This window comes from Puma concolor, chromosome D2 (genome assembly GCF_028749965.1).
Source record: "Puma concolor isolate L17-30 chromosome D2, mPumCon1.1.hap2, whole genome shotgun sequence".
In the NCBI taxonomy this organism is placed as follows: domain Eukaryota; kingdom Metazoa; phylum Chordata; class Mammalia; order Carnivora; family Felidae; genus Puma; species Puma concolor.
In genome coordinates, this window is record NC_141677.1 from 53,167,381 (window position 1) to 53,686,768 (window position 519,388).

The following is a 519,388-nucleotide window of genomic DNA, read 5'->3' on the forward strand; positions in this document are numbered from 1 at the left end:
GACTCAGGGCTGGATCCCACGGCTCTGGGATCATGACCGGAGCCCAAATCAAGAGTCAGAAGCTTAACTGACTGAGCCACCCAGGCAGCGCAAGAGGACCTGGTTTTCTTATACATCTAGATTTTGATTTACTTTTGTTCCAACTTCAGGAAACATTTCCTGAATGCTTTTTAGAGACCTGGCGGTGTAAAGGAGGCCGAGGAGGAGGAGGAGGAAGCAAAGAACAATTATTAGCACCTATTAAGCTCCTGCCAGTGAATGTTTTCCTACAGAAAATTAAAAACCATCATCTTCCCTCCCTTTGCCTTAGTAATTGTCCAAATTTTGCTGTATGTTGGAATTAATTACCTGGGTGCTTGTTCATTTTTATTTTATTTTTTATTTATGTTTATTTTTAAATCAAATTGTTAATGTTTATTTTTGAGAGAGAGAGTGCATGCAAGAGTGGAGAAGGGGGCAGAGAGTAAGAAGGAGACAGGATCTGAAGCAGGCTCTGTGCTGACAGCAGAGAGCCCCATGCAGGGCTCGAACTCATGAAGTAGGATGCTTTACCGACTGTCACACAGGTGCCTCATACCTAGACACTACTTAAAAATATATATATATACTGACACCACATTCTCACCCCCATTTTGATTTAATTGGGATGTGACATAAACCACCAGGATTTTTAAAAGCTCCCCAGGTGATTCTAATGGGAACCACCACCCTAACTTCTATTTCTTCCTTCAGGAAGACTTCCCTGATTTCCCTGCCTCTCTTATCATCTCCATATACCTGACCCTGACCCTGTGGGGTGGCCCTCCCATGGGCTCTTGCGGTACCTGGTACTTAGCCTTTCCTAATACTGGTCACTTTAACCAACACTCTTCCTCAGGAATACTGGGAAATTCTTTTTTTTTTTTTTTTTTTTTAAGTTTATTTATTTTGAGAGAGAGGAGAGAGAGCTTGTGAGAGCAGGGGAGGGGCAGAGAGAGAGGGAGAGGATCCCAAGCAGGTTCTGTGATGCCAGCAACCAGCCTGGCTCACAAAAGGTGAGATCCTGACCTGAGCTGAAATATGCAGCGAGTGCCCCACTGAGAGATTTCCTGAGCGCAGGACTGAGCGAATCCCCACAGCGAGGCCCATCCTGAGCTAAGTTCTAGTTGAAGGAAGTGAATTAATTTTCTATTCGAACAGTTCATTTCACTCATCCTGACCATGCCGATTTACTTTCTCTGGTGACAATAAATTTGTGAATTGCCCACTTAATCACACCTTCTTCCAATGTTCGTGGTCATTGGATCATGTAATAAAAAGCATTTGCAGTATTTTATCTTTTCTGTATCTTAGTAAATATTTTAGGAACTACTGCCAGCTGAAGCTATCAAAAGATCCCAAAATGTGTTTTGTTTTGTTTTGTTTCACAAGAGGGGGTTAAATGATTAGACTTGGTTCAGGAGCGTTATGAGTGAAACATCTTTATCTTCACTTGGGTTTCTGTAGACTCGAAACCTGGTTTTTCCCTTTTATTTAAAAAAAAAAAGTTTACAGGCTATGCTTTACAAAATTAAAGGCAAATCAGTAAAAACGTACATTTTGCCCAGCCCATACGGATTTAATGAAAGGGCGCGCGCACGCGCGTACACACACACGCGCGCACGCGCGCACATTTCTGAAGTTGAACCACGCTTTATTTCCAAAATCAGACAAAGAAACAGATCCACAAACACAGGCCCCCTGTAACATCACCGAAGGGGTCAGATTACACCGCCGGGCGACGGGGGCCTTCAGAACCGCCGTAATTGTCTCCACGTTCTCGGCCCCGCATCTCCAGCTTCGGCGACGCCGGCAGACTCGCTAATGTCCCGCTTTGTAACCCCGCCGGGCCGCGTGAAAGGCGGCGAAGGTAACGTGACCGCGCCGCGCGGGGTCGCCCCGGGAGGGGCGCGGGCCTGGCCAGTGGGAAGGTCGGACGCGGAGCGGCGACATCACCCCACCGGCATCAGGCCATCGCCTCCATTCAAAGGCAGAATGTGGGCGGGCGGGCGGGGGGCGCGGGCCCCTCGGCCTGCCGTTAACCCTGTGCGCGCCCCAGGCGGAGCCCCGCCCGCCGAGCCCGCACCCGCCGAGTTTCGTTGTCTCCGCGGGGACGCGTGGCTCTGCCACCGTTGTCTTTTTGGTTTTGTTTTAATCTCGTCATGTAATCGCTGTGATCGCGTCTCCCGGAACCCTAGAGTCTCACTACAGCTCAGATGATTTAGAAAACATTTTAAGGTCATTGTGGGCCCCGGGAAGCCAAGGCAACGTTGGTGGCTTGTCTTACTGGAAGTCCCGGCACAAGCGCCCGTCAGAGGGGAGCCAGCAACCGTGCAGGCTCATAAAACCGCGCCACCTCCACACTTTACACGTGGGAGCCCTGAGGCAGAAGCCCTGTCTCTTACTTTTCTCCCCCTCTGTAAATTATCTTACTAAACAGAGGCATGGTCAGTTTCCAGTTAGTTTTGGGTTTGGGGTGTTTTTTTTTCCCCCAGTTAGTTTTTCTTCAGACTTTTTATTTAGGAAATGGTCAACTTACAGAAAAGTTGCCAGTGTGGTGCCATAAAAGAAGTGAACATTCCTCTTTCATCTAGATTCACCTGTTGGCAGTATTTTGCCTTCTTAGCTTTATCATCTATCTGTGTAGAGAGATTTCTTTCTCCTGCATTACTTGAAAGTAAATTGCTGATCTCAGGACATCTTTTTTACATACAGCAACTAGGAATAAGGATGTTTTCCTTCATAACCACAACTATCACACTTAAGAAAATTAACCCTAATTAAATAATGTCTCTTAAAATGTAGACCACACTTCCATTTTCGCAGTTCAAAAGAAATATTTTTTAAAGTTTGTTTGTTTTGGGAGAGACAGAGCATGGGGGAGGAGCAGAGAGAGAGGGATGTCCTGTCAGGGCAGAGCCCGACTAGGGATGTGAACTCAAGAACTGAGCCAAGATCAAGAGTCTGATGCTTAAAGGACTGAGCCATCCAAGTGCTCCTAAAATGTACATGTTTTAAACAAGTATATATCATTCTATAGCCACTGAACAATATTATTACACTTATTTATTTATTTTTAAGATTTTATTTTATTTTTTAAACAATCGTTATTGTTTTTTAATGTTTATTTATTTTTGAGAGAAACAGAGACAGAGTGTGAGCAGCAGAGGGACAGAGAGAAAGGGAGACACAGAATCTGAAGCAGGCTTCAAGCCCTGAGCTGTCAACACAGAGCCCGATGCGGGGCCGAACCCACTCACGGTGAGATCATGACCTCAGCAGATGTCAGATGTCAGATGTCAGACGCTTAACCAACTGAGCCACCCAGGCGCTCCTTTAAGATTTGATTTTTAAGTAATCTCTACACCCAGCATGGGTCTTGAACTCACAAACAGGAGATCAAAAGTTGCATTCTCCACCATCTGAGCCAGCCAGGCACCTCTACATTTTATATTTTAATCCCTTAGATCATTGAGACTGAATAGTAGCCAAGATTGTGATAGAAAACATGAAATGCAATCAGAGCAGGCAAAAAAAAAAAAAAGAAAGAAAGAAAAACTGAAAAGAAAAAAAATTTTTTTCAGAGTGATCTGTTTAAAATTTTAAGCTCTGGGGTGCCTGGGTGATTTAGTTGGTTAAGCATACAACTCTTGATCTCAGCTCAGGTTATGATCTCATGTTTCATGGAATCGAGCCCCACATAAGGCTCTGCATTGACAGCTTGGAGCCTGCTTGGGATTCCTTTCTCTCTTTCTGCCCCTCCCCCACTCGCTCGCGTGCTCTGTCAAAATAAATAAATTTAGGGGTGCCTGGGTGGCTCAGTCGGTTAAGCGTCCGACTTCGGCTCAGGTCATGATCTCGCGGTCTGTGGGTTCGAGCCCCGTGTCAGGCTCTGTGCTGACAGCTCAGAGCCTGGAGCCTGTTTCAGATTCTGTGTCTCCCTCTTTCTCTGACCCTCCCCTGTTCATGCTCTCTCTCTCTCTCTCTGTCTCAAAAATAAATAAAACATTAAAAAATAAATAAATAAACAAACAAATAAATAAATTTATAAAGATAATAAAGATAAAAATTTATTTATAAATTAAACCCTAACTTAGGACATAACCACATAAAATGTGCAAAGAGGACATATCCAATCTATCTGTATAGAACTTATCAAAACAGTGAAATCTGGGGGTGCCTGACTGGCTTAGTTGGTGGCATGTGTGACTTTTTTTTTAAGTTAGCTTTTTTTTTTTAATGTTTATTTATTTTGAGAGAGAAAGAACATGCCCATGTGCACAGAGGAGGGGCAGAGAGAGAGAGAAAGGGAGAGAGAGAATCCCTGTGCTGACAGCACAGAGCCTGACTTGAGGCTTGATCTCACAAACTGTGAGATCATGACCTGAGCCAAAACTAAGAGTCAGATGCTCAACTGACTGAGCCACCAGGGTGCCCTGGCATGTGTCACTTTTGATCGCCGGGCTGTAAGTTTGAATCCCATGTTGGATGTACAGATTACTTATAAATAAGGTCTTGAAAAAAAATTATATCTAGTTAGAAAATTACTCTCATCAAATCTACAGCTTGAATAAGTAGATGAAAATCTCTGCATCTCCAAATTCTTCACTAAAGGGAGAAATAATGACTGATCAAAGCAATGAGAATTTTAAGAGAGAATTATTCTGGGGTGTCTGGCTAGCTCAGTCAGTAGAGCATGCAACTCTTGATCTCAGGGTTGTAAGTTTAAGCCCCATATTGGGTGTAGAGATTACTTAAAAAATTATAAAATCTTAAAAAAAAAAAAGAGGCATAAAGTATAAAAGAGAATTGTTACTTTTAAATCACAATTCAAAAGCTCAAACACTACTCTGGATTATTAGGAGATGAAGAAAATTACATCCACGAAATCAGCAAGCTAGGTAACAAGGAGAGGACCTCTAGAACTTAACCATCTTTTGGGGGTAAGAATACTGGAAAAATGGTCGTCACATTCTTGTGCCAGCGTGAGAATGTTTCTAGCAAAACAAAAAATGTTTTTTCAAATAAATGATTATCCAATTTTCCATTGTATTAACTTGGCAGAGTTTAGTATTTCATTTTACATAAAAATTGCTGCCAATGGAGAACCTATGAAACTAACTTTTATATTCCAGGCAACAAAGACAAAGTATTCTGTTCCTCCCCTCACATTTTCACAGCCATCTTCATGATTAGCTTTGGCCAATGAAGGACACATTTAGATTCTCTGTGAAAAGAACATGACTGTCAAAATACCTAGGAATAAACCTAACCAAAGAGGTGAAAAATCTATACACTGGAAACTACAGAAAGCTTATGAAAGAAATTGAAGACAGATAAACAAAGGAAAAATATTCCATGCTCATGGATTGGAAGAACAAATATTGTTAAAATGTTGATACTACTCAAAGCAATCTACATATTCAATGCAATACCTATCAAAATAACACCAGCATTCTTCACAGAGCTAGAACAAACAATCCTAAAATTTGTATGGAACCAGAAAAGATGACGAATAGCCAAAGCAATCTTGAAAAAGAAAACCAAAGCTAGAAGCATCACAATCCTGGACTTCAAGCTGTATTACAAAGCTGTAATCATCAAGATAGTATGGTACTGGCACAAAAACAGACACTCAGATTAATGAAACAGAATAGGGAACCCAGAAATGGACCCACAAACATATGGCCAACTAATCTTTGACAAAGCAGGAAAGAATAACCAATGGAATAAAGGTAGTCTCTTCAGCAAATGGTGCTGGGAAAACTGGACTGTGACATGCAGAAAAATGAACCTGGACCACTTTCTTACACCAGACACAAAAAGAAACTCAAAATAGATAAAAGACCTAAACACAAGACAGGAAGCCATCAGACTCCTCGAGGAGAAAACAGGCAAAAACCTCTTTGACCTCTACCGCAGCAACTTCTTACTCAACACGTCTCTGGAGGCAAGGGAAACAAAAGCAAAAATGAACTATTGGGACCTCATCAAAATAAAAACTTCTGCACAGTAAAGGAAACAATCAGCAAAACTAAAAGGCAACTGATGGAATGAGAGAAGATATTTGCAAATGACATATCAGATAAAGGGTTAGTATCCAAAATCTTTAAAGAACTTATCAAACTCAACACCTCAAACATTAATAATCCAATGAAGAAATGGGTAACAGACATGAATAGACACTTCTCCAAAGAAGACATCCAGATGGCCAACCTACACACGAAAAAACGCTCAACATCACTCATCATCAGGGAAATACAAAGCAAAACCACATTGAGATACCACCTCACACCAGTCAGAATGGCTAACATTAACAACTCAGGCAACAATAGATGTTGGTGAGGATGCGGAGAAAGAGGATCTCTTTTGCATTTTTGGTGGGAATGCAAGCTGGTGCAGCCACTCTGGAAAACAGTGTTGAGGTTCCTCAAAAAATTAAAAATAGGACTACCCTATGACCCAAAAATAGCACTACTAGGAATTTATCCAAGGGATACGGGAGTGCTGATCATAGGGGCACATGCACCCCAATGTTTATAGCAGCTCTATCGACAACAGCCAAAGTATGGAAAGAGCCCAAATGTCCATTGACAGATGAATGGATAAAGAAGATGTGGTGTGTGTGTGTGTATGTATGTATACACACACACACACACACACACACACACACACACACACACACACACAATGGAGTATTACTCAGCAATCAAAAAGATTGAAATCTTGCCGTTTGCAACAACGTGGATGGAACTAGAGAGTATTATGTTAAGCATATTTCACTTTTAAAAGGAATAAAAATGCTTTTTTAATTTTTCAGAAAATCGGTTATTTATTTATTTAAATGCTTATTTTTGAGAGAGTGGGAGAGGGGCAGAGAAAGAGGGGACAGAGGATCTGAAGTGGGGTCTGTGCTGACAGTAGAGAGCCTGATGCAGGACTTGTGACCTGAGCCAAAGTCGAAGTTTAACTGGCTGAGCAAAACACCCAGGGACCCTGAAAATCGGTTTTTTTAATTACATGAAATTGCAATGTGATATGTAAATAAAAGTGACATTCCGATAAAACAAGGAATTCAAAACAAGGAGGAGAAAATGTTTGCATGACTCTGAAGAAAGATTTATTGATAAACACCCTATACTAATTTCTTTTTTTTTTTTTTTTTAACATTTATTTATTATTGAGAGACAGAGACAGACAGAGCATGAGCATGGGATGGGCAGAGAGAGGCAGAGACAGAATCTGAAACAGGCTCCAGGCTCTGAGCGGTCAGCACAGAGCCCGACGCCAGGCCCGAACTCACAAACCGTGAGATCATGACCTGAGCCAAAGTCGGATGCTCAACTGACTGAGCCACCCAGGCACCCCTACACTAATTTCATACAGCCTATTGTCTGGTCATTATAGAATGGTATAATCTCAACTGAAAAGACATTTGAACAAACAGGAAACTTTGAAAGAAGAACTTAAGAACTATTGTATGGAGGCACCTGGCTGGCTCTGTCGGAAGAGCATGCGACTCTTAATCCCCAAGTTGTGAGTTTGAGCCCCACGTTGGTATAGAGATTACTAAAAGAAATAGTTTTCAATTTAAAAAAACTTTTTTTTTTTCAACGTTTATTTATTTTTGGGACAGAGAGAGACAGAGCATGAACGGGGGAGGGGCAGAGAGAGAGGGAGACACAGAATCGGAAACAGGCTCCAGGCTCCGAGCCATCAGCCCAGAGCCCGACGCGGGGCTCGAACTCCCGGACCGCGAGATCGTGACCTGGCTGAAGTCGGACGCTTAACCGACTGCGCCACCCAGGCGCCCCTAAAAAAACTTTTAAAGGAAGAAATATTGTATGGCTCTAGATTTTACTCCAAGAAAGGAAACATTGCAATATAAGTGATAGCAATTTACATGATGAAATTAAATTATTTAATAACACTTTCCGGGATGTCAGTTTATCATGCACAATTCCAATACAATGAATGTAATTTGTAAAACTGCGGGTTCATTTCTGAATTGAAGAAATCTACTGACAGATAAATTGCTACTGCCTCAGCAGAATATAGTATCTCAAAATTGAATTGAATAAAAACCATCTAAGAACCATAATGACTCAAAAATTATTCTCCAATTTGGCGTTTCTGGCAATAGACCACGGGTTATGCTGTTATAATCCCGACAACATAATTAGCCATTTTGCTGAAATGAGGATTAAAAATAAATACATAATAATTTGTGAATTATATGTTGCTATTATTCATCTTATGTTCACTGCCCTGTCAACAGAACACCAGACATGCACCATAATCATTAAATTTCGTTGTCTTGGACATTTTGCCAACTTTCATCCATGTAAAATCATAATTTTCGTATGTAAATATTTAAAATTTTGTTGTTTGAAGGTATAGTCAAGATAGGATGGAATATATAAGATCTGGTTATGATTATGTGATATTTAGATTAATATTTTTTTTTTAATTTTTTTTTTAACATTTATTTCTTTTCAAGAGACAGAGACAGAGTGTGAGTGGGGGGAGGGGCAAAGAGAGAGGGAGACACAGAATCGGAAGCAGGCTCCAGGCTCCGAGCTGACAGCGCAGAGCCCGATGCGGGGCTCGAACCCACAGACTGTGAGATCATGACCTGGGCCGAAGTCGGACGCTCAACCGACTGAGCCACCCAGGCGCCCCTAGATTAATATTTAGACATATAAGTGAATTTCCCTCCATTGGAACTTTTGCCAAAGGTCCTGCAAATGTCAGAGGGAGACCTAGAGAGGCAACTGCTATTTGGTGTGAGGTTTCTGCCTAAATAATCTCAGTATTGCCCACCCCTATTTCCACAGCTCTCAGACCCTCACCTCCAAGAACTCTCCTGGTGTCTTGCCCTCTCCCTCTTGGGTTTCCAAAGATAACACTAATGGGACAGAGCTTCTTTGACATGTGCCTCTCAGTTTAGGGTGGCCCATCCCTCCCTGGGGACCTGGCACAATTTACTGGGGGTTGGACCCCAGTCATCTGAGTAATACCACACAGCATAGGGTGCCTTTGATCCCCACCAGCTCTTACACCTGGGAGGTTAATAGGCAGCGATTGTTCCCCGACCACAGGCAGGGTTCAGGCCTGGGGAACAGGCCACCGGGGCCCATCCACAAACTCACAGAGCTCATTAAGCACCCTCCCACGCTTAGATCTGAGCGCTCCCTTTCAATATTTAGCAAGTGCTGGGAAGTCTATGAATTTCAATTCGGATCTCATGGCAAACTTTGAGATAAACAGTAAAATGATAAACAAAGGGACTTTCATGTTATCATGAAACATCCCCAATGTTTAACCGTAAAACTGCACTACCAAAATAACATACCAGTCATGCCCAAATTGTCTTCCAAATGCTTTTCAAAATCCAAAGAAGATACTTTAGATATTAAACAGTAGTTGTTACTTTTTTAATGGCAAATGGAACTGGGTGGCTATTACAAGACACAACCTCTTCTGCTATTTTAAACAAATTAACCTCTAAGCAGTTGTCAAATTTGAGGCTGCTGGCAACTTAAGACTGCAGCCAAATGCCCCCACTAGCCACTTCCTGCCCCTCCCCTCTTACATCCCACCAGCTGGTTCCACAAGGCCGATTATCCTGCTGGGAAATAACTTCAGCGCTCAGCCTTCAATCTGCCCCCAGCCTTTTTAAGGCACCTACTTGCTTTCAGGCACACATGCTTGCAGTGAGGTCCTCCTTCCTTCTGGGCGACTCACTCAGAGTTTGGAGAACACTTGTAGGCTCCCGCCATTCACAGTTACTCAAAGTGGTTTCACCCTCCAGATTTTCCGGAGGGTTTATGTTGCAAAGTTTAACATGGATTTGCAGAACATCTAAACGCATCTAAGGAACTGACTGGTGCATGGATGCCAGGGTGGCTCAGGTGGTTAAGCGGCCAGCTTCAGCTCGGGTCACGATCTCGCCATTCCTGGGTTCCTGAGTTTGTGCTGACAGCTCAGAGCCTGAAGACAGCTTCAGATGCTGTGTCTCCCTCTCTCTCTGCCACTCCCCTGCTTGCACACTGTCTCTCTCTCTCTCAAAAGTAAATAAGCATTAACACATTTTTAAGAACTGGTTGCATAGCCACAGGTTGAGGCTGTTGGTGTGCACTAAGGAATTCAAGATAGGGCTGTCCTAAATGTCTTTCCGCTAGGCGCTTGCTGCTGGTACGTTTTCAAAATACTCCAATCCTGTGTGTGCTTGTGTATGTGTGCTGTTGTGTGTTGTTTTGCCTTGCCTTTTTTTTTTTTTTTTTAATTGAGAGCGTTCCAGAGAGCCTTGGGCAGTCATTGGAAGGGATAAAAAGAGGGAAAGGTAAATAACTCCTCTGAATGCCGGTAAATATTTCACCCTGGGGCACTGTGAAGGAATACTTGTTCACGGTTAAACATCAGCTGTGACATCTCACCCTCCTGGGGGATCCCACACTAGCCATCTTCCCTTCACCCCTCTCCCCACGTCTTCAAATCAATGCACAAGGGCTCTATCCCTGTCTCGATTTGGAGAAGAATCATTCTCATTGTAACCATTGTGCGTGGGAACAAAAGAACATATGGATCAAAGGTTTAGGGTCGTCAGCCCCACCACAATCACATGACCACCCAGCTCAAAGGAGGCAACTGTCAACTGAAGTGCTGGTCGGAAGCTTCTGGCCTTTCATGGAAAGTCCCTATGGTTACCTAGAAACAGTCCCCTCACGTCATTGACATTGTTTTGCACTGTGCTGCTAATAATCCTTTGGAGATTCTGTATTTAGCCATTTCAAGTTGTCTGCTTAATGAAAGCATCCTTTCTCTCTCTCTCTCTCTCTCTCTCTCTCTCTTTTTTTTTTTTTTTTTTTTGTCCTTCTGAAACATACAGTCCTGCATCCCTCCAGCCCCCAAATTCATTTTGGTTTACCCTGAGTGCTCGAGAAGCAGTTGCCTCACACTCTAAAATCCTGTTGGTAGTTTTTTATTGTAGCCATTGCTACATGATTAAATATTTTGTGTGACGTAAATGTAAATATTGTCTTAAATGAGTAGATTATTTACAGATGGACATTGTTTTAAATGTTAGGACCTTTGTTTAATTATGGCATTAAGCGCATGTATGTTTTCATTTATTCAGGCCTTCCTTTTCTGGCCTCAGAAGTATTTCTGTGTTCCTCACATAGCTCTTGCAAAATTCTTGAGTGTATTCTTAGACACTTTACCTTGTGTTGCTGTTACTAACGGCACTTTCCATCGTCTTTTCGAACTGCTGTTGTCTGGATATGATGACCACCCAAGAATATTGCCGAAATGGCCTTCTTACTTTAAAAGGGAGAGGAGGGCTTTGGCCTGCTTTTAAACACTGAAACAGGGAAGAGTTTGAATGTGGTGAGCTAGAGGTCACAGGAGGGACAAACTTGGGGTAAGTTCATCAAAGCCCTGCGGCTGTAAGCACTGGTCGAAAAGTAAGAGCTGCCCTTTGAAGTTGTGACAAAGCTGGGAAGCTGGGAGGTCAGTTGTGGTCCCCAAGCCTTCTGAGACCACAAACATCCTTGTCTCTGTTCAAGACACCCCCATCCAAGGAGGTGTCATGTACCCCCTGCTTCCACATTACGGGCGCCATCACTGTGTATCGTACACATTATCAGATCATTCTCTCTTCCACAACCACACATTTCTTGCATATTTTTTTTTCACACTGTTCTTAGCTAAGATGCAGCATTGCTGATCACCATTTTGTGTAAGTGCCCTTTAAGATGGTAGGTTCCCTTTGGATGCTTTCGTGGCCACACTGAAGGAATGTGTGAGCACTGAGGATATACTTAATGCTTGTTTGAGATGTGCCAGGAACTGTGCTTTACCATAAGCATCTCATTGAATCCCACCAAGAGCCCTATGGGAAATTACTATCCTTTTCCTTCCTATTTTACATAGGAGAAGACTGAGGCTCAGAGAGATGAATACGTTGTTCCAAGGTCACACAGCTGGTTAGTAGCAACCGCAAAGTTTGAACCCAGGAGTATTGGTCTCTGTCACCTAAAGTGTTGGTAGCTTTAAGCAGTAATATCTTTTTGTGGTGGTGGAAGAAAAAGAGACCTAAATTATGCCTCAACCAAACTGAAATATTATTTTATAACAGTGGCACTGTGCTGCTTAGATCTGCCCTAGCGAGAGCCTGTTGTGAGCAATGTAGTTAGGGGACGTGTCAAGCTGCAACACCTTCAGAATCCATCACAGCGTCCACACCCAGAACATGTTCTTCCCAGGCCACTCCCAGCCAATGACTGTGCCTGCCGGAGTGCTAGAACCAGGCCATTCCTGTCCTCTGTGGGACTCCTCAAACCTCAGTGTTGGGACTCCCCACCGGCCTGGCTGAGGGCTCCTCAGAGCTGCAAGACCTAAGCCTTTTCCTATCCAATCCTCTTTCCTACCGTTCTCCCTGCATAGGACTCAGAGGTGCTCCCCAACATGGGGCTCAAACTTACAATCCCGAGATCAGGAGTAGCACGTGCTACCAACTGCGCCAGCCAGGCGCCCCTGTAATGTCTTTATCATTTTTCATTGTGTTGGAATTTACTTTGTTGGATATTAGCATAGCCCCTTGTGGTAGGCAGAATAATGGTCCCCCAAAGATGCCCATGTCTTAGTCCCCAGAATTTGCGCATAAATTATGTTGGATAGCTTTAGGGAACTAAGGCTGCAGATGGAGTTGAGGTTGCTAATCTACTGACCTTGAGATGAAGAGACTATCCGGGATTATTTGGATGGATCCAACATAGTCACAAGGCTCCTTTTATGTAAAAGACAGAGGCTAGAGAGGGAGAGAGGAGTTGCAGTAATGAAAGCAGAGGTCAGAGTGAGGTGATTGCTGTCTTTGAAGATGGAAGGCGTCCATGACCCGAGGAATGTGGGCAGCCTCCAGAAACTGGAAAGGGCAGGAAATGGATTCTCCATTGTGGATTTTCTCTCAGGTGGGCCTGACTGCCCGTTGCTTCTAGTTTGACCTTTTTAAGGAATCTTGTTTTGGCCTTGAACTTTGTCCTGTTGAGGTTTACCCCTAGAATTGTCTTTGAGTCATCAGAATGCAGAAAATTAAGACACGTTTTTCAGTGACAATCTGCCCAGGCAATGAGATATGGTAGAAAGTTGGCATTTATGAGCCTACTAATATTCCTGTACATATTTGCTTTCTGGATTGAAAATGCAGGGTAGACTGACAGCATGCCAAGCATATTGTGACTAGCCAGTTCCCATGAGTGCCAAGCAAATTTATAGTCAAATTGAACTAGTCTCTTAGATATCTCTTTGTAGTTAAATAAAATTGAGAGAGAGAGAAAATAAATGAAAACAATATCCATTGGAAAAGGGAATATGTTTGTGTATAACAACAAAAGACTGTTTGTGTGTGTGTGTGTGGCGATTGAGGGGGTCAGAGAGGTTTATTACTACAATGGGTTGAATTGTATCCCCTGTAAAATTCAGTTAAAGTCCTAATCCCCAGTGCCTCAGAATGTGACCTTATTTGGAAATAGAGTCATAGCAGATGCCATTCAAATGAGGTCCTCCTAGAAGAGGGTGGGCCTCTTATCTGGTGCCCTTTTGTAATGTCTGGTATCTTTATCAGAATGGGATGTTTGGAGTCAGACACACACAAGGGAAATGCCATATGAAGAAGGCAGGACTCTAAAAGCCAAGGAGTGTCAAATATTATGCCAACAAACTACCAGAAGTCTGGACAGAGAGATGGAACAGATCGTGTCTCATAGCCTTCAGAAGGAACCAACCTTGCTGATACCTTAATCTGGACTTCTAGACTCCAGAATTATGAGACAATAAATTTCTATTGTTTAAGCCACCCAGTTTGTGGTATTCTGTTACAGCAGCCTTAGCAAACTAGCACAGTTATTTAAAGATCTAAGCAGAGAATAAAACTTTATGGAAATACTCAGGTGATATCAACTTTGTAATCATTTCCTATGCAACTAAAGAGATTTAGTGTTTGTTTAAATAATAATTTTTTAAGATTTTATTTTTATTTGGGCACGTGGGTGGCTCAGTTGGTTAAGCATCTGACTTTGGCTTAGGTCATGATCTCATGGTCAGATGAGTTCGAGTCCCGCATGGGTGACCTGGAGCCCTACTTCAGGTGAGCCCCACTTCTTTGTCTGTCTGTCTCTCTCTCTCTTTCCCCCCTCTCTCTCTCCCTTTGTCCCTCATGGGATTCTCTCTCTTTCTGCTCTTTGCTCACTTGCATCCCCCCCTTTCTCAATAAAAAAAAGATTTTATTTTTCTTTTAAGTAATCTCTACACCCAAGGTAGAGCTCGACCCTACATCCTCGAGATTAAGAGTAGCACACTCCACTGACTGAGCCAGCCAGGTGCCCCAATAGATTTAGCTTTTGTTCATCAAGTGGGAAGTGGTTACTGTGGAAAACGGTGTGGAGTTGCCTCAAAAATTAAAAATAGAAATACTATACAATCCAGTAATTCCACCACCAGATATTTACCCAAAGAAGACAAAAACACTAATTTAAAAAGATAAATGCACCTCAGTGTTTGTTGCAGCATTATTTACAAGAGCCAAGATATGAAAGCAACCTAAGTTATCGATAGATGAGTGGATAAAGACATGCTCATTATAAGAGGACACATGTGAGTGAAGGGCAGAGAGAAAGAATCCCACAAGAAGCAGAGAGACAGAGACAGAGACAGAGAGAGAAGTGGGGCTTACCCAGGGCTTGTGTTTTACCCAAAGCAGGGCCCGTGCTCACCTGAAGCGGGGCTTGAGCTCACAAACTTTGAGATCATGATCTGAGCCAAAGTCAGATGCTTAATGACTGAGCCACCCAGGTACCCAAGAGAGAGAGAATCTTAAGCAGGCTCCACGCTCAGTGCAGAGCCCAACATGGGGTTCCATCCCACGACTCTGGGATCATGACCTGAGCTGAAATCAAGAGTGGGACACTCGACCGACTAAGCCGCCAAAAAAGAATGAGATCTTGACGTTTGTGACAACATGGATGGACCTAGAGGGTATGATGCTAGGTGAGTAAGTCAGACAAAGACAAATACCATAAGATTTCATTTATATGTAGAATCAAAAAAGCAAAATAAACAAAGTTGAGCCAGACCATACATACAGAGAACAAACTGGTGGTTGCCAGAGGGAAGGGGTTGTGGGAAGGGCAAAATGGGCAAAAGAGCATGGGAGACACAGGTTTCCAGTTATGGAATGAGTAAGTCACAGGGATAAAAAGTACAGCATAGGGAATATAGTCAGTGGTATTGTGATAACATTGTATGGTGACAGATGGTAGTTACACTTGTGGTGAGCATAGCATAACGTTACAGAGTTGTTGACTCACTATGTTGTATACCTGAAATTAATGTGACATTGTGTGTCAACTATACTTCAGTGAAAAATGGGAGAAGTAGTTAAACAAAACTTTACTTTTTTTATGTTTATACTGTGTACTATGTATCGATGAGAAAGCCTCAGGTATATTTATATTCACATGCTAATTTAGAAGGATCTTGAAAATATATTACGTGAAAAGTAAATTGTAGCTTAATATATATAGCATGATTCCATTTATGTACGAAAGAAACAACATATATGTTAAATACATATAGGGGCGCCTGGGTGGCTCAGTCAGTTGAGTGGCCAACTTCGGCTCAGGTCATGATCTTGTGGTCCGTGGGTTTGAGCCCCGCGTCGGGCTCTGTGCTGACAGCTCAGAGCCTGGGGCCTGTTTCGGATTCTGTGTCTCCCTCTCTCTGACCCTCCCCCGTTCATGCTTTGTCTCTCTCTGTCTCAAAAATAAATAAACGTTAAAAAAAATTTAAAAAATAATAAATACATATGTGCACTTTGTATTGAACAAAGTCTGAAACTTTACATATATCCAAATTTGAGAACCTCAGGCCACTTCTCAGTGGTCTAAGTATCTATCACATCCAGAGGGGAAAACGAAACCCTAATGGCTCCCACCAAATTCTAACAGTCAGTGGTTACTTCTGTGAAGAGGAAGGAGATGAGAAAGAAGCTGAATAGAGGTTTTCACATTTTACTTGTTTTAGGAAATTTTAATGAAGATGTATATCAATACCTTTTAAAGTCCTAAGTGCATATACCCTTTAAGCCACAAACTCCATGTATAAGACTTTATCTGAGGGGCCTGGGGGGCTCAGTGGGTTAAGCATCTGACTTCAGCTCAGGTCATGGTCTCACAGTTTGTGAGTTCAAGTCCCGCTTTGGGATCTATGTTGACAGCTCAAAACCTGGAGCCTGCCTTGGATTCTGTGTCTCCCTCTCTCTCTATCCCTCCCCTGCTCACACTCTGTCTCTCTCACACCCTCAAAAATGAATAAATGTTAAAAAAATTTGTTTTAAGTTTATCTTGCAGATATACTTGCATGTATACACGATAAAATAATTTTAAAATTATTTATATGTACTTATATTAGTTATCTATTGCTGTGTACCAAATTGCCCAGACTGAGTGGCTTAAAGGACACACAATTATTATCTCATATTCTGTGGGTCAGACACAGCTTAGCTAGGTCTTCTGCTTCACATTCTTTCATGACCCTGTAGAGTCTCAAACAGGGCTGGAGTCTCCTCTGAGGCTCAGCTGAGGAAGGATCTGCTTCTAAACTCAGAGTTGTTAGCAGGATTTAATTTCTTCTGAATGTCAGGCTGAGGGCCTCAGCTCCTTGCTAGCTGTCGGCTAGAGTCTGTTTTCAGTTCCTTGCCATGTGGGCTTTTCCACATGGTGGCTTTACTCCATCAAATTCAGCAAAAGAGTCAGCTAGCAAGAGAGAAGATACAGTATTATGTGATGTAGTTACAGAAGTGACATTTCAGGGTGCAAGGGTGGCTCAGTTGGTTAAGTATCTGACTTCAGTTCAGGTCATGATCTTGTGGTCGTGATCTTGGGGCTCGCTGCTGTCAGCACAGAGCCTGCTTCGGATCTTCTGATGCTCTCTCCCTGCCCCTCCCCCCTCCCTAAAATAAATAAACATTAAAAAACAAATGAAGGGGTGCCTGGGGGGCTCAGTCGGTTAAGTGGCCGACTTCAGCTCAGCTCATGATCTTGAAGTTCGTGCGTTCAAGCCCCATGTGAAGCTCTGTGCTGCTTCAGATTCTGTGTCTGCCTCTGTCTCTGCACCCCCCCCCCCAAAGAACATTAAAAAAAATTTTTTTTTAATGAAGTGACATTTCATCTCCTTCATTGCATTCCTTTGAGATTAGAAGCAAGCTACCTGGTCCTGCCTACACTCAAGGAGAAGGGATTACACAGGGGTGTGAATACTAGGAGGCAGGATAATATAAGTAATTATATTAGTTATATACTCACATATACATCTGCCACAGTCTATAACTCATAGAGTTAATAAAATAAAATAAATACTCTTATTTGAAGAATTTGGATTTAACTTTGATTTCTTTTTTTTTTTTTTTTAATTTTTAAGGTTTATTTTTAAGTAATCTCTACACCCAACATGTGGCTCAAACTCACAATCCCAGGATCAAGAGTCACATGCTTTTCCACCTGAGCCAGGAGCCCCAACTTTGATTTCTTTTAGATAGATTTTGTTTTGTTTAGCATTTGGAGTCATAGGTGTTTAGGTTGTAAGGACCAACAACTTATTGTTTTAATGTAATATGCAGCTATATGTTCCAAATGGAGGACCCAAATGTTCAGAATAAAACTATCCCACCTTGCTAAGAAGAAAATGACCATGAGGGCTGAACTTCAAGCTTGGGAGTAAGTATTTGTCACGTGGTCTCCTTGCATTCTTCCAAGAAGTTTTTTCACTAATAATCATTAAGTGGTATTCTGACATCCTCTCCCCTCCCCTCGCCACCTTACCCCAGGGTAAGATTGGAAATGAAGAATAGTAGGAAAGCTGTCTTTACAGACAGGGGACATTCGAAAGTGAATGCCCCGAGATATTTCTTTAAATTTTATTTTGAGACAGAGAGAGAGCGAGGGAGGGGCAGAGGAGGGAGAGAGGGAGAATACGAAGCAGGCTCCACACCTGTGAGGACCCTGATGCAGAACCTGATGCAGGCTCGATCCCATGAACCATGAGATCATGACCTGAGCTGAAATCAAGAGTCAGAAGCTTAACCCACTGAGCCACCCAGTTAGATCTTTCATTTTTTAAATGGCCACATAGTATTGTATTAAGTTGAACCACATAAAATTGACATTTTTCTGTAGGTCAGAATGGTCAAGTAACAGGTCCACATTTATTCTGTGAAAGGGAAGAATATGCAAAATGACTTCCAAAGGCTGAAGGAGCCATGAAAGGGAAGAAAAAAGCTAGCTTGACAAGAAATGGCTCATTAAGGGGACTTACAGACAGAAGCATGTCTTGGGCTCTGCAAAACCAGTAGGTCTCCTGGACCCCGCCTCCCTTAAAACCTACCCTCATCTAAGGTGACTGGGTGGCTCAGTCGTTGAGCATCCCACTTCGGCTCAGGTCATGAGCTCACCATTCTTGGGTTCAAGCCCTGCATCGGGCTCTGTGCTGACAGCTCAGAGCCTGGAGCCTATTTCAGATTCTGTGTCTCCCCCTCTCTCTCTGCCCCTCCCCTGCTCCCATTCTGTCTCTCAAAAATGAATAAACGTTAAAACAAAAACAAAAACAAAAAACCTACTCCTATAGCCCTAGAAGCTGAGAGTACTTGTTGGGGGACCACCCAAGGGGAAATGTTTAAGGGTAGTTGTGTGTCACAGTTACAGCTCCAGGGCAGATTAAGGATGTTATGCTCCTGGGATATACTTAAGAGTGGTTAAACAGAAGGAAAGAATGTGGGAGGGGCAGGGATGCTCAAGAAGGTTTCTGGTCACAGCACAGTCATCAAGGTGGATTTGTCCAAGATGGCCTTAGTTTGGTTCACACAATATGGCTCAATCCCATATAAATGGGTTGCTTGGGGCACCTGGGTGGCTCAGTCTGTTAAGGTCAGACTTTGGCTCAGGTCATGATCTTGTGGTTCGTGAGACGGATCCTCTGTCTCCCTCTCTCTGTCCCTCCCCTGCGCTCGCTCTCTCTCTCTCTCTCTCTCTCAAATAAATAAAAATTTTAAAAAAGATAAATGAATTGCAAATTACTTTCCCATTGATTGAAGTTATTTCTGTTTTTTGGCCAATATAAACAATGTTGCTATTAATAACTTTGTATGTGTTTCTATGTGTCTTTGTGTGAGAAATAAGCCCAGTGACCCAATCAAAGGAGGGATGAGGAGACATGGAGCACGGAGAAGCAAGGCTTTAATCAATGTTCTTGCTGCAAGAGTAGGTGTCTGGGGCCACCTGGGTGGCTCTGTCGGTTAAGCATCTGACTTCAGCTCAGGTCATGATCTTGTGGTTCATGAGTTTAAGTCCCTTGTCAGGCTCTGTGCTGACAGCTCACAGTCTGTAGCCTGCTTCAGATTCTGTGTCTCCCTCTCTCTCTGTCCCTCGGCGCTCATGCTTTGTCTCTCTGTCTCTCAAAAATAAATAAACATTAAAAAAAAAAAGTGGGTGACTGATGGACAGGCACACTCAGGGCAGTCACAGCAGACAATTTATCTCCTAGTGTGCAAGTCCCTTCCCCAATTCCTCATTGGCTGAGGACTACTGAGGTTAGTCTTACCTGGAAGCCGCCAATGCCCATGTAAAGTAAAAAGTATTTTGATTGGAACAAATGTACATTCCTTGAGGTGACTCAGATACTTCAGTTTTTTGGTGCATACTCATTGCCAAGCCCATGAAAAAATAAGCCTGTGAAATGGTGAGGGGAAGAAGAACCATGAAGTGAAATGTCTAAGGGTTTGGGACTCCATTTGTGTGTGTGTGTGTGTGGAAGGGGGTGGGGATGGGGAGTTGTACATATTTCCAATAGATTGTAAACCTATTGTTAACTAGACAGCACAGCTTTTATTTGGAATTTTTGAAAAGGAATCATCTCACTTCTCACACCTTGTATTAATTTGTCTTTAGCCACTCCTGGGTGGCTTAGTTGGTTAAGTGTCCGACTTTGACTCAGGTCATGATCTCATGGTTAGTGAGTTTGAGCCCCATATGGGGCTCTATGCTGTCAGCACAGAGCCTGCTTTGGATGCTGTGTGTCCCTCCCTCTCTCTCTTTAAAAAAAGAAAGAAAGAAAAGAACTATCCAGGTTAAAGGGTATGGGTATTTCAAATTTTGAGAAAATAAACTGCCAACTTCTCTTCCATTGAGGTTACACCAATTTACACCCCCACCGATGTTATCTTAGAGCTCTTGTTTTCTGGAGCCTTCAGCGGCATAGTATATATTTTTTCCTTATGCCATACTGAGGCACAAAAATTTTTATGACTTGCCCAGAATTAGACCTAGAGGCAGAACTGGGACGTGGCCCAGGAATTTTAAATTTACATCATAGCTCTTCATCATTTCATTTAGATTTTCATTCACTTCCCACACCTGTTTTTTGAGTTACAGTACACCCAAGTTTACCTCAAGCTAACACCTTCTAAGTGGGCTTCCCAGATAACCAGACCTACACTTAAAGCTCATCTTCCTAATCTCTTACATGTAGAAGCCTAATTTCTTTTATTGTTGTTCTCATTGTTCTCGAAGGGTTTCGTGTATAATCCTAAATTCCAGCTTGTCAAAGTCTAGTCCTCTGTCAGGGTGTACCCACCCCGCTTCCTCAGCACCAAACGAAGTCCAGGACATCTGGCACAGTATCAACAAGTATATATTGTTTAGTTAAATTGATTTTTATTTATTTTATTTTATTTTTATTTTTTTTAATGTTTATTTTTGAGAGAGAGAGAGAGAGAGAGAGTGAGTTGGGAGGTGCAGAGAGAGAGACACAGAACTCAAAGCAGGCCCCAGGCTCCGAACTGTCAGCACAGTGCCTGACACGGGGCTCGAACTCACAGACTCACGGACTGTGCGATCATGACCGGAGCCAAAGTCGGTCACCCAACCGACTGAGCCACCCAGGCGCCCCTTAAATTGATTTTTAAATGTATCGTTCTGTAAGGGATGAAGATGTAATATCTCTTGGGTACCTATTATGGGCCAAGTTTTGCGTGGTGCTGGGCGGTATCCAACATGTCACAGAATCTATTCTTCACAGTAAACCTGGAAGTTGGTAAGCCTTATTCAACAAGAGAAGAGAAAGACACAGGAAGAGATTAAGCAATCTTCTTAAAGTAACCTGGAGTAAGAGGTGGGCAGAACTAGTATTCAAACCAGTTGTCTCTGGCTCCAATGCCAGTGCTTGCCCACATCACAAGAGCTGCCTCCTGGGCGCTTTGCCTAGGGTGCAAAATATAAGGGATTACCAACAAACTCCATCAAGATAAATGATATTTTAATGCAATATTTAAAAAAAATAAAAATTAATGTAAAACAATACCTGATAAACAAAACATCAAATTTTTCAATGAAGACAGTATTATTCTTCACTGGTTTTCATTTTGCCTCAGGCTCCAATATAGCCTCCCTGAGTACTGTTGCTGATCCTGTTTTTATTTAAAATCATAAATGGGGGGCCTGGCTGGCTCAGTCAGTAGAGCATGTGATTCTTAATCTAGGGGTCATGAATTCAACCCCATATTGGGTGTAGAGATTACTTAAAAATTAAATATTAAAAAAAATTTTTTTTAACGTTTATTTATTTTTGAGACAGAGAGAGACAGAGCGTGAACGGGGGAGGGTCAGAGAGAGGGAGACACAGAATCTGAAACAGGTTTCAGGCTCTGAGCTGTCAGCACAGAGCCTGACGCGGAGCTCCAACTCACGGACCGCGAGATCATGACCTGAGCTGAAGTTGGCTGCTTAAACTGACTGAGCCACCCAGGCACGCCAAATCATTTTTTTAATGTTTATTTATTTTTGACAGAGAGAGAGAGAGAGAGAGTGCATGAACGAGTGGATTAGGGGCAGAGAGAGGGGGAGACACAGAATCCAAAGCAGCCTCCAGGCTCTGAGCTGCTGGCACGGAGTCTGACGAGGGGCTCAAACTCACGAACTATGAGATCATGACCTGAGCCGGTCAGATGCTTAACCAACTGAGCCACCCAGGTGCTCTGTTAAAAATAAAATCTTAGGGGCGCCTGGGTGGCGCAGTCGGTTAAGCGTCCGACTTCAGCCAGGTCACGATCTCGCGCTCCGTGAGTTCGAGCCCCGCGTCAGGCTCTAGGCTGATGGCTCGGAGCCTGGAGCCTGTTTCCGATTCTGTGTCTCCCTCTCTCTCTGCCCCTCCCCCGTTCATGCTCTGTCTCTCTCTGTCCCAAAAATAAATTAAAAAAAAAAAACGTTGAAAAAAAAAATAAAATCTTAAAGGGGCACCTGGGTGGCTCAGTCAGTTAAGTGTCCGACTCTTGATTTTGGCTCAGGTCATGATCTCACAGTTCGTGAGTTCAAGCCCCGCATCGGGCTCTCTACTGTCAGCACAGAGCCCGCTTTGGATGATGCTCTGTCCCCTTCTCTCCCCTTCATTCACACTTTCTCAAAAATAAACATTAAAAAAAAGTTTTTTTAAGTGTAAAAACAAACCATAAGCTAGGACTTAGACTAAGTCATTGGATGAAAATGTTGTTTTAGAAGGATTAAAATGTTGGTGGTATGTCAGGGCAAACGGAAATAGAGACCAGAGGACTTTGTAGGTTGAAAAGATTTTGCCTGGTGGAGATGAGTTCAGAAAAGCAAACTGGGCATGGAGTACATGGGTGTAATTCTACTTTTCCCTGCTAGCTCTGTGCTAAATAACTTGGGAAGTACAAGAGAATAACATGGCTCAACACTTTTAATAAATTCTCTGTCTCCAATAGACTGAGTGACAGATGTCTCACCACTTCTGATACCCATGTTTGATCCCAGCTCTGACAATAAACCTGGGTGCGCCCTGGCAACTTTCCATTCACTTTTTTTTTTTTTTTTTAAGATTTTATTTTGAAGTAATCTCTACACCCCAGGTGGGGCCCAAATTCACGTCTCTGAGATCAAGGGTCGTGTGCTCCACTGACTGAGCCAGCCAGGAACCCCTCCCTTTACTCTTGATGGCACCTGTTGGGGGAGAATACCCAAGTCCTTATCATTCCTCCTCATTATTTTAGACCGTTTGATTCTGTCTTCTCCCACGTGCAGATTTGTCCTTCTGGCCCAACCTTCCAAATCTTTCCAGATGCTCCAGATACAGAAGCCTTTTCGATTTCCCTGGCTATTTTGGTTGTCTTTCTCTGGAACTCTTCTTCCTTGGTATATAACATGTGGTACTCTACAGAGAGGACATGTTGATTTTCACATGCTGTTATCACTATGCAAAACTATGTATAGGATTCTGGAGTGAGAGTAGCGGTGCCATAGGGACCTCAGATTTAACCTGGCCTAACAAGGGGCGCCTGGGTGGCGCAGTCGGTTAAGCGTCCGACTTCAGCCAGGTCACGATCTCGCGGTCCGTGAGTTCGAGCCCCGCGTCAGGCTCTGGGCTTGATGGCTCAGAGCCTGGAGCCTGTTTCCGATTCTGTGTCTCCCTCTCTCTCTGACCCTCCCCCGTTCATGCTCTGTCTCTCTCTGTCCCAAAAATAAATAAACGTTGAAAAAAAAAAATTAACCTGGCCTAACTCTCCTCAATGTACATAGCCAAAGTCACTCCAGAAGCTGGGGGCAGGGTCTGTCCATTTCCCTTTCACTGCAAGCAACTGGCCTCTATCCGTCCGATTTCTGTTCTTGAGATGAAGTCCTGGTATAGTTTTTCTCAAAGAATAAAGGAGCAGAAGCGGGAGCAATCTGCACTGTGTACTTGGGCCTAGAGTTTGGCCTTTCCTTCTTTCACGGAGGTAAGCTCATCCATCAGACTGTCAAAGGGCACACAGGAAGGATTGGCATTTGTCTTGTTTCAAGAGGTAAAACTATGATTCTCGCTATGGTTCTAGACAGTGGTGTTTCATTTCTAATCTCCTTCTCTGATGACACCCAAATTTTGCCAACCTTTTTAGAGGAAGTGTATACTGGCCCCAGTCTTTTTTTTTTTTTTTAATTTTTTTTTTAACGTTTATTTATTTTTGAGACAGAGAGAGACAGAGCATGAACGGGGGAGGGTCAGAGAGAGGGAGACACAGAATCTGAAACAGGCTCCAGGCTCTGAGCTGTCAGCACAGAGCCCGACGCGGGGCTCGAACTCACGGACTACGAGATCATGACCCGAGCGGAAGTCGGACACTTAACCCACTGAGCCACCCAGGCGTCCCCTGGCCCCAGTCTTAAGGGAGTGGTCTCTAACTACTCTGAACTTCCTTTCCACGGCCAAGATGAATTTTATCTAATGGTCAACATTACTCAGAATGTGGCCTCATAAACCTGGCCTGAAACCATGTGCAGTCCGAATGTTTTGCCAATTGTGTGAATACAAGAAGGTACAGAAAGGTGAGACATAGCCAACATTTCTTAGAGGCTGGTCAAAGAAGAGTTCAGGAGATGTTCGGTATCTGTAAGATTGTTGCATTTACCACTGTTTTAAAGGAGTGGGTGTGAGAAGAACAGAAGGTCAGAAAAAGGTAACCTTATATCTAGCAGTGGCTTAAAAGTCCCATGGGCTCAGGCCTGTAATATGAATGAATAAAGTTTACAGATAAGATTTCTAGGCACAGCAGAAAACTCTACACAACATGCCTGAACTACAATGGGCAGCCAATATTCAGTGTCAGCCAATGGTTGCCTTGTTGGAAGGTAGATCAAAACATGTATAGATCTGATTTTTCAAGAGAATTCAGAAATCTTAATTTTTATATGAAATTATTTAATTTTTAAATGCTGGCAACACCTCCAAATTGAGAGGGAGGAAGAAGAGAGGAAAACTGAGAGAACCACATGCAGGCCAAAAGAACAATGATACAACCCAAGGTTTGCCAGTTTGACACTCCTGCTTTATGCAGACTTCTTGTCTTTTCCTTACCATTCAAGAGATGTTTGGGAACTTACTTCAAGCTACACTCAGAACTATATCAAATGCAGTCAGAATTTCCATTGCCCTGCCAGCTCTTTCAAGTTATCCATACAGTCTTTATTGAGCACCTAACATGTGCAAAGTTATCATCGCATCTTACTTAAAATGAAATATGTTAACAATTAATTACATGAAACAGATACAACTTCCATACTGGTCCAAATGACTCTGAGATATATACTTAATTTCAGCTTTTTAAAAAATATATGGTCAATTGTAAAGAGGATTCTTTTTTTAAACCTACTGGAGCACTACAATCCACCTCTGAATTTAGAAGATTAATGGGAAAATTTCAGAACATAAGGCGTCCCTCTGCTTAAAAGTAACACTTCTAAAAGAATTCAAGGGCAACCATCCTGAAAATCTTTTCATTGGAGGCAATTTTGACCTCTGAATGGCTTCTATCCCAATAGAGGTCATCTATGACACGAAGCAGTACCCAAGTTCATACTAATTCCAAAAGGGGGAGAAAAAAAAAAAGAGTTGGGAATCTCGTCAGCTGATTGGGTGAGAAGTCACTAAACAATTCAACCCGGCTCAGGGTATCAATAGATCCTGATTACATTTTAATACAAATGTGTTAAACAGTACATGTTGTATCCTGCTTCCCACACGAGATTTACATCACTCTCCTCACTTTTCCCCCCTTAGTTTTTTCCAGCCTCCCTCTGTACTCCTGTCTCTCTCCCCAGTCTACAGTTTTTGCACATTTAAGGTATGCCTACTTCTGTTTCCACTATTTTTTCTGCTCTTAATCAGGGTTGAGACTCTTCAAAAATGTTTAACGTCTCTGCTGTCTCAGATTCTCCATACCCCATACACTCTCATCCCAAGGCCCACGCCCTCCCACCCCCTCGCCCCATTCTAGAACCTGGACTCCTCCCCACTCTCCATCCCTTATCTCCTGGCCTAAGATGCCCTTAACTTCTCCTCCCCGGCTGCGTACCTCCCCCCACCCAGGTTCCTCCCCAGGCGGGCAGCCTCAGCCATTCCAGAAATTGACAAAGAAGTTGCAGAGGGAGTGCCACTTCTCAGCACAGTAGGTCTCCGTGAGCTTCGCGTTCTCGTCCAACCCGTCGGGATCCGGCCCGGTCCCCAGGGGTCGCTCCTGGTCTGGGTCCGAGGCCGCCTTCCTCTTGCCGCCGTTGGTCTCAGAGGGCTTCCCTCTGGGAGACGCGCCGGCGGGAAGTCGGGCCCCTCCGGAGGGGCCAGGCGCGGGCTCCCGGAGGCGCCCCCGGCTCCTGGCGCGGGGCTTGGGATCCGGGGGGAAGCCCGCCGCAGTGGGGCGCGCGGGTGAGGACGCGTGGGGCACCAGGCGCAGCTCAGCGCCGTGGCCCTTCTTGCCCGCGCACACGCGAGCCTTGAGCGGAGCGGGGTCCTGGCACGGCCGCCGCTTCTTGCGCAGCCCGCCCAGCACCTGCTTCCAGTAGTGCGCGCCGCGGGCGGCGTAGGCGGCGCAGCGCTCCGGCTCCCCGCGGTAGGCGCACTGGTGGCGCGCCCCGTCCGGGTCCTGGCAGCGCAGCGCCAGCTCGCTGCCCGCCGCGGGCCCCGGGGCGGGCAGCAGGAGCTGCCAGCTGCACGCGTGCCGCTCGGGGCTGACGAAGCGGCCGGAGGAGCCGCCCGCGGGACCCGGGGCCGGCTGGGCCGCGCTGCCTGCCGCCCCCTTGTCTCTCCGGGCGGCCACGAGGAGGCAGCCGCTCAGCAGCAGCAGCGGCAGCAGCAGCAGCAGCGGGACCGACGCTCGCTGCCTCCGAGGACTCATGGTCCGCGGGGTCTGCGCTCAAGTCGGATCTTCCGGGACGCCTGGGCGCTTCAGTGGTGGCAGGGCCAGGAGAGCAGCGTCCCTCGGACCTGGGCACAGAAGCAGAGACCGCTGCTGCAAACGCATCTACGAATTCCCCTTCCCACAGCAGCCTGAGAGAGGCCCTCTGAGGAAATCGCTTACTGTCTGAAAAATCGTTTTAAATCTTTTTGAAACCCTGCGCGAAGACAAAAAGAAGGTGATGCCTGAAAATTGCCGCTTCCACCCCCTCCCTTCTTCACCCTCCAGTAAACTATCTACAAAAACATTTCAGATTATTTCTGGGAAACATGCATTTTGACTGCACTTTGGACTTACCGAGTTCTAGGAGAGGTGGTGGATCTTTATTAGGGTAGAGGGAATGACTGCGTGAGAGATTAGTCGGTCTTAGCCGGCTCCCAGTGAATGAACGTGTTATGAATGGGACAGGAGGGGCCTCCCCCGTGTGCCCCTCCCAGACTTCTCTCACACTGGGAGATTTCCCACCACCACACACATACATACACACCCCAAATGTATGATAGAAGTGACACTGTGGCATGAAATATACATCTTGCGCTTAGCTTCCCATGTTTAAAATAATCATGCAAATTTTAACAAGTCATTCTTTTCTTTCCTTTTACATATTTAACCACCCGAACATAAAGTTAAACAGATCTAAATTTTAAGAGTTAATAAAAAATTTCATGTTAGAAACAAAACGACTGTCCGTGTTCTAAACCAGGCATTGCACTCTCTTCATACCATTCTGAGTTCTATATTTTCACCCAGCACTTCCGTAGTGTTTCTTATCCTAATAATGTAATCTGAATAAAAATAACAAAATGTACAAATAAAAATGTATCCTAGTTTATTAATATACCATAGTGTCCTGCAGTTCACCCACGGATGGGCATTTGGGCTTTTGATTATTTTTAAGTATTATAAATCAATTATAAAACTGCTTGCAAAAATTAGAAGTTTAAAAAAATAACTTATTTGGATTATAGTTACAAGGTAATATTACCAATTCAAATGCTGTCATCTTTAAGAGTTAATGTATTCTTGAATCTTGAAAATTTTATATTTAAGCAAAGCTTAAAATATTCCATCTTTAAAAAAATGTTCGCAGTAACAAATGTGTTTTTTCATTTCAAGAGTTTGTAACACTTTATAATTGTTCTATACATGTGAGTATTTTCCTAAAATAATTACCCAAGATGTCAAGAAGTCTCATTATATTTCCTAGTGTTTTACTGCAGACAGTATTTTCTATGACCGAACTCCTTTTTGGTATTGTATTTGAACAGTTATAATTTGATCACTTATAAAAACCAAAATATTTCAGAATTAGAAGAATGAATTTAAATATATGTTAGTATATGTTAAATATATAGTAGTCTATACTGATCTAAGAATGGAAATTTTTATCTCTGGTGAGATCAGACAGATTAAATGACTTACCCAAGGTCACACATCATTTAGCGATAAAGCCACAAGCTTTCAGCGATCAATAACCTTCACATTTCGGTTTTGTATTACATTATCACTTTCAAAGTCATTTATGTCTTTGTTACATCAATTCGATGTTTAATGAAAAGCAATTAGTACCTATGCAGTTAACAAATATTAATGTAAGTTTCATAAACAAGAGTAGCATATTAATGTACTTCAAAGATGGAAACTTCTCTCTTTCCCAGCAAACCATGTTTGTAGAGTAAAGCACCGCTAAGGAGAGTTACAGACTTGTCTGTTGCTCTGGCATTACTTCTGATCGGCTAATGAAAGGAATTGGAATCGTTTCTCAGCTAAAGAGTGACATCTTGTGACATTCTGTACTAATTACAATGAAAAAGTTGATTAATTTGAAAAGTCCTAATCCTTAAGAGAGAGATTCCAGAGGCATTGTCCGAAACATCGTTCCCCGAGGAAAAAGGATACACAGATGTGCTCTGCCACGTCAGAGAGGGGTAATGTCTTACTACAAGTTACTTTTTATTAACTGTGGTAAAATATACATATCACAAAATTTACCATTTTAAACATCTTTCAGTGCACAGTTCAGCAGCACAAGTACATTCACACTGTTGTGCAACCATCAACGCCATCCATCTCCGGAACATTTTCTTGTCTTCCAAATGTACCCATTACACAGTAACTCCTCATGCCTGCCTTCCTTCACCTCCTGGCAACGGGCATTCAACTTTCTATTTCTAGGAATTTGACTATTCTGGGTACCTCCTGTAAGTGGAATTAGATAGTATCTGTCCTTTTATGACTGGCTTACTTCACTTCGTATAATGTCTTCAAGGTTATTCCTTGCTATAGCATTTGTCAGAATGTCCTTCTTATTTAAGGCGGAGTAATACTTCACTGTTTGTATACACCACATCTCGTTTGTCCATTTGTCTATTGATGGGCTCTTGAGTTTCTCCCACCTTTTGGCTCTTGTGAATGATGCTTCTCTGAACATGGCTGCACAAATATCTGTTTGAATTCCTGCCTTCAATTCTTTTGGGAATATACCCGGAGTGGAATGAATGGATCATATGGTAATTTTATTTTTAACTTTTTGAGGAAACCCCATACTGTTCCCATAATGGGTGCGCCATTTTACATTCCCTGTAACAGTGCACAAGTGTTCCAATTTCTCCAAATCCTTGTCAATGCTTGTTATTTTATTGTTTGCTTGCTTACTTGGTTTTGTTATTATAATAGCCATCCTAATAGGTGTGAATTGACATCTCATTGTGGGTTTTTTTTTTAAGTTTATTTATTTTTGAGAGAGAGAGAGCGAGCAGAGGAAGGGCAGAGAGAGAGAATCCCAAGCAGACTCCCTGCTGCCAGCACTGAGCCGGATGACGAGCTTGAACCCATGAACCGTGAGATCATGACCTCAGCAGAACCTGGACCTCTTGAAGTCCTTTGCCCATTTTTTAATCAGGTTGTTTTTGTTGTTGTCTTTGAGTTGTAGGAGTTCTTTATATATCTAGATGATAACCTCTTTTTCAAAATATTTTTAAAGATTTTATTTTTAAGCAATCTCTACAACCAACATGGTGCTCAAACCCACAACCTCAAGATCAAGAGTTACATACTTCACCAACTGAGCCAGGTGGGCGCTCCTAGATATTAACCTCCTATGGATATATGACTTACAATATTTTCTCCCATTCTATAGGTTGCCTTTCACTCTGTGGATAGTGTCTCTTGATGCACAAAAGTTTTAAATTTTGATGTAGTCCAAGGGAAGACACTATTTAAAATATCGTGATGTGACATATGTAAGAAAACATGAAATATGTGACTTAATATTGATTTTAAACATGATCTTGCTCGCATCAATGATCCAACAGGGCTGTTTGGATTCATACTAGGCTACCTAGTAGTTTAGAATGGGATGAATTTCTTGATAATTTCAGTGATTACCTGCTTAGTCCTGCCCTGTGAACCGTACGAAGGAAATATATTACCATAAGGAACAGTCTATGCAGTACCTCTTTCCCTTCTCCTAGAGGTTAGCTGCAGCACCTGACTCAATAAATTTCTGAGGTGATAGGCCTCCTGCATTTTGGGTTTTTTTTTCTTTCCTTTTTAATTTTTTTAAAAATCTTTGTTTTTGAGAGAGAGACAGAGAGACAGAGTGCAAGTGGGGGAGGAACAGAGAGACAGGGAGACACAGAATCCAAAACAGGCTCCAGGCTCTGAACTGTCAGCACAAAGCCCGACGCGGGGCTCCAACTCACAAACTGTGAGATCATGACCCAAGCCCAAGTCGGACGCCCAGACAACTGAGTCACCTAGGTACCCCGTTTTCTTTCCTTTTTAAAGTAATCTCTACACCCAACGTGGAACTTCAAACTCATGGCTGTGAGTGGAGATCAAGAGTTGCATGCTCTATCAACTGAGCCAGCCAGGTGCTGCAGGCATCTTAAGACCACATAATATTTCTGGGAGGAAAAAAAAAAAAAAAAAGACCACATAATTCTTTCTGTATGTAAAATCACCTTTGCACAGTTGAATATTCAAATTTCATTTGTTTTATCTGTATTTGCCTAATCTTGCAAATTATATTGTAAAGTTTTTAGACAAGCATGATTTTTTTAGTTCTTTTGTACCTAATACAATGTTCAAGGCAAAAAGTTGATTGCTTGAACTCTCACACATTGCTGGTTAGAGTATAAAGTGGTACAACCGCGTTAGAAAACTGCTTGACATTTTCTTATAAAGTTAAATACTTTATGATCCAACCATTCTACTTCTAGATATCTACCCAAAGTAAATGAAAACGTATGACCACAAAAAGACAGGTAAAAGAATGTTCATAGTACTTTATTCATTGTAATAGACTCAAAGTGGAAACAAACTAATTATCCATCAACGAGTGGATAAACAAATTGTAATAAGAAATCTGTTTATTATCTGTTTGTAAAAAGGAATGAACTGCTACAGCATGCAACAATTTTGAGATTAATCTTAAAACCGTAGTGTTGATCAAATGAAGCCGGACAACCAAAGACAGACACAAAATGTATGATTGCATCTATATGAAGTTCAAGAGCAAACAAAACCAATCAATGGTGGGGAAAAAATCAGAACAGAGCTGCCTCTGGGGGATGAATGATGGCTTGTGTTAGCCACGAAGGGATATAAAGGAACTTTCTAGGGGTTATATATTTCTAGGGCAACATATTATATTTTGGTAGAGGTGTAGGTAACACCTAAGATTTATATATTTTATTACATGTCAGTTTTACCTAAAAAAGAACCCAAACCTGTAAACAATTATTCCACCTAAGTTAATGATATCCATGTTTTGTGTTTCGGGATAAAATGTATTGATGCTGGCAACTTGTTTTTAAATGTATATAAAAAAAAATCTGGATGATATGAATAGAAAGACATGAGGAGTAGATAGTTATGTTATAAAGCAAATATAGTAAAGTGTTAACTGTGGAATCTAGGTGGTAGGTATATGGGTGTTCACTGCATAATTTTTTTCAACATTTCTGTATTTTTGAAATATTTTATAACAACTGTAAAAATAGAAAAAAAGCAATTCAAAAATTATATTCCTACAATTAAGAATTAACAGGGGCGCCTGGGTGGCGCAGTCGGTTAAGCGTCCGACTTCAGCCAGGTCACGATCTCGCGGTCCGTGAGTTCGAGCCCCGCGTCGGGCTCTGGGCTGACGGCTCAGAGCCTGGAGCCTGTTTCCGATTCTGTGTCTCCCTCTCTCTCTGCCCCTCCCCCGTTCATGCTCTGTCTCTGTCGCAAAAATAAATGTTGAAAAAAAAAAAAAGAATTAACATATATTAATGTCTTGTTGTATATGTGTTCCACGTTTTTTAAAGAAAAAAATGTTACATAACTCTTATATTTTCATTGTCCCTATCGAATCCCATTTTCCTCCCACCCTATGCCCAGGATTTTGATCATAAGTTGGGGTGTATTCTTTCAATCCACTTGTAATAACTTTTTATGTTTATGCACATATATGTAAAGTTCATGTCAAATATATTCATTGCAGCCTTATTTATAATAATGCAAAACTGGAAAAACCTAAGTATCAGTCAGTAGAGAAATGAATAAGTTATGGCTTTTGGTATAATGGACTAGATCTTCGAAACATAATGTTAATTAATCGGTTACTTGAAAATGAGCTTATAAATGACACTTCTTGTTGTTTACGGATACACACATATATATAGCAAAACGATAAAAACATGGACAAGAAGTATACACACAAACTTGCTAACAGTTATTTTTGAGAAGGTAGGGAGGAGAATGGGATTAGAGAGGAGTAAAAGACCTTGATTTCATCTTTTTTTTTTAATATTTAAAATGTTTTTATTTATTTTTGAGACAGAGAGAGACAGAGCATGAGCAGGGGAGGGGCAGAGAGAGGGGGAGACACAGAATCTGAGGCGGGCTCCAGGCTCCGAGCTGTCCGCACAGAGCCCGACGCGGGGCTCGAACTCACAGAGTGGGAGGTCATGACCTGAGCTGAAGTCGGACGCTTAACCGACTGAGCCACCCAGGCGCCCCACATCTTTAATTTCTTGAAAATTTATCTGAAACAAATATGGTAAAATATTAACACACGTTAAACCCGGAGGATAAGTACATGGGTGGATTTTATTCTCTATATTTTTCTGTGTGTTTAAAAGAATTCATAATTAAAAATATAAATACTATTGCTTTGTAAGTATAGTTTTTAGAATTTATAGAAATTTTATGATATCGTACATATTGTTCCATATCTTGCTTTTTTTTACTTATGGTTTTGAGCTTCATCTATTTTTTTTATGTTTATTTATCTATTTTTGAGAGAGAGAGCAGGGGAGCGGCAGAGAGAGAGGGAGAGAATCCCAATCAGGCTCTGCGCTGTCACAGCAGAACCCAACATGGGGCTCAATCTCACAAACTGTGAAATCTTCACTTGAGCTGAGATCGAGAGTCAGACGCTTAACTGACTGAGCCACCCAGGCATCCCAAGCTTCATCCATATTGGCATATGTAGATCTAGTTAATTTATTTAATTGCTGCTGTTGGCATGTCACTATATGGCTATATTACATTTAATTTATCCATCACTCTACTGACGGATATTTAAATCATTTCCAGGTTTTCTAGATGATAAACAATGATGCAGTAAACACCCTTGTAGAGATCTTCTTGTGTACAAGAATGCTTCCTTAGAGCAGTGGTCTTTGAACTAGAGCATGGATACCACTGAGGATACCTAAAAACTTTTCAAGAAATGTATAGGCTTAAGTAGATTTTTAAAAAAATGCAATTTCAAGGGCACCTGGGTGGCTCAGTTGATTAAGCCTCTGGCTCTTGGTTCCCACTCGGGTCATGATCTCACGGTTCATGAGTTTGAGCCCCACATTAGGCTCTGTGCTTATGGTGTGGTGCCTGCTTGGGATTCTGTCTCTCCCGCTCTCTCTGCCCTTCCCCTGCTCGTGCTCTCTCTCTCTCTCTCAAAATAAATAAATAAACATTAAAAATGTTGTTAAATAAAAAGAAAAGAAAAACAGAACTCTAAAACTATCAGGAAATTATATTGAAGAATATTTGATCTTGGGATAGGAAAGGATTCCTTAATGCATCTCTTATCATATTTACCATTGAGGAAAAAATAGGTAAACTTGAACTCACTAAACCCTAAAACTTGTATATTACGAAAGCAAAACACACAGGGAAAGGGGACAGGGTGGGGTGGGGGGAAAACTGGATTCCACGAGTCTCTTTTTTAAAAACAGGAAAGGACTTTCTTAGAAGATGACAGCAAACTTCACAACAAAGTGTGCAGAATTAGGTCACGCACCCATAACTAAACTAACCATTGGCAAAGGGAATGGAATTATCCTTAGACTACCCAGGAGATGAGAATAGAGTCAGCTTCTGAGACAACCTTTTCTGAGAGAGCTGGAACGATGGCTGCTTCACCTCCAGGCATCATACATCCAGGAAAACAAAGGAGTAAGAGGTAATGTTTGTCTCAAGAAAGAAGAAAGTCTTCGCACTAATTCTTAGCAGACTTATATCTCATTGGCCAAAACTATGTCATGTGGCCACTATAACTGCAGGGGATGCTGGGAAGATAGTGGAATGATACATCCACTAACTTTATCCTTCCTTCTCATGTGATCAAAGGGAGTTTGATATGAACAGAGAAGTGTAGATTATCCCGTTAAATTAACTAGACTTTCATATCAAAGTTATTAGGACTACATAGTGTTGCCTCATGCTTAAATTTTAAAAACAAAAATGTAGGGGGTGCCTGGCTGGCTCAGTCTGTAGAGCATGTGACTCTTGATCTCAGGGTGTTAAGTTCAATCCCCACATTGGGTATGGAAAAAACTAAAAATAATAAGAAGAAATAAAAATATACAAAAATGTACATGTAGTAAATATTATATAAAATCTCAAATGAGATTTGAAATAGATGGTAACTGTGCCTTTCTTTAGTCAACTGAGAGAACGGCAATTGTGAAAGGAGGTATAAAAGGAGAACCAGAGTAATACTCCAACCATAGGTCCATATGCATGCCTGTGGTCGAGAGAAACAGGTGGAGGAAAACACGCACACGGAGGTTGAGGATCTTGAAACTGAAAATTTTTAAAGTTTATCCATTTATTTTGAGATAGAGAGAGAGAGAGCGAGCATACGTGCAGGGGAGGGGCACAGAGAGAGGGAGAGAATCCCAAGCAGGCTCTGCACTATCAGCACAGAGCCTGATGTGGGGCTCCAACTCACGAGCCATGAGATCATGACCTGAGCCAAAACAGAGTTGGACGCTTAACCGACTGAGCCACCCAGGCAACCCTATTTTATTAAGAAAAAATTTTTTAATGTTTATTTATTTTTGAGAGAGAGACAGAGAGAGAGAGAGAGAGAGAAACCGAAGCAGGCTCCAGGCTCTGAGCTGTTGGCACAGAGCCTGACACAGGGCTCAAGTCCACGAACCATGAGATCATGACCTGAGCCGAAGTCTGGCACTTAACTGACTGAGCCACCCAGATGCCCCTATTTTTTTTTTTTTTTGGTAAAGTAAGTTCTACAGCCAACCTGGGGCTTAAACTCACAACCCTGAGATCAAGAGTCACGTGCTCTACTGACTGAGCCAGCCAGGCACCCCTAGTATAGAACTTTTTCTACTTTTAGTAGAAGTTTTTCACTTTTAAAACTTTAATCCATCTGAGATTTCTTTTGGGATATGGTATGAAGTAGGGATTTGATTTTTCCCTGCACATGGAGAGCCAATTTTCCATCATTCTTTGTTCAATAGTTTGTTCTTTTTCCATTGATTTTTGAAACCACCTTTCTGATGGTAAAAAATAAGAGCTAATATTTATTTAGCACTTAATATTTTTTTTTTAAACAATTTTTTTTTTTTATTTTTGGGACAGAGAGAGACAGAGCATGAACGGGGGAGGGGCAGAGAGAGAGGGAGACACAGAATCGGAAACAGGCGCCAGGCTCTGAGCCATCAGCCCAGAGCCCGACGCGGGGCTCGAACACACGGACCGCGAGATCGTGACCTGGCTGAAGTCGGACGCTTAACCGACTGCGCCACCCAGGCGCCCCTAGCACTTAATATTTTTTAAGTGTATCATGTATCAGTCATTTAATCCTTACCATAACTTTACAGAGTACAGGTTCATAATCCATTATTTACAATTCTGAAACTGAAAAGGATCTAAAAACCATACTTAAAAAAATTCATTTGGCAGCAAAACCTGACCTGACCTGGCATAGAGCTATTTACAGTCTTTGATTTATTCCTGTTAATATGGCTATTCATACATTTTGCTGCAGAGCTATAAATGTATTTGATTATAGGGTGCTGCCCTAGGAGCTGTTGGGGTATGACATAATACAAGGTATATGCATTGGATTACTAAATCCAATCAGAACCTAAAATCTAAATCTAAATCTTAAAAAAACCTTTAAATTCAGAAAACCACCTGACAGAGATTTCAGATATGTGTTGTGGACCAGTATAATGATCATCCCCATTTCACAGATGATGACATGGACACATAGAAGTTAAGTCTCTTGCTCAAGGTCACATAGTTAACAAAAAGAATAATCAATGTCATTAATAATATTTTTGCGTGCTTACTGTGGCAGTCACTTGGCTAAATGCATTTTATTCATTATCTCATTTAATCCTCACTACCACCCTAAGAGGTCCTATTATTATCCCCATTTCACAGATGAAAGAATTGAAGCTAAGAAAGGTTACATGACTCCCCTGGACACACAGCTGTTAAGTGTGGTGAGGAAGGATTTAAAATCAAGTCAGTCTGACATCAATATATTTGATTATTACACCATCCCTTACAAACCCATGATATTAGTCATTTCCTCTCTTCTAAATGTCATTTAGAACTATATATCTACTCACCTCTTGGATTATTACAGAGTCATATTTTTAAAATATAGATCAGATCATTTTATTCACATGTTAAAACTCTCCTATGACTTTCTACTGCATCTAGAGTGAAATCCAAATGGCCCCTTTCTATCTCTCCCAGTTTGTTTCCCAACACAGTAGACTTCTCCTTGGCTTTTACGCTAGGTGTATCCTCTACCTGAAAGTCTCCCCGGATCTTTACACAGCTGGCTCCCTCCCGCCATTCATGCCTCAGGTTAGGTGCCTCCTAGTTTTTCCTTTATTACCCAGTCTAGAGTCTAATCATCCTAGAGTCTAATTTACCCCAGCATTTGGTTTTACATGGAATATAATATTTTTGAAGGAGAGAGAGAGACAGGGCATGAGCTGGGGAGGAGCAGAGCAAGAGAGAGACATAGAATTTGAAGCAGGCTCCAGGCTCTGAGCTGTCAGCACAGAGCCCGATGCAGGACTCAAACTCACGAACTGTGAGATCATGACCTGAGCTGAAGTCGGATGCTTAACCGACTGAGCCACCCAGGCGCCCCGTAAACATGATGTTTTCTTGTTTATCTGTTTGCTCTTTTAATTTCCGTTAGGGTGTAAGTTCAACCAGAGTGGGCACCCTGTCTGTTTTGGTTTCTTTTGAAGCTTCAATCTCTAGTAGAGGTCAGCAAGTGGTAGATACTAAATTTTGGCTGAATAAATGAATGCAGTGCATAATCAGTTAAGTAGGTACCTGCTTGTCAGTTTCAGTGGTGGGAAATACATTGAGAAGGCAGGTGTGAAAAGACCATGAAATGTGAAGATACTTGAACATCAGCTTAATCAGATGTTGTCTAACAGTACAAACAGTGCCTAGTGAAGTGTCTGACACAGAGCAGGTGCCAAGTAAATATTTGTTGAATAAATGAACAACAGTAAATATTACTAACCTGGATCTTGGGCAAATTATTTAAACTTTCTAATGTTAGTTGCTTCACCTCTAAATTCAAGATTAAAATTTACTTTACAGGGTTGGCCTAGGAATTATGAGATAATGCATGCCAAATGCCTACTACATAGCAGGCACTTGTTAGTTTCTTTCCCCTTAATATACTAATTTGTGGTTTACAAATTTCTTGTAAGCTCCCCTAGATACATGACCTCATTTTATTTCCATAACCTTCTACAGTACTCACTAGCTTCATTTTATAGATGAAAACCAGACTCGGGTTGAGACATAGAGTCTTCAGGTAATGAGACGCCAATGGACAAGTTTTATATACAGAGTGACACGATAAAAGCAGTGTTTTTGAATATTCATCTGCTTGTGGACTCTAAGATGGCTCAACTACAGAAGCTGGAGAAATACTTTGGCCACTATCATAAAAATCAAGTTTAAGGTGGTAAGGACCTGCACTAAGTGACAAAAGAATGTTTGAAATCAAAACGAACTAAGGGACTGAATAGCCACATTAAAAAAAAAAAAAAAAAAAAAAGAGGGCTGGAAATTTTTACCTCTGGTTGAGAAAATTATGGTACCTACAACATAAACAGGTAAGAAGTCAAACTTGGTTTGGCAAAATGGTTGGCGGAAGACCTTCCCTACAATAGCTACGCAGAACTTCTGGTAAATATGGCAAACACCGGAGCCGTGTCCTAAGTGCCACTGCAGATCTTTATTGCTTTCACCCCTCCCACTGGCATCGCCACCTGGAGCAGAGCATCATGCCCAAGGTCTTTCGGATCCTGCGTTCTCTAGCAATCTGGTGGGATGAGGGTGAGGGCAGTAAAGGACTTAGAGACCAAGTTTTTGAACTTCCAGAACCTTGGCTAAATCGCCTTTTTTCCCTTCTAGGAAATAAGGGTACCCTTATTTATCTTTCCTGCGTCGCTAATGACAAACAGATGACCACAAACGTTTTCTCCCAGGCGCATGCCGCCAAGCAAAAACTGCTCGCAGTCCTCGGCCTCACCCTCCGTGGCAAAGGCCCTGGCGGTGAGCTGACGTCACTTCCGGCGCGCTGACGCTCAGTCCGGCGTGCCGACGCCTGCGTCAGCAAAGAGCGGGGCTGGGGGCCCCCGGTTTGAAGTCGTGCGGGTCGGAGGACTGCCGCCTCCGCCGCCGCCTCAGACCCTTGCTCCCCGGCCGCGGCGGGGACGAGTTCGGGCAGGCGGCGGGGCAGATGCTCCAGGGCCCGCGGCGGGACACCCCGCGCCGCACCGGCCGCTCCCCTCTGACCGCGGCCTGGGCCTGCGCCGCTCTGCTCTCTGGAAACTAGCGCCTCCGCGGCGCGGCGCGTAGCTCGCGGGGAGCTCCGAACCGCCGGCGCCCGGCCATGGCGGTCTCCAGGTGGGTTTCGCTCCTGACGAGCGGACGGGAAGGTGGCCCAGGCGAGGCACGGTCCCCTCTCGGTGCCCCCACTCCTAGATAGGGTCGGTTCCCATTGTCACTGGGCTCGGGCGCCTTCTTCCACAGACTTCGGAGTTCGCCCCAGCGTCTGCGAGGGTTTGGGCTCGAGTTACTCCTCGTAAATCGGTTCAAAATGTCTTTTTCTTGTTGAATAGACCCCGTGCCACGTTAGAGCTAGTGTTTCTCTTTCTTCACCATGCTTCTCTTCTCTGGTTTCTCTTCCTTCTTTCAGTTCTAGAGCCTGTTACCTCTCTTAGTGTTCTAAGGCAGATCCCTAACCTCCATTTCATGGGAAAACTTGGTAATAACTGTCGAGGTCTGGGAGCGTTGAATTACTGTTGTCTAAATGAACTTCTAATTATGTTGGAAATTATTTGTGGCTTTAGGGATATGTTCTTTATGAGGGCTTTTTTCTTACGGTATAATTCTTTTGTTCAACAAACATTCGGTCGTCAGGAATCTTTGGCAAGTTATTCTGTTAGCACCGTCTTTCTTAACTAAGGCGTGAAAGTTATCACAGATCTTAAATTATTTTAAAATAATGTTGCCTATCAACAGGAAAGACTAGGAAACCTGCAGACCAACCAATAAGACATAAGGCTATGGGAGGAAAGTCTGATAGGATGGTGGGAAAACTTTGTTAGAGGTTTGATTTTGGAAGTGTAAGTAGGGGGATAGTCCCTGTGGTAGCAGTCAGGAATCACCACGTTCACTAGAGTTGATAAAGTAAGTTTTCGTGAGAACTGGGTCTTTCTACCACTTAGGCTAAAGGAAGCAAGGATAGTTCAGAAAACAAATAGTTTTCATTCATTTTTGTACAGTTAATTGGACACCTTCCTTGACACCATAGATACTCAAGCTCTGTCTGTTTTGCAAGTGAAGAGAATAACCCACCCCTCACAGACTCCCTAGATAACTGATGAGATCGTGTGTGGGAGAAGTCCCTGGGAGTTGATTTAAGGGGGTTGCTAGGTACCTGTAGAATGGAGCATCTAATTTTTATTTCATAGATTAATTGAATCCATTCAATGTGAGGAAGTTCTTATTTTGGGATATATAAAATTGCCTTGAAAGAATAGAATGGCATTAAAAATTTTTGCAAGTACTGGAAGGTGTATCTTCTAATTTGTTACCTCCCATGTACATTATAAATACATAGATACATCCACTTAATAAGACATTTGTTTAACAGGTGATACACTGTTTAAGAGAATGAGTAGCTCTTGAAATTTCTCTTAGAGCAGACCACGTTTTCACAGTATTGGATGTAGTTTTGTAGAGACAAAACGAAAGTATTTAAAAAGAGACTAATCTGCTTGGCCTATGCTAATCTATTTACAGAAGTTTAGGGCACCTAAATTTCTGAATGAATGGGTTTTGAAAGCTGCTGTCTTTTGTTCTTGATACTGGATTTCAAAGAGTGGTGCTCTTTTTTAATGTAGATTCTTTGCCAAAATTCTGTTAAATTCTACTTTTAAAAATTTTGAGAAAAACCTGTCCTAGTTGTATGAAAAAGCTATTCCTGTGTTTATTTTGGTAATATGATCATTCAAGGAAGAAACTTTTGAGACACTGTGTCTGTGTTTTGGGATACCATCAGTCCTTGCCTTTTTAATTTGCAGATTCACTTTGAATAGCAAACTTTAATTTCAAGCTGGCCTTCTTTGTACACTAAGCATGTTTCTTTACTAATTAAATTTCCTTTTTCCCCTGTTGGTGTGTGCTTGTAGAATACAGACTTATTCTGATATTTTATGCAGAATAGGTGGAAGATAGCTCAAGAGGTAAAAGTCATATTTGCCAGAATCATATCTAAAACATTTTTTTGCACTGTAGTATTTTTAGGACCTTGTAAATATTTCCAGCAGAAGGGAAATGATTAGCTGGTACCATCATTCCCTCTAATTGCCAGGTTCAGGAATCTGGGGATAATAAACGATTTCTCTCTCTCTCTTCCTCCCCCCATCCAACCAGTCACCAAATCCAATCCTGTTAATCTATCTTTCCAATCTTTCTCTGGCCAGTCTTCTTTCTTTCCATACCAGTTACCACAATCCTGCTCCGTACCACCATCATCTCTAATCCAAGACACCTGCAACAGCAGCCAGTTGTCTTCCTGCCTCCCATGGCATCTCTAATTTTTTTTTTGTAACTTTTTTTTTAAAGTTTTAAAATTTATTTTTGCAAGAGGGAGAGAGAGTGAATCCCAAGCAGCCTCCAAGCTGTCAGGACAGAGCCGGATGTAGGGCTTGATTTCATGAACCGTGAGATCATGACCTGAACCGAAGTTGACGCTTAACCGACAGAGCCACCCAGGCGCCCCTCTAATTTATTCTTCACTTCAGCTATATTATTGCTAATATGCAAATTTTACTGTCATTTTTCTGCTTAAAACCTTTTAGTTGTTTTCTTTTGCCTTAGCATGAGTACAAAATAGATTCTTTGTGATCTGGTTCCTGCTTCACCTTTTTAGCTTCATCACCTTATATCAGGTTCTCTGTATCTCTTGCATCTCTCTCTCTCTCCCTCTCTTGCTCTGTCTCCTCTTCTTTCCCTTTCATTTTGAATCTGTGTTCTCACCTCCCATTCTTTCTTTCTGGAACATTTCTTTCCTACCCCCCACCCCAAGTCTAACCTTGGTTTTTGGGTCTAAGCTTATATGTACTTAGGGAAGCTTTTTCTAGTTTTACTTCATCTGAGTTACTTGCACCAATATGTACTTCTGTCAGTCATAATATCACATTTTGTAATTGTTTAATTATTCTCCCTGCTTGGATTTACATGCACTCTGGAGAGAAGGAACTATGTCTGATCTTTCTATTCCCAGCAGAGTGCCTGGCTCTTAGTGTCCTATACACTTTTTTTTTTTTTTTTTAATGAATGAGTGATTTTGTTTCTTGTTTTAATAGCTGTCATGATTTTACCATAGTTTATGTATATAGTAGAATATTTCCAGTGTTTTTCAGTGAGTCCTTGTAGTTTAGCTATAGTTTTTCCCCAGGAGGACAAACTTTCACCATAGCTTTGAATATCAGCCAGGATTATAATTTTAAAAACATAATGTTATCAGAAAAGTTTATAATATAGTGCAATTCTATGATAGTGTGGTCTTGTATAATGCAAATTCGATATAATACAACCTTGTACTTTGTGATTAAATTTTTTAGACCCTACTTACAGTTTTATAAAGGCCTTGTTTTACTGTACATTGAATTGTAAGAATGTGGCAAAATTATCAAATACATGGCCAACTATTAATTTGTGGGAGAGTTAAGTCTTACAAACAAGCTTTGATACTCTAAAAATGCAAATACAATTGTAGTATTTGAAGTTCTCTGTAAAATGCAGAGAAGTATTACTGAAAAATGTACGACTCCTTTAGACTCTTTTCTTAAACGTTTTTATTAAGTAATCTCTACACCATTGTGGAGCTTGAACTCATGACCCTGACACCCCAAGGTCAAGAGTTGCATGCTCTTCTGACTGAGCCAGGCATCCCTTCCTTTAGACTCTTAATGTAGGAGTTGAGAACAATGTTGCCCTTAAGATGTGAATGCTGGAAAGTCAGCTAAGCTCATTCATGAGCTACTTGCTCCCACAAAACCAACCTCAGCAAAAAGACATTAATATACATTACAGCTTTCAGTGTTGCTTGCCAACAGCTGAAATAATAATTGTTAAATCTTTGAATGCTGCTGTTTTGCCTTGTGAACCTTTCTCCCAGTAACATTTATCACTTGGTTGGGCCATCAACAGTAAAGGCAACCTTAGAGAAATTAAGACTTATGTTCATTACAGAAGGTGGTGAACCCGTGGGCGTTAATGTTACCTTCCACAAGTTACTACAGGATTTTTTTTTAAGGTTGTTTATCATACCTTTGCCAGTTTATGCCACAGTTGGTTGAACTGACCCTTGTACTTTGACTAGCTAATATGAACATATTTTTCCCTTGATCATATAAATTAAAAAATACAATTTAGAGAATTTTTCCTCATTGATCTAAACTATAAAGGTCATGTCTAAAATGTCTAGACAGTAATTATGATTTGCCTGCATTATTAGACTCTGCATTATTTGTATCTGAAGTCTGTGCCATATTTTTGCATTTGAAAATGATGCACTGTTCAGAGGAGTTTCTGGAAAAAAGGGATCATACCCTCTTATGGAAGAAACAAATTACTACATTTGATCAGAACTTTGCTCAGTTTTGTTAATTCTCTCTGTACTGCTGATACTTCAGAGAAACATTGTTTCAACAGTCCTGTTCTGCCAAATAAAAGGAAGTTTCTTAATGTGGGGGAAGTTCCAGTGGATCCTTCCTACTGACAGAGAAGATGCTAAAATGATACTCATGATCTCTAGGACAGCACAGGTTTCTTGTGTTTGCTAGTCCTTTTCCTCCATTACTGCTAATTTCAATTCATTATAGGATTGACAGAAGGAACTATTGTAAATTACAATATGTCACATATTTCATACTTAAAAAAAGTTAGGGACAGAAAAGCCAGGAGAGGGAGAAGAGGTATATAGAAGCTTTTACATTTCAATCTGTATAGTTTCCTTTGGTTTATTCCTCAAAGGGTTTTGTTGTTGTTAAATTGTGATAAAATACACGTAACATAAAATTCACCGTTTTAACCATTAAAGTGCACAATTTTGTATGAACTTATAAAATAACATATTCCTTCTGAAGAACCTAGATGTTATCTTTTTTTTTTCCTCCATTGGAATTGTGGATCTTGGGATTTTTATTTTTGTTTTTGTTTTTTTTTTGGTACAAATACATTTATTTTTAAATTATTATTAAAATTTACATCCAAATTAGCATATAGTGCAACAATGATTTCAGGAGTAGATTCCTTAGTGCCCCTTACCCATTTAGCCCAATCCCCCCTCCCACAACCCTTCCAGTAACCCTCAGTTTGTTTTCCATATTTATGAGTCTCTTATGTTTTGTCCCCCTCCCTGTTTTTTTGTATTATTTTTGTTTCCCTTCCCTTATGTTCATCTGTTTTGTCTCTTGATGTCCTCATATGAGTGAAGTCATATGATTTTTGTTTTTCTCTGACTAATTTCACTTAGCATAATACCCTCCAGTTCCATCCATGTAGTTGCAAATGGCAAGATTGCATTCTTTTTGATTGCTGAGTAATACTCCAGCGTGTGTGTGTGTGTGTGTGTGTGTGTGTGTGTGTGTACACCACATTTTCTTTATCCATTCATCCATTGATGGACGTTTGGGCTTATTCCATACTTTGGCTATTGTTGATAGTGCTGCTATAAACATTGGGGTGCCTGTGTCCCTTTGAAACAGCACACCTGTCTCCCTTGGATAAATACCTAGTAGTGCCATTGCTGGGTCTAGAATAGTTTTATTGAACCTAGATGTTATCTTTAAGATAAAGTAATGCGAAAGACTGTAGCTTGATGGATGGATCAAGAATGGAGGTTAGAAAAAAATGTCCTGGAGAAAATAACTCAGTTTGATTGTACTTTTTCAGCATTCATTTAATGAGTATTTGTGGAATGCTTTCTATGTTCTAGGTGTTAGAAATACAACAGAACTGGGGCGCCTGGGTGGCGCAGTCGGTTAAGCGTCCGACTTCAACCAGGTCACGATCTCGCGGTCCGTGAGTTCGAGCCCCGCGTCGGGCTCTGGGCTGATGGCTCAGAGCCTGGAGCCTGTTTCCGATTCTGTGTCTCCCTCTCTCTCTGCCCCTCGCCCGTTCATGCTCTGTCTCTCTCTGTCCCAAAAATAAATAAACGTTGAAAAAAAAAAAAAAAAAAAAAAAAAAAAAAAAAAAAGAAATACAACAGAACAAAAATGGAATCCCCATTTTAAGAAATTCATGTTCTACTGTGGTAGTGGGGGAATGCAATTTATTCTAGCATGCACCTGGCCTTCCACCTGGCTTTGGTTTGGTTTCATATCTTCATATTGATTCTCAGTTTTGTCTGTGGTCTTAACTAATCTTTCTTGTTTAAAGAATATGCCATTAACATAGTTTCAGATTACCCATGTTATGATCTAGAAGGTATACATTTAAAAACAGCAGTCTAGAGAATTTCTTGGAAGTTGTTTCTTTTGACCATAACTTTCTTGTTTAATAATAAAATGTGAGACTTTATAATACAGTGTTCATATCAGGTATTTACTTTCTTATTTCCTAAGTCACACAGAAAAGTAAAAAATTCGAACAGTTTGTTTTAAATTTTACTGGACTTTTGTTAAATGGGAAAATGTGTAACTGGACAGACTTGACTGATCATTCTCTTAGTTAAGGTGAGGTATTCTCCTAGTTGACTTTATACTATTTTTCAAAGATGCTTAATTTAAATTCTGAGAATATTGAGGTTGGAAGTAGATTGAAGAAGTTATTTTTATACCCCCTGCCTTTTTTTTTTTTTTTTAAAGTAATCTCTACCCCCAACTTGGGGCTCCAACTCACAATGCCGAGATCAAGAGTTGCATGCTCTACTGGGTGTTATATGTAAGTGATGAATCACTAAATTCTAATCCTGAAATCCTGAAATCATTGTTACACTATATGTTAACTAACTTGGATTTAAATTAAACAACAACAATAGTAAAAAAAAAACAGTGTTAAAAAAGATTGTGTTGGGCTCAATGTCATGCCCCTGAATAAACAAAAAAACTGACATACTGAAGAAATAATCATTTAATAAAGCCTCCGGAATTGGGGGGTGGGGGGGAAAGAGTTGCATGCTCAACTGACTGAGCCAGCCAGGCGCCTGTACCTTTTCTTCCCCCCTTTAATCTTCAAATGACCAAGGAGTTGGGAACACAACATATACTTCTTTATTTTTTATTTGTTAAAATAATTTTTTAAAATGTTTATTATTTTTGAGAGAGAGACAGAGACAGAGAGCAAGCAGGGGAGGGACAGAGAGAGAGAGGGAGACACAGAGTCGCAAGCAGGCTCCAGGCTCTGAGCTTTCAGCACAGAGCCCAATGCAGGGTTTGAACTCACAGACTGTGAGATCATGACCTGAGCTAAAGTTGGCTGCTTAATCGACTGAGCCACCCAGGCGCCCCAGCATATACTCATTTAATAAATGAGTGATGAAGTAGTAACCTAGGATATAGTTCAAAATGTCTATGATTTTCTTCCATATCTTTTTATATCTTTACTTCATTATGCAAACAGCTGAAGAGAAGAGGGATTAGGTTGCACCTGCCTGAGTAACCTTTACAAACTTCCATGTACTCTTTCTTTTTTCTAGGCAGCCTTTAGAGCACTTGCCTGTAGTCACAGGTTGGTAAACAAAACATGAATCATGTCTTGTATAATTCTCTCTGAATTAAAGTCCAAATTGAAAATGGGCCAGATTTCTTATCAGTAAATTCATAACCAGTAGGTATTGTCAAATATAATTGCCTTATGTTTTATTTATTTTTTCAGTCTTTGGTACCTTTCATACAGCTTGACATCTATTACCTCTTTCTGCTCCCATCTGTCTGTCCTTCAAAGAATGAAGAATGGCATTTTTCCCCCCTACTAGCTATTCTGCAAGAGAAGGTTTAGCCATAAGAAATATTGTGGGGCTCCTGGGTGGCTCAGTCGGTTAAGCATCCACTTCTGCTTAGATCATGATCTCACAGTTTGTGAGTTTGAGTCCTGAATCTGGTGAACACAAGCCCTGCTTCTCTCTCTCTCTCCCTCCTTCCTCCTCTCCCTGCCCCCCTCCCCCTGCTTGCCCACTTACACGCTCCCTCTCTCTCAAAAAGTATTGGTGTAAGTACTGTGTTTCCTCAATTAGCCCTTCTTTTAACTTCCTTTCTCTTCTGACCACTTAGCTTCCATCACATCTCTCCTTCACCAAGGGCCCTGTCTGCCCTCCAACATGGTACTGACCCTGGCTCATGCCCCTTCTCCTTCCCGCACCAGTTCACTATACCAGCCTTTTCCATGGAGTCCTGACCCTGATGCTTACCCTGCTTGCTCATAGCTGGCTACCCAGGGTAACAGATCATACTGCCCTCTTGTCAGATCCTGGTCTGCTCACCCCTTTGTTCTTCCTTTTGTGTGGTGTTTATTCTGCTGTTTTGGATAGAGGAAGGGAGAACTCCACAAACAAACAAACAAAACCCAAGGAAGCATTCTTTTGTCCCCATTCCTCTATTCAGGGAGGCAAGCTTTGCTACTACCAAGGTGGAAGATGTGAGAATAAATAGGCCTGGATTAAACGAGAGAGTGAGCTGATCTACTACCCCCTGGACAGTTGGCTGATGGAAGAGCAGAGGTTACATGACATGGCATTGGGATAAAAGGCTTTGCAGAGAGGAGAGGCAGGAGGAACTATATGGATGTGAGAGGGGATCAGCATTAGTTAGAGAGGAGTTGAAGGTCTTTGGGCAGGAGTGTGGTTCCAATGAAGCTGGGTAGAGGGGACTAAAGGAAAGTTTAGAAAGTATGGAGATTATTGAAGGAATACAGTACCCATTTCATGGTCTCTTTCAGCTTGCTATTTGGAGCAGGCATAACTGCCTTGATGTTCAGAATGCTGAAGTACTGCTGTGCTGATCTTACCACTTACTGAAGCATTACCTTAGCATCAGTTGTTATTTTTACAACTTGTTTTCATATAGTATAGGTATTACAGATCAAGGGTATTTCTCAAAGGAAGCAAAAAAAATTCTAATATAGCACCACCCCCTCCTTTTTTTAGCACACAAATTTTTTTTTTTGCTTAAAAATGGTGCCTACACTTGGCCCTAAGAAATGTGTACTTTTCTTTATAATTTTAATTTTAGCAAATACCAACTAAGCAAATATTTGAATACTAAGCAAAGACTTTGCAGAGACACTATGCAAAGTATTGTGGGAGACAAAAAGAATCACTGAAGGAGGTGAAGCCTAACGAGCATAAGACATCATGTGACAAATTAATGTAAGAGGTGCCATAAAACAAAACATAATAAATACCAAAATGGCTACTCAAGATGAGAATTTGTGTAGATTACAGGAGTTCACCTCTGTAATACAGTAGTCTGAGATCGTTTCAAAAGGGTAAAGGATTTTAAGTCTTGATGGGTTGTAGCTAGCTCAAGAACTGAACCAAAAAAAGACATTCCAAGTGGAAGAAATGATATAGATGAAATTGTGGAAACCAAAAAGGCCCATGTTTGGGAGATACTTTTTTTGATTTTGATTACTGTCTGATAGGTAAGGGTGAGCCATTGACAGTTCTAGGGTAAGGTAGTAATTTGATCAAAGAGTACTTTAAGAGTACTATAAATCTAGCAATAAGATCATGTTATGAGGGGGTTATGCTTACCAGGCAGTTGGAAGTGTGGCACTAGAGCTCCTAGATAGACTAGTTTTGGGGATTATTTGTACCTTGTTACAGTTTAAACAAATAACCTAGTTTCCTAAGGGAGAAACTGGTGGGGTAAGGAGCCAAGGATTGAATATGGGACAGCAATAAGAGGGAAACCAGGGGAAAAATGGAGAGTTCAGATGGAAACAAGGTAATATAAAGTTGTGAAAAGTCAGGAAGAAAAATGTCTTAAAAATGGGGTACTTACTGATATCAGATGTTATAGAAAGGTCAAGAAAATTGGGCTTAAAAAAGTTGGATTTAGAGCTTACAAATTTATTGGTGACCCATCAGGTGTGCTATTTTAGTAGAAGAGAAGAACAGAAACTTGATTGATAAGGATGAAATTGTGTATAGTGAGGAAAGAAATGATTTCTTAAAATGTTTTATTTACTTATTTCGAGTGCGTGAGAAAGAGCACGTGCAAGCAGGGGAGAGGCAGAGAGAGAATCCCAAGCAGGTTCCATGCTGTCAGTGCAGAGCCTGAAGCGAGATCATGACCTGAGCCAAAATCAAGAGCTGGACGCTTAACCGACTGAGCCACCCAGGTGTCCCTAAAAGAAGTGATTTTAAACACTTGTTTGTGATGCTTGGCAGGAAAAAAGAAAAAGTAAACTAGGAGATGAGGAGCAAGCCGTTTATTTTCTCTTCAGAGACACACTTTCGCATATTTAAAGGTAGAAGGGAATAGATTAATAAGGCAGTGATTTAAGGTATTAGAGAAAGGATGATTGAATGAAGCTAGAAGAGGATGATATCAAGGAAACAGTGGGACAGTATCTAAACCTTAAAGAGAAGTGAGGACTGTCTTTCCATTTGAAATAGGATGAGGGTAACAAGCAATCTTTAGAGGTAGTGAGGAGAGAACTTGAGATCTGTTACAAAGCCTAGAGATCTACTCAGTGAAGTAGTGCATTCCTTTTTTAAGGAATGAGGAATGGTAATGGCGTCTTGGGGAAGGTGGAAATGATGGGGGAAAATGTTGCAATCTGTCCATTTTCTTTTAACTTTATAAACAGGGTAGTGTCACTTCCTTACAGTGTTCATTTTGCAGCCAGCTTTGCTTTTGGTCATAAAAAGCAGAATCTTCATCCTGGAAAAAGAATTAATGAAGTAGTTGAAATCTTTCCAGAGGTGAGGTCTAAGGAACTTCACATCAAATAAGTCAGAGATATGACAAATATTACGTTACATAAGAAAAAAGGGAAAAAAAACCCCACAGTGATGAGAAACTAAAATATGCCTAAATTATCTAGTTTTACCCTCCAAAATAAGAGGTTAAATGAAGTAAATTTCCCTGAATCCTCCAACATGTGACAGCAGTAAGACTTCTAAAGGTCTCCTAACTTTCAGTCTAGTTTGTTTTCCATTTTACCACAGTTTTCCACAGGAAAGTCTTGAATCTCCATGAACTGTATACATATAAGAGAGCCCAGTATTGTTACACAAAAGACATGCAGCATATACAAATATAAGTCCACTTAGAGTAGCATAAATTTGACCTAAGACTAATCATTCTTTGTGATAAAACTTATTTAATTTTTGATAATTTTGCCTACCATATAATATACAAAGATTTTTTTTTTTAAGTAGGTTCCATGCCTAATGTGAGGCTTTTGAACTCACAACTCTGAGATCAAGAGTCGCATGCCCTACCAACTAAGCTAGCCAGATAGTCCTTAATATAGAATATTTAAAATGAATTTTTGTCTTGATAATTACAGAAAGTTGTTCATAGATGTTTGAAATCTCTTTTTGCAAATTTTATTGACAAAATCATATGGTAATAGCAACATGCAAGTATTTGTTGTGGAGGCTCAGAGATGATTCTCATGAACATTAATATCACAACTTGATTTAAAAATGAAAATAACTCAAGGGGCATTCTGAGCGTTATGTATGGGATGGGGGGAAGATCATTTTATGAAGAAGGGATTTGGGTCTGACAGTCATAGAATTTTTTAAATAACACCAGTTGTCAAAAATTTTTTTTCTCCTATTCTTTTGTCCCACTATTTCTGAGTCACTGTTCACCAAATCTGTGGCAAAACCTGATGAATAAATGGGTAAAGGCAAGTATTTAGACAGCCTTGAATTAATAAGGAGAATAATTGTTTCAGCAGGTGGATTGTGTCCATACATGGTGTATATATAAAGTAAGTTAATTTTTGTGTGTCTTACAAAAATTAGTTTCTTTATAATCACTCTGTGTGCCATTCATTGTATCGGAAGCAAAAACTGTGTTGTGTTTCTGTTTTTCTTTGTTATCACTGGCTTTTTTATTACCTCACATATTTTTCTTGAAATTTGTCCTTTCTATATACCCTTAACTATAAATTTGAACCGTACCTCTTAGTGTTTTGTTCTGAAGCAGTTGAAGACTTTTCAAAGTACCCTTACTGTTCTTGACTGAAAAAGATTTTAGTTCTATTTCTTACTAGTTATAATGATTCTGTGCTTATTAGTGACTGGCTAGTTTGATAAATACTACCAGAGAAAAGAAAAGAACAGTCCAGCCCATTTCATTTGCCCCTTATAGGTTTATCTTACAAAAGACGTTTAGAGCTTTGTTGTGTAATTTTTTAGCTCTTTGTGAAAGAAAAATACCTGTAATCCCAGAAGTAAAATACAAGCTTCACTGTAGTTTATTGATGCTTAATGCTCATGGTTAGCTTTGGGACCTTACTTGCTTTCTCTTTCTCATTAGATAAAATTTGAAAATGTATTCTTTAAATTCCCCTTTGTGTAGGATTAGGCAGTTGATATAACTTTACCATCCTCTGTATTTTTTAAAGTACCCATTTATTCCCTATATGAAGTATGAGGCTCTTTTCATTACTTCTGGCATTCACTTTGCATTACTGAGCCTGATTAGTAGTGTGATAGGAAAGCTAGACCTATATATGATAGGTGGACAGCTGGTGGTAATTACTTGTGACTTGGCCTTTCTCCTTTCTAAAACCTTAGGATTTTCCTGTATCCCAAAACCACAAGAACATAGTGTTCCACTTCTCCTCACCTGTTCCAGGTATAAGGCATTGTGATATTCCAAGCTTTAGTCATTGGTTAAATGGTAGAACTGGAGTTTGAACTGTGATGTTGTGACTCTAGAATTTGTGCCAGTATGCTGTATGCCTTTGGAAACTCTTTCCTCAGAGATTTTATTTATTGCCACATTTGTCACTTCTACACACATGACTTCATATACCTATATACCTGCAGTCTCAATTTTTCCTGAACTTCACATCTCTATTCCAACTATCTTTTTTGGTTTCTTGTAGCTATCCTGTCCCCGCCACTAGTAAGCTTGTCATCATTTCCCACAATATTTCCTCTACTAGTTCCCATTTTTTTAAGTGACCTCTTCATTTTCTAAGATCCAGAGTCTGAGAAATCTTTCATTTCCTTGACATTTCTTATTACACTGTGCTTTGCCTCTGCAGTGTCTCTCCCAACTTCTTTCTAGGCTTCTAGTCATGATGGTAGTTTAGGTCTGCACTTTTAGACTAAAATTCTCTAAAAGTTTTCTTCCATTACATTTCATGCTTCACACTGCTGCCAGATTAATCTTCCTAAAATAGAGCTCTAGTCCCATCTCTTTCTTGAACCAAGACCTTCATGGCTGACCTATGAAAGTCCATCCCATATACTATTTCTTTTATGAAGCCTTTTCAATATTACACAGTTGGGGATATATACTATTTACTTCCTCTGTTCCCACTCCTCAAAGCACTTTGCATTTCTTTTCTGGAATATGTGTTATTGTACACTGTATTCTAATTATTTGTGTACTTGCCTTCCTTCTCACCCTACCCCCAATTGCAAGTTCCTTGAGTGTAGAGATTTCTCCTGCAACCCTAGAATAGGTCTTCTTTCATAAATGCTCAATACATTTGTTGACTCAAGCTTACACCTATGAGGAAACATGTTTCAGAATAATCATTATATTTTTGTTATTTTAGGCTTGACCGTCTTTTTATCTTACTGGATACTGGCACTACTCCAGTTACAAGAAAAGCTGCTGCACAGCAACTTGGAGAAGTGGTAAAGCTTCATCCCCATGAACTAAATAATCTTTTATCTAAAGTAAGAACCCCCCCTTTTTTTTTTCCATTTAGTATAATGCTATTGTAGAAGTTTATCTGTGGGTAGGAATATAATGATAGAAATTGTCTTATTTTTATTTCTTTACTTATTTATTTAAAATTTTAATGTTTATTTTTGAGAGACAGAGAGAGAGACCCAGAGTAGGCACAGGGGAGGAGCAGAGAGAGAGGGAGACACAGAATCCGAAGCAGCTCCAGGCTCCAAGCTGTCAGCACAGAGCCCATCGCGGGGCTCGAACTCACAAACTGTGAGATCATGACCTGAGCCAAAGTTGGATGCTTAACCGACTGAGCCACCCAGGTGCCCCAGAAATTGTCTTATTTTAGTCACAGTTGTGGTCTTCAGAGTCCATTAAATATCTTACTGTGTCTCCAAATATTTTTTTAAATTTCATCTTTTTGTCAAAATATTTAAAATATTTTGGCTTTTTTTTTTTGTATCAGGTTTAATTGTCTAAGGGATTTGACAACATAGAACCTTTTGCCTGTGGCACAGATTTTAATCTGACCCAGTTTGGTAATGAGCTAAGTTGTTAATCTAGTTCATTAGTGGTCTAACCTGTTTTTAACAGCTAGTAATTATAGTTGTTGGTCTTCAGATGATTGAGTACTCATGGGAAATGATTGAAATATATGAGAAGCAAGTTGTCATTACATTAAAAAAACATTTTTTTTTAACGTTTATTCATTTTTTGGGAGACAGAGACAGAGTGTGAGCAGGGGAGGGGCAGAGAGAGAAAGAGACACAATTTGAAGCAGGCTCCAGGCTCCGAACCAATAGCACAGAGCCCGACGCGGGGTTTGAACTCGCAAACTGTGAGATCATGACCTGAGCGGAAGTCAGATGTTTAACCGACTGAGCCATCCAGGAGCCTCTGTCATTACATTTTTCGTTATCACCTGTTTTGAAAGTGGAGGCTTTCTGCTTTGATGGATCAATGTTTTCATAATCCTAGCCCATATTCTTTCCCTAAGCAATGGCTGTGTATTTATTGAACTCTGTTGACTTGTAGAAGTGTGCCTGTATGATAGTAAGCAATACATTCCACATGCTTAATAATTCTCTGGCATGCAGAATAAAAACAGGAGCGCTTTGTGTGTTGGGGAGCTTGGGTAGGGAGGAGGGTGGGAGAGCAATATAATAGCCCAGACATTAGAAATCCCAAGATAACTCTCTTCCTGCTGGTATTACCCCCTCCGTTCATTCTCATCTGTCTCTCTTTGATTCATATGAGTAGGAGTTCTAAGCTGTTGTGAATGTACAAATCTGTACTATATAGTTCCTATCATGAGGGCTGACAGTGACTGTCTTTTCCAGTATATTTCCCAGTTAGATATTATCAGTACTTTCTAAACAGTATGTAGACGAAGAGACAGTGGTTTGACATCCACAGGCTCCATGTTCTCAGAATGGAGAAGGATGCATGTTTTGTTTTGTTTTTTTAATTTCTAAAATGTTTATTTATTTTGCGAGAGAGTGTGTATGCAAGCAGGGGAGGGGCAGAGAGAGGGAAAGAGAGAATCCCAAGCAGGCTCTGCACCATCATCACAGAGCCCAATGTAGGGCTCAATCTTACCACAAGATCATGATCTGGGCTGAAATCAAGAGTCAGATGCTTAACTGACTGAGCCATCCAGGTGTCCCTGGAGAAGAATGCACATTAGATGCATTATGCTCATGTGTAAGGTAGGGGGATAGAGAGGTATACCCATTTCTTCTCATCCCAAGGGAAGAGATTGAGGACTGAATGAGCTGAAACTGGAAACAGTGAGCAAAACTAATTTGTGCTGAACTGAGAAAAGGTTTCCACCCTTCCAGGTGAGTTCTGGTCTTCTTAACTTAGGTCCCGGCTTGCTGGCTGTCATCAAATAATTCCAAAAGAGGCAAAGTTTGTCTTTAGTACCTTCTCACCTCCTATCCTCTTTTTTCTCCCTTCATTGTTTTCCTGTTGCCTTTTGGTTTTGTTTTTTAAACTTATTGAAATATAATGTACATACCATACAATTTGCCCATGTAAAGTGCACAATTCAATTATTTTACCTTTTTTTAAGATTTTATTTTTGGGGCGCCTGGGTGGCTCGGTCGGTTAGGCGTCCGACTTCGGCTCAGGTCACGATCTCGCGGTCCGCGAGTTCGAGCCCCGCGTTGGGCTCTGGGCTGATGGCTCGGAGCCTGGAGCCTGCTTCCGATTCTGTGTCTCCCTCTCTCTCCGCCCCTCCCCCGTTCACGCTGTGTCTCTCTCTGTCTCAAAAATAAAATAAACGTTTAAAAAAAAAAAGATTTTATTTTTAAGTAATCTCTATACTCAGAGACCTACAAGATCCACTGACTGAGCCAGCCAGGTTCCCTCTCAATGATTTTAGATATGTGCAATCATCACCACAATCTAATTTTAAAATATTTTTATTTCCCCCAAAAGAAACCTCATGCCCATTAGCAGTCATTCTCTAGTACTCCTCCCATACCCATCCCTAGGCAACCTAATCTGCTTTCTGCCTGTAGATTTGCCTATTCTGAATATTTTATATAAACATGACTGGTTTCTTTCATTTAAAATAATATTTTTAAGATTCTTTCATATTGAAGTGTGTCTCATTACTTCATTCCTTTTTTCCCCATTTTTATTGTCAAATAATATTCCATTGTATGGACATGATATGAATATATTATATGGATCTATCACATCTTATTTATCTGTCCATCAGTTGATGGACATTTGGGTTGTTTCCATTTTTTGGCCTTTGATGAATAATGCTACTGTGAAAATTCACATACAAGTTTTTGTGTGGGTGTATGTTTTCATTTCTCTTGGGTATATACCTGCAAGTAGAATTGCTGGATCATATAGTAACTACATTTAACTTTCTGGGGACCTGCCAGACTGTTTTCCAAACTGGCTCCATAGTTTTACATTCCTAACAGCAGTTTATGAGAGATCTAATTTTTCTATATCCTGGTCAGTGCTTGTTATTAACTGACTTTGATTATTTCCATACTAGTGAGTGTGAAATGATATGTCATTATAGTTTTGACTTGCATTTTCCTGGTGACAGTGATGTTGTTTTATGTGTTTATTGACCATAAACTGACTGAACTGTCTAGATCCTTTGCCCATTTTTAAGTGGGATATTTGTTCTTTTAATATTGAGTTGTAAGAGTTCCTTATATATTTTGGATACAAGCTCCTTACCAGGTATTTGATTTGCAAATATGTTCTTCCAGTCTGTGGTTGTCTTTTCACTTTCTTTCTTTCTTTTCTTTTCTTTTCTTTTCTTTTCTTTTCTTTTTTTTTTTGTGTGTGTGTTTTCACTTTCTTAAGTGTATCCTTTGAAGTACAAAAGTTATTAAGATTGATGAAGTCATATTTATCCTTTTTTTTCCATATCTCTGTGCTTTGGGGATCAATCTAAGAAATCTTGCCTGATCCAAGGTCCCAAAGGTTTACCTCTGTATTTTCTTCTAAGAATTGTATAGTTTTAGCTGTTATTTTTAGATTTATGGCTCATTTTGAGTTAATTTTTGTGTATGGGATAAGGTAGGTGTTCAGTGATCATTTTATTGCCCCAGCACCATTTGTGGAAAAAACTATTCTTTCTCCATTGTATTGTCTTGGCATTCTTCTTAAAAGTCAGTTGACCATAGACACAATTTTATTTTTAGACTCTCAGTTCTTTTCCATTGATCTGTATACCTGTCCTTTTGCCAGTACCACACTGTCTTGATTACTACCACTTTGTAGCAAGTTTTGAGATCAAGAAGTGTGAATATACCAACTTTATTATTCTTTTTCAAGATTGTTTTGGTGATTCTGGGTCCCTTGCATTTCCATATAAATTTTAGGATCAACTTGCCCATTTCTGCAAAAATATCAGCTGGGATTTTGATAGGAATTTTGTTGAATAAGTAGATCAATTTAGGGAGTATTATTATCTTAACAATATTAAATCTTTTTCTTTGTTTTAAAGTTTATTTATTTTGAGAGAGCATGTGTGTTCATGAGCCAGGTAGGGGCAGAGAAAGAGGAAGAGAATCCCAAGCAGGCTCTGCGTTGTGAACCTTGATGTGGGGCTCGAACTCATGAACCATGAGATCATGACCTGAACTGAAATCAAGAGCCAGATGCTTAACCAGCTGAGCCACCCATGCGCCCCAACAGTATTAAATCTTTATATCCATGAACATGAGGTGTCTTTCTGTTTACTGTATTTAGATTTTATTTGATTTCTTTTGATGCTATTTTGAATTTTTTTGGTAATGTTCGGTATAGGAGTCTTGCATTTTAAGTTTATTTTTAAGGAGGGAGCCAAGATGGCGGAACAGCATGGAAGTTTTTTGTGTGTCTCGTGTCCATGAAATACAGCCAGACCAACACTAAACCATCCTGCACACCTAGAAAACTGATCTAAGGATTAAGTTTATTTTTAAGTATTTTATACTTTTTGATGCTATTATTAATGAGATTTTTAGGGGCCTGGGTGGCTCAGTCAGTTGAGTGTCCAACTGTTGATTTTGGCTCAGGTCATGCATGATCTCACGGTTGTGGGATCTCTACAGCCCCAACAGGGCTCCGTGCTCAGTATGAAGCCTGCTTAAGTTTCTCTCTCCCTCTGCCCCTCCCCAGTTCGTGCGGGTTGACTCTTTTTACAAAAAAAAAAAAAAAAAAAACAGGGGCGTCTGGGTGGCTCAGTCGGTTAAGCGTCCGACTTCGGCTCAGGTCATGATCTCACAGTTCGTGAGTTCAAGCCCCGCGTTGGGCTCTGTGCTGACAGCTCAGAGCCTGGAGCCTGTTTCGGATTCTCTCTCTCTGACCCTCCCTGTGTCTCCCTCTCTCTCTCGGACCCTCCCTTGTTCATGTTCTGTCTCTCTCTGTCTCAAAAATAAATAAACTTTAAAAAAAACAATTAAAAAAAACCACAATGTGATTTAAAAATTTTTATTTTCAAGTTGTTTATTGAAAGTGTATTGCAATGCAATTCATTTTTTTAATGTTTATTTACTTTGAGAGACAGAGTGTATGCCCTCGCTAGTGGGGGAGGGGCAGAAAGATAAGGAGCTAGAGAATCCCAAGCAGGCTTGGAGCTGTCACCCCAGAGCCAGACACCCCAGACCCTGGGCTTGATCTAGGAAGTGTGACATTGTGACCTGTATGAGATCGTGACCTGAGGAGCCAAAATCAAACGTTGGAAGCTCAACTGACTGAGCTATGCTGGCATCCCACAATTAATTTTTGTATATTGATTTTATAACTTCCAATCTTGCTTAACTCATTTATTCTTTCTGCTAGTTTTAAAAAAATGTTTATTGTGAGAGAGAGGCAGAGAGCATGAGCAGGGGAGGGTCAGAGAGAGAGGGAGAGAATCTCAAGGAGGCTCTGTCAGAGCAGAGCCTGACATGGGGCTCCATCCTACAAACAGTGAGATCATGACCTGAGCTGAAATCGAGTCAGATGCTTAATTGACTGAGCTACCCAGGCGCCCTTATTCTTTATACTAGTTTTTTAACTCTTTGCAATAAGTAATGGGACGTCATGAAAATACACATTGTACTTTTTAGTATGTTAAAAGCTAGGTTATTTTTTAAATGCACTTAAGTATTTATTTTTTTTAATGTTTATTTATTTTTGAGAGACACGGAGTGTGAGCGGGGGAGGGGCAGAGAGGGAGGGAGACACAGAATCCGAAGCCGGCTCCAGGCTCTGAGCTTCCAGCCCAGAGCCCAGTGCGGGGCTCGCACTCACAAACTGCAAGATCATGACTTTGAGCTGAAGTCGGATGCTTAACTGACTGAGCCACCCAGGTGCCCCAACACTTAAGTATTTTTTAAATAAAAGTTTCCTGTTTCCCTTTTTTAAGGTGTAGTGATATTTCCCGTGAATGATAGAATCTTGTAAACAGTAATTCCAAGGTGTATGTATTTATATGTATTCACATATATATCTATAATTTATATATAAAGCCCAAGTACTAAACTATAAATTAACAACAAATAAATTTGTATTTCTCTGTTCTGACTACCTTGAACAAACAATATTTTTTGGAGTAACTATTGTATCTTTTAATTTTTTAAGGTGTTGATATATTTAAGGAGTACAAATTGGGATACCCGCATTGCAGCAGGACAGGCTGTTGAAGCTATAGTGAAAAATGTACCTGAGTGGAATCCAATACCAAGAACCAGACAAGGTGCTTTTAAGTGGTAAAAGTAGTTTGCAATAAAAATCTAACTGTAGAATTAATTATACTATACATTTTATATTTTAAAAATTACAGTTTTAATTTAAAGCCTTAATTTTCAGGTACAGCTTTGTCGGGAAATGACATTGAATAAGGTGATTTTCACCATGCTTTAAGATATTAGATAAATTATATTTTCATACATATTTTTAAGTTATTAATTCTATGCTTGATTTATGGAGATTATTGCTTCCCTCAAGGAATTTATGTCCTTAAAAAAAAAAAAAGGAAACCAAATCAGTGCAGTGTAAATATTTGAAAGTGTTTTCTCTTGTTACTGGGAGACTAGTGTAATTATTTTTTAAATTTAAGCACAGTTATATATGGATATTTGGAGGGGTCTTTAATTTCTTACGTGTCCTTTAGATATCTTGTAGTGGAAATTATTTTTCTGACTGCCTGCAATGATAGTTAAAAATGAATGTATGCTTTTAAAAATTTGTATGGCACAAAAATAGACACATAGACCAATGGAATAGAATAGAGACTCCAGAATTGGACCCACAAAAGTATGGCCAACTAATCTTTGACAAAGCAGGAAAGAACATCCAATGGAAAAAATACCGTCTCTTTAACAAATGGTGCTGGGAGAACTGGACAGCAACATGCAGAAGATTGAAACTAGACCACTTTCCCACACCATTCACAAAAATAAACTCAAAATGGATAAAGGACCTGAATGTGAGACAGGAAACCATCAAGACCCTAGAGGAGAAAGCAGGAAAAGACCTCTCTGACCTCAGCCACAGAAATTTGTTACTTGACACATCTCCACAGGCAAGGGAATTAAAAGCAAAAATGAACTGTTGAGACCTCATGAAGATAAAAAGCTTCTGCACTTCAAAGGAAACAATCAACAAAACTAAAAGGCAACCAACGGAATGGGAAAAGATATTTGCAAATGACATATTGGACAAAGGGCTAGTATCCAAAATCTATAAAGAACTCACCAAACTCCACACCCGAAAAACAAATAATCCAGTGAAGAAATGGGCAGAAAACATGAATAGACACTTCTCTAAAGAAGACATCCGGATGGCCAACAGGCACATGAAAAGATGCTCAACGTCGCTCCTCATCAGAAAAATACAAATCAAAACCACACTCAGATATCCCCTCACGCCAGTCAGAGTGGCCAAAATGAACAAATCAGGAGACTATAGATGCTGGAGAGGATGTGGAGAAACGGGAACCCTCTTGCACTGTTGGTGGGAATACAAACTGGTGCAGACACTCTGAAAACAGTGTGGAGGTTCCTCAAAAAATTAAAAATAGATCTACCCTATGACCCAGCAATAGCACTGCTAGGAATTTACCCAAGGGATACAGGAGTACTGATGCATAGGGGCACTTGTACCCCAATGTTTATAGCACCACTTTTAATAATAGCCAAATTATGGAAAGAGCCTCAGTGTCCATAAACTGACAATTGGATAAAGAAGATGTGGTTATATATACAATGGAATACTACTTGGCAATGAGAAGAATGAAATATGGCCCTTTGTAGCAACATGGATAGAACTGGAGAGTGTTATGCTAAGTGAAATAAATCATACAGAGACAGATACCATATGTTTTCACTCTTATGTGGATCCTGAGAAACTTACCAGAAGACCGTGGCGGTGGGGAAGGAAAAAAAAAAGGGTTAGAGAGGGAGGGAGCCAAACCATAAGAGACTCTTAAAAAACAGAACAATCTAAGGGTTGATGGGGGTGGGAGGGAATGGAGGGTGGGTGATGGGTATTCACGAGGGCATCTGTTGGGATGAGCACTGGGTGGTATGGAAACCAATTTGACAATAAATTTCATAAAAAAAAAATTGTAAAGGTGTGCATTTTAATTGAGAATATGGTGCAACCTGTTTTAATTTTCAAGTCACTTTGATAACTTCACTTTTATTATACATTTTAGCATGTCTAAAATTTTTGCTTTAATTATCTAGCACCTGTTATTTTGAATGATTATATTAATTTGTCTTCCCTCATCAAATGAAATACATGACCAGAAGTTATAACTTGTTCTAGAAAAGAGCTTCCTCTTTTTCAGCTTATTTCCATGCTTATTTTGGTATATAGAGATATTAGAACTCAGATTCTTTTTATAAAATAATCAATTAGTTACACCAGCATTAAAATTTATGGGAAGGTTGCTTATCATCACTGGAAAATTTAAAGCAATTATGCTTTGTTTAATAGATGAATTATATGCAAATACCTGCTAGGTAAATTATTAAGTCAGTGAACAGTTACAGTAGATTTTCAAATTCATCATGGCATAACCTTTTTTGGGAGGAATACAAAACATTTTACGGATACTTTTAGGCCTCAGATGGATGTATGATTTTCACAATTTACCAGGAGATTATAATTTGCTCATATTATGAGGAGACCTATTGAATGAATAGTTTGCTTTGTGTCATAGATATTCCTCAGGTATAGGGAGGAATGATGCTTATTAGCTTATTATATATGAATATAGTATGTGAATATGTCTTCCAATTTTGCACTATAATGAACTCAGGCTATTAGTTGGTATTTTCAAACTGTTAAACAGTAAATGGAGACAGTATGGCATTTAGCATACGTTTTTCAATATGGGATGCATTTCTTCATATAATGTGCTTTTGTAGTCAAAAACAGCTATACCTACACCCACTGGCATTCTGATAGTTTGTAGAAGTGGGGGGGCTCCAACTAAATAGTTTATTCGTAAATAAGAGCTGATCATAAGTAAATCCACAGTAGCTTTTCTACTTAATTCTCCCTTTTACTTGTCTTAAAATGTTACCCAACCACCCCACATGATGCTGTTTTCTTTCATTCTATACTTTGACTTTATAATCAAATTAAATATTTTTCAACCTCATTTAGAATCTACTTCAGAAAGTGCTATGGAAGATTCACCTGCTACAGATCGCTTGAATTTTGACAGATTTGATATATGTAGATTGTTACAGCATGGGGCATCACTTTTGGGATCTGCTGGTGCAGAATTTGAAGTACAAGATGAAAAATCAGGTATGTAGTAGTCCGATAGAAGAAAATCTGAAATGTGTGTGTACAGACTAATTTATTACTTGGCATGCTATAATACCAGCCATGCAAAATCAACATAGATGTTACAAAATGTAAATTGACTGAAGTTTGCAGTTGGGGAGGTGGAGGCCCTGTGGGTGGAGAAGATAACCAAAAATATTTGGATCTAATGTACCATATGAATATTTTCTTTTAAGTGACTTTGTACTATATCTGTGCATTGTTAATATATACATACTAGTATTTGAACAGGCATTTTATTATGTATTAGCGAAATTATAAAGTGTGACGCAAGGGCCTCAGTTGAATAGATTTTTTTCTTTCAAGTTTATTTATTTTGAGAGAAGGAGAGAGGGAAGAAGAGAGAGAGAGTCTCTAGCAGGCCCCGTGCTGTCAGCGCAGACCCCAACATGGGGCTCACATTCATGAACCATGAGATCATGACCAGAGCCGAATTCAAGATGGTTAAAACGGACTGAGCCACCCAGGTTCTCCCAGTTGAGTAGATTTTAAAAGCCTGGATTAGTACAGATTGTGATACTGTTTTCACAATTCGGGACATTTGGGAGACTGTATGACAGTTTTCTTTTTTATCATGTGTTTTAAATTTTAAATAATTGGATCTACTCATGCTGGTGACCAAAGCAAACACTAAAAATGAAAAATAAATGTTGGGTAGGTACTTGTCCCATTATCTTTAAACTTATAGAATCCATCTGGATATAAAATAATGTTTTGGCCATTCAGGATTCATGCTTTGAGTGGAAAAAACCTTGATGTTTTTGATGGATTTCTGTAAGTAAATAAGTTGCTCTTTTGCCTAAGACCAAAAGAGAACAGTTTTTGTTGCTAATAAAGTTAGTTATTACTCAAAGCATATCTGTCTAGCTAAGTTAATGAAGTGATCTTCACTTGTTCCTCTTAAAAAAAAAAAAAGGCAAACAGGGCGCCTGGGTGGCTCAGTCAGTTAAGCGTCCGACTTCAGCTCAGGTCATGATCTCGTGGTCCTTGAGTTTGAGCCCCACATCAGGCTCTGTGCTGACACCTCAGAGCCTGGAGCCTGCTTAAGATTCTGTGTCTCCCTCTCTCTCTGCTCCTCCCCTGCTCTGTCTCTCAAAAATAAATAAACATTAAAAAAAAGACAAATACCTATTAACTCTTAATATGGTTTCTTTCTTCCTTTTTTTTTTTTTTTTTTAAGTTTATTTATTTTGAGAGAAGGAGCAGGAAAGGGGCAGAGAGGAGAGAAAGAATCCCAAGCAGGGATTTGACTGGGGGCTCAATCCCACAGACTGCGAGATCATGACCTGAGCCAAAGTCAAGAGTCAGACACTCAACTGAGTCACCAAGGCACCCCAGTATGGTTTCTGTTGAAAGATCTTTGGTTGACCTCAGAACAACATAGGTTTTTGAAATGTGTGGGTCCACTTATATGTGTTTTTTTCTTTGATATAGTACAGTACCGTAATTATGTTTTCCTTATGACTTTTAATTTTTAATTTTTTTTCAGGTTTTATTATTTTTATTTTTGAGAGAGAGAGAGAGAGAGCATGAATTGGGGAGGAGCAGAGGGAGAGAGGGGGACACAGAATCTGAAACAGATTCTAGGCTTCCAGCTCTCAGGAGCCTGACGCAGGGCTCAAACTGTGGAATGGCTAGATCATGACCTGAGCCAAAGTCAGAGGCCCAATCTACTGAGCCACCCATGCACCCCTCCTTATGATTTTCTTAATAACACTTTTCTTTTCTCTAGCTTATTGTAAGAATATGTAGTGTATAATGTATAAATACATGTTCATCGATTGTTTATGTTATTGGTGAGGTTTCTGATCAACAGGAGACTATTAGTAGTAAAGTTTTTGGGGACTCAGAAGTTACACAGATTTTTAACTGCTTGGGGGATTGGTGTCCCTAACCCTTGTGTGTTATTCAAGGGTCAATTGTAGTTTAATTATTTTTGGAGAGAATTAAAAGGAGAATTTGGTTAAGTTCCAGAAAAGCATAGTTTTTCTAATGTGGGAGGTAGAAGTCATTTCAAAAACTTTACAATTTGAGGGGCGCCTGGGTGGCGCAGTCGGTTAAGCGTCCGACTTCAGCCAGGTCACGATCTCGCGGTCCGTGAGTTCGAGCCCCGCGTCGGGCTCTGGGCTGATGGCTCAGAGCCTGGAGCCTGTTTCCGATTCTGTGTCTCCCTCTCTCTCTGCCCCGCCCCCGCTCATGCTCTGTCTCTCTCTGTCCCAAAAATAAATAAACGTTGAAAAAAAAAAAAAATTTAAAAAAAATAAAAAAAAAAAAAAACTTTACAATTTGAAAAAAGTTCTCTCTCAACAGTAAGCTTACTAATTTTACTATTGTCATCATATCAGAGATCATTGGTCCTTATCCAGGAGTAAAAGGCAGTGTCCCCCCTGTCACTTAAAAAAATACGTGTTTGGTCTTACCTTAGAAATTCTGATTTAATAGGTCTGTGGAGAGCTCTAGGTCTTTGTATTTAAAAGAAAAAACTACACAGGTGACTCTGATATGTAACCAGGATTGGAAACCCCAGTTTTGGGGGAACTTGGATTTTAATGATGATAAGTCACAGTATGCTCAACAGTGCTCATTTAAAATCCTCTAATTAGATTTTCTTTAAATATCTCATCTGTTTGTTTCCTCATATATGAAGGACACATACATGATTTGTATAGGTGCTAGTCTGATTTTCGTTTGCGGTTGTGTGGGTTACTTTCCGCAGTAGGACTTTGCCTGAAATGAGAAGACTGATTTTGGACTTATGTGTATCATGGACTTGTGATCCAGCAGTCTTCGCTTTTGGATGCCTAGTGTTTTTCTCTCCAGGTAGAGCAGACTTAAATTTTTAAAAAAATAGCTTTGTTGAGATATAATTCACATACCATACAATTCACTCATTTTTAAAGCATACAGTTCAGTGGTGTTTAGTATATTCATAGATATGTGCAGTCAGTTTTAGAGTATTTTCCTTATCTCAAGAAGAAACCCTGTATCCTTTGGCTATCAACCTCCTACACCCTTCTTTCTTCCCTCCCTTTCTGGGCCCTAAGCATCTTGCTGTCTCTCTAGATTTGCCTATCCTGGACAGTTCTTATCAATGGAATCATCTAAAATATGGTCTTTTGCAACTGGCTTCTTAGCAGAATGTTTCCAAGGTTTATCCATTTTGTAGTATAAGTACTTCATTTTGATTCCCTCTGTAGTTTTTATTCCTGTTATAGGATGTGTCAGTTTTTTAATTGTGGTAGACTATAGATAAAAAAATTTACATCTTAACTATTTTTAAATGTATAATTCAATAATATTAAGTACATTTACACTGTTGTGCAGATCTTCAGAACTCTGTGTTTCAAAACTGAAACTTTATACAGTAGTCTTATCCATAAAGGATACATTCCAAGACTCCAGTGGATGCCTGAAAACGTAGATATTACCAAACTCTATATATACCATTTTTTCTTCTACATACAAAACTATGATAAAATTTAGTTTATGAATTAGGCATAGTAAGAGGTTGACAACAATATCTAATAATAGAAGTATTATAACAATATACTTTAATAAAAGTTATAGAAATCTCTCTTGAAATATCTTACTGTATTGTACTTCACCTTCTTGTGATGATACGAGATGATAAAATGCCTGTTTGATGAGATGAAGTAAGGTGAATGACATAGGCATTGTGATGTAGTGTTAAGCTACTCTCTTTATTTCTTTTTTTTTTTTCAATGTTTATTTTTAGAGAGAGAGCATGAGTAGGGGAGGGGCAGAGAGAGGGGGAGATACAGAATCCCAAGCAGGCTCCAGGCTCCGAACTGTCAGCACAGAGCCTGACATAGGGCTTGCACCCGCTGATTTCTGCCAAACACCGCAGCCTGAGACTGAGCATCCAAGCGTGGGAGGCCATCACCCACAATCCTGCAGAGAGAGAGAACAGAGAACACCTTTGGCTCATTTGTGATCATGTGATGTTCAGTGTCATGTACTACTAGCATTGCAAGACATTGCTCATTTATCAAGTTAAAATTTATTAGAAATGTTTGCTTGCCTTGCAGAATACTCACAGAACAAGTTACTCGCAATCCGGGGGTTTACTGTAAAAGTTTTTGTATGGACGTGTTTTCCTTTCTCCTGTATGGCTACCCAAGAGTGAAATTGCTTGATCATGTGGAAACTATGTTTTACCATATGAGGAAATGCCAGACTGTTTTCTAAACTTGCTCTACCACTTTACATTCCATCAGCAGTATATGAGGATTTTGATTTCTCCGTGTCCTTGCCAACACTTGTTCTTAACTGATTATAACCATACTAGTTAGTGAATGTGAAGTGATATCTTACAGTTTTGACTTGCATGTTCCTGATGATTCATGACATTGAACATCTTTTCATGTGTTTATTGACCGTTTGTGTATCTTCTTTGAACTGTCTATTCACATCCTTTGCCTATTTTTTAAATGAGATACTTGTCTTTTATTATTGAGTTGTAAGAGTTCTTTATATATTCTAAGTACAAATCTCCTATTGGTGACTTACAAACATATCCTCCCATTCCGAGTTCTCTTTTTACTTTCTAGATGATAGTCTTTGAAGCACAAAAGTTAATAATTTTGATGAAGTGCATCTTATCTTTTTCTTTTCTTTTTCAAATTTTTGATGTCATGTCTAAGAAGCTATTGCCAAATCTAAGGTTATTTACTCCTGTGTTTTTTCTAAGAGTTTTAGAGCTTTAGCTCTTCTATTATCATGTATTTGACCCATTTTGAGTTAATTTTTGTGGTGTTGTGAGGTTAAGGGTTTAACTTCATTATTTTGCATGTAGTTAACCTGTTGTGTCAACACCTTTTTTGAAAAGAACTTGATGATGTTGGCACCATTGTTGAAAACCAATTGGCCATAGAACTGGCCAATTTTATTTCTGGACTCTCAGTTCTGTTCCACTGATGTCTATCTTTATGCCAGTATCTCATTGTCCTGGTTACTTTGGCTTTGTGATAAGTGTTAAAATCAAGAAGCTTGAACCTCCAGTTTGTTTTGTTTTCTTTTGTTTTCTTTTTCAGGATTGTTATGGATGTTTCTGGTTCCATATGAATTTTGGGATCAGTTTTTCGGTGTCTCCAGAAAAGTCAGCTGGCATTTTGATAGGAATTGTGACTCTGTATGAGTTTGGGAAGTATTACAGTCTTAATGATAGTAATTGTGTTATGATCCATGAACATGGAATGTTTTTTCATTTACTTAGATCTTTAATTTCTTTCACCAGGATTTTTGTAGTTTTCAGAGTATAAGTTTTAAGTTTTGCTTTTAATGATATTGTAAGTAGAATTGTTTTTTTAATCTCATTTTCAGGTTTTATTTCTTTAGATCTTTTTTTCCCCCTCCCTGTTCTTCAGATTGGGTACTTTTATTCCTCTCATCTTTAAATTCACTTATGCTTTGTCTGATATTTCCATTCAGACGTTAGGCTCACTCTGATTTTTAAAATTTCAGATTCTGTATAGTTCAGTCCAGATCTACTTTTCTTTTTTTTTTTAAATGCCTTTATTGGCATATTTTGCACATCATATAATTCACCCTTTACAAGTATATGGTTCTTTCAGCTTCTTTTTTATAGTTTCTGTTTCTTTCTTTCTTTTTTTTTAACTTTAATTTTTTTTTTTATTTTGAAAGTGAGCATGAGCAGGGGAGGGGCAGAGAGAGAGGGAGAGAGAATCCCAAGCAGGCTCCCTATGGTCAATTTGGAGTCGTATGTAGGACTCAAACCCACAAAGCACGAGATCATGACCTGAGCCAAAGCCAAGAGTCAGATGCTGGGGCACCTGTGTGACTCAGTCGTTCAAGGTGTCCGACTTTGGCGGTCTGTGAGTTTGAGCCCCGCGTTGGGCTCTGTGCTGATGGTTTGGAGCCTGGAGCCTGCTCTGGATTCTGTGTCTCCCTCTCTCTCTGCCCCTCCCCTGCTCACACACTCTATCTCTCTCTTAAAAAGAAACATTAAGAAAAAAAAACTTAAAAAAAAAAAAAAAAAAGAGTCTGACACTTAACCGAATGAGACACCCAGGTGCCCCTATGGTTTGTTTCTTTATTGAGGTATTCTATATTCTCATTGTGACAGTATCTTCCTTATAAACCATTGTTAAACTCGCTGTTTAAAAATCATGTGTTCTAATTCTAACATCTGGGTCATCTCAGAGTTGGTCTTTCGTAATTTTCTTTTGAGAGTGGGATACATTTTTTGATTCTTTGTATGTTGCTTAATTTTGAATTCTGCCCCTCACGTGATAAATGCTATATATATTGTTTAGGCTGGATTCCGTTATATTCTTCGAAAAAAGATTTTGGTTTGATTTTTTTCTTTTTTTGCTTGTTTTAGCAGGCATTTAATTATGTGAAACTCAAATTGCAATTCCTCTGAGATGGGCAACAGCTCAAATCTCAATTCACTTTTTAGCTTTAGCTGGACTGTTGGGAGTCTGCCATGTGCTCACATAGTTTATAATTAAGCTAGAGTTTTAGCTGAGGTTTTACAGAATTTGGGTCTTCTCTCTGGCTCTCTCTTTTTTGGGTTTTCTTTACCTTTCAGTGGCTATAGTGAACTTTAACTCTTTTTCCTCTAGTTCCTCAAACTAGAAAGACTGGAGGCTCTTTTTTTTTTTTTTTTTTTTTAATGTTAGAGGAAGAACATGAGCAGGGGAGAGGGGGCAGAGAGAGAGAAAGATAGAGAGAGAGAGAGAGAGAGACAGAATTCCAAGCAGGTTCTGCACTGCCAGAGCAGAGCCCAGTGCAGGACTGGAACTCACAAGCCATGAGATCATGACCTAAGCTAAAATCAAGAGTCAGACACTTAACCAACTGAGCCATCCAGGTGCCCCAAGTATGCAACTCTTGATCTCAAGGTCGTGAGTTCAAGCTCCATGATGGGTGTGGAGAATGGATGAATGAATAAATAAATAAATAAGATTGGTTTATTTCCATAAGCATGAATCTCCTTTTATATATACTTGATAATTGATAGTGGAGCAATGGTGGGATCTCAGTGAAAATTCCTAGAATGTTTTGTTAGTGAGAACACTATTTTTCTTTTTTTTTTTTTTAAGTTTTTACATTTTATTTTATTTTATTTTTTTTAACGTTTTTTTTATTTTTGGGACAGAGAGAGACAGAGCATGAATGGGGGAGGGGCAGAGAGAGAGGGAGCACAGAATCGGAAACAGGCTCCAGGCTCTGAGCCATCAGCCCAGAGCCCGACGCGGGGCTCGAACTCACGGACCGTGAGATCATGACCTGGCTGAAGTCGGACGCTTAACCGACTGCGCCACCCAGGCGCCCCCACTATTTTTCTTTTTAATGTTTATTTATATTTGAGAGAGATAGTACGTGAATGGGGAGGGGCAGAGAGAGACAGAAAGAGAATCTGAAACAGGTTCGAGGCTCTCATCTGTCAGCACAGACCTGATGCAGGGCTCGAATTCACGAGCTGTGAGATCATGACGTGAGCCGAAGTTGGATACTTCACCGACTGAGCCACCCAGGTGCCCCTATAACACTATTTTTCAATCATAGTTAGATAATAGAGTTTATGACATGTTCAGATTGTGAGTATGATTTGTTTTATTGTCAGGAGGGGTGGTTTTTGTTTGTTTTTAAATGTTTATTTATTTTGAGAGAAAGTGCATGTGTTAGCAGGGGAGGGGCAGAGAGAGGTAGGGAGAGCATCCCAAGCAGACTCGGCGCTGTCAGCACAGAGCCTGACGTGGGGCTCGGTCCCATGAACCGTGAGATCGTTACCTGAGCCGAAATTAAGAGTTGGACTTTGACTGAGCCACCTCCTGAGAGGGGTGTTTTAATAGTTAAAATTTTTTTACTTTTAATCAAGTTTGATCTTCATTGATTAGAAAACTTCTTACCTGATTTGGAGGAAATGTATTTCTTTTCTGTTTAAAGGTGAAGTGGATCCTAAAGAGAGGATAGCACGCCAACGGAAACTATTACAAAAGAAACTTGGTCTTAATATGGGAGAAGCCATTGGAATGAGTACTGAAGAACTCTTCAATGATGAAGATCTGGATTATACTCCAACTTCAACAGCCCTTATAAACAAACAACCTGTAGGTAAAATCTTTGGTTATTTGACTGCAAGTAATACAAGCGTTTTGCTTCATCTTGCCATGTTATTGCAATGAAAAAAAAAATGCTGTTGCTCATTGTGGCTTGTCCCACCATAATTTAGTATTTAGTGTCTTCATAAATTGGATTTCTGGTAACAGATCCTAAAGAGATAGAAGTTCAGCCTACCTTATAAACTCTGGATTGACTGTCAGATAAACGCTGTGGTGGGCCTTTTGGAGCCACTGCTATTGAGAGATCCCAGTTGCACCAATTGCTTTTTCCTTTGTTCTTCAGTGGAAAAAAAAAAAAAAAAAGAGTAAATGAGAGAGTAGAGGATAGTAAGGGCTAATATGATATTAGAAATCTTTAGAGCAGTGATTTATTATTCTATTTGGCAAAGTAACAGATATGATAAGAAAATTTTCAAACAATGAAAAAAGGTATACAATATGAAGTAAAAAGTTTTTAATAATTGATGGACATGCATGTCCCCATGCCTCACAGGCAACCCTTCATGAATTACTTGTACATGCAGACACAAATATTTGTATTTTAAGCCATATTTATCTTTTCCCATTTCGTGTAGCTGAATATATCAGTAATACAGATTGATCATGTGTTTTTTTGATAGCTTCATTCTCTTTTGTTCTATGGATGTACCATAATTTTGCTCTGTATTTCTCCCTTTTCTCCATTCTTCAAATTCCCATTGGATGCTCGCAAGCTGCTGCTGCTTTTTTAACGTCCCAAACTGCTTAAGCTCCAGTAAAAAAGCTGTGGCTCTCTCCTAAGAAAAATTCACATGCAACTGAAATATTAACATTCAAGGGGGTTGGTATTCTTTCCTCTTGCCACTGCAGTATCTTTTTAGAGTTTCCTGGTCCTTATTAAGAATTCCTGCTTTGCAGTCATGAAACCCTTATCTTGTCTTTCTTTTGGCCTTTTCCTTTATACTGGTTCTCTAAACCTTCAGAATTTTCAAACCTTTCTTTAGGGTTAATGGAGTATGTGTTGATGAATAACTTTTGCAGACAAAAAAAAAAAAGAACATTCCTGAGGAAAAAAGAAGAGTATAAAGAGGCAGAAAATATGACAACTATAAAGAAACAGAAAGAAATGAGGTGCAAAGAGAAGCATGAGGTGTAAATAAAAAATAAAAATAGAATAAAGGAGAACAAAAATGTAGTAATGTGATTATAGTGTGGTTATTGTGTATGGTATAAGAAAAAAGATGAGCCAAGTATATTAGAGAAGATAGGGTATGGACAGAATAGTTGTATGTAGGATGGGCAGCAGAGACTTTGAGGTTTGTGAGATCCAAGTTGGGTTGGCCTTACATGTCATGGACCTTTGGGAGGAGGTGCTTAATGTTACTTGTTGCCATAGGTTTATCATTGCTTGTATATGCGCCATTGGTCTCTGGACTAAGACCGTAGCGGGGTATCCATACCAGTGACCCAGATTAGTGGTCAAAGTGAATTTTAGTTGAATCTTAAATCAGTTAAGGGCAGAAAGGATTTTTAGGCTTGAGCTGAAAGCATTTCTGTCTCACAGCCTTTATAATGTCTCCCATGAATGGAAAAGACAGCAAAAACAGTAGATAGTGATGGCTTAAGAGAAAAGGAGCAATATGAGTTAAGTTGACTATAGGATGCTGGATCACTTATGCCTGTAATTTTTTTTCAATAGGTGATATTGAAATTAATTAATATTAATTATTTACTTATTAATATTAATTAATATTCTTTATTCCTACAACTTTAGGGTGGTATTACAGTTTTTTTGTTTTGTTTTTATTTTAAATCCAATATAATTAATATACAGTGTTATTAGTTTTGGGTGTACAATGTATTGATTCAACAATTCTATGTTACTTGGAGTTAAGGTAAGTGTACTCTTAACCTTTTTCACCTGTTTCACCCATTCCTCCACCCACCTCCCCTCTGGTACCATCAATTTGTTCTCTATGATTAAGAGTCTGTTTTTTGGTTTTTCTTTTTCTTTTTTTTGTTTTGTTTCTTAAAGTCCACATATGAGTGAAATCATGGTGATTGTCTTTCTCTGACTTATTTTGCATAGTGTTATACTCTAGATCTATCCAGTTGTTGCAAATCGCAAGATTTTGTTCTTTTTTATGGCTGAGTAATATTCCATTGTATCTGTGTACCACCACATCTTTATTACTGTGGTCATTTTGAAGTATCACCTTTTCAAAACCCTATCTGTGGGTTATGATCATACATTTGTGCTACGTTGGTGACAAAAAAAGTTAAGAAACATACAAACATCTGCTGAGAATTGGAAGAATAGGAAATAAGGAATAAAAGAGTGAAATTATGGTAATAACCATATAACAGAATAGCATGAAGCTGTCAAACTGTGGTCAGTTTGGATATAGTGAAATTTATAGACTTAGTACTGTTCTGAGGCTGTGAGTATTTATTTTAACTTCAAAAGTTCAAACTCAGCATTCTTTTATTCTTTTAGACTCTCCAGGCAGCTGAATTGATTGACTCAGAATTTCGAGCAGGAATGAGCAGTAGACAAAAGAACAAAGCTAAAAGAATGGCCAAGTTATTTGCAAAACAGAGATCCAGAGATGCAGTGGAAACTAATGAAAAGAGGTAGTAATTTTTTTTTTTTTTGCTTATTCATTTAAAACAGTGATGCTTTATAGATTAAATTTGTGTCTGCCTGATTTTTAAAAACATTTGCTGACATTGTCTTTAGCTGTGGAGTACCATTTGGATTGTTTTGCTCAATTGTCAGAGATTATTTATTATTACTAGGGACTAGGACAGCTTCCCCAGAATAATCCACATATGCAGATTTATTTTTCCTTACCAATTATGACCTTTGAATGGGGGCTGAAGATCTTCCGAGGGAAGTGCATTCCAGGCAGAGGGAACAAATGTAAATGCCTTAATCATAGACTGTTCAAGAAACAGAAAGAAAGGCAGTATATCTAGGATGAGTAGACAGAGGTGAGGGTAGGACCGAGTGAAGTCAGAGAGGTGGTCTAAGGGCCACAAGTTTGTTTTTGTTTTTGTTTTTGTTTTAATGTTTATGTTTGAGAGAGAGAGAGAGAGACAGTGTAAGGGGAGAAGGGGCAGAGAGAGGAAGACACAGAATCCGAAGCAGGCTCCAAGTTCTGACCTGTCAGCACAGAGCCTGACATGGGGCTCGAACCCACGAACTGCGAGATCATGACTTGAGCCGAAGTCGGACGCTTAACCAACTGAGCCACCCAGGCGCCCCTAAGGGCCACAAGTTAAGAATATTGATTAGTATAGAACTGTCACAGTGTTACATCATCTGTCTTCTAGCCTGGTGGCTAGACCAAATAGGAGGTAGTAATCCAAGTTTATTTACTTAATCTTGTAGGAAAGAACTCTGGATAAAATCACTGTCCACATTTTTTTTAATGAATTAATAAAAGTGGTATCTGTGTATGGTCTGGAACAGCATTTCTAAAAGAGTGGTTCAAAACAGCCTTGTTCAGAAGCACTTTGAGGGGTGTGTTAAAATGCAGATTTTCATTTTCCTTTAACAGAGCTGAATGGGGCATTCATTAAAATGCCCCATTCAGCTCTGTTAAATCAGAATCTTTTATGGTGTTCTAGAAATGTTTGAGTAATTAAACACATGAAAACTTACAAAGTTTTTTTTGCAGATGACAGGACCTTTTGTTTTTTCCGTTTATAAATATAAAGCTAAAATGTAAGTGTTTTATAGTATTTATTTAAAAACTAGGTGCAAAGGGAGTAAATAATAAACATCTACTCGGTATAAATTTTTACTTGTTAAGTTGTTCAGTATGAAATTTTAATTGAACTTCATTACTACAGGGTTTTTTAAGTAAACAACTTATTAGGATTGTATATAGTAACCTAATAGGTTTCTGTTGACTTTATTTGTATAAGCACTTTTACCCAAATATTTGAATATAGAAATAGTAGACTTTATTTTTCAGAGTTTATGATTCATTCATTACACAAATATTTACTGAATACCTTCTGAGTGCTAGATACTGTTCTAAGCCCTTACGATGCATTGGTGAATAAAATAGATAATTTTGCCTTCACGGAGCTTACATTCTGGAGGAAAAAAATGAATAAGGGAGAAGATAAATAAGTAGAGGCATCTGGCTGGCTCAGTTGGTAGAGCATGCAACTCTTGATCTTAGGGTTATAAGTTCAAGCTCCATGTTGGGTGTAGAGATTACTTAAACCTAAAATCTTTTTTTTTTTTTTTTTTTTAAAGAGGATAAGTAGGAGTGCCAGGGTGGCTCAGTTGATTAAGCATCTGACTTCAGCTCAGGTCATGATTTCACAGTTCATGAGTTCAAACCCCACCTTGGGCTCTGTGCTGATAGCTCAGAGCCTGAGCCTGCTTCAGATTCTGTATCTCCTTCTCTCTCTACCTCACTCCCTGCTCACACTCTGTCTCTCTCTCTCTCTCTCTCTCTCTCCCTCTTTCTCAAAATAAATAAACATTTAAAAAAAAAAGAAGATAGGAGCACCTGGGTGTCTTAGTTGGTTAAGAGTTTCACTTTGGCTCAGGTCATGATCTCGTGGTTCGTGATTTCAAGCCCCACATCAGGCTCTGTGCTGACAGGTCAGGGCCTGGAGCCTACTTCAGATTCTGTATCTCCCTCTTTCTCTACCCCTCCCCATCTTGTGCTCTGTCTCTTTCTCTCAAAAATAAATAAACATTAAAAAAAATTAAAAGATAAGTAAATATATATATGTATGTATACACACACACATATATGTATATATGCATATATCATGTTAATGATAAGAGTTAAGTAGGAAAAAGATAAAACAAGGAAGGAACATGTGAAATGTGTTGTGGGGAGAAAATTTGAAATTTTAGATAAGGATAGTCAGGGAGGGATTCACAGAAGTGACTTTTCTTTAAAGATCTGAAAGGAGTGAGGATACGAGTCCTATGAATATTTGGAAAAGACATTCCAAATAGAGGGAACATAAGGGCAAATGTCTGGAAGGAGAAAAATGCTTAACAAGTTCAAGGAGAGTAAGGCGGCCAACCAGTGTTTCTAGATTGGAGAGAATTAGGGGAAGAGTAATAGAGAATGAGACTGAGGAAGGTTAGATTTCTTTCATCACATTTATTTTTTTGTTTGTTTGTTTGTTTATATAAGTCTGTTTTAAGAGTTAGCACAAGTCGGGGAGAGGCAGAGAGAGGGGGAGAGAGAATCCCAAGCAGGCTCTGCACTATCAGCGAAAAGCCGAAGAGCCTGATGTGGGGCTCAGACTCATGAACCACAAGATCATGACCTGAGCTGAAACCAAGAATTGGACACTTAACCAACTGAGCCACCTAGGTGCCCCTCTTTCATCACCTTTAGAAAAAATGGTTGGCCAAATAAGTCACATTATTAAGATACGGGGGATATTTTAGAAAATAGTGCTGTATGTACCTCAACTGTGCTGATTGTCCTTTCTGTTAATACTGAATAAAGTGGTTTTGTCTTCTCATTTGTTATGTTTTATTATTACGCTAGCCTCAATATTTTTTTTCTAGTCATAAAGTAACATTTCTTCAGATTTTCTGGACACATTTTTCATTGGTCATTTATCTCTTTTTTTTAAAGAGCTAGTAGGACTATAGTGTGTTACTCAGTGTATTAGTTTCCTCTAGGGTAGAAAAGCCTAGAAAAGTTAAGCTGGGCCAGATTTAGGTTGTTAGGCCAAGGGAGTTTAAAATGAAAAGGAGAAGAGCTGGTTGAAGAGAGGAAGAAAGAAAGACTGTTAAATTTGTGATTGAGTTTGAAAGCAAGAATTCATGAACCTATTTTACATTCATTAGTGAGAGTAGGGGAATATATTCTGCTCAAAACTTTTTACATGGTTGATCTTACTTATTTGATATACGAAGTTTTAAGTAAACCATGAATGTGGCAAAACAAGTGTTCATATGATGTATTCTTTTACATTCACTGTGGTTCACATTATTCTTTATTCACTTTTTAAAATGGTGACTTTTATTTTTTAGCAATGATAGCACTGATGGGGAACCAGAAGAAAAGAGACGAAAAATAGCAAATGTTGTTATCAATCAGTCTACAAATGATTCCAAAGTTTTGATTGATAATATTCCAGACAGTTCTTCCTTACTTGAAGAGGTACTATTGAAATACCCTAAAGTGTCTTTTGAAATTGTTTATAATTTTTTCATACTGATGTGTCAGTGGGTAATAATCTATCCATTGAGAGAAATTTTATTGTATCTTTACTTCATTAGTAAAAATTTTAATTATTAAAATTTTTAAAGCATATTTTTACTAGACCTACAAATAAATACACTTTTATTAAGTTACTTAAATTGTTAGCATAAAACAGACCTTTTGAATTAGTAGTAATTCTGTTTTTCTTATTCAGACAAATGAATGGCCTTTAGAAAGCTTTTGTGAAGAACTTTGCAATGACCTTTTTAATCCTTCCTGGGAGGTAAGATTTCTTCATTACAGCTTCTCTCAGCTCTATTTTTTTTTTTTTTTTTTTTTGCTAATGAAGGGAACCATGTGAAACATCATTTTTTTTTTAGGGTCCCTATTCTTCCCACTGATCTGGGCACTTCATATCACTCACCTTCTAAGTGGAAAACTTTAGACTGATTTTCACCTTTCATACCCTTTTTGATCATATATCTTTAGAGAACTATTAGTTTCTTTTCATTTTTTTAGCTGTGGTATAAAGACTTGCGTATCTCTACCAAATAGTAAAAACTTCCTTTTTAAGAGGACAATTTGATTAAGAGTAATAGTTTCCAAACCAGCTTTTTAGTCTCAGAAATATTTCTTCAGAGAAAATCTTGATTATCTCCCAGCATGTTAAAAGAGATGAAAGTGAGGTTCCTCTGATTGAAGTTGAGGGTTGGTGGTCTCAAAGCATTCTGTCCTACTTCGGTTGGCTTCTGGGTAATTTAAAACCACTGCTGTGGAATACCTTTTAGTGGTCTTTCTGCTCCTTGATGTACATCTGTTTAAAGTTATTCAAGTGTTAACTTAAATTGGGTCTTGAATAAGTAAGTAGGTGGGTGAGGTGCCAGTGGTCTGTTTCCTCCCTTCCAGATGATGCTTCAGAATGCTATAGGGTGACAGTGAAGCATTAGTCATGAGACAGTTGAATTGTCTTCCTTTCACGTTTATACTGGTATCTTTGGAACTTAGTTTTAATATATATATTTCTAAAATATTGATGTTGGAGCTATAGGGAACAACATGATTCTTTCCTCACTTTTGCTGGGGATAATGCTAACTGCAGGTAAAAGGTAGGGAAATCATAGCCAAATAGATTAATATCTCAGAAGGATGTTAGGGTAGTTATTTTCCTAGTTTGATTTTAGAAAAATTCGACATAACCAAAATTGTGAAACTAATGCATGTAATTTTTCTTGGATAGCAGAAGAACACGTTTTTTTGAAGTGCCACTTTAGTTTATTCTGATTTCTTAAAAATCTAGAATCCCTTTTTCATATTGAAGAAAAGTTAAACTCAGTTTCTTAAGCATTTAACCTTTGACATTTGCGTCTTGTTTGTTTTTAGGTTCGGCATGGTGCAGGCACTGGACTTCGGGAAATCCTTAAAGCTCATGGAAAAAGTGGTGGTAAAATGGGAGATAGCACTTTAGAAGAGGTGGGTGTAGTAAAGGATCAGTTATCAACAGATTTTAGTAGTTTGCTTCTTTTCTCAAGACAGGGAAGTTACAGAGTTGTGCCATGACATAGAAATGAGAAACAAATAAATATAGAAAGGTAAATATGAGGAAAAATGTTTAAAGGTCAGGAGGAAGTCTATTTACTAACAGAAAGAATGAGTTCATGGGAAAGATTTGTTCAGAAACATTGAGTGGAAAAATATATAAGAGCAAGATACAAAAAATTGGAAAGTAGAGTAGGAGGTGTAAGAAGATAGTTTAGAGGTCATTGAGCAATATGACTGGTGTAGCATGAGACACAGGTAATAGGATAGATAATAGATACATGACAGATATAATTGAAATTAGAGCAACCTTTAGTAGTTTCTTAATTTCTCTTAGAGTGCAAGTAACATAATAGAATTCATGAATCTTAAAGATCTTGGTGTATGTAGTCTATTTGAACCTAATTAATCAATAAACACGATGTGGTTAATATTAAAGGTAGTAATTGGAACTTTTCTGTATTTTGGTTGTTGTTCCTACAGCAAAACCTGTCTGTCCCAATATTTTAGTTTTGATTTTGGACTTAATGTGTCCCCAACCCCCAATACAAAGTATGATTTTGGTAATTAAAAATGATTGTTTTAACAGATGATTCAGCAGCATCAAGAGTGGTTGGAAGACTTAGTTATTAGACTCCTTTGTGTTTTTGCATTAGACAGATTTGGAGACTTTGTTTCTGATGAAGTAAGTATCACCTAAGGGAGGCTTTGTCCGATCAGATTTCAAATTCAACAAAATACGTTTTTTTGTAAATGAGTTTTCTTCCTTTCTTATTCATAGGTTGTGGCACCAGTTCGTGAAACTTGTGCTCAGACATTAGGTGTGGTGTTAAAACACATGAATGAAACAGGAGTTCATAAGACTGTGGATGTGCTTCTTAAATTACTTACTCAAGAACAATGGGAAGTTAGACATGGTGGTCTGCTAGGAATAAAGTATGCTTTGGCAGTTCGTCAGGTAAACACTTCAGGTTTTGAAGCATGTATGGGAGAGGTTTTTTCCCTCTTATTTTTATTGTATGAAATGACCTTAGATTCTTAGTGTTACAGATGAGCCAGCATTTCAAGATTTGCCTTCTTGAGGTAGTATCTTAGAGATAGGTGGTACTGTAAGAATTTAAGTACAAATCAAAAGATGGTTCATTAGGTTTGAATACTTGTTCCTGTTTCATAGGAAGACCGATTCTCAGGGTGATTCCTTGTGTATGATCCCAGAAATAGACTCTGGGGGCTGGCTCTATTTAGGGAGGTTGAAAGGAGAATAGATTGAAGTATGGAGAGCGGGAAGTAAGGAGAGCTTTTCCTGCCCTTTTCTCTCACACCCCTTTTGGTTGTCATTAGTGTTGAATAAGAAATAGAAATTGAGGGTCCAGCATAGCGGTATGTATCTGTATGTGTTCACACAGGGAGTTCATAGTTTTACCTCGAAAACATCTGATGTTTTAAGTCACATTTAATAGATACTTGATACTGTTGTGGTTTTTCAAATGGGATTAGTTACAAATAGACTTCTGTTGTTATTTTTCTTTTTTGTTTATGTGATTCTTTTTTAATAAAGATTGGGACTTTTAAAAAAAATGTTTTATTTATTTTTGAGAGAGAAAGAGAGCGAGAGAGAGTGAGTGTGAGCGGGGAAGAGGCAGAGAGTAAGGGAGACACAGTATCTGAAGCAGGCTCCAACTTCTGAGCTGTCAGCATGGAGCCCAATGCGGGGCTCAAACTCAAGAACCGCGAGATCATGACCTGAGCCGAAGTCAGATGCTTAACTGACTGAACCACCCAGGTGCCCCTAAAGGTTGGGATTTTTGGGGCACGGGGCTGGTTCAGTTGAAGAACATGTGACTCTTGATCCTGGGGTCATGAGTTTGAGCCCCACGTTGGGTATAGAGATTACTTAAATAAATACGTAAACTTAAAAAAAGATTGGGACTTGTGCTTTCATATGGTAAATTTAATAAAACAAATTTTAAGCACAATAATTGCATTACAGAAAATTAATCCGTTTTGATGTACTGTTTTACAGGATGTAATTAATACTTTATTGCCTAAAGTTTTAACTAGAATAATTGAAGGACTTCAGGACTTTGATGATGATGTCAGAGCTGTTGCTGCAGCGTCACTAGTACCTGTGGTAGAAAGCCTTGTAGACCTTCAGACACAGAAGGTAAATTAAATATTTTTGCATTTTCTTCTATAGAGCTTGTTTACACTTGGGTATAGAGTATTAGGAAAAACATTCAGTATTTTTTTCTCCTTCATTCTCCAATTTTTTAAAAGATTTTATTTATTTATGTATTTATTTTTTTAATATGAAATTTATTGTCAAATTGGTTTCCATACTGAAGATTTTATTTTGAAGTAATCTCTGCATTCAATGTGGAGCTTGAATTTAGAACCTCAAGATTGAGAGTCACATGCTCAGCCAGCCAGACATCCTGTCCTCCCATTTTTCATATAACAGATAGTCCTCTGACATATACAATCTTAATTATATATTATCCTTGGAATAGTGAATTTTGTCTATTAATCTACTTCCCCTTTGTGTACAGAGTATATAAGTAACTTACTTGAGAAGAAAGCAACCATTTCTTCTTTATTTTACTCCTGGTTTTTAGACATATGGGATTTGTGTTTGTTTTGATTTTGGTTTTGGCTTTAAGTTGTTTTAATCTGGTCTCATTTTTTGAAATGCCTCTTTTAAGGTCTTTCTTTTTTATTATCAAAACCATAACATGTATACAGCATTTGGAAGTGCAGCAAGCAGTATTTATTTAAAAACTCAAAAACTAAATTTATCTTTTCATGATGACTAGTGTCATTTTAAGTATCTTAGTTTACAGAGAAGGTCATGTCTGGTGTATGTACACTATATTGTTTTCCAATTTTAGTTTTTTACATAAAATAAGAGTATTGGCTGTCTTATTTCCTGAATTCTCCCTCCCGTTATAAGCCTGGGTATGAAGGGAAGTGCCAAAGTAGAGTTGAGTGGCATTTAAAGAGGGGTAGAGAATTACTAAAGGCAAATAATGTCTCCTCTTTAATTTTGCTCAAAACTGACACTATCCAAGGGCATGGGGATTGTATATGTTTTTGAATCAGTAGTGACTACAATTTTGCATGACTTGTGAGTATATCGTGTAAAATAACTGTTTTCTTAATAACTGATCCTGTAGGTACCATTCATTATAAATACACTATGGGATGCTCTTCTGGAACTAGATGATCTTACTGCTTCAACAAATAGTATTATGACTCTTCTTTCATCCTTATTAACTTATCCTCAGGTCCAACAATGCAGGTAATTATTTGTAGTTAGTAAAGTAAAATATGTTTACGTACATTTCCAGATAATCCTAAAAATAAAATAGTTTGGCATCTTTAAGTACAGCACTTAAAGTGAGTTGGCAATGCCAAAGACTACTATTTTCAAATTGGCCTTTTCTTTACTCTCTAGCCACCAGCATAGTTGGGGCAGGAGCTTAAAAAGGTCATGTTTATCCTTGGGGTACTTTGGTTATATAATTCTTCATTTTGTTCATCCTGTGATAGTTAACTTCAAGAATTTAATCATTGCATATTATTTTCATATCCAGTCCGAATACAGAACATTAGCTTTAGAGACATTTAGCTAATAGAATTATCATTGAACATCAGCATTACATTTTCCAAAATTTGCTCCTCAGTGAACTTTTTCTTTGTAATGTTCATTTCAACTCTTGGTCTTGATTTCAGTAATTATCAGGAAGGGAATAATACATAATAATGCAGAATAATGTCCAAAGACAGAGGTTGAGTGAAGCCAAAAACATAAATCAAAAAGTGTCACCTATTTTCCTGTCCTGATACTTGAGATAAAGTTCAGCTAATTAATGTATTCCCTACCTTTTAGATTGCCTCCTGAATAATACTATTTCTATTAATAGTTTCTTTGGAGATACAGAAGAAAAAATTCACATGCAACTTTAAAAATCACAGATGAGAAAATTAATTACTGTTCTTAACCTAGAGAGGATGTTTAGTGAATGTGCATATGCTCATGATTATAAATGATTTCTGGCTCTGTAAGTCTATTTCTAATGAAAATCATAGGTGTATTAAAAACATGTTCAGAACGTTTCAAGTAATACTGGCCCTGCTGAGAGTACTTCAGGGGTAAATTTAGGGCAGTAGGACAACCTACAAGTTGGAATTGCAAAATAAATGCCTGTAAAAGCAAACGAAGAGAAAAATTGGTAGTGCATTTATGGGATTTCCTAATATTCAGGTATTTCAATTAGTAGTGAAAATTATAGGGATTAAATGTGTTCATCTGTGTGAAAGCCCTTCTCAAGCTGCAGAATGCAAGAGTTTTTAATTACCCTAAATCAGAAGTTGGTAAACTTTTTCTGTGAAAGCCCAGATAGTGGTATTTTTGGTTTTGTGGGTTATATGGTCATTGTCAAAACTACTCAACTTTGCCATTGTAGCTCAATAGTAGCCATAGACAACGCATAAGGAATGAATATGGCTGTGTTCCAGTAAACCTTTATTTAAAAACAGGGTGATGTGGGTTTGGATTGTGAGCCTGTGTTAACCACTGTCCTAAATAAAGGGTTTAGGACTTAAAAAACAAACAAACAAACAAACTTTGAGTAGTGTCAGGAAAGCTAGATAATGTAAGGAAATGAAAGAAGTAGTAAAAATTCTGTTAATTCAGAAATAATGTATGAAATACAATAATGTGTGAAATAATGTAGCTTTTATGTATTTATTTTTCAAAATTGCCCTGTTAGGAAATTTGCTTCACATATTATGATATTTGGCAGATACTTTCCAGCTATGTAAGAAGAAATGCAGCATGTCATTTGGAGCATGAACAGTTAAAAGTTACTCTATTAACAAGACCTTGTTATCATGCTTTTACATAGTTTGAGTCTGTTTTTTGTCTCTGTTCATGTGTGTAATAATTTTGTAAGTAAATTTACTAAACATGTAAATAAATGTGAGAAGAGATGTTCATACAAACCTGCAAGTGATGAAAATAATGCTAAAATATAGACCTGAGGGTAACCACAAAAGAACATATAGTTAACACCTGCCATATTCTTTTTTATTCATGCCTTTTTCTAGAGTTATATATTTCAAATGCTATTTCTAAATCATTTCCTAATTCAAGGTAGTTTTTATAAATGACTCATGGATATGACAGGAATTCCATGGTCCAAGTTAGCCTAGAAGTGGCTTTGCTTGCTTTTCCATTTAAATTCTAATTGTGAGAAGGAAGATAATCTGAGTTTTCCTAACTTTAGTAACGCTAAATCAGGATGACAGATTTCGAAGCTACTACCATGCCACCTCTTGCTCATCTAATGCTCATCTAGTGCATCTAATGATTACTGATTGGGGTTAGCCATGGGAAAGAAGAAAAAATTAATCTTGATTTTGTGTAGCCTACCAGTTAAGACACATGTTCCATTTTCCTAAGAACAGATTGAAAAAAGGGCAGCTATATTGGAAAGTTCTACTTTGACAAAGGTAATTCATGGCATTAGTACCATAGAACTTAATGTTGATATTTATGACTGCATTTGCTCTGGGTATTCTGGTGCTATAATAACAGTTTTGAATGAGGATGTTAAATGAACATTCATATGAAAATACTACCTGTTTAGAATTTATTCATCAAAAAAGGTATGAGGTCTACAGGACATATTTAGAAAATGAATCAATAGAATTTCAACTGAAAATGAGTAAGCCTAATTTGTGTCTTGTTTATTAGTATTCAGCAGTCACTCACAGTTCTAGTTCCACGTGTCTGGCCTTTTTTGCATCACACTATATCATCAGTTCGAAGAGCAGCGTTGGAAACTCTATTTACGTTATTATCAACACAGGACCAGGTAAGAACTAATAACTATGTGTAGTGATGCTGAAATTACATAGAATAATTTTATAAACTCAATCAATCTGGTTACCTTTGCTACATATCCAAAGATCAGGAGGATGCTGGGCCTAGTAGAAATGGTATGGTGACCATGTAGACATATAAAAATATAATCACCATGAGGGCAGAAATATTTTAATATTTTGTTCTAGGTCATATTCCCAGCACTTGGACTAGTGCTTAACACATAGGAGGCCTTCAGCAAATATTTGTTGAGTGAAAGATCAATCGAATAATCTCTTTGTCTCAGAGATCTATTATTCAGTCTTAGCTTGCTTCATGTGGTTGTCAGATAGGTGGTTGGCAGAACATATCCCAGGTTAGGAGGCTACATTTGGAGCTCTACAGTATGACTTCTAAAGAGTGATGATGAAATTACTAGGCACTTGCCTCGCTTAAGAATTAATCTTAAGCACATGGTATTTCCAAGGATAGTAAACATCAGAAGTCACAACATGAAGTGCCTAGAGAGATCATTCAGGTAATATCAGTATGTGAATGGAGTCTGTGCTGACCTAAAGAATCTTTGCCCTGCCTATAAAAGACTTAACATTTCTATTTTTAAAGTAACTATAGGTCAAACGAAATACTAGAACGTAGGGAAGTATCATAATCCATTCTTAGGACATGCTGTTATTTGTTGGCACTACAGTTTGAGCCAGGGATCTTTAAAAAGCAGTGGGTTTTTGTGTGTGTTTGTTTTGTTTTTTTAAGACAGTAGATTCTAGGATGGGTAAATGTCTCTCTTATGTTCACTAACCACACATTTCTTTGTGAATTAGAAATATTCCATGTAGACTTGCTTTAATCTGCAGCATGGGATTGTATTGTACTTCTTTGAATCAGTGTCTGTAAATTTTGTTTTGCTGTATTTTTTTATTTGATCTAATCAGAATCTTCTGAGGTCTATCATCAGGTGTGTTTTATAATCCTCATTTGATGAGGCATGGGCTGATAAGACACTGGCATGGGTTGTTTTGAATTTTCACTTCATTTTTGTTTTGTGGTTTTTGTCTAAATGTTTTTGGTGTAAGGTTAAATTTGCTTTGGTTAATCCTCTTAAAGTTAACAGATTTCCTTATTTCATGTTATTGTTTTTCTAACAGATTTACTTTTAAGAGCAGTTTTAGGTTGACCAAAATATTGAGTGAAAAGTATGTAGTTCGTATATGCCTCCATATTCCCCCACCCACACTTTTCCCTATAGTTAACATCTTGCATTAGTGTAGTACATTTCTTATGCTTGGTAACCAATATTCATCCATTATTATTAAGTAAAGTCGATAGTTTATATTAGGGTTCACTCTTCATACTGTTTTGTATGGGTTTTGGCAAATGCACAGTGGTATGTATCTACCATTACAGTATCAAATAAACTAGTTTCACTGCCTTAAAAAAAATGCCTGTGCTCCACTTAAGTACCCCTTTTTTCCTCCTTCCGGATTCTTAACAGTCACTTACCTTTTTTAAGTCTCCATAGTTTTACCTTTTCCAAAATGTCAAATAGTTGAGAGTCATGCAATATGTAGCCTTTTCAGATTGGCTTCTTTCACTTAGCAATGTGAAATTAGGTTTCTTTATGTCTTTTTGTGACTCGATAGATCATTCCTTTTTATCACTGAATAATGTTCCATTGTGTGGGCATACCACAGTTGATTTACTCACTTATTGAGGATATCTTGGTTGCTTCCTGTTTTGGACAATTATGAATAAAGTTGTAAACATTCATGTGCAGGTTTTTGTATGGGCACAAATTTACAGTGTGCTTAGGTAAACACCAAAGAGCATAAGGAGATGTTTACTTTTATAAGAAAGTGTCTTTCAAAGCGGCTATACCATTTTGTATTTCCATCAGCAGTGAATGAGAGTTCTTGTTGCTGCACATCCTCACCAATACTGGATATTGTCCGTGTTGTAGATTTTAGCCCTTCTAATAAATGTGTAGCGGTATCTTACTTAAAATTGCAATTTTCCAGTGATATGTGATGTTGAGCATAGTTTCATGTGCTTATTTGCCATCTGTATCTCTTCTTTGCTGAAATGTCTCTTCAGGTTTTTTCCTTTTTTTTTTTTTTGGATTGAGTTTTCTTACTCTTGAATTTTAAGATTTCTTTGTGTATTTTGGATACACATCCAACATTGTTCTTTTAAGTCTTTCTGTTTTTTATTAAGGTGATTAAACTACTTGCAGCCTCTTTTTAACTTCAGTGGTTTTTAATTATTTGGTAATATATTTACTTAAGTTAGGAATTTTAGTAATTTATTTATAGTATTATATATAAATGGATTTTCTAAATAACTGAAACATAATTTTAACCAAAAATAGTTAACATTAAAATGATTGACACACCTGATCATGATCTTCAACTGTATTAAACATAAGGTAGTATTTTTTGATCAATCAGCCCACCAATATTGTTTGTTGGTTATTAGTTTTTATATGGTGCTTACCATGGTATAGTGTGGGAATATTGTGATACATGAGAGGCGCTGCTGTCAGTGACTGAACTGTTCTTTTTCAATTGTTCTTTCCTATTTTTTTTTTCTCTCTCTAATCTGTCAATCTCAATCTGACTTCTCTTGTTAGTCTTATAATGTGGTGTTTCCTCTTATATTTCAAAATTTTTACAGTTTAGGTAAGATACCAAGGTTGTTCTAAATTCTCTTCTCTATTTTTTAGCCCCTAAATGATTGTTGATATTGGTTATTAAAATTACATGGTTGTGAAAACATCTCTATGTTCTGCAGTGTTGATTTTCTTATCTAGGACTGAACTATTTTTGTCTTTTGAATTTGCCTTTACTGGCTTGTAAATGAAACTTTGGCCCTAGCATATGTAAAAAATTGATGATGATGACTCTTGATCATATACCAGAACTCTTACTGTTCTTTATTTGTGATTTGTAGTATGTCAGCCACCACTTATGCAGAGGTCTCCAATATTTGTTAAATAAATTTGTATAAAATTCTATGCAGGTTATTCAGAGAAATTTTTTAAAAATCCAACATCGTTCTTATTTTTACCTTGTAAAAATTTACAGCGTGATTGTGACAAGACTCTTACATGATAAGTTTTTTTCTTAAACATTTATTTATTTTTGAGAGAGAAAATGTGAGCAGGGGAGGGGTAGAGAAAGGGGGACAGAGGATCTGAAGCGGGCTCTATGCTGACAGCAGAGATCCTGATGTGGGGCTTGAACCCATGAACCATGAGATCAGGACCTGAGCCAAAGTCAGAAGCTTAACTGACTGAGCCACCCAGCTGCCCCTTCCATGATAAGTTTCATAAAAGAGTTAAATAATGGAAGAGCAGAAAATGAGAGATGTCAGGAAGCAGCACTGAAGGTTAGACTAAGTGCTGAAGGACCAGGAGGATTTGGGTGATAGGGCTAAAAACTAGTCTTCCCCAAAAAACCCCACAAAAAACAAAAGACCCCTAATCCTCCCTTATTTATTTACGTATGTATGTATGTATTTTTGCATTTTTAAATGTAAATTTTAGTTAAAATACATTGCAATTTTGATTTCAGGAGTAGAATTCAGTGATTCATCACTTACATACAACACCCAGTGCTCATCATAAGTGTCTTCCTTAGTACCCGTCACGCATCTAGCCCATCTCCCACCATCTCCCTCTGTCAAACCATGGTTTGTTCTCTGTCATTAAGAGTCCCTTGTAGTTTGTTTTCCTCTCTTCTCTGTGCCCCCCATTGTTCCTCTGTTACGTTTCTTAAATTTGACATATGAGTGAAATCATATGGTATTTGTCTTTCTCTGATTGACTTATTTCACTTAGCATAATATATTCTAGCTTATTCATGTTGTTGCAAATGGCAAGATTTCATTCTTTTTGTTGGCTGAGTAATATTCTGTTGTAAAGTATATGTATATAACACATCTTTAAATAAATTTTTTTTTATTTTTTTAATTTATTTTTTTAATTTACATCCAAGTTACTTAGCATATAGTGCAACAGTGATTTCAGGAATAGATTCCTTAATGCCCCTTACCCACTTAGCCCATCCCATCTCCCACAACCCCTCCAGTAACCCTCTGTTTGTTCTCTATATTTAAGAGTCTCTTATGTTTTGTCCCACTCCCTGTTTTTATATTTTTGCTTCCCTTCTCTTATGTTCATCTGTTTTGTATCTTAAATTCCTCATATGAGTGAAGTCATACGATATCTTTCTCTGACTAATTTTGCTTAGCATAATACCCTCTAGTTCCATCCACGTAGTTACAAATGGGAATATTTCATTCTTGATTGCAGAGTAATACTCCACTGTGTGTGTGTGTGTGTGTGTGTGTGTGTGTGTGTCTGCTTTCTCCTCGAGGATACACACACACACACACACACACACACACACACACACCACATCTTCTTTATCCATTCATCTGCTGATGGACATTTGGGCTCTTTCCATACTTTGGCTGTTGTTGATAGCGCTGCTATAAACATTGGGGTGCATGTGCCCCTTCGAAACAGCACACCTGTATTCCTTGGATAAGTACCTAGTAATGCAATTGCTGGGTCATAGGGTAGTTCTATTTTTAATTTTTTGAGGAACCTCCATACTGTTTTCCAGAGTGGCTGTACCAGTTTGCATTCCCATCAGCAGTGCAAAAGAGATCCTCTTTCTCTGCATCCTCCCCAACATCTTTTGTTGCCTGAGTTGTTAATGTTAGCCATTCTGGCTGGTGTGAGGTAGTATCTCATTGTGGTTTTGATTTGTATTTCCCTGATGATGAGTAATATTGAGCATTTTTTCACGTGTTGGTTTGCCATCTGGATGTCTTCTTTGGAGAAGTGTCTATTTATGTTTTTTGCCCATTTCTTCACTGGATTCTTTGTCTTTTGGGTGTTGAGTTTGATAACTTCTTACAGATTTTGGATACTAACCCTTTATCTGATAAGGTCATTTGCAAATATCTTCTCCCATTCTGTCGGTTGTCTTTTAGTTTTGCTGATTGTTTCCTTTGCTGTGCAGAAGCTTTTTATCTTGATGAGGTCCCAGAAGTTCATTTTTGCTTTTGTTTCCCTTGCCTCCGGAGATGTGTTGAGTAAGAAGTTGCTACGGCTGACATCATGGAGGATTTTGCCTGCTTTCTCCTCTAGGATTTTGATAGCTTCCTGTCTTGTGTTTAGGTCTTTCATCCATTTTGAGTTTCTTTTTGTGTATGGTGTAAGAGAGTGGTCCAGGTTCATTTTTCTGTGTGTTGCTGTCCAGTTTTCCCAGCACCATTTGCTGAAGAGACTGTCTTTATTCCCTTGGATAGTCTTTCCTGCTTTGTCAAAGATTAGTTGGCCATACGTTTGTGGGTCCATTTCTGGGTTCTCTATTCTGTTCCACTGATCTGAGTGTTCTTGTGTCAGTACCATACTGTCTTGATGATTACAGCTTTGTAATTCAGCTTGAAGTCCGGGATTGTGATGCCTCCAGCTTTGGTGTTCTTTTTCAAGATTGTTTTGGCTATTTGAGTTCTTTTCTGGTTTCATGCAAATTTTAGAATAGTTTGTTCTAGCTTTGTGAAGAATGCTGGCATTATTTTGATAGGTATTGCAATGAATATGTATATTGCTTTGGGTAGTATTGACATTTTTAACAATATTTGTTCTTATCCAGGACCATGAAATATTTTCCCATTTTTTTGTCTCTTCTTTATTTTCTTTCATAAGCTATCTATAGTTTTCAGTGTATAGATTTTTCACCTCTTTGGTTAGATTTATTCCTAGGTGTTTTATGGGTTTTGGTGCAATTGTAAATGGGATTGATTCCTTGGTTTCTCTTTCTGTTGCTTCATTATTAGTGTGTAGGAATACAACTGATTTCTGTGCATTGATTTTACATCCTGCAACTTTGCTGAATTCATGGATCGGTTCTAGCAGTTTTTTGGTGGAATCTTTTGGGTTTTCCATAGAGTATCATGTCATCTGCGAAGAGTGAAAGTTTGACCTCCTCCTGGCTGATTTGGATGCCTTTTATTTCTTTGTGTTGTCTGATTGCTGAGGGTAAGACTTCCAATACTGTGTTGAAAAACAGTGGCGAGAGTGGACATCCTTGTCTTGTTCCTGACCTTAGGGGGAAATCTCTCAGTTTTTCCCCACTGAGGATATTAGCATTGGGTTTTTCGTATATGGCTTTTGTGATCTTGAGGTATGATCCTTCTACCCCTACTTTCTTGAGGGTTTTTATGAAGAAAGGATGCTGTATTTTGTCAAATGCTTTCTCTGCATCTAGTGAGAGGATCGTGTGGTTCTTGTCCTTTGTTTTATTGATGTGATGAATCACATTGATTTGCAGATGTTGAACCAGCCCTGCATCCCAGGTATAAATCCCACTTGGTCGTGGTGAATAATTTTTTTTAATGTATTGTTGGATCCAGTTGGCTAATACCTAGTTGAGGGTTTTTGCATCCATATTCATCAGGGAAATTGGTCACTAGTGCTTTTTAGTGGGGTCTCTGTCTGATTGTGGAATCAAGGTAATGCTAGCTTCATAGAGTTTGGAAGTTTTCCTTCCATTTCTATTTTTTGGAACAGCTTCAAGAGAATAGGTGTTAACTCTCCTTAAATGTTTGGTAAAATTCCCCTGGAAAGCCATCTGGCCCTGGACTCTTGTTTTTGGGGAGATGTTTTTTTATTAGTAATTCGATTTCTTTACTGGTTATGGGTCTGTTCAAATTTTCTATTTCTTCCTGTTTCAGTTGTGGTAGTTTATATGTTTCTAGGAATTTGTCCATTTCTTCCAGATTGCCCATTTTATTGATGTATAATTGCTCATAATATTCTCTTATTATTGTTTTTATTTCTGCTGTCTTGGTTGTGAACTCTGCTCTTTCATTCTTGATTTTATTTATTTGGGTCCTTTCCTTTTTCTTTTTGATCAGACTGGCTAGTGGTTTATCAATTTTATTAATTCTTTCAAAGAACCAGTTTCTGGTTTCATTGATTTGTTCTACTGTTTTTTTGGTTTTGGTAGCATTGATTTCTGCTCTAATCTTTATTTCCTGTCTTCTGCTGGTTTTGGGTTTTATTTACTGTTCTTTTTCCAGCTCTTTAAGGTGTAAATTTGGTTATGTATCTGAGACCTTTCTTCCTTCTTTAGGAAGGCCTGGATTGCTATATACTTCCCTCTTACAACCGCCTTTGCTGTGTCCCTGAGGTTTTGGGATGTGGTATGATCATTTTCATTGGCTTCCATGTACTTTTTAATTTCCTCTTTAACTTCTTGGTTGGCCCATTCATTCTTTAGTAAGATGTTCTTTAGTCTCCAAGTATTTGTTTACCTTTCCAAATTTTTTCTTGTGATTGATTTAGAGTTTCACCATATTGTGGTCTAAAAATATGCATGGTATGATCTCAATCTTTTTGTACTTGAGGACTGATTTGTGTCCCAGTATGTGATCTATTCTGGAGGACATTCCATGTGCATAAATAAATTTTTTTTTAAGTTTATTTTGAGAGAGAGAACGCGCATGCAAGAGCAGGGGCAGGGGGCAGAGAGAGAGGGGGAGAGAATCCCAAGCAGGCTCCACACACAGCCTGATGTGGGGCTTGAACTCACGAACCACTGTGAGATCATGACCTGAGCCAAAACCAAGAGTCGGATGCTGAACTGACTGAGCCATCCAGGTGCCCCAACCACATCTTCTTTATCCATTCATTAGTTGATGGACATTTGGACTCTCTCCATAGTTTGGCCTTGTTGATAATGCTGCTATAAACCTTGGGGTGAATGTACCCCTTTGAATCTGTATTTTTGTGTTTTTTTGGGTAAATACCTAACGGTGCAATTGCTGGATCGTAGGGTAGTGTATTTTTAGTTTGTTGAAGAACCTCCATACTGTTCTCCAAAGTTGCCGCACCATTTTGCATAACCATCAACAGTGCAAGAGGGTTTCTCCGCATCCTCTTCAATACCTGTTGTTTCTTGTGTTGTTTATTTTATCCATTCTGACAAAGTGTGAGGTGGTACCTCATTGTGGTTCTGATTTGCATTTCCCGGATGATGAGTGATGTTGAGCAAATCTTTTCATGTGTCTGTTAGGCATGTGGATGTCTTCTGTGTAAAAGTGTCTATTCATGTTTCTGCCAGTTTCTTAACTGGGTTGTTTTTTAGATGTTTGATAAGGTCTTTTTTTTTTTTTTAATGTTTGTTTATTTTTGAGAGAGAGAGTACAAGCAGGGGAGGAGCAGAGAGAGAGGGAGACACAGAATCTGAAGCAGGCTTCAGGCTCTGAGCTGTCAGCACAGAGCCTGATGCCAGGCCCGAACCCAGGAACTGTGAGATCATGACCTGAGTCGAAGTTGGATGCTTAACTGACTGAGCCGCTCAGGCACCCCGATAAGTTCTTTATAGATTTTGGATACTAAACCCTTATCGATAGGATGAGCTTGGGAGTTTTCTTTCTATTTTTTTTGGAACAGTTTGAGAAGAATATTTATTAACTCTTCTATAAATGTTTGGTAGAATTCCCCTGGGAAGCCATCTGGCACAGGACTCTTATTAGTTGAGATTTTTATTCAGTTTCTTTGCTGGTTATGGGTCTGTGCAAATTTTCTATTTCTTCCTGTTTCAGTTTTGGTAGTTTGTCAGTTTCTACGAATTTGTCCATTTCTTCCACATTGCCCTGTTTGTTGGCATGTAATTTTGATAATATTTTGTTATAATTGTTTATATTTCTCTGTTGGTGGTTGTGATCTCTCCTCTTTCATTAGTGATTTTATTTGGATCCTTTCTCTTTTCTTTTTGGTAAGTTTCGCTAAGAATTTATCAATTTTGTTAATTTTTTCGAAGAACCAGCTCTTAGTTTTGTTGATCTGTTCTATTTTTGTTTATCAATTATTTCTGCTCTAATCTTTATTATTTCCCTTCTTCTGCTGGTTTAGACTTTATATGCTGTCTCTTTTCTAGCTCCTTTAGGTGTAAGATTAAGTTGTGTAGGGACCTTTCTTGCTTCTCAAGATAGGCCTGAATTGTAATATACTTCCTTGTTATAACTGGCTTTGCTGCATCCCAAAGATTTTGGACTGTCATGTTTTCATTTTCATGTGCTTCCATGTATTTTTTAAATTTCTTCTTTGATTTCCTGGTTAATCTGTTCATTCTTTAGTAGGATGTTCTGTAACCTTCATGTATTTAAGGGCTTTCCAAATTTTTTTCTTGTGGTACACTTTAAGTTTCATTAACACTGTGATTTGAAAATATGCATGCTATGATCCCGATCTTTGTGTACTTGTTGAGGGTTGATTTGTGATCCAGTATGTGATCTCTTCTGGAGAATGTTCCGTGTGTACTCGAGAAGAATGTGTATTCTGTTTTAGGGTGAAATAAATTCCATCTGGTCCAGTGTGTTCAAAGCCATTGTTTCCTTGTCAATTTTCTGCTTAGATGATCTGTCCATTGCTGTAAGTGGGGTGTTAAAGCCCCCTACCATAATTGTATTATTATCAATGAGTTTCTTTATGTTATTAATTGATTTATATATTTGGGTGCTTCCAAGTTGGCATGAATATTTACAATTGTTAGATATTTTTGATGGATAGACCCCTTAATTATGATATAATACTGTTCTTTATCTCTTGTTATAGCTTTTGTTTTAAAATCTAGATTGTCTTGTATTAGTATGGCTACTTCAGCTTTCATTGATGTCCATTAGCATGATAGATGGTCCTCCATCCCCTCACTTTCAGTCTGCAGTTGTCTTTAGGTCTAAAATGAGTCTCTTGTAGGCAGCATATAGATGGACCTTGTTTTTAAATCTGTTCTAATACCCTGTACTAGAGTATTTCATCCATTTGCATTCAGAGTGATTATTAAAAGATATGAAATAGGGCCATTGTGTTACCTGTAGAGTTGGTGTTTCTGATGATGCTCTGGTACTTTTAGGTCTTTGTTGCTTTTAGTTTCCCTCCCCTCCTCTCCCAACTCAAAGAATTCCCCTTGAAATTTCTTGCAGGGCTGGTTTAGTGGTCACAAACTCCTTTAGTTTTTGTCTGAGAAACTCTATCTCTTACTCTATTTTTTTTTTTTTTTTTTTAGTATTTTTATTTATTTTTGAGACAGAGAGAGACAGAGCATGAGCGGGGGCGAGGGGGGCAGAGAGAGAGGGAAACAGAATCTGAAGCGGGCTCCAGGCTCCAAGCTGTCAGCACGGAGCCCGACATGGGGTTTGAACTCACGGACGGTGAGATCATGACCTGAGCTGAAGTCGGCCACCCAGGCGCCCTCTCTTACTGTATTTTGAATGACAACCCTGCTGCATAGAGTATTCTTGGTTCCATATTTTTCCCATTCAGCACGTTGAATTTATCTTGCCTCTTCTTTCTGTCCTGCCAAGCTTCTGTGGACAGGTCTCCTGCAAACCTGATTTGTCTCTCAGTGTTAGGTTAATGACTTTTTTCCCCTTGCTGCTTTCAGGATTCTTTCTTTGTGTATTTTGTGAATTTCACTATGGTATATTGGTGATGCCTGGCTTTTGTTGAATTTAATGGAGCTCTCTGTGCTACTTGGATTTTGATGTCTGTTCCCTTCCCCAGATTAGGGAAGTTTTCAGCTATAATTTGCTCACATAAACCTTCTGCCCCTTTTTCTCTCCCTTCGTCTTCTGGATTCATATAATATGAATGTTATTACTTTTTTAAATGTTTGTTTGTTTTGAGAGAGAGAGAGCACACAAGCCGGGGAAGGCCAGAGAGAGAAGGTGAGAGAGAATCCCAAGCAGGCTCCTTGTTGTTAGCACAGAGCCTGACGTGGGGCTCGATCCCATGAACTGTGAGATCATGACCTGAGCTGAAATCAAGAGCCTGACACTTAACCAGCTGAGCCCCTCAGTCGCCCCCGAATGTTATGTTTTAATAAATCACTGAGTTCCCTAATTCTGCCTTCATGATCCCTGACCTTTGTTTCCCTCTTCTTTCAGCTTCATTGTTTATCTTCTGTACTGGTAATTTGCTCTTCTGGCTTGTCCATCTTCGTTTTTATGGCCTACATTTGGAATTGCCTCTCATGTATAGCATTTTAAATTTTGACCTTACTAGATTTTAGTTCTTTTATCTTTGTAGAAAGGGATTCTCTGGTGTCTTCTATGCTTTTTTCAAGCCCAGCTAGTATCTTTATAATTGTTGCTTTAAATTCTAGTTCAGACATCTTATTCATATCTGCATTAGTTAAATCCCTGGCCATCATTTCTTCCTGTTCTTTCTTTTGAGGTGAATTTCTCTGTCTTGTCATTTTGGAGGAAGAAAAAAGTAATATTAGAATGAAATAAAAATTAAAGAATTAAAAAAATCAAATAAAGGAAGTTAGATCCTAGGTGTGTTTTGGTCTGCTTATTAAGAGAAGCTTGATAGAAAAAAAGAAGAGAGAAAACATTTTTTAAGTAGTAAAATAAAATAAACTTTGCTCCTTCTGTATCCAAGGAAACAAAAATAGCAAAACCAAAACAGAAGCAACAACAACAACATAAATGAACAAACAAAAAACCCAAATGAAGCTAGATCTCCTTTGCCCTGCAGGTGGAACTTTGCAGCAGTCTATGGTCAATTGACTAAGATAGCGGAAGGGATTTGTGCTGATCTTCTGGGAGAAGGACCTGCTACTCTGATTCTCTGGCCCACATGCCTTAGAGTAGAGGTGCCTGGAGGGCTCAGGGAGGTGGAGCTTGGTGTAATGGCTTCATTCTCCACTTGGTGGCACTGTTTGGCTCACTGGGGTTGATCAGTGTTGGTGGCCTAATGATGAAAATGGTGTCTCTGGTCTATAGAACAGGAAGTTTGCACCCTCACAGACACACGACCAGTCATTCCTTCTGTGACCCCCCCCCCCCCCATTCTGCCAAGTGTGATATTTCACTGTAGCTTTGATTTACATTTCCCTGATGATGAGTGATATTCAGCATCTTTTCATGTGTGTGTTGGCCATGTGTATGTCTTCTTTGGAGAAATGTCCATTCATGTCTTCTGCCCATTTTTCAATTGTATTTTTTTTTTTTTTTTTTTTTTTTGGTGTTGAGTTTTAGAAGTTCTTTATATATTTTGGATACTAACCTTTATCAGGTATGTCATTTGTAAATATCTGCTCCCATTCTGAAGGTTGCCTTCTGGTTTTGTTGATTGTTTCCTTTGCTGTGCAAAAGCTTTTAGTTTATTTTTTGCTTTTGTTTCCCTTGCCTGAGGAGACCTATCTAAAAAAAAAAAAAAAATGTTCCTATGGCCAGTGTCAGAGAAATTACTGCCTGTGCTCTCTTCTAAGATTTTTATGGTTTTAGGCTCACATTTAGGTCCTTAATCCATTTTGAGTTTTATTTTTGTGTATGGTGTAAGAAGGTGGTAGTCCAGTTTCATTCTTTTGCATGTAGCTGTCCAGTTTTCCCAACAGTATTTGTTGAAGAGACTTTTTCTCATTGCATATTTTTGCCTCCTTTATCAATGATCAATTGACCATATAATATATAATCATGGGTTTATTTCTGGCTCTCTATTCTGTTTCATTAATCTATGTGTCTGTGTTCCAGCACCATACTGTTTTGATTACTACAGCTTTGTAGTATAACTTGAAATCTAGGAATGTGATACCTCCAGTTTTGTTCTGTTTTCAGAATTACTTTGGCCATTCAGGGTCTTTTGTGGCTCCATACAAATTTTAGGAATGTTCTAGTTCTGGAATGTTCTAGTTCTGTGAAAAATGCTGTTGGTATATTTTTTTAAATATTTATGTTGACATTTATTTATTTTGACAGTGTTGACAGTGCAGACTCGGCATAGGACTTGATCTCATGAACTGTGAGATCATGACCTGAGCCAAAATCGAGTCAGGTGCTTAACTGACTGAGCCACCCAGGCACTCCCTGTTGGTATTTTTTTTCTTTTTTAATTTCAGTTTTCTTTCTTTTTTTAATATAATTTATTGTCAAATTGGCTTCCATACAACACCCAGTGCTCATCCCAACAAGTGTCCTCCACCCACTTTTAAAAGTAGGTGCCCATCACCTACTTTTCCCTCTCCCCCATCCCCTATCCCTGTTGGTATTTTTTTAGGGATTGTATTAAATCTGTAGATTGGTGTGGGTGTTATGGACATTTTAGCAATATTTGTTGAGCATGGAATATCTTTCCATTTGTGTTATCTTCAGTTTTTTCATCAGTTTTATTTTTCAGGGTACAGGTCTCTCACTTCCTTGGTTAACTGTATTCCTAGTTATTATTTTTGGTACAGTTGTAAATGGGATTATTTTCTTCTCTTTCTGTTGCTTCATTATTGGTGCAGAGAAATGCAGCAGATTTCTGTATATTAATTTTATACCCTGCAAGCTTACTGAATTCATCTGTCATTTCTAGTAGGATTTTGGTGAAGTCTTTAGGGTTCTCTCTATATAGTATCGTGTCATCTGCAAATACTGACAGTTTTACTTCTTGCTCACCAATTTGGATGCCTTTGATTCCTTTCATGAGAGTATTTTGGCACATGGCTCATCACTTGTCCCCTCCCCCCCACATATACACTGTCCTTCCAAAATATTATCTCCCTTTCTTTCTGTATCTTTCCTTCAGGGAATAGGGCAGTTCTCTAGTGCCACAAAACAATTCCAGCTTCTATAACTCACTGTGATTTTTTTGTTGTTATTACCTAACATCACGATGCAGTGAAAACTTAGTGGTTATTATTACTTTTATGATCTCAGCAACATTATTTGCTGAGAATATACCAGAGTAAACTATGTCCAATGGTTGTATCTGTTATTGTATTCTTCTCTACAGCATTACCTGATGGTTGCTGTTGACTGCTTCATAGCTACCTGCAAACTGTCTTATAATACAAGTTCATGATCTCTTATTTGCAGTTTTGAAATCCGAAGTTTTTTTTTTTTGTAAAGTGAACCAACTTCTCAAACTACTCATTTGGTGAAAAGCCTGCTCATCTTGAAGAGAAACTTTAAGTCTTTATCCTAGTAAATACGCCCATTCACAAATTTTGCTTCAGAAATAATAACATATTTGGGTGCCACCACAGGCCCTGTTGAGGATATTACATAGCATGCAGTATATACAACCTCAGTATTGTTATAAAATTTGAAAAATTAGGAATTTCAAAATATATTTGGCTCCAGGAATTTGGGTGAGAGATGATAGACATGTGGTGATGATAAAGATCTATTCTCATTGGGGTACCTGGTGGCTCATTTGGTTAGGTGCCTGACTGTTGATTTTGGCTCAGGTCATAATCTCACTATTTGTGACATCGATAAACATTAAAAAAAAAAATCTGTTTTCACTTGAACTTCCCTTTTTCTGAGCTGCTTTCTATGACTATTATTACTTCAGTGGCTTAATGAAAAGATGCCTTAACTAAATAAAAAATCTGGATTCTAACCTTGGCTCTACTGTTTGTTAAATTTATGATCTTGGTCAAGTTGATTTAACTATTCTGGTGATAATCTTCACCCAGTGTTCCTTAGACTTATATGGGCTAAGTAAGATAATGTAAATGAAAGTGCTTTATTAAAATGTTAATGCTGTACAAATAATTAATAGTACAGATAGTAAGAACGATAATACTTCAAGTTCTGGGAATTCTTTTCTAATAATTTGCAATCTTATTTGTATACTGAGGTGTAAGAATGATATTTGATTATAGTAATAATCCAAGTTATTATTGAGGCCTTTATGCTGTGAATGCTGGTAAGCATGTAACATGGGTGGCTACTGCCATTCTGTGTTGCCAATGAAGGAACTGGTGACCAAAAATTAAACTTTCCCAAGCTCTTGTAGCTGCACCACTCACAGTTACTGATTTCAGGCTCAGAATCTGGTCCAATTCTGGCTGACTTTCAGTTTTAAATTTTACATGGAGGGGCGCCTGGGTGGCTCAGTTGGTTAAGTGTCTGCCTTCAGCTCAGGTCATGATCTCATGGTCTGTGAGTTCGAGCCCCATGTCAGGCTCTGTGCTGACAGCTTGGAGGCTGGAGCCTGCTTCAGATTCTGTGTCTCCCTCTCTCTCTGCCCCTCCCCAACTTGTGCTCTGTCTCCCTCTCTCTCTCAAAAATAAATAAAAATGTAAAAAAAAAATTTATAAATTTTACATGGAGACAAAATGGATTTAAGTGCCTATTGAATTGCTTTCTCACTTTTGTATATTAAGTCATCTTAAGTACAAAGTGAAAACATGAACTCTTCTTTAAATTGCTGGTAACTCTATTGCTGAAACTGGTTTCATTTTCTAACTTCTCAATCCATTCCTCTCAATAACTTCAGTGTTGAGGCTAAATCTGCACTGTACCTCTTAAAGACTGATGCCTCTATTTCCTTGAAAGGATTCTGATTATCTTTAGTAATTTTTTGTTATGTTTTACTTTATGAAACCAGAAGACTTTATGACAAAGATGCCCTTAATCTTAAGGTTTATCCCATTATGACTGTGTATGCAGGCATACACGTCTCTAAAATATCCTTAAATAAAACGACAGTTAATACAGGTATTTATGAAATCTTATTACCATTAGACTTCTCTGTGACATACCATACCATTTGTGATGTTAACATTTGGAAGTATTGGCAAGCCTGGCTTCTTAGGGAGCATGAAAGAATAATTTTTAAGCATACCAAACTAGTTTCATTTGGTAAGGACTTAACATCAAAGTGTAACTTTTTTTGTTAAACCAGTAGTTTGGCAATGAAAGTGAAGGAATTTACCATGTGATTTTCCTTTATGTTTTGTCTCATTAGCTTATGACTGTGTGTGTACATACAAGAGTGCTGTCTATGGATCTCTATGTCTCTCAGTGAACTACTTTACTGGAATATCTAGAGTAACTAGTGTTGTAACCACTAAGAGTTATAGCTGGAACTTGACTCATCAATCTAGAAAAATATGCCAGACATTAATCTTTTGTTCTGCTGACTGGGTCAACTTTTCCATTCCACTTGCATCACAGCCACTTTATGAGTCATTCCAAAATCTCAGTTACATACAGCATTGACTTGTTTGAAAGGCAAACTTTAGCAAGAAGCTTATATTTAGCATGAAGGTATATATGAAATTGAGTTGGAATGTGGGGATTCAAGATATAAGAAATTTCACATAGGCATATGTAGAAGACCAAAAGAATACACTTAAATAAGATTGGCATTAGAGAATATTTGCATAATTAGGTATGGGCCAGATATTACAAAGATGTTAAAAAGCAAGAGCAGAGGTTAAATATTTAGCTGACTTTCAATAAATATTGATTGGACAAATGAATAGAATAGAGCATTATAAATTGTGTAAGAGTTCGGCGCGCATGCGCGCGTTTGTATGTGTGTTTCTCTTGTGGTGGGCCAAAATAGGATTTCAGACCAAATTTGTGGAAGAACTCAGTGTGATTCATCACTTTGTTGTAACCTCTTTTCAAATCTCCTTCCCTGCAACCCCAAATCATTTGATATGGATATAAATGATGATGAATTTGCCTCCAGGCAGGAAATCAAATCAGGTGTTCCTGGTGGTGGTGATCAGATTGTTGCTTTTTTTCCACATCTACTCATTTTGTGGGCATGCTTGTGGGAAGACAGAAGGGGTGTAGCAAAAGAAAAATGGCAAGATCTTACCCTGTCAGTTTTGCCAGTTAGGGATTTATTACCAACTATTAATTTGTGGGAAATTTCACACATTACTGTCTGTGACGTTGGACCATTTCCTCTAAGCAATATGGATTTATTCAACAAATATTTTAGTGCCTAATATGTGTTTACAATTTTTTTTTTTCCAAAAAATTTTTTTTTCAACGTTTTTTAATTTATTTTTGGGACAGAGAGAGACAGAGCATGAACGGGGGAGGGGCAGAGAGAGAGCGAGACACAGAATCGGAAACAGGCTCCAGGCTCTGAGCCATCAGCCCAGAGCCTGACGCGGGACTCGAACTCACGGACCGCGAGATCGTGACCTGGCTGAAGTCGGACGCTTAACCGACTGCGCCACCCAGGCGCCCCTACAATTCTTTAGATACTGACCAGAAAGAGACAGGTCTCTACCCTTTTCTAGAGCTTAAAATAGGAAACTAAACAAGACAGGAGAAACTCCCAGACAACTAGACAAGCTCTAATAACATAATGAGGTGAGTGTCTGGTAGAGGAAGTAGATGATGCTGCTGGATCCTAGCTAGTGAGGTGAGTGAAGGTCAGGGAAGGTCCTGCTAAAAGTGAAGTCTAAGCTGAGATCTGAAGGATGAGTAGAATTTAACCAGTGAAGAGCAGGGTAAAAGGAAGGAGCAGCAGGTGAAACTCTGGAAGCTGGAGAGAACATGATGGCAGTAAAGAGGAGGTGAAAGGAAATTGGCTGGAGGATAGAGTGTGAGGGAGTATAGATGGCTAGAAGTCTCACCTTGATTTTCAGGTACAGTGAACTGTATTATAATCTGATTTCTGTGTGTCATCAGTTCTCTTTATTCAGAGTTCTAGGAAGGAGTACATAGCAGGGAACATCAATCTGAATAAAGCAACTGGGAAGAAACTACCCCATCTGTGTCACACTAAATAACCACTATTTATTTTTCTCAGTAATGCCCACAGATGCACTCCCCTCTGTCTGATGCTCACTACAAAAATGTTGGGGACTACATGTAACACTAACATAAAGTGCTAATAATTGTTATGTTAATTATTTAACACAGACCAAAACATTTTTTTCAAAAGCCATTCTTAGGCTTGAATTCACATATAACTTTAGTAATAGTGTTCCAGGTTATAGTTAATTTAAAATTGGTGAAGTAAACAGACTGTGGCAAGAATTTTTCTGTATATTAGTTTACACTGTACTGGATTAATGCTAAATGGTCATCAAACTTTGCAGACTTTCCCTAAGATTAGGGGGGAAATTTTTGATTAGTAGAGTCCTAGTTAGTAGCATACTACAGGTCCATTAACTACTTAAAACAAAGTTGCGGGAGAGGAATTCCAAGGAGGATAATCTCTAAAGGAGTGAAAATAATAATGAGCTCCTCATTGCACCCCGTTCCCCCACCAATCTAATTAAAGAGACCTGTAAATACAAAGTAACAGCATTAGATTTCCTGCCTAAATCATTGCCTGCTAGAAGACAGGTGCAAAATTAATGAAAATAGGTCAGCCAGCTTTCAGATCTGCAATAGACAGATTGGCCCTGGATGGGCTAAGTCATACCTTGTGATTTTTTTAAGATCATACTAATAGTGAGCTAAAACCATATTACGTTTTGCAACCATATTGAAAAGGAGATGGTTGCACACTTGTCAGGTGAAGTGAATTCGGCCTCCAAATATTTTCCCAGCCTTATCTTATATTTTCTACTAAGCAGACTTTATGCTGTGCTACTACAGAATCTGCATTTTTTTTTTTTATAATTTTTTTTTTCAACGTTTATTTATTTTTGGGACAGAGAGAGACAGAGCATGAACGGGGGAGGGGCAGAGAGAGAGGGAGACACAGAATCGGAAACAGGCTCCAGACTCTGAGCCATCAGCCCAGAGCCTGACGCGGGGCTCGAACTCACGGACCGCGAGATCGTGACCTGGCCGAAGTCGGACGCTTAACCAACTGCGCCACCCAGGCGCCCTGACAGAATCTGCATTTTTAAAATACTAGTTCCTCTGATGATATTTAATTTCCTTAAATCTTTGGAATAAGAAATAGGATTCTCTTGCTCCAAAATCTTGTAAAAACTTATCACCCAGTTGAACCTTTTTGATAAAGCCATATAACAGTTGTATTACTTGACTTATAACTCTTTAAATAAGCTAACACCCAAGAATTGTATACTATAGATTTGCTGTTTTTGTTTTCAGAACTCTTCATCTTGGCTTATACCTATTCTGCCTGATATGCTGCGACACATTTTTCAGTTTTGTGTATTAGAAAGCAGCCAGGAAATTCTGGACCTCATTCACAAGGTACACAGTGAATATATCTGTACTCTTTTCCCCAGTGATTTGGTAGATTTAAAAAATTTTTCACAATCGCTATACTGTTGTTGGTCAGGAATTTTAAGAAATTAGAAATCAAAACATTTGAAAAGTCAGAGATTGCTTACTGTTAGTTTTCTATTACTGCCATATCAAATGACCACAAATTAGTGGCTTAAAACAACATAAATGTATTACTTCACAGTTCTATAGCTCAGAAGTCTGACATGGGTATCCTCAGGCCAGGCAAGATATGACAAGAAAATAGTCTTCTTATGGAATATAATAGTTAAATCTACAGGCAAGTGTTTTAAGCACTTTCTGATAGCCTCAGTACAGAAAGTAAAATGAAGGAAAGACTTTTCTTTTTCACTTATTTTGCTGTTTATAAGTATGCTTATTGATCCTGTGAAGTATCTTTTGGAAATCATTGGTAATACACAGAGTCTGATCGTTTTAGTTTAAATTTGTACTTTTCCCCCTTATTTGCAAGGTGTATTGGGATCTTTTAAGATGAGCCATTTGATATATTTAACTGTCTATAAAGGGAAATGGTACTGTTTGACCTTTCAAATCTGTTAATTGAGTCTGGAATTATTGCCTCTGAGGTGGCTCATTGTTAACAGCCTTGGATTAACAGTGGTGGTATTTCTACAGGCTTTTAATTACGTTTAATGCTACGCATCAAGAAAGGTACCTTATTAAGTAAGATCATGAATCAAGACTTACATTGTTCTTAATTTATGCTAGGACATTACCACCTCTAACTTTAGCAGAGGACATCTATGAGGAACTGTTAGATGTTGAAGAGTGTATGTTGAATATAGGACTGCATTAGTATTGAGCTTTATGATACATGCAAAGGATTTCAACAGCTGAGATTTTGACAACTCTTATTGTTATGGGTATCTTACATTTTAAATGATTTTTGCAAAATATTGAAGAAAACTCTTGTGTTCCTCTCCTTAAAACTTTCTTTTGTGTTTTTTGTTTTTTTTTTTTTTTTTTTTTTTTTTTAATTTTTTTTCAACGTTTTTTATTTTATTTTTGGGACAGAGACAGAGCATGAACGGGGGAGGGGCAGAGAGAGAGGGAGACACAGAATTGGAAACAGGCTCCAGGCTCTGAGCCATCAGCCCAGAGCCCGACGCGGGGCTCGAACTCACGGACCGCGAGATCGTGACCTGGCTGAAGTCGGACGCTTAACCGACTGCGCCACCCAGGCGCCCCATCTTTTGTGTTTTTTAGTATACAAAACTATCAAAAAGCAGCATTTAAAAATAAGCTTTTCTGTTGACTTTTAAAATTGATCTCTGTGCTATTTCCAACCTTTTTTTTTTTTTAACTCAGTATCCCTAAAAATAAGTATTAGATTTTATTACTCCATACTAGAAAAATTTCACTTTTCATGTTTCTCTTTCACTTTGTAGGTTTGGATGGAACTGTTGAGCAAAGCTTCAGTTCATTATGTGGTAGCAGCTGCTTGTCCCTGGATGGGTGCTTGGCTTTGCTTGATGATGCAGCCTTCTCATTTACCTATTGACTTAAATATGTTGCTAGAAGTAAAAGCCAGAGCCAAGGTGAGTGTAAAGGGACATAATGTATTTGTATATTTAGGTCTAAATATTAATATAGTAAACTATGTAAGAAATTTGTATTGCTTTATCTTAAGTGTAATTTAATTAATTTAATGTAAGGACAAATTACTGTTTTATGAGGACCTTGACAAAATGCATAGTAATTTTTATCCATTAAAATTTTGGGAAAAGAAATGTATTTTACTGGGATAACAAATGAGAGTATTTTTGCGTATAGAGGAGAGTTGCCTATTAAATTTTAATGATTAATCTTTAATTATAGTTTCCCCTCCTCCCCCCACCTTTCTTTCTAGGAAAAAACATGTGGTAAGGTACGCCAAGGCCAAAGCCAAACTAAAGAAGTCCTTCAGGAGTACATTGCAGGTGCAGAGACCATCATGGAAGATCCCTCCACTAGGGATTTTGTGGTTATGCGGGCCAGAATGATGGCAGCCAAGTGAGTATACAAAAATTGAGAAGGCTTTTAATTTTTTTTTTTCAACGTTTTTATTTATTTTGGGGACAGAGAGAGACAGAGCATGAACGGGGGAGGGGCAGAGAGAGAGGGAGACACAGAATCGGAAACAGGCTCCAGGCTCCGAGCCATCAGCCCAGAGCCTGACGTGGGGCTCGAACTCACGGACCGCGAGATCGTGACCTGGCTGAAGTCAGACGCTTAACCGACTGCGCCACCCAGGCGCCCCCAAAAATTGAGAAGGCTTTTAAAAGAACCAAAATATTCTTCTGATGTGTTTGTCAATACTTCCTCCATCACACTAGTTACAGAGTAAGAAAAAGTGTAATTAAATGTTTTTCTTTTTTTTTTTGAAGTTTTAAATAAGATTTATATCTTTTTATGAAGATGAAAGAGGAGTTATATCTTTGTTGTGAAAAGTTATAGCTTCAATAGGGGAAACTTTACTTCAAGTAAGTTCTCTAGTAACTTCTTTTTTCTCCCTCCTAGGTTGTTAGGAGCACTTTGTTGCTGTATTTGTGATCCAGGTGTAAATGTGGTAACCCAAGAAATTAAGCCAGCTGAATCCCTTGGCCAGTTACTACTCTTCTATTTGAACTCCAAATCTGCCTTGCAGAGAATTAGTGTTGCATTGGTAATCTGTGAATGGGCTGCTTTACAAAAGGTAAGATTTTTCCCCAAAAGTAATGAAGACAAGTTAAGTAAACCAATTTCCATTAGCTGTTAAGATTATTTTCATTATATTTTATAAACAGAACAAAATTTTCTCTGTATAAAAATCCGACAGTTCTAGAAAAGTATTCTAAATTGTAGTGAAACATTATTTCTCTTCCAGTTGCTTTTAACCTTAGACTTTTTTCTTAGAACCCCCAGTTTTGTACCTGAGACTACTAGCTATGACCATACTTAATGTTTGCTCTTGATACTACAATCTGTTAAGAAATGTCCCTCCAAAACAGTCATGTGTATGTGTGGAAGCAGTCCAGAAACTGTTGGTCATTCATTCCTTAATATCTGAACACTACAAAAGATAAGAGGCTTTGAGATTGATTTGTATGAGTAGTAGCAAGGGCAGAATTTTTGGTCACAGGAAGAATAAAACCTCCATCTTTAAACTAAAGTCTTCATGTTTCCAAGTAAGCCATTCTCTTGCAGCCCTTTTAACCTTTAACTTCTAATAAGATATGTGATTTTGTGTAAGACTTACTTCTGTAAATCAAAGAAACTTCCTGCTGGCTTTGTTTATTCCATTAACTGGAATTCTGGAAATTTAACTGTCTGCACTTGCTGTGAGAGTTTCTTGTTACTGCCTCTTAGCAGTTTGTCAAAGCTATGTCTAAAAGTAATTGAGCCATGCTCTGTTGCATCTGAGACCCCAGCTTTGCCTCTGGAAAGAAGCAAGGCTCATCTGTTTTTAGGCAGGACTCGGTGTGCTGGAGAGGCAGTGATGCTGTGTTTTTGTGCCTCTCAGACTCAGCAGCAAGTGTTGACAGTTCGGTTTCTGGACCCTCACAGAGCTTCTCTGGACTTACTCTGTGAAGCCCAGGCTGACCACCCAGATCCCACAGAACCCCTCATGGCTCACCACTGAGGCCATTCCCCCTCTGGTTGGGGCAGGCAACAACCAGAGAGAGTGGGAAGGGTTAGTTAAATTTGGGGGCAGGTAAGTAGCTTTTAAATTATATATATCCATTTCTACAGTATGGCATGTGAAGCTATGGGTTCAACTGTTAAGAAATCTAATAATGAGTTTTTAAATAACATTTTTAGTGCATGCTAAGTGTTCTCTTCTGACTGATTTCTTTTTACAGTTATATTTTTAAGTCCGTGCTATATATATAAAACTTGGTATAAATTCAGAGTAAAGTAGGAGTAATTAGGTGCAAAATTTAATGGAATTATAATAGTTCCATGTGCATGTTCTATAGTGATTCATATTAAAATTATAGTAGTTTGGGTGTGATACCTTTTCTCTGCAACTAACGATGTTCTGGGAGGTAACAGAACATAGATTCAAGATGAATAGGAATTTAGAACTTTGTAGTTTGCAAGTGAAAATGTATGCATCTCTAGAATTATGTTTATATATTTGTCCTGAATATTTCTTGTCTGTTATATTTTAGGAGTGTAAAGCTGTTACCCTAGCTGTGCAGCCACGTTTACTTGATATCCTTTCAGAACATTTGTATTATGATGAAATTGCCGTTCCATTCACACGAATGCAGAATGAATGTAAACAGCTTATTTCATCATTAACTGATGCACATATTGAAGTTGGTAGTAGAGTAAACAACAATGTTTTTACAATAGATCAAGCTAATGACTTGGTGAGTAAAGAAGTAACTTTCTTAATTTTAGATAGAGCATGAAATAAAGATTAGAAATTTGTCATGTGATATTTACCACAAAAACACTAATTTGTTGAATCAATCCATGGCTTGATAGCCTGTCACTCCTGCCCCTCAGAAAAGTTTTCATTGCATTGACTTTTTTTTTTTAATTTTTTTTTTACATTTATTTATTTTTGAGAGACAGAGACAGAGCACAAGTGGGGGAGGGAGAAGGAGATACAGAATCCGAAGCAGGCTCCAGGCTCTAAGCTGTCAGCACAGAGCCCAATGCGGGGCTCGAACTCACAAACCATGAGATCATGACCTGATCCGAAGTCGGACACTCAACCGACTGAGCCACCCAGGTGCCCCTTCTTTTTTTTTTTGAAATTAGAGGAGGGGGAAGGAATTTTCTTTAAATCTCAGGTTCTAACAAACCAATGTACCTTTATTAGAAAAACCTGTTCCATTTTTTTTGGTCATTTCTCAGTTTTGCTTAATACTGGCAGAGTATAGAATAAACTGCTTCTGTATAAGTTCCTGAGTATTTCTCAAGCCCTCTCTCAACTTATAATGAAAATATTTAAACATAAAAGTAAGGGAGTAAAACATAAAAGTAAAAGGAGGGGCACTGGGCTGGGTCAGTTGGAGCAGCATGTGACTCCTGAGTCATGAGTTCAGCCCTCATGTTCGGTGGACAGATAACTTAAATAAGGAAAACTTAAAACAAGAAAGAGAGAGAAGGTAAGAGAATTACACGATGAACATTCATATACTCCCCAACTAGATTGCAGAGTTAACATTTTACTAAATTTGCTTTATCACATATATTTGCACTGTCTACTCATCAGTCTGTCTTTTTTGATGAATTTATAAATTAGTTACAGATATCAGTAAACTGATATATCTATATATGTACCTGTATCATTAAAATTCAGTAGTTATGGTTTTTGCTCTTTTGTGAGGTAAAATACTATGAAGTCCACAAATCTTAAACTATTTGATGAATTTTAACAGATGACAATACCTATGAAAACCAAATCCCTATCAAGATACAGACAGTACTGTCACCACTTTGCAGTCAATCCCTGCCTGTCCCTGCCCTCAAGTAACCATCGTTCTGATTTTTCCTCCATCATAGGTTACTTTTGCCAATTCTAGAAATTTGTATAATTGGAATCATAAGCTCTGTGCTGTTTGGTTTTAAGGTTTTTTTTCCAGCATGATTTTTTAAAATTCATCCATGTTGTTATATATATCAATAATTCATTTTTTATTATTTAGTTTTATTCCACTGTATAAATACACCACAGTTAAGCCCTTCTCCTGTTAATGAACACTTGGGCTATTCCAAGGTTTTGGCTATTATGAAATAGCTGTTATAAACATTCTTGTACAAGTGTCTTTGTAGACATATATTTTCATTTCTCGTGGGTAAATATAAACATGTGTGAGTAGAATTGCTGGATTTTAGGGTGGTTGTTTATTTACTTTTATAAAAAATTGCAGACATTTTCCCAAAGCGGCTATATCATTTTATCTTCTTACCAGCAATATGTGTGAGTTCTGGTTGTTCCACATCACCATCAACATTTGGTGTGGTTGCTCCTTTTCACTGAAGCCATTCTGGTCGTTGTATGATAGTGTCATTGTGGTTTTTACTTTGTGTTTCCTTGATGGCTAATATGTTCAACACTTTTTTATGTCTTAGTGGCCATTTGAAGACCTTCCTTTCTGAAATGTCTGTAGAAATCATTTGCCTGTTTTTAATTAGGTTGTCTTTTTATTACTGAGTTGTAGAAGTTTTTATATCCTGAAATACCAATCCTTTGTTAGATAGATGCTTCCTGCATATTTTCTCCCAGTGTGTGGCTTGCCTTTTCTTTTTCTTAATTGTCTTTAGATGAGCAGATATTTTTAATTTTGATGAAGTCTAGTTTAATAGTTGTTTTCTTTTATGGTTATTGTGTTCTGTGACCTAAAGTACCTTTTCTTATCTCTAATTTGTGAAGATAGTTACATATATTTTCTTCTAAAGTTTTGCAGTCTTAGCTTTTGTATTTAGATTTATCATCCATATTGAATTAATGTTTATGTTTACTATGAAGTACAAATTGAATTCTGTTTGTTTTTCAAAAAGAACCATTTGAAACATTTTTAAAAATTTATTTTGAGAGATAGCCTGAGTGGGGGAGGGGCAGAGAGAGATGGAGAGAGAGAATCCCAAGCAGGCTCTGCAGTGCCAGCACTACTTAACCAACAGCCACCCAGGTGCCCCAAAGATAACCAGTTTTTCAAGCATCTTTTATTGAAAAGATTTTCTGTTCCCAGTCCCAATTGGAATTCTCTGGCACCTGTGTCAAAAATTTGTTCAAGTATAGGTGTAGATCTATATCTGTATTCTGTTCAGTCGTTTTGTCTCTCATGCCATCACCAATGTCTTGATTTTTGTAACTTTGTACTTACTAAGTTCTTAAAGTTAGGTGGTGTAAATGAGTTCTTCCTTTTTGAGTTATAGGATCAGGAACTGAGGCACTTGTGTTGATTCCTGTGAAACAGCAGTCTTCATTTCTTATCCTCTTTTCTAATTAGAAAAAATTATATACTGGAATTTGTTTTCACCTGTGAGAGAAGGCTAAAATTGCTATTTTTTTCCTGAATTGTTATTTTATAAAGTTGTTTTTCTGATTGTTGTAGTTCTTTATCCATTTTGCCTGTGCTTCCCTTCTTCCCTCCCTACTATTTCTGACAACTTTTTTTTCTTATCCTGAAAACTTAAAAAAAAAATTTTTAATGTTTATTTATTTTTAAGAGAGAGAGAGAGAGAGGGATTGGAAGGGTAGATAGAGAGGGAGACACAGAATCCGAAGCAGGCTCCAGGCTCTGAGCTGTCAGCACAGTGCCCGATGCGGGGCTTGAACTCACGGACTGTGAGATCATAACCTGAGCCGAAGTCAGGTGCTCAACCTACTGAGCTACGCAGGCGCCCCATTATGATGAAAACTTTTAAGGTTTACTATCTTAGCAACTTCCAAATATGCAGTTCAATATTACTGACTGTAGTCATCATGCTGTACATTACATTCCCATAACTTATTATAGAACTGGGAGTTTGTACTTCTTGACCTCCTTTACCCATTCCACCTCCTCCTTATCCCTTTCCCCTCTGGCAACTACCAGTCTGCTCTCTATTAGTTTTGTTTGTTCCTTTGTTTTTCAGATTCCACAGTAGGTGAAATCATAAGGTATTTGTCTTTCTCTGATGTATTTCACTTAGCATAATGCCCTAAAGGTCCATCCATGTTGTTGCAGTTGGGACATTTCATTCTCTTTTATGGCAAAGTAGTGTCCCATTGTAGATACATACTGCATCGTTATCCATTCATCCATCCATGGACACTTAGGTTGTTTGTGTATCTTGGCTATTGTGAATGATGCTATAGTGAACATAAGCGTGCATGTATCTTTTCAAATTACTGTTTCATTTTCTTCAGATAAATATCCAGAAGTGGAAGTGCTGGATAATCTGGTAGTTCTATTTTTCATTTTTTGAGGAACTCCATACTGTTTTCCATAGTGGTTGCACCAATTTACATCCCCACTAACAGTGCACAAGGGTTCCCTTTTTCCACATCCTTGCCAACACTTGTTATTTCTTGTCTTTTTGATAATTGTCATTTGGTAGGCATGAAATGATATCTCATTGTGGTTTTATTTGCATTTCCCTCGTGATAATGAGCATCTTTTCGTGTACTATTGGCTATCTGTATGCCTTCTGAAAAAATATCTGTTCAGAACCTCTGCCCATTTTTTTAAAAATTATTATTTATTATTTTTTAAATGTTTTAATTAATGAAATGATTTAATTTACATCCAAGTTAGCATGTAGTGCAACGATTTCAGGAGTAGATTCCCTAATGCCCCTTACCTATTTAGCCCATCCCTTCGCCATCAACCCTCTGTTCTCTGTATTTAAGAGTCTCTTATGTTTTGTCCCCCTCCCTGTTTTTATATTTTTGCTTCCCTTCTCTTATGTTCATCTGTTTCGTATCTTAAATTCTTCATATGAGTGAAGTCATATGATATCTTTCTCTTACTAATTTTGCTTAGCATAATACCCTGTAGTTCCATCCACATAGTTGCAAATGGCAAGATTTCATGCTTTTTGATTGCCAAGTAATACTCCACTGTGTGTGTATGTGTGTGTGTACGTATACACACACACACACACACACCGCATCTTCTTTATCCATTCATCCACTGATGGACATTTGGGCTCTTTTCATACTTTGACTGTTGTTGATAGCGCTGCTATAAACATTGGGGTGCATGTGTCCCTTCGAAACAGCACACCTGTATCCCTTGGATAAGTACCTAGTAATGCAATTGCTGGGCCATAGGGTAGTTCTATTTTTAATTTTTTGAGGAACCTCCATACTGTTTTCCAGAGTGGCTGTACCAGTTTGCATTCCCATCAGCAGTGCAAAAGAGATCCTCTTTCTCTGCATCCTCCCCAACATCTTTTGTTGCCTGAGTTGTTAATGTTAGCCATTCTGGCTGGTGTGAGGTAGTATCTCATTGTGGTTTTGATTTGTATTTCCCTGATGATGAGTAATATTGAGCATTTTTTCACGTGTTGGTTTGCCATCTGGATGTCTTCTTTGGAGAAGTGTCTATTTATGTTTTTTGCCCATTTCTTCACTGGATTCTTTGTCTTTTGGGTGTTGAGTTTGATAACTTCTTACAGATTTTGGATACTAACCCTTTATCTGATAAGGTCATTTGCAAATATCTTCTCCCATTCTGTCGGTTGTCTTTTAGTTTTGCTGATTGTTTCCTTTGCTGTGCAGAAGCTTTTTATCTTGATGAGGTCCCAGAAGTTCATTTTTGCTTTTGTTTCCCTTGCCTCCGGAGATGTGTTGAGTAAGAAGTTGCTACGGCTGACATCATGGAGGATTTTGCCTGCTTTCTCCTCTAGGATTTTGATAGCTTCCTGTCTTGTGTTTAGGTCTTTCATCCATTTTGAGTTTCTTTTTGTGTATGGTGTAAGAGAGTGGTCCAGGTTCATTTTTCTGTGTGTTGCTGTCCAGTTTTCCCAGCACCATTTGCTGAAGAGACTGTCTTTACTCCCTTGGATAGTCTTTCCTGCTTTGTCAAAGATTAGTTGGCCATACGTTTGTGGGTCCATTTCTGGGTTCTCTATTCTGTTCCATTGATCTGAGTGTTCTTGTGTCAGTACCATACTGTCTTGATGATTACAGCTTTGTAATTCAGCTTGAAGTCCGGGATTGTGATGCCTCCAGCTTTGGTTTTCTTTTTCAAGATTGCTGTGGCTACTTGGGGTCTTTTCTGGTTTCATACAAATTTTAGGATTGTTTGTTCTAGCTGTGAAGAGTGCTGGTGTTATTTTGATAGGGATTGCTTAAGTTTTTATTTTAATTCCAGTTAGTTAACATACAGTGTTACATTAATTTCAGTTGCAAAATATAGTGGTTCAACAATTCCATACAACACCCGGTGCTCATCATGACAGGTGTTTTTCTCAAAATCCCCATCACCTATTTCATCCATCTCCCCACCCAGGAAGGGCAATTTTATTTTTTTATTTATATTTTTTGGGAGAAGGGCAATTTTAAAAGGTTAGTCTTAGCCTTGGCTAAGAGCCACTGCTTTTTAAATTTTTCACTGAATCCTGTTTTTTCTCTTACCTTCCAAATATGAGCGTTTCCCTAAGATTTTTATCTCTTATCATTCTCACAAGTTAGTTCTTACCCATGTGCTTTGCTATCTTCTCTTGATCTTTTGATGTTGTTCTTTTTTTTTTTTTTCGTTTTACTTATTTTTGGGACAGAGAGAGACAGAGCATGAACGGGGGAGGGGCAGAGAGAGAGGGAGACACAGAATCGGAAACAGGCTCCAGGCTCTGAGCCATCAGCCCAGAGCCCGACGCGGGGCTTGAACCCACGGACCGCAAGATCGTGACCTGGCTGAAGTCGGACGCTTAACCGACTGCGCCACCCAGGCGCCCCTTGATGTTGTTCTTTTAGGCATTTTTAGTTGGATATCTCACTGTCACTTCAGCTTAACATAACCAAAACTGGAATTTAAAAAAAATTTTTTTTGTAATGTTTATTTCTGAGACAGAGAGAGACAGAGCATGAGCGGGGGAGGGACAGAGAGAGAGGGAGACACAGAATCAGAAGCAGGCTCCAGGCTCTGAGCTGTTAGCACAGAGCCCAACGCGGGGCTTGAACACACAAACCGTGAGATCATGACCTGAGCCGAAGTCGGAGCTCAACTGACTGAGCCACCCAGGCGCCCCAAAAACTGGAATTTTTTTAACAGTAAAATTCCTTTTTAAATCCACAGTTGCAAATCTTGTTACCATTTTCTTCCAAAAAGCCTCATATGTTCATCTTTTCCCTGTTTTCATTGCGACAACCCAGTCAAGGGCCATAGTACTTCATGACTAGGTCCTGACTCATCTCTAAGGCTCTAGGTGGTCTCTGGTCCATTTCATCCTGCATGTTGTGCTAGACTTGTAAAGTCCTTTAGTGCCACTCTGAAGGCATCCCTCCCCTGCTTAAAAACATTATTTTTGTTTTCCTTTATTTTCCTTTATTTTACTTTTTGTTTTTCTTTTCACACCTTTAAATTCCTCATCTCTTAGCACTGGGTGTTGTATGGAAACCAATTTGACAATACATTTCATAAAAAAAATAATTAAAGATAAATTCCTCATCTCTTACTGTTTCTCAAACTTCCTCCACTTAAGTGTAGTTAGCTTTCTTGCAGACGTATACAATATGCTCACTCACTTTCTGTGCCTCACTCATTCTCCCTTCTGAGTCTGAGCTCCCGTTTGTTTCGTCAGGAATTCCCTACCCTCCACCCTCTATGCTTATCCAGAATTCATCTCTTGACATTCTTCCATTTATACCTTGTACTCAGGCCATGATTAGCTGTTTTTAGGTCCCTGGACAATGCTTCACTTACCATCCTCACCTCAGTCTGTTTGCCAATATGACCCTACAACTCCTGACTTACCCCATTCTTTAAAAACCCATCACAAGTGTTAACTTCGGTGGGACAAGCCTCCACTTATCTTATCACCTGAGAAGAGTTAAGCATCCAATGTGTCTCACGGCAGCCTGCACTTACCTCAGTTATATGTTATGTTTTCTTATTTACTTATATGTCTGTCTCCCATATTAGTCTCTACATTGTTTTGAGGTTATGAAGACATTAGGTCTTACTCATCTTTTAGTATTTCTCAATAAACACTTGAGTACTGAGTGAATGAATCAATGAACTTGGGCTGATTGGAAAGCTTTTCCTTAGCTGCTTAGAATCACTAAAAATTGACAAAAGCATATTACATTTAGGACAGTGTTTTCAAACTTTTAGCAGTGAGGTCCTGTTTCCAATAAATCTTATGCAGAAGTTGAATAAATAAAACAGATAATACAAAGTGGAAAGTATAAGCTAGAAGTGGTATGTGATTGTGTTTCTGTGTAGTGAGGAAACTGACAAGGTCAAGCAGATAGAGCTCAATTTAAAAAATTTCATATTTTATAATGATAAAATCTTACTTGTGTGCCTGTTTTGATTTTTATAAGAGGCCAGCATTATCAGTCTTGCCCATACTAGAATTGATAATTTCTTTCTCTTTTAAAGTTTATTTATTTATTTTGAGAGAGAGAGTGAGTGAGCAGGGGCGGGGCAGAGAGAGAGAGAGAGAGGGAGAGCGAGAATCCCAAGCAGGCTCTGCACTGTCAGCATAGAGCCCAACGTGGGGTTTGAACTCACAAACCATGAGATCATGACCCGGGGCCGAAATCAAGAGTCAGACACTTAACTGACTGAGCCACCTAGGAGTCCCAGAATTGATCATTTCTAAGTCTGAAAAATTAGGTTCTCCTGATGGAGGAGGCTTCTCTGACCAATAGTCTTTAGACTGGACCTATTTATAGGGCCTCTCTGTGATTACAGTTACCTGTCAAACAAGAAGACTATTTTTGTTATGCAAGCCCTCACACAGTCTTTAGATGGTAATTTAAAAAACATGGCCCCACATGGGGCTCCTCTATGGCTCAGTCGGTTGAGCGTCTGACTTCAGCTCAAGTCATGATCTCACAGTTCATGAGTTCGAACCCCATGTAGGGCTCCCTGTGTGTAGGGCTCTCTGTTGTCAGTGTAGCCCGCTTCGGATCCTCTGTTCCCCTGCCCCCACCCCTTCCCTGCTCGTGCGTTCATGCTCTCGCTCTCTCTCTCTCTCTCTCTCTCTCTCTCAAATAAACATTTAAAAAAAAGAAAACATGTCCCCACAAAAATTTGTACATTAACCTTCATGAAATAACTTCATAATAGCTAATGGGTAGAAACAACCCGGATATCCATCAACTAATGAATGGATAAATACAATGTGGTATATTTCCATATAGTGCAGGATATTAATTGGCAAGAAACGGGAAAGAATACTACATTCATTAATACAGTACTGATGAATCTTGAAAGCATTGTGCTAAATGAAAGAAACCAGTCACAAAAGATTATGTACTGGATTAGTCCATTCATATGAAATATCTAGAATAGGCACACATATAAAGATAGAAAATAGATAAATGGTTGCATAGGGCTGGAAGGCAATGAAGAATGATTGTTAACAGGTATGAATTTTATTTTGGGTATGATGAAAATGTTCTAAAATTGTGATGGTTGTACAACTCTAACAAAATAAAAATAATTTTAATTGTACACTTTATTTCTTTTTAATTGTACACTTCAGATGGGTCTTTTGTATGTGAGTTATATCTCAGAGTTGTTAAAGATGTATTGAGCAGTCTTTTAATGTGGCTTGTAAAGTAGTCTGATGTCACAGGGTTATAGCTTTAGGCAGCTCCTGGTAAGTAAAATATTCGTGAATATTGTACCAATTTCTTTCCCTTTTTTGCCCCCTCCTACTTGGGCATTTTTACTGGAAGGGAGGTCAAAGAAAGAATGAAAATAATCCAGTTAGCAATACTTAGCCAATTATCAGTAGCTGCCCCCAAAGTTTTTAAGTTGAGAAGAAGAGTTTTTCCCTGAAAGGACATTTGTGAGTTTTGATATTTGTTAATTAGGTTAGTTTATATTTGTTGATAGTTTTCTCATTTCACCAGACTACTGTGTTGGCCTTCTGTGTAATGTTCTCCTAGACGTATCAGATATGTGTAAAGGATAGGTAATTTTGTTGATCTCAGTAGACTTTGTGTGTCCATAGCTGACACACAATGATCTGTTAGTTTCAGGTTTACAGTGTAGCATAAGCAGTATAGTCAATGGTATTGTAATAGTGTTACATGGAGACTGTCCTAGAGAATACAGTGCTAATGTTAAATTAATCAAGTTTAAAGTTGGGAGGTTTGGACATTTTTTTTAGTTTACTGAATACCAGCAATACTAAATTTTGTGAAACTTAAAATTGAAACAGCTTGCTGTTGCCCTTTGGTTTACAGAGTATTTGGGGTTGATGTCATTAATGATTTTTAATTTCTCTTTTTCTAATAGGTCACTACTGTTTTTAATGAAGTCACATCATCTTTCGATTTAAATCCTCAAGTGTTACAGCAGTTAGATAGTAAACGACAGCAGGTCCAAATGACAGTTACAGAGACCAACCAGGAGTGGCAAGTGTTGCAATTGAGAGTGCATACTTTTGCTGCGTGTGCAGTTGTGAGTTTGCAGCAGCTTCCGGAGAAGTTAAATCCTATCATAAAACCATTAATGGAAACAATTAAAAAAGAAGAGAATACACTGGTGCAAAACTATGCAGCTCAGTGCATAGCAAAACTCCTTCAGCAGTGCACAACAAGGACACCCTGCCCCAATTCAAAAATTATTAAAAACCTCTGTAGCTCACTTTGTGTGGACCCATATCTAACTCCTTGTGTCACATGTCCAGTACCAACACAGAGTGGCCAAGACAATTCTAAAGGTATATGTCTGAACCTTCATTTGGGATAGAGAATTAACCATTTACATCTGTTTTCATTGACTTGTAGGTATCATTTAAGCACAAATCCATTTTATGTGAGAGCTTTTTCCCATTTTGTATATATTGGTAATAAATATAAATATATAATATATATAAAAATATATATATATATTCCTCTAAACTCAAACAAGGTATTCATAAAAGACCTAAAAAAACCCCTGATATTTCATATAAGATGACTGAAATCTGTGAGACAGGTGTTAACGCTTAATCTCTCTTTCAAGAACATCATTATAGGATTTTACTATTAATGAGGCTAGAAACGTAATTGTATCAAATGTTGAATACAAATTCTTCTATAAAACTCTTGTTTCTCTATTTTAGTGCATGCTTTGTAAGATAAGTGAACTCTGTTACCTTTAGTAAATAATGTGTAGCCATTCTGATTTCATCCGGAAAATAAGAATTGCTTTCTATAGGCTAGTATCAAGGACCAATGTTTCTTTCCATGCCTTAGTCCAATATGATTTACTTATTTTTGTTAGTAGGATTTTGGAAAAGCAAGTTATTCAAAATGTAATAAATTTACAACTTTAGTATGGTATATGTATTGAAAAATATGTGAACAAACTGGAAGAGGAAAGTTGCATTTTGAATATTAACATCTTAAAACTATAATAGGGTGACAGTCTTTCCCCATCCCCACTCCTGTCACCCCCTTATGCTATTTGAGCCAGTAATATTTTGCAGTGGTCGATGTCTCTGAATTTATGGTGACTATGGACATTTCTTTTAGAGAGAACAGACATTTCTTGCAATGTTTTTAATTTTCTTTTTATGCCTAGAAGCAGTCGTTGATTTTTTAAAAATTAATATACTTTAACTGAAGGCCCCAAATCATTCTTGTGTGTTCTATTTCTTGTTAACATGATTCTACAACTTTGTATTAAGTATAGTCTTATGCAAATATCAAAACAATTAATGTTACAAATTATTGACTGTTCTACCATTTCATTGTCTAAAGAAAATGTCATTGGCTTTTAGAAATTGAGGCTTAAAAGACATAGTTTTAAAAATATGTTGTATCTCTTTTGGAGCAGGAAGCATTTGGTCACCTATATTATCCTTAAAAAGTTATTTAACTTTTTTCCTTTTAGGATCCAACTCTGAAAAAGATGGGATGCACCATACGGTCACCAAGCACCGAGGTATAATTACACTCTACAGGCATCAGAAAGCTGCTTTCGCTATCACAAGTAGGCGAGGTCCTACCCCCAAAGCAGTAAAAGCTCAAATAGCTGATCTTCCTGCAGGAAGTAGTGGAAACATCCTTGTTGAACTTGATGAGGTAAATAGGTGTTTTGTTTTTGACTACTCTGATTATTAAACAGATATCTTACAGATTGAGAGCTAAATTGTCATATGAGCCTCCAGTATTGTATTTTTATATTTTTCAAAGTGGAAGAACTGGAATTAATAATCTTTCATAGTAGTTTCACAACATGATCCAGAAAAACTGCAAGCTTCTTTACAGATTTCTGTTGATACTTAATTTATAAGTGTCAAATAATTATTGCCTGCTTGACTTTTAGTCAGCGTGGAATTTACAGTGTGTGATGTGAGGTAGGGATCTAAATTTATTTTTCAACATGAACAGCCAGTTATCACATTACTGAATCCTTCTCTCCCTGATTTATAATGGCACCTTTGTTGTAGCTCATGCTTCATGTATGTGAATATCTATTTGGCTTTCTTTTCTGTTTGGTCTACTTGTTCTACAGTATTATCTTCTTTAAAGATAACTTAAAAAGTGTTTGGTTTTTGAAATTTTTGCAGTTCCATTATTAACAGTGAAATGAATGTTCTAGGTAGCTCTTTAGGTTGCATGACCTAGAAACTTACCTGAGTTCAGCAATAAATTATCAAAGCTAAAAGACATGTGTTTAATATATTTCTGTAACATACAGACCTATTTTAAGTTTCCTTTTTAAATTAAAATCTTATTACCTGTATTTGTTTTAAAATCTTCTATCAGTGATTTTTCAACTATTCTATTCATTACATAATTTTAATAAAAAATTTACTGTGACTTTGATATTTATATCTCTATGGCTTGCATAGTTCTTCCTTTAGTTAAAAATAATTGTAAAAATATATGCCTCTTTTGGGGAGGCAGGGTTGTTTTTTTTTTTTGTATTATATTGAAATTATTGCTGAGTAAGAGGCAACTAATCTTGTGATTAGATAAAACAGATGCTCTTATAGGATCCCTTAAGTGAATATAAATATAAGGACAGATCATCTTCTCTCCTTATCTTCTAACTGCTAAGTTTCTTTGGGAAGGGAGAAGAACTAAAGAACATGTCACTTAGGACTATCTCTAGAAACAGCACATATTCTTTATTTCCAGCTCCAAAGAATTATTTTACTTTGGATATAAAACTCTAGTTTGGGGTTTTATGTTCATGTAAATTTAATTGTTGAAAGGTGTTTATAGTGATAAATATGTTTATAATGATAAATATGTTTAGTTGCTTACTTGGTTAAATTCTCTTAATAGAATTTCAAATGCATTATAGTTTTTTCCAAAATTCTCTTTTCAACTAACATTTCATTTAGGCCCAGAAGCCTTACCTGGTTCAGCGGAGAGGAGCTGAATTTGCCTTGACAACTATAGTGAAGCATTTTGGTGGTGAAATGGCAGTGAAGTTGCCACATCTCTGGGATGCTATGGTTGGACCATTGAGGAATACAATCAACATAAATAATTTTGGTGTGTACGTTTTTCTGAGTTGGACTTTGTAAAATTATTTGCAAGGTGATACACACTTAAATCAATATATTTTAATAGATGGAAAGTCCCTCTTGGAAAAGGGAGATGGTCCTGCCCAAGAATTGGTGAATTCTCTGCAAGTTTTTGAAACCGCAGCAGCATCAATGGATTCTGAGCTTCATCCCTTGGTAACTAACTACTGCAAGTGTAGTTTTTTTCTAATAAAACAAATGGTTTTATTAAAAAGTCTTAAGGCTTAAAAAATGTAACTTTGATGTCATCCCTAGTAATTGCATTTTCTTTTTTGTGTTATAACTAGATTCCTTCTTTATTGACAGCACATTTCTTTTTTTTTTTTTTATATATGAAATCTATTGTCAAATTAGTTTCCATACAACACCCAGTGCTCATCCCAAAAGATTCCCTCTTCAATGCCCATCACCCACACACCCCTCCCTCCCACCCCCCATCAACCCTCAGTTTGTTCTCAGTTTTTAAGAGTCTCTTATGCTTTGGCTCTCTCTCCCACTCTAACCTCTTTTTTTTTCTTTTTTTTCCTTCTCCTCCCCCATGGGTTTCTGTTAAGTTTCTCAGGATCCACATAAGAGGACAGCACATTTCTTAAGGGCTTCGAGTCAGAGCTGGGTGCACAGACGTTAAAGAAAACCCACTTTGGGAGCTTTGAATACAGAGCAGTGGGAATAGGGCTCTGATGACACAGAAGCCAGGTGTAAACAGAAAGGAAGTTATGGCCCTATTAATTTATGCCATGTTAATAATATAACTCTAATTAACAGGTGATAAAAATTCTTTCTAAGTATAAAGGTAGAAGGAAGTTACCTGCCTGAGATAAAGCTAGTCAGTGGCAAAGAAAGAACACTGGTTTGTAGACTATTGTATATTAAAATGAATATTTCTTACAAAAAAAAATTGTGGCAGGAGAAAAATAGAATAGAGAATTAAATATCTGTTTTTTCCATAGAAGAAAACCGTATTCTTTCCATGTAACTGCAGTGGGAAGCTCTGCAGTATATAGCATTGTTAAGTGCGCTAGCTCCTGTTCTTTATTCATGTTAACAGAAAAGGGAGAATCTAGGAGAGAGAGAAGAACGAATCTTTTCTATTTGTATAGTAATGAACTTCTGTCTTTTTCATGTTAAATTTTGTTGATTTATCATTAGTAGAGAAGGGCAGAATCTGTATGCTCTCACCCTTCTATGATCAGCTTAACAGTCATCAGAGCTGTAAGGCTAGTCTGTTGAGCCTGTACCTGGCTCTTAATCAACATAAATCCTGGTGTTCCATGCAGTAGGCTTTCATTAATGAGATATATCATGCTACTGTGATCATAATGCCTGTGGTAAGCCAGGAAGTTAAAGTGGAAAGTACTTACCAAAGGATGGTGCCTAGAACGAGTTCAGGATCACTCAACTCAGTGAATAGGAAGTACGTATTTAGGGGTGCCAGGCTAGCTCAGTTGGTAGAGCATGTGACTCTTGATCTCAGGGTCATGAGTTCAAGCCCCATATTGGGCATGAAGCTTACTTAAAACAAACAAACAAAAAAGTAAGTACTTAAACCTAAGCCAGAGCTACCAAATTGGGAGGGGACTGGTGATGTGTGGTATCATTTCCCCTCCCAAGGGGAGAATCTTAGTGCCTTTTGATGTGAACCCTGCTGCCTTAAGGGAAGAAAATGAAGAGTGAAGTTCTGCACCTTTTCTTTTTTTAGAGAGAGGGAGAGCAAGTGCGAGCGGGGGAGAGAGGCAGAGGGAGAGAGAAAGAGAATCTTTTTTTTTTTTAATGTTTATTTTTGAGAAAGAGAGAGAGTGTGAGTGGGAGAGGGACAGAGAGAGAGAGGGAGATAGGATCTGAAGCAGGCTCCATGCTGACAGCAGAGAGCCCCATGTGGGGTTCGAACTCATGAACTGTGAGATCATGACCTGAGGTGGAGTCAGACGCTCAACTGACTGAGCCACCCAGACACCCCCTGCACCTGTCTTTTAAGAAGAGTTTTAATATATTAATTTAGATTTAGATTAATTTTTTATCGAAGATGTTTTGACAATAATGTTTGAGGTAATTGGAGATACTCTTGGATTTAGAGCCATTTAGAATATTGAGAACCTCTGAGTATGGGCTATTATAGGTATATTTTAAACACCCCCTAATGAATATTCTGATTGTCTTAAACTTTTTGTTTTTAGTTGGTACAGCATTTGCCTCATCTTTATATGTGCCTTCAATACCCCAGCACTGCAGTGAGGCACATGGCTGCTCGTTGTGTAGGCATTATGAGCAAAATAGCTACCATGGAAACCATGAATATTTTTTTGGAGAAGGTTCTTCCATGGCTGGGGGCAATTGATGACAATATCAAACAAGAGGGTGCAATTGAAGCACTTGCATGTATCCTTTTTTAATTTGACAAATGTTAGAAATTATATTCATTTTATTTAAGGATGACTGAAATAAAATTGACTTATTAAAGTATGTTCATAAATAACCTGTGTTGTTCCCAAAAGAAAACTGCTTTGTTACATTTCATATGAAAGTATCTTTATATTGTATTATAAATACATTACAAATATATTTACATTTTATTATGAAAATTTTCACACAGAATGTTTGAAGAGTTACTATTTTAAGAGATCTTTTTAATAGGCAAAAATAATTGTATATATTTATGAAACATATTTCTAGTAACCGATCTACTGGTTTATAATTAGTGTCTTATTAATACTAATTAGGTACTGTGTATGTAGTCTGTATATTATAAATATGTTTTCAAAGTTCATTATGTGGGTGGAAAATGACTACTAAATAACTAGAAATACATAAGCAAGCTTTTTGCTATTGGTACAGCATCCATTGATGTTCTTTAACTCGAAGTATCTGAAAGATATTTCTAAGAGCAAGAAAGATGGATGGAGATCAAATCAATAGAAACTCTGGTTCAGAAATGCTGAAGATTGCAGGAGGACTGAACTTACTGGGCCCTGCTATGTCCAGTTATGATTGTCAAGATCCTGGTGGGAAATTTGGAATTAATCTTTGAGTGACATTGAATTGTGCTCCCTTGCTGGCAATGTAACTCACTTTATTTTGGTGTTGGAATTTTAGAAACTTGAAAGAATTTTTCTATGAGAAAAACCTGACTGAAACCTCTAGCATTTCTCAGATGATAAACAATTTTATAGTCCTAAGAGAAAGTTAAATGATGTTTACAAAAGAGCAACAGTGTACAAATGCTGTTATAATTGAATCAAGGATCTTGAGGGAGTCTATTCCCTCATGATATAGATGAGAAAGTGAGGAAGCATGTTACAAGTTACAATCTTGGTATATCAACTTGAAAATAATTACCTCAGAACAGCTTGAAAATTTCCTTAATAACTTATTCAGGTGTAATGGAACAGCTGGATGTTGGTATTGTTCCATATATTGTCCTTTTAGTTGTGCCTGTGTTGGGAAGAATGAGTGATCAGACAGACAGTGTAAGATTCATGGCTACACAGTGCTTTGCAACACTAATTAGACTCATGCCACTTGAGGTAAGTTGAAGATACTCAGTTTATGGACTTCATGTTTTCTATATTTTCATTTGTAATAATTGTAACTCTCTTAAAACAATGTCAGGTTAAAAACAGACCTCTGGAGTATGTTCACATTACAAGCATTAAAAATTTTTTACCTTAATGGGTATTTTTTTAACACAGGGTTTTAAGTAAAACTGTGGTTTCTAAAAGAATGTTTACTCATTGATGCAATTCTAGAAATAGAATTGTTCCTAAGTATCCCTGGTAACAGCTAGGTAAAGATTCTGTGCTGAAGTTTACATGAAAGGTAAATTGAGAGATGATAACTGAAAGCTTAAAAAGCAAGTGAAGTCTCTGTGGGGGTGTGGAGAAAGCAGATTAGAAGGTTGGTTGGAGAATTTTGGAGTATACTCCTAGGCTGGAAATAATATATATAGCCAAGGCAGGAAAAAGAAGTGACTTGAAAGAAGGGAAGGGGTAAGACCTTGTTGCCAAGCTGCTTAAAACATTTTGATGGGATTTTTATAATTGAAGGAATAAGTAGATACATAGTTCATCCATGTTGTAGTATGTATCACTACTTCTGTTTTATGGTCAAATAGTATTCCGTTGTATGGATATACCATGCTTTGTTTATCTGTTCACCAGTTGATGGACTTTTGGATTATTAACCATCTTTTGACTTTTTTTTTTTTTTAATTTTTTAATGTTTATTTATTTTGAGAGAGAGAGAGAGAGAACAGGGAGGGGCAGAGAGAGAGAGGGAGACACAGAATCCGAAGCAAGTTCCAGGCTCTGAGCCGTTAGCACAGAGTCCCATGCAGGGCTCGGACCCACGAACCACGAGATCATGATCTGAGCCAAAGTCAGACACTTAACTGACTGAGCCACCCAGGCGCCTCCATCTTTTGACTATTACAAGTAAAGTTAACTGAACATGCACTTGCAAGTCGTTGTGTGGGTATATACTTTTGTTTATTTTTATAAATTATTTTAAATGTTTTGTTATTTATTTTGAGAGAGAGAGACAAAGTACTTAAGTTGGGGGTGGGACAGGGAGAAAGAGAATTCCAAGCAGGCTCTGTACTGTCAGTGCAAAGCTTGATGCGGGGCTTGATCTCATATGAGATCATGACCTGAGCTGAGGTCAAGAGTTGGGTGCTTAACCAGCTCAGACACCCAGGCGCCCATTTTAAATGTTTATTTATTTATTTTGACAGAGTGAGAGAGAGCATGCGCACATGTGAGTGGAGGAGGGGTAGAGAGAGAGGGAGAGAGAGAATCCGAAGCAGGCCCTGGGCTCCGTCTCACTAACCATGAGATCATGACCTGAGCCAAAATCAAGATTCAGATGCTTAACTGACCGAGCCACCCAGGTGCACCTATATGTTTTAGTTTTTTTGAGCAGATATCTAAAAATGGGATTACTAGGGTCATATGATATTGAAATTCTTAAGAAATTGCCAGACTGTTTTTCCAGAGTAACTGTACCATTTTGTGTTCCTACCAGCGAAGTATGAGCATAAGTTGGGTAACCTCTGTGAAAAAAGTTTGGCTATATTTGCTGAAGTTGAAGATTCCCATCCAATAACCAGCAAATTCATCCCAGATATATATCCTAGAGAAATTCATACACATGTACCAAGACATAGCTTTAAGAATATTTATCATAGTATTATTTATAGTAGTCTAAGACCACTCAAATGTTCATCATCAGTGGAGTAGATATGTTAACTGGATGGTGATGGTGATGATGATACTGCAAAAGAATGAACAAAGTAAAGGCACAACAGTACTAATCTTTAACGTAAGATTCCATTTTTATGAAGTTCAAAAATAAGTAAAAGTACATGGGATGCATACTTAGGTGGTAAAGGTATGAAGAAAAGAAAGAGGTTGCCATGAAAGTCAGTAAAGTGATTATCTCTTGTGGAAAGGAGAGTTGGTTATCACTGGGAGGGAACATATGGGGTCTTCTAGGATTATGGCAGGGCTATTTTTATTGATCTGGTAATGGTTATAAAGTTGTTTATTTATAAAACTGTACATTTATTTATATATTTGTCTATATGAATAGTTTATCCCACAATAAAAAGTATTAAAATAAGTACCATGGCCAAAAAAATGAAATACTACACTACTATATTGAAAGACACAAGTCATTTCCAGAATAGTTTCCATTTTTGCTTCCTAGGTCTTACTCATATTTTTTAATTCTTGGACCTTGCATCATCTTATTTGTAAACTAAATTGTTAGTCCCCTTGGCCCTTTTCCACTTTGGAATCAGTGAGTGATAGGAAACCACCATGTGTTCTTTGAGCAAAGGAGTAGATGATGAACAAATGTTTTAGGAACATTAATCTAACAGCTGAAAGCAATTTAATAGCTGTTAGGAAATCAGTTTAATAGCTGTTTATGGATTAGAATGGAAGTGACCCAAAACACAGCCCAATCCACTGTGAGGAGATAGTCAATTGTTTTTAAGGGGATACTAACAATATTTGATAATCAGATTGGCAAAGAAAAGAGACTCTGACCATTAGAGGTTGAGAAAAGATTAGTCAAACTCTCTTTGATGTGATCTGTATTATATTCTCACCATGATAGAAAAACAGGAATCAGGGGTGCCTGGCTGGCTCAGTTGGTACAGCATATGACTCTTGATCTCAGGGTTGTAAATTCAAGCCCCATCTTGAATGTAGAGATTACTTAAAAGTAAAGCCCTTAAACAATAAAACAGGACTAGATATATCCTCCCACCATAAGTAGATAACTAGACAAAATGAATCAAACAGTGGTTTTCGATACTGAAGAGCAGGCAACACAGGATAGAAATCATGAGAGAAAAGAAACAAATGAAGTGCCCTAGCTTACTGCCTAAAGTAAGTTTCCAGGCCATCGGACAGGGAAGTGAAACCTAAACAGAACCTCACAGTTTCACCAATTTGAATAGTCAAGAGTTCAGAGTGTAGGTAGGACAAGATTGCTAGAATTTGCAAGGACCCAAGAAGCAGTTGCAGAGAAGAAGCTCCAGATGTCCACACCAGGGCTGAGTATTCATCTGGGCATATGTGTGAGAATGTATGTTTGAGACTGGGAGAAAAAATGAAAGGAGTAGGTGGAACAATTCCCAGAGCTCACACATGGTCAGGAATAATTTGTGTTTCCACAAAACTGAATCAGAAGACTGCCTCCCATTTAGAGCATTAAGCACAATTCTTAGAAGTATATTGCCCAAGTAGTGAGATCAAACTAGCCCTTGACAGAAGGCTGATTTGGATCTACCTTAACAAAGCTTAAAAATAAGCCCTAAAAGGAGGATCAAATTGATTTCAAGTAACTTTAAATCACATCCCAGAAAATAACTCTAAAATATTAAAACCAAAGAAGGGGTACCTGGGTGGCTCAGTTGATTGAGTTTTGGACTTCAGCTCAGGTCATGATCTCGCGGTTTGTGAGTTTGAACCCTGCATCATGCACAGAGTCTGTTTTGAATCCTCTGTCCCTCCCCCACTTGTGTGTGCATGCTCTCTCAAAAATAAATAAAAATATTAAAAAAAAAACCAAAACACCAAGAAATCCAGCACCCAACAACATAAATGATGTTTAGCGCCCACCAAAAAATGGCCAGGTATGAAAATATATCCAATAACCAGCAGAAAAGTCAGTCAGTAGAAACAGACCCTGAAATGGCCCAGATAATAGAATTAGTAGATAAGGATATTAAAATACATTCTGTATGTTCAAGAAGGTAGAGGAAAGCATAAATATAGTGAGTAAAGTGGAAGAAGGAAGAACAAACCAAATTGAACTTCTTGAGATGAAAAATACAATTACAAATAAAAACACACTGGTTGGGATTAATGGGAGAATGGATGCTACAAAAGAAAAGATTACTGAGTTTGAAGATGTAGCAATAGAAACAAGAATATCATGCAAGTATATTCCTGTTCTGCACTGTCTTGATTTCCTCTATTACATCTTCACAGGAAGAACATGTACTTTTCTGAAATATATACTGAGAAGGATTCAAGTAATTTTGACAGAAGCTCTAATTCCTTGCACTGTTAGTAACTGTTGGTGATTTAATAGGAATTGGAATGAGGAATATATACATAGGAAGAGTTCCTGGCACTGAATAATATTTATGACTTCCCAGCTTGGAGTTTCATTGTTAGGAAATGTATCTACTTATATGGCCTTATGGCTGGTTGTCATTAAAAATTCCATGAAGATAGATGTTTGACAATTTTGTAAAGCATTTGTGCTTACAAAATGAGAGGCCTCATTTTGATGACCATCATTATACTATTAGATGTTCTAAAGTGTTAGATTCTATTTTATTAGATACAGTTGTTAATTCCTAAACTTCCTGAAAATATAACAGGTAGTCATTTCTAAGACTCACTGTGCATACCTCATTCCTCTGATATATTTCTCATGTGATGTGGAATATATATTTTAAATGACCTTTTTTTAAATGTTTATTTTTGAGACAAAGAGAGCATGAGCGGGGGAGGGGCAGAGAGAGAAAGGGACAGAGGATCCAAAGCAAGCTCCACACTGATAGCAGCAAGCCCAACATAGGGATTGAACTCACAAATTATGAGATCGTGACCTAAGCCAAAGTCGGCTGCTCAGTTGAGCCACCTAGGCACCCCTATATTTTAATTGACCTTAATTGATACTCTGTTTCCAGAATTTTACATTTCTTAACTTAAGATATGCCATATGGCAGTAGTTCTCAAGCTTTTTGGTCTGAGTGTCTCATTACATTCTTTTTTTTTTAATATATATTTTTTATTTTTTTATTTTAAAAAAAATTTTTTATATATTTTTAGCTTTTTTAATTTTTTAATATGAAATTTTTAAAATATATTTTTATAATCTTTATTTATTTTTGAGAGGGGGGAGAGAGAGAGTGAGTGCTAGTGGGGGAGGAACAGAGACAGAGGGAGACACAAAATCCAAAGCAGGCTCCAGGCTCTCAGCTGTCAGCACAGAGCCTGATGTGGGGCTCGAATTCACAAACGCAAGATCATGACCTGAGCTGAAGTCAAATGCTTAACTGACTGAGCCACCCAGGTGCTCCTCATTATATTCTTAAAACTTGAAAACCCTAGAGCTTCTATCATATTTTCTGTAATAGAAATTAAAACTAAGAAATGTAAAAAAGATTTATTATTTCATTTAATAAACCCATTAGATGTTGCCATTAATAACATCTTTAAGTGAAAAATAACTTTTTTTCTAAAAAATAAGCTAGTGAGAAAAGTGACATTGTTTGGCATGTTTGCATATCTCTTTTATGCCTGGTCTAATAGTAGATAGCTGGATTGTTATATTTACTTAGGCATTCAGGCTCTTGCAATATGTTTCTTGGGCTGAGGTATATGAAGAAAGTCAAGCCTCATAGAGATAGGTAGTTGGAAAAATGAGCAGTATTTTGACAGCTTTTTAAATAATTTTGGACATTCTTTTATCTGATAACATACCAAAACTCAAAAAGAGAAAGGTTATTACATTTATGTGCAGTGTGGAATCTAAAAATCCTATCACTGAATATAAAATCTCTCTACATTCAGATTTATTGGTTTATCTTACACTTATGAATAGAACTTATACCCATACATGTTTTTTAACATCAGCATTGGTCACTTGGAAAATACTGATTCAATGAGTTATGTAAATCTTTTAAAGGTTGATAATATTTTGTCATAAATTAGCAAAAAATCAGATTCGTTAGATCACTAACAGAAAATTCTTCTTAAGTATTGGAAAGCTTATACTTAAGCTCAAGCTCACAGTGCTATTTCTCTTGGAAGATTGAATTTTATCATTGGCAACAAGTTTATGTCAGTTGTTTTCTTTGAAGTGACAAATTTATATTTAAGAAAATGTCGGCCAGACAGCCAAGTCAGAATAACAGTTTGTCAGTCCATTCAAGTAAAATGTTGTTCTGTGAAAAATGGCTCACTCAGGTCACAATGTAAACAATCTCATAAGTGCTTTTTTCTCAACATAATTATATTTTGATATACAACAAAAGTGCTTTATGTGTAGTTCGCATTTGTTTTTTGCACAGAATGTTAAAAAGATGTGCATTCAAGGGTTAAGGTCTAATAAAGTTATTTTTACTACTTTAAGGACATTGTTTTTTTAATGTTTAATTTTGGGAGAGAGGAAAAACTGAAGCGGGGAGAGGCAGAATGAGGAGGACAGAGGATCCGAAGTGGTCTCTGCACTGACAGCCGTGAGGCTGATGGGGGCTTGAACTCACAAACTATGAGATCATGACCTTGAGCCAAAGTTGGACATTCACCTGACGCACTACCCAGGTGCCCCTACTGCTTTAATAAGGACATTCTTAACTGAAATTGGCTTTTAAAAAAATGCTGATACATGGCTGTAACACAGTGACTACTGGTACATTTAGTGATGTTGCCTTGATTCTTTTTGAGGCATAAGCAGTTTTGCCCACCATTACTTTTGGAGCCTCAGTGCAAATGTCAGCCAAGTGAAAAAAGCAAACAATGTCTTTCCTTTATTATGAAATGGTTTTGACCTCAGTAATCCTTTGAAAAAATCTTGGGTATCCTGACGGGTCTGCAGACTACATTTTGAGAACTGATACCCTAAGGCATCATAACACTGAAATTGAGAAGCTCCTGTAACAGCCTTTTATTTAAAATAAGTTATACAATCTTGTTTGCCTCTTTATCAAGTAATGCCTGGTGTGGGGAACATAAGTTGTAGGTGTATTCTTTAAAATACCTCATGTGCTTATTTAGTAGTCTGATAACACTTTTAATACCTGTCAAATTTAAACTCTATTTGTTGTCCAGTCTTTAAAATTATTTATTATTACTTATTACTATTATTTTAACTATTACTATTTCTGAATTATTTTTCTCTATTTACATTTTGATAAGACTTGCAGTTATTTCATAATCTGAGTATGAACAAATTAACTGTGGTAAATAGTTTTAATACACTTTAAAAAATCACTTCAGGCAGGCATTCCAGACCCTCCAAATATGTCAGAAGAACTAATCCAATTGAAAGCCAAGGAACGACACTTTTTGGAGCAGTTATTAGATGGGAAAAAATTAGAAAATTACAAAATACCAGTACCAATTAATGCTGAACTCAGAAAATATCAGCAGGTAAAGTTTTATACTTATATAATGAATAGTGACTATTCCTTTCAATGTACCCTGAAGAGTTTTTAAAATTTTATTTAGTAAACACTTGTGTTTAGTGTCTTTTACCCATTTATTACTCCTTTGCCTATAAAAACACGGATTTTTGGTCTGTGCAAATGTGTTTTATAAGAAAAAAATTTTTATGATCTGTTCACATTTATAATTTTTCTCTTTCTCCTAACCTTTCAGGATGGTGTGAACTGGTTAGCATTTCTTAATAAGTATAAACTTCATGGAATTCTGTGTGATGACATGGGTTTAGGAAAAACATTACAGTCCATCTGCATTCTAGCGGGAGATCACTGTCACCGGTAATTTAAAATGTTATTTTTTTGGAAAAGGGGTTTTAGATGCTGAGAAATGTAAAAACCAAACAAACAAACACTGGTTAATTTATTGTGTTTTATTGTTGTAAAGGGCCCAAGAATATGCAAGATCAAAATTGGCAGAATGTATGCCACTTCCTTCCTTGGTGGTTTGTCCGCCAACATTAACAGGTCACTGGGTGGATGAAGTAGGTAAATTTTGCTCCAAAGAATATCTCAATCCATTACACTATACTGGACCTCCTACTGAAAGAATAAGGTAAGAACTCTACAACAAAAATATTTAATCTTCTGTTTTGAGAATCACTTTAGAAGAATACAGTTTATTAAAAATGACTTCTAGTTAGTCTTTTTGGTTGTCAGAACCTCAACTTATTTAAGAAAGATGAGTGTATGTTATAAAGATAAAATCAGTGAGATACTTCAGAGTTTAGAGACTTTAGCCATTGTTAACAGTCAATTGGATTTTCTAAGTATTGGACCTAGGAACCAAAGCCATTCTCTATGCCCTTCTTGGGAGCCTTGTAATCACAGCATCTCTTTCTCTAAGAGCTCCCTGATCCCCAAAATGCTTTTGCTCCATAAGGGCTGCTCTGACTGTCCTGAGACCATAGCAGTGTTAGAGTTCAATTAGCTTTACCCTTTCTCTCTTAAACTGGTACATCCCTTATGTTCCTAAATACAATTTTTTAAAAAATGTTTATTTTTGAGAGCGAGAGCACAATTGGAGGAGGGGCAGAGAGAGAGAGGGAGACACAGAATCTGAAGCAGGCTCCAGCCATGAGCTGTCAGCACAGAGCCTGACGTGGGTCTCAAACTCATGAACCATGAAATCTGACCTGAGCCAAAGTTGGACGCTTAACCGACTGAGCCACCCAGGCGCCCCCCTAATACAAATTTTGAAGAGCAGAATTTCCATTGATCTCAGTTTACCTTTTTGTGTGTGTGCAAATTTTTATTTACATTCTAGTTAGTTAACAGTGTAATATTGGCTTCAGGAGTGGAATTTAGTGATTTATCAGTTACATATAACACCCAGTGCTGTCATAACAAGTGCCTTCCTTAATATCCATCACCCATTTAGCACACCCCCCACTCACATCCCTCCAGCAACTCTGTTTTCAATCTTTAAGAGTCTCTTATGGTTTGCTTCCCTCTCTTTTTTTTTGTTCCCCCTTCCCATGTGTTCATCTGTTTGTTTCTTAAATTCCACATGTGAATGAAATCATGTATTTTTCTCTGACTTATTTTGCTTAGCATAATACATTCTAGCTACATCCATGTCATTGAAAACGGCAAGATTTCATTCTTTTTGATGGCTCAGTAATATTCCATTGTATGTATACACCACATCTTCTTTATCCATTCATCAATTGATGGATACTTGGGCTCTCCCCATCATTTGGCTGTTGTTAATAACGCTGCTGTAAACACTGGGGTCCATGTACCCTTTCGAATATGTATTTTTGTATTCTTTGGGTAAATACCTAATAGTGCAATTGCCAGGTCATAGGGAAGTTCTGTTTTTAGCTTTTTGAACAACCTGTGTGTGTACTCTTTTCCAGAGTGGCTGCACCAGTTTGCATTCTCACCAGCAGTGTAAGAGAGTTGCCCTTTCTCCACATCCTTGCCAACATCTGTTGTTTCCTGTGTTATTAGTTTTAGCTGTTCCGACAGGTGTGAGGTGGTATCTCATCCTAGTTCTGCTTTGTATTTCCCTCATGATGAGTGATGTTGAGCAGTTTTCATTTGTCTGTTAGCCATCTGTATCTTCTTTGAAAAAATGTATATTCATATCTTCTGCCCATTTCTTAACTGGATTGTTTTTTGGGTATTGAGTTTGATAAGTTATGTACAGATCTTGGATACTAACCCTTTATCAGATATGTCATTTGCAGATATCTTCTCCTATTCTGTAGGATGCCTTTTAGTTTTGTTGATAGTTTCTTTTGCTGTGCAGAAGCTTCTTATCTTGATGAAGCCCTAGTAGTTCATGTTTGCTTTTGTTTCCCTTGCCTTTGGTGATGGGTCTAGTAAGAAGCTGCTCTGGCGAGGTCAAAGAGGTTGCTGCGTGTTTTACTCCTGTAGGATTTTGGTGGTTTCCTGACTCACATTTAGGTCTGGCATTCATTTTGAATTTATTTTTGTGTGTGGTGTAAGCAAGTGGTCCAGTTTCATTCTTCTGCATGTTGCTGTCCAGTTTTCCCAACACCATTTGTCGAAGAGACTTTTTCCGTTGGATATTCTTTCCTCTTTAGCTAAAGATTAGTTGACCATATAGTTGTGGGCCCATTTCTGGGTTCTGTTCTATTCCATTGATCTGTATGCTTACGTTTATGCCAGTACCATACTGTCTTGATGACTACAGCTTTGTAATGTAGCCTCAAATTCCGGAATTGTGTTGCCTCCAGCTTTGCTTTTCTTTTTTAAGATTGCTTTGGCTGTTTGGGGTCTTCTGTGATTCCATAACCAATTTTATGATTGTTTGTGATGATAGTTCTGCAAAGAATGCTGTTGGTATTTTGATAGGGATTGCATTAAATGTGTAGATTGCTTTGGATAGTGTAGACATTTTAACAATGTTTGTTCTTCCAATCCATGAGCATGGAATGTTTTTCCATTTCTTTGTGTCCTCTTCAATTTCAAGTGTTCTATAGTTTTCAGAGTACAGATCTTTTACCTCTTTAGTTAGGTTTATTCCTAGGTATGTTACAGTTTTTGGTGCAATTGTAAATGGGGTTGGTTCCTTGGTTTCTTTTTCTGCTCCTTCATTATTGCTGTATAGAAATGCAACAGATTTCTATGTATTGATTTTACATCCTACGACTGCTGAATTCATGTATTCTAGCAATTTTTTGGTGAAGTCTTTTGGGTTTTATATGTAAAGTATCATGATGTCGTCTGCAAATAGTGAAAGGTTGACTTTTTCTTTGCTGATTTGGATGGATGCCTTTTCTTTTTGTCTCTGATTGTTGAGGCTAAGACTTCCGGTACTATGTTAAATAGTAATGAGAGTGGAAATCCCTGACTTGTTCCTGACCGTATCACTGAGGGTCATATTAGCTGTGGGTCTTTTGTGTATGGCCTTTATGATGTTCAGACATGTTCTGTCTATCCCTGCTTTGTTGAGGGCTTTATCAAGAATGGATGCAGTATTTTGTCAGATGCCTTTTCTGCATCTTTTGACAGGATCACATGGTTCTTATCCTTTCTTTATTAATGTGTATCACGCTGATTGATTTGCAAATATTGAACTAGCCCTGCAGCCCAGGAATAAATCTCACTTGATCATGGTGAATAATTCTTTTAATGTGCTGTTGGATTTGATATGCTAGTATCTTGAGAATTTTTGCATCCATGCTCATCAGCAGTATTGGCCTGTAATTCTTCTCTTAGTGGAGTCTTTGTCTGGTTTTGGAATCAAGGTAATGCTGGCCTTGTAGAATGAGTTTGCAAGTTTTCCTTCCATTTCTATTCTTTTGAATAGTTTGAGAAGAATAGGTATTAACTCTTATTTGTTTTTTTTTTTTTTTTTTTATTTTATGTTTATTTTTGTGAGAGAGGGAGTTAGGGTGTGAGCAGGGGAGGGTCACAGAGAAAGAGGGAGATACAGAATCCAAAGCAGGCTCCAGGCTCTGAGCTGTCAGCACAGAGGCTGACGTGAGCTTGAACCCATGAACCATGAAAGCCGAAGTTGGACATTTAACCAACTGAGCCACCCAGGCGCCCCAACTCTTCTTTAAATGTCTGCTAGAATTCCCCTGGGAAGCCGTCTGGCCCAGAACTCTTGTTTGTTGGGAGATTTTTTTTTTTTTTTTAAGCTTCTTTATTTTTTGAGAAAGAGAGAGAGAGAGAAAGGCAGTGCCAGCTAGGGAGGGACAGGGAGAGAAGGAGAAAGAGAATCCCAAGCAGGTTCCACACTCAGTTCAGAGGCTGACGCAAGTGATCTCATAAGCCATGAGAACACAACCTGAGATGAGATGAAAAGTTGGATGCTTAACGATCAAGCCACCCAGGCTCTCTTGTTGGGCTCTCTTGTTGGGAGATTTTTGATGGCTGATTCAGTTTCTTTGCTGGTTATGGGTCTGGTCTAATTTTCTGTTTCTTCCTGTTTTGGTTTTGGTAGTGTGTGTGAATTTCTAGGAATTTGTCTATTTTCCAGATTGCCCAGTTTGTTGGCATGTAATTTTTCATAATATTCTCTTATAATTGTTTGTATTTCTGTAGTGGTGGTAGTGATCTCTCTTGTTTCATTTGTGATTTTGAGTCCTTTCTTTTTTCTTTCTGATAAGTCTGGCTAGGGGGTTATCAATTTTATTAATTTTTTCAAAGAACCAGCTCTTAGTTTCACTGATCTGTTCTCTTGGTCTTTTTTTTTTTTTTTTTTAATGTTTATTTACTTTTGAAAGAAAGAGCAGGAACAGGGGAAGGACAGAGAGAGAGGGAGACATAGAATCTGAAGCAGGCTCCAGGCTCCAAGCTGTCAGCACAGAACCTGATGTGGGGCTCAATTCCACAAACTGCGAGATCATGACCTGACTGAAGTTGGATGCTCAACTGTGACTGAGCCACCCAGGCACCCCAGATTTTGTTTGTTTCTCTGTTGTTCATTCTGGTGGCTTTAGGCTTTATTTGCTATTCCTTTTCTAGCTCCTTTAGGTGTAAGGTTAGGTTGTATATTTGTGACATTTCTTATTTCTTGAGGTGAGCTTGTATTACAGTATACTTCCCTGTTCAAATTGCCTTTGCTGCATCCCAAAGGTTTTGGACCGTCATGTTTTCATTTTCATTTGCTTCCATGTATTTTTTAATTTTTTCTCTAATTTCTTATTTAACCCATTCATTCTTAAGTAGGATGTTCTTTAACCTCCATGTATTTGAGGGCTTTGCAAATTTTTTCTTGTGGTTGATTTCAAGTTCCATAATGTTGTGGTCTGAAAATATGCATGCTGTGATCTCGATTTTTTTGTACTTGTTGAGGATTGATTTGTGATGCAGTATGTGATCTGTTCTGGAGAATGTTCCATGTTCATTCAAGAAGAATGTGTATTTTGCTTTAGGATGAAATGTTCTGAATATATTTGTTAAGTCCATCTGGTCCAGTGAGTCATTCAAAGCCATTATTTCCTTGTTGATTTTCTGCTTGGATGATCTGTCCATTGCTGTAAGTGGGGTGTTAAAATTCCCTACTATAATTCTATTATCAGTGAGTTTATGTTTGTTACAATTGATTGGGTTCCTCCAAGTTGGGAGCATAAATATTCATAATTGTTAGATATTTTTGATGCATAGACTCCTTAATTCTGATATAGTGCCTTTCTTTATCTCTTGTTACAATCTTTGTTTTAAAATCTATTTGTCTGATATAAGTGTGGCTACTCTGGCTTTCTTTTGACTTCCATTAGCATGATAGATGATCCTCGATCCCCTCACATTCAGTCTGCACGTGTCTTTAGGTCTAAAATGAGTCTCTTGCAGAGAGCATATAGATGGATTGTGGGGTTTTTTTATATATACATTTTGATACCCTGTGCCTTTTGATTGGAGCATTTAGTCCATTTACATTCAGAGTGATTATTGGTAGATAAGAATTTAGTGCCATTGTGTTACCTATAAAGTTGGTGTTTCTGGTGATGTTCTCTGTTCCTTTCTAATCTTTGTTGCTTTCGGTCTCCCACTCAAAGAGTCCCGTTTGATACTTCTTGCAGGGCTAGTTTAGTGGTCATGAACTGTAATTTTTGTGTTTGAAGCTCTCTCTTTTATGAATGACAGCCTTGCTGGATAGTGTTCCTAGCTGCATATTTTTCCTATTTAGCATGTTGAGTATATCAAGCCACATTCCTTCTGGCCTGACAGAAGAGATCTGCTGTGAACCTAATCTGTCTTCCCTTGTAGGTTAATGGCTTTTTTCCTCTTGTTGCTTTCAGGATTCTTTCCTTTTCTGTGTATTTTGTGAATTTGACTATGATATTTTTTTATTATGGTCCTGCTTTTGTTGAATTGTTGTACCTCTTGAATTGTGATGTCTGTGTCCTTCCCCAGATAAGGGAAGTTTTCAGTTATAATTTGTTCAGATAAACCTTCTCTCTTTTCCCCTCTCTTCTTCTGGGACTCCTATGATAGGAATATTATTTTGCCTTAAGGCATTGCCTGAATTCTACATCCATGATCCAATATTTTTCTTTTCCTCTTCTTTTCAGCTTCATTATTTTCCATAATGTTTTCTATTACTGATTCATTCCCTTGCTTCATCTGTCCTTGTTGTCATTGCAGCCAGTCTGTTTTGCATCTCAGTTCTAGCTTTTTTTTTTTTCTTTCTTCCTTATTTTTTTAAAATGTCTGTTTAGGGGCGCCTGGGTGGCTCAGTCGGTTAAGCCTCTGACTTCACCTCAGGTCACAATCTCACGGTCCGTGAATTCGAGCCCCGCGTCGGGCTCTGGGCTGATGGCTCAGAGCCTGGAGTCTGCTTCCAATTCTGTGTCTCCCTCTCTCTCTGCCTCTCTCCCGTTCATGCTCTGTCTCTCTCTGTCTCAAAAATAAATAAACGTTAAAAAATAAATAAATAAAATGTTTGTTTATTCTTGAGAGAGAGGGAGACAGAGCACGAGCAGGGGAGGGTCACAGGGAGGGAAACACAGAATGCAAAGTAGGCTCCAGGCTCTGAGCTGTGAGTACAGAGCCTAACATGGGGTTCGAACTCACGAACCATGAGATTATGACCTGAACTGAAGTCGGACACTCAACCGACTGAGCCACCCAGGTGTCCCTCAGTTATAGCATTTTTATTTTCAGCCTGACTAGCTTTTTGTTCTTTTATCACTGCGTTAAGGAATTATCTAGTATCTTCTATGATTTTCTCAAGCCCAACTAGTATCCTTAATGTTGTTATTTTAAATTCTGGTTCAGGCATTTTACCTATATCTCTTTTGATTAATTCCCTGTTCTTTCTCTTCTTTCTTTTGGTGTTAATTCCTCAGTCTTGTCATCTTGTCTAGGTTACTGTTTGTGTGTGTGTGTGTGTGTGTGTGTGTGTGTGTGTGTGAGTGAGTGAGAGATTGTTAGGAAAGCCTGCTATAGCCTCCTCCTGAGAGTAATGGGAATGTTAAGAAAAGATCCTATAGTGTTTTGGGCCTGGTGCTTCAGGAGGTGTTTCAGAGTGTGCAGTCTACTGTTGTATTTTGGCTCCTCCTTTCCTCAAGTCAGTTCTTTACAGAGTTTCTCCTTGCCTGCAGTGGAGGGATGTTTGGACCTTGTCCACTGTGTGGCACGTTTTAACTAGGTGTGTTTTGGTCTCCCTGTTAAAAGAACTATACCTCTTTCCCCTAGAACTGAGGCTTTGAAGCATTCTGTGATCAGTAGAGTTGGTGTGTGTGAGAGGTTTGTGCTGGTCTTCTGGGTGAGGGACCTGCTGCGCTGATTCTGAGGCACCTTGCCCAAATGGAGATGCACCTGCAGGGTGCAGGGGGGCAGTACTTGGTGTAAGCAGTCTCTGTTGGGGAGTGCTGTGTAGCTCACTGAAGTGGGTCATGCTGATGGGCAGGGGTGAAGTGGCGTCATCCTGCTCTCTCGTCGTCTTCACAGCAGGGAGTTCGTGCCTGCCATTCTTCAGGAAGCCCTCACAAAAGAGCAAACAATCACCCCTCTTATGTCCCCAACTTCTGTCAGATCCCTGCCTTCACTCTGTGTCCATGCTGTCTGCCTGTCAGTGGCACAGTACTCCTGTGTTTTATTTATCTCAGATGTGTGGCTGAGTTTCAAAACTCCAAATTTTAGAGACCTGCACCAATCCTCTGGGGGAGGGTCTCACCATGCTGTGGCCAGTGGTTTGTCTCAGTAAAGCAGTTGCATGACTGCACAGTGGTTTGTGGTGTATGATAAAGCACAGCAAAAAGCTGGCACCAAGGTTTGCTGCCTTCAGCAGGTGTCTCTATTTCTATGCTAGTGAACAGCTATGCTAGGGCAGCACATTGGCACAGCCAGTTCTTGTACCCTAAGAGGCTGTGCCATCATTCTCAGATGCACTTCAGAAGGGCAACTGTTTCTTCCTGTGTGACCCAGGGCATCCTCAGACTACACTGCCCACTCCCAGGCCTCCACCCTCCCTCCCCACCAGAGCACTGCTAAGGCCACGACCCCAGCAATGGTGGGGACTTCTAAAAGTGGTCAGCCCCTCTCCTTTTCCCAGTCAGTGATGTGGGGAAAGAATTTTTTTGTGCAGTCCTCTCTGCACTATTGCATCCTCTCTTTCTCTCCTTTTCCAGTGTTCAGGGCTCCCTCCCCTCTGCAGCACCTGCTGCTCTTTTCTCCCCCAGATCAATTCTCTGTAGCTCCTACCTTCCACGATATGGCCATTTTTCTACCTGTAGATGTGCAATTTGTTCTCTCTGCCCTAGGATCAATTTCTTGGGTGTTCAGAATGATTTGATATTTATCTAGCTGTGTTTGAGCGACAAGGCAAGCTTAGGGCCCCCTACTTTTCCACCATCTTAACTCTAGTCCTTCAGTTCATCTTTTAAAGCATGGATAGTCATAGGTTGCTGATTAGTCCATAAATTTGCCACCCCTCTGTATTTATAATAGCTAACACATATTCAGCATTTATTAGCCAGGCATTATTCTTAGTAGTTTTACATTTATGTAAAATTGTGTATTGTGTATTCTCACAGTCACCACATGAGGTATGGTTATTAATTTTGTTCTCTGTTGGCGGATAGAAGTCTAATAAAACATGGGGCCTGGGTCTAAGGTCACTCAGCTAATTAAATAGGCAACAGCTTACACTCTTATAAAGAATTTACTATAGTGTCTTTAGTTAGAATTTATTCATTTACAAACTTAAGCAAACAGGAAGTCCGTTTATTCACTAACTTTGAGAATTTCAGGGGTGAATTCTTGCTTCAGGTACATCTAAATTGCTCTCATTTGCTCTTCCTCTTGATACATAACTTGTTTTATTGGTCTGTGCATTCAGTGAATAGATGATGATAAACAGTCTGAGGCCCACATTCACCTAACTTGGCAACTGTCGTGAACAGAGATCTTCCCTCTCCCATCACGAATATATCAATACTAGAAATGACTAACTGCTTTGGGTCATGCTCCCAAACCAGTCTTTATGGTCAGGGGGTAAAATATTGTGAATGGCCCAACCTGATTCAATGTTTCATCTCTTTGGTGATTATGGGGACATGTGATTGATGGCTTCCCCTCACCCCCCAGCACAAAATAGTGCCTTCAAGGAAGAGGTGTGAGCACATAAAGTTACAATGTCCACTACATTTTGAATCAGGTACCCATCTCTTTTCTAATCGGACTGAGTTAGGCTAACAAGGCCAAATCAAAAGAAGAACGGTCTTCAGGTATCAGGGTCATGGATGTAGAATAAGCAGAAAAGAATGCTGGGCTTAGTAGGCACATTGAAAACACCTTGTAAGACGGTAGCTGTAGTTTCCCTCTTTGAAACTCTATTACAGACTTTGCAGGTTCCTCATTTCCCAATCTTACTTATTTTTAAATGCAGGTTACAGCATCAAGTAAAAAGGCACAATCTGATAGTGGCTTCATATGATGTTGTGAGGAATGACATAGATTTCTTTAGGTAAGAATTAAAATTTTTTTCTTTAGAAAAACTTACGAAGAGTGTTAATATTTTCCTGTCTGAAAGACTTTATATAGTTCTTGCAATATATTAAAAGGTGCTAAATTTTTTTCTTTATTCTCCCTTAGAAATATTAAATTTAACTACTGTATTCTTGATGAAGGCCATGTCATCAAAAATGGAAAAACAAAATTGTCAAAAGCTGTAAAACAACTGACTGCTAATTATAGGATTATTCTTTCTGGAACACCAATCCAGGTAATTATTTACTGTTCTCCCCCACTGTTTGCCATGTGGAAAGAAGGTTTGACATTTGGCAGTGAATTAAAGACACGTTTTTCCGCCTGCCTGCTCCCTCCCTCCCTCCTTTCCTTCCTTCCTTCCTCTCTTCCTTATTTCCTTCCTTCCTCCCCCCTTCCTTCCTTCCTTCCTCCCTCCCTCCTTCCCTTCCCTTCCTTCCTTCCTTCCTTCCTCCCTCCCTCCCTCCCTCCCTCCCTCCCTCCTTCCCTTTCCTTCCTTCCTTCCTTCCTTCCTTCCTTCCTTCCTTCCTTCCATTTATAGGAATAAATTCCAGTAGTTCATTTGGTTCATAATGGTTCATTTGGTATGTAATAGCATCTGAGCAAACCAGGTTTTAAAAGCAATATGAAGAGCACTGGATGGTGTATGGAATTTCTGAATCACTATATTGTACAACTGATACTAATACAACACCGCATGTTAACTATACTAGAATTAAAATAGTAAAATGTGATTTTAGGGTATGTAAATAGAAGTCTTGTGTCCAAAATATGGGAAACTAGTCAGACTTTATTCCACACTGGCCATTCTACTTCTGTGGTATTACACCACAGTCTGATTTAATGTTGAAAACTTAGAGCTGATTCATAGGGGAATCATCATATAGTAGAGGTGTGAATACCTGGAGTTAAGAGAAAATTGGAAAAGATTGTAGAAGGTTGTATTGGAAAAGGAAAGAGATGGGTAAATTTATAGAAGTCTTCCGATACTTTTGAGAGATTCTGTTATCTTCCAGGGGAACTGGCTGCAAATGTTCACACCTAACCTGGATAGCCAACTCTGGTGGGAAAACACCCTTCATCATTCTCCAGTTAGTGGAATGGTGAACACCAAGTGACCTCTAAGATTCCTTCTGACGCTAAAAAAAATCAACAGTTCTTAGCTTACATCTTTGTTACTTTTCTTTTAAATTTATTTTTGTGGGGCGCCTGGGTGGCGCAGTCGGTTAAGCGTCCGACTTCAGCCAGGTCACGATCTCGCGGTCCGTGAGTTCGAGCCCCGCGTCGGGCTCTGGGCTGATGGCTCGGAGCCTGGAGCCTGTTTCCGATTCTGTGTCTCCCTCTCTCTCTGCCCCTCCCCCGTTCATGCTCTGTCTCTCTCTGTCCCAAAAATAAATAAACGTTGAAAAAAAAAAAATTAAAAAAAAAATTATTTTTGTTATTGGACTGATATAAGTATTAGGGTTTTGATCATTAAGTGAACACTTAATTGTTCACAATATTACTTTCACACCAAGTTTGGTTTTTTTTGTTTCCTTAAAGGCCCTCTTTCTTTCTGCCCTCCCATCCTGAACATTTTAGCTCTGAAGCTATAAGGGTTTCTGCACTGTAGACCCATGGTAGCCTGGAGTTAGGAGGCAGAGCCTAAGTGGGATTAGAAGGGTATCCATATGGCAGGGCAGCCCACCATAATGAATCATAGCCTGAGCAGGGTGAAGAGGGCTTCTGGAAGTGGGTAAGGTGGTGGGTTGGTACCTTAGGATCCAAATATATTGAGAATGCATCCAAAATGAAAAAGTGATTTCTTTTTTTTACAAATGAAACTTCAATAGTAGAATTGGAAAGAACCTTTGCCTGTTCCTCATTACTTTGAATACTGGATAGATTTGACCTATAACCAAACTCTTCTAGGTTTCCTTAAGAAACGGTGATGTTGGGGGCGCCTGGGTGGCTCAGTTGGTTAAGCGTCCGACTTCGGCTTAGGTCATGATCTCATGATTTGTGAGTTCGAGCCCCGCGTCGGGCTCTGTGCTGACAGCTCGGAGCCTGGAGCCTGCTTCGGATTCTGTGTCTCCCTCTCTGCCCCTCCCCCACTCTCACTCTCTCTCTCTCTCAAAAATAAATAAGCATTTAAAAAATAATTTTTTTAAATAAAAAAAGAAATGGTGATGTTGGCCAAATTCTTTAAATCTTGATGTTACGTTTAGTGTCAAAGGTAAAAGAATCAGAAGCATATTCATCTTCCTGCTTTTCTATTTATTGCTTGATAGATGCCACCAGTAGGATTTACACACTATGGACCAAGGCTTATTCTGGTGGAGAAGACTTCAAAATTCTCTCCAGATAGGATAGAATATTTCCTTCAGGGATACTGATATGAATTTTATCAAATTAAAACACAGAAAGACCATATGTATAAAAATGTAGTTGATTACCCCTCATGTATGTCCTCATAATGGGCTTTCATTAATATTCCAAGTGTAAGGAAATCATCCCAGTACAAAAGATTAACTAGTGTTTCTTTTTTATATTCAGAATAACGTTTTGGAGCTGTGGTCATTATTTGATTTCCTCATGCCAGGATTTTTGGGGACTGAACGCCAGTTTGCTGCTCGATATGGTAAACCTATATTAGCAAGTAGGGATGCTCGAAGCTCTAGTCGAGAACAAGAAGCAGGTATGAAAACTATATAATTATATACTATACAAGTGAATATAACTTATTCCTATCTTTTTTGAAGCTGTTTTCTCTTACTCTTTAACAGGTGTTCTTGCAATGGATGCACTCCACCGCCAAGTCCTGCCGTTTCTTTTGAGAAGAATGAAAGAAGATGTTTTGCAGGATCTTCCACCCAAAATTATTCAAGACTACTATTGTACTCTTAGTCCTCTCCAGGTTAGAAATCCAGTGATTGTGGTTGTTGGTGGTATGTTTATTAGGAGAGTGCTTTGAATAAGCCACAAAAATATTGAATAAAGGGGATTAGACTTTGGCTTTTATCACTCCAATCTAGCTTCTACTTTGATAGACTTTAGGACTATTCTGTTCCAAAGAGAGAGAGCTAGGACCTGAATGAATCTCTTTGGACATGTGGATATACATTTGGATAAGTGCATTTGAATATGGCATTAAAACAAAAGCAAGTATCATAGTTGCTTTCTTATATGTCAAATTAATCGGAAAAGTTGCAAGGTTAATCTGATGATGAAATGAGCCAGTGTTTATAAGGGCCAGAAATCTGCCTGTAATGTCATATCTTCACAACAGCATTATAGGTATTGTCAGTCCCCATTTTTGCAAACAAAGAAAGGAAAGTTCAGAAAAATTAAGTAAGTTGCTCAAGATTATATAGCTAATATATATCAGGACTGAGTTTCAAACCTGGGAAGTGGGACCTCACCCCTCTAAAAGTATTAACTGCATTGCCAGTAAATTTTTGAAATAAGACTGAGCTTTTGCACAGATCTAATTTTGTACAGAGACTATTATCAAAGGAATTTATTGTATGCCTTTCCTTATATAGTATTTTGTAAGGGGAAACCATCCCTTGTATTAGGGAGACATGGCCTATATAATCAGAATTTTCTTTTAACCTTACGTTCTGGGTTAGTATGCATCAATCCATTTCAGTATTTTGATTTAGTATGGTAAAATGAATAAAAGATAAACAGGTACACCCAGAAACTTCTTTCTTCTCCTCCCTCTATAACTTGAGTTTAGAGCTTAGCAGCACACTAATCTAGATGCTGAGAGCTATGTGATCACTTATATTATCTATGTCATATGTCTGGGCCTCCATTTCTCATGTATAAAAATTGGACTAGTATTTTTGAAAGGAATATTTTAGGAGCAATGAGCTGAAGACTTTTTGAAGTAAATACAATAAAGAAAAGGTGCCATATGGAAAAAAAAAAATCCATGGTAGGGGTGCGTGGTTGGCTCAATCAGTAGAGCATGCAACTCTTGATCTCATGGTTGTGAGTTCACACCCCATGTTGGGTATACAGATTAAAATGAAATCTTTAAAAAAGAAAATCCATGGTATATGCCAGTGGTATAAAACATTTAAGTGGCCTGGAGGAGGAGCTGGGAGGGAAGTGACATTTGGCTTTACTTAGCATCCACAGGTTTTTATATTCTGACTTCTATTCTTTAGCACTCTAGATTTTCTTTTCTTTCATATTATTTTAGCATGTACAAGGCAGGAACCAGGACCCTTAGGTAATGTTTTAACTTTTATGAGTTCTCCTTTTAGGTAGCAGTAGTATTCTTTTACTTCTCTGTACTTTTTTTTTTTTTTAAGTTTTATTTACATAAGTAATCTATATACCCAATTTGGGGCTTGAACTCATGACCCTGTGATCAAGAGTTGCATGCTCTACTGACTGAGCCAACCAGGCACCTCAGCAGAAGTATTTTTTAAAACTTGGTCTCTTGGAATGTACCTATAGGGTACCACAAAACTTCACTTAGAGAAGATTTTCTCATTTACTTGTAAGGATTCAGGTTCTCTTTTATTGGTAATGTACTTATCTTCCTCAACAGAGTGGAAAAATTGAGTCTAGGACTATTTGACTAGTTTTTAATATTTTAGCATCCAAGCTTAATGTGCTACACTTGTTTTCTAAATGTAATTTTAAAGGAATTTACCAAGATGCAGTGGATAATTTGTAATCATTAGTGAAGCATAGGTATTATAATTTCTTTAATGAGGGCTGGTTTAAATTATTGCTCTTACTGTCATTTGCTAGCTATGTTTTTGAACAATTGAAAATAAATATACTTCTTTTGCGGGGGCAATTTTACAGGTTCAGCTCTATGAGGATTTTGCTAAGTCTCGTGCTAAGTGTGACGTTGATGAAACAGTTTCTTCAGCTGCACTCTCTGAAGAAACTGAAAAACCAAAGCTTAAAGCCACAGGCCATGTATTCCAGGTATAGATTATAATCTCTTTTTTAATTCTTCAAGAATCATGTTCTTCAGTGCAGCAATTTTTACATGGAATACTGAAATGTGGGTTTATTTAAATTTTTTTCAGTATTGTGTATACATTCTTGAAAATAGAGAAGAGAACTAATTTATTTCCATAGTTATAATTAATAAGTAATTTAATACTAAAATATACAAAATGCAATATTTTTTGTATATTGCCAGTAAAGAGTTTTAGAGAATATTTTGCTTTACATTAAAAAAAATATTGGAATGCCTGCTATAGGGCAATAACTTTTGTAAGCTCAGGGGTTAACTAAAGCAGTGGAAAAAACAGACTCCTTCCCTAGAGTATGGGGTTATGCAGTATAAGAGTTGGGTAGATTGGTTTCTAGTAGAGAGATCAGGGGCAGCCTCACTGAGAAGGTGACACCTAAGCAGAAATCTGAAGGAGGATTGAGGCATGCAGATACGTGGAGGGGAAGCGATTCCAGACAGAGGATACCAAAAGTACAGAAGTCATGAGACAGGTGCTACCTCATGTGCTCAAGGGAATTGCAAATCAAAAAGATAAAGTGTCAGCTTAGGCTTTCTGTCCCTTTTGAAATATTCCACAATAGAACCCCCCCCCCCCCACTTCCCTTGCCACCAATAAATTAAATACTGTAACATTTTTAAGACAGAAGAGGGGTAAAGGGCTTATACCTCTCCCAGTTTCTATTATCGTGTCCAGCCGTTTCTTGAGCCTTGTCAGTGGAGCTTTTTGTTTGTTTTTCATTTTTTTTAATGTTTATTTATTTTTGAGGGAGAGAGAGAAAGTGAGAGCGAGCGAGCAGGGGAGGGGCAGAGAGAGGGAGACACAGAATCCAAAGCAGGCTCCAGGCTCTGAGCTGTCAGCACAGAGCCCAATGCAGGGCTTGAACTCACGAACTGTAAGATCATGACCTGAGCCGAAGTCAGGCACTCAAGTGACTGAGCCACCCAGTGCCCCTAGAGCTTTCCAATACAAAATTCAAAACCCAAATCATAAGCCAAGTAAAAGGCAAGAGAGAAAGAATGTGGCAAAATTAGAGAAAAGAAAGAAGGACCCTATAGGGTTCTGATTCTTAAACACAACCACTTGAAATAACCACCTTGCTCTGCCTTCTCCTCTCCCTGACTTGCTGAATTAGAATACTGTGTAGGGGAGAGATATGCAGATTTATAAGGTCCTCAAGAAATTTTTCTACCCACTGAAGTTTGAGAAACCCTTAGGAAATCTTTAGGAAATGTTGCCTTATTCCAGAAGCATCTGTAAGCATTATCCCACTTTGGGCAGGAAAGAGGTCTTTCTGCCATGAGAAGTTCATTGTCTAGTGAGGGAGAGAGACACAAATTGTACATTTAATGCAATAAATGTTCTCATACACTTTACACAAGAAGCACAGATGAAGGCGTCACAGATGAGACATTGAACTGATTCATGAAGAATGAGTAGGAGGAGCAAGAAGAGGACACAGGGCATTTTCTATGGATAGAGTAGAAATAGGAAAAGTTACTAAGATATAGACATTTGTGGTATGTATGGACTTGCATATACTTTTTCCCCCCTTAAAGGCATTACAGTACTTACGTAAACTGTGCAACCATCCAGCATTAGTCCTGACACCTCAACATCCAGAGTTCAAGAGTACTACTGAAAAACTGGCAATTCAGAATTCTTCTCTTCATGATATTCAACATGCCCCTAAACTCTCAGCTTTGAAACAAGTAAGTAGGTTTCATGAATGTTCGATGTGTGTTACACATTCTTGATCTGTAACACTGTATAAATATACTTTTCCAAAATAGTACTGATGTATATGCCATTTCTTGTATTTTTTAATTTGGTTCAATTTTTGGTACAGCTTTTTTAGAAACTGTGGTAAATATGTATAGTATAATATATACCATTACTTTCTTCTAACCCCTGGTAACCTCTAGTCCACTTTATATCTGTATGAATTTACCTGTTCTAAATATTTAATGTAAGTGGAATCATACAATATTTGTACTTTTGTGACTGGCTTATTTCACTTGGTTTTCTTTTTTCAGTTTATTTTTTTTGAGAGAGTGCTTGCCTGTACGTGCATGAACAGGGGAGGGGCAGAGAGAGAAGTAGAGAATCCCAAACAAGATCCACACTATCAGTGTAGAGCCTGATGCAGGGCTTATTCTCATAAACCATGAGATCATGACCTGAGCAGAAATCAAGAGTTAGACACTTAGCTAACTGAGCCACCCAGGCACCCCTCAATTGGTTTTCAAGGTTCATTTGTGTTGTACCATGTATTAGTACTTCATTTTTATAGTTGAATAACATTCCATTATTATTATTATTATTATTATTATTATGTATATACCACATTTGTTTAGTCTTTTTTTTTTTTTTTTTTTTTAGTTTGTTTTGAGAGAGAGAACACAAGTGGGGGAGGGATGGAGAGAAAGAGAAACAATCCCAAGTGGCAGAGTCCAGTGCGGGGCTTGAAATCATGAACTGTGAAATCATGACCTGAACCCAGATCAAGAGTTGGACACTTAACCAACTGAGCCACCCAGGCGTCCCAAATCTTGTCATGTGTTGATGGACACAATGGTTGTTTCCACCTTTTTGGCTATTGTGAATAATACTGCAGCGAACGTTGGCTTGTAAGTGTCAGTTTAAGCCCCTCTTTTTAGTTCTTTTGGATGAACTAAACCTAGGAGTGGAATTGCTGGATCATCTACCAATTCAGTGTTTAACTTTTTCAGGAACTGCCAGAATGTTTTCCACAATGGCTGTTCCATTTACATTTCCATCTGCAATATGCCATGATTCCAGTTTCTCCACATCCTAGCCAATGCGTACTTTACTATTTTTTTTATTGCAGCCATCCCAGTAGGTATGAAATGCTAGCTCATTGTTGAAAATGCCGTTTAACTTTGGATCATTTTTAAATTGTCTTTTGGTTGAATTTTAAGACGACTTTTTTTCTTTTTTTTTTAAGTTTATTTAATTATTTTGAGAGAGCGTGCATGAGCAGGGTAGGGACAGAGAGAAAGGGAGAGAACCCTAATAAGCAGGCTCCATGCTGTCAGCATGAAGCCCCACGTGGGGCTCAATCTCATGAACCATGAGGTCATGACCTGGGCCAAAATCAAGAGTTGGACACTCAACTGACTGAGCCACCCAGGTGCCCCTAAGAGTTCTTTTATATTCTAGGTATTAAGCCCTTATCAGATACATAATTTTGCAAATATTTTCCCCCATTCTGTAGATTGTTATTTGACTTTCTTTAGTAATGTGTTCCATGGTTTCTGATGAGAAATCCAATGTTGATCTTATAGAGGATCCCCTTTACATGATGAATTCACTTTTTTTCTTGCTGCTTTTCAGATTCTCTTTCGATAGTTTGATTATAATATTTGTCAATGTGTATCTCTGAGTTTTTTTGGGAGCTGCCTACTCTGCCAATTTCTTCATGTCGCTGTCTTAGTGTAGCTTTCAAAAACAGAATTTTTGAAAATTCTAAGATTTCAGAAATAAATATATCAGAAATAACTGGTTTTTAAAAGAACCAGTTGCAAGCACCAAATGTTAAAACTAACACCATTTAGTTCTAACTAGTCTTAAAAATTAAGAGCTTACTAAAAAAAAAAAAAAAAAATTTAAGAGCTTACTGTAAAATGTGGACTTTAGTCATTGTTTTTGCTTTCTGTAGTTATTCTGGCCTAAATTTCATGAAGAATAACTAATAAATGAAGATTTTAGGTTTCACATGGGTTAGTATAGAAAATGTTATATAATGACATATATGACATCCAGGTATGTATCTTTATATCACTAAATGTAAAACACTGGATTTTTATCATAAAATGATAGAATGAGTATTGCTTTTAGATTGTCTGTAAATGGAATCGTTTTCTTATTTGGCCAAACTAATTTTGTACATAAAATGTTCATGATTTTCTTAACATAGCTGATAAAGTTATAAGATATACTTAGTCAAGGAATCAGCTAATTAGATTTCCAAAATCATTTGCATTTCATCCACACTTTAGTTATATTATAGGCTTTAAATTATTTTTAGTTTCTCTTTTTGCACATTTTTCTCTGCAGTTATTAAACTGATCTCTCATTTTAGAAGCTTATTGTCACTCTGAAGCTGAAGTGTCTGGAATTAAGATGCTTAGGAACTGTACAACTTAGGCCCAGATTGTTTCTGGCCATACTTCTAAGACTTTTGTAGAATCCATCTTTTCCATTTTCTCAGTTCTTTTCAGCCATTCGGAACAAAAGTTCTATCTGAGGGGAGAGAAAACAAGCTTGCTTTCATCTAAAATATGTCTGTTCTCTGAATTAGGGGAGAAGTCTTATTTGCTTTTTAAAAATCTGGCACTAGAAATACAGAAACCTGTATATCAGCAAGTACTAGTCCCAGAATTATCTAATAATGCCAGAATTTTTAAATTTCAGGATACTGAAATGATGAACTCAAACTGTAGGTGAAATTTAACGGAGATATGCAAAGTCAATTTTAAAAGACTTAGATACAGGGGCGCCTGGGTGGCTCAGTCAGTTCAGCATCTGACTGTGGCTCAGGACATGGTCTCACGGTTTGTGAGTTCAAGTCCCAGCAGCAGAGCCCGCTTGGGATCCTCTGTCTCCCTCTCTCTCTGCCCCTTCTCTGCTCGCACACGCACATGCAAAAATAATAAATAAAAACATTAATTGGCGAACATTTCACAGAATAAAGTTGAGTTTGATGGTAGGTTCACTGTAAACCTACTGTATGAATTAGTTGCCGGTAAATAAATCTTGTATGATCTTGGGTTGGATTAATAACAGTGGAATAATGGCCAAAATGAGGGCATCATAGATTCACTGTCTTTTGTACCAGTCACACCAAATTTTGCGTATCATTTAGAGTTCTAGGGGCGCCTGGGTGGCGCAGTCGGTTAAGCGTCCGACTTCAGCCAGGTCACGATCTCGCGGTCCGTGAGTTCGAGCCCCGCGTCAGGCTCTGGGCTGATGGCTCAGAGCCTGGAGCCTGTTTCCGTTTCTGTGTCTCCCTCTCTCTCTGCCCCTGCCCCGTTCATGCTCTGTCTCTCTCTGTCCCAAAAATAAATAAACGTTGAAAAAAAAAAAAAATTTAGAGTTCTGGGCACTATAAGTGGAAGATCAAAAAAGAATCCAGAAACTGTTTTACCCCCAGGGTTTTCAAGCTATTCCTCACATAATTTAGCCTGTGCTGAAGTTAGGGCAAGATAAAATTAAATTGCTCTCTAGGGAGGCAGCTGGCCTCTCAGATACCCATATCAAGTGGCTCCGGTAACCATTTTCTAGAGAATAGTAATCAACTCTTCAAGGCTGCAAACTAGATTTTGTCAGAATACTTGGAGTTCATCAGTCTTCTCAGGGCAAACTCAGGTTATAAGAGATTATTGGGAAAGCCAGAATGCCATTTCTGCTGCCAGACAAGAATATTTATGCCAAATGATATATCCATACATCCAGTAGGATAGCTACCTGGAAGAAGATACTAGGAAGATTGTATGGTAAGTGTGGACTTGGAGACAAAGTCTTAGGTGGACGTTCTTAAAGTGACTGGTTGTGAGGTTTGATGTTGCTGCCTAAGGGACTAAAAGATAATTGAATGTGTGTGACACAGACATTCTGATAAATTCTCTTCAGAACTCCTCTTTTATAGAAACTATATAGAATGTTCCACTGATGATATCACATTTCTTTATACTGGGCACCACCTAGTTATACTCTCCTAAAACACCTCAGATTTTTAAAAATCAACTTAGCTTAAATGGTAATCTGATTACAGACTTAGGGGCAAGAGATAGAGGTAATTACATTTATCAGATTTCTTTATTCCATCTAGAGGAATTCCTTGGTAGTATACCATATGTATACTCTCTATCAAGGAGGGAGGAAAAGCTTAGGGCAGTCTAATTAAAATTTACAATTTAAGGGCTGCGAAGGTAGAAGAGAAAGAACATTTGTTCTTCCCCTAGGATCAAATTATGACAACACTTAAAACAATGATGACGGTACATAGGAAGTGTTGCGTACCAGTTAGGCTCATTAGAAACTCAACGCCCAAAGCTTTTATTGGGTCTGATCTGTAGACTCCCTCTGCCTAGTATGTACCAAAATTCTAGACTCCCAGAAAGAAAGCAGGTCTCAGCATAATCCTATTGTTTGCATAACAGTTTAAGCACAGTAGCCACCCTTATCAGGTAGAAAACAATGGGCAGACTCTCAAAACCCAAGTTTCAAGACTTCTTTCAGCCAAGGACAGACCTTGCAAGCTGGGCTTTCTAAGAAAAGCTTTTCCAGTCTGTTATGTTAACTTTTTTTCTGCATAATATTCTGAGAGTTTTACCTGGAACTTGGGAGTTTGCTTGGATTTTGGTTATCTTTCCCGTTTGAGCTTTTGGTTTTCTAAGTAACCTTCATTAGTAGAAAGGAGAAAGCATCCTGCGTTGAGGTCTTACATTTTGGGCAGAATTCACTCTCTTAAGGTCCTTAGGGATGAAGATTAATACTAGGCATTTTAGTTTCACAAACAGATACAAACATTGTTCTCTTGGATTTTGTTCATTTAGTTCTTTTTCTTTTTTTTTTTTTTAAGTTTATTTTGAGAGAGAGTACACACAAGTGGGGGAGGGGCAGGGAGAGAGAATCCAAAGCTGCCAGCACAGAGCCCAGTGCAGGGCTCAGACTCACAAACAGTGAGATCAAGACCTGAGCCATATTCCCGAGTCAGATGCTTAACCGGCTGAGCCACCCAGGCACATTTATTTATTGTAGCTGCTATGTGCCAAGCACTGAACAATTTAAGTAGGCAGGAAGTACAAAAGATCTATAGCAGCATGGTTCTTGCTGTTAAAGATCTTGGTTGATAATTCTTTCTTTTTTGTAATTTTGATTTCGGCCAGATTTAGCTGCATTGTTTTCTTTATACTCTGTTCTTTTATAACTTTTCATGAACTGTTTTGCTTAAGGATCATCTTTTTCAGTAAACATTTATTGAGACTCTAGTGAGCCTCAAGTAACTCAGGAAGGGGGAGAAGGACCTGTTAGAGAATCTCCTGAAGAGGTAACCAGGAGATTCTAAGCCTGAGCACCTCAAAACTAGTTCCAGAGGCTTCAGGATGACAGATTACAGCTCAGAGTGCTAATGTGCTTTCCAGGTGACACATAAGTTTAACCTTTTCTTAGCATAAGGGGAAGTATTTGTCACAGTGAGATTGATTATACTTTATTAAACACCTATATAACAACTGATTCTTTTTTTCAAGTTGCTGTTGGACTGCGGTTTGGGAAATGGCAGCACTTCAGAGAGTGGCACAGAGTCTGTTGTGGCCCAGCACAGGATACTGATCTTCTGTCAGCTTAAAAGCATGCTTGATATAGTAGAACATGATCTTCTCAAACCTCACTTACCCTCTGTCACTTATCTGAGATTAGATGGCAGCATACCTCCTGGTCAGAGGCATTCCATTGTTTCACGGTAAGTGGCTTCTAAAACTCTTAGAAATCAAGCTATAGTCGGTTATCACTGATAGAGAAGTTTGCCTCATGAAACATTGTTTGGCTAAATATCTGCACATGTGTTTTGTTACTGTATAATTCAGCCCAACTAAATCATTTTTAAAATTTAGAACTCCAAAAATATAATTGAATAGTTTTAGTTTAAAAAAAAAAAAAAAGTGTGACAGTGTTAGGGAGGCACTATGAAGGGCTTGGAAGAAATTTAAGGCATCAAGAAAAAGTAGAGACAACTACTTTCCCCCCTCACCTTTTTTCGGGAGTTAGGGTAGGAAGAAGCAAACAGATGGCTTAGCTAAGATCTCTGACTGATCCCTGTGTGTGTCTCTGCCGAGAACAAGTTGGAAGCTGGCCCAGGTAGGAAGCCGAATTGGTGAGTGTGGTATTTCTTTTATTTTTTTAAGTAGGCTCCACATCCAGCGTGGAGCCCAACACGGGGTTCAAACTCAACAACCCTGAGATCAAGACCTGAGCTGAGATCAGGAGTCAGACACTTAGCCACCTGAGACACTCAGTCACCTCCAGTGTGGTGTTTAAGTGTGGTTTGCATTCTGTGCTTTAGAAACCTCAGGGGTTGGGTTTTTAAATGCAGATTCCTAGGTTCTGTCCCAGACCTGCTGACTTCTAAGAGTGAGCATTTTTTCGTAAGCATCCTTGAGAGATTGTTAGGCACAGTAGTATTAGAAACCTACAAAGGGGCTTTGGAGGTAGGCAGACCCAGCTGTGACTCCTGACTCTAGACATGTTCTGTTGGTCATATTTATCAAAAATAAGGACAGTAATAATATCTTTATACAGCTTTTTAAACAAATACCATAATGTATATAAAGTCTAAAGCCCCACCTTTTGATTCATAGTGAGAATGTAATAAGTGGTAGCTTGGCAATAATGTTAGGTAATAATGTTTCTAGAAGCTATTAGATGTCAAAACACAATTGTAGCAAGCACCTCATTCTCTAATTTTCCTGACTGATCTAGCCTTTTCCCCAATTCTTCTCTTCTGTCTCCACATGTTAAAGGTTCATAGTTGGGTTTTGTCTTCATTAGTGTTTAATTACATTTTTGCAATTTACTCTTTATCTGGCATCCTAAAACACAACCCAGACTTATTTCTGTTTGTGAAATATCTGAAATGTTCTAGAATATATTCTTTCTACTGTTGAAGGTGTTATGTATATTTTTAAAAAATGTCCACATCATATATTTTTAAGTAAGCTTTATGCCCAGTGTGGGGTTTGAACTCAAAACCCTGAGATCAAGAGTTGTATGCTCTGCCAACTGAGCCAGGCAGGTGCACTTTTATCATAGATTTTTAAAGCAGTGTTCTCATTTGTGCTATTTAATTGTTATTTAACAGTCCAGTTTGTTATAGAAACCTTAGAAATGTATTAATTTTATTTTTTAATATCTATACTTTTAGGTTTAACAATGATCCATCCATAGATGTTCTTTTACTTACAACTCATGTTGGTGGCCTAGGGCTTAACTTAACTGGCGCTGACACGGTAGTATTTGTGGAGCACGACTGGAATCCTATGCGTGATCTACAAGCCATGGACCGGGCCCATCGCATTGGGCAGGTAAAAAGTCATCACTGACCAGTGTTCACTTCTGCACTGGGAAAAATAACCCATCCCAAAAAAGACAGGGAGCCTTGGTTTAAGTTCCTTCTCTGATGCTGAGTGTTGTGACCTTAGGCAAGTCACCTAATACTGTGCCACCACTTCCTCATGCATTAAGTAAGGTACTTGTGCTGAGGAAACCTTGGATACTGTCCATTCCTAATATTCTCTGCAAAATGATAAGATTTGAAGCTCATTAAGCCAGGTAAAGAAAGAAAACCCAACCCTAATTAGATACAAGTACTTAGTTAAGGTATGCAAGCCCCCTGACTTGGTGAACCTCAAAGTTTATCAGTTTATTTGTGCTGCAGCTGCTTAACTTCTTTTTTCATTCAGAAACGTGTGGTTAACGTATACCGATTGATAACCAGAGGAACGTTGGAAGAGAAAATAATGGGTTTGCAAAAATTTAAGATGAACATCGCGAATACTGTGATTAGCCAGGAGAATTCTAGTTTGCAGAGTATGGGGACAGATCAACTTCTTGATCTGTTTACTCTTGATAAGGTAAAGAACTTATACAAACTTATACAATTTGCTTTATCTTTAAGGTGTTCACAAACTTCTGGGACTGCCTGGTGAATGTATTAGAGTGAGTGGCAAAAGGCATTCACTTTAGTATTAAGTAGGCAACCCTTTGAGGGGATTTTTGATGTCCAGATAAAATTCTTCAGGATACTAAGGGATGTTTGAAGTTTGGACTTCCTGATGGCCATCTTTAGTGTTTTGCCTCAAGGTTTTTTTTAGCCCTTTCCTGCTAAAAGACAAGTATCACTGGAGTCAGCTAGACCTGGGTCTGTGTTTTTTGCCCTGCCTCCGATTAACTAGTGACCTTAGGCAAATTAACTTCTTCCCTCAGAGACATCTTTGCTCTTGGGAGGATAAAAATGTCTGTATCACTGCATGGTTGTGAAGGGAAAATGAAATGGTATATGTAAGCACTTAGAAAGGGTACCTAGTAGAGATTCTCAAAAATCATAGATAGCCATTATTGTTACTGTGGATGATGGAACTAATACATTGGATAACAATCCATAATCAAAGGATGCAGCAGCCAGAAGTATTATTCAGTCTAATAATGTAGAACTTAATAGGATTGGATTTAAAGTCCTGCATAGGTTCAGGAAGTCACATGTACACACAGTATAAATTATGGTGAGAAGTGGCCTTATATAATCAAACTAGCTTTAATAACAGAATTGTAATGTTCAAATATGAAAGAAAATAGTTCCATTACAGCTCACATTTAGAATATTATGTCTGGTGCTAAGTGCTACATTTTAAACAGTAATTAATTAAGTCCTCAAGAGATAGCCAGATGGAGGCAGGTTCTTCAGTCATGTCATGTGAGTAAGGTTGAACAAGATATATATAACCTAGAAAAGAGAAGGCTCAAAGAAACCTAGATTGCTATTTTTTTTTTTAACGTTTGCTTATTTTTGAGAGAGTTGGAGAGGGTCAGAGAGAAAGGGAGACAGAGGATCCAAAGCAGTCTCTGCGCTATCAGTGCAGGGCTCGAACTCACCAACAGTGAGATTATGACCTGAGCCCAAGTCAGACAGTTAACCGACTGAGTCCCCCGGGTGCCCCTGGATTGCTATTTTCAAATAGTTTTTATTCTGTTTGAAAGAATATTCTTATGGGTGAATTTCAGCGAGCAGAACTGTGCTTAGTGGATGTTCTAGGGAAGCAAAAGCTATTACCATAAAGGATCCTATTGTGACATTTGGCAAAATTTGAACATGGACTATATCACATAGGTGTTAAGTTCCCTTAATTTGATCATTATACTTTGGTTATGTCAGAGAACATCCTTATTCTTAAAAATACAGGTTGATTTTGGGGCACCTGGGCGGCTAGTTGGTTAAGTATCTGACTTTGGCTCAGGTCATGATCTTGCAGTTCTTGAGTTTGAGCCCTACGTCAGGCTCTGCTGACAGCTCAGAGCCTGGAGCCAGCTTCAGATTCTGTGTCTCCCTCTCTCTCTCAAAAATAAATAAACATTAAAAAAAAAAAAAAAAGAATACAGGCTAAATCCTATCTAGGATAAAAAGGCATAATATCCACAACTTAAATGCTGATAATTTATATATTTAATATATACATATACAATTAATGAGGTCTTTGGAATGTTCTTATAATTCTTCTATAATCTTGAAATTCTTCCTAAATAAAAAGCTTAAAATAAAATTGTTAGGAGATCATGAACTTGCACATTGCTTGAAGTGTTTAATTCTAATGAATGAGTGCAATGTTAGGAACTATAATTTCTGAAGTTAATAATCTTTCACTTTATCTTTCTGCCAATTTTTTTTAAGGATGGCAAAGCAGAAAAGGCCGACACCTCTACTTCTGGAAAAGCAAGTATGAAATCAGTCCTTGAAAACCTGAGTGATCTTTGGGATCAAGAGCAATATGATTCAGAGTACAGCCTGGAAAATTTTATGCATTCTCTCAAGTAACTATCAAATATTGTAAATGCAATTGCTGCTAGTTCAGTTACATTTCTGCTGATATTCAGCAAATTTCAAAGTTTATGGTGAACTTTTAGCTCAATGTGTAAATAGATCTGAAGAATATTCAGCATAACGCTGGTTCTTGTTTCACTGGGGGGAACAAGTTATTCTCAAATATTTGCACTGTATTAAATTTAAATGTTAATGTGAAATGGTTTAAATTTTACGTGCTGAATAGCTGCAGAGCAGAGGAACCAAACCAGGTTTACATGTGCTACCATGAGGTGTTCTTACTGGGAACGAGCCTCCTGTCTTTACATAGTCCCTTTGTGCAGGATAATATCCATGAGTACTTTAGTGTTCATGTACATTTTTTCTTTTAAATAGAACTTGTTTTTATAAATGATTAAAAATAGGGCTTTTTTTTTTTTGTATAAAAGCCTTAATGAGCCATAATTTTAAGAATAATGACTACAATATTGGTCACTCTTGGAACATGAAAATCTTAGACAATGAATTGAACCTGGCCCTTGGTGGAAACCTTTATATATTTAATGCAGATGCATAGTGTTTTTCAAATCTTTAACATCATTTTGTCAACTTTTAAAATATATCAACTATTCTAAATACAGGTAATGGTCTATTTAAGGCTATCATAACATCCTATTAAGAGGGTGTTTTTTAATTTATCTAATGGCTAGGATATAGCCCAATTCAGAGAACATATGTACTCAATAGGTTTCAATCATATATATATATAATATATTTTTTGTAACTATGAACATATACAGTTTTCCAGAAGTAGATTTTACACTGTTTAGAATTCCAAACCTATGGTGAAAAGACTGTTTATTGTAGTAATGCATGACTGAAGCATAAAAGGGAGAAATAAATCCTTTATATACACAAACATACATAAATACACATATCTATATGCACAGGTGTACCTATCCTGCATCCTACAAGGTGCTTGGTATTGGCACTAAAATCATGTAGATATAATGGGCAGCAATAATAATTGGGCATGAAGATGATTAGTGTTAGAAAAGTGAGCCTCAATGGTGAGGGTGGGTATATGTGTATAGATATGCATGTATGTGTATGTATATAATTTTATAAATTTCACACATAAATTAATACATGCCTGTGTGCATATATATGTATGGGATATATTTGTATATACATGTACAGGTAATAAACATCCCCAAGGTTTGTGGCTGGCCATACACATAGGCATCGGTTTATAAACCATCAGACCTCAGCTGTAAAATAACAACTTTTTTGTTTAAAATCATTAAAGTTATACTGTTCTGCAGCATTTAGACATGGACATTTGTCACATTTCAGTAGCTTTGACAACCATACTATAACATTAAATCTAGCATTCCATGGAGAATAAAAAATAAGATTGAAACTGTAAAATATATGCACTGTGTGTTATTTGTAGGAAATATCACTAGAAGAAGAAAAAGAAATTACTAGTTCACATATAAAAGTTTTAAAAATCTCAACACTTTCCTTACTAAATGGTTATTTCTCCATTGTTTAGGATTTAAATTCAGATTGTAGAAGAGCAAGAGGAAACTCTTATCTAGAACATCCATTGTACCTAGCACTGGGTAGCTTGAACAAGTCTACCTGAGTTTAATTTTTATTATTATTTGCTGTTTCCATAAGTCAGCTATTTAACATAGCTCATAGTAACTGATGTTTTCTAAGACTACATAGGCAGCAATATATAGACAGGAAGGGGCACACCATAAAAGTTAAAGGTCTTTTTCCAGTTTGAAAGGTCAGATAGGCTGGAAGTTAGAATTATATTTTGTTTTGGTCATTTTCATCTCACAGTTTTTTTAAGTTTATTTGAGAGAGCAAGGTGTGAGTGGAAGAGGGGCAGAGAGAGGATCCCAAGGAGGCTCCACGCTGTCAGTGCAAAGCCCAATGCAGGGCTCCATCTCAGGAACCGTGAGATCATGACCCAAGCCAAGATCAAGAGTCAGATGATTAACCGACTAAGCCACCCAGGTACCCCAAGAGTAAAATGTTTCTAGAAGCCCAGGCAGGAAAATGATAAATGATTATCTCTCAGTGGAAAAAGAAGGGTCGGAGGTCAGAGGAAGACTTAGTGTGACTATAACATTAAAAAAATAACCATTTGAATTAAAATTAAATCATACATTCCAGCTTTCCAAATAAAAACACAAACAGGTAAGAAGTGTTTTCAATCAAGTGATCCATTTAAAGTCACAGTAGTATAGCTGAAGAGTAATGGATACATAGGGAAAACTGAACTGAGTAGTGAGTGATTAAAGATTTTTACAGCTGTTAATTTTGTGGAGTTATAAGGATGTGGTAGTTAACATTTTTTAAAAAGTGTGCATGTGGGAACAAAAGCATAAAAGAATGTTGATAATATTTTAAGCTGAGTAATGGGTTCATGGATAGCCATTGTACTAGTTCCCTTTTTGTGTGTCTATTTTTAACTTGAAATTTTCGATAATTATCAGTCATCAGTTTTTCCTTTATGAAAAGCTTACATTTTTAGCACTAAAGAAACATTAAAATTTGGGGTTCTGGATATAATTTTTGTTTACGTATCCACAAAAATTTCTCCAAAAATTATTCTAGTCTTTCAACAAGAGCCTATAATGTAACAAGAGTGAAAGTCTCTGATGTTGAGACTGAATGAACCAGTAAAGTATAGCCTTATTCCTTCTGGATTGTCATATAAGCTTATTCAAAAGTAAACACTTCTAATACCACATATAAAGTTTTATAAAATATTCTAAAAAGTGAAGCTGTTTGAGAACACAACCACTTAGAGGCAAAAGTGGTGTAACTATAAGAGTGTAATAGAAATTATAGAAAAGCAGCTACTGTTCCATTACATATCGGTTACAGATATTTAATCCTAATTGTATATGTCCTAATTAAGGATAGACCTCAATTTCCTAGAATACACACTGGCATTGGTGTAATCTAAAGTGAAATTGATTGCAGGAACATCTATTATCAAGTGCCCAAGCACTCCATGTCAATCTATAAAGCAAAAAGTTGAGTTCTGCCAGTTAATACAAAATGTTTGCTATTCACACAAATCAGTGTTAGTCCTCATCTCTAAGATGACAAAAATTGCCTCCTACTTCAAGAAAGACTTCCTATAGAAATTAAAACCACAATAAGATACCACCTCACACCAGTCAGAATGACTAACATTAACAACTCCGGCAACAACAGATGCTGGAGAGGATGCGGAGAAAGAGGATCTCTTTTGCATTGTTGGTGGGAATACAAGCTGGTGCAGCCACTCTGGAAAACAGTATGCAGGTTCCTCAAAAAACTAAAAATACAACTACCCTACAACCCAGCAATTGTACTACTGGGTATTTATCCAAGGGATACAGGTATGCTGTTTCGAAGGGGCACATGCACCCCCATGTTTATAGCAGCACTATCAACAATAGCCAGAGTATGGAAAGAGCCCAAATGTCCTCTGATGGATGAATGGATAAAGAAGATGTGGTGTGTGTGTATGTGTATATATACACATTGCCATTCGCAACTCCGTGGATGGAACTAGAGGGTATTATGCTACGTGAAATTAGCCAGAGAAAGACAAATGTCATATGACTTCACACATATGAGGAATTTAAGATACAAAACAGATGAACATAAGGGAAGGGAAGCAAAAATAATAAAAACAAGGAGGGGGACAAACAGAAGAGACTCTTAAATACAGAGAATAAACTGAGGGTTGCTGGTGACAGCTCAGAGCCTGGAGCCTGCTTCAGATTCTGTGCCTCCCTCCCTCCCTCTCTCTCCCTCCCCCCACTCATACTGTCTCTCAAAAATGCAGATTTTTTAAAATATTAAAAAAAAATGTAATGAGATCCTCAGACTGAAAAGTTTGAGAATTACTGCTATGTGGCATATCTAAAGTTAAGAAATGTAAAATTCTGGAAACAATTTCAATTAAGGCCAATTAAAATACATGGGCACCTAAGTGGCTCACTTTGTTGAGCATCCAACTTTGGCTCATAATCTCATGGTTTGTGGGTCCGAGCTCCACAATGGGCTCTGTGCTGGCAGTGTGGAGCCTGCTTTGGATTCTCTGTCTCTCCGTCTGTCTGCCCCTTCCCCACTCATGCTTTCAAAAAAATAAGCCTGAAAAAAAATTTTAATCATTCCATGCACGAGAGAGGAGCAGAGAGGGGACACAGGATCCAAAGCGGCCTCTGTGCTGATAAAGGTCTTTTTCCAGTTTGAAAGGTCAGATAGGCTGGAAGTCAAACTCAGGAAGGTCAAACTCAGGAACCATGAGACCATGACCGAAGTCGAATGCTTAAATGACTGGCCACCCAGGTGCTCCCCCACCCCCAATTTTTTTTTTTTTTTTTTTTTGAGACTAGTCTTGGGGCACCTGGGTGGCTCAGTTGGTTAGGTGTCTGACTTCAGCTCAGGTCATAATCTCGTGGTCCGTGGGTTCAAGCCCCATGTCGGGCTCTGTGCTGACAGCTTGGAGCCTAGAGCTTGCTTCATGTTCTGTGTCTCCCTCTCTCTCTGACCCTTCCCAGCTCATGCTCTGGCTCTCCAAAAAAAAAAAAAAAAAAAAAGACTAATCTTAACAACCATAAAGTAATATGATTAATATAAAAAGGGCAAATTTGAAAAAGATCCAATAAATGAAAAATAGTTATTGCGGCACCTGGATGGCTCAGTCGGAAGCACATAGGACTCTTGACTTCAGGGTTGAGAGTTCGAACCCCACGTTGGGTGTAGAGATTACTTAATATTTTGTTTTTAGTGTTTATTTTTGAGAGAGAGCATGAGCGGGGCAGAGAGGGAGACACAGAATGCAAAGCAGGGTTCAGGCTCCAAGGTGTCAGCACAGAGCCTGATGCAGGGCTCAGACTCATGAACTGTAAGATCATGACCTGAGCTGAAGTCGAACACTTAACTGACTGAGCCACCCAGGCACCCCAAAATCAAATCTTTAAAAAAAATTTTGATAGTTTTCAAAGCAGATATGACACAACTGGAGAGAGACTGAACTGGGAGATTGATCTTACAAAATCACATACAATGCGATACTGAAATGAATAGAAAATATGAAAAAGCATCCTGGGAGATGGAATGAAAGCATCTAATACACACTTAATAGGTCTAGAAGGAAAGGGACATTATGAGAAACAAGTCACCTTTGACCTATGTCTGTTTCTTGCACTAATGGATTGATGCATCTAATCCATCAGCAAGTTTTACCATTTCTAGCTCTAAGATATATTCCAAATCTGTTCACCTTTCTCTACTACTACTCCTGTGGTTCCCATCATTTTGACTCTTGAATGACTGTATTTTAACTAGTCTTCCCAGCTTGCCAAATTCTCCAGCAGCTTCTTGACCACTCAGACAGTGAACTCCTTATCACAGTCTACCAGCCTTATAGGTTCTGGCCCCTACCCATCTCTTTCTCTAGTTGTATCCCACCATCTTTTACCCCAGTCCAGTAAATCTGTCCTTCTGCCTGTACCTCAACATAAAACCCAATTTGTTTCCATCTCGATTTGGTTCTTGCACAGCAGTGATGTAATGGGAAGATCTAGAAGACTAAAAAGGGAGGAGATTTGGGAGAGAACAAGAGTAGGAAATCAAGAATTGTCTTTTGATCATTAAATTTGAGATTTATTATGTATCAAAGTAGAGATGTTGAGTAAGCAGGTAATTATAGGAGTCTAGAGCTCAAAAGAAAGGTCAAGACTAGAAACAAATTTGGAAGATAATATTTGAAGGTATGAGGAGGTTATTTATATAATGAAATACTATACAGCACTGAAAAGTCAATGTGTAAGAAAACATGGATAAGTCTCCAAGAGAGTGATAAAATGTGTAGTTTGAATCCATTTATATAAAGACTCAAAACAGGCAAAAATTAAACACTGTTTGGGGAAATACAAATCACCTATATGGTTATCTCACATTTGAAAAACAGAAAATTTGAGGTGCCTGTGTGGCTCGGTCAGGTCATGATCTCACTGTTCATGAGTTCGAGGCCTGCGTCAGGCTCTGGGTTGATGGCATGGAGCCTGCTTGGGATTCTCTTTTGCTCTCAAAATAAACTTTATTTTAAAATAGAAAATTAAATGGCAGTCATCTGCACATCATTTGTTATTTTCTACTCTGTACCATACACAATGGGAGAAGCTCAAAGACCATTGAGGAGGGAGGATACCAAAGTCAGCAGCCAGTATAGCTACATTAATTTCAGAAAACATAGCCTTTGGGGGGCACCAGGGTGGCTCAGTTAATCCACCAACTGATTTTGGCTCAGGTCATGATCTCACAGTTAATGAGTTTGAGCCCCACATCAGGCCCTGCACTGATGGCAAAGAGTCTGCTTCAGATTCTCTCTCTTTCCCTCTCTCTCTCTCCCACCCCCTTGCTTGTGCTGTCTCACTCAAAATAAATAAAAAAATTTTTTGTTAAAAAAAAGGTAGCCTTCAAAGCAAATGATATTATTTGCAATAAAGGAGTAGCTCACAATGATGAGATTCAGCTAACCTGTTAGAACAACTCCAAACCGATAACCTCAAAATCCATAATGCAAAAACAGACAAAACTAAAAAAAATATGGACAACTCCAAGGTCACAGTAGGATTTTAACACCCTCCTTCAATAGAGCAAGCAGATTTAATACAATTAACAAACGTGACTTGATTGACACATACAGAAAGGTATCTACCCAACAATGGCAGAATACATTGTTTGGAAGCTTATGAGGAACATTTACCAAACTGACCATATGCTGAACCATAATGCAAGTCCTGGCCAGTTTCAAGAAATCACACATTGTATCTACTTCCTCCACCAGAGTGGCACAAAGATAGATCAAAGGTATACTAGTGCAATGAGGCCATAAAAGGAAAACATACAGATTAGAAACTAAAACTATTTACAATCATCATCTATTAATAAAATTCCAGAGAATCTAAAAAAACAAAAACTACTAGAAGTAAAAGACTTTACCAAGTTTACAGGATACAAGGTCAATATACAAAAATTTATATGCTAGCCATATAAAATTAAAAATTGTAAACAGATTTTATATAATAGCACCAAAACCCATAAAATAGATCTGTCTTAAAAAATTGGTAAAAAAAATAATCTGTGTGCTGAAAACTACAAAATGCTGATAAAAAAAACAAAAAGACCTTGAAAACTGGAGAGATACACCATTTACATGGATTGAAAACTCAATATTGTTGAGGATATTTTGTAGATATTTGCAGGATATTTTGTAGAAATCAATAAACAGATTTTAAAATTCTATGGAAAGGCAAAAGAACCAGAGTAATAAAAAACTATAAAAAGAACAGTTGAACACTTACATTGCCAGATTTTAAAGCTTATTATAAATGTGTACTAATCAAGAGAGTGTAGTATTGGCATTAAAGATAGATCAATGGAACAGAATTGATTGCCTAGAAATATACTCACACTTTATACAGTCAATTGATTTTCTACAAATGTGCCAAGGCAATTCAATGGAGAAAGATCCATCTTTTCAAAAAGTGGATATCCCTATGCTTAAAAAAAGAAGACCCAGCAACTCATACATACCTTATATCTTATGAAAAATTTAATTCAAAATTAATCATGTACATGGATAAACCAAAAACTATAATTCTTAAGAGGAAACATCAGAAAATTTCTCTGATGTTGCATTGGGCAACAGATTTTATAGATATGACACCAAAAACATGACTCATTGAAGAAAAAATTGTAAATTACACTTTTAAAAAAAATCAAGAACTTCCACTATTTGAAAAACACGTTAGAAGAGGCAAAGAGAAAATATTTGCAAATCACACCCTATAAAAGGCTTATATCTTGAATGTATCAAGAGTATATAATGAGCTCCCCAAACTCAGTAAGCAACCCAAGTTTTTGCTGTTTTTATTTATTTTTTTTTGTTTGTCTTGAGCATGAGTGGCGGTAGGGCAGAGAGAGAGAGGGAGAGAATTTCAAGCAGGCTCCATGCTGCCAGCACAGAGCCCATCGTGGAGGGCTCGAACTCACGAAACTGGGAGATCATGACCTGAGCTGAAACCAAGAGTCAAACGCTTAACCGACTGAGCCACCCAGGCGCCCCTGTTTTTGTTTTTTTTAAGTAATCCCTGCACCTAACTTAGGGCTTGAACTCATTACCCCAAAATCAAGAGTCACAGGCTCTAACAACTAAGCCAGCCAGGCACCCCTAAACAATCCAATTTAAAAACAAGCAAAGATTGGAACAGAACATCACCAAAGAAGATCTATGGAAGGCAATAAGCACCTGAAAAGACAGGCGGCACCTTTTCCAGTAGTGTAGTGGTATGTGTCACCACCATTACACACCTATGAGAATAGGTCAAAATTTTTAAAACTGACAATTCAAACTGTTGACAAAGAGGCAGAGCAGCTGGAACTCTTGTAAACTGCTGTTTGGCATGCAAAATGGTACAGCCACTTTGTAATACAGTTTGGCAGTTTCTTATAAAGTTAAGCGTACACTTATCAGATGACCCACCAATCCCATTCTCCAGAATTTACACAAGTGTAATAAAAACACGTTCACATAAAAACCTGTATACAAATGTTTATAGCAACATTATTCATAATAGGCAAACAATACAAACAACCCAAACATGCGTTAACTGACAAACAGAAAACAAAATGTGGCATATCCATATAATGGACTATTTGGCCACAAAAATTAATGGAGTACTGATTCATGCTACAACATGCATGAACCTTGAAAACATTATGCTGCATCAAAGACATCACAGAAGACCACATATTATATGATTCTAGTCATATGAAATCTGTAGAGATAGAAAACTAATGATTACTTAAGGTTAGGAGGGTGGTATAGGTGGGTGATAGGTAATTTGAGGTGATGAAAATGTTCTAAAACTGGCTGTAGTGATGGTTGCATTCATCTGAATATATAAAAAAATAGTGAATTATACACTTAAACAAGGGTGAACTGTATGGTATATGAATTATATCTCAATAATTATCTGTTGAACAAAAAAAGAGTTTCTAGGGAAATCCAAAGAGGAAAGACAAAAAGATACTAGAGGAAATTGAAGGCCCCAACATCCACACTACAGCAAACATTAGAACCTAACTCAGCCTAAAGCATAAAATCTACACTAAAGGCCCACCAACAATACATCATGTCCAACTTTTAACAAAAAAAAATTACAAAACATGCTAAGGCAAGAAAGACACAACATGAAGAGACAAAGCAAACAACACTACCAAACTCATATGATGAAGATTTTGGAATCATCAGAAATTTAAAATGACTATGATTAATGTGCCACCAGCTTTAATGGAACAAGTGAAAAACATACAAGAATAGATGAATAATACAAAACCAAGAAACTAAAACAAGAATTAAAAGGAAATGCTAAAACTCAAAGCACTAGCAGAAATGAAAATACCTTTGATGGGCTCATCAACAGACTTGACACTGAGTCAGTAAATGAAGATATGTCCATAGAAACTTCACAAACAGAAATGCAAAGAGAAAAAAAAGCAACACTCAAGAATCAAAGGACAATTACAAACAGGGTACCATATGCATAATGCGATGTCAGGAGAAGAGAGAGAGAGCAAAAGAAATATTTTAAGTAATAATGACTGAGAATGTTTTAAAATTGATGCCAGGAAGCAAACAACAGATCCAGGAAGCTCAGAGAACAGCAGGCAGAACAAATACCAAAAAAATTTATACCTAAGCCTATCATATTTAAACTGCAGAAAGCCAAAGGCAAAAATTTTTGAAACAAGTCCAAGTGGGAAAACTCCTTACTTATACAGGAAAATGATAAAAATTCATCAGACTTCTTCACAAACCATGCAAGCAAGAAACGTGTGGAGTGAAATACATAAAGTGGTGGAAGTAAATAAACCCCACCAACCTACAATTCTGTAACAAGCAAAATTAACCTTTAAAAGTGAAGGAGAGGGGCACTGGGGTGGCTCAGTCGGTTAAATGGCTTACTTGCTCAGGTCATGATCTTGCAGTTCGTGGGTTCGAGCCCTGTGTCAGGCTCTGTGCTGACAGCTCAGAGCCTGGAGACTGCTTCAGATTCTGTCTGTCTGTCTGTCTGTCTGTCTGTCTCTCTTTCTCTCTGTGCTCCTCCCCCACTTGTGCTCTGTCTCTGTCTCTCAAAAATTGAATAAACATTTAAAAAAATTTTTTTAAGTGAAGGAGAAATAGGGACACCTAGGTGGCTCAGTTGATTTAGTGTCTGACCAGCTCAGGTCATCATCTTACTGTTGATGTGTCTGAGCTCTGCATCGGGCTCTGTGCTGACAGAGCCTGCTTCAGATCTTCTGTCTCCCTCTCTCTGCCCCTCCCCAGCTTGTGCTCTTTCTCTCTCTCTCAAAAATAAACATTAAAATAAAAAGTGAAGGAGAAATAAAGATAAAAACTAGTTCTCAGACAAAAATTTAAATCTCTGTAAAGAAAGGAAGAACACGAGAAGGAATAAATAAAGGTAAAATAACACCTTTAACTTTTTGTGTGCTTAATTGATCTAATAGAAAACTTTTCAAAATAATAGTAACAATACAAAAGCTAAGTCAAAGGGACACATGCACCCCTATGCTTATTGCAGCATTATTTACAATAGCCTAAGTATGGAAGGAACCCAAGTGTCCATCAATAGATGAATGGATAAAGAAGATGTGATGTGTATACGCACAATGAAATAGCCATAAAAAATGAAATATTGCCATCTGCAATGACACGGATGGACCTAGAGACTATAATGTTAAGTGAAATAAGTCAGAGAAAGACAAATACTGTATGATTATCACTCATATGTGGAATAAAAAAAACAACGAAAGGAGGAAAAGAGAGAGGCAAACCAAGAAACAGACTTTTAACTATAGAGAACATAAGTAACATGAGTGACAGCCATGTAATAAGGGACAAGAGGAAGGAACTGGAAATACTCTCTTATAAGGTATATGGCACTACTCGGGAAGCACAGTACAGTGTTATTTCAAAGTGGACTTAGAGTAGTATGAATGTAAACTGCATACCTTAGGGCCACCAGTAAAAATTTTGTAAAATAAGTCAGACTGAAAGAAAATGGAATTTATAATTTGCTCAAAAGAATCCAGAGAAGGTAGAAAAGGAGTTTGGGAAATTTTTAAAGAAACAAAAAATTAAAACAATGAATAAAAAACAGCTAAAATGTGGTAGATATTAATCCAACTGTACCAATAATCACTTTAAGTATAAATTATCTAAATACACCAAGGCAGAGACTGAGAGAATAGATTTAAAAAATAAGACCCAACTACATGTTATCTACAAGAAACCCACTTTATTGTTTGTTTCTTTGTTTTCACAACCCACTTTAAATATAAAGATACAGATTAAAAGTAAAGGCATGGAATCACTTCATACCAACTAGGATGGCTACTATCAAAACAAACAGAAAATAACAAGTGTTGGGAAGAATGTGAAGAAATTGGAACCCTTGTGCACTGCTGGTGGGAATATAAAATGGTATCACCACCATGGAAAACAGTATGGTGGTTCCTCAAAAAAATTAGACATATAATTACAATATGATCTGGGAGTTCTATTTCTGAGTATCCAACAGAATTGAAAGCAGGATCTTGAAGAGATATTTGCCAAACCCATTTTCATAGCAGCATAATTCACAAAACCCAAGAGACAAAAGCAACCAAAGTACATCAATGGATGAATGAATAACAAAATGTGGTACAGACCAACAATGAAATATTACCTTTAAAAAGGAAGGAAATTCAGAGTTGCCCAGGTGGCTCAGTTGGCTAAGCATCCAACCAACTCTTTCCTGATTTCGGCTCAGTTCATAATCTGACAGTTCATGAGACCAAACCCCGTGTCAGGCTCTGTGCTGACATGCTCCACTTGACTGAGCCAGCCAGGCACTCCTGAACAACACATTTTTAAATAACAGGGGTCAAAGAAAAAAATCTCAAGAAAAATTAAAATCATATTTTGAATTAAATGAAAATACAACATCAATTTGTTGGATGCAATGAAAGCAGCACATAGAGGGAACTTAATCGCATTGAATGTGTACATTATAAATGAAGAAAGATTTAAAATCAAAACCTAAGCTTCCCCTTCAGTAAACTATAGACAGAAGAGTAATATAAGACTAGCACAAGCAGAAAAACAAAAATTCGAGCAAAAATCAGTGACACTGAAAACAGGAAAATGAGAAAAAAGTCATTGAAGCCAAAAATGTTGGTTCTTTGAAAAGATCAATAAAATTGATAAGCCTCTGTCTAGCTAGAAAAAAAGAAAGAAACGAAAGAAAAAAAAATACTGAGAGGCAGTAGAGGCTACCACTACTGAGCCCATGGACATCAAAACGATAATAAAGGATTATAAACAATTCTATCCCCACAGATTTGATAGTCTACATGAAACAGATAAATTCTTTGAAAGGTATAATCCACCAAAACTCAAAGAGAAAGATACTCTAAATAGATTCAAATATATTAAAGAAATTGAATCAATCAATAACTTTCCAAAACAGCAAGCACCAGACTCAGATGGTTTCACTGATGAATTCTACCAAACATTGAAAGAAAAAAAATGATACCAATTTTCTACAATGAAAATAAAAGTAGAGTGAACACATTCCAACTCATTCTGTGAGGAGAGCATTATGCTCATGACAAATCAGATAAAGATATTATAAAAAAACAAAACTACAGACCAATATCTCTCACAGATGCAAAATGCAGATGCAAAAATCCTCAAAATATTAGCAAATCAAATCTAACAATGTATATAGAGAATTATACACTATGACCAAGTGGGTGGGCTTTATTGCAGGCATAAAGGGCTGATTCAACATTCAACACTCAACCCATAACCAGTAAAGAAATCAAATTGGTAATCAAAAATCTCCCAAAAAACAAGAGTGCGGGGCCAGATGGCTTTCCAGGAGAATTCTACCAAACATTTAAGGAAGAGTTAACACCTATTCTCTTGAAGCTGTTCCAAAGAATAGAAATGGAAGGAAAACTTCCAAACTCTTTCTATGAAGCCACCATTACCTTGATTCCAAAACCAGAGACCCCACTAAAAAAGAGAACTATAGGGGCGCCTGGGTGGCTCAGTCGGTTAAGCGGCCGACTTCGGCTCAGGTCATGATCTCGCGGTCCGTGAGTTCGAGCCCCGCGTCGGGCTCTGTGCTGACAGCTCAGAGCCTGGAGCCTGTTTCAGATTCTGTGTCTCCCTCTCTCTGACCCTCCCCCGTTCATGCTCTGTCTCTCTCCATCTCAAAAATCAATAAAAACGTTAAAAAAAATTTTTTTTAAAGAGAACTATAGAGCAATCTCCCTGATGAACATGTGTCCAAAAATCCTCAACAAGATATTAGCCAACTGGATCCAACAATACATTAAAAAAATTATTCACCACAACCAAGCGGGATTTATACCTGGGATGCAGGGCTGGTTCAATATCTGCAAAACAATCAGTGTGATTCATCACATCAGTAAAAGAAAGGACAAGAACCATATGATCCTCTCAATAGATGCTGAGAAAACGTTCAAAAATCAATTAATACACAAAAATGCTGATTCACCCCAATGTTTATAGCAGCACTATCAACAATAGCCAAATTATGGAAAGAGCCCAAATGTCCATCAATGGATATGATGAATGGATAAAGAAGGTGTGGAATATATAAATACAATGGAATATTACTTGGCAATCAAAAAGAATAAAATCTTGCCATTTGCAACAATGTGGATGGAACTAGAGTGTATTATGCTAAGTGAAGTAAGTCAGTTAGAGAAACACAAATACATGATTTCATTCATATGTGGAATTTAAGAAACAAAACAATTGAACATAGAGGAAGGGAAGGAAAAATAAGATAAAAACAGAGAGGGAGGCCAACCATAAGAGACTCTCAAATAAAGAGAACTGAGGGCTGCTGGAGGGAGGTGAGTAGGTGGATGGGCTAAATAAATGGGTGATGGGCATTAAGGAGGGCACTTGTTGGGATGAGCACTGGGTGTTATATGTAAGTGATGAATCACTGGGTTCTGCTCCTGAAACCAATACTACACTGTATGTTAACTAGCTTGAATTTAAATAAATAAATTTTTTAAAAATCAATTAATAGAATCCATTACATCAACAGGCCAAAGAAGAAAAATCATATGACCAACAGATGTAGGAAAGCATCAGATAAAACCCCCATTCATTATAAAAACTAGCAAACCAGGACTAGACAGGAACTTCAACCTGATAAAGACCAACTACCAAAAACCTACAGCTAATATCATACTTAATGCCGATGATCTAGATGTTTTCTAAGCTTAGAAATAAGGAGGGTGGGGGAGGGGGGAAAGTGGGTGATGGGCATTGGGGAGGGCACCTGTTGGGATGAGCACTGGGGGCTGTATGGAAACCAGTTTGGCAATAAATTATATTTAATAATAAATAAATAAAATTAAAAAAAAATAAGGCAAGGATGTCTTTCCTCTCACCATTCACTCCTATTCAGTATTATACTGGAGGTCTAGCTAATACACTAAGAAAAGGACATAGAAGATATACAGATTGGAAGGAAGACAAACTCTTCATTTGTGGATGATATAGGGTTGTTTGTAGACAAGGAACCGACAAACCCTCTTGGAAGTGATTATAGCAAGGTTGCAGGATATAAGGCTAAAAAGTTCATTGCTCTTGTATCTACCAGTATTAGCACCTCCAAAATGAAATGCTTAGTTATAAATCTAAAAAATATGTGCAAAATCTGCATGAGGAAAACTATAAAATTCTAATGAAATAATAAACAGATATGTCATATATTCATGAAAAAAGACTCAATATTGTTAAGATGTCAGTTCTTCCCAATCTGACCTATAGAGTCAATGCAATCCCAATCCCAGCAAGTTATTTTGTAGATATTAACAAACCAATTCTAAAGTTTCTATATGAAAGAAAAAAAAACTTAAAATAGCTAACAATACTAAAAAAGAACAAAATTGTGGGATTGATACTACCTGACTTTATGACAATAAAAAGCTACAGTAATCAAGATAGGGTGGTACTTGGGACACCTGGGTGGCTCAGTCGGTTCAGTGTCCAACTCTTGGTTTCGGCTCACGTCATATCTCACCATTCGTGAGTTCGAACCCAACATCAAGCTCTGTGCCGTTAGTGTGGAACCTGCTTGGGATTCTCTCTCCTTCTCTCTCTGCCCCTCCCCTGCTTGTGCGCACTCTCTCACACATGCACTCTTTCTCAAAGTAAAGAAACATTAAACAAAAAAACAAGGTAGGGTGGTACTGGCAAAAGAACAGACAAATCAACACAGCAAAATATAAAGCTCAGAAAGAGACTCTCACAAATACAGTCAACTGATCTTTAACAAAGGAACAAAGACCATACCAAGGAGAGAAGACAGTTTTCTCAAAAAATAATGCTGCAATTGGACATCCACATGCAAAAGAAGTGAATCTAGACAGATATTTTACACCTTTTACAAAAATTAACTCAAAATACATCTTAGACCTAAATGTTAAATGCCAACCTATAATACTTCTGAGATAACAAAGAAGAAAATCTAGATGACCTTGGGTTTGGTGGTGAGTTTTTAGATACAACATGAATAGCATGGTCCATGAGAGAAGAAAATGATTAAGTTGAACTTCATTAAACTTAAAAACTTCTGCCCTGCAAAAAAACTGGTTTTGTTTTTTTTTTAATGTTTATTTTGAGGAGCAGAGAGAGAGGGAGAGAGAGAGAGAATCCCAAGCAGGATCTGGCTGTCAGCACAGAACACAACGTGGGGCTCCATCTCATAAACTGTGAGATCAGGTCCTGACCCAAGATTGTGTCAGACACTTAACCGACTGAACCAGCCAGGCACCAAAACAAAAGACACTGTTAAAAGAAGGAGAAGACAAGCCACAGACTGGGAGAAGATATCTGCAAAATGCACAGAAGACCTGTATCCAAAATATACAAAGAACTCTTAAAACTCAACAGTAAGAAAACAATCAACCCAATGTAAAATATGGGCAAAGATCCGAACATACTTCTCCCAAAGATAATACAGATAACAAATAAGCATATTAAAAGATGTTCAACATCATACATCATTAGGGGATTGCAAATTAAAACAATCAGATGCCACTACACACCTATTAGAATAGCAAATCCCAAATACCAAAGACACCAAATGCTGACAAGATTGTGAAGGAACAGGAAGCCTCATTCATTGCTGGTAGGAATGCAAAATGATACCACCACTCTGAAAGACAGTTTGGCATCCTCTTACGAAGCTAAACATAGTCTTATCCTATGATCCAGCAATCATGCTCATAGGTGTTTACCCAGATGAGTTGAAGACTTATGTTCACCAAAAAAGCTGCACATAGATGTTTATAGCAGCATTATTCATAGTTGCCAAAAACAAGAAGCAATCAAGATGTCCTTCAGTTGGTGAGTGGGTAAACTGTGGTCCATCTAGACAATGGATAATTATTCAGCACTAAAAAAGTAATGAGCTCAAAGCCGTGAAAAGACATGGGAAAAATCTTAAACGCATACAGCTTAGTGAAATCAGCCAGTCTGAAAAGGCTACATACTATGTGATTCCAACTATATGACATTTTGCAAAAGGCTCACACTACAGAGATGGTATAAAGATCAGTTGTTGCCAGGGGTAGGGGTGGGGGTGGGGGTGGGGGTGGGGCAGGGATGAATAGCTGGAACACAAGGGATATTTAGGACAGCTAAACTATTCTGGATGATGCTATAATGATGGATACATGACAAGATGCATTCATCAAAAGCCACAGAAATGTACAATACAAAAAACGAACCCTAATGTAAACTATGGACCTCAATTAATTTGTCAAAATTGATCACTTACAACACACGTATGACACTAATGCAACATTTTAATAGGGGAAACTTGGGAGGGGGTCTGAATGGGGTCCATGGGAACTCTGTCTTATTTGTTCAGTTTTCTGTGAACTTAAAATGGCTCTATAAAATGAATTTATTTTTATTTTTATTTTTTTTATTAAAAAAATTTTTTTTTTCAACGTTTATTTTTGGGACAGAGAGAGACAGAGCATGAACAGGGGAGGGGCAGAGAGAGAGGGAGACACAGAATCGGAAACAGGCTCCAGGCTCTGAGCCATCAGCCCAGAGCCCGACGCGGGGCTCGAACTCACGGACCGTGAGATCGTGACCTGGCTGAAGTCGGACGCTTAACCGACTGCGCCACCCAGGCGCCCCTATAAAATGAATTTAAAAAATAGGCACATGACAAAAAAAAAAAAAAAAAAACACCAAAAAAATCCAATTAGAAAATGGGCAAAAAGACATTTCACTGAAGAGGATGTAGAGATGGCAAAGATCCAAATGCACATGAAGAGATGTCCAACATTCCTGGCCATCAGGGAAATGCACATTAAAAGCACAATGAGGTGTTACTGCACACCCAACAGAATGGCCAGCCCAGAAAGGAGTGACAAAACCAAATGCTGGAGGAGACACAAACTGGATCACTTACACATTTCGGTTGGTATGTAAAAAGGTACACCCACTCTAGAAAACAATTTGGTAGTTTCTTTAAAAACTAAACATGATACTACCATATGACCTTGCAATTGCACACTTGGGCGTTTATCCCAGGGAAACTGAAGACATATTCACACAAAAACCTGGACATGAATGTTCGTATCGCAGCTTCATTTGTAATGGCCCCAAGCTAGAGACAATCCAGATGTTCTTCAACAAATGGTGAGACAATGTCTGTACATCCATACCATGGAATAGCACCTGGCAATCAAAAGGAAACAACTACTGATACAACAACCAAGATGAATCTCTAGAGAATTATGCTGATTGAAAAAAGCCAACCAGGTTATAAATTGTATGCTCCCATCTATATACCATTCTTGAAATGAGAAAGTCCTAGAACTGGAGAACAGGTGAGTCATTGCTTGGATTAAGGGGGGGAGGTGGGAATGGGAGAACAGTGGGTGCAACATGAGTGTTATTCCTTGTGGTGATGGAAATGCTCTTTGCATCAATGTCAATATTCTGGTTGTAATATTTAATCTAGTTTTGCAAGATGTTAAGAGAAAACTGGGTAAAGAATACATGGGGTCTCGGTCATTTCTTACAACAGCATCTGAATCTATAGGTATTTCAAAATGAAGTTTTACTATAGATGCTGGAGAGGATGTGAAGAAACAGGAACCCTTTTGCACTGTTGGTGGGAATGCAAACTGGTGCAGCTACTCTGGAAAACAGTATTTTAAAAAAATTTTTAAAAAATAAAAAAAATTAATTTTTTAATCAAAAAATTAAAAATAGATCTACCCTATGACCCAGCAATAGCACTCCTAGGAATTGACCCAAGGGATACAGAAGTGCTGATGCATAGGGGCACTTGTACCCCAATGTTTACAGCAGCACTTTCAACAAAAGCCAAATTATGGAGCGAGCCTAAATGTCCATCAATTGATGAATGGATAAAGAAACTGTGGTTTAGGGGTGCCTGGGTGGCTCAGTCGGTTAAGCGTCTGACTTCAGCTCAGGTCATGATCTCACAGTTCGTGGGTTCGAGCCCCGTGTCGGGCTCTGTGCTGACAGCTCAGAGCCTGGAGCCTGCTTCAGATTCTGTGTCTCCCTCTCTCTCTGCCCCTCCCCTGTTCACACTCTGTCTCAAAAATAAATAAACATTAAAAAAATTTTTTTAAAGAAATTGTGGTTTATATACACAATGGAATACTACATGGCAATGAGAAAGAATGAAATATGGCCTTTTGTAGCAACGTGGATGGAACTGGAGAGTGTGATGCTAAGTGAAATAAGCCATACAGAGAAAGATACCATATGTTTTCACTCTTATGTGGATCCTTAGAAACTTAACAGAAGACCATGGGGGAGGGGAAGGAAAAAAAAAAGTTAGAGAGGGAGGGAGCCAAACCATAAGAGACTCTTAAAAACTAAGAATAAACTGAGGGTTGATTGGCGGGTTGGGGGGAGGGGAAAGTGGGCGATGGACACTGAGGAGGGCACCTGTTGGGATGAGTACTGGGTGTTGTATGGAAACCAATTTGACAATAAATATCATATTAAAAAAAAAACAAAATGAAGTTTTAATGTTAAAAAAATATCAACCCAACTTAAAAAAATTAGACTATTTGGAAGTAGGGCCAACAGATCTTGAATGCTAAACAAGACTTTTTTTTTTTTAAGTTTATTTCTTTATTTTGAGAGCGAGAGAGAAAGAGAGAGGCAGGCCGTGAGCAGGGAAGGGGCAGAGAGACCAGGAGAGAGAGAATCCCAAGCCGGCTCTGCACTGTAAGCCCAGAGCCCGATTTGGGGCTTGAACTTACGAACCGTGAGATCATGACCTGAGCCAAAATCAAGACTGGGGACACATAACCAACTGAGTCACCCAGGTGCCCCAAGACTTTTTTTTTTTTTAATATTTATTTTTGAGGGCAGGGAGGGGCAGAGAGAGAGGGAGACACAGAATCTGAAACAGGATCCAGGCTCTGAGCTGTCAGCACCGAGCCCAATGTGGGGTTTGAACCCAGGAACTGTGAGATCATGACCTGAGCCCAAGTTCAATGCTTAACCAATGGAGCCACCCAGGCACCCCTCCAAACCTTTTCAACTAACCTATCCTCTCTTGGTCTCACTTGCTCATCCAATTCCTGTCAACAAGTTCTGTCCCAATCTACACCCTTTGCTAAAACATTCACTCAGCCTCAGCCTGTCAACTTCGTGCCTTCCATTTCAGTTCCTGAGAGCTACTCTCTTCCAAACAAAGTTCTCATCAGGGGTGTTTTTGGCTTCTCTGAGCTCAACAAGCATCTCCCCGTGCGCCCCGCCCCTTTCATAGCACCTCTGCCTGGACTTGGCACAACAGATACTGTTTGTGACAGAGCACAAGATGGTTCTGTTATTTATATGGCTGCTCAGGCTTTGTCTCCTTGCCTGTGCATTCCTCTGACTACTCCTTTTTGTTTTTAATTTTTAAACGTTTATTTATTATTTTTGAGAGTGAGGAGAGGGAGAGAGAGAGGGAGACACAGAATCAGAAGCAGACTCTGGCTTTGAGCTGTCAGCACAGAGCCCGACATGGCGCTAGAAGTCACCAGCCATGAGATCATGACCTGAGCTCAAGTCGGAAGCTTAACTGGCTGAGCCACCCAGGCGCCCCAAACAAGACTTTGTAGAAGTCACGCAACACAGGCACCGAGACAGTAACTGGCTTTCAATGTGTGATGCTCAGCCGTCAGCTGCAGAGATCGGTGGGTGGAGTTTTTTTTAACTTTATTTCTCTACCTCTTCCTGCAAATTGACTAAATAAAATTTTTAAAAAAGTCAATCCCCTCCCGGATGTTGGTAGGCTTAAAGAAGGGCAGAAAGGAGCCTGGAGGTGGGAAGAGGGTGATTGGGAACAGGGAAATTGAGGTCTGGGGGACTGGGAAAGCAGGCCAGTCCAGAGGGGCAACTGCTGGCAAAGACCACTGGAAATCTAATCTGATTAATCGGGAGTCTGAATAGTGGATTCTACGGAGGTTGCCTGTAAAGAATTCCAAGTTGCCCAAGCATCAGTTTTACCTTTCGCAGAGCTGTTTTTAAAAAAATGCACCATTGAACAGAAAAATGCACAGATTGGCAGTGCAGAGGTCAATGAGTTCTCACAAACTAAAAGTCACCAGCACCCCAAAAGCTGCCTTCATGCCCCCTTTCAGTAACTCCTGTGCCCATTTATATAAATGGGAGTCCTCTGTTATATACTTTTTGTGTCTGGTTTATTTTGATCAACATTCAGTTTGTGAGATCCTTCTGTGATGCTGTACAAACTTAAAGATCTTCATCCTATTGCTCTAGAGCATTCCATTTGTGGATATGATGCAATCATCCATTCTAATGTTGCAGGCCATGTGGACAGCTTCCAGTTTGGGGCTATGTGAGCAATGCTAGGATCATTCCTGTACCTGCCTTTTGAAAACATGCTACATATTTCTGTTGGGCATAGGAGTGAAAAACCTGAGTCATAGGTTATACACACATTTAGCTCTTGTAAAACAGTTTTCTCAAATGGCTGCACCACTTTACATTCCTACCGGGGCTTATCTAGAGCCTCCCTAACATGTAGTATTTTCATTCTTATTTATTTGTATGGGTATTGATTGGAACGGTACTATTTGTTTTTTTTTTTTTAATGTTTGTTTACTTTTGAGAGAGACAGAGACAGAATGCGAGTGGGTTAGGGGCAGAGAGAGAGGGAGACACAGAATCTGAAGCAGGCTCCAGGCTCTGAGCTGTCAGCACAGAGCCCGATGCAGGACTCAAACTCACGAACTGTGAGATCATGACCTGAGCCGAAGTCTGACGCTCAACCGACTGAGCCACCCAGGCGCCTCCGGTAGTGTTTTTTTTAATGTTTATTATTTTTGAGACAGCATGAGCAGGGGAGGGGCAGGGAGAGAGGGGGGACAGAGGATCCCAAGTGGGCTCTGTGCTGACAGTGGGGCTCGAACTCATAAATCGTGAGATCATGACCTGAGCCGAACTTGGACGTTCAACTGAGCCACCCAGGCCCCCCATACTGTGGTGGTTTTGTTTTTTTTTTTTTTTTTGAAAATATTTTCAATGTTCATTTATTTTTGAGAGACAGAGAGCATGAGCAGGGGAGGGGCAGAAAAAGAGGGAGACACAGAATCCGAAGCAGATTCCAGGCTCTGAGCTGTTAGCACAGCTGTTAGCACATGGGGCTTGAACCCACGAACTGCAAGATCATGACCGGAGCTTAAGTCAGACACCCAAGTGACTGAGTCACCCAGGCACCCCTGTGTTTTGGTTTTCGTAAGTGATGAAACTGAGCAAAAGGGCCGTGTGTTTGAAAGGGGAGGCCTAGCACTCAAAACGACTCCTCGCCTTAGGGATCCAAACTGCCTTGGGAGTTTTTCTTCGATTTACGAAGAGTCTCATTGGTTTAGGCCTGCACTGAAGGTGAGAAGTTGGAATGTTTCCAATATACTTAACAATTCAGCTGGAACTTTTTTTTTTTTTTGAGAGAGCAAGAGTGCCAGCGCATGTGTGGGAGGAAGGACAGAGAGGGAAAGAGAGAGAGAGAGAGAGTCTGAAGCAGGCTTTGCACTGTTAGCATGGAGCTGGACTCTGGGCTTGATCCCATGACCCTTGGATCAGATCTGAACCAAAATCAAGAGTCGGACGCTCAACCGACTGAGCCACCCAGGTGCCCCTCATTACTGAGGGATACTATTGACACGGCGCATTAGTTTCAGGCGTGCAATGGTCACCATATTAGTTACCCTCCGTCACCTTACGGGGTCAATCCAACATTACTGACTATATTCCCCATGGTGTGTGTGACATCCTTATGACTTATCTTGTAGCTGGAGGTCTGTACTTTTGATCTCCTTCACCCATTTCGTTCCCCTCTCCCCGTCCCCTCTTCTGTTTGGCAACCACCAATCTGTTCTCGTATCTGTGAGTCTGGGTTTTGTTTTGCTTTGTGTTGTAGATTCCACGTAGAAGTGAAATGACAGTTCGAACCGCCTTAAAGATTTGGCCGGTGACAACAAAGAAGAAAAGGAGACCTGGGCTGCCCCTTGCGGGGCCAGAATGAAACGCGGAGAGCGCACACGCGGTTCCGGCCAAGCCCTCTTTACCTAAATCCAAACAACGCCCAACTCAGGATTTCATTCCACGGTCCGCAACACCGGGTACCGGACAGAGTCAGGGTGACTTCCAGTTATCTGTTCTAGTGGCTTCATTCCAGCTGTCTGTGGGGACCCCCTGGGTCCCCCAGAGTTGATCTGAAGAGGATTTCAAACTGAACGCATGTGAGATTCAAAAGAAGAAAACGCAGCTCTGTCAGAGCTTCCCTTACCTGACTAAAGGCACCAACTCCGGAGAGCGAGGCTGCCCTCACCGGCCTCTCCGAGGAAGGTTTCGCTGGTGGGAAAGAAGGCGGGAAGCGCTCACACCTGCATCAACACACCTCATCACAAACTTCCTCATTTCTTCTCCTGCAAACCCGCTCTTTCCTAAAGCCACCATTTGAAGCGCTTTTCTCCCCCTCCCTTTCTTCCATTAAGTTAGATTAGAAACCCCACCCCTAATTCATACGCCTGGGAGTAGTCTAAGTGTATTGAATACCGTAACCCACATCATACGAATAAGCTGTCCTCTCTCCTGTTAATCTGCCTGTCGTCAGTGAATTCCAAGGCTCCTCATCACTGAACCTAAACGGGTAGAGGAAACGGTTTTCTTCTCAACAGCCCGGTGAATAGCAGGTGGGACCCATCAACCGGACTCCCCTCACCCGCTTTCGGGATCATTAACCTATTTAGCACAGCTGCTCCAGTTAAAATAGAATTTTTAAGTCTTCCAATTTGAGAGTGCCCAAGTGACCCAGGGCTGTGCCAAGGGTCAGGTGCGAAGCCACTCTAGTCCAATTTTAAAGCTGAGTGCTCATCTGTGTTTGCGGATGACGAGTCCCCCAGCTTTTGGCAGCCAGGGCCCGTCCCGCACACGTGCTCATAGGGGTTACTATGGAGCCAGGAGGCTGCTTCCGGCGACCGTCAAACAAGGGCGGGGCGGGGGGGGGGGGGGGGAAGCTCCCAATTTCTACCCCTAGAAGTTAATAGGCTCCCGCTCACAAAGGCGCCATTCCCTTCCCTTCTCCCCCCTCCACTCCCGAGAGTCAGGACAGCAGAACCTTTTTTGCCAGGGGACTAAGGTGGGGTCCGAGTCAACCCAGGAGTATGAAAGTCGTGTTCCATTTGGTAGTGTCGGAGGATATATTTTTAGGAAATCAAATATAAAAGGGACCTGAAACCTAATATTCTTCTGCCTGTTTTGGAGGGGGCTGCAAGGGGGATCCTGAGGTCCAAAGGTCAAGTGCGGCCTGACGGCTAAGCTCCGACTCCGGCCTCCCGCGTCGGTGCCGGGCTCTGGGGCGCTCTGCTGGCGGCGCACGCGGGGCCCGGCGACCCGAGCCGCCCCTCCGGCCGCCGGGGGCAACCGCGCACCGGCCCGGTTTAGCTTACCCGCAGGGCGTGTGCGCGACCGGGCGCCCCGAGGCCGCGGTCCCAGCGGGGACGGAGGTAGACTGCGGACGCCCCCAGCGGCCCCCCGCCCCTTCCGGGAGCCGAGCGCCCCGCGCGGCTCTGCGCGCTCCCGTCGGGGTGGCTCGGCGTGCCGGATCCGAGCAGCTGCTGGGATCCCCTAGGGGCCAGAGCGCTGCGCCGCCGCAAGTCCCACCGGCGCCTCCGGGCGCCCCCGTACGGCCTTGGGTCGTGGCGGACACCCGGGGAGCTTAAAAACACCGCGCCAGACCCCACCCCAGACCAGTGAAACCAATCTCGGGGGTGGGACGACTCCTGCACCCGCAGTTTCTAAAAGCTCTCCGAGGGATTCTTTCGTGCAGCCACTTGTGATCCATTTTCTAAAAAGATTAAATTTAGTGCCTACGAGAGAGCTTCTAGCGCGTCCAAAGGAGATACGGGATTTTAAAGACCCACTTTCTGAAATGATCAGAGAGAGTCTAGTGTAAAAATTAAGACAAAAGGGGCGTACTTACGTTTTCATTGCCTTTTCTTGATTCTGATTTTGCGGAAAATTGATTTCAAGTGCTGGCATAAAAACCCAACCGCCCCTCTAAAAACCTTGCCTTAAATACACGTGCATTGTGTTAACAAATACCTTCCTGTTTCAAATGTGCTTAAAAAAAAAAAGTGGGTCAGAGAAAAGGCGAATTTTGCATTAATCTGCTGTAATTCGTCCCCCAGCACCCCCCCCCCCCCCAAGGCCAATCAAGCACATTCGAATGCGCAAATGTTCCCAGATGCAACCATATACTCCAGGCTATTCCTTAGCAAATGCAAAGGATGACAAGCGTCAGTACTTCATACAACTATATTTAATAAGTTGTTATTACAGAAAAAAATGAAGTCCAAACTACAAAGTTTAAGCAGTTGTAAGCAATAGCTGCATTGAGCTCCGTGTGTAGTCACAGTACTGCAGTTCCATACAAGCAATATTAGTCCAAGCCCCAAAGGCGGAAGCTGAGTAAGGGTTACTAGCAAAAACAATCTAAGAGAACAGGTAATAAAAGATACAATACATTTAAAATTAGTTGTTAGTTGAAAAACAAATACAGAGATCTTAGCTGTGAACACTCTAAAAGTTATGTCCATTGTTTTGACAGCAAAAATACAAATACCTAATACTTTATACCCCAACAGAACTATATCCAGAAAAGAAAAAGAGCAGAAGTTATCCTGTATTAGCACCCGAGTTTTCTACTTGTTGCCATTAATTCCATCATACAAATTTAAACGTCCCCAAATCACATATCCACTTCTTGACCCATTTTGGGGTATAAAGTCAACAGCATTAATTATAAAATACTCTGTGGTAAAATGGAACACTATTGCAGCTGAGATAGAGAAGTTTGGTTATTATAAAAAAAAAAAAAAACAACAGAAAATGTTAGCTGACATACCATACAAACCGGTGAAAAGGCAACAATCCATACAAATAAGCCAGTTTTAACAAAAAGATACTTTTTTTTTCACTAATCTGTGACTAATCTTTCATTCAAACCTTGCAAGTAGAGATGTCACAATACTCAATATTTAGGTAGGAGCTTTACCCAGTTAAATGCCATTTTGTTGCTAATATAATAGATAAAATGAAAACTAGCAGTTAATTGCTAATTGCATAAATGCAGTACACTCTGCATTAGCCCATGCCTCACTAACAAGCTATAAAACACAAGAAATAGGCAGAAATCTAAGCATAATCTTTATACCACTAAGCAAGAATTTTCCAATTTTCTTCTGTTCCTAATCACTTATTTGTAGTTAATGTAAAATTCCGACCAGTAGTACCCAATTTGAGTTAAAATTTAACATCACAACTTGATCTAATCTATATATTATTTACAAAACTGAATACATAGAGCATACCCAAGAGCCAACTCTGGACACACGTTTCTCCAAATTCTTGATAACCTCGCCTCCGTGGCAACGGAGCCCGAAGAGGCCATCAAGGACTAGTAGAAACACACCATCCGTCTAGAGCAAGTCATTGAATGTTCTGTTTACGCAACACCAGTTTTGCAGTTGTAGAACTTTTTTAGCGTGTTTTAATTTTAGGTGCCGTGACAATGACACGCTGCCTCAGCAGCACAGCTTCAAGGTGAGGTGGGTGGCGGAAAAGAAGCGGGAGGGCAGAGAGATCATGCTCGGAGTGGCCGGATGTTGCCATGGTAAGGGACAAACAAGGGGCACCATCACAGGGGGCAGGTGGGGTGGTGGAGGAAGACGAAGTCTGAGACCGGCCATAGACAGTGGTGACGTCCGAGTGTGCCTCCTCAGCACGCTGCCGGCACCGGCCAGGGAGGGAGGTCAGGGAAGACCCCGCCATCCAAATCTAACGACACAGAAGGTGGCGCCCTCTCTGCGGCTTCCTTCCCCCTTCAGTCGTCACCACTGTAAATGCCTGGGCAGAAGGCACCGTCTCACACAGGGACAGCAGTTGGTGGCCGATCTCTCTCTCTCTCTCTCTCTCTCATACACACACAGGCACGCACGCACGCACACAGGACACAATGAAGAGTTAGAGGGGAAAAACAATGAATCATTCTGTTGACCTAGCCGGGTTTTCAACCTGGTGGTGTTTCGGTGGGGGTGACTCCATTATCAGGGCCCCAGATCTGACTGCACCTGGTGTTGTATAAATCCACTGTGACATCCCTAGAGAACTGTACTGTGACATCCCTAGTCTTACACTAAACCACTGGAATAAAGGAAAAGGCTTGTCAAAATCTCACATGTTCTGCTCATTCTGTCATTTTATTACCCAATTATCCATTACATTTTCCAATCACTTTACATAACCAACCATGTTCATCGTTGTCACACTATTGTAAACCACATCAGCAAGTTAATACATAAAGCTTTGCATTTCAAAAAACTAGACACTTTAGTAACAATATTACAAAGGTTTTAGCTTCAAAAATAACTGAAAATGAAAAAAATAAACTTTTAAAGAATTAGCATCATAAAATTAATTTATTCCAAGTAAAAATACAAAATAATATTATGACATTGACCAGATATGAAAGTCCCTCCCAGAAACAACTCTATTAATGATTGAGAAAGCACTCCTTAAAGAAAATACGAAATAAAATGAAAAATATGTAAATATGTTTAATTTTTTTCTTAGCAAAAAATCTTTCTAAAAATAACAATGAAAATTTGTCTCAGTACAAAGGCTACATTACTATTGAAAAAATACCAGCATGAAGAAAAGGTACATATTTGACAGTAGAAAAATGATTTCAGTGAATCACAATGTCTAAAGTTTGCAATGAAAATAAATCTGCAATAAAGATTTATGCCTTTTTTCTTTTCTTTTTTTTTCTATTTTTTATACAAACAGTACAAACAGTATTGCACATAACAACAAATAGTCGAGGTTAGGTTATAGCCTTCAAAAAATCGACTAGTTCAAGTGTCACGTCAAGGAAAGGCCACAACAGGACCTGTGATACCCAGGGGCTTCCCAGTCAAGTTGCAGGTCAGAACACCTCTGTGTTTTAAAAAATAATTTTTTTTGAAGGACCCTCTCTTTTAATATAACATTAACAACTTGGGGGGCACATTTATTTACAAAACAAAAGGGAACATGTTATAATTTAATAAACTAAAAAAGTTCTCTTTAAAAAAATACAAACAGAAGAACTCTTTCACAATCCTGGTCAGTCGTGCACAATCAACGCTTGATTATAAATATACAAATGAAGGGAAAGTAGTTTCCACCATCTATCCACAAACTTTCAGCACCAAAGGGAGTTTATTCTTTGTAACCTATTCTTGGTGACCATGGTTCTCACCTTCCCGTCAGCTTCCCGCTGTACAAGCTTCCAGCTTTTTTTTTTTTTTTTTTTAAATCTCAGTGTGGTTTTAGTACATGAAAGAGGGGTGCTTCTTCAAAAAGTTTTGCTTCTTTCACATAATTAGGTAGATTTCTGTAGGTTAGATATGATCTTTAATATTATAGTTATAAAGCTCTAACTTCTTCATTTTCAAAAAACACAAATAAGCATGAAAAAAATAAAGTTACCATCTGTTAAATCATTTTTCTTGCAGAATTAAATTAATATATATTTTTCTGAATAAACTTACTTAGAAAATATCATTTTCTTTCCTATATTTCAAAATTGAGGTATTGCAAAAGATCATGTCAGTCAGAAAGCATGCCTTTTTCCTTAAAAACAAACAAACAAAAAAATCTTCAGCCAACTTTTGAAAACTGTCTAGAATACAAAAAGTAGTAGTGCATAACAAAATTTCTTGTACAGATGAAAAAAAACCACAAACATAGAAAAAAAAAAAACAAAACAAACAAACAGAAAACCACAGCTGGGCTGGAAAAAAGCAATTATTACCAAAAAGCCCAGAGGTAACTTCAAAAGGGGAGAATTCTAATAAGCATTTTTAATCCAGTAAAAAACTATTTTGTTTTTCCTTTTTGAAAACAAACTATAGCTTGAAAGCTGGTAATTGCAACTAAACACTGGAGAAACAAAACAAAACAAAAACAAGCCATATTAACTTAAGAGACAGGACAAGGACATCACAGCACATAAAAACACAGCGACTTAAATCTATTCTGCAGTGTCATATCCAGTCAGATTGTCCCCAGAACTCCAAAACATAGGAAGAAGATTAAAAAAAAAAAAAAGAAAAAAGAAAAAAGAAAAAAGATTTTACATAGTCTCACAATCATTGTGTGTGTTTATATATTACTATCTGCAGCCCAAGAGTGAAGGCTAAAAAAATGTCCACGGTAGTACTAGCAGGCCTTAGTTCTATTCAAGCTTTACAGGATAAATCCAGGGAATTAAGTAGTTACTTTCTCACCCAGACAACCAGCCCTGCCCAGGCCGTCTTATTGTGGATAGACATTTCTTTAGCATCGCCATCACGCAACTTTCTTAAAATGTGCCTAGCTTGTCAATCTGACAACTTATCTCTATATACTGTATATATTCCTAGTGTTTGTAAGCTAAGATGAGCTCTTTGGTTTTCTGGACAAGGTCTGAAGCTACGTAAAATGGTGCAAGCACTAGGAGGTTGTAACTAAGAGCTCATGTGTTAGTTAATAATATACCAGTTATGAACTGTCAAGTTCGTTAATGTCTGACACAGAGGCTTTAAACAGTTAAGTTTGATCACAGTTAGACATAATCACTTTACTATATAAAATAAATTGCACAATATATAACAGAGCACCGCAAAGTACTTCATCTACCGTCCACAAATTTGCTTTAAGATATCCTACACCTAGGTTTTATATTGGTTGTAATATAGGTCATTCTGTTATGGGCTCTTCCTAGTTCAGAAGCATTCCATTTATTGAGGCATGCCTTCCTCCAGTCAATTACCAATTCTTTGAGTGAAAAAAAACTTTTAAAAAAATCAGTATTTTATAGCTTATATAGATTCTTAATTTGTGCATTGTGGGAAGGTTTTATACTAGACATTGGATATAAAATTTATTGCATGCAGCAACCTGATTAAGTAAACATGCAGTCAGAAATAGTGACCTTCCGTTGAAGCTTTCTGTAGTCTATTCTGATCTCCTTTCGGCAGCTGATTCTATCCCTAAATCACAGAAGTGTGTTGTTGGGTTTTTTTAAATTGATACCTTAGCCTGAAGAGAGTATTATGGTATTAATAATACCATCTTAATAGCAGCAAAAGCTATTGCAGCATAAATTTACATAACACTAAAAGATCTAACTAAAATCCTCAGCAAAACAAAATCAAACATGAAGGAAAAATAAAGATTCAGCTTATGAGGTATCCTTACATGTCAAAATAGAAAACTAAAGGCCTATTTTCATGAAGGGTTACCCTTACTCTAAATGACCCCAACTAATGATTGCTGAATTGTTGTGAAGTTTTTGCTACATCTGCCACCTACTCACGAGTATTGCCTTTGGTAAGTCTTCTCCTAGGGGCGACTCTCTAAGTTTCTGAAAATAAGTGCATGCTCCAGTTCAAAAACAATTGGAACAACAACAACAACAACAACAACAACACAACAACAACAACGTACAACAGCAAAAAAAAAAAAAAAAAAAAATCACAGACATCAACCTGATGGCCGCTGATGAGAATGGCAGTCTACGAGTGACAAATCAGGGGTGAGAAATTAAGGTACCAAGCAGACAAAGGTGTGAATCAAAGTGCAAATCAGTACCGTTATACACTCTGCAATTCTGCATTATACTGGACACTGAGTTCAGTAATATGACTGTAAATAATAGTAATAATAAAAAGACCCATTTCTTCTTTAAAAATCGAGAACGAATGCACAGATTTCCAGAACACTGTAAGCCCTGAGGCCGTGCCCTCTCTTTTCCCTCCTTGTTATCTACTCCAGTACTTGTGGCTGGGTCTGCCCTGGGCTCAGCTCCAGCGGAACGGGACGTGCCGAGGGCGGTCGCCTCCCTCCTTCACCAGCGGTTTGTGGAACTCCCGCCCGGCACGGGAGTGTATGCTCGCCCAGCAGTATTCGCAGTAATACTGCAGACAGGTGACGTTGGCACAGAAGAACGGGGCAAACTTCCCACCACAGCGCGTGCCCTGGCACTCATCACACATCTGATCATCCAGCACATATGGCTTCACTTCCACCTGGACCCAAAGAGGAAAGACAGGAAAAACTGTTTAGCAAAGCTTCCTCATGTTTCTTTCTTTGAGACTTTATGATACAGCTTAATGACGTGTGTCAGTCAGACAAAGAGGTGAACCAAAGTGCAAATCAGTACTCCGAACTCAGTAGCTCGATTTACAGCTTGTGTGATCACAGGCGAATTCTTAACCTGTCTCTGTGCTTTTGTGCGCTCTATCCGTGTATCTGTGAAGTGGGCACACTTTATACCCAGACACACACACACACACACACACACACATTTGTGTGTCTGCAAAACGGGTACAGCGTCTGCCTCCCAGGGTACTGGTGAGGATTAAGAGAGGTAGTATATAGGGGTGGCCGGGTGGCTCAGTCGGTTAAGTGTCCGACTTCAGCTCAGCTCATGATCTCACAGCTCGTGGGTTTGAGCCCCGCGTCGGGCTCTGTGCTGACAGCTCGGAGCCTGGAGACTGCTTCAGATTCTGTCTCCCTCTCTCTCTGCCCCTCCCCTGCTCGCACTCTGTCTCTCTCAAAAATAAACATTTAAAAAAGAATAAAAATAAATTTTAAAAAATAAGAGAGGTAGTGTATGTAAAAGCACACGAGCTGAATCCTGAAGGCCAGGCAGCACCTGGCCACGTGGGACGAGAGAGAGCAGGTCAGGGAGAGGCAGCAGCTGGGACAAAGCGCATAGGCCCTCGAAGGCAGGGCACAGAGTTGGGGACCGGTTTGGTGGCAGCCAGGCTGGGGGGGAAGAGTCACACTGGCTCCCAGGGCAGGCTGAGCTGTGATACTACAGTCAGGCTCTGGGCCTCAGTGTTTTACTGACAAGGCTTCCCAAAGTCTAACATCCCAATACCGTATACAGCAGACTGGAGGGGAAAGCGGAGGGGGCCAGTGAAATATTAGCTACAATAATAATTAGACTTTACACTTTTTTGGACTTTATTGCCTTAATTTCCCCCCAAAACTGGAAGCTTCAATAGAGAAGAGCTTTTCATCACAGCCCCTTAGGGCGTGTTTTATAATTTAAACGAAGCAATGCTGGGTATGTGGAAACCAGAAGCAAGGGAGAACAAAGTTACTGGAGTTTTCCCCAGGTCCCCTTCCTAGGATCTCAGACAAGGGACATCATTCAGGTTTTTATCTCAAATGTTAGAAATCAGCATGAAGGTGGCAAGTCCGTGATCAGCCCCTTCCCACACAGCCCTCCGGGCCACTGTGGGGAAGAGCCACGGCTGTGGCTACAGAGGCAAGGACCTATGGCTTCGTGACGGGGGCTAACTGCCTGGCGATTCAAGATGCTTCTGGGTATAGCCAGGAGTTTCTAGCAGGACACAAGGCAGGTGCGGGAGAGGGGCAGCAGGGTGGACAGCGTGGGGCAGGCGGCAAAGAGGGCTGACCTAGAAGTGGACACTCTACTTTTCCTGGCTCTCCTCCCCTTTGGAGAGTCGTCTGCTGGCCTCCTCTAGCCTTGGGCTCCAGTGCACAGGCCGGTCGGCCAGCCAGCCAGCCACTCCTTCTTGGAAGATCCACCTGAGAAGACCTGTATCGGCTCCCAGTTACTCAGGGGGAAATGTCCTCACTCTGACTCTAGTTCCCTCCCTCCAGTTTCCCCCTCCTCAACCTGACAAGTTAGTGAAGGAGCTTCTGAAAAATCTCTTGCCTTGATCTCTGCATCATAATTAAAACTGTGGTAGCTCTGGGTTCACCTGCCTGGGTTTGGATCTAGGCCCCAGTAGTAGCTGTGCAAGTTTCTCTTATGTGAGGCCACTCTGAGCCTGTTTCCTCATCTATACACTGGGGGAGAAGAATGCACACTTGATAGGGTTCCTATGAAGATTAAATGAGTTAAATAACACAAAGCACACAGAACAGGCGTGGCATACCCCAAGCATGACACCTGAGTCTCAGTCCTGCTGCCTCCACACTATTCCTGGCCGTCCCACCTCATACTGACAGCCTCTACACTGGCCACAGAGCTCCAGGCCTGTCCTGGCTCAATTCTACTATGAACCTGCTGATATTTCAATGAATCTACTTCCACAATGTTCCTCTCCTGGTCCCAAGCCATTCGAATTCTCCACTGCAGGGCGCCTGGGTGTCTCAGTTGGTTAAGCATCTGACTCTGGATTTTGGCTCAGGTCACAATCTCATGGTTTGTGAGTTGGAGCCCCGCCCTGGGCTGGACGCTGGCAGCGTGGAGCCTGCTTGGGATGCTGTTTCTCCCTCTCTCTGCCCGTCCCTGGCTCTGTCTCTTTAAATAAATAAACTTAAAAAAATTTTTTTATTAAAAAATGTTATCAAAAAGTCTCTTTGTGCTAGACTTGAATTTCCTTAATTGCTCTTTTCATATTTGTATGTATTATAAAAGGCTACTGTCTTTCTTGAAGTGAACAATCCTCTGCCTATTTTTAAATTGTACTCTTTTTGTTGTTGAGTTATAAGAGTTCTTTATATATACTAGATACGAGACTTTTATCAGATATATGATTTGCAAATATTTTCTATTTTGTAAGCTGTTTTTCTTTCTTGACAAGGTCCTTTGATGCACAAAAGTTTTTAATTTTGATGAAGTTCAATTTACCTTTTTATGGTTTCAGCTTCTGTATTTAGGTTGATTTTTAGTAAATTCTGTATTTAGTGTGAGGCCAGGGTCCAACTTCATTCTTTTGCATGTGGACATCTAGTTGCCCCAGCACCATTTGTTGAAGAGACTTTTCTTTACCCGTGAATGGTACTGGCAACCTTGTCAACAATCAATTACAAGCCCAGCCTTCCTTAACTATTTCAGTCCCACAGGGAGCTACTCCTTCTTCCTTTAAAAAAAATTTTTTTTTAATATTTATTTTTGAGAGAGGGAGAGAAAGAGCATGGAGGAGGGGCAGAGAGGAGGGGCAGAGAGTGGACACAGAATCTGAAGCAGGCTCCAGGCTCTGAGCTGTCAGCACAGAGCCCAACATGGGGCTCGAACTCACAAACCAGGAGATCATAACATGAGCCAAAGTCAGACGTTTAGCCAACTGAGCCACCCAGGTGCCCCAGCTCCTTCCTCCTTTGAATTTAACACTCCATATTGCTCCTCTGGCATTTCCTATCTATAGTCCTGCCTTGGTCAGCATCTCTCCTGAGCTTCAAACAACTTGAGGACAGAGTCCTGGAGCAAGACAAGATACTGGCAGGCCCACTATCCTAGAAGGAGGTGGAAGGAGGTGGAAGGAGGTGGAAGGAAGAAGGTGGTCTACAAATACTGTGGACCTCTGGGGGAATGGAGCTATTAGCTTGTAAGAGTATATCTAATCTGGCCTGATCTCCCTACATCTGAATGCCAAGAGGGAGTCAAACCGGTGGAATAAATCCCCTCTGCCCTGAAGCTCGAGGCCTACTGGTGAAGGCAGGGCATTCAGGGAACTGGAAGCATCCTGCTTTTCCACCTTCAGTCCATGAGCTTGGGACCACTTTGCTTCTATCACCCTAGAGATACCTATACTCAGCGTGTTCCAGCAACCAGATGTGATCCCCAATAAGCCTCGGTCAGGGAGAGAACTGGTCTCAACAAATAGCATTCACACTCAGCAGAAGAGAGCTGCTGGAGGAGAAAGACGAAAGCCATTTATAATACATACAAATATAAAAAGAGCACACACGGAGATTAAAATCTAGCATAAAGGAGACACCCTAGGTGTAAAAATGGTATTGTAGTTATATGGGTTTTCCCCTCCTCTGTTTTTTTTTTAAGAGCTTAATTTTTTTAAACTGAGGTTAAAGTCATCAAAAATTAACCATTTTTTTTTAATTTTTTTTCAACGTTTTTTATTTATTTTTGGGACAGAGAGAGACAGAGCATGAACGGGGGAGGGGCAGAGAGAGAGGGAGACACAGAATCGGAAACAGGCTCCAGGCTCCGAGCCATCAGCCCAGAGCCCGACGCGGGGCTCGAACTCACGGACCGCGAGATCGTGACCTGGCTGAAGTCGGACGCTTAACCGACTGCGCCACCCAGGCGCCCCAAAAATTAACCATTTTCAAGTGAACAATCCATGGGCATTTAATATAGTCACAGTGTTAGGTAACTACTGCCTCCATCTAGTTCCAAAACATTGTCATCACCCCAAAAGGAAAGCTTGCACTCCCAATTTTGTGTTTTAAAGAACTCCTTTCCTAATGATACATACTGAATTATTTAACTGAATTATTTCAGGATGAAATTATACGACCTGGGATCTACTTCAAAATAACCTGGGGTGAGGATGAGAAAGTGGGTAGAGATGTAGATGAAACAAGATTGGCCAAAAGTTAATGACTTTTGAAACTGGATGATAGGAACACTGCACGTTGACAACTGTAACTGGATGATGGGGTTCATTAAAACATCCTCTGTACTTTCCTACGTATTCAAACTTTTTTACGATGAAGAAGTTAAAACATCTAACCCATAATTTTTTCAGGATCCACATAGGAGTGAAAACATGGTATCTGTCCTTCTCTGTATGACTTATTTCACTTAGCATAACACTCTCCAACCAATTTGACAATAAATTTCATATTAAAAAAAATAAAGCAGGGGCGCCTGGGTGGCGCAGTCGGTTAAGCGTCCGACTTCAGCCAGGTCACGATCTTGCGGTCCGTTGAGTTCGAGCCCTGCGTCAGGCTCTGGGCTGATGGCTCACAGCCTGGAGCCTGTTTCCGATTCTGTGTCTCCCTCTCTCTCTGCCCCTCCCCCGTTCATGCTCTGTCTCTCTCTGTCCCAAAAAAATAAATAAAAAACGTTGAAAAAAAATTTTTTAAAAAAATAAACCATAATTTTTTGACTAAGTTATCAGCTGAACTGAAGACGGGATAATCACTGCTGAGGTCCAGTTTAGTGGCCTAGAAGGTCAAGTGGTAGGCATATTTCAAAGCTCTGAGAAAAAAATGATTTCAAATAGTAAAAGCAAAGATGAGAAATTTTAGAATAGATTCAGAAGAACCTAACAGACGAATAACAAAAGTTCCAGAAGAAGGAATAATAAAGGGAAAAGTAATAAGCTGACAAGAGCCCTGAAACTGCATATCAAAAATACCACCAGGTTCCGTCTGGACTGATGAGAAAAAAATATATACCACCAGGCAGATCCTGCTAAAATTTGTAGCTAAAATTTTAGAATTCTAAAGGTAAACAGAGGGGGCGCCTGGGTGGCTCAGTCAGTTAAGCGTCCAACTTCGGCTCAGGTCATGATCTTGTAGTTCCTGTGGAGTTCAAGCCCCACATCAGGCTCTGCACTAGTGGTGAGGAGCCTGCTTGGGATGGATGGATGGATTCATTCATTCTCTCTCTCTCCCTCTCTCTCTGCCCCTGCCCTACTTGTGCTCTTTCTCTCTCAAAATAAATAAACTTAAAATAAATTTTTTAAAAAATAACAAAGTTAAAGAGAAAAATGTTAACATGCTTTGAAGTGAAAAGAGCTAGTTATTTCTGCTACTAAGGATGGAAAGAAAACAGGCTGGCATCAGACTTCTCACTGGTAACAATGAAGTCAGAACACCAAGGATTACTATTTATTAGTCTGAGAGAAAAAGACATGTTCCTCAAATTCTGTATCTAGTCAAGGTATTGTTTCTGTGTCAAGAAGACTTATAAGAAAATTAGTAGCCTAATGCATTCTAGCAATAAAAATGGAGAAAATATTCTATTCACAAGTGTAACAAAAGTGATCAATTACTCAGAATGAACCAAACCATAAAGACGTAAGACCTATATAAAATGTAAAAAAAAGAAAATAGTCTTAAAAAACACCCAAACTAACTAGGTCTATATGTACAAATTATACGTAAGTCAGACCCTGTAGATAAGAACTAGAAACCTAGAAGTTTCAAGCTTTATTTTTATGTAAAAATAAAACATGTTTAAATGGCAAACGATACCGTAAAAAAAGTCAAGAGGCAAATGATGGATTTGGAAAAAAACGGCAGACTATAATTCATACCATACAAAGAACTCTTAAAAACTGGTAAGAAAAAGACCTACAACACAGTGGAAAACGGGCAGACAGTAATTCACCTAAGAATTTGCAGCAATCCACAGTAAAAAATGTTCACATTAGTCAGGAAAAAGAAAATTAATTATGGCTTTATTCTCATCAGATCAGCAAACACCTAAAAGAGGTGATTACTACTTATCACTTGTGGATAGAAATGTGAATTGGCACAACATTTAAAAAAATATTTATTTTGAGAGAGACAGGGAGAGAGAGGGAATGTGCGAGGGGCAGAGAGAGAGGGAGGAAGAGAATCCCAAGCAGACTCCACACCTTGGAGCCTGACGTGGGGCTCAATGTCACAACAGTGAAATCATGGTGTGAGATGAAGTCAAGAGTTGGGCGCTTAACCAACTGAGCCACCCAGGTGCTCCCTTTAAAAATTTTTTTTTAATGTTTATTTATTTTTGAGAGAGAGACAGTGTGAGGAGGGGAGGGGCAGTGGGAGAGGGAGACACAGAATCTGAAGCAGGCTCCAGGCTCTGAGCTGTCAGCAGAGTCCAGCCTGGGGCCTGAACTCACAAACTGTGAGATCATGACCTGAGCTGAAGTCAGACGCTCAACCGACTGAGCCACCCAGGTGCCCATTTTTTTTTTATTAAAAAAATTTTTTTTAACATTTTATTTTTAAGTAATCTGTACTTCCAGTGTGGGGCTCGAACTCAAACCCTGAGATCAAGAGTTGCACACTCCAGTGACTGAGCCAGCCGGGTGCCCCTGAATTGGTATATTTTAATTTAGTTTAATTTAATTTTAATTTTAGAGAGAGAGAGAGAGAGAGAGAGAGAGAGAAAGCAAGAGAGAGAGAGAATCTCAAACAGGCTCCACACAATGTGGGGCTCAACCTCATGACCCTGAGATCAAGAGTCCGACGCCTAACTAACTGAGCCAACCAGGTGCTGCGGTACAATGTTTTTAAAAAGCAAACTAGCAAATTGTTAAAATTAAAACTATATACACTCTTTGGCCCAATAATTCCATTGCTGGTTATTGTTAATGCTATTATCCCAATGCTTGGAAATATAACCCCAGATGAGAGGATACATATAAAGAATATTTATTGCAGAACTGTCCATGATGGTAAAAAAAAAAAAAAAAGTAGAAAAAAAAGTAAGTGTCCACCTATAGAAGAATGAATAAAATGTGGTACATCTACCCCATAAAATATCATGCAGCCATGAACAAGACTGAATTAATGCTCTACCTGTTGATTTAAAAGGATTTCCACAATATAGGGATGTTAAGATCAAGTGGAATGATGGATACAAACACTCACTGCAAGTGTAAAAACACTGAACAAACAAATGTAAGGTCAAGGAATAGGTTTGTGCTGATATCTGAAAATGTAATATGAATAAAACTGCACCTTCTGTCTATTCAGGCGTCCAGCTGAGCTCAGCAACAATGTTCCTTAACAACTAAGGAGTTCTGATGGATGTAGTCAACACAATACCTAGGCAGGTAAGTCCTGAAACTCCACAGTCATGGCTCCTGGCCAGAGGTACACAGTATGCCTTATTTAATCAGCTTCCTTAGAGAATAATGGATTCCCCATAAGTTACTTTTCCAGAGAGCATTTTTCCTTTTCAGTGCTCAAACATCTTGAATTTTGAGGGTTTTTTTTTCATGGAAGTCTTCCTAAAATGTACTATTTATTCTGCCCCATCTGAAGCATGGGGCATTATGAATGTCTTTTAGAGTAGTGCCAGGTAAATCAACGCAGGGGGCAGTTTTCACTTTTTTCTGTCGTCCCCTTTAAAACTTGTCAGTCTGGGGGTGCCTGGATGGCTCAGTCGGTTGAGCATCCGACTTCGGCTCAGGTCATGATTTCATGGTTCGTGGGTTCGAGCCCCGTGTCGGGCTCTGTGCTGACAGCTCGGAGCCTGGAGCCTGCTTCAGATTCTGTGTCTCCCCTCTCTCTCTGCCCCTCCCCCGTTCATGCTCTGTCTCTCAAAAGTGAAGATTAAAAAATAAAATTTAAAACTTGTCAGTCTGCAATCACTTCTAATAATGCTTTCAATGACGCTTTATAAATTTGCAACTTCCAATTTTTTTTTAAATCAAAGCTTTAAAATTTTTACATGTTTATTTATTTAAATATTTTTTAAATGTTTATTTATATATGAGGCAGGGGGAGGGGCAGAGGGAGATGGGAGACAGAATCCAAAGCAGGCTCTGGGCTCTGAAATGTCAGTCAGCACAGAGCCCAACACAGGGCACCTCAGTGGCTCCATTAGTTAAGCATATGACTTCAGCTCACGTCATGATCTCACTGTAAAGCCAGTTTTAGCACCTGCATGAAGGTGTTGATCCAAAGAGTAGAGGCTTGCCCAGAAGATAAGACATAAACAATGACTCAAAACGATTCACAAACACAGATGTTCATGTTGGCTACCACACCATCTTAAAGGGCAAAAGTCAAGCAGTATCTCTGACAATTTAAATCAACATTTAAATCAACAGAGAGAAGTAGATCTGTGAAGGACATTGGTAGGTATTCCTACGCCAGAGTGATTTTTGTCTCAAGTGGATTCACTCATACGGAATGCCTGGTTTTTGTAAGCCATCATATTAAAAACTGAAATACAATGGAGAATAAGATGTAGTTCTTCCCTAATATAATTTATGATCTGAGAGTTTCTTTTTTTTTTTTTAATTTTTTTTTTAACGTTTATTTATTTTTGAGACAGAGAGAGACAGAGCATGAACAGGGGAGGGGCAGAGAGAGAGAGGGAGACACAGAATCAGAAGCAGGCTCCAGGCTCCGAGCCATCAGCCCAGAGCCCGACGTGGGGCTCGAACCCACGGACCGTGAGATCGTGACCTGAGCCGAAGTTGGACACTCAACCGAGGGAGCCACCCAGGCGCTCGATCTGAGAGTTTCTTAAAGGCACTCCCAAACCATTTGTAATTTTCGCCTTACCTGAATGCTATTTACTATTACACGATGTTTTACTTGACTATCCACATTAATCCTATTCTTCCCAATAACAGATATGTAGCTACTAAATTGAAAATGTGTTTCTCTATTAATTGCCTAAATCATCCGGAGTATCAATAAGCTGTAACACGTGGAGACACTAATCTACTGGGATATTACTGATCTACACTCCATTATTAAAGTCCAAATACTACAGTTCTATGCAGAACCAGTCATATCATGAAATAGACCTTCTGCTTCAAAGGGATTTACAGGTATAGGAGATGAAAACTTCCTACAAGGAGATACCTAAATTCCACGCATCTAATGGAGATGACCATGCCCACGGATTCTGATGAATATGTGCACTTATTCATGAACTGTGATAACCAATAAGGATAAGAAGGACTGACGTGGAACCTGGATAAGTGGCTATAAGATGGATAAGGGAAATAATATATTTAGAATGATATAGGCAAAGAGAAAGCCATACTTGAACACACTGTTCTCAATGTTGACATTGTTTTGTATCTAACAAGCTAGAGAAAATATTTCTGTCTGCAGCTTTTTTGGTATCAGTCAACAAAATGACCTCCCAATATAAATAAAGCAATGACGAAATAGCTCTTGGTGGCAGAGAGGACATACCTAGGGAGAAAAGAAATGATTTACAGATCCAAAATTCCCTCTCCTTGGACCCGAAATGTTGTAGTAATGAGAAGGGGGACAGAAGTCAAGGTTAAGCTTGGTTTGAATGATGTGCTAAATGTCCTATTAAGAACAGCTAAAGAACGGCCCCTGCCATAGTCTGTCCAGTGGTGACAGGGACAATCAAATTAAGTCTGTCAGATATGCAGCCACCCCAAGGCAGGTGAGACACGCTTACAGAGGGCTGGAAGTCGAGTAGAAGCAAGATTTTAGATAATGGAGTCACAGTGGACAAACTGGAGAAAGAGGTGAAACTTAACAGGGACATATGTAAAGGCTTACTCAGAAGTGAGGTAGGCCATTTCTTATCTGGAGCAACATGCTTCCTGGAAAAACCATTTTATTTGGTGTACTAATGCTTTTAAATACTATGTGCTCCTAATGTCCTTGGCATGTGTCACAGAGTACATCTATCCATGCCTAAAAACCATAGTAACCTCATTAACATTCCCACTAAACATAGTGTCTTTACAGCTGCTAAAGCAGGTCCTTTACCAGCAGGCAATACTAAGATTGTTTGGACATAAATTTTTCATTTTCCAACTGACTATGAGCTGGAATCCTGCTGTTTAGAAAGCAGATGACAGATGCCTAGGAAATTAAAGCAGCAATGTGAAAATGGCTTTTCCTTAGCAACAAAGTCATCCACAACCTTCCAGATATAGCAAATATTCACAGTTATTAATTTTAGAAGCAATCTGGGGTAGATTAAATAAAAACATACGTGAAGCGGTTTGAACTTTCTTTTTACCTTTCAGAGGATGGGACTTACTACTTTTCGTATTCTCAAGTGTGAGGAGAAGAAAGGTTTTAAAGTCGTCCTTGTGCTTTTTCCATAGTTCCGAGAATGCTTATGTTGCCACCTTTGCCATGTTTACAGAGTGCACAGAGATCTAAGAGGGCTCTGTCTGGCCTTAAGGTGACGTCTTCATGAAACAAAGAAGGGCCACCTGACAGGTTCCCACACAATCCATAGACTGACCCCCGAGTCTGGTTCTCTTCCATGCTGTTTGGGAATGGGGCTGGAGGTGAGGATATAAATCAGCCCCAAACCATGTTCTAATGGCGGAAGAGTGTATCATGTGGGGAACAAAGGGTAAGAAAATCATTAAAGATCTGCGAAACGCATAACTGCCACGGTGTCACCACCACCCCAGAACAAATGCGGAAGTGCAGAGTGCCCTGGCTCCATCTGTTAATTGGCTATTTCAGAGTCTTGCAGGCCTCAGTTTCCCCTAAGAAACTGCTAGTTGACTGATATTCTCTGACTTCTGGGGTTAAAGAACTTGAATGTCCTACTGAGATAACTTCTTAGAAAAATGGCGATGGTCTTTTTCCCATGAGTATGCTCCTAAACAGCCTCTATGCTCAAATACGAGCAGGAAAGAACAACATTTAATCACTCTAAAGAGTTTTCATATTAAAAATTATCCCAGGGGTGCCAGGGTGGCTTAGTCGGTTTAGTGTGTGACTTCGGTTCAGGTCATGATCTTGTGGTTAGTGAGTTGGGCCCCGCGTCGGGCTCTGTGCTGATAGCTCAAAGCCTAGAGCCTGCTTTGGATTCTGTCTCCCTCTCTCTCTGCCCCTCCCCCGCTCATACTCCTCTGTTCTGTCACTCAAAAATGAATAAATGTTAAAAAATAAAAATAAAAAAATTATCCCAATTCCAAGAGAAAGGATATAAAAAGAGAGATCAGGACAGGAGAGATCAGGGGTCAAGACTAGGAAGGAGAGACAAGACAAAAAGGTTCCATGCTGTTCAGAGAAGTGTATCTTTCTTTGGATGACCCGAACTCCATTAAAAAACTATTTCTAGTCAAAGGCTCTGCGATTCCCAGAGCTTCGAAATAAGCCCAGGAAGGATTAGTTCAGACGATATTTGAACTCACTTCTGGGCGTTGCTTCCTCTCAAAGGGTCAAATGAAACACAGCTACAGCTACAGCTGGGAAGTTTTCAAGCCAGCTCCATCAGGGGCCAATAGGAGCAGCAAAGTAAAGGCCAGGCTGTAGGAGTCCCAGACTAAGGCTTGGAGCATAAATAGTCTGGGAACAGGTCATCAGAACCTGTACTTCTTTTGCTATTGAGTCATCGTTATCTATTCCAGCTGTGGCTGAGGACAAAGTGTGGTGTCATCAGCATTTCTGTTAGTATGGTTACTGGGTCATATTCATCTTCATGCAGGCTAAAAATATAAATCCTTTGATAGTCTGTGGCTAAAATTCAGGCCCAACATGTTTCTAGGGAAGAGAGAAAAAAAGATTAAATATGTGAGGTACTTGAAGTGCTTGCAAAGAAAGGTGCGATGGGTAACATCTCATTAAATCAAAAATAGTTATTCTAAAAGGATGCTATTCCAAGCAAATATTATGCACTATGGCTGAGCTCTCACAATGTTCCTTAAATAGGAGCGCCTGGGTGGCTCAGTGGGTTAAGTGTCCGACCTCGGCTCGGGTCATGATCTCACGGTCACTGAGTTTGAGCCCCACGTCAGGCTCTGTGCTGACAGTTCAGAGCCTGGAGCCTGCTTCAGATTCTGTTTCTCCCTCTGTCTCTGTGCCTCCCCAGCTCATGCTCTCTCTCTTTCTCTCTCTCTCGCTCTTAAAAATAAATAAACTTAAAAAAACCCCACAAAAACCCAAACAATGTTCCTTAAATAAAAGTATCAGAAAGCTTCCAATTAGCTAACCAAAAGTCAGTCTCTGGTCCTCAGCATTAAACTAAAACAAAATCATCAAGGGAACATTATTTATCAATGGTGGATTGATTTCAAAACTACTGATTACCGTTCTTATATAGAGACTGGTACGTGAGAGAGATACAATAGATAGTCTCAAGTCATCAAAAAGACGAAAAACTGTAACTACAAAAGGCGATCATCAAACACCCAGTGTCCCACTTACCACCACGGATACACAGTTGTTCTTCCCTGTCCCCACCCCAACTCTCTGGAGATGGAAAATACATGCCCAGCAATCCTACCTCTGTGTATTTATTGAAAAGAACTGAAATCAGGCCCACGTTCACTGCAGCCTTATTCTTCTTTTCCGAGATGTGGAAGCAACAACCTAAATTTCCACAGATGGATAAAGAAATTGTGCTATACACATACAATGGGATATTAGTCTGTCTTAAAAAAGAATGAAATCCTGACACATGCAACAACATGGATGAACCCTAAGGCCATTATGCTGAGGGAAGTAAGTCAATCACAGAAGGGTGAATGTTGCATGAATCTATTTATGTTTCTAGGTAGTTCCACCATAAGCATCTTTGCCCCAAGCATTTTTGTTAAAACATTTTTGTTGTGTAACTAATTGGCTACAAGGCAATTTTATTGTAAAAAATAAAATCATGAAAAAACAAAAGAGCATCCATCTAAAAAGGACATCATGAAACATGAAAATGGTAACAAAATTAGAATGACTATTGTGAGGGGCGCCTGGGTGGCTCAGTTGGTTGAGCGTCCGACTTTGACTTAGATCATGATCTCACAGTCCATGAGTTCAAGCCCCGCGTCAGGCTGTGTGCTGACAGCTCAGAGCCTGGAGTCTGCTTCGGATTCTGTGTCTCCCTCTCTTTCTGCCCCTCCCCTGCTCATGCTCTGTCTCAAAAAAAAAAAAAAAAAAAAAAAAAAAAAGAATGACTATTGTGAAATACAAAATATCTGAATACAATCAAACCTATAGTGTAAATACACAGCAATACTGCATAAATAACTGATTTTATTTTGTGGATTGTACCTAAGCACTTGACTTCAAGTCTTTTGTTCAGAGTATTAAACTTTTTTTTTTTCTTATTGATTCATCTCATTTGGCATCACATTTTTTTCACTGAAATTTTTTCCTTCATTAAGAGAGGCTGTAAGTTTCCAAAAAATGGGATGCATATTTATAAGTGAACTTTGTATTGCTTTGTGAAAGCCTTCTACACCGTTCTTAGTTCTGGGCAGACTGTCACATGTTTACTGATAGACATTCCAAAGGTCAATGGGAAATCTGAGTTCAAAACTGTGTCACTGTGTAGACATTTCGGAGGGCTAAGATTTATACAATAAAAAAAATAGGAGTACTGCGTCAATGGAGAAATAAACCAAACTGTCAACCCAAACTGCCAACCAGTTATTTTTTTCACCTTTTAGGGAAAAATTGCCTTAAGGCCAATTGGTTGTGTGGTGAAAACGCTTGTGACAAAACTACCTATGGCAAAGATGCTTACCAAGAAAATACTGGACATGTCAATTTATATGACAGATCTAAAGTAGTCAAACTCCTAGAAAGCGGGAAACTCCTAGAATGGTGGTTGCCAGGGGCTGGGAACAGTGGAAAGTAGGGGGTTGTTCAAAGGGTATCAGCTTTCAGTAGGCAAGATGAAAAAATTCTAGAGATCTGCTGTACAACACTGTGCTTATAGTTAACAATACTGTTATTGTGCACTTAAAAACTGGTAAGAGGGGAGATCTTACATGCTTTTTCACCACAATAAGAAAGAAAATATATGGTGGGTAGGACACACTCGGGAAAAAGGGATTAAGAGAGAGAAAAACAATCCCTACTTATTCAACTTCTAAATTTGAGGACAAAGAAGAAAAGAAGCTGAAAACACAGTGTTTTCTCAACTGGGTTCCCTAGAACGTTATTCCCAAGAGATGGTACATTTTAGAAGAGTTCCATGATCGAAAAATTTGTGAAAAACTACGTATTGTTTCCTGGAATCTTCACAACGACTGGTATATACAAGATTCTAAGAAGTCCTAGAATATACCAGCCTATTTAACTTTCTTCTAGAAAGCATTTCCAAACACATTTGACTCAGGGAAAAAAAAAAAAAAAAAAATATATATATATATATATATATATACACACACACACATATATAGTAAAATAGATATTAAAATCAAAAGGGACTCATGTTTCACAGAGAATATAGGGAATGGTGGTGGTTTAAGGGAACTTCTTTTAGGGACAGATTCTGAGGCAGGCCAGACCTGCCTACAGAGAGCTCCTTCTGTTTCAAAAACTGAGATAACCAACCAGTGTTACCCCTGTCTTGCTTGAAATATTTAACCCATTTTATCATGTGAAATTTCAGTTACATTGTCTAATGAGTATCTTCCAGAAGAGTTCACATATTATTCATGGTTTCGTGTATATCAGTGTGTTCTCAGTACCACTAAATACTGACAGGGTGCTTTAAGTTTTTAAAATTGTTTTCATGAAAACACACACACACACACACACACACACACACACACACACATATCCTTCCTTCAAGTTATATAGTAAGTGGTATAGTGAGGACTAAATTCCAGATTGGCTGATTCTAGCCTAGTATCCTTTCTATTAGTAAGAAGGCCTCTGTGGGTTGAGTTGGCAGACTTTAACCTATGTCTACTGCATGATGCATTTCAAGTTATAAACATCTAAGTTACAAATTTCTAGAAGACAAATGACTGAGTTGTGGTAAATAATAGTTGGGGAGAGACCACCAGATTTTTAAAAACAATTTTCTTTAATGTTTATTTATTTTTGAGAGAGAGAGAAAGAGAGACAGAGCACGAGTTGGGGAGGGACAGAAAGAGAGGAAGACACAGAATCCAAAGCAGGCTCCAGGCTCTGAGCCGTCAGCACAGAGCCTGATGCGGGGCTTGAACTCACAAACTGCAAGATCATGACCTGAGCTGGAGTCGGATGCTTAACCGACTGGGCCACCCAGGCGCCCCAAGACCATCAGATTTTTAAAAAGAAATTGTTCATATCGATCAAATGTGTTTTTGTTAGGCTAAAGGAGATTCAACTGATTTTATCCTTATAAACTTTCTCAGGACCACACAGAGTAGATAGAAGGAAAGAGAAACAGCCATATTAGAAGGATTACCTATTTTTTAATGATCTCATTTTTTCACACTACAAAAACATTTCATATGTGAGTGACCTAGCCTTGAGTTATAAGGAAAACTGTATTTACCAGAGCTTTCATATCTTAAGTGTTCATCTGGCGTGACTTCTAAAAATACCATTAAAACAGAATGAGTACAGGTGCCCTCTTCTGCCCTTATTGTACTTAAATACTTTAAACTGTTCCAGTTTTTCACAGAAGCGCTGTTCGTGGATTATAAGCAAAATTTAATCCTAACCTTCTACTCAACTTCAGGTTCGAAATCTTTTCATTATCAGAGAAAAGATACTGGTTAAAAAAAAACCTCACTTCTTTCTGGACTGAAGAAAAAAAACCCTTAAATCCTTTACATGGAAAATGCATTTAGATGTTTACATCTATAAAAGGGACTTAAGAGACTCTATGTGTGTCTTGACTAATATCCAACCAACATGTTGGCAGATTGGCAGCTAATTTTTTTTTTTAGTGTCAACTTCAGCTATTTCACTGTCTCTATATTACAGATTCTTAGTGGAACTAAGTAGGTGCTTTAAAACTAAAAAAATAAAAAAAGAGAGAGAGAGTCAAGAATTAGCCTTGGACGTATGATTAGGCAGCCGCACAATGTGAACAGGCCAGGCTCAGTAATGATACAAATCAACATCAGTGCCACCAAATAACTTTCCAAAGTGCTTCTTTCACCTGACACTGTTTAACTGCAACTGTAAGACAGGCTGGTGTTCTTACTACCACTGGAAAATAAAATCAATAAAACCAAGCTTCTACAAGGTGGTAAATTGCCCAGAGTCACGTGGTGACTGGGAGAGGAGCTAGGAGTATAGACTCTGACCTTACAATTGCCAAGCCACAACACTTTTTTACTATCGCCATGGTTCTCTGGGTGGCAAGCACAGGGCTGGGCATGGGGTTTACCCCTCTAAGGTGCTGATGGTCGTACATCATAAATGCCCCACTCTATTAGTGCTCCAGGGACCTGTTACCCGGGAGAGGGCGTCACATGCCTCGCGTGTGCCAAGGCAGAGACATCAAGAACTGCTGTGCTGGGCATCACATAACTTTAATATTGTCAATACAGGGACAAATTACCAACTGGCTGATAACTGGTGAATATTATCCATAGCATATGCATAATGTAACCTTTAAAGGTTTACATTTAAAATTTAAAAACTGTTTTAATGTTTATTTATTTGAGAGAAAGAGAAGAAAGAGAGAGAGCAAGTGCACAAGTGGGGGAGGGGCAGAGAGAGAGGGAGAAAGAGACAATCCCAAGCAGGTTCCATACTGTCAGCAAAGAGCCCGACATGGGGCCTGAACCCACGAACTGTGAGAACACGACCTGAGCCGAAATTAAGAGTTGGACGCTTAACTGACTGACCCACCCAGGGACCCCTAACCTTTAAAGGATTTATTTGAAGATACTAACAATGTTTCATTAGAAGTAAAAACTAAGGCATAAAATTATATTTGTATCAATTATTATTTTTATTTTTTGTATCTATTTGTGTATTTTATTTTTTCCTTTTTAAAAATTTAAATTCAAGTTAGTTAATATACAGCGTTATCTTGGCTGTAGGAGTAGAACCCAGCAATTCATCTCTTACATATGGCACCCAGTGCTCATTCTGAAAAGTGCCCTCCTTAATGCCCATTTAGATTTTCCTCACCCCTTGTGCCATTTATAATAATAATGGTCCCATAGTAAGGATCATGATGACATTTAAAATGCCAAACATCTCCACCAAATGCTATAATCCAGTGCAGCTGCCCTGGTTCCTGCTCACTTGAAAAAGTGATATCATATGAAGGTATCATATGAAGACAACATAAAAGTGAAAAGCAAAAGCAAAGAACTGCAAAAAGGCACAGAACATTTTCCAGCTCATTTTGCTAAATTAAAAAGCGTCCAACTTCGGCTCAGGTCATGATCTCACAGTCCACGAGTTCAAGCCCCACATCAGGCTCTGTGCTGACAGCTCAGAGCCTGGAGCCTGCTTCAGATTCTGTGTCTCCTTCTCTCTCTGCCCCTTCCCTGCTCACGCATGTGTGCTTTCTCTCTTTCTCTGTCTCAAAAGTAAAATAAACATCTAAAAATGTTTTAAAAATGGCTTACAGATATATTAGAAAATCTTGATAATGAACTCCAGATGCGCCCTGTTCTGTGTAAAATATGTTCACCTGGGAAGTTACATGAACTATTGAAACATATATAAAACCCACAAAAGGAACTGTGATCTAACTCAGGGGTTCCGAATCTAAGGTCTGTGGAAAAAGGACTTCATGGAAGAAATGGGCATGAAGAGACATTAGACCCTGGGTGGGCAGCAAGGTTCAGGGAGGGACCCCCATGAGCAGAGGCACCTCTGCCCTTAACGGACAGGTATGTTGAGAGTCTCCAAGCCTCTCTTAGATTCTCCTTTGCTGCAAAGTAAAGGGGTTGGACCACATCATGTCTAAGGTTAAGTCCAGCTTTAATGTCAAAATATAAATTTACTATACAAGTGAGTGTTCTTAATGAAGTAGGAAAAGAAAGCCATGCAAAAGTGCCCTTGTGTGGGTAGCTGGATATGCCAAAGGTAGCTGTCTAAGGGCTTCCTACCTGGGCTACCTCTCAGGTGACACTCATTCAACAACTTATTCATTCATCTAAAAACAATTAATTAATGTGTGTCCACTATGTGTCAAGTAGCTAACATGAAAGACACACAGTCATTGCCCTCATGAGTTGTACAGTTTAATAGGATAGAAGGACATTAAACGAAACAATATTTCATCACAGAGGTATTTAAGGCCACAAAGGAATGGTAGACGGTATCATGACAATGATCAAACAATGAGCTTACAAAGAGATGTAAGCTCCACTGAAGAAAAGATTCCTAAAAATATTACAATTCAGCTGAGACCCGAAGGAAAAATGGGTATTAGGCAAGGAGAAAAAAAAAGTATGTATAAATGACCTTAAAAAAGAGAGAAAAAGGCCTTGACTGGCTGAAGACAAGGAAGAGAGCGCTAAGGCAAAAGAAGTATGTAGTGCATGAAGGGTCATGTAGGCAACAGGAATTAAGGATTTTGACCTTTATCCCAATGGCAATAGAACATAACCAAGGGGTTTAAAGGAAGGGAAGACATGATTCACACTACGAGTTTAAAAGAGGCTGTTGGCTCAGTCAGTAGAACATGAGACTCTTGATCTCAGGGTCATGAGTTCGAGCCCCACGTTGGATGTGGAGCCTATGTAAAAAAATATATATATACAGTAAGTAAACAAATAAATAATCACTCTGGTTTTTATGTAAAGAATGAACTGAAGATTGGCCATGCAAAGTGGGGAGACAGTGGGGAAGCTCCCCTAGATGTCCAGGTGAGAGATGAGAGTGACTCATCCAGTACCCTTGACAGCCTTCCATGGTCACTTCCAGTCCTTGTTCTCCCATATATCATCCCGATTTATCCTACACACTCACTGAGTGCCACCCGTGTGCCAAGCATTCCCATTCAGACCTCTGGGCACAGGCTGCAGTCAAGATCCTGGCAGCTCTGTAAGGGAGCACCATTAGCAGACCCTTCCACCTCTCTGAGTCTTCCCACTGCCAGCCATACCACGGCAAGAAGTTTGTTGAAACGCAGATTTACCAGCCAACTCAGTAAGTCACATATTCTTGGAGGACTCTGATTATAGCTGCAGCCTGGGTCACAAGTTTGCCTCAACAGCCGGGGCTATCTCGTTCCTGTGACTTCACAGAGTACAGGCTAAATAAGGAGGATCCCCTCCATATAATAAATAAATAGGATACATGCAGTGTCTCCGCCCCCTTCCCCACTGGGGGTTACTGTGCAATTGATCCTCGTACTGCAGGCTTGAAGGCTGTTCGGTTCAATACCCCTTCCTGTGTTCTAAATCTTACTGTGGTGATGGCTGCACAACTATGTAAACATGCTACAAATTATTTAACTATACATTTTATTTTATTTTTTTTTTTTAATTTTTTTTTCAACGTTTATTTATTTTTGGGACAGAGAGAGACAGAGCATGAACAGGGGAGGGGCAGAGAGAGAGGGAGACACAGAATCGGAAACAGGCTCCAGGCTCCGAGCCATCAGCCCAGAGCCTGACGCGGGGCTCGACCTCCCGGACCGCGAGATCGTGACCTGGCTGAAGTCGGACGCTTAACCGACTGCGCCACCCAGGCACCCCTATACATTTTATTTTAAAAAGTCCTTTTTTTCAGTTTTGAGAGAGAGAAAGAGAGAGAGCACGCAAGCAGGGAAAAGGCAGAGAGAGAGAGTGGGAGAGAGAGAAAATCCCAAGCAGGCTCCGCATCACCAGCACAGAGCCTGAAGTGGGGCTCCAACCCACAAACCGCAAGGGCGCGACCAGAGCTGAAGTCAGAGGCTCAACTGACTAAGCCACCCAGGTGCACCTAACTGTACAATTTAAATTGGTGATTTGTATGGCATGTGAATTATATCTACGTAAAGCTGCTACCAAAACAAAACCCAAAACTGCCACCTCTTCCTTAAAAAGGGAGGGCATTCTGGGTGAGTGAAACGACGGGAGAGGGAGAAAAGTGCCAAAGTACAGGACTGACAGATCCCACAGATGTTGCATACTGACATATTTTATTTTACGATAAGCAAGCCAAAAGGTCACTAAGACTGTGAGAAGAAATCAAATCTATAAAGGTTGTATTTTCCCCATGAGCCACTCCATCTAAAAACTTAGCCAAAGTGCAGCAATAACAACAACAACAGTAGATACATAAATGGTTAAATTCTCAAAAGAGAGGTCTTTTTTGAGAAAAGTTGGCTGGATACAAAAGAGGTAAAGGAAATACACCAAATTCTTCTTCGTGTGCCTCCCACAGTTTACCTAGGGAAGGTGCAACCTGAGAGCACACCTTAGTCCCAGAACTTCCCAAGTTGCTGGCACTGCTGCTCTGCAGGCGGCCCTCTCCCACTCTCCACACGGGCCCAAAAATGAAGGGGTTAGAGCCTGCAAACAGCAAGCAAGCAGTCCTTAAAATGCTATCTATAGGGGCACTTTGGTGGCTCAGACGGTTAAGCGTCTGACTCTTGATTTCAGCTCAGGTTGTGATCTCACGATTCATGAGATTGAGCCCCATGTCGGGCTCTGCACTGACAGCATGGAACCTGCTTGGGATTCTCTCTCCTCCCCTCTCTCTGCCCCTCCCCTGCTTGTTCTCCCCCTCTCTCAAAATAAATAAACATTGGGGCGCCTGGGTGGCTCAGTCGGTTGAGCGTTCGACTTCAGCTCAGGTCACGATCTCACGGTCCATGAGTTCGAGCCCCGCGTCGGGCTCTGGGCTGATGGCTCAGAACCTGGGGCCTGCTTCCGATTCTGTGTCTCCCTCTCTCTCTGCCCCTCCCCCATTCATGCTCTGTCTCTCTCTGTCTCAAAAATAAATAAACGTTTAAAAAATAAAAAAATAAGTAAATAAACATTAAAAAAATGTTATCTATAGGTTGATTTTTTTTTTTAATTCACTGATGGCATTATATCTGCATTCATAATGATACCGACAGCAAATGAAGTTTCTGTGACCAGAAAGGTAATAAAGGTTGATGCTATTTAAGATAGTCAAGTCTTGGTTTAAAGGCAACTCTAGGCTAATATAAGAAAGAAGGAGAATAAGGCTATAGCATTTTAGAATTTGCAATATCAAGGAAAAGGGATTACGGGCACAGAAAGATACATTCTCCTGACTTTTAGGACAGCAAATTTCAAAACCTTAGCTATTGCCAAAAACCTACAGGGGTTATTCAGGAAAGAAGGTTGTGCCTAATAAATTTTCTGCAGACAATGAAGAACAGAGCCACTGAGAAATAAAAAGAGCATTACCTAAGGAAATACCGATGTAGTCATATATAATGGGAGATCTCTGGAAAGCTCAAACTTAAGCTTTAAGAGAAAGATAAAGAAAAATAAAACTAGGGATGAACTTTAAAAAGCATCTAAGAAGGGTGCAGTTAACAGAGGCTCAAAATGCCAGAGTCAAAAAAAATAAGGTATTGTTGGCTACGTTCAAAGTAAGAAGGAAACAAGAGGACAGAGTAACAATTTGGGGGAAGGGAGTGGAATGTTCACAGAACAGTGAAAAAGGAACCTATTTCAGCACGGAAGCTGGCTTACGTCTCTAAGATAAGGAAAATGGTCTCCATATTGGTCAAAGAAACAAAGGGCGTGAAGAGGGAGCCAGGAGCCAGGAGCCAGAGAAGAGGGACTGGGCCACTTTGAATGACTTGCAATTTTCTCACTGAGATGACTCTCATCCTGCGGCACTGAAGGAACTGACAGGATGTGGATGGAGGTGGCATTCTTGTGACCACAGCAGCAGTCCCACCGTACGTATGTATGATGTGTTACATTGTATATATTGCTTTCTGTCCACTCTCTCTTCTGGGCTTCTCACAGGGCTGTTACTACTGCCTTATACACCAAAGCTCAGCATTTAAGTAATGTGGCTACAACCACATAGCCCCCTGGGAAGGAGACCAGACATAAACCCAGCCAGTGCTCTTTGCACTAACCAGTGGTCTTTTCGTTACATCTTCAGCAGAGCAACTGATAAAATTCAAGCTACATGATTTTAACAACATCAGTATTGAGTGCATTTGTAGCAAGATGAATACTGTTAACCATCAAGTGCTAGTTACTAAATATCTATCCAAATGTCATACAGCTCTGGCTGATGTTCAATCCTCAAATCCCATTTAGTCTTCAGACCATCCCCAGGAGGGAGTTACAGATGAGGGCCCAAGGCTCCTGGCACTAAGTAACTTACTTGGGGTCATCAGTGACTAGTGCAGCAGAAATTTAAAAGTATTGAAATCTATTCTAGCTCCAAACTCCACACTCTTCCCATTACAATTAACTGCTACTCTAAATGGTTATCAAGGACTACTTTACGATATGGAAGGTACGGATAACTCAAATGCAGTGGGAAGAAAAGAGTCAATGGCTTTCTCAAGTCCTCGGGAGTTTGACACATTCTCATAAGCATGGCCCATCATCATGCTCACAAAAGCAAAGCCACTTCTCTTTTAGCCTGGTTCTATGTCTTGTGGGAAGACGTGCTAAAGAGCTGAGTATAGCAGAAGAAGGGGAAGGGGCTGTCAATAGAACAAACAGTATCTGAATTTACTGTGATTTTAAAAGAGGCTCGGAGATTGCCATGTTTCCGGGGGCAAGTGTACTTCCCTCTGGTAAGGAGTAGGTTAGAGGTTAGCCTGGGGGCAAAGGGAAGATAGAACCATGGGGGATGGAGGCTTCTTTTCTCTTTTAATTTTTATTTTAATATTTATTATTTTTGAGAGAGAGAGACAGGGCATGAGCGGGGGAGAGAGAGAGAGAGAGAGAGAGAGAGAGAGAGAGAGAGAGAGAGAGAGAGAGAGAGAGAGAGAGGAGACACAGAACCCAAAGCAGGCTCCAGGCTCTGAGCTGTCAGCACAGAGGCCGACGCAAGGCTCAGACTCACGAGTTGTAAGATCATGACCTGAGCCGAAGTCAGATACTTAACCAACTGAGCCACCCAGGCACCCTGGGAAATGGAGGCTTCTTTATCTTTTCTAGTACCTACCTCCTGTCCAGTCACTAGTTCTGGCTTCACAGGGGGAAAAGCATACAGATGAGAATCTAAGGCTCTTCAGGTTAAGTTTATTGCCTGGGGTCACCAGTGACAGGTGCAATAGCAGTCTAAATGTAATAGAATCTGGTGTTTTCAGACTCACAAAAGTACAGGCACAAGCAGGTTCACTGGCACCAGCAGCAGTACTTAAGAAAATCCTCCAAGTATAGCCATTCGTCAATTTAACAAAGGTTTATCGAGCACCTACTACCGTAGCTGTACATCAAGCAATGGGTAAGCACTGGAAATGGAGCAGAGAGAGAGACAGACAGCGACAGCCTATCTTCGTGGAGCTGACAGTCTGAGGGGGATTACCGCTATAAAAGGGGAAGCTCAGAACGCTGTGGGTGCCTGAAAGCTAGGAATGGAGTTGGATCTTTATCACACCTCAGAGTCTCCATTAATTCAAAGAATTTCAAAATTCTGAAAAAAGAGTTCTTTTATTTAGTTTAATTACAAAAACAAACAAACCACCACTACTTACTTTTCAGGAGCCCAGTAATGTAGCAACTAATTATTTTAGGCACTGGCTTTTCTAATTTGATCAGGTAAACGTCTTAATAAAAATATAACTTGCTGAATATTTAAAAATCCATCACCAACTGAAACTTCCACCTTCCAAGAAATTTAAGTTTGCTACACAAAATTAGTCAAAAGTTGACCATAGAGAGTACAGGTGGAACTTCATAGTAGGATATATTTATACTACTTTAATTTATTCCAGTCCAACGTATGCCCCAAGAACATCCTTTGCTGGAAGCTGTTAACAGCCACAGTTTGCACAGGGAGGTGTTCAAGACTTGAACTAGTCTACTTGCTCTATTCCTTCATTAATACAGGTGTCAGGGGCGCCTGGGTGGCGCAGTCGGTTAAGCGTCCGACTTCAGCCAGGTCACGATCTCGCGGTCCGTGAATTCGAGCCCCGCATCAGGCTCTGGGCTGATGGCTCAGAGCCTGGAGCCTGTTTCCGATTCTGTGTCTCCCTCTCTCTCTGCCCCTCCCCCGTTCATGCTCTGTCTCTCTCTGTCCCAAAAATAAACGTTGAAAAAAAAAAAAATTAATACAGGTGTCAGATGATCTCCTGCTACCTTCTATTCCCCCAAACTTCCAAAGAGTGGCAGAGCTAGGATCTAAGGGATTTAAACCTACGTCTGTCCACAAAACCAACTGAGCACACCAACCCCCTACAACTCTATTGCATGTCCCCTCTTTACATCAGAGGTAGCAAATCAGAGGTTACATCAGAGGTACCTGCCTAATGGCCAGGCAGGTAACACCATGGTGCAAAAGGGCAGGTAATGCATATGCATATACCATACGAGCAGGACTACAGGGAGTTGGAGAGGGGACTGGAAGGGGTAGCAGCTATTTTGTTCCAATGATTGCTATCATGTATGATCTTGCAATTTTAAGAGAAACCAGAATTTCAAAATTTTATGTACACTCCTGAACATTAACATTAAACGTTAGTCCAAACTTATTTGAGAGCACCAGCTCGCAACCTTTGTTAACGCACCGTTGGTATCATCTTTTGAACAGTACCAGTTTGGTATGCTAAATTCTGCAGGGTTATTTTCATAAGCGTAACATCACCCTGGGGATGGGTGAGGCAGAAGGTTCATTAACGCCCTAAATTTCATGGGTACTCTCTTTTTCAGGCAGTCTAGAGGGAGGGACTCGTGGACTCATACCACGGAGGGCAGAGTTGCTCACTTTTGATCACAAGGTGCTTTTCTCCCCAGGGGCCCAGAAAACAAACTGCATTTCTTCCCCCTAGCAATTATAGCCTAAGCAGTTGCTTACCCGTTTGTCAATGTCATTGTGTTGGAGCTGCACAAAGCGAGCGCTGATGGCTGCAATGTAACTCTGCTGATTGGAGAACGCCACGCGGCCAGCACCTTTGGGGTACTTCAGCTCTGGGTCCGTATCGATGCCAGCATAGCAGACACCACCATACAAACGGTCCATGATCATTGCCAATTCAACTGCAAGAAAATAAACACAATTTGGTATGAATGTTTAGAAGGCACTTTTGCCCAGGAGAAGGAGGAACTGTTTAAGGGTCATGCAGTATAATTAATAAAAGGAAAACCCATGTTAAGTATCATGAAGAGTGTCCACATCAGTCTTAACAAACTCAGGCAGGGGAGATCCTCATATTTACAAATAAAATGAAAAAAAAAATTACGAATTCACACAACACACACACACACACACACACAAATTTACATAATCGGAACTTCAGCAAAAGTATAAAAGGAATCATCTATCAGCAATCCTCCTGTTCCACTTTCTGTTTAGTCCACTGGAGTGGGCCCTGGGTAGGCAAAGCATTTCAAATGATGCCCTACCAAGTTAATTCTAAACAGCCCTATTTACTGACCTCTAAGACTAAAAGCAATTACTAAAGTCACACTGCTATATTAAGATTAAGCTATAGAAAGAATTAACTCCTCTCTTTAATTAAAGGCAATATATTTATAACCTTAAGGTAAATCTCTACAATTAAATATTTTTTTAGTATATTCTATCCCAATTGAGAAATCTCCACACTAGCCTCTCACACTGAATTGTAAATAATAATAACAGTAATAATTATAATAGCAACAATGAACATTTATTGAGCACTTACAATGTATCAGGAAACACTAAGCTGCCTTAAAGGCAGTAAAAACATACCCTTCCTGTACTCTGCTATGAATCCAGAGGTCTGGTCTGCACTCCTTGCCACATTTCTTCTAAATATACCTTTATATTGGTATATTTACAAAACACCTATACAGAAGGCATTTGAAAATTGGACCATTCCAAAGATCTGATATTCTAAAATTATCCTCATCATGTCAAGGAAAGACATGTAGCAGTTACTTACCTGGATCCAAATTTCCTGAAGGTAACTGTTTACTTGGTACTGGATGGCACTTCCTCCACGTATGAACATTCCTTTCAGGCTACTCATATGATTTAAGTCCAAAAGACTTATCCCTACCCTTGGGGAACGACCCAAGAACCCACTTTCCTCAAACACCTAGATACGGTATTTAGAAAGGAGAAGACAGGGTAGGTGGATGATGGCCTGGGTCATAGCCGGTGCGCAAAGACCATCACATCACATAACAGACTTCCACAGGAATCAGTGTTTGGGGGGAAGGAAAGCAACACAACCCCCTGAGGTACAGGAGGAACTCTGTAGCAGCTACAAGGGCTGGAGAGTCGAATAGCGTAAGAACCCCACCAGACTTCTACGAACAGAGGGAAAGCCAGGCACTACTGGTTCCTGAAGTATGAGACCGCTGAACTGGTAAGAAAAGGTATGCTGCCATGACAGAAAGGCTGTCTTTCTACTGAACTTTTTCAAGATTTCTCTCCATAATGCTGGTGATTGTTTTCTAAGTACTGTTCTTAAGAAGAATGATCTGCAACCAACAGATTTTGGAATTTTCAGAAGGTGAGCAAATAGGCAGGCAATCACTAAGCCCAAGAATAAGTGCTATTAAAGATAGAACCAAAAGCTATCCCAATTATCCCATTATGATCAGAATTACTGAGTCATATCAACCAAAGAACATGCTGATTAGAGCCCAAGTAGACTGTGATTGCAGTCGTGGGGCAGGATCCAGGAATCACATTCATTCAAGCAATGCAAGAAGAATCATGCACATACCCTGAATATCAGAGTTCAGTAAGTCCTCACACTTCAGCCCAAAAACCTCTGATGGCTTGAGGACCTCCTCACATGGCTAATGTTACTTCAGGAACAGAGACTAAGACACTGAGGTAGAAATAATTAAGTGCAGTCATGAATCAATTTCCCTTATTGGTCAAGGGGCTTAATAAAATAAGCAACCTCAGGAAGTGGAAATTAAACGCTAATTTTCCAAAGACCTAGCTTCCCCTGGAATGGAATAAGAGAGCAAGCACTCCCTCAGCCTGGTGAACAGCCAGGAGAAGAATGTCCGCAAGGAACTGAATGCCACTTGTCTTCCACCCTTAGAAAGGACTCATGAAAGCACTCATTTAGAGAGAAGGTATACTGCCTGAAAGCTTGAAGCCCCAGCTAAGGAGAAGAGTTACTATAACCATAGGCTCTTTTACAGCGCAGTGGTCTCCAAAGGAATTTTAGGGATCCTCGGACATCAGAGAAGGTGGTTCCACAGCACGAACATTCTATTACTTGGTGAATCTAGCTGCTGGAAAATCTTCACATGCCAAAGATTAGGTCGTGACTGATGGCAGTTAAGTACTTTTGATATAAAGCCAAAACCCTCACTCATTCTTTTATGAAAGCTAATTATAAATAAATCCTTTCTACTTGTACACTTTTATACAGTCATTTTCTTGGCCACCAAAATTGGCAGACGTTTAAGGCAATGAAATCTCACTCAAGTGAAGGACAACTTGTTGAGAAGCTACAAGAAATCAAGGTGACTAAAAAGTTGTTTTGGGAAAGAGTTTGAAGATTTCCCATCCCTCTTTCTACCCTAATCTCTGTTTTAACTACAGAAGGTCTAATACTGTGATCACCCTTGAAGAAAAGTAAATAACAGTCAAACAACTGCTGTTTATATTTAATCCTTTACTCAGTCAGCTACTCTTCACTACAAGCACACTTGCTGCAGGCTACACTCATGCTGGGTTCTAACACCAGATTGGTGTCATTTAAGTACTAAACAGAGTTTCTAATTATTGAGAAAAGTAGCCATGCTTGGTAAAAACAGCATTATAAAAAAGAGAGAGACCAATTTAATTCATCCACTACACAGATGACTAACAGAAACACAGAACAAGACTTTCTTAAGTCCTATAAATTTATAATCTAAAACATTTTTTTATATAGAACATAAAATTCACCTACAGACATCAAAATTTAAAACTATGTTTAGAGACTAGCTTTTATTTGTTTGTTTGTTTATTTATAAATGTTTATTTTGAGAGAGAGAGAGAGAGGAAGCACATGCACACGTGCACAAGCAAGCAAGGAAAAGGGAGGGACAGAGAGAGAGGGAGAGAGAGAATCTTAAGCAGGCTCTGCACTGTTAGTGCAAAGCATGACATGGGGCTCAATCCCATGACTGCAAGATCATGACCTGAGCCGAAATCAAGAGTCAAAGGCTTAACTGACTGAGCCACCCAGGCACCCCAAGAGACTAGGTATTAAAAGGAATATTTAAAAGGAGTATCACCAGTTAATACAGGAAAGTTAATATAAATTCCCTTCTGATGTGGGTGAAGCTGAGCCATGAGGAGGACTACCACTCTGACTACTTAGGAAGAAGAGAGAAAAACAGAAGAAAAGCAGGATCTGGCAGAAGTCAACTAAAACCTTCATGGGGTTATCCATATCTTGTGATCTCAACCCTGCTCATGAAATGTAGTTTTGATCAAGGATGTGCCTTATTGGAAAAATGCAGCCAACTCTACTAAGCCCATGACAACGAATCCTCATTCTAAACCATCCTCTGTAGAAGGCAGACAGTGCAGCTCCCAGGCACATTCCTAACATTTGACCTGAGGAAGATGAGGCTACCAGAGCAGGGAATAGAGGTGGAGGTTGGAATTCAGACAGATGGAAGTGACAGCAGGCATCCAGAGTCCATGTGGAAGGCAGGAATCTTCAGACGACTTTTTATTTTTCCCTTCCTATCCAAACAGTATTCACAGGATCTGTCTGGTCACCACAGGGGTGGGGAATCAGCAGGTCTGGTAGCCATATCCAATGGCATTTTGTACTTTCGATGAGACACTTTGTGCTCCTGACAATTCAAGTCATCTCAGGAATGGTAACAACAAAACTACTATGACTCTGATCTATAGATTGGCTCTTGAGATGAGCTTCACTATGTCACAGCCGGAGAGGGAAACAAGAATATTGCAGTTGTGTGTAGCATACAGAAATCTAAGAATTCCTCTGGGTTGTGGAGACTATGCCTCTGAAATTGAATCTAAACCCCACTTATGGTTCCTTGGATTTTTTTTTTTAATGTTTATGTATTTGTGAGAGAGAGACAGAGTGTGAGCGGGGGAGGGGCAGAGAGAGAGAGAGAGAGAGAGAGAGACAGACAGACAGACAGACAGAATCCAAAGCAGGCTCCAGGCTCTGAGCTGTCAGCACGGAACCTGATGCGGAGCTCGAACTCACAAACCGTGAGATCATGACCTGAGCCGAAGTAAGACGCTTAACTGACTGAGCCACCCAGGCACCCCTGTTCCTTGGATTTGCTTCTGAATCTTCACAGAGATCTGAAGGACTTTAGCTCACCAGAGAGAAAATCATGATGACTCCCTCATCCTACCCCACATCAGGGTCCTGTTCCTATCATTTAACTAGATTTCAAAGCCAGCCATAGGCAATGTCTAAGTCGGAGATACTATGAGAACCAAATGGGGTAGAGCAGGAATGAAAATCCCCAAGGGAAATATCAACACATTCATCTTTCCAGATTCTAAACTGTGAATCTAGAAGCCACATTTCTTCTTTGTGGAAATAAGTACAAAGCAAACAGGAAAGAGGCATAAGGCACCTCGGGATGACAAAGAGATCTGGACTTCTGAAAGAAAGCAAGATTCAACTAGAAGCTGGACTGTCTAGGTTTTCTACCATAGCCGAATTGGTTAGCAAGGCAGTTCACACATTTTAAATGGTGAAAATATGCTCATAAACTTCCACTAAGAGTATTTTCAAATAACTGTATGAACAACCAACTAAGTCGGAGGGAATGAGCACCAAACTTGATTAAATCAGACTGGTATCCAGCTGACTGTTAATACTGTTACTGAGACAACATCTCAGATCTCAGCTTGATAAAGCAGCTTCCTTCTGTACAAAGAGCTCCAAACTTGGAAGTCTGGAGACCTGAGTTTAAATCGTGGCATTTCTACTTATTGTGGCCTTGGCCAATCACCCCCCTTTGAACTCTGCTTCCTTATCTCTAAAATGAAAAGTCCACCACTTACAACGTTATCATGACGATTAAACATACATGAGAGCTCTGAACACACTGCTGAGCACAGAGTGGTGCTCCAATGTTTAGTTTTGCCCAGGGGGTGTTTTTCTCTCTACTCATAAATCTTTGCTTAATATTAACTTGGCCTGGTTTCTGCTCCAGAAGCACCAGTTCCTCCCAGTCTTACTTTGGCTGTACGCTAATGTTATTCAACCTGCCAATGATATGGCAATGTTTGACACCAGCTGTGGGTAAGGGTTTGAGGGGGAGAACGACTAGCATTAGAAAATCCTTAACCCTAAAGGCAATCCAATTAATCAAGTCAGTGTGCCAAATCTGGAGTTTATCTGGGACAACTCATACTGAACTTGGGACTTGTTCCCACTGAGAAACCTGGTTTTACCACTTCACAGAACAATAACAACAAAAAAGGATATGGTTCCAATACTATTTCCTAAATCACAAATCAGGATGTGATTCCTAATACATGTGAACTACCAGAATGTTTGTACAGAATGTCTAAAATAAGTGCTCTTAGAAAAATTCAGGATGCTAGCTAAATGTATGTCATATGTCACTGAATATTTACCTCAAAATTTTTGTATTGTTTTGTTTTCCTCCCAGAAAAGTCATCCTCACAGTACAGGTGGTGGGGTGGGGGTGGGGGCCGGGTGGGGGGAGATGGAGAAGGGAACTTCAGGGTCCATTACAGAATATTAGTAGAGGAGAAAAAGACAGGAAAGAATTATCAGAACAAGAGGAAAGACAGGAGACCCAAAGATGATGAGTAATTGGCAGGCTCCAGGGACTCACGTGAGCAATCTCTCAAGATTGATCTGTTCTGCAGGACCTGATCAGATAAACTGTCAGAAGGAAGTCATGATGTGGAAGATCAGCTCACATGTCCCTAACGAGAGAGGAAGTCTGAGGGTGTTCCAAGCCTTATTAAAGTTAGAAGGGGATGGGTCCCAAAGCTTGATTCCCGAGGCAATCTTCATATTAGATATCTAAGCCAAGAATCTGGGGTCATAAACTCATGTTTCTAAACTGGGGGTGTGTACAGAGACCAGAAGCTTCATTCTCCACCTTTTCCTGATGGCCTAATCATAATCCCCAAGCCTGGCACTTATTTCCTCTCAGAGGAAAATAGGTCCTAATGCCACAGGGATGATATACAACAGGGCTATTTCTGTGTTGAGATTCAGGAAGATGTGCTGTTCACATTACTTGAATGAAGACTGGTAACATGCTCTTGTACTTTCAGGTGGAAGCAGGTAGAGAACCAGACAGACCACCCCTTTCCTGGCACTGACTCTGAAGAATATGCAGACCGTAGCCACACGACGGCATGGCGAGTCTACCTACAGCCTTTCCAAGGATGGGGGTGGGAAGTGGTGGGGAGTGGAAGGAGAACAAGACCTGAGAAACACCAAGAGACTTAAGGCAAACCGTCTTTGGCTTGCCACTGTCACTGACAAGAGGGATGGAAGGGAGGGACAAAGAGAGTAGGAATGTGTATTATTTAACCTAGAGCAACCACCAATCAAGCAATCTAACTGGGTAAACTCATCTAGATTTTCCATGGATATTTTCCCATTTTCAGGGTTAAATTTTCTAGACCTATGATTTTTTTCCCCTCCCAACATGAAACTTAAAAAGGAAGGCTTATCAAAAAGACTGGAAGGATCTACTGATACTCAGCCAGGGCAATACTGCTTAAAACAGGTTACCTTAATTCTTTAGGAGGGTTTGTGTGTTTCTGTTTGGTAGGATAAGGACTTTATTTAGAATAACTTATTAGGAATAATAGTCCCTGTCTTACAACGTAACATATCAAAGAGAAAAAGCCTCACAAAATTCAAAGGAATAACTGTAGTTATTACATTTTATTCATTATAACATGTTAAAGGACAATTTTTGGCCCCAGGTAAGGTGAAAATCAATCTGGATACCTAAAAATCTCACGTGTTGAATACTATCAACTATGTCTACTCCAGGATCACCTTGTAGGTAGTGCCTGAGATAGCTTTAAGACTTTTCAGAATTCTATGACCACAATACTCCCTTAGAAGTAATAATAAATGTCCTAAAATACTTAAAAACCAAATTTGAGATCCAGTGTGTTAAAAAGTACAATTTAGTATCCAATTACTTCTGGATACTTCTATTAATACATTTCTTGTTTTCTTCTTTTCTGAAATCTGTGACTCTCTGTAGACGATGACCTATTTAACACGACAGTGGGATGTTCATTCAGTTTGGCATGACACATACTTGCTCTGTGCCAGTAACACGTGGATGCTCAATAAATGTTTATTGTTCAAGTGAACTGCATTGTATTCAACTCAAGACTGCCTAGCAAAGTCAAAATGAATTCCTTTAAAAATAGTCCTCTATTCCAAGGCACACACCAGTCCACAAAGCTCAGTGTGTTCCAAAGAAACCCAATTCTATGCACGTGGATAAAAGCTGCAGATGTTAACTCTTTTTGTTTAGATTACATAGATTCCAATCTCAAAGTCTTAGATAGGCAGTAAAATTCTAAGATGCTAATACAGATTGCTTAGCCATCTAGAAACTAGCTACTCTTATGGGAGGTGTTGACATAGGGGAACGTTTTCATTAGATCAAGTGAATGCAGACATTATCCACAAAACTGCAAAAAAACCAATTTTACAACAAAAAATTTAGCTTAGCTCAAAAAAGAAAGAGTACCTCAAGACTTACAGCAGGTAGGCAGGGAACATAAAATCCCATTTCTGACTAAACAACTAAATATAATTCTTATCTAGTCCTACGACTTGCGGCATCTTGTGAATAATAATGAAAATGGTGAATAATAAAAAAAGGAATTTAGCTTATACACTATTGTGTCTGTGACTTAAAAACAGACATAAAAGGTTAAAGCCAGTTCTGTTATTTTTATAAATGTGGGACTTTTTCTTTCAGAATTTATTTTTTCAGATCCCCATCTACAAAAGGAGAGGGGCTAGAATATTAAAACTAATTTGTGCTTGTAGTTAGCTGCAAAAAAAGAATAACTAGAATGCTAGCAATGAATATCTATTCTTTAAGAACACCTATACAAGTAAAAGACTGTCAAAGGGGATTCTTCTCCCTTTCCACTCCCAAACATAACACCAGTTAGAAAAAGACAGGAATATTCCATGCCCCACCCCCATTTTTTTTTTTTTTTTTAAAGCACAAGAAGTTTAGAAACAAAGAGCTGCATTTGCCCTCATCTCATAATGCTGTCCACATCCCAGTTAGCACTTCCTGGACTTTATTCTCTAACAGTGGATCAAGGCGAGACATCTCTGCCGCTTTGCTTTCTTACCCTCGGCACACTTTTCCACTAGAGTGAGAACAAGACCTAAAGATATTTGGTTTTCTGAAAAACTGTAAAGTTACAACCTTCACAGTCATAATTATTGTGTTTTAATGTCTTTCAAAATGGAATTATGGATATGTCTTTATATGGGTCTACAGAAAGCTTTGAGGAGCAGACTGAAGTTGAGATTTGAATAAATGTGTTAGAAATGTTGACATTTAGAATTAAGAAGTTATCAAAGTCAGAGACAAATAGCTGTAGGTACATTTTATAATTCTTTTTTCACAACTTGATTTTAATGGTCACTGCTTTTTCTTTTTTTTTGTCTTCTTTTTTTTTTTTTTAGGTAGAGCTATGTCTGCTTGCTTCCAAATAACAGAGATCACACTGCACTTTTGCAACTGCTATGGCAATGGTAACGTTATCTTGTCATCTCATTTTTGAAAAGCAAACTCAATTATTTTAAGCACTTTAAAAACTCCGTTCTAACAAATAATTTTATTGTATTTTACTGGTAGAACACTGATCCCCAACTGATTAGATCTGTCTTTGGACTTAACTATTGAACTCATTAGCTCAGCATCACTTCAAATGCCCCAGTCAATTATGATCTATCTGATTTCAGCAGGCACAATTATTTCATCATTGGAAAAGAACTTAAAAAAGAAAAAAATAGGGAAGCTTTTAAAAAGTCATAATAAAAACGCTCAAATACATAACTCATTTTTCAAAGTGCATAAGAAAAAATAGGAACCTGTTTCACTTAGGAAGATTCCCAGTTCGATTCCCAGGGACACAATTTCTAGCAGAGCAGCAGTTTGGCTTGTCACTGAGGGGTACACAGCTGTGGTGGACAGATTTCTGATGGGGTCACTGCTTTTTCTGTCACACATAACAATGCTGACTCGCATAAGAACGCATACTGACAAATGTATTGTTATTATTTTAAAAATATGTGGTTGAATATGACAGCACTAAATAGAATTCATCCTGTCAAAGTAACAGTTTAATGAAATTCACTCTTGTACCATAAGAAAATAAACCATCTGGGGAGAAAATGTTTAATCCTGAAAGAGTCAGTCAGCTCAGTGAAACTTCTTTTGGAGACTGTGTATAGTCGATCGGAAACCTAGAAAATATTGAACACTACATACATATTGGGGATTTTGTTGTTGGTGGTTTTGTTGTTGTGGTGTTACTATTTCCACTCACCAGCTCGAAGGGGTCGTGGAACTCCCCCAACAAAGATAGTTTTTCTGGGGTCCAAAGGCTGAGAACCATCCATTACAAAGTCACTGTCACTTAGGTTCCATGGTCGAATTTGCACCTGAAAAAAAGTCGTTTACTTGGTCCTTACTTCATTTCCATCAACCCCAAATGAGAATAAGGTGACTAAAGACAAACCCACTGATTTGTGCATTTTACAACATACATAACCCAAACAAAATCCAGTTATTAATTTATGTAATCTGCATTAAGTGCCTTTCAACAGAACTCTTGGGGAATCTACTTACAGATACTATACTCAACACTCTAGACATAAACCTTCAGAAACGACCTGCAGTTTTGAGAAAAGGCAGTCTTTTAGAGACAGACTCTGCATTCTAAATCAGATCCATTTTAACACATGATAGACTGTTTACAACCTGTCACAGTTTAGCACTTAGCTTTTTAAGAGCTCACCTAAAGAAAGGGAACAGGAACATGAGGAATATTTTCTAAAAATTATCTATATGTCTGGCTTTTAAATTCTTATCAACCCCTAAGCTTGAAACATTTATCCTTCAGAAATGTGGTTTAACCCATCAAGTTAGCATGGAATTAATGGCAGTATCAAATACTGAAGCACACAGTGTTACCTATTTTTGATTTATCTGATTTTCTTAAACAAGTTTGGGTAAATAAAGGTGAGCCTTTAGAAACTGAAGTAACTTTTCAAAGAGTAGAAAAAGAAATCTTTATGAACATACTTCTTTCTATTTGGTAATATCTCTTCACTGGTACTCTGACTTCCTGCCTACAAAAAATAAAGTATTTCATCAGAATCTTAACCTTAAAACATATTTGTTTCAATCCCTAACTCAATCACCGAAGAAGAGCTTAAAACAAACAAACAAACAAACAAACAAACAAACAAACAAACAAACCAAAAAAACCCTCCCACATCAAAAGGTGAGCGTCGGCACTGCCTGAGAATCAAGGAGCCACTCAGCCAGCCAGGTGCTCTGGGAAATGGTCTAGGTCTGTAGAACCAGAGAACCGGGTCTGTCTTTATGGAACACACCTCTTCTTTACCCTCACAGATTAGGATAGGAAACTAAACAGCTGAATTTTCATTTCCTTAGTATCAACACAATTCTTCATCTTCCCCATTGCTTAACTGTCAACACTTAATGCAAAAAAAACGCATAAGATGATTTCTTATGTGGCCTGACTTATATATCTAGAAGTACTCTCATTTGAAAGGTAGTAAACCTGTCAATTACGCTTTCAAAACACCTTGAGTCAACTCCAAAACTGGCACTGCTCAGTTAGAAACAGTCCATACATTCCTTATGACAGCTACAAAATTCACCCCCACCTAAGTTTTTGCTTTTTACGACCTTGTTGCCTTCATCAGTTATCCAGAAGCAGTAAAATCTCCATTTCTTCCCTAGACCCTGAAAACAGGGACCTGTTTGCAATTCTGTTAACATTGAAGCATTTGTTCCACCTCTATCATGTGAAAAAGAAAAATCTAGTTTTTCCGCATAACATTTGCTGGTCTGTGTGACTAAATTACTGTTCCCTTGACATTTACCACAAAGGGAGATTCACAAATACCGTAAAGCACCCCTTTTAAATCCCTTCATGAGGACCCATTATTAATTTTTAATTAAAAACATAATTTCTTTACATTATAAAAACAAAGATCCTAATATCACCAATAACAAAAAAGTAAGACATATCTTTTTCTGCACAGTCTTCTCTTCTTCCAGTTTCATCCCTGATAAATTGAAGGCAGCTTCAGGACCTGGTAAGGCAACTCCAATCACTCTACGATAACTGAATTTAATTGTGGGTCACTTTGTTTCACAAATGAAAACAATTCCCTTGTAGTATCCATGGTGTTCTGGTTTCATTTAATCAGAAGTACAGAAAATGCAGCCTTCTCTAATAGCTGTACGTTACTGCTGCTGAAAAGAACTCTGCAGAAGATCTCAAACCTTCCTGCTGAGAGCCGTCATTACTGCCTCCTCTCCCGCCGCACCCTCATCTCAGTACATCACACATAACCCATTCCCTTAGCCTATTCTTGTATTATAGATTAGGTAAAAGTACAGGAAGAAGACTCAAGGACAGTAATGATTAAATCGTATTCACAAAACCTGCGTTTCCCAGCTGCCACCAGAAAACAGCTCCTCAGAGCTCCCACCCATACAGAATCAGAGAAATGTCAACATAGGCCAACATCAGCACATTCTTTTTTTTTTTCAATATATGAAGTTTATTGTCAAATTGGTTTCCATACAACACCCAGTGCTCATCCCAAAAGGTGCCCTCCTCAATACCCATCACCCACCCTCCCCTCCCTCCCACCCCCCATCAACCCTCAGTTTGTTCTCAGTTTTTAAGAGTCTCTTATGCTTTGGCTCTCTCCCACTCTAACTTCTTTTTTTTTTTTTTTCCCCTTCCCCTCTCCCATGGGTTTCTGTTAAGTTTCTCAGGATCCACATAAGAGTGAAAACATAGGGTATCTGTCTTTCTCTGTATGGCTTATTTCACTTAGCATCACACTCTCCAGTTCCATCCATGTTGCTACAAAGGGCCATATTTCATTCTTTCTCATTGCCACGTAGTACTCCATTGTGTATATAAACCACAATTTCTTTATCCATTCATCAGTTGATGGACATTTAGGCTCTTTCCATAATTTGGCTATTGTTGAGAGTGCTCAACATCAGCACATTCTACACACTAAGCAAAAAGTAATACTGAGGTACTGTTTTGCACTGGGAAGTTCCATTCACCCTGGATTATCTCTGAAATATAAGCCCACTCTCACACAAGGCATATTCTCCAGCTTCTAAGTTAATTCTCAGCCCTCAGGGCCTGATATTCATATTTTATCTTTCTGACTTACTCTTCGAATACATTTTCTGGTCCTGATTTATATATATAGATATTTCTCTACTTTTTGAATACCATAGTTTTTAAGGTGACTCAAATATTTTATACAAAGGGGTGAAATATAAATAAGAGAACTTCTTTTTGATTATCTTTGTTTCTTTAATAATTATTTTTGAGAATGGATGAAATTACAATTCTTTTTTAATTCATCATAAATTTCTCTCAGTAAAACAACCATTACATATAAAGGGATCACTGTGTGTGTGTGTGTGTGTGTGTGTGTGTGTGAGAGAGAGAGAGAGAGAGAGAGAGAGAGAGAGAGAGAAACAACTCTTTTAGTATGTTGTCAAATAGGCTATACTCTGGGCAGTAAGAGCCTCAATGTCCTGAGGACAAGTACAGGGGCTTTATCAGACATGGTGAAAATTCCCTTAAATGAGCCCGACATTGATTCCAACACTCTTCCCTGGAGACCACATTTGCTTATAAAGATCACTCTAGAAAGAGGCACCACCCATTAGCCCTTCAGCCATGCCATGTCCTTATAGCAGGAGTTACACAAAACCAAACGTCTGTAGGGATGGACGTATAGCATAAATTTGCCAGTCCCCAGGACAGCAGTTGGTAAGCAGGCAATGACACACTAGAGTAAACCATTCCTTTTAAAGGAAGCAGAGAAGTAGTTATCATTTGTGAATGTGTTGTAAGACTTTTCCATTTTTCAAGTTTAGCTAGAAATTCAGATTTTCACATGAAACTTCAAGATTTTAAAATGTTGAGAATGAATTCAAATGTTAAAATCACTGGGACAGGCTAAACAAAACTAACTGCAGGGGCACCTGGGTGGCTCAGTCGGTTAAGCATCTGACTTCAGCTCAGGTCATGATTTCATGGTACGTGGGTTTGAGCCCCGCGTCGGGCTCTGTGCTGACAGCTCAGAGCCTGCCTCAGAGCCTGCTTTGGATTCTGTGTCTCACTGTCTCTCTGCCCATCCCCTGCTCATGCTCTGTCTCTCTCTCTGTCTCAAAAATAAATAAAACATTAAAAAAAAATTTAAAAAGAAAACAAAACAAAAAAACTAACTGCAGCCCAGATCTATCCTGTGGGCCCCAGACTGTGATCTTAGACTAGAAAGGTTTACTTACCACACAGCTCTCAAAGTGGGAGAAAGTACTAAAATGGTTGGTCTTTCCTTAGTTTCTTTTTTAAGCGTGTATTCCTACAGAAGCTCAGTGAGGACTGTGAAACTACTCTTTGGCTGAATTATTTGTTTTTTAATTCTTAAGAATTAATAATCGCTTCCGATTCTGTGTCTCCCTCTCTCTCTGCCCCTCCCCCGTTCATGCTCTGTCTCTGTCTCAAAACTAAATAAATGTTAAAAAAAAAAATTAAAAAAAAAAGAATAATCTTATTGTGTAATTGCTTATCTCCAAAGGCAAATCTTTTTAAGGAAAAGGCAAAAACTAAAGATAAAGGTGATGCTATAAATATATCAATTTATGCCATATAGTAACTTTTCAAGAAACATAAAATAGTACTGAACGCACTCATTTTCCGTTTCAAGGTTTTCCAGTGTATGTTCTGTGAACTGTCAGTCTGTAAGGTGGCTCTGCCAGACAAGCCTTGCTTAGGAAAAGTTATATACTATCTCTTCCTTCTTGGAGTTTCAGGGCACCCATTGGTGTACATTAACCAAAAGCTCTAAGAGGTTCTACAGGAAAGAAATCTGATCAAATGTTGTTTTAACCCAGCATTTCCTAAATTATTTTCATGGAACCAATTTTTTCACAACACCTATTAATAAACACACTTTGGATAATACTGCCCAATTATATCTTACTTTTAGTATGTATCAAAATATGGCATAACAAGGTTGAACCAACTGAACAAAATACTGTAGAAACTTCACTCTAATCAAGGTCTTTTCTCACTTATTTCCTGCTATTGCTCTAAAAGGGTTGCTCTTGTAGAAGTTAACTTTAAATGGTTAAGAATAGAGTAAATATAAATAATGAATAGCTATTCAAAGAACTGAAAGTTTTCAGACTGAACTGCACAAAAGAGATGTTTCTCTATTTTGATATCAATGAGGAATAAAATAATTATAGTTCTATGTAAAAACTGAAGTTTCATTAATAGGGATAAGATCAGGCCACGTGCTAGGAAAAAAAAAGAAATAAAGTATGGGTCGAGTATGGGTCATTCATTTCTGACAAGGAGCTATAACATTTTCTAAAAAGCAAATTCAATCGCTTCTCGGCCTTTTGGCTAAGATCAAGTGTAAAAAGCAAATTCATTGAAAATTTGCAAAAGCCCCTAAGTTAACATTCAATATAAAATGCATTTTTATTATATCTTTAATAACAGGGTAAGAGAAAACACTTAGCTTTAATAAAACAGTTTTTAACATAAACCTTAGGGCTTTAAGTTTCCAGACATGACCAAGCCACCCTATGGCTCTAGAATTCTCTCAGTTTATACCCGTATTTAGAATTTACACATTTACCTATCAATAAATAATAGTATGTTGAGCTCATTTTGAACATCTCACTCTATATTTTGTCTTGTCTGGTCATCTCCTGGTTACAAACATCCAGCACATGATCATCCTAGTGCACAGTGCCTTCCTTTTCATCTATTCATCTCAAGGCAGCTCTGCAAAGCAACCAAACTGTTCAGAGTCAACAGTGCAATCTGCTGGCCAGCTCCAGAAACTACCTGATCAACCCCTTCCTGCTGTTTTCTTTCCCATAAATTTCCCATAAAGCACATGGCCTAGCCTCCTCACCCTCATCTCCTCTTTCTCATTTCAATACCCTTCAAACTCCTACTCAAGCTCTTCAGGAGAAGGCCTCCATTTTTCTCTCCCTAGTCCTACAATCCTTTCACCCAACATGAACCACAAAAGCAATACTGCAGAACCATCAGGACCACTCTCCCCAGCAAGCAGCAATATCACCGCTCTTCTGACAGCCAGGATGAGTCAGCTGAACTCCAGGCCGCTGACATACAGCTGCAACAGCTCGGCTGGTAATGAACTCAGGCCCACCCCAGTTGTCAGCAATTCTATTTTAAGCATCACAGACCTCACAGAATGACTCGAGTGCCCCACAGTATCACAAACAAACTAGTTTGTGGTTTGTGAGGCATCTTTATCTCTTCCATGTTATAAGGGGTTGTTTTTATTATTATTAACTACCAAAACTAATAGCCACAAATAATTGTGGTTTGGATCCTTCAAAGAACATTCATATTTGGCATCTCATTTCAACCTAATTTTTACCATACAGCTCCCTAACAAACAGGTCAGCCAATTTCCAGGAGTTTAGATGCTACCTATTATTCTCAAGTGCTGCTCTCCACCCGATGGAGACGGGGAGATACCCTCCTTGTATCCTCTGGGGGAAGTGGCCAGAAAGGAACCTAATAGCTAATGGTTTCATTGCTCTTGATAAGACTTCTGAACCCTGGGCTGCTCTTGGGCCTACAGTCAGAACTCCACTGGGCCTCCAAACAAAAAACTGTAACTCTCACACTCAGACTATTCCTCCCATTCCTGAGATACAAATAGATCGCAGGCCCCAGAGAGCTTCATCAAAATAGGCAGGATTCTTCCTACAGTGGGTGCCAAAAGTAACCCTAGGAAATTTTCTCATGCCCTCCCAGAATGCTCCAGGTCTACCGTCAGGGTGAGGAAACAGTTCAGGTACTGAAAGGAAACCCTTGCCATCTTCAGTAAGCTGCAGAACCTACCTGATGCACACAGGCTTACAGCCCTTCAGCTATTTTTGAACAATTCATGTAACACTCTGCATACTGTTTCATAAGAGCATCCAGTAGAAAAAGCAGACCATGCATAAACTGTGCCCTGAAAATGGTGATGTACAGCCTTGCTCTATGCTGGACTTATAAAGCCATTATCAATTAAATGCAATGATTAATAACCATACAACCAGAAGATTTAAGGGAATATCTTCTCTCTAAAGGCCTTCCTGACTCCCTCAGGAACATCTGACCACTTTGCCTTTGAGCCCCACCCCACAACTACTCCTCATAATACTTTTATCATACTTTGCCTCCTTATTTCACTTGGTATTTACATGTCTATTTCCTTCCACTGGGCTCTAGGGTGGAGAGCTAGGGTCCTCTAAGGCTGAGACCATATCTCTGTGTGGGTCCCAATTGCCTGGCAAAGTGCCCAACCCTTAGTGAGTGCTCTGTGCTCATCAGTGTTCTGGTGAATTAACAAAGGTTTTCCTGAGGGGCAGATGCAGATGCTACAAGATGTCCAGAATCTTCCCTTCTATAGCTCTCAGATTACTGAAAGCCTCCTTCCAGGGATAATGGAAATGGAGTGTATCTGGTCATCAGTGAGTGCCTCAGGGCTTGGCCTAATCAGAACAATTTCTGATGTCCCCCCCTCCCCACCCCCACTGGGACCTACTCATTGATCAGAATTACCTAGTGCTCATTGTTGCTGCTGCTGTTCCTACATCACTTAGAAAACACAGGCATGATAGAGGATTTCCTTTTGAAGGAAAGAAGAAAGTAGCACTTTTGAGCACATACACTACACCACTATGCTAGGTATTTTTTTTTTTTTTTAATTTACATCCAAATTAGTTAGCATATAGTGCACCAATGATTTCAGGAGTAGATTCCTTACTGCCCCTTACCCATTGAGCCCATCCTCCCTCCCACAACCCCTCCAGTAACCCTCAGTTTGTTCTCCGTATTTATGAATCTCTTATGTTTTGTCCCTCTCTCTGTTTTTATTATTTTTGTTTCCCTTCCCTTATGTTCATTTGTTTTGTCTCTTAAAGTCCTCATATGAGTGAAGTCGTATGATATTTGTCTTTCTCTGACTAATTTCACTTAGCATAATACCCTCCAGTTCCATCCACGCAGATGCAAATGGCAAGATTTCATTCTTTTTGATTGCCGAGTAATACTCCATTGTATATATATACCACATCTTGTTTATCCATTCATCCATCGATGGACATCTGGGCTCTTTCCATACTTTGGCTATTGTTGATAGTGCTGCTATAAACATTGGGGTGCATGTGTCCCTTTGAAACAGCACACCTGTATCCCGTGGATAAATGCCTAGTAATGCAATTGGGGGTCATAGGGTAGTTCTATTTTTAGTTTTTTGAGCAACCTCCATACTGTTTTCCAGAGTGGCTGTACCAGCTTGCATTCCCAACTATGCTAGGCATTTTAACACACTGTCACACTTGAACTCACTATAACCATTATGCTACAAACATTATACCTACTTTAGAGATAAGGAAACTAAGACTAAAAGAGTGAACTCAGAACTGAAAACCAGGTTTATCTGACCCAAAGTATGTGTGTGTGTGTGTGTGTCTCTCTCTCTTTCCAATGCAATGATGTCCTGTTGCCTGCAAGACTCCTTGTCCTCCAGGTTACTGGCCACCAGTCATGCTTCCTGAGAGTCTCCTGAACAAGTCAAAATGCATTTTGATTTGTGAATGGTTAACTTCTCTTTTCTAAATTCATTCTACTCATTTTCAATGCGTTAAGAAATGGCTGATAGATTCTTCTTAAACCTGCAAATAAAACTAGCATTTAGAAAAGCTGAAGAAAATGATTTAGTAATGAAATTGGCACCATATTTTCAGCTATTTTAACTTCCAGGTTCATAGTCTCAAGCAATTGTGCTCTGCAGCCAGACAATTTTGTCCAATGTCTACATAAATGTGTGTTTGCAGCTCCATGGTACAAGGACAAGGCTGTTGTTACTGGCATGCTGATCACTAAAACTCTTGACAGCAATGTTCACATAAAAGTTCTACTTACCTAAGTTTTTCCTGGGAAGAAGCCTATTCTTTGAATGAACTTCATGGAATACTAATTCTACCAAAATCTTCACAGGAATAATCCCAAAACAGGTATATCAAATGGTGGCTTAAAAAATATTATACAAATTTATTTACTGCAAGACTTCTCAGAACCTTAATATATCAATTTTACCCAAATGTTTTCGGCTATGGGACCTTTAATTAAAGGAACAAATGGATATAAAGTGCACAAAGTTATCAACAAATGACATTTATCATTGCTACGAGCAAACCTTTTGTCAATGATCTTCTCAAGAGACCAGTGTCTGATGGGACAAGTGTAATTCATAACACACTTTGGAAAACACTAGATATGGTCCCTTGGAGGATGGTACTGGCTATTTTATACACTAGAAACCATTTCAGTAGATCAGAACTACAGCATCTTTTAGACCTCTCTAGAAAGGGATTATAGCTTCCAAAGACTCAAGCACTAAGAAACTCTGGACTCAATTGCAAATTCAGAGACTGGGGAGAGGGGGAAGGATTTATTATGAATAGGAGGTATTTCTCTCATTTTAGAGAAGAAATTCCTCCTTTGGAGAAATTACTATGATAGAAGGTGCCCAAACCACAAATTTAGACCAAAAGGAACAAAAAAATAAAATAAAATAAAGATCAGAAATGCTGAAGGTTTCTGAGGAGGGATATAGTGAATCTGATTTGACTGAGCCAAGATAAAATTATAGTTATTGTCTTAGGAGGTGGTAGGTGGAGAATGAAAGAGTTTAAGTAAATATACCACAAATCCAAAGGCTGAGGCCATCAATCAAGGTGCCCTGTAACTTAGCCCCTACTTAATTTTCCCAATTTAATTCCCCTCTACTCCCTTTCACACATTTGTGCTCCATCTAACCAACCTATATGTTCTCCACTCAATCTGCGGTTTCTCTTTTCTGTGTTTATGCTGTTGCCTTTCTCTGAAATGTCTATTTCCCACACTTCCACACCTCCACCTCTCCCCTGGCCAATCTCAAAACCCTTTTCATCTTTCAAGGCCCAGTTTAAATGACACTTCATCCAAGAAGCTTTCTTTTATCACTCCAGGTATATATAAACTCTCCAAAGCACTTAATCTTATCTTCATTGTATTTGATATTTTTCCTAAATTTGACAAATATTTGAAAACCTGTTATGTGCCAGGCTCTATAGGTTTGTGTATTTATTTATATACTTGTTTTATCTACCCATTATACTATTAACTTTCTGAACACAGGATTTTATGTCTGATTCATAGTAACCAGCTCTAATGCCTTGCCCATAGGAGTCCCTCAAACATGGTATAAAGGAAGGCCAGCACATTATTTTTTAAAAATATGGCTGAATGTGGGCTGAAGATAGCTATAATAGCAGGTGTGAGTCACTATAGGTGGTATAGTGATCAGAGGCGGCTTCGGGAAAGAGACGGCATTTGAAAGGGTCTTAAAATCAGTGTAGCAAAAATAAAAAATTAAAAAAAATTGGGGCGCCTGGGTGGCGCAGTCGGTTAAGCGTCTGACTTCAGCCAGGTCACGATCTCGCGGTCCGTGAGTTCGAGCCCCGCATCCGGCTCTGGGCTGATGGCTCGGAGCCTGGAGCCTGTTTCCGATTCTGTGTCTCCCTCTCTCTCTGCCCCTCCCCCGTTCATGCTCTGTCTCTCTCTGTCCCCCCCCCAAAAAAAAAAAAAAAGTTGAAAAAAAATTAAAAAAAAAAAAAAATTAAAAATTAAAAAAATAAGTGTCGCAATCAGAAACTGAAGTGGGAGCCGAAATATTTCAGTTGACTGGAAAAGGGGTTCAGAAGGAAAGCAGAAAAAAGAAAGGTTGGAAAAAAACTTGAAATCAGACTGGGAAAGTCTTAAGTCCCAGGCAAAGGGATCTGGACTGTCTTTGACTAAAGAGGAGTGATTCAAAGTGCTGGAGATCCTACTGATACATAAAGGGGAATAGGAAAGACAGAATTATAGACAGATTGGACAGAATAAAAATTAAAAAACTGAGCCAGCATCCAACTGGTTTCCAGCTTCTTTGCTCCCAACATTTTTTCCCCCAATTTTTGTTTTTCAAATTTTGAGTGGATGACCATGTTACCTGAGCAACAGGCTCCACAAGTGACCTTACACAAGCACACTTCGGTTTGCTAAGACAGTTTTAAATATACAGTTGACCCTTGAACAATACAGGTGTGAAGCACGCAAGTCCACTTATATGTAGATTTTTTTGATTAATACAGTATACTACATTTTTCTCCTCATGATTTTCTTAATAACCTTATCTTTTCTCTAGCTTACTTTATTCTAAGAATATGGTATATAATATATATACAATAGGTTTAATCAGCTGTATATGTTATTGTTAAGGTTTCTGGTTAATAGTAGGATTTTGGTAGTTAATAATATTTATGGGGAGCCAAAGGTTATATGTGGATTTTTCAACTAGTGGGGTGTCAGCACCCCTAACACCCCTACCCCACTGCTCAAGGGCCAACTGTATAGAAAATCAATCTGTCATATTTCAGGATATTTATAAATTGTGATTATGTTATAAATTGTAAGGAGGAGGAAGCAGGAAACTTCTATAATACTCCTTTCAAGGTGTTTACTATCCCACATCTCTGGCCAAAGTGTTTTAGAAGGTAAGAGTCATAAAAATCTCCTTCCACACCTCTTCTTCAAGGTTACTGATTTTTAGTCCCTATCTCTGTTAGACTCTAACAGGTTTCCTGCTCTATCAGTTTGCTGTTTTGTACCTTCAGGTTCAGTCTATTTATACATTCAAAAGTGAAGTCACCTTGACAAAAGGGACCACTGTCACAATGTCTGTCCACTTCACTGGAAGCCTGGACAAGAACACAGCTATCCTCTGGGATGCCTGGAACATCTGAGCTACGGAATTCCTTTTGCTGGAGGAGAGGTCAAAATCACACATTAGGAGCTCTGCAATAGTTCCTGCTGTTGCCCATTTGTCTACCCACTCTTTGGAACTGGGAAGTCAATTAATCAAGCTATAAATAGTGTCTTCTGTCATCTTTAAGGATCAGACCTATACATACATAGGGTAGTCTAAGTAGAGTTATTTAATGAAAGGTAATCACTGACCAAAAATACCTCCTAATACTATCTGGAATCCACTGATTTGGGATTTGTTGAGTTAAAAAACAAACACAATCTTAGAAAGGTGAGAGGGAACCTTGCTATCAGGCTCTGTATTAGGAAAACAATCTGATTAACCTAATCCACACAAAGGGAAAGGGGGTTTGATCTGGGGGAACAGAATAAGGGAGAACGTCAATGGATAGAAAATCTGTGAGGTCATTCTGGAACATTGTGTATTTCCAAGGAGAACTCCAGAGAGGATCAGAGAGAACTAAATAACAGAATGAGGGCACTAGGATCCTGAAAAGTAGCCAAGCCAAGAAGTAGAAAAAGCCATAGCTCAGAAGGTTTGGTGAATGAGTTCCAAAGGTTGACTTTACCTTGAGTTATTGCCAAGGTCCTCATTTACTCCCAATAGTTCAACCCAGCTCTCACTTTCTGTGGGAGCATCCAAAACGAGGTGGAATGTACTGAAACCTGGGTGGGGAAGTGTGGCCAAATGAGGCTGGGAGTGATAGATGTGGAGCTAAAGCCAACAAAGAGAAGGTTTCAAAAATGGAGCCAAAAGAGCTGGAACCCAAAATGGGATCCAGTTCATTAGAATTATAGGTATTTGGGGACTTTTCTGTTTCCCATCCTGAGTTTTATTCAAATTGTTTATGCTGGAAATTCTGAGTATGCCTGGGTTAAAGAAATACGTAATCAGCAGCCACCATTCAGAATTCACCAAGCTCCAATAAAACTGTTTCACTTGAGTTCAGAAAATGAAAACTGCAATAAGGCAGAAATTTGCAGAAACACAAACAGTGAAAGTTAGTTTCCCCATAAACATTTCCAAAACAGATAGTTACACTAATTATTTTTCAAAAGTCCTTCATGCTCAGGGTAATAAATGTATTTGGAGGGAAAACAATCAACATACCACCTCCATCTGCAACCACCACTGCTCATTCCCTTCTCAAGAGATGTCCAGTCCTGGTGAAGGCATGCCCTGAGAAGGCGTATTAGCCTCCTTTCCCCACAGAGCAAGTGACATGATACTTCCAAGGTACACAAGCTCATCTGCTCGTCTCTGGTCTCCTCCCCTCAATTCAACAGCTTCTTAGTCTACTTTGGGTGTAACTATCTTCATGTGGATCTCTATCACCCTGCTTTCTTTTTTTTTTTTTAAATGTATAAATCTATTTCTAATCCTCTCTTAGGGTGGCAGAGGCTCTCTGGAGGTTAACCATTTACCTTTCAGACATCTGACTCTGCCAAGTTGGGATCGGTCTTTCTAATCTCACACTATTCCAAAGAGATTTAGAAATGTTACTCCAGCTTTCTCATTATGTGTTCAGAGGAAACACTACACCCTCCTATTCTAGCCACAGTGTACACAGCCTTTCCTCAGCTTAAATTAAGACCAAAGTTAGCAAAGGTTCCCTACTCTTTTTCCCCAACTGCATAGCTACTCTATCCAAGTCTGCTAACTGCTATAAAAATTTGGTAATGGCCCCAGAATGTGAAATACGTGGTGGCACTGTCACACTTGCTAAAATCCTTGCTTCTTCTTCTGCATCGATTATTCTATAACCCAATATCTCCATTCTTTGTAACTCCTCTGCTTTCCATGCTGCAGTCTCCCCCTTATAGGTGGACAAGTCCCAGCGCCATTCTTCTGCAGCCAACTATAAACCCTGCTCTAGATGCCACCATTCTTTTCAGTAGATGTTACCCTGTAATAAGCTCTAATGTTGCTCTCCTGACTATAGCACCATACGGCTCTAACAGCATCATCCACTTACATTTGCACAAGTACCAAGTGCTTTCACATTCATTTTCCTCTTATCTGAGCTGCTCAACATCGCAGAGAGAAACCATTATTCCTGCCATTTTATAGATGAGGAAACTAAGATCCTGCAAGGATTAGGTGACTTATTCTGAACCAAGCAGATAATTTAAATGCTAGAGTCAAGACTTCTACTTCTGGGGGCACCTGGGTGGCTCAGTTGGTTAAGCGTCCGACTTTGGCTCAGGTCATGATCTCACGGTTTGTGAGTTTGAGCCCGGCGTCGGGCGGGCTCTGTGCTAACAGCTTAGAGCCTGGAGCCTGCTTCAGATTCTATCTCTGTCTCTGCCCCTCCCCTGCTTGCTGTCTCTCTGTCTCTCTCTCAAATATAAAAGATAAAACATAAAAAAAATTTTTTTTAGAAGACTTCTACTTCTGACCCCAACTCTTTCCCCATGCACATTTCTGAGAATAAACTTAACTGCCAAGCAAGCCCCACATTTGGTGTAAGTCTAACAGGGGACGCTGCAAGCCCCAGGAGAGATTCCTGCCTCGGTCCCTTGGTCCATATCACAATTTTTACTCTATCTCCCACTCCTAGCACCAGCTCTTGACACACACTCATCCCCTTCCAAATTCCCTCAATCCTCTATCTGCCATGCTAACCAATTTCTTTTTTTGTTGTTCTGAATACAGCCTTGCCCGTTCTTCACTGATAACCCCTGTCAGGAGAAAGTAAGCAGTCTTCATCTCTTACCCAATGACTTACTCACATGCTTTGGCTCAGAAACCACAACCTCTTAACCATGAACTCTGTATAAATGTACATTTGTTTATGGTCTGGGGTTCATGTTCTCTGTCCTTGCCCTCTCCCTCTCCCACCCTGTTTGAAGATATCCATTTTAGAGTGTAAGCTCTAGGTAAGCCAGTTGTAGGTACCACTCACAAAACACTGCCAATTATGATCTTTTTAAAAAAAAATAATAAATTGCTCCTGTCCTTGATCTGAAAAATGACAGAAACCAGTTGCCAAAACCGCTTAGAGCATTGTTTACTTCAATTCAGAGTTACTGAATAGGAATTAGCTTAAAAGAGCTGTAAAGGGAAAGACAAGGACACATTTGTTTACACGCAGTCCCAAAGGTATAAAATGAAATACTGAGTAATTTGTTATTAGCTTCTCATCAACAATAGTCCAGCTCTATTGCATAGCAAGGTCACCCCGGGTAAGAGAATCCTAGTTACCAGCATTCCCATTACAAAAAGGAGGCGCTCAGCTATTCCAAATGCATATGTGCTCTGGAAAAGCAACAGCTGGCTACATATTACTTACTGGCTTATCCTTGATGGTGGGGCTTGACACACACAGGTACAGTTTCCCGTCTTCTTCCAGGCAGGCATCTATCAACGCTTGCACTGAGCTCTCCTCCTGGAACAGCAGAAAGGCATAGCCTTGGGAGGACAAAAACAAAAGGATAGAGGGAAAAATCAGTAAATTAAACTCAAAGTACCAAATAAAAATTTATCTGTTGTTTCACTTTGGCAGATTCTTACTAGAATCCAAGAACCTGAAATGGGACACAGGGAAGTAAAAGTCATTGAGACCCTCATATGCCGGGCATTGGATTAGGTACTCACTGACACGGTCTCAATTCTTATAATTGCTCAGAGAAGCAAGTTCAGAACTCCTCTATGGAATTTCCATGAAATACAAGCATACCTAATTTTATTGAGCTTTACTTTATTGTGCTCTGCAGATACTGAGTTTTTTGTTTGTTTTACAAATTAAAGGCCTGTGGCAACCCTAAGTCAATTAAGTCTATGGAAGCCATTCTCCCAAAAGCATGTGCTTACTTTGTGTCACTGTGTCACATTTTGGTAATTCTCACAATATTTCAAACTTTTTCATCATTATTATTGTATTGGTCATGGTGATCTGTGATCAGGGATCTTTGATTCATTATCATGATTGTTTTGGGGTGCCATCAACTGGGACCATAGAAGACGGAGAACTTAAATACTGTGTGTATTCTGACTGCTCCACTGACCAGCCATTCCACTGTATCTCTCCCTTTCCTTGGGCTTCCCTGTTCCCTGAGACACAAACATAATTTCAATCCCCTGAAATCAGGCCAACTAATAAACCTATAGTTGCCTCGAAGTGAAAGGAAGGGTTGCACGTCTCTTACTTTAAATCAGCAACTAGAAATGATTCAGCACAGTGCAGAAGACATGTTGAAAGATGAGAGGGGCCACAGGTTAGGCTCTTGAGCCAGTTAGCCAAGTTGCAGTGCAAAGGAAAAGTTCTTGAAGGAAATTAGAAGTGCTACTCCAGTGAACACATGAATGATAAGAAAGCAAAACAGCTTTATGGTTGATATGAAGAAAGTTCTAGTGGTTTGGATGGAAGATCAGAGCAGCCACAACTTTCCCTTCAACCAAAGCCCCATCCAGAGCAAGGCCCTAACTCTCTACAATTCCATGAAGACTGAGAGAGGTGAGGAAGCTGCAGGAGAAAAGGTGGAAGCTAGCAGAGGTTGGTTCATGAGGTTTAAAGAAAGAAGCTGTCTCCATAACATAAAAGTGCAACGTAAAACAGCAAGTGCTGATGTAGAAGCTGCAGAAGTTATCCAGAAGATCTAGCTAAGGTTAATTCACAAAGGGGGCTACACTAAAAAACAGGTTTTTCAATGTAGATGAAACAGTCTTCTATTGGAAGAAGATGCAATCTAGGACTTTCATAGCAAAGCTTCAATGCCAAGCTTCAAAGCTTCAAAGGACAGACTCACTCTCTTGTTAGGGGTTAATGCAGTTGGTGACTTTAAGTTGAAGTCAATGCTCATTGACCATTCTGAAAATCCTACAGGCCTTAAGAATCATGCTAGATCTACTCTGCCTGTGCTCTATAATACAGGAACAATAAAGTCTAGTTCACAGCACATCTGTTTACAATATAGCTTATTGAAATGTTAGGCCCACTGTTGACCTACTGCTCAGAAAAACAGATTCCCTTCAAAATGTTACTGCCCATTGACAATGCACTTGGTCACCTAAGAGCGCTGATGGAGATGTAAAATGAATTGAATATTGTTTTCATGCCTGCTAACACAATGTCCATTCTGCAGCCCATGGATCAAGAAGCCATTTCAACTTTCAAGTCTTTTTTTTTTTTTTTTAATGTTTGTTTATTTTTGAGAGAGAGACAGAGTGGGAGCAGGGGAGGGGCAGAGAGAGGGAGACACACAGCATCCAAAGCAGGCTCCAGGCTCTGAGCAGTCAGCCCAGAGCCCGATGTGGGGCTCGAATTCGTGAACCTCGAGATCATGACCTGAGCCGAAGTGGGACATTCAACCAACTGAGCCACCCAGGCACCCCCAACTTTCAAGTCTTATTATTATTTTTTTAAGTTTGTTCCTTTTTTGTTTGTTTTTGTTTATTTTTTTATTTTTGTTTTTGTTTTTGTTTTTTTTTAGTAATCTCTACACCCAATGTAGGGCTCAAACTCAACCCCAAGATCAAGAGTTACATGCGTCGCCAAATGAGTCAGCCAGGTGTGCTGCAAGTCTTATTATTTAAGAAATACATTTCATAAGGCTGTAGCTGCCAGCGATTCCTCTGATGGATCTGGGCAAAGCAAACTGAAAACCTTCTGGAAAGGATCCACCATTCTAGATGTGATTAAGAATATTCGTGATCCATGGGAAGAGGTCAAAATATCACCATGACAGAAGTTTGGAAGAAGTTGAGCCCAACCCTTATGGATGACTTTGAGAGGCTGAGGACTTCAGTGGAGGAAGTAACTGCAGACGTGGTAGAAACAGCAAGAGAACTAGAAGTGAAGCCAGAAGATGTAACTAAATGGCTGTAATCTCATGATACAACCTTAACAGATGAGGAGTTGTTTCTCATGGGTGAACAACAACAAAAAAATGGTTTCTTGAGATGGAATCTATTTCTGGTAAAAATGCTGTGAAGATTGTGGAAATGATAACAAAAGATTTAGAATATTACATAAACTTAGCTGATAAAAGCAGAGGCAGAGTTTGAGAGCACTGACCCCAATTTTGAAAGAAGCTTTACTGTGGGTAAAATGCTATCAAACAGTATTGTGTGCCACAGAGAAATAATTTGTTTTGGTGTGACAAAGTTGTCTTATTTTAAGAAATTTCCAAAGCCATACCAACCTTTAGCAACCACCACCCTGGTCTGTCAGAAGCCATGAACACTGAGTCAAGATTCTCCACCAAAAAAAAATTACAATTCACAGAAAGCTCAGATGATGGTTAGCATTTTTTTTTTTTTTTAGCAATAGTCATTTTTAATTAAGGTATGCAGATTTTTAGACACAATGCTATTGCACACTTAACAGACTACAGTATAAACATAACTTTTATATGCACTGAGATACTAAAAAATTCATTTCATTCACTTTATTGAAATATTTGCTTCATTGTGGTGGTCTGAAACTGAACCCACAATCTGCATAGTATACCTATAGATCTGGTCCTCCTGAGAGCAGGCAGACTCATCACTGGCCTGAGCCACAACCACTAGTCAAAAAACAAGCATCACCTGCCCTCTAACTTCCACCAAGCTTTAGGTTTGACACATGCTACAACATGGAGGTACCTTGAAAATATTATGCCAAGTGAAAAGGTAGGCACAAATATCGTATGATTCCATTTATATAAAATGTCCAGAATAGGCAAATCTATGGAGACAAAAAATAGATCAATGGTTGTCTAGGGCTAAAGGACTAGAGGGAATAGGTACAGGGTTTCTTTTGGGGATGATGAATATTTTCTAAGATTGATTGTGGTGATGGTGGCATAACTCTGTGAACATATGGAAAACCACTGAATTTTACAAGTTAAATGGGGGAACTGTATGGGTGTGAATTATAGCCCAACAAAAGCTGCCTCCCCCAAAAGGCCCAATAATAACGTAGGGTTATTTACGTGTTATATTTACATGTATATTTACATGTTATTTCTGATGATGATGCTTTCTTTCTCCAAGGATACACTCCTATCTCATGACAGAGTATACAATAAACATGGATACTAGCTGCAGAACTTCCACAGAGACAGCCAGTTTGTTCACTTTGATTCAGTAAGATTTACTGAGCAACTATTACAAGTAGGATACAATCTATGGCTTAGGAGAAAAGTGAGATGGAAGAGAGTAGGTTCCTACTGTCAAGAGACTTATGTGGTAGAAGAAACAGACATTTAGACAATTAACTATTTGCTACAAAGCTGAAGGAGATACGTGGGAACAAAAAGTGCCATGGTAGCCCAGAGGAGCAAGGACTCTGACTTGAGAGAATCAGCAAAGACTTCAAAGAGATCAACAGACGTTCAAGGGACCAATTCTAGCATCTGCTGCCATGCTGGCATTCATGAATGGCAGCTGAGCAAAGGCCCATCATGAGCTAGTCTAAGCTTGAGTATCCAACTATTTGGCCTCTCTGCAACCCCTCTAGCTTTGCTAAGTCTCTCAGCTGTCACCTCCACTCCCAGCCCTGCTACTGATCTCAAAAAAAAAAACAAAAAACAAACAAACAAACAAACAAAAAAGAACAAAACAAAACAAAACAAAAAAACAAACCAAAACAAAACAAAAAAACCATCACCAATATGGTTCTACTCTGGTGCCAGAAAGGTGTAAATGGTAGAGAAGGATAAGAACTTCCAAATTCAGAAGATTCTCACACATCAAACAAAGATATGAATCAACTGGCCTAGAAGCAAAGCTCTTGGGAGTCCCGGGCAGCACATAATGACAGTAGCAATAGATAATGAATAATGGGTACTTTTTAAAAAATCTTTTTTCCCAATTCTTTGGGAAACTATACAAAGTATCCAAGCGAATACAGCACAAAAAGGTCAATCACTACCATCTAAGCAAACACAGAAGGAAACAGATCAACCACTACCTGGCACACCAAGAGTGGCCAATGCAACTGGCTGAAGCCAGCACACAGGGGACAGCACCAAGCCCATGGGAGCGGGTATGTAGATACAACAGGGAGGCTGCCTAAGTGATAGGACCCAGAGCTGTTTTCTGGGCTCTGCTCCCAGGCTAGATGGGTCAGAGGATTCAGCAGGTGGCTAGGCAAGAAAAATAAAACCTAACTGCAAACTAGAAAAAAATATCATTTCTTCATATCTTTTCTCTGTTGGAAACAGTATCAAACTATCACCAAGCCCCAAGGAATCTATTAAAAATTCAGTGTTTTCATTTAATGTGAGAACATTAATTCCACTTGCCAAAGTGAATATTAGAGATGAGTGGGTTAAAAAATGCAAATCATAAAGAGGAGGTCTCAGCATGTCCTCTCAAACCTCCTGGCTCACCATGTGAAATCCTGGTACAGATGGTCCACAAAGGTCCTAAGAGGCACACAGGCCATCTTGTTCTTGGAGAGGGCCCCATCTGTGTACATTATGCACAGGCATATCAAAAAGGCCTGGGGATGGGGCATGCTCACTGAGCTGAGGCTTTCTCCAGCTCCTTGCCACCAGAAGGCCACCAGGCTGACCGCATTTTTCTGGCACATCACTGTACACCCTCTGAAATCTTCCACATCAAATCCTGCACAGATCTCAACTTGGGCATCAGAGGAGAGGGAGTGTCTCCCCATAGCAGCTGAGTAGCTACCACAAAAGTGGGCAGATCTTCAGTCATGCCTCTCTCACAGCCATAAATGTCACCATTAGCATTAGAGTATAAACAATGAGGAGTTGCAAGTAAAAGCCTACCACAAATATTATTACTGAGAAAAATATCTACAAACAGCTTCTTTTCCTTTCCCAAACGGTGGCCCATAACATTTAACCAACTTCTTCAGGATAACTTTTATAGCAAGTCAGCTTTTATAATAAATCATCTCTACTCCCTCACCAGCAAGCTGCCACTCGCAGTAATGACAATACTCTCTTAGCATTACAAAGTGGTGTGACTCAAGTTCAACAATTTCCTTCAACCCTACTTCCTACCTTGGGCTTTCTAACCAAAACAAAATTCACCAGAGACATCCCAAATCACTCATGAACAGTACCTTCACCTACTAAAAACACCTTCTGACACCTCAAGGTCAACCAAACCCAGATGACAACAGAAATCAAGAGTATTAAAAACAAATCAGAAATGAAGAATCCTTCAAACATATTTCCCTTTTGATCTTCAGAAGTTTAAGGTCAAAGCAAACAAAGTAGAAAAAGATTCCTTCTAGAATAACAAGGTCAATGTGAGATGAAAATTAAATCAATTATTTGCGAAAAGTCAAATTCCACATGTTACTATGAAAAGAGTTCTGGACTAGGAGTCAGAAGGTCTGGATTTAGATCTAAGTCCTAACATTTACTAGCTGTGTGTAATAATAGCTAGCATTTATTGAGCATCTATTATGCACCAGGCACTATTCTGAGTGCGCTCTTTCATCATCACACACATCCTATAAGGTAGGCATTACTTTTAGTTGTTTTACAGTTAAAGAAATTGCACAGAGTGATTAAGCAAGTTGTTCAAAGTAACCTAGCAAGTGATGGAACCATGAACTTGAAAATCAACTTAAACTTTCTGAGTCTTGGCTCTTTTCTCTGTAAAGTGAAAAAAAAAAATAAGTCTTTGTCCTCATTATCTTACAGAGATGTTGTAGGTTATGAAATAACACACATAAAGGTACTTTGTAAACCAGGTATTGTGCAAGTGTCAATTTTTCTTTTTCTGCATTTTCAGTTACTTGTGTGATATGTAAAACTGAGTTTTGCATACAATCTCGTTATAAAAATTAGAGTTCAAATTAATGATATGCACCTTCCACTGGGCATTTCCAAGTGTTTGGGTGAATAAAGTGCAGTAATCTAGATACTAAAGAAAAACTTTAAAGCTATTTGAATAACAGGCTGAACATTACCATAAACAAATGATAAAAGTGACTGAATATTTTGCTTTCATATATCACTAGCCATCTCCACCAGGAGATAGAATTATCAGATGTGGTATTATTTGCTGATTCTAATACATTCTTTAAATAAAAGACTCTCTGGGGCACCCGGGTGGCTCAGTTGGTTAAGTATCTGACTTTGGCTCAGGTCATGATCTCACGGTTGGTGGGTTTGAGCCCCATGTCAGGCTCTGGACTGACAGCTCAGAGCCTGGAGCCTGCTTCAGGTTCTGCATCTCCTTCTCGCTCTGCCCCTCCTCCACTCACACTCTCTTTCTCTCACATAATAAACATTAAAAAAAATTTAAATAAAAGCCTATTATGCCTACAAATCAAGCTCCTCAAACTGTCACTGTTGGCAAGTTCTTCTATTAGTATGAAAGATATATATATATACACACACACACACACACACACACACACACACACACACACACACATATATATATACACATACATACATACATATATATATGCTTGGAAAAAAATCATTAGCTCTCCTGTTCTCCCTTGCCCTCTGAGCCAGTAAGAGATAACAGGATCATAAAACTCAAGTTTCAGAAATGGCGGTCTTGTCTGCCACATACCTGAGGAGTGTGGTGGGGCTTCAGAGATGTTGTGAGCTATGGGAGGTCCTCAACTCAGAGCCAGTCTGTGGATGGAATTATGGGCTCCAAGGGAAGCAACAGGAATTCTTAGCACTATCAGCATCATGACTCTGGGTTGGGCAGAATGGATGGCAGGAAATTGCTTGCTTTCCCTTTCCCATTGGTGCCAAATAGGTTGGGGGAGGAAGGGTACAACAGTGAGAGATTTTTGGACAAGCCTGGACTGACCACACTTCTCCAGGGTAAAGAGGAACAGGCAGGTATGAGGTTGTGGGGGGAGGGAGGACTCAATTGGGATTATTCCATTTTATTTGGCCAGGTTTTTGCAGGGTAAATTTAATTAAAAGATTATTTTTCTTTTAATACCTGAGAACACACTAAGTATAACAACCTCCAAAATGTTCTTGGCTACCTGTCAAAAACAATGCTTTCTGAGCTCTTAAATACATAATTTTTCCTGTTATAATTTTTTATACTTGATCCCCATAACAATCACCACTAACTTCACCACCACAAACACCAGTTACTAAGTGCTTACAGTGCACCAGGCACTTTGCTAATAATAAACACTACATCTGTCAGCTCTTTTCATCCTCACAGTTATTCTATGAGGTAAATACAGGTGTTATTATTATCATTTTACAGACAAGGAAACTGAAGCTCCAAGAGGTTAAGGGATACCTCAGAGATTAAAACCTAGAGATTAAATTTGGAATTAAAACCTACATCAGCTTTTGGAGTCCTCATTCTTAATCCATTGTATTTTTTTATCCATTTTTTTCATTATCCATCTTTATCTATTATACTGTCTCACCTAAAAATGATGAGGCAAAAATTTCAATATCATTAGCAAATAGGGACTGGCCTAGTTATTATACATTTATTGTTACCCTTGTTACAGTGATCATTTCACAGAAATGGTAGAAAGTAGCAAAAAGTGGTCACCTGTGCTTCAGTCCTAAAATATAAGGTCTATGCATATATATTTGCTCTAAATAAAGCCCACAAAACTAATTTAAGAAGAATTGCAATGATGAACTTCAAAATCATCAGAAGTTTAGATTTAGTCTTATTTAGGTCAAATTGTCATATTTAATAAAGATGCTTATTGGCTTTCAATGTATTTTTAGGTTGTGTATTTAGAATGAAGGTACTTGAGGGAGTTAAAGAGCAGATCTCACTAAATTAAATAAGATTTTAACAAAATTAATATCATCGTCCCAGTAATAATTGACTTAAGCAAGAATCATCAGTGGATTCTAAAACCACTGGGTGAATTTGGGAAGGGATACAAGATATTCAACATACTCTTAAAGTATCATTTTACAGATTATTCAGTATTTGCAAAGGGAGGGAAAGGCACTTTTAAAATGGAGGAATCCTGGAGTGTCTGGGTGGCTGAGAGTTGAGTGTCCAACTCTTGATGTTGGCTCAAGTCATGATCCCAGGGACATGGGATCGAGCCCTGTGCTGGGGCTTGCATTGAGTGTAGAGCCTGCTTGAGATTCTCTCTCTCTCTCTCTCTCTCTCTCTCTCTCAAAGAAAAGAGAAAAGAAAAGAAAAGAAAAGAAAAGAAAAGAAAAGAAAAGAAAAGAAAAGAAGGAATCTGGCAGACAACATCTTAACCAAATGATCAAACTTAACATCACCAACAATAGGGCAAACTGATTTAACATGCACTATGTTAACTGACTTAACACGTACTCCTGTACTATGTCCTTCTTAGTGCAGCACATCATCTACATACTCTTCCTGCTGACAGTGTTTTACTTGAATCTCATTATGAGGAAACAATCAGATTAATTCCAAATTAAGTGATATTCTATAAAACATCTGACACTGACCCATCAAATGATACAGAAGATAAAAAGCTTAGGGAACTATCTAAATTAAAGGACAGTAGGAAGATATGACAACTAAATGTAAGACTGTATTTGGGTGTTAAGACTAAATGTTTGAATCTTAGATAAAAAAACAGCTCTAAAGGACATTACTAGAACAATCTGGATATTTCTTGTTACAGGAGACACATGCAGAAGCACTTAGGAGTGAGAGGTCTTGATGTCTATAACCGAAAACTATACACACAGAAAGAGAAAAAAAGAGAAAGCAAATGTGGCAAAATGCTGACAACTGGTGAATCTAGAGGAAGCCTATATAGGTGTTTGTTGCATTATTCGTACGGTTTACAGCTTTTTTGTAGGCTTGAAATTTTTTAAAATAAAAATTTGTAGGGAAAATGTTAAAAATCACCAGGTCTTTCTGGGGAAGACAGTAATATAGTCTCCCATTCTCTAAAGAGCCGTTTGGGTGTTTTTAAAGACCCAACAGTTCTTAAAATCAACTAACGCTCTTAGTGATTTATATATGTTTCAAGTATCAACTGCAATGGAAAAACAATTTCAGCTTGTAGGGCAGTGCCCCAAACCACTGCTACATTCATAAAACAGCTGACCAAGGGACAGTCAGTTTCTGATTAAGTGAGATCAGTCCCAGAAGGAAAGATCCATGGTCTGAACAGACACACACACACATGCACACGCACACACACACACACACACACACACAGAATGAGAAAGAAATCTCTCCTTGCACAGAATCCAGGCTCCCTGATTTTTTGTGACCTTCCTAGACAGGCCTGAAGGGCACCTCTCCAGCCACAGCTGCCTGAGTTCAGACACTTTTTGCCACAGAAGTCTGTTCTAAACATTCTTACTAACCTTGGCAATCAGGTCAGAAGACTTACCTGGTTTGCCTCAGGCGTCTTTGTCTCTGGATTCAATTCAATAGAACCAAAAATATTTATGAGGTATAAGGCATGAAGCTAGGCAAGGAAGCTACAAAGACAAAGAAGCCAAGGAAGAACCCTGTCCTAGAAAATTCCAACCTATAAATAAATGACTAAGGAACACCATGAAATGTATTATGTTGGGGGTATGTCTGTCCTACAGAACACTGATGAAAGACAAATGGAGCAGAGGTGTCCAAACATCAGGGAAAGCCATAGAACAAAGGACACGTATGAACTGGAGGATAATTAGTCTTCCTGGAAATAAGAGCATTCCAAGTTCAGGACAGTGCAGGCCAAGGCACACAAGGTCAAAGGGTTGGCTCATTTGGAAAACAGAGACTAGAGGTCATTAATTAGAGTACAGGATTGAGGGCACTGGGTGGGAAGAGCTGAAGCACCTCACCAGTTCCCGGCCTGCTGCCTGGAGAACACTGTAGGTCTCTGAACTGGATTCCCTATTCATTTTCCCTCTTGGATGAAAACATCTGATTTCCAAAATTTACTGAACACCTACTATGTGCTCTAGGCACTTCAGAGGAATGCAGACACAAGCAAGACTTTGTTCTCAAGGAATTTATAAGCTAGTACAAGAAAGTCATGAAGAATAAATACATAGAGAACTCTAATCTAGGAACAATGCATTAAGGATTCTAAGAAGTATTTTTTTAAGTATTTGTAGAAGTTGGACTTCATAGAAAGAAGACATATCTTTCAGTGAAGAAGACCTGGATAGAGAAATCAGGGAAGTCTTTCTGTAGGTGGTAGCAGATCTTGATGGTATGACATAGTTGAAAAAATGGAGGACATTCCAAGGGAAGGAATTAGCCTAAGTTAAGATGTAGAAGGGCGCCTGGATGGCTCAGTCTGTTGAGTGTCCGACTTTGGCTCAGGTCGTTATCTCACAGTTTCTGGGTTCAAGCCCTGAGTTGGACTCAGGCTCTGTGCTGACAGCTCAGAGCCTGGAGTCTGCTTCAGATTCTGTGTCTCCCTCTCTCTCTGCCCCTTCCCCACTAGTTCGTGTTCTCTCTCTCTCTCTCTCTCTCTCTCTCAGAAATCAATAAAAAAAAAGACATTTAAAAAAAAAAAAAGATGTAGAGATGACTCTGCAGATACTGCCCAAGTCCTTGGATTCCTGAACATTTCCCGTGGATTCAGAACTAAACATATTTCTTTGACTATTGACTATATTTACTATACAAGGCTGAAGCTCAAACATTTTGGTTCTAGCCTGTTTTGTGTTTTCTATTGCACTAGTAAATGTTTCTTTGTGGATTTCTGGCTTGGCAGGCAGGGATAGGGGCAGGTGGGAATGAACAAGAAAACAAGTTTGATGGGTAGAACCACCTGAGAGTTGAAAATTGGCAATCTACTTCCTATGTTCTTAGCAAAGTCCTGCAGTCCAGGGCAGTGACCTGGGGCATTTGGGCTTAAAACCTGCTCTGTTTACATAACCTCACATTTCCTACATAAAGAGGTCCTTGTGAAATCTGCTGGTCTGTCAATTCTAGTCACAGTCAGTTCTAACAAGCACCTGACCATGAAAACAGAGACCAGACTGGGGATGTGGGAGGAAACTGGTCAAACTAGTCAGGTGGTTTTATTATTACTGAGCATTACATTTGTATCTGGGGGAAGGACACTAATATTATTTAATACCTATTAAGCCTAAGTACTGTGTCGCTGTGTATGTAGACTTCACATAATCCATTTAATAACCCAATGAGTATCATTCAGATGAGTAAACTGAGGCTCAGAGATTAAATAACTAGCTCAGTGTCATATAGCCAGTAACTGCAGCCCACATCTGAGTCCACAAACCCCCAGCTCTTGACCCACTGCTTGTTACTCTCCCTCATTCAGCATCAGACAACTTTTAGTCTAGGCACTTCCCTATAGATGAAGCTTTGGCCCAACCCTGCTTGTAGAGGGCTTGAACTTTGACAATCTAATTTCCCCTCCTCCGAGTACCTTAATAATCCTCTGGTGAGTTCCTGATGCTGCTGCCAATAGGTTTTCTCTTTGCCACCATTTCTCCTTCTCAAGACGGAAGACTTGAGTAAAGCTTCCGTTTTATTTTAAAAGACAACCCAAGTCTTTGTTCTCAGCTTTCAAATTTTTTTACCAGATCCTCTCAGTTTCCCATTCCAAACCTTTTCTTCTTTTTTTTTAAATTAATTTTTTTTAACGTTTATTCATTTTCTTGAGAGACAGAGCACGAGTGGGGGAGGGGCAGAGAGAGGGGAGACAAAGAATCTGAAGCAGGCTCCAGGCTGAGCTGTCAGCACAGATCTCGAGCCAGACGTGGAGCTTGAACCCAGGAACCATGAAATCATTACCTGAGCCGAAGTCTGACGCTTAACCAATGAGCCACCCAGGCGCCCCTCCAAACCTTTTCAACTAACCTATCCTCTCTTGGTCTCACTTGCTCATCCAATTCCTGTCAACAAGTTCTGTCCCAATCTACACCCTTTGCTAAAACATTCACTCAGCCTCAGCCTGTCAACTTCGTGCCTTCCATTTCAGTTCCTGAGAGCTACTCTCTTCCAAACAAAGTTCTCATCAGGGGTGTTTATGGCTTCTCTGAGCTCAACAAGCATCTCCCCGTGCGCCCCGCCCCTTTCATAGCACCTCTGCCTGGACTTGGCACAACAGATACTGTTTGTGACAGAGCACAAGATGGTTCTGTTATTTATATGGCTGCTTAGGCTTTGTCTCCTTACACAGCAGGGGAGGGGCAGAGAAAGGGAGATACAGAATCTGAAGCAGGCTCTAGGCTCTGAGTTGTTAGCACAGAGCCTGATGCAGGGCTCGAACTCACGAGCCATGAGATCATGACCTGAGCCGAAGTCGATGTTTTACCGGCTGAGCCACCCAGGTTCCCCCTGCCTACTCCTTTCTATACAGTCCTTCAAACTATAACTGCTTTGAAATCAAAGACTCTTACTATTCACCTTCAATACAATGCAAAAGAGATAGGTGTTTAATAAAACAGTTTAAACTGAGGGTGGGCTAAGATTTTAAAAGCAATAATAGGATACTGCCCCTTGTCTAAACAGGACAAAACAAAACAAAAAGCCCACTCTTGCTGCCCTGCAGTACAGTTTCCACGATTTTATAAGAAAATCCTTCCTGAGAATGAAATTCAATCAATTAAATATTAAAATACGGAATTCACTAAAGAGTATGAGTATTATAAGCTAGGATCTGCTTAAAAAAAAAAAAAAAAGCAAAGTATTACTCAAAAGCTTACAAACTGCAAAAGGTTAAGTGCAGGCTAAAACCCTTTCATTTCCTAACTTGGATCAGTTTATGTAACTCAGAAGGTGGAAAAACTTGGAATACGGGCCTAAAACAACACTGACTTATTTCCATTCAAGTTATACTACAAGGGAAAAAAATGTGAAGTTTGAAAACTTTCCTTTCCAAAGCCAGATTCAGATAAACTGAAGGAAAAAGAAATAGATGCTATGAATCCAGCCTATACAGCTTCACAATGATTTATTTTTGTCCATTTAAAGTAGAGTCTTCTTTCCTGTTCTTCAAACAGTATCTCTTTAGCTGGCTGCAGAAAAGCTAATCTGAAACCCATGTGGCCTGGCTTGTGCCAGGTTCACAAACCACGCTGGTATTGTATACCCTTCCATTACTGCATGACCTGGTCCCTAGGTCAAGCCAGCCTGGCCAGTGCAGAAGAAATACATGATGATCACCAGAAAAAACAGCCACTCAGAAGTACACACTTTATTCAAGGTGGGCAGGAATCAGCAGATTGAAAGGTATGTGTCATTCTTGCATAAATCTGCATGCCTGTTACTGTTCCCCTTCACCCTGCTGTGCACCTGAATCCTGTGTTCCTGGACTGCCAGAACTGAAACTGGCTGCCCAGCTGGGCTGGGACAGCCTCCTGCACTCCACTGCCAGCATCACCAACTTGTGAATACAGTTTTAGAGCCACATGGCTAATCTCCTGTCCAACATCTGCAGCTGGCTGCTGTCCTCACCTTTGTCCCAGAAGTCTCTGTAAACAGTGGTACTGCAGCTGTACTCACTGCTCAGGAGATGCCAGGTCTTCTCCCTGGCCCCAGTCCCACTGCAAGAGGTGAGACTACTAGTGTTATCAAGAGCAGCTGCTTAGTAGTATAAAACGAAGGGTAGAAGGCTCAGGGTGGGCAGACAATTTTTTGTAGCTCTAGTGACAGCAACTTTGGACATGGGCTATTCTCCCAGGAAGAGCCTTTTATCATCATAAAATCTTTTCATGCCCAACTTATCTTCCTAGCAGTCACGTTCACAGAAGCAGAACTAAGCTGTTTCTTTATTAAGCAGTCAAGGACTCTATGGCCACTGTCTTTAGGATGGCCTATGTCACACCTAGGTGTTAAAAAATGAACTGGGCCAATCAGATTCCCTCTTTCTGGAATTCTACTAGAAATATAAAAACAGTCTTCCCACTGGAAGTACAATCTGAGATGAGCACACATGCAGAGAAAAGCTGAGTCATGATAATGGCAGAATATGAACAACGAAGAATTAATAGCTCCCACTGTTTGACTCCCTAGCATGACACCTCCATGATACCTGGTTCTAGCACAGCTTCTATTCTGCGGCTTTCACCACATCCCTAATTTGACGTAGTACAAGAGAACCTCTGACCTTTGTAGTCAAAGAACTCAATTACAAAGCAGTGCACCTATGTGCAGTAATGGTGTGGCATCACCCAAGAGGCAGACTCCCATGGTTAAGCTATACGGGATGTAATCCCATGCTCCTAGCTACAGCATCAGCCTAAACCAGATCTTGGAAATACCGTTATGTGAGTGTGACCGACAGAACAGAAGAATTCAGGAAAAAGCCAAGCAGCACTTTCATTTTTAAATAGCTGTAAAACTATTTCATGGGCCATACAACTTACGTTACTAATTTTTATATAAAACCCAGTCTTGTAAATAACAGCATACTTTATCAATTATGTTTAAATCTTAGAATTTATAAAGTCCAAGTTTAAACCAATGTTCCTTTCCCACACATGATACATACTAGTCAAACAAATAAAAAGTATTTCCTTTATAATTCACCAGATAAAACAGCATGAATTATTGGTCTGCTAGGTCCAAGTCTGTCTGATAACAGCTGTGCGCTCTTAGGAAAAGACACCTCACCTCTTCGAATCTCATTTTAAAATGAAGATTGTATTAAAATGATCTTTAGGGAACTTCCCAGCTCTAAAAGGTGATAGACTCCTGCTCTAGTACTCTAGGAGTGAACTCATCATTTGCAAAGATAAAATTCATTCATTTAACAAATATCTAAGGGCCAGCTACTGAGGCAGGTATGCAAGGTACTGGGCATAGAGCAGTGAACAAAACATAAAAACACCTTACTCTCATAAAAATTACATTCTGATCCAGAAAACAGACAGAAAAACACATAAGTTTTCCAGGTCATGATAAGCACTTTGAAGAAAAATAAAATGAAGTAAAAAATAAATAAAATGAAGGTAAGAGGGAAAGAGAGCAAGAAGATAAAAGATAGAATATAAAAAGACTTCTATTTTAGATAAGGAAATCAGGAAAGATATTTCTGTTAAGGTGACATTTGAGTAGAGGTCTGTCTAAGGGAAGAGGTCAATAGCCCATTCAGAAATCTAGGAAAAGACAGTTTCAGACAGAAGAAAGTACTAAAGCCCTGAGGGACCTGAGTGGGCCTCAAGGAACAGCAAAGAAGTCAGTGTAGTCAGAGTGGGTAAGGGAGAGAACCATAGATGATGACCAAGACTTAACAGATGAGACCTGAGAGGAAAGGTTTAAATGCTTCCAGTAGAAGATTCATACCAATGTGGTTTCTGGCTTCTGCGGGAGTCCATTATATTCCAAACATATACGCAAAAGGTAAGTCCACAACTGTAATGTACCATCTATCTAACTTAGAAGTAAGCAAAAGTGGGGCTGAAGATGTCCAAATTAGTATAAACTACATAGGGAAATTAGCTTTGGGAAGCCATGTGATATGGAATCTGGAGTCATTAAGATTTTCATTTCTTTAACTCCAGTTAAGCTTCGGCAAATCTATCCTAAAGAAAACACTATGAAAGAAAAAGCCACATACAAGGACATATTAACAGGAGCATTATTTATAATAGCCTAAATGACCAATAAGCAAGTAAATTATGGTATAACAATAGGTAAGGCAGACTCTTGAAAAATATGAAAATTACGTAGTAACATGGCAGGGAAGAAGGAGGATAGAAAACTGTATCTTTGCTACAATTACACCCTCCCGCCCTGCCCACAAAAAAGGATATGTATGAATACAGAGAGACTGGAAGGAAACAAAAAATGATGGCGGTTGGTTCTGCTGGGGAAGCAGGATTTTTCTTACTTATAAAGGTAACACCTGTTCAGTACAAACTAGATTGCTTTGCTCTGGTTTTCCTACTTCATTACAATGTATACTAAGACCTAGAATTAAGATAACAATAGAAATTCCTACGATCATGTACTTGACAAGAGGCCCACACTTATTTCTATTCCATGGAGGTCTTCTTAGTAACCCTGCAATAGCTAATGATGCTGATGTTCTTTCTTGAAGCTTCTTACCTTCGCCTCCATGGCCACAGACATACCCCTAGTACTTCATTCACCCAGGTCTCTCCTGATGTGTTCTCTTCTTCCTTCTGGTTCCTAACAACATTTACCTATTATCTGTTTTTCATCTTCTCCCTCCTCTCCAAAAAGATGACTCTCAAGAGATGTGTGCCCCCAGTGCCAGTCTCTTTCCCCAAACTATGTAACTGCAATCTCACTGCCCACTAGTAATTTCCTCTCAGGTCAGATGTGAGGACATACCAAACTCTATGTGTCTTTAGTCAAATCATCACCACACCAAACTAGTTTTCTCTCAATTGACTCCCCTACATTCAAGAGAACTATAACGCCCCCATTCAGTGGAAGAAATTTTAACACAACCCTAACATCAAGTTTGCCACCATCCTGATCACTCCCACCGGTCTCTTACTGCCACCAATCCAGTAATACCTCCATGCTAATATCTTGGGTCTTTGTGGTCTTTATTACTTCTTATAAGCTAGATTACAGGAAATTCCTAAATAGTTTTTCTGACCCTGGCTAAACACCAAAACCGAAGAAAAATATCCCAACCTCTCCCTTGCTTTAAAAAAAAAAAAAAAAAGACTTCAATATCTGGGCAATATCAAAGTATTCTACGTGCATTTTCTTATTTAATCCTCAAAACAGAATTAGATACTATTATTTCCATTTTGTAGGGTTTTTTTTAAAAATAGAGAATTAGGAAAATAACCAGCCCAGACACATATATGGCAAGTAGGCGAACAGGAATCCAACGCAGGCAGCTTGCTCCAGAGCCTGTATTCTTCATCACTGGTTACTCAGTCTAAGTCCTAGGCTTGGCAGTCAAGCTACCACATAATCCTGCCTTAATTAAGCCTGCTGCCTACCTCTGGACTGTCCTTATTCCCAAATGAGAATAGTAGAGTGCAATATTTAAGAGCGCTGGGCTCTGAGGCTAACCTGTTGTCACTTAACACATGACCATGGACAAACTGCCCTCTTCTAAATCTGTTTCTTCTTCTATATAAAATGGGAACACTAAGGTGCCTACCTTGTGCAGTTGGGAAGATTAAATATAATTTAGAAAATTGTAACCCAATGCCTTGCTCATAGCAAGCCCTTAGTAAAGGTTTGCCATCCTAATTACCATAATCCCAGCCCCCTGCAATTCCTGCCTATTCTTTTCCTGCCTAGTTTTGAAGATCAAGGTATTGTACAGCCCACAGCAATCTGCTTCTCTTCTGCATGCAGAGAGTATTTTTTGCTCACTTGTCATTAACCATACATTGATCTGTATTAAAAAAAAATTACAGTATCATTCATAATATCTACTGTATGCAGAGAATGCTTTAGTCACTCCACATGGACTTACGTACTCATTTTAATCCCCATCATGACCTTCTGAAATAGGTACTATCATTATCCCTCTTTTACCAAGTGACGAAACTAAGGCACAGAACGGTTAAACAGCATGCCTATGGGTCGTACAACTAATATGTAGAGGAGTCCCACAAATCTAGTTCTAGAATCCATGGTCTTTACCATGACTTAATATTTCATATCCGTTGTTTCCATGTTTCCTCCAGGAAACTGCAATCTTCTCTAGATCCCCCATAAGGCCAAATATAGACTCTTCCACAGATTGACAAGCAACAAATATTTGATGGATTGATATTCCCAATGCTGCATAATCATGTGCATCAGGACCTAAGCCCTCTGTTTGCATTTATTCTGTTCTTTTGCCATTCTTTTTCAATAACTGTCTTCAAATTACCTGTAGCCAAGCTATTATAAACATAAATGTCATTTATTACAATTCTGTATCAATGTGGGATTTGGTTCATGCCCTAAGATATGGAAGAACCTCTCTTTCCAGACTTCACAATTTCAACTTTGCTAATGCAGACCTAAAAAGTATGCAAAGATGATCTCAGAAAACTTTTCCTCAATAATTTGACTAGCGTTGGATTTCTTTTCATCATCAAGAACTAAATGTAGAAAACACAAAGCAAGATTTTACTTCCATTTTATCAATAGCTATTTGAAAGTACTTTAAACTGATATTTCAATTCCATTCTTCCTCCACCCCAAAGACAAACACCACACAAATGCCTTCGTGTCCGCTCTCTGTGGGGATGAAGTCAATTTAGGGAAGAAAAATAAGTCCTTCTGTTTTGAGGCTCTTTCTTTTACATCATTTTCTCTTTTTTAACACTCCAACCACACTTCGTTTATTCAAAGGTACTAAAGCCCTTTCATACTCAGTCTTTCCCATATGGTACTCTTCCACTCGGGAAACGGCTTCCCTAACTTTGTGACTAAGTACTCAATTTTCAGATCTGTTTAGCTGTCATCTTCTCAGAGAAGCTTTCTCTACATCCCTCCTCTAAATTGAGGCCCACTTTTTAGAGTCACTGTACTCTTTATTTTTCCTTTACAGAACTATTACAGTTTATAATTGTGTTTATTTTTGTAATTAGTTGACTAATTTCTTATTTTCCCACAGGACTACAAGTTATAAGGTCTGAGACCAATATGAAAACACATATTCTGACTTCCATACCTTCGTCCACCTTTCATGTTCTCAGTGGTGCTCTAGAGAACAACAAGGAATTATCTGCTGTGGCCTACACACAAAGTGATCCACAGGACTTTGCATATCCTCAAATGGCTGATCAAATACCTTGGTGGTCTGTGTGCTGGAGAGAGCCCCAGACTCCATTACCTCCTATTGTGTTGGCCAGACAATACTTAAGAGGACAACTGATGTGCCTGGACACTGTTTCTCTACATGGATTTTAAGCTCTCCACAGTCCACTGAAATGGTTATGGTTTTACAAACCCTACTCCATATCTCTACAGGTAAACCTGCCAGATGAATGAATATGTATTTCATTAGGCATATACATTCTGAGAGAAAGGCTGAAGGGTTCAATAGATGGTTTATGTTTTGCTTTCTACTTACACATAAACCAAACTGTATAGCCAAACAAACTGTACGTAATGGCCAACCTAGGGCAACCTAAACAAAAGTACACTCAGTATGAAGGGCATTAACAAAAAGGCATGGATCTGAATTAAAACCTAAGTAATTTAAGGAAAAGGAGAAATAGCACAAGGGGCATTATTAAGAAGGCACAGAACAGTTGGGGTGAAGGGCACCTGGGTGGCTCAGTTGGTTAAGCTTCTGACTCTTGATTTCAGCTCAGGTCATGATCTCACAGTCCATGGGATCAAGCCCCGCATCAGGATCTGTTCTGACAGTGCAGAACCTGCTTGAGATTCTCTCTGTCCCACCCCCACTAGTACTGTCTCTCAAAATAAATAAATAAACATAAAAAAAAAAAAAAAAAGAATAGTAGGGGTGAACTCCTTAGATGTTCCCAACATTCAAAGTAACGGACATGGATTCTCAAAGTTACTTCAATCTTGGAATAACATCAAATTTCTTTAGGTCCTCTCAAAACAGGTCAACCTTCAGATTTTAGCTGAAAGCAAAACACAACAGGAGCCAACAGTATAATAATTATTTGTCTTCCTAACCTCTAATCACATGAAAGGCAATCTGCAATGCAAGCTTGCAGATCAGAATTGGGAGACCCCTAGATGTCACCAGCCTATCTCAACACTCAACCTCTGGTGTAGAATAAAGGCACCAGATCTAATGTTCCATAGTTCTTTATTAATATGCTATTATACAGGAATAGCATCAAAAACCATGGAATTAATAGAACTACTAAACTTTGTACTGCCCAGACCAACCCAAATGTTCTCTCTTCAATTCTCCATAACAAATTTAAGTAGGATATTGTAAACACGACACATATACAAAAGGCAGATGAGAAAAATGGTGATCCAGAAACCACTAGACATACGGTATTACTGAGAGAAGTGAAAATATTTATCTTTCAAAAGAGAAGACTTAAAGAGAAACTCATAGTCCTTTAAGTACCAAGAGACAAATGGTACAATAATGACTTATTATATTTTACTTTATGGCACACAATTAACCAGTAGGTAAAGATTTCATGGAAGCATTTGACTCAACTGAAAAGCAAAATTTAATATCTATACAGACTTCCTTTAAAATATATAGGCTGCCTCCTTTGTCACTGGATGTCTCAGAAGCGAAATGAGTAGCTCCTTAGACTATTTTAGAGCAGGAGTCAACAAACTTTCTTCAAAGGGATCTGAGGGCCACAGATGGTCTCTGCTACATATTCTTGCATGTGTGTTTTTATAACCCTTAAAAACATAAAAACCATCCTTAGCTTACAGGCCATATAAAAACAGGTAGTTTACTGATCCTTGTTTTAGGGAGGTGATTTCCAATAGAAATATGAGTCGCATACGTAATTTAAAATTTTCTAGGGGCACCCACAAACATATGGCCAACACATGGCTTTGACAAAGCAGGAAAGAATATCCAATGGAATAAAGACGGTCTCTTCAGCAAATTCTGCTGGGAAAACTGGACAGCGACATACAGAAAAATGGACCTGGACCACTTTCTTACACCATACACAAAAAGAAACTCAAAATGGATTAAAGACCTAAATGTAAGACAGGAAGACATCAAAATGCTAGAGGAGAAAGCAAGCAAAAACCTCTTTGACCTCGGCCCCAGCAATTTCTTACTCAACATGTCTCCAAAGGCAAGGGAAATAAAAGCAAAAATGAACTACTGGGACCTCATCAAAATAAAAAGCTTCTTCTGCACAGCAAAGGAAACAATCAGCAAAACTAAAAGGCAACTGACAGAATGGGAGAAGGTATTTGCAAACAACATATCAGATAAAGGGTTAGTATCCAAAATCTATAAAGAACTTATCAAACTCAACACCCAAAAAAACAATCCAGTGAAGAAATGGACAAAAGACATGAATAGACACTTCTCCAAAGAAGACATCCAGATGGCTCACAGACACATGAAAAAATGCTCAACATCAGTCATCATCAGGGAAATACAAATCGAAACTACAATGAGATATCACCTCACACCAGTCAGAATGACTAAAATTAAAAACTCAGGCACCAACAGATGTTGCCGAGGATGTGGAGAAAGAGGATCTCTTTTGCACTGCTGGTGGGAATGCAAGCTGGTGCAGCCACTCTGGAAAATAGTATGAGGTTCCTCAAAAAGTTAAAAATAGAACTACCCTACGACCCAGCAACTGCACTACTAGGTATTTATCCAAGGGATACAGGGATGCTGTTTCAAAGGGGCACATGCACCCCAATGTTTATAGCAGTGCTGTCGACAAAAGCTAAAGTATGGAAAGAGCTCAAATGTACATCAATGGATGAATGGATAAAGAAGATGTGGTATATATATACAATAGAGTATTGCTCAGCACTCAAAAAGAATGAAATCTTGCCATTTGCAACTACGTGGATGGAACTAGAGGGTATTATGCTAAGCGAAATTAGCCAGAGAAAAACAATATCATATGACTTCACACATATAAGGAATTTAAGATACAAAACAGATGAACATAAAGGAAGGGAAGCAAAAATAATATAAAAACAGGGAGAGAGAAAAAACATAAGAGACTCTTAAATACAGAGAACAAACAGAGGGTTGCTGGAGGGGAGATGGGCTAAATGGGTAAGAGGTATTAAGGAATCTACTCATGAAATCATTGTTGCACTATATGCTAACTTGGGTGTAATTAATAAATTAATTAATTAAAAAAATTTTTTTCTAGGGTCTCCTGGGTGGCTCAATCAGTTAAACGTCTGACTCCTGATTTCAGTTCAGGTCATGAGCTCACGGTTCATGGGTTCAAGCTCCAAGTTGGGCTGTTAGCACAGAGCTTGCTTGGGATTCTCTCTCTTCCTTTCTCTCGGCCCTTCCTCCACTCTCTCTCTCTCTCTCTCTCTCTCTCTCTCTCTCACACACACACACACACTCTCTCTCTCTCTCAAAATAAACTTTAAAATAGAAAACAAAAATTTCTAATATCTACATTTAAAAGGTAAAAAGAAACTGGCGAAGTTCACTTTAATATTTTTTATTTAATCCAATATATCAAAAACTTATCCTAACATGAAAACAAAATTGCTAATGAGATCTTTTACTTTTTTTTTTTTTTATAAAGCTAAGTCTTCAAAATCCAGTGTATATTTTACACTTATAGCATGTCTCAATTCAAATTAGTCCTATTTCAAGCCCTCATTAGCTACATGTGGCTAGTGACTATCACACTGGACAGAGTGATTCCAGAAAAACTTAATGCATTCCACTGAAAAAGAGAAGAGATAACCTTCCAAGGAGTATCTGGGTAGCTCAGCTGGTTAAGTGTCTGGCTCTTGATTTCAGCTCAGGTCATGATCTCACAGTCGGGGAGTTCAAGCTTCATGTTGGGCTCTGAGCTGACAGCATGGAGCCTGCTTGGGATTCTCTCTCTGCCCTTCCCCAGCTCATACTTTCTCTCTCTCTCAAAATGAAAAACTTAAAAAAAAAAAAAGAGAGAGAGATAATGTTTCAATCAACACTTATTTCTAATGCTTCAAATCAATGAGAAAAAAATGTATTAGTCAATAAATGACTATTGAGATGATTGGCATGCTACCAGGAAAAATACAACTGGATAGCTTCCTGTGCCTTACTCCAATATAAAGTCCAGACAGAAATGAGAAGTCAATCAAAAAAAGTAAAACAAATTCAAAGACCAGTAAAGAGAAAAGAATGCCCAAAACAGGTGGGGGGGGGGGGGGAATGTTATCTTAACCATCAGATAGGCAAAGATTGAAAAAGAGTCATTTCCTCTGATTCAATAAAACTGAGTTTTACAAATCAGATAATATTGATGGGAACATAAACGTATATGATTTTTCTTTTTTTTTTTTTTTTAACTTTTTAACGCTTATTTAGAGAGAGAGAGAGAGAGAGTGTGTGTGTGTGTGTGTGTGTGTGTGTGTGTGTGTGTGTGTGTGTGTGAACAGAGGAGGGGCAGAGAGAGAGGAAGACACAGAATCCAAAGCAGGCTCCAGGCTCTAAGCTGTCAGCACACAGCCCAATATGGGGCTCAAACTCACAAGCTGTGAGATCATGACCTGAGCCAAACTCGGACACAACCAAATGAGCCACCCAGGCACCCCCATATATGACTTTCCTTAAGGGCAGCTTTGCAATCTGTATAAAAAAATATGTACCTCACTTCTGGAAATTCACCCTAAGAGGTCATGATAAAGGCAAAAAGATGAAGGCATAAGGATATTCACTGAAGTGTGATCCCTGAGACAAAACAGTTAGAAGCAACTTAAGTGTCCATTAACAGGATGGATTAAATCAAATACAGTCAGTAAGATAATGTAGGTCTCTTACAGAAAGATGTTGACATTGCTGAGGGGAAAATGCAGGTTATTAAACAGCATGCACAGCGTGATCCCATTTATGTAATTACAAAATTTCATATAAATGTTTATGTTCATAAAGAGACAACAGAAGGATATTTAATAAAATGTATATAGTGATTATGTCTGATAGATATAGATTTGGATAATTTTCTTTGGACATGACTATACAGGTTTATCTTCATTTTTGTTTATATTTGAGAGAGAGAGAAAGAGAGAGCAGGGGAAGGGCAAAGAGAGAGGGACACAGAGAATCCGAAATGGGCTCCATGCTAAGAGTGGAGAGCCCCATGTGGCACTTGAACTTACGAACTGTGAGATCATGACCTGAGCCAAAGTCGGATGCTTAACCGATTGAGCCACCCAGGCGCCCCTATCTTCATTTTTCATGATGATCAGATCACCTAACACCTTTGATACTAGAGGTGTTTTTATACCTTCTCAGCATGATGATTTTTTTTCAACTAGCACTGTTAGAAATATCTTTTACACATGCAATTTTAGATAGTGTGCTACATGTACCACAGTGTAGTGAACACATTCTTTCAGTGAGATGACACTGTCTTAATGCTCAAATGCAACTGGTACTCTTAGGAATATTTTTTAATACATGTGACTTTACAGAGCATATTACCTGCGGCACAGTGTGGTGAACTCATCCGTTCACTGAAATAACACTACTCTGATTCAAGGAATTATTAGCACTCTTAGAAACATGTTTTAAACATGTGTTTTTACACAGTGCTATACATGTACCACAAGGTGGTGAATACATTCCTTCAATGGAATAATCAGCTGGCGATTTTTATCTTTTCTGCTTAATATGAAACTTATTTTTTTAACTTTAAAAATTCTTGAAGAGAATTAAAAAGGAAATGTTAAAAGTAAACAGCCTTATATTTAGTGAGTAATTATTTTCACAGGTTGTTGAGAGAATGAGGAGAAATATAGGTGGCAAAGAAACCTAATAAACCAGACATAAGAAGAAGCCACCGACCTTTCCCAGGTTAGGCTATAATTTAATTCCTGTACAAAGCACAGGAAAGATAAGTATTTTGACTCCATCTTCTTGAAGGAATAATGTTACACAATAATACATATTAAAAAGACAATTCTTTGGAGATGAAACACATCTTTGAAATATAGCTACAGATGAAGAAAACTTCCTTTTTAACCCCAAACACTATTCCATGTAATTCTAGGAGTTTACCCAGAGCTAATATCACTAGAAAAGTTCCCTGAATTCTGCAGAAATTACAGACTATGAACAAAGTAATATATTTTCAGGTCTTCGTAAATTATCAAAAAAGCCTACCAAAAATAAGGGAAGAGTTCACGTGAAGAATTCTTTGCTAGTTTGCCTTCCACCCCTCAACACACTAAGTCACTTAAAATACAGACATGAATAGGGGTGCTTGGGTGGCTCAGTCGGTTAAGTGTCTGACTTCAGCTCAGGTCAAGATCTTAGGGCTTGGAGTCTGAGCCCCGCATCAGGCTCTGTGCTGATAGCCTGGAGCCTTAAGCGTGTTTCTGATTCTGTGTCTCCCTCTCTCTTTGCCCCTCCCCTGCTTGCACTCTCTGTCTCTCAAAAATTAATAAACATTAAAAAAAAATTTTTTTTGAAGACAGACATGAATAAAGGTAATTTCATACAATGTCATATTTCAGCCACTAGGTTTTCAAAGTTTGGGTTTTATAAGACCTATAAAACCAGAGGACACTGAGATACAAATAATATTTGACTCTAAATAATCTTTCCCTCTCCACTCACTGACATTGCTCAAAATCCTAGATTTTTTTCCTCTCAAATAATGAAAACTTAGCACAAGGTTCACTCACACAAGACTCACAAAATCTCACCGTTGATATAATAAATAGATGCCCTAAAACAATGAGTGTGCTCCTGGGGGGAACAGTCTCCAAGTGGAAACAGTAAGACACAAAAAGATGATCAACAATAAAATATTTTCTTAATTAGGGGAAAAAATCCAACTGCTATTTCAAGAGTTAAAAGGCTGTCATAATTTTATTAAACTGTCATGCTAGCTCTCCAACAGGCAGGCAGTGGAGACATTTTAAGTGCATTACCTTTAGGAGGAAAATACGACTTGCTTTCAGCTTTGTGAGGCCAGTCTACAACGAGAGGTCCAAACCTGCGAAAGCTGGCAGTGATCTCATCTATAAAACAAAAAAGGAATCTTAGCATAAGAGAAAAAAAAATATTGCAAACAGAATAGCATAAAGCATGTCTTTTTATTTAAAAAACGTTTTGAGAGCTATTTCTAAAGCATTTTTACAGAAGTCAAACCTACTAAGTGAAATACAATTGTCTGCTGGGTACATTTGGTTATTCACTTTCAACCATGCAAAATGTGTTTCTAACTATAATTCATTGCTCTTCACTGCCAGTAAATTTGATATAAAGAGTTTGGAAGAAAAAAAATCTGTCATTAACTAAGGTGACCTCTCAGTCAAGTAAAAAAAAAAAAAAAAAAAAAAAAAGACTCTAAAAATAGGAATGTTCTGTATTTAGAAAAAAGGCAAAAGCAAAAGATTACAAAATATTTAAAATGTGCTTTCCCTTATGCAAAATAAACTCTAAAAGATCTAACATTATTAATCTTAGGTTATGATTATTAGTAATCTAAGGTTATGAATCTCTGAGATTATTTTAGAAATAGATACAATTCTTTGGGGCACCTGGGTGGCTTAGTCGGTTAAGCATCTGACTCCAGCTCAGGTCATGATCTCACAGTTCGTGAGTTAGAGCCCTGCTTCAGGCTCTCTGCTGTCAGCACAGAGCCTGCTTCGGATGTTCTGTACCCTTCTCTCAGCTTCTCTCCCACTGATTCTCTCTCTCTCTCTCAAAATAAATAAACTTAAAAAAAAAAAAAGATACAATTCTTTTGGTGAGGAATAGGGGCAAAAAGTAGGTAATTCTATTTGATGATAAAAAGTTAAAACCAATGATCTATTTCTCTCATACTTACCTATGACACATCCTATGAAGAAAATGTTTCCAACGTTATAGCTCAATAAATTTACCTTTTCCTTCTGACTTCTGACTCAAAGCAGAAGGTTATAACTTAGCCCACACTCAGATTTAAGTTGCCACTCTCTCAGCCATGATCTAAACTTTGTCTTTAAAAAAATCCAATTGATAGATGAGATTAACACCAGTATAAAAATAATTTGGAGGAAAATGAGTCTCCAGCTCTGTACAACCTTAAAGAAAGAAGTCTAAAATAAAATTATTGTTACTTTTTAAAAGTATTTTTTAAAAGTTTATTTATTTTGAGAGAGTGAGAGAGAGTACGTGCACATGCACACAAGTGGTAGAGCCTCACATGGGACTGGATCCCACGAACCATAAGATCATGACCCGAGACGCCCAACAACTGAGCCTCCCAGAGTGCCCCTAAAATAAAATTACTTTTAGAGACTATTCCTTTATCACCGTGAAAAAGAAAATCATGATAAATTAGAGAAATGCCATAGCTACAACAATACTGACAAAGCAATTGTTTTAATAATATTTTTATAGCAGATCCAAAACCTACCAGAACTAGAGTTGTTTTTTCCCTTAGGCTAATTCTGTCACAATTACATTTCATTTGTCCATTCAACAAATATCTACTGACAACCTACTATGTGCTGACTGGCTTCGAGCATAAGTGAAAACTCACTTTTGGATTGACGGTATCTCAAAAATATTAAGAAAAATTCTAATTAGTCTTCATTCTTTTAAAGGCAAAGGGTGCTTTTTACTAATCGATATATTAAAATATGAGATGGGATGGTGTGATAAATATGAGCAAAAGTACCGGAATCAGAATAATTCTGAGCACTAGGTGCACCATTAGCTACACAACCTTGGACAAACTGTCTCTCTCTGAGCCTCTTTCCTTATCTATAAAATGGAGTTGGTAGGATATGCCTTATAGGATAGCTATAAGGATTAAATGAGATAATGTAATGTGAAGCGCTTAGCACAATAATGGGCCTATGGAGAGTTTCATAAATATTAACTTTCATTATTATTTTAAAACGTGTCCCCAAATGAAGGCCTAGGAAACAAGACACTGTTGGGAGACTGCTATATATACACACATTTGAACAGCAGACCTGAAGTGCACAATCTATTACTTCCCCATCTATCATATATTTTCATCCTCTGAACACTAAAATATGAATGTCCTAAAGCTGCTTGGAGAGGAGAGACAGGGTCAGATCACACGAAGAACAAATCTGGCCTTTATAAAGTCATTAATGAATGCGTCATACCTTCATCGATATCAGGAGGAAGGCCTCCAACAAACACCTTTCTGGAGTAACGTTCTACTCGTTCTCCATTTTGACAGCGAGTGGGAGAACTTAAGCCAGATGACAAGGATTGATCGCCATGACTGTCATCCAGGAAGGCATCTTCAAAGGGAAAGAGAGAAGACCGACCTGAAACAAACGTGGAAGTTTCCACAGTTAAAATTATTTTCTTGGACAACAGATGCTTTATTAGGAGCCAAAGTGTAGAGTGAATCATACAAAAAATAAAAGAAGTATCCTGAACTGTGACTTTTACAACAGGATAAGCGACTGCAGATTACAGGGTCTAGATAATACCACCATTTTTGTGTAAAGGTATGTATAGCATGGAAATAATTGGATTGATAGCAAGAAGAATCAAAAATTAGAGCTGTTTTTGCTGCTAAAAATCACTACCTTTTAAAACAGTCCATATTACTGCTGCTAAGAGTATTCAGCAGTTATTTTTCTTTTCCCCAGACATTTCTTAAAATAAATGGAAAAGTAGTCTTTATTCACATATTTTTATTTGTTCAAAGGTTCAGACTGGCCCTGACAGCAGAGGGAATATTAAACTGACAACAAAGGCTGATAACTTCTCTGAGTGCAGGACTAAACATGATCGAATTTTCCCTGTCATTTCAAGCTAATCCAATTTGGGAATAAGCATTTGCATTAACAATAGGTGAAACCGCTCTGGAAAACAGTGTGAAGTTTCCTCAAAAAATTAAAAATAGACCTACTCTATGACCCAGCAGTAGCATTGCTAGGAATTTACCCAAGGGATACAGGAGTACTGATGCATAGAGGCACTTGTACCCTAATGTTTATAGCAGCACTCTCAACAATAGCCAAATTATGGAAAGAGCCTAAATGTCCATCAACTGATGAATGGATGAAGAAGTTGTGGTTTATATACACAATGAAGTACTATGTGGCAATGAGAAAGAATAAATATGGCCCTTTGTAGCAACATGGATGGAACTGGAGAGTGTTATGCTAAGTGAAATAAGCCATACAGAGAAAGACAGATACCACATGTGTTCACTCTTATGTGGATCCTGAGAAACTTAACAGGAACTCATGGGGGAGGAGAGGGGGAAAAAAAAAAAGAAATTAGAGTGGGAGAGAGCCAAAGCATAAGAGACTCTTAAAAACTGAGAACACACTGAGGGCTGATGGGGGGTGGGTGATGGGTATTGAGGAAGGCACCTTTTGGGATGAGCACTGGGTGTTGTATGGAAATCAATCTGACAATAAATTTCATATACTTAAAAAAAAAAAAACAGGTGAAACACGTAAATGAGAACACATAAATTAAGATGTGGGAGTACAGATGTAGATGTGGTTATGACATCTCCACCCTACTAACCTAAGCAATATTTTATATCACTCAAAAAAATTATTTTCATTGTTAACTCTATGGCCAAGTAGAGTTTATACAGAAAAGGCATCTACCCATTTCACACGACTATAAGAAAGATACCAGCAGTTAGTCTGTTAATAAATGTAACACAATGATGCCACCCAATATTACAAAATAAAATCTAAGTTTAAAAACAAATATATTTCCTGTTTGAGTCAGTGAGTTCCTGGTGAAACTTTCCATTAGGTTAAACGCTAAAAATGAACTTCTTGAGCTCTCGAACTTTTGAATAAATTCAAAATTCTAAAATAAATTCATACATTCTTCAAAAAAAAGAACAGTGTCTTCCCCATTTAGTCTATCCTGTCTATATTTCCCTGAAAGCTAGATTCTGCGTCACTACAGCCAACTCTCTAAAACAGAATATAAATAGTCTTACAAAAATACTGGACATTTATTTCTCTTACAAAAAAATAGCTACTAATATAACTCTGTTTATTTTATGAACAACCCAGGTGGTATAAGAAAGGCTCTATTTTGATGTTGGGAGTTAATAAATGAAAGGACCTAAGAATTTTTTGTTCAGCTCTTCCCAGATTAGCTACAAAGAAACAGAATAAAATTTGTCACCTCAGTCACCTAGCTTTCTTAGCCTGGCAGGAACAAACAATAGGCAGTAAATTCTCATCGCTTGATGTCTGTTTTGATCAATGGGGGTAAAAGAAATAGATTTGCAGGAACTACAGGCAAAATGACCTTCTCAAAGACATCCAGGGATGTGCTCCCACAACTGTTAGGTTTGCTTTTCACATAGTCTACACTCAGAGAGTTATATGCTTGCTCTGTGACAGGCACATACCCAAATCAGCATTTCCCACACAGTACTCCTATCCTTACCTCTTACCCTCAACACTAGTAACATTAAATGCTCAGAAAACAAAGGCTGATCGGGGTGGGGGTGGGGGGAGACAAATAAATAATACTGGAAAATACTGCACAGCATATGCCCTTCCCAGACATTCGCAATCCACATTAGAATACAAACAGTTGGGAAAAGTACCACAGTAAAATAACTTAATCAACATGGACTTAAGATAAAGGAAACATTCAAATATATATAGTTCAGTGGAAAACACCCAAAGAAATATTTATCCATATTCTAGAATCACCAAATAAGATAGTTATTTGAAAGTTCTTGACAAAGAAGTCTGGTGAGAGACAGGCAAATGCCTAATTATAAAACAGAGAATTAAGTACTAAGAGAAGAATTTACCAAGAGCACAATTTACTGCCCTACAGGAGATGGGATGGGGAGAGACCTTTAAAGTGATTTCATAGGAAGACAACCTTGAGCAGAATCTTGTGGGCTTTGGAATTTCTAAGGTAAAGAACAAGAATCCATAGATAAAGAACTTTCAAAACAGCTTTGGTATTTCCCTCCAAACTAGGTCCTCTAGCATTCCCTGCAATCTCAACAGAAATGACTATTTTCCACATCCAATTCAATCCAGAAATCTAGGAGTCCTCCTTGATATCTCCCTTTCATACTCCAAACCTAATCTCTCACTCACTAAATCCTATCAATTCAAGCTATGAAATAATTCATCAATCCATTCACTTCTCCCATCTTCAGTCCTAATGCCCTGGGGGTCCAGATCACTATCATCTCTGCCCTGAACTAATAGTTTAATGAGTCTATAACACACCCTGTTTAGTCTACTGATGTCTATCTTGAACCCCACAATGCTTTCTCCACAAAACAGCCAAAGTCACCATTTTCAAATATTAGTCTGAACACATAACCGCACTCACCTTTATCCTTAAAACCTTCCACTGGTGTGGGATAAAGTACAAAAACATCAGTGTCAATTTTTAGGCCTCTGTCATCTCCTATATCACAGTTGCTGCCTCTCTCCCTCTGGTTCACCAACGTCCAATCACATTAGACTTCCTTTGAATTTCCTGGTCATTCCTCCTTGCCTCTGGCACTAAGGACAAGGTGTTTCCCTGTTGCCCAAATAAATACTCTCTTCCCAACTCCCCAGTTTTCTAGTTAATTCCCACTTAATCCTTAATCTCAGGTGAAAAGTCACTTCCTCAAGGCAGAACCTTTCTGACCTTTTAGATTAGGTTAGTTCCCTTTTCTATCCACTCATTGCACTTCTCCTAACACTTTTCCTAATTACCATTATACTATCGTGTGGGTTTTTATTTGGGATCTCATTCCCCAATCCCATTAAAATGTAAGCTCTATGAGGACAGGGACCAATTTAATCTCGTTTACTGTATCTTCTTGTCCTAATGAGGGCACATAAAAGGGATTCAGTAAATATTAAAAGTGAGGCAGCATCCAGAAAAGGGTGACAGTATGTGCAAACACACACTACTGCAAGTGTGTGCTGGAATACAACACACAGGTGTGACAATAGCAAGAGGTGAAACCATGTCCTAGGAAATTAAGACCCTTTCCATTGCTTCTATATGTTCAAGTATTATATTCTATACTCTATATTACAAAAGTAATAGGAAATTTCCCCATTTTCCAAATTTAATATTTCATTCTAATACTACCTTTTTTTTTTTTTAACTTCAATCACTTCCCGGAGACTGATATTGCCATCTAATCATCTTCCATCCTGTCAAAAATGACTTTTCTGAGATGCCTGTGACCCTGTCACTCCCTCTACCCCACATCCTACAATAGCCCCCATCACCCTCACCAGTAATTTGCACCTAAGAAAAGAGGGGATGGGAAAAAAAAAAAAAGAAAAGAGGGAATAGGACAAGAGTCTGAAGAAATCTGGGACAGTCCAGATGAGAGATGAGGAAATCTTGAACAAGAGCAGTGAAGAAGGAGACAAAGTAGATAGATATTCAAGACATTCTGGAAAAAAAGACACCTTTCTTTGTGCATGGCCAACATAACCACAGCTTCCCAAAATATTCTGGCAAAGAAAATAAAATCAAGAGTTAATTGTAAAAATTTGGACTATTTTAAAAATTGGTTATGGGCACGTAAGAAACTTGCCAAGGTTTTAAAACCGAACCTCTGTCTTATTAGTAGTATTTAGAGTACCATAGACTTTAGTGATAAAGTTGCCCTTGGAAATGACACTGCTAAGAATTCACATGTATGTGATGTTTCTCTGTGGATAAGAACTAAGAATATAGGTCTCAGAGCCCAATCCCCAGATCTACTTAATCTGAATGCATGGGGTTCAAATTTGAAAATCTGCACTTTTAACAAATTTCCCCAGTGATCCCTACACTCAAGTTTAAGAGTGAAATGGAGATTAACTGTCTGTAGCAGGCATCCACTTGAAAGTGATATTGTGTCAAGTATATGGAGCCTTGGGAAACATCCAAATTCAGTCAAGTTAAAGAAAGTACATCCTCAGCAACAGAATGTAAAATCTGTATCTAGTCAACCTTACTGCCTCGGTGCTGATGGAACAAATCGTCAGTCCATAGGAAGCATTTAAAAGACACAAGTGTAGACCAAAAGAAGTTAAAAGGATTTTATCATACTGGTAGGATTACTCCTCTGTGGGACAGAATTGTTCCTTTGATGTTTCCATAGCCTGAAAACCATCTATTTCCCTATGCTCTAATTATAAGTTCCTGAAGGACTGTTCTATTAATTAATTTAGTACTTTGCTACCGTGAAGAGGCACCACTGTGACTCTTAAGCTAGTAGACAAATAATCAGCCACTAAAATTGTATTTCTGTTACGTTCATCTCCTTAAGTTAAAACATTGGTATTCTGATTTGTCCAGGGTTCCTCATGCGATTAGTATTTGTGCATTCATTTGGTTGGCATAAATCCATTCCCCCCAAGACGAATCATCCCTGGGAAGACTGATAAAATTTTAGTTTCCAGATATGTGTTATTAGAAACTGAAACTTTAAGAGGCTACACCTCTTGTCCTATGAGAAGCCCTACTTCACTAACTAGCATCTCTCTGACATTATTTTTCTTTAATGAAAAACACTGCCCAAGACCAAAACATTTCTTTCATTTTTATTTTTGATGTTTATTTTTGAGAGAGAGGGAGAGGGGGAGGGAGCGAGAGAGAGGGCAAGTATGAGCAGGGGAGGGGCAGAGAGAGGGAGGGAGACACAGAACTCGAAGCAGGCTCCAGGCTTCGATCTGTCAGCACAGAGCACGATGAGGGGCTTGAACCCACAAACTGTGAGATCATGACTGAGCCGAAGTCGGAGGCTTAACCAAATGAGCCATCCAGGCGCCCCACCAAAACATTTTAAGTAAGCCATGTTACTTCCCCAAAATTATACTTTTATGTGCCTAGCATATAAATCTGCTTTAGAATCTGATACTTCCAGGGGCACTTGGGTGGCTCAGTTGGTTAAGTGTCCAACTTTGGCTCAAGTCATGATCTCATGGTTCATGAGTTCAAGCCCCGCATTGGGCTCTGTGCTGACAGCTCGGAGCCCGGAGCCTGCTTTGGATTCTGTGTTTCTCCCTGTCTCTCTCTGCCCCTCCCCTGTTCACACTCTGTCTCTCTCTCTCAAAATGAATAAACATTAAAAAAAAAAAAAAGAATCTGATACTTCCATGTAAAACATTCATATTGGATATTTCAAGAGAAGCAGGAGAATACTTCCCAACAGCTGCAATTTGGCCATTTGGCTTTCCTTCCACCAATGGTTCTGCTTTTGTGATATCTATTTTCAATTAATAACCAGAATGTAGTTTTTTGTTCAGTAACGGAACAAATCATCTCTGAATACAGAGACAACTTAAAGCTAAAAGAGCCTTGTAAGAGAAGTGCCAAATATGAAACCCACAAAGCACTAGTTAAGCATGAAGGCTTATCTGAGAGAAGAACTCTTGCTTACTTAAGAGGCTCCCTTTCTTGCAACTTACAATGGGAAAACAAGAGCCCACTGACCATGATAGTTCCCAAAGCTGCCCAAACCTCACCTCTCAGCTCCCACCAAAGCCTCTGTAGTCAATCCAGCAGCTTCACCCTACTTGTGGCCCAGTACTTCCATTGTAAGCCTGTTTAGTTTTGCAAGGAGCTCAGAAATTAGTCACTTGAGGAGTATGTTTTTTTTTTTTAATGTTTATTTATTTTTGAGAGAGAGAGTGATGCACGAGGTGGGGGGGGGGGGGGGGCGCCAGAGCCTGACGCGGGGCTCAAACTCACAAACCACAAAATCATGACCTGAGCTGAAGTTGGACACTTAAATGACTAAGCCACCCATGTGCCCAGGAGTGGTTTTTTTTTTTTTTTTTTTTTTTTTTAAAGAATTATGAAGAACGACTCCCCTAAGGAAAAAAAAATTGCCTGAAAGTCAAGATAGTCAGGTTCCAGCTTTACTTTGTAATCTTGGACAAAACATTTCACACATCTGAGTCTCATTTACATAATGAGAGATTTGAACTAGATGAATGGTTTTCAAATCTCTGGGAGCAGAATTCCTTGCATTACATAAACATCTTCCACAATACCCTAACATACAGATATTAAAGTGCATCTTACTTGGCATTACCATGTGGGTATGTCTTAGGCATCACAAAATTAACATGTTTTTATTTTTTTATTTATTTTTTTATTTTTTTATTTTTTATTTATTTTTTTTTCAACGTTTATTTATTTTTGGGACAGAGAGAGACAGAGCATGAACGGGGGAGGGGCAGAGAGAGAGGGAGACACAGAATCAGAAACAGGCTCCAGGCTCTGAGCCATCAGCCCAGAGCCTGATGCGGGGCTCGAACTCACGGACCGCGAGATCGTGACCTGGCTGAAGTCAGACGCTTAACCGACTGCGCCACCCAGGTGCCCCAAAATTAACATGTTTTTAAATGAACTCTTGACATCCACTTTGATCCTGTTCTCTCCTGGTCCCATTTCAATACATGGCATTGCATTCATCTGGTTGCTCAAGCTGGAACCTGCACATCAGTTTTGAGTCTTCCTTCTTATTTACTACCCACATTCAATTCTTCAATTTAATGCCATTAAAAAAGGTTGATTCTATCCTCTAGAATATATCTTCCATTTGTTCATGTCTTTCCAACTCTACTGCCATCACTGTATCCGAAAACGCCATCACCTCTTGCCTAGACTACTACCTTCACTCTGAACTAGACAACCCACTTCTCTCACTTTGCTCTAAATAATAGCCAGAGTGCTCTTTTAAAAACATAAATATGATCATTTGACCCTGCTTTAAAACATTCATAGATTTCCTCTTGTACTTGGACCAAGTTCAAAATCCTTACCAGGAGCTAAAGCCCAGAAAGATCGTATTTCCTTCCTTCCTCCAACTTCATCTTAATACACCCTCCTCTCTCTCCTACCAAGCTCAGTCATTCTGGTCTCTACTTCCTCAAATACACAAAGCCCTTTCATGCCTCACCTCCCTCCCCCCCCCCCCCCGCCCCACACACACTTTTTAAATAAAAGCTTTATTAAGATATAATTCACCTACCATACAATTCATCCAATTAACCCATTAGCAGCCACTCCTCATTTTCCTTGAACTCTCTCAGGCCTAGGCAATACTAGTCTACTACTATAGACTACTGTAGTCTACTATTGATACTTTCTATATTAATAGAAAGGATATTTCATAAAAGTGGAATCTTACAACATTTGATCTTTTGTAATTGCCTTCTTTCACTTAGTATGTTTTCAAAGTTTAACAATGTTGTAGTATTTATCAGTACTTTGCCACAAGCCTCTTAAAATAGCTGTCTTAAATTTTCTGGAATTTCCTTTAAAACATTCTAAAGAAAGAGGGGGAAAAAGAGAGGATATATGAAACAAGATTAACAAAAATGTTGATAATCATTGAAGCTAACTGATGGGTACAGAGTTCAATAAACTGTTCTATTTTTGTGTATGTTTGAAAATTTCCACAATAGAAATTTTCCTTTAAAGATACCTGTCTTCCCATCCTTTGGGTTTCAGTTTAAATAACATCTTTTCAGAGAAAACTATCCTAGGTTAGAGGGAAGTTCCCATTTTTCTTGCCTAGCACTCTTCACAATTATCGAGTATGGAAATGTTTCTTTCACTTATTTATTGTCCCTCTCCTACTAGAATGAACATTCTGTAGGGAGACAGAACACATCTAGAGTCTAGCACTGCATCCAACCCCAAGTAAGCACACAAGCACACAAATGCAATTAGGGTGGACAGCTCAGAACCCCTGTGTCATTGTTTAAAACCCTCCCAGACCAACTTCTTGCAAAAACAAAACACCCAGTGATCTTATTCCCCTCACCATTTCCTGTGGTCAAATCTCCCTATTACTATAAGCAGTAACGTTTCAGATATTATAACCATAAACAGGAATTTCTTCAGCTGTCCGTGTTTCACTGAGGGACCATCCATTCCTTTAGACAAGAAAACTCACATAACCATGTTTGAATTAGCAGGATGCCATGTCTGTATCATGGTCTCACTGACAGAGATGATCTCTCCTCCCTTCAACAAACTTTTGGCAAAAAGACCCAACTTCAACTGGAAACCCAAGTTTGTTTCATTGGATTTTTAGAACCTCTGTTATTACCTAAGATTAATACCTCATATCATGTCAATAGATTTTTATGGATTAAATATACACAGAAGTACATTTTATAATAGTAACTCTACTAGTAAAGTAACTGATGATTCTTTGTATTTGCTCATTTACATTGTTTAAAAGAATATTTTATATTTTCCTTGCTGCTTTTCAAGAAATTCTGTTAAACATCAAGAGTACTGGCAGAGCCAACATGTCTACTTATGGACAGAAGTCTCCCAGAGACCTTAAAAGCTCATATGAAAAAGGTAACATACATTTTAAACAGGTGTGAAATGTGTAGTCAAATATCTTGTATGACACTACCTGTTGGTCTAGTTTCTAACAGGGTCTGCAGTGTATAGGAAGAGATATATCAAAGCTTATAGAATGCCAGAATACTCCAGAAAAAAATATTAAAATTATTTGGAATCATTTTGATTCTATAGGGGAATATGGGAAGATAAATCAACATCTGTCTAATGAAACACATCTTTAAAACAAAAATGGGTATAATGGGAAATACACTTGGATATTTAAATACTTTATATATAATCATTAATTTTAAAAAAAAAACTTATTTATTTAGGGGCACCAGGGTGGCTCAGTCTGTTAAGCGTCCGACTGGTCATGATCAGGTCATGATCAGGTCATCATCTCAAAGTTTGTGAGTTCAAGCCCTTGTTGGGCTCTGTGCTGACAGCTCAGAGCCTGAAGCCTGCTTCAGATTCTGTGTCTCCCTCTCTCTCTGCCCCTCCCCTGCTCATGCTCTGTCTCTGTCTCTCTCTCAAAAATAAACATTAAAAAAATTTTTTTAACTTATTTATTTAAATTCAAGTTAGTTAACATACAGTGTAGTACTGGTTTCAGGAGCAGAACCCAGTGATTCATCTCTTACATATAACACCTAGTGCTCATTCCAACAAGTGCCTTCCTTAATGCCCATCACCCACTTAGTCCATCACCCCACACATCTCCCGCCCAGCCACCCTGTTTGTTCTCTGTATAAGATTCTCTTATGGTTTGCTCCCCTCTGTGTTTTTAGCTTATTTTTCCTTTCCTTCCCCTATGCTCATCCGTTGTGTTTCTTATATTCCACATATATATATTTCACATGAGTGAAATCATAGGATATTTGTCTTTCTCTGCCTGACTTATTTCACTTAACACAATACACTCCAGTTCCATCCACACTGTTGCAAATGGCAAGATTTCATTCTTTTTCATCGCCAAGTAGTCCTATTCTTACACATCTAATTCTGCCTCCCTACCTCTGTTTCAACTACACTATTGGAAGTGCTTGATTTGCCAAGGTCTACCCTCCAGGACTTTTTTCCTATCTAAGCCTTCAGCTGATGTCCAAGTTCTCTCCTGTTTTCGTTACTTGATCATGAAACCCTCTTCCTAAAGCCGGACATATCTGTGTCTAGGAGTCTTACCCTCTGTTTCAAAAACCATTCATCAGAGCCTCACAGACCATTTCACTGCAAATTTTCCTCTCCAGCTGGCCCCCAATGCATACACTCAGAGACATAGGCTCCAAGGATCTGGCCATGCCAATCTCACCTTGAAGCTTTTTTTTTTTTTTTTAAGTTGAATCACATACCTGGAAACGCTTGCTTCCCACTCCTCTTCCATTATCCAAATAGTTCCTGAAATTCTACCTATTCCAGAAAACTTTCCCAGGTGTATTAGGAGAGGTGAAAGATTCCACTGGCCTAATCCTTACTGAGAGATCTCAAAACTGTCACAAATAATTCCCTTTGCTTTCTACTCCTAAAATATTTACCAACATGTATATGTAATGCATAGAATGAGTTATAGCTAAATCTTAATCATAGATAAAGTGCCATACATCAATGAGTTTTCTTAAATCTTTATTTAAATTCCAGCAAGTTCACTTTTTATGCTTTTGTGGGAAAGTCTAAACTTTAGAGGAAAGAAATCAATAATTAATATAATCCCCGATCACACAAATAAACGAGTATGAGGAAATCTGCCACTTTAAAATTTATACTATGCAGTAGTGGCCCCAATGAGTATATTTTAGGAAATGAGAATAAATATGTGGTACACCTGCCCCATCTCACATGGCTATGTCACTACATTTAAGTAAGATGACTTCTTTTTCAGCTTTGGAAATAAAAGACTAGATAAAAGCATGGAACAAAAATTCTCTACCTGGTCTTTTCTCATTACAGAAAGTCAACATTCAGTCTTTTAATATTCTCTCTCTCTTTCACACACACACTCTCTCTCTCATCATTATTATCTTCTTCATTGACAACTAGCAAACTACACACTTACGGCGAGCAGGGACCAAGTCATTCTAGGCAGTGTTTAGTGTAACACTTGATGCAAATACGACCATGCTTGTGAAAACAATTAAGTCAAACTTTACAAGTAGATATGAGGAAGGTAACAAGAAAATAGAAGAGTAATTTTTTCAGGACCTTAGAAATTACAAGTGATCTTAATATTCTTGATGTCTGGTATTTAATATACTATGATTTGTAAAAGTAAAATAATTTGTTTAAAAATAGGATGCTATACTCTGGTCTGCATAGATGTAGGGTGTTACTTCAAAAACAATCCTCATCCATAAACATTTAATAAGTGCTAATTACATGTAGGTCACAGTACGAGGCATAAGACACAATTGTCCTCAAAGAACTTCTCTCCAGTGGAAGAATCAGAATGTACAGAAAAAACAAGAAGAATGTAAGACAGTAGAAGCAGAGGAAAAGGCTGCCTACAAGGCACTGGGCAAGGCTTCCTGGGAGAGAGAAGGCTTAAATTCGGCATAAATGCATGAACTAAGGATAGGCTTTAGATAAGGAAATGAGAGGAAGGGTGGATAGTACTTACGATGGCCAGGCTGTGGGAAAGTACGGAGACTGATAGGGGAAGGTGGGATGGAAAAAATGGAGACAATGAGGCTGGTGAAACTGGGAGAAGCCAGATGATGGGGGTCCTAAATGGAAGAGGAGCATGACATGGACAAAGTGGTGTTTCAGAAAGAAAGAAACAATAGAAATGAGGCCTGAGACACTAGAGGAAAAACTCTGGCAAGATGTGGTAACTGATCGGTACGTAAGAAGTGGAGATGCTAGTCCCTGCTGTCTACCCTCCAGATGGTGTCTGTTTTCTGCATAAAAGTGTCCATTCCTGGGGTGCCTGGGTGGCTCAGTTGGTTAAGCGACCAACTTCGGCTCAGGTCATGATCTCGCAGTTTGTGAATTCGAGCCCCGCGTCGGGTTCTGTGCTGACAGCTCAAAGCCTGGAGCCTGCTTCAGATTCTGTGTCTCCCCCTCTCTCTACACCTCCCCTGCTCACGCTCTTTGTCTGTCTCTCAATAATAAATAAACGTTAAAAAAAATTTTTTTTTAAAAGTGTCCTTTCCTTATTCCTTCTCAAGAGTGATCAATTTTCTACCAACATGAAAAACTATATGTATAGTACAGAATGATTTCTAGTAATACTATTATTTATGCTTTCAATTTATAAGCAAGAAGGTTAAAAATATTAAATGGTAATTTCTACAGCTAAAAAATAATCAACTACACAAATGTTTTTCTTCACCACAATTTAAAAACAAAACTGATGATACGATTCCATCATGAAAGAAGTTTTCAATGGTAGTTCAAATACTTATTAGGTTCTACCAATATCCATCTACTCAACAAATATTTACTGTGGAATCAATAATAAAATACTATGAATGTAATATTATTAACTTCTCTTTAAAACTCAATTACAACATCAGAGATATCCTGATGAAAGGTAAACAGCACTCAATAAGCAACCAAAAGACAAAGGTTCCATATCTGGCTCTGACTTTAACTTGAGACCACATAGCAAGTAAATCACTTCATCTCTCCCAGATTCTGCAAGTGAGTCCCAAAGCAGCTTATACTGGTGGAATGCTTTTAGTGTACACAAATAGGTTTTCCTCTCCCATTTTTTACACTATAACTTCACTAACACTCTTAAGGTTGGACAAGATTGGCTTTATTACCTCATAATCTACAGATGAAGATACCAGACAGAAGCAATAAAGCAGTGATTACAAACTAGGTCTTTGACCCTAAATCTCATACTCCTTCAAAACACTACATTAGGCTTACCCTACCAACTTAATAAAATTATTTGAATGAATTACAGATAGAAAAATGCTGTAGAAAGGTAACGGCATTATACAAATAAAAGCAGTATTATTTTGTTTGAGTGGGATCAGGAGACAATGCAAGTTTATGGGGCTTAGAGCCTATACAAGTTGGGGATCTGCTTCAAGAAAAAGAACACAAAAATAAGGTAAAGAGGGAGTCCCCTTGAAAGTGAGGGTCCAGGGGCGCCTGGGTGGCGTAGTCGGTTAAGCGTCCGACTTCAGCCAGGTCACGATCTCGCGGTCCATGAGTTCGAGCCCCGCGTCGGGCTCTGGGCTGATGGCTCAGAGCCTGGAGCCTGTTTCTGATTCTGTGTCTCCCTCTCTCTCTGCCCCTCCCCCGTTCATGCTCTGTCTCTCTCTGTCCCAAAAAAATAAATAAACGTTAAAAAAAAAAAATTAAAAAAAAAAAAAAAAGAAAGAAAGTGAGGGTCCCTACAACTTAAGCTTCTTTACCTTCAAGGTAAATCTGCTTCTGGATTAACACTAAAGAATTCACCAGTAAATCTACTAAGATCAAGAATTGCCCTCTAAAACCTAACTTTTGCTTTCTAAATAGTATGAAAAGAACACAGTGGATAAAACACACACACACACACACACACACACACACACACACACACAAAATTATGCTTGGCCTTTATTCTCTCAAGATCATAATAAATCACGTAACAAAAATTTCCAGGTAGAAATAAATAGTCTTTGCTATGTCTATATTAGGATTAAAAGAACAAATTACCAACTAACAACAAAAAACAACTATAATGAAAGTGATGAGAATTATTTTGCTAAAATAAGCTAGAACATCATACCACACAATAATTATTGTTTTGCACACACACAGGTATAAACACACACACACTCATATTTACTCACAATTTGGCAAGCAAAAGATCTCATTAAAAAATTTACCTCGTCTCCGCCCATAGCTCCTGGCTGCATGTAAACACAGAAGAAAACCATGGGTATCTTTATCAAAATGGTGAATTTAGAAATAAAAAAATATTCACATAAACCTTTTCTAAGTATTTTCAGAATTAATCTGGAGATACTGTTCAACTCGACTGCAGAGATAATATATTTAAAAAAAAAAAAAGAAAAACCTTTATGAAGCACAAGTTAAAACATAATCTTAAAGAGAAATTCACCTGGATATGGCAGCCACTGACAAAGATACAATGGGTGCTTAAGTTACATAGTCTTATAGGGATTTATGCTGTGGTCCATTATCTGTATCAGATATAGACAGAGTTCTTTTAAATTTTTTTCTGATTAATCAATCTTCATTTGTGCTGTATTACCATCAGACATCACTTTAAAGGAAAACATTCATTCTAAATTAAAAACTGTAGTGTATGGTGGTCACTCTGAATTTCTTCACACATGCACACACACACACACACACACACACACATAAACCCCATAAATAGAGTCCCCTAAAAACTATATAGAAATTTAATGCACAATTAACTCTGGTTCTACAGAATGTGATGTGTCTGTGTGAAAATTTCAGTGAAGTCTCTTTGGTCTCCCCATTTACTTTCCACACAGTATCACAAACGGGGGAAAAACCACATCTTTTTCACCTAAGAAGTGAACTGAAAAAGTAGAAAGGGATTCAGTACTGGGTACATCCCAGGGCATATTGAAAAATAAAATGCTTTGAATATTTTCTTCCCTTTCAAAACTCAAGGCCCACAGAATGCATTATTACAACATTTACTAGAGCTAGACTATGATATCATTCATATATATATGTATATGTATACGTATATGTATATGTATATTGCAAGGATATCCTGTCATCTAAAATAACTTTCAAAGTAGAAAGTTTTTCAAATTTGAAAACTCAGGTTCTATAAAAACAAATGAGAACTCTATTTAATCCATTTTTAAAGTGTCAATAACATGTTATAATATTAGCTTAAAACAAATCAAAACAAGAAACAGTGATAATTTGCGGTTACATTTGCAGTATAAGGTAGCACTGAAGAAAATGATTTCTCTCCTAGAAAAAGAATTCAGACTTTTCAGCTAGAAAGTTGAAATACCAGTTGGCCCGCTAGTTCCCACTTTTCTTCAGACATCATACCCTCGCCTACACACATTTGGCCTCTTCGCTTTCCCATTACATAAATATTAAAAAGAATTTTCCAGTTCAAGCCCTACTTTCTCCCTAACTTCTCCCATCACTATAACCTTCAATTAAAAAACACACAACCTTTTCTGAATTTACACAGCAGTACTGTTTACATCACTTACAAAAGGAACGCATTCCAAAAAAAGTAAAAATTAAGGAATTTTTATCCTTTTCATTGTTGGGAACCTGGAATTCATCTCCCCGCATAAATATATTTGCATAAATATCTCCCCATGTAAAATTCATCTCCTTACATAACTACCATGCAGTAAGTGGTAGTTTCCTAGTTTGGCCCCCCCAAAAGCCTACTTCATTTATAATAATAGGGATGAGTTAATACTAAAAGACAGCACTATTAGATTAAGAGGACTTTGTATGCTTAAGAGATTCAGTATGCTTTGATGTTGTACACCTATTTCTTTGTCCCTTCTCCCATCCCCAATGATGTCATACTGCCCAAAACCCCCACCACAAACCTCTATTTAGAGAGGAAATAAAACATTCTGTATTTCAAAATTACTCATTTCTCTCCCAAACAACAAATTCCCATTCTTTCATTATATCTGATTTTTGGCCAGATGCTCAAATGAAAAAGAATCTGATTACAATACCAAGGTACAAATGACTCATCAGACCTTAACACCCCTAAAGGATAAGGAGAATGCTGTTCACTCGAGTCTTCAACTGCCAAATTTTCAGGTAATAGAGAACATGAAGTGAATAGATCCAGTCAGTCTCGGGGGTGAGGAGGAGCATTCTGAGCTGAGGAGATGGGTAAGGCTTGCAAAAGCATACTTGGGAGTTTTAATCAAAGCTTCTTTAAACAGTTCATGATTTTTATGGATTTTTTTTTCATTTCTTATCAAAAAGAGTGTAAATTGGTTCATGTCAGCTTGGTGACTGATACAGGGGCAAGACAGCATAAGGGATAGGCAACCAATTTAAAGCAGTTTTATGAGAAGCTTCAATTTGTTTTCATCATTCATTGTGTAATTTAATTATGTGCAACCCTGGTCCTAATTTCAGAATTTTATCTATCATCCCTATGGTGATTATTATTATAGCAGCTAACACTTAATTAGTACTTGCTATGTTCCAGAACAGTTCAAAAGCTTTGCACGTATCAATGTCATTTAATATACCCCGTAACTTTATGAAATAAGAATTCTTATTAGCCTCTTCTTATAGATGAAGAAAATGGGACACAAAATTAAGTATCTTGCCTAAAATCTTACAGCTAGGAAGTGGTGAGTGGTGAATCTAAGCACTCTGGCTCCAGAGTCCACACTTGCAACCACCTCACTATACTGTTAAATGCCTAGAGACCAAGGTCATTATCTTGTATATCTTTTACTATCCTCTAATGCACCTGGTAGAATGCTCTATACCAAGTTGGTATTCAACAAATATATGTTGTCAGCTGTGTGTGTAATCAAGGGAAGGAGTAACAAATGCCTTGATGGCCTTTAGAATGTATGCCACCTCTGTTGGGTGATTAAAGATTTGCTCATACGAGGGCCACTTGCAAATAGACTAATTAGAGTCAAACTCTTCCCTAAGGGAGATGTAATGAAATGAACACCAAGGAGAGAAATCTGGGAACACAAAAGTAATGCCTTCCCTTGAGAACAAATATGATTTTTAAACAAGAATACTGAATACATAAACTTATCATGAGTCTGCACAAAATGATCCCACATAGAAAAAAAAAGGGGGGGGGGGAGTAAATATGACTAATTCCATTTGTATAGTACATTATATGCTAGTATGGATTTATACCAGATATAAGACATGATATGTATCCTAAGCAGTGCCTCTAAGAACTTTAATTCTTATTTAATCATCATCATCATTACAGATAAAGTTCTTTTCACCGTTTCACATATATTACTTTTAGAACTCACAAAAAATTACATTTAATTTTTAGAAATTGTGGTAGTTGTTACCCTTGGCTAAGGGTATTAACTAGAAGGCAGACTGAGGGGGGTTCTGGGGTGATGGTAATGTTTTGGTCTTGATCCAGGTACTGGTTATATGGGTGCGTTCAATTTGTAATAGTGTATCAGTTATATATTTATGATTTGTGCATTATTTGGATGTATATTATAGTTCTATTAATAAAAATGAAAACATTACAAAAAATTTATTTTTAAACTGATTCACTGGGATAAAAGGTTATAAGATTAATGCAGAAAGTCCATAATGCTAACATTTTTATAGTCTTTAAGTCATAAATCTGGGGGCGCCTGGCTGTAAGAGCTGTAGTAGAGCATGCAACTCTTGATCTCAGGGTTGGGAGTTCAGGCTCTATGTTTCATGTAGAGATTACTTAAAAATAAAAAAATCTTTTTAAAAAGTCATAAATTTGAATAACTCAAAATTGAAAAATTAAAGATTTTTAATATATCAGAATAAATATAAAAAGGTACATGTACTTTACAATGAGATATAAGAGTTACTCTAAAAATAAGTTTACATGATCAATGACTAGTACATTGTGAATGGTACTCTCATGTTAATGTTATGGTTTATTAAGCATATGAGGCAATAAAGTAAAATGAATTACCTGTTACTCTTATGACTTGACCTACACTTGGGTCTTAAATGGCTGCAGTCATACAAGTGATTCCTCAAGGGCATGTTATGATCTGATTTAAAACCTAAACTAATTCTTCAGCTACATAGATTCACCCAAATTTAAAGTTTCTCTAAGCAAAGTAACATCATATACAGATTCCACCACAGAGGCTCAAAAATGAGATAGAGAGACAAAGGGAAGAGGGCCAGAGAGAGAAGGATCTCTGTTCTATTGTGTATCAAAGTAGCATGCACCATTTCAGGAACTTAAGCAGTCCCTAGGATGCTATACTGATGTAAAACAAATGAACAAGATAAAGACCTTAGTACAACATTTAAAAAACTGGCTTGGAAATATTTGCCAAGACTGTTAAAAGTCAACTGCAGGAACAAATTGTTAATTACTTTCCTTGTTATAAAATCAGTTTCTTAAAAACACCTTATGAACTTATGTTTTGAATACCATTTCAGTATGTAAAATTAAATTCTATTCAAACATCTAATGGTCCCTTTCAGCTTCCATCTAAGTATTAGTCATGCAAAAAACTCCACCTAAGATGGGTTAAGATCTCAAAGGTAGTACAAAAATGCTCCCCCTTCTGTAATTAGATTAATTCCCAAAGAGCAGGAGTGATGGAGTTTGTTCCATAAATGCTTCTTCTCTATCTTTGTCTTTATAACGACAGGGAAGACAGTTTTAGCCCAATGATTCTCAGATATGGCAAATTATAATTGAAAAGAAATCAATTTTTCCATAAACAATATGAACTTACATGTAAAAACGATGCTTGAAAGGATGGGATACATTTTCAACTATTATATTCACCTAACAATATGAACTTAACAGGTAAAAACGATGCTTGAAAGAATGGGATACATTTTCAACTATTATATTCACATAAGTATTTGGATGTTTTAAAATCTCTTCCTCCTAGTCTTCTCATTTTGATTCTTACCCATTTTTCTCAGACGAATCTTTCTATTCAATTTGCAATCCTAAAAAGTAACATGAGCAGCTATCATAATATACGTTTTCAGATGGGTAAACGGAGGCCCCGAAAGGATGACGGGCTCCAGGCTGTTCAGCTATGCAAAGTTGGGACCGAATCCAGTCCACATTGGTTCTAAACCATTTATTCTTTAAGTTGAGGTATTATTTACGCTCAGTAAAACTAATTCCCTGTAAATTTGGACAGTTTGATAACAACAGTTTGGCCAGTTTTGATAATTATATATAGTCGTGTCACCACTGAGTTCTATCCTACAGAACAGTTCATCTTCCTAAAAAACTTCCTTGTGCCCCTTTGCTGTTGACCCAATCCCCCAAACCATGGTCCTTGGCAAACATTAATCTGCTTTCTGTACTGTTTTGTTTGCCCTTTCTACAACTTCATATTAATACAATCAATGTGTTTGACTTCCTATACTTAGAATAATGTTTTTGAGCTTTATCCATGCTGTTACACGTGTTCATATTTTGTTTCTCTTTATTGCTGAGTAACATTCCATAGTATGGAAATACCACAATTTATCAATTCATCGGTTGTTATGGACTGAAATGTGTACCCTCAAAATACATAGGTTGAAGTGCTAATCCCTAGTGTGACTTATTTGAAGGCAGGATCTTTAAAGAGGTAATTAAGGTTAAATGAGGTCATAAGGATAGGGCCCTAATCCAGTAAGACTGGTGTTCTTATAAGACGAAGAGATACCAGGCATGCCCAGGAACACAGAAAAGGCCATGTAAGGTCACAGCAAGAAGGCAGCCAGCCCTCTGCCAGCCAAGGAGACAGGACTCAGAAGAAACCAACCCTGCTGACATCTTGATCTTGGACTTCCAGCCTCCATACTGTGAGGAAATAAATTTCTGCTGTTCAAGCCATCCAGCCTATGCAGCCCTAGTAAAGTAATCTTAGCTATCAAGACTAAAGAGCCAGTATTTCAGTCCTTGAAAGCACTCGGCAATTCCCTTTAGAATTACTACAACTTCATCATCCTTTATTTATTTTTAAAAATTTTTTATTTTATTTTATTTTTTTTTCAACCTTTATTTATTTTTGGGACAGAGAGAGACAGAGCATGAACGGGGGAGGGTCAGAGAGAGAGGGAGACACAGAATCAGAGGGAAACAGGCTCCAGGCTCTGAGCCATCAGCCCAGAGCCTGATGCGGGGCTCGAACTCACAGACCGTGAGATCGTGACCTGGCTGAAGTCGGACGCTTAACCGACTGCGCCACCCAGGCGCCCCTATTTTTAAAATTTTTAAAAAAATATTTATTTTTGAGAGAGAAAGAGACACACAGAACATGAGCAGGTGAGGGGCAGAGAGACAGGATGACACAGAATCTGCAGCACGCTCCAGGCTCTGAGCTGTTAGCACAGAGCTCGATGCTGGGCTCAAACTCACGAACCGCGAGATCATGACCTGGGCCACAGTCAGATGCTTAGCCAACTGAGCCACCCAGGCACCCCCATCATCCTTTAAAAGTATTTGCTGTTAGTAGCATAATCCAAGTTTAATAAAAAAGGGAACTTCTCACCCCAATTTTTTTATTTCATTATTACTACCACAGCACTATTGTTTTCTGGTAGTCATTACATTTAAAGCTGTTACTTTATGAATTAAAATCAGTATTTTTAATAGGCATTTTTATGGATTGGTCAGAAAAATCTAATGGTCATTAATAACATATGTAACTGTATCCTGCATCCTAAACAACTGAGTTTTTGCAATGTTCTACTTCACTGCCTAAAAAATCTTATAGGAACCCTAGACTTTTAGTCAATCTCCCAGACAAAACAGGAATTACTTCTGTAACCAAAACAAAGGTGTTCGACCTAGTTCAGCTAGAATACCTTAAAATGAGACTAAGGAGACTCACTTCAGCCTCTTCCAGTCTTGTTTTTTTCCCAGCAGAACTCTCTCTCCTCCCCAAAACAAACTCCAACAGATATGAAATATTTTGTTCCCCGGAGCAGCACCGGGATCCAGAGCCCAACCTGTCATGTACCCTTCCCCCATAGTGGCCTTTAAAGTACCTCCTTGGATGCTGGGGTTCCACAGAACAAGATTAGAAAACTAAAGATCTATACTCTATGGTAGGACCCTTCTTACAAGGTAGAAAGTTCCTTCTAATATGTGTCTCTCTATTTTCCTTAACAATAGATCCCAGCCTAATCCCAGTTTTATTTGAGGGTCATTGCTTTATCTTTTGGTTTTCCCTTTTCCATAACAAAAATACATTTAATTACTCTTCATAATAAATGGTTTTTCATAATCCATATCATTTTGAACATTCTCCTTTGGATAAACGTAATTTTCCAGGAAGACACTTGTCTGTCCAAGCTTCTCATGAAAACAAGGCCCTTCACCATCTGACCCCAACCACGTTTCAAATCCTCATCTTAGTCACACCAATTCAGTCCACTTTTCCCATAGTATCAATATAAGTACTTATCTAGTCTGCATAAGAATCTAGATATCCATGTCTTGACATCTATTCTCTGCCCCGTAAGAACCCCTGAACTCCTCTGTCCATTTCCATCCACTATTATTTTTTCCATCTTGCCCAAAATGTAAGTTCAAGGCTTCTCTATACCATCTTGCAGTGTCCATTCACACCCAGTATTAGGTTAGTCTCCAAAGTACATTTACCATATAGGTTACTTATGGAGTCCTTATGCTACATGATGCTACATGATGGTATGTTATCAAAGTATCACTTCAGAACTTCTACATTCATTTCCTAAACTCCTCATGAAAGCAGAAGAAAATCAATCTAAGTCTGTTGTATCTGACAAGATTTCTCTGGAAACAAACCTAAAGAATCTCTGCATTATTCTGTTATCCCTACTTGGAGAGAGTGTGCATGCACATCTCCCCGCATCAGGTGATGTCTATGCCCTTCACATCTGTGGCCTAATAGCATTCCACAGCGAGTAACTATCACCTTACTTTTATTTCAGTAGAACGATACTAAATGATAGAATAACTGCCCCTCCCCCCCCAAAAAGGGGAAGATATCAAGAAAAGTCCTGAGAATTCTAATCACATGCCAGAGTATATTATATTTTACACAGATCAATGTGTCCAGATCAGGTCAGGCCTATTATAGAGGTATGCACCCAAATATTTGGCATATATTCTCAACAAACCATCTTTTCTGAACCACTATGTCAAAATCTCATGAGGTCTCTTCAAACATTATATAAATACTCAATTTCTAGACTGTTCAGGACAGCCAACACTTACTAATTCTACATTTTTGAACTCCAAATAAAGTAGGAAACTATACAGAGAGAAGAGAGGGTAAACAAAATGGGTGCCAGTGTGCTCAGGAGCATAAGCAGAACCAAAGGCCCAGCCCCTTGGTCACTGTTCCTTGTGTCTTCCCTATCAATAAGGCTCCTCTCGTGCGGGAAGGAGGGTTCCTTCATGGAAGAAAGTTATGGAAAGGAACTGACTTGAGAATTTGGGAAGAGCTCCCGCAACATGGAGAGCTGCTCATTCCCCTCACCCCTGCCCTGACCTCCCCAAAACAGCTTCTTCTTCTGACCTGAACTTGGGAAAATCTTAGAGAACAATAAAGGCAGACTAAGCTTCGACAGGGAAGAAAGGATAGGAGAGAGTGCATAGCACAGTCCTTATGCTACATGATGCCTTCATGCAGAGACATCGGCAAGGAGTCGGAGTAGCAGCACTGGATCTCCCAAGAGGTGAATTCTAATTGTGGTCTTTTCCATCTACCTCTTGTCCACACCTCACAGCCAAGCTTGATCCCAAATCAATTAAATTACAGTCTCTGATGTTGGGTCACAGGTATTTTCTATTTTTGTTCCCATTTTGATTATATAACTGGAATTAGGAATTACTGCTAACCCAAGGGGGAAGAAAGGAGAAACTAGAGGTAGAAGAGGGAAGAAGCAGAGGCTAGCATTTGTTAAGTGTGTATTTATTGCCAGGTTTGGTCACAGAAGCATTGCACACTTGACCCTACTGTTTGTAAAGAAGGGATTAAAAACTCCATTTAAAATTAAAAAAAACATGGGGCGCCTGGGTGGCGCAGTCGGTTAAGCGTCCGACTTCAGCCAGGTCACGATCTCGCGGTCCGTGAGTTCGAGCCCCGCATCGGGCTCTGGGCTGATGGCTCGGAGCCTGGAGCCTGTTTCCGATTCTGTGTCTCCCTCTCTCTCTGCCCTCCCTCGTTCATGCTCTGTCTCTCTCTGTCCCAAAAATAAATAAAAACGTTAAAAAAAAAAAAAATTTTTTTTAATTAAAAAAAACAGGGGCACGTGGGTGGCTCGGTCGGTTAGGCGTCCAGCTTTGGCCCAGGTCATGATCCTGCACTTCGTGGGTTCGAGTCCTGTGTCGGGTTCTGTGCTGATAGCTCCAAGCCTGGAGCTGCTGCAGATTCATGTCTCCCTCTCTCTCTCTGCCCCTCCCCTGCTTGCACTCCGTCTCCCTGTCTCCCAAAAATGAATAAATATTTTTAAAAAATTATTTTTAATTTTAAAAATTAGGTAACTTGTCCGAGGTCACAGAGCAAGTAAGTGATGGATCCAGGATTTAAATTCAGATCTGTTTGGCCCTCCCAACACTGCATTATCCCCACTATACTGTGCATAGGATAACAAAGAAAAGAAGGCAAAGTTTCACCTCCTTAATTTTACCTAGGGATCAGCTGCATACCAAGTCGTTGTTCAAATTTAAGACACTCATCTGCACATACTAAAGGTCTGAGTGAAAGAGTAGTTAAAACTCCTTCCATTAACAAGGGAGACTATGTTTTGAAAGTAAAACTGATCACCTCTGCAAGTACATTCATTCTCCACAATCAATAAAGTATTATTTAGCTAACTCTTACTAAAGAAGCTAAATGAAACCTGAGTGATCTTTTTGGGAAAAATCCAAGAGTAGAAGTCACGTTAGATTAAGGAATAATCTCTCTGTCCAAGCCATAGATGGCTACTAGTTGGCCGTATGACATCAGCAAGTTCCTTTACCTTCTTCAGAAAAGGAAGATCCTGCCATGTTTTAAATAAGGCTGTGCTAAAGATGAAATGAATGACACGATTCTCAGCTTTTCTATCAAACTTCCCCCAAAGCAGAGGGAAACAAATAATGAAGCATTCTTAAAACTTGTTGAAATCTTAGGATACCCCTTAAAGTCTCCAGGTTTATCTTAAAAACTGCATGTCGGGGCGCCTGGGTGGCTCAGTTGGTTAAGTGTCCGACTTCGGCTCAGGTCATGATCTCGCGGTCCGTGGGTTCGAGCCCCGCGTCGGGCTCTGTGCTGACAGCTCAGAGCCTGGAGCCTGTTTCAGATTCTGTGTCTCCCTCTTTCTCTGACCCTCCCCTGTTCATGCTCTCTCTCTCTCTCTCTCTCTGTCTCAAAAATAAATAAATGTTAAAAAAAATTAAAAAAAAAAACTGCATGTCAATTTCATATGCTACCCCATCACATACCCATGTTTTGTTTGGATAAGAGAAGAATCAGGGGATAAAACTGGTGTTCAGGAAAGTGGGTTTTGACCATGCCCTGCCAACCCATAAATGCATTACAAAGGCACAGAGGTCTACGAAAGCACTTAATAAACTGTTAATTGCTAGATCCAAATATGTTATTACCATCTTCCAAAAGGAAGTATTAAAACAAATTTTTATAAAGGAACTATGGTGGACTGGATATTCTCTAAGGCTGTTACACTATGCTTTTCCCAATTTCTTGGAGCTATCTTTCCCTCTCTGCTGCTCTCCAATATTGAGTACCTACTGAATAGGTTAGGCATTGTACTTGAAGCTGGTGAACAGCTGTGAATAAAAGCTAATCTCTGCTCTCTCGAAGCATACATATTAAAGAGAAAGACCAGCATTAAATAGTCAATTATAAGTGTGATGAGTCCTATAAATGGGAAGTCCAGGTTCTACTGCCTACACAAGTGGAGAAAGCAAACAGAGAGGTCTGCAGGGGAAAGTAGGTAACTTTTCAGTTTCCTACATCTTTATTACTGGGGTTGGAAGCACCCAATTCCTAGCACTTTAGACATATTCACACACACAAGGAACTTCTTCCAAAATCCAATTAATAAGTCAAGAATATTTCAGGCTTCACTTACTTAACAATGTTCAATGTCAGGACATGCAGACCAGGTTTATCACTCTATTTGTCAGGAAAAGAGGCTTTATTTAGTATTCAGAGCAAAATTAGGGTGACAAGTAATACTAGAAAAACAATTTTCCCAAAGACAAGAATGTATTTGTGCTAAACTAGTATAAAAATAATACAATCACTCTTAATAGTTAAGTATTTAAAGCAAAAGTTATTACCCTCAACCTGGAGGCAAAAGGTTCTGCTCCTGACTCCCTAACGTCACCCTACGCAATTCACATAGTCTCTGGAACCTCAGCTGCCCCCTCTGTAAAATGAGAAGGTCAAAACAAAACAAAACAGCAATGCCTTTAGGTCCCCTACCACATTCATAAACAGCATCCACTCAAAATAGTTTGAAACTTGAGTTGAAGTTATAACTTAAAAGTTATAAACTTAAAAGTTATAGAATATTGCATATCCCTATAATTACTATTTTTCATTTTTAAATTAGCCATTTTTTATAATATATTCATCCCACAATTGTACAATGATTTTACTTCTAAATCTGTTCAGATGGAAGCCAAGAGCACTAGGTCTTGTCTTCTAAAAGTTCAAAATACAGGGACACCTGGGTGGCTGAGTCGGTTAAGCGTCTGACTTCGGCTTAGGTCATGATCTCATGGTTCAGGAGTTTGAGCTCCATGTCGGGCTCTGTGCTGACAGCTCAGAGCCTGGAGCCTGCTTCACGTTCTGTGTCTCCCTCTCTCTCTCTCTCTCTGCCCCTCCCCTGCTCTCTCTGTCTCTGTCTCTCTCTAAAATATAAGTATTAAAAAAACTTAAAAAAAAATGAAAGTTCAAAATACTCAGAGGCCATGTCTTCAATCTGAGAATCTCAAAATAATTCCTGCACCATTTTATTGCTCTGTTAAAAAATTATTTACTTATATCCACTCACAGTACACAGGAATACAATGTGCTCTTCAAACTTGGGAAAATTCCATTTGGAATTCTAGAAAACCTGGCTCTCTTCCCATTTTGGCATAAAAGCGTCATGTGTTCAGCTCGCCCTCTGCCACTTCCTCTCAGCTGAGCCCTTCCCCAAAGAGCTGGCTCCCAGCACAGAAAGAAGGGAGGAGGAAGAGGAAGCCTGCAACCACACAGGAGTCTCTGCCCAACTTGAAAGTTTATAGAGAAACCCTTTCACGTTTCCTCTTTCAATTCAACAAATGCTCTAGCAGCCCAGAGTTCAAACAGAAATATAAGCAAAATCTTCCAAAACAGATTCAAGGCATTAATAAGAGGGAAAAAGTGGAAGACGGCATAAACTAAAGCTGCAAGTTTCCTGGTGTGTCAGCTATATATAAGCTGTTGAACAATTGGTGACCTCGGAGTTTCTCAAGCAGGTGAAGGTCTTTGTGGTTTTTTAAGATATAAAAATTTTAAATCTTCACGGTTTGTATCTTGGAATAGACTAGTTAACAAGCTGAAAGATACTAGAAAACAAATGCCATGGAAGCTTTTTTAATTTAAATAAAATTGAAACACTGTTACATCACAAAACTATTGTCTAAAAACAAAATCATTCTCTGGCATATCTTCTCATTTGAATAAGACTTTGCTTCCTACTATCCAAGTGCAGCAGTAATAACACCTTATTTGTACATGTACCAAATCTCATCTAAATCTCACAAAACAATGAGGTAGTCAGAGTATCCTAACTGTCCTTTAATAGGTTTTTAAACGAGGAGAGACTTAGATTCAAAAACCTGCTCTGCTAGTTGCCATCCTTATCACATGACTCCTCCAAGACCTAAGCTCTTACTTTGTGTCCTTTGACTTGTAGGTCTGCTGCCTTAAATCCAATCAGGAAAACATGTATCTAAATATAACCAATATAATATAAACTCATGTTTTGGAACATGCAAGAAAAAAAAACTTTAAAAGGCAACAATAAAGCTGATGTGAGCAATCACAATAGCAGCCCACCAAAGCGTTATCACCTAGTCAGGCATGATGCTAAGCTTTACAAGATTTATCAATGGCCACTTCAGTGACCATTACCTCCATTTTCCAAGTGAAGAAACCAGAGGCCTAGGAGTTAAGAATGTGGCCGGACGAAGGGCTTGTAAGAAATGGAACCAGATCTGCCTGGTTCTAGACGATGCTTTTCCTGGCTATGCTCTTTTACTGCTCCATCCTCCAGTTTTACACGCCTTCCAGCTGCTTAGAGGATGCCTTCTTGAAGCTGAATGATCCTACCCTTTAGCAACACTTCTTCCTGTTTCTAAGTTCATACTCATCAAGCAACTCTCCTGATACTAAACTGGTTTTCCAAGCCCATTCTCTACTTCGAAAAAGAAGAGCTGACCAGTCAAAAAAGAAAGTGGATACTCTTGGCGATGATTATTTTTTAGAGTACATTACACAAGACCAGGCATTCTGGTTTTGAACATTAAGTTGACCATAACTTTTTGATTCACCTAACTAATCATGAAAGCACCAATATCCTTTTCGGAGGATCATCATAATAGAGAAAAATCATCAAGTCAGACATTAACCCTATACAAGCCCACAACTGCTAAGCTCAACTCTATACCTAAGAATTTAACAAAACAAAACAAAAGCTACTGTTACTGTTTAAAAAAAATATCTGGCTGATAGAACTACTACATATATAGCTGGAAGCACTTGCACTAGCCTCCTTCCTTCTCCAGCAGGAAAAATAAAAATACATTATGCAAACTTCTAGTGTTTTTGGTGTTAAGGTGAAGAGAATGAAAGAATTACTACACAGAAAAAAATATATTACCAGTTTAAGTGGAAGGGACGTGTTGTTTCAGAACTAATTTTATTTTGGAAATACCAGACAAGTGGCAGGTCTTACTGACAGATCAGAATTTCTTCCCCCAATCTTCCCTTCCCTCCCATACTCTATAATACTTGAGGACCTAATATTTTTTGGGAAAAGCCAAAATTTAGATGTGTCCCTTAGTTTCCTCCCCAAAGGTTAGCCGGCTAATTCTTACCAGAGTCATGGTCTTGAATAGGGAAAATCAGTAGATTCTTTGGCTTACACAAATCTTGCTAATTCTTCCAGACCCTACATGTCTACAGGTTCACTGTTTTCTAAAGTTGCTTTCCTATCCTCCACCCTGATTTTCTATCTTCTAGATGACACGAGCAGTGGCAATTCTCAGAGGAAAGGATAACTGGAAGGCATGCACTAAGAACACCACAACACGGGAAACTGGCCCATTCAAAGCTGGGAAGTGGTACTGAGAAGTGAGAATGCTCACCATGACTCCTGTTCATGCCCATCAAGTCAGGAGAGCCTAGAACATGATGTCTTTAGAAGAAATTTGCATCTGGTAAAGTCAAGGAAATAAAATAAGGATGGAAGTTTTTTGACTTACAATGAATGGCAGCATTATGTACAGAATCAGGAAGCACAGATTTTGTAAAGCAAAAAAGGGTAGGAAAGAAGGAACCACAACTGACTGACATTTCTTTTTTTTTTTTTAATTTAAGCATTGATCCAATTCTCTTTAATTTTCTTAGCCAGTCCCTTTTTGTCTGAAAATACAGTTCAACCCAGTCCCTTTCAAAAAGCACCAATAAAGTTTCAGCGATTTCAATTATTCCTATATGAAAGCTGAGGAGAAGGGAGACAGACAAGTCCCAGGACAATATCTGTTGGGCTGACAAATGGTAGGCATAAAAGGAAAGACAATATGGAGTTGTGCTTGTGTATGTGTCATATATGTATATCACTAGATGAGCTAGGCTCAACCACACAAAAGGGAAGAAAAGCCTTATCACAGCCAATCTGTCAAAATCTGTAGGTCCCACAAGTATCTGCCTACCAAGGTTGATATTTTATTTGTTCCAAATAGCTGGAGTCCACTTTGAAAGAGTACTGACAATAATGCAGATGTCGAGTTCTGGTTGCTTTTATGGTTTACTTTGAGGATCCTACAGGGCAGCACCCAGAGTCGTTTGAAGACAGATGCACTCTGATATCTGCCATAATGCTGCAAATATGCGTAACTCATCAACATTTGATATAGGTATTGGCAAAATGATCCTTTGGTACTTTAAGAAAATATTACATGGGGCGCCTGAGTCACTCAGTCAGTTAAGCATCCGACTTCGGCTCAGGTCACAATCTCACAATTTGTGAGTTCAAGCCCTGTATCGAGCTCTGTGGTGACAGTGCAGAGCCTGGAGCCTGCTTTGAGTTCTGTGTCTCCCTCTCTCTCTGCCCCTCCCCTGCTCACACTCTGTCTCTATCTCAAAAAAATAAACATTAAAAAAAAAAAATTTAGGGGCACCCGGGTGGCTCCATTGGTTAAGCATCCAACTTCAGCTCAGGTCACGATCTCACGGTTCATGAGTTCGAGCCCCGCATCTGACTCTGCGCTGACAGCCCAGAGCCTGGGGCCTGCTTCGGATTCTGTGTCTCCCTCTGTTTCTGCCCCTCCTCCCCTGCTCACACTTTCTCTCAAAAAATAAACATTAAAAAAATTAAAAAATAAATAAAATAGTACAAAAAAAATATTACAGACTCACTGAATCTTCATTCTGAAAACAATCATTAAAGAGAACCTAATTCAGGGCTCAATTGGTTAAGCAGCCGACTCCGGCTCAGGTCATGATCTTGCGCGGTTCATGAGTTTGAGCCCTGCCTCGGGCTCTGTGCTGACAGCTCAGAGCCTGGAGCCTGCCACAGATTCTGTGTCTCCTGTCTCTCTCTCTCTGCCCCTCCCCTGCTCACGCTCTGTCTCTCTCTTTGTCAAAAATAAATTTAAAAACATTAAAAAAAAAAAGAGAGAGAACCTAATTCAGTCCCCTTCTCCTACAGATGAGGAAATTTAGAGGCTAAAAGGTGGATTTAAGCATCATGCACATACTGGAAAGAACATAAGCAAAATTTATTTGAAAGCAGTGAATTAAAGAAAATCAAATCAAAGAGAATTAAAATCTTTCAAAAGAAAAGTGTCTTTTAGCTTCATTTTGTACACAGAACAATCATAAATTACATCCTCTTCCTCTTGCAGAAGACGACTCACACCATAGCAAATTAGGTCTTTTCTAAAATACACACTCATTCCTTCAGGCAGACACACTACCATGCTGTTCTTTCCGTTTACATTCAACTCTAGATCCCATCACCTAACTGAAGTGTTTTCACAAAGTTTCACAAAATTACTGAGGCTCAGCAAGTTAAGCATGTTTATTAATCCTCACCCCAGTGAACCTACTTCTAGGGAAAAAAACAGAGGTACCATAATCTAAAGGTAAATTGACCTTTCTTTTAAAAAGTAGAAAAGAAAGGTGGGTAGTTCTAGAATTTTTACTATTCCCAAGACCCTCCAGAAGAGTGGATACTGGCTATTTAAAACAAAATATGCATGCAGTGGATTGGGACCTGATCATCAAGCAATGCCAGTGGTTCTTAGCAGTGGCCCCTGGAAGGAGGCTACATGTCAGAACTAAAAGAAATGTGGAATGCATATTTTAGAGGTAACCTAAAATCTGCCCTTAGCAACTCCAATCTTAGGAAGGAAAGGGGTAATATTGTATATAACCCTAGATTTATCCAGTATGTGTCCTATGTGTATCCACAGTCAGCTTGTATATCTGGGAGGATGACAATGAATAATCTGATGTCACTCACTTAATAGGGGGGAAAAAACCTAAGTCTTGAGGGATTCAATGGCTTTTATGGTCCTTCTGACAACTGACAATTTCTATTTAGAGACTGTTTTGCAAAGCTACTTGGTCCACAGACACTAGAAAGGAGAACTAATATCAGCCAGACCTTTCATCCAGGATTAACGAATACAATGACTTTCTGGTTAGATTTTGATGCTCCTGAACTCAACCCAACAATTACACTGACAAACCATTTCTAACCTGCAAAGCAGCTGACCACCTATACCATGCAAATTCCACTAATGGGAGACTCCTGATGTCCAGTTTTGAAGCACCTGTTGGCTATCTACCAAAATGAGAAAATTCTCAGTTATGTATAAATAAGTTGACCTATTCTTTCAAATTCTCTACCCTACTCCCTCTTTCCCTTTGCCTGCCTTCTTTCTTCCTCTCCTCCCTCCTTCCCCCACCCCAATGGTATGCACCAGGGACCAGCAAACTTCTCTGTAAAGAGCCAGACAGTAAATAGTTCAGGCATTTTAGGCTCTGCCATTATGGCACAAAAGCAGCTATAGATAATCCATAAATGAATAAGTGTAGCTGTGTTTCAATAAAACTATTTATAAAACCAGGCAGTGGGCCACAGTTGGCTCATAAGGCTGTAGTTCATCAACCCCTAGTATAGAGTAGCAGTTCTCAACCTGTAGCCTAAATCAGAATCACCTATAGAATTTGTGAATACACAGATTTCTTGGCCCCATCCTTAAAGTTTCTGATGCAGCAAGTCTGTAGTAGGGCCTGAGATTTTGCACTTTTCTTAAGTTCCTAAATGATGTTGATGCTGCTGGTCTAGGCATCACACTTTGAGAACCACAGGTATAGAATAACAGTCTATCCTGGACTAAGTGGAAGGTTGAAATGTAATGAACAATTAGGAAAGTGGAAATTACATGCTGTAAACCTGTCTGCTAATTTTACAGAACATTTCATATGAAGACTTACTGTTAAGTGCCATAATATTATCTGTTCCTGGATGATGGAAATTTATTCCCATGCGTCCTGAAAAATAAAATAATTTTATTTTAAGCACAAAGAAAAGAATGCTTAATATAATCATTTCAAATACATAGTAAAAGACGGACATTACAAAAAGCTGTAACAGATTAATCTAGAACAATGCTATCAAAGGCCATAGCAGTTACAATGGTTTTTAAATCAAATCATAAAACATACAAATGAAAAAAAACCTTAAAGCCAAAATCTCAATAACAAATAAATAAAAACAAAAAAGAAGCTTCCATTATAACAGTGTGAAATTTTAAAGCATTTCTTGCATTCCAATTTAAACATGCCAACTGGATTAAGCATTTTATTTAAACAACCATTCATACTGCCCTTCAAATTCAAGCAGCAAAATAATAAATTCAAAGAAGTATATAAACTTAAAGCTTAGTGGGAATAAAAAGATAAAGGTTTCACAGTGGCTCAAAAATGCAACATAATTATCAGAATGGCAACCCGAAGAAAGATGGTAAAATTTATATAACAGGGATAGTGGGGAACAATGACTGGCCTAAAAATCTAGGGTTCTTATGCTTCCCCTACTACTAACTAGTTATATGACCTCGGGTAGAACGCTCATCTCCAGACCTTCATCCTTACAGTAACAGGGTTGCAAACTTCTGCCCACCCTGGCTACCTGCCTGTTCTTCTATACCTCTGAGCTAAGAATCATTTTTACATTTTAAAGAGATTAAAAAAAAATTAAAAAACAAAGAATATGCAACAGAGACCATCTGAACCACAGACCTAAAATACTTACTCTCTGTCCCTTTACAAAGTCTGCCAACCCCTGGTCTAGAAGATAAGTCTGAATCAGATGTTTTAACTCAATAGCCTCCAGGGTTAAAAGTGGAAGATGTAAAACAGTTGGTATGTTTTTCATGAATTATTTGGGAAAAGGAGGTGGATGTATTAAAAGAATAAAGAGGGGCGCCTGGGTGGCTCAGTCGGTTAAGCGTCCAACTTCGGCTCAGGTCATGATCTCATGGTCCGTGAGTTCGAGCCCTGCTTCGGGCTCTGTGCTGACAGCTCAGAGCCTGGAGCCTGTTTCAGATTCTGTGTCTCCCTCTCTCTCTCACCCTCCCCCGTTCATGCTCTGTCTCTCTCTGTCTCAAAAATAAATAAACGTTAAAAGAATAAACAGAGAGTCTGATATAGAAAAAAAATGTATAAAGTTTATTTGACCAAATACAAAATCGTTACTAAACAATTTAACAAAATCGTTACTAAAACCATGCTTTTGTGTAAAGCTAACATACATGAACTTGGTTCTGCAAGGCCTTCATGTCCAATTATGTGAAGGGTTGTCATGAAGTTCTCAGAAAAATGTCCATTTTATGTCATTACTACTATCCAAAAAAAACGTCAACAGTAGGGGGGGTGGTCAGAGAAAGCTGGAGATATGGAGATATGATATGGTGATTGATTTTTCAACTAATACACTGTTATTATATATAATTGCAAAAGGTCAGTCATCATTTGGTGTTGATCTCTGTTATGGGGTACTGGAAGCAAACATCAGTAGCTCTTCTGGCCCAAAAGAGAAGAATCACAGTGGACAAAACAGAGCATTTGCTTCAAATAAAAAGAAAGAATCATTAATTCTCAGTCAAATTAATGTTTTGCCTAGACAAGGCCACCCTGATCTCTTAAAAGCCCTCAGGTCACAGTAATTTGTGAAAGGTCATTTCATATTAAACGGCAGGGAAAAAACAAAACTCTTGTTAAGTGTAACGTTGCTACTACTGATGGGTGTGTGTCTGTGTATGTGTATAGGAGAGAGAGACAGTAATTAAAAATAGAAAAATCATCAACATGGGACTATTCTAATTTTACTATGAAGCATTATAGGACTTTCAATAAAAATTACTTTTAGTTTTTATTTTTTTAAACTTTATTAGGAGGAAGATATTACATCTATGTCTAATTTTATGGAGACTCTTATTAGCATTTATATTATAGTAAAATTAGTTTTTAGAATATATTTTAATGTTTTCCAGAGAAAAATCTTCCTATTAGTACACAACCATTTTTTAAATAATAGAATTGCCTACTTTATGTTTTTATTGATTTCATAGATCTTTTCACGTTTACTAGAAGCTAAGTATTAGTAGTTTCAAAAACTACCCATTGTTCAAAGACACATTTAATAGTATCTATGTATGTAACTACTCTATATGTCTTATTTTTTCCCAGTTCCTAAGCCATTTTAGAGTCTAAAAATTATAATCTACCCCAGAGGCTACAAGTGCTATCTCCTACCACCACCTTGATCAGAACCTATAATACAAAAATTCATCATGAGAAGAAGACTGACTCAACAGGGAGAGTTTACATTCTGGTTTCAGTTAGCTGCATCAATATTCTATTATTTTTAGATAATCAAACCTGATTTGGATTCATTGCCCCCAAATACTAATATCCATAAGAACTACATGTGATTTACTCATTGTATTCTGAGATGATACTCAAATTTAACAGTAAATAGTCACTGGAAAGTAAGCCTGAAAACCCAACAAGAGTTCAAAATCCCTAACAAAACATAAGGAAATGGCATATAGAGAGAATCTGTTCAATCTCTGACCAAGGAATATTCAGACATGGGTGTGGTTCCTAAAAAGCTAGAGGTGTTCCCTAGAATAATGAAGCGTTATCAAGAAAACCAAGCAAGCCCAAATTTACTTGATTCTCATTCAACTTCTTTTATTTCCTATGCTATGGTAAAAGAAAAAAAAAAAAAAAAGCATGTGGTTTACAATCACTACATCAAATAATAGTTTTTATATGTTTCTGGAACTACTGGTGTTCCCACACTTAGAGGGGTGCTTCTTTCTGTAGTTCTCCAGAAGTTGGGTCCTTTTTGGACCCTTTCCATGAGATCTTAGGACTCTTCAGCTTGAAAAGATGAAACCGAAAGGAAGCTCAGTAGTTTTCCAATTATTATCCTCTAACCCACACTGATTACTTCCAATTCAATCTTTCTAAAGATGTAAAAGAAAAGAAAAGAAAAGAAAGAAAGAAAGAAAGAAAGAAAGAGAAAGAAAGAAAAAAGAAAAAAGGCGTAGGTGATGTTTTATACATGAAGGCATCAAGTATTTGCTGAAAAGCAGAAAACTTTTTGCCTTTCCTGGTATCCTCCCTAATTCTGTTGGCCTCCTTGACTTCAGTGGATCTTTGGATCAACATCATCCACAAAAGATTTTATAAGAAACTCTGTCATGTTAGACCCATCAGAACCAATTATTTAAATACAATCTAATTGTTTCCCAACTAAATGCAAATTCTTTGTAGCAAAACAACTTATGGCTTCTTTAAGCTACTTTTTTTACCTCTTCAAAAATTAATGTTTAGATTATAAAATCCAATATATTTTCATCAGCGAAAAATTAGATAATACAGAAAAATGCAAAAACTAAGATCACCAATTAAAGACAAGCTCTGCCAACATTTTGACTTATAGTCTTCCAGTTTAAGAGGTATATATATGCAAAAGTTCTTTTCTAAAATTAGAATTATTTTTTATTTTTTTCTTAATATATTTTGCATCCTAAATTTTACAGTTATTATGAGATTTTGAAGAAGAGAGAAAATATATAGCAGCAAAAGAAAAACTGATTCCAAATTCAGATGAGGCCATTTATTTTTTTCTTCCTTTTATCCAACAAATACTGCTGTTTAATCAGCTGTGAAAATAGAATCAAGTGTGTGACATCTGGTGATTTTTGTTAATGCAGTCTGGTGCTGCCAGCGTGACATTTTGTCACCTGTCCATGGTCTGCTATTTTTAAACTGTTCTTGTCAGCCAGCTATCTTTTAAGTATAGTGTAAAATATAAGGTTTCGAAAACTGAAAGGCATACTTGGCTTTACGGAGTTAAATGATGCTGTGGAAATCTGAGACTGTCCCACTTTCCCCAATGCACAGGGTCTGATAAATGGGGGTAAGAGGGGATAGAGGGAGAGGCTGGAGAAGAGGGTTACACAGGTTTATCTAGACTGTAAAAACCACAGTCTCATAAGCTCAAGTCACATTCATAGTTAAGAAGCTAGTTGTAATAAATGACCTCTACTGTTATTCAAAGTTTCAGAGTCCAACCAACCCATACTTCTATATGTCCCAAATAAAAATTGAAATTTTTATGAATTTCATAATTAATTATGAAAGCCACCTCTTTACTTCTGCAATATGTTATGAGATAAGGAACAACTACTGTATCTTTCTTTAACCATCCCCGTTTGCTCTAAAAAGTCAAGTCCTTCAGAGACTTTTACATAATAGAATATAAGTGCTGCATTCTAGAAAAGGTTATAAGAAAAATGCATATTCCGCTGGGCTGTATTTTCCACCAATTTTCTCTATAAAATTGAAGATACATTCCTTCAGGAAAAGAATCCACAAGATGCAATAATGTTATGCAAGAATACAATAAAATAGTGTTTTAAAGCCCTTTTAAGGAAAAATGATAAAAGTTTGGCACTAAAATATTCTAACTATGTTCCAAAGAACTGAGAAACAAAAGCCGTGAGCTTAGACCTGAGGTCAAATCCTAGTTTCTTTTCATACCAGTAGTGGATAATTTTTGGCATGTTATTCATTCCTTTGTGTCTATGTTTCCTCATTTCAGGCTCTACTCTATAAAACAGTTAACATGAGAATTTCTAGAATTTTCTTTTAAAACTCTCAGGTGATTACACTGCTATATAAGAAGGACCACTGGGTAAATTAATGGGAGGTACTAAAAAAAAAAAAAAAAAAAAAAAATCACTCAGCTTGTATTTACTGTCCTCCTCTTGAATAGAACCAGAACAATCACTTCTTGCTAACTCAGAATCTATGTCCCAAACAATTTCTGGACGCTGCTAACTTTTATACAAGACAAACTGATATGGGCCAGAGGTAGCACAAAAATAGAACTGGAGCACCAATGCAAGTAAGTAAAGAGACAGCATATTTCTGGAACAAACTAAATGTAATGAAGGTGCACTTTTTCTGAAACAAGGGAACCTCAACATTCCACAAAAGGGGCCAACTTTGTGAAAGGCTGTACAACACTAAATTTAAATTGTGATGAATAAAGAAAAATGCTTTCATAGTACCAAAAAGGGTGGCATTTCTTTCTTCCAAGCTTCTGTCAATTTAAATGTTTTAAAGCACTGTTATCAGGAGATAGCTATTTTTCCCCCAGATTCAGTACACATTTGAAAAGCAAACGCTTCAATATCAGTTTCTCAACTGACACCTGCTCTTTTCATTTTTCAAATTTCAGTTCCATGAATAGTGAGGAAAGAGAAAATTCAAATATATAGAAATGTTTCATCAGGCACTAGAAATGTTTCATCAGGCACTACCCCCAACCCCTGGTTTCAGCTCAGGTCCAACTGAGTCACCCAGGCACCCCTCCTTAAGTGTCCAACTCCTGGTGTCAGCTCAGGTCACAATCTCACAGTTTCATGAGTTTGAGCCCTGCTTTGGGCTCTGAGCCAGCAGCATGGAGTCTACTTGGGATTCTCCTTCCCTCTGTCTCTGCATCTTTCCCACTTGCACTCTCTCTCTCAAGTAAATAAAAATAAACTTTTAAAAAATGAACAATAGGAAAAGTCATATATAATATGGGAAGAGACAACAGGTAATTATTACAGTGTTACTCTGTTATAACCAAGGACTGTTTGAGATCTTTAAGAAGCCAAAAAAAAAAAATTGTCTAATTTTTATTTTAACAAGAGTGCTGTGGTCTGATCAACACTACTAAACATATTTCTCAGGCGCTGTGAAGAAAGCTCAATTTGACTTTCCCTCTACATTACTTGACATTCTTATCATGGGGGAAGAAGTAGGGACCTTTAAATTTTCCTACAAACATCTTCAAGGCTGACCTAGAAGTATAAACGTGACTGAAAAGCTGTTAAAGCTCTTTACTAAAACACAAGTCTTATTACTTCCTGAACTTCCCATGCTATCATTTCTCCCACTAACCCTTTTCCCCCACCGAAATCAACAGAACAGTTGAATAAGGGGATTTCTTATTGCATACATTTCTAAGATGAAATATCACTGTGAATATAGTTCATCAGGTTCACTTTATTTTTTTTTTTAATGTTTATTTATTTTTGAGAGAGAGAGAGAGAGTGCGCAAGTGGGGAAGGGCAGGCAGAGAGGGAGACACAGAATCCAAAACAGGCTCCAGGCTCTGAGCTGTCAGCACAGAGCCCAACGCAGGGCTGGAACTCATGAACCATGAGATCATGACCTGAGCCAAAGTCGGATGCTTAACCGACTGTTGCCACCCAGGTGCTCCTCATCAGGTTCACTTTAAATACATCATGAAGTACTTTATTTTTCATGAATGTGATATCCTGTTTTATTATATTTTGCTCACATTATTTAGATACACAATTTTGGAAAGCCAACACAACTTAAGAGAATTATTTTTCTTTCTCCTTTAGGTGGTTTTTGATAATGACAAAATGTTTATCCTTCAATAATTACTATGGCAAATTATCTGTGTATGGCAAATACAAAATTTTGACAACTTGCATTTAAAAGCTTTTAACATAGAGCTGCAGTCTAGCTAGAAGGAAGTAAATATTGTAGGAATATAAGGTTTAATTCATTATCTAGGCTAGGCAGTAGGCACACCACTACCACTGCCAGCAAAAAAAAAAATCATAGTTTCTAGTGTCAAGAACTTTATCTGACCTTCATAGCCACTCCATGAAGTAGGTACTTTATTTCAATGATGAGGAAACTAAGGCTTTGAAGAGGCTAACTAATTTATCTAAATCAATAGCCAACTAGAGGCAGAGCCAGGATTCAAATCCAGGTTTGAATGACAAAAAGTCAGAAAGGCTGAGTTGAAATTTAATCTCCTACAAAGAGAATATAAAATGCCTCGAAGAATGTTAATAAAAATAATAATCTTTACTATCTCTAGGTAGTAAGTCTCAGATTATTTTTTCACTTTCCTTTTTGTCTTTTTATGTACTATCTGAATTTCCTCTAATGAGTAAGGAAGTATTTTTTTCCCCTGGAAGAAAACTGAGCTCCAGCAAATAAACCAAAACAAGCATACAAAAAAACCTAAATATGATTCTGTAACTTGAGTTTTGAGACCCTCAAAAAAGTGTTCCCACGTTCAAGTGGGAGAAGAATATATTAAAGGTAGGAGGAAAAACAGGATGGAATAGAGGGAAGTGTTTCTGGACAGACTCATAGAGAAGCCATATGGTAAGTCCCCTAGCCTACTACCTTTCTCTTAAAGTTCCATTCACCTACATGTTTACATCTTTTGACCCAGAGATCTTCTCTATGCATTTACCTTAAAGAAAAACTAGGTGCAAGAACTCATTCATGGCAGCATTACCTATTACGGAGAAAAAGCTGGAAACAACCTAAGTGTTCAAAGTGAAGGCCTATTAATAAATTATAAAGACCAGATAAAAATAGGGATACAGAAAATATCCAAAAATATGGATGCAGAAAAATAAGGATACACTATCACAATGTTTACTTTTTTCAGTTACATTTTTATTATAATTTTCTCCTTTTTTAAAGTCAAAAATTATTTAAAATCTTTCCTTTAAAATGCCAGCATCATAATTATGTTATTAGAAGTAATAAGAATCAAATACACGGTGCCATAAATTAGGTCGAAAAGTCTCCCGGCTGGAAAAGGGAAGCAGGAAGCCTCAACACGCTAACCAGAGGACAATGACATGGTGAAGCAATTGACCATGGGAAGCAGTCCATTCACAGGAAATCAAGGTGGGTGGTATAATGAACAGAAAAGTTGCAAGCATATTGAAGCTATAAAAAAGTACATATTATGAGCCTTCCAACTTATTAGGACATATTATAAGTACAATACAGAAGACTTTCACAGATGAAACCTCATATTTCCAAGTGTGGCAGAGAAATATATGTAGAGGGAACTGGATATGCATTAAAAAAGGGGCGCCTGGGTGGCTCAGTCGGTTGGGCGTCCGACTTAAGCTCAGGTCATGATCTCACAGCTTGTGAGTTCGAGCCCCACATCGGGTTCTGTGCTGACAGCTCAGAGCCTGGAGCCTGCTTTGGATTCTGTGTCTCCCTCTCTCTCTGCTCCTCCCCCATTCATGCTCTGTCTCTCTCCAAAATAAACAAATGTCAAAAAAAAAAAAGTTTTTTTTAAAGGGGCCACCAAAACTGGAATAAATATACATTATCCTGTAGCGAAGGACCTTCCTTACACTTTGCCAGTGCTGCTCTCAACAGCGCAGGATAGCTCCGATGTAAACAACATTCACAAAATTCTGGAAAATTACTTTACAGACTATATTGTAAGATCCTTTCATAATCTTTTATTGCTGGAAGAATTCAGACCAAGATAAAACAGGTATGCATAAAGAACAAGGGCTGAATATTTTAGAATAATTAGGAGAAGCTTATAGCTGTTCATGGTAGAGAAGGAAGACAAATGTAGCCTTAGAAGACACTAAAAACACAAAATAGTCTGTGAATATCATTAGGGGTTTTTTTTAACACCATTCTCACTTCTAAGTGAAACAGGCTTTAAATTACCATATACCTAATCTTTCAACTGAGGAAAGACGTGGTAACAGTGACTAAATATAACAATGAATAAATGAGAGGGTTTTTTTTTTCTACTTCTGAAGTAGAATATAGCTTTTAAAATACAGCTTTTCTCAAAATGCTTTGTTTTCTTCATAGCCTGTTAACTACCTTCTTTTCACTGGAAATTGAGGAAAGCAGCAGAAAATCATGAGTACGACAAGAAAATGATGAAATGGATTTCTGAGGTGGCTTGAGGAAATGATGATCAGGTGGCCATAGTCAGTCACACCCTATATAAAAAAGCCTGGAGAGAACCAGAGGAGATCAAATTCTTCACAGCTCCGGAGAACATAAGGGTTCTTAAAAGATGGGCATCCTTGTAGCCAACTCTTCCCAGTTTTCAGATATTTTGGCTCTAAATCCAAGTGTAGTGGATATTTCCACAGGAAATTTCCATTACAGTATTTTAAAATATCACAGGGCCCCTAAAAAGCCCTATAGCACATAAAAAGAACTATCTGTAATTATGAATGTGACATCAACTGCTAACCTGAATTTACAGGGGCTCTAAAAATAGGAAGTCCTAATATGGCTGACCTTGGGACTTTCTGCCTGATATTTAACCCAAAACATTTACACACTTTAAGACATTTTCCTTCTGTTTTAGTCTTAAGACTGTGCAAAGAATCACTGGCTGGCTCTTAAGTCTGTGTCATGATCCTTGCTACACTAGGAAAGTGATTATATTTTAACAAAATGGAACTCTTTCCTATGAAGTTTTCTGAAGTAGTCTTTGGAGACTGATTTACTAAGTTTCATATTTCCTTGCAGTATACTTTGACTTAAATGAATTATCCAGGTTCAGCTAAAGGATTCCAAATGCACAAAGTCCAGAAAACTTGCCTTCTGGTCTCATGCTACCCAACACATGCTTCTGCCAGACATTATGATTAAAGCAGTCAACCTTGATTATTGTAGGTAGGTGAACCCAGCTTAAAAAAACAAACAAAACAAAAAACAAAAAACAAAAAAACTTTAAACACATTCCACAGTGCTTTACAGAAGCAAACAAAAACAAACGGGAAAAAAAATCACAATTATTAAAAAGCTGATTTTTGTTTAAAACACCAAGCAAGGAATGGACATATGAATATTCCTAACCTGCAAAATGATTCCTCCACATTATATCAGCGAAACTCATTGGTGGGCCACTGGGAGGGTAGTGTTTACCTTTCAGAGGCTCATGATCAGTCCTTATCATATCCATTAAGGAGTTCTCCAACGAGTGCAAGTTAAAAGTGTCATAGGGCCTACTCCGGTCCTAAAAATAAAAATACAGAACAAGACAATAAATAAAATTAATACTACATCATTTGCTTCTTGCCATGGATTAATAACATGAATAAAAGTTCCAGATCTAATAACACACATTCTTTTCATTAAGAATGATGATTTGGCATTCCTCAGCACTGTGTAAGTTTAACACAAGTTTCTGTAATTGCATTCTTTCTTCCCCATATTCTTTAATGTATATGTCCCACTACTTCAGACTTTCTCTCAAATGAACTAAAAGAGTAAATTCCAAACAAAGAGCCCAGTGAATTGGCTTTGCCCTCGGCCCTTCACTTCGGCCTCCACTGTCAAACAGACATTCTATTCAAATGAATACAGAATTTTTTTATCTAGAGTAAGTCCATAATTAAAAACTTTTAGTCTACAAACAGAATCGCTTTTCTGAAAATTCAAAAGGTGGCTGTAGTTTTGATGTAATTTTATTGGGTATCTTTAATAATTACTACTGATAAGTTCTATACATTGGATACACTCTCTAAAATTTAAAATGTGTCCAAAGTACTACTAAAATTACCTTTTAAAATGCACTCACCTGAAAAAAACTTTAACTCTAGGTAGTGTTTTCATGATACTAGAGTCAAAAACATTTTGAAAACAGAGAGCTAACACTAACTGAAGAAAAAATCATTGTTCCACCACATTTCAATCAAGCCCATGGGAGACCATCATATACAAGTTATTTTTTAGTAGTCTGAGCTAAAAGGAAGTGCAACTCATAGCCTAACTTAACATTATAGATTTAACTGGCTTTTAAGAAAAGCAAAACAAACACATACTTCAACAACCACACCAAATCAAACTATTGCAATGACAGATTATTTTCAGGGTCCTGAACAGCTGATCCAGCATGCACATGATCATTTATCGTCTCCAATGAACAGAATAAATGAATGTCAGGTAAAAACCTCAACTTCAATGACCATTTTCTAGCTTAAGTGTTAACTCTTGAGAAGCTGTTTTTCTTCTGGCTTCTGGAAAGCATAGCAGTGTATCTATCTACTTAGGGAGGCAGAAAGGAAAGTGGCATTTCCTCAGCACTGAGCATAAAGGAAAAATCAGAGGGGTATTAAATGAATGCGGTATGTATATATGCAGGTGCTAAGAAAAGCCCTGAACTGAGAAGTAGGAGGCAAGAGTACTAGAATAACTACTATCAACTGGGGACTTTGGGGTACATCATGATCTACCTCTCCAGTCTGTGCCTGAAATTCCTTCCTTTATACAAATGTGAAGACTGAACTTAGAGTATGTCTAATATCTCTTATAACACTATGTATATATTTTTAACTCAGAGATGAGGAGTAGGGGTGGAGGGTACAGATGTTTTCAAATGCCAGAGACAGAAATTCCATTTTTACAAACCTTTTTTTCCCCCCAAATGGAACCACCTTGCTAATTTTATTTTAGAGAGAGAATGCGTAAGCAGGAGAGAGAGGCAGAGAGAGAGAGAGAGAGAGAGAGAGAGAGACAGAGAGAGAGAGAATATCCCATGCTCAGTGCAGAGCCCAACACAGGGCCCCATTCCACGACCCTGGGATCATGACCTGAACTGAAATCAAGAGTCGGACACTCAACCAACTGAGCCACCCAGGCGCCCCATTTTTGCAATCCTTTAATGCACAAGTCAAGGGCCAAGTCCTGTACTAGGCCCTGGTGACTCAGAGGTGAATGCTGCAACCTAGTTCCCTATGTGCAAGTAACTAGTAGAAAGAGAGAGACACAACCCATTAAAATTAGAGAATTACAGGTGTTTTGACAGGAGAATGTGTACAGTACAACAGACACTAAGTCAAATCTATTTCTTAAAGAACATGAATGTGTGTATTGTAATTTTTTTTTTAAATCACATTCTGTAAAGTCCTAGGTGTTCTGAATCTAGACCTGCCATCTGATCAGGTATAAGGCTTGTCTTAGTTATCCTTAACGGTCTTCAGTATTCTCATTGGTAAAATGGGATCTTACCTGTGAGGATTAGGTTGAATTTACATATTTATTTTTCTCACACTGTGTTTGCTGAAAGGCAAGCACTCAACTTTTCTTAGTTTACTGCCACTGCCCCCCCCCTTGCTACCTTCACCTCATTTTTTTCTTTTTAACACTCATCAACTGTCTACTGTTGGATAAGAAAGAGACGTGGAATATTTTCTTTGGCTCTCCATTTTGCTCTTTATATAATTCAAGAAGGTCTTGTCTTTTACCTTTAAGGTCTTCCTGCAGATCATTTGTTTTCCTCTGGGTTCAAGTTATCAGTGGAAACTCCAATTACTTAGGGAGTAAAGCTGAATTTCCAGAAATGCAGGCTTATCTGTCTCCATAAGAGGTACCATATTCTTTGTCCAGAGAAAAAGCCACAGGTGAAAAAAAGAAGTGTGCTGATAAGAAGCCAAAATGACAACCTATTTCTGGCACTGACAATCCTGGAATGGAGGTCCGGGAGCCTTCTAACATATTTTCAGGGTCCTGAAACTTCTAACTAGAGTCCTGCAGACATGGGGCTGTTTCAAAAAAGGCTGATAAGCGGGGCACCTGGGTGGCTCAGTCCGTTAAACGGTCGACTTTGGCTCAGGTCATGATCTCACAGTTCGTGAGTTCGAGCCCCACATCGGGCTCTGTGCTGACAGCCTGGAACCTGCTTCAGATTCTGTGTGTGTGTCTCTCTCTCTGCCCTTCCCCCACTCTTGCTCTCTCTCTCTCTCTCTCTCTCTCTCAAAAATAAACATTAAAGGGGCACCTGGGTGGCTCAGTCAGTTAAGCATCCAACTTCGGCTCAGGTCATGATCTCACAGTTTGTGAGTTCGAGCCCCGCGTCGGGCTCTGTGCTGACAGCTCAGAGCCTGGAGCCTGCTTCGGATTCTGTGTCTCCCTCTCTCTCTGTCCCTTCCCTGCTCATGCTCTGTCTCTCTCTGTCTCAAAAATAAATAAACATTAAAAATAAAATAAAATAAACATTAAAAAAAAATTTTTTTTAAAGGCTGATAACATGAAGGGACTATTAAAAATGACTGTTTGAGGGGCGCCTGGGTGGCGCAGTCGGTTAAGCGTCCGACTTCAGCCAGGTCACGATCTCACGGTCCGTGAGTTCGAGCCCCGCGTCAGGCTCTGGGCTGATGGCTCGGAGCCTGGAGCCTGTTTCCGATTCTGTGTCTCCCTCTCTCTCTGCCCCTCCCCCGTTCATGCTCTGTCTCTGTCTGTCCCATAAATAAATAAAAAAACGTTGAAAAAAAAATTAAAAAAAAATAAAAATAAAAATAAAAATGACTGTTTGAAGGCATTCAAGAATTTTTCCAGCCAGGACAGTTTATTTTTTTCATTTAACTCTTGATATAACCCGTCAAGATAGATAACAACATACACATTTTACACATGAGGAAGGTGAGCTTCAGAGAAGATTCCAGCCTAGATCTGACCTCAAAGCCAATACCTACATCTGTCAGAAGAACTTGATCTAATCCATACAGGACAGTAAATGAAAATTCTATAGAAGCACTGCATTGCAGTTAACTACCAATGAAATGACCTTCTTGGCAAGATGGTAGTGAATTCCCATCAGAAGACAATATCGGATATTAGATGACTATCTGTCAGGAAAATTGGAGGGGGGTGTTTTGGTGGGGACCTATGCCTCTGAAATGGTTCTCAAACTTGTCAGATTGTCAAAAATCACATGTAGAAGGGTTAAAATGCAGGTTCCTGGGCTCCAGCTAAAACCAACTTAATCACAATTTGCAAAGAAATAAATGTCCTAGGAGACTCTTTTCACTGGCTATATTTGAGAGCCACTGGACTGGATGATTCTTTAAGGTACACCCTTTCACCTGCATCTGATCGGTAAAATGGGACAGTAAAGTGAAGGAGGGACTGGAAGGATAGCAGCAGGAAATAAACAAGCCTGGCCACTTTGCCAAGGGTTAGCTTTGCAGTCTTCCAATGGATTGTGGGTTAGGACAGCAATTGGTGGTCTGACATCAGACATCAGATTTTCTAATTCTGGCTCTGCCATGGGCTGCCATGTCATTCTGAACAAGTTTCTAAGCCTTGGTTATCTTCATCTATAAAATAATGATGATTTTCCCTTTGGGTTTTTTTTTTTTTTAGTACCTAATGACAATGTACAACAAGGCATCTGTATAGTGGTGGCTACTGGAATATTAGGGAGAACACAAAGAGACTTCTAGGATGCCACCTTAGAGTACTGGGACATATATTTAAAAACCAAGAGGCTCTGTAGTGCTCAACACATGAAAACATGATATGCAAAATGCAGGACAGAATTTGCACAGGCTTTGTTCACTGAAGTGAACAAACTTCAGTGCTGAGACTTATTTTCTCATTAAAATTTATATATCTATGCCTCATTGATTTATATTTGCAGCATTCTATTCATCCTCTTTGTTTTATAAGTAAACATTACTAAAAACAACTGATTAACCAGGAAGCCTACAAGAAACGGAACAAAAAGGATAGAAAAGCTATAAAATTTGCAGCAAAATTCAAACAGAAATACATAGAGAAAACTAGACCATAATTTATCATTCAACAAGAGTTACAAGTGACAACTAACCTTTAAAATATTTTTAATAAGCTTTGTTTCCCTATAGAGGGAAAATAAGGAAAATATCTTTTTTCATTTGTTTTTAATAAGCAAACACACCGGGAAGTATTAGAACATTACATTTATAAATGATGCATCCCATTATTGACTCCTTTTCTTTGAAGATAACCAATGGCAAATGTTATCAGTTAGTTGTACATGGAGGTAGCACACTCCCATTGTACAGTTCACTAGCCCTGCTTTTATTCTTCCCTCAACTTGACTTAATATTAGTAAATCTATCAAGTACTTAATATGTGCCTGCCACTATCCTAAGCATGCTACATGCAATCTCTCATAACTCTATGAGGTAGGTAATTTTTACCTCCCTTTTGTAAGTTAAGCAATTAAATCTTGGTGAGATTAAGTAACTGGCCCAATATTACAGAGCAGTAAGCAACAGAGCCAAGGTTCCAATCCACTCAAATCTAGACTGTGCTCTTAAGGACTCTCACTCTACTGCCTCCCTGACTTCCTCCTACTCCCTCAACCTTTAATCCTTTTCACAAATACCCCCCTCAACCTAATCCTAACACAATCAGAGAGAGGCCTCTTTGACTATCACCCTGCTACATAGGCAACCTAATATAATCCTCATCCGCCCTTAGTCAATTAACTCTTGTTCAAAGGACAGTTAAATTCAAGAAGTAGCTTGATCTACACTCCAGCAGAGCCACAGGCCCACCTCTATCAGTCCTATCCCACTCACCTGCCTTTTTCTTGAGAGAAAAATCTAGGACCCTTTTCTACCCTTTCTGGCTTATCCCCCAGACATATCCTCTCCTAGAGATACAAGGTAGAAGGCTGCAAGGACCCAAGAACATCTGAGAAAAAAAGCAGCTCTGGAACCAAATGATAAAATTAATCATTATGCCTACTATGTGCCAGGAACTGGGCCAACTGCTTTAGAGCCATGATCTTAATCTTCAGCACAACCCTATAGGGCCAGCATTATCTCCGTCTCACAGAGGAGAGAGCTAAGTTCACAAAGGTTATATAACTGCTCAAAGTCACAAAGCTGGACAGAAATCAGGATGTGAACCCAGGTCTATGACTTTCAAGTCCAGGCCAGTAATGTTCCAATGTTTCTCCACTGATCAGTTGCTTTGTGTTCCATGAACAATGGGGACTTGGCTAGCAAAAAAAGGGACACAGACAGGATCAAAAAGCAAAAGGTGGTTAGATGTTTGAATGGGCTAGGAAAGAATAAATGGGGTCGTGCAATAATATAGAAAAACAAGAGGAGGCATTCCTGAAGGAAGGCTTTTACATTTATCGTATGGTTTCAACATATGTATGGATAAAACATTTCAAAGTTAAATACATTCAACACATAAGGGATTAACCCACAAAATTAGCCATTTCTGAATTTCCATCCTACTGCTCTTATTTTCTAATGAATTTATATTATTTGAAACTACCTCAGGTCTCTATCTACACTATAAACACTGTTTAATGGTAATTAATATGTTTTACCTATTTTAAATGAGTATTTAATCACATAACTAACACATAAACACATTCTTCCTGAACACACAGAAACAAAAGACCATTACATTAAAAGCTAGTCTCCAATCCTGCCTTCTTGCACTCTTCAGATGACTATGTACATTTGGCATATATTCTTTGAGATGTTTAAAAATATATTCACACACACACACACACACACACACACACACACACACACACACACACATCCATAGAAAAATGTTTTGTTATTTCTTCCCCTAAACATACAAGTATGCCTACTGTTCTACAATTGCTTTCTTGGACCAGTATTGTGCTTCTGAGGTAGGCCTCTTTTATATATATATGGGATATATATATTCTTGTCTCTCACCAACCCAACCATATACACATCCTTCCTACAAAGTAAATGCTCAGTTTTCTCAAATTTTCTGTTCTGGTCCTTTAAGCGCATCCCTTCCATGCTTGGTCTACTTTGGCAAAATGGTTTTCTGACCTCCAGTTTCTAGGAAAGATACTAACAATGAAACATAAGAATCTATGGAGCTTATAAATCCTGAGTAAAACCCAAAGAGCCAATACGTCCAAAAGTTCAACATGCAGTTATTTCAAGCATAGAATCTGCTTAAGAGTATCATAAAGAATAGACAGGGGGCGCCTGGGTGGCGCAGTCGGTTAAGCGTCCGACTTCAGCCAGGTCACGATCTCGTGGTCCGCGGGTTCGAGCCCCGCGTCGGGCTCTGGGCTGATGGCTCAGAGCCTGGAGCCTGTTTCCGATTCTGTGTCTCCCTCTCTCTCTGCCCCTCCCCCGTTCATGCTCTGTCTCTCTCTGTCCCAAAAATAAATAAACGTTGAAAAAAAAAATTAAAAAAAAAAAAAAAAGAATAGACAGGACATTTAATAATGAATACTAGACAGGGCAGCAAACAATTAGATGAACAATAATATAAAACTTCTATGTATCACAAAATAGAAGTCTAGAAATTTATAGTTCTACACTAATTACTGCCATTATTTGTCAGAACCTATTAAAAACATGAGGTTCCTATATCAAATTGAACTTTTACTATTGAGCAGCTTGACATACATTTGCCCTAAGATTAAAACCTTTCCCAAATAAAGAAAAACCTGTCACTCATATGAGGGAAAGGGAAAAACAATAACTTTTCAAATGCAGATTTTTATCCCATACTCAGTGAGTACCAAGTCTTTCAGTCCCCACAGACAAAATAATAGCCCTCTGGAAAGCATGACTATAGATTCTTCTTGTCAATAGCAAGTAAACAATGCTCCTTGTATCTAACCTAAAGTCCTTACAAAGCTGAGCCTTCTCCTTCTTTATCCTCAGAAGAGAAATAACTGATCAGCACCTGCTATGAATTTTAATATTCTTTAAGATTATTGTTAAATCCAGTCTTCCACATAAGAATTCTCCAGACCCCTCAATATAGCCTGGGATACAATTAGGGTATACAAAGAAATTATGACTTCCTCATCTTTTTCTTCTTGAGGTTGACTAATTCCAGTTTAACCTTTTTCTATTAGGTTATATTTTTCCTTGTTGTTAACAGCAAACTAACCAAGAACTAACCAAGGTTCTTTAAAAAAAAAAAGGGGGGGGGGGCAAGTTAAAAAAAGCAAGAGGATAGTTCCACTCAACAACCAGAGGAGCATGACAACCTGAAGCACGATCAGCAATTTTCACCCAGCCTCTTCCAGCTCCCTGCCATCCCCAATCTTCCTTCAAAGCTCTTCTCACTGGTGTGCCACATACATTCAGATAAGCAGCCCAGTTTATCAGACACTGGAAAACATGACTTTGGGATCACCTTATTCGCTTGAAATAACTTACATATGAAGGCCAGATCTAGCTGGACAAATGGTGAAGAGGTAAACTGGACAAAAAGTACAAATGCCTACTGCTATGACCTCTGACTATGGTAAACAGTTCAGAGCTATGTATATACACACTTAAAAAAAATAGGAGCAGATGTACAGGTTAGCAGTGTGTTGGGTAAAAGGCAGAAAGGCAGACCTAGGGAGGATACAGAAAGGGAGAGAAATAAATACAATGGTCAAAAGAGCAGGCTTCAAGGAACTACAAAACTTAAAGTTGCCCCTTTCCTTGATTATTGTGTATATATGACTAGCTGGTATTACCCCAAATCACTAGGTTGTGAGTCAGCAGAATATCATCCCAAGCAGTTTATTAGGCATTAGTTTATAAGGCATGATAATGTAGGGGGAGTTTGACTTTTGCAACCAAAACCTATCTTAGAACATTAGGCAAAAGTACACGTAGCTCCTTGGGGCACTTGGGTGGCTCAGTCAGTTAAGAATCAGACTCTTGGTTTCAGCTCAGGTCATGATCTCACAGTTGGTGAGTGCAAGCCCCACATCAGGCTCTGAGCTGGTAGCGCAGATCCCTGCTTGGGACTTCCTGTCTCCCTCTCTCTCTGCCCCTTCCCTGATTGTGCTGTCTCTCTCTCAGAATAAATAAACATGAAAAAAAAAATTTTTTAAGTGCATGTAGCTCCTCATATTGTTTTCTTTTTACTAATCATAAATGTCAAAACCTTTCCACGGTATAGTTGAGACTCTCCTTCTCTGCCCCAATATTTTAACTCCAGGTAATTAGCACTAACTCTGTATTGTTATTACTTCTTTACATGCCTATCAACAAATTGTAAATTCTATGGGAGCAGAGACATATCTTACATTCCCATCACCTAGCAGAGGGCACATCACAGTCATACAGTAAATGCTTGTTTTGCACTTAAATCATCCTTCTGAAGGTTTCAAATTACATGGTTTTTTTTTTTTTTCATTTAAAACTAACAAAGAACTGCACACCTATTAGAATGGCTAAAAAGCCAAGAAAACCCCTGACAATTCCAAATGTTGACTAGGACACAGAACACCAGAACTCTCATAAATTACTGGTGGGAATGCAAAATGGTACAGCCACTTGAGAAAAACAATTAAGTAGTTACTTAAAAAGTTAAATCTGGGGTGCCTGGGTGGCGCAGTCAGTTAAGCGTCCGACTTCAGCCTGGTCACGATCTCGTGGTCCGTGAGTTCAAGCCCCGCGTCAGGCTCTGGGCTGATGGCTCAGAGCCTGGAGCCTGTTTCCAATTCTGTGTCTCCCTCTCTCTCTGCCCCTCCCCCATTCACGCTCTGTCTCTCTCTGTCCCAAAAATAAATAAACGTTGAAAAAAAAGAAAATTTAAAAAAGTTAAATCTTACCCTAAATCATACAACCTAGCAACCCTACTCCTAAGTATGTACCCAAGATAAATAAAAACACATGTCCATACAAAAACTGTATATAAATGTTTATAACTTTATTTTTTTTAATATGAAATTTATTGTCAGACTGGTTTTCATACAACACCCAGTGCTCATCCCAACAGGTGCTCTCCTCAATGCCCATCACCCACTTTCCCCTCCTTCCCACTCCCCATCAACCCTCAGTTTATTCTCAGTTTTTAAGAGTGTCTTATGGTTTGGCTCTCTCCCTAACTTGTTTTTGCCCCTTCTCCTCCCCCACGGTCTTCTGTTAAGTTTCTCAGGATCCACATAAGAGTGAAAACATATGGTATCTGTCTTTCTCTGTATGACTTATTTCACTTAGCATCACACTCTCCAGTTCCATCCACGTTGCTACAAAAGGTCAGATTTCATTCTTTCTCATTGCCAAGTAGCATTCCATATAACAACTTGATAAAGTAACTTTATTCATAATTTCCCTAAACTGGAAACTACCCAAATGCCCATCAACTGGTAAACTGATAAACAAATTTTGCTACATCCACATAATGAAATATTATTCAGCAATAAAAAGAAACAAAGTATTGATATGTGCTGTAACATGGATAAGACTTGAAAACACTATAAGGGAAAGAAGCCAGTCACAAAGGATCACATGTTGAATAATTTCCAATTATATGAAATATCCACAATAGGCACATTAGCCATAGAGACAGAAAGTGGAGTGGTCATTGACTAGGGCTGGGGTAGTCGAGGGAATTGACTGCTACTGGTTATGGGGTTTCCCTTTTGGGGGCAATGAAAACATTTTAGAATTAGAGAGTGATTAGTGACATAATCTTTGTAAATATACTAAAAACCATGTTATTTAAATAAAAATTTAAGAGGTCAATGAACTTTATGGTATGTTAATTATATCTTAATACCTTTTTTTTTTAAAGTTTTTCTAATGCTTTAATAAGAACGATGATACCACCTGAAAATCATCTATTTTAGGTATAGGTCATAAGATATAACAACCTTCCTCAGCTATGAATGGAGGAAGGCAAAGTTTTGACTATAGCTGTTCCATTCAGGAGCCACAACAGGACTCAGGCAATAAAACCTAAACCAGACAGTAGTAAAGCTCAAAAGGCCAACTATTGCCAAATAACTAATGCCATCCATTGTTACAATGTGTGTCATTTACACTTCTAAGGATGTCTTTAAAGCTCCTGCAGAGACCTACAAGCAGTTAATGACATTACCCACAAACAGCATCTTCTCATGTCTCCCACTGTTTCTGAATTTTTTATATTTCAGAGATTCCAGTCTTAGAATGATGTGCTGTGTCTTCAGAGACCCAGCTCATCCCATTTGTAACCAGGGCACATTTTAAGAAGGATATGCTCCAGTATCTACCTAGAACTATTATTAGGCCATAAAAGATACCTACATTTATAAACACCAAAGGAGGCCCTGTTCCCATTCATTTCAATGGTCCTTTGATTTGAATCCACAAATACCAAAGTCTGCCCACTCTGCTGCTGTTCATTTCAATTGCTGTCTGACTTGAGTGGATAAATGGGGAGTTACACAGCAGAAATTTACAGATTCACTGGCATCTGACAGGGGCCACGATGTGAAACTTCTGCTGTGGTCCCTGTTATCTTCCATGGTCCCTGTATTTAAAACCTGAGCAGCAAAACACAGCTGCTTTTATGCAAACAGTCCTATGGCAATGAAAGCAATAAAGGAACAACTGTGCCAATTTGATCTAGCAGCTAAGGTTCTTCCCCCTTTCAGAAACCAAGGTGATGCCATGCCCAGTGCACACACAGATTAAGAGTGATGGACTTCTTCACTGTCACTCCCCTGCCACGACTGGAGAGGTCACCAATGTACATGTGTGTTTATTTTTAAGCAGGGAACTTGGTAAATACCAAAAAAATTCACTCCGAGTTGATGAACTGGGACCAGAAGAGGAGAAGCACGTTAGTTTTTCTCGTTTTCGAACGCTTTTCTTCTAACGGAAGAAGGGAAAACAAACAAAAGCCTACATCTCAAGTTTACTGTACAATTCTGATTCCAGATAGGAACAGTAACCAAATATAATAGGATAGTATGGTCAAAAGCCCAAACTGCCTTAACCATTTTTAAAGCTTCATTATTTCTGAATTTGAGCAGGCTTACGCCCTTAGCCTCCTTTATGCCCAACCCGTCTCTGATAGAAGATAATGCTGGTTTCTAAAAATATCAATCTGCCTCCACCAATGTGCCTCTAGGGAGGGAGAAACGGGTGTGTATACTGCTTTTCATAACAAGCCTCGTATAATTTTGTCATAGCTACCATATAATGGATGATTAATATGTGCCAAAACCTGTGCTGAGTACTTTACTTAGATTACTTTATTTGGGGCACCTGGGTGGCTCAGTCGGTTAAGTGTCCAACTCTTGGTTTCGGCTCAGGTCATGATCTCAAGATTTCATGGGTTCAAGCCCCACATTGGGCTCTGTGCTGACAATGCATGGAGCCTGCTTGGTATTCTGTCTCCCTATCTCTCTCAAAATAAATAAAGTTTAAAAAATTATTTTAAAAATTAATCTTTACAACTGTGCTAAAAGGTAGATATTACAATCTCTATTTTACAGATGAGGAAACTAATTATTAAATTCAGTCCTTCATACAAATCAGGTGCCCTTGAAGAAGACTACACACAAATTATTTGTTATGTAAGCATTCCAGGAAGAAAAGAACATTTATAAATCCTTAACCTAATCTTCAATTTAAAGGTTATCACATTTAAGATGAACATACTAAAGCATCTAAATGAAAAGCATCTACATTTATTAAAATATTTGGTATTTAGAAGATTAAAAAAATTCACTTTAAAATAAAGTCTGTATAATTCTAGTAATGCTACTTTAAGGTACTTTAGAGATCTTAACATAAAATGCAACAATTTAGATTAAGGGAAGTTCAGTCAGAATTTCCAAAATGTCCACAACACAGAATGTTTTTTAGAAGAACAGCTTTCTTTATTACTTTCAAATGTTAATGCTAACAAAATTTTGCTGTGGGTGTTGAGGGCTGTTTTTACTCTTTCTTCACTTATTCCACATAGATTTATTGGGAACTTTAATGTGCGAAGCATTAAAGATTAAAAAAATTAAGAGAGGCATAGTCTCTGTCCACAAGAAGCCAACTACCATATAATGAGGTAAATGCAATGACAGAGCTATGTGCTTGGAATTATGGGAGCACAAATGATGGAGAGATTGAAAAGGAGAGGCACAGTGACTTGCACAGACATCTGAGCCCAACTTCTCAAGGAATTTGGAAGGACCCAAGAAGAAATTCTCCAGAAGATATATAGGTTATATACAGGCTACAAATAGGTAACATTTGTTTGTAAATACATGGACATTAAGGATGTCGTTTACTAAATAAAACCTTTCTACAGGACAGTATCAGGTTAACTTACGTGTGAATAAGCACAATTTCAGAATAATATTCCACCACCACAGAGTCCAACTTTATCTTTTTTTAAGTTTTTAACATTTATTTATTTTTAAGAAAGAGAGAGACAGAGTGTGAGTGAGAGAAGGGCAAAGAGAGAGGAAGACACAGAATCTGAAGCTGGCTCCAGACTCCGAGCTGTCAGCACAGACAACGTGGGGCTCAAACACACGAACTGCAAGATCATGATCCGAGCCAAAGCCAGATGCTTAACCCACTAAGAGACCCAGGTGCCCCCCAACTTTATTTTAAAGACTTTTGGGTGTGTGTGGCCTTAAATCTTTTTCCTGGTATTCAACTCTGGGGGTCTAGAGGGGAATATTATCATTATTGAGCTAGATCTGCAAGTATTCACTCTCCAGCATACTAAAGTTATAAATAATCTAATTTCTTCCTGTTACCTTTTATTTATAGACTACTTTACATCTCATAAAGAATTTTCACACACATTCTTGCTCATATGAACCTCATTAAGGTGTTCTTTTGAGCCTTAATTAGCATGACCTATACCACTCCAACATATCCCAGAACCTTCCTCCTATTAAACCAACAACAGGGCTGTCAAAGACTCTTGGAATTAAATAACAGCAGAACTGATCAATATTGGCTATATGGTACTGTTTCAAGCACTTTACATGTTTTATCTCATTTCCTCCTCAAAAGCCTATGGAGGTAAATAATATTGTCATTCCATTTTACAAATGAGAAAACTAAGGCACAAAGATATCATATAGAAAGTATCTGAGACAGGAGTTAAACCCAGGCAATTCAAAGCCTTAAAATCATTGTGTTCTTCTGCTTCTAGGTTGAGAATCATTCCTAATTAATAATTCTCATTTCTGTTATTATCTAACCATTATTTTTCTATTCATCCTGCTGCGTGTGGCAGGAGAAAGAGTGAAAAAGAAACGTACCTTCTTATATTATGGCTTCTTATTCATTAAGCTGAATTCCAGACCTACTAAAGAACTTAAAAAACCCTAATGTTTTACTTAAATTTGTGTGTCAAACCTTATTTTGGGGAAATAGTTCAGTGAAAAACATAAAGCAATAATTTGCCTTTGAAAAGCAATTAAACTAGGATCTCCTTTTAAGGTATAGCTATTTGGAAGTTCTGAAACTGATTCAATTTACAAAATTTTTTTATTCCCAAAATGTTGTGGAAACATTTACTACCTAAGAAGTGAGATACCAATGTAAAAAACTTTATATGTAAACATAAATACTTGATAGTATAAATACACACACAGTACTCTTTCCATGAACTCTATCATCCCTGGAATATATTGTGCCTTCTAGAAGCAGAGGAAAAAATAAGCAAGCTGACAGGCAGTGTTATGATTACCCTCACTCAACGAAACTATAGGGTACATACAATATTCTAAAAGCAAAAATGAAGAGGAATTTCAAGGCATGATTTGAGGAAGGAAAAAGGAGAGAAAAGCTATGAAAATATAAAAAGCAAAGCCCAGACAGAACTCACTATTTGCACAACTGTATATACAAGATAGTCTCTTCACTGGGATGACCAGTGACAGCCAGAATTCTAATGCTCTGGTGCTCAGCAGTTAGGTAAATAGTAAATCACAGCACATCATAGGCACTTAAATTTCAGTAGAATTGGACAAGTTATTCAACCTCCCTGTGGATCAGTATCCTCATAAGTGAGTAATAATAACAATAAAACCGCGGATAACAGTAATACCTACCTCACATGGATGTTACTATAATATCTGTGAAGCATTTAGTACACTACATAGCATAAAGCAAGCACCAAATAAGTGTGAAATAAATAAAATAAGCAAATGAATACCATTTTTCTCCATCATCATACAGGAAAGTGAAGATGGTCATATACCACGGTATGCAAGTCCACAATGAACTTCAATTCTGTCTTCATGAAATAATGATGAACTGAGGTAAAAATCAGGCATAATTTATAGGCTGAAAACTATGGAAAGCAAGCGGCAAATAAATTACATCCAACTAAGTGGAACTGAATAGACAGAAGGCATATGAAAAATCCGCAGTGATTATTTTGAAATAATATAAGATAGGAAAGTTGTTGAAGACCAAAAGAAAGGAAGGAAAATATCACACACAGACACAGACATAGACACAGACACACACACACACACGCACATCTTTCAGGAATAATACTTAAATTACTGAACAATCTGTAGTCACTTGAAAAACTGAAGGTATGAACAAAGCTTCAGTGGACATACAGTACTTTTTAAAATGCTTTTCACTTGAAAAATTTCATGATTTTGTTGACAACTCATCTATCCTATTTAAAAACAATCTCATTGGGGTGCCTGAGTGGCTCAGTCGGTTAAGCGTCCGACTTCAGCTCAGGTCACGATCTCACGGTCCGTGAGTTTGAGCCCTGCATCGGGCTCTGGGCTGATGGCTCAGAGCCTGGAGCCTGCTTCTGATTCTGTGTCTCCCTCTCTCTCTGCCCCTCCCCCGTTCATGCTCTGTCTCTCTCTGTCTCAAAAATAAATAAACGTTAAAAAAAAAAATTAAAAAAAAATAAAAACAATCTCATTTATAAACATTAAAAATAAATAAATAAATAAATAAAAATGAAAACAATCTCATTTAAAATGTAAACATAGGCTCAGTCAGTTGAGTGTCTGACTCTTGATTTCGGCTCAGGTCATGATCCCCGGGCTTTTGGGATTGAGCCTTGCATCGGGCTCCACACTGAGCATGGATCCTGCTTGCGATTCTCTCTCTCTCTCTCTCTCTCTCTCTCTCTCTCTCTCTCTCTCTCTGCCCCACCCCCTCTCCTCCACTCACACACTCTCTCTCTAAAATACAATTAAAAAAGAAAATAGCATGTAAACATAAAACTCAAAGATAATAATTAGAAATATCTTTAGTGATAAAAATGAGAACATATTTAAAATGTTTTTCTCAACTGTAAAGAAAGCACCACATAAAATCAACAGAAACAGCAGCAGTACAATATATATATCTACCCATTTCTGAACAATGTTTGTTGCTCGAAAACCTCAATAGCTTTAAAAAATGTGTTGAAATATTCTGCCTACTGGAAGCAAATACTTAATCTAATAGACAATCTATCAAGTGTACAAGAAAACTCTTACATGTTCCTTGTAAATTCATATTGTATCTCTTTGTGTAACATGTTTTATTAATAATAGCATGCTAATGGAAAACCTCAGATTTATGCATAAAAGTGCAAAATGAAACAGAAACCACAAATTATAAAACTATACTATGACTTCCTGTACAGATAAACTGTGCCAAATCATGACACAGAACATTATCTAAGATCAAATGGCTTTAAGTATCAGCTCATTCAGACCCATTTGTTCTAAAACAGGTCTATATATCTTCAGTGTCCAATATAGTAGCTACTACCTACATGTGGCTATTAAGCAACTAAAATATTGCTAGAACAAATTGAGATGTGTTGTAGGTATCAAATACACACTGGATTTTGAAGACTTAGTATGGAAAAAATAAAGCAAAATATCTTCCTAATAATTTTTATATTGATCACATGTTGAAATGATATTCTGGATAAAGTGGGTTAAATACAATATATTATTAAAATTAATTTCACCTCTTTCTTTTTACTTCTTAACTGTGCTACTAGAAACTTTAAAATTATTGTATGTGCCTTGTGGTCTATTTTTATTGGGCTACATATTTAACAGAAACTCAGCTTTGAATTCTTATATTCCAAAGTTAAGACCACTGGCTAGCCCAGCAACTAAACCAGTTTACTATGTAACCAATAATCCCTGCCCAAACTTTGTTTAGTAATTTCTGCCCTCAAAGCACCCAATTACTAACCTTAGCCTCTATTTAAGTACCCTAATTCCCTTTCCCCCTTCTAAGACCCTCCTGAGCTTCTGTCAACGTAGAGCCTATTCAGCAAGTTTAGGAATGCCAGCTTTGTATGATCAACAGGTTTCCTGGTGGTCTTTGCATAGGGCTTTGGCAAAGTTAATAAACAAGCCTTGTAAAATGCAGTAAGTTATATTGAGGATGCATAATGAACAGGAACCGTCAGAAAAAAGTAATTATGACTGACTCTTGAACAGCACAGGCTTGAACTGCATGGGTCCACTTATATTTTTTTCAATAAATATAGTATAGTACTGTAAATGTATTTTCTTTCCTTATGATTTTCTTAGTAACATTTGTTTTTCTATAGCTTGCTTTATTGTAAGAACACAGTTATATAAAACATATAACAGGAAAAAATAAAAGTAAAAAAACATATAACATGGAAAATATGTGTTAAACCAATTGTTTGTTATCAGTAAGGCTTTTGGTCAACAGTAGGCTATTAGTTAAGCTTTAAGGGAGTCAAAAGTTTTATGTGGGTGGGGCACCTGGCTGGTTCAGTTGATAGAGCATGCCGACTCTTGATCTTGGGGTTGTGAGTTTTAGCCCCATGTTGAGTGTAGAAACTAGTTAAAAATAAATTTTTTAAAAAAGTTGTATGTAGAGGCGCCTGGGTGGCTCAGTCGGTTGAGCGTCTGACTTCGGCTCAGGTCATGTTCTCACAGTGTGTGAATTCGAGCCCCGCGTTGGGCTCTGTGCTGACAGCTCAGAGCCTGGAGCCTGCTTCAGATTCTGTGTCTCCCTCTCTCTCTGCCCCTTCTCTGCTCATGCTCCGTCTCTCTCTGTCTCAAAAATAAATAAAAACATAAAAAAAAAAAAAAAGTTGTATGTAGGTTTTTGATTGTGCAGGGGGTCAGGGCCCTTAACCCTCATACTGTTCAAGGGTCAACAGTGTATGTAAGTTGTTCTAAATGATTTAAATTACCTAAATTAAAATACACACTTGTAACAATCTACCTTATTTCAGAAGAATGAAAAAGCAAATCACATGGGCCCTATGGTTCCTGCTATGCCAGAGTAGAAGATCATAACATTTAAGTTAGAAACAGGTATATCAGTTTCACTGCTGTTTCTGAGTCTTATAAATGGGCTAGGACCATGATCTAAATTTTCAGATGCTGTAGAACTCATTATTTTCATGATTTGGTACCCAACTCCTGACTGGCTCTGTAGCGTAAAAGTGGGTGGGATTTTAGAGGAGACACAAAGCAAATGTGGTCATCTCTACTACTTTTTAGTCTCAGGACTTAGTGGAACACCATTTTAAATCCAATAGCCAAGGTAAACTCCCTAGTCTAGAGCAGATTATAATGTGGCCAATTAGCTGAAATCCACCAACTCTCCCCAGTTGAGTGAATTACACCCTGCCATTTTGATTCCTATCAGTGGTCACATTTAAACTCCAGAATTACAACTACCTAAGTAGGCCATATTTATGAAAAACTAAATTTATCCCCAAATCACTAAACAGAAAATCATATATATGACTCAATTTTCAACTTTTCACCATTGAACACATGTTAATGTAAAGTAACACATATTTTGCTTACCCCCAAATAGTCATCCATCCCACCCAAACTTATTTTCACCATTTACTTTTTCAACTTTCTCAGTGCTCTCCACATCAGTAAATTCAAAGATTTTTTTTTTAAATAAAGACATCAGATACACTCCAAAACCTACGGCGACCTAATATACAACATCAGAATAAAAATCTTTCCCAACTTGTGAACCATATATTAATGAAAAAAACCATCATGGCAGAATCTAAATAGTACCACATTTGCTTGATTTATCAATATGATGATCCACAATCAATTTTGCATCTTTGGCTGCTTTACTTTGATTTTCAGTATTCTTAAGCCTCTCTACCACCAATGAATGCTTAAATCAAATTAAGTTCATTTTAACAGAACATGATTAAGAACAACCAATGATAGGGACACCTGGGTGGCTCAGTCAGTTGAGCATACTACTCTTGATTTCGGCTCAGGTCATGATCCCAGGGTCATGAGATTGGGCCCCACACTGAGCATGGAACCTCCCTAAAATTCTCTCTCTCTCCTCTCTCATCTCTCTCTCTCTCTCTCTCTCCCCCTTTGCCCCTCTCCCTGGCTCCTGCGTGCTCTCTTTCTCTAAAGTAAAACAAAATGAATGACCAATGACAAACAGTACTCCAAAATCAATGAGAAATTTTGACTTTTACATCATTAATTCATGATTACATAGTCTATTCAAGATGTCTCCAACTCAAGTCTCTGCAAGGGTGCACGTATATGTGTGTGTATACATACATACATATTAAAGAGAGATGTGGGTATATGTTTTAATGTAAAAAAAAAATTACAAGCACAAACCGTTCTCCAGCCTACCTGCAAGGGTTCTATCCACAGTTAAGTCAACAGAAATTGCTGAAAAGATACGATGACCCTTTTATGAATTCTACAGAGGTGGAGCCGAAGTTGTTATAGGGAATACTGCAGCATAAAAAGATGCTCTCATTCACTCCCAGAGCCTGACCTTTTATCGGTTCTACTTCCCCAATTTTAATTGCATGCCTGTTGTTCATTCTCATTTGAATAGCCCCTCAGTGCCATAACACTCAATTTACTGTGGGGACAGAGAGTCAAGAAGTGGAAATATTCTTATCAGTAGTTTAAGAATGAGAATAAGCAATCGTAGTTTTGCCTTCTTGAAATTCAAATGATAAAATTCAGAGAGAAGGCTGCAGTTTGATGCTCTGGAAATCCCAAAAAGAGAGAAGGGGGAAGAGTATTTTCTTCTCTTCTTCCTCAATCCTCTTAATGGATAGAGACCTCTATGGGGAACGTTGTGGGCAATACAGTGTCACCTAGTTTTAGCTGGAGCAAAGCCATGTAAGGAAAGAGAAAGATTAAAAAAAAAAAAAAAAAAAAGCCTAAAAGTAGATACTGTTTTACACATAACAGCTCAAAGTGATCTTGTTCTCCTTCACATCCTCTAACCCATCAGTCAGCACTCGTGACATTATTTTCCTTTGCAAGTTTTCTCATAGTTATACCCTCCTAGATTTGTGCTAAATCCAAGATAACTATCATGCCTTCTCACCACCCTCCCTGACCCCAGGTTGTACTGTGGCAGGCACATACATTCCTCCAATCAATGTCTTTCTAAATATCTATTTTTATTGTCCCACTGCCCTGATCTTAGTTCTTCAGGGTTCCCACAGTCAGCAGAAGAATCCACATTCCTCAACCAGACATTCAAGACTGGCACTGTCATGATAAGCATCATCAGTACTAGTCTCATTCTGGACTCCACTTTGAATCCTTACTCTTACTTTACCTTTATGTCATCTTTCTCAGCTACTTCTAATCTATGTTCTCTTGCAATCTAGTAGGTACAAAGACATCTCTTTTTTAAGTTTATTTATTTATTTTGAGAGAGACAGAGACAGCACAAATGGGGGAGGGCAGAGAGAGGGGGAGAGAGAGAATTCCAAGCAGGTTCCATGCTTGCTAGCGCAGAGCCCGATGTGGGGCTCGAAGCCACGAAACTGTGAGATCATGACTTGAGCCGAAATCAAGAGTCGGTCACTTAACAACTGAGCCAGCCAGGCACCCCTGTACATAGACATCTTAAGTGCTTTTTAAAATCAAATAGAAATGGGGCGCCTGGGTGGCGCAGTCGGTTAGGCGTCCGGCTTCAGCCAGGTCACGATCTCGCGGTCCGTGAGTTCGAGCCCCGCGTCAGGCTCTGGGCTGATGGCTCGGAGCCTGGAGCCTGTTTCCGATTCTGTGTCTCCCTCTCTCTCTGCCCCTCCCCCGTTCGTGCTCTGTCTCTCTCTGTCCCAAAAATAATAAACGTTAAAAAAAAAAAAAATTTAAAATCAAATAGAAAGTCAGCGGTAGCGTGGCCAAGCGGTGTAAGGCGCTCGATTAAAATCAAGTAGAATCTAGTAAATAAAAATGTATTTTTTTTTATCCTAAAAAAATCCAAATCATTCTTATCTCCCAGGAAGATCTAAAGGTCTCCTACTCAAGTCAGGAAGTTCTGCTCAACAACCCCACTTCTTACTCATTTTTCTTTTCTTACTCTGGATTCTCATTCTCTCTAGCTAAATCCTTTATATGTTACAAAATGGGAGCTACAAGGACCCTCTCTATTAATTTTATCACTTTTTTTTTTAAACCATTCTAGGCCAAATTCTTGCCCCTCCTTGGCTGTTCACTGCAACTGACACATCACACAATCTGTTACTTGCTTTCATATAATGTTCTGTTGCATGTATGTTAGTTCCTCAGGACAGGATTCAGATAATTTGTGTCATCCATTAAACTTAACACTAGTCCAAGAACACAGTATGTACCTTTTAAATACTGAATTCAAACTCCAGTTAACAACATGCCACGTATGATGCATGTGAATTTCTTTGGATTTATAATAGAGATAAAAAATATACAAAAGAATATATAAGAATTTTACACAGCATGATGGTTTATAGAGCTGTCTCTATGGAACATAAATCTACACATTTCTTTTCTACATAGGTTGACTTTTTACAGTAACTGAGTACCATAAGAAGTCATCAGACTGGATCATTAATAATATACACAATGCAAATTATGCTGAACACACGGTCTTTCTTTGATGGTTTAGAACAAACATGAAGTGTCTTAGAGGCATCATAAATATTACGATCATGCCACAGGAGATTAAAAGATTGTGTTTTGAACTTGCTTATGACATTTCCTAGAAGAAACTTCTTAATATAAATCCCTGATGTCAGCTTACTTGCCTATGGCCTGCTTGCATAAAACCAGAATATCAAATGAGCAATTGCTTAACTTCCTGGACAGTATAAAATGGCTGCCTTTTTGAATATTTAATTGTTGTAACAAAAGCTGAAGCATCCTTTTACCTAGCTTTGTCCTCTTCGTTGAAATCTTCATGTCTTTCAATGTCCTTTGACGTCTCAGTATTCAATACATTCTCTATTATTTATGTCCCTCTAACAGAATGTGTCACTCCAACTCCCTTGTCTGCTTCAACCCTCCATTATGTCCCTCAGCGTGAAGCAATATATTCACTATCAAAAGATTTTTCTTTCTTTCCTCCTCACTCAGGCCTTGCATTTTTGATATTAAGCTATAATTTTCCTTAAGTCTCTGTGTTCCACATTTAACAGAATCTAGGCCTAAATTAGAATATCAAATACCCCATTGTATTTTAAAATGAAAATCTTGTGCTATACTTGCATGATTCACCAACTTTAAAATAGCTACAATGGAATAACATTTCATATGCTAGATCATACTAAAGTTGGTGGGTCAAATAGGATCATCTACATTGGCAAATAAGTAGAAAGTACACAGTAAGCCCTAAAATGTTAACTAAATAATTTTGCTACCTTCAGATGAGCTCATGTCTTTGGAATGTTAAGGAATTCAAGGGCAAATTACGATAAAATCTATCTCCCCACCCAGGCTCAAATCTTCTAAAATGCTAAATTCATAATGCCTTTGAAGTGGAATTTAAAAATTTCCATTCATCAAAGTTTTACTTTGCAGTAGCCTGAAGCATTAACACAATTCATCTGTCTTCATTCTGCTTAAAATCAATACAAAGTTTAATCTCACAAACATTGCAAAATAATGTTTCATCAGCATTGTAAAATGGTTCAAAGTATTTAGATTGTGTTTTTGTAGCTTAAGGAGCAACTATTTTTTCACCAGTTTCAGTATTTTGATACTGCCATTACATAGATTTAAGTAATAAAGTCTTTTTCTTTCTCCAGATAATTTTTACCCTTTGAATGAGCACAATGACAATGAGGAGCCTGGCAAAGCTTTAACTTAAGATACCAATCAAAAAACAGCAATTACCTCCCCCAAACAAACAAACAGAACAGGGTCTTTTAGTTTAGGTATATGCAGAACACGATGCTGGAAAAAGTTGAGAACTGGCAAAAGTTTGGTCAATTGCGCTTACCAGGACTTGATATCACACATTTTAAATTGTATTCCAAAATGCTCTATTAAAATGCTCTGTACCAATAGGAACCAGGAAATAGATGATGGATAGGTTTCCACACTAGCTTATAAGCAGTTAATTGGTTACAAAGCTAAACAAAAAACCCTGGATCAGCAGCCACCCTATTTCTATGTGAAACCTCAAGGTCTGATACACTTCTCTTCAATGAGCTGCAGGTCTATCATTGAGACCAAGGCCAATGGTCCCTCTACCACACAAGCCCTCAACTTCTATCCCCTCCCCTAGCTCTACTTTCTTAAGTTACAGTAATAGGAATGGGCCTTCTGAGGTCATAGCAATGACAAAGAAGTGAATGGGAGAGTGCAAATATTCCTCTGAGGAGAGGAGGTCATCTGTATACAAGCAATTTCTGAAAGCCAGTATTTCTAAATTGTACCTCCTATACCAAAATGAAACAACGTCCCTCTCTTGAATTAAAACTTGCTAGCCATTTATTAAAATACACAAACATCTACTATAGTTGAAGCTTTGATTAAATGATTTTCCAGATTAACCCATGAGTTACATCTTCCGTATAAAAAATATCCACAGTATACTCAATACCTGTCACAGATTAGCCCAGAAATTTCTGTCCTATCAGATGAGCTGCAAGCTTACCTAGAGGTGGTGGGTTTGTCCCTAAGCCTTTTTTTTTTTTTTTTAAGTTTATTTACTTATTTTGAGAGAGAGAGAGAGAGGGAGGGGCAGAGAGAGAGTCTCCATTTTTAATGTTTGTATTACTGTAATTCTGTGATTTAATATATGTAAACCAATGAAATGAATGCCAAAAAATTATTATTATTTTTTTTTGAGAGAGTGTGTGTGCACATGAGCACAAGCAAGTGGAGAAAAGGGACAGAGGGAGAGAAAAAAAATCTTTTTGTTTTTTTTTTTTTAATATTTTTTGAGAGAGAGAGAGAAGATGTGAGCAGGGGAGGAGTAGAGAGAAAGATAGACAGAGGATCCCAAACAGGCTCTGTGCTGAGAGTGGAGAGCCCGATGCAGGGCTCAGACTCACAAACCGTGAGATCATGACCTGAGCGGAAGTTGGACGCTTAACGTCCAACTAAGCCATCCAGGCGTCCCAAGAGAGACAAAATCCTAAGCAGGCTCCACACTCAGTGCAGAGCCCTATGTGGAGCTCCATCTCACAACCCTGAGATCATGACCTGAGCTGCAACCAAGAGTCAGATGCCCACGCCCAACCAAGTGAGCCACCCGGGTGCCCCCCAAAAACTATTTTTATGATGAAAAGTATTTTGAATGCTCTAGAGAAAGCTACATAAAAGAGGATTTGGGACCCTTTTATTTAGAAAGTTCTTAAAGTTAGGCAGAATTTCTCTGTGAATATATGAAAAGGGAGAAAATTTTTATGAGACATCAAAGGCTTCAAATTTTATAAAGGTTTATTGGGTTCCACGTAGCAGTGCTTTTACTCTAAATCTATGATTCTTAACTATTTTTGAGTTATGGGTCCCTTTGGAAATTTAATGAATGGTACAGCCCACTTTTCTCCCTAGAAATACAAAGAAATAAAGAAGTTACAGTTCTGGTGGTTCCTATACCCTGGCCCCATTTCCTTTCCCCTCCACCCTCTACCCTCCCACAAAGGACATCTCCTTGTGGCTCTATGGATCCTAAGCTTCTAAATATTTTATCATGTTTACACCCATATTAGTACAGCCAACTAAATACCAAATGGTCTAATATCAACTTTGTTAAGACCTTATTAATTATATTTCAGACTGTCTAATAATATCCACTACATCTCAAGAGAGTTTATTCAACATCAAAATAACAGATTCCAGGTTTCATTTCTCTTATTGCCTGTGATCCTCCCCTTTGATTGACTGGTTAGCAATTCCTTGTAGTTCTTTGCAATGCCAGGCTGTAACGCATAAACAAGATGACTAATCAGCTAACATATACTCTAATTCTCAGGGTACAACAACAACAAAAAATCAGGCTAGAATCAGTAAAAGCACTTGACTTAGAATGGTAGTTATTTCTTCTCTCAGATTTAGTGTTCTAATAAGCAGTCCATGAAGTAATCTATCTTAATAAGGTTTTCCTTCCCACACATTGAGAGTCACACAAAAGCATGGGTGGATAAGAGATGTCAAATCACTTGCTCAAATATTCCCAACACATAGCTTTCCCTTCTGAAGTTCCTCCACTCTAAACCCACCTGGCTTATGAGTCATGAAAATTCTAATCTGCCACTATTGAGCATTTTCACCTCTAGATCATTTTCTCCAGCTGCCTGAACTAAAACCTGGGAGTCATTCTAAACTCCTCCTTCTCTCTTCCTCATATCCAAGCAATCACCAGTGCTTCCAGTTGGCCTCCTAATTTTATTTCTCAAGTCTGTCTTTTCCTCTCAATCACTTTAGATCCTTACATTTTAACTGGCTACCCTGTGTTTGGTCCCTGACAATCTATAGCCCAGAATAATCTTTTTGAAACAAAAATGTGATCACTTCACTCACCAACCTAACAGCCTTAAAATGGCTATCTTTCTCAGCTTAAAAATCCTTGAATGTCCCCCTACCGGACAAAGTTGAAGGTAATGAATGCTGGAATGTCCTTGTGATCTGGCCCCTACCTGCTTCTCTAACCTCGTTTCTCACTCGCCTCATCCCTGCCCTGCACCATCTGCTCTCACAGCATACTGTGCTGTTCTTTCCTGTATACCTGCTGTTCCCTCTGCTTAAAGCAAATCTTCTTTGCTGCAACCCATACCCTATCCCCTAGGTGTGCCTATGGAACCCTGACCATTCAGCTCTAAATAAAGCTTTAAAATGCCCCCAAATGTTCATAACGGCATTATGTTTAATAGTTAAAAACTGAAAACAACCTAAATCCTCCAAAAATAAAAATGATTTACTGGGGTGCCTGGGTGCCTCAGCTGGTGAAACGTCCAACTATAGATTTTGGCTCAGGTCTTGATCTTACATTTGTGAGACTGAGCCCCAAGTTGGGCTCTGCGCTGACAGCACAGAGCCTGCTTGGGTTTCTCTCTCTCCCTCTCTCTCTGCCCTCCCTTGCTCACATGTGTGCACATGCACACTCTCTCTCTTTCAAAATAAATAAATTAACATTTTTAAAAAGTGACTTGTTAAATTTTAATGGATTGCTGTGTTGCTGTGTTAGAATATTATGCAGTAATAAAAAATGTTTATAAATTTAATGATATGAAAAGCTAAAAAATACGGCTATAAATTGTTAACACAGAATCATCTCAACCACATAAATACATTTTACATATACATAAAAGAGATTACTGGCAGAAATACACTAAAACAGGAGTACTTATCTATTACTTATCATAATAGGATTATGAGCAATTTTTTTCCCTCCAGTTTTAATGGTGAACATGGATTACTTTCAAAATCAGAAAAACTGAAAATGTTTTAAACTGTGAAGACTTTCCTGGAGCCTTCTCAACACACAAACACACACAGACACAAAAGTTTAATCATTCCCTCCTCTGATTCAAGTATAGACTCTGTTGTGTATATCACACAGTTATAAACTCATCCATGCATATATACATATGTGTGTGTATATATATATATATATATATATATATATATACACCTGTACGTATATATATATACATGTGCATATATATGTATATTGTGTATATACATACACACACACACACATATACATATATATATATATACACACACACACACATACACACACACATTTCATTTTAGAGAAAGAGAGAGTGAGCGAGCAGGGTGGGTGGGCAGAGGGCTAGAGTGAGAGAATCTTAAGCAGGCTCCACACTCAGCAGAGCCTGATGGAGGGTTCAATCTCACAACCTTGGGATCATGACCTGAGCCAAAATCAAGAGTAAGACACTCAACCAACTAAGCCACCCAGGCATCCCTACCTTCTATGTTTTAATTCATGTTTGTCCGGGAGCTGTCTGACAGGATTTGGTTCAGCTTTAATCCCTAGTGCCTTATCTCTGATAGAGGCTAGTTTAATGTTTATAAAGTAAAATTACTTTTACATTGCTAGCTACATGCAGCTACATGCAAATGACCAATAAATGCCTAATCAATCATTTCAAAATGTAAATCATTAACACATTCAACAAATATTTACCATGTGCCTAAAATACCCCAGGCTGTCACAACCCCTGTGGACACTGCAGTGGAAAGGTCCTTGCCCTTGTGGGAGGATACACTCTAGTATGGAGAGACAAAACAAAATAAACCAGCTCATTTTGGAGAGTGACAAGTGTTATAAAGGCAACGTGGGATGAGGAGTATCAGGGAAGATCTGGGGAAAGAGTGCAACATCAAAGGCATATTGAAAGATGGTAAGTGACAAGATAAGAGGCAAGCAGGGATAGAATGGAAGAACTGGACATGGATGGAGTCAAAAGACCTAAGTTTCCACTCCTGCTCCATCACCTTACTAGTCAGGTAATCTTCTCTGAGTTTCAAGTGGGATGATAATTTCTAATTCACAAAAATGTGTCAGGATTAAGTAAAGGATTAAATAAGATAATTTCCATGAAAAGGGTGAGGCCAGTACTTGGCATTCAGGGTCCCCTGTATTTTTAAGCTGTATCTACTTGGAGAAGGAGACATCAAAAACAATACAACACCCAAGGGGCACCTGGGTGGCTCAGCAGGTTAAGCATCTAACTCCTAATTTCAGTTCAGGTCATGAACTCATGCTCAGAGCTGGGCATGGAGCCAATTTAAGATTATTCTCTTTCTCCCTCTCTCTCTACCCCTTCCTGTACACGTGTGCAAGCTCTCTCCTTCTCTCTCTCTCAAAAAAAACCTAAATATGTATATAATATATACATGTGTATATATAATATATATAATACAATACCAAAAAGCTGGAGTACATGGATTATGACTGTGAGTGAAGATCCCAAAAGAAACTCAACAAGGTAAATCTCATCCCTTTGATCTAAGAGTTCTGTAATAGATTTGTAGTTAACAAAAATACGACCTATGCTATCCTTCTTAACTACTTATCTGAACTCAGGATTCTATTGATCACAATTGCTTTCAATAACAATGTGGCCAAGAGGTGACTAGTCTACCCACAAAACCAAATGCAAACACATAAAAACAGATTCATATCCAAAAACTGTATCTCAGCCTTTCCCCCAATCTCATAAACATTACTGGTCTTCACTATTTTTAATCCACTGCATATCTCAGTTATATTTCTCTAGTCCAAAAGAGGAAAGGAAATTTTCCACAGCAGATTGCAAAAGAGAGGTGCTGGGCACATTTACTTCTTGTCCTTTTTAATTGCTGTGTACCTGAAACCTAAGAACTAGGTCTCCTGGACTTTGAGTAGGGGGTTAAACTGTCAGATCATGAAAATGTTTCCTCTGAAGTATTTTAAGCCCTAATCAGTTACCACACCCTACCATGTATTTAAGATAGACAGTCTTTTGGGGTGCCTGGGTGGCTTAGTGGGTTAAGCATCTGACTTCGGCTCAGGTCACAGTCTCACAGTTCATGAGTTTGAGCCCCGCGTCAGGCTCTGTGCTGACAGCTCAGAGCCTGCAGCCTGCTTCAGATTCTGTGTCCCCCTCTCTCTTTGCCCCTCCCCCATCTCTCTCTTTCTCTCTCTCAAAAATAAATAAACGTTTAAAAAATTAAAAAAAAAAAAAGATAGTCTTTGGCCCCTTACCTCTCTGCTTTCCAATCTCACATTCCTCAAATGAATGAATGACTGAATGAGCCTGCTGCAACCTACTGTGTCAACCTCTTAGACCAAAGAATTCTCTTCTTAATATGTCTAAGTGCTATTGTCAAAATTATTCTGACCCTCATTCTGGTCGGTTGTAGTATTAATAACAATTTGAGAAGGAAAAAAACAGATGACCATGACAGGATAAATTAACTCTAGAAGAATGAGTTGATTAACAGTGAGGAGGTAAAGAAAAATTTAACTTGTAAGATGCAAGCTAGTGTTCCCATGCATTGGCTCCCAAAACCTTTTATGTCAAAACAAGAACTCTGCTTGCTTTTTGACATACCAAACCTACAAAGAGAGTCATATCCCAGAAACTATTGGATGTCCTTAAACCTGGGAACACAAATGATATTTTCTATTTTTATAAATTGAAAATGTCCTTTGTGACATTATATACATTAACCTATTTCCATATCCTATGGACATATCCTACCACCTTGTAGAGAAATGGTATAAGGGGAAATCTGTCTCAAAAATGTTAAGTATACTATATTGTAGAAAAACAAAACTATAGCACCTCGTGTTTAAATGTTTATTCATTCATTTGGGGGGCCTGGGTGGCTCCGTCGTTTAAGAGTCTGACTTCAGCTTAGGTATGATCTTATGGCTTGTGAGTTCGAGCCCCATGTTGTGTTCTGTGCTGACAGCTCAGAGCTTGGAGTCTGCTTCAGATTCTGTCTCTGTCTCTCTCTGCCCCTCCTGTGCTTGTACTCTGTCTCTCTCTCTCAAAAATAAACATTAAAAATAATAGTAACAGGGGCACCTGGGTGGCTCAGTCGGTTAAGTGTCCAACTTCAGCTCAGGTCATGATCTCAAGACTTGTGGGTTCAAGTCCTGCATCAGGTTCTGTGCTGACAGCTCAGAGCCTGGAGCCTGCTTCTGATTCCGTGTCTCTCTCTCTCTTTGTTCCTCCCCCCTGCTCACGCTCTCTCTCTCAAAAATAAACATTTTTTAAAAATTAGAAAATAATAACAATAAATGTTTATTCATTCATTTAAGCAGTAGCTACTGTCAGGTGCTTGTGAACTTGCAGACACTGGTCCTTTGATGGCACTGACCATTTAGTTAGTTGCACTGAGTTACTAAAGAAAGGGAATTTTTTTTTTCCTCTTGTACTTGATCTTGACTTTGAAATAAGTTTGAATGCCTAACAAATGAAGATATTTGGCTGTACAACAGTTTTATGCATACAAAATCAGTACACAATGTTTCCTTCCCTCCACGTGTATTAATTCTATGATCACCTAAAAATGATATAAAGGCTGTTTGGTGCCCATTTCTGTTTTTCTCCTCTGAAGTATCCCAATAAGGATTCATATTATGTATTTATTATTTCTGAGAATCATATACTAAAGCTTCTGGGGAAAGAAAAGTAGGCTGGATTCCAAGATACTAATTTATTGTATTATTTTCATTCAGTAGTACCTTTCTATTTCACATTAAGTCAAAATGCAAAAGTAAAATGGTTTCATATTAAGAAATTTACATGCTCAGCATCTGTAAAGAACACTAAAGGATATGAAAACTAAATGTAATAGCACCAAAACATAACAGAACCCCCACAGAACAAGCCATTTACAAGGAATACGGACCAGCTGTAGGAAATCCCTTGTTAGGCTGGCTACTACAGCAAGCATGATGATCTCTCCAGGAAAGCCCCTTTGCAGTGGTGGTTATATTCCCCAACTCCCAAGATCCAAACTTGGGGCTGTATACTGAATTCTATCTCTGACAATCACATGGACTCCTACAGAGAGCCAGGCAAGGTCTTCGGGAAAGCGGTAATAAGGAGCTTCAAATTGGAGCCTTTATTGCTCCAAAACTACCAAAATCAACATTGCTGGCAGTTGGGAAATTACAAGTGTAGGCATTTCTCCCAACCCCAATTAAAATGTTCACAGAGCGAGAAAAAGTCTTATGCTTGCATTGGTGAGTCAGCCATAAGCAGAAGCAGGTAGTTACAAAAAGCACGTAGTTACAAAAAGCAGGTAGTTACAAAAAGCAGGTAGTTACTGCCTTTCTAGGTCAGGCAGTCACCATAATATACAAAGAGCCTTTCACTGCTCTTCCATCCCTGCCAGACACATCTTTCCAGCCCTTCTCCATTTCCAGATGCCATCAACTACTGTTTAACTCTGGACTACTGATTATCAACAATATTTCCTCTATTAAACTCTAACTGACTATAATTAGAGGTAGTTAGGCAGACATCTAAGAGCCATACCAGTATCTAATTTTCTGAAAACTTTGTACACATTCTCTGAAAGCAAACCCAGAAGATGGGTGCTCTCTCTCCATTTTTGCTGACTGGTAAAAAGAATCATTGGCTAAATGATGTGACCCAATCACCAATGACAGAGCTGTGGCTTCAACCAGTGTCTTTCTCATTCCAAGCTTCATGGGTTGTCCACTACTCTATGCTCCTCTCCATTTCTCTCCTCAATAAAATCCACACGACTTAAACTTTTCGTATCGTAAAAAACAAAGCCATAATCTTCTGACACTTGCAGATCAAAACACTACGAAACCCACCTGAGCAATGACAAGTTCCAAATGGACAAGCATTTCACCTTATATAGCCCTTGAAAAAAGCAAAATAGGCCAACCAATGGAGAAAGCTGTTTAAGCAGAAAATTGTATCTTATAGAGTATCTAAAAACATTACATTTCTGAAGGCATACTTTTGTATCAACTCACTGCAAGGTCATAAAAAGTTTAAAGCTAACTACTTTTCAACACTGAAAAGCAATTTTGAAGTATACTGTTTATATTATCAGATTAATGTTTTCAGTAGCATAGAAAACCTTCTAATATTTCCTAACCAACCTGTCTTTTAAATAGAATATAGATAATGTAGCTTTGTTGGCATTCACAGTAACCATGCCATAATAGGCTCTGAAACAGTTTGTGGGGTTGGGTGGACCTTAAGTGGTTTTGCATTAAAGCAGTATTTAAGAAACCATCAACCGAAGAGTCTCCAGTTTTAAATCTAGGTCATACTAACCTTAGTCAAAAGCAAGCATAAACTAGACAATTTATATTACTTCCTAAAAAGATGGCTTGTGAAATAAAAAGCATAGACTTGAAAAATATTAATGTTTCCTAAGAATTATAAATAAGCATATTTATTTTTAAAAATAATCTATATTCCCATTAATTCGCATAAGGAATTTTTCTTGTGTTATAGATAACCCACTAGCAAAATTAACACTATATTTAGTTAGACTTACGTCAAAAAACAAAAAGTCTTTCAATTTGGAGGGAAGAGGAGAGGAATAAAAACAGAGATGCAGAAAGAAAACAAAATATGATTTGAAATTTTCCCCCCAAAAATACAATATTCAAAAATACATAAATTAAGTAAATAAACAATAGAGGGAAATACTGACTACTGTTGCAAAAAAGTGATAGTAAATATATGACACCATATTTTTCTTCCTCCATTTCCATCAATACAAATTTTTTAAAAGCACTATTTCTAGGGTATATCATAAGGTCAAGTACAGATTCAGCCCAGTCTTCTGCCTCTACACTGCACTGTTAACTGATGTCCTGGAGCTATCATATCCAAGATATTAAGAGTGGAGACTGGCTCTGGAGGCAGACTGCCTGGGTTCAAATCCCACCTCTGAGAGTTATTGGCTGTGTGACTGTGAGCAAATGAAGTAAATGTACTAACTCTCAATTTCTCTGTCAAGTATAATGAGGATTATAACAGTCCTGAACCTCAAAGGAGTTCTAATGAGAAACTATACCTAAACTGTTTAGCACAGGGCCTGGCCTGTAAGTAAATGGTGGGTCACCATATTGTTACAGTAACCAGAGGGTACCTTTAGACAGAAAAAAAGACCAAACGATGTTGTATAGAAGTTTACAGTTATTCAGATTGCTCTGTATGAGAAATCAGTAATCCATACTATGAAAAGATCATGCAGAACTCCTGGTCACCGTTACAATAACAGTAACTGTAGCCCAACATTTATGTGATACTTTACTATGAGCCAAGCACTGTGCTAATGCAGTTGCTCTTTTGAACTCATATGAAGCAAGGAATTATTATTCCCATTTTATAGATAAAGGTATTGAGGGTCAAAATGTCTGCATAATTTGCTCAAGATTACAAGGCAAGTGACTGGCAGGGTTAAGATTTTGAAATCTAGGCAATCTGCCTCCAAAGCCTACCTCTGACACAAACTACCCACCCAAACTTGGGCAAGGAATTTCACATACTGGGATTTCAATTTCCTCCTCTGGAAAATAAACAGAATGGTAGAATAGGTATTCTTAAAAGTCCCTTCTAAACTTCTCTGGACAAAAATCCACATTCACTACATATAGAAAACATCTCTGCTTTAGTCCTTTTACAGACCCAAGCTTCTCTGTCTCATATAAATACAGAATGATGCATATTTAGAATTCCCCCAGTGGAGTGCCTCACTGTTCCTGAGCCAGTTAGCGGAAAGTACATGATGCCAAGAGGCATCAGCCAGACAGAGAGCCTCACTAGATAGTTCCATAACTAAGTCCCTTTAAATGGAGCCCAAAGCGAACCTGACTTAAAATTAATTCTACCTGACAGCACTAATGCTACAGGGAAGTTAAGGACACACATCAACAAAATTAGCCAAACCTTTAGACTAGAGCTATGTCACTATACCGCTCAGGACCTCAGTTTCCTTATTTACAGAAATGAAATGGCTTTTAGATACAAGTAAACCCAAAGGAAGAAGCCACCCCAACTCAGGGAAACCAATCGACTTTGTTAGAATTGAGGGAAGGGGGTAAGGAACATCTAGTTTGGAAAACCACATTCAAATACAGTTATTGCTTTTATAATATAAACCACAGAAGAAAGCTCCGGGGGAAAAAAAAAAAATCTATTGTGTTGATTGGCAAAAGAGGGTGAAGCAGCACTGAGGGGATATGGATTTCAAAAATACCTATTAAGATACATTACAGTAGATCACTGTTGCAAGCCCCTTTTAGCTGAGAGTCTGTAAAATAAAGTCTCTAGGACTACTTAAGATATTTTCTCCCTTGGGGCGCCTGGGTGGCTCAGTCGGCTGGGCATTCGACTTCGGCCCGGGTCATGATCTCACGGTTCATGGGTTTGAGCCCCATCAGGTTCTGTACTGACAGCTCAGAGCCTAGAGCCTGCTTTGAATTATGTGTCTCCCTCTCTCTCTGCCCCTTCCCTACTCACTCTCTGTCTCTCAAAAATGAACACTGAAAAAAAATTTTTTTAAAAAGATATTTTCTCCCTTTCACAGGAAAATGATTTAAATAAATGCACAGACATATAAAATTCTAAACACAAAACTCAAGGTGTTTTTAGTTTTTTAAACATATGTGATATACTTAACTCAAGTCTTGTAATATTCCAACCCAAAACCAAAGAACAACCAGGTTACTCCTAATTTGGTTCTACTATTGCTTCAAAATACTGAAGCTCCATTTTAAGTAAGACAAAGAAGTGAGACATAAAGTCAAATCTTTTGGCCGTCTTTGCCTACTCAACAGCACCACTACGGATGAAAAGACAAACCAAAGTCAAACCAGTCTGTCTGGCTCTCATTAGCATAGCCTGTAAACGACTGGCAATCCATACACTACTTGTCATGAGTAGTGTCATGAGTTTGAGGGAAATTTTATGGATTTAATCTCTCCCCAGTCCTCATTTCCAGAGACAATTATCAAAAGCTAGTTGTATTCTATTCAACTCTTAGAAAAAGATAAATGATGTCTACACCATCAGTTCTCACCCCTAAACGTTCCTATCATATTTCAGGTTAACTTCTAAGACTGGACTTGGATAGGGAGTGACAGAGGAACTGTTAGAAAAAGGGCTCTCCTACCAAATGCAGCCTCCCTGTTCTATCCCCTCACCGCAAAAATAAGCACATAGAGAAATTCCAGAAAGCAGATTCCTCCTTTTCTTTACCAAACTAATCCCATCTCGCAGTGTCTCATTTTATTAAAACAAACTTTAGAACAATGGAAAGAAATACACCTTAATATCAAAATCCTCCATGCCTAAAGGACCCCGGTGAAAATTTGTCAAGATCCTCTCTCATGAAAAACTCTCATACACACAACTTTCATGAACCCCCTTGAACTGTCAAGGTTAAAAATCCTTGCTCTGGCCTAGAGAATCATGTGCTTCTCAATAACCCTATCTCCTCCTTCATGGATGGGAGCCACCCCAAACATCACATCTGAAACGTAAAGAACAAAATGAAGGCTCCAATTGCACCTGATGCTTTCTACCTCTGTCAAATGTCAGTTCTGCCATTTTTCAGCAATGCTCAAAGGATTTCTTTCATTTCCTTGACCACCCAAATTGGGTCTTGTCCAAAGCCCTCCTCTCTCCTTCCTTTCTTCTTTTCTGTAACTGAGCCTAGAAGCTTATAGCCAAATCAATTTGTAAGTGAAGGATAAATGTTTGCCTGAGAACAAAAGCTCCCAGTGAACACTCACCCTCACCACCCCTTTTCCAACTCAAGATGTTCAGGACACTGCCAACTAACTGATGTGGTCGTGGGCTGGATTAGAAAACAAGAACAGAATAAGGACACTCCATTCAACCTTTTTGTCTGGGGCATTTCCTGGGTTTTTCACTGGTATTTAACACCAAGACACAAGGCTCATTTTTCATTAAAGTTGCAAGACTTTCACTCTGCCCAGTTTCAAATGGTGTAATTGATCTGCATTGTCTTCTTAAATAACCCAACTGAAGGACACTGCAGCTTTAAATATTTCAGTGCTAGCTAGCAAATAGACTCCATTGCAATATGGCTCTGAAGGTCGCGTCCTATTGTCTCTTTGCTCTAGAAAAACAATGTCTAAGTCTTTCTTCTAGGTAACATCGGAAGAGTTACCCCTAGAATTTCCATTCTCCCCAACTGGGTCCCTGGAGGAGTTCACGAGTTTATTGGAATCTCACACTCATAATTTTCCCGGCAGGGGCAATATGCTGATTGCTATTAATGATGCCAGCACCTTAGCGAGACATAAACACATGTGTTCACATTAGTTTAATTGAGCATATGCAACTGTCTGAAATAGCACCACTCAAGGGCTGTTAACCTCTTTAAGAGTAGGCCCAGGGTAGTTTAGGAGTGGATGGCTTTCAGGCGGCACTCTGAACCCAGGTTGCATAACCTGAAATGTGTAGCTACTTAAAATGACAGGAATCTCAGTCTACTCATCCTGGGACCATGCCAGCACCTTGCACCTTTACTTGTAAAATAAGGTCAAAATAAGAGGCACACGCACAGTGAAGGAAAAAATAAACCAAAAGAAAAAGGCCCTTTTCTATCTTATCAGGGCGCTTAAATAGGATTCCTCAAGCAGTCACAATGTTCCCCCACCCTTGTCCCCGGAACTAGAACAGCCCCGGTGAAATGGAGGCTTTGGAAGGGGAGAAGGGATGGACATCGATGCCTTCTTTTAAAGAACAAAAATCAGTGGACGATTAAATGGCAGGGAAGAAGGGGCAAAGAAGCGGGGTAGAAGGTGTGTGCAGGTGCAATGGAGCATTACCTGAAATGGCAACAGATTGTTACCATTATCCGTCCGGAAAGCGTTATCCTCCATCCAGGACTTGGAGGTGAGCGGGGCCGCGCGGGGGAACTTGGGCGGCGCGATCACATTGCTGGAGAAGGGCTTTTTGAGCGGCGAGATGGGGTTGAGCGGTGAGGGCACCCCGACACCCACGCCCACGCCCACGCCGACCGCCCGGCGAGGGTCCCGGCCAGCCGGCAGGCCGCCCCACGGGTTGGATGGCGCGCTCCAGGCGGCGTTCACACTCTGGTGCGTGTTCCAGCTGGACGAGGCGGACGAAGCGGCGGCTGCGGCCGCGGCGGCTACTGCAGCCGAGGACGAGGACGGCTTGCTGGTCATGATGGGCTGGTGGCCGTACGCCGCGGCAGCACTCCTCTGCGTGTAGGGCGCCTGGCTGGGGCTGGCGGGCGAGCGGCGCTGCTGCGGGGGTTGTGCCTGCGGGGGCTGCGCGGGTTGCGCGGGCTGCGGCGCCGGCGGCGGCGGCTGCTGGTGGTGCTGGGTCTGCGCCAGGCCGATCTGCGGAGAGAAAGTGCCTCCGAAGACTGGGTTGACGTGGTGCGGGAAGTTCTGGAAGAGCATGGTCCCGTTGACTGGGGTGATCCCCTGGAAGAAGCTGTCCTCCACCGCGTTCGTGGTGCCCGTGGACCAGGTGCTGCCGAAGGACGGCGACAGCGACGCGCCCGGCGCCGCGGGCTCCTGCGGCGGCGGCGGCGGCTGCTGAGGGGGCTGGTGGAAACTCAAGCCCGGCAGGAGCGGCGATTCCATCTGCATCTTGTCAGGACCGTTGGGGGCCGGCGGGGCCGCGGCGGGACTGAGGGCCGGCACTGCGCTACTGTCCTCCGGCTTGGGGGTCTCTGAGGAGAGGGGCGTGGACGGGGCTTCGGCTGCGCTGGGTTCGGGCTGGGGCTGCTGCTGCTGCTGCTGCCGCTGCTGCTGGGGCTGGGGCTGGGTTTTGCTTTTGTCCATCAGTAAATCATCCTGCATGGTTTGCGCAGCTGAAACGGGAAAAAAGAGAGACGCGTTATTGTTAATGTGATCGTTAATGCCCCTCGCTAAAGCGGGCGGGTGTTTTACTTGCGAAAATCCAGTGCCACCGCTACTAGCCAATTGCAATGCAAATCCATAATCTCCCATTTAGAAGAACAGGTCGGGCTGGGAATGGGGGCGGGGAGGGGGGGGCTCGTGCAAGGTCTCTAAAAATACTGTGAGAGCGTCTTCACCCTTTCTGATGTCTTGGTTCCTTTTCTGTATTAGTGAGAGATGTGCTTATAAGACAGAAAGACAGCAATTTCGCCACGTCTCTTTTCCCTTCACCGGAACTCAGAGCGTTCACCCTGCAATGAGAAACTGATTCTGGTTCCTGTTTTTTCCCAAGCACCACCCTCCCCCAGTTATTTGCATACGTCAATAAATACTGCTGCGTCCTTCAGCAAGGTTAAAAAGACACCGCACACGACCCTTTCTTCCCCCTTCCCTGCTCCGCACTTTAAAGAAACAGCAGTCTTATCCCTCTTGATTAGCAAACTGCCTTCTTGCGTTGATAATTGTTTGATTTAGCAGCAGCGAACCGCGAGGGAGGAAATCCTTGGCATTTGTTAGGAGGAGGATTCAGCTGCACAATCATTCTCTGGCCTCCCAGTAGCTGCAGCTACTCCATTTTGTTAGGAGACATTAAAAAAACCACCGTTTTAAAAGAGGTAAAAAAAAAAAAAAAAATCTACTGAAACGTTTGTGTTTGCTTCGTGTTACTCCAAGGATTGGAGTTTTTCTGCTTATTCTCCAATCTTCTTCTCTCCAATTCTGTCACACAAGAAATTTCTTGGCTTCTCAGTGGTTCAGGTCTCAACAGGAGCCTGAGAATTTCTGTGCAGAGTGGAGAAATGTTCTGGTTGGGTTTGAGGTCAGAGAGAGAGAGAGAGAGAGACAGACTGACAGTGAGATGGGGTAGGGGCGGAGCTTTAAAAAAAATCCCCCTGAGATTTAAGTAGAAAGTCAAGATACTTATGAGGTTGCCAGATTTTCATTTTTGAATCCTCCTGATGCTGCCTTGGTCACAAGACTTTGGCAAATTTAGAATCCATTCTCTTATCACTGGTATTAGCAATGAAAGATTATGGTTTGAAGACCCTGAATTATGCTAGCAAAAGCGTTAAAAATAGCATAGTACAAAGTCCCAAATTCTCATACGTTGTAATTATAGTGCATTGCCATCACTGCTTCATTTAGCCATATAAGGAGTGTATGGTATTTTCCATCTCTCATAGAAGGGCTATATTCACCTCTGCCATACAGCCTGTTTTCCCATTCAAGGATGAAAATAGTAATCACTCAAAATCAGGAGATTTCCATACACATAGTTATCACTGAGTTAGTTTGTCCTTTAGAACATATTAAGTGTTTTAAATATATGAATATTAAGTGCTGAGACTCTGAAAACTAATATTTTGAGATGTTAAAGAAGCAAATGACCAAACATACAATTATTTTTAGATGATGATTCAGTATAATTGCAACAAAGTTATTAATATATATATAATGCAGTTACTTAATTAACTCGGATACTTGGGAAGCATCTTTCTCAGAACACTTGTGAAAGGACATTCAGATATATACAGAAGCTCTGTCTTTGGACATCCTCATGATAAATGTTATAAAATAAATGTATTGGAAAATGGAGATGCCACCACTGTTAGCCATTAAGCAAAATATTCACATCAAGAAATGGAATTAAAAGTTCTATTTTATTAAAAAACTATCTTTAAAATGGTTACTCATTCATTTTAAAGTTTCATACACAGAGAAAAAATAGTGGGCTGAACGAAATGCTTCATAGCCACCTTACTCTCTACTCTTTCCTCCCCTTCAACCCCCCCCCCATAAAAACCCAGCCCAATATACCTCACAAATTGTCAGCTACTACCAATAAAACCTACCTAAGATTGATTTTATGTTTCTCAGGTCCCTTGGTCTAAAACAATGGCTTTGATCTGTATTGTAAAATATCACACAAAGAGGCAAGCAAAGCTTGGATTCACAACAGCACAAAGTTCTACCGCTGCCAAAGAAAATGGACATAGAAAGACATTTTCAGACTTGGTTTAAGCAGTGCTGCAGTAAACCATTATAATCTGGGGTCTGAGTTGCTTCCAGTGGGCTAGAATCGTCTTTACAATAGCCATATCATCATGGCTGAAATATGCATTTGATTATAATTTTAATATTCAGCTTTCCTGATGCTTGTATTGATGCTTTCTGTAATGCCTTCAGTTTAAACTACATGCTCTTGATAGAAAAATTAATGCTGTACTATATAGCAAAAAAGCTTAAAAAGTAAGCTGGACTCAGAATATTTTATAATATGCAATTAATATATTTATTGAATTAAAAATTTTTTTATCATACCACATACCAGGAACACCCATTTCTCGTCGCAACACTCCTTAAAGATATAAATTTCACTTTCTGCATAAATTCATTCTGTCAAGGTCAAGACCCATCTTTAATAAATAAGACGCTTTTAAACAAAAGGAAAGCAATAGATTAAGATAACATTTACAAAGTTAACATACAGTGTTTCTCCGCAACTGCTCGTATAGTTTGTTTGGGTGTGTTTCTTTTTTTCTTTTTTCTTATTTACAGCAAAGTCCGAGAAATAGATACCTCCTTCCCCTCCCCCCACCACACACACAATAGATCTTCCTTCACATGCAATCACCCAATCTCAAGTAACAAATTCTTAGTAGCAGTTACCTTTGAGTGTCCAGTTTTTAAGGATCGATAAAATTAAAAAGTGTACAGTATTTATTTTCTTCTTTCAGGTTGATTATGTGACCGCTCTGGCAAAAGCACTTTGACAACTGTAAGAGGAGAGGGCATGCGCGCACAGGGAACTGTGGGGGCTGAAGTCCTTCACTAGGTACTCTGCCTGACTTAAGCACGTTCCGCCAAGGAAAGGAGGAAGCCTCGAAAATACTGATTCCAAGGGGAAGAGGTTGTGCTCGGATTACGTTATATTTTCCTACCAATCTGAATCACAAATTGTTGAAATGAAAAGGGAGAAAAATAAATTGGTTTGTCAACTTGATTTAGGAAGCCAGGTTAAAAGAGAAACTGAATTGAAGGACTCAAAATAAATGAACCCATCAGAGCTACCTTAAATGGTATTAGCATGGTGATGACTGGGTAGCCAGCAATAGGAACCCTATCCGAAGAAAAGAGATTGGGATGGAGAGGGCAAGGGAAGGGGAGACTACTAGGAAAAGATAAATGCTTAAAATCTGACCATCCTTAAAAAGAAACATTTTAATATTATAGAATGAAAAATACCTTTATAAATGTGATATTAACCATGGAGATCAGGTAAAAATAGGTTTCAGTCACAAATTTTTGACATCCACCAAGATTTCTTTGTATTTGAGTTTTCAATGAAGGCATAAATCACTTACGGTTCTACTTGACATGCTCTGAATCAACTCACCTCGTTATTTTACTTGTCAAAATGAAAGTTTACTTTGCATTATTCATACAATGATCAATCAAATAAAATTCAACTCTTTTAAGCTAAGACAATATTTGGTGAAATTTTAAAAAATAATTTGAAATTTAGTGTTTCATTGCATAGGGCAGTGACTTCTTTATTCAAAACAAAAAGTAAATACAGTTTCTGTTTTTCAAATCAAGATTTTTTTTGGGGGGGTATATTTTTTCTATCTTAGCCTTATGACTCCAAGGCTGGAATCTCACAGCATATTAACATCAACTCTTATTATCCATAGCTTCTGAGAGCAATAGTTCAACTACCAGTTTGCTCACGTAGGCAGAAGATATTATTTCTTTGGGATTTGGTTCAATGCCATTCACCCAAGGGGTTCAGAGTAAATGTCAGTTGATGACTATACTGATTGAACTTGGAACTAAAAATATTAAGCATCATTTCAAACTGTCTTAATTCTCTATTTCCTTTCTTCACCAATTAGAATTATAGTATTACCAGAGACTACCAATTTGTAGCATTAGTGGTCTTTGTTTCTAGTTATTTCTAAGGAAAAAAAACAAAACAATTTAAGAGGAAAAAAATTACTGTGAATCAACCCGTGAAAAGTCTTTTTAAAAGAACTAAATGGCCTTCTTATTCCTACCGTGAACTTATTTTATATTCCCCATTTTTTCTATTCCTCTACTCTCCTAAAGAAAGCCTTACTTCTGCCAACATGCTGTACTTATCATTTGCATTCCAGAGTCTGTCAAGATCACTCAAGGTTAATCTTATTCCTGAAGACTTCCCTAACCTACCAAACTTCTATGTTTTCAAGTACTTCAATTAAGTAAAAGAAAGTTCCCTCATAAAATCGTTATGAAGACTTATTTAAAAAAAAATAGACTTTAAAATTATTAATGTCAAGATTTTATAGGTAGTAATTATTTTTTTCAAGTTTATTTATTTAGAGAGAGTGCAAGTGGGGGAGGGGAGAGAGAGAGAGGGAGAGAGAGAGGGGGAGAGAGAGAGAGAGAGAGAGAGAGAGAGAGAGAAAGAGAATTCCAAGCAGGCTCCACACTGCCAGAGCAGAGCCCAATGGTGGACTCAAACCCACAAACCATGAGATTATGACCTGAGCCAAAGTTGAATGCTTAACCAACTGAGCCACTCAGGTGCCCCTATTGGTAGAAATTCTTAAGTTATTCAGGTGTGCTTGAAAGTGGTTTACTTGGGCATTTATTAATCCACCTGACCACAAGTGAAGGTCTAATAATAATTCACACAATAAAGAAAAATAAACTTTGGCCCCTGACCCTCGATAAATGGCAATCAGTAATTAGCACTGCCCACACTTAATGTAATTGTATTATATTTGAAAATGAAGTAATTCCTGCTCTTCCTTTCCTAAAATAAGCATTCAAATCTAAAAAGAAAATAACTCAAACAAAAATGCCAAGGTGTAAATAAATATCAAACAAATAATAAATTATAGAAGGAGCCCCAACAAGAAAAAAGACATTCCCTACTGAAATCCTGTGTTTTATTTAACCAGAAAGAAAGCACTGTCTAAAATTTTGTCTTCAGATCACAGTGCTTAACCATTTATCGCTTTAAATGGTCATGGAAGGCTGTCAAAATAGAGATTGCAGAGTTAACTCATTGAGATATACATGGATCAAATACATCTTTCTAAGCTTTCTTCCATTCCTACACTACTCACATCTGTACTCAATGTAGTACATGTGAGTCCCAGGTAATTGGTGGTTGCTCCAAAGACGTTTGCAGAATGAATGGATGAATAAATAAATGAACGGATGGATGGATGGATGGATGGATGAAATATAGTTTTTGCTTATCTAAAACAACCAAGATTTGAGTAAGTATCAAATTATTCTCCATTTAGAACAGCAATTACTTTTTCATCATGAGGAGTATGCAGATCATTTGATTATCATCATGAAATAACATTCATTCAGCTCTAAGTGAACAGAAAACTTTGTTCCCATCTAAAAGTTTACAGTCTAATAAAGACACACACCTCACCTCTCCACAGAAACTGCTTCATTAAGTTCTCAATAGTACTCAGAGCTAAATCCAGTGGATGTTTTGTCAGTCGTTATCTTGCTTGATCTTGCAGTAACACTGACATAACTGACCGTAATTACTGGATATACCTTCCCTTTGCTTCCTTCATGCCGTCCTTGGTTTTCTCACATGTAGGGTTATGTGCCCTCTAGCATATCGGTGCTCTCTCTCACTAGCTCTCAATCTTCTTTGCTAACTGACTTTAAATACTGAGTTTCTCAGGGTCTAGGCCATTTTTTTTCTTTTTAAATTATTTTAATGTTTAGAGACAGAGTGCCAGTTGGTGAGGGGCAGAGAGAGAGAGAGAGAGAGAGAGAGGGACACACAGAATATGAAACAGGCTCCAGGCTCTGAGCTGTCAGCACTGAGCTCAACCCAGGGCTCGAACCCATGAACCGTGTAATGATGACCTGAGCCAAAGTAGGACGCTTAACCAATGGAGTCACCCAGGCGCCCCTACCCTAGGCCAGCTTTTTTTAAATATTTTAAATTTTTTATTTATTTTTGAGAGAGACAGAGTGCGAGCAGGGGAGGGGCAGAGAGAGAGGGAGACCCAGAATCTGAAGCAGGCTCCAGGCTCTGAGCTGTCAGCACAGAGCCCGATGCGGGGCTCAAACTCAGGAACTGCGAGATCATGACCTGAGCCGAAGTCGGACGCTCAACCAACTGAGCCAGCCAGGCACCCCCCAGGCCATTTTTTCATCTCACTCTGTGAGTGGCTTTCCCAACTATAAGAAAAGAACCAGGCTTATCCTATTAACAGCTATATTCCCAACATCTATCACTGTGCCTAGCACATAGTAAATAGATACTCAGTAAATATTTGTTAGATTGGGATGACTGGGTGGTTCATTCCGTTAAGCATCCAACTTTGGCTCAAGTCATGATCTTGCAGTTCATGAATTCAAGCCCCACATCAGGCTCTGTCAGCCCTGCTGACAGCTCAAAGTCTGGAGCCTGCTTCAGATTCTGTGTGTGTGTGTGTGTGTGTGTGTGTGTGTGTGTGTGTGTGTGTGTGTGTGTGTGTGTCTGCCCCTCCCCTGCTCACTCTCGGTCTCTCTCTCAAAAATAAATAAAAACATTAAAATTTTTAAAAAATATTTGTTGGATTAAAGTTACATTTATGTGCAAAGGGCCAAGAATGCCAAAACAATCTAGATGGCAAAAATAATATACCTAGAGGACTTACACTACTAGATATCAAGACTTATTATAAAGCTATAGTAATTAGGCTAGGGTTATTGGCAAAAGGATAAGCAAAAGACACACGGAATAAAATAAAAGGTCCAGAAACAGATCCACATATGTATGGTCACCAGATTTATGAAAACAGTAACACTGCAGTTTGAAAGGATGTTTTTTTTCAATAAAGGATATTGGAGTCAACTGAATATCCATATGGAAAAAAAAAAAAAAAAGACTTTCACCCTTGCCACACCATACACAAAAATCATTTCCAGATGGATTGTAGGCCTAAACGTAAAAGGTAAACAATAAAGCGTTTAAAAGAACATAAGAGAATATTTTCACGAGGTTGGAGTAGGCAACAATTTTAACAGGTCACAAAACCAATAACCATAAAGGAAAAATTTAATAAACTAAACAAATTAAATTAAGAACATCTGTTTACCAAGGACAGAATTAGAGTGAAAACTCTTGGAAGGAAAGAAATATATGCAATATGTATATTTTTCAACAAAAGACTTAGAATATATAAAGGACCCTTACAAATTAATAGTAAACATCTCAAAGAAAAAGACAAGCGACTTCAACAAAAGACATTCAATGTTCAAAGAAAGTATATGAAAAAAGTACATGATTACCCCACTAATCATCAAAGAAATACAAAATAAAACCAGAAATGCTAAAATTGGAAAAGGCAGATAATGCCATACCTTAGCACAGATGTGGGAGCAACTCAAACACTGCTGGCAGAAGTATAATTTAGTATAGCTATACAACCACATTGCAAAACTATTTAGCAGGATCTACTAAAGCAAACATTCACATACCTTAAAACCTAGCAATTCTGCCTCTGGATATATATAGCCATCAGAAATGCAAACATATGTTCACCAAAAGCCATGTTCAAAGCAGCATCAATCAGAAATAACCCATACCTGGAGACAACCCAAATATCCATCCACAATCAAATGGATAAGTGAATTTGTGATAGATTCATATAATGGAATATCATAAGGCAAAGATAATGAATAGACTCTAATTCCATAGAACACAGATGAACTGCATGCATACAATCCTGAGTGAAAGAAGCCTAACAGGGCAAAGTACATACCATATGATTTGATTTATATAAAGTTCTAAAAAAAACTAATTTATGGGGGCACCTGGGTGGCTCAGTTGGTTGAGTGTCTGACTTTGGTTCAGGTCATGATCTCATGACTCATATGAGTTCCAGCCCCACATCACATCAGGCTCTGTGCTGACACCTCAGAGCCTGGAGCCTGCTTCAGATTCTGAGTCTCAGTCTCTCTCTGCCCCTCCCCAACTTGCACCGGCGCTCTCTCTCAAAAATAAATAAACGTTAAAAAAATTTTTTTAATAAATAAATAAAAAGAATTTTAAAAACTAATTTATGGATTAGAAGTCACCACAGTAGTTACCTCTGTAGAGAAATAATGATTGGTAGAAGACATAAAAAGGACTGCAGAGATGCTGGTGATATACCGTTTTCTTGAGCTGGATGCTATTACACAGGTGTATTTATTTTGAAAATTTAGAAAACCGGACATTTATAATATATGCACTTTTCTGTATTTTTGTTATATTTCCATTAAATTTCTTTTTTTTTTTAATTTTTTTTTTTAACGTTTATTTATTTTTGAGACAGAGAGAGACAGAGCATGAACGGGGGAGGGGCAGAGAGAGAGGGAGACACAGAATCAGAAGCAGGCTCCAGGCTCTGAGCCATCAGCCCAGAGCCCGACGCAGGGCTCGAACTCACGGACCGCGAGATCGTGACCTGAGCTGAAGTCGGACGCTTAACCAACTGCGCCACCCAGGCGCCCCCCATTAAATTTCTAAAATTTACATATATACTTGTAAAGATTGACTATCTTCTCTAAGTTAAAGAGAAAAAAATAGCACAATATGGCCAAATAAAAAGAGGAGCCTTAAGTCTAGGTCATGGAGCTAGAGAAATAAATGGGGGACTCCCTACATGCCAGGACTGTCCCTATGGGTGCTACATGCAAAAATGAAAAAATCCAAAGTCCCTTGACTTCAAATACCTCGCAACCTAAGGAGGGAAAAGTAATTTTGGTCAACTATGGTAAATTAGATATCCTCTAGGTAACCTAGAAAGATTTTAAGATTGTTAAAGCCCAAGGCAAGTTATAAGCAGGAAATTCCACATCCTCTGAGTGAGGATCTATTAAGCAATTCTAGCTCAGACTAAGTTTGAGAACATAACAAGAGAAAAGGGAGCAAAAAGGGAGCCTGGTGAGCCAGATGTGGTTTGGTGGGCAATCTGGAGAGCACCTGGAGTTCTTTATGTTTCTTGCCTCTCCATTAGCTTTTGGTTCATGCATTCATCAACAATTTTATGAAAGGCCTCCTAGCTACAAAGTAGCAATTCCAGAACTTCATCTGCTTTTTTTTATTGATCTTGTAAGAGAAAACTGAGGCCATTAGACAGTAATGCCCTCAATTTCTCAGCTGCCTAGCACCAAGACCCTCCCCCCACCCCCTTCACAAACTTATCTGTAGTCCCCTCCATACTTCCTTTCCTTCTATTTCAGAGGAAGCTGAGTTCCCCTACAGGTCCACAATTAATCACTCCACATGTAGTCTAGAGCTTATTCCTTCTAGTTTCCTTGAGACCTAGTTCATTAGTTTATTATGCCCAACATTCTCCATCCCATTCACGACAGGGTGTTTGAAAGAAGCCCCTATATCCCAGCTATGCTTTCATTTCCAGTTGATTCCCAAACTTAACTGCATGTGGCTTCTGCCCCTACCATCCTGCTAAAAAGTGCTCATGCTACTGATCTTACTAAACTTACCAATGACCAATTGACACTTCTCAATTCTTACTTTATTTGGCATTCATCCTTCATAAAACACTTATAAGCCGAATTCTACGATGGCCTTTCAAGATTCCAGGCCAGAAGGACAACAGGAACCTTAGTCCTGTAACTGCAATTCTGCCAACAAGAATGAGCTTGAAAGCAGATTTGACAACCTAAACAGAGGACCCAGTCATGCTGCATCAGATTTCTGATCCCTAGAACCGTAAGTCATAAATAAGTTTGTGTTAAGACATTAAGCTTGAGGTAATTTGTTACACAGCAGTAGCAAACTAACTCCAGACTGTTCTGTTTTCTTTGAAGACACTGCTTTCCTGGTTCTTCGGTTCTTAAGTTTCTTCTGTCTCTTCGATACTAGACAGATCTTCCCTCAGGGTTCTCCTAATTCTACACTCTCCCTGGACAATGTTATATTCATGAACTGGGAAACAGGAGTTCACTGCTATCCAGGTTTTCAGATCAAATCTTTTTGCTAAGCTCCAAACAACTATTTAACAACTTCTCTATCTCAGGATCCTGCAGCACCTCTTCTCACACGCGCCTTTGCCTTTATTCCTGGTTTACTTATCTTTCTCCTACTTAATGGGACCACCAACCATCTAGTCACTGAAGGTAGTAATTTGGACATGGTTTTGTCTTTTCTCTTCTCACCCACTGAGGGACAAGTCCAATTGGTCACTAAAACCTATTACTTTGGCCTCCTAAATTTCTGCCTGACATCCCCTCCTCTTTTTTCACAGCCAGTTTAACACTACATCTGAACTATGGCAGTATTACCCTAATGTCTCTCATCTAGTACCCTTTCAAATGTGGCCTCCACACTAAAGCCCAAGTAATCACTCAAATACAATTTTATTATGGTATGCCCCTTCCTAAAATTCTTTACTTTCCCCCTGCCAAGAGGATAAAATACAAACTTAACTCTTCTACTCTTCTTCCCAGCCATACCTAACTACTACAGGTCCCTGCACGGACCAAGCTCTTCTACCATAATGCCTCTGCACATATTCCTTCTGCCTGAAATACCTTTCTACCTCTTGATAACCAACTCTTACTCACCCAAAAGAACCCAGTTCAAACCTCTTTGAGGCTTTCCCTTGCCATGTGAGAATTGCCCATTCCCTCCTTTATATCCCTCCATAATACAAACATACCTCTATTAAAATATTCTTCATGCTTTAGTATAATTATTTATTTGTACATCTATCCTTCCTAGAAAAGATTCAAGATCAGGACTCTATTCATCTTTGTAAGCCAGGCACTGGGCCTAAAACTTAGAGATAAAATAAAAGTTTATTAGATAAAAGTTTGTTGACCAAATCAAAGAACAAAGTTCTTTTAGCTCAATTTACAGAGGCTGAAAGCACTTATTTAACATTAGGTGAAGAGAAATTCTCTTGCCATGAAAAGTATTTCAAAAACACTAGGTTTGATGACATTATAACATTTAATGAAGATACTCCATACTAAAATTTGGTGGAATTAATTTACTCTTTCTCCTATTACAGGACATTTAGTTTGCTTACAAATTTTCACTATTTTTCAAATTGTTACATTAAGCCATATTTCTAAAGAAAAAATTACTTGTTTGAAAGGCAGAACATTAAGGCTTTTGATACATATTAACAAATTATTTTTAAAAGGTTGAAGTTTATGGTTCCTACAGAAATTAAGTTCTAATATGAAAACAGTGCATGATTAGTGTATATAACAAAGAATATAGTTACTGTTCTGATAATAACCTAATGTGGAAGTTTCTATTCTTTTGATATGCCAAATAAAATTAAGTCTCTTTCAGCATCCCAGTATATTCAATATTTTGTCATTCGTCATCATACTTTCATGTGATAAGGAAATATTACATATAAGTCTGTATACTTAGAGCCTATGATTATTAGCTGGAGATTCCATTTCAAATGTCATGCCAATGTGTATGCACATGTATTCCATTAAAGAAAAAGAAACATCAACAGCCTTCACCTATATTTCCTACGTTTCTAGACTTCAATTGTAATTAATTTTATTTTAAAACTGAATATTCATGAAGGTGGACAAAAAAGTACAAATTTCCAGTTATAAAATGAGTCCTAAGGATGTAATGTACAACATGGTGACTATAGTTAATACTACTATATTGCATATTTGAAAGTTGCTAAGAGAGTAGACCTTAAAAGTTTTCATCATAAGATGGGGCACCTGAGTGGCTCAGTCGGTTGAGCGTCCGACTTTGGCTCAGGTCATGATCTTGCAGTTTGTGAGTTCAAGCCCCACATCAGGCTCTGTGCTGACAGCTCAGAGCCTGGAGCCTGCTTTATATTCTGTCTTCCCTTCTCTCTGTCCCTCCCATGCTCATGCTCTGTCTCTCAATAATAAATAAACATTAAAAAAATCTTTTTAAGTTTTCATCATAAGAAAAAAAATTATAAAGATGTGTGGTAATGGATGTTAACTTATTATCGTGATCATTTTACAACATGTACAAATACTGATTATTTTGTACACCTGAAACTAATATAATGTTCTATGTCAGTTATACCTCAATTTAAAGGGGTGCCTGGGTGGCTCAGTTGGTTGAGCATCTGACTTTGGCTCAGATCATGATTTCATGGTTCGTGAGTTCGAACCCTGCGTTGGGCTCTGTGCTGACAGCTCGGAGCCTGGAGCGTGCTTCAGATTCTGTGTCTCCCCCTCTTTGCCCCTTCCCCAGTTGCACTCTGTCATTCTCTCAAAAATGAATAAACATTAAAAAATTTTTAATATTCATATATATATTATGTATCTGTATTCATTTTAGGTCTAAATAATGCACAGTGGCCTACATATTTTTATATTAAAAGTTTTATGCATCAAAAATTTGTGAACTTGGGGCACCTGACTGTCTCAGTCAGTAAAGCATGTGACTCTTGATCTTGGGGTTGTAAGCTCAAGCCCTGTGTTGGGTGTAGAGATTACTTAAAAATAAAATCTTAAAGAAAAAATTTGTGAACTTATGGAATAACTAAATTTGTACTCTTAAGAGATGTGCCCCACAAAATGGGTGAAGAGGAGTAGGAGGTACAAGCTTCCAGTTATGGAATGAATAAAGGCATAAAGTAAAAGTCACAGGAATAAAGAATAAAAGGCACAGCATAAAGAATATGGTTAATAGTACTGCAGTAGCCTGTACGGTGACAGATGGTGGCTACACTTGTGGTGAGCACAGCGCCATGTATAAACTTGTCCAATCACTATGTTGTACACCTGAAACTAATGTAGCATTGTGTGTCAACTATATTAAAAGAAAAAAAAGTATCCCACACTATTTTTAGATTTTACTGAACTGCAAATTGAGTCCCTCACCACAATGTCATCTCCCTTTATAAACTGATTTGATACAGCACCCCTCCCTCTAGTCAACTAGAGCTTATTCATTTTCCTACTCTTGTCATGGTTACTCAGTCATAAGAACCCTCTGAAAATATTTCAGGAAATATGGTTAAGTTTTATACAGGTCATTTTTCTCTCCCTATAATAACTATATTTTATATTTTAAATTTCCATTTTAAAAAATTATTCTGACAGGCCACATGTTCTTTCAGAAGACTTCAGAGAAGCAAACCCTACCCCCATTAATGTTTTAGTTGTCTTCAAATCTGACAGGTTCACCATTTCACTTTAAATGCTTTTCAAAAGCCACCCTCATTAAATTGTAATCAACAGGCACCTCTCAAGGAGCTGGCTTCCATAGTTTCAACTTCTATCCCCAAAGTTTCAGCTTTGGCTCTGAGCACTTTCCCAAGAGCTTTCCAAACACCTGCTAGACATTTTCATGCACAAAATTCGTCATGTCAGTCATCATTATCTATAGAACAAGAGTCAAACACTTACCCTATATTTAGGATTCTCTTCTTCTAATCCCAACCTATGTTCCCAGATAGCATTATCCCCACTTCTCCAGGCAAGTTGGTCTACTCAGGGTCCTGAAGCTTGCTGTTGTTACAGATCCCATAAGGAATGCCCTCCTCATCCTTTCTACTTATCTTAATCTCACCTTTTTTCACAGCCTCGTTCAAACACCAGTTCCTAACATCAGTTCCTATCCGTATCACACATTTGTTGCTTTGTATTTCTATTTATCTTTTCTGGTATAATTATATTAATCCCCAACTTGAACCCTAAGCTTCTTGGGGGAAGGCATGGCAAAGTCTGGTATTTTCCAGGGAGCTCAGTAATAAAAGCTAACATTTATGGAACACATACTGTGTGCTAGACAAAATACTAAGTGCGTTCCATGTATTAGTTCATTTAATCCACGTAAAAAACCCATGAGATAAATACTGTTACTATCCCTAATTCCAGACGACAAATGGAAACTTAGAAAGGTGATTTACCTGCCCAAGGTTGTAAAACTAGTAAATGTCAGATCTAGTACCTAATTTCAGGTTTGTCTGACTCTAAAGCTATCTCTTTGTTAGTGACTCATAAAAGCAGATCCTCTTGTCCTATTTGATCCACAGAGCCCAGAACACAGCTTGGGCTTCAAAGCTGTGAAAAGAGGGCAAATTGTGGCTCAGCAACTTTTCTTTCTCCCATTGATACAAGCCTTTTATACAATGACCTTTGCCTGAAAACCAGAGATAAGCTCTAACCAAAGGATTCCAAATTCCACCCATGGGCAAGACCCAGTCCCACTCTAGGGTATTCTAAAAACAGCCTGTCTTCAAGAGAATGAATCATCAAAAAAACCTGATTTTAGTCTTCAGGGATCTCAAGAGCAAGACCAGTCTAGGCCTGAAAATGATGTAGAAAGCTTTTCTTTGCCATAATCTCTGCTTTAAAAGCCAGTAATTTATAGGTGCTGTACAAGTTAGTGATCAGAGGGATCATCGAAACAAAGGGAAGGGCAATGCTCAGTATATCTACCCAGGTAACCCTTGGGTCCTAATATTTGAAACCAAGTAGTATTTGCCTTACATTGACAGACGGGATTACACTTTACCAAGCTTCCTCACCTTTATTATCTCACTTGATGTTAACGGCCCTGTGCAGTGGAGAGACAGCAGAGGTCCCTCATTGTGCAATGCACCAGAAGGCTAGTGGAGAATGAAATCTAGTATATGTTCTGCTCACTCAGCTCATGAACCTTAATGTAAAGCTGCATCTGCTTGGAAGAAGAGGCACCTTTTCCTAATTTCCATAAAGGGACTGTATGACCAGGTGACAGCCCCAAGGATAACTGTTGGAATCCCCACTTTAAACATGTAGATGTCCATTACACCTAAATAAAGCTAGAAAAAATACAAAATAGAGATGTGGAAACTCAGGCTCAAAGACGTTTCAAGATATAGTTAATAAGTAGTGGATCTAAGATTAGAATTCAAGTCTTCCAACTCACTAGGTGCATGCTTTTTCAACTACACTACAAGTCTCCCTTTGGTTCAGTTAATACAGGCTCTCTGACTTCTCATGTGGTCAGACTAGTATCTTCAGCACTTTGCTGCAAACAGCTGAACCAAAATCTAGAGCTTTTTGGTGTAGCTCTGTCCTAAGGCCATAACTGTTCTCTCACTGAGGAAACTGAGAATCAGATAAGTGTGCCAACTGTACCAAGAGGGATACTATAGATGGATCTCCCATCACTTCTGAAAAAACAAATTGGACCATCTGCCCTAATGTTAATGGATTGTAAATCATCACAGTGGCAGGGAATCAACATTATTAATATTATGGGAGGTCGTGTATGGAAAGGACATTGGATATGAAATCCAATTATCTAAATTTAGATACCAGAATTACCACTTGCTAGGTGCCTGGCCCTGGGAGATAACAAAAACAAATATTAGGCACATCTATTTGCCTTGCCATGTACTTTGTTTACATGATGAGAAACTGCACACAACCCTAAGAGGTTATGTACCTTCATTATCCCCATTTCATAGGTGAAGATACCGAGACTCTGAGAAGTCCAAGTAACTTACCCTAGGTTATACCATTGGGAAATGAAGAAGCCAGGATTCAAACCTCACAATCTGATTCTAAAACCTATGTTCTCAATTTCTTAGTCTTTGTTTCCTCTAGAATTAAATAGGGATAATAACAATGGCTGCCCTAAGTCAGAATTATATTAGTGTGTATGACGGCATTTTTAATAAACTGTAAAGTAGTAAAGGTCAATGTATGAAATCCAAAGCTAATACTGACAGGCAGACAGGTTTATCTGGAATATCTACATTCAAGTACAGATTTGTCTCCTTTCCACTTAATATTGAGAGTCAAATGACCTATGTTAAGCCCATGCTTCTTGTAGCAACACTGATCTTGTTATCCAGACATTTCATAGCCCACCTCTGAGAACATATCCTGTGTTCTCTACCATGGAAGCTGAGTACAGTGAGACATATCCTTAAATTGCTACAGGATACAGGTTTTATTCTTTATTAGTTTCAAAATTAGTGGATTGAGAGAATTTCATCATTTGGTGATGACAATGATGATGATGTTCATACTAACTGATCACTTAGTCTATGTAGGCATCTAGCTAAGCATTTTATATGCCTTATCAGTTAATCCTCATAATAACTCTAAAAAGACAGAAGCTATCATTATACTCATTTTTCAGATAAGGAAACCAGGGCTTAGAAATGCTAAATAATTTGCCCAAGGTGACATATCCAGTCAGTGAATAAGCCCAGGTCTATTTTGATTCTAAAACTCAAACTCTAAAGTTTAACTATTATCCCTTACCTCTTGCCACACCCAGAGGACTTATAGTGCCCACCTTTTCTTCTTTACAATCAGGCTTCTGCCTCCCATTGCTTCTTCCTTTAGTGACTGTGTATTTTCCAAACCAAAACTGAAAACATGTGATCAGACAATCTTAAAGAAACTCCAGAAGAATCCAGCACCTGGAGTTATCCTTCTCCTCCATATGATCACCTAGAACAAGCCCTAGAGCATTCTTGGCTTTTCTCTTGAGCCCAGGCCTGCCTCAGCTTAGTGTTAAACCATCTCCTTTAATGTTAAACCCATCTTCACCCAAAAGCCTGAGAGTATCTTAGAGAATGAGATCTCAGTTAGTCTTGTTATTCTGAAAAATTCCTCTCTTAAAAGAAACAGATGAAAGGAAGAAAAGTTCTACTTTATTTATTTATTTATTTATTTATTTATTTATTTATTTATTTAAAGAAAGAAAGAAAGAAAGAAAGAAAGAAAGAAAGAAAGAAAGAGTGAGAGTGGGGGAGGGGCCCAAAGAGTGAGAGCAGGGGAGGGGCCGAGAGAGAGAGACAATCCCAAGCAGGCTCCATGCTGTCAGCACAAAACCCAATGTGGGGCTCAATCCCACAAACCATGAGATCATGACCTAAGCTGAAATCAAGAGTTGGATGCTTAACTGACTGAGACACCTAGGCACCCTTTTTCTTTTTTAAATAAGAAGTCCTTGAGACATCCCTTTGAAACATCCCACACCCTTCCAGCAATGGCCTCTCCGAGAGAGAGCAGAGGAGGAAAAGAGTTAATCTCTTAAGGGAAAGACATTGTTTTGTCTCTCCTTTTATTAAGTTTATTTATTTATTTAAGTAATCTCTACACCCAACATGGGGTGTGGGGCTCAAACTCATGACCCAAGATCAAAGAGTTGCATGTTCTTCCCACTTAACCAGCCAGGTGCCCCTGCCTCTCCATTTTAAAGTGTGTCTCCCTCTCTCTGACCCTCCCCGGTTCATGCTCTGTCTCTTCCTGTCTCAAAAATAAATAAAACATTAAAAAAATAAATAATTTAAAAAATAAAAAATAAATAAAGTGGCTCTTAGTTGCTGTTTGCACTGTAGGTACTCCCTACAAAAGAGAGGACAAAGGAAAAAAACAAAAGCCCTAAATTTCACTTACAGAAATAATTTGCAAATTCATCCATTCAACACATTTATTGAGCACCTGTTATGTAGTAGGCTCCCAGCATTCACAATTGCTCTCTTCCATCTAAATACAAGATCAAGAAGGCTCAAAAGTTGTATACAAGAAAAGATCTTCCTGCATACGGGAAGGAAGGAATGGTTGTTGGAAAAATAAAAATAAATAAGAAAGTATCAGATAAATGTAAGTGCTATAAAGAAAAAAGGTGACGTGTGCTCGCTTTGGCAGCACAGATACTAAAAATGGAACGATACAGAGAAGATTAGCATAGCCCCTGCGCAAGGATGACACACAAATTCGTGAAGCGTTCCATATTTAAAAAAAAAAAAAAAAAAAAAGGACCCATCCAGGCACAGACTGGTGGCATAGGATGGAAAGGGAACAGCTAATGAACAGATCCTGATGGAGGAGGAATAAGACTAGAGCAGAGATTGCCAAACTTTTTCTGTGAAAGAGCCACAGAAGTCAATATTTTAGGCTTTGTAAATCACAGAAGTTCTCCTGAATATAACTGGTTTTGTTCCAGTTGTTACAGTTGTTTTACAATCCTTTAGAAATGTAAAAATCATGCTTAGTCCTCTGGCAGTATAAAAATAGGCCTCTGGCAAAATTTGGCCCCTGCCTTAGTTTTCTGACCTGTTTTAGAGAACAGCTATCTACTGTAGCTAGAGGGCAAGTAAACAATGAGGAAAGTGGTACAAGATGGGATCTGAAAGGTAGGCAGGAGCCAGATCATGTAGTGTCTTTTAGACTAAGTCAAGACTTTGGATTTTTTTCTAAGTGTGATGGGAAATCCCTGGACAGTTTTAAGTAAGGCAGTAACATGATCTGCTTTAAGCTTTTAAAAAGACCACTGTGGTTCTCTGCAGAGAACAGATTGCATTTGGGATAAGAGTGGAAACCAAGGGGCACCTGGGTGACTCAGTTGGTTAAGCGTCCAACTTCGGCTCAGGTCATGATCCCACGGTCCGTGAGTTCGAGCCCTGCGTCGGGCTCTGTGCTGACAGCTCAGAGCCTGGAGCCTGCTTCTGATTCTGTCTCCCTCTCTCTCTCTGACCCTCCCCTGTTCATGCTTTGTCTGTCTCTATCTCAAAAATAAATCAAAAATTTTTTTAAAAGTTAAAAAAAAAAAAAGAGTGGAAACCAAGAAATAGCTGATTAGGAGGCCAGCTATTGTATCATCCAGGCAAGCAAAGAGGGTGGTGGTGGTAAAGATAGAAAGTGAACTTAACACCCTCAGTGAAAGCTATGTTTATCACTGATGAACAAAATCATGGATGGATTCTTGAAATTTTACTTTAAAATCAAAAGAGTTGTATAAAGAGCTTAGGTTGAGCTATAAATAGTATTAAGTTTGATTCATAGGAAAATCTTAGTTACTCAAATTTTTAGCAATATTTTGACATTTTTGATTTATAGATATTTGACTTTCAGGAAGATCATCTTTTCCACTCTCTTCCTAGTAAAATGATTCACAGTTTCTCCTCTGATTCCTCATATTCATTATTTTCCCCTTTTCACCTAAATGTATTATAAAGTAGACTTAGAATGTTCCTCTCATTTCAGAGTGCACTGCAGTCAACCAAAAGATAACTGCTCTTTTAAAAATCTGAGAAACTTCCAACTTCCCTTGGCAACACACCCCTCTCTCTCAAAATTCCCATCACGAGGAAGTTGTAAATGTAAGTGGTTCTCACATTATCCAAAATCATTTCCTTGTTCTTTCTCTAATAAAAATATTGCTAAATTTTGAAAATTCATCAAGCTGTACCTATACTTTGGGTACTCTTTTTGTATATTTCTCGAGACTTTTTTTTAGAAACCGGGGGTGGGGAATGATCCAGACACATACGTAAAGAGGTTCCAATGATGGCAACCTTTAGGGGGTAGCCAGATGAGACAGTGTCAATGGTTGAGTTCCTTGGAGACAGATTCTGAGACCAAGTTTTGCATGCAAATGATTTATTGAGGATAGGACACAACTGACAAATATACGTGCAATGAAATAAGGAAGGCAGGAAGAGTCAGAGAGATACACTGACCCCCAAAGTGGTTACAACTGAGTACTTAGTCCATCTTGTGATGAGCTCTGCAGCTGAGACAGCCCTCAGACTTGTCCTCAAATGAGGCAAGGAAGCTAAGTCTTTGCATCTTATCACTGGCTGTAGGGTCCCAGGAGCATAACCTAGAGTGAGGCAGTTCCCTGCATCCTAAAGCAATGCCCAGTAAGAACAAAACAAAGCAAAGCTTCACATCACCAGGAGCCAATATTCCCATCAGCTATGTGATAAGCACCTTCCCTATGAAGAGACAATCTCGGTTGTAGCATCACAACATCCACTACAGAGGGACATTCAGGTATTCTCATGTAGTCGGTTTACTGTTTAATGTTTGTCGTGGTGCATAGTATTAATTTAACATGGGTATACCGTATTTTAATTAAAATACTCTAGTAAAATTTAGTATGTCAAATATACTAATTAGCATGCTAATTAGTATTTTCACTAAAATACTTTTATTATGTAATATAGTATTTTACCATGGGCACACAACATTTTTATTAAAAATAAACAGAATTTGGGGCAACTGGGTGGTTCAGTCGGTTGAGCAGTTGAGCGTCTGACTCCAGGTTAGGTCAGGATCTCAGGGTCTCTGAGCTTGAGCCCCATCTCAGGCACTGTGCTGACAGCTCAGAGCCTGCTTCAGAGCCTGTGTCTCCCTCTTTCTCTCTGCCCCTCTCTCTCTCTCTCAATAAACATAGAAAAAAAAATTTAAATAAACAGACTTCATGTTCAAGTATTTAGGAACATACTTTTAAAAAATACTGCTGGAAAAGTGACTCAAGTGCCATTTCAACTGTGTACCTTTATGCAGTTGATTAAATTTGCATCAGTTTTTACTCTTCCTTCTATCAAGTCATATGGCTCCTTCTGTGATAAGACTCCTCTATCCTTTCCTGTCACTGCCACCAATTCTGGTCCCCATGTTCATCTCCTCAAACCTAAAATGTCTCCTGTGTCCAATTTCATCCAAGTTGTTACAGGGGATATGGGAATGTTCCACTTCATAACTTGTATTAATTCCTCAAATAGTCACTGTAAGGCTTTAGGTAAATAACTTTGGGCAAGAAGACACAATCCCTCCGTCTCTTATAAACATTAATTACCAGTGAGTAGGCTTTCGTCAATATCATGATAAATAATTTCATAGAAGCTGTGATAAAAATGCCATGAAAAAGTACTAGATGTTATGAAACCATATGATGTCAGGACATGGATTAGGGGGTCAAAATGTTTTCTAAAGTAAGCAAGCTGAGGGGTAGCTTAGTCGGTTGATCATCCAACTCTTGACTTCGGCTCAGGTCATGATCCCAGGGTTGTGGGATTGAGCACTACATCAAGCCCCACCTTGGGCTCCTCGCTAAGTGTGGAGTCTGAATAAGATTCTCTCTCTCTCTCCCTCTGCCCCTCTCCCAAGCTCATGCCCTCTCTCTCCCTCTCCAAAATTAAAAAAATATATTGTGTAAGTAAACAAGCTGAGCCTTAAAGAGTTCAAAAGAAGTGTGTTCCATTCAAAAAGAATACCAAGGTTCCTCCTACCTTTAGGCTCTGAAGAGGAGGCAGCACATTGTACTCAAGGAACTAGGGAAGAAAGCCAGTAGCCAGCCAGCATTCTAGAGCTTAGGTAAGTAAGGGAAACTGGTAAGTAAGCAAGGGCAATATAAAGCCATTACAAGTAGGATTTTATTTTGGTCTTTTTCGTCTTTTAATTTTGAGATAATTTCAGAATCGCAAAAATATTATAAAAAATAATTTCCCTATAATTTTCAACCACATTCCCCAAATGTTAACAATTTAAATAGCTACAGTATAATTATCAAAATCAGGATATAACATTGATTCATTACATAATTTGCATACCTTATTTTACCAATCACCCCACTAAAGTCCCTTCTAAGAATCCAATCCAGGATCACACAGTGCTTTCACTTGTCACGTCTCCTTAGTTTCCTTTAATATGGGATAGTTCCTCAGCCTTTATCTTTCATGACCCTGACACTGTTGAATGGCACCGGCCAGTTATTAGGTAGAATGTACCTCAATTACTATTTATCTAATGTTTCCTCGTGATCAAATTCAGGCTATACATTTTTGGCAATAATACCACAAAAGGGATACTGTGTCCTGCTCAGTGCATCATTTCAGAAGGAAAAGGATGTGGATTTGTCCCATGTGTTAACTTTGATCACTTGGTTAAAGTAGGGTCGGCCAGATTTCTCCACTGTAAAGCTATTATTCACTTTTTACTTAAGTATCTTTGGGAAGACACTTTGTATGTGAATATTCTGTTTCCCAACATAATTTCACCCAGTAATTTCAGCATCCATTAATGATTCTTGCCTGTATCAATTATTTCTGTGGTGTTTGCAAATGGTAATCTGTGCTCTTTATCAACTCTTCTACATTATCTGGAATGCTACTCTAAGGAAGAGTTTTTCCTTCTCCCCTGATTTAGTCATTTATTTTTATCAGTAATGACTCATGAATTCATATTTATTCCGTGAGTTATGATTCATTAGTATTAGTATTTTTGTTACTCAAAATGTCCCCTATTCCACTAGAATCCCTTCAAGTTGATTCCTAGGTCTTTTTGACATGCTCCCATCTTTTTTTGAGCACATCCCTACTTTCTGTCACCGCAGATTTTCCAAGCTCATGTACTTTTCCTGAGCCAGTTTAGAATTAGCAAAGAGCTAATTTCTCTAAAGAGCTTGGGTTCCCTTTATTGGAGATACCACTAGATATATTCACTGGTTCTGGGGTGTCATTGCTTCAGGTTCTCTCAGCAGATAGAGCTAGAAAGTATATGTATGCATACCTCTGTGTAGATCTATTTATATCTATAAAATCATAAGTTTGTATTGGTACCTCCAATTCCAACCAAACATTACAGGGTTCATTCTAGCCTTAGAAGTGTCTTGCTTTTTTTGAATAAATATTTACTGAACACATGCCATGGGCCAGGCTCTGTGCCACACATTGGGGATATAATATTGAACAAAACAGGGGCGCCTGGGTGGCTCAGTCAGTTAAGCTTCCCACTTAGGCTCAGGTCATGATCTCATGGCTTGTGAGTTCCAGCCCTGCTTCAGGCTCTGTGCTGACAGCTCGGAGCCTGGAGCCTGCAGCCTGCTTCACATTCTGTCTCCCTCTCTGCCCCTCCCCCACACACACTCTGTCTCTCTCCTTCAAACATAAATAAACATTTATAAAATTTTTGAAAATACATTGAACAAAACAGATAGGGTCCCTGTCCCTGCCCTCATGAAGCTTAGATTCTATAAGGTACAATTTATATATTATCCCCCTTTTCTCCAAAATTGCTAAATTTAAATTTATGCTTTCCATTGGCTCCTTCTCACCAGGATTTAAACAACCCACAGAAAGATTTTAAGCAGATAACATGATCAGTCCTTTTTTTTTTTTAGTTCTACATTTCTTAAAAAGTCACTCTACTGGAGAGTCAAAGGAAGAAAGAGCAGACTGGAAGGCCAATTGTCAAATCAGTTGAAGGGGGAGAGGGGTTAAAGTGAATGCAGGGAGGCAATTTGAGGCTGTTAAATAGTACAAGTAAGAGAACACAGTCAACAGGACTGAGGTGAAGGTGGAAAGAATGGAAATAAATGTATTTGAGAAATATTTAGGAGATAAATGGACCATATATTTGTAACTGACTGAGGGGTAGGAGGATGAGGTAAAGGAGAAAAATGACTCAAGGAGGACTCCTAGGTTTTTCAGAGTATGTTCAAAAATACTGGATTCACATTTCCATATATTGCATATATGACTACATGTCTCTTCCATTAAATTGTAAGCAGCCTGATGACAAGAATAGTGTAATACGGGCACCTGGGTGGCTCAATTGGTTGAGCATCCGCCTCTTGATTTCAGCTCAGGTCATGATCTCACGGTTAGGTTCATGGGTTCAAGCCCTGACTTGAGCTCTGCACTGCCAGCGCAGAGCCTGCTTGGGATTCTCTGCCTCCCTCTATTCTCTGTACCTCTCCCCACCCTCATTGTTTTCTTTTTCAAAAAAAAATAAAAATAAATAAAATAAAAACAGTGTAACCATGTATTATTCATATCTTTGTATCCCCAATATCTCCTACAGTGTCTGGTACATAGTTGGAGCTCAAGAAATGTTGAATAAATGATTGAATGGATGACCCTCCTAAGACTTACCAAGTTGAGATTTAAGCTGTAGAAGCTCAAATTAGATAGAACACCTTCATAAAGGCCTAAAACTCCCTAAGTAGAGGAAAACTACTTATGCTGAATATCTATTCTCCCAAAAGGGTATATCCTGGTCTATTAGTTTATTATGTATACTTTCTCTCCTACCATTAACTCATCTTACCCAAGACTAAAAGCCAGAGGCTATAAAATAGAGGTGTTTGGCTGTAACAACAAATTTCTCTTTTCACCTATCCGATTGCCAAAAATTAATGCCTATTAATTGCCTGTTCCTGGCAGGGGGTGGAGGTAAGGTGAGGCCTCTGTTTCCTCATCTCTCAAATGGGGATATGGGGCTGAGATGAGATGTTTCTAGCCTCGAGCAGGCATTCGGTAAAAGTTGACACGCTGCCTTTCTCTTCACATATTTATATACTCCTTCAAGACCCAATTCAAACCACTCCTCCAACTAGGAAACCTGCCCAGACTGCTCCAAATATGAGCAACTTCTTTTTCCTTCTCTCAGCTCCTGGAATACTTGTCTGTAAAATTCTTCAAAAATTAACCAAGGGTAGTCCTGTGATTGCTTTTTTACTTTCCTTTTTACTTGTTATTTAACTATTCACATACTCACACAATGTTCTCCAGTAAAGTCAGATATACTGGGATTCAAATGTCAGCTATGCCATTATTTGCTATGACTTCATCTTCCCAATTTTCAATGTTCTCATCTGTGAAATGGGAGACCTAGATACCTATCTGGTAAGATTGTTGTTAGGATTTGAAATGATGTGTATAAAAAGGGTCCAGCACATGCCACATATTTGGTGGTCAATAAGTAGATGCCAACAAGCACCAGTGAGGGCAGTTGTCAGATCTTTTTCAAATTTCAATCCTGTTCCAGATACGGCACCTCACAGTGTGCCTCACACATGGCTGATGTTTGATATTTATACTCCACCTTTTCCAAAAAAGATTTAAGGCAGCTAGGTGTTCAATAAATATTTGTTAAATGATTACAGGCCATACTTTCCAGTCAGATGTTCTTTCTTCCTTTCTGCTTTTCCATAATAAGCAGAGCACCACAATATTGTGATTTTTTAAAAGCTTTTAATCATCCTTCACCTGCAATGATTTCTTCTGTTGTTTTTTAATCTAATAAAACCTTAACTATAAAATACATGTTCATGGTGAAAAGGAAAATATTATGAGGTAATAAAATGAAAAGTAGACTCTTCTCCCCATATTCAGTCTCACTATCCAGAGGTAATATTTAAAAAAAACAAAAAAACAATTTCCTATATATCCTTTTAGAAATCTTACATATACACCCTAAATAAAAAAAAAAAAATACCTGCTTTTTTCACTTAATATATAGGTAGTATTTATTGGTTTTGATGTTTGGCAACTATTCTACCTTCTTTATTACTTAAAGATTTGCCCTGATTTAGCCTCTTAATAATATAAACTCCACAAGTATCTTTTCATTTCTTTTGCTCTACTCTATCCACAGCACCTAAATAAAACCTGAAACATAAACATATGGTCAATAAGTATTTGCTAATGAATGTACTTCCTTTTGAGGAATTGCCTTCATTCACTCACGGTATACTGCCTGCCCTTAGCCAAGTGGCAAGGAACATTGATTAGATCCTCCCTCCTTAGATTCTGAACTGTGAGCAGAATAAAAACAGTTGTAGTTTATTCATTCCAGTGCTGTACTCATTTAAACATGGAATGTTTTGCTACCAATATTCTCTGGTGTAGCTCCTACTTCACTGTTCCTAGCCTGGTCTTGCCTTAAGTAACTCATATCTTTTCAACGAATTTCCCTTCAGTTAAGTTAGTTCAGAATATCTCAGCCTCAGCACCACTTTTTTTTTTTTTTAATATTTCATTTTTTAAGTAAACCCTACACCCCACATGGGGCTTGAACTTACAAACCAAGATCAAGAGTTGCAGGCTCCACTGACTTGAGTCAGCCAGGCGCCCCAGCACTACTGACAGTTTGAGCTACATAATTCTTTGTTGTGAGGGGCTGTTCTGTGCATTAGAGTACATTTAGCAGCATCCTTGGTCCCAGCAGATGTTAGTAAAATCCCCTTATGTAACAATCAAAAATGTCTCTACACATTAGCAAATGTCCCCTAAAAGGCTGAATTATGTAGTTGATTTCTGTGGAACAACAACAAAAAAATCCTAACTGATGGTTACTAAATCTTTGGCAACTTTTCCTTATCGCCTGTATAGAAATACCTCATTTGTTCCAGTAGCTCAGCTATATATTATTATGTTATATGGGTGTGTCATATGTTATTAAATCAGCCAACTAATAATGGATTTTAAGGTTTTATCTGGTGTCATTTCATAATTTTTTTAATTATTTATTTAGTTAGTTAGTTTTATTCAACACTCTTTCCTCCTTTTCATTTATTTTCTACTATAACCTGCCAGAAACTCCATAGAGGAGTCATGATATTACACCAAAGATTTATATCAAGGAAACAAGCTCAGACATTCACAATTTACTCAAGGTCAGAGTATCTATTTACTTACTTCCTATTTAAGTAGATCTGTTTGATACCAAATTCAATGTTCTAAGAACACTCCCCTTTTATAGAATATATTCATATTTGAATTAAAAAATACTTAATCCTGATGCTACAAGCATGATCTATTTCAGAAAAAAATGATAAATTTTCTTCATCAAAATTAAAAATTCCTATTCTTCAAAAAATATTCCTGTGAAAAAGATGTGAGTTGGAAGAATAAACTTTATAAAAACACATCTCTCATAGAGGACTTGTGTCCAGAATGTATAAAGAGCTCTTAAAACCAATAATAAGGAGGGGTGTCTGGGTGGCTCAGTTGCTTAAGGGTCCAACTCTTGATTTCAGCTTAGGTCATGGTCTCAGTTTGTAGGATCGAGTTCTGCATAGGGCTCTGCCCTGACGGCATGGAGCCTGCTTGGGATTCTCTCTCTCCCTCTCTCTCTGCCCCTCCCCTATGTGCACATTTGTGCTCTCTAGCTCTCAAAAATAATCATTTTAAAAACAGCATTAAAAAAAAACAGTAAGAAATGAGTAAACTCTGTTTTTGTTTTTGTTTTTTTAAGTTTTTATTTAAATTCTAGTAAGTTCACACGCTGTGTAATACTGATTTCAGGAGTAGAATTTAGTGATTCATCTTACATATAACACCCAGTGCCATTATTATTTTTTTAAGATTTTATTTTTAAGCAATCTCTACACTCAACATGGGACTTGAGCTCACAACCCCAAGATCAAGAGTACATTTAGTATCCAGTGCCATTGTTGATGTTTTTTTAAGATTTTATTTTTAAGTAATCTTCTACACTCAACATGGGACTCGAATTCACAACCCCAAGATCAAGCATTGCATGTTCTACCAACTGAGCCAAGCAGGTGGCCCCGATCTGGTGTTACTTTAAATAGCAGCTTTATGGAAATATAATTCAAACACATGTAATTCATCCAATTAAAGTATACAATTCAGTGGCTTTTAGTGTATTCAGAGTTGCAATCCTCACTACAATCAATTTTAGAACACCTTCATCACCTCAGAAAGAACCCCCTGCACACCTTAGATGTCACCATGCCCAAGACCCCATCTGCCGTAGTCCTAGGTAACCAATAATCTATTTTCTATCTCTTAACATTTCATGAAATGGAATCCTAGAACATGTGCTATTTGGAACTATTTCACTTAGTGTAATATTTTCAAGGTTCATCCATGTTGTAGCATGTATCAGCACTTCATTCCTTCTTATTGTTGAATAATATTCCATTGCATGGACACACCACATTTCATCTATCCATTCCTCAATTGATGGGCATTGGGCTGCTCCACTTTTTGTCTATTATGAATAATGCTGTTATGAATGTTCACGTACAAGATTTTATGTAGGCATGTTTTCACTTCTCTTGGTTATATACCTGGGGGTGGAACTGCTGGGTCATATGGAAACTAGGTTTTACCTTTTGAGGAATTGCCAGAGTGTTTTCCAAAGTGGCTGGACCATTTTACCTTCTCAACGGCAGTGTACTAGAACTCCAATTTCTTCACATTCTCACCAACATTTGTCCTTTTTTTGAACTGTATCTCCCTAATGGTTAATGTTGGTTAATGGTAATGTATCTCTCTAATGGTTGGTGAGTATCTCTGTATGTGTTTACTGGCCATTTGTATATCTTTGGAGAAATGTCTATCCAGATCTTTTGTTCATTTTTTAATTGGGCTATTTGCCTTTCTACTATTAAATTGTAATAAATCTCATGTACTCTAGATACAAGTCCCTTTTCAGACACATGATTTCCAAAATTTTTCCCCACTCTGTGGGATGTCTTTTCATTTTCTTTTTTTTTTTTTTCATTTTCTTAACAGTATTCTTTATAGCACAAAAGTTTAAATTCTTTATTGTCAGTCTTTCAGGTAAAAATAGTCTGTCATAAGCAGCCAGTTCAGTTTGCATCTCAATCATTTGTATTTCTCTGAGACAACAATCATATTTGGATGCAGATGTGTGCACATTTCCCATTTCATCACACAGAATATTAAAGATGTGTGTATGTAAGTGTCACGATTTAATCAAATATTTTTTACTGCTTAATCAAGAGCATTCTTAAAATTTTTTTTTTTTTTTCAACGTTTATTTATTTTTGGGACAGAGAGAGACAGAGCATGAACGGGGGAGGGGCAGAGAGAGAGGGAGACACAGAATCGGAAACAGGCTCCAGGCTCTGAGCCATCAGCCCAGAGCCTGACGCGGGGCTCGAACTCACAGACCGCGAGATCGTGACCTGGCTGAAGTCGGACGCTTAACCGACTGCGCCACCCAGGCGCCCCTTAATCAAGAGCATTCTTAAGTGAACTTCTGGTTTGTTTTTACTGCATGTGCATGGTGGTGAAAAATATATAACAATTAGTACAGGTTAGTACCAATGCCTTTAATGGTGTTAAGGCACAAGCGGTTTCATCCATCATTGCTTGTGCCATCAAAGTAAATGCCAATGCAGTGAAAGGGCAAATAATATTTTAGTATTATTATGAAAATAATCTTGACCTCAAGTAGCCCTAGGGATCTGCTGGACCACATTTTGAGAACTGCTGCTCTATGACATCCATGTTTGTTTGAAAAGGAAGAAAATTCATTATATGTACATTTTCTCATAAAACTGATACTTCAGGGACACAAGAGGGATACAAGAGGGAATATGTGACAAGTTATCTGTGATTTTTGTCTACCTTTGACACACCATTGCATATCCCAGGGACACATAACCCAAAGAGGAATTTAAGCAAAGATAATGAAAAGTAATGGGTCTTCCACCATATTTATGAAGAAGTGAAGAAGGCAAGTTAGTGCATGATGATATTATGTAAAATTATTTACTCTTTGTAAATATCTACTGCATTAGAGTGGATATAAGCTGTTAAGATTCTATTCTCTAAGCAGCAAATAAAGATAAATAGGTTTTAGGCTGTCCACTACAAGGGCCAGTGAAGCCTCTGTCCAGAATTAAGCCAATTCAAAGTAATCCTATAGATTCTAAGCCAGTAAGATGTACTCTGGGGACCAAAGTCCCCCCATAAAAGTCCTTAGAGACATTATCTACTTAAGAACTACTTAGCCTATCCAAGGATCTTCAAGAACTAATAGCTGTGTTAAAGTAAACTTTTGAAAATAGTTCCAGACCATGGCCAAGTTACTGAGATCTAACTTGTCTTTGTTTCTAATTCATCCTGCATACTACTTCAAAATTAATCCCTCTAAATCATTCTCACCTTTATTCAAGAACTTTTAGTAATAATTAAGAGCTAACACCAATAGAGCTCTTACCATGTGCCCAGCACCGTACTGAACAATTTAAATGAATTTTCTCATTTAATCCTCCCAGCAATCCAATGAAGTAAATGCTATAGCTCTTTCCCCTGGAGATGAGGAAACTTGACTTAAAGAGATTCAATAACCTGCCCACAGTTGCTGAGTTTCTGAGTGGCAATGCTAAGACTTAAACGTAGGCTCTCCACCCACTGCAGTATTTCCTCAGATACCAGTGGTCTAATAATCACTTACAGAACTTGTTAAAAAACAAAACAAAACAAAACAGCTAATTGGGCACAATGACAAGGCACATCAGAATTTCCAGGGTGAGTCTCTGACTCACAGCAGGCTTAAGAACCATAAGTTAACTTCCATTCTCTATTCCTAAAGAATAGAGTTGATTTCCTATGTCTAAACTACTCCTCCCAGCAGGATTCTAGGATAAGGGCAAAATTCCTCAAATTAGTCTACAAAGTTCTTCATTTTCTATCACCTGATTCACCTTTTTGGTCTCATTCTGCCCCAAGTTCCCTTTTTGTTTCAGGGCCCCCATTCATCACAGGCCTTTCCTTCCCTGGGTATTTGCACATGCTGTTCTTTGGCCTGGATTGCTCATTCCTCCTCCTCTTCTCTAGTTAACTCTTGCTCTTCCTCAGGTTTCAGCATAATGGACACTTCCTGAGAGACACTTTCCTGACCTCCCTATCTAGGTCAATTCCCTAGCTATAATCTCTCATAACACTATGTACATTTGCAAATTTAAAAAAATTATGTGATTCTCTCTCTCTCACTATAAACTCTACAAAGGTAAGCAATATGCTTGCTTTTGCTCATTATTGTATCCCCAGTGCCTATCTTATTCATGCCTGTCACATAAATAGTGCACGTTCAATAAATATTTGTTGAAAGAATAGATTCAAGGCCTTTTTATCTATTCCCTACTTAGCCAACAGTTTATTTTTCACTCTCACTCAACAGAGACCTACAATAACAGAGGTTAACTCCTCTCTCTACATCTTTTCATCCTTATCCAGACCCAAGACCCTTCTCCACCTCCTCATCTACATACACCTACAATTCACTTATTCACCTACAATTCTTCCTACTGTTACAAGGTAGAGCCTAAATTTCCCTTATTTCATAAAGTTCTCTTTAATACACCAGCCCCCAACAGATGACTCTAAACCTCTAAATCACTTCGTATTTCCACGCTATTCATTTGGTACTTCGTTATATGATGCCACATATCATTATGTAATATTTCATATGTAATTACCTTGTTTTATTTTTTTAGTATAAGCATCATTAGGGAGTTTGTATGTTCTTAAAACAGTAGTTTAATTGGCTACTGGAGTACCTAGGCACATCATAAGTCCTCTGTAAACATATGCAGAGTGAATTAATGAAGAACTCTCTTTGGCCTGCAATGTGGACTCAGCCTGCAGTTTATTACCAAATTTAGCAAATGACAACTCTCCTTGGAGGGCACTTGTTTATTTTATACTATTTCTCCATGTAATATCTCCAGAGCCCCTTTTGGCAGACAGTTCAAAACAAGGGTGATGGAAGAACATTAAAGTAATATACTATTTTAAATTTCCGGACATATTTAGAGCCCTTCTGTACTCAGCTTATTCTAAACCCATTACAAAATTATTAATATATTCCATATTCTCTAGGATTCCATAACTCTCTTGCCTGAATATCATTTACCACAAGCCTCTAGCCCTATATAAAATGCAGTATATTTCAACTTTTTCCCCCCTCTGGTGAGACTCAGACCTAAGTAATTAAGACTTTTTTCCTTCAAGATCAGAGACTAAATTGTAATTCCAATTATTCTGAGTCTTATTTTTAAATCCAAGAGCTGAGGAAAACAAAGTTGACAGACAAATTGAAATTTAGGCTATACGTGTCACCCATTTCAAATACAAGGAATTAATTTATTTCATGAGTTTTACCAATCATGATTTTTACCCATACTAACTAAAATATATTTAAAAATTAAAATTCTATAGTAAAGAATCATGAGTTGTCCTTATGAACATTTTATATGGAGCTAATTACTTTTTTAACAGCTTTACTGAGATATAACTTACATACCATAAAATTCACCCATATTGTGTACAATTCAATTTTTTTAGTATAAAGAGCTTACCATCATCACTAGAAGCTAATTTTGTTTTATATTAGTTTTTAAACTGGGATATAATTCACAATGTTGTGTAACTATCACCATTCAAATTCTGGAACATTTTCTTCACCCCAAAAAGAAACCTTGTACTCATTAACAGTCTCTCCCCTTTTCTCTCTCACCGCGCCAGCCCTAGGTAATCACTAATCTACTTTATTTGTCTATGAATTTTTTTATTTTTAAAATTTAATATAAATGGAATCATACAATAAATATGTGGTTTTTGTGACTGGCTCCTGTCACTTAGCCTATGTTTTCAAGGTTCATCCATGTTGCAAGAATCAGAACTTCACTCCTTGTTATCATCTAATAACATTCTATTGCATAGATATACCACATCTGATTTATCCTTTCATCAGTTGATGGATATTTAGGTTGTTTCCACTTTTTTGGCTATTAGGAAAAATGCTGCTATGAAAATTTGCATACAAGTTTTGTCTAGACATGTGTTTTTATTTCTCTTGGATAAATAACAAGGAGTGGAATTACTAGGTCACATGCTAATCACTTTTAAGATGAATAACATATATATTTTTTTCTATTTTGAAGGATTTTTGACACAGCCAGGAAAGACTTTTCATGAAAATTCTAATATAAAACCCTTTTAAAAGATAATGTTAATCTGCACACAGCTTTGTTATGAACAGACTATATCGTATTACTTTGTAAGTGGGGGTTCAAATATAAATTCCAAAATGAGGAGAGAACTCCTTTTAGCGTAAATCATAAAACTAGACGGGAGTTTGCGCTAGCCTACTTAATCAATATGCTAGGATTAAATTCTATTTTTTGAGCAGGATATATATATCCATCTCCTTGCGGTGCATAACTACTTAAGAGATAAATACACAGTAAGGGAAGGCTTACCCAGTAGGAGGAGCAATAAATAGGAATATAAAATACCAAAAACCCTGAGTAAGTTAAATTCTTATTTCCCTCCACTAGCGGGGGCCTGTTTTACATTTCGTGAGAAAAAGGTGAATCGTTAATTATAAATAGTCATGTAAATTGTCAAAGCCTCTCATAAAAGCATCTTTCAGAAATTGGAGGCCAAATAAACTTCTGTTCACATGTTGTTGTTGTTGTTGTTGTTGTTTCTGGCAGTGTACACTCTACTTCAAATATATTCAGGAAGCAAACTTGAAACAGAATTAAGAGCTGATTGTAAAATTCCACATTTAAAAAGAGCGTAAAAAACACACTTTAACTTTAAAGAAAAATCAAACATCTTGCAAGACAAATCAAACATCTTGCGGCAGAAATTAGGCATAATCAAGGGAAAACTACCAGACGTCCTACCAATCACAGCACTGGAGAACGCCACAGGTCGTCCAAAAGACGCATTCGTTTTAGCCAACAGCTCTTTCCTCCCGCCAAAGCTGTCCCTGGAGCGTCAGAGAATAACCCATCGAGTGATTGATGATATTTCCCTTTCGATTCCCACTCCCCCCCCCCAACACACACACATCCACCTGCTTGGAGGTGTCAAAGCGACTCTAAATGGTTAACAGTGACCAGCAGCACAGAGAGAAACAAACACCCCTGACAACCCACAGCTGAGTAAGCAAGAGCTGTTTATTCACGAACATGTTCCATTTGGAGACTGTCGGCGAGCCCTTGAAAGACCAAGCACATTATAGAAGGCTCTTAGAGAGGGAGAGAATAATCTTTTCTCCCCCACCACTCCCCCAAAACACACAGTGAGAAACTCGGGTGGGAACCATCTGGTTAAGGCGGCCCCCACGCCCCCTTGGGAATAATCTCCCGCACCAGTGCATCCGTCCCCTTGCGGGGGTTGTGTAACTCCCCAAAACGAGCTCAGACGCGGCACAGCCTGGCCCCAGCGCCGAGGGCTTCCGAAGGCACTTCTGCCACCCCCACCCCCTCCACGGCCCGCCCCGACGCCGCGAACAGGGCTGGGGACCCTGAAGAGAAATGGCCCTTCAGCCCCCTCCCCTCACCTGGCTCGGTCCCACCTGAGGGCAAGAGCTGAGAAAAGAACAGGCAGGGAGGGCTGACCTTGTTGCTACTGACAGTGGAGAGGCACATCCTGCTGCTTCCTGGAAAGCGGCCCGAAGGACATTTTTCCCCCTGGAGGAAGGAAACGGGAGGGCGCCGGCCGGGCGGCTGCGGGCGCGGCGGCGGTGGTCGGGGCGGGCTGTGCAGCCTCCAGCGAGGACGGTCCGAGGACTACATCTCCCAGGCTGCTCTGGGCCGCCTTGCGTCGTGACCCCGGCGCGCACGGAGGCGGTGACTCTTACCTCACAGAGGTAGCTCCTCCGCCAGCAGCAACTCGGCGCCCGCGGTCCATGGACCGGAACCCCGGGCCGACGGGCAGGAACCCGGGCCGCGATTGCCGCCTCCCCGCCCCAGGCTCCTCCTCCTCGCTCTCCACCGCCTCCTCCGGACGCCCGCAGGACGCGCACCGCCGCCTCCGGGCTCGCGGAGCCACCCCGGGAGGTTGGGCAGCGGGTTCGCGGCTGCCGCCGGACTGAGGCCTACTCCGCCGCCTCTCAGTGCTATTGTCCCTGGGCCCGGCCCTGACCAGGTCCACTGGGGAGGGCCGAGTGCGCCGGCCCCGCCGAAGATGCCGGACCAAGCCCTACAGCAGATGCTAGACAGGTACGGGCAGCTTTGGGGGAGAAAGCGAGCCGCAGACCCTCGTCTGGCGCTGGTCCTGCCCGCGCCCGGCCTCGAGGCTCTCCGTAAGCGGAGCCCGGCGTGCCGGGAGGAGTTCCACGGCCGGGGGGCCGTGTGAGGGGCAGAAAGTTTGGAGTCCGTGCTCGGGGAGGACAGAGCGGGCGGCTCGGATGCGTAGACTTAAAGCGAAACTTAGGGAGTGGCGTCGAGTTTTGTTGGAACGCCCTTTTCAAGTGAGAGGGGTTTGGGTTAACCCACGGCGTTAGTTTCTTTTTCTGTTTCTTACTCTCCTCCCCTCCCCCCAAAACTATGTTGTAACGTGTTTGCCAGCGCTGTCACTGGCAACAACAACCAGACTATCTTTCAGGGGAATGATCCCCTACGATTTTAAGACTCTTTGCAAAAACCAAGGGTAAGTAAGCATTCTTTTGAGAAGGCTGATAGTCTGATTTTATTCCTCCTTTCCCCCATCCCATCCCCACCCCCAAACTGGAAGGGCAAGAGTATCCGCAAGGGAGCTTTAACGGCCAGGATAGAGGTTGTGGAAAACAGCCACATGAGTACAACACTGAACAGTTAGCACATTTTATGATTCGTTGAGTTCACTAAGAAAGTTTCGTCTTTTACTGGGGCCAGTGGCCCATTCCTGGGGGGCTCCAGACAGTAAAACTCTTTTTTGCGAAGTCGGTTGCACCGCCCTCTGCTGTTCAAATTCTAGTTCATGGGTTCTTCCATGAGTTTTTGGAGACTCAATCCACCTTTCTCCCTCGTCAGCTCTTAAATTCCTGGGAATATTACAGGTTAATACATAATGTTTGCAGTTGCTTACAATTGTCAGACCACTTGCCACCTTGTTAAGCAAGTGGTACAGTTCTTTGTACAGAGTATAAAGTTCCACCAATAAGACGTTAAATGAAAGGCCTCCCTTAACTGAGATTATACCCAGTTAAACGCTGTTTGGATCAGCCACACCCAGAACGAAAATCACCCAAGAGTACATCTCCTCCCAGAGTGACAGAACAGACATTTCCTTTGGAGCTTAGAATTGGAGACACCAGAATTGATAAAAAAATCATATTGTGGACTTTATTCAGTTAGGGGTGACCCAGTGATTAATTCAGCTTTGTTTAAGGTCAGCATTCAGGTCAGGTTGTCAGGTTGTATTGACTAACCCCTTTTTTAATATAAGTAGTTTTATAAACTCCTAGAAAGCAGAAACTTTATTTATCTTAAATTCTAGAACAGAGCCTGGTACTCAGTAGGTCATCAGTAAATACTTGTTTTATGAACAAATGCATGAACTTTTGTGTCGTTTTCCCCAGTTGCCTCAGGGTGTGATAAGTTAGCAGGTTTTTCCTTCATTATAATTCAGCATACTGGCAAATTGCGTAGGACTACTAACATATGCCCAGAGAAGACCACCTGTGTCCACTGCCAGTTCCAATCAAATGAGACCCTATTCTGGTGCGGGATATGTTGTACTTAGTTTTGTTTTTTTTTTCCTTTGAGTGTCTGGTGCTTTCACTCTTACATAGGTGACTTTTAGAAAGATTTTTGTGTGCAAAAGTGACCTGGCTTTCATACACTCTTTAGAGATTTCCATAGAAGTAAAAAGCCAAGGAGTGCTCATAAGGCATTCAGAACTTCTCAACGGAAACTTGGAAATTCTGACTCCATTTATTGAAGCTGATGACTATAATATTGGCTTATCTTCATCTTTTGTACCTTTTTGACATACCTCAAGGTAGATTAAGATGACGAAGACTTTTATTATCTCAGTAGTTTGCAACCAAGCTTCACGTTAGAATCACCTGGAGAGCATTTTAAACTATGGATGGATGCCTAGCTCTGTTCAAGACCAATCAGATCCCAAATTTCTGAAAGATGGGGCCTGAGCATCTGTAGTTTTAAAAGCTTGCCAGGTGTTTCTGATGTGGTTCAAAACCACTGCTGTAAACCCTAAGGGATTGTTTCATGGTAAGAGTAGAGATTCCTGAAGAAAAGTTTGGGCTTTAGAGACAGTGATCTTGAAATTGTCATTTTGCCATTTACCAGCTATGTGAATTTTTGCACTTAAATCTGAGGCTATCCATCCTCATTTATAAAATAATATCCTACCTCACAGGATTTTATCAAATGAGAACACGTGTAAGCACTTTATAAAACAGTAAAATGCTATTTTATGTATTGGGCACACAGAAGGTGCTTAAGATTCTCATGTAACCAACAGTTGTGGCAATTCTCCCCCCCCCTTCCTTTATATTTGTCATCTTAATGTGGGCTGGCCCTGCATATAAGTTGAATACAAAGATGATTGATTTATTTGAGGAATACTGAGAGGCCCAACAGATTAAAATATGTCAACCTATTAGGGCTTATAATTGGGTTTTGGGTGGCAGTTTTTGAGGGACAGAATTTAGCTCCGAAACCTGCCTATATGTTTGTTTTCCTGATGCAGATTTTATCCTTGAGAAGACTAAGGAAATGTGTGCAACGCATAAGTTGGTTTTTTTGCCCCTAGGTTAAAAGTTAGGTATTTGATAGTGAATTATTATTTGTATTTATTGAATTTATATAGTAAATATTGAGTGCCTACATATACCCGGTACCATTCTAGATCCTTGGTAGTGAACATAACCGAAAATGCTCATATGGAGCTTAAATTCTAGTGAGGTTTGTTCCAATAAACTGTGAAATTAAATGAAGATTGTGCTTCATTGTAACATGGATTGTGTATTCAGTTTATACTACTTAGTCTTTCAGGGTTTTTTAACTAATGGCAACTTTTTTTTTTTTTTACATTTATTTATTTTTGATAGAGACCGAGCACAAGTAGAGGAGGGGCAGAGAGAGAAGGAGACACAGAATCGGAAGCAGGCTCTAGGCTCCGAGCTGTCAGCCTAGAGCCTGATGCGTGGCTCGAACTCACAAACCATGAGATCATGACCTGAGCCAAAGTCGGACGCTTAACCAACTGAGTCAGCCAGGCTCTCCAGTGGCAACTTATTAATAGCTGAAGTTGAACTGCTTTGTCCTTTGTGAATAAATTTAATTTAGCAATTTATCTTGATAAATTTTATTGCAGTATTTGTAGGTGGAAAGAGCATATATAGATATTTTGATTGCCTTTCATTTTGGTAACAGTAAGCACATGTCCTGTGTAAATTTATTATTGAATCTTTTAAGTTGCTGTGGGTAGGGGTGCCTGGGTGGCTCAGTCGGTTAAGCATCGGACTTCTCACGTCATGATCTCATGACTGGCGAGATGGAGCCCACATCAGGTTCTGCTGTCCACACAGAGCCCTCTTGGTATTCTCTGCCCACTCTCTCTCTGTCTCAAAAATAAATTTTTAAAGAACGTTAAAAAAAATAAATTGTTGTGGGCAAACAATTTTTGAGAGTAGTGGAAAGGGGGTGGTTTTCTAGTATCATGAATGATTTAGGATCACAAATCATTGCCTTGAAATTATAAGCATTTATAAACTCAAACCCTTTGGGGAGCCTTTGGGGTGACTCAGTTAAGCATCCGACTTCGGCTCAGGTCATGATCTCGCGGTTCATGAGTTCGAGTTCCACATTGGGCTCTGTGCTAATAGCTCAGAGCCTGGAGCCTGCTTCAGATACTGTCTGTCTGTCTGTCTCTCTCTCTCTCTCTCAAAAATAAACATTAAAAAATAGAAAAGTTTATAAACTCAAACCCTTTATATCATTACTCTGTCACCATCTGTTTTCTTGATTTCTCTTATGTTTCTCAAAATTAGGATTAAATGTATACAGAGTACAAAGAATATTGTAACAAACTGCAGGAATGGATCTTGTATTTGAAGCTCGGGCCTGCTGAGTGATCCTTCTGAAAACTTGACTTATGTATACCCCATCTCACAGTAATACTCAGGAGTTTGTTGATGTTGTATTACATCACTTACTTGCACCTGGTGAGTAGGCAAGGCACTTAGCCGGTGTCCCAAAACAGTCAGATGGGAGGGAAAGCAGGGAGAATAATCTGTTCCCTGTCCCTCTCCTGCAGTTACAAAGTGAATTAGAATCCTCACTCTAAAAGCGTTATCAGGGGCGCCTGGGTGGCGCAGTCGGTTAAGCGTCCGACTTCAGCCAGGTCACGATCTCGCGGTCCGTGAGTTCAAGCCCCGCGTCGGGCTCTGGGCTGATGGCTCAGAGCCTGGAGCCTGTTTCCGATTCTGTGTCTCCCTCTCTCTCTGCCCCTCCCCCGTTCATGCTCTGTCTCTCTCTGTCCCAAAAATAAATAAACATTGAAAAAAAAAAATTTAAAAAAAATAAAAATTATGGATTTAAAAGCGTTATCAACCAGAAGTGTACATCCCTTTAGAAGATGTAGACTATTCTGATAGGAACATGCCATATTATTTTCATTTTATATAATTTGTATATATATACAAATTTATATAATTTATATAATCTGTATAATTATCTCTTAGTTTGCATTAAAGCAATTTCTCATTTTCTGTGTCAGTTGGTATCTCTTCAGTCACATCTCTATCCCATTTTGACAATTAACAGACCAATACCTGGAATTAAAAACCATAGCAATTAGTTATGTTTGCTTTCATCTGTATGTTAAAAGTGGAAGGATTACAGAAAACATCTCCTTTGACTACTCTCATCAGTCCCATATCTTCTCTCCATCCCCATTTCACTCTCATAAATGGGTTTATATTTTTCCAGGCTCCTTTGTTTAATGCTTTTATTTAAAAAAATTTTTTTGAGAGAGAGAGCAGGGGAGGGGCAGAGAGAGAGGAGAGCAAGAATCCCAAGCAGACTCCACACTGTCAGCAGAGCCTGATATGGGGCTCCAACTCACGAACCATGAGATCATGACCTGAGCTGAAATCAAGAGTCAGACACTTAACCTATGAGCCACCCAGATGCCCCTGTTTAATGTTTTCAGGTATACCATATATAATTCGTGATTTTGTTTCTAAAATTTGAATGTATCAGTCTACAATTTGCTTTTTTATTTTTATTTTTTTTATTTTTTTTTTTCAACGTTTTTATTTATTTATGGGACAGACAGAGACAGAGCATGAACGGGGGAGGGGCAGAGAGAGAGGGAGACACAGAATCGGAAACAGGCTCCAGGCTCCGAGCCATCAGCCCAGAGCCTGACGCGGGGCTCGAACTCACGGACCGTGAGATCGTGACCTGGCTGAAGTCGGACGCTTAACCGACTGCGCCACCCAGGCGCCCCAATTTGCTTTTTTAAATACAGTTTTGAGTTCTATGATACTCAGCAATTAAAGAGAATATATATATAATATTCATTGGATTGACATTCTTTTTTTCTTAATCCATTCCCCTGTTTATGATATTTAGGTCCTTATTTTCTCTTCTTTAGCTCTCCTTATAATTTGACTTTCATTCCCCTTTCTTAGCTCTACTAAAAGTATACTAAAGATCACTAATAATTTCTTAATCAGTAAATCTAATACCTTTTTTACTTGGTCTTCGTATCCTCGGTATATGTGTAATAAAGTTGAAACTGATTACCACCACCCTCTAACTTCTTGAAATTATATTCTATTATACTGTACTATTTTTCTATCTTTTGCTTATTTTCCCCTCATATATTACCTTTTCTCCTTTCAATCACATAAGTATGGTTTAAGCCTCCACACTTACCATTCTTCTCTGAAGTGTACCCACTTATTATCTCACTTTCACCTCTGTTTGAATGACTCCCGGATGAGCGTCTTTATTCCTGACCGCTTTCCCACATTTTAGTGTCTCTTTCCTAGCTGGCCAATAGACATTCCCATTTGTATATACATGTTATTACTAGCGCCTTAATGTGTCTAAACTGAGATTTCCCTGGCTTTTACTTTTCTTCCCAATTTTTGTTCTTTGATTAGACCCCATCCTTCTAGTCCACCACTTTTTTTCTTTTTGCTTCTTTCTCTCCAGATTCACTCATCAGATATTGTAGATTCTTCTTTCTCTGGCTCTACTTTTTCTCTTCTAGTTTGACTTAGTGTGATACCAGAATTGGCCAAGGCATAATTATAATCACATCATTTCCATGCTTCAAAACCTGCCAGTCTACATCACCTATGGGATAAAATGTAAACTTTCAAGATCTAGTGAAGGGGTTTAGATCTATTAATGTAATTCAGCCTCAACCTACCTTAATCATACTCTTCTGCATTCCACTACGTAGTTCTCTGAATATGTCATTTCCTTATTTTTGTTTTAGATGACTTCCTCCCTTTTAACACCTGGCTAACTCTTACCCTTCTTTAGAATTCAGCTCAAATATCACCTTGAAGCATTGCACAGCTCCTTCAGACAGAGTGAGTTACTCCTTACTGTGTTTCCATAGAACTTTTGTGCATTTATTATAGAAAATCACATTGTATTGTAATTTTGTTAACGCATCTATCCCATGTCTTAGAGCCTTCCACACACACCTGATACCACCACCACCATGCATGTTTAACTGGAAGTTCGCTGAGAATGGAAACTATTCCCTATCCCTTTTACCCACAAAGGCCTGGTACCTTGGATACATTATTGAATCTGTGTCTTTCTTTTCATCCTTTATGACGTATCAGTGCTCAGAATAATCTTAGCAGAAGCACAATTTAAAGAACCAACTCATTTGCTCAACCACCTGTATTTTATTGCTTATTAAGCTTAAGTTCAAATTATTTGGCCTGGCCTTCGAGACCCTTCATAATCATATGTATTGTGCTCCCTATTATGTTTAAGACACTGAGTTTATGGCTAGCACCAACTACCTTTTTAAACCTTTGCTTCTCTTTAAGAATGAGTATGTACAGACACCTGGGTGGCTCAGTCGGTTAAGCATCCAGCTGGATCTCAGCTTAGGTCTCGATCTCAGGGTCGTGAATTGAAGCCCTGCATTGGGACATCACTGGGCATGAAGCCTACTTAAAAAGGAAGAAAAAACTAATAATAGTACATACATGTTTGTTGCCCAGGCCAAACTGATTTGCTCACTGTCCTCTGAACACAAGATGTTCTTTTTAGCATCTTGTCTTTCAAAGTTCTACCCATCATTCCACACCCATTTTAGGTTCTGCCTCATTTATAAAGCTTTTCTAACCATCTCAGAAATATTTTTCCCCTCTTCTCTAGACTCTGTAGCAGTCCTTTACATGCCATACATACATACATACAGCAGTCCTTTACATGATACAATTGTTGTATCAGTTGTATCAACATCAGTTGATGAGACATAATATTTATATGGCACAGTGAAATAGACTGGAAGGAGTTTAGATCTCTGGTGAAAGCTCCTTATGGCTGTTTAAAAGTACCTTAGAAAAAATGAAACAATTTCTTGTACTGGCTATAATTTTCTATGAAATAAGTGGAAACATTTCTCAGAATTCACTATACATATGGCAGCATGATGCAGTGAAGAAAGCCAATATTTTGGAGTTGAGGCCTAGGTTGCATCCGTGCCTCTCTGTAAGGCGTTGAGCAGATTACTTAACCTTTCTAGGCTTTTGTTTCCTTGTTTATTTAAGATGGAAATAATTACTCTTGCAGAGTTTCTGAATATCAGAGACAAAGGGGATGGCATGTATATGCTTGATTGGAGTGTATTTCCCTTCAGTTTTACCCTTTGGTAATGTGTTGTGATTGTGGTTTTTTCTTTTGATGAATTCAGATACTTTAACTTCCATTCCACTTATGTGAACAGACACATAAAGGGATTTTTATTCTTCTTGATGGTACAGTTCCTGTACCAGAATACATGGGGTGTGAAACTTTTAATCGTGAGACAAAACAGTGTGCAGTTTTTTCCATTGTTAAATGAGGCCTTCCTTGCATTAACCAGAGTATGGGTCTCTAAAGCATGTTCTGAATTAAGGACTGCTTGTTCTCTTTACTTAAAACAGTCCTGCAAATACATTGTTGAGGCACCGTATATAATACAACAGCAGTAATTTAAAGCTTGTTTCATCGTTCTCTCTCCTACCTCCTGGAATTCCATTCTGCTACACTCCAGTTTTAATCAAAGTGATCTCTAAGGCAGGAGCCTATGATTTCCCTGATCTTTCTAATAATCCAAGATAGACACCTGCAATTTGAGTCTGTAAAGATAAACTTTACTGACAGTTTTATTAGATAACCATACTTACTTATTTAGTAAATAAATATGCTATTGAGAAACTTTTATTGGTAAAGTTTCCTCCCCTTTTTTCCGTGTACTTTTAAAAAATAACCAGGGACGCCTGGGTGGCGCAGTCGGTTAAGCGTCTGGCTTCATCCAGTTCACGATCTCGCGGTCCGTGAGTTCGAGCCCCGCGTCGGGCTCTGGGCTGATGGCTCAGAGCCTGGAGCCTGTTTCCGATTCTGTGTCTCCCTCTCTCTCTGCCCCTCCCCCGTTCATGCTCTGTCTCTCTCTGTCCCAAAAATAAATAAACGTTGAAAAAATAAATAAATAAATAACCATATAAACAGTGGATGAGTCACAAATGAGCCCTATGATGTGAGGTTATCTTTGTCATCCATCCTTTCCTAACTGGTTTATAATATCTAGGTTTACCTTAAAATCCACTCCAACTATGTTGGTGTTCTTATTGTCCATGATCATATGCTCATTTCTGTCTTGTTTATGCAATTTTTCTTAGTTTGAATACCCTTACTCTTTTCATTTCCCAATCCAGCTTAAATTCTCATCCGTAGTTATGCCCTTTTCATGAAACCATCTCAGCTGCGTCGTACTGTCATCCTCACAGCGTCGTACTGTCATCCTCATATTTCTATATAACTTATTACTCACATTGTATTATCTTTTCTTGGCACTTAATGTAGTCCTTGTGGCATCAAATAATGAATGTACTTAGTAGGTACTCAAGCTGATTCAAGAGGAGATCTTGAATAATCTTAGGTTTTAGACAAACTAGCCATGTATTCCTTGAACAGTGTATAAAGCTTACTGTTAGGATCTGTACCTGGAAAAAAGTTACAGTTTTAAAATCATAATCATGTAGTATAAAATAATCTTTTGTAAAGGGTGGCATGTAAAGGGTACAGATTTAGTGATATTACCAATACTGTTGAGTCTACACATTTATTTTGAAGAATAACAATCTTTAGATTCATCATTGTTTTCTTCATATTGTGATAATAGTGATTTGTTCTTTAACCTTTGAGCCAATTGTGATAATTCCCAGATTTTCCTTTACTTTGTAAAGTAATGTGCCCCAACTTGCCAGGTGGGAAGGTGTAGAAGTAAATAGTGTGTACCTGAGCAAGCAGGAGGCATTTAAAGAGATAGTAGAAGGAAAAGAAGGGTGGAAGAAAATGAATTGAGAGGATTTGAATGAATATCTTATGCAGTGGTATTGGCCTATTGAAAACGTGTGTGTGGTGGGGGTGGGGGGGGAGGGGTGGTGATTAGGAATCCAGGACTTTTTCCGCTGAATACCAGGGTGCCAAGCAGAATTCCCTTATGTGCTAATTTAGGTAACAAATTGCATCCATAACATCTAGCCATAGATGTAAAGTTGACACCATCTTTGTCATCTTTTTTAAGTTTATTTATTTTGAGAGAGAGCAAGCTGGAGCAGGGGAGGGGCAGAGAGAGGTGGGGGGGGGAGAGAGAGAGAGAAAGAGAAAGAGAATGAGAATTCTAAGCAGGCTCCGTGCTGTCAATGCAGAGCCCCACTGTGGGGTTCAATCCCACGAACCGTGAGATCATGACCTGAGCCAAAACCAAGAGTCAGACGCTTAACTAACTGAGCCACTCAAGCACCCCAGACACCATTCCCGTCTTTATTAGTACCATTATTACTAGTGTTCATTTAGTGGTTTTATATATGGCAGGCAATGCTTATGTAGTTTCATGATCATTTGTTTAATCTTTTACAATAGGAGATCTTAACTTTAAACCTTTTTAATGCTGACCATTCCTTTGGCAGACTGGTTAAGCCTTTGGGTTCCTGCTTAGAATGTTTTGAAAGAACACAAAAGAACACAAAATACATAGTATCAGAAATGAGGGGCGTCTGGGTGGTTCAGTCCGTTAAGTACCCAACTTTTAATTTCAGCTCAGGTCGTGATTTTATCATTGGTGAGTCCAAGCCCTGTGTCAGGCTCTGCACTGGCAGTGTGGAGCCTGCTTGCAACTCTCTCTCTGCCCCTCCCTCACTTGCCCTCTCTCTCTTTCAAAAATAAACAAACAAACAAGGAAAATAAATGAAACCAATCAACCTGTTAAAAATCTGATACAGTAATATGAGCTTTATTTAATACCTTAAAATACAAGCTGTATTGGTTGGTCTGATAACTACATTCAAATTTGCAATGAGTAAATGTTATTTTGGGATCTGCACAGGTAGCTGTAACATAATATGAAAATTTCTGGTCAGTATACTGTAATTTCTAATTGCTGTACTGTTAATATTATTATGGTTTGCTTACATTCATCATTGGAGGAAAATTAAATTTTATTTAGAGGTTAGCAAAAGTGAAGATGTAATTTCTTTCCCCATCCAAATTTTCTGGGATAAATTTTCATGGACCCCAGATTAAGAACCCCTGCCTTACAATACAAGAGATTCTGTTGTTACACCTATAATAAGTGGTAAACAGGGGTTTGAACTTGAACAGTCTGGCTTCACACCCCAAGTTCTTTGCTCCGTTATAGAACACCTTAAAGTTGCATAGTCTTTTCCCCACATTTAGCTAGCTCTTTACCTTAGGAGAAAAAAAAAATCTTGAGCATTTTACTTCTTGTTTAAATTAAAAACCACACTTGATCTTAGCCAAAAGGTTGAGAAGTGGTTTAAATTAAAAACCAAATAATTTTAAAATTTTTATGTTGGGTGTAAAATGAAATTTCATTTCTGTGTTATGGTGAATACAGTATTTGAGGCTTAAAAGAATAAAGAGGAATGACTATAGCAGAGATTCTCAAACTTTAGGTATTGTGATCACCTGTAGGGCTTGTTACAATGTCAGCAGTTCCTCAAAAAATTAAAAATAGAATACTGTGTGATCCAACAGTGCCACTTCTGGGCATATACCTCAGAGAATTGAAAGCAGGGTCTCAAATATTTGTACACCCATGTTCATAGCGGTGTTATTCACAGTAGCTAAATATGGAAGCAACCCAAGTATCTTGAACAATGAACAGATAAGCAAAATGTGGTATATACATACAATGGAGTATTATTCAGCCTTAAAAAGGAAGGATATTTTGCAGTGTGTTCCAACATGGATGAACTTGGAGGACATTATGCTAAGTGAAATAAGCCAAAGACAAATACTAGATGATTCCACTTATTTGAGGTACTTAGAATAGTCAAAACCATGAAGACACTATAATGGTGGTTGTCAGGGACTAGGGAAAGGAGGATTGGGGAGTTGTTTAATAGGTACAGAGTTTCAGTTTTACAAGGTAAAAGAGCTACAAGATGAGTGGTGGTGATGGTTGTACAACATTGTGAATGTATTTAATACCACTAAATTGCACACTTAAAAATGGTTAAGATGGGGGGTGGGGGGTGCCTGGCTAGCTCAGGCAGTTGAGTGTCCAACTCTTAATATCGGCCCAGGTCATGATCTCCCGGTCACGGAATTGAGCCCCGTGTGTCAGGCTCTGCACTGAGCGTGGAGCCTGCTTAAGATTCCCTCTTTCCCTCTATCCATCTCCCCCCACCTCTCTCTCTCTCTCTCAAAAAAAAAAAAAAAATAGTGGGGTGCCTGGGTGGCTTAAACGTCCAACGTCGGCTCAAGTCATGATCTTGTGTCCTTTGAGCTCAAGCCCCATGTCAGCCTCTGTGCTGACAGCTCAGAGCCTAAGAGCCTGTTTCTGATTCTGTGTCTCCCGCTCTCTGCCCCTCCCCCATTTGCTTTCTGTCTCTCTCAAAAATAAACATAAAAAAAATTTTTAATAGTTAAGATGATACATTTTATATGTATTTTACCACAATAAAAATTTTAAGTTAAAAAAATTTTTTTAAGTTTATTTGGAGAGAGAGGGTGAGTGCTCTAATGGGGGAGGGGCTGGGGGGGTGGAAAGAAAATCCCAAGCAGGCTCCACACTGCCAGCACAGAGCATGGGGGAGGGGTGAACTCACAAACCATGAGATCATGACCTGAGCTGAAATCAAGAGTTGGACACTTAACCAACTGAGCCACCTAGGCTCCCCTAAAATGTTTTTGAATGATTTTTTTAAAATGTAGTATCAGGTCCCTCCCCCAGAGTTTCTGATTCTGTTGGTCTTGGGTGGCCTGAGAATTTGTATTTCTAGTAAATTCTCAAAAGATGTTTGTGCATCACATTGAATACCACTTTCTAAGAGATTGGAGGATTGAAGGTGGGTAGGGAATGACTTAAAGAGAGACTTAGAGGGGCGCCTGGGTGGCTCAGTCGGTTAAGCGTCCGACTTTGGTTCATGTCATGATCTCACAATTTGTGGGTTCGAGCCCCACGTCAGGCTCTGTGCTGACAGCTCCGAGTCTGGAGCCTGTTTCAGATACTGCGTCTCCCTCTCTCTCTGCCCCTCCCCTGTTCATGCTCTATCTCTGTCTCAAAAATTAAAAAAAATAATAATAAACAGTAAAAAAAGAAAAAGAAACTTAAAGTTTGGTCTGAAATTACAACCTTTTCTAGGGTGTGGACTTTGAAAAGTTTTTGGCTTTGTCCTTTGAAATGGGAAAGAGCCAGTTATTCTCACCTTTTAGGATATTCAAAATGTATCCCATAAATCATAACATTAAAATTGTAATAACTTGAATTCAAGTAGAATTGTTATATTGACCCTGAATGTAAATATTATGGTGTTACCAGTAAAAATTTTTAATTTGAACATGTTGGGTTGTATCTTTTTTTATCTGTGTTTATCTAAAAAATGACCTGATCCAGTAGCAAAATCAAGAACATATTTTGCCCAGTGTAAAAAATAGAAAAGCTTGCAAGATTCAAAGCACTTGCAATAGAAATTAGGTGTATTTAAGACTTATCTGTTCAAGTTCTGAACAGTAGGGAACAAAGCTGTTGACAAAAAATACTGTGTGTATTTATAAAAGCTGTTTGGAGTTTATATCATATGATTGTTCTGGGGCCATCTCTTCTATCTAATTTTTCACACCATCAAGATTGTTTGAGTTGCACCTGTTGGGAAATCTGCCCCAGACTGGTTAAACTTAAAACCACACACACAGCTATAGGTTTATGTAAGTGAACAGTGTAAGAGTATATTTAGCTTTAAGCACAGCTTGATCCATGTCTCAAAGCCATCAGTTTCCATCTTTCAGCTTCCTCTGGTTTCTTTAGGCTGCACATGGTGGTTCTCTTGGCAGTAATACCATTACACCTTCATTTAGCCTCACACCTTCCTGCCTTAAAGCTCTGTAGAAAAGAGAAAACCTGTGTACCAGCTTTCCCAGCAAAAATTCTAAGATTCACTCTGATAATACCAGCTTCATGGGCCCAGTCCTCCAATCACTATAATTTGGAGTTAGGATACACCCTTAAACCAGTCTAAGGATTACTTTTCCTGGAGCTGGGGATAGGGGAGGACTAACTGCCTAAACCACATACGGGACTGATGTTAGAGGGAAGGGTGGGACATTGTTTGTTCCTTAAAAAGAGGAGAAATCGTGCTGTACATTCTTCTACTCTCTCATTCTAAGATCTTGAGAATAAACCTGTCATTTTCAGTCCCCTCTTTTTCTCACTATAAGAAGGCAGAGAATTAGAGAATAAATAGCTGAAATAGATTTCACCAAAAAGGGAGTAGGATATGGGGAATCAGAGAGGGAAAGCATAATTATAAGACCTTCTCAGCTGTTGTTTCTGGTCAGTCTATCAGAAGTTTTTAAAAAATGAGGAAAGAGGTGCCTGGGTGGCTCAGTTGGTTACGCGTCCGACTTCGGCTTAGGTCATGATCTCGCAGTTTGTGAGTCGAGCCCCGCATCAGGTTCCGTGCTGACAGCTCAGAGCCTGGAGCCTGTTCTGGATTCTGTCTCCCTTTCTCTCTGCCCCTCCCCCACTCACACTCTGTCTCTCAAAAATAAATATTAAAAAAAAATTTTTTTAATGAGGAAAAAAAGGATTCATACACATTCATATTTTGTTCCTTCCCCTCCTTTTTTCCAACCCTGAAGACTAGAAACTCTGTCTTATATAATATAGGCTGTTTGCCTAAAAACATTCATGTAACCATTTTTATTTTTATATGGTTATATATTCCCATCTATCTGGCCCTTATATCACAGACTGATGTTCTTTCCAAATTAAATAGAATAAACTCCTATATGTAGTAAGGTTGTAAATCAATAAATTCTTTAGAAATTAACATTTTCTGTAGTGTTACCTTTTTTTTTTTTTTGAAGTGAACATAACCTCAAGATTTTAAAATATGAAGCTTAGAACTGGACCATGTGACATGTGGCCCTTTTCTCTTATCTCCTCCTAGTTCAAAATGCTTGCCTCTCAATAGCCGGCATTCTCTTAGATCTGCAGTTGGGCTCAACACATTAAAGCCTCAGCACAGTCTTCTTTGTAGTTTTAGGCTTTTTCCGGAAAATCGGCTTAAGCTACCCACCATAGCCATTCTGCTTCCTGTCATAAACGCCGCTTTTCCTGGTCATAAAGAGAATCTTTGCCTTCCTTGTACTGTGTCACTTCATGGAGTTGGTGCTTGCAACACTTCTTGCAGAAAGTCCGGCAGGTTTTTAGGAATTCACCAGGGTTGCAAGAGCACTGTCAGCATACATAGTTCTATATTGTTATTTATATGAAAAAAGCACTTATTTCTGACTTAAGCAAATCTAGTAAATGTCTCCTTCATAACGGTTTGCTTTCACCAATCTCTTTGCCTTTTTTTTTTTCCTACCTGCCATTTTTCTATACCATCAGTTCTCAAACTTTACCTCAGGATCACCTTCAGAGAATTCAAGGCGCTTCTTCAGAGTTTCAGATTAAGTAGATCTGGGGTAGAACCAGAGAATTTGCAAGTTCCCAAGTGATCTTGAAACTGCTGGTCCAGGAAACTTTGTTTCAAGAATCTCTGTAATCATTTGTCCCTGCTTTTGCTAATTTCTACTATCACTCCTCCCTGAAGCCTTCTCTGATCTATCCAAATTGATCCTTCAGTTTCTTCTTAAGGTATACCTATGGTAATTTCTGGAACCTTATTAAATCTTCTGTTTGTTGGATGTGACCCCAGTTAATTTATAGGATTTTCCAAATAGATACAATCTTCCATTTATTTTATTTGTGCAGCCACATGGACCCAGTGAATACTCAGTAAATGTTGCTGGCAATGTTTCTATTATTGTTAGAAATTTCCATTTCATATCTATCTGTATCTAAACTATAATTTTTAGATGAAGTGATTTAGTGTTATCAGAAGTTTCCTATTTGATCTCAAATGACCATCATCAGATTAACGCTAACAGTTGAAATAAAGAGAAAATGGATGTGGTAAGTTGGTAGATGTTGAAAATCAGGCACACTTTTTTGAGAGTATTGGTATCAATAAGGTTTCTTTTAATATCTCATCTGTAAGATAATTTCAATTAATCTGTATGAGGCTTAGCTTCAAAACCCAAATTTGTAAACTGTATACTATCACTATGAATCAAACAAAACAAGGTTATTTGTGTTAACAGTTCTTATTAGGTTTAACTCCTAATGAGTTTCCACTGTAAATCACCGTTCAACTACCTTATCTACCATAGTTGTGAAATTAGAAAACATCCGAAAGTGCTTGCTTTAAATGTCAGTTGAGTACCTTCTAAAAAGTAAAACTGTAAAAGTGTTTAGGAGTGAAATATACTGATGCCTCAACATTGAAGTACATCAAAAGTAAAAGATTGATAAATGAATATGGAGTAAAGGACATATAAAGCAAAATTACAAGAATTATAGAATGTAGATACTGAGAAAAAGGGTAGTCACTGAACAGTTTTTCAGCTTTTTTTGAAAGTTTGAAATTTTTCATAATAAAATTTTAGGAAAGGGGCACCTGGGTGGCTCAGTCAGTTGAATGTCCCACTCTTGATCTCAGCTCAGGTCATGATTTCACAGTTGGCGAGATCGAGCCGAACCCCCTGTCAGACTCTGCGTTGACAGCACGGAGCCTGCTTGGGATTCTGTCTCTCTGCCCCTCCCCTGCTTGTGCGCTTGCTCACTCTTGCGCGTGCGCTCTCCCTCTCTCTCTCTCTCTCAAAATAAATAAATAAGGGGCACCTGGTGGCTCAGTCGGTTGGGTGTCCACCGACTCCAGCCCAGGTCACGGTTCCTGGTTCGAGCCCCACATGGGGCTCTGTGCTGACAGCTCAGAGTGGAGCCTGCTTCCAATTCTGTGTCTCCCTCTCTCTGGCCCTCCCCCCTCACGTTCTGTCTCACTTTCTCACTCAAAAATAAATAAACATTAAAAAAAAATTTTTTAATAAACTTTAAAAAATGTTTAAGAAAAATAAACTTACACTGACGAGAATTTGTGGGGAATATAGTTATACAAGTAATTGCATTAAATTGAAATATGAGATTGCCATTTATGTAGGTCTAAAACAGATGAATGTAGGCAATTTCGTTTGGTTCAGCCTGGTACTAAGGTTCTGAGGAGATATATTTTTACGTTTTATTTTTTTCCTGGTGACTGAAATTGGGTTTATTCAATTCACCTTAATGCTGATTAATTATGCTGGTCTAGATGTACTTAGCTACATATGCTGCTCATTGTTGAAATGAAAATCTTAGAAGAATCTAGAACGTTTCTAGGTATTATGCCTGTTTTGTTATCACAACTGTATATCTCATTTCCCAGAGGTAAACAAATATAAAATTTCGTCAGTTGTGGGGCACATATATTCTAACACCTCAGTTAACCAAGTCTGTTTGCTTATACTTGTCATTTGAAATGTATGCAAAACTTTGTAAATTATAGGGGCGCCTGGGTGGCTCAGTCGGTTGAGCGTCCGACTTCGCTCAGGTCACGATCTCACGGTCCGTGAGTTCGAGCCCCGCATCAGGCTCTGTGCTGACAGCTCAGAGCCTGGAGCCTGCTTCAGATTCTGTGTCTCCCTCTCTCTCTGGCCCTCCCCCCGTTCATGCTCTGTCTCTCTCTGTCTCAAAAATAAATAAATGTTAAAAAAAAAAAATTTTTTTTTTTTTTAAAAAAACTTTGTAAATTATATAGTTATACCCAGTCAAACTGAGGATAGTGATGATGGTTGTACAACAGTAAGAATGTACGTCATGCTACTGAACTATACTCTTAAAAGTTGTAAATTTTATGTATATTTTCCCACAATAAAATTTAAAAGATGGAGAGGAGGAAGGGGCACTTTTAGATAACCATAAGGTAGTATGAGAGCTGAGACAGCTTGACTGAGGTGGGTCATGGTGCTGAACAAACACTGCCTACCTCCCATTTTTACCTAGGTCGTATGAAACCTGATTGAATTTGAAAGCTGAATAAGGTCACAGTTTTGGATGTTGCTATGAATTAAGTATTTTTCCCCTGTTCTGGGATGCTTGGCTGGCTCAGTCAGTGGAGCATGCAACTCTTGTTCTAAGGGTCATGGGTTCAAGCCCCACAGTGGGCATGGAGCCTACTTAAAAAAAAAAAAATAGGAAGTTTTCTTACCTGTTCTAATTGGAAGTTTTTAATTGGAGCACCCAGTTAAAATATATGTTCTACAAGGACTGGAGACCTCATGAATCTACAGTACCTGACTAGTCTTTCCCATTGAGCATAGTTAAGCTAGTTCTGACAGAAGCAATTTATTTAATTAAATAAAAAGTGCAAAGTAGATGGACACCTGGGTGGCTCAGTTGGTTAAGTGTCCAACTTCAGCTCAGTTCATGATCTCAACTGTTGGTAGGTTTGAGCCCCCATGTCAGGCTCTGTACTGGCAGCTCTGGAGCCTGGAGCCTGCTTCGGATTCTCTGGCTCCTCTCTCTGCCCCTCCCCTGCTTGTGCGTGCACACGTGCCCGTGCACTCTCTCATTCTCTTTCAAAAATAAACATTAAAACATTTTTTAAAGTGCACAGTAGAGGGGCTCCCGGGTGGCTCAGTCAGTTGGGCGGCCGACTTTAGCTCGGGTCATGATCTCGCGGTTTGTGAGTTCTAGCCCCGCATCAGGCTCTGTGCTGACAGCTCCGAGCCTGGAGCCTGCTTCAGATTCTGTGTCTCCCTCTCTCTCTGCCCCTCCCCCATTCACGCTCTGTCTCTCAAAAAAATGAATAAATGTTAAAAAAAATTTTTTTAAGTGCACAGTAGATAACAAGCTTCAGTTAGCAGTTTCTAATTGTACACACTTCAGTGGGGGCGGGGAGAAGTGAATGGTCTCATGGAGTTAAACTGTATTTGCCATAATGAAAATCAGTGCCAACTTGTGTCAATTGGGAGAAAAAATAATGAATTGCAGCCTAATTCCACAAGAAAAAATTAGACTTCATGAGGTACTTTCTCTCTCTTTTTTTAAGTTTATTTGAGAGAGAATCCCAAGCACACTCCATCCCAGGGCTTGAACTCACAAACCTTGAGATCTTGACCTAAGCCGAAATCAAGAGTCGGATGCCCAAGTGACTGAGCCACCCAGGTGCCCCTAGACTTCAGGTATTCTTAAAAGCAAAATGGGGGGTGGGTGGCACCTGGGTGGCTCAGTAGGTTGAGCCTTCTCTTGATTTTTGGCTCAGGTCATGATTCCAGAGTTGTGGCGTAGAACCCTACATCAGGCTCCCTGCTGAGCAAGGAGCCTGCTTGGGATTCTCTCCCTCTGCACCTCACCCCCACTTGCACACATGCGCACACACTTTCTCTAAGAAAAGCAAAATGGGAAACATTTTTTTCGAACTTTTTTAAAGTTTCATTTATTTTTGAGAGAAAGAGCACTTGTGAGTTGGGGAGGGGCAGAGAGGGGGAGAGAATTTCAAGGAGGCTCTAAGCTGTCAGCATAGAGCCTGATGTGGGGCTCAATCTCAGGGACCTGTAAGATCATGACCTGACCTGAAATCAAGAGTTGGATGCTTAATTTACTAAGCCACCCAGGCACCCCTGGAATATGTTTTAAAATTAACCGTCTCAATTGAATTTTTAATATAAACATCTCAGAGTTGAGACTTCTAGATTTCAAATATAATAAATATAACTCCACAGAAAAAAGAAAGTCATTCATACTTGAAACATGTAGGGCCAAATTTACTATATCACTGTCCTAAAACAGTTTATCCTGATGTCTTTATCTCTTCCCCCTTTATTTTTTTAAGACTTAATAATCTTTCCCTCTTCACATATTCATTCTTTACCAGAAAGAGAAATTATTTTTCCCCTCCGTTGAAAATTGAATGAGACCATAGTGAAATTATTTGTATAATCCTTTAGTTTTCCAAGTTGAAGAGGTTTAGTGTTGTTGAAGTGGGGAAAACACTGAATTTCACATATTTCTGTGCTTACCCAAAGAATTATTAGGGTCTTCTAAAACAAAAGCAGCTTGAGGGTTGTCTTTTTGCACTCTGATTCATAAGAGAAGGTGAAGAATTATTGGAAAGATGGAGGGAATTACATAAAAGGAAAATTCAGAAAACAAGATTCTGCAGAAGAATATAAGGAAAAACCAAAAAGAAGAAACTCCAACTGGAAATCTATTGATTGTTTTGTCACCTTGGTATTTGAATGTAAAGTAGAGGTTCTATATTATAACATAGTAGGCTTATCTCATTAAGTGAGTGCTGCGGTGGAAGGGAGGCTGGGGTCTTAAAGATAACGTCATTATTTCTCTTTAATTTACAGAAGTTGCTGGGTGTGTTTTGCCACTGATGAAGATGATAGAACAGCTGAATGGGTGAGACCATGCAGGTGCAGAGGATCTACAAAATGGGTTCACCAGGCTTGTCTACAGCGTTGGGTAGATGAAAAACAAAGAGGAAACAGTACAGCCAGAGTGGCATGTCCTCAATGCAATGCTGAATACTTAATAGTTTTTCCAAAGTTGGGTAAGCAGATCATGAAAAACAACAAAGATATATGTGATGTTTTTTAACTCTATGATCTCAGGTTTATTTAAAAGTGACCCATCTCTTTGCTTTTTTGTAAATTTCTCTATTCCCTTTCTGTTATCTCCTCTCTAAATGTTATTTTTTTGTTTTGCTAATAGTTTACATTATCCTTAATATATCCCCAAATCCACCCATTTGTGTATTAAATGTTTTTATTTTGGTTGAGTGGATAAAAAACTGGGACATCTGACTCTGTGGATAAAATCAAATAACAAAACTATAATAAAGAGCTGACCAGAAGAGCCTTATTCTTTGGAGACCATTGATGTATGAGAAAGAAAACAACAATGTGTTCTTTCTAATACTTATCCTTAATTCTTCTATTAAGGAATAAAAGGGAAGTTAAAGACTTAGTAGACAGTGTTAATCTCATTTTTGGATTCCAATTTATGTGGTTATCCTTCATGAAAACTACTTTCTTCTTTCTGCAACTTGGGCAGGGAAGTAATAACCAGAGATCTTTTAGAATGGGGCTAGCATTGAAAAAAGTAGAGCAGATGATTTAAAGGAAGCTGTAAGTAAGGCTGATATTTAGTTACCACGTTCCATTACAGCCACGTGATTATGGTGTCTCTGGTGTTTAGGTTATACCAGTTATTAAACATTTTTAATATCACCTTGGCTATAATAGGTATATGAAGGCAGTTTAGGTTCTGGGAAGGTCAGACGGAAAGAATGACTTTCAAGGGGAGTAGGGTTCAAGGAGAAATTCAAATAATTATTAGATTTGTTTTTCCTAGAGGCTATACATACTGAAGTAAGACCCTCTTTTAAAAAAAAATAAAAATAGGCAATGTAAATGCAGATAATGAAGTGCTTTTCTAATGTGAGAAGTTTAATAATAAGGGTAAACAAAATTTCCCTAGCATAATTCATAGGAAGAAATAATAGCTTCATATAAATGGAAAGTAGTAGAGAAAGTAGTGTTTCTCAAACATTTAGAATTTGTGGACCACATGATGGGTCTTCAAATATATCATGGATTTTAAATAAAGACAAAAGAGTAAGTCACACATCTCCATTATACAGTTGACTCTTGAACACAGTCATTAGGGGTACTAACACTGTGCAGTCAAAAATTCACCTACAGCTTTTGATTCCCCTAAAACTTATCTACTCATAGCCTTGCTGCTAGCATAAACAGCCAATTCACATATATTTTATATGTTATATGTATTATATACTGTATTTTTACAATAAAGTAAGCTGGAGAAAAGCAAATGTTAAGAAAATTATGATAGAAAATACATTTATAGTACTGTACACTGAATTTATCCCCAAAAATCCACTTATAAGTGGAGCCATGCAGGTCAAACCTGTGTTAAGAGTCAACTAATAATATTAAAGCAGTATTCTAAAGTAATTTAAACATCAGGAAAAGCAATTAATTACTGCTGTATTCTTTCACCATACTGATACCTAGCTCACTAAAATCAAAGTTAAGCTTTCATATTTAACTTTTTTTTCCAACTCTTTAATTCTACTAATCTCACTTTTCAACTATAGGTTTTTGGGAATAGGAAGTATAGGATGATTCTGTTAGGTGTTTTAGATATTTATATTTGGATGGATACAAAAATTATTACAGGAATTATCATCGAAAACTACATACAGTGTTAGGTGAGGCACTGAGTTGACAAATGAGTGGCACTCAGCAGTGACACTGAATATTTGGAAGGTGGCACTGGTAAATCTCTCCTTTTGGTTGTATTCATTTCTAAAAAGTTTTTAGGTCTAGTGTGATGATTGAATATGATTGTTAGGTATACCTAATACTAAGACATTGATTTTTTTCTGCCACAAGGAGAGAAAATGGCTAGATGTTGGAAAGGTCAGACTTCTTTTGGTTGAGGCATTTGTATCATGATTTGCTCTTTATATACCTTAAGAATTTTGCCCTCAAGTGACAAGTTCACACTATTCACTCTACTGTTGGCCATGGAGATCTGCCACTTGAGTAAACCACAGATAATCGTAGAAATTATTTACTGACTATCATTTTCGTGAAAAAAAGTTTGTATACTTCATTTGAATAGTTTTTATTAGCATTCTTTTCTCTTGATGAGATAACATGCTAAAGATACCTGCTCAAGGGCTGCAGTTTGAATTATATTCATAGTTTGCCATGCAATTTTTTTCGTAACATTTTTTTTTTAATTTACATCCAAATTAGTTAGCATATAGTGCATCAGTGATTTCAGGAGTAGATTCCTTAGTGCTCCTTACCCATTTAGCCGTGCAGTTTTTAACACTAACTCAAGAATAGGCGGCTTGATGGCAAATGCCAGCTGTTGTCGATAAATGAAGCCATGTGTGAATTGGCTTTCAGGTGCCATACTCTTGGTACACACATGGCTAGTCCTCTGGCTTGGCCATACTGATCCCAGTATACCTTTTCAAATCAAGGTTCAAAAATAATTGTTGGTTAAAAGAAAATCCCTTCTGTTTCATGTTTTCACTGATAATCAGTTAAAAGTTGCATATATTTCTTGATTTACATGGTGTATATGCCATGAGTTGATTCATGTTCTGAACACTAGTGGTTTCTTCCAGCCATAAAACAAAATATTTAAGAATATACATCTGTAATAGTAATTGTTCTTCCTTACTGTGTACCAAACATAAATGTCCAGTAGTGTCATCTGATGATAGAATTTTGCCAGCAGATTGTTTTCTTTTAGCATATTCGTGATTAGTGTTTCACTAACCATTTATGCCTGTTTTTGTTAAAGTAAGTTGGAAGTTCCTTTGACTACAGTTTTTATCTTTGTTTTCAGTGACAAAATTCATAATGCAGGCTTTGATCGCAGGCTGGAGTGGTTGAAAATTCTGTGAATACTTCAGTGGCTTCTCGTCCCTGTTTTATAATGTTTCAGTCCCTGTTTAATAATGTGTTACAGTACAATGGGAACAAGGAGGTCTTCTGTGCAAACTAATTCTAATTTACTGGCCACAGTCCATTCCAAGATCACATTATTTAAACTCTGATAGTATATCATTTATCATTTATGACATTCTGAGTTAAATGTATTTTTATCACTTTTGCTCTTCAGTGAACCTTTGAGGCATTGATTCTTTTTCTTAAATTTGAGATTTAACACATAATAATAACAAAATACATGTTTAACCATGTGAACAGTTCTCATGATGTGAAGCTTTGTTAGCCAAAACAGTCTCCTCTTAAGTATCCTTGTAGAGTATGTGTGACCCTGGAAACATAACAGTTAAAGACTTAAAAGAATTTTCTTTAAAGTCCTTATCTTTTCAAATTTGGGAAATGTTTGGTGATCAAAATTTTTACTTTTTCATCAAATTGTCTGTAGACCAGTTGATAGAGTAATCGCCTGGGACTATACCACTGGTCTCCAAATAACACGTGAGAGACACTGACTAGACAAAGGAATACTAGAGAAAAAATGCAGAGGAAGAGGTGACAGTTAAAGTTCTGTGGGATGATCTTTGTATAACAGGTTTTATAAGTTTTATATGGATTTAGCCTCAGTCTAGCTGGCTAGCTGCATCAGTGGTGGCCACAATGGAGGGGTGGTGGCAAGTGTGTGTTAATTACTGATAGGGAATATATTGTGTTTGGTTATGAAAACCTTAAAAGATCCATCAGACTCATTCCTCTCACGATTTGCCACCCATCTTATTGTTTCTTTCTCCTAGTGAGTTAGGCCGGTTGCATGTATGCAATTACTTAAAAACTGCTAGAAGTGTGGTCTGAGAACCAACAATATTGGAATCATCTGAGAGCTGTTAGGAATGAAGAACCTCAGCCCCTCCTCCCACCCATCCCCAGTTTGAATCAAAATCTGCATTTTTATGACATCATCAGATAAGTTATGTACATGTTAAATTTAAGAAACATTACTTTAAAACATGAAGGGAATACCAGCTGAAAAAAGGTTTGTCTTTTATTAAAGCATATCCATGAAGTTTAAGACCAGGTAGTATTCTTGTTTAGCCAAACAGAAGAGTTCAAAAGGCAGAGTTCTTGATTCCCAGGAGAGTACCAGAGACTTTCACATTAGATTCTTTTTCTTTCTTTCAACAACATTTTTATAGTTTTCAGTGTGCAGGTCTTTTGTTTTATAAAATTTATTCCTAAGTATTTCACTCTTTCTGATGCTATATTATATATATTGAATTATTTTATTTTCAGATTGGTTATTCAGATGTATCAAAATAGATTTTTGTATTTTAATCTCATGTCTAAAACTATGCTGAACTCATTTAATGGTTCTGATCGTTTTAAGTGGATTGCTTTGCATTTTCTTTATACAGGATCATGTCATCTGTGAATAGAAAGAGTTGTACTTCTTCTTTTACAGTCTGTTTGCTTTTATTTTATTCTCTTGCCTAATTGCTCTGGCTGCAACCTCCAGTACTTCGTTTAGGACGGACATCCTTGTCTTGTTTTTAATCTTAGGAGAAAAACAGTCTTTTGCTCTTACGTATGTTATCTCTGAGCTTTTCATCTGGCTTTCATCAAATTGAGAATGTTTGTTCTTTTCCTTATTTGTGGAATGGTTTTACCATGCAAGGGTAAATACTTTTTCTGAGTCTGTTGAGATGATTGTGTGTTCTTTTTCCTTTATTATTATGGTATAATACAGTGATTGATTTTCATATGTTAAACCAACTTTTCATTCGTGGACAAATTCCCAAATTCCTCTTGATTGTGGTGTTTAATACATTTTATTTCCTTATTTATTTTTAGTTTATTTTGAGAGAAAGAGAAAGCAAGTGGAGGAGGGGCAGACAGAGAGGGAAAGAGAAAATCCCAAGCAGACTCTGACATGAGACTCAGTCTCACAAACTGTGAGATCATGACCTGAGCAAAAATCAAGAGTTGGATGCTTAACTGCTTGAGCTACCCAGGCACCCCTAATACATTTTAGATATTGCTGAATTTTGTTTGCTAGTATTTTGTTAAGGATTTTTCTGTCTGTAGTCGTAATAGATATTTGTTTGTGGTTTTCTTGTGATTGCTTTCACTGGTTTTGGTTTTGGGATAATCCAGGTCTCATAGAATGAGTTGGGATGTGATCCCTCCTCTTACTTTTTTTGGGAAGAGTTTGTGAATGATTGGTCATTAATTCAAATGTTTGGTGGCAGTGAAGCCATATATAGTCCTGGGCTTTTCTTTATAGGAAGTTTTTGGATTACTAGTTCAATCTTTTCACTTGTTACAAAGTGTTGTTCAGATTTTCTATTTTTTGATCGAGTCGGTTTCAGTAGTTTGTGTCTTTCTGGGAATTTATTTCATCTAGATTATCTCATCTGTTGGCATATGATTGTAGTATTCTTTTATAATCCTTTTTATTTCTGTAAGGTTAATATCAATGTCCCCTCTTTCGTTCATGATTTTAGTAATTTGAATCTTTTTCTTCTTTCTTGGTCAGTCTAGTGAAAGGTTTGTCAGTTTTGTTGATCTTTTTAAAGACCCAAATTTTGGCTTCATTGATTTTTCTCCATTTTTCTATTTTCTATTTCATGTGTTTCCACACTAGTCTTTATTATTTCTGTTTGGTTTGGGTTTAGTTAGCTTTTCTTTCCTAGTTTCTTAAATTTTTTTTCCAGCTTTTATTTATTTTTGAGAGACAAAGTGTGAGCTGGGGAGAGGCAGAGAGAGAGAGAGAGAGGGAGACACAGAATCTGAAGCAGGCTCCACACTCTGAGTTTTCAGCACAGAGCCTGACATAGGGCTCCAACTTAGGAACCATGAGATCATGACCTGAGCCAAAGTCGAATGCTTAACCAACTGAGCCACCAGGTGCTCCTCTCTTCTAGTTTCTTAAAGTAAGTTAGGTTATTGGTTTAAGTTTTTGGTTTTTTAGTAGACTTAATTTTTTAGAGCAGTTTTAAGTTCACAGCAAAATTGAGAGGAAGGTACAGAGATAGCCTTATATTCCTTGCCTCTTCGTATGCATAGCCGTCTCCATTATCAACATCCTTCACCAAAGTGATACATCTGTCACAGTTGGTGATACTTCATTATATTATTGACACTTTATTATCACCCAAAGTCCATAGTTTACATTAGGATTTGCTTGATGGTTGTATATTCTTCCAAATGTATAATGACATATATCCAACATCATAGTATAATACATAATATTTTTTTCCCCTGAAAATCCCCTGTGCTCCACATACTCATCTCTCCCTCCTTCCTATCCGCTGGGAACCACAGATCTTTGTACTACCTCCATATTTTTACCTTTTTCAGAATGCCATATAAATGTAATCATACGGGATGCATTTAGATTAGCGTTTTTAGATTGGCTTCTTTCACTTAGTAATATATATAAAATGTCTCCGTGTCTTTCATGGCATGATAGTTCATTTCTTTTTAGCACTGAATTATATTCCATTGTCTGGATGTACACAGTTTATTTATCCATTCATCTACTGAAGGACATCTTGCTTTCTTCCAGGTTTTGCATTTAAAAATAAAGCTACAGTAGGGGCACGTGGGTGGCTCAGTCGGTTAAGCATCTGACTTCGGCTGAGGTTATGATCTCATGGTTGTGGGTTCAAGCCCTGTATCAGGCTTTGTGCTGACAGCCCAGAGCCTGCTTTGGATTCTCTGTCTTCCTCTCTCTGCCCTTCCCACCCGTGCTCTGTCTCTCAAAAATAAATAACAGTAGACATCTATGTACAGGTTTTTGTGTGGACACAGGTTTTCAGTTGACTTAGGTAAATACCAAGAAGCATGTTTGCTGGATCATTGTGGTAGGAATATGCTTAGTTTTGTAAGAAACCCAAACTGCCTTTCAGAGTGGCTGAAATTTTGCATTTTTACCAGCAATGAGTTCCTGTTGCTCTGTATCCTTGTCAGCATTTGGTGTTGTCAATGTTTAGGATGTTAGCCATACTAATAGATGTTTAGTGGTATCTCATTGTTTCAATTTGCAAATCCCTAATGATACATAGAACATCTATTCATGTACTTATTTACAATTTTATATCTTTGGTGAAGTGTCTGTTAAATATTTTGATCTTTTTAAAATCAGATTCTTTTGTTCTATTGATTTTTAAGTGTTTGTATATTGTGGACAAAAGTCCTTTATCAAGTTATGTCTTCAAATATTTTTTCTCCATCTGTAGCTTGTCTTCCCGTTCTCTTGATCTTTCTTCTTTTTTAACGTGGTCATTTACAGCTATAAATTTCCGTCTAAGGACTGCTTAGCTTTCTTCTTTGACTCACTGATTATTTAGGAGTGTGTTGTTTTAAGTTTCACATACCTATAAACTTGCCAGTGTCCTCCTGCTATTGACTTCTAATTTTATTCTATTTTGATACAAAACCATACTTTGATTTCTGTCCTTTTAAATACATTAAGGTTTGTTTTATGCCCTGACATGATTTATTCTGGCAAATGTTCCATGTACACTTGAAAAGAATGAGTATTCTGTTATTAGGTGTAGCGTTCTGTAAATATCTTGTTTGGTTCATAGTATTTTCAAATATTCTCTATTTCCTTGTTGATCTTTTACCTATCCTTCATTGAAAGTGGGATATTGGGGCTCCTGGGTGGCTCAGTCAGTTGGGCATCTGACTTCAGCTCAGGTCATGATCTCACAGTTCATAAGTTCGAGCCTCGCATCGGGCTCTGTGCTGACAGTTCAGAGCCTGGAACCTGCTTCTGATTCTGTGTCTCCCTCTCTCTGTGCCCCTCCCCCACTCACACTCTGTCTCTCAGAAATGAAGATTAAAAAAAAATTTTTTTTTCTTTTAAAAGAAAGTGGGATATTGAAGTCTCCGACTATTGTTGAATTGTCTGTTTCTCCAGTTCTGTCCGTTTTGCTTTATTTATTTTAGGCTTTATTGTTAGATGTATATATGTTCCAAATTGTGCTATCTTACTGATGGATTGTCCCTTTTACCATTATAAAATTTCCTTTTTTGTTTCTAATAATTTTTGTCTTAAAGTTGATTTTAACTGATGTTAGTGTTGCCACCTTTGCTATTTTATGTCTTAATATATTATTGGTATATACTTAGATTACTTTTTTTTTTTTTTTCCCCTAAGGCTCCATGCCCAACATGGGGCTTGAAGTCAGGACCCTGAGATTATGTTCTTCCAACTGAGCCAGACAGGCACCCCCTTAGATTCCTCAAGTTAAATTTTTATTAGTTTTGTTCTTCTTTATGGTTACTCTCAAGTAAACATTAATTCAAACTTCTGTATAGAGTTGAAGATAACAGTCACCCTCAAAAAGTAGTTAGCAAATATTAAGTGAAGTGTAAAACTTAGGGAAAGATATTCATTACGGATGATGAAGGATGACTCCTGGGAGAAACCTTTCCTAGAGAACCTACCAAATAAAATTTATTTTGTAATGTTACTTTATTAATAATAATAATAGTGATATCAATAGCTGTCATTTGCTAACAGGCTCCTACTATTTGCCAGACACTTTGTTGTCACTTTGCCTATGCTCTTTTATTTAAACTTCTCAAAAGCTCTGCACAGTTAGGTAAGAACACATTCAGCAAACTTATTTAATAGAATCCCGTGGGCTTCTAGCAAGTAAGTGAAGGAGCCAAGCTTTTAAACTGCTGAATTTCTTGTTACTGTCACTCAGTGAGTCAGCTACCAGGTCACATATGAATAAGAAGTAGTTTCAGGTACTGTAAGAAGGAATAGGGATGGTGTGAATTTGAATTTACTTGAGATACTGCTAATAAATTATTTTTATTATTTTCAGTGATTTGATGCTATTAGAATTGAAGGAGAAACATGACCAAGAAGCAAAATGATGGCTAGATGCTTGCACCAAAAGATCTATTCTCTTTTTTCTTTGTGTCCACATTTACCCTGCTGGACACGGCAAAAGATAGCAAATGTGTGAAAGAAAAGATGCCCCAACGAGAGTATCTCTTAGTATTTTCTTTTGTCTCTTTTAAATGTTTCAGTTTACTTTATATATTTTCCCTCTAGATAATACATTCTCATGGACCAAATTCAAAAGAGTAGGGTGTGCAATGAAAGTCTTTTTACCACATTCACCAGCCAAAATGCTGGTAAGTTTCTTACTCAGAGGCAACCATTGTTAGAAGTCTCAGTGTTTCTCTTTTTTTCCTTCTTCTCTCTCCCTCACTTCACCCCACCCTTGAAAAGCTATGAATATTAGGATAGAGTTAAAAGAATAAACAAGAGATAGGAAAATACCCAAGGATCAGCAACTGTGTGAAACTATTTCCACTCCTAGGCCTGAAAGGGCAGGGAAGGGAAGCTATTAACAGAACTTGACAAGAGCTTTAGCAGAAGCTGTTTAACAGGATCTATGGTCTTAGAGAAAGAAATACAAACTGCCTAGAGTGAGGGAAGCACTTTTACCACCCTCTGATTTTCTCGCCATTCCACTTACTGTTCAGACACATGAGAAGCTAGAGGGCAAGGTTGCCTGGAAGATGCAGTTTGGCGAATTGTGCGCAAAGCAGGGTGGAGAAAGATGAGTAAATATGAAGAGGCAAACACAATATTGAGCACAATTAGATTATATGTCAAAATATTCTAGACAAATACGCTATATATTATGTTCTGTATTTTTTTTCTTAGTAATATATGGAAGATGCCACTTTATATTAGTGTATAAAGAGCTTTTTCTTTCTTTACAGTTATATAATATCCCATTGCAGATGTGTGATTATTTATATAAACAGTCTCCCGTCGATGGGCATAAAGGCTGTTTCTAATCTTTTACTACTACAAACAGTGCTGTCATAAACAACTGTGAAATAATTTTATGCACACATGCAAATATATCTAAAATAAATGACTAGAGTAGAATTGCTGGGTCAAAGAGTACATGCATTTATAACATTAATAGATATCACCAAATTGGCTTTTGTAGAGATTATACCTATTTAATCTTCCCAACAGTGTATTGGCGTGCCTGCTTTTCCATTGCCTTTGCCAGCATGCTGCTATCAATATACAGAACTAATTATATCTGCTGCCTTAACATTGATCAAAGCTCAGCAGACTGTTCACTCAGGTATTTTTTTCTCTTTTATTATAAAATATTTTGTTGCAAAAGATTATATCATAACTACATATGAGAAATAAAGACTAATAAACCATCACTTGTTCACCTACTCCTCAGGTTTAGAAATAAAATATCCTGGGGCGCCTGGGTGGCGCAGTCGGTTAAGCGTCCGACTTCAGCCAGGTCATGATCTCGCGGTCCGTGGGTTCGAGCCCCGCATCAGGCTCTGGGCTGATGGCTCAGAGCCTGGAGCCTGTTTCCGATTCTGTGTCTCCCTCTCTCTGCCCCTCCCCCGTTCATGCTCTGTCTCTCTCTGTCCCAAAAATAAATAAAAAACGTTGAAAAAAAAAATTAAAAAAAAAAAATAATAAAAAAAAAAAGAAATAAAATATCCTGGGGCGCCTGGGTGGCGCAGTCGGTTAAGCGTCCGGCTTCAGCCAGGTCACGATCTCGCGGTCCAGGAGTTCGAGCCCCGCGTCAGGCTCTGGGCTGATGGCTCAGAGCCTGGAGCCTGTTTCCGATTCTGTGTCTCCCTCTCTCTCTGCCCCTCCCCCGTTCATGCTCTGTCTCTCTCTGTCGCAAAAATAAATAAATGTTGAAAAAAAAAATTTTTTTTTTAAAATAAAATAAAATATCCTTGTGAGTTCAACACTTTATCATTAAGTAATGACTATTTTATCTCCAATAATGCTTTTTTTTGTCTTACACTTGTGTATAATATAGACATGATAATATAGAATAGACATAGCTACACCATCTTTTTTTTAAGTCAACTTTTAGGACAGTTTCTGATTTATAGAAAAATTATAAAAATAGCAGAGTTCCCATACATCCCACATCCAGTTTCCTCTATTATTAACGTCTTATTGTGGTACATTCGTTATAATTAACCAATATTGCTACATTGTTATTAATTTAAAGTCCATATTTTATTCAGATTTCCTTATTTTTACCTAAGATCTTCATTCTGTTCCAGGATACCACATTACATTTAGTCATGTCTCCGTAGGCTTCTCTTGGTTGTAACAGTTTCTCAGACTTTTCCTTGTTTTTGGTGACCTTGACACATTTGAGAAGTAATGGTCAGATGTTTTGTAGAATGTCCCTCGATTCAGATCTGTTTGATGTTTTTCCCATTGTCTGTTGAGGTTATGCGTTATAGGGAACAAGACCACAGAGGGGAAGTGCCATTTTCATCATATAGCAAAGACAAATACCATCAACGTTACTTATCACTGGTGATACTGACCTTGGTCATCTGGCTAAGATGGTGTTTGTCAGGTTTTTCCACTGTAAAGTTACTCTTTTCCTCCTATATATCAGCTTTTTTTTTTTGATGATGTTGTATTTGCCTGTTTATCTTTCCTTATCCTTTTATTTTCAGTTCTGTGTTTTTACACTTCTTGTGATACTGATAGAGTTGGGTTTTTACTGTCACATTTTGTGTGTTCCATTTGTTCTACTTTTCCCTTCTCCCTTTTCTTGGCCATCTTCCAGATTGAAGTGTTTTTCCCTCTGATACTGTATTTTCCCCTGTAGCAATTTTTTTTAAGTTTATTTATTTTGAGAAAGCAAGCAGGGGAGGGGCAGAGAGAGAGGGAAAGAACGAGAATGCCAAGCAGCCTCCTTGCTGACAGCACAGAGCCTGATGCAGCATTTGAACTCACAGACCATGAGATCATGACCTGAGCCAAAACCAAGAGTTTGACCCTTAACTGACTGAGCCACCCAGGTGCCCCCCCATACTAAATTTTAGGTTTTATGCTTTTTTCTTTTTTTTAATTTTTTTAAATGTTTATTCATTTTTTGAGAGAGAGACAGAGTATGAGTAGGGGAGGGACAGAGAGAAGAGGAGACCCAGAATCTGAAGCAGGCTCCAGGCTTTGAGCTGTCAGCACAGAGCCCAACACATGGCTCAAACTCAAACTGCAAGATCATGACCTGAGCAGAAGTCAGATGCTTAATGGACTGAGCCACCCAGGTGCCCCTCTTTTTTTTTAATTTTTTTTTTAATGTTTTATTTATTTTTGAGAGAGAGTATGAACAGGGGAGGGGCAGAGAGAGAGAGGGAGGGAGACACAGAATCTGAAGCAGGCTCCAGGCTCTGAGCTGTTAGCACAGAGCCCAGTGTGGGGTTAGAACCCACGAACCATGAGCTCATGACCGAGCCAAAGTTGGAAGTTTAATTGATGAAGCCATCCAGGCACCCCTGTGCTTTTTTTCCGCCCATTCTTCTAGAACTCTGATTAGAGTTAGGTTAGACATTTCTATTTTCTTTTATGGATTTTCGTCTTTTGGTCTCTGTGCTGCAGCATTATAATTTCTTCTTAACTGTTACCCAGTTCTTAAATTCTCTCTTCATAATCTGCAAGGGGTTTTGTTTTCTGTAAGTTCTAGTTTTTTTTAAATGCACCTGGTGATTGTTTATAGTCTCATGTTTTTCATTTATGTTACTTTGTATTTTATTTTATAGTTTTTTATGTTTGGGTTGATAATTCCATTATCTAAAGTCTTTGGTAACCTAAACTGTTGTTTTCTTCTGGCTCTTGTTCATGATGCTTCATTTCTCTTGAGTGTGGGAATTAGGTGCACACTTGTGTTCATATTTGTGGACTGGATATCCTGAAGGTGAAAGAACTCCAGAAAGGATTTGCATTTGGGATTTCTCCCTTAGCACAGACAGATTTCTAACCTGAAATCTGCATGCCAGTTGACTATGGTTACAGATTTTTAGAAGAAACTGTCCTCATCATACTTTTTTTTTTTTTTTTTTCAAAAAAAATTTTTAATGTATTTATTTTTGAGAGAGTGAGCAAGCTGGAGAAGGGCAGAGAGAGAGACAGAGTCCCAGGCAGGCTCCATACAGTCAGCACAGAGCCTGATGCGGGACTCAAACCCACGAACCAGGAGATCATGACCTGAGCTGAAACCAAGAGTCAGACGCTCAACTGACCGAGCCACCCGGGCACCCCTACTTTTCTTCTTGAAGATAAGATAGTTTTCTTTGTTGGCTCACTTTGTTGTCATGTGGATTTTTCTGGCTTACCCTTTCACTCATGGTTCATATAACCCTTAGAGTCAGCTCTCCAGCTTTGTATGGACCTAAGGCCTAGTGTGACTTGTAAACCCTAGTATTTTAGCTTTTCCCTTGTAATTTTTTCATTAAATAAAAAAATAATTTATCATCATAGAATTTCCCATTTTATGGATTTTATTATTATGGCCCAAGAATACTTGGGTAATATGTTGCTGTATCCCTTACATTTCTTATAATGGTGGTTAGATCTCATCAGTGAAGTTAAATACGATTTTTTTTTGCAAGAATATTTCATAGTCCTGTGTACTTCTTACTACATCACAACCTGAGGCATATAATGTGTAGTTGTCTTTCAAAGAGGACATATTACAACTGACATGTCAGGAATACAAAGAATCCTGACAGACTTCTATGAACAATTGTAGCCAACAAATTGGATAACCTAGAAGTAAAGGTTAAATTCCTAGAAACATACCATCTTAACAAGACCAAATCATGAAGAAATAGAAAATGTGAACAGGTCAACAGCAAGGAGATTATAAACCTCCCAACAAAAAAACCCAGGGCCAAATTGTTTCACTGGTGAATTCTACCAAACATGTAAGGAAGAATCAATGCCAGTCCTTCTTGAACTGTTCCAAAAATTGAAAAGGAGAGAAATTCCCAAATTCATTTTATGAGCCCTGATATCAAAGCCATATAAGGCTTACAAGAAAGGAAAACCACAAGCCAGTATTCTGCTGAATATAGATGCAGAAATTCTCAACAAAATGCTAGCAAACCAAATTCAACAGCACATTAAAAGGATCAAACACCATGGCCCAATGGGATTTATCCTTGAGATGGTTCAGCATCTGTAAATCAGTGCGAATCACCACATTAATAGAATGAAAGATAAAAATCATGATTATGATTATTTCAGTAGAGATCCCTGCCAAAATCCCAGTCGCCTTTTTTGCAGAAGTGGAAAAAATAATCTTAAAATTTGTATGGAACCACAAAAGACCCCAAATGCCCAAAGCAATCCTGAGTAGAACAAAAGGAAGCGCCACATTTCCTGATTTCAAACTTTATTATGAAGCTGTGGTAATCAAAACAATATGGTACTGTCATAGAGAGAGACACATAGTCCTCTTGGAACAGAATTGAGACCCCAGAAGTAAACGATGTTCAACTAATATTTGACAAAGGAGCCAAGAATACTCAATGGAGAAGGAATAGTCTCTTTAATAAATGGTGTTGGGAAAACTTGATATTCACATGCAAAAGAATGAAATTAGACCCCATCTTACTAATAACCACCATAAAAATTAATTTAAAATGTATTTAAGTAAAGGCTTTAGTGTGAAACTATAAAACTTCTAGAAGAAAACCTAGGGGGAAGCTTCCTTGACATTGGTCTTGGTAATGATTTTTGGATATGATCCCAAAAGTGCAAGTAACAAAAGCAAAAATAAACAAGTGGGACTGTATCAAACCGAAAAGATTCTGCACTCCAAAAGAAACAATCAGCAAACTGAAAAGGCAATTGCCTATGGAATAGGAGAAAATATCTGTAAATCATCTATCTGATATGGGGTTAATATCCAAAGTATATAAGGAACCCATACAATTCAATAGCAAAATAACAATCTGATTTTAAAATGCGCAAAAAGACTTGAACAGACTTTTCCAAAGATGACATACAACCAATGCATGAAAAGATGTTCAGCATCTCTGATCATCAGGGAAATGTAAATCAGAACCACAATGAGATGTTAGCTCACACCTGTTAAAATGGCTATTATCAAAAAAAAAAAAAAAAATGTGGAGAAAAGAGAACGCCTATGCATTGCACTGTTGGTGGGAATGTAAATTGGTGTGGCCACTGTGGAAAACAAAGTGGAGTCCTCAAAAAATCAAAAATGGAACTACCATTGATCCAACAACCCTACAGATATCTGAAGGAAATGAAATCAGGGTCTCAAAGAGATACCTGCACCCCCATGTTCACCACAACTTTGTTCATAGTAGCCAAGACTTGGAAACAACCTAAGTGTCTATCACGAGATGAAAGAATTTTTTAAAAGTCAGATATATACACACACATACATACAATGAAATCTTCAGCTGTTTAAAAAAGGAGATCCTGCCTTTTGCAGCAGCATGGATAAATCTTTAAGGCATTATGCTAAATGAAATAAGTTACAAAGACAAGTACTGTATGTTGTCACCTGTAGAATTTAAAATAGCCAAATTCATAGAAATAGTAGAATGGTGATTGCCTAAGGATAAGGGATATTTGGAGATGTTGGCCAGAGGGTACAAAATTTCATCTAGTAGATGAGTAGGTTCCAGGGATCTAATACACAATACGGTGACTATGATTAACTACAGTTAGGAGAGTGGATCTTAATGTTACCAACACAAAAATGGTAATTAAGAGGACTGAGCGGCGCCCGGGTGGCTCAGTCGGTTGAGCATCTGACTTCGGCTCAGGTCATGATCTCACGGTTGGTGGGTTCAAGCCCCCCATTAGGCTCTGTGCTGACAACTTAGAGCCTGGAGCCTGCTTCGGATTCTTTGTCTCCCTCACTCTCTCTCTGCCCCTCCCCCTCACTCTGTCTCTCTTTCTCTCAAAAATAAATTAAAAAAAAAAAGTATTGAGGTATTAACCTTATTTTGGTAATATATGTATATCAGGGGCACCTGGGTGGCTCAGTCGGTTAAGTGTCTGACTTCGGCTCAGGCCATGATCTCACAGTCCATGGGTTTGAGCCTCGCATTGGGCACCATGCTGACAGCTCAGAACCTGGAGTCTGCTTTGGATTCTGTGTGTCTCTTTCTGTCCCTCCCCACTCATACTCTGTCTCTGACTATCTCTCAAAAAATAAACATTAAAAATTTTTTTAATATATATGTGTATCAAATCATCACATTGTATGCCTTGAGTTTGTTGTATGCCAAAAATATCTCAATAAATCTGAAAAAAACCGTGTAGTCCTTTTTATGGTAAAACTATATTCGGTGCATACAGGTATTATCAACCTGATGCATCTGATTAGGTTCCCTATCAGCTTCTACCTACTGGTTTTAGCAAGATTGGTAATTTTTTCATTCATTGCCTCTAGATCTATTATTTTTTTAGGTGATACAGAAGAATGATACTGCAATTCTTTATGTCTTCATTTATTAGTTTGGAATATTTATGGAAAGATGAACTGAGAAAGGAATGCTGAGTCAAAGGGTGAATTGGATATATACTTTTGCTAGATATTGCCAAATTCCTCTCTGTAGGTATTAATACTACTTATATATGCACCCATAGTGTACTGTTTGCTCACTGCTTTGCCAATAGAATGTGTTGACAAACTAAAATTTTAGCCAATCTGTTAGGTAAGGAAAGATAATCTCATAGTTTTAATTTATATGTCTTTATAAGATGGCTGAACCATTGTAAAGCAAGTAAGAATGCTATAGATTGCAAAAGGGTGCTATAAAATAAGCATTAGTGTTTTTAAATTTTTTCAAGGCTTCGATTTTATGGTAATTTCAATTTCTAATATTTCCTAAGCTATCAGTTACTCTCTAATAGGGACATCGTTTTCCTATAACCACATGTGGCCCTGTATTATTCATATGAATTCAACCTGTTACTTTTCCAGATGCTCTCATAAAATATATAGTTGGCTTATTTCACTACTTGAAAACCAGTCTATAGACTTAAGAATTCAGGTACTTCATATTAATAAGTTTCTTAGTAATGTTTACACTTAGCCATTAGAGAAGTGTTTATTTTTACTTTGCTTTTGTATCCAAGTTACTTTGCTTTTGTATCAAAATGAATTTAAAAACAAAAATTCCATTCCATAGTGATTCAGTCTTTGAATACTTCCTGTTCTCAAAGTTTGTAGTTATACTTTATACTCATTAGGTCTTCTTTGGCTCTCATTTATATACCCTCTTATGAGGCAAATGACTAGGATACCTTCAAAATAGGATTTCTTTGCATTTACTGGATGCGAATCTCTTCCCGTCTTGTTACCGAAGATTTAAAAGTAGATTAGTTTTAAGAAGCATCTTTTTTTTTTTTTTTTTTTTTTTAAGAAGCATCTTGAACAGAGTGAGACTTTCTGGGTGCACACTGCATATAAATACAGATAGCTGAATTATAGGTCCAAAACATAATTATAGAATCTTTTTTTTTTTTTTTTAAAGTAATTACTCAGTGTGCCTGGGTGGCTCAGTCGGTTAAGCGTCCAACTTCAGCTCAGGTCATGATCTCACAGCTCGTGGGTTCGAGTCCCGCATTGGGTTCTGTGCTGACAGCTGGGATCATGGAGCCTGCTTTGGATTCTGGGTCTCCCTCTCTCTGCCTCTCCCCCACTCATGTTCTCTCTGTTCCTCAAAAATGAATAAACGTTAAAAAAATGTTTTTTAAGTAATTACTGGGGCACATGGGTGGCTCAGTTAAGTGTCCAACTCTGGCTCAGGTCACGATCTCATGGTTTTTGAGTTCAAGCCGGCCATCAGGCTCTGTGCTGGCAGTGCAAAACCTGCTTGGTATTCTCTCTCTCCCCTCTCTCTTTCAAAATATGTAAGTAAATAAAGTTAATTTAAAAAAATTAAAAATATATAAGTCCCAGTGTTGGTTGAACCATGGATGAGTTCATTAAAAAAAAAAAAAAAATACTCATTATAGATCTAAATTCTGTAAGCCTTATATCCTCCATCTCCGTCTTCGTTCCCAAATTTCCTGGCTCTGTGAATTGTCCTCCCCCACCCTTGTCCCAGACCTTGAAGCACATCTATCCTTTATTTCTTACTTGAGAATTTCCTGAAGGAGTCTTATTTTTATACTAGAACCTTATGCCATAAATTTTTCCTCATACATCTGTCTTGGATTATACCTCCTATCTCTAAGCTCTCATATCTAACTTAGTTTGCCATTTTTGAAAGAACTAATAGCTGACATTGGTTGTTACTACATAATACTAAGCACTATATTAAGACTTCAAATGCATTATCTTGATTTTCACATAAATTCTGAGGTAGTTAATAGCCTTACTGAACAGATAACAGAAATTGAGGTCCAGGGATATCAATTTGTACAAATTCACACAATAGACCCTACCAAATTCTTATGACCACATTGTTATGTTGGCTCTAAGAAGCCTAATATGAGCTTCTCACATAAAGGGAAGAAGAAAATGAAATAGTAATATCAGGTTGACTTTCCTCAGGGTTATAGTTACCTGAATCTTATGATAACCTTTTGTTATTCTCTAAAAAGTTTTCTCATTAGTAATTTCTTGGCATAGTATATGCATAATCAATATTGCCATCTGTTTTTATGTATTAACTAATGATAATTGATGGTGGTGCTTCTTTTATCACACCTTAAAGAACTTTTTCAACATTTTATTTTGAAATTCAAAGAATTGAATACCTTAGTCATTGTTCTCTCAAAAAAAAAAAAACCATATTGCATTTTCTCTGATGTTTCTTGATCTTTTCCTAATTCAGCTGTCTCTTTATATTAAGTTTCTCTGGATTGTTACTTTTTCTTTGTATTTGGTTTGGATACAAAATCTTGGCGGATTCTGTTCTAGTTTATTGACTTTAAATAATCTATTATAAGATTAATTTTCCTGAAATTTCATTTTCATTTAGCATGTCTGTCATCAGGAACTTCCTTCCTATGAGGGTGTCAGCATCTTTGAACCGTAGTCAGGGTTTCTGTCAATTAACTCTGATATTACTGGTATACTAGCTTTTTAAAACTATATAAACCTGTTGAAGAAAGTCTTTTGCCCCAGTTAGAAGGTCTTTTAGAATGCCCCTTTTCAGATCATAGACTTCTAAGTCTAAGATTCACTTCTGTTAATTAGTAAAATACACATGTATATATCAATTGAAAAACTCTGAATCCTCATCCCCCTATAATGTTTACTTGAAATTCCATTCACGTATCTGTAAAGTCTGTGCATACTAATGTACATATACTAAATTTTCCTTAAAGTTCTTCAGTTGTTTAATGTGTATTTATTGGTTGTCCTTAACTAGATTGGAGGCTCCTTGGAGGCAGAGGCTGGTGTATAAATTTCATTTACATTTATTTTAATGCAAAGTAGAATGTTATGTGTACAGTAGGTGCTTAATAGGTACTTAGTAGTTGACTTTATAGCCCACGAATGAATTCTATGGGCTATTCTCTTATGAGGATAAATTTAAGCTTTCTTTTGGCATAGACTATGTAATTAAGAATTACTATGATCTTTAGTTACTATTCATGGTATTCTACATATATATATATATATACATATATATATATATATATATATATGGTATTATGCTATATGTATATATGTATACACACACACACACACAGGAATGGTACTCATCTGCTTTGACTCTGGATCTTTTATTCCTCAGCATTGTTTTGTTTTGTTTTGAGGATTTGGGGCCAATTATTACTAGTTTGGTTGTCTAAAAAATTGCCCAACAACATATTCTTACCTGTTTACAATTTAATGTCTAACTTCTTGTTACTAAGCAAAATAATTGATAGCCTGAGTTTGTAGGATATTTATTCCTGCATAAAATTGGTATAACCTCACCCTACCAGCAGAGCAATCAAAGATGACATTTACATAAGCTTTCTGAGGCTCTTCAACCTGGCCTCTGAAGTCTAGTGTTTAAAACAGTGATGAATGCTAGAGAAAGAGTTAAAATTCTTTACTGTCCCATCAGGAGTTCCATATACTTTTAACTTCTGAGATGGTTGTTGTGGTATTACTTCATGTCTTCAATAAAATCCACATTTGTTGACTTGAGACCATATACTTTTTTTTTTAAGATTTTTATTTTTAAGTAATCTTTACACCCAACGTGGGACTTGAATCCACAACCCCAAGATCAAGAGTTGCACGCTCCACTCACTGAGCCAGCCAGGCACCCCTATTAAAGGACCTTTTTTAACAATGGATTGAGTCAAATGCTTGCCACAGAGTGCTGCAGCTAGGTCCTATGCCATTATATTTTAATATCCTATGCAACAGGCCAAAGTGCCCTAATGTACTGCCAAGTACCATGTGCTGAGATAGCTGTGGCCTACAGAGTCCCTGAGAGTGATGCCAATCATCATCAAAAGCATTTTTTTTAAGCACCTATCTGTACATGGTTCTATCCTAGGCACTGTACAAAACGAGTTAAACAGACTTGGCCCCTGCCCCCTGGGAGTTTTCAATCTATGATGATGCTGACATGGACAGACATAAGGATATTGAGACAACTGAACAAACATTGAACAAGAACATAAAGTACTAACATTATGTACAAGCAAAGGGGTAAGTGCATTTTATGGGATAGTATTAAAGGAAGCCTCATGGGACATGAACAGGGTGGGGTAGAGCAATTAGTCAACCTCTGTCAGGTTAGATTAGTTTTCATTGGGAAGTTGGGTTTCATATAGACTTAAAGTAGGTAGGGACAGGACATTCCAGAAATAGAACACAACAAAAAGAAGACTTGGAGCAAGGAGAGAAGTTTAGGACTATATTGTTGGACTCTTGGTGGCCTCCAAAATCTGCAGTTCTGGATGGTTCTGAAGCTGAAGGTGAGGTTGTTTTGGCTTAGCAAGTTGGCATTTAAGTTGGGTCTAGATCAAAACTAGTTCAATGCAGAGCAAAACAACAAAAACAAAAAAAAAAACTGGAAACTTGAATACCTTTTGCAAACAGTCTGTCTTATTAAATCTCTTTTATGAACTATTGGCCACTTAACAGAAACTTTGGAGTTCAGTAAAGCTATTATCTTCTCAGGAATTTATACAAGGTTATCTTGTGAAACATCTATTTTTGCTCATTAAATTGTGTTCTGTGTTAGAAACTTTATAGCATTCTGGCAACATGTAGAAATTATTTCTCAAGAATTGGTCAGAGGTTTTTTTTGTTTTGTTTTGTTTTTTTAAGGATACTTTTCTGTCCCAGAGAAAGGCCATGGGAATTCTGGGTATTACAGTGAGCAGTGCCCATAGATGTTGAGCCCTAAATATTTTCTGCCCTTCAGTCATTAATTTCTTATCTTCCAAGATGTACCTTTAACACCATGCATACATGAATTTGAATGTAAATCACCGGTGCAACAAACCTCCTTTTGCAGTGTCTTCCAGATAAAACTGATGACTTATTTTTCAGTAGACATGGACTTAAGAGTTTCTCCATTAGGTCTCAGCTTGCTGTTTGATGTCATTCATATCTGAAATGTGAAAATTTGAATTTATCCAGAATACTAGGGTGTAGTTATTTTCTTTACAAAAGCTTCTTTATTGTACAAAAGAATTCGCAATAGATTCTCTCTTAATTGCGAGCTTCCCTAGTGCCCTTTAAATTATTGGGTTTTCAAAACTTACATTTATACAGAGCTTCTTCAATTGCCATCCATTGTGTAAATACAGTACATTGAAAAGTAAGTGGTGAAGCCCACCGAGACGTTAAAAATTCAAAATGCCTTTTAAAACATTGAAGTCTTTTTATGCCCTTAGGTATTTAACTTATGTGATGTGCATTTACTCTTCTTCCTCTTCATTAGAATTGAGGTTGTAGATGGCTAGTCTTGCCTTTCCTCACTTCCCACTACTCTCTGTGCTATAATCTGACAGTAAGAAGAATCTAGTAACTTCTCTTTCCATCCCAAGTTATGAGATAGTAGCATATGGTAAGCTTCCTAGTAAGAAGAGTGACTCAGGGACTGTCATCTAGAGAAATTCAGTAATTGTTCTTATTCACTAAATAGCTTGCCTAGATAATCTTTAAGAAATACCTCCCCTGCATGGCAATTTACTGTTCTGTTGGTATGTTTACTATTAGGCATTTATCTTTATTAAACTATTCTTGGACTAGTCTATCTGGAAGAGCATGGAGAGTTTTAGGAAAAATAAAGACAAAAGATTAGACAAGATTATTTCAGAAAAACTGGAAATAAGGACTATGAAACACAGCCAGTGTCTTCATGTAATCCGGCACATCTTTTGTATGTGACCCAAGGAATAAGTAGAAAATTTCCAGAAGTGGATTTTTTGTTTGTTTTTGCTTGTACAAAAAGAATTCACACCCGTGGATTCAGGAAGAAAATTGAACCTTCTGAAATCTTTAAAGGAAGACAATTCAAACATCTCTAAATTGTCCATGCTCATGATAGATAAAAGTGATAGTGATTGACTACCATGTTAGGAATTATATTGCTTCATCCTATCTACTGATGGATGTACCCTGTTGAAGAGGGAGGAAGAAGTTACATTGGAAGCATGCAAAATACCTTCTTTCCTTACCAATTTTGATTCTGACTCAGTAGAAAATACCCCTATAGTTACCTTGGGCTTGGTACAGAAAGATTTTCATGGCGTAGTTTTACATAAGTACCTTAGTAGAGAATTCAAATATTTAGAATCATAGGAATTGGGATTCATCAGTGAGCAAAACAAAAGTGTTATTTTTCCCTTTGGAGCATATATTCTAGTTCAAAAGTCAGCAGACTTTTTCTGTTATAAACCAGACAGTAAATATTTTAGGCTTTTGCATGTGGCATGTTCCATATAAAACCTTATTTACAAAAGCAGCCAGCTGGGTTTGGCCTAGCCCATAGTTTCCCAGCCCCTATTCTCACAGGTGGAAATAGAATGAGTATGTTATACTAGTTTATTAGAGTATGTTTACTCTAATAAATTAGAGTGCGTTAGGTGGTAAGTGCTTTGGGAAAAAGAAAAATAATGCAGAGTAAATAGAGAGTATCATGAGGTAGAAATTGGCAGGGTGGGTTTCACTGAGGTCAAGAAGAGGAGGAGGAACCAAGAAAGAAGACTGAAAAGTTAATGACTGGTGATGGAAAGAACACCAAAAGATGATGATGTCCTAGAAGTACAATGAAGAACCATATACGAGGAAGAAGAAGGGAATATCCATGTCAGATACTTCTGTTAGGCCAAATAGTCCTCCCTTTTGCATTCAGCTGTTCATAGGTTGTTAGTGACCATTATGAGCAATTTTGGTGGAGTGGATTCAAGAGAATTGAAGGAGAGTGAAAACAGATGAGTCTTTTGAGGAATTTTGTAAAGGGAGCAAAGATCAAGCAGCGGGGGAAGAAAGATCAAGACGATAATTTGGTTTTTTTTAAGATAGAAGAAACAACAATATGTCTGATTGAAAACATTCCAATAAAGAGTAGAGAGGAAATGATGTAGGAAACCGTTGCTGGAGCTGTGTCTTTGAGTTGGCAAGAGATGGGATCTGGTATGTCAGTGGAGGGATTGACATCAGATAGGTGTGATGTTGGTAGTGGCTGCATGTGCTGTGGAGAGTCTGGACTTGTTCTTTTGTGGCTTCAATTTTTGATTAAAGGATTATCAGTAGAGAATATGAAAGTTGAAGTGTGGAGGTTTTATATATACTTTATGGTCTTTAACTTTTAGTACCAGCATTTGACAGATCTTTGGTGACTCACTAAAATGACTTCTATTGTGCCTTCTGAGGGAGTTTTAAACTTAACCCAGCAAATTTGTATATTTTAAGGATAAAACTATACATTATAAGATTGAATAATGATGCATGTAATGCCTGGGGCACAGCAGCTGGTATCATGTAGACTTAAGAAGTGCAAACTATTGTTAGAGGAGATAGTAAATACACTGAATTGAAATCATAGGTCCTTTAATGTGGCCCCCAATGTTCTTTCTACTTCACAGTGGGGTCTCTCTTACAGTGACTAGTAATGTTACTGGCTCTAGCGATCAGGGGAAGTATTGATCAAGGCTCTATAGATCGATGCTTGTTCATACGTGTTTATCTCATATTGCTATGTTAATTTCTTTCTACAATAAAAATAATTTTTTACATTCTACAGCGTCCTCATAGATTGTAAGCCCTCAGAAGGTAGGTAATAATTCTTATACATTTCTAAGAAAATGTCTCAAGTGATAGTTTGTATGTGGAGGGTATTCAACAAATATGATGATTACTAAATCAAGGTTTTATATTTCTTTGATTAAACTTAGATACTCAGTTCTTTAGGCCTTGTTCTAATTCAGTCCTGAGACCCTTTCACTATTCTGAAAAATTCTGGAGCTAAATTGTATTGGGCTTAAAAGCAGTCTAGAATACCTCCAAATATAGCTATTCTAAATAACTTACAGAGAAAGGTAGTAGCCAAATTTCACAGTAAGCATTTAATAATAGAAGTATAATTGGCACATACAGCTGTTGGAATGTCATAAAAACTCGCATGGTGATCATTAAAAGAAGTTTGTTAGATGGGCGTTACATGTAAGTGATGAACTACTAAATTCTCCTGAAACTAATAGTACACTATATGTTAACTAAATAGAATTTAAATAAAAGCTTGGGGGGAAAAAGTTTGTAGAGAATACTACTCAACTAAATGTTGCATATTGAAACATCAACGTAAGATAGATTGACTTCTTATAACTACAAGAAAATAGCACTGGATACCTTCACATACTGCACCAAGGAAGTAATGAGTGAAGTCAAAGAAGTGATATTTTTACCAAGTACTAGAGAATATAATTATGGGCAGGAACTGTTCTGAAATGGCCATTTCATTCTGCAGTAGCCAGTGTGAATAAAATAAGTAAGAGAACTATTTTTTTCATAAGAAGCAGCTGCGTTTGAGGCTTTATTTGATTTACTGATAAAGATAAAAATTTGAAGAAGCTATTTCCTAGAATTTAGGAAGCAGAACTTAACTATTCATCAAGACAACTGAGAAATTCTAAGTTTATTCAAATCTAGGTTCCCATCACATTTATAACAGTTACCTCTAAAGCATCAGAACATCCAACTTCATAACAACATTTTAGATCATTGGAAAATATTGAACAAGTCATTTTTTAAATATCTGTCTTGTGTTGAAATATTACTTTCTTTTATTATAGGTCCAGTTGTTTACGTCTTGGATCTTGCAGATAGACTGATCTCAAAAGCTTGTCCATTTGCTGCAGCAGGAATAATGGTTGGCTCTATCTATTGGACAGCTGTGACTTATGGAGCAGTGACAGTGATGCAGGTTCAGTATTTTACTCTATTCAGTGATAATACTTTTAATGTGAAGATCTATTAGATTTCTGTTAGGAGTTTTAAAAATTATTTTGAATAATAACATTCTCAAGGCTTAAAAATAAGAAAATTTATTAAAAAAAAGTATATAGTGAAAAGTCATCTTCTTACTCCTGTCCATTTGCCCAGGTTCCCCCTCACTTCCCCAGGTAGCCATTTATATTAGTTATGTAATATATTCTAGACTTTCTTTGTGCATGTGCAAGAAAAAATAAATTTGTTCTCCCACACACATACGTTTTTTTTCCCCCTAAAAGGAAGCATATTAGAAGTACACCCGCCTTTTTTTTTTTTTTTTTTTTTTTTTTTTTTTACAAACAGTGAATCTTGGAGATCTTTTTATAAGTATGCAGAAATCTGCATACCATTCTACATATGGAATTAGAACAATTTACCAACCAGTCTGTTGTTGATTAGAAATTAGTTACTTCCCGTTTTTTGCTACAATCAATAACTGTCGGTGAAGATTATTAGATTAAATTTCAAGATTTAGTCCCAGGCCCTTGATTCCTCTCTTTATACTTTTTCCCTAATGATTTCCAGCTATCAGCTGTGTGCCTTTTATGGTTAGATCTACATCTTTTGCCCTATTCTATCCTCAAAAGCAGTCCTGCCATTGCAGCTTGACCCTTCTCCTTATGTGACCACTTGTGATTTCACACTCAGGATTTCTGAAATCAAACTAGTCTTTTCCTCAATTTGAAACCTAAATTTATTTATATTTTATAATATTATTATTTCTCTATACCTCTGATTGCTACTATCATTTTCCCATCTACTCGGTTTATATCCTACATTCTTAGGATTACCTTTAACTTTCTGCTTCGTAGCCCTATCTCCAGTCCACTGACCAAATCCAAGCAGTTTCCATTTTGATATCTTATATCCGTAGCTTCCTTTCCACAGTCTTTATAACACCTGACTTTGTTGTCACTCCCCTATCATACCGAATGGCTAAAGGAGCCTTTTGATTGGTTTCTCTAATTTCATTCTCTTCTGTCAGTCCATGCTTCCAAATTAATCTTCCTAAAATAATCCCTTCAATATCTACTCCAAGCTGTCTCCTCTGTCTTAAGTAGGACTTCCAATGCAGCAGTTAGATTGGGTAAGTGTTTCATAAGTAACTCAGTAATAGTTTACACACTATGTAATATTCTAGAAATTGCACATAACTTGCCTATGCCAGGTCCATGGTAAGTAGCCTTTCTGGTTGTTTAGTCATGGTGAAACAGAGTATTGCAAGGTTTCTTCATGAAGCGTTGAGGATACCCCCAAAATCTGGATGTAGTCACTAGAATGAATTACAAATAGTAAACCATCATTTGTCATGAGTGTAATGGATAAAGATTAAGAACCACTGACTTAAAAAAGATTCTGTTTCCTTGACCTGATTTGTTATGCCAAATCCTTCATAGTCTTACTTCATTCTACTTTGAGGCCTATTGGGCTGTCCCCTGCATCCTATCCTTTTGCTCCTGTTTAGTTTTTTACCTCTGTCCTTTGACTTTTGCCACCCTCCCTGCCTCATACCTGTCTCTCCATTCTCTTCTCTACTTCTCCAAATCTGAACTCTTTTCAGGCTTAGTTCAGCTGCTTTTCCCTCCTGAAACTAACCAGACAACTCCTGCCACTGTCATTCTTTAAATGGCAGCAAATCTTGTGCTGACCAAGTGATATTGATATAGATTACTGAAGTTATTTAATTTTTCCTATATTCAGCCCTTTGCTTTTCCTATTAGAAGGTAATTTCCTTGAGGGGTGCTGGGTGGCTCAGTTGGTTAAGTGTCCGACTCTTGATTTTGGCTCAGGTCTTGATCTCACAGTTTGTGGGATCAAGCCCCACGTGGGGCTCTGCACTGGATTCTCTCTCTCCGCTCTCCTTCCCTCCCCTGCTTGCACCCACTCACACTCTCTCTTGCTCTCTCTCAAATATTTTTTAAAAAGTAATTTCCTTGAAAGTAGAGACTGTCTTACACTTAGGTATTCCTGTTATAGCATATACACAGAGACTAATACTTAAAGGGGTTTCATAAATATCGTGGGGTTTTTTTTATATGACTAGTTCTGTCAGGTAGTAGCAGGTTTATTTGATTATATTCTCCGCAATAATTAAATAAAATAAATTAAAACTCCAGTTTTGATTAATGAGTACATCATTAGTTCAGGGAGGTTTAGGTAGTTCACTAGTACTGACGAAGACACAAAAACTTAGAGCAGATATATACATTATTGAATGTACAATACGGATGTATATCTATATTTTTTGCAGGTGAGGAAACTAAGGCCCCATGAGATTGAGTGATTTCTCTTAATACCTAATTGACTACAAGAAATAGGATGGCTCTTTTTGAGTAAAGATTTTAGGCTCACTCAATCTTTTTTTTTTTAATTTGAGAGAGAGGGAGAGAATCCAAAGCAGGCTCCACACTGCCAGCATGGAGCCCAATGTGGGGCTTAAAGCCACTAACTGTACAATCATGACCTGAGCCGAAACCAATAGTCAGACGCTTAACCAACTGAGCTACCCAGGGACTCCAAGCATCACTCAATCTTAAAAGAAATTTGTTAATGATTCCCAGGCCCAAGGAATATAGTTCTAAGACAAGTTGTACGTAAGTGAACAACTGGAAAACAGTTACAACATTATGTAAACAAATATGAAGAGTACAGAAGACTACATAAACAGTATTTTAATTCAGTACAATGAAAGATCGTTTGAAGTTTCATAGAAAGTAAGTCTGGAGCTGACTCTTGAAGGCAATAATTTGGATCTGTAGAGGAGATACAAGCAAGGAGACAAAAATGAACATGTTGGTTAATGGTGATGGTAAAGAAAAAGACTAAAATTATGATGATACATATATTTTGTGTTACCACTTAGAAATAATCTTCATATACACTGTGGCACTTGGAAAGATTTTTTAAGCCCTGAATGAGAGAGATTACAGTAGATTACAGATGGTAGGTAGGTAGATAGGTATCATATGATTTAATTGTATTGGGAAGACTTTTTACCTTTCTGAGCATATTTGTTAGGGAATGTGCCCCACTTATACCATCAGCAGTATTTAGGGTTTTCTTTTTAACCCTTGACGGTTTTCTTTTCCTTTTGTTCTCTGACTACTCTAAAGTACAAGTATATTAGGTTAAGGAATCAGACCACTATTCTTTTCCCATTTATTTCTCCACGAGCCAGTCTTAAGTTCAATCCCAATTAGTTGTGAGGAACTTGAGACCTTCTGCTTATCTTTTTATTGAAAAGACAACGTGTGATAGGTAACTTTTTTCCCCCAGCACAGGGCTAAACACCTTCCAGCACTGATGTTTTTAAACCTTGCATCAATCGTGTGATCTAGATACTATTAATTATTCCTAGCTTACAAATTTGGCAAGTTTACGTGTCCAATACCACACAGTAAGGAAGAAGCATTAGGACCCCTGTCCCTAATCTAGGGCTCCTTAAGTGAAACTTTGTTCCACAGGCAGTGGGAACATTTTACTCTGGAACAACCACCTTCATGTCCATTTTCGTTCCATTTTTCCCTCTGGTGTAAAAATAACCCCCATAAGCATTGTCAGTTCTTAACTCATATACTACACTTAACTGTCCTTAAGTCTGACTAAGAAAACCTCTTAATTCATCACTGTTCATTCTCCTATTTAAAAGTAGGGCCATAGGAGCACTTGGGTGTTTCAGTCAGTTAAGCGTCCGACTCTTGGTTTCTACTTGGGTCATGATCTCATAATTTGTGGGATCGAGCCCCACATCAGGCTCTGCACTGACAGTGCCGGAGCCTGCTTAAATTTTCTTTCTCCCTTCTCTCTCTGCCCCTTCCCCCATGCTTGTTGTCTCTCTCTCTCCCAAAATAAGTGAATGAACTTGGGAAAAAAGGTAGATTTTTAAAATAATAATAATAATTTAAAAAATAAAAGTGGGGTCCTAAAAGGAAGTGATTTAAAAGATCAGATTAGGGGGTGCCTGGGTGGCTCAGTCAGTTGAGCATCCGACTCTTGATTTTGGCTCAGGTCATGATCCCTTGGAATTGAGCCCCTTGTTAGGCTCTGCACTGAGTATGGAACCTGCTTAAGAGTCTCTCTCTCTCAGACACCTGGGTGGCTCAGTCAGTTAAGCAGCTGACTCTTGGTTTCAGCTCAGGTCATGAACTTAGGGTTTGTGAGTTTGAGCTGTGCAGAGCCTGCTTGGGATTCTGTCTCCCTTTCTTTCTGCCCCCCTCTCTCTCTGCCCTTCCCATGTCTCTTTCTCTCTGTAAGTAAGTAAGTAAGTAAGTAAGTAAGTAAGTAAATAAATAAATAAATAAATTTTAAAGTCTCTCTCTTCCTCTACCCTTTCCCCCCACTTGCACTCTTCTTTCTCTCTAAAATTAAAAAAAAAAAAGATCAGGTTAAAACTCTTAGCCTTTCAACATTGGTGCACTCCTGGATATGAAGAACTAGCTTTTAGGCCTCAAGCAGAGAAACAAACCTTTCTTTAAACCTACAATTCCTAGGTCTTTATTTTATACACAGATAACAAATTCTTAGAGAAGACATTCTATAGTTCCTGAATCTCACCCCCAAATTGAAGTCTTAAAAATAACCTGTTTTGAAATCTTGGAGCATAAAACCAGAATGTTCCTGCTGATACACAAGGTATGCTGGGTTTGTTTTGACCAAAGTTAAATCAGCCCCATTGCTTTACTCAGTCCTCATTTACTGCCCTTGAGTCTGATTATAGTAGCAGGGGGTATACTATAGTTATACTATTGTTTCCATTTTAGCATTTATATTTGCATGCTTGTTTAATTTGTCTCTCTCCTCTCCAAAAGACATCTGTTTAGCTCACCATTTTATCCGCAACACCTAGGCCTATTTCTGGCACACAGTCAGTATTCAGTTGAATGAATGCATGCAGGTATGCGTGCATGGTGAGCCCAGCTTGAGTATAAAGCATCTCTGTCGACTTTAGGTGTAAGAAATTGGGCAGTGGGCCTTTTGCTCAGTTTGCCCAATTTCCTTTTTTGTTTCCTCACTCTGAGATACCTGGTTGTAAGGTTTTTACCACTACCCATGAGAAATAAACTGTGCCTTACTGTAGTCTCTACCTGAATATTCACTCTGCTTTATATTTCTAAACCCCAAATTTTAAAAAGAATAGCATAACCCACAAAAGGGATTTTTCAGATTTCTGAATTTATTTGCTAGCACTTTGAGAATATTTAAATCACATTTACTTGTAACTTTATATGTGATCATTAAACTGAAAATAATAGAATGAGGGGCACCTGGGTGGCTCAGTTGGTTTAGCCTCCAACTTCGGCTCAGGTCATGGCCTCACAGCTGGTGGGTTCAAGCCCCTTGTCCGACTCTGTGCTGACAGCTCAGAGTCTGGAGCCTGCTTCAGATTCTGTGTCTACCTCTCTTTCTGAACCTCCCCCACTTGTGCTCTCTCTCTCTCCAAGATAAATATTAAAAAAGAAAAAATAAAATGATATAAAAATGAAATATTCCTCAAAAAGCATAGGTAAATACACAATCTCTGGGCTAATCCACATTTGTCCCCAGTATGGGATTAGGGTTTATGAAATACGGTGTACCCTTGAACAACATGGGGATTAGGGGCACTGACAAATCAAGAAAAGTTATATATAAGTGGACCAGTTATATACAAAACTCATGTTGTTCAAGGATCAACTGTATTGTGAACCAGACTCTTTCACTTGAGGGCAACTCAGAACAGTCATCCTTCACATACAAGGTGTCAAGTTTCTACAAGGAGACACAGAAGAATATTAGATACCTATACCTGGTTTCTGGCCACTGAGAAGAGGCTGGCCTCCTGCCCTTTAATATTACACTGTGGTTAGATAATGAAGTACAAACCTGGACTATATCCCTAGCTCAGATTTTAAAGCATCCATTTTGGTGCTCTCCATGTACGTATAAAATATTTTTACCTGGATTGAATGTGTTGTCTAGAATTTCAATTTATTCTTACCATTCTCAGCTTGACCTTATTTCACACGTCCTTGTAATAGTGAAAAATTTGCTATGTAGTAGTAAAAAAATTTGCTATGATAGTTGACATGAAGAGCATCTCGTTTTTGAAAAAAAAAAAATCCCATTTACTTTTTCATGAGCTTGTTTCCTGAGTGTACCTGGCACTTTGAGTTTTCCCTGCCTTCTTTCTTTCCTTCCCTCCTTGCCTATCCTTCCTTCCTTTTACCTCCTCGCTTCCAAAGAGACAGTTTCTTCCCAGTCCTCTCTTCATGGCTTACTCCTCAAGTGTGATCAGAAAAACTATTTGGAGTTTTTATAGTAGTGTCTTCCTTCCACAGCTGTCCTCACTGTGATACCTGGGTGGGCTAAAAGCCCAAGATTCTGAAATCGTCCTCTTCTGTCATAACTGCCAAAAATAATCCCTCAGAGAAATAGGTTTAATTTGGAAGCGATTGAGACTTTGGCTAAAGGGAAGATCATTTGAGACGTTTGAAAGAGAATTTTCAGAGAAGTTCCCCAGTTAAAACTAAGAAGCTCACCAATAAAATGGAGATGTTGAGAGAAGTATAAGGCCAAGATGGAGTAAAAAGAATTTTCCTGGGAGAGGAATGTATGGAGATTCACAAGTAAGAATCATATCCTGGGGGCGCCTGGGTGGCGCAGTCGGTTAAGCGTCCGACTTCAGCCAGGTCACACGATCTTGCGGTCCGTGAGTTCGAGCCCCACGTCGGGCTCTGGGCTGATGGCTCAGAGCCTGGAGCCTGTTTCCGATTCTGTGTCTCCCTCTCTCTCTGCCCCTCCCACGTTCATGCTCTGTCTCTCTCTGTCCCAAAAATAAATAAACGTTGAAAAAAAAATTAAAAAAAAAAAAAAAAAGAATCATATCCTGGGGTGCCTGGGTGGCTCATTTAATTGAGTGACCAACTCTTGGTTTCAGCTCAGGTCATGATCTCACGGTTCATAGGTTCAAACCCTGAGCTGGGCTCTGAGCTAATAGCACAGAGCTTGCTTGGGATTCTCTCCCTCTCTCTCTCTCTCTGCCCCTCCCTCGTGCTCACTCACTCTCTCAAAAATAAATAAACATTTTAAAAAAATAATCATATCCTTCTTGCCCTCTGGGATCTAAACCAGTGGAGAAATAACCCTAAGACCCAGATGAGAGGGAAAGGATTGTTTTAGCTTCTTTACCCTAGAGTTAGGATACCCTAGGGTTCCTAGATTAGAAAAATGACTGGAACCTGTAGCAAAAACTGCAGTCACTCAAATGTAGATCTTAGAATTGAATTTTAGCAGAGTTTGGTCTGTAGAACAAGCATTTAGCCAGCCAGAAAAATCACTCTATACCAGAGATCACTGAGTATGGAGAAAGAACCAAAGAGAAGTGAGCTTTTGGGCCATCTCCTAAAGGCTGGTTCTGCCCCTTGGTTATGCTGACCCTAGTAGGAAGAGCAGAAAAACAGATGCTCTGCTGGAGGACAAACAGGACCTAGAATTATAGCCCAGTCTAACCATATCAAACAAGAGGAATAAAATAACCAGAAATCCCCTTCCCTCTATTGAAATGTAATCAATGTGGGTCAACCTTTTTTTAAATTTACATCCAAATTAGCAGGGCAACAATGATTTCAGGAGTAGATACCTTAACGCCCCTTACCCATTTAGCCCATTCTGCCTCCCACAACCCCTCCAGTAACCTTCTGTTTGTTCTCCATATTTAAGAGTCTCTTATGTTTTGTCTCCCTCCCTCCCTTGTGTTCATCTGTATCTTAAAGTCCTCATGAGTGAAGTCATATGATACTTGTCTTTCAATACCCTTTAGTTCCATCCACATAGTTGCAAATGGCAAGATTTCATTCTTTATGATTGCCGAGTAATACTCCATTAGTATATATATATATATACCACATATTTATCCCTTCATCCATCAATGGACATTGGGCTCTTTCCATACTTTGGCTATTGTTGATAGTGCTGCTATGAACATTGGGGTGCATGTGCCCTCAACCTTTTTTTTTTTTTCAATATTTATTTTTGAGAGAGAGAGAGAGTATGAGCAGGGGAGGAGGCAGAGCATCCAAAACAGGCTCCACATTGACAGCAAGAAGCCCAACATGGGGCTCAAACCCTCAAACCACAAGATTATGAGCTGAAGTTGGATGCTTAACCGACTGAGCCACCCAGGCACCCCACTGTTTTTTAAAGCTTTTATTCCAATATAATATGAAGGAGCTTTTTTTCCTTTGAATGAGAGAGACATAAATAAATCAGGACTGATAACTTTCTGACTTATTTTTAAAACTTTTTATATTTTTATTTCAAAATTTACCATTTCCTCTAAAATGAATTCAGCTCAAGCATGCAACCTTTCATTAGATAAGGAAATGATTCTAGTGAATGCGGTTTGTTTCACAGGTTGTAGGCCATAAAGAAGGTCTGGATGTTATGGAAAGAGCTGATCCTTTATTCCTTTTAATTGGACTTCCTACTATTCCTGTCATGCTGATATTAGGCAAGATGATTCGCTGGGAAGACTACGTGCTTAGACTATGGCGCAAATACTCAAATAAACTACAAATTTTGAACAGTATATTTCCAGGTAAGGCCCTGAATTGTGGTTATAATGAGCACACCAGATTAACCTTGTGGAAGAATCTTAACATGTGAAGATATTTTAGCTATTGTGATTTATTAGCATTAATACCTCCATTTCTTTTCCCCCCCAACAGGGATTGGTTGTCCTGTTCCTCGAATTCCAGCTGAGGCTAATCCTTTAGCAGATCACGTCTCTGCTACCCGAATTTTGTGTGGAGCCCTTGTCTTTCCTACTATTGCAACAATAGTTGGTAAACTGATGTTCAGTAGTGTTAACTCTAATTTACAAAGGACAATCTTGGTAAGATGGTTTTAATACTACCTTTTTTTTTTTTTTTCCAAGTGACTATACAAAAGAGAAGGAACTGTGTTTAAAAAAAAAAAAAAAACAGTGGGACTTAAATACTCATTCTGTGGCTTCTGTGCCTTGAGGTTCTATTTGATCCCCACTGTTATCCAATAGCAAGAAAGAGGGGAAGATCCTTTGCATTACTTCTGGCCTTCTGGAACTATGCTGCAGGTGATGTCTCTCCTAGAATAGGCATGAATTATCACACCCATCCTTGCCAACAAGATTTTGGTGAATAGCTTCAGCTCTAGGATCAGACTGCCTGGTTCATATCCTATCACAGATAACTGCCTTGCTGAGAAACCTAAATCAAATTTCTTCACTTCTCTGTGCCTGTAAAATGAAGATCATATTGGTAGCTACATCAAGGTTATGTGGTGGATTAAATAGTTCATTTGAAGTGCTAGCACATAATATGCCCTTGTATTGTTTGCTATCATTGTTATTCCTCCCACTTCCCTTCTCTGATAGCAGCCTGCACATGTGCCCAAGCCTTCTCCCTGCTATATCAGAATGGACGTCAAGCTAAGTGGAGAGAAGATTACCTCAATAGGAGAACAGGGAAGGGGGCACCTGAGTGGGTCAGTCATTTGAGCGTCTCCGACTCTTGATTTTGGCTCAGGTCATGATCTCACGGTTCGTAGGATCAAGCCCACATCAGGCTCTGCACTGGCAGCACAGAGCCTGCTTGATTTTCTCTCTTGCTCTCAAAATAAATAAATATTTAAAAAAAAAAAAACAGGGAAGGTATCTCTGTTGGGTGTAGTGATCCTGCCTGTCTTACCCCCTAAGTAGAAAAGAGAACTGTCTCATTTGCATTCATCTGAATTAGCAGCAATGGCTAGTCTTTTCTGATCTAAGTAAAATTATGTTATTATGTTTCTCTAAATCTGCATTATAAAAAGCTTTTTATTTTTATTTTAGGGTGGAATTGCTTTTGTTGCCATAAAAGGAGCATTCAAGGTTTACTTCAAACAACAGCAATATTTACGTCAGGCACACCGCAAAATTCTAAATTATCCAGAGCAAGAAGAAGCATAAAACTGTGACTTCTAGTTGTTCTGCAGTCCTATCATCCTTATGAGTCTGTTGTGTTGTTGATTCCATCATTAATGCACAGTAGTGGAGACTTATGATAAGCTGCTGCTCATATTTTTAAGAAATAGAATAAAGCACTTAGGGCAGGGGAAATCCTCTCAGTAATCACGGAACCTAAGGTTGTGATTTGTTTTCATTGTTTTGTATGTACTTCTTTTATGGCAGTCATCTGAACCATTATCTTAGCATGGTAGACCTGGGTTTTGTTCATATTTTCTCCAGACAGAAATGTAAAGATCAAACTGTGCAAATATTTAAAAATGCACATGCTGTTTTATTCAAATGCCTCTTTTGTACATGTTCATGTTCAGTGTTTTCTTAGAATCAGCAACTCAATGAAGGTACTATGAGGATTTTTCTCACTGGCATAATTTGATTACATGCTAAACAGGAATATATGTTAATATGAGGAAATGTAAATTAGTTATAAAAAATAACAAACCAAAAATGTATGTAAACATTCAAATGATTATCTGAACAAATGCAATTTTGTTGTGTTTTTCTTAACCCATGTGACGTCCTCCAAAATGTGTAGGGTAAAAATTCACAGGGCTTCCAAATCACTTTTTCACTATTAAATTTTATTTATATAATGTCGACATCTCATAGCTCATAATGTAATTTTGACTCATGTAGTCGTGTGTGTGTGTGTGTGTGTGTGTGTGCGCGCGTGCATGCATGTAAGAGAGAGAAAGGGAGAGAGTCGTCGGGTCCTTCAATCACTGGAGTACAGTTTTTAAATCCATATTTCTAGAAATTAGAGCTGCCAGTTTATAGTAGTTTGAGCACAGAGAACGGTTTGCAAAAAAAAATCAATAAAGTTATTTTACTCTTCTCTTTCATTGATTCAGTTATTCAGGTATTTGTTGATCACCTCCTATTTGCCCAGGCATTGTACAAAGTGCTGTGGGATACAGTGGTGAGCAAGACGATTTGGTTTCTGCTTTTATGCAGTTTACCATCTAGTTTCAACAGATAGAAAACCAGCAGTGCGTAAACCAAGGTGAGGTTTACTTGAGCTCTTTGTTTTTATATCAGTCAGCAAGAAGATCATTATGAAAACAAGAAGTCTTGAGTAAATATTGAGGTTATTGTTTTTTGGCTTAAGTCCATTTATTAAATCCAATACTAATGTTTTTAGATTTTAATTGCTTGTCGTGTTGATGAGGCTAGCACCTTAATCACTGTTTAACTAGTTTTTATGTTCATTTTTTAAAAAGCAATTATTTATTTTAAGCCATTTTTAATAGTGGCCCTTTTAATGTTCAATCTGAATGGTCTTGCAGTTATTTTCATTAACTGAAATTTTTAAAAGATAGTTCCAAAAACCCTATTTATTTTCTTGTTCACAGTATATAATGCATGACAGTAATAAACGTTTCCCTTACTGATACATGGCCACTTCTCTTTAGGAGTGTAGCAAATATAGATTGAGCTATGTTAGATTGCAATAATGTATGTTAAACTTTAGTAATTTAAGACTGGTACCTTTCTATAGTATGAATGTCTTAATCCTGTCTTATAAAGTTTATGTGAATGGCTGTTGAACATTCAGAGTTGTAATTATTTTGGGAGGAAGGGAATATTTGACTGACAGTGAGCCTTATTAAGAACACTGCTGCAGTTGTAAAGGGGAAATATAAAATCTATGAGTATATATAAAAATAACTTAGATTATATTGCTGTAATTATAAAATATATTGGCTTTTCTTTAATTTTCAATATAAGAAGACATAGTAGATATTTCCTGCATAATTTTGTTATATAGAACAGCTTTTAGGCAACCTTTAATAAAATTATACAAGCACACTGTTCCCCAGTTACTACTTTCATGCCGAAGATGGGGGGGGGGGGGAGTAGCTGCTTTTGCGTTTATTGGCATCAGGGTTCTTGAGGGCCAAGGAAACAACTCTAATCCTTTGGGGGCAGCAGGGATGGTTTTCTAGAGCTATGGGGAGGGAATTGCAAGTGCCTGGGGACCAGAGTGGCCTCTAGCCCTGGAATTGAAGACTTCTAAATCCCAAAAACCTTCGCTCAGAAAGTTCTGTGTACCAGTCTTCAGAAAGGTGGCTTGCACCACCATGAACAATAGAAGAGCATGGGCTGACTAAAGTTAGATGGACCTGGGTTCCAATTCTGATTCTGCTTTTAACAACTGGATGCATACCTTGGCCAAGTGGCTTTCTCTCAGCTACAGTTTTCTTCATCTCTGAAATGCAAGTAATACTTCTATCTCAGAAGACCATTTCTAGGATTAACTGAGAAATTAAAGGAATAGAGGCACTTTAGGCTCAAAATAGCCCCTACAGAGCAGTAGCTGTTTCTTAATTTAGTCTGTTCGTGCTCTATGAAAAGGAAAAGGAGAGGTAAGAGAATGGTGTTAGGGGACAGATTAACGGGATGTTACAGACTTTTGGGATGGGTGGATATATTTTGTGTTTTCCTGTTTAATTTCACATTGCTTTACTGTGTTATTTCTATAAACTTTAATGTTTTAAACCTCTTTTATAAAATTCAGTGACAACTAGTAGAATTCTCTTCTTTGCAGAAGTTAACTTATCTCCAAAGTGGCCGAAAATGTTGTTCCTCATTACATGATTATCAAATGACTGTGAAGAATATAAAATTAAACTTAGTGACTTAATTAGTCACTGCCTTGCTAACTGTGCTGTAATTTTTTTAAACGTCTTGTTTTTAATATAGCAGACTATCTCAATACTGGCTGGATTAGGTTAAATAAAGAATTTTTATGTTCTCTAGGTGTACTTTGTCTGTTGCACAACTCCAAAAATGTTAATTCTGCACCTATATAGTTGGTTTTTTTTATCCTAGTTACCAAGATGTTAGTGAGACTTTTAGTAAAAATAATCTGAATTTTTAAAAACTGAAGAGGAATTGTCTTAATTTTGCAAGTAAGCTAGCCCAAATTCCAACTACATTCTGATTTTTAAAATATATACCCCCTCAGCCACTTGCACTATGATTAGACAAGCAACCACACAAGAACTGTGGGTGGTCTCATGCTGCAGGGTATCTTAAAGTGTATTCAAGTGGGCTGGGGATACGTTAAAAAAGTTGCTTCCTCTGAGATACTAAGAATTTAAGTTTCTGAAGGTTAGAATCTTCTAGAATGAGTACATCAAATAAAGGCCCTTCCATCCACGGAGATTTTTTTTCCTAGGTTATTTCATTGCCCCCATCTGAGAGACTAGCAAAAGAGAAACGACAGACAGTCCCAGATACATATTCTGATATTTGTGTGGCAAGTTACTTTAAGATCATAAAACCTATCCTTGGTTATTAAAATTAAGTGAGGTAACATTCTACAGCAGTGTGATATAGAGAGAAACAATCTGTGCCAATTTAAGTAGAGGTTGGTTTGGGCATAACCTTCCTTTGGTCTCCTGGGATCTCAGGGTCGTCTCTTCTCTGACCTGCCACCCCATACACCCATTAGAAATGGCAGAGTGATAAAATGTCTTGTTTAACTGCCTTCCTAGAACAAAGATTCCGAGCAAAGGGAAGAGAGAGAGGGTTTGCAACTGAATGTCTGTAGAAGCTTTGGACAGGCAGCAGAGGTTAGGCTGTCATTCGGGTCAACCCCATGTGGATTTAAGCCTCTTCCTGATAACAGCCTGCTAAGGGTACCATATGTCTGCAATATATACTACACTCAACCAGGTGTTTGTTGAATTCCTCTATGCTCCAGACATTCTCAAGTCCTGGGGTAAAATGGAGAATAAGCCTACTTTGAGATATTTAATTTTTAAGAGTATAATCTAAGACAACTGTGGAATACTTTGAACCCTTAGAAAATGTGCCCTGCTTAAATATGGACTGTCTCTAGCTTAAAATTAGCAAGAAACGATCTATAACAGGAACTAAGAGGTAATATGTTCATGATCCTTCAGTAATACACATTTATCACTGTATTTGTATGTATCTGTGTATTTACCAATTCAGATAATTGTATACCAAAAATAAGACCTGCAAAAGTGCACAATTTTTAAGTAGAAGTCGAATTTTTGCAAGATGATCACATGGAACACATCAGCCAGGGTACAGTCAGACAGAAATCACATCAGCTATTTGAACAAGAAAAATGTAATATGAGAAACTGTTAGCTGATACGAAGTAAATGAAGACAACTTTAAAGAAAAGTAGCAGGAGCAAAACAGCTACTGCTTCTAAGCTGAAGGAGGGTAGAAAATAAGGGAACCAGAAATTAGAGAATGTCTCTTTTCCCGAAAGACTGAGATTCAGACGCTTTGAAAAGGGTGCGGCTACCACAGTTGTTTCAAGGGGTGACAGAGGAACTTGCCAGAGGGCAGGTGGGAACTGGTGTGGAGAAGCTGAGTTGGTGGGGATAGAGAGGCCGGAGGACGCAAATAGACAGGTACGGGCTGCTGAGCTCCAATGCTTAAAAGGTCATAATAGAGGCTGGAATCTAGAAGGAAGGAGTCTTCCTGACACAATAGCCTTGTGCTGTCACTCCTGTGCCTTCTGTTGAAAAAGCCTAATGTTCCAAAGGAAAAATGTTTACAGGATCCAGTTTCAGAGCCACAAAGTTGGGCAAAGAAGGGTGGATTTGCAACTGAGACAGTAAGTTGGCAATGTACCCAGCGCCCCTCTTTGTGCCCCTCCTAGTCAATCTGACACTCTGCCCCACCCCTACCACAAGGAAACAATCCTGATATATTTGATTCACAGAAAGGTCCATAAGTGATTTAACAGCATAACATCCAGGATGATAAATGAGCCATTTTCATATATTCTGGCTAGGGTATAAAAATTGTTATGGAAGGCAATTAGTATCTGTTAAGATTACAAATATATGTATTCATTGACTCAGTGGTTCCAATTCCAGGAGTTTATCTTAAGATATATTTGCAATTAAGTACAGCAATATGTCTATGAAGTTATTTGTTGTTCATGGTATATTTAATAACGAGAATGGAATCAAATGTCTTTATGGAATCGGTTGAATAAATTAGGGAACATCCATAATGGAATACTACAGAGCTATAAAAAAGAATGAAAGCTGTTTACCTACTGATATGAAGATAGTTCTAATGTATATATATTTTTAAAAGATGCAGAACAGTGCTTATAATGTATTACCACTAGGAGGAAATGGGATGAGAAAATTATATAAACGTTTGTTTATTCCTTTAAAAAAATCTTTGGAAGGACACATTAGAAAACGAGTCTATAGGGGCGCCTGGGTGGCGCAGTCGGTTAAGCGTCCGACTTCAGCCAGGTCACGATCTTGCACTCCGTGAGTTCGAGCCCCGCGTCAGGCTCTGGGCTGATGGCTCAGAGCCTGGAGCCTGTTTCCGATTCTGTGCCTCCCTCTCTCTCTCTGCCCCTCCCCTGTTCATGCTCTGTCTCTCTCTGTCCCAAAAATAAATAAATGTTGAAGAAAACGAGTCTATAGAAGATTTGAGAACTGAGAGGATTCAGGCTGAGGTGGAGAGTCTTTACTGTTACCTTGTATACTCTTTTTCCTAACTATGTAGCTACATTGGGTTTTTTTGTTTTGTTTTTAGTTTATGTATTTTGAGAGAGAGCAAGCACATAAGGGGAAGGGGCAGGGAGGGAGGGAGAGAATCTGAAACAGGCTCTGCACTGTCAACATGGAGTCCAATGCAGGGCTCAAAGTCACAAACGGTGAGATCATGACCTGAGCCAAAGTCGGGCACTTAAGTGACTGAGCTACCCAGGCACCCCTGTCGTTACATTATGTTTGAAGTAATTAAGAATTAAATTTTGCCATTGAGGACAGTACTGAAAATCAAATAGGACTTTGTTTCTCTTTGAAGATAATATTTGAGCTGTATGACAATAGTTTCTTCTTTCTAAAGATTGATGTGATTGTTTTTTGAGAAGTAATTTTACGTCTCCCTCAAGTGGATCTTCCTTGGGTATTCAATAAATGCTTATTGGACTGATTTTGCATCCCATAAGATTAATTCTTGATAGAACATTTTGCAACTAGTTTTGTCCAGCAATGTACACAATGAGTGTGTTTTGACTCAAAGTTATCAGCCCATAAAAATGGATAGAACTTACTAAAGCAGGGAATTAACATATCCTAAAGGCTTAACTACTCATTTCTTGTATTTATGTATTCATTCATTTGTTGAGTCAATATTTCTTGAAAACTTAGTATCTAGGCACAGGAACTTCAGAATTAATAATACTATGGCACAAAAACAGACACTCAGATCAATGGAACAGAATAGAGAACCCAGAAATGGGCCCACAAATGTATGGCGAACTAATCTTTGACAAGGCAGGAAAGAATACCCAGTGGAATAAAGAGTCTCTTCAGCAAGTGGTGCTGGGAAAACTGGACAGCGACATGCAGAAGAATGAACCTGGACCACTTTCTTATACCATACACCAAAAACAAACTCAAAATGGATGAAAGACCTAAATGTAAGACAGGAAGCCATCAAAATCCTCGAGGAGAAAACAGGCAAAAACCTCTTTGACCTTGGCCGCAGCAACTTCTTACTCAACACGTCTCTGGAGGCAAGGGAAACAAAAGCAAAAATGAACAATTGGGACTTAATCAAAATAAAAACTTTCTGCACAGCAAAGGAAACAATCAGCAAAACTAAAAGGCAACCAATGGAATGCGAGAAGATATTTGCAAACAACATATCAGATAAAGGGTTGGTATCCAAAATCTATAAAGAGCCTATCAAACTCAACACCCAAAAAACAAATAATCCAGTGAAGAAATGGGCAAAAGACATGAATAGATACTTCTCCAAAGAAGACATCCAGATGGCTCACAGACACATGAAAAAATGCTCAACATCACTCATCATCAGGGAAATACAGATCAAAACCGCAATGAGATACCACCTTACACCTGTCAGAATGGCTAACATTAACAACTCAGGCAACAACAGATGTTGGCGAGGATGTGGAGAAAGAGGATCTCTTTTCCATTGTTGGTGGGAATGCAAACTGGTGCAGCCACTCTGGAAAACAGTATGGAGTTTCCTCAAATAACTAAAAATAGAACTACCCTATGACCCAGCAATTGCACTACTAGGTATTTATCCAAAGGATACAGGTATGCTGTTTCAAAGGGGCACATGCACCCCAATGTTTATAGCAGCACTATCAACAGTAAACAAAGTATGGAAAGAGCCCAAATGTCCATTGATGGATGAAGGGATAAAGTTGCGGTATAGGGGCGCCTGGGTGGCTCAGTCGGTTGAGCGGCCGACTTCGGCTCGGGTCATGAGCTCGCGCAGTCCATGAGTTCGAGCCCTGCGTCGGGGTCTGTGCTGACAGCTCAGAGCCTGGAGCCTGTTTCAGATTCTGTGTCTCCCTCTCTCTGACCCTCCCCCATTCATGCTCTGTCTCTCTCTGTCTCCAAAATAAACAAATGTTAAAAAAAAAATAAAAAAAAAAAGATGCAGTATATATATACAATGAAGTATTACTCAGCAACCAAAATGAATGAAATCTTGCCATTTGCAAGTATGTAGATGGAACTAGAGTCTATTATGTTAAGCGAAATTAGTCAATCAGAGAAAGACAAATATCATATGACTTCATTCAGATGAGGACACTAAGACACAGAACAAATGAACACAAGGGAAGGGAAGCAAAAATAATATAAAAACAGGGAGGTGGACAAAACATAAGAGACTCTCAAATATGGAGAACAGAGGATTACTGGAGGGGTTGTGGGAGGGGGATGGGCTAAATGGGTAAGATGCATTAAGGAATCCACTCCTGAAATCATTGTTGCACTATATGCTAACTTGGATATAAATTTTAAAAAATAAAGAATTAATAATACTGATGACTATTGTAGTATCCAACATTTATTGCTTACTATATGCCAGGCACTGATCTAGATATGAGTATTAACTCATTTAATCTTCATAACAACCCAAATATACTGTTTTTATATCATAACTTATACTACAAATGAGGCAACTGAGGTAACCCTGTTTTGGATATTGTTTTTTAAGTTAATTACCCCGGGTTACATTTCCTCTACCCTCATAGAACTCACAGTCTAGTAGAGAGGACAGAAAGGAAAACATAAATCCCAATACAGAGTAAAAAGTGTAATGACAAGGAAGCAAGGAAGTGGAGCTTCTTAAAGGTGGATCCTGGAATATAAATATGAACTTGACAGATGGGAAGAAAGGGACATAGACACAGTGTCTTGAGAAAAATTCTGAAAAAGGAGAGTAGTATTGACATTCCAGCATCATATACTCAAATATATGAAAAAGGGAACCTTTAAACCTTAGGTTCTGTCATATAAATGAACAAAACACTGGAAAGACCAGAAGTCCTAAAACAGACCCAGATATAAATGGGTATTTTGTATATGAAAAAGGTAGCATGTAAATCAGTAAAAATGAAGACAGATTAATCAGGATGTGGTCTTGGAACAACTGGTAGCCATCTGGAAATTCCCTTTACCAAAATAAACTCCAGATGGAACAAAAATTTAAACATGAAAAATTTAACCATTAAAATACAACAAATGGGAGAAAATATTTTTTCTCATATCTGATAAAGGACTTGTATCAAAAAAACACAAATAACTCTCATAGCTCAATGATAAGAGAACAACTCAATTAAAATTGGGCAAAGGATCTGAACATACCCCTCACTAAAGAAAACATACAGATGGCATATATATATCAGGGAATTACAAATTAAAATAACAATGAGATATCACTACACACCTTCAGGATGGTTAAAATCCAAAACACTGACAGTTATCAAATGCTGGTAAAAACGTGGAACAAGAGGAACTCTCACTTATTCTGGTAGAAATGCAAAATGGTATAGTTACTTTGGAGGTTAGGTAGTTTGTGACAAAGCTCAACCGTTTTCCCACGTCATCCAACAGTCACACTCATGGCTATTTACTCACATGAATTGAAAACATGTCCACACAAAAACCTGTGTACAAGTGTTTATAGCAGCTTATTCATATTTGTCAAACACTGGAAACAGCCAAGATATCCTTCGCGTTGAAGGGATAATCTGTGGTACCTGCATACAGTGGATTATTATCCAGCAAGGAGAGGGAAATGAGCTATAAAGCCACAAAAAAGACATGGGGGAACCCCAAACGCACATTGCGAAGTAAAAAACTAGTCTGGAAAAGCTGTGTGATTTCAACTACACAGCATTCTGGAAAAGACAAAACTATGGAGACAAAATTTAAAAATCAGTTGTTTCCAGGGGTTGTAGCAGGAGGTAGCAGGTAAGGATAACAAACAGGTGAAGTACAAGTATTTTAAGGCAGTGAAAATATTCTATATGCACTGTTAATAGTAACTACATGATATTATACACTACTCCAAATCCGTAGAATTGCATAACACAAAGAATGAACCTTAATGTAAATTACAGATTTAGTTAACAATAATGTATCACTATTGCTTAATTCACTGTAACAAATGTAACAGACTAATGCAAGCTGTTAATAATAAGGGAAACTAGGTGGGTGGGGTAGAACTGTTTTGTACCATATGCTCAATTTTTCTGTAAATCTAAAACTGTTCTTAAATAAAATATACTAATGTAAAATTTTTTATACTACATGAAAACATACAAGAATTGTTTTTTAAGAGTTCATTTTTTTAACGTTTTATTTTTTGAGAGACAGAGCGCAAGCAGAAAAGGTCAGAGAGAGAGACACAGAATCTACAGCAGGCTCCAGACTCTGAGCTGTCAGCAAGGAAAGAGCCTGATGTGGGGCTCAAACCCACAAACGCTACATGGTAACCTGAGCTGAAGTTGGACACTCAACCGACTGAGCCACCCCGGTGCCCCAAAAAGATTTTTAAGTAGTCTCTATACCCAACATGGGACTCAAACCCACAACTCTGAGATCAAGAATTGTACACTTCACCAACTGAGCCTGCCAGCTATCCCCAAAATTGTATTTTTAATAATATCACAGCATAAAATTTTTTTAGGAAATCAGAAGGCACATGGAAAGATGCTCAATATCACTAACCTTCAGGAAAATGGAAACCAAAATCACAATGAAATATCACTTCACACCCATGAGAATGGCTATTATCAAAAAGACAAGAAATACCATTCATGATTAAAACCCTCAACAAAGTAGGTTTAGAGAGAACATACCTCAACATAATAAAGGCCATATATGAAAACCCACAGTTAACATCATACTCACACTGGTGAAAAATTGAGAGTTTCCCCTAAGATAAGGAACAAGACAAGGATGTCTTCTCAACACTTTTATTCAACATAATACTGGAAGTCCTAACCACAACAATCAGACAAGAAAAAGAAATAAACAACATCCAAATTGCTAAGGAAGAAGTAAAACTTTCACAATTTGCAGATGACATGATGCTATAGATAGAAAACTCTAAAAACTCCACCAAAAAACTACTAGAACTGACAAATGGATTCAGGAAGGTCACAGGATAAAAAAACCAATATACAGAAATCCATTGTATTTTTTGTAAGTAGGCTTCGTGCCCAGCACAGAGCCTGACATGGGGCTTGAACTGAGGGGCTTGATCACGACCCTGAGCTGAGATCAACGGTCAGACACTTAATCGACTGAGCCACCCAGGTGCCTCAGAAATCCATTACATTTCTATACACTAATAATGAAGTCATGGAAAGAGAAATTAAGAAAACAGTTCCATTTACAATTGTACCAAAAATAATAAAATACCTAGTAATAATCTCATCCAAGGAGGTTAAAGACCTGTAATCTGAAAACTATAATACACTGATATAAGAAATTGAAGATGACACAAATGGAAAGATATTCCATGCTCATGGAATTGAAGAACAAATATTATTAAAATGTCTATACAACCCAAAGCAATCTACATATTTAATGCAATCCCTATCAAAATACTAACAGCATTTTTCACAGAACTAGAACAAATAATCCTAAAATTTGAATGGAACCACAAAAGACCCCAAATAGCCAAAGCAATCTTGAAAAAGACAAAACTAGATATACACAATCCCAAATTTCAAGATATACTACAAAGCTGTTCAAAACACTATGATACTGGCACACAAATAGACACATAGATCAATAGAACAGAATAGAGACCCCAGAAATAAACCCACAATTATATATGGTCAGTTAATCTTCGACAAAGGAGACAAGAATATGCAATGAGAAAAAGACAGTCTCTTCAACAAATGGTGTTGGGAAAATAGGACACTACATTCAAAAGAATGAAACTGGACCACTTTCTTACACCGTACCCAAAAATAAACTCAAAATGGATTAAAGACCTAAATATAAGACCCAAAACCATACAAATCCTAGAAGAGAACATAGGCAGTAATTCTCTGACATCTACTTCTGCAAGTTTTTTCTAGATATGTATTCTGAGGCAAGGGAAACAAAAGCAAAAATAAAATATTGGAACTACATCAAAGTAAAAAGCTTCGCACAGCAAAGGAAACAATCACAAAACTAAAAGACAACTTACTGAATGGGAGAAGATATTTGCAAATGATATATCCGATAAAGGGTTAGTATCCAAAATATATGAAGAACTTACACAACTCAACCCCAAAAAACAAACAACCCAGTTTAAAAATCAGCAGAAGACATGAGCACATTACTCCAAAGATGACATACAGATAGATGACTAACAGGTACATGAAAGTGCCAACATCACTCATCAGCAGGGAAATGCAAATCAAAACCACAATGAGATATCACACCTATCAGAATGGCTAAAATAAAAACACTACACCTGAAACCAATATTATACTGTATGCTAACTAGAATTTAAATAAAAACTTTAAAAATAATAAAATAAAAAACAAAAGACAACAAGTCTTGGCAAGGACATGGGAAAAAAGGAACACTCATGCACTGTTGATGGGAATACAAAGTGCTACAGTCACTGTGAAAAACAGTATGGAGATTCCTCAAAAAAATTTAAAAACAGAATTACCATATGATCCAGTAATTCCACTATTGAATATTTACCCAAGGAATATGAAAACGCTAATTTAAAAAGACATACACACCCCTATGTTTAGACCAGCATTATTTACAATAGCTGAATTATGGAAGCAGCCTAAGTATCCACTGCTAGACGAATGGATAAAGAAGAAGTGGTATATATATACAATGGAATATTATTCGGCCATAAAAAGGAATGAAAACTTGTCATACGCAACAATATGAATGGAGCTAGAGAGTATAATGCTAAGTGAAATAAGCCAATCAGAGAAAGAAAAATACCATATGATTTCATTCATATGTGAAATTTAAGAAACAAAACAAGCAAACCAAGAAAAAAAGAGACAAACAAAGAAACAGACTCTTAGCTATGGAGAACAAACTGATGGTTACCAAAGAGAAGGTTGGTGGAGGGATGGGTGAAATAGGTGAAGGGGATTAAGAGTACACTTGACACTGATTAATGTATGGAATTGTTGAATCACTGTCCTGCACACCTGAAACTGATATGACACTGTATGTTAACTATACTGAAATTAAAATAAATTTAGAAATAAGCTATATTCACAGACAATTCAGCAAAACCAGATTTGGTGAGAATGATTGCATTCTTACCAGGAGATTGTTAAAAAGATAAGAAATAACAAGTGTTGATGAGGATGTAAATAAAAGAGAGCCCTCAGGCACTGTTGTTGGGAATGTATATTGGTGAAGCAACTATGGAAAACAGTATGGAGGTTTCTCAAAAATTAAAAATAGGGAAACCAATTTGACAATAAATTTCATATATTAAAAACAAATTTTTTTAATTAAAAATAGAACTACCATATAATCCAGCAATTCCACTTTAGGTATTTATCCTAAGAAAATGAAAACACTAATTAGAAAAGACACATGCAACCCTATTTCATTGCAGCATTATTTACAATAGCTAAGATATGGAAGCAACCTAAGTGTCCATAAATAAATAGACAAAGAAAATGTTGTACACACACACACATACACACACTGGAATATTACTCAGGCATAAGAAAGAATGAAATCTTGCCATTTGCAACAATGTGTATAGACCTAGAGGGTCTGTATACTTAGTGCTTATGCTTAGTGAAATAAGTCAGGGGCACCTGAGTGGCTCAGCTTGTTTCAGATTCTGTGTCTCCCTCTCTCTCTGTCCCCCCCCCCCCCATTTGTGCTCTCTCTCTCAAAAATAAACATAAAAACAAACAAACAAACAAAAAAACCAAGTCAAACAGAGAAAGATACCATATGACTTCACTTTTATGTGGAATCCAAAAAATGGAGCAAATGAATGAACCAAACAGAAACTGAGTCATAGATACAGAAATCAAACTGATGGGTGCCAGAGGGGTAGAGGAATGGATGAAATAGGTGAGGGGATTAAGAGGAACAGTTATAGAATAAATAAGACATGGGGATGTAATGTACAGCATAGGGAATGGTAACTAGAATTATTGTGGTGACCGTTTCATAATATATATAAATATTGAATCACTATGTTGTATACCTGCAACTAATAAAGTATTGTATGTCACTTATTCTTCAATAAAACAAAACAAAACATCAAAAAACAAACAAAAAAAGATTGTATGTTACCTCTACTGGAATTAAAATTAAAACTTAATAAAAAAATAAAAAATAAAAGATTAATGGGGCAGCTGGGTGTCTCAGTTGGTTAAGTATCAGACTCTTGATCTTGGCTCAAGTCATGATCTCATGGTTTGTGAGTTCAAGCCCCATGTGGGGCTTTGTGCTGACAGTGCAGAGCCTGCTTCGGATTCTCTGTCTCCCTCTCTCTCTGCCCCTCCCCTGCTCTCTCTTTCCCTCTCTCTAAAATGAAAAAAAAAAAAAAAACCAATAAATAAAATAAAAATTAAAAGAGTAAAAATTCTAAGCTACATTAAAAACTGCATAAAGTAACATTAAGTTAAATGCAAAAAGGGAAAAAAATCACTCATACAAAATTAATTTCCTTTACATATAAAACTCTCTTTAAATCCATAAACAAAAGACTAATAACCCAATATTTAAAAATAGAGGATGTAATTAGTTTACAAAAAATGTGGCATTGAAATATATAAAAATACATTTAGAATATCTGAATTAAAGGGCATCTGGGTGGCTCAGTCGGTTAAGTGGCCAACTCTTGATTTCGGCTCAGATCACGATCTGAGGTTTCATGGGTGCAAGCCGTGCATTAGGCTCTGTGCACTGATCTTGTGGAGGCTGCTTGGGATTCTCCCTCTCTCCCTCTCTCTCTCTGCCCTTCCCCCACTCACAGTCTGTCTCTCTCAAAATAAGTAAATAAACTTATAAAAAGTAAATATTCAAATTAAAAGTATAATGAGATACTATGTTTTACCTATCATAGTAACAAATAGTAAGAATTATTGAACACCTGCTCAGTGCCAAGTGGTATTCAAAATCCTTTATGCGTATTAGCCCATTTAAATTCACAACAGGAGTCAATTCAAAACTCTTGCTATCTAAAAGTATGGGTTAAGATGTAAGGAAACAGGGACTATCTTATAATTGCCTGTCTATTCAGCATCTCACATCCAGTAGATGACCTCCTCACACTTTCTTCTCTCTCTTTAAAATCTCTAACACCTCCTTGACCATCTTCATTCTCAACTAATCATCTTTCTTCTTGCCTCCTGCTTCACTGAGAAATTAGAAGCAGTCAGAAGAAAACCCATTAACTCCTCCAAATCTTTCACAACTGCAGACGTCTATATCTACATTCATCTACACTTATCCATATATAGTACATATCTACACATAACTCTATACTATACCTACACTCACCCATATATAGTTTAATCTACCTTTCCTCTTCTTATATTGAACAGTGTTCCTATCCAAGGCCATCTAAGAAAATTTTCCCTTTTTAATGAAATATTAACACATATGGACACATGTGTAAACACAAACACACACACACACACACACACACACACACATTTCCATCTTTAAAAAAAAATGACCCACTCCCCTTCTAGACACTGTCATTTTTCTACTCTTCTTACAGCAAAGCTACTCAAACTTTGCCCTGATTCTACCCTCCAATTCTTTTTTCCTTAATTTTTTTAAATGTTTATTTTTGAGAGAGAGAGCGCGCACGAGCAGGAGAGGGGCAGAGATAGAGGGAGACAGAATCAGAAGCAGGCTCCAGGCTCTGAGCTGTCAGCACAGAGTCCAACACGGGGCTCAAACCCACGAACTGTGAGATTATGACCTGAGCCAAAGTCAGACGCTAACCGACTGAGCCACCCAGGTGTCCCCAATTCTCTTAAAATTAATAAGAGGAATAAATCTAACCAAAGATGTAAAAGATCTGTATGCTAAAAACTATAGAAAGCTTATGAAGGTAATTGAAGAAGATATAAAGAAATGGAAAGACATTCCCTGCTCATGGATTGGAAGAATAAATATTGTCAAAATGTCAATACTACCCAAAGCTATCTACACATTCAATGCAATCCCAATCAAAATTGCACCAGCATTCTTCTCAAAACTAGAACAAGCAATCCTAAAATTCATATGGAACCACAAAAGGCCCCGAATACCCAAAGTAATTTTGAAGAAGACCAAAGCAGCAGGCATCACAATCCCAGACTTTAGCCTCTACTACAAAGCTGTAATCTTCAAGACAGCATGGTATTGGCACAAAAACAGACACATAGACCAATGGAATAGAATAGAAACCCCAGAACTAGACCCACAAACGTATGGTCAACTAATCTTTGACAAAGCAGGAAAGAACATCCAATGGAAAAAATACCGTCTCTTTAACAAATGGTGCTGGGAGAACTGGACAGCAACATGCAGAAGATTGAAACTAGACCACTTTCCCACACCATTCACAAAAATAAACTCAAAATGGATAAAGGACCTGAATGTGAGACAGGAAACCATCAAAACCCAAGAGGAGAAAGCAGGAAAAGACCTCTCGGACCACAGCCGTAGCAATTTCTTACTTGACACATCCCCAAAGGCAAGGGAATTAAAAGCAAAAATGAACTACTGGGACCTTATAAAGGTCTCATAAAAAGCTTATAAAAAGCTTCTGCACAGCAAAGGAAACAACCAACAAAACTAAAAGGCAACCAACGGAATGGGAAAAGATATTTGCAAATGACATATCAGACAAAGGACTAGTATCCAAAATCTATAAAGAGCTCACCAAACTCCACACCCGAAAAATAACCCAGTGAAGAAATGGGCAGAAAACATGAATAGACACTTCTCTAAAGAAGACATCTGGATGGCCAACAGGCACATGAAAAGATGCTCAACGTCGCTCCTCATCAGGGAAATACACATCAAAACCACACTCAGATATCACCTCACGCCAGTCAGAGTGGCCAAAATGAACAAATCGGGAGACTACAGATGCTGGAGAGGATGTGGAGAAATGGGAACCCACTTGCACTGTTGGTGGGAATGCAAATTGGTGCAGCCGCTCTGGAAAGCAGTGTGGAGGTTCCTCAGAAAATTAAAAATAGACCTACCCTATGACCCAGCAATAGCACTGCTAGGAATTTACCCAAGGGATACAGGAGTACTGATGCATAGGGGCACTTGTACCCCAATGTTTATAGCAGCACTCTCAACAATAGCCAAATTATGGAAAGAGCCTAAATGTCCATCAACGGATGAATGGATAAAGAAATTGTGGTTTATATACACAATGGAGTACTACATGGCAATGAAAAAGAATGAAATATGGCCCTTTGTAGCAACATGGATGGAACTGGAGAGTGTGATGCTAAGTGAAATAAGCCATACAGAGAAAGACAGATACCATATGTTCTCACTCTTAGGTGGGTCCTGAGAAACTTAACAGAAACCCATGGGGGAGGGGAAGGAAAAAAAAAAAAAAAAGAGGTTAGAGTGGGAGAGAGCCAAAGCATAAGAGACTCTTAAAAACTGAGAACAAACTGAGGGTTGATGGGGGGTGGGAGGGAGGGCAGGGTGGGTGATGGGTTTTGAGGAGGGCACCTTTTGGAATGAGCACTGGGTGTTGTATGGAAACCAATTTGACAATAAATTTCATGTATTGAAAAAAAAAGTATGTACTTAAAGCTAAAAAAAATTTTTTTAATGTTTATTTCTGAGACAGAGAGACAGAGCATGAGCATAAGGGGGGGGAGGGACAGAGAGAGAAGGACACACAGAATCAGAAGCAGGCTCCAGGCTCTGAGTTGTCAGCACAGAGCCCGATGCAGGCCTCGAACTCACAAACCGTGAGATCATGACCTGAGCCGAAGTCGGTCACTCAACCGACTGAGCCACCCAGGCGCCCCTCAGAATTTTTTAATTGAGATTCAATTTATATAACACAAAATTTGCCACTTAAATGTGTACAGCCCAGTGGTTTATACTGAAGCATATAGTATTTTCATGAAGTTCTGCAAGCACTACCACTAATTCCAGAACATTTCTATTATCCACCCCCCCAAAACCTGTACCTAATAGTCAGTTCTAAATTCCTCCTCCTCTGGTCCCTGGAAACCATTAATCTAACTTCTATCTGGAATTGCCTATTTTTGAGATTTCATTTATATGGAATTTTATAATATGTGACCTTTTGTGTCTGGCTTCTGTCACTTAGCCTGTTTTCATGGTTCATCCATGTCATAGCATGTTTCAGTACTCCTTTCTTTTCATGGCTGAATAATATCCCATTGTATGAATATACTGCATTTTGTTTATCCGTTCATCCATTGATAGACATTTGCCCCTTTCTTTCTTGAACCCACTTCAATCACAATTTTACCTAAACCCCACATCCCATACTTCACCAAAACTATCCTAATCAAGGTCATTAGTTACCTCATTGCTAAATCCAATGCTCAATTCCTAGTCCTCACCTTACTTAATTTACATGAAATATTTGACAATGTTATAGCTTCATCCTGAAAGACTTTTTTCATTTGCCTTTTGGAGTACCACACTCCTGATTCTCCTCCCACCTCATTGGCTGCTCATTTCCAGTCTCCTTTGTTGGATCTTCTTTATCTCTCCAGCCTCTAAGTGTTGAAGAGCCTCAGGGCAGAGTCCTAGGGCTTCTCTATTTAAGTAAACACATCCAAACTCCTGACCATCTATTAGAAGATTGGCCACTTATAATATGATAATAATTCCCAAGTTTATATCTCCAGCCCATACTGCAAATTGCTTCACTGAATTTTCAACTTAAATATCTCCTATTTTACACACACACACACACACACACACACACACACACACACACACACCTCAAATTCATCCCAACCTGTGTAGAGAATCTGTAGAGGGTGAGATGCTAAATGGAGAGATGCTACACGGGATGGGAGAGAACAAGAAGCACACAGGTGGCAGACATGTGAGTTACGAAGCCATTCTGGAAATCAATCTTCCAGCCCTGCCTGCCCCAACCTGTCCCAGCTAATGCCATGTGGATCAGAGACAATACATGTGGCTGGGCCCTTCCCTCAATTCCTGACACACAAAATTCCTGACAAAATAAAAGAGGACTTTTTCCCCCCAGCAATAAATAACTGAGACACAGAGTGACAGCCATTAGTCATTGATGTGGGGTGTCTTAGGGGGTGGACTTCAAGTATTTCTGGTTCCATTGTTAAGGGCATCCCTGTGGTGAAGAAGGGCCCCTCAGCCTGAGGCTAATACACATGGAGCTGTCCAGCATTTCTTGTTCTGATGACATGTGCACCATACAGCTCTCTGAGGCCTGCAGAGACCAGCCTAAAGAAGATGCTACCTACATCTTGGATGTCCCAGCCTGGCCTTGATGATACCCATGGTGAATTAATAAAATCATCTGTTTGTCTTTCCCTGTAGCTTGATCACTAGGCCAGAATGTGCTGATTATAAGGCCACAAGTATGCAGGTCTGTCCATATGGGAACTTCAATTCTCACTGCAGCTCAATAAATGGGCATTCTGAAAACCGCCTCTTTCTTAGGGAATTTTTTCAGTTAGTTGGTCTTCCAGGACAGAGGAGAACAAGTATTTAAGTCTTCAGAGACGAAGAGTACAGTTTCAACTGTTTTTTGCTTAGATGGCTCATTTATGAACCAATTCCAGATGTACTTGTCTTCTGTTAGTTTCTACACTTTTTATTCTCTCAATTTAGCAACAGAGAACATGGAAATTAAATACATCAAATGCTCTACTCACCTCCCTCTGCCTGTTCTATCATTCCTTGGGAAATCTACCACATATCTATGATTTTGAATTTGAGGCCATTTTTTGAGTTATAAGTATGTACAATAAATTATGCAAACTTTTTTTTTTTTTTTTAATTTTTTTTTTCAACGTTTATTTATTTTTGGGACAGAGAGAGACAGAGCATGAACGGGCGAGGGGCAGAGAGAGAGGGAGACACAGAATCAGAAACAGGCTCCAGGCTCTGAGCCATCAGCCCAGAGCCCGACACGGGGCTCGAACTCACGGACCGCGAGATCGTGACCTGGCTGAAGTCGGACGCTTAACCGACTGCGCCACCCAGGCGCCCCTATGCAAACTTTTAAAGGTAACAACTCAGTGGATTTTTATACATGTATAACCTCTGTGTGACCAATATCCATTCCATACAGAACATTTCTATCACCCTAGAAAAAAGCTCTCTTCCCAGTTAATACATCCCCCACTCAGAGGCAACCCTATCCTGACCTCAATCAAGAGTCTTTAATTTTAGCCATGCTGGTGGGTATATGGTAGTACATCATTACAGTGTTATAATGTTTAACAAAGGTTGTTAAGGTTACAACTAATGTGCTACCTCAGTCCTCAGACTGCTACAAAAGAGGGTTAATAAGTGGCAAGGATTTGATTGCTTTGGCTGAATAATCAAGAAACCCCATTTTTTTTTATTATTTAGACAGTTAAATTATAACCCTATTTCTTCACTTCTATATAAAAAGGAATCCATTGATATACATACAATTAAAATCCTGTAGTTGTATTACTAACCCAGAAAAAAATAGCATTTAGAGCAAATATTGTATTTCGTTTATTCCACAAATAATTATGTGGCTTTCCTGTATGCTACAGCAATGAATGAGACAAGACATGACCTTTGCTCTCATGGAGCTTGTGGTCTATTTACAAGGAAGCTCTAACTTCTAGTTAATATAGCCATTAATTTAATTTATCTATTTGAAAGACTTCTAAGAGGCTTTGAAGACTTTGCCAAACCCTCTTCTTTCACCAGTAGCTCCTGGCCCTAATTTGGTTGGTTGTTCACACCAGTGTGTAATTATTTGTGAATTAATGGTCCTCTCTCTCCTTTTTATAGTAATTAATCAAAAATATAAACTTTCTGATCAAACCCTGTTTAATCAGTTCATCACCCCTCTTTGATCATTTCTTTTCAAAGCTACTCCAAACTACTCCCTCTAGGTCCCCCAAATGGTTTTAACTGTAATTTTAAAAAACATCTACCATCTTAACCTCAAAATGAGTTCTTAACAAACTGACTTATCTTTTAAAAAGTTTTCCTTCCTTCATACATTACTCAATAATACTACATTTATCATTTTTACCTAATACAAACATTTTGTGATTCTTCTGAGGACTCTGTAGGGTCATTTTTAATCCAGTAGTCAACTAGATTATGAGTCAAAGTGAATTTCATGGGCTTCCTCGAGGCCCAGAAACTAATTAAAGAAGTAGGACTAGGCTCTGACCAGTGATACATGTATATTGTATATTGTATATTGTATATTGTATACATGTGGAATTGTTAATAGGGACATTTAGACACCCAGTGGCCCACAGGAGTCCTCTAGAGTCCCAGGAAGTGCTGAGCTATCAAAAAGTAGAAGGCATAAAGCATGGGGTGCCATGTTTTTTTTCCGGGGCGCCTGGGTGGCTCAGTCGGTTGGGCATCCGACTTCGGCTCAGGTCATGATCTCATGTGAGTTCGAGCCCCGCATCGGGCTCCGTGCTGACAGTCCAGAGCCTGGAGCTTTCTTCAGATTCTGTGTCTCCCTCTGTCTCTGCCCCTCCCCTGCTCAGGTTCTGCCTCTGTCCTTCAAAAATAAATAAACATTAAAAATAATTTTAAAAAATATGTTGTTTGCCTAAAGTCCTGGTGAGAGCAAGTGCACAGAGTTTGGCCTGACAACTGTAGGTCCTCACTTTGATAAAAAATATTTCCAGGTATAGCTTACCACATGCAGTTATTTCACATCTGGACCTGAAAATCAGTTTTAAAATTAGTTTTTATTTTTATCAAAGTAACACATGGTTATATCTGTAAAAAAAACAAATCTCCAAGTCTCATTCCTCCAAGGTAGATCCTCAACATTTTCAGCTACTTCTCCTGGCATCAACCTCTATATTTCTTTTTTTTTTTTTATGTTTATCTATTTATTTACTTGAGAGAGAAAAAGAGAGGGAGAGACGGGGAGGGGGAGAGAGAGAGGGAGAGAGAATCCCAAGCCGGCTTGATCTCATGAACCATGAGATCATGACCTGAGCTGAGAGATCAAGAGTCAGATGCTTAACTGACTGAGCCACCCAGATATCCCTCATATTTCTTCTTTAATTTTTAAAAAATGTTTATTTTTGAGAGAGAGAGAGAGAGAGAGAGAGAGAGAGAGAGAGCTGGGGAGGGGCAGAGAAAGAGAGACACTCCAAAGCAGGCTTCAGATTTCATGTCAGCACAGAGCCCGATGCTGGGCTCAAACTCATAAACTGTGAGATCATGACCTGAGCTGAAGTCAGACACTTAACCAACTGAGCCACCCAGGCACCCCCATATTTCTAAATAATCTACAGCCATTTCTTGCTTTAACTTTTTTTTTTTTAACCATTATCTATTGACTTCTCACTCTGGTGTATAGGAATTAGCTCTCTCAAAAAAGCCAACACTTTCTTTTCCCCTTCTCTTCATCCCCCCAATATATAGTTATATCACATTATTATGACTACATAAATGTATTTACTGAATCGTACCTTGGTTTTTCTGTTATCCCTTTATTTTTTTCCTATAGTTTATAATTGCCTCTTTTATTTGAGAGGTAAGCAAAAACTTTATTTTTTGCCTGACCCTGTATATAGTTATGAAAGATTTTACTCAAATTCTATACTACCTGCCACATGCCTATCAGTAATGTTTTCCATTCTTCCAAATAGCTTATTTCCATTCTTTTCCTAGATACTTTTCTCCTTGAGTCTTTTGTCTTCCTGCTCCAAACTAGAAGGCCTGTTATCTTAGCTTGCCGCAACTGAAATCCTGGGATTTCACTCTCCATGTTGGTAAATTTACCTCAGTTTGTGCCCAGCTGAGGGGGCAATGAGATAGAAATTTAGTTCATCCTTAGCTTACCAACCTGTGCATCCTAGCAGTTGCAATTGGCTACAGGGGACCCTTTTTCTAACTCATCCTTACAGAAGGGAGAGTTGTTTATGGTTCCCACAAAAGCTCCATTTAGGCAGCCCTGGCACTAGATTCCTATTTCCTTGATCTGGTGATATCTTCATTTCTTTATGTCTTGTATTTTTTTTTTTTTTTAAAGCAGAGTACGTCTAGTAAAAGGAAAATTTTTTAAACTTTGTATGTTTTTAAATGTTTTTGCTCTTACACTTGATTGAATGAATTCTGGCTCAGAAATCATTTTTCTGCAGAAATTTAAGGTATTACTTCATTGTGTTTTGCTTCTGATGCTGATGTTGAAAAGGCCAATACCATCAAATCCTGATCCTTTGACCATGACCTGTGTTTTCTCTAGATGCTTTTAGAAAAGTGTCTTTTTATCTGCGGTATTCTGAAGTTTTGTGACCATACGATCGACACCTGGTGGCCTTTTCAATCTTGAATCCTTCCTTCCATTCTTCCTCCCTCCCTCCCTCTCACCCTCCCTCCCTCTGTCCCTCCCTCCCTCCCTTCCTTCCTTCCAAGAGCCTGTGCAGGGGAGGGACAGAGGGAGAGAGGGAGAGAGAGAATCTTAAGCAGGCTCCATGCCCAGCACAGAGCCCCACATGAGGCTGATCTCATGACTGCAAGATCATGACCTGAACTGAAATCAAGAGTTGGTCATTTAACTGACTGAGCCTCCCGCACCCCTTGAATCATTTCTTGATAATGTTCTCCTCTTTGTTTGATCACTTTTTCTGCAATTCCTATTAGTCAGACATTGAATTTCCTGAATCAATCTTCTCATTTTCTTATCTTCTCCCGATCTAACTATTTATCAAGAGTTACTTGGCTTTGGGGTGCCTGGGTGGGTCAGTTGGTTAAGCATCTGACTCTTGATGTCAGCTGAAGTCATAATCTCACAGTTTGTGGGTTTGAGCCCACATTGGGCTCTACACTGACAGTGCAGAGCCTGCTCAGGATTCTTGCTCCTTCTCTCTCTGCCCCTCTCTCCCTTCTCAAAATAAATAAACATTTTCTAAATAATTAAAAACAAAGCGTTACTTGGCTTTTACTTCCAACATTTTTACTGCAATTTTCATTTTGATTATCCTATTTTGAGTTTCTAAGAACTCTTTCATTATTATTCCCTGGAATTTCTATCTTTTTTTCCGTATAGCAATAACATCCTGTCTTTGCCCTTGGCTTGTGGATATAATATCTTATTTATCTCCCCAAGTATATTAATTATAGCTATTAAAATATGATTTTTTCTGCTCTCTGCATTGCTTTGTTTCCTCTGAGTTCTCTTCCTTGAATGGGTGGCGATCCTTGGCTGTCTTTTCATATTTAAAATTAATGCATTAGGGGCACCTCTTTGGCTCCGTAGATACAGCATGCAACTATTGATCTTGGGGTCATGAGTTCAAGCCCCACACTGGATATAGAGCTTACTTTAAAATAAATAAATAGATAAATAAAGTGTAAAATTAGTGCATTGAAAAGCTGACTGGAAGTGTGGGGATGGGAGGTGCTTGTCAATTGGTGCCCCTCCCTGTGTAGTGAAAAGGTAGGAAGCCAGTTTTTGGGGAGGACTTCCATAAGTCAGTGTCTGTATTGGTCAGCTTCTTTCCCTTATAAACAACCACAAAATTGCAATGGCATATAACACAAGCATTTATTTCTTGTGTCTTCCAACTGTGGGCTGGGTTGTGCTGGGCTTGATTCCAAGCCTCGGGTTGTAGTCAGGTCTGCTCTCCATGTCTCTCATCCTCCTCAGACCATGGTATGCATTTGTCTCATGGTAAAGCAGGGGACCGAGAGAGCAAACCAACCATGCGAGCCTCTCTCGAGTCTCTGGTCATTTCATGTCTGCTAACAGTGCCAAGCAATTCACACAGCCAAACTCAAAGTGAAGAGTGAGACAGTACACTCTACTTACCATGAGACCACATGAACGAGGAGATGAACTTTCTTACACAGGGGTCAAGAACTGGGACCAACAATCCCATCTAATATTCTCCATCTTTTATCTCAGGCCATTCGGCGTTTCTCCAAAACAGTCCTCCAATCTAGTCAGGCCTGAACACACCAGGCTACTGGGGTTCTCAGGAGCAGGTAGGGGAGATTAGGGCTCTCCTTCACCAGTGACAGCAGTCTGTCCTTTACTCTTCCCATTTGTCATCTAGCCCTTGCTACTGTACTCATTGCTGCTTTCCATGTGCTTAATGTTCTTCAGTCCGGAATTTCTCAGGTTAATTTCCTCCAAAGAATCCACCTCTAACATCCTGTGAAAGTGAAGGAGGGAGATTTGCCTGGTTGCTACAGGTGGTGTTAGTCTAAATGGTTTTTGTAAAGTCTCAAATTGACCTTATTTTCATCCCTGTCTTCTGAGGTGTTGTCTCTCAGTCTCCCTCATTAGTTTTCCCTTCTTCAAGTTCTTGTATTTTTACCTTTCCTCTACCCTGCTAGATCAGTTACCACTCCATTATCTGCTTTCTGTTCTCAGAACTCATACAGAGTAGTTGGATTTACAATTTCATCAAAGATGCATTTTGTGGTTTTGTTCCTCATTGGTTTTGTTTTGTTTTGTTTTGTTTTGTTCTGGATTGATTTACAAGGGTTGGGAAAGAAACGTCTTTTATTCTTCATCTTAAAACTGGAAATTTGAAGGAGAAATACAATTTGTATACCTATCATTTATTGCCATGTGCAAGGCACTTCAGTAAGCATTTCACCTATGTCACCTTAGTAAATCTTTATAAAATCCTGAGAACTAAGTATAATTATGATTATGCCCATTTTATAGGTGAGGAAACGGGGCTGAGTGAGGTGTAGTAACTCAGCCAAGGCCAACAAACAAGTAAACAGTTGCATCAAGATTAGAACACAAGTCTAAGAGTCTACATTGTGGCTAGATTTTATACGGCACTCATTCACCTTTCATCCTTGGCTAAGGACCAACTCCAGGCCAGGCTCTATGCTGAGAGACTGGGATACATAGATAACACAGCTAGCTCATTACTTGGCACACCTAAGTACTCATTAAGTATTGGCTCCTAATTTTTATTATCAATAGGATTAATAAATAATCCTATTGTGATTATCATCACTTTTCAAGAAAGCAAAAACAGGGTAAATTGAGAAATAGTAATTATTTAAGAAAATTTATATCATTACCACTTAAGAAGACACTTCCTGGGGCGCCTGGGTGGCGCAGTCGGTTGCGCGTCCGACTTCGGCTCAGGTCACGATCTCGCGGTCCGCGAGTTCGAGCTCCGCGTCGGCTCTGGGCTGATGGCTCAGAGCCTGGAGCCTGCTTCCGATTCTGTGTTTCCCTCTCTCTCTGCCCCTCCCCCGTTCATGCTGTGTCTCTCTCTGTCTCAAAAATAAATAAACGTTAAAAAAAAATTTTTTTTTTAAAAGACACTTCCTCTACCTGACATGTCAGTTAATGGAAGTGCTTTTACACATGTGAAGAATTTTATTTTTAAAAAAATTTTTTTAACGTTTATTCATTATTGAGAGATAGAAACTGAGCATGAGCAGGGGAGGGGCAGAGAGAGGAGGAGACACAGAATCTGAAGCAGGCTCCAGGTCCTGAGCTGTCAGCATAGAGCCCAACACGGGGCTCAAACCCACAAACCCGGGAGATTATGACCCAAGGTCACACACCCCACCGACTGAGCCACCCAGGCACCCCTCACAGGTGAAGAATTTTAAATTAAACTATTTACATGAGAAAATTCAAACAATTTGTGCTTTAAATAAGAGTGAATAGGCCTTCTGAGGCCCACTGGGAAAGAGATTAACTGGCAATTAGAAAAATCAATCTCTTAACTGAAAGTTTTAATAGCTTCCTTTGTTCTTTTATCCTAATGTGTTACTTGGCCCTAAGCAGAGCCTGAAGAGGAGGCAGAGCTGTGAGGGTTCCTTGCAGGGTGGGAGTGGGGGTGGGGGCTCCACTTAGGACCTCATAGAGATTAGCCTGCATCTTAGTCACTTTAGCATTATGAATATCTTCTCACTGGGGATTCTCTACCTCTTTTACAGTGTAGAAAACTATAAGGAAGCTTGGGAAGCTTATAACTTGGGAAACTTTTATAGCTTGGAAACTGAGGCTCAGAAACCACATCATATGCGATTTCTGTTTCGCATCCTTCAGAAACCAAAGCTGGCTGACTGAAGGGAAGGGAATTTTTAGGCAGGGATGTTGGGAGCAGGGTGGGAGGGGTGGCTGGACAGCCTGGACCAGAAGCAGGCAGGATCCTGCGGGTGACAAGGGGCAGAGGCAGGAACCAAGTCTAAGAGCAGGAAGGTCTGGCCTCAGCTCTGCCAAGCTTTTCAACACTCAACTCAGATTTGATTTCCAGAATCTGGAATTACCCAACTGCCAAGCACTTTAGAATGTATACATAAGCCAGCAGCTTCAGCATCACTTGAGAGCTTGTTAGAAATGCAGAATCTCAGGGGTGCCTGGGTGGCTCAGTCGGTTAAGTGTCCGACCAGCTCAGGTCATGATCTCACGGTCCGTAAGTTCAAGCCCCGCGTCGGGCTCTGGGCTGATGGCTCAGAGCCTGGAGCCTGCTTCAGATTCTGTGTCTCCCTCTCTCTCTGCCCCTCCCCCGTTCATGCTCTGTCTCTCTCTGTCTCAAAAATAAAATAAACATTAAAAAAAAAATTTTTAAAGAAATGCAGAATCTCAGTCCCCACCCTGGACTTCTACATCAGGATCTACATTTCAACAGATTGCCCAGATCTGTGCATGCCACAATTTGGGAAGCACTGGGCAGAGCCCCTAAAAAACGTCCAATCGCTGATCAACTTCCTCCTGGGGAAGACGCAATTTCTCAACAGGAAACTTGGGGTGCTTCTAACAGTGAGCAGGATGAGTGAGGAATGGACTCTAGGAGATCCATAAAAGTCATCCCTGGAATTCCAGCACAAGCTGGTCTCCACCAAAGTGCCACCTCCTATCCATCCTCAGGACCTGTGAACAGACAGTTCCTGGCGGCAGTAGGTCAGGGTTTTTTACTCTAGCTTTGCTTTCTTAGGGGCTTCTGACATCTGAGAGATCTGAGAAAGGCCTCTGCTAGAACACCCTGGATCTTTTTATTTTTTTTATTTAAAAAATTTTTTTTTAATGTTTACTTATTTTAGAGACAGAGAGACAGAGCGTGAGCAGGGGAGGGGCAGAGAGAGAGGGAGATACAGAATCTGAAACAGGTTCCAGGCTCTGAACTGTCAGCACAGAACCCGATGCAGGGCTTGAACCCACAAACCGCGAGATCATGACCTGAGCTGAAGTCAGATGCTCAACCGACTGAGCCACCCAGGTGCCCCACCCTTGATCTTTTTAAACTAATGAATGTTAAAACCTTTCCCCCACTCTTACACAACTTTTTGGATAAAGATGGACTGTTAAGCAAGCAGCTGCATTCTCCTTTTCTCAGTGGTGCCTCTTTCAAAAGGAGCAGCTATAGATTTATTGCTGTATTGGGGGATGATGAAGATTAAAGTTTTGTAAGGCTTTGAATCCAGTTGCCAAGGGACATAGCAAGAACCAGGCTTTGCAGCACAAAGGCTCTGAACAGTAAAAGTAAGATTTGAGCTCCGGAATGAGCAGCTTTACATCCCTTCATCTGGCATTGCTTTAGCAAGTGGCTTTTACAGAGGAGGCCCTCTTTGGAGACTTTCCCCCTATCCTGGAACCCTATCCCCTTCCCCCCCCCCCCCCCCCCCCCCCCCCCCCCCCCCCCCCCGGGCCTCTTCTGGGTGAGCATAACAGACTCAAGGTGGTCTGTTCAGAGTAGGGCAAGTAGACCGCTATCCTTGGTCCTGAAGCAACTTTATGAATTGCAGCAGTAATTCACAACCTAGCTACAAATCTAAGTCAATGGGGGAAGCTTGATAAAGGTACTGCCCCATCCCCAGATATTCTGACTCAGTTTCTGCCTTAAAAACAAAGGAACAACAAACACACCCAAAACAAGAACCCAGATGAATCTGATAGTTGGCCCACGGATTACAGCTTGGAAATCACTTTCCTAGGGTATGCTTATTGCTAAGCCTATGCAGTAGGCATCTGTTGGATTTTTTTGTGTTAGCTTCCATTCCCCGATCTTTGTAAAATGTACCAAAAGAAGAGTCATTCCTCTCCATTCTCAGGTTTGGGCAAGGCTGGCCCAGGTCTAGAACATCTAAATTATATCAACTTCCCAACCTCAGTTACTGAATGTGAGGTGCCTCAGCGTGAGCCACAGATAGAGTTGGGAGGTGTGAGGTAAGGCCCTTCATTTTAATGGAGCCAGCCCAGAGGCTGGCAGACCTGAGAGATAGAGAGAGGCCAGGCAAAAATGACCTTGTTTGAGCCCCTGAGCCAAGTGGGTTTGAAGTCAGAAATTCCCCTGGACTTTTCAGATAGGAGAGCCAATACAATACCTGTGTTGCTTAAACCTGTTTGGGTCGGATTAATGTCACTTGCAACCAAATCTGACTACCTTTCTTGGGACTCTGGTGACTCTTATGTATCCTCTCCTGAGAATTCTCTTCTCCAAATTTTGAACCAAGCAAGAGAAGAGGCAATATGGAGGAGAAGAGCTGGGGCCAGAGTGAGAACAACGGAAAGAAGCTAAGAGGTTGCCAGGGAGGAATGACTCTAATTTGGACACTGTTTTCAAATAATGAGTAAACAAGGATGAAACTTCATCCAACCATGGCCTAAAGATCACTTGACCAAAGAAGACTCAAAAGCATGGGTGGGCCCAGGGGACCAGGCAGGACCAATATCAATATACCAGGAGAAATGTCCTAAGTTCCTATGTTGAATGTCACCGAAATATTAACAGATGTTCTTTGTTTTTATTTTCTATCTGAAAAACATAGTTACTTTTACTCTGTCCCTGATATTTTTATTTCCATGGTTGGTTTCACTGCAGCTTTTTGTCTGACATTTAACAATGTTTGTCCTCTCTGAGGAGCTTGGGCAGTGTGACCCCCTCCAGCAGCACACTGAGCTCAATTTGCTTCCTCCTATGGTACTGCAGGGTGGTGACTGTGTATGATAGTCACACTCCCAGGAGTATTAGCTCCATAACAAAAAATACTAAAAGATCAAAAGGTCTTCAGGACTGGATGCAATAACCCCCAGTGGTATAATTCCAGAGCATCATTTCTCTAAGTAGAACGTACATACAGGAGTGGAGAAGCATGACAAAAGTGTGTGTGCCTTTTCCATGTAGTTTTGAGAGTACCCTGTCTGGCTAGGGTAGGAAAAAAAGTTCCAATTAGTGGATGTTGAAGTGGGTTAATGTTTGCATTATGGGAGAAGGTAGAATTGCCCGGCAGAGGTTCTGGGACAGAGGTAATTAAACAAGGAGTAAGGGCCCAGATGAGAGACCTCTAGGGAGATGTGAAAAGTCAGGGTAAAACATAAAAGAAAGCTATTTTTAGGCACGCAAGATCAGACTGCAGGACAAGTGGATCTAGGCATCTGAGGATGGTCATTAGAAATGACTTGAAAGCCAGTGAGTCTAAGCGGAAAGTGTTAAGGCAAAAGCTATGGTGTTTGAATGACTGCCAAGGGATGTGCAATTTTTAACAAATTCTGGGGGATCAGATGCCCCTGAGCTATATGCAAAGCCCAGGAAAACAATTTGTCCCTTTTTGGACAAAGGTTGCTCCTCTAATGTGGTGCAAAGTAATTAGATCATGAACATCATTATTACACCCATCTTTTAAGATGTTGTAACTGAAAGTATGGAGTAGAGAGGGAGACACAGTGGATTCTGGGGGCTGCTTTATTATCTGATTCTTGGCCTGGGAAATTGTTATAAGTGAGCTCATCTTTGATTGTTTGTTAAACTATACAATGGCGTTATTGGACTTTTCCATATATTTCAAAATAAAACAGTAAAAAAAAGTATTCAAGTGCTAAGAGAGAAATATTCTAAGTCATCAAAAGAGACTGACAATCAAGAAAGAGGGACCATCCTCCAGGGGGATGTTATTATACAGCCATTAGAAATAGTGTCTGGGGGCACCTGGGTGGTTCAGTCAGTTGAGCGACTGACTCTTGACTTCAGCTCAGGTCATGATCTCGAGGTTTGTGGGATAGAGCCCCATGTTGGGCTCTACATTGGCAGCACAGAACCTGCTTGGAATTCTTTCTCCCTATCTCTCTGCCCCTCCTCTGCTGGCACCTCTCTCTCTCTCTCTCTCAAAATAAATAAATAAACAAACATTTAAAAAAAAACTTAAAAAAAAAAAACAAATAAGGCACCTGGGTGGCTCAGTCGGTTGGGCATCTGACTTCAGCTGAGGTCATGATCTCACAGCTGTGAGTTCAAGCCCCACATCAGGCTTTGTGCTGACAGCTCGGAGCCTGGAGCCTGCTTTGGATTCTGTGTCTCCCACTCTCCCTGCCCCTCCCCTGCTCACACTCTGTCTCTCTCAAAAATAAACATTTAAAAATTTAAAAAAGAAAGAGTGTCTGAAACGCTTTTCTATGAGAAAACACTGATATGGTGTTGAGTAAGGAGGCTACATATACGTAGGTACCATAATATCTATAAAAATACAAAATATGTGTACGTACAGGAAAAGGATTGGAAACAAATGTGCTGTCATCACATCACTTAGCCCTATTCCCTAAAATGAAGGAAGGTTGTTTTGGTAGGGCTTTGGCTAGTGCTGGTACAATAAATACAGTGTAATTGTTAAGAGCATGTTTAAGGCTTTAGAAGTCCCATTTATTAGTTGGGTCCCTTGGACAAACTGCTTAATCTCTCTGGAGTTATTATAATAATGCTGTTGGGGAAATGGGTTCTGAGCAAAACAGTCTACTTAAAATCTCCCTACCCTGCCACCATGGTTTAAGGAGGTCTGATTTATTAGGCCTACTCCAGCCCAACTTTGAGGAGATTTTCATAATCTGAATTTTTTTTCTTACTTCTTATGGAGTAAGAATGAGATGATTGTGAAGGGTTCAGAGCCCGTTTGGGACCATGACTTGCTGCTCGCATCTATTTTTTGTTTTGTTTTGTTTTTTAGTGATATTGCTTGATCCTGTGGGGGAAGTTGGGAAGGGTGAATTGGGGCTCATGCCAGGCCCTGGGACTCTAAGATGTACCTCACTGCAGCCTGTCTACCCAGATTTCTGTCACACAAGCATCAGGGCTGGTTGGCAGGGGGCAAATTCCATCGACTTTGATCCTCCTTAGGGAGACAAACTTTGGCAATACTAGAAATCAAAACATTTCTCTTGCCAATCACTAGCATAGAAATATTTTGAACCTATCAAATCTTTAAAAACAACTTTTTCTCTCTGAACCTTGATAATTAATATGATCCATGGTTATCTTTTGGGTAAAGAACATTTATGATGAGATTTAGCAGAGGAAAATTCCCAGAACATGGGCCCAAATGCCTTTCATGTTTCTTCATTCTTTTGTAGGTTAGAGGAATACAATCAGAACTTTGAAAGTGTTCTAAAATACCACCCTTGAAAGTTGTTTTAGAGATTTGCTGAGAACAGAGCAGTAGTCTGGGACTCAGGTTCTAGTTCTGTAGCCAACCAGCTGTGGAATTCAGAACAAGGTGCTTCATACCTCAAGGCCTGGCTTTCCACTTTAGAATGGGTTTGTTCTAGTCCACAATCTCTGGATACATGAAATCAAAGTTTACCCAAGCCACATCAGGTAAAATGTGTATGTGCAGATACTGAGTGGGAAGACGGAAAGATCACATAGAAGCTAAGCACAGGAAGTGAGGTCAAGCAGGCCTTCATGGGAACATTTTCTTTCTGTTTGCCTCTCTTGGGGGCAGTGTGAGTGTGTCTCTTGGCTGGATTCTGCTTCTCCCTGTGTTCCTCCATTCTTTTCTCTCTGAGCCCCTCACCTTCCAGTTTGAGTGCCCGACAACTAACCATAACACTTCCAGTCTCTTAAATCAACTTTAGAAGAGGATATTTGATTGATCATTTTGTGCCCATCAGGGCAAGGATGTAATAAGTTATAAAATATTAGCTGGTCTTTGAAACGGCTGTTTAAGTCAAGTACCCATCCCTGGTCCAGTGGACTATGGTTGCGGGTAGCTGGGTGCAGACCTATCCTTGATGAGGCTTGGATGGCACAAGCAGTTAATTCTATCTTGTGGTGAAGTAATATAAACCTCATCGGACAAGGATCATAGGACAGAATTGTGAAATTGCTTTAGAGATTGTCAAGTGTAAATTTACAATATCCTAATTATTATTCAAAATTATCGGGACTTAAAAGAGAACAAAGAATGAGAGTCAGGAGATGACTTGAAGGAGCTCCCAATGGCCAAGTCTGGGTACAGTTTGAGCAATGAAATGAGTAATAATGGTGATGGATTATTGCTCACAGTAAAATAAGTACAAGTCCTTGGTGACACAAGTAGTTGGATAGGGGAGCCTGGGTGGCTCAGTCGGTTAAGCATCAGACTTTTGATTTCTGTTCAGGTCATGATCTCATGATTGGTGAATTTGAATCCCACGTCAGGCACCACGCTATTAGTGCAGAGCCTGCTTGGGATTCTCTCTCCCTTTCTCTGCCCCTCCCCTGCTTGTGTGCTCACTTTCTCTCAAAATAAATAAATACACTTTAAAAAAAAGTAGTTGGATAATCTTTAAAATGCAGGAAAAGGGAAAATTTTTCCTTATAATAGAATGCCAATTTAAAAATGTACAAGGGATGGGGTGCTTGGGTGGCTCAGTCAGTCGAGCATCCACCTTCGGCTCACATTATGATCTTGTGGTTTTTGAGTTCGAGCCCCACATCAGGCTCGCTGCTGTCAGTGAGGTCTGTTTCAGATCCTCGGTCCTCCTCTCTCCCCTCCCCTGCTCATGCTGTCTCAAAAATACATAAAACATTTTTTTAAAAAAAGTTCAAGGGATGATTGAAATAGAAAATCACCACTTGGCAAATACCATAGTAATAATTGTTGCAAGCAAGGATTATCAATGGATGCTAAAATTTGTAGGTAAATGTATGATATTCACATAATCTCAAAGTATTTCTCCATAAGATACTTACTACTTGCAAAGGGGAAAGTAGTAACTTTGCAGCGGAGAAATATGGCAGATACCACTTATCTAACAGTTCAAAGTTAACATCATTAGTAATATTAGGTTTTGGCATTCTGATTTGATATAATGAGAAAGATACAAATTAACTTCTGTGGTATCCTTTTTAAAAAAATGTATAACCTGGGGCACCTGGGTGGGTCAGTCAGTTGGGCATCCAACTTTGGCTCAGGTCATGATCTCATGGTTTGTGGGTTCGAGCCCCACTTTGGGCTTTGTGCTGACAGCTCAGAGCCTGGAGCCTGCTTCGGATTCTGTGTCTCCTCTCTCTGCCCATCCCCAGCTTGTGCTGTCTCAAAAATAAATAAATAAATAAATGTAAAAAAATAATAATAATAATAATTTAAAAAAAATGTATAACCTGAACTCAACCATGAGGAAACATGTAAACTTAAATTGAAAGATACCTTATGAATCACTGGACAGTGCTTTTCAAAGTGTCAACATCACGAAAGACAAAAAAGTCTGAAAAACTCTTCAAGACTGGAGAAAATTAGGACACATGAATACTAAATGCAACGTATAATCCTGAATTTGATCCTGGGCCAGAAAAATATAATTCAAGAGATCACCAGAAACACTTGAATAAAGTCAGATTACTAATAGTGTTGTATCAATTCTAATTTCCTGGTTTTGATCATTGCTTTGTGGTTACAGATGATGTGAACCTATGGGTAAGCTGTAGAAAGGATGTGCAAGAATTCTTGTACTACTTATATAATTTTTTTGTTTTTATCTATTTTTTTTTAAATATCTCTAAATCCAACATAGGGATCCAACTCACAACCTGGAAATCAAGAGTCTTACACTTCACCAACTAAGCCAGCCAGGCACCCCTACAATTTTATTTATTTATTTTTATTTGAGAGAGAGAGAGAGAGAAAGATCAGGGGAAGGGGGAAGAGGGAGAGAGAGAGAGAGAAAGATCAGGAGAAGGGGGAAGAGGGAGGGAGGGAGGGAGGGAGGGAGGGAGGGAGGGAGGGAGAGAGAGAGAGAGAGAGAGAGAGAACCCATCCCACAACCCTGGGATCATGACCTGTGCCAAAATCAAGAGTTGGACGCTCAACCAACTAAGCCAACCAGTCACCCCTACAATTTTATTTTTGAGCTTGAAATTATTTCAAAATTTAAAAATGTTCAAAATTCAAAAAAATATTACCGTTTGTGTAAAAAAGGAATATACTCACTGACATTCTTGAATCTACCTGGTATACTTCCTAAGGAAAATGCAAACAATTGGTAATCTTTGTTGCCCCTGGGGTTGGGAACTGGGAACACAATAGTCAAGGGTCAAGGTTGAAAGAAAGACTCTTTACAACATCCTTTTTCTTTTTTTTCTTTCTTTCTTTTTTTTTTTTTTTTTGGTATTGTTTGAGATTTAAAAAATTATTATGTATGCATTATCTTTAAAATATCATTAAACTGGGGCGCCTGGGTGGCTCAGTTAGGGAAGTGTCTGATTTCATCTTAGGTCATAATCTCACAGTTCTCTAGTTCCAGTCCCACCACCGGCTGTGTGCTGACAGCTTGGAGCCTGCAGCCTGCTTCGAATTCTGTGTCTCCCTCTCTCTCTGCCCCTCCCCCACTCACACTCTGTCTCTGTCTCTCTGTCTCTGTCTCTCTCTCAAAAAATGAATAAACATTAAAAAACTTTTAAAAAATTACATATCATTACACTACCAAAACCAATTTGTCTTGTAAAATCCGGATTCATTTCACCAAAGCTTAGTAGAGCCAGATATGCCCTTTTAAAGACACTCACTTCTTACTCATTGTCCCTATCTCTCGAAAGAACTTAAGCCAATGTAATTATTCCCATGGAAACTGAAGAGATACAGACCAAGGTGGGGGTGGAAAAAGCAAGAAGCAAAGTTTATTTATTTATGACTATTTGAAACTTTTTAGGTCGCTCTCTATTTTCTGTTCATGCTACACGAAGTCTTTAAAAACTGCTAAATGTATAACAATTCTGCATTAAAGGAAATGACTTTTACCACTAAAACCAAGTGAAATGTCACCTTTAGTATTAGGCAACATCTGGATAACTAAGACCAATATAAAATGTAAAAGTCTATCTTTTTGTGCTTTAAAATCTTGGAGATAGAAGTGTGGGATTCAAGGAATTTAACAAAAATATCCTACCCCTGGACAAGCAGAGCAAGAGTAACTAACTCCATTTTGTGCTACACCCACCACCTCATGTATAACCCCCACATGACCTGCTTATTGCTTAAGACACTCCCCCACCCTAGTCAATGCGGAACCCCTAACCGCCAAAGAATGTAAACCCCACCTTTTGCCCGCCAAACTCACGCGCTAATTCTGACCAGAGTGATAGGCTACTTCAAACAGTTACTATAGGGTAAATTGTAATTCAATTGGCCACCTGCGTGTGGACTGACAGGACTATGCAACTTTCTGTGTGTGTTACAATCTCATTGGCCACTGGCCCCTATAAAACTGCTACGCCTCTTAACCTAGGGGTCCAAGTCCCTGCTCCGCTGTGTCGGGTATACTTGGGCTCAAGCTCGAGCTTGCAAATAAACCCTCATGCGTTTGCATAGGTATCAGCTCCTTGGTGGTCTCTCGGAATCGATATTGGGGGCATTACATTTGGGGGCTCGTCCGGGATTCGAGAGACCCCCCAGGACCCCATCCGGAGGGTCCCATGTCTGGTGAGTGCACTCAACTTCTTCTACCTTTCGCGCGCATATTTTCTGAGAGCTCTATACTGTATCTCTACCTGTAGAAATTCCAAACTGTCTTTGGGTCAGCATTGGCTTAAGTGGACACGCTGGCGAGCCGTCGACCAGGGGTCTTGGGAGACATCCCTTGCCCCCACCAGGAGGACGAAGTCCTCATCTGTGAGGAGGGCCGGCTGCCATTACAGACAGCCAGTCCTTTGTTTTACTCTCTGTTTGTGTCTTGGTGTGGATTGAAATGGGGCAGACCCAAACCACCCCCCTGTCTCTTATGCTCTCCCAGTTCTCGGACGTTAAGGAAAGGGCTCATAATTTGAGCACAGACATAAGAAAAGGGAAATTTCAGACTTACTGCATGTCAGAATGTCCAACCTTTGACGTGGGATGGCCCCGAGAAGGAACTTTCCACCTACCTATTATTTTGCAGGTCAAGGCTGTAATCTTCAAGGACAAACCGGACGGCCACCCTGACCCGGTGCCCTACATCCTGGTCTGGCAGGACATGATCGAAAACCCCCCTTCTTGGCTAACACAATTCTTAGCCCCCAAAGCAGGACCTACCAAGATTCTCACCCTGCGGAAAGCCGAGAAGGAGACTGACACAAAGGCCAAAACGCCCCTTTATCCAGTCTTGCAGGATTCCTCTCCGGAGGACCTGATTCATCCGCTGCCCTACCAGGCTCCCCCTTCCCCTTCCGCCCCTCCATTGGAAACACCAGGGGCTGCAGGAGGGGCACCACCCCTCCCTGATGAAGGAATTCCTGTGCACGGGCCAGCAGCAGGGACACGTGGACGGACCCACCAGGCGGCCCCACTCTCAAATATGGGGCCAGCCAATTCTACCGCCCTTCCCCTCCGTGCCATGGGGCCTCCCGACGAATCTGGAGAACAACCAATGTTATATTGGCCGTTCTCCACCAGTGATTTATATAATTGGAGAACTCAAAATGCAAAATTCTCCAATAACCCTAAAGATTTAATTGGGCTTTTAGATACTGTTCTCTTTACCCACCAGCCTACTTGAGATGACTGTCAGCAGCTCTTGCAGGTTCTCTTCACCACCGAAGAGAGAGAACAAATACAGGTGGAAGCTCAGAAGTCTGTCTTGGGAAAGGACAGACAGCCGACTCAAAACCCATACCTCATAAACGCTGCCTTCCCCTTATCCCGCCCTACCTGGGACTACAACTCAGCTGAAGGTAAGGAGAGACTCCGGGTCTACCGCCAGACTCTAATGGCAGGTCTCAAGGCAAGCCTGCTAATCTGGCCAAGGTATATGATGTAAGACAAGGTAAGGATGAGAGTCCAGCAGCCTTCTTAGAATCACAGAGGCTTTTAGGCAGTACACCCCTATGAACCCAGAAGCCCCAGAAACAAAAGCTGCAATTATGGCTTTTGTTAATCAGACCGCTCCAGACATCAAAAGGAAATTACAAAGAGTGGAGAGGCTAGGAGAGAAGAGCCTGCAGGACTTAATAATAGTAGCAGAAAGAGTTTACAATAATAGAGAAAGCCCAGAGGAGCAACAGACTAAACTAAGCGACCGGCAGACCTGAAATCTGGCTAAAATCCTGTTGGCTACAACAATGGTTGACCCACAGGAAAAACGGAGGCACCTCAAGAAGATGACTTCAGGGACAGGTAAGGAAGATGGCCCTGGTCCCCGACAGGAGCGCCCTAAGCTAAACAAAAACCAATGTGCTTATTGCAAGGAAGAGGGCCACTGGGTCAAAGACTGCCCTAACAAAAGATCTAAGGCCCCTGCCAAGATATTGGAGATGGAGGACCTGGACGACTAGGGGAGTCGGGGTTCAGTACCCCTCCCCGAGCCCAGGGAAACTCTCAGAGTGGAGGGGCAACGAGTTGAATTTCTAGTGGACACTGGGGCACAACATTTGGTCTTATTACAACCCCAGGGAAATTGGCAAGCAAGTCCTCATGGGTGCAAGGGGCCATGGGGACCAAACAGTACTCATGGACTACCTGAAGAACTGTGGACCTCGTCATGGGCCAGGAATCCCACTCCTTCATGGTCATCCCTGAATGTCCCTACTGGTTGTTAGGTTGGGACTTGCTCACCAAGATGGGGGCACAAATTTGCTTCCACCCCGGAGGGGCAAAAATCCTAGACAAAGAAGGGCAACTGATTCAGGTGCTTGTCCTGAGTTTGGAAGACAAGTATCATCTCCACCAGATGCCCCCAGCTCCAATGACTGACTTTGACCATTGGCTACAGGAATTTCCCCAGGTATGGGCAGAAACTGGGGGAAGTGGGCTGGCCCGACACCGACCGGCTATATACATAGAACTAAAACCAGGGGCAGACCCTGTCAGGGTCCGCCAATACCCCATGCCTCTCGCAGTGCGAACGGGAATCACGCCCCACATACAGCGACTACTAGACTCAGGCATATTAAGGCTCTGCCAATCGGCATGGAACACTCCCTTGCTGCCAGTGCAAAAACCGCACTCTAACGATTACAGGCCAGTCCAGGAAGTAAGGGAAGTCAACCGGCGAGTCATGGATATGCACCCCATGGTCCCAAGCCCATACACCCTCCTCTCCACCTTGCCTCCAGACAAAAATTGGTATACGGTATTAGATTTAAAAGATGCCTTCTTCAGCCTGCCTTTAGCACCCGAGCCAAGACCTTTTTGCCTTTGAATGGACGGACCCCGAGAAAGGCATCAATGGCCAACTCACCTGGACTCGACTACCACAAGGATTCAAAAACTCACCAACCATCTTCGATGAGGCCTTACACAAAGACTTGGGTGAGTTCCGTTCTGAGCACCCTCATTTGACCTTATTGCAATATGTAGATGATATCCTGCTGGCAGCAGAGGACCAGGACACTTGCCTGCGAGGCACCAAGGACTTACTCCAGACTATAGCGGCTCTAGGATACCAGGCCTCAGCCAAAAAGGCCCAAATCTGCAGAGCAGAGGTGAGCTACCTAGGGTACAAATTAAAGGATGGACACAGATGGTTGACGGATGCACAGAAGGAAACCGTCCTAAGGATCCCACAGCCGCAAGCCGTCTGTCAGGTACGTGAATTCCTGGGATCGGCAGGGTTCTGTCGATTATGGATTCCAGGTTTTGCCGAGATGGCCAGACCCCCCTATGAGGCCACCAGGCACCAACAAAAAATTGAATGGACAGAGGCCATGAACAAGGCCTTTAATGACCTTAAACAGGCCTTGCTGTCTGCCTCGGCTCTCGGGTCGCCTGACCTAACCAAGCCCTTCTACCTGTATGTAGACGAGAAAGATGGGGTGGCAAAAGGGGTCCTTGTCCAGTACATAGGTCCCTGGGAAAGACCCATAGCTTATCTCTCTAAAAAGCTGGACACGGTGGCCACTGGATGGCCCCCATGCTTAAAAATTATTGCCGCGGTGGCCACTATGGTCAAGGACACAGACAAGCTAGCCATGGGGCAAGAGCTATATGTTACCACCCCACATGCTATTGAAGGGGTACTCAAACAGCCCCCAGACCGCTGGATCAGCAATGCTCATCTGACCCATTATCAGAGCCTACTGCTAAACCCCACCAGAATTTTATTCAAGCCACCTACAACCCTGAATCTGGCAGCGCTACTCCCTAACCCAGACTGGGACCCCCCCTCTGCATAACTGTTAAGAGATTTTGGCACAGGTGCATGGAATCAGGGCTGATCTCCGGGACTGGCCACTGCCAAACACGGACGCCACCTGGTATACGGACGGCAGTAGTTTTGGCCGAGAAGAAATCAGATACGCGGGGGCAGCCGTAACCACAGAGACGGAGATCATCTGAGCAGAGCCATTGGCAGCCGGAACATCGGCTCAACGGGCAGAACTGATCGCCCTGGCCGAGGCACTAACCATGGGAGAAGATAAACGAATAAACATTTACACCGACAGCAGGTACGCCTTTGCCACCGCTCATATCCACGGAGCCCTTTACAGAGAGAGAGGGCTTCTGACAGCAGAGGAAAAGACTATTAAAAATAAAACAGAGATTCTTGAGCTCCTAAGGGCCCTCTGGCTGCCCAAGGCGCTAGCTATCATCCATTGTCCAGGACACCAAAAAGCAGACACACCAGTAGCCAGGGGAAACCGGCTAGCCGACTCAAAAGCAAAGGAGGCGGCCCTTTCGGTGACCCAGGTTTTAACAACCACGCTACCCGATCCGGGGTCACCGACCCTGCCGGACACCCCCAACTATACTGGCACTGACTTACAACGGATTAAACGCTTGCCTATGACCCAATGCTTGCGTGGCCGGTGGAGGGCCGCAGACTCCAGCATCATCCTGCCAGAGGAACCAGGACGACGAGTCCTATCCAAAGTGCATCGGAGTACTCATGGGAACAAGAAAGATGGAAGACCTCATACGACATGCTAAGATCATTATTAAGGACTCTTGAGCAAAGATCGAGCAGATCGTGGCAAGCTGTCACGCATGCCAGCTAACCAACGCCACCACCCATGGGTCTAACCCCGGGAACCCGACTCAGGGGAGACCGCCCAGGAACATACTGGGAAGTAGATTTCACTGAGGTAAGGCCTGGAAAGTATGGGTACAAGTACCTGCTAGTTTTCGTAGATACCTTTTCAGGGTGGACAGAGGCTTTCCCCACCAAGCACGAAACAGCACAAATGTCGACCAAAAAGCTGCTGGAGGACATTCTGCCAAGGTATGGATTTCCTGCCAGAATCAGATCCGACAATGGACCGGGGTTCATTTCTAAGGTAACACGGGGAGCAGCACAAATACTGGGGGCAGATTGGAAATTACATTGTGCTCACAGACCCCAGAGCTCAGGTCAGGTAGAGAGGATGAATAGGACATTAAAGGAGACCTTAACTAAATTAGCCTTGGAGACTGGCGGGGACTGGGTCACTCTCCTCCCCTTTGCCCTATATAGGGTGAGAGACTCACCATATAAGATGGGGCTGACTCCCTACGATATCATGTTTGGTATACCCCCACCTATCATTCCTGCCTTGAACCCGAAGTGCTTGCTGAGTTCAATGACCAACAGCTTCTTTTCTCCCTCCAAATGTTACAAAGAGCCCATGAGCAGGTGTGGCCTAAGCTGAAGGCCCCTCTATGAGACCGGGCTGCCTCCTGACCCCCATCGGTATCAACCAGGCGATTGGGTGTACGTGCGGAGGCACCAACAGCAGACACTCCAACCTCGCTGGAAAGGACCCTACATTGTGATCCTGACCACGCCCACCGCTCTCAAGGTCCACAGAATAACTCCTTGGTTCCACTACACCCATGTCCGGCCAGCTGATCCACACGCCGTCCTCAAGGACTTTGTTCCAGAATGGAAGAGTCAGCCCGACAAGGACAATCCCTTAAAGCTAAGGCTGCGTCGTTCCCACTTACCCCGCTAATATTACTTGAGCTGTATCCCCTCGTGGCTAAACCCAACCCCAAACCACTTAATCTAACCTGGCAAATCATCACCCCAAGCTCTAATCAGGTAGTAACCCAGCTGTCAGAGCTACACCCTAGAGGGACCTGGTGGCCTAATCTGACTATCGACTTGTGTGAACTATTCAGTCAGGACCCCTGGCACCAAGGCAGAATAGGAATACCGGGATGTGGCACCGAGAGGGCGGAGACGGCCCTCCGAGATACCTGTTTTTACGTGTGTCCGGCCCTCTCTCAGTCTGACCATAATAAGGCCTCCAAATGTGGTGGCTGGACGGACTACTTCTGCAAAACATGGGGTTGTGAACAAACTGGGACATGCAATTGGCTGTCACAAAACCCATCCGGCCTCATAAAAATCCAACTGAATACTACGCGCCCCTCATGCTCAGAACGCCCTTACTGTAATTCAGTCACCATTTCCTTCACGGAGACCGGGAAACAAGAAACAAATTGGGGGGTAGGACTTCTGTGGGGACTCTGGCTTCACCAAAGCGGGTATGATAACAGAGTCCTATTCATGATCAGACAACTAGAGAAGCCGAAAGGTCAGACCCAAGGGATAGGTCCCAACACTGTGCTAGTGCCTCCTCAACCTCAGGCAACACACGCAGCACCCCCTCTGAATCTTGCCCACAACACCTCCGGTGGGGGCACCCCAGTTCCGACTCTCCTCTCCCCTCTCCTCCCCCTCGACCCTTCTCAGCACCCTCTTTGCGCCCCGATGTCCAAGGCTTACAAATTCCTCAACGCAAGTAAGCCCAATCTTACCTGATCCTGCTGGCTGTGCAATGACGTCCGCCCCCGCTTCTATGAGGGTATAGCAATAATGGGTCAATATAACACGACCACGGACCCTAATGCTTGCAGGTGGAACCGAAAGCCTGGTAAAGGCCTTACCTTGCAGTCCGTGTTAGGTCAGGGACCCTGTATAGGCACTCCTCCACGCCACCACAAGGCGCCGTGCAACGTTACACAGCCTATAAATAATACAGGGTATTATCTACCGCCCCAAGACAGTTGGTGGGCTTATTCCGAGGGTTTAACTCCCAGTGCTCATGGTCAGGTTATAAACAGAACTGGGGGCTTCTGTGTGCTGGCTCAGCTACTCCCTAGAATCATCTACCATTCAGATGAGCAGGTACTTCAGTGGAAGGGTGCAGATACCCACGAGCGAAATAAAAGGGAGCCCATCTCCGCTATCACCATCGCCTCCCTACTGGGAATTGGATTGGCTGGCACAGGGACAGGTATTGCCTCACTAGCCACCCAGGCCTCCCACTACAGTAGCCTTAGAGCTGCCATCGATATAGACCTAGAACGCAAAGAAACCTCCATTTCCCACCTCCAAGAATCCCTAACGTCTTTGTCTGAACTGGTGCTCCAAAATAGGAGGGGAGTAGACCTAGTTTTTCTACAACAAGGGGGAGTCTGCGCTGCCCTGAACGAAGAGTGCTGTTTCTACACTGACCACTCAGGGATAGTACGAGAATCAATGGCTAAGGTAAGGGAAGGATTAGCCAAGCGAAAACGAGAGCGAGAGCAGCAACAGGGATGGTTTGAATCATGGTTCAATCATTCCCCCTGGCTGACTACCTTGTTGTCCTCCCTAGCCGGTCCCCTGATCATCCTTCTCCTCCTTCTGACCTTCGGGCCCTGCCTCATCAATAGACTAGTGGCTTTTGTCAGGGACCGAGTCAATACAGTTCAACTCATGGTACTCAGGCAACAATACCAACCACTGACTCTCTCGACAGAAACCCAGAACCCATGACTGGGTCCTGCATAGGATCCTCTGGGAAAGGGGGGGAATGTGGGACCCAAGGAATTTAACAAAATCCCCTACCCCTGGACAAGCAGAGCAAGACTAACTCCATTTTGTACTACACCCACCATCTCATGTATAACCCCCACATGACCTACTTATTGCTTAAGACACTCCCCCACCCTAGTCAATACGGAACCCCTGGCCGCCAAAGAATGAAAACCCCGCCTTTTGCCCACCACACTTGCGCGCCAATTCTGACCAGAGTGATAGGCTACTTCAAACAGTTACTATAGGGTAAATTGTAATTCAATTGGCCACCTGCGTGTGGACTGACAAGACTATGCAACTTTCTGTGTGTTACACTCTCATTAGCCACTGGCCCCTATAAAACTGCTATGCCTCTTAACCTAGGGGTCCAAGTCCCTGCTCCGCTGTGTCGGGTATACTTGGGCCCAAGCTTGAGCTTGCAAATAAACCCTGATGCGTTTGCATCGGTATTGGCTCCTTGGTGGTCTCTCGGATTCGAAATCGGGGGCATTACAGAAGTGAAACCTGTTTAAGATCAGTTTGACCACAGGTATTAAAAACTTTAAAATGGGGCGCCTGGGTGGCGCAGTCGGTTAAGCGTCCGACTTCAGCCAGGTCACGATCTCGTGGTCCGTGAGTTTGAGCCCCGCGTCGGGCTCTGGGCTGATGGCTCAGAGCCTGGAGCCTGTTTCTGATTCTGTGTCTCCCTCTCTCTCTGCCCCTCCCCCGTTCATGCTCTGTCTCTCTCTGTCCCAAAAAAATAAATAAACATTAAAAAAAAAAAAAAAACTTTAAAATGTACAGAAATAAGACTTCCAGCTATGACAATATGAAAAACTAGGCAAATCTTCCCTCCCAAAACACAAGAATAAAACTGGACATAGGGGCGCCTGGTTGGTTCAGTAGGTTAAACTCTTGATTTCTGCTGAAGTCAAGATCTCACGGTTCGTGAGTTCAAGCCACACAGAACCTACTTGGGATTCTCTCTCTCCCTCTCTCTCTGTCCCTTCTCTCTTTCTCTCTCTCTCAAAATAAATAAATAAACTTAAAACAACTGACAAAATTATCAAAATCAAATTATCAAATCGTGTCAAGGCTCTGGAAACCATCCACATGTAAACAACAAATTGAGAGATATTTATTCATAAAGAGCTGCTGGCACTTTGTGTAAGAATAACAGGAAGCTGCAGCCTTCTTGCCCAGGACTACTTTCAGCCCACCACCCAGCCAGGCAGGTGCAGTTGTTTTACCAGGGCAGGACAGGGATTGAAAACCAGATTGGGTGCCAGCAGGGACAAACCGGAGTTGGTAGGGAGAGAGGAGTCCATGCCTGGTAACACTGTCAGTGAAAGTAGCAAGCTCAGTAGAAAATGAACATAGAAAATCTGTAGCTTTACTAACCTATGGCTGTCGTCTCAGTTGTGGTGAGTGCTGCATCAGCCAGAAATTTCATAGGAAGACTCTGGAAATGATAGAGCATTAAGAGGCCTAAATAAGATCTTACATCTCTCTGGTTGACTGGGAAACTACACACATGTTCAGGAAATCATGAGCGGAAATATAAAAACCAAGGCAGATTTGAGAACTGCCAGAACTTTGAGTGCCCTCTCCACCCCCATACGCTGACCCAACAGTGCTCGAGGGTGAATGTGTTATGAGTTCAAGGTGTTTATTTTTTTTTTTTAACATTTTTATTTATTTTTGAGACAGAGACAGAGCATGAACAGGGGAGGGGCAGAGAGAGAGGGAGACACAGAATCCAAAGCAGGCTCCAGGCTCCGAGCTGTCAGACAGAGCCCAACGCGGGGCTCGAACTCACAGACTGCGAGATCATGACTTGGGCCGAAGTCGGACGCCCAACCAACTGAGCCACCCAGGCGCCCCGAGTTCAAGGTGTTTAAACACAATGTCTGCCTGAATCAATGGCTAAGTACTAAGCTATGTAGACACAGGAGTTTCCTTAGGAAGTCAGGCTAAAACTAAGAATTAAAAACTGAGCAGAGACGTCCAGTTGTTTGTAAGGAAAACAGATTCTGCAGATTAATTCCAGGCAAGTTACTAAAACCAAACCAAAACAAAATAAAACAAAGAAACAAACTAAAAGATGCACTCAGAAAAAAAGAAGACCTCGGGGAAAAAAAAAAATCAGAATTTTTAGGTGCTATAATATGTTAAACATTCTTTAGCTTTAAACAAAAAAAATTTACAAAACATACAAAGAAACAGGAAAATGTGCTCCACATAAAGCAAATAAAGCTCTCACTAGAAACTGACTCTGGGGGTGCCTGGGTGGCTCAGTCAGTTAACTGTCCAACTTCAGCTCAAGTCATGATCTTGCAGTTCATGAGTTTGAGCCCCGCAACAGACTCTGGGCTGACAGCTTGGAGCCTGGAGCCTGCTTTGGATTCTGTGTATCCTTGTCTCTCTATCCCTCCCCTGCTCATGCTCTGTCTCTCTGTCTCTCTCAACAATAAATAAACATTAAAAAAAAAAAAAAGAGGAGCATCTGGATGGCTCAGTCAGTTAAGCATTTGACTCTCAGTTTCAGCTCAGGTCATGATCTCAAAGTTTTGTGAGTTTGAGTCCCATATCAGGATCTGTGCTGGCAGCATGGAGCCTGCTTGGTATTCTATGTCTCTCTATGCCCCTCCCCCACTCATGCAGTCTCTGTCTCTCTCAAAAATAAATATTAAAAAAAGAAACTGACTCTCAATAAGCCCAAATGTTGATATTAGCAGATAAAGAGTTCAAAGCAACAATTTTGAATATACTCAAAGTATTAAAGGAAACCATTTAAAGAATTAAAAGAAAATATAATGACAATAATTCAGTGAATAATGAATATCAATCAAAAATATCAACTAGATTAAAGCAAAACTAATGGAAATTAAAAAAAATTTTAACATTTATTTATCTTTTGAGAGACAGAGTGGCACAAAAACAGACACACAGACCAATGGAATAGAATAGAAACCCCAGAACTAGACCCACAAACATATGGTCAACTAATCTTTGACAAAGCAGGAAAGAACATCCAATGGAAAAAAGACAGTCTCTTTAACAAATGGTGCTGGGAGAACTGGACAGCAACATGCAGAAGATTGAAACTAGACCACTTTATTACACCATTCACAAAAATAAACTCAAAATTGATAAAGGACCTGAATGTGAGACAGGAAACCATCAAAACCCAAGAGGAGAAAGCAGGAAAAGACCTCTCGGACCACAGCCGTAGCAATTTCTTACTTGACACATCCCCAAAGGCAAGGGAATTAAAAGCAAAAATGAACTACTGGGACCTTATGAAGATAAAAATCTTCTGCACAGCAAAGGAAACAACCAACAAAACTAAAAGGCAACCAACGGAACGGGACAAGATATTTGCAAATGACATATCGGACAAAGGGCTAGTATCCAAAATCTATAAAGAGCTCACCAAATTCCACACCCAAAAAACAAATAACCCAGTGAAGAAATGGGCAGAAAACATGAATAGACACTTCTCTAAAGAAGACATCTGGATGGCCAACAGGCACATGAAAAGATGCTCAACGTCGCTCCTCATCAGGGAAATACACATCAAAACCACACTCAGATATCACCTCACGCCAGTCAGAGTGGCCAAAATGAACAAATCAGGAGACTATAGATGCTGGAGAGGATGTGGAGAAACGGGAACCCTCTTGCACTGTTGGTGGGAATGCAAATTGGTGCAGCCACTCTGGAAAACAGTGTGGAGGTTCCTCAGAAAATTAAAAATAGACCTACCTTATTACCCAGCAATAGCACTGCTAGGAATTTACCCAAGGGATACAGGAGTGCTGATGCATAGGGGCACTTGTACCCCAATGTTTATAGCAGCACTCTCAACAATAGCCAAATTATGGAAAGAGCCTAAATGTCCATCAACGGATGAATGGATAAAGAAATTGTGGTTTATATACACAATGGAGTACTACATGGCAATGAGAAAGAATGAAATATGGCCCTTTGTAGCAACGTGGATGGAGCTGGAGAGTGTGATGCTAAGTGAAATAAGCCATACAGAGAAAGACAGATACCATATGTTCTCACTCTTAGGTGGATCCTGAGAAACTTAACAGAAACCCATGGGGGAGGGGAAGAAAAAAAAAAAAAAAAAAGGAGGTTAGAGTGGGAGAGAGCCAAAGCATAAGAGACTCTTAAAAACTGAGAACAGGGGCGCCTGGGTGGCGCAGTTGGTTAAGCGTCCGACTTCAGCTCAGGTCATGATCTCGCGGTCCCTGAGTTCGAGCCCCGCATCAGGCTCTGGGCTGATGGCTCAGAGCCTGGAGCCTGTTTCCGATTCTGTGTCTCCCTCTCTCTCTGGCCCTCCCCCGTTCATGCTCTGTCTCTCTCTGTCCCAAAAATAAATAAACGTTGAAAAAAAATTAAAAAAAAAAAAAGAAAAAACTGAGAACAAACAGAGGGTTGATGGGGGGTGGGAGGGAGGGGGGGTGGGTGATGGGTATTGAGGAGGGCACCTTTTGGGATGAGCACTGGGTGTTGTATGGAAACCAATTTGACAATAAACTTCATATATTGAAAAAAAAAAAAAAAAGAGAGAGACAGAGACAGAGCATGAGCCGGGGAGGGGCAGAGAGAGAGGGAGTCACCAAATCTGTAGCAGGCTCCAGGCATTAAGCTGTCAGCACACATCCTGACATGGAGCTCGAACTCACAAACTGCAAAATCATGACCTGAGCTGAAGTCAGACACTGAACCGACTGAGCCACCCAGGTGTCCCAACAAATGGAAATTTTATTTTATTTTATTTTATTTTTTTAATGTTTATTTATTTTTGGGACAGAGAGAGACAGAGCATGAATGGGGGAGGGTCAGAGAGAGAGGGAAACACAGAATCTAAAGCAGGCTCCAGGCTCTGAGCTGTCAGCACAGAGCCTGATGCAGGGCTTGAACTCACAGACTGTGAGATCATGACCTGAGTCAAAGTCAGAAAGAAGCTCAACTGACTGAGCCACCCAGGCACCCACAAATGGAAATTTTAGAGTTGAGAAGTAAAATAGCCAAAATGAAACTTTTGGTTCACCAGATAGGTTCAATAGCAGATTTGAGAGGGCAGGAGGAAGAATCACTGAACAAAACCAGATCAATAAAAATATCCAATCTGATGAACAAAGATGGGGGGAGGCAGGGAAGAATGAAGAAATGTGAATGGAGCCTCAAAGTCCTGTGGAAACATCAAACAAACCAGCTTATATGTGATGAGAGTCCCAGGGAGAGAGGAAAGAGATACATAAAAACTACTTGAAGAGGGGCTTCTGGGTGGCTCAGTTGGTTAAGCGTCTGACTTTGGCTCAGGTCATGACCTCACGGTCGTGGGTTTGAGCCCCACGTTGGGCTCTGTGCTGACAGCTCAGAGCCTGGAGCCTGCTTCAGATTCTGTGTCTCCTTCTCTCTCTGCCCCTCCCTTACTTGTGCTCTCTCTTTCTCTCTCAAAAATAAACATTAAAAACATTTTTTTTTTAAATACTTGAAGAAATAATGGCCAAAAACGTTCCAAATTTTATGAAAATCTCAATAAGCCCCAAAATAAACACAAAAAAAATCCATAGCTAGAAACATCATAGGCAAATTGCTCAAAGCCAAAACAAAGAGAAAATATTGAAAGCAACAAGAGAAAAAAGACTCATTATGTACAGAGGAACCAGAATACAATTAATGACTGACATCATCAGAAGCAAGGCCAAAAGGCAGTGAAATGGCATAAAGTACAAAAAAGAAGTCAACAAATAATTAGGGATTCAGCAAAATTAGTCTGTAAAAATGAAGACAAAAGAAAGACAAAATCTGAGAGAACTGGTTGCTAGTAGAAAGAAATACTAAAGAAATCCTTCAGGCTTACAGGAATTCACACAGGGTAAGTAAGTAGAATCCACAGGAAGAAATGAAGAGCTCCCTAAATGTTAAATATATGGACAAATTTAAAAGAGTATATCAATATAAATCCTTCTCTGTTCTGCTCTTAATTTCTTATAAAATATAATTATGTAATAAAACCATTGACTTATACACTTTAAGCATGTAAACTTTGTGGGACCTAAGTTATACCTCAAAATTATTCAAGAAATACAAGCTGTATTAAAAATACATAAATAGGGGTGCCTAGGGGCTCAGCTGATTAAGTATCCAACTTTGGCTCAAGGTCATGATCTCACAGTTGGTGAGTTGAAGCCCTATATCAGGCTCTGAGCTGTCAGCACAGAGCCTGCTTCACATCGTCCTCTGTCCCCCTTCCTTCTCTGTCCCTCCCCCATGCTCGCTCTCTCTCTCTCTCCCTTTCACTCTCTCTCTCAAAAATAAATATTTTTGAAAATGCATAAATAAAATAAAAACAAAAATACTGTATTGTTGGATTCATAACATATATAGATGTATTAAAAATGACAATAACAAGGGGCGCCTGGGTGGCTCAATCAGTTGAGCGTCCGACTTCGGCTCAGGTCATGATCTCGTGGTTTGTGAATTTGCGCCCCGCTTCAGGCTCTGTGCTGACAGCTCGGAGCCTGGAGCCTGCTTCAAATTCTGTGTTTCCCTCTCTCTCTCTCTGCCCCTCCCCTGCCTCTCTCTCTCAAAAATAAATGTTAAGGGGCGCCTCGGTGGCGCAGTCGGTTAAGCGTCCGACTTCAGCCAGGTCACGATCTCGCGGTCCGTGAGTTCGAGCCCCGCGTTAGGCTCTGGGCTGATGGCTCAGAGCCTGGAGCCTGTTTCCGATTCTCTGTCTCCCTCTCTCTCTGACCCTGCCCCATTCATGCTCTGTCTCTCCCTGTCCCAAAAAAATAAATAAACGTTGAAAAAAAAAATTAAAAAAAAATGTTAAAACAATTTTTTTTAAATGACAATAATAACACAAAGGAGGGGGAGGAAATGGAGCTTTACAGGAATATAATTTCTATATTTTACCAGAATTAAGTCAGTATTAATTGTAAGCAGATGTGATACGTTAAGATGTGTATTGTAACTGTTGGCATTATTGACATTTTGGCCCAGATAATTCTTTGTGGTGATAGGCTGTCCTTTGCATTGCAGGATATTTAGCAGCATTCCTTACCTCTTCCTGCTAGTGGCATACCCCTATCCACCAGCTGTGGCAAAAAAAAAAAAAAAAAAAAAATGTCTCTAGATATTTCCAGATGTCCAGGTTGGAAGAGAAAACCACCCCTAGTTGGGAACCACTGTCCTAGAGCAACCACTGAGGAAATAATCCAAAGAAATATATTTTAAGGGAGGCTGGGTGGCTCAGTTGGTTAAGTATACGACTTTGGCTCAGGTCATGTTCTCACGGTTTGTGAGTTGGAGCCCCGCATCAGGGTCTGAGCTGTCAGCACAGAGCCTGGAGCCTGCTTCAGATTCTGTCTCTCCCTCTCTCTCTGCCCCTCCCCCACTTGTGTTCCCCACCCCCGCCAAAAATAAATAACGATTTAAAAAAGTAAAAATAGGGGCGCCTGGGTGGCGCAGTCGGTTAAGCGTCCGACTTCAGCCAGGTCACGATCTCGCGGTCCGTGAGTTCGAGCCCCGCGTCGGGCTCTGGGCTGATGGCTCAGAGCCTGGAGCCTGTTTCCGATTCTGTGTCTCCCTCTCTCTCTGCCCCTCCCCCGTTCATGCTCTGTCTCTCTCTGTCCCAAAAATAAATAAACGTTGAAAAAAAAAAAAAAATTAAAAAAAAAAATAAAAAAAAAAATAAAAAAGTAAAAATAAAAATCAACAGAAAGAGCCAACAAAAGAATTAAAATGATACGCTACAAATATTCGTTTAATACAAAAGTCAGAAAATGAGCAATATATACAAAATAAATACATAATACATAAAATATCTCATTTCAATTGTCAGCTTTTGTTTCCCCCCATGTTCTGAGTCATATACATACATACAAAAAAAAAACAAATAGTAAAGTGGCTGATTAAAAATTCAACTGTATTAATAATTACATTAAATATGAATAGACTAAATACCCCAATCAAAAGACAGGAATTCTCTGGGTGCCTGGGTGGCTCGGTTGGTTGGTGGAGTATCTGACTCTTGATTTTGGCTTGGGTTATGATCTCATGGTTCATGAGACTGAGTTCCACATCAGGCTCCCAGTGTAGAGCCTGCTTGGGATTCTCTCTCTCCCTGTCTCTCTCTGCCCCTCCTCCACTTGCACGTGCTCTCTCTCTCTCTCTCTCTCTCTCTAATAATAAATAAACTGAAGAAAAAAAAAAGACATGAATTCTCAGATTGGATTAAAAAAGCAAGATCTGGGGCACCTGGGTGGCTCAGTCGGTTAAGCATCCAACTTTGGCCCAGGTCATGATCTCAGGGTCCATGGATTTGAGCCCCACATCGGACTCTGAGCTGACAGCTCAGAGCCTGGAGCCTGCTTCAGATTCTGTGTCTCCCTCTCTCTGCTGCTGCTGCCCCCCCCCACCCCATGCCACTCACAGGCTCTCTCTCAAAAATAAATAAACATTAAAAAAAAAAAAATCAACCACATGCTCCATAGAAGAAACACACTGTTGTTTTAAAGACATAAATAATTTGAGGGGTGCCTGGGTGGCTCAGTCAGTTAAGCATCAGGTCAATTTTGGCTCAGGTCATGACCTCAGTTTGTGAGATCAAACTTCCTGTCAGGTTCTACACTGATGCAGACCCTGCTTGGGATTCTATCTCTCCCTCCCTCTTTGTCTCTCCCCTGCTCACACGTTTGTGTGCTCTCTCTCTCTCTCTGTCTCTCTCTCTCTCTCAAAATAAAAAAATAAATTAAAAAATAATTTGAAAGTAAGAAAGGATGGGAAAAGATACACCAGGCAAACAGCATCCAAAAGAGAGCTGGAATGGCGATATTAATACCAAACAAAATGAACTTTAAGAAATAATACTAGAAACAGAGAGGGACGTGTCATCCTAATAAAAGGGTCACTACATCAAGAAAATAAAAGGAGGGGCGCCTGGGTGGCTCAGTCGGTTGAGCGTCCGACTTCGGCTCAGGTCGTGATCTCGCGGTCCGTGGGTTTGAGCCCCGCATCAGGCTCTGTGCTGACAGCTCAGAGCCTGGAGCCTGTTTCAGATTCTGTGTCTCCCTCTCTCTCTGACCCTCCCCCGTTCATGCTCTATCTCTCTCTGTCTCAAAAATAAATAAACGTTAGAAAAAAATTTTTTTTAAAAAAAGAAGATAAAATGATTATAAGTGTATACACAGCTAATAATAAAGACTCACAACATGCGGGGAAACAAAAGCTGACAAGTGAAATGAGAGATAGAACAACCGGAAAGGACATCAGTGAGGATACGCATACAACACATTCCAACCTGATCGGACAATTACAGAATCCCCAGTGACAGCCGAATATACACTCTTCTCAAGCACAGTGAGAGCATCCTGCAGGGTAACAGCAACAGGATAAAGAAGGCAAGTCGCAGTAAATACGGAAGAATTGAAATCACAGGAAGTATGTTTGTCGGCCACAATGGAATGGAGTTATAAAGCAAAAGCAGCAGAAAATGTAGGCATTCCACAAAGATTTGGAAAGTAAACAATGCACTTTTAAATAACTCACAAGGGAACTGTTTTCTCAAGGTCCCTATAACAGGTTCCCTAGCTAGTAAGCCATTGATCCAGGATTCACACAGAGGTCTGTCCCAGCCCAGAGACCAGAATCTTGAACACATGTTCCCTACGGACAGTCGGGTCTCAATATAGGAGTGAAAATCCTGCAACAAGATTCTGTTTCTCCTCCTGTTCCCAGTAAGATTGGCTAATTAATGACCAAAAAACCTCTGTGAGGGGCTTGGGAACCTCTGCTTTCCAGAGAAACCTAGGATTGTCTCCCCCCCCCCCCCAAGGAGAAAGCTAGAAGTGGCAGAAAAGAATGTAATATCATATTTAATGGAATGTTCCAATTCATAAGAAATAATGTTATTCCATTAGAGCCTATCATTCAAAATGCCTCATATCAGAGAATGAATTATTTAGGTGTTCAAACCAGACTTCAGAAGGACCCATTCATAATACATCACAATATTCTCAAGCTGAGAATGTGGGTCATCTTGGCATTTTCCTTGTCCTGCTTTTCACCACAGCTATTTCCCAAAGCCAGAGCACTAAGTGTCAGCACTAAACGTCCTCATTCAGACGGGGAGGCGTAGGTCCACATCAGGCACATTTACAGAGTCAGGACACGGCAATCTACCCCACTGACCCCTTAATTAGATCCAGCAAGTCACATGAACGTAGGAATCAGGAGGCGGTTTTTGCACCTGCTCCGGAGCAGGGGCTTTGGAGTCAGAAGCACTGGGTGTGAGCCCTGGCTCTTCTGCTATGTGCCCCCCAGGGAGCAGATCACTTAACCTCTTTGAGCCCACTTCCTCTCATCTGAAAAGCAAGGGCTGAATCTGCCCTCTGGGGCCGCAGCAACAAGAACAGAAGGATGTGTTTCCAGTGCCGATAAGAGGGCCTAGTCCATAGAAGTGATTAGTAAGCGCTGTGACACGTGCCTGGCAGAACTGGTAGCAGGGCTTTGATTTCTGGATTCCCAGGCCAACCGTGGGAGCTCTTTATCTCCCCACCAACCCTTCCCAACCTGCTCTTCCCGTTCCTCCACCTCTATTAACCTCCGCCTTTCCAGTCAGCTCAGTCCCCAGATCTTGAAGCCTTCTGTTACTCCCCAGGGCTAATCCATCAGCAAATCCTGCTGGCTCTACTCCCAAAACATATCCACCATCCAGCCACACCTCCCTGCACTGCTGGCCCCTTCCTGGCCCAAGGCAAATCTAAGGCGCCATTATCTTCCACCTCCTAAGTGGTCTCCTCCCTGCGTTGCCCTCCCTCCCTTGCAGACCAACAAACAGAGGGCTCCTATTGAAATGTGATGTCACTTTCTGCTTCAGCTCAAAGGTCTCTGAAGAAGACAGTTTGGCAGTTCTGGAACCTGTGGTCAGGGTACATCTGAGGCAATGGGGGTTCCTTGACCCAGAAAGAATGGGAGGGATTACAAGTACAGGGAGGAAGTGGGATTTGATCCACAGGCCTAGGCCACCAGCTACTTTCAGGGCCCTGAGAGCAGCACTTACTTCCAGCAGGGCCTCCAGAGGCAGGATGAGGAACCGAAGCCCAGGCTTGAAGGCCGAGAAGGAGACGGTGCTTCCCTTGCTTCCTAGGCTTCTGCTCCTCGAACTCTGGTATCCTCTCCAGCAGCCACCCTTGCCTCCCCAACGCTAAAGATGAGAGGAAGAGAAACAGCTTCACCAGTTTCCTATGAACCAATAGGCCAATTTATTGAAAGCCCACAGCATAGGGTCGTGCTGACAGAACTGGTTTCACCTGTTTCTTGGGCTGTTGCTTCCTTTTTTTTTTTTTAATGTTTATTTATTTTTGAGAGAGAGAGACTGCAAGCCAGGAAGGGGCAGAGAGCAAGGGAGACACAGAATCTGAAGCAGGCTCCAGGCTCCGAGCTGTCAGCACAGAGCCTGATGCGGGCCTCGAACCCATAAACCGTGAGATCATGACCTGAAGTCAGATGCTTAACCGACTGAGCCACCAGGCGCCCTAATCTCTCTCTTTTTTTTTTAAATAGCTCCCTTGAGATATATTTGGCATATAAAAAACTGCACATATTTAATGTATACAGTTTGATGAGTTTGGGCATAGGTACACATCCACAAAACCATCACCATAATCAAAGTAATAAGACATGAAATCACTTCGTGTCCTTTTGTTTTATTCTGTTTTGTTTTTGTGACGAGGACAATTAAGAGGAGATCTACCTTCTTAGCACATTTTTTTTTAATTAAAAAACTTTTTTAATGTTTATTTTGAGAGAGAGAGACAGAATTCGAAGCAGGCTCCAGGCTCTGACCTATCAGCACAGAGCTGGACGCAGGGCTAGAACTCATGAACTGCGAGATCATGACCCAAGCCTAAGTCAGACACCCAACCGACTGAGCCACCCAGACGCCCCTCTTAACACGTTCTTAAGTCGATAACACAGTATTGGTGACTACAGGCACTATGCTGTATGGCATATCTCTAGAACTAATTCATCTTGCATAAGTGAAATTAAAAAAAATTTTTTTAACGTTTATTTATTTTTGAGACAGAGAGAGACAGAGCATGAACGGGGGAGGGGCAGAGAGAGAGGGAGACACAGAATCGGAAGCAGGCTCCAGGCTCTGAGCCATCAGCCCAGAGCCTGACGCGGAGCTCGAACTCACGGACAGCGAGATTGTGACCTGAGCTGAAGTCAGACGCTTAACCGACTGAGCCACCCAGGTGCCCCAGCGTAAGTGAAATTTTATACCAGTTGAATGACAACTTCTCATTCTCCCTTCCCCTCAGCCTCTGGTAACCACCATTGTACTCTCTGTTTCCATCATTTTGACTGTTTTAGGTACCTCATGTAAGTGGAATCATTCAGGATTTGTCCTGTGACTGGCTTATTTCAGGTAGCATAATGTCCACAGGTTCATCTGTGTGTGAAATCTCAGAGAGGTATCTGTGCTCCCACATTCACTGCAGCACTGTTCACAATAGCCAAGTTATAGAGGCCATCGGTAGATGAATAAAGAAAATGTGGCATATACATACAGCGGACTATTATTCAGCCTTAAAAAGAAGGAAATACCATGGGCTTCTGAGAGGAGGGTGACCTACTGTGGAGCAGGAAGGACATGCAGGCTAACAAGTAGGGTACAGAAAGACTGGAACATTCATCTCAATGGCCAGCCGGGGGCTGGGCTACTTTTGAGTTGGAGGAGACATGGTATAAAGAAACACAGGGAAGGGGAATGTTAAGGGCCCAGAGAAGAAATCAGAGGAACTAAGGACTTTAGAAGTTCTATCTGCTCTAAAAAAATTGAATTTTGTAAGTAGGCTTTCTTCATATTTCAGTTAGTTATTGCAACATAACCAATCACCCCAAACCCAGTGGCTTTAAACAATAAGAATTTATGATTGCCCACAAGTAAGTCTACAGGTCATTGGGTGGTACTTATGGTCTTGACTGGGATCATTTCTGCAACTGTTATCAGCTGTGAGATCTGCTGATTGTGGTTGAGTTTTCTCCTGCGTTTAGGCAGGTCTGCAGGCTGGTTTAGATGGCCCACAAGCCTGAGACGACTGGGCTGCCCCTCATGTGCTCCATTATTCTCTGGTAGGTGGTAAGAGAGACCCAAGAAAGAGAGAACATAAGTATGTAAGGGCTCTGGAGACCTAGGCTTATACCTGGCATTTCTGCCACCATCTGTTGGCTGAAGCAACTTGTGAGGCCATTATGGAAGGATACTACCAAAGATGTGGATACAGAGAGGTGAAAAAATTGGGACGGGAATCAACCTCCCATACCATACCAGCCCCAATTTCAAGTCTGCCACCCCACTGTCAAAGAGGCCCAAAGAACAACAGAATGAATAAGACTTTGGGATCCACCAGGTTTGAATTCACATTTACTTCTTTGTGTTTGGGCTACTTGTTGAACCACTTTGGCCTCAGTTTCCTCATCTGTAAAATGAGGATAATAATCTCTCTCCCTCAGGGCTAAGAAGATGAAATGTGTGAATTATGAGAAAAGACTAGACTAGACTAGACTAGAACCTAGGTGTCCTGCTTGCCTTGACACCAACTACAAGTTCAGGTTTCCAAAAACACCCTCAGGTTGAACAATTTGCTAGAAGAAATCACAGAACTCATTGAAAGCTATTATACTCGTAGTTAGTTTATTTCAGGGAAAGGATACAGATCAAAATTATCCAAAAGAAGAGACACATAGAATCTGAGAGGGTTCTGAATGTGAAGCTTCCATCGTCCTCAGAATGCATTACCCTCCTGGTGTTAACATTGATATTGTGTTCAACCAGAGAAGCTCACCCAAGCTTCAGTGTCTGTAGGTTTTATTGGGGCCTTATATGAGTGACTAACTGCCCATGAGATTCGAGCTCAGTCTCTAGCCCTGCTCCACTCCCTGGAGGTCAGGTTCATATTATATGGCCTAAGCAGCCTACCATGAGACACCTTAGCATAAACTATCAGGGATGAGCTAAGGGGCCTACCATGAATAACAGACACTTGGGAAATTCTAAAGGTTTAAAGGTTACCTCCCAGGAACCAGGGACAAAAGCCAGACCTCTTTGGGCAAGGCCTAATTCCTTAAATTCCTTATACACAACTTTCATCTGCTTATGCCTTAAAAAGGCAGTTACAATGAACATAACAGAGTATACTGGATGCCAGGCACTGTACACATACTTTGTCTAATTGCCATAATAGTTCTGCAGAGTCAGCATTAGGCCCATTTTACAGATAAGAAAATTGAAGCTCACGAAGTTGTCCAAAGTTTTAGAGCTGGAAAGCAACAGATTAACACGCATACTCTTTAGGCTGTTAGGTCCATGTTGCCAACTGTGTTCATTCATTCTACAAACATTTATTCAAGACCACTAGGTGCTGAAGAATTAGCAGAGAACAAAACCCGAATCCTCCTCACTTGGAGTTGGTGTTCATTTGGGAGAGATAGGCAATAAGCAAAAAATATGTAAAATATATAGCATTTTGGACGGTGATATTGCCATGGAAGCAATTTAAAGCCATGTGTGTACTTTGGACCTTTATTCAAAAAATTTTTTTAACGTTTATTTATTTTTGAGACAGAGAACATGAATGGGGGAGGGTCAGAGAGAGGGAGACACAGAATCTGAAACAGGCTCCAGGCTCTGAGCTGTCAGCACAGAGCCTGACGCAGGGCTCGAACTCACAGACCGTGAGATCATGACCTGAGCCGAAGTCAGCCGCTTAACCGACTGAGTGGACCTTTATTCAAACATATCAATTATAACCTTTCTGAGACAACTGGGATATTTGAATGTAGCTTAACATTATATGATACTATTAATTTTGTTAGATTTGATAATGGTGTGATGATTGTGTTCCCTCAAAAAAGTACTTATCTGTTAAAGATATAGACTGAAATAGTTATGGATGAAATAAGATTGCAAAATGATGCTAATTGTTGATCTGGATAATAGATACATGAGGAAAGGTCTTTATACTATTCTAATTTTATACATGTTTGAAAATTTTGTTGGTACAAAGTTTGTTTTTTTTTTTTTTAAGTGATGGATAAGGGTGGCAGATAGATGTATGAAGAGTATTGTGAGACCTAATAGGTAGATCAGGGAAGGCTTCAACAAGAAAGGGACAGTGGAGCAAAGACTTGAAGAAGATGGGGAAGAGACCTATGTGAATCTCTGGGAAAGAATATTCCAGGCAGAGATGGGAACTAGTGTAAAGCTGAGGTGGGAGTGTGCCTGGGGCAGGGCAAGTTCCCAAGGAATGAGAAGCCAATGGCTGGAAAAGGATGATCAATGGGTAAAATAGCAGGAGATGGCCATCAGAGAGTAACAGGGATGAATGGGGAGGAAGGGAGCTACTTACAAGACCATATCCAACAAAGAATCTATGCCTAAACTATATAAGAATACTTATAAACCAATAAGAAAAATGCAGGCAACCCAACAGAAAAATGGGCAGAAGCCTTGAACAAGCACTTTGCAGAAAAGGAAATGGTCAAGAAGCATATGAAAGGTTTTCTACTTCCTTAATCATCGGGGAAATGCAAATTAAAACCACAATGCTACGCTATCACACACCCATAGAAAGGTTAAAATTAGAAGACAAACAATACTAGTTATTAGAGAGGTAAGAACTCTCATATATTGCTGGTGGTTGAGTAAGTTGGCACAGTGTCTACTAAAACTCAAAACATGCATACCTTTTAAGCAATCAATTCCATTTCTAGGTATATATCCAACGGAAAACCATGTAAATGTTCACCAAAGACTGGAACAAGAATGTTCAGAACAGCACTATTCTTAACATCCCAAAACTGAGAACTACCCAAAGTCTCAGTAACAGCAAAAACAATGGGTAGTATACTATACAGCATTTAAAATAACAAAGTAATCCATACAGATGAATCTCACAAAAATAGTGAGCAAAGGAAGCAGACACAAAAAAATCCTGTGACTCCATTTATGTAAAGTTCAAAAACAAACAAAACTAATCTGTGCCTGTAGAGGACAGATTGCTGGTTACCACTGTGAAAGTCGTTGGAAAGGAGGATGGAAGAGTGGGAAGAGCTGATAATGTCCTGTTTCCTGATCTGGATGCTAGTTAAGTACATGTGTTCAATTTGTGAACACGTACCAAGTGTCACACTGATGATGTGTGCACTTTTCTGTATATTACGCTACAATAAAACATTTTTTAAAAAAAATCACGCATCTTAGTTCCCTTCTCAAAGGTAAGCAATGACATGTTCACCATGCAGATGCCCCTATCCCCCATCCCATGCTGAATAAAAGCAATACAGAGTATGAGTATTGTTGCCTGGAAAAGAAAGAGTAGAAGATGTGCTTTCTCAGCTCACAGCTGCAACCTCTAAGGTTAAAGACACTGAAACTGACATGGTGAGTTTTCCAGCTCTTGGGTGAGAATCTACTCCCAAGAAATGGGGCAAAACTGTAAAAGAAATACACGATGACAGCTATCTTCCCCTCAGCATTACAGATACCTTATTGTATCTTATCCAACAGAACATTTTTATACAGGATCATGACACCAGTTAAGTTGTGGTACCATTTTGAAATCATTTAAAGAAAAAGGGATTGAATATTTTAAATTTTTTTTTCAACGTTTTTATTTATTTATGGGACAGACAGAGACAGAGCATGAACGGGGGAGGGGCAGAGAGAGAGGGAGACACAGAATCGGAAACAGGCTCCAGGCTCCGAGCCATCAGCCCAGAGCCTGATGCGGGGCTCGAACTCACGGACCGTGAGATCATGACCTGGCTGAAGTCGGACGCTTAACCGACTGCGCCACCCAGGCACCCCGGATTGAATATTTTAAATGTAGACATTGTAAGCTCTTTAAAAGCCAAAATTAGTAGCTTTTCAATCTAGAAATAAAAAGGCACTGAACATCCCACAGGTTTTAATTTCTCGTAAGATAAATATCAATAGCCATAACCCATATAAACAAAGCTCTTTGGGGTCCTCAATAATTTTAAAAGAGTCAAAGGTCTCACTTGGGACCAAAAAGTGAGGTCACCGTGGATGATCCCCACCCAACCTGTTGACAGGTCTGTTTCTTCCTATGATCTCATATGGAGCTATTGTTTTTGGAATTCCAATAACCAAATAAATCCCTAGTTGGGCCTAGGTTATTGCTACCAGCTCAGTAAGCTGTTTTTTCAGTGACATCAAGGACTTCGACCAAAGTTAGTTTCTTTTCTCCTTGGCATTTTGGTCTATTTTGGTTGTTGGGGGCTCCTCCCCCCTGCCCCATTCTTTTTTTCCTTTTCTTTTTACTGTTATTTTTAAATTCTTTTTACTTTTTTTTTTTTTTTTTTTTAGTTTGTTGATATTTTCTTTTCTTTATTTTTGCCTGTCATCGTATTTTGACTGCATTACCAAGATTAGTTCCTCAGGAGAACTTCGAACTGGTTTTCTTTTGAGGTGATCTGGACCAACCTTGTCACCAGCTTTTCCCAAATGTGAGCCGACCTTGACTCCCAAGTGCAGCATTAAGCCCAACATGCTGCGGGGCCTCTCAGTCACCTCTGCCGAGGAGAGACTCAGACAACAGTGTCCTCAAGCCATTGGCCAGGGTAACGGGGCTGTGGTGAGGCTGGCCCAGCATGTCCTGACCGGGAAAACGATGGCCGTGAAGATCACTGCTGAGACCCCACAGAACTCTACCAGCCTCCAGAGACTACCCCACAAAGCAGGACTCGTGAAGGGCAGATCACCTCCACACGGCGAAACACTTAAAGTGACCGGGGCTGCGGAAACTGCCGGCCTCGTGAGGAGGGGCACTGGTGGAGGAGAGGTGTTTGAGCACCCAGTGGCCCACGGCAGTAGGAGAGAGAAGAGGCTGAAGGCAGATTCCATCACATAGCGTCCTCTGCGCAGACTGTCACCAGGGGTCCGTGCCTGTCACTAAGTGTGACAGGCGCTGTCCATAGAGACTTAAAGGCAGAAAACCTGTCCTTAGATGCTTGTATGAGTATCGCGACTGCCAACTCCGGCTCCAGCAACAAGCTCACCTTTTTCAACAAGCCAGATGCCTTCTGTGGCAGCCCCCCGTGTGCCACCCCCCGCTCGTCCAGGGAGTCCTTCAACACACACAGGTCAACACATTCCTGCCTCTTGAGGGACAGAGCTCCAAGGAGCTATGCCAGCCGGTGCTGAGCAGAACAGAGCACCTTCCGTTCTAGCCCGTGGAAGGTGGAAATCTGCTGGAGAAGTTGCTCTTTCCCACCCGGTAAGAGGGGCAGGTGGGGGATACTAGGAAGACTCCGTGGGTTACTGTGGGTCATGAATCTGAGGGCCTGAAGGCCCAGGTGGAGCCCCTCTGTGACTACAAGGACCTGGGCCGGCTGAATTCGGGGTGCCCGTGGGTTACCCCCGGAAGGAGAGACCCAGACTCACTCACAGGCCAGGAGTGCAATGAGGCCATGGCCACCTACCTGCTCCTGGGGGGTGAGAGACCCGAGGGCGACCTCCCGCCCTGAAGCCTGAGCCTTCAGCTGATCTAACCAACAGCGGCTCCTGTCCCTGCCTCCGAGGGACGCACAGGGGTCTCTACCAACCCGCCTGAGGGGAAGACCACCCTGTCCCCCCTGCCCTGTCACCAACCTCTCCACCAGCAGGAATCAGGGCAGGAATTCCTCACTTTGGGAGAGAGCGGCCTGGGCCAGGCCTCCATGCAGGACGGCCAAGACAACCTAAGCCAGCCGGGGCCCCGGGCGGAGGCTTTCCGCTCCCGCCACAGCCAGGGTCCCGCAAGGCCCCTGCAGGAACCCAAGGCCCAGGCAGGCCTCTGGGCTGCACCCTTGCCGAGTCCCCCGCGAGGAACCACCGTCCAGCACGGCCCCCCAGCAGGTCCCGGTGGCCTCCCCTCTACCCACACTGTCACAGGGATGGTGGAGACCCGGCGTCCATAGGGAAGGCCCCATGCTGGGCAGCCCGGCAGGTGCTAGACCCAGAGCCTCTGCCCTAAGTGAGACCCTGGCCTCTCCCCGCGAGGGCCGCTGCCCGCAGGGGGCCCCTGGGGCGTCTTCGGGAAGTTTCAGTTCAAATCTCTAGGAGGAACCTTTGTCCAAGGGTGACCGGTTGGAACCTAAAAGAACCTGAAAGCAAAGACAGAGGGAAGACACCTCGCTCCCGGCGCGGCCGCGGAGCCGGTGACACCGAGGGAAAGACCCGCCGGCGACCGCGCGGCACTCCCAGCGCTGCAGGTGCAGGACAGAGGTGACGGAAGTGACAGCTCCGCGGGGCTCCCGAGCCGCTTCGGGAGGCGGCCGCCGGGACGGGAGGGGACGGCCACACCGCAGCCTGGGGGTACTGCTCCTCCGCCGCGTCGTCTCCGCCGCCTTGCGCGGAGGGCAGACGGCCCTGCGGGGAGACAGACAACGGCGCCAGTGAGACCGCACGAGGCTACGGGAGCCCGGCTGGGCGGCCCCGTCGCAATCCTCCCTGCGTGTGGTGGCGACTCCAGCAGCCGGGACAGTGGGGGGCCTCCCGGTGCAAAGGGAAGACTCCACTGTGCGCTCGGAGGCCGTCGGCCAGCGGCCACCGAGGCCCCCTGGTCTGCTAGCCTCGCTCCTGGTGTCGGAATGGATGGTTATGGCCGCCGGCTGGTGGCTGCTGCATCCCTCGTTATTTCTCGGCTGTTTCTGTCCTTGAGAAATAAGGCTCAGATCTAGGGCTCCCCTTCCCCGCCCTGCCTACTCCTGCTCTGTGGAACTTCCCTGATGCTCCAACAGGTCCAGGAGGGCATGGCCTGGCTCCTGGGGCACCCCAGCCAGGGCCCCACCCCACCCAGCATCCCTCCAGCACTTAGTTTCTCCTGAGGATCGAACAGAAAGTAAAAGAATATTTGGGTGGGGGAAGGGACTCTGTAAGACTTTTAATCTGAGAGGAATCGGAAGACACTAGAGTTTTCACAGAGAATTGACATAAGCTGACTGATGTTTCAGTGGGATCCCTGTGTCTGGTAAAGTGTTTAGGGGACCAGGGCAGAAGTGGGGAAGTACCAGGAAATATTGCCATGATCCAGGTGAGTGGAGATGGTGGATTGGACCAGGGTCATTGAAGCAAAGGTGAAGAGGAACATGGCCCTGTGACTGGCAGCTTGTACCTGCTGAATTAGCCCTCGGGGCTTGATGTCCCAGGGGCCTCCTGCAGGGCCCTCTGCCTCCCAGGCCCAGTATGGCCTTCCATCCTCTCCTATCTCTTCTCCCAGACCCCCTCTTCCAGCTAATATCAGAAGGGCCAAGTAGCAGAGGCCAAAAGAAGTCATCTAAGATGCAGACTGTAAAGTATAGAGCTAAAGGAGACACATCACAGAGGAAGAGGAGGCCCGTCGGTTCATGGTCTCAGCTGTAAGCAACAGAAACCAACTCAGATTGATTTCGGCAGAAAAGGGGTTTATGACCATGATACTGAGCGAATCACCAAATCGCCCGTGTGCATGGAGAGTCAGGTTCTACGAAACACCGGATCAATGCCCACTACCGCATGGCACAACTCATCAGGTGTGGACATCCCTACCACCACCAGCGAGGCAAAGACTCTACAGCTTAAACCATCCACCCCTCCAGCACTGTACCCTGCATCCCACCCCGGCCCCGCGGCCACGACTGCCCTAGGAACCCAGTCCAAGTGGAGGCTCCCGGTCTCTACCTCTTTGAGTCCCTGGCTCCTGCTTCCAAGTCAATGCAAGTCACCTGACCATGCTGTAGCTGCAAGGGAACCTAGGGAAGGAAGCATTTGTCATTTTCAACAATGACATACAAGGGCCAGCGGATGCTAAGCAGCCTTAAAACAATATACACACAATTGTCCATAAGAAAAAGTGTATCCGATGGGGCCCAGCAAATGTCCTATGATTAGGAGATTACCAGACTGATTTCCTTCTGCGGCTCTAATGCACACTACCAGAAGGAAAATTCAAGAGAAAAATTACTCTCCTGAGGGAACCACCTTAAATGAAAACACTTGTTTAGATATTTGTTTGAATATTGTCAACAGCATATAAAAATTTTATAAAACAATATTTGTGATAGAATAAACACTCAAATCCTGACAATATCATTTGACATCCCCCTTGACCCAGCTCTTACTAGAGCTGAGTCAACCCTTGGAATTCCCAGGTATTCCAGCAAATTACCTTTTAAAAAAAAAATTTTTTTTTAATGTTTATTTATTTTTGAGAGACAGAGTGTGAGTGGGGGTGGGGCTGAGAGAGACAGAGAGAGAGAGAGAGAGAGAAAGACACAGAATCTGAAGAGGCTTCAGGCTCTGAGCTGTCAGCACAGATCCTGACGCGAGGCTTGAACTCACAAGCCGTGGTGAGATCATGACCTGAGCCAAAATTGGAAGCTCAACCAACTGAGCCACCCAGGCTCCCCACAAATTACTTTTTAATACCAGTTAGTTTGAGGGACATTTCTATTATTTGTACCTAAGAGAATCTGGAATAAACAAACAACTATATTTGAATTAAATTGGCACTTAACATTGGTTGGTTCTATTTGTTTGGACTACAGACATAAATGGACATAAGCACTTTTACATTCTATCAGAAGGAAATGGGGAATAAAAATGGAAATGATTATAGATTTATAACTCTCCATCTGTGAGAGCTTTGGTAAATTTTATTTTCTTTACAATTTTTTTCTTAGCTTTTAAGGTTTAGTTTTTCTTTTTTTATTTTGAGAGAGATCAAAGAGCAAGCAGGGGAGGGGCAGAGAAAAGGAGAGAGGGAATCCCAAGCAGGCCCTGTGCCACCAATATGGAGCCTGATGTGGGGCTTGAACTCACGAACCATGAGATCATGACCTGAGCCAAAACCAAGAGCTGGTTAGTCTGACACTTAACTGACTGAGCCCTAAGGTTTAGTTTTTCTTAATGTAAGTAGGACAAAAACATGTTTAACAAAGAGGTCTTACTGTATGTTGAAAAAATTTTACATTCGAGGCAAAGCAGGTTCTATTTGTTTCTGGAAAGAAAAAAAACTTTGACATAGATTTTATGTCAATATGTGAAAGAATAGATTTCAAAACTTAACTATGTATAAAATATGAGGGGAAAGGAGTAAGGGAGATTAAAACTGTCATTAAGTAATAGTATAAAATTAAGGTTCCGCTAAGCATCCAAGTCTAGCACTGATGCCTTCTTATCCTCAATACACACACACAGTAAAATGGTTACTCTGCTCTAAGGGATCTAGGGCACTGGATTACACTTAAATAATGAAGTAAAACGTACGAATTTTGAAACACTTCCCTCTAATCATCAAAAAATGGACATGAACATTTACCTCTACTCCCGCCTATAACTTAGATTAAAAGGTCAAACCACAAGGGTAAATAGAAGTGGCAAGGAGACAACAGCAATAACATTTTGGAAGCAAGAGGTAGGAGTAGTGACTTTTTAGCAAACGTGAGGAAACCAAAGCCCAAGACAGCAACGGCCGGCCCCTCTCAAGCTCGGAACTGGAGGCACCAGGGACCCTGGATAGGGTGGGGGTAGGGCGGAGGTGGTGGGAGAGAACAGGTGGGTAAAAAATCAGGGGAGTCCCTGGAAGTATGAATACAGAGTGGTTAGAGGCCCATATTCACTCCCCACTGGCAGAAGATTGGAGGTTTACTCTCTGGAGATGTTCATCAAACAAATGAAACTCGGGACTTCAGGGCCCAAGGCTTTCCATGCAGTTAGCAAGCTGAGCTGAGAACAGCAACAAGTGAGCATCTGCACACCAGACAGTTTGACCCCCTGGCCCTCTTGTCCACTAGGCTCCCCAAATACTGGTGGGTAATTTAGGATCTAGTTTTCAGGCTACCTTTACTTTCTTCTTTCTGATTATATTTATATGTTTTGAATTCTTTACAATGACATGTATTATTTATATATATAAGCAAACATTCAGGAGGTAAATTATTTCCAACTTAGATATTACTAGGCACCAAATAATGTGTCAGTTTGTTTCAACAGTGAAAAGACATTTGAAACAGCAGCTATATTGGGGTGGCCATCTGATTAGTTTGATAATAGTCCACTATTATTCACCAAGATCGATCTGCCCTTTGCATAGACATAATTGAGCCATCCTTTAAAGATAAAGAAATTGGCATTAAGGTAGCACAAATAATAAATGTCTGACCAGAATTCAAACCCATTTGTCTGGCTCCAAAGTCTAAGCCCACGTCCCAGCACCTTAAAACCTCAGTGCCTCCGTAAATCACATCAAAATGCCACCCACAAATCTGGACTTGCAGCCTCATTACTAGAAATTAGTTATTCTCACTTTTTTGGTAAAGAGTATATTAAAAAAATTCAACCTCTTTCTCCAATGTTAAACAGATTGCCAGGTAGGTACCCAAAATAAGATCCAGTCCTTCTGCGATAATTGAATGGTTTCTGGTGGACATCCACAGGGTGACTGGCTTTCTCAATGGCGGTTTCATAACGTATCAATATCCTTAACCGCCGCTAGGGGCGCGAGGCCCGGTCCCGCCGCCCTCCTGCCCGCCCGCCAGCCTCACGCCCAGATGAAGAAAGATGTCCTCTTGGCGGCAGCTTCAGCTCTCGGACTGGGAACTCGGGGCCGCGGAGTTTGGAGGAGTTGCAGAAGGCGCTGAAGCGCCAGGAGACACCTTGCACAACGAAAAATTCATTTGCAAGTTGCCCACTGAAGGTAAAAAGACTCTGGGCCGAACTGCAAGCGGTGGTTGCAGAACGTGGAGAGTGTAAGCCAAGGGGAAAGACCCCTCTGGGAGTGGATGTGGATGCGATTAAGGCCTGGAATTCTGACACTGACACTTGACATTTCATGACTGGTTCCTGGCTGTTCCTCTGTGGATGACAGCAGGTCATCTAAAACAACCTCAGACAAAGAGGGACAATCCATTCCTTTGAAAAGGGATGAAGAGCCTTCCGCGGCCAGACTTTGCAGTGGCCAAGTGCAAGGCTTCCAGGACCGAGACAGTGCAAGGAAAATTACCAGGGATAAAGAGAGGCATTGCATAATGAAAAGGGGGTCAATTCACCACGAAGACATAACAACCTTTACTGTGGTTGAACCTAACAATAGAGCATCAAAAGAGCTGAGCCAAGATTTGGTAGAGATGCAAGGAGAAATAAACCAATCCACTGTTAAAGTTGGAGACTCCATCACCCCTCTGTCAGAAATGAACAGATCCAGCAGGCAGAAAAGCAGTAAGCCTATAGTTGAACGAACTGAACAGCACCATCAATCAATGGGGTCTATTGACATTTATAGACTACTTCAACCAGGGCAAGAATAACATTTTTCTCAAGCTCATGTGGAACAGTCACCAAGATAGACCGTATTCTTGGGCATAAAACACATGTTAACAAATTTGAAAGAATAGAAATCAAACAAAGCATGCTCTCAGAACACAATGGAATTAAACTGGAAACTAATAACAGAAAGCTAGCTGGAAAATCCCTAAATAGTAGAAGGTTAAACAACACACGGGTCAAAGAAGTCTTAAAAGAAATTTAAAAAATTTTTTGAACTCAATGAAAATTAAAATACAACTTACTAACATCTGTGGGATGCAGCAAAAGCAGTGCTTAGAGGGACATTTATAGCAATGAATGCATATATTAGAAAGGAAGAAAGATCTAAAATCTATCATCTAAGTCCCACCTTAATAAACTAGAAAAGAAGTGCAAATTAAATCCAAAGTAAATGGAAGAAAATAAATTTTTAAAAATTGAAGCAGAAAAAAAATTGGAGCAGAAATCAATGAAATTGAAGACAGGAAATTAATAGAGAAAATCAAGAAAACCAAAAGCTGGTTCTTTGAAAAGATCAGTAAAATCAATAAACCTAGCCAAGCTACTGGCTCCTTTCCAAGAAAAAGAGAGAGAGGACACAAATTACTAATAGAAAGGAAAAAGAGGCCATTGCTACTGACCCCACAGACATTAAAAGGATAACAGAGGAATGTTATGAACAACTCTATGCCCACAAATTTTGTTGAGCTTTTTAAAGGACCAAATTTTGGATTTGTTAATTTTCTCCATTTCTTTCTCTCCACCCCCCACCCCATGGTTTTTCTATTCTCATTTTATTTATCTCCTCTCTTATCTTTATTATTTCTTTCCTTCTGTTATCTTTGGGCTTAATTTGCTCTTCTTTTTCTAATTGTTTAAGGTGTATAGTTAGGTGATTGATTTGAGTCTTTCTTCTTTGTAAATATGTGTATTTATAGCTATCATTTTCCCCCCTTAGCATTGTTGTGCTGTATCTCATAATTTTTGGTATATTGTATTTTCATTTGTCTCGTAATATTTCCTAATTTCCCAGTGTGATTTCTTCCTCAACCTTTGAGAGTTTTCCACTTTCTTCTTCTGTTAGTGATTTTCAGTTTTATTCCCTTGTGATCAGAAAAGATACTCTGTATGATGTCAGTCTTTTAAAATCTATTGGTATTTGATCTGTGAACTAACATATGATCTATTCTGAAGAACGTTCTATTTGTACTTAAGATGAATGTATATTCTGCTATTGTTGGGTGAAGTGTTCTGTACATTTTGATGAAAGAAATCAAAGAAGTTCTAAATAAGCAGAAGATAGTCCATATTCATGGATAAGAAGACTTATATTGTTAAGATATCACTTCTTCTCAATTTCATCTATAGATCCATCACAATCCCAATCAAAATCCTAACAAGTTACTTTGTGACAACAAAGTAATTCTTTGTTGTCACAACAAAGGTAACAACAAACTGATTCTAAAGATTATACAAAAAGGTAAAAGATCCAGAATCCAAAAAAAATTTTTTTTAGTTTCTTTTTAACATTTTATTTATTTTTGAGAGAGAGAGAGAGAGCCGAGAAGGAGCATAGAGAAAGACACAGAATCTGAAGCAGGCTCCAGGCCCTGAGCTGTCAACACAGAGCCTGACGTGGGGCTCGAACTCACGAACTCTGAGATCATGACCTGAGCCAAAGTCAGGCGCTTAACTGACTGAGCCACGAAGGCGCCTCCCCCAACAATATTAAAGAATAAAGTTGGAAGATTGACACTACTGATTTCAAGAGGTTACAAAGCTACAGTAATCAAGACAGTGTGGTATTGGTGAAAGAATAGACAAATAGATGAATGCAGCAGAATAGAGAGCCCAGAAACAGAGCCACACCAATATAGTCAACTCATATTTGACAGAGGGGCAAAGGCAATACAATGGAGAAGGACACTCTTTTCAACAAATGGTCCTGGAACAAGTGAATATTCACATGCCAAAAAATCTGAACCTAGACACAAACCTTAGACTTTTGACAAAATTTAGCTAAAAATGAACCATACTGGGCACCTGGCTAGCTCAGTCAAAAAAGCATGTGGCTCTTAATCTCAGAGTAATGAGTTTGAGCCCAATGTTGGCGAGATTACTAAAAAATAAGTAAATTTAAAAATGAACCATACTTCTAACTGTAAAATATAGAAATTTCTAGATGATAGTATAAGAGAAAATTGAGGTAACCTTGGCTGGCAATAAGTTTTTTATTTTTTATTTTATTTTATTTTTAATTTTTTGAATGTTTTATTTATTTTTGACAGACAGAGAGACAGAGCATGAGTAGGGGAGGGCAGAGAAAGAGGGAGACACAGAATCTGAAGCAGGCTCCAGGCTCTGAGCTGTCAGCACAGAGCCCGATGTGGGGCTCGAACTCACAGACCGCGAGATCATGACCTGAGCCAAAGTTGGACGCTCAACCGACTGAGCCACCCAGGCACCCCAATAAGTTTTTTAGATACAAAACCCAAAGCAAGATTCATGAAAGAAAAAATTGATAAGTTGGACTGCATTAAAATTAAAAATGTCTGTTCTGTGAAAGAAACCATTAAGAGCATGAAATGACGACCTACAGGCAGGGAGAAAATATCTGGTAATAATATCTGGCAAATATCTGGCACAACACATATCTGGTAAAGGATTTATAACCAAAATGTACAAACCACTCTTAAAACTCAGTAATAAGAAAACAAGCAATCCTTGGGGCGCTTGGGTGGCTCAGTCAATTGAGCATCAGACTTCGGCTCAGGTCATGATCTCACAGTTCATGGGTTCCAGCCCTACATCGGGCTCTGTGCTGACAGCATGGAGCCTGGAGCCTGCTTCAGATTCTGTGTCTCCCTCTCTCTCTGCTCCTCCCCGGCTTGCAGTCTGTCCCCTCTCTCAAAAATAAACATTAAAAATAGAAAAGAAAGTGGACAAAACATTTGAGCAGATACCTTACCAAAAAAGGCAAACAGCAGATCAAAATGTGCTCAACATCAAATGTCATTAGGAAACTGCAAATTAAAACAATGAGATACTGCTATACATCTATTAGGATGGCTAAAATCCAAACACTGAGAACACCAAATGCTGGCCTGAAAATAGAGCCACGAGAGCTCTATTATTGCTGGTGGGAAGAGTGAAAGAGGATGGCCACTTTGGAAGCTAGATCGATAGTTGCTTACAAAGCTAAACATAGTTTTACTGTATGATTCTGCAGTCATGCTCTTTGGTAGTTCCCCAGATGAAAACTCATTCCACACAAAGAGCTGCACATGCATGTTTACAGCAGTCTTACTCATAATTTCCCAAAGTTAGAAGCAGCCAAGATGTCCTTTAACAGGTGAATGGATAAACTGTGGTACATCCAATAATGGAGTATTATTCAGCAATAAAAAGAAATGAACCAAAAAGAAATTGAGCCCAAAAAAGACTTGGAAGAAACGTAAATGTATATTGTTAGGTGAAAGAAGCCATTCTGAAGACTACACACTGTATTATCCTAACTATGACACTCTGGAAAAGGCACAACTTTAGAGATAGAAAATGATCAGTGGTTGAGAGAGGTTCTGGGGGAGGGGTAGATGAATGGGTAGAACACGGGATTTTTAGGGCAGTGAAACTATTCTGTTTGGTTCTGTAATGATGGACACGTGTTTGTACAAAAACTCTTTGTACAAAGGATATCCAACACAAACGAGTGAGCCTTAATGTTAACTCTGGACTTTAATTAATAATAATGAATCAATACTGATTCATCAGTTATAACAAATGTCCACACTAATGTGAGAAGTCAATAATAAACTAAATCATGTTGGGGGTGGGATGGGGGAGAATGGAATATTCTGGAATCTGTACTTCCTGTCCAATTTTTCTATGAACCTAAAACTACTCCCCCCAAAATAAAATCTATTAATTTTTAAAAAGTAGGTTGATTTTTGACATAAAATGGGAAACCTCTAGAAAAGCTTTAGGCAGAAACACAGCACGGTCAGATGTAGGTTTTGGATAACGCTGTCTGGAGCAGTCTGGGAAGGAATGGGGGTGGAGTGCAGGGCAAGGGGAAAAGTGTACAAAGTCTGGCATCAGCAGTGCATGGTCCATACAGAAGACAGAGACAGTTTTGCCGAGGGTAATCAGGAAGGGAAAGAGGTTTGGGGTTTGAGAAATATTTACAAGATCAAATAGGAGAGATGTGGTTGGTTGTGTATGAATGGTAAGAGGGAAGGGTAAGAATGAAGCCTGGTTTTCTAGCTTGGGTGACCAGGTGAGTGAAATTTTTGCCGAAAGAGACATAAAGTTCCCTTAATCTCAGACTGCATCCTGTGTGCCTTCCTTTGTCATCACAGATTGAAATATGTCAATATTGTGTGCTTACTTGTTCAGTAGCAGCCTACCTCTTGGACTGAAAATGTAGGGGCAGAACCACGTGAGGTCTGCAGGCCCTGGCGTCACCAGCACTGGCTCTGGGGGTGACACAGAGTCAGCACACAGTAAGTAGTAATTAAATAGTGGTAAATAGATAGATAGATAGTATCTATCTATATATATAACGAGAATGGGAGCATACAGGAAAAAAGACACCAATTGAATGAGTTCCCTTCTGGACACGGCCAGTCTGAAATGATCCTGGTGTGGATAATCAGAGGCAGCAGGAAATGAGTTTGAATCTTGGGGTCAGAATAGGTTTGGATATAAAGATGTGAGTTTCTAGCAAGTAATAAAGTATGAAAGTGAGAAGAGCCTCAGGGACCAACCCTCATGACTGTTACACATTTAAAGGGATTTACTTCCTCCTCCTTCCTAGTCAATTACCTTTGTCTTCTAGACATACACTGTCACTGCCCCCTGGGCTGCTCACAGAGCTGGCATATGACACAGCTCAGGGACACATTTCAAGGTTGTGCCCCAGGGAGGGCCCACCTGTGCCTTAATGACCTTCCCAAGGCAACATTATATGCCTATAATGTCTTTCCCCCTATTTTGCCTGAGGGTTCTCTAAACAGCCCCTGAATTCTGTGAAATTCTCCTCCATTAAATCCTCCCGTTCTGGGCCGAAGAATAATTGTCCTGAATATCCTGGCCATCAAATAGCAAAATGTCATTCTGCTCAATCAAATGTAGAAATCTTACTCCTTCCCAGTTCTTTTCCCAACTAGATACTGTTGTTAGTCATCTATCCTTAAGACCAACTTAGGCCTATGTTGATATAAACACCTGTTGCCTATTACTCTTTGGTTTATTTTTTCTATTCTGTTGATTGTGTGTTCAGTTACAGCAGGGTTCTGTGTGCTTTGACCTGGTGGTACCCTGAAGAAATCTCAGGCTATGCCAAGTGGGATGGGGGGATTTCCTAGACTTTCTAGCTCATTCTGTTGAAAACATTTACTCTATAGTCAGGTAATACATTCAATTATGCATTTTGGCTCAGATAATGTTCATCAAGGAAGGATCCAGGCTCCTCCTGCCTGTCTTCCTTAGTTATTTTCGCTTTGTCTTCATACTTGTCATCTCATGGACAGTGATAATTGTTTCACCTACAAGTTCTATATCCCCAAGAAGATGGGGGCAGGAACAAGGAGAATAAGGGAGAAAAGAAATTTCTTGTATTGTGTCTTTGTCGTTTTATTCTGGAAGGGAAGCCCTCCTCATTGGTTTTTACCTACATCTCACTGACCACCTGCAGCTACAAGAGGACAGCAAACAAGCCTGTAGCTTTTAAAGCTTCTATGATAGAGCTTAGAGATGGGAGAAATGAAAGCAAGACTTGCCAATCAAGTATTTCAGACTTAGGAATAAATGTAAGTTACATTATTATATCTACATATTTCTTAAAATCCTGTGAGCATACCTTAAGCTAATTTACTCATACGGATGTCAATTTCTATTTGTGTAATTTTGGGGGTGGTCATATTTCAAAAATTTCCACTCATTATTGTATTCCTATCCTTTTTTATTTTCAGTCTTGGTGTCGGCTCATATGGTCTATTTTATTAAAATGAACTCAGAAAGGATAGAAAATATTTCTAGATGCTAGCTCAGGTAATTGGGGGAATAGAATATATTTTTAGCCACATGTTATTTTTTAAATTGGTTCCTGGAATTTTCCCCAGTGGTGGCAAGAATATCTTTGGTTGGCAAGCAACGGTACCATGGATAATTTTACCTATCTTCCCACATGTTTGCCCTGCTTGGTACATTACATAAATTGGAGCTGGTACAGATGTAAAGTCAGAGACTGGGTTTTATAGGTGTGGAGCCTTTTGCACAGAGAAGTGCTTTGTCTCCATCTGGCGGACAAACCCATCTTTGCAACGTCAGCCATGGTTCTCAAGCCTGCTGCACTTCAGGATCACCAGTGGGGCTTATAAACAATCAGGATACCAGGCTCCTCCCCAGACCAATTCAGTCCGGTCTGGGAAAGGACCAGGCTTCAGAATTTTTTTTTTTTTTTAAATTTTAGAGAGAGAGAGAGCTAACTAGTCTGAGTGGGGGAGAAGAGCAGAAGGAGAGGGAGAAAGAGAGAAAGAAAGAGAAAATCTCAAGCAGGCTCCATGCTCAGCGCAGAGGCTGTCATGGGGCTTGAGCCCATGACCCTGGGATCATGACCTGAGCTGAAATCAAGAGTCGGACCCAGGTGCCCCTTCAGTATTTCTTAAAGGTATGTAGGTGGGGTGTCTGGCTGGCTCAGTTGGTAGAGCATGTGACTCTTGATCTTGGGGTCATGAGTTCAAGCCCCATGTTGAGTATAAAGATCACCTAAAAGTAAAATCTAAAAAAAAAAAAAAAAGATATGTAGGTACTTTTAATGTGCAACTAAAGTTAAGAACCACGGAGGAAGAGAAGCTGTAAATTGGTAAATACTGGACATTCCTCCTATAAAATTTCCATAAAGGAAAAAGAGTAATCTATTCAGGTAATCTATTCTGTACTCTTCCAGAGACCTTTTCCCACCTTCCAGAGGGGAAAGTGGCAAGTGTTGCCAAGAATATAAGAAGTCTAAATTACTTCCTGTGTTACTCTGTGTAAGAGGCTGAATGTGTTGAGAAAAGACACATGTGCACACACACAAAATCAGATTGGTCCCTGGTAGTTTCAATCTGATTTTGATGTTAGGTGTTTGCTGAAAACTTTCTTACATATTTTCTCATTTAATTCTCTCAAGAACTTGTTAAAATGAGTATTTTTTTTCTTGGGCACCTGGGTGGCTCAGTTGGTTGAGGTCCGACTCTTGATTTCAGCTCAGGTCATGATCCCAGGGTTGTGGGATCAAGCCCCCATGTCAGGCTCCAAACTCAGTGTTGAGATTCTCTCTTCTCTCTCCCTTTGCCCCTCTCCCCCATTCACACTTGCTGGCTTTCTCTCCCTCTCTCTCTAAAATAAAATAAAATAAAAATTTAAATGAGCATTTTTTTCTTCCCGTGAGTGATAATACTCCCCTAAGAACACAAAGTCCTAGAATATCATAGTTGCCCCCTCAGACCTCCTTTTCCTTTCATCTTTTTTTTTTTTTAATGTTTACTTATTTTTGAGACAGAGAGAGAGAGATTGGGATGAGGGAGGGGCAGAGAGAGAAGGAGAGAAAGAGAGAATCCCAAGCAGGCTCCATCCACACTGTTAGTGTGGAGCCCGACTTGGGGCTTGAACTCACAAACCACAAGATCATGATCCAAGCTGAAATCAAGCCACCCAGGCACCCCTCCTTTCATCTTTTTGCTTAAATCTTACATTACCAGAATCATCTTCCTTTTCAGCTTGCTATCTTTTTAAAAACTTCTCAAACTAATTCCCGTGGATAGCAGCTCAGCCTTCATCATGCTACATGCATTACTGATAAAAAATTCAGTTATTAAAAAGATCAAGTTCTGAGCCATCTGGATGGCTGATTTGGAAGAGCGTGCGGCTCTTGATCTCGGGGTTGTGAGTTCAAGCCCTACATTGGGTGTAGGGGTTTACTAAAAATAAATAAATAAACCTAAAAACAAAAAAAGATCAAGTTTGCTTCTGGCAGTGGTTGACTGGTGGTTCTGACTCTGACTGAAAACAATTAGAAATAGAAATACTATGAAAAGAGTGAAAGGGAAGCCACAGGTAAGAAATAATACTTGCAAGGCATCCAACAGACAAAAGAGCTCATAACCAGAATATATACAACTCCTGTAACTCACTAAGAAAAAGACTGACAACGTGATAATAAATTGGCAAGAGACTTCACAAAAGGGATTCTTGAAATAGTAAACATATGAAAAGACTCAACCGGGGCGCCTGGGTGGCGCAGTCGGTTAAGCGTCCGACTTCAGCCAGGTCACGATCTCGCGGTCCGTGAGTTCGAGCCCCGCGTCGGGCTCTGGGCTGATGGCTCAGAGCCTGGAGCCTGTTTCCGATTCTGTGTCTCCCTCTCTCTCTGCCCCTCCCCCATTCATGCTCTGTCTCTCTCTGTCCCAAAAATAAAAATAAAAACGTTGAAAAAAAAAATTAAAAAAAAAAAAAAAGAAAAGACTCAACCTCACTAATATTCAAAGAAATAAAAACTCAAGCCGCAGTGGACACACCTTCCACACCCAACACAATGGCCCAAATTGGAAAGACTGACGATACCAAGCGATGGCAAAGAGCTGCAACTTTCACACCCCGCTGGTAAGAGCGTAAATTGGTGCAACCACTTTGGAAAATGGTTTGGCAGCGTCTCTTAAAGTCGAATATGCATACACAACGTAGCAATTTCACTCCTAGAGACACCCACAGAAATGCACCCCCGTGTACCCAAAGACCTGTTGAAGAGTGTTTATAGCAGGGGCTCCTGGGTGGCTCAGTCTGTTAAGTGTCCGACTCGTGATTTCAGCTCCGATCATGATCTCACAGGATGAGCCCTGGTCAGCCTCCACAATGGGCATGGACCTGCTTGGGAGTCTCTTTCTCCCCCTCTCTCTCTGCCCCTCCCCTGCTGGCTTGCTCGCATGTGCGTGCACTTTCTCTCTCTCTCTCTCTCTCTCAAAAAAAATGTTTATAGCACTGTTATTTATAAGTAACCCTAAACTGGAAACCTAAATGTCCTTCAGTAGAATGGGTAAGTAAATTATGATATAGTCATACGATGGAATACTATATAACAATAAAAGTGGAAAAACTATGGCTACACACAATAGATGTGTAAATGTGACCAATGCAATGTTGTACAAAATCAGACGCGTGTTTAAAATTTTTTTTGTTTATATTAAGCCCAAATCAGGCAAAACTAATCTAGGCCATAAGAAGACAAAAATGGTTGCTACTCTAGTAATAGAGAGAGAGAGAGAGAGAGTGACTGCAAAGGGGAAAGAAAGGATGATATATTTCTTGCCCTGCGTTGTCATTACCTAGGTGTGTTCACTTTGTGATAATTCATTGAGCTATATACCATTTTTACGCAATTCAATAAAAAAGCTAAAAAAAAATAGGATATTAAAAAAATAGTTTTATGAAAATTAAGTCTTCCTTGTGTTTTTCGCCTCAGTGGGAGAGTTTTCATGGATGACACAAACCTGGTAGTTCTCCTCCAACTTCATTGTCCAGATGACTCACCTGGATTTCTTGTTCGTTTTAAAAAAATTTTTTTAATGTTTTTATTTATTTTCAAGAGAGAGAGTCACAGAGTGCAAGCAGGGGAGGGGCAGAGAGTGAGGGAGACACAGAATCCGAAACAGGCTTCAGGCTCTGAGCTGTCAGCACAGAGCCTGACGCGGGGCCCGAACCCACAAGTGGTGAGATCATGACCTTAGCTGAAAGTCGGACGCTCAGCAGACTGAGCCACCCAGGCACCCCATCCCCTGGGCTTCTTTTTAAAATGCAGACTAATAGTTATTAATTATTGTTAATAAAAGTATTCTGGGGTAGGGCCCAAGATACTTACATTTTTAGCAAGTTCCCAGGTGATGCCCATACTTTGAGTAGCAAGGACCTAGGGCAGTGCTTCCCAAAACATTTTCCACAGATAGTGATGTTTTGAATTAACAGATGTTGTTAGCGCTGCTAACATTTAATCGAAATTTCCTTTTAAAATATTATACTTTTAGGTCATTCCTCTCACTTTGTCATAATTTGCCTTTAAAAATAAGTGTGCCACACCTGAGAATAGTAAACTCAATAAACAATAAAGCTCAATAAACATACCTGTGTGCCTGACGCTGTGGTGCTACCTCATTTAATCCAGAAGAATATGCCAGGAAGTGGCAGGAAAGACCACCTGATGATGAACACACACATTTGGCACCTCGTGTATACACGGCACTTAGCAACTGGCATCTCTATGATGGCTGGTCTATCGCAGGGGCTGGCTAACTTTTTCTGTAAAAAGCCACGTGGTATCTAGGCTTTGCAGACCATAGGGTTTCTGTCACAACTGCTGGGCTCTGCCATCATAACCCGAAAGTCATCATCAATAAATGGGCATAATGTAAATAAATATCAGTGTAAATCTCGGGCATGACTGTGGTTCACAAAACTTCATTGACAAAACAGGTGACAAGCCAGTTTCCAACCTCTGGTCTACTGAATCTTCCTCAATCAATGGTATGTATGTCTTGAAACTCCCACATATTTTATCTTAGACTAGATTTTAAAATCTCTATTTCCTATTAAAATTTCAAAGATGAGTTGTAACTTTTTAAAACAAATAATTCATGTGCATATGGTATCTCAAGAATGATTTTTAGTGTTGTGAATGGTCACTCATAGTCAAATATGTTTAAGAATGATCACCCAAGGACAAAGAGAGTCCTCAAACGATATGGGGAGTCATAATTCCAGGGAGTTAAGTCTGAGTATAAAATTGCATTCTTGAGCCACACACTTCCTAGGCCACTAGCCAAACTGCCCTATGTTTTCTCAGGACTGGCAACCATCAATCGTTATACTACTAAGTTGGTGTATAAACTGCATAGAAATAATGTATCTGAATTTAGATTCCCATGATTGGCTGAAGATCGAAGTCCATACCATGAGGCTGTCAAAGATAAATTAAGCCGGGCTTTAAAGTGATGAAGACAGATTTTGTTCACTACTGAGAGCCAGGGAAAGAGCTGATGATGGCAGAAATGACGATGTAGGTCCAGGAACTACCAGCTATGGTTTTCATGCAGGAACCACAATGCCAGATCCCCACAGCTCATCTTTTCATCTTGGTTTTGCACAGAAGAAGCAAATGTACTTGGTGTGCTGGCTTTTTTCCATCTTCTTCACCATTTTCCTGAGGGAGGCACCGTAATGGGTCCTGTATTTACGGACAATTCTGACCTTCTTGGTGGGTTTAGCCATGTTGCTGCAAACAAGGTCTGAGCTCAGAAAGCTCGATTTTAACAGCCTTGGGGCACCTGGGTGGCTCCGTTGTTTGAGCGTCTGACTTCAGCTCAGGTCATGATCTCATGGTTCATGAGATCAAGCCGCATATCGGGTTCACTGCTGTCAGTGTGGAGTTTGCTCCGGATTCTCTGTCCATCTCCCTCTCTGCCCTCCTCTGCTCCTGCTCTTTCTCAAAAATAAATAAACGTTAAAAATAAATAGTATTTGTTAAGTACTTGCTAAATGACTTCTAGCATATACAGATATAGCCTTCTGTGATAAAAAAAATAAAATTTTAAACTTGTAAAATAGACTGAAAGTGATTATTCTAAGTATTGAAACATATCATTCCCTTTACAAAAAAGACTTCACAGCAGGATTTCTTTGGCTAATAATCTCCTATAGGGTATTTAGAATAATTGTAACACACTTGCCTTACAAACCATTTTGAGTACTACTTACAGAATTTCAAGTTGTCCCTAAAATCTCTTCCTATCAGCCATTTCATCAAGTGGAACTATTAACACTTGGTTTCTAATGTTAACTTTAATAAAATATTTCCATTATCAACTCTAACTCACCATACCTTACATTTGTCAAAAGCTGCCCCAAAATATTCTCCAAAATATGACCTTTTGCTACAAGAACAAGTGCATCTACTCCATAGCAGGAAAATAAATATTTTGTTGTTTTTTAAAAATATGCAGTAGAGGGGCATCTGGGTGGCTCAGTCGGTTGAGCATCTGACTCTTGATTTTGGCTTAGGTCGTGATTCCAGGGTCGTGGGATTGAGCCCACGGCAGGCTCTGCACTGAGTATGGAGCCTGCTTAAGATTCTCCCTCTGCTCTTCTCCCCCACTTGTGCTCTCTCTAAACACACACACACACACACACACACACACACACACACACACACCAAAAGCAAACAACGAAACAAACGCACTAGAAGCCCTCACTTGGTATTGTCAGTATTTCTCATTTTAGTTCTTCTAGTCTGCATGGAATTGTATCTCATTTTGGTTGTTTCAAAAATATGTCTTCCAGCTTTTTATTGATATAGAACATTTCCATTTCTCTTAAAAGTTTTATGTCCTTTGATCTTACCTCCTAATTACAGCCTTCAGGCACTCACTGATCTTCTCCCTGTAGTTTTGCTTTGCCTATCAGTATTAATTTGCATTTCCCTGAGGACTAATGGTGTTGGGTGCCTTTTCATGTACAAATTGACCATTGACTACATCTCCTTTAGTGAAGAATCTATTTGACTCTTTTACCAGAATTTTATCTTCTGATTTTAACAGTTTCTTATGTAGTCTTTTTTTTTTAAGATTCTATTTTTAGGTAATCAGTACACCCTGTGTGGGTCTTGAACTCACAACCTGGATATCAAGAGTCATAGGCTCCACTGACTGAGCCAGCCAGGCGCTCTTCTTATGTATTCTTATATACAATTACTTTGTCTGACTTCAAGTGTTGCAAATACTTCCTCCCAGTCAGTCGCTTTTTATTTTCTTTATGTGTATCTTTTATTTTTTTTTTTTTAACGTTTATTTATTTTTTTGGGACAGAGAGAGACAGAGCATGAACGGGGGAGGGGCAGAGAGAGAGGGAGACACAGAATCAGAAACAGGCTCCAGGCTCTGAGCCATCAGCCCAGAGCCCGACGCGGGGCTCGAACTCACGGACCGCGAGATCGTGACCTGGCTGAAGTCGGACGCTTAACCGACTGCGCCACCCAGGCGCCCCTATGTGTATCTTTTAAACAGAAGACGTTTTCAAACTTGAAAAGCTTCGATTTGTCCATTTTTTCTTTGATGGTTAGTGCCTTTTGCACTCTAAGAAAGTTTTGTCTACCAAACTTCAAAAATATTTTCTTCTATGTTGCCTCATAGAAGTTTTATATTTTTAGTTTTTGTTTAAATCTTTTTTGAGTTAATTTTGTATATACTGTGGGGTAAGATTTGAGGTTCAATTTTTCCCCCATAAAGATATCTAATTGTTCAACCATTGTTGAAAAGACAGTTTTTCTCCCATTGGATTTCCAAGGCATTTTTGTCAAATCATTTGAAATCAACCTGGGGATCTACTTGTACACTCTCTATTCTCCTCCATTGATATCTAGGTCTATCCTTAGCCAAATACCACACTGTCTTGATTACTATAGTTTTATGTAAGATTTGCTATCAGAGAGAAAAACTTTGTTCTTCTTTTCCAGAATTATTTTAGCTATTCAAGATTCTTTGCTATGTCCATGTAAACTTCAAAATCAATTCCTAAATATCTGCCCAAAAAGCCTGCTGGGATTTTGGTAAGCATTGCTTAGAATCAATGGGGGAGAACAGATACCTTAAAAATACTGTCTTAGAGGGGTATCTGGGTGGCTCAGTCGGTTAAGTGTCTGACTTCAGCTAAGGTCATGGTCTTGTGGTCCGTTGAGTTTGAGCCCTGCGTTGGGCTCTGTGCTGACAGCTCAGAGCCTGGAGCCTGAGGATTTTGTTTTGTATTCTGTGTCTCCCTCTCTCTCTGCCCTCCCCTGCTCACACACTCTCTGTCTCAAAAATACACAAAACAAAACAAAGCAGTCTTACTGGGGGCACCTGGGTGACTCAGTTAAGTGTCCAACTCTTGGTTTCAGCTCAGGTCATGATCTTGGGTTAGTGAGTTTGAGCCCAGCATTAGGCTCCACAGGACAGCATGGACCATGCTTGGGATTCTTTCTTTACCTTTCCCTCTGCTTCTCCCTGGCTGTGCTCTCTCTCTCAAAATGAGAGAGAGCTCATCCAGGGGCTCCTGGATGGCTCAGTCGATTAAGTGTTTGATTCTTGATTTTGGTTCATGGTATTGAGCCCCATGTTGGGCTCTGAGCTGACAGCATGGAGCCTACTTGGGGTTCTCTCTCTCCCTCTTTCAAAATAAACAAACTTAAAAATATATATACTGTCTTCCAATCCTTGGATGTGACACATATATTCTTTAAGTCTTTTAAACATTTCTTGCAGTAATGTTTTGAAGTTTTCAGTGTACAGGTTTTCATATTAAAAAAAATTTACCGCTGGGCATCTGGGTGGTTCAGTTGGTTAAGTGTCCAACTTCAGCTCAGGTCACCAGTTTGCGAGTTCAAGCCCTGAATCAGGCTCTGTGCTGACAGCTCAGAGCCTGGAGCCTGCTTCCTATTCTGTGTCTCCCTTTTTCTCTCTCTGCCCCTCACTCACTCATGCTCTGTCTCTAAGAAGTAATAAACGTTAAACAATTAAAAAAAAAAACTTTCTTAAAAATAAATGAATAAATTTACTCCTAATGATTTTTTTCAAAAAAAAATTTTTAAGTTTATTTGAGAGAGAGCAAGCACACAAGCTGGGGAGGGGCAGAGAGAAGAGAGAATCCCAAGCATGGTCCACTGTGCCACCAACGCAGAGCCCAATGTGAGGCTTGAACTCATAAACTATGAGATGATGAACTGCGCTGAGATCAAGAGTCAGACACTTAACCGACTGAACCACCCCGGTGCCCTGATACACAATTGATTTAATGTTGATTTATCTCCTGCAACCTTTTAAATTAGTAGTAGTAGCTTTTTTTTTTTTTTTTTTTTGGCCCTTAGGAATTTTTTTTTTTTGTATGTGCTAATCTGTGACTAGACAGTTGTACCGCATCCTTTCCAATCTACTTCACCAACTAAAACCTCAAATACAAGTATGAATAGTAGTAAAAGCATACATCCTCATCTTGGTGCAGGTCTTGGGGTGGGGTGGTGGAGTGTTCAATATTATATCCTTAAATATGATGTTACCAGTAGGTATTCTATAAGTTTCCTTTATTACATTGAAAAAGTTCCCTTCTATTCATTTGCTGAGAGCTTTTATGATGAACCTTGCAAAATGCTTTTACTGAACTTTTTAAATGTTTTTTCCTTCAATTTTGTTTCTATGGTAAATAATACTAATTGATTTTCAAATATTATACTTACCTTGCATTCCTGAGAAAACCTCACTTTGTCATCAAATAAGGTTTGTATATTTGAAAATCAACTGTATAAAAATTCCTTTTTATACATTGCTGGATTCAAATTGTTAATATTTTGTTAATAGGGTTTCTTCCTGTTTTCTAAAATGTTACGTAAGATGGTATAATTCTATACTAAAATGTTTGATAGAATTCACTAATGAAGACATCTGAGCCTAGAATTTTCTGTGTGGGAAGAACAGTAATTCAATTTCTTAAACAGATACAGGGATAGTCAAACTTTCTATTTCTTTTCTTGTCTGTTTTGGTAATTTGTGTCTTTCAAGAAATTTATCTATCTCATTTGTCAAGTTTACCAGCATGCTGTATCTAAACAAATACAAAGGGGACAAAGGCCGGGGCTTCCTTTGGGTCAGGCCAAATTCCTTACTACACACTGACTTTGTTATATACTTGGCGACAAACTGAGGGGTAAGTTACGAGTCGTGATGTCTGCAACCTACTTAAAAGAGGGAGGGAGCAATACATAGCAGGCATAAAACTGGTGAATATGGGGTAACGATACATGAGAATTTATTGTATTATTTTCACAACTTTTTCTATAGATAAAAAATTTTTGAAAAAGGTTAATATTCATATTCTATAACCCAGCAATTTAAAGAAATAACCAGGAAATCACACACATATTCAGCACAAGGATCATGGATCAAAGTTTGAAAACACCTTCAACATCCTACAAAGAGGATTTAATAAACTACAGTATAGGACACCAAACACTCAACAAAAAAACCAAGATCACATTTTTCCCTCAGAAGTATCTATGTGGAACAATTTCATTATAAACTATTGAAGGAAAAAGTTGTGACACTGAATATATGACCCCCTCCTCTACACACAGAAAAAAGACTGCAAAAAATGATCTAAATGTGGTGGGGCCACAGGTGAACTACTCTTCACACCCCTTTTCTGAATTTCTTGAAGAATTCCAGATACTCTCATCACTCCAGGGACACCAGGAGAGCCTGAAATGATTTCAGGGTTTAGCAGGCCAGGAGGCATGGGTCTGGATCAACCCTGATAGGTAGACCCTGCAGGCAGTAGTTAATATTGGCCACAAGGTGGCCCAGCAGAGTGGAAACCATGGTGGACTGGACTGGGGCCTCAACTGTGAGGTCTGGTCTCAGTCTCTCCAAAACAGGCAAAGGTTGGGATAGTAAGTAAGAAGGTGCATGTGAAAATGGTGAGGTTTCATATAAATGCAAAAGCCAATGCCCTTAAAAAAAAAAAAAAAAAAAAAAAGCAAATGCCTTTGTACTCTGTCCCACAGTATGTTAATGGACTTGGTAGCTGTTATTACAGGAAATGGAACAATGAGGTCTAGAGTTTAAAGATCAGAGTGGAGATTTGAATCTGTGCTTCCTGAATGGTCCTGGGCCAACTGTTTGGCCTTTCTGAGTCTACTATACCCATCTCTGAAAACCTGGGATGACGAAGATAATTTTAATCACTATCCTTCTGTGTCAAGGGGCGCCTGGGTGGCGCAGTCAGTTAAGCGTCCGACTTCAGCCAGGTCATGATCTCGCGGTCCGTGAGTTCGAGCCCCGCGTCGGGCTCTGGGCTGATGGCTCAGAGCCTGGAGACTGTTTCCAATTCTGTGTCTCCCTCTCTCTCTGCCCCTCCCCCGTTCATGCTCTGTCTCTCTCTGTCCCAAAAATAAATAAAAACGTTGAAAAAAAAATTAAAAAAAAAAAAAAGATTATTGTGGAAGATGTCTGTCAGGATGGTCTGAAATCTGTAAAGTGCTTTATAAGGTTAATGTTCATTTAGGGCATGAGTGGTCCAAAATGCTGTAAATAATTCAGGACTACCAACAGGCACTGCCACAAGAAACCTTGGGGTGTATGATGTTCAGGTTGACAAGGACAATTAAGTTCATTTGGTAGACAGCACAGAATAACGGGGGTCCAGGAGCAGACGGGTCTGAAGCCCTGCCAGGGAAGGATTAGGAGGGCAGGAACCACCCTTACAATGGGGATGAGAGTGAGAATCCTTGGTTTTCACCATAAATCTAAACATTCTGCGAAGCTATGTTAGAGTATATGGTGAGGAGCTCAGATGACTCCCCTATGCACTGTGAGCGAGGGGGAAACTGCCCCACGCCATAAAAGCAGGTGCTGCTTTGGGCCTCTCATTAGGGCCGCTGCGTCATCCCCAAGCACAATGCTGCCTGTGTGGGCTGCACCAAGGTCCTAGGCTGCAAACTGAGGAAAGAGCACATTTCCTCTTGAAATGCTCATCTGGGCCAGCTGGCAACCACATTAGTAGAAAGATTATCTTAACAGGGTGTCAGGGGCCAGGGGTTGGACAAGATAACTGGCTAGCCTGCTGCTGGAGATGTGACAAGAAGACGAAACACTAGCTGTAGAGGAAATATTTTGCTTTTCTACCCTTTTTACTCTTTTCCCTGTAAAGCAAAGGACAAATCTTTCTGGATTTGGGGTCAGTGACAATATGCACAGCAATGAACTCAGCCTCTCACACCAGGATTCCTTTGA

General features: G+C 39.3%; 6 protein-coding genes, 2 long non-coding RNA genes, 1 other non-coding gene and 3 pseudogenes across 23 annotated transcripts; 6 read left to right on the plus strand and 6 right to left on the minus strand.

The window, feature by feature from the left end:
• Positions 1–24,792: 24,792 nt before the first annotated feature.
• FGFBP3 (fibroblast growth factor binding protein 3) lies at positions 24,793–27,299 on the minus strand. Its single transcript, XM_086680360.1, has 2 exons — positions 27,140–27,299; positions 24,793–26,871 (listed from the first exon to the last, which is right to left on the minus strand). Exon 2 carries the CDS (start codon positions 26,780–26,782, stop codon positions 26,003–26,005), a length of 780 nt encoding a protein of 259 aa, XP_086536486.1. The 5' UTR covers positions 26,783–26,871; positions 27,140–27,299; the 3' UTR covers positions 24,793–26,002.
• An 11,425-nt stretch (positions 27,300–38,724) lies between these two features.
• Positions 38,725–158,322, plus strand: BTAF1 (B-TFIID TATA-box binding protein associated factor 1). 2 transcript variants are annotated; one of them, XM_086680361.1, is made up of 38 exons: positions 38,725–39,043; positions 52,409–52,532; positions 58,621–58,735; positions 61,657–61,803; positions 69,778–69,941; positions 72,430–72,566; positions 75,964–76,093; positions 76,350–76,418; positions 77,516–77,605; positions 78,261–78,356; positions 78,453–78,629; positions 79,695–79,835; positions 80,845–80,969; positions 83,430–83,550; positions 102,393–102,497; positions 103,940–104,089; positions 104,401–104,543; positions 105,051–105,225; positions 106,685–106,888; positions 116,441–116,867; positions 118,025–118,215; positions 119,487–119,640; positions 119,719–119,828; positions 121,847–122,048; positions 123,045–123,193; positions 130,193–130,345; positions 130,574–130,695; positions 130,802–130,969; positions 140,231–140,308; positions 140,437–140,566; positions 142,864–143,005; positions 143,094–143,224; positions 145,138–145,263; positions 146,855–147,007; positions 152,573–152,784; positions 154,243–154,402; positions 154,781–154,951; positions 156,763–158,322. In XM_086680361.1, the coding sequence occupies exons 1-38, from the start codon at positions 39,030–39,032 to the stop codon at positions 156,904–156,906; spliced, it is 5,550 nt and encodes a 1,849-aa protein (XP_086536487.1). In that variant the 5' UTR covers positions 38,725–39,029; the 3' UTR covers positions 156,907–158,322. The 2 variants fall into 2 exon arrangements, with proteins under 2 accessions (XP_086536487.1, XP_086536488.1); XM_086680362.1 differs by lacking the exon at positions 52,409–52,532.
• On the minus strand, positions 65,549–180,536 carry LOC147576073 (uncharacterized). Of its 3 annotated transcripts, none has more exons than XR_015241729.1 (4): positions 179,892–180,536; positions 70,129–70,230; positions 69,741–69,939; positions 65,549–65,754 (listed from the first exon to the last, which is right to left on the minus strand). It is a non-coding gene; the product is annotated as an uncharacterized LOC147576073 (long non-coding RNA). The 3 variants fall into 3 exon arrangements; XR_015241731.1 differs by lacking the exon at positions 179,892–180,536 and adding an exon at positions 123,006–123,086; XR_015241730.1 differs by lacking the exon at positions 179,892–180,536 and adding an exon at positions 85,056–85,124.
• A 1,371-nt stretch (positions 180,537–181,907) lies between these two features.
• On the minus strand, positions 181,908–378,298 carry CPEB3 (cytoplasmic polyadenylation element binding protein 3). 12 transcript variants are annotated; one of them, XM_086680372.1, is made up of 12 exons: positions 377,925–378,109; positions 377,205–377,290; positions 343,112–344,127; positions 306,900–307,059; positions 297,129–297,185; positions 279,576–279,599; positions 265,578–265,745; positions 263,382–263,471; positions 237,331–237,449; positions 222,389–222,503; positions 212,705–212,886; positions 181,908–187,719 (listed from the first exon to the last, which is right to left on the minus strand). In XM_086680372.1, the coding sequence occupies exons 3-12, from the start codon at positions 344,114–344,116 to the stop codon at positions 187,492–187,494; spliced, it is 2,148 nt and encodes a 715-aa protein (XP_086536498.1). In that variant the 5' UTR covers positions 344,117–344,127; positions 377,205–377,290; positions 377,925–378,109; the 3' UTR covers positions 181,908–187,491. The 12 variants fall into 12 exon arrangements, with proteins under 12 accessions (XP_086536498.1, XP_086536496.1, XP_086536495.1 ...); XM_086680370.1 differs by lacking the exon at positions 377,205–377,290 and adding an exon at positions 344,353–344,466 and having other exon boundaries at positions 377,925–378,108; XM_086680369.1 differs by lacking the exons at positions 377,205–377,290; positions 377,925–378,109 and adding exons at positions 344,353–344,466; positions 346,883–347,081.
• LOC147576074 (U2 spliceosomal RNA) lies at positions 227,535–227,646 on the plus strand (annotated as a pseudogene).
• Positions 361,846–361,952, plus strand: LOC112854923 (U6 spliceosomal RNA). The gene has a single exon (XR_003222996.2). It is a non-coding gene; the product is annotated as a U6 spliceosomal RNA (small nuclear RNA).
• A 95-nt stretch (positions 378,299–378,393) lies between the features above and the next one.
• On the plus strand, positions 378,394–436,512 carry MARCHF5 (membrane associated ring-CH-type finger 5). Its single transcript, XM_025918142.2, has 6 exons — positions 378,394–378,527; positions 398,310–398,512; positions 423,541–423,671; positions 432,131–432,314; positions 432,445–432,611; positions 433,584–436,512. Exons 1-6 carry the CDS (start codon positions 378,493–378,495, stop codon positions 433,698–433,700), a joined length of 837 nt encoding a protein of 278 aa, XP_025773927.1. The 5' UTR covers positions 378,394–378,492; the 3' UTR covers positions 433,701–436,512.
• Positions 392,857–394,245, minus strand: LOC112854697 (large ribosomal subunit protein eL42-like; annotated as a pseudogene).
• On the minus strand, positions 426,397–471,040 carry LOC147576075 (uncharacterized). The gene is made up of 2 exons (XR_015241732.1): positions 470,948–471,040; positions 426,397–426,492 (listed from the first exon to the last, which is right to left on the minus strand). It is a non-coding gene; the product is annotated as an uncharacterized LOC147576075 (long non-coding RNA).
• LOC147576076 (uncharacterized) lies at positions 469,902–470,915 on the plus strand (annotated as a pseudogene).
• Positions 471,041–475,258: 4,218 nt separating the features above from the next.
• On the plus strand, positions 475,259–476,143 carry LOC147576077 (endogenous murine leukemia virus Env polyprotein from Emv-2 locus-like). The gene has a single exon (XM_086679461.1). The coding sequence runs from the start codon at positions 475,259–475,261 to the stop codon at positions 476,141–476,143; it is 885 nt and encodes a 294-aa protein (XP_086535587.1).
• Positions 476,144–496,318: 20,175 nt separating this feature from the next.
• Positions 496,319–501,039, minus strand: LOC147576078 (uncharacterized). The gene is made up of 3 exons (XM_086679462.1): positions 500,582–501,039; positions 497,922–497,992; positions 496,319–496,631 (listed from the first exon to the last, which is right to left on the minus strand). Exons 1-3 carry the CDS (start codon positions 500,705–500,707, stop codon positions 496,319–496,321), a joined length of 510 nt encoding a protein of 169 aa, XP_086535588.1. The 5' UTR covers positions 500,708–501,039.
• Positions 501,040–519,388: the final 18,349 nt, after the last annotated feature.

Excerpts from the sequence above, each read along its gene's own strand:
- BTAF1 (XM_086680361.1), top strand. Across the intron at positions 106,889-116,440 it reads TAGATCAAGCTAATGACTTG|GTCACTACTGTTTTTAATGA; the intron begins GTGAGTAAAGAA and ends TTTTTCTAATAG. Across the intron at positions 130,696-130,801 it reads GCGGGAGATCACTGTCACCG|GGCCCAAGAATATGCAAGAT; the intron begins GTAATTTAAAAT and ends ATTGTTGTAAAG.
- FGFBP3 (XM_086680360.1), bottom strand. The coding sequence starts at position 26,782 with ATGAGTCCTCGGAGGCAGCGAGCGTCGGTCCCGCTGCTGCTGCTGCTG.
- LOC147576077 (XM_086679461.1), top strand. The coding sequence starts at position 475,259 with ATGGAAGAGTCAGCCCGACAAGGACAATCCCTTAAAGCTAAGGCTGCG.
- LOC147576078 (XM_086679462.1), bottom strand. The coding sequence starts at position 500,707 with ATGAAACCGCCATTGAGAAAGCCAGTCACCCTGTGGATGTCCACCAGA. Across the intron at positions 497,993-500,581 it reads GTTTAACATTGGAGAAAGAG|GTTCCCTTGCAGCTACAGCA; the intron begins GTTGAATTTTTT and ends TTCCTTCCCTAG. Across the intron at positions 496,632-497,921 it reads GGAGCCAGGGACTCAAAGAG|GGCCGTCTGCCCTCCGCGCA; the intron begins GTAGAGACCGGG and ends GTCTCCCCGCAG.
- MARCHF5 (XM_025918142.2), top strand. The coding sequence starts at position 378,493 with ATGCCGGACCAAGCCCTACAGCAGATGCTAGACAG. Across the intron at positions 378,528-398,309 it reads CTACAGCAGATGCTAGACAG|AAGTTGCTGGGTGTGTTTTG; the intron begins GTACGGGCAGCT and ends TTTAATTTACAG. Across the intron at positions 423,672-432,130 it reads GAGCAGTGACAGTGATGCAG|GTTGTAGGCCATAAAGAAGG; the intron begins GTTCAGTATTTT and ends TTTGTTTCACAG.
- CPEB3 (XM_086680363.1), bottom strand. The coding sequence starts at position 344,266 with ATGGGAGATTATGGATTTGCATTGCAATTGGCTAGTAGCGGTGGCACT. Across the intron at positions 307,060-343,111 it reads ACAATCTGTTGCCATTTCAG|GACCGGAGTAGGCCCTATGA; the intron begins GTAATGCTCCAT and ends TTTTATTTTTAG. Across the intron at positions 265,746-279,575 it reads GAGCTATGGGCGGAGACGAG|GTCGGTCTTCTCTCTTTCCC; the intron begins GTAAATTTTTTA and ends CGTTTGTTTCAG.